Source organism: Homo sapiens, chromosome 6 (assembly GCF_000001405.40).
Source record: "Homo sapiens chromosome 6, GRCh38.p14 Primary Assembly".
NCBI lineage: Eukaryota > Metazoa > Chordata > Mammalia > Primates > Hominidae > Homo > Homo sapiens.
This window is the reverse complement of record NC_000006.12, coordinates 79,989,701-80,469,487: the sequence shown is the minus strand read 5'-3', so window position 1 is coordinate 80,469,487 and position 479,787 is coordinate 79,989,701. Positions and strand designations below refer to the sequence as shown.

The 479,787-nt window shown below is 37.2% G+C and overlaps 2 protein-coding genes and 3 pseudogenes across 33 annotated transcripts, besides 10 other annotated features; 3 read left to right on the top strand and 2 right to left on the bottom strand.

Annotated features, from left to right (window-relative positions):
• Window positions 2,812-362,878, bottom strand: BCKDHB (branched chain keto acid dehydrogenase E1 subunit beta). Of its 28 annotated transcripts, NR_187562.1 has the most exons (12): window positions 362,599-362,817; window positions 341,864-341,941; window positions 340,259-340,327; window positions 301,677-301,810; window positions 300,458-300,613; window positions 299,584-299,677; window positions 298,098-298,206; window positions 268,457-268,554; window positions 266,276-266,386; window positions 196,267-196,353; window positions 125,676-125,824; window positions 123,218-123,513 (listed from the first exon to the last, which is right to left on the bottom strand). NR_187562.1 is itself a non-coding variant. In XM_047419212.1 (11 exons), the coding sequence occupies exons 1-10, from the start codon at window positions 362,792-362,794 to the stop codon at window positions 51,154-51,156; spliced, it is 1,077 nt and encodes a 358-aa protein (XP_047275168.1). In that variant the 5' UTR covers window positions 362,795-362,817; the 3' UTR covers window positions 27,738-28,803; window positions 51,139-51,153. The 28 variants fall into 28 exon arrangements, 21 of the variants coding, with proteins under 21 accessions (NP_001410966.1, XP_047275168.1, XP_047275167.1 ...); XR_001743546.3 differs by lacking the exons at window positions 123,218-123,513; window positions 125,676-125,824; window positions 299,584-299,677 and adding exons at window positions 2,812-3,741; window positions 6,416-6,616; XM_047419212.1 differs by lacking the exons at window positions 123,218-123,513; window positions 125,676-125,824; window positions 299,584-299,677 and adding exons at window positions 27,738-28,803; window positions 51,139-51,192.
• Window positions 29,950-31,149: an enhancer, noted in NCBI's record as "P300/CBP strongly-dependent group 1 enhancer chr6:81148056-81149255 (GRCh37/hg19 assembly coordinates)". NCBI's record gives its function as "activates an origin of replication core promoter dependent on BRD2, BRD4, P300/CBP, MED14 and CDK7 cofactors, with strong dependence on P300/CBP, by STARR-seq in HCT116 cells {active_cell/tissue: HCT116}" and the evidence as "EXISTENCE:reporter gene assay evidence [ECO:0000049][PMID:35650434]".
• RPL17P25 (ribosomal protein L17 pseudogene 25) lies at window positions 94,898-95,508 on the top strand (annotated as a pseudogene).
• Window positions 257,202-257,396: a silencer, noted in NCBI's record as "fragment chr6:80921809-80922003 (GRCh37/hg19 assembly coordinates)". NCBI's record gives its function as "represses an EF-1alpha promoter that drives an FKBP-Casp9 reporter gene in an ReSE screen in phorbol 12-myristate 13-acetate-treated (for megakaryocytic differentiation) K562 erythroleukemia cells {active_cell/tissue: K562(+PMA)}" and the evidence as "EXISTENCE:reporter gene assay evidence [ECO:0000049][PMID:32094911]".
• Window positions 362,475-362,554: an enhancer, noted in NCBI's record as "active region_24773". NCBI's record gives its function as "activates an Ori minimal core promoter by ATAC-STARR-seq in GM12878 lymphoblastoid cells {active_cell/tissue: GM12878}" and the evidence as "EXISTENCE:reporter gene assay evidence [ECO:0000049][PMID:35858748]".
• Window positions 362,475-363,021: a biological region, named in NCBI's record as "H3K27ac hESC enhancer GRCh37_chr6:80816184-80816684".
• Window positions 362,521-363,021: an enhancer, noted in NCBI's record as "H3K27ac hESC enhancer chr6:80816184-80816684 (GRCh37/hg19 assembly coordinates)". NCBI's record gives its function as "activates a minimal SCP1, AML or CMV promoter by ChIP-STARR-seq in primed H9 embryonic stem cells {active_cell/tissue: H9 hESC(primed)}" and the evidence as "EXISTENCE:reporter gene assay evidence [ECO:0000049][PMID:30033119]".
• Window positions 362,605-362,704: a silencer, noted in NCBI's record as "silent region_17351". NCBI's record gives its function as "represses an Ori minimal core promoter by ATAC-STARR-seq in GM12878 lymphoblastoid cells {active_cell/tissue: GM12878}" and the evidence as "EXISTENCE:reporter gene assay evidence [ECO:0000049][PMID:35858748]".
• Window positions 362,735-362,934: a silencer, noted in NCBI's record as "silent region_17350". NCBI's record gives its function as "represses an Ori minimal core promoter by ATAC-STARR-seq in GM12878 lymphoblastoid cells {active_cell/tissue: GM12878}" and the evidence as "EXISTENCE:reporter gene assay evidence [ECO:0000049][PMID:35858748]".
• AK4P5 (adenylate kinase 4 pseudogene 5) lies at window positions 391,126-391,759 on the top strand (annotated as a pseudogene).
• LOC643562 (Rho GTPase activating protein 21 pseudogene) lies at window positions 398,905-405,992 on the top strand (annotated as a pseudogene).
• TTK (TTK protein kinase) lies at window positions 426,961-464,839 on the bottom strand. Of its 5 annotated transcripts, none has more exons than NM_001438341.1 (22): window positions 464,775-464,839; window positions 463,506-463,658; window positions 461,457-461,679; window positions 460,996-461,102; window positions 458,531-458,674; window positions 457,940-458,054; window positions 457,687-457,759; window positions 457,508-457,602; window positions 456,122-456,209; window positions 454,902-455,025; window positions 447,016-447,164; window positions 442,974-443,110; window positions 441,477-441,603; window positions 437,929-438,021; window positions 434,346-434,503; window positions 434,071-434,222; window positions 432,889-433,013; window positions 431,441-431,521; window positions 429,616-429,792; window positions 429,208-429,292; window positions 428,785-428,882; window positions 426,961-427,369 (listed from the first exon to the last, which is right to left on the bottom strand). In NM_001438341.1, the coding sequence occupies exons 2-22, from the start codon at window positions 463,642-463,644 to the stop codon at window positions 427,286-427,288; spliced, it is 2,574 nt and encodes an 857-aa protein (NP_001425270.1). In that variant the 5' UTR covers window positions 463,645-463,658; window positions 464,775-464,839; the 3' UTR covers window positions 426,961-427,285. The 5 variants fall into 5 exon arrangements, with proteins under 5 accessions (NP_001425270.1, NP_001160163.1, NP_003309.2 ...); NM_001166691.2 differs by having other exon boundaries at window positions 442,974-443,107; NM_003318.5 differs by having other exon boundaries at window positions 463,506-463,646.
• Window positions 464,928-465,802: an enhancer, noted in NCBI's record as "H3K27ac hESC enhancer chr6:80713403-80714277 (GRCh37/hg19 assembly coordinates)". NCBI's record gives its function as "activates a minimal SCP1, AML or CMV promoter by ChIP-STARR-seq in naive H9 embryonic stem cells {active_cell/tissue: H9 hESC(naive)}" and the evidence as "EXISTENCE:reporter gene assay evidence [ECO:0000049][PMID:30033119]".
• Window positions 465,238-465,357: an enhancer, noted in NCBI's record as "active region_24772". NCBI's record gives its function as "activates an Ori minimal core promoter by ATAC-STARR-seq in GM12878 lymphoblastoid cells {active_cell/tissue: GM12878}" and the evidence as "EXISTENCE:reporter gene assay evidence [ECO:0000049][PMID:35858748]".
• Window positions 475,636-476,278: an enhancer, noted in NCBI's record as "OCT4-NANOG-H3K27ac hESC enhancer chr6:80702927-80703569 (GRCh37/hg19 assembly coordinates)". NCBI's record gives its function as "activates a minimal SCP1, AML or CMV promoter by ChIP-STARR-seq in naive H9 embryonic stem cells {active_cell/tissue: H9 hESC(naive)}" and the evidence as "EXISTENCE:reporter gene assay evidence [ECO:0000049][PMID:30033119]".

Sequence of the window (479,787 nt, the reverse complement as noted above, 5' to 3'; positions counted from 1 at the left end):
CTGAAGCAGGTGGATCATGAGGTCAGGAGTTGAAGACCCACTTGACCAACATGGTGAAATCCTGTCTCTACTAAAGATAAAAATAATTAGTCAGGCATGGTGGCGCATGCCTGTAATCCCAGCTACTCAGGAGGCTGAGGCAGGAATATCACTTGAACCCAGGAGGCGGAGGTTGCAGTGAGCCAAGATCATGCCACTGCACTCCAGTCTGGGTGACAGAGCAAGACTCTGTCTCCAAAATAATAATAATAATAATAATAATAATAATAATAATAATAATAGTAATAATAATAAATAAACTTTGTTAATGCATACAGATATAAATATACATAAAATGCCAAACCAGTGAACTTCAAGACATTAATGATGACTAACCGGAGAGTACAATGAGATTTAGAATAATGTGTAAATGAGCCATATATATTTATTTTCATAATTGTAAGCATTGTTTACAACAATAATGTATTCAGAGTAAAAATGTATAATACAAGCACATAATGGAATCTTCATAGATATTAAAATTATGCTGTAGAAGATTAATTATATGAAAGAATATTCAAGATGTATTTTAAAATATGATAAAACAGGTTATAAAACTATTACAATGTGATGACATTTATTTTTTTATAGGAAAAAATAAAGCATAATAAACTTCCAAAATTCAACAATATGGTGGTAGTTTTGTGGTGAGGCCAGCGTTAAAAAGGGGAAAGTTATCCATACATTGCTGAATTTGTATATCCTTGACTCCTGTTAATCTCAAGTAAACAAACTCATGCTGATCCTCAAATGAGACATTGGACAAAGCTGAGCAGGGTTTTTCAATTGCATCTGGCAGATTTCCAAAAGTCTAACTGGAAAATAAGAAAGAAATAACATACAAACCACCCCTCTTGCCTGAGCCTGGGAAAACATTTACTCTCTGAATCTACTCTCTGAAGTTTGAGCTCTTAGAGAGAAGGATGCAGGTCTGATACTCTGTTAAATATTAACCAACATTTGTGCTTCCCCTATCTACGAAGGACTGTATGGTTCTATTGCACAGATAGATCTATTAGAGACATAGATGTTATCTAAAAAATTAGATAACATCACATTGACCTCAAGGAGGTGACAGTCTTGTTAGGCAGGCAATGTAGATGCAAATTTAATATTGCAGAAGAGATACCTTTAAATTAGGAAAATTGCGGGTCACTGTATTCTCATTGTTTAAATTACCTAGATAGTAAATTAGACAAGCGAAATAAACAGAATTGAAGGCAAGTTGAAAATGTAGCAAAAATACTGTCAGCTGCTGAGCAAAGTATCACATTTTAGATTCCCCCTTGGAACTTTCTGATAACGGAGACTAATTTGCTTCCTAAACGATGTGTCCAGTAAAAGGTAGATTTTTACCTTATTCAGTTCTCTGCAATAGGCTTCCAGAGTTTTTCATCAAACCTCTGAACCAAAAATATAAGTCCATGAGTATTTGGTAGTGAGTCTGTGGAAATTTTGTTCTGAAACATGGCCCAAAATGATTCACCCACAATGGGACCTTAGATTCTCCTGGGTGTTGATCTTCTCTCAGATTCCTTTCAACCTACACCACTGGCTTCAGTTTGCCACAACTCTGAGGAGCCTCTTTGGATCACCTGAGCTTAGAATCACATAGTTAGATAAGAATAGCATATGAGGGGCCTTCAGCTATGGCATTTTCTCTATTGAGGACAACCTTCCTTAGCATCTCTACATTTCCAATCCTGTCTTTCCTTCAAGTCCCAGAACAAATGCTGTCTCCTTCACGAGGCCCTTACTAATCCCTTCTACATGCACAGAGCTACTGTATCCCAGGAACACCCACTACACATTTTGTGCTCTTCACTCACAGCCTATTAATATCAGGTATTATATTTAGCACTTGCAAAGATTTGTGCCATGTACCATTGTATCTCCAGAGCTGACCTCAGGAGACAAAACATGCCCAGAAAGTGTTTGCTGAATGAGTAGACAAACCATATACGTGTCTTACCACTCTAGAGAGCAAAATCCATGGCACAGTTATCTTTGTAGAGTTCATGGACTTGACCCAAGTGTTGAATAAATGAATTGAGTCTAATTACCCTCATTTTTATTCTGAAGAGACTACTTCGCTTACCCTGAAATGTCTGCATCAGATGCTGCAATGATTGTGCTCAGTTCTAACACTCATAATTTCCATACATTTTTTATTCCCCTTACTCCCCCTAATTTCAATAACAATGCTTGCATAAGTAACCAGTTAGGCATCTTGCTACAAAAGGAAAAAATGAAGGCATCAAGTCCACTCGATGACAGGTTCACTGGGAACATACATTTGGATGAGGTAATGCTCATGTCAACCACAGTTCCCCTGAGGGATCAGAAGCCTAACACCTTATTGGTAGGGAAAATTACATTTTAATGGGAAGTGAATATGTTACATAGAAAAATTATGAAACAAATCTGACTCTAAAATGCCCCAACCTTTAAAATTTGAGCAAGACCCTTTTAAAACACAGCCAAAAGAAAAATTGTTTCTTGGTTCATTAGTTGATAAGTCAATTCGAAGCACATAAATAAACACATTTCTGAAGCTGACCCCAGATAGGGAATTCAAATTTCCATAGCTACATTGAGTTCATCAGGGAGATAAAAAGGCTTTTAGAGATGTTTCTGGCAAAATATCATTTCTGGAGTCTAATTTTTTCACCGAAGATAGGTTTTCTATGAAGAAGCAATTTAATAATAAAATGAAGGAATGGCGACTCCCTTGGAGTAGGTCCCTGAGAAGTAGATTTGACAGGAATGAAGTCTTGTTTTTTCCAGCTTTATTGGGGAATGGTTGACAAATAAAAATGGTATGTATTCAAAGCATACAATGTGATGTTTTGATATATGTCTATGTTGTGAAATGATTACCATAATCAAGCTAATTAACGTTAATCACCTAACATAGTTATATATATATTGTGTGTGTGTATAGTGAGAAAATTTTAAATCTACTCTCTTAGAAAACTTCAAATGTATAATATATTTTTATTAACTATAGGCAAGGTGTCAGCATTTACTTACCTCTTATGGCAATGTCTAAAAATCCCTAACTCCCAAATCTGACATGCTCTTTCTCACAAAATTTCAAATGCCTACATGTCTTATTTCTACAATCTTCCAAAAATTTTTTGTTAATAATGTACGTAAATAAGAGAAATAGAAAGTGTAACATAAATATATGTGTAAGTATAATATAGGGAAATATGGGGTATACATATAATATACCTAAAGATGAGAAAAATACATGACTTCCTCCTGGAACTTCTCTCCTGCTTTGTGACAGAAAGCAGAAATTACCTGGTAGGAACTTAAGACATTTTACAAGATGTCAGCACTGGACTGAAGGTCCAAGACATCAACTTAAGTACCTCTGAGATTCTTCTATCAAAAGTAGATAATTACGACAAATTAATACATTTCATATCCTTTTAAAACTCTCCTTTGATGTTCTTCCTGGTTCTTTCCATTTTGCCAGCAGTTCCAACCACAGTGGCTTGTAATGTGAGGTCACATCACAGGAGGCAATGGAGACACAAAGCATCTACCCTTCATAATCTCCCAGTGAAAGCTTCTGTGTCCATCCAATGTGTCTGGGTATTTGCAAAACTGTACTTGGTTTATTGTTTTCCTTATTTCCTCTCCTACTTCCCTATCGGCAAGCAGCACTTCCCACACAAATGTAGCAGCAAACTGAAAAGCAAACAGATTTATTTATTTTATTCAAACTCTTGCTAAATGTGCAATTTGTGCCAGAGAGTATCCTCACCACTACTGAGAGATTGCTAATATGTTTACATGATGTGCTTTGCCTACGGGTGGAAGGAGGGATGGAATCAGAGATAACTCTGAAGTTCTGATGTTTCAACCTAAGTTAATACAAGCATTCATGTCTCCATGAAGAGAAATGACAAAAATCAGAGAAGGAAAATGTTTTGACAGAACAGTATTAGAAAATTTGATTTTAGACTTGTGCTGTGGTTGAGTTGCCAGCATATTTTCCTGGTATACAACATTCAGACATTTTGACCAGTTGTACTATAGTTTGGAAAGCTGTGAGATTTGTGACAGAAAATGGTGTAAAAAGAGAAATAAATCAGATGTACGAGGTGGAAGTATGTCTGTATGGATTCATATGCCCCTTCTGAGTTTCTCAGGTTTACCTGTTTCAATTTTCAGCAGCTTACTTCACTTCCACTACCAATGCAGGGCTATGCAGTCAGCCTTTTAAAACTAACCACTTTAAGCCCACAGTCTCTGACTCCTCTCATCTCTTCTACATTTGGGGAAATGCCACCACAGGGAGTGCATCTGGCTTCCCAGGAGGCTGCTAAAGGAGCTGAATGACCCAAACTGGAATGCAAGGTAGTTAACACTCTCTGGTGCTATCTTGGCCAAAGAGAGGCAGGGAAAAAAACCTGGGCAGCTCAATTTCCTCTGTCTTACTTTCTCCAATCAGCCTGCATAAAGAAGTCCTGTATGACTGAGTGTAGGCACCTACCAAATAACAGTAGGTGCTCTTTGCCCTGCTTTGTGAAGAAGCCAATGGAGGGGTAATGCTTCACCTTTCTTGGCTGCACCACTTACCTTTTCTCTTGTTCTCACTCTCCTGGGATTTAACTCCCAATAAAGCACTAGCACTTAATTCTTACCTGAGGCTCTATCTTCACTATCCTAGAATACAGAAACTAAGATGTACTGCAAATGTGGAAGAGCAGTATAATGAATATTGTGGCCTTTCTTCTGAGGTGAAATTTAATGGTTATGTTGGAAGAATAGTATGAAAGAAGTGTGAGGAATAAAGGGCAAGCAGTCTCCTTTCAACTGTTCAGTGAATGGCCTCCATTGGGCAAGACTGAGGAGAGGAATTTTTATTAGATATTAAGGTTTTCTTTTCAGATAAGGCAATTGAGCAATTATTCATAGAAATTCTAAGGAAGTTACTAATTTAAAATTTTATTTCACAAATAATAATTAGTAGAGCTAAGTGAATCACTAAAGATTTAAAGATGAGGCTGGGTGCAGTGGCTCACACCTGCAATCCCAGCACTTTGGGAGGCCGAGGTGGGTGGATCATGAGCTAAGGAGTTCAACACCAGCCTGACAAATATGGTGAAACCCCATCTCTACTAAAAATACAAAAAAATTAGCCGGGCGTGGTGACACATGCCTGTGGTCCCAGTACTCAGGAGGCCGAGGCAGGAGAATCACTTGAACCCAGGAGACAGAGGTTGCAGTGAGCCAAGATCGCGCCACTGCACTCCAGCCTGGGTGACAGAGTGAGACTCCACTTCAAAAGAATAATAATAATAATAAAGATTTAAAGATGAGAGAGACTCAATGCACTTGTAATCTGTGTTTGATGCAGGCAGACTCGGTCGGGTAGAAAGTGGGAGGGCACCTAACTAAGACTGGAGTGGTGGTGGAAAACCAGAGACTGTGCTTTGAAGGATATAGGAGTTATTCAAAGAAAGTAGGGAAGGTAGGAGGAATGAGCCCAAGGGAATGCTGGACACAATATTTCAGACATAGGGAACAGCAGATGGACAAGGCCCAAAACTTACTAACTGCATGCCTTTGTGTACATCACTTTACCTGTCTGAGTTTCATTATTCCCATATGTAAAGTGAGGAAGATAATACTGTAGTGTGACGAGGCCAGGAAAATTAAATGAGACAATATGTGTTCAATGTTATGGCATATAATAGATGCTTATGGGTGGTAGCTGTTTTTCTTTTAAGCCTTGAACATAGCCAAACCACTTTCTTTCTATTAGTTATGGATAGGAACTTTAAACAAACAACAAGGGCTAAGAAATCCCAGAACCTTTCAAATTTTGGAAAAAAAAAAGTATATTGAAAATCAAAATATTAGAAGCTCAAAACCTCAGAGAATCTAATCAAAGGCATTTCTCTATCTTTTAAACTCCTCACTTCTTTGCTTTGAGATAAATTTCACTCTCATATGTTGGTTTCCTCCACATCTACCTTATAAGGACAACAGTTTGTGTGTGAGCCTGTTTGAAGTCTACCAAGTCATAAGAATCAAACATACTTTTCATTGCCAAAGAAAAATATGTAGCCAAACCCTAACACAGCTTGAACTCACATGGAGTATCCTTTAAATTCTGAGAAATTTTTCAATTTGGCTAGAAAAACTAGTACCCCTTCAAAATTCAATACTTACCAAAAAGAAAAATCCAGCAAAACAAGTCTCTTTTCACTTTGCACATAAGAATTAAACAAAATGTCTATTTAATAACAAAACCACAATTCATAACAGATAATTCGAAATATGTTTGCACTTACTTAAAGCTTACAAATAAATCTAATTTAGGGAAACATGCAATTTTTAGCTCCTCACTTACTCATCCTTCTTTTTTGTTTAAATTGCAGGTGGGTGTCATTCCAAGCACTCTGAACTGTCCTGTGGAATTCAGAAAGTTCAGCTCTGCTCTGTGTTTGACAAGCTCCATTTTTCATGCGATGGCAGAAGACTGGAGACCTGAGGATATGTTCATGGTGGCTTGCTCCCAGTGCATCACAATCTGGAGAGGCCTCCGGCAGAACTATAGACAAATAATTTCAAGCTTCATTTGGAAGAAGAAAATCTATGGAAATATCAAGTCCTCTTGGCACTCTGTAACCACTGACAACCTTGATTTGATTCCCACAAATTCATGGAGCATCAGGTCCAACATTCTGGATTCTACTTGAATTCCCAAAAGCCATGAATGTGGAATTAAGTATTTCCCTGGCTTCAGAGATTATGGGGGCCATAATGCCTTCAAGAACCATAAAAGTTCTCTCTCATACTCACTTAGAAGGGCACGGAGAAGACTCCTGAAACACTGGCTATGTGCTTTCAGGGCCCAGTTTGTGGCTACTGTAACCTAAAATTAATTGTCTATTATCTCTCTATCATTCCCATGTCTGGATGTGAGCTGAAGGCACATCAGCTAAGAAAAGTTGCCCAGAAATCCTCATCTGATGCTTAGTGACTCTGAAATAATGCACGATATTTGAAGCATCTTCTTCTTCTTGGGTTATAATTCCACAATTAATTAGTTAATTCTAAAACATATCTGTTGAGTGCCTACCATGTACCAACTATTGAGAAAGACATTAGGGATATGATGTTGAAAAGATATAGCTCATGCCCTCAAATAACTCTTGAAGGAGAAAGATAAGTAAATAGGCATTGAAAATATTTTTTCATAAGTATCATGAAATATAAATGCATCAGATCTCATAGAAGTAACAAGAAAGAACTCCTAACTTAGGCCTAGAATTGAAAAGAGACAATATGTGTTTAATGCTACAGTATATGCTTAAAGGTAATAGTTGTTTTTCTTTTATGCCTTGAAAATAGTCAAACCACTTTTTATTTTTTATGGATAGGAACATGAAATAAACAGAAAGGGCTAGGAAAATCCAGTACCTTTATACATTTGAAAAAAAAAGTACATTGGTAATCAAAATATAAGAAGTTCAAAATCTCCAAGCATTTGATTAAAGGCAGTTCTTCTCTGTCTTTTAAACTCCTCATTTCTTTGCTTCATTTTCAGGTAAATTTTGCTGTCATCTGTTGGTTTTCTCCACATTTACATCATAAGGACAACTGTTTGTGTATTAGAAGCCAGACAAACAATGAGACCAACAAAGAGATTATTCCAGGAAGAAGGAAGGGCATAGGCAAAGACCCAGAGGAAAAACAGAAAATGGCTCATTGAACAATTTCAAGTATTTTAATATGGCCATAGGGTAGAGTACAAGAGGAAAGATGGAAAACACTAAAGCTAGAGAGATTAAAAAATAAAAAGAAATCAGAGCATCCAGGACTTCTTTACTTGCTTACAAGTTTGACTTTATGATTAGGATGATAGCAAATTTGGGGAGAGTTTTCATCAGGTGAAAGAAATGATCAGATGTCTATTTTGTAACACTTTGTAAAACTCTGAAGCATAGAGAAAAGAGTCAGGGAAAACCAGTTAGGAGTCTAAGGCAGTGATCAAGAAACAGACAATGGGAGCCTGAACTGAGACACTGACAATGAATATGACCAGATATGGATAAGATGAGAGAGGATTAGAATATAGACACAGTCTTGGATATTGATTATTTGTGGGAAAAAATGAAGGTGGACTCAAGAATGGTTTTTGAATGAGGCAACTAGGTGGTAGCATTTATGGAAACAGGAAGAATAGGAGAAGCAGGGCAGAACATAATGGGTTCAGTTTGGACACATTAAATGTGGGATACCAGAAGAACATCCAAGTAAAAAAATCTAGTGAGGTGTTGGAAATAGAGATTTTGATCTCAGAATATAATTGATTTTTAAATTCTTTATCCCATATGTAGTAGTTGATCTCATAAATAGATTACGTCACCAAGAGACTATGCGTTTAGTGTTTAATTCTAACAAGATCACGACAAAATCTCAGCAAGACCAACTATTAAGAGATTGGTCAAGAGCCATCATAAGGTAGAGTGGAGAATCTCTTTGAGAGTGAGGAATCTCAGATGCCAAGGAAGAGTTCAGCTCTGCTGAAGAGTTTCACAGAGAAGGAAGACTTTCACAGAGAAGAGTTCAGTCAACAATGTCAAAGTTTGCAGAGCAGTCAAGAAAGATAAGGTCTAAAAAGTGTCCACTTAACTCAGTGTAATTTCAAGCCAAGATCAGTCTTGTTCCAAAAGTATTAACTCAGCAGAGTTTTGAGTCACTGTGGGATAGAGCTCATCAGGTTTTTACAATAGTAACAAATGCTTCATGTCTCTTATTATTCATAACTGAAATATACCACTAAGTCAGGGAGCTCCAAGTCTCTTCAACTTCAATGTTTTGAGGATAAACCTAAAAACTGAACTTTTCCTGAACAAAAAGGGCTTGGGCTATTTTTGTTTTGCTTCCTTTATCAAGTTGTGAGCCAATGCTTGGGCATTCTTTACTCAGAGATGTAATAAATTTATTCACTGTTTAGGGTGGGGTATTCCAGACAGCTTTCCTGCTGTGTGCCCTTAAAGTGAAGGTCAAATAGAGTTCACTGGGAAATGTAAAGCAAGTGCCTCTGCATTAGTATTTGTTTTGTTCAGCAATATCCATTTATAATTAAGAAAAGTTTTCTCCACGTTTATTCCTAAAGGATATCATGGACAATTTTATTATTGTCTTAAATACATTATCTTTGATTTGGAGTTGTGCAAGACATGCTCAGTATTACTTGTGATATCTCAATTGGAAAAATAAAATTTGTTTTTTCCAGAAAGTTCAAAGGTTCTTGCTGTTAAATATTGCTTCATCATTTAGATATATCTTGAAGACTTAAAAATGTATATTTAGTAAGGATATTTCTTACATCTTTTCTAATATGGAAGCCATTGGGGTAAAATCAATACTCTCATAGCTCAATAAGGAACAATCCTCAAAAACTATGGAAGTACATGAAGAAAGTATCTTCTGCCAACCTTTTTTACTGAAATTCCAGTTCTATTGACAGTAGATGATCTTTATCTATTTGGGATGGCTTTGGAAATGGCTTATGGATCCAAGATGTCATAATGAATTGGAATAACTCAGATCATCGAGTAATTCCATGCAGTTACATAAGCTTGACATTCAACCTTTGGAAGAGTCAGTAAGAACCTCAGTTACATATTTGGAAATAAAAGTGATGGAACAATTCTATTTCCATAAAATTCTCAGGTTGCCAACTTTCCACAAGGTGAAGCATTAACAATAGGCCAATGAGAGTGTACCAAATACTTCTATTTAATTTTAATTTAAGGTTTTAAAAAATTATTAATGTGGTAAAAACATTTAATATAATATCTACCCTCAACACAATTTTAAGCATACAGTACATTGTTGATGATAAGTACAACGTTGTACAGCAGATCTCTAGATTCATCTTGCTTGCCTGAAGCTTTATGCCTGATAATTAGTAATTCCCTATTTACCTCCACCACCAGTCCTTGGTAACCACCATTGCTTTCTTTGATTCTATGGATTTGACTATTTTAGATACTTCATATGAGTGGAATCATGCAGTCTTTGTATTTCGGTGGCTGGTTTATTTATTTTGCTAAATGTTCTCAAGGTTCATGCATATTATTGCATCTTAAAGAATTTCCTTCTTGTTAAAGGCTGAATGGTATTATATTATGTGTATATACCACATTTTCTTTATCTACTCATTTGTCAATGGACTTTTGGATAGTTTCCACATCTTGGCTACTGTGAATGGTGCTGCAGTGAACACAGGAGTGCTAATATCTCTTTGAAATACTAATTTCAATTCTTTTGGATAAATACCCAGAAGTGAGATCACTGGATCCTATGGTAGTTCTATTTTTTATTTTTTGAGAATCCTCCATACTGTTTTCTATAGTGGCTGCACCACTTTGCATTCCCATCAACATTGCACAACGGTTCCAATTTCTCCACATCCTCAACAGCACTTATTATATTTTGTGGGTTTTTTAAAATAATAGTCATCCTGACAAGTGTGACTAATATCTCATTATAATTATAATTTGCATTTTCCTGATGATTAGTGACACTGATATTTAGCTTAGTTTTGTTCATGACAGTTAGGTGATTTTTTTACTTTTTTTCTCACAGTGAACTACATAGAAATTCAGGTCAACATTAGAAACAAATTAATATATGAATATAAGTCTCAGTCACCCCATCCCTCAATGTCCACATGTAATCAAACACTATTAGTAATAATAACTATCATTTATTGATTACTATAGTTACCTGGCTAAGCACTTGACATTAATTATCTCATTTAACTCTAACCACAACTCCATGAGGGATTTCTATTACACATGCTTGATACATGAAGCACCTGAGGCTTAAAGAGGTTAAGTGGTGTCACACGTATTCACTGAGTTTGTATGTGGCCTAGACAGGAATCCGTTTCGAATCTCTGACTTCAGAGTCCAAGATCTAAACCACCATACACACTGTCTGCCTTCACAGAGCTCCTGCTGCTTCTTCCATCCACTAAACAATAACTGGAAAAATTAAGACATTCATACACGTGGACAAATTCACATAAAATGCCCAGCCTCTGTCATGTGCCCAGATTCCCACAAACACTTTTTCTTTAAAACTTGATTCTGGCTATTTGTTTGACCCAGGAGGTGAAATTAGGTTACTGCAGACTGATTTATTATGCATTTCTTCTCTCCAAGAATAAGTGAAGCCTTCCTTTGATCTGCAGAAATTGTGCAGAAAAAATTAAGATGACTGGCAAAATAGTCCTTCCTTCAACACTCCTGGCTTTTCTACAAGAGTTTGCCCCATTCAGTTTTTCAACAAGCCTTTCTAAGGCTTCATTGAACTCAACCTATAACTGGGTTCTGTGATAGACACAAAAGAGAATAGTTCCCTGCTTTTAATGAAGGTAGTAGCTTATATAGGAAGACAGTTAACTTACGTGAAATCTATGTCTATATACAAGCTTCAGCTAATGCACTCCAAAATACACAAGTGCTGAGAATAGCAGAAAAAGGAGAAAAATTGCCCATATTTCCAGATATACAAACCCTTTGTTTCTCATCTTAAGACGCAGACGAAAGGGGAAACATTTGTCTTTGATTTCCTGGCCACTGGCACTTTTGAGTCTTTGCAATTTGTGAGGTTTCTATACACTAGGAAGCCATAAGAGGGCCACAAATAGGATGAGTATGTTAGCAACAAGTAAACCAAGGTAAGCATCTTTGTCTGACTTCCCGGTAGATGAGACAGGTCTCAGCCTTCAGCAGTTTTATGCTTTCCTGCAGGACTCTACACAATTGTACATCAGTTCAAGCAATTGCATTAGCACAAGAGTGCTGAGCTGTTCCAAAGAGAATGAGTGAGCCAATAGCTATAGCTGGCAGCCAATGAAGGGAAAATGTGCTCTGAACACTCAGTGACTCACCCAAACAGACAGGAGGGAGTGTGTGCCAATTTAGCCTGGACACACTGCCAGAGCTCACACACTCAGCAGGGTCAGGATTTGCAGAGGAGGTGAGTTCTGCTGCAATCCAAGAAAGTCAAGCAATAGCTGCAGGGGACTAGAAGGGTGGCATTTTTCTGCTGGTGTCAGCATTAAATTCCCATACTTCAAGGGTCCAGGGACTTGCCTCTAAAGAAAGCATAAGTCTGAAAGGCAGCAGAGGTGGCTGACCATTGAAAGTCCTACTCACGTGTGCCAAGCTCACACCAGGTATGCCATGTTCAGTAGTTCTAGTTGCAAGTCACATTCCAGCTGAGGTTACTTCCTATTTCATTTTCTTATGTAATTTAAAATGCCACCAAATTTATCTGTATGCTTCTTGTTTACTCTCTAGCTACTTATCGGAAAAAGGAGTGTGTCACATAAGTTCACAATATAAGTGGTTGTGTTCAGAAATCTGTTTATGATGAAGAAGTCTAATTGATTTATTATTTAAAAAAACAGTTTATTGTGGCCAACATGAAAACAAAACAGAAATGTGTTTGGCTGTCAATACAGCATAATGAACTCATATTTTCCTCCATGAGAAGGCAGAAGGATCAAGACGGAAGATGTACTAGTCCTAAGAAGGGAAGAATCCTTTTTTTCTCTGAAACACATGTATGAGAATGCATTTACACTATAGCTTTCAGGCTTTTGAGCATAAGAATCCCTCAAGGAGCTTATTAAGAATGCAGTAAGAATCCTCATAGATTGTGATCCAGTAAGATTCTGCACTTTCAACAAGTACCCAAAGTGATGCTGTCTTACAGTACATTGAGCCACTTAGCAAGTGGCATTTAAGGGACAACTGGCAGGACCTTCAGGCTAAATATTATCTTCATACTTAAATGCTTAGCTGCTTTACTTTGAATCTTGAAGGCTTTTTTGTTTTCTGGTAAGTGATGGAGAAGCGGAAAGGAGTGCTACACATGCTTTACACCTTTGTAAGATAAACTTTTACCGGGGATTAAGTGGCAACCAGCTAACAACAATAGACAGAAATCTGGGAGCTAGGAAAGGAAGTGTGAATGATGGGGCAGGTGAGAGACACCCCCAAAGCTTTGTCAGAGCCACAGCCTCTTACCTGAGCAGGGAAGTACCTTGGATTTTGTTGTTGCAATTGTTCTTTTATTCAACGTATGGACATCCGATATCTACTTTGTGAAAAGCACTATGTGTTGTTGTTTTAGGGTTTTTGTTGGCGGTAGTTTTTTTTCTTTCTTTCTTTTTTTGAGATGGAGTTTCGCTCTTGTTCCTCTGGCTGGAGTGCAGTGGTGCAATCTCGGCTCACTGCAACCTCCGCCTCCAGGGTTCAAGAGATTCTTCCACCTCAGCCTCCCGAGTAGCTGGGACTACAGGCGCCCATCACCACCCCAGACTAATTTTTGTATTTTTAGTAGAGATGGGGTTTCACCATATTGGCTAGGCTGGTCTCAAACTCCTGATCCACCCACCTCAGCCTCCCAAAGTGCTGGGATTACAGGCATGAGCCACCGCGCCCAGCGAAGGTTTGTTATTTAAAAGAACGGTTACTGAGTCCCAGCTGCCCCTGAGGTAGTACTCAGCATGCCTGCTCTCCAACGTCAATGGTCTTCTTTTTAGCTTGCCTTCTTGACCTGCTACTTTGTTTGGGGTGTGAAAGACAAGACACCTAAAATGTGGTTGGAAATGTGATAAGAGATAGCTAAATGTTTGTTAAAACATTAAGGATTTTAAGAATTGCAGAAGGGGAGATTTATGTGGGATTGAAAACATGCAGAGAGGGAAGGGATCCGGTCCTGTAGGGGATATCCCATTGCATAGGTGCATGTCTTGTGGAGTTAGCTAGTGAGAAATTTCTCCGTTGACGGGTACTGAAATAACAGTGAAGAAAAGAAATATCTAGTATGCTATTTTTACTGCATGGTATAAAGGAGTCTAAGCCCTACAAGACTTCAGCATAGTCTGCTACTATGAATGCCTTACATGAGCCATATTATCAGGAAAATCCAAGAACAGTAGTAGTTTTCAAGTCAGGTAGGTTCAAAGCTGAGATAAGGTAAAGTCTTGAGGAGATGCGACATGTGTGAGATTCAGGACCAACAGGAAATGGTAATGAGGGTAACTATGAAAAGGAGACTGTAAACCTTCCAGAATTTGTAGAAATCTTGGAGGGAGGCCCTGAATTTCCCAGAAGATGTGAGATTTTATTTATGTTTCAGTAGGTGTGGTAACCTAGGCTGACAACTTAAATACACAAAAGAATGTAAAATATCTTTACATCTCTACACTTCCTCTCTCACTTCCCACACATATGTCTTGGTCTTTAAGGATATTACTCATGGGAGCATGAGATACATTCACAATGTTAAACGCAGGATGCTTCTATATGCAGGAAATAAATGGGAGAGGAGGCCGGAATGGTCTCTGTGTAAAATAGGAAATATGAGGCAAGACATTTTCCAGCAGAAGTGATTAGACAGGATTCATAGACAACATGAGGTCAAAGCTCAATTCTAAAGAATAATTAGAATCAGAATAGTGTGTTGAAATTGATAGGCAAATGTATGGGCGGGAAAGTTCAAACCACAATGGAGAGTCATTAAGAAGGACAAGTTGGGCATAAACAAGAAAGGACAAGCCAGGGCTAGACTGCAGAACGTAAAAGTCAACTTTGGAGGACCTAGTCTGACAGTGTAGGGAGGGGCTCCTGATTCTGTGTGGTCTTGCCTACAAATTCATACACATATTTTTCAGATCTTCTGGGCCTTCATCTCCTTGGGACCCATCTGGAAAGATAGTTATAGCATCCAATGCCTTGCAAACAATACTCAGCTCTATCCAGGTCTCTATGGAAGATCAGAGGCCATGAGGTCTGCAGCTCTGACTATTTAAGAGATGTATCAAGACTCAGCTCATTACCTCCACAATATTTCATGCCTGAGAATCCCACAGCTTCATTACTCAGAAAGTGTAGATCCTCAAGAGTGTAGTGGGTCATGCATATGAGCAGCAGCACTTTCCAGCTCAGCAAGTTCACATACCTCAGTAGTGTGTGGCCAATCTGTCAAGCCACCAAGTAAAAAACAAGTGTGACTAATTGTGGTTGGAAAGAACAATGACCCAGAAACACCCTTTGTGGAAGAACCAGTGCTGATTGTGAAGTTTTGCTCTCAAGAGACAGTGTGTATTTCTAGTCGACTCATTGTGCCTATTTTTCTAGGGACCATGTGCTAATTACCTGTAGCTCTGCTTCTCAAAATTACATCTGTGCTTGCAGAACTGGTCTTTCCCTTCTTATGTTCACAGTGTTGGCCTCTGGGACTCCCTCTGCATCCAATTCTGATTTCAAAGCCACCCTTCAAAAAGTTAAAGTGAAATTGGGTCAGGTAGAGTGTATGAGCATATTCCTTTAAGAATCCATACCATAGCATGTGAGCCCAAATGCTCATGTCACAGGGCTCAACATTAAAAGAAGAAGAAATATAAGCAGAGCCTTTCTCAGGGTTCTGCTTGTGGAAAAACAAGGCAGCAGTGTGAAGCAGAGTGAAGAACCACTTATTCTAGGCAGTATTAGAAGAAGAGAATGAAAATGGAGGGGAGAAGGAAATACAAGAAACTTGCCGAATACCTAACTCTCTAAATAAAGCAGGAAGAACAGGAAGAGATCAGGAAAATAATGCACTATAATCCTCAGCACTTTGGGAACTTGCAACCTCCCCAGAGCTGAGGGTGTTCACAGGATTCCCCCATCGCACACCCGACACTACTCCTTTTTATCTATCATGCCCCATCAAACCTCACCAACACAGTGTCTCATTTCCTCAGGGCTTTATGCAAATATAATATCATAAACAGTCAAAATAGATACAGGGGACATAATATCTCCTTGCTCAGAGTTAGGCAGGCTATCCAACAAAATTGTTCTATATTTTCAGGAGGCCCAGACACATAGGACCACACTGTGGTATGTGTATGAACTGTTTTTCACATTGTGGTCCTATATGTCTGGTCATTAATGCCATGCCCTAAATATCTCTAATTTTTCCCCTTGGGCAGAAGGGAAATTGCATTTCCCTCTCCTTGAAAGGTCCTGTGTTTTTCCCTGCCCCTTGAAGTGGCTTTGTGATTTGCTTTGACTATGAAATGTGAGAAGTGACATGTAGCACTTCTAGGCAGGGGCTTTAAGTGCCTGTGGATAACTTACCATCTTCTCTTTGCTGCTTCAGTCACAGTAGAGCATTTCATTGGCCGGAAATTTCATTGACTGGAGGCCGTGGGCAACTATAATGAGCAGAGCCCCCAGTTCCCGCTTAACCACGTTGGAAATGAAGCATGAAAAAGAAATAAACCTTTATTATTTTCATCCACCAAAATTTTGGGAGTTATTTGTTCCTACAGGATAACTTGGCCTGTCCATACTGATATATATTCATATGCATTATAATAGTGATTTTCTGAAAACAGCAACTAAATGCACGTGATTTTTATCTATGCATGTTTCTCTTGTGGGAAGGAATGTAATTCGTGGCAGACAAGAAGACGGCACTAACTGTAGAAGAAAAGATAGTTTGTTGCATGCTAAGAAGTATTAGGTTGTACAAAGTCATTTGCTCCTAAATCCTCCCAGATAGCTCTGTTTCCTGAGATTTTATTTATCCTTGATTTAGTTATTCTTAAGACTTCTTTTGCTGTTGACTCTTCCTCCTTCATTTTGTTACTGTTTGCCTCCAGTGTGCTCCATGCCCACCACAACCTACAACATTCTGCTTCTAATCTGCCTCTTAGAATTGTGAGTAAATTAAGAGCAATTAAATTTTGAATGAAGAACTAAAGAATGCTTCTGTGAGTACAAAAGTTAAACTGTCACACACACAGACTCTTTAAAATAATAATAAAATAAACATTTCATAATCCTTTCTGGTATATTATGCATTTTTACATTAGTGATTTTTTTTCTCCTTTAAGCTCTGTGGGACTTGATAGTGATCATTTTTTATTCTTATATCCCCTGCATCTACATTGACTGTTTAGATATTATGTTTGCATAATGCTATACTCATGTCTCCATTTCTGTTATGAAGGTTACCAGATAATGGCAATCGTGATAGCTTGCATAATTTTTCTCAAGTATTTGTTCTTCCCTTCCCTGTAAGAAAACATTGATTCCCTGCCTTTGCCATGTGATTTGCAGGGCCTCCTATTGGAATATACATCTCTACCCCACTGAAATCGGGCTTGGTCCTACGACACACTATAGCCAATGGAACATGGGCAGATGTGATGTAAACCATGTATACAAGATCTAAGTGACATCATCATATTCCACCTCTCTCTTGCTCTCTCCCCTCTGCCACCAGACTGTACCATATTGTGACCACTCCAGCAACCTGGGGTTCAGAAGAAGACACATGGAGCAGAACTGAAAAGGAGCCAGCAGTCATAGCCAATTCATAGCTAAAGACTGTAATATAAGAAAGGAATAGATGTTTGTTTCAATTCACTGAGATTTGGGGATTATTTGACATCACAGATATTGGTTATTTTACCAAGGCTTTGACTGGAATGGCATATTTTCAGATATGACCAGATTGAGGGGTTGAGATTGACTGTATAGAGCCAATAAAAAAGCCCCTTGAAAAGACTGGCCCAGGACCTTGTCTAAATGGTTTCCTTACAAGGTTTCTGACCTGTGATACTGTGATAAATAATGTCACTTTCTTTTTTTTTTTTTTCTTTTGAGACAGAGTCTCACTCTGTCACCCAGGCTGGAGTATAGTGGTGTGATCTCCGCTCATTGCAACCTCCGCTTCCCAGGTTGAAGTGATTCTCATGCCTCAGTAGCTGGGATTACAGGCACCTGCCACCATGCCCGACTAATTTTTGTATTTTTTAGTAGAAATGGGTTTTGCCATGTTGGCCAGGCTGGTTTCGAACTCTCGGCCTCAAGTGGTCCACCCGCCTAGGCCTCCCAAAGTACTGGGGTTACAGCCTCTTTGCCTAGCCAAGAATGCCACTTTCTAGTGGGCCCAGAAACCTCAAGATATTTTGGGACCTCAAGAAGAGCAAAATTTGTATAGATATTACAAGCACAGTCTAATGGTGAATGCTTGGCTTGGCTTCTGGCCTCAAAGCTTTTAAAAAGTTGAATTAGAAATTCCTTATAAAAGTTCCAGTAAAACCAATTTAAAAAGAGCCTATACGCTGATCACCACTTTTTATATGCTTTATGCAAATAACCAGGCCAAATATAATGAGACCAAAATTTATTTTGCAAATAAATTGGTCCTACTATGATTTATTCTTGGTAGAAATGAGGAAACCGGGGAAAGAAAACTTTAGTTTCTAGCCCTGAGCATTGTTTTGAATTTTGTTATTTGCCTACAATTTGGGCTAATCCTGAATTATTTCCTGGCTACAAGAAGTCTCTAAAAAATAACCAGGTTTTATTTTTCCTCATGACGTCTTTAGTTGACTTCTTATGGAATAGATTATTTTTATTATTGTTGTGGCATACAAATTCTCTTTTGACTGTAATATTTGTGTGCATTATATTTCTACTATTTAAATTATTAATGTTATGTATCTCATTGTTTTACTTTTTCTGAGAAAATGGAAGTCATTGTATTCTGAAGACTAGAGATGATTACCCTGTGAATCTACCCCGTTTGGAATCCCACTGGGCCTGTTGTTTTTCATTGCCAGTGTGTTGCTGCTAAAGCTACAACATATTAAACACCGTTCCTAAAAGCTCAGGGACCATCATGGAAGAGGAAGGTGCATGAGATTGTAACAGCTGGATTAGAAGGGTGAAGTGTGAAGGCCAAAAAAATTTCACCTTGGGTGCTAATCTGCCATATTGGCTTCCGATTAACCCAAATTACGGGAGTGCCTCTGAGATTTCTAGTTTATCTATTGTCCTTTGTGTAAGAGCACCTATATACCAAAACTCTTGCCCTTAAATGCAAATTCCTATCCCCTTCCTCTGAAGCACAAGCGCCCCTCCCCTAAAGTATATAATCTGGGGTCTGGTGGGTAATGGTGCTAGGATCCACGATCTTGTCTCACTACTGGCCAAGACACAGACATAGCTTCTGTTCATAAACCCCCATTAAATGTTTCTTTCTAAGAAAAAAAGTAAAGAAAAGAAAAGCTGATTAATACACTCAAAGCAGGATATCACTAAAAAGCAATATTCTTATTTTTGAAAGTACTTTTACTTTTACACTTCATTTTAGGAAGGGCTGGGAGTAATGGAAGCATGAGCTTTGGCATCAAGTAGACCTGTCTCTTTATGAGCTGCTTCATCTTGACAAACATAAAACACCCTCCCAATAGCACTTTTTCCTCTGCAGCTCTTTCAGAGGCCATTTTTTCTTCATACTCCACTCAGAACCCTGTTAACCAACTTGGGACCAAGAAGACTATTGACTGCAATTATTTGAATATAATATCATATGAAAGTCCATGAGTTCATTATAATATTCCACAAAAAGGAAATCCAAAAATAAACTCATTAGTCACCATTGAGATTGCTCTGGCAGCAACTTCCTATTGGAAACTAACGTTAAAAAAAGAAGAAGAAAAAAAAGCTAAATGCTTAAATATTTCAATATGAACTCTATGAACTGTTTTTTAGTAAAAAACAAATAGAACTTGTTGATGACAGAACATTATTGTCATATGATCATATGGATTAATGGCTAGTTATAAAAGGGGAAATACATCTTGACACTGGAAGATCAGGCTGTCCACATCACCATCTCTAAGAGTGGGACAACCAGACATGATGACCCTCGATATGATGTAATTTGAAGTTCACACAACATCTATAAAGGGTTTTTGTCAGAAAAGATTAACTTGAGTCTAATCAAGTCTTTAGATCTAACTTTAAATTTATAGGAAATATGGAGAATAGAGAACAAGTTAACGTCTCCTCGACATAACCTTGCCTCATTTTTATGTATTAATTACTATTCTTATTTATTTTTACTTACTTGAGAATTTATTTTTATTATCCATGTTCTCTGTGGAATATAAGCTCCAACAGCACAAGGCCTTGTACTGACGAGCCAACACTCCTTTCTCACAGTCTATTATCACGTTTGGAACATACTAGGTTTTCAACACAAATGTATTAAATGAACAAATGAATAACAAGTTATTTTAACCTCACCAAACTTGTTTACAAGTTAGGAAGTAATCATCTGTCTTCAAAGTTTAGGGCATTCTACAGTAAAATCAATTTCGTTTCTTCAACCAGCACATAGCATGGGAAAAAGAAAGAGAGGAGGAATCTGTTCTAGATTAAAAGAATCTGAAGCAACTTAACAGTCAAATGCAAAGTATTGATTATGGGATCCTGATTCAAGCAAACATTAGAAAGGCATTTTTTCTGTGATAACTGGGGAAATTTGAGGATTAGGTACTAATTGATACAAGAAATTACTACTGATTTTGTTAGGAATAATAATCAGGTTGCAAGTATGAAAGAAAATGTTCTCACATTTTGTTTCCTAGTTTCCACTTTTATTTTAAATTCAGGGGGTACATGTGCAGGTTTGTTACATGGGTATTTTGCGTGACATTGAGGTTTGGGGTACAAATGATCCCATCATGCAGGTAATGAGCATAGTACCCAATAGGTAGTTTTTCAGCCCTGTGTATTTTGGTGTGAAATTTCATGGCATCAAGGATATCTCTTTAAAATACTTCAGCACAGACAGATGTGATAGGTGAAGCAAATACAGAAACATGTTGATAATTATTCAATATGATGAAAGATATTTGGGATTCATTTTATTTCTTCCACTTTTGTGTGTGTTGAAATTTTTACAGGATATAAATTTATTAATACAATAAAAAATTATCTGTGAATTATCCTTTTTTCCCCCTTGTCCCACAAGTGATTCTGTTGACCCTCACCTCCTACATGAGTCCTGGATCCTTCCAATTTGCTCTATCTCTGTCATTGCCATCCTGGCCCCAACCACCGTTAGCTCTCTCCTGATGTACTGAGCAACCTCCTGATTGGTCCCCTTGCTTTCTCTCCTCTTCCCTAAAATATATTCTTCACATAGCATCCAAAAACTTAATCAGACAATGTCACTTCCTTCTTAAAAATCTTTCAAAGGCTTCACTCAGTATAAAAATCCTAAAACCTATCTCTGGTTTATAAGATCTGGTCCCTGCCTTACTTCATCTTCCACCACTTTTCCTGTGTCCACATCATTCCAGCTACACTACCCTAAATTGCATTCCTCCAACATACAAAAGTCTTCCAGTCTCAGGGACTTTGCTATCATCCTTCCTTCCTGGCTTGATGCTGGTGTGTCTGTACCACTCAGTCATCTACTTAAAGGTATCTCTTCAGATATACCACCCAGTCACATAATCCCAGCACCTCCGTTTAACTCTCTGCATAGTACCTACCATGATATGATCTATTTTTGTCTTATTTTTATTAATTTTACTTCTATGTTTATTTATTTTTACTATCCATCTATTACCATGTTTGGCACATAGTAAGGGTTCAAAACAAATGTGTTAAATGAATAAATAAATGAACAAGTTATTTTAACTCACCAAACTTGTTTCCATGTCTGTAAAATGGCATGACAATACTTGTCTGAGAGGGTTAAATGAGGTATTGAACAGAGAGTGCCTAGTCCAGTTCTTGTTGCACTGAAGATGTTTAATAAATGGCATCTATTTATGGCTGAGCAAAAGAAGTCAGACTTCCCCCACTCCCAAAAAAGAATACATAGTGTATAATTCTATTTACACAAATTCTAGAAAATGTAAGATAATCCAATGTGACAGAAAGTAATCCATGGATTCCTTGGGACAAAAGGGTTAGGCAGGAGAGCTAGGCATAAGAAATTTAGGGACATGATGAATATGCTCATTATCTTAATTGTGGTGATGCTTTGTTAACTATAATGTGTATATATCTACATTGTGGTTATATATATATAAATAGTATATATAAACTGTATATATGTATATATATATATATAACTGTATATATTTGTCAAGAATTTCAAATTGTACACCTCTAACGTGCAGTTTATTGCATGCTTATCATGCATTATTGCATTTATTGCATGCTTGTATACTCAAAGCTGTTTTTAAAAAGGCAAAATACAAAAAAAGGTAGCAAAAAATAAATAGTATCCACTTCTTTCACATACATCATGCATCTGATCCTCACAGTAACAGTATATAATAAGGCAGGAATTATTGCCCTCATTTGGCAGATAAGAAAATGGTGGCACAAAAGGGCCAGGAAGATGATTCTGGATTGGACTTTCAACTGTACTACACAGTTCATCATATCCAGAAAAAAACTAGTTTTTATTATTTAGCACTTAAAAATATCCTCGCCCAAGGTCCCAAGCTTCATCACTCTTGCTGATAGAGCAGGAGCATTGCCATCTTGGACAAGCACTGCCATTTTAAAGTTCACCTTGATTAAAAACTGCCTAAAAACTGCCTAAATCCAGAGGGCATTAGCCTAATGTCTAAGGTCAGCTTGACCATAAAGCACAAATGACATCTCCAACCAGAAACATTCCAACCATAAGATAAACCCCTCCTCGACCACAGACATTCCAACCATGCAATAAACTTCACTTCCACACAGAAACATTACAAGCCTGTGATAAATTTTCCCACCCAGATCCGCTAAATACTCTTAGTCTGTAAGAGAGAATGCTCCTGACCAAAAAAAAAAAAAAAAAAAAAAATTGTCCAGAAGCCCCTCTCAGGTTTATTCTCCAAAATAAACCTGTCTTTGACTGTTGAACCACTTTTCGTGTTTCTTTCCTCTTTCTTTAACTCTTACACTTGCCCCTTCCTCCCACTCTGTACCTGCTTATTACTGGAGTAGGAGGTAATGGGCCTTCTGAGACTGGGCAGGCTGCCCCTCATTACCGAGTTCGTGCTCCATGCTCCAAGGGCCCAGCTGAGTCCTGACTATTGGACTGAGCAGTTCTCCTAAGTGGAGCAGGTCTGCTGTCTTTGTGCCAACATGCAGCTTTATAAACACGTGAAACCATGTAAAATGTGTTCTGTACCTTCTCAAGAAGGGATGTGCTGGAGCAGTCCAATTATCCCACTACATCAGACAATGCCCACGTGCCTGGCTGTAGAACTAACCACTCTCATGCGTACACAGTTTTAAATATGAGCAGTTAAGTCAACTTCTCTGGCAGTTGTATAACTAATGATCCATCTAAACTGCTTTAATCTCTATGGATAGTGATCCTTTAACTTACACTGGATTTGACAATCACTTATCATGCCACTAATTCCGGAAATTATTTTCACTCCTAGAGCACCTTAGCTTTTTGTTGTAATTACAGCCAATAAGGCCTATAGCCAATGAAATTTTACATAATCCATTTTTCCAAACAAATCTCATTCCTTGGCTCTCTGTATACCTTACACATCAGCTGTATTGTACTGCTCCCTGTTTCCTGAACATTCTCCTGAGCATTTGATTTTCCAGACCTTTGCTCCCTTGAGTAATCCAGCACAGAGATGGCCTATGGTATTTATTTATTCACTTATGTGCACCTACTAGGTCCTAACAGTTAAACCTAACAGTTTAACATGGCAGGTTTGCTGGGGGAATAATAAAATGAATGTGTATAAAATTTTAAAGAGTATATTTTGTCAAAGGAAAATGAAATATTAATATGTTTCATTTTGTGGACCTCCTCTCGACATCTCTAAATGTTGCCAGGAGCAGATAAGGGTAGGTTCAAGGCTCATTCTATAGTCTCTGCTATTAAGATGTATCTGCTACAAGTCTCTGCATCTTATGATACTTTAGGTATATTCTCCTTAAAATCAGCCACACCAGGTTACGCATTCTATGGAGTGTTGAAATATCCTTAAAATAATAATAGATACAGATATATTTACAGTTGTGATTAGTTCTCCTGACCTCTGCCTTGTAAGTCATTCTTCCTGGCTTCTTTCAATTGAGTCTCACTCAGCTGTGGGAACCAGCACTCACCAACAGTCTTACCCTGGCTTGTAAGTGAATCCTTGTGGGTCTTTTCCTTTAGAAAAGAAAACTGATAGCAAAAACAAACCCAGATCTATCTGAAGCAATGGTTTGATATATTTTTTGATGATGTACAGGTAGTTAAATATTTAACCTTGGCACATAGAGGATAAAAAAATGAGTACAAAATTTCTTCAGTCCTGTATACTGAAAGCACAAGAGTTCCTTGTCCTACTAACTGCAAAGTCAATGGGATGTGCCAGGCAAAGGGGTGAACACTGTAGCCCAGTCAGAAAGATAGAGCCAAACAGGATAAGAATCATTTTTAGTGCCAAGGTAGATATAAACAAGAGGCAAGGAAGTGTTTGCCTCATACTAAGGGTGGATAATACTTTCAAATGTACCTTACAGTTTAGAAGACTCAAAAGATTGTTTTAGGCAATTCATTTCTATAGACAGCCACAACCTTGAGAATTTGAGGCCATCTCATTCTCTTAAAAAATTCTGTATCAGGAAGGAAAGAAAAATGTAGGTAGTGTTAATAATTGTTCATATTTGTTAGGTTATATTGCAACATAAGAATATGCACTAACATTTCTGAAACAAAAATTGAGACATGATTTGACAAGTATAACTGTGTTTATGTAAATAATAAAACACAAAATTTGACGATATTATTTACTCTCAGAAAAACTAGGTGTTATGGTGGCCATATCTATATGCAAGACATTTTAAAAATTGTTTGTAAATGCACATATGCAGTAGGCATTTAGTAATAAGTTGTTGAATTCAATTCAGCTCATCAGTCAGTAAGCAGTTATTGTGCACCTGCTGGGATGAAGACACTATATGCAATTTCACACGAATTTAACAGTTGCGTGCTTTTGACTAATATAAGAGATGAGTTATTAGAAAATACTTTGACTATATTAAAATCATTTTAAATAGACTTAAATCTTTATTTTTTGTCATCTGTGTCTGCTATTATTATGTTGATAATGTTAGGCAAACCAGAACTACAGGTTAAATTATTTTAATAAGTATCAAGAATTATATTCCTGGCATGGCGTAACATGTTTACATTAGCCTCTTAAAAGTTTCATTTTTATCTTTCTATTTCTCTTCCATTCTTCCTTCCCCATAGATTCCAAAGCAATTTTCTTAAATATTAATTTTATATTAATCTCCTATTTTAAACTCTTCCGTGACTTCCAAACATCTACAAGTCAAAGTCCGTTTTTAAATCTTGGCATACAAGTTTCTTCACAATCTGGCTGCCACTTAACCTTCCTGAAATCATTTTCCTCCATTTCAACTCCTCTCCCCACAAAAACACTATTTTCTAGCTAACTAAAAATTGTAGCTTTTAAAGATTTTGTAATTAGGTCACCAATTTACCCATATCATAATCTAGAGAGTAGTGAAATATGTAATTTCTTTACTTTGACTTCTAATACTAGATAGAGGGGAAAAATAAGTTTTAAATTTTAAACTTGGTTCAATCAGTGTTATGTAACTAAGTCTTGGCTTAGATGACTCCAGTAGACACGTTCATCTTTCAGATATCTGAACATATGGGATCTTATACAACTATCTGTTAGATGGACCCTCAGTAAACTCACATTAACTATCACATGGACACTCAATGCAATTTGTGGTGAATAGCCTGTAATCCCAGCATTTTGGGAGTATGCAGCAGGAGGATTCCTTAAGCCGGGAGTTTGAAACTAGCCTGGGCAACATGATGAGACCCCATTCCTACAGTTAAAAAATATATAAATAAATAAATGAAATTTGTGGTGAAAAAGTAAAAGGCTAAAGTATAGAAAACTTGCTTAGTGACCTAAACAAATAAGAGTTTGTTTTGCCTTACCAAAAAAATCCAAATATAAGCAGCTGTTACTGTTAACTTACCTGCTCAGTGATAACATGAATAAGAAGCTCTTCCCGCTTTTCACTTCATGTCCTTAACATATTGGCTTTTCATCCTCATGTTTCTTGCCCCATGGACAATGGATGTATGCTTCACTCATGTGTTCACATTCAAGGAAAAAAGAGAGTCAGGGATGGTCCCAGCCATATTCCTACTTTATCAAGACACAAAATTATTACACAAAGGACCCCCGCCCACCACCCAGCAAATTCCACTTTATCTTATTGATCAATACTTAGCCAAATATCCATCCTACTCTATAAGGAAGATATATTAATAGAAAGAGAGTATCTGTTTTTTTTCAGCCTCCCTACTGGCAAGGAGAAGGAAATTGGCAATGGATGTTGGTGTCTTTCTTGGTGCTCTTGAGGAGGTGGGAAAAGGGATGCTTAGAGCCATATGATGGCCTTGACAGTGCCCTTTGTCTGGCTGACTTTTGCTGATTTCATCAGCCTTTCTGGATGACTTAGGCTCATCTTGACCCTGAACAGGCTTCAGACCCCAGCCACACACTGATATCTCTGTCATCCACTGCCCAGATGGCACAGCCTAATGCCTTTACTGTGGAGTTGCTCATTCCCACTACAATAGCTGCTCATTTCCACATTACACAGAAGGAGGTGCTGAGATGCACCTTCTTCTGCCTAATCACACTCTGCTATCATGTTTATTTGTAATATGGATCTACCACTCAATTGATCTGGAGACAGCCTGCAAGTTATATCCTTTTAGAATAAGACAAAAGCTTCCTGGTTCTTGGAATTCCATATTTTGTCCAGTATCCCAAAGATACTCTCCCCTCACTAGCTTAGCCTTGAGTGTGTTAATGGGGAGGGCAGTGAGGGGACTCTGATATCTTCTTTCCTCAACCTCTTTCTCTCTTCTCTATCCTCTCACTCTCAAATGCCCCTCTGTAATCATTTTCTTCTTTCCTCCAGGTCACATTCTTCATCTTCCAAATTCCATTCTCATGGCTAAGCTTAAATACTAGTCAGATGGTCTCTTCTATACATGTGGTGTTTTAACTATACAGTTGATATATATACATATCACATACACATATACAGGTATGTTCACAACTATACACATATATTAGCAACTATTAAAGAAACAAAAAACTGATATGATAATTTAGTATACTGTTGTATAATTTGATTGTGAAATAGGATGGTCTACTATAATATAAGTATTATATGGTCTACATGTGAATAAAAGTGTTTCAGAAGTTTTGAACATGAAATTGTACTAAATATTCAAACTATATTAGCCAAGTATAATTTAACTGTGATGATCTAAAAGACCCTGTAGGCTCTTTTCTCATCCAAGATTATCATTACGAACACTAACTGTCATTGTGTGGTATATCTGTGAATACATTATTTAGTTGATGTTTTAGATTGACTGAATTGAAGATAAGTTAACTATACAGTTTCGCACACTTATTTTTGAGTAAATAAGTTTTAATATTAAGGTTAGCTGTCTTTTTCTCAGGGACATTTCCCTGACATATCCAACTAAATTATATTTTTCATTTATATGCTCTTATTGCACGCTATATTTGTTCTTTGTATCATTAATCATATTGTAATTGAATAATTGTTTATGTAACTGTTTAATATTAAGCTCTCCTATTCCACTGTAAATGCCACAACTGTAGGGACTTTATATGTCTACTTCAGCATTTATTCCTATCATCTAAATGCAGTGCCTGGCACTTAGTAGCTATTTGGTATATATTTTTTGGCTGGATAAATAAGAGGTCAAATAGGTTAAGAACTGAGAAATGTCACTTGAATTTAATAACAAACATGATGACAGCAATTTCAATGAATTAATGGGAAAGACATGAGACCACAGATAGGTAAACACTGCAAAAAAGCACTGAGGAACCAGAAGGAAAACCAAAGCCAAAGTTACTAACTTTATCTAAAATGACAAAATCTTTGTCTGTTTATTATATGTTATTTTAATTAAAAAATTAAATCTAAAGTGTCAGGCAAAAAATTACTAAATTATTTTTATTAAATTGACCATTAACATGTCTCTGAGAATCAACACAGAGAAGACCTTTATAAGTGGCAGGTTCTCTTGTGATATTAACCTCTTTCAGTTTTGCTTGCACACTTGTTTTGAGCTCTCCAGAGTTTGGCAGCCAAGAGGACATACATACACATAACAGAATAAGGCAATATGTTCAATTTGGTTACTATGAACAAATTGAAGATGTGCCATAGAAACTGTCATTTGGATATTTGAATAAAACTCCCACTTAAAATTGGGTTAAGATTTTTCTTTCAGGATGCTATATGCACATTTTATTTTCTTTCTGTCCTGACAGAAAGGACACTTCTTTGTATGTTTCTTCTCTGCCTTTAAAGGTGATTTTATTATTTTAAGTGTCTGTTTTAACCATCATGTGAAGTTAAAGACAAGAATGGAATGACCTTTAGTTTCAGAGCCATAAATATTTCAAAAGAAATAGACCTTTTGAGCTCAGGAAAGGTGTGTCAGATGAACAGGTGTCACTGTAGGTTAATGAGTTGGCTTTCACCACCAGCCACCTGGACTGTAATTTGGGTTGGGTCACACATGTGCATGAAGTTGGCCAATTTAATCCTGGCTCTCTTGGAACTGTCTCCATATTAGAAAGCCATCAAACAAAGAGTCCACTCCGAACCTTATCATCAGTCTCCTAAAGAAAGATTGGGATTGAAATGGCAAGAAAATTAAAGCCCAGGTCCTTCGGCAGGCAGTTGGCAGGCGCACAGTTTTCTCTCCATACAGTGCTTCTCATTAACCAGCTAATGAGTCCTTAGCGATGACTGAGTGACTCAACTGAAAGCAGAACAATGATAAGTGAAAGGGAGTTGTAGAGACACACGTTCAGAAAAAAAAAAAAAAATGTACCAAGCTAAAAACAGAAGTAAATTACATCTTTAGTTAACAAACATGGGCATGTGGGGTGTTTATGAGCAGAGAAGAGACTGATCAGTGTAATCTAAGAACGGCACAGGATTGAGGTATGAACAACTTCTCTAAAAAACCAACAGAATTTAAATCCATCAGGGATCTTGCAAAAGGCATATGGTAAAGAAGCTGTCCATCCATTCTCTTCCTGTGATTCTTTTTATGTGACATTCACTTATTATTTATGACTGTGCTTAAGGAAGCCATCTGGTAAAGTTAGTCATAAACTACCTGCTCCTCTCTGTTTTTTTGTTGAGTACTTAGTCATTGTATTACCTTTTACACAGTCCTTGGCTCATGCATACATTTCACAGACTACCTTCTTTATGAGGTCAGAATGAAGCAGGCCACAGGCTGAAGTCCTGAAGTTACCTTTATTGGTATTTAATTGTGGGCTCCCATCTCATCTAACATCCTGCTGCCAGGTGTGGCAGAGAGTGACAGCACCTCAGAAGCACATCTCTACCAGTAAATCTTGATCACATTTATGCATCTTATATTTCTGTCATTACTGTATTTCCAAAGTGTCCTTTTCACATGGCCATTTTATTGCTCCTTTTGAGTTCCAAAGTTCTCTGACTTCATCTCTCAGTGCCAAAAAAGGCATTATACTATTCTGTTGGTCTTATCATCTTCCAGAAAACAATAATGGCTTTGTTGTATGCCTTTAGTTAAATGTGTTCATTGTGCCAGCAAGACAGGAGTTAGGCATGTCTTCTAGTACAGACTTAAGTCTAACTAGAGAGGGTTTTGGCCTCCTCTATTCTCTATCCCAGGCCCAGCTTTAGAATTGATTTCCCCTGCTGTAGAGCATACATTTGGTGCATTTTATTTCTAGACATTAAATTCTTCTTAGGCTTACTTGTGTATACTTTCAAAATGTTAAGTAGTTACAAATTTGTTTTTGTTTAGCCCTTTAAAAAGTGGCCCAGGATTAAAGTAATGAGATGAAACTAATACAAACTGAAGGAAATATGACAATTTGAGGTATCTTGGGAACTTCGTTTTAAGTCATTGCAATATTTATAGAATATTTCCACAGATAAGAAGAAATGCTTACTTACTTCAGATGACCTAGGATGGACCAAATAGTTGTAAACACTTTAAAAAATATTATTGGAAGAAAATTTCTATGTAATTTAAAGCTCATATATATAAACATTGCCTTTTGAATATGTCAATTTCTATCTTCTCCTGGATTTGCCTTTATGAAATGCCATCTTTTTTATTTAGTTCAGTTATTTGAATATTACTATGACATTGGGGGCAGTAGTAAATGCGACTGAGTTCCACCAAAATCTGTTCTTCCCTTTTGCCATGAAAATAAAATTGTGATTGAGTCGAAACCTCTGAACTAGGTTGTATTTCTCAGCCTCTCTAGCAGTTAGATGGACAAGTTCTGGTTAATAGAATGTGAGCAGAAGTGATGTGTCTGGGTCTGGAAATTAAAACATTCAGCAAAACTCATTAAGATGTTTTCTGTATGTGGCAGGGGTCCAGCTTCATTTGTATCCCAGAGGATGAGGGAGCAATTAGGTTGCAGGAATCTATCTCTGAATGACTGCATATAGCTGATCTGTCCCACCCGTCTGAGTTATTCAGATGGAATCTGTCTCTGAATGACTGCATATAGCTGATCTGTCCCACCCATCTGAGCTATTTACTTCCGCTCTGTTACACAAGAAAGACACTCATTTCTGCATTTGTTAAGCCACTGTATTTTGGATCCTTTTTGTTATAGGAGCTCATCCTCAAATACAACAAACACAGATGTAACCCCATTTAATCAGAAAATGATATGTGTTTGTTATGCTAAAGTTCATGTGTGCTTTTAAATTTTCAGTAGCAAATAGGCTTTGAAAATGTTACTTCTCTAATTGGAGCTAGAAACACAAGTGTATATTTTAATTTTTTTCATTTATATGTAATATAAATATTTCTCATTTACTATCAAGTGCTGATGAGGGTATGAGGAATCTTGGAATTTCATAGTGTGAAATGTAATTGTTATGGTCTTTTTGGAGTTATTTAGTGGTATCTTTTGAAAACAAAAAATTGTATCACTTTTTGGTTCTACTTAGTGAAATCTGTCTTACAGAAATATTTGTACACATGTAAAAACATGCATGTAAAAAGACATGAATTTCAAATACATTTTTGTAATAGAAAAAATAGAAACAATGTAAACACCTATCAATACAGTGATGGCTACATAAATTATGAAAAGTCTATGCTATGAGATCCTTGTTAAGAAAGATGAGGAATGTTCTGATATGAGAAAATAACTAGGATGTAGTAAGAACAAAAATACGTTGCAGAACAGTGTGCAAATTATGACATCATTTAAGTACAACTGCCTGTGTGTATGCACTGTGTTTCCTAGTGTGTATGTGATCTGAGGAAGAAACCGAGGCTGAGATAATAGTGCAATTTGCCTTTGTATTCCTTCATTTTCTTCAGTATCCAACATATAATGGAAGCCAGATGTTGACCCAGATATAAAGAGTTTCATCCTTTCTATTATCCAGTGCGTAATAAGCGACATCCACATGAATAAATACATCTGCGAGATACACAGGACAGGCATAGGAAGACAGTGCACCAAGGTTATCTCTGGCAAGGAAAAGGGGATTTGCAGCATAGATTGGAACGTACAGCAGAACTATCACTTTTCAATTCAATATACTTCTCTGTCATTTGGATTTTTAAATATATCCCATGACTCCTTGACTCAAATATAGCATAACATTAAGAACCACAAAATATTTAGAGTGTTTGATGAAAATTTATGCACCATAGGAGCTTTTTCAGAGTGTCAGATGCTAATGTTACTGTGGGATTTATCATCTGAAAACCATGAGCATCAAAGAAATTAGTCTTAATCTAAAAGGAAGGCTCTGGATCAGAAAGAAATTTAAATAAAAATGGAAAATATTACTTATACTCTTTAAGCAACTTTTGGACTTTTTTTGTGAGAACACTGCAGCTTCCCTGTTGCTAAACTTGGGAATAATGAAGAAAGCCTCATGGGATGAGTGAGAGCTTCTAGGATGAAAGTAGTAACTATGGCTGGGAGATCATTGTTCCAAAGAGAATTGAAGCCAACACAAGGTTAAAATGCTGGCAAGCCCTCTAATTGTGACTTTTGAAAAATGAGGCTCTTTGCAAAAAAAAGGCAGCGGATACATGTTAAGATGTTAGATTTTCAAAGAATGCATACATGAGTAATCTTAAGATGAATGATAATGCTCTGAAGATTGTTTTCCAGAAATAAAAGTTAAAGTGTAATGATATCTTAAACTATTGTTTTAACCATGTAAGAATTTTTTTTTCTTTACTGAACTTTGTGGTGGTTTTAAAGATTTTATTCTGGGAAGTCTATAAGATGAACACTTCTGAGACAGCAGAATTCAAAAGTTTGGAAATTCATAATCAGTTATATTAAATTAAATACTATTTTAAATAGTCTTAAACACTAAGTTAATTAAAATAATGCCTAAATCTTCTTTTTCTCATCTAATAATATTATGGGTGAGTATATTAAAACAATTCTAAAAAACTAAAATAAAGCTTATACCTAGTGGTTATTCCACAGACTAATTTGGAAAATATCAGTGCTTGGCATGAATGATTCTGTTCTCCCAAAGCATTCAGTTGAGTAGTGACAATCAACCTGTAGTTTGGAATGTACCAGTACTTAAAAGGAAAACATATTCTTAGAAAAAGCAATCATGCTGTCAGGCATATATTCAACATATAATCATGGATCTCTACATGGATTTACGGAAAGAAGTGAAATAAACTGTAGATCTTCTTCAAAAGGGAAAGAGTATTAATCAAATATTTATAATATGAAAAGCACTATAAGTAATACTATCAAAATGCCTTGGAATCACAAAGAAAAGGCTTAAAAATTCCTCTAAATTCGCAGTGGTTTCACAGAGGAGGTGACACTTAAACCATTTTTAGGAATGTCTAGGATGATTTCTAAACATGGAAAGGGACAGGTGAAGTAAAAACAACAGTACATGCATCTAACATGCTTAAATACATGGGTAAATGCCATAGGGTAAAAACATGAGATTATAACAGGATAATATTTTGAAAATAAGAATTTTGGCCGGGCCCAGTAGGAGGCCAAGGCGGGTGGATCACGAGGTCAGGAGATGGAGACCATCCTGGCTAACACGGTGAAACCCCATCTCTACTAAAAATACAAAAGCAAAATTAGCCAGGTGTGGTGGCGGTCACCTGTAGTCCCAGCTACTCCGGAGGCTGAGACGGGAGAATGGCGTGAACCCGGGGGGCAGAGCTTGCAGTGAGCCAAGATCGCGCCACTGCACTCCACTCCAGCCTGGGCAGCAGAGCGAGACTCCGCCAAAAAAAAAAAAAAAAAAAAAAAAAAGAAAAGAATTTTTCAGAAAGAATACAAACAAAGTTAATATTAGGTTTTGGGCATATAAAATAGGATCTTGCCAACAGACAATAGATTTGAGAGAATAAAAACTATAACTTCTTTTAATTTTCATTTAACATCAAGCGCTGGGCCTGAGAGATGTTGTAGTTTTTTCTCACAATGTCAACCTCCGCCTCCTGGCTTCAAGCGATTCTCCCACCTCAGCCTCCTGAGCAGCTGGGATTACAGGCATGCGCCACTACAGCCAGCTAATCTTTTGTATTTTTAGTAGAGACGGGTTTTTACCACGTTGGTCAGGCTGGTCTCGAACTCTGGACCTCGTGATCCACCCACCTCGGCCTTCCAAAGTGCTGGGATTACAGGCATGAGCCACTGTGCCTGGCTGAAAAGTCTCTTATGACCTAGGTTCAGAACTCACACACGTTTCACTTCAGCTTCAGTATATATACCAAAATGAGTCACAGTGTCAGCCCAGGTTTAATGAGTGAAGAAATGAACTTTATGTCTTAATGGAAGAGGCTGCAAGTTTGCATTGCAAGATCTTGAAAAAAAGTGGAATAATTTGTGGTAATTTTCACAATCTACCACAATGAAGTAGTGTTATTTCTCCCTATTTTATACATGACAAACTAAGACTAGAATGTTGCACAGTGACTAGAACAAAGTAGACATTCAATAAACATTATAAAATAAAATAATAAAGTTATGAATGAGTTGAATGATTTAATTAGTACATATATAGATAGAGCTATGATTTGGTCCTGGATTGTCTGTCTCCATGTCCTGATTCTTTCCCATTACTTTACATTGGCTCCTAAATATAAATTTAAACAACAAATAAGAGTTAACAAATAACATGACAAATTTCAGTAAAATCAAATTGTGCCCAGCTGTAGACTCCTGTTGCTGGCCATGATAGAGGTTCATGTGACGTAATTGTTTTAAGACATTGGCTAACAGACAGCACAGGACCATGATCCCTAGGATAGGGATAGATAAATAAATGAGATAAACTCTACAATTGCTCCAGTTTGCTGCCTAGAAATAGTTTTCAGTCTACAAAGCTAATTGGAGAAATCCAAACAGAGCCTGGCAGTCTTTCTAAGTTCGAGATTAGAATTAAAGAAAGCCAAGATAGCAAGAATTTGCAGAAAAGAGTGCTGAAGAAGAGAAGCTGCACAAAGAAAAAAACTCCAAAGATCTATGGAAAAACACCATTGAGTTTCTGGCTGATCACAGATCTATGACTGCATAAAAGGAAACTGCCCAAAGCCAGGGAAATAATCCCTGAAAAGCAGTAGGCTGAACAAGTCGTGGAGCTCAAATAGAGCTGGGCATGAACATATTTCCACCAGCCAGAGTAGAGAGATTTCATAATATATAGGAAATTGGGTAGAGTTCCCGAAGGTACTGCCTTAGGAGCAGAATGAAATTAGCTCAAGACAAGCAGCTTCTGTTGAAAACAAAGCCCTAAGAAAGCTGAAAAAGAATTCTACAAAGGGATTAAACTGGTTTCAAGTAAATTAATTAGACATCAAAACAAAATTTAACAACCTTTAATGAAATAAAAAACAGTATTTAATAAAAAAATTCACAATATCTAACATCCTATGAAAAATTACCATCATGCAAAACCCAGGAAAATATTTAATTAATAAACAGAAAAATCAATAAAAAGAAATAGACCTACATAGGACAGAGGTGATAAAATTAGCAGACAGGTACATTAAAACAGTATTATGAGTATTATTAAAATAATACTCTACTTTGTAGAGTATTATTTCAGTCTACTTTGTAGACTGAAAACTATTATTAAAATAATACTCATAATCTGTTGTATGTTTTTAAGAAGCAGAAAAATATTAAATGATATAGAGAGAAATGGAAGATATAAAAAATCAAAATGGCTCAAACGAGATGAAGAAAAGCAATATTTGAAATTTAATAAAATATATCAAGTGTGATTATGTATGAATACAATGGCAGAATATAATGGCAGAAAAAAAAATTGTTAACCCAAAACAGTTGACACATATACATATATAAACTATCCAAAGTGAGCTCAAAAGAGTAAAACAATTAACTAACTAAAAAGATGCCTCCCAAATAAAGAGCAGAGTATCAGTGACCTGTGAAACAATATTAAGTGGTCAAGCATTTGTCCAACTGGAGTCACAGAAGTGAAAAGTTAAGAGAAAGACACAAAATATTTAAAGAAATAATGGCCAAAAAAATTTCCAAATATGATAAAGCCTACAAACCCAAAGATTCAAAAAACATAATGATTCCAAATCAAAACAAACAGAAAGAAAATTGCACAACCGTGCATCACACACAAAGTACTGAAAATCAGTGTTTTTTAAAAAATCTTAAAATCAGCCAGAGGACAGACATCGAACTAGCTTCAGGAGTTCTTTTTTTTTTCCATACACCAGTGACTCCTGGAATGCCAATGAGACAGAACCCTTCACTCTCCTGGAAAGGGGGCTGAAGCCAGGGAGCCGAGTAGTCTGGTTCAATGGGTCCCACCCCCACAGAGCACAGCAAACTAAGATCCACTGGCTTGAAATTCTCACTGCCAGCACAGCAGCAGTCTGAGATCAACCTGGGACACTTAAGCTTGGCGCGGGGAGGGGTGTCTGCCATTGATGAGGCTCGAGTAGGCGGTTTTCCCCTTACAGTATAAACAAAGCCCCTTGGGAAGTTTGAACTGGGTGGAGCCAACGGCAGCTCAGCAAGGCCTCTGAGGCCAGACTGCCAGATTTCTCCTCTCTGGGCAGGGCATCTCTGAAAAAAAGGCAGCAGCCCCAGTTGGGGACTTAAAAATAAAACCCCCATCTCCCTGGGACAGAGCACCTGGGGGAAGGGGTGGCTGCGGACACAGATTCAGCAGACTTATACGTCCCCGCCTGACAGCTCTGAAAAGAGCAGAGGACCTCCTAGCACAGTGTTCAACCTCTGCTAAGGGTCAGACTGCCTCCTCAAGTAGGTCCCTGACCTCCTTGTATCCTGACTGGGAGGAATCTCCCAGTATGGGCCAACAGACACCTCATACAGGAGAGCTCTGGCTGGCATCTGGCAGGTGCCCCTCTGAGACGAAGCTTCCAGAGGAAAGAACAGGAAGCAATCTTTGCTGTTCTGCAGCCTCCACTGGTGATACCCAGGCAAACAGGGTCTGGAGTGGACCTCCAGCAAACTCCAGCAGACCTACAGCAGAGGGGCTAACTGTTAGAAAGAAAACTAACAAACAGAAAGGAAGAGCACATCCACTCAGAGACCCCATCCATAGGTCACTAACATTGAAGATGAAAGGTAGATAAATCCACAAAGATGGGAAGAAACCAGAGCAAAATGGCTAAAAATTCCAAAAACCAGAATGCCTCTTCTCCTCCAAAGGATCACAACTCCTCACCAGCAAGGAAACAAAACTGGACTGAGAATGAGTTGGATGAATTGACAGAAGTAGGCTTCAGAAGGTGGGTAATAACAAACTCCTCCAAGCTAAAGGAGCATGTCTAACCCAATGCAAAGAAACGAAGAACCTTGAAAAAAGGTTAGACCAATTGCTAACTAGAATAACCAGTTTAGAGAACATAAATGACCAGATGGAGCCGAAAAACACAGCACGAGAACTTCGTGAAGCATACACAAGTATCAGTAGCCAAATCGAACAAGCGGAAGAAAGGATATCAGTGATTGAAGACCAACTTAATGAAATAAAGCAAGAAGACAAGATTAGAGAAAAAAGAATAAAAAGGAATGAGCAAAGCCTCCAAGAAATATGGGACTATGTGAAAAGACCAAATCTACATTTGGTTGGTGTACCTGAAATTGATGGGCAGAATGTAACCAAGTTGGAAAACATTCTTCAGGATATTATCCAGGAGAACTTCCCCAACCTAGCAAGGCAGGCCAACATTCAAATTCAGGAAATACAGAGAACACCTCAAGAAGAGCAACCCCAAGACACATAATCATCAGATTCACCAGGATTAAAATGAAGGAAAAAATATTAAGGGCAGCCAGAGAGAAAGGTCAGGTTACCCACAAAGGGAAGCCCATCAGACTAACAGTGGATCTCTCTGCAGAAACCCTGCAAGCCAGAAGAGCATGGGGGCCAATATTCAACATTCTTAAAGAATATAATTTTCAACCCAGAATTTCATATCAAGCCAAACTAAGCTTCATAAGTGAAGGAGAAATAAAATCCTTTACAGACAAGCAAATGCTGAGAGATTTTGTCACCATCAGTCCTGCCTTACAAGAGCTCCTGAAGGAAGCACTAAACATGGATAGGACAATAGATTAATCTTAAATGTAAATGGACAAAATGTCCCAATTAAAAGACACAGACTGGCAAATTGGATAGAGTCAAGACCCATCAGTGTGCTGTATTCAAGAGACACATCTCACCTGCAAAGATGCACATAGGCTCAAAATAAAGGGATGGAGTAATATTTACCAGGCAAATGGAAAGCAGAAAAAAAGCAGGAATTGCAATCCTAATCTCTGATGAAACAGACTTTAAACCAACAAACATCAAGAGAGACAAAGAAGGGCATTACATAATGGTAAAGGGAGCAATTTAACAAGAAGAGGTAACTTTCCTAAATTTACATGCACCCAATACAGGAGCACCCAGATTCATAAAGCAAGTTCTTAGAGACCTACAAAGAGACTTAGACTCCCACACAATAATAGTTGGAGACTTTAACACCCCTCTGGCAATATTAGACAGATCAATGAGACAGAAAATTAACAAGGATATTCAGGACTTGGACTCAGCTCTGGACCAAGCAGGCCTAATAGACATCCACAGAACTCTCCACCCCAAATCAACAGAATATACATTCTTCTCAGCAACTCATTGCACTTATTCTAAAATTGACCACATAATTGGAAGTAAAACACTCCTCAGCAAATGCAAAAGAACTGAAATAATAATAAACAGTCTCTCAGTCCACAGTGCAATCAAATTAGAACTCAGGATTAAGAAACTCCCTCAAAACCACACAACTATATGGAAACTGAACAACCTGCTCCTGAATGACTACTGGGTAAATAATGAAATGAAGGCAGAAATAAAGATGTTATTTGAAACTAATGAGAACAAAGACACAACGGACCAGAATCTCTGGGCCACATTTAAAGCAGAGTGTATAGGGAAATTTATAGCACTAGAAACCCACAAGAGAAGACAGGAAAGATATAAAATCTACACCCTAACACCAAAATTGAAAGAACTAGCAGAGCAAGAGCAAACAAATTCAAAAGCTAGCAGAAGACAAGAAATAACTAAGATCAGAGCAGAATTGAAGGAGATAGAGACACAAAAAACCCTTCAAATAATAAATGAATCTAGGAGATGGTTTTTGGAAAAGATCAACAAAATAGATAGACTGCTAGCGAGACTCATAAAGAAGAAAAGGGAGAAGAATCAAATAGATGCAATAAAAAATGATAAAGGGGATATCACTGCTGATCCCACAGCAATACAAACTACCATCACAGAATACAATAAACACCTCTACACAAATAAACTAGAAAATCTAGAAGAAATGGAAAATTGAATCCCTGAATAGACCAATAACAAGTCCTGAAATTGAGGCAGTAATTAATAGCCTACCAACCAAAAAAAGTCCAGGACCAGAAGGATTCACAGCTGAATTCTACCAGAGGTACAAAGAGGAGTTGGTACCATTCCTTCTGAAACTATTCCAAACAACATAAAAAAAGCAAATCCTCCATAACTCATTTTCTGAAGCCAGCATCATCCTGATACCAAGCCTGGCAGACACACAACAAAAAAGAAAATTTTAGGCCAATATCCCTAATGAACATCAACGCAGAAATCCTCAATAAAATACTGGGAAACTGAATCCTGCAGCAGATCAAAAAGCTTATCCACCATGATCAAGTCAGCTTCATACCTGGGACGCAAGGCTGGTTCAACATATGCAAATCAATAACCGTAATCTATCGTGTAAACAAAACAAATGACAAAAACCACATGATTATCTCAAAAGATGCAGAAAAGGCCTTTGACAAAATTCAACAGCCCTTCATGCTAAAAACTCTCAATAAACTAGGTATCGATGGAACGTATCTCAAAATAGTAAGAGCTATTTATGACAAACCCACAGCCAATAGCATACCGAATGGGTAAAAACTGGAAGCATTCCCTTTGAAAACCGGCACGAGACAAGGATGCCCTCTCTCAACAATCCTATTCAACATAGTACTGGAAGTTCTGGCCAGGGCAATCAGGTAAGAGAAAGAAATAAAGGGTATTCAAATAGGAAAAGAGGAAGTCAAATTGTCTCTGTTTGTAGATGACATGATCATATATTTCCCCACCACTCAGCCCAAAATCTCCTTAAGCTGATAAGCAACTTCAGCAAAGTTTCAGGATACAAAATCAATGTGCAAAAATCACAAGCATTCCTATACACCAATAACAGACAAACAGAGCCAAATCATGAGTGAGCTCCCATTCACAATTGCTGCTAAGAGAATAAAATACCTAGGAATCCAACTTACAAGGGATGTGAAGGACCTCTTCAAGGAGAACTACAAACCACTGCTTAAGGAAATAAGAGAGGGCACAAACAAATGGAAAAGCATTCCATGCTCATGGATAGGAAGAATCAATATTGTGAAAATGGCCATACTGCCCAAAGTAGTTTATAGATTCAATGCTATTCCAATCAAGCTACCATTGACTTTCTTCACAGAATTGGAAAAAACTATTATAAATTTCATATGGAACCAAAAAAACAGCTCGCATAGCCAAGACAATCTTAAGCAAAAAGAACAAAGCTGGAGGCATCATGCTACCTGAACTCAAACTATACTACAAGTCTACAGTAACAAAAACAGCATGGTATTGGTACCAAAACAGATACATAGACCAACAGAACTGAACAGAAGCCTCAGAAATAACACCACACATCTACAACCATCTGATCTTTGACAAACCTGACACAAACAAGCAACGGGGAAAGGATTCCCTATTTAATAAGTGGTGTTGGGTAAACTGGCTAGCCATATACAGAAAACTGAAACTGGACCCCTCCCTTACACCTTATACAAAAATTATCTCAAGATGGATTAACTACTTAAATGTAAGATGTAAAACCATAAAAATCTTAGCAGAAAACCTAGGCAATACCATTCAGGACATAGGCATGGGCAAAGACTTCATGTCTAAAACACCAAAACCAATGGCAACAAAAGCCAAAATTGACAAATGGGATCTAATTGAACTAATGAGCTTCTGCACAGCAAAAGAAACTATCATCAGAGTGAACAGGCAACCCACAGCATGGGAGAAAATTTGTGCAATCTGTCCATCTGACAAAGGGCTAATATCCAGAATCTACAAAGAACTTAAACAAATTTACAAGAAAAAAAACAAACAACCCCATCAAAAAGTGGGCAGAAGATATGAATAGACACTTCTCAAAAGAAGACATTTATGCAGCCAACAAACATGAAAAAATGCTCATCATCACTGGTCATTAGAGAAATGCTAATCAAAATCACAATGAGATACCATTTCACACCACTTAGAATGGTGTTCATTAAAAAGTCAGGAAACAACAGATGCTGGAGAGGATGTGGAGAAATAGGAACACTTTCACACTGTTGGTGGGAGTGTAAATTAGTTCAACCATTGTGGAAGACAGCATGGCAACTCCTCAAGGATCAAGAACTAGAAATACCATTTGACCCAGTGATCCCATTACTAGATATATACCCCAAGGATTATAAATCATGCTACTATAAGGACACATGCACACGTATGTTTACTGCAACACTATTCAGAATAGCAAGACTTGGAACCAACCCAAATGTCCATCAGTGATAGACTGGATTAAGAAAATGTGGTACATATACACCATGGAATACTATGCAGCCATAGAAAAGGATGAATTCATGTCCTTTGCAGGGACATGGTTAAAGCTGGTAACCATCATTCTCAGCAAACTAATACAAGAACAGAAAACCAAACACCGCATGTTCTCACTCATAAGTGGGAGTTGAACAATGAGAACACATGGACACAGGGAGGGGAACATCACACACCGAGGCCTGTGAGGGGGTGGGGGGTTAGGGGAGGGATAGCGTTAGGAGAAATACCTAATGTAGGTGACGGTGCAGCAAACCACCCTGGCACGTGTATACCTATCTGACAAAAACTGCACATTCTGCACTTGTGTCCCAGAACTTAAAGTATAATAAAAAATAAAAATTGAATCAGCCAGAGGAAGGGGAAAACACATTATGTACAAAGGGAAAAAAATATGAACAACTGCAGACTTTTTGTCAAGAAGTAGGCAAGCAGAACACAGTGGTATAACATCTTCAAAGATTTGAAGAAAATTGTAAGCCTAGAATTCTATAGTATGTAAAATTATCTTAGCAAATGAAGATTTAATAAAGATATTTTCAGACCAAAAGAACAAAAATTAAAAGCTGAAAAGAATTTATTGTCATCAGTCAGGCACAAAAAGAAATATTAAAGGAAATATTCAGGCAGAATGAAAATTAGAAACTAAAATCTATAGGAAAGAATGAAAAATGCTGCAAATAGTAAACATGTGGATAAATGTAAAGTCTTTTAAAATTATTTTTCTCATTTGCCAATTTCTTTAAAATATAATTGTTCAAGCAAAAATAATAGCAATGTATCTTGGGGTTTATAACACGTACAAGTAAAATGTATGACTATAATAGCAAAAAGGTTGGAATGGGGAAAATGAAAATACACTACTATAATATTCTTACACTATATATAAAGTGTTATAGTATTATTGTTGGAAGATAGACTAGAGTAAGTTGAATATGGGTACTCCAAACCTTAAAACAGCCATTAAAAAACAAAAAACAAATCCAAGAATTAGCGCTAATAAACCTTAAAAGTGAAAGAACAAAGTAAAATATACCATTTAGGCCTAAGCAGAAGAAAGCTAAAACAGCTATATTAATTTCAGATGAAGGTCATTTTTAGAATGAATGAAAAATGTTACCAGGAATAAAGATGGACATTTTATAATCATAAAGGTATTTATTCATCTAGAGAATGTAATCCTAAATGTTTGCATATCTAATAAATATACAAATACATTAGAATTCTAAAGTATATGAAGCAAATATTAATGGAACTGAGAAAAGAAATATAAAAATCCAAAATTATAGTTTAAAGATTTTAGAAGTTTTCTCTCAGCAACTGATGGTAGAACGATCATACAGAAAATCAATAGGTTATACAAGATGTGGACAACACTATCAACCAACTTAATCTAACAGATATTTATAGTATACTCTCTCACACAACAGTAGAATACACAATTTTTCAGGTAAACACTTAGCATTTACAAAATAAACTATATTCTGGGCCATAAACATGTCTCAGTACATTTTTTAAAGATTAAATTTGTATAAAGTGTGTTCTCTGACCACAAGATAATTAAACTAGAAATTAATAACAGAAAGATATTTTTTAATCCCCACATCTTTAGAAATTTAAAAAGCTGCTTCCAAATAACCCATGGGTCAAAGAAGACATCACATGGAAAATTTACAAGCATTTTTAACTTAATGGAAATGAAAATACATAATATTAACATTTATGGGAGGCAGCTAAAGCAGTGCTTACAGGAAAATTTATAGCATTGTATGATTATATTAGAAAAGAAGTTCTGAATCAATGATCTAAGCTTCCATCTTAATATGCTAGAAGGAGAATGCAAGTTAAACCCAAATAAAAGAGAAGAAGACAATAATAAAGGTAAGAGCAAAGGAAAACAGAAAAACAATAAAATAAATGAAGCTAAGTCCCAGTTTTTAGAAACAACTATTCCCAGCCCAAGATAGCCAAATGAATTCAACATCCTATAGAGTGCAGTATCAAATCATCTTCATACGAGCATTATTATTAAATACAAAAACATCCTCGGTCATAGGGAGACAACATTCTTACTAGAAAACATTTTTCTTCCTGTTCACAGAAAACCTGGCAGATATAAGAAGACTCTCTCTACCTAGCCTGACAGCAAAGTGTGGTGATTAGGCAAATGAAGCTGTATTTAGAACACTACTCTGCTAAGTATGAGTTGAGAGGAAAAGCTCAGTCTGCACCAGACCCATGTCAGCAATAAGTCTTTGCCAGTAAAATTTGAAATGAAACATAAAAGTCAGTTTTGGTTTTTTATCTTAGACACAAAGTTGAAAAAAATATTACCCTCAGCCTCTGTGCAAAGAAAGCTTCTTGCTTTGAAAACAACTTAGAGAGATGTTACATTTGTCTCATTTATTTTTTAAAACTGAGAGAAAGTTTTCATTTCACAACATTATCCCCCTTTCCAAATACAAAACACAGCATGATAAACATTAAGAAAAGTATACTATCATGAGAACAACTGATGTTGTAGTTGTAAGAACCTTGCAGACGATCATGGTAAAGTGATCAGATGTCTTAGGTTTCATTGTCATCAGCTGCTGTGGTGACTAAGTGTTCAAAACTGTTGGTCCTCCTCTAGAACAAAATAACCTTTTTTCACACATGCTATTTTAGATCTTTCCGTTAAATACTGCTTGTGAAATGACTTATTATCAGATACTCCAGATGTAATTCCTTTCCTGACCACACATAGTTTACTCTGAAAAATGCTGTAAAGAGCAAATTCATTGAATCTATATTTCTTCAGTTGAAAAAACCAAGCTGTTACAATTTCTCAGTGATGTGTGGTGGTTGCATCTGTAACAGTTCATAACCAAAGGAAAATTTGGCAGCTCAGTGGTTGCACAATTCATACTTAACCATTGGATAAATTAAGTATTTTAGTCTTGAATTCCAGTGTGGCCTAAGGAATGTTAGTTGTCTTTTTTTCCAAAACTGTGGTATACATACAACCTAGTTAAGTCCCTTACACAGGGCTTAGTCATTATCCCCTGTATATTTGGAGAATGTTTTGTGTGTGGCAAATTAGTGTAAAGTCATCTTTGTTTGGTTTCTTCCAAGCTGTAATTCATTAAATTCTCTATCAGTGAGCTGTTCCACTTCTTCAGTCTGGGAAAAGTCTTTTTCAGACAGTCATCTATAATTTTGGCCATTCCTCTTCTTTGCATTAGTACAATTTAATAAGTCATGAAACACCACAGAGGGGTACATCCACACCAAGCAGCTTCAAAGCCAGAAAGACTATGACAAGCTTTCCTTGGACTCTTTTCCGCTCTCTATTCCAGATCCCATGGCTTTCCATGCTAGGAACCTAGCAATGGCACCATTAACTCCTGAAAGGAAAAGTCCTCCTGTCAACCTGAGAAATTACCCAAAAATACCCTTTGCTAAAAAATTCTAATTGCTTTCTGTAGTCCAATACACAATTTGACATGCCAGGAGACCATGTTGCAATATCTTTTGAGGCTGAAAGAAGGAAACTCAATGAAAGAATTCTACATGAGGTGTCAATGTATCACTAATGTGAATAAATCAAATTAAATATTTCAAGAATGGGGGTCTTATGGTTAAAAATAGTATTAAAAATAAACATTAACGCATGAAACATAAACTTAGATTTTTAAAGTTTTGAATATTTATAAAATTGGATGCAAATAGCCAAATTAATTATGTAATGAAATTATATAATATCAAATGATGTAGTTGCATTAATCTGGGTTATATTACCAAAAACTAGGAAGCAATTATAAGAATGAGAAATGGGTTAGGGAAAGAATAAAAATATGCAGTATTCTTTAAAACACTCCTTTCAGTCTTGACATCAGAAAGAACTTTAGAGACCTTTAACTTAAAAGCGTGCTTTGAAGTTTAAAGGCATCACAAGAACAGTTTCAAATGCAATAAGAATTCTGGCTCAAGAGGACTCTGGGTAGTAATTCCAAAATCATCCTCTCAACTTCTCACTAAATAGCTTCTGAAAACAAAAATAAATAAAAATTCTTGATAACACTGAAAACAAAGGCTGAAAGACAGTCAGAATCTGGGAGGATTTAGTATTAGCTAAAAGACAGTTGGCAGAACTATAGTTTCTGACACACTCTCACTTTATGCAACAAAATTTCTAAAAATTAATAGATAGATGTTTCATGCCTCTATCACCATACATTCACATCTCAGCATTCCAGAACTGATAGCAACTGGGACACTGCAAGTATCTCTCCCTACCATTTAAAGATGCTTTCTAAACCAGAGTATACTTTGCCCAACTCCAGATACTGAAAACTCCTGGAAAACAATCAGGCATGAAATCAAAGAAAATTTCTGAATGCAGCACATCTTCTGAGGCAAGCAGTACCCATACATAAAGAGCTTGGGTAAGAAAGAATGGAGGTGCAATGCATCACTATAATATAATTTGTCAGACACTGTTATAAGTTCAGATGAACAAGAAACTAATTAGTAGGTGAAAGGATAAAGAAAAAGACTCAGCAAGAATAGAGCAGAGATATATTCTACAAAATCAACCTATATAGTAATTGGTGACTAATTCAAGAGATGTGGAGATTAAATATGGCTTAAAGCTATAGATTTGAACAGTGGTGAGAATACAGTGGGATAACTATGTAACCCAAATGGTTCCACCAAGTTACACAATGGGTGGGGAAGGGGGAAGACTAAGAAGAAAGCAATATAGGATGTTAGCAAGATGGTGGAATAAGAGGTTCCAACCCATATCGCCTTCAAGAGAAACACCAAATTTCTCAACCAATCACAGACTAGAATATCTTTGTTAGAGCCTGTATTAGTCTGTTTTCACACTGCTATAAAAATACTACCTGAGACTGGGTAATTTATGAACAAAACAGGTTTAATTGACTCACAGTTTCACATGGCTGAGGAGGCCTCAGGAAACTTACAATCATGGTGTAAGGTTAAGGGAAAGCAAGGCACTTTCTTCGCAAGGTGGCAGGATAGAGAGAGAGAGCATAGGGAACACTACCACTTTTAAACCAGTAGATCTTGTGAGAACTCCTTGCTATCATAAGAATAGCATGGCAGAAACCACGCCCATGATACAATCATCACCCACCAGGTCTCTCCCTCGACATGTGGGGATTACAATTGGATTATAATTTTGGGTGGGGACACAGAGCCAAACCATATTATTCCACGCCTAACCCCTCAAAAATTTCATGTCCCTTTCACATTTCAAAGTCAATCATGCCTTCCCAACAGTCCCCCAAAGTCTTAACTCATTTCAGCAGTAACTCAAATGTTGAAGTCCAAAGTCTCATCTGAGACAAGCAAAGTCCCTTCCACCTATAAGCCTGTAAAATCAAAGACAAGTTTTTTACTTCCTAGATACAACTGGGGTAGAGGCATTGGGTAAATGTTCCCATTCCAAATTGGAGAAATTGGCCAAAACAAAGAGGCCACCATCCCTATGCAAGTTCAAAACCTGGCAGGGCACTCATTAAATCTTAACATTTTAAAATAACCTCCTTTGACTCCATGTCTCACATCCATGGCACACTGATGCAAGAAGTGCACTCCTAAGGCCTTGGGCAGCTGCACTACTGTGTCTCTGCAGACCCCACAGATGCTTTCATGGGCTGACATTGAGTGTCTGTGTTTTTTCCAGGTGTACAGTGCAAGCTTTCAATGTATCTACCTTTTTGGGGTCTGGAGGATGGTGGCCTTCTCACAGCTCCACTAGGCAGTGCCCCATTGGGGACTCTGTGTGGGTGCACCAACCCCACCTTTTCCCTCTGCATTGCCCTAGAGGTTCTCCATGAGGGCCCCACTCCTGCAACAGACTTCTGCCTGGACATCTAAGTGTTTCCATACATCCTCTAAAATCTAGGCAGAGATTCCCAAAGCTCAACTCTTGTCTTCTGCACACTGCAGACCCAACACCACATAGAAGCCAACAAGGCTTTGGGTTTGTACCCTCTGAAGCCATGGCTCCTGTGATACTTTGGTCCCTTTTAGCCAGGACTGGGGATGGAGCAGCTGGGATGCAGGGTACCAGGTCCACAGGCTGAACAGAGCAGTGGGGTCCTGGGCCCAGCCCCAAAACCATTTTTACCTCCTAGACTTCTAGACCTGTGATGGGAGAGGCTGCCACAAAGAACTCTGGCATGCTCTGGAGACATTTTTCTCATGATCTTGGCTACTAACTTATTGCTCCTTATTACTTAGGCAAATTTCTGCAGCAGCCTTCAATTTCTCCCAAGAAAATGGGTTTTTCTTTTCTACCTCATGGTCACGCTGCAGATTTTCTAAACATTTATGTTCTGTTTTCCTTTAAAATAAATTTCCAGTTTCAGGTATTCTCTTTGTGAATGCATATGACCAAACACTTTTGGAATCAGCCAGGTCACTTCTTGAATGCTTTGCTCTTTAGAAATTTCTTCCACCAGATACCCTAATCATCTCTCTCAAGTTCAAATTTCCCCAGATCTCTAGGGCAGGAGCAAAATGCCACCAGTCTCTTTGCTAAAGCATGGTAAGAGTAACATTTGCTCCATTTCCCAATAAGTTCCATCTGAGACCATCTCAAGCTTGACTTCATTGGCCATCCATGTCATTATCAGGGTTTTGATCAAAACCATTCAACAAGTCTTTAGGAAGTTCCAATCTTTCCCTCATCTTTCTGTCTTTTTCTGAGCCGTCAAGATTGTTCCAACCTCTGCCTATTACCCAGTTTCAAAGTTGCTTCCACCTTTTCAGGTTATCTTTATAGCAGTGCCCCACTCCCAGTGCTAATTCTCTGTATTAGTCTGTTTCCACAATCCTATAAAAATACTACCAGAGACTGGGTAATTTATAAACAAAAGAGGTTTAATTAATTCACAGTTCTGCACGGCTGGGGAGGCCTCAGGAAACATACAATCATAATGGAAGGCAAAGGGGAAGTAGGCCCCTTTTTCACAAGGCAGAAGGGGAGAGAGAGAGCACACAAGGGAAACTGCCACCTTTAAACCATCAGATCCATGAGAACTCTCTATCATGAGAACAGAATGGGGGAAACCAACCCCATGATTCAATCACCTCCCACCAGGTCCCTCCCTCAACTTGTGGGAATTACAATTCAAGATGAAATTTGGGTGGAGACACAGAGCCAAACCATATCAGAGCCCCAGAGTTTAGCTGAGAGGTTCCAGTATTCCAGTAAAACAAAAAATATGAGAGCAGACTTGTTGAAAGAGGTGAGAAGAACAGTTTCACTCTACATGTCACTCATCCCCCAAGGAAGCCTAGCTTTATTCTAAGAGAGATCACTTTGGTTCATAATTGCTTCCACAGGGGAAAATGAAAATTAACTGAGCATTTGGCTCCTTAACCTTATGGGACACTGCCCAAAAGGCCCACTTAGGCCTCATCCCACCCAGAACACTGAGGGCATCGGCAGCACAGCTGAATAGTCTGGGACCACTGAAAGCAAGGAGAAGGGACAGGAGTACATAGCAACCTGCACAATGCTCAACAGCTGGCCATGAATCTTGCTAAGCAGCTCACAGACTTCACCATGTGGCATTCCTCTGTAGACAGCACCTCATGTGTTTCCACACACAACACACATGAGTTCCAGCAAAGAGCCCTTGGATCTCAACAGCATGTACAGATCTTAGTAGCTGGCATGATTCTGCTGGTTTGAAAGAAGGTACAAACTTTAACATTTCAGGGCACTGCTCTAGGGAAGCTAAACAGGATGCTCTTAGCACCAGGCCTGGCTTTATAAAACTGGAGAAAGCACACAATCCTAAAACTTTCCTTCTGAGAAGGAACAAAAGGAGTGAAGCAGGAAAATCCATAGAAAAAGTCTGCGTGTCTACCAGAATATGTAGAAGGCCTTTTTCTCCCAAAGCCAGTCAATAAAGACTGGAGGAGGTGAATACTTTTTCAAATGCAAACATGGCAATGCAGAGCTTCAAGGAACAAGAAGAATCAAGGAAATGTGACAGGACCAAAGGAACAAAATAAAGTTCCAGTGGGTAGTGGCTGACCTTAAAAAATTGGAGATCAAAAATTGTCTGCCAAAGAATACAAAGTAGTCACCTTAAAGAAGCTCAGTGAGCTACAAGAGAACACAAATAGACAATTAAACAACATCAGGAAAATAATACATGAATAAAATGAGAAATTCAACAAGCTTATAGAAGCTATAAAAAAGAACCAAATAGAAATCCTGGAGCAGAAGAATACAATGTCTGAAATAAAAATTTTATTAGAGAGCTTTGATAGAAGACTTAATCAAGTAGAGGAAAGAATTAGCATATTCAAAGATAGATCATTTGAAATTATCCATTCAAAGGAACAAAAAGAAAAAAAATAATTAAAAGAGTGAAAAAGGAAAGCTGGGAACCGTTCATGGGACTACAGTGCACCAGAACTCATTCCTGGCCATCAGTGGCTCTGGGGGAAGAGGTGAGTTGAACTGGTAAGGAGCAATCCTATCTCACCATGGACCTCTGGAAATCAGCAGGAAGAGACCCCTCAAACACCACAGACACATCAGTTGATGGGGTGGTTGAGGCTGCTTAAACAAATGGCAGGGGTAGCAAGCCAATTGATATGGATCCCAGAGGGTTTGGTATAGGAGTGCCTGTAATAAAGCATGGCCAGGGAAAACCATCCCCCTAAGCTCAACTTGCTCCCATAGAAGACTTTAGCCATAGGAAAACTTCCAGACCTGAACTCTGCAGGGTGGCCTTGCCCATGAGAGAGGGTCAGTCTGACACAAGCAGCTCTTGGTCTGCCGGTCTCTCCTGGGGCCCCAGCCTGGCCATCCCTGCTTGCAGATCAGTCTCAGGTGCTCTGGGATCCCACACCATAGCTTCTGTGCTGGTGAATTATGCTTGACCAGCAGAGAACTACAGCATGGTGGCCCCTAAAGCCACGCAACAGCCCACACATTCTTTCTTCATATTGCAGCTTCCCCCAGACCCATGGCAACTCCCCACATCACTTTGCTGGTGTGTATCTGCCTGTGGGTTTTGCTTTCCTTGCCCTGTCAGCACGTGAGAGTGCAGGCTGTCCCACCTCCCCCAAATGATCTCCATTGCAGATGAGGTCTTGGCAGGCAAAGAGCCAGCCAGCCCTGCTGCCATGAGCACTGTGCTCTGATGCTAATTCTGCACAGAGAACAGCAGATTCTGCCCTGACCTGAGTGACCACTCTTTCTTGTGAGGCACAGAGAAGGCACTCGGACCTGCACCTGCCAGTGCCACACCCAACTGGAGCCAACATCGCCTCCAGGAAAACTACGCACACAATCACCAGAAGTGGCCCCCAAGCTGTATTACCTCTGCTACCGTGATGAACACCCACAGAGAGGCAGGAACCCCGGCACCCACTAGCACTCTGCTGCAGCTGCCCTACCACTGCGGCTGACCCATGCAAACAAGGATGGATTCCGCTGTCACCACACTATGAAGCACTTTGGTTAACACCACCTATCACAGTGTAGTGATTAGTGATCCAGAAGCACTTTGGGCCTTTCCCCAGCATAGTGGATTCCTAACCTCAAGGAGCCAGAAAAGAAAGGCAGGGCCCAATACAAGAACACAGAGTTAGAGCACACAGTTCAGCAGTTGGAAGCTGAGTGTTGGCTCCCTAAATTCTTCCAAAAACAAAGCCAGTTGGCCGAATCCACCTTTTACCATAATCAAACCCTCAAGGTCAAAAATAGGATAAAAGAAAAAAAATCCATCCTAAGGTAAGCAACCTAAAAGATTGAAGGTAGATAAACCCACAAAGGTGAGAAAGAATCAGCACAAGAACCCTGACAACTCAAAAAGCCAGAGTGCCTTCTTACCTCCAAACAACTGCATCACCTCTCTAGCAGGGGTTCTGAACCAGGCAGAAATAGCTGAAATGACAGAAATAGAATTTAGAATATGGATAGGAACAAAGATCATTGAGCTACCGAAGTATGTTGAAACCAGATCCAAGGAAGCTAAAAATCATGGTAAAACAAACGACCTGATAGAGGTGAAAAACACAATACAAGAATTTCATAATGCAATCACAAATATTAATAGCAGAATACATCAAGTGGAGAAAAGAATCTAAGAGCTTGAAGATGAGCTCTCTGAAACAAGATAGTGAGACAAAAAAAGAAAAATGAATGAAAAGGAAAAAACAAAACCTCCAAGATATATGGGATTATGTAAAGAGATGGAATATAAGACTCATTGGTGTCCCTGAAAGAGATGGGGAGAATGGAACCAACATGGAAAACATACTTCAGAATATTATCAAGGAGAATTTTCCCAACCTAGCTAGAGTGGCCAACATTCAAATTCAGAAAATACAGGGAACCTCAGTAAGATACTCCAAAAGAAGATTATCCTCAAGACATAATTATCAGATTCCCCATAGTTGAAATAAAGAAAAAAATGTTAAAGGCAACTAGAGAGAAATGTCAGGTCACCTACAAAAGGAAGATCATCAGACTAACAGCAGACCTCTCAGCAGAAACCCTACAAACCAGAAGAGGTTGGGAGACAATATTCAACATTCTTAAAGAAACTCCAACCCAGAATTTTATATCTGGCCGAACTAAACATCATAAGTGAAGGAGAAATAAGATCTTTTGCAGACAAGCAAATGCTGAGGAAATTCGTTACCCCCAGACTTGCCTTACAAGAAGTCCTGAAGGAAGCAATAAATATGGAAAGGAAGGACCATTACAAGCCACTACAAAAACACTGAGGTACACACTGACACTATAAAACAACCGCATAAACAAGTGTGCAAAATAACCAGCTAACATCATGGTGACAGAATCAAATCCACACATATCATACTAATCTTGAGGTAAATGGGCTAAATTTCCCAATTAAAAGACACAGAGTGGCAAGCTAGATAAAGAACCAAGACCCACTGATATAATGTCTCTGAGAGACCCATCTCATATGCAGTGACACACATAGGCTGAAAATAAACAGATAGAGAAAAATCTACCCAGCAAATGGAAAACAGAAAAAAAGGAGTTGCAATCCTAATTTCAGACAAAACAGTCTTTACACCAACAACAATCAAAAAAGACAAGAGCATTACATAATGGTCAAGAGTTCAATTCAACAAAATCATCTAAGTATCTTAAATATATATGCACCCAACACAGGAGCACCCAGATTCATAAAGCAAGTTCTTAGAAAGCTTTAAAGAGACTTAGACTCCTACACAATGACAGCGGGAGATTTTAACACCCCACTCACCATACTGGACAGATAATTGAGACAGAATATTTAGGGCCAGAGCATAGTACAGCATCAAATAGACCTGATAGGCATTTATAGAACTCTCCACCAGACAAACAAAAAAAGCAAATAAAAACCCAGAATACCTAAAACTTAAAGTATAATAATAATAAAATTAAAAAAAATAAAAATAAAAATAAAAAACCCAGAATATACATTATTCTCACCACCACATGGGACAACTGTAAATTGATCACATAATCAGAAGTAAAATACTCCTCAGCAAATGCAAAAGAATGGAAATCATAAGAAACAATTTCTAGGACAATAGCACGATCAAATTAGAAATCAAGACTAAGAAATTTACTCAAAACCATACAATGACATGGAAGTTGAATAACCTGCTCCGGAATGACTTTTGGATAATTAATGAAATTAAAGCAGAAATCAAGAAGCTCTTTGAAGCTAATGAGAACAAAGTTACAAAGTACCAGAATCTCTGGGATGCAGCTAAAGCAGTGTTGAGAGGGAAATTTATAATACTATATGACCACATCAAAATGTTAAAAAGACCTCAAGTTATCAAGCTAACATCACAATAAAAAGAACTAAAAAACCAAGAGCAAATAAGTCCCAAAGCTAGCAGGAGACAAGAAATAACCAAAATCAGAGCTGAACTGAAGAAGATTGACATACAAAGAAAAAAAAAAAAAACCTATTCAAAAGATCAATAAATCCAGGGACTGGTTTTCTGGAAGAACTAATAAAATAGGTAGACCACTAGCTAGACTAAGAAGAAAAGAGAGAAGACAAATACACACCATCAGAAATGACAAGAGGGATATTCCCACTGACCCCACAGAAATACAAATCATCTCAGAGAATATCATGAACACCTCTACGCAGATAAACTGTAAAATCTAGAAGAAATAAAAAAAAATCCTGAAGAAATACACCCTCCCAAAACAGAACCAGGAAGAAATTGAATTTCTGAACAGATCAATAACAAGCTCTGAAATTGAGTCAATAACAATTATACTACCCACCAAGAAAAGCCCAGGACCACATAGATTCACAGGTGAATTCTACAACATTTACAAAGAAGAGCTGGTATCATTCCTATGGAAACTAGACCAAAAAATTGAGAAAGAAGGACTCCTACCCAACTCATTCTATGAGGTCAGAATTATCTGGATACCAAAACCTGGCAGAGACGCAACAAAAAAAGAAACGTTCAGGCCAATACCCTTAATGAACATTGATGCAAAAATCCTCAATCAAATACTGGCCTGGCGAATCCAGCAACACACCAAAAAGCTTATCAAGCCTTATCAAGTAGGCTTTATCCCTGGGATGCAAGTTTGGTTCAACATACTCAAATTGATAAATGTGATTCATCACATGAATAGAACTAAAAACAAAAACCACATGATTATTTCAATAGATTCAGAAAAGGCTTTTGATAAAATTCAACACCCCTTCATGTTAAAAGCTCTGAATTTATTAGGTATTTAACAAACATCTCAAAATAATAAGGACCATCTATGACAAAACCACAGCCAACATCATACTCAATGGGCAAAATCTGGAAGCATTTCCCTTGAAAACTGGGAGGACTTTCAAGGTAAGATGAGGACGCCCTCTCACTACTCCTATTCAACATAGTATTGGAAGTTCTGACTAGGACAATCAGGCAAAAGAAAGAAATGAAGGTCATCCAAATAGTAAAAGAGGAAGTCAAACCATCCCTGTTTGCAAACAACATGACCTGATATCTAGAAAACCCCATAGTCTTGGCCCAAAAGCGCCTTCAGCTGATAAACTTTGCTGAAGTTTCAGGATAAAAAAGCAATGTGCAAAAGTCACTAACATTTCTAAACAAACACAAGAATCAAACTGAGAGCCAAATGAGAAATGCAATTCTATTCACAATTGCCACACACACACACACACACACAGAAATACCTAAGAACACAACTACTGATGGTGGTGAAAGATATCCACAAGGAGAACTACAAAACATTGTTCAAAGAAATCAGGAATGACACAAACCAATGAAAAAACATTCCATGCTCCCGAATAGGAAGATTCAATATCCTTGTAATGTCCAAACAGCCCAAAGCAATTTAAAGGTTCAATGCTACTCCTATTAAACTACAATTGGCATTTTTTACAGAACTAGGAAAAAGCTATTTTAAAATTTCTATGGAACCATAAAGAGCCCCAATAGCCAAGTCAATCCTAATCAAAAAGAACACGGCTGGAAATCAAGTTACCTGACTTAAAATTGTACAAGGCTACAGTAAATAAAACAACGTGGTGCTGGTATAAAAGCAGTCATGTAGGCCAATAGAACAGAATAGAGAACCCAGAAGTATGGCTGCACCCTTACAACTATCTGATCTTTGACAAATACAAGCAATAGGCAAAAGATTCTGGGATAACAGCCTACCCATATGCAAAAGATTAAAACTGGATCTCTTCCTTATACCACATACAAAAATTAAGATAGATTAAGGACTTCAATGTAAAACTGAACACTATGAAAACCTTGGAAGGCAACCTAGAAAATACCATCCTGGAAATAGGAACTGAAAAATATTTCCTGAAGATTTCAAAGCAATGGCAAAAAAAGCCAAAATTGACAAATGGGATCTAATTAAACTAAAGAGCTTCTGCACAGCAAAGGAAGCTATCAATAGAGTGAAGGGACAACCTACAGAATGGGAGAAAAAATTTGCAAAGCATCTGACAATCGTCTAATAACTAACATCAATGAGAAACTTAAACAAATTTACAAGAAAAAACAAATAACCCCATTAAAAAGTGGGCAAATATTATACACAGACACTTTTAAAAAAAAAGACATACATGTGGCCAATGATCATATGAAGAAAAACTCAACATCACTGATTATTAAAGAAATGCAAATCAAACTACAACGAGATACCATCTCACATCAGTCAGAATGGCTGTTATTAAAAAATCAAAAAGTAACAGATGCTGACAAGGTTGCAGAGAAAAATGAATGCCTAGGCAACATTCGTAGGAGTGTAAATTAGTTCAACCATTGTGGAAGACAGTGTTGCAATTTCTCAAAGACATAAAAACAGAAATTCTATATGACCCAGCAACCCCATTACTGGGTATATACTCTCAAGGAATATAAACTGTTCTACCATAGAGAAACATGCATGAATATGTTTATTGCAGCACCATTCACAATAGCAAAGATATGGAATCAATCTAAGTGCCCATCAATGGTAGACTGGATAAAGAAAATGTAGTATATATGCATCATGGAATACTATGCAGGCATAACGAGAATGATATCATGTTCTTTGCAGAAACATGAATGTAGTTGGATGCCATTATCCTTAGCAAACTAATGCAGGTACACAAATCCAAATACCATATATTCTCACTTACAATTAAGAGCTAAATGATAAAAACATATGGACACATAGAGGAGAACAACACACACTGGAGCCTATCAAAGAGTGGAGGGTGGGAAAAGGAAGAGGACTAAGAAAAATAACTAATGGGTTCTGGACTTAATATGTGAATGATGAAATAATATGTAAAACAAACCTCCATGACATAAGTTTACCTATATAACAAACCTGCACATGTATGCCTGAACTTAATAGTTTAAAAAAAGATGTTGAGAGTGGAATACATACTTACGGTGAGCTTAAATTTATTAACTTTTTTTTGCTAATATGTTTGTGAGAGATTGATAAGTCTTTGATATACTATCTTTTTAAAAAGGAGTAAAGAAAGCCCTCGGGATTTATAGGGCACCATCAAGTAATTATATATCATTATAAGAGTTGCAGAGGAGCAGAGAAGGAAGATGGGTTAGAAAACTAATTTAAAGAAATAATGACAGAAAATATCCAAAATCTGGGTAGGGAAATGAACATCCAGATGCATGAAGTCCAAAGAACTCCAAATAGGTTGAGAATAAAGAGGTCTTCACTGAGTCACATTATAATCAAACTGTCAAAAATCAAAAACAGAAAATTTTGAAAGCAGTGAGTAAAAAGCTATTTGCCACATTCAAGGGAACCTTCATAAGACTGTCAGCAGATTACCCTGCAGGTCAGGAGAAAGTTAGATTACATACTCAAAAAATTGAAAGTAAAAACCTGCCAACCCAAATAACTATATCTAGCAAAACTGTTGATCAGAAATTAAGAAGAAATAAAGACTTTGCCAGACAAAAGCTGAAGGAGTTGGTCACACCAGGCCTGCCATACAAAACAATATTAAAGGGAATTATTCAAGTTAAAGCTAAAGAACATTAATTAGCAACATAAAAATATTTGAAGGTATACAACTCATGGATGAAGGTAAGTATATAGTCAAATTCAAAAAACTCTAATACTGTAATGATAGTATGTAAATCACTTTTAACTCTATAATAAAAGTTAAAAGACAAAAGTGTTGAAACTAATTATAACTACAATAATTTGTTAATAGATGAATAGTGTAAAAAATATAAACTATAGCCTGGGTGTGATGGCTTACATCTGTAATCCTAGCACTCTGGGAGGCCGAGACAGGTGGATCATTTGAGGTCAGGAGTTCAAGACCAGACTGGCCAACATGGTGAAACCCCATCTCTACTAAAAAAAATACAAAAATTAGCCAGGTGTGGTGGTGCATGCCTGTAGTCCCAGCTACTCAAGAGGCTGAGGCAGCAGAATCACTTGAACCCAAGAGGCAGAGGTTGCAGTGAGCTGAGATTGTGCCATTGCACTCCAGCCTGGGTGACAGTGAGATTCTGTCTAAAAAAAAAAAAAAAAAATGTAAACTGTGACCAATAGTATAAAATGTGGTGGACATGGATTCTTGATTGTTGCTTCCAAGATGGCCAAATAGGAAGAGCTCCGGTCTGCAGCTCCCAGTGAGATTGATGCAGAAGACAGGCAATTTCTGCATTTCCAACTGAGGTACCTTGTTCATCTCACTGGGACTGGCTGGACAGTGGGTGCAGCCCACAGAGGCTGAGCCAAAGCAGGGCAGGGCCTCACCTCACCCGGGAAGTTGAAGGGGTCGGGGGATTTCCCTTTCCTAACCAAGGAAGCTGTGACAGACTGGAAAACTGATACACTTCTGCCTAAACACTGCGCTTTTCAATGGTCTTAGCAACCGGCAAACCAGGAGATTCCCTCCCGTGCCTGGCTTAGTGGGTCACACGCCCACAGAGCCTTGCTCACTGCTAGCGCAGCAGTCTGAGATCAACCTGCGAGGCTGCAGCCTGATGGGGGGAGGGGCGTCCACCATTTCTGAGACTTGAGTAGGTAAACAAGGTGGCCAGGAAGATGGAACTGGGCAGAGCCCAACACATCTCAGCAAGGCCTACTGCCTCTATAGACTCCACCTCTGTGGGCAGGGTATAGCTGAGCAAAAGCCAGCAGACTACTTCTGCAGACTTTAACGTCCCTGTCTGACAGCTCTGAAGAGAGTAGTGGTTCTCCCAGCACAGCGTTTGAGCTCTGAGAACAGACAGAATGCCTCCTCAAGTGGGTCCCTGACCCCATGTAGCCTGACTGGGAGACACCTCCCAGTAGGGGCTGATAGACACCTCATACAGGCAGGTCCCCCTCTGGGATGAAGCTTCCAGAGGAAGGATCAGGCAGCAATATTTTCTCTTCTGCAATACTTGCTGTTCTGCAGCCTCTGCTGGTGATACCTAGGCAAACAGGATCTGGAGTGGACCTCCAGCAAACTCCAACAGACCTGCAGCTGAGGGGCCTGTTAGAAGGAAAACTAACAAACAGAAAGGACCAGCATCAACATCAACAAAAGGGACATCCACACAAAAAACCCATCTGTAGGTCACCAACATCAAAGACCAAAGGTAGATAAAACCACAAAGATGGGAAGAAACCATAGGAGAAAAGCAGAAAATTCCAAAAACCAGAGCACCTCTTCTCCTGCAAAGGATCACAACTCCTCACCAGCAATGGAACAAAACTGGATGGAGAATGACTGTGACAAGTTGACAGAAGTAGGCTTCAGAAGGTCAGTAATAACAAACTTCTCCAAGCTAAAGGAGCATGTTCTAAACCCATTGCAAGGAAGCTAAAAACCTTGAAAAAAGGTTAGACGAATGGCTAACTAGAATAAACAGTGTAGAGAAGAACTTAAATGACCTGATGGAGCTGAAAATCACAGCAAGAGAACTTCATGATGCATGCACAAGCTTCGATAGCTGATTCGATCAAGTGGAAGAAAGAATATCAGTGATTGAAGATCAAATTAATGAAATAAAGTGAGAAGACAAGATTAGAGAAAAGAGTAGAAAGAAATGAACAAAGCCTCCAAGAAATATGGGACTATGTGAAAAGACCAAATCTACATTTGATTGGTGTACCTGAAAGTGACAGGGAGAATGGAACCAAGTTAGAAAACATTTTTCAGTATATTGTACAGCAGAACTCCAAACTAGCAGGGCAGGCCAACATTCAAATTCAGGAAATATAGAGAACACCACAAAGATACTCCTTGAGAAGAGCAACTCGAACACACATAATCGTCAGATTCACCAAGGTTGAAATGAAGGAAACAATGTTAAGGGCAGCCAGAGAGAAAGGTCGGGTTACCCACAAAGGGAAGCCCATCAGACTAACAGTGGATCTCTCAGCAGAAACCCGATAAGCAAGAAGAATGTGGGGGCCAGTATTCAAGATTCTTAAAGAAAATAATTTTCAACCCAGAATCTCATATCCAGCCAAACAAAGCTTCATAAGTGAAAGAGAAATAAAATCCTTTAGAGACACGCAATTGCTGAGAGATTTTGTCACCACCAGGCCTGCCTTACAAGAGCTCCTGAAGGAAGCACTAAACATGGAAAAGAAAAACCAGTACCAGCAACTGCAAAAACATGCCAAATTGTAAAGGCCATTGATGCTAGGAAGAAACTGCATCAATTAATGGGCAAAATAACCAGCTAACATCATAGTGAGAGGATCAAATTCACACATAACATCATAATGAGAGGATCAAATTCACACATAGGATTAAATGTAAATGGGCTAAATGTCCCAATTAAAAGATACAGACTGGCAAATTGGATAAAGAATCAAGAACCATCAGAGTGCTGTATTCAGGAGACCCATTTCATGTGCAGAGACACACATAGGCTCAAAATAAAGGGATAGAGGAAAATCTATGAAGTAAATGGAAAGCAAAAAGCAGCAGGGGTTGCAATCCTAGTCTCTGATAAAACAGACTTTAAACCAACAAAAGTCAAAAGAGACAAAGAAGGCCATTACATAATGGTAAAGGAAGCAATTCAACAAGAAGAACTAACTATCATATATATATATATATATATATATATATATATATATATATATATATATATATATATGCAACCAATACAAGAGCACCCAGATTTATAAAGCAAGTCCTTAGAGACCTACAAAGAGACTCAGACTCCCACAAAATAATGACGGGAGACTTCAACACCCCACTGTCAATATTAGACAGATCAATGAGACAGAAGATTAACAAAGATATCCAAGATTTGAACTCAGCTCTGCACCAAGTGGACCTAATAGACATCTACAGAACTCTCCATCCCAAATCAACAGAATATACATTCTTCTCAGCACCTCATCGAACTTATTCTAAAATTGACCACATAATTGAAAGTAAAACACTCCTCAGCAAATGTAACAGAACAGAAATCACAACAAACTGTCTCTCAGACCACAGTGCAATCAAACTAGAACTCAGGATTAAGAATCCCACTCAAAACCACACAACTACAACTACATGGAAACTGAACAACCTGCTCCTGAATGACTAATGGGTAAATAATGAAATGAAAGCAGAAATAAAGATGTTCTTTGAAACCAATAAGAAGAAAGGCACAACATACCAGGACCTCTGGGACACATTTAAAGCACTGTATAGAGGGAAATTTATAGCACTAAATGCCCGCAAAAGAAAGCAAGAAAGATCTAAAATTGACACCTTAACATCACAATAAATAGAACTGGAGAAGCAAGAGCAAACAAACTCAAAAGCTAGCAGGAGGCAAGAAATAACTAAGATCAGAGCAGCACTGAAGGAGATAGAGACACAAAAAACCCTTCAAAAAAATCAATGAATCCAGGAGCTGTTTGGTTTTTTTTTTTGAAAAAAAAAAGATCAACAAAATAGATAGACCGCTAGCAACACTAATAAAGAAGAAAAGAGAGAAGACTCAAATAGATGCAATAAAAAATGATAAGAGGAATATCACCACCAATCCCACAGAAACACAAACTACCATCAGAGAATACCATAAACACCTCTATGCAAATAACCTAGAAAATCTAGAAAAAATGAATAAATTCTGGGACACATACAACCTCCCAAGACTAAACCAGGAAGAAGTTGAATCTCTGTATAGACCAATAACAGTTTCTGAAATTGAGGCAATAATTAATAGCCTAACAACCAAAAAAAGTCCAGGACCAGATAGATTCACAGCCGAATTCTACCAGAGGTTAAAAAAAAGGAGCTGGTAACATTTCTTCTGAAGCTATTCCAATCAAAAGAAAAAGAAGGAATCCTCCCTTACTCATTTTATGAGGCCAGCATCATCCTTCTACCAAAGCCTGGCAGACACACAACAAAAAAAGAGAATTTTAGACCAATATCCCTGATGAACATTGATGCAAAAATCCTCAAGAAAATACTGGCAAACCAAATCCAGCAACAGATCAAAAAGCTTATCCACCACAATCAACTCAGCTTCATACCTGGGATGCAAGCCTGGTTCAACATATGCAAATCAATAAAAGTAATCCATCACACAAACAGAACAAACCACAAAAACCACATGATTATCTCAACAGATGCAGAAAAGGCCTTCAACAAAATTCAACACCCCTTCATGCTAAAAACTCTCAATAAATTAGGTGTCGATGGAATGTAGCTCAAAATAATAAGAGCTACTTACGAGAAACCCACAGCCAATATCATACTGAATGGGAAAAACTGGAAGCATTACCTTTCAAAACTGGCACAAGACAAGGATGCCCTCTCTCAACACTCCTATTCAACACAGTGTTGGAAGTTCCAGCCAGGGCAATCAGGCAAAAGAAAGAAATAAAGGGTATTCAATTAGAAAAAGAGGAAGTCAAATTGTCCCTGTTTGCAGATGACATGACTGTATATTTAGAAAACCCCATCATCTCAGCCCAAAATCTCCTTAAGCTGATAAGCAACTTCAGCAAAGTCTCAGGATACAAAATCAATGTGCAAAAATCACAAGCATTCCTATACACCACTAACAGACAAACAGACAGCCAAAGCATGAGTGAGCTCCCATTCACAATTGCTACAAAGGGAATAAAATACCCAGGAATCCAACTTACAAGAATTGTGAAGGACATCTTCAAGAACTACAAACCACTGCTCAATGAAATAAAAGAAGACACAAACAAATGGAAGAACATTTCATGCTCATGGATAGGAAGAATCAATATCGTGAAAATGGCCATACTGCCCAAGGTAACTTATAGATTCAATGCCATCCCCATCAAGCTACCAATGACTTTCTTCACAGAATTGGAAAAAAACTACTCTAAAGTTCATATGGAACCAAAAAAGAGCCTGCATAGCAAGGACAATCATAAGCTAAAAGAACAAACCTGGAGGTATCATGCTACCTGACTTCAAACTATGCTACAAGGCTACAGTAACCAAAACAGCATGGTATTGTTATCGAAGCAGATATATAGACAAATGAAACAGAACAGAGGCCTCAGAAATAACACCACACATCTATATCCATCTAATCTTTGACAAACCTGACAAAAACAAAAAATGGGAAAAGGATTCCCTATTTAATAAATGGTACTGGGAAAACTGGCTAGCCATATGTAGAAAGCTAAAACTAGATCCGTTCCTTACACCTTACACAAAAATTAACTCAAGATGGATTAAAGACTTAAATGTAAGACCTAAAACCATAAAAACCCTAGAAGGAAACGTAGGCAGTACTATTCAGGACATAGGCATGGGCAAGGACTTCATGACTAAAACACAAAAGCAATAGCAACAAAAGCCAAAATAGACAAATGGGATCTAATTAAACTAAAGAGCTTCTGCACAGTAAAAGAAACCATCATCAGAGTGAACAGGCAACCTACAGAATGGGAGAAAATTTTTGCAATCTACCTATTTGACAAATAGCTAATATCCAGAATCTACAAAGAACTTAAACAAATTTACAAGAAAAAATCAAACAACCCCATCAAAAAGTAGGCAAAGGATATGAACAGACATTTCTCAAAAGAAGACATTTATGCAGCCAACAGACACATGAAAAAATGCTCATCATCACTGGTCATCAGAGAAATGCAAATCAAAACCACAGTGAGATACCATCTCACACCAGTTAGAATGGTGATCACTAAAAAGTTAGAAAACAACAGATGCTGGAGAGGATGTGGAGAAATAGGAATGCTTTTACACTGTTGGTGGGAGTGTAAATTAGCTCAACCATTGTGGAAGACAGTGTGGTGATTCCTCAAGGATCTAGAACTAGAAATACCATTTGAGACAGCAATCCCATTACTGGGTATATACCCAAGGGCAATCCCATTACTGGGTATATACCCAAAGGATTATAAATCATGCTACTATAAAGACACATGCACACATATGTTTATTGCGGCACTATTCACAACAGCAAAGACTTGGAACAAACCCAAATGTCCATCAATGATAGACTGGATTAAGAAAATGTGGCATATATACACCATGGAATACTACGCAGCCATGAAAAAGCATGAATTCATTTCCTTTGCAGGGACATGGATGAAGCTGGAAACCATCATTCTCAGCAAACTAACAAGAGGATAGAAAACAAAACACTGCACGTTCTCATTCATAGGTGGGAATTGAACAATGAGAACACATGGACACTAGGCAGGGAACATCACACCCTGGGGCCTGGTGGGGGCGGGGGCCTGGAGGAGGGATAGCATTAGGAGAAATACCTAATGTAAATGACAAGTTGATGGGCGCAGCAAGCCAACATGGCACATGTATACCTGTGTAACAAACCTGCTCGTTTTCCACATGTACCCTAGAACTTAAAGTATCATGTGGTGGACATGGAGAGCAAGGAAGTGTAGAGTTTCATGTTTTATATGCTATCAGTATTAAATTGTTATCAACCTAAAATAAGCTGCTGTAACTATAGATGTTTTATGTAAACTTCCTAATAATCACAAAGAAAAAAGTTTTAGTAGACACACAAAAAATAAAAAGAAAGTAATCAAAGCATACCACTGCACTGCAAAAAATTATTAAATCATCAAGACAGCAAGAAAAGAAGAAATAAAACAAAGGAACTACAAAATAGCCAGAAAAGAACAAAATGGCAATAGTAAGGCCTTACCTATGAATAATTAATTTAAATGTAAGTGTATTAAATTCTCCAATCAAAAGGCATAGCGACCGAATGAATAAAAACAAGATCCAACATATATAACCCATAACAGACTCACTTTATATTTAAGAACATGCATAGACTGAAAGTGAAAAGATGAATAAAGATAGTAAATCAAATAGAAACCAAAAGAGAGCAGGGGTGACTATACTTATATAAGACAAAATAGACTTTAAGTGAAAACTGTCATGAGGAACAAAGAAAGTCATTAAATAATGATAAAGCAATTTATCAAGAAGGCATAACAATTGTAAATAAATAGGCAGCCAATATTGGAGTACCTAGATATGTAAAGTAAATATTAACCAAACTGAAGGGAAAGATAGACAGCAATACAATAATAGTAGGGGACTTAAATACCCCACTTTCAACAATAGGTAGATCATCCAGACAGAAAATCAATAAGAAAGCAGTAAACATGAGCAGCACTATAGAGGAAATGGACCCAAAGAACATACACAGAACAGTCCATCCAACAGAAGAGTACACATTCTTCTCAAGAACACATGGAATATTCTCTGGAATAGATCATACGGCAGGCCACAAAATCAGTCCTAACAAATTTAAGGTCAAAATTATACCAAGTATCTTTTCTGACCACAGTGTTATGAAACTAGAAATCAATAACAGGAGACAAACTGGAAAATTTCACAAATATGTAGAAATTAAGCAACACTCTACTAAACAAACAGTGAAAGAAAAAATCAAAAAATATCTTGAGACAAATAAAAATGGCAACACATATACCAAAACTTATGGGATACAGCAAAAGCAGTTCTAAGAAGTTTATAGCAATAACAACATACATTAAGAAAAAAGAATGATCACAAATAAACAACCTGTTATACCTTATGGAAGAAGATAAAGAAGAACAAACTAAGCTCACAATTAGCAAAAAGAAGAAAATAATAAAGTTAAAAGCAGAAAGAAACGAGATAGAGGCTAGAAAAACAGAAATGATCAATGAAACTAATACTTTGTTTTTTGAAAAGGTGAGCAAAATAGACAAATTCTTAGCTAAACTAAGGGAAAAAAAACAGAAGACTCAAATAAATAAAATTATAAATAAGAGAGGAGGTATTACAACCAATGCCATAGAAACACAAAGGAATAGAAGAGATTATAATTATACATCAAAAAGGTACATAATCTAGAAGAGATGGATCATTCTTAGAAACATCCAAGTTCCTAAGACTGAACTATGAAGAAATAGAAAACCTGAATGGACCAATAACAAGTAAGAAGACTAAATCAGTCATTTTAAAAAAAATTCCCTTTGAAAAGAAAGACTAGGATCTGTTGGCTTCACAGTTGAGTTCTAACAACATTTAAAGACTTAGTGTCAATGCTGCTCAAACTCTTTAAAAAAATTAGAAGTGAGAAGACTTTGAAACTGATAACACAAGGCCAGCATTGCCCTGATACCAAACCCAGATAAGCACATTACAAGAAAAGAAAACTACAAGCCAATACCCCTGATGAGCATAGATGCAAAAATTCTCAACTAACCACTGACAAACCAAATTCAGTAGCACATTAAAAGGATCATACACCATGATCAGGTGGCATTTATCCCCCAGATGCAAAGATTATTCAACATACACAAATTAATAAATGTCATAGACTGCAACAACAGAATGAAGGATAAGAAACATATGATTATCTTAATATATGCAGAAAAGGCATGCAACAAAATTCAACAACTTTCATGACAAAAACTCTCAACCAATTAGATATAGAAAGAATGTGCCTCAATATAATAAAGTTTATGTATGGGAAATCCACAGCTAACATTATACCCAAAGGTGAAAATTTGAAAGCTTTCCTCTAAGTTCAAGAATAAGATAATGATGCCCAATCTCACCACTTCTATTCAACATGGTACTGGAAGTTTTAGTCAGAGCAAGTATCCCAAAAAAGGAAACAAAAGCCGCCAACATTAGAATAGAAGAAGTGAAACTCCCTCTGTTTGTAGATGACATGATCTTATATAAAGAAAACCCTAAAGAATCCACCAAAAAACTATTTTAAATGAGTGAATTTAGTAAACTTGCAGAATACAAAATCAACATACAAAAATCAGTTATGATTCTATATGCTAATGAACTATCTGAAAAAGAAATTAAGAAAACAATTTTTTACAATGGTATAAAAATACTTAGGTATAAATTTAACCAAAGAAGTGTAAGATCTGTATGCTGAAAAACTATAAAGCACTGATGAAAGAAATTAAACAAAAATACATGGAAAGATATCCCACGTTCATAGATTGGAAGAATTGATATTGTTAAAATGGCCACACAAAGTGATCTAGAGAGTCAATGCAATTCCTATCAAAATTACAATGGCCTTTTTCACAGAAATAGTAAAAATAATGTTAACCTTCATATGGAATCACAAAAGATACAGAATAGCAAAAGCAGTATTATCGAGAAAAAACGAAGCTATAGGCACCTCACTTTCTGATTCCAAATTATGTTACAAAGCTATGATAATGAAAACAGTGTGATACTGTTATAAAAACATGGACATAGATGAATGAAACAGAATAGAGAGCCCAGACATAAACCTTCACATATCTGATCAACTAATCTTTGACAAGGGCACTAAGAATATGCAATGGAGCAAGGATAATCTCTTCAGTAAATGGTGCTGAGAAACCTGGTTATGTGCATGCAAAAAAATAAAATTGAATTCATATCTTACACCATACACAAAAGTCAACTCAAAATGGATTAAAGACTTAATTGTAAGACATAAAATCATAAACTTCTAGAAGAATACATAGAAAAAACACTCCTTGACATTCCTAGCAATGATTTTCTGGATTCAACACCAAAAGTACAGGCAATAAAAGCAAAAAATAAACAAATGTGATTACATCCATCTAAAAAGCTTCTTCACAGCAAAGGAATCAACAGAGTGAAGAGACAACCTACAGAATGGGATAAAGTGTTCACAAACCACACATCTGATGATGAGTTAATATTAAAAATATGTATGGAAGTCATACAACCCAAAAGCAAACATACCAAATAACCTGATTTTAAAATGAACAAAGAATCTGAATAGAAACTTATCTAAAGAAGACATGCAAAAGATCAACATCACTAGTTGCTCGACATCACTAATCATCAGAAAGATGCAATCAAAACCACAATAAGATATCATCTCACGCCTATTAGATTGGTTATTATAAAAAGACAAAAGATAAAAAGTATTGATGAGGATGTGGAAAAAGGGAACCCTTGTACACTGTTGGCAGGAATGTAAATTGTTATAAGCATCATGCAAAAAAGTATGGAGTTCCTTAAAAAATTAAAAGTAGAACTACTATATGATTCAGTAATCTTACTTTCAGGTACTTACCCAAAAATAAAAATAAAATTACTATCTTGAAGAGAAATCTGCTCCCCCATGCTTATTGCAGCATTATTCACAATAATCAAGATATGGAAACAGCTTAAATATCAATCAGTGGATAAATAGATAAAGACACTGTAGAACACACAATATACAATATGTAGACACAATATGCAATAGAATATTATTTAGCTTTTAAAAAGAAAAAGGAAATCCTGACTTTTGTGACATTTGTAAAAATATGAATAGATCTAGAGAACATTATGTTAAGTGAAATAAGCCAGACATAGAAAAACAATTACTGTATAATATAATTTATATGTGAAATCTAAAATATTCAAACTCACAGAAGTACAGCGTAAAATGGTGGTTGCCAAAGATTTGGGGAAGGGGGCAATTGGGAGATGACAGTTAAAGGGTACAAAATTTTAGTTATATAAGATAAATTCTGTAGCTCTAATATAAAGCTTAGTGCCTATAGCTAAGAATACCATGTTGTATACTTAATGCATTAGTCCATTTTCACATTGCTATAAAGAACTACCTGAGACTGAGTACTTTATATACATAAAAAAGGAGGTTTAATTAGATCACACCCCACCAGGACCCTTCTCCAACATTGAGGATTACAATTTGACATGAGATTTCAGTGAGGACACAGAGCCAAACCATATAACTTAACATTTGCTAAGAGGGTATATCTTATGTTAAATGTTCTAAACACAAAGAAAAAAATAATTTAAAAAGGGGTCGGGGGGATCTACAGAAGGTGATTAATATGTACCTGGCTTTGATGGTGGTGAAAATTTCACAGATGTGGACTCATTGAGAGGCATATATTAAGTATGAACTGCTATTTATATGTTAATCATACCCCAATAAAGTTATTTATTTTTAATTTTAAAAAATCTTTTATATTAGTTTCAGGTGTACATTTGCAGGTTTGCTATATAGGTAAACTCATGTCACAGGGGTTTGTTGTACAGGGTATTTTGTCATCCAGGTACTAATTCTAGTATCCATTGACTATTTTTTCTTATCTTCTCCCTCTTCCCACCCTTCACCCTTCAATAGGCCCCACTGTCTGTTGTTCCCTTTTTGTGTCTATATGTTCTCCTAATTTAACTCCACTTATAAATGAGAACATATGGTATGTGGATTTGTGTTCCTGCATTAGTTTGCTAAGGATAATGACCTCCAGCTCCATCCATGTTGCTGCCAGGAACATGATCTCATTCTTTCTTATGGCTTCATAGTATTCTGTGGTGTATATGTACTACATTTTCTTTATCCAGCCTACCATTGATGGGCACTTAGGTTGATTCCATATGTTTGCCATTGTGAATAGCGCTGCAATCAACATATGCATGCATGTGTCTTTACGGTAGAAAAATTTATATTCCTTGGGGATATGTACCCAGTTATAGGATTGCTGGGTTGAAGTACTGTTTTTAGCTCTTTGAGGAATTGCCAAACTGCTTTCCACAATGGTTGAACTAGTTTAAACTCCCACCAACAGTATATGTGTTCCCTTTTCTGCACAACCTCACCAGCATCTATTATTTTTTGACTTTTTACTAATAGCCATTCTGACTAGAGTGATATGGATTCTCATTGTGGTTTTGATTTGCATTTTTCTAATGATCAGTGATGTTGAGCATTTTTATATGATTTTTTGGTGGTATGTATGTCTTATCTTAAAAAGTGTCTGTTCATATCTGTTGCCCACTTTGTAATGGGGTGGTTTTTTCGGTGTTTTTTGTAAATTTAAGTTTTTCATAGATGCTGGCTATTAGACCTTTGTCAGATGCATAGTACGCAAAAATTTTCTCCCATTCTATAGGTTGTCTGTTTACGCTTCTTTTGCTGAGTAGAAGCTCTTCAGTTTGATAAGATCCCATTTGTGAATTTTGGGTTTTGTCGCAATTGCTTTTCACATCTTCATAATGAAATTTTTGCCCATTCCTGTGTTCAGAATCTTATTGCTTATGTTGTCTTCCAGGGTTTTTATTGTTTTAGGTTTTATTTTTAAGTCTTTAATCTATCTTGAGTTTATTTTTATTTATGGTATAAGGAAGGAGTACAGTTTCAATCTTCTGCATGTGGCTAGCCAATTATCCCAGCACCATTTATTGAATAAGGAATCTTTCCCATTGCTTGTTTTTGTCAGGCTTGCCAAGGATCAAATAGTTGTAGGTATATGGCTTTATTTATAGGCTCTCTATTCTATTCCATTAGTCAATATGTCTGGTTTTGTACCAATACCATGTTGTTTTGGTTACTGTAGCCCTGTAGAATAGTTGCATGATGCCTCCAGCTTTGTTCTTTTTGCTAGGATTGCCTTCGCTATTGAGGCTAATTTTTGGTTCCCTAAGAATTTTAAAATAGTTTTTTCTGGTTCTGTGAAGACTGTCATTGGTAATTTTATAGGAATAGTGTTAAATATGTAAATTGTTTTGGACAGTATTGCCATTATAATGATAATGATTCTTCCTGTTCATGAGCATGGAATGTTTTATACTTTGTTGTGTCTTCTGTGATTTCTTTGAGCAATGTTTTGTAGTTCTCCTTGTAGAGATCTTTCACCACCATCAGTAGTTGTGCTCTTAGGTAGTTTATTTTTTGTGGCAATTGTGAATAGGATTGCATTTCTGATTTGGCTTCCAGCTTGATTCTTGTGTTTGTTTAGAAATGTTAGTTATTTTTGCACATTGCTTTTGTATCCTGAAACTGCTGAAGTTTTTTATCAGCTAAAGGTGCTTTTGGGCCAAGACTATGGGGTTTTCTAGATAAGAATTATGTTGTTTGCAAACGGACAGTTTGACTTCCTCTCTTTCCATCTGGATGCTCTTTCTTTCTTTCTCTTGCCTGATTGCTCTGGTCAGGACTTCTAATACTATGTTAATAATAGTAGTGAAAGAAAGCATCATTTTCTTTTGCCAGTTTTCAAGGGAATGCTTCTAGCTTTTGTCCATTGAGTATGATGTTGGCTGTGGGTTTTCATAGATGGCCCTTATTATTTTCAGGTATGTTCCTTCAATATCTAGTTTATTTAGAGTTTTTAACAGGATGAGGTGTTGAATTTTATCAAAAGCCTTTTCTGCCCTATTGAAATAATCATATGGTTTTGCCTCTAGTTCTGTTTATGTGATGAATTACATTTATTGATTTATTGATTTGTGGATGTTGAACCAACCATGCATCCATCCCAGGGATAAAGCCTACTTGATCGTGGTGGATAAGCTTTTGGATGTGCTACTGGATTCATTTTGGAAGTATTTTGCTCAAGATTTTTGCATCAATGTTTATCAAGAATATTTGCCTGAAGTTTTTTTGCTGTTGTTTTTGTATCTCTGCCAGGTTTTGGTATCAAGATAATTCTGGCCTCATAGAATGAGTTGGGTAGGAGTCATCCCTCCCTATTTTTTTTTTTCAAAAGTTTTAGTAGGAATAGTACCAGCTCTTTGTTGTACATCTGGTAGAATTTGACTGTGAATCTGTCTTTTCCTGAGCTGTCTTTTGTTTGTAGGCTATTTATTGCTGATTTTATTGCTGATTCATTTTTGGAGCTCACTGTTGGTCTGTTCATGGAATTAGTATCTTCCTGGTTCCATCTTGGGAGGTTGTATATGTCCAGCAATTTATCCATATCTTCTTGTTTTCTGGTTTGTCTGCACACAGGTGCTCACAGTATTCTCTGATGGTTATTTGTATTTCTATGTGGTCAGTGGTAACATTCACTTTGTAGTTTCTAATTGTATTTACTTGAATCTTCTTTCTTTTCTTCTTTAGTAGTCTAGCTAGCAGTCTATCTCTCTTATTTTTTTTTAATAAACCAATCTAGGATTCATTGTACTTTTGTGTGATTTTTGTTTCTCAATCTCCTTCAGTTTAGCTCTGGTTTTGATATTTCCTGTCTTCTGTTATATTTGGGATTTGTTTGCTCTGGCTTCCCTAATTTTTTTTTAGTTGTGATGTTAGATTGTTAATTTAAGATGTTTCTAACTTTCTGATGCAGGCATTTAGTGCTATAAAGTTTTCTCTTAACACTCTCTTAACTGTGTCCCAGAGCTACTGATATGATGATTCTTTGTTCTCAGTAGTATAAAATAACTTCTTGATTTCTGCATTAATTCTAATATTTACCCACAAGTAACCCAGAAGCAACTTGTTTAACTTCCATGTACTTGCATGGTTTTCAGTAAGGTTTATTTTGTTTGTTTGTTGTTTGTTGGTTTGTTGGTTTGTTTTTGAGACAGAGTCTTGCTCTGTCTCCAGGTTGGAGTGCAGTGGTGTGATCTCAGCTCACTGCAAACTCTGCCTCCCAGGTTCAAGGATTCTCCTGCCTCAGCCTCCTGAGTAACTGGGACTAGGCACACGCCACCATGCCTGGCTAATTTTTGTATTTTTAGTAGAGATGGGGTTACACCATGTTGGACAAGCTGGTCTCAAACTCCTGACCTAAGTGATCTGCCTGTCTTGGCCTCCCAAAGTGCTGGTATTACAGGTGTGAACCTCCACACTCAGCCTTGAGTAAGCTTTTTATTCTTGAAGTTAATTTTTTTAAAAAGCAGAAAGTAACATCAAATAGCTTATGAAAAATTGTGACAGAAATGAATAGACACATTTATGACTTTATGGTGGATTGAAAAGATATTACCTCTGCTTTCTCTTGATATCTCTGTTAAATAATTTGAAGGATTTGAAAAACACACACACATACACACACACAATTGCCTTTAACTTAAATTCAAGGGTTCAAAGGAAACAAGAGTAGCAATATGAGTAGACAAAAGATATCAACAAAATTTCCAAAACTAAAAAACAGAGCTGGTGGGTATATAAGTGATTGTCACAAGAGAAACTATAAAAGCCTCCAAATACCCTTAAAAAGTTAAAATGAAGAGCAGAAATTCTGCTAAGTGTTTATAAAGGAAGCAGATAGACCAGTATATTTCCCACTGAATTCTGAAGGCTGGCAAATACCCACCCCTATCTGACAAAAAACTCAGGTAAATTATAATATTTAAATTAGCTAAATCAAAAAATTCTAGAATCAGGACTTGCCTGGGCACAGGTAAGCGGGGGGTGCAGTTCTGAAGTGTAAGAATTGGGAAGATTAAACTAGAGGATACAACATACACAACTGTGAGACTTGGGCCCCCTTTTCCTCTAACTTGGCTCTGAAATATGAGCAATCATAGGCAGTGTATTAATCTTTTCTCACAATGTTATGAAGACATACCCAAGACGGGGTGATTTAAAATGAAAAGAGGTTTAATTGATTTACAGTTCCACATGGCTTGGAAGGCCTCAGGAAACTTACAATCATGACAAAAGGGGAAGTAAACACATCCTTCTTCACAAGGCAGCAGGAGAAAGAAATGCCAAGCAAAGAGGGAAAAACCCCTTATAAAACAATCAGATCTCTTGAGAATTCACTGACTATCACAAGAACAGCTGCATGGGCATAACTGCCCCCGTGATTCAATTATCTCCCATGAGGTCCCTCAGAAATGTGGGAATTATGGAAACTAAAATTCAAGATGAGATTTGGATGGGGACACAGCCAAACCATATTATTCAACCCCAATCCCTCCCAAATCTCATTTTCTCACATTTCAAAACACAATCATGCCTTCCCAACAGTCTTGCAAAGTCTTAACTCATTCCCACATTAACCCAAAAGTCCAAGTCCAAAGTGTCATCTGGGACAAGGCAAGAAGTCTCTTCTGTCTATGAGCCTGTAAAATCAAAAGCAAGTTAGTTACTTTCCAGATATAATGAGGATAGAGGTATTGGGTAAATACATCCATTTTAAATGGGAGAAAGTGGCCAGCCCTGTGGCTTTGCAGGGAACAGCACCCCTCCTGGCTGCTTTCTTGGGCTGGCATTGAGTGTCTGTGGCTTTTCCAGGCACAAAGTGCAAGCTGTCAGTGGATCTACCATTCTAGGGATGATGGCCCTCTTCTCACAGCTCCACTAGTCAATACCCCAGTGGGGACTCTGTGTGGGAGCTCCAACCACACATTTCCCATCTGCACTGCCCTGGTAGTGGTTCTCCATGAGGGCTCTGCCTCTACAGCAAACTTCTGCCTGGACATCCAGGCATTTCCATACATCCTCTGAAATCTAGGAGGAGGTTCTCAAACCTCAGTTTTTGACTTCTTTGCACCCACGTGTAAACCACCAAGGCTTGAGGTTTGTACTCTCTGAAGCAATGGCCTGAGCTGTATGCTGGCCCCTTTTATCCAGAGCTGGAGCTGAAGCAGCTGGAATGCAGGGCACCACGTTCTAAGGCTGCACACAGCAGGAGGGTCCTGAGCCTGGCCCATGAAACCATTTTTCCCTCCTCGGCCTCTAGGCATGTGATGAGAGGGGCTGCATTGAGGTTCTCTGATATGCCCAGGAGATATTTTCCCCATGGCCTTGGTAATTAACATTCAGCTCCTTGTTACTTATGCAAATTTCTGCAGAAGACCTTGAATTTCTCCCCAGAAATGGGGTTTTCTTTCCTATCAAATCTTCAGGCTACAAATTTTCCAAACTTTTATGCTCTGCTTCCTCTTGAATGCTTTGCCGCTTAGAAATTTATTCCACCAGACACCCTAAATCATCTTTCTCAAATTCAAAGTTCCACACATCTCTCTGGTAGGGGCAAAATGCCAGTCTTTTTGCATAGCAAGACTCATCTTTACTCCAGTTCCCAACAAGTTCCCTTCTCCATCTGACATCACCTCAGCCTGGACTTCATTGTCCATCTTACTATCAGCATTTCAGTCAAAGCCATTCAAGAAGTCTCTAGCAAGTTCCAAACTTTCCCACATCTTCCTGTCTTCTGAGCCCTGCAAGTCTTTAGGAAGCTCCAAACTTTCCTACATTTTCTTGTCTTCTTCTGAGCCCTCCAAGCTGTTCCAAGCTCTGTTATCCAGTTCCAAACTTGCTTCCACATTTTTGGGTATCTTTACAGCAGCACCCCACACCTGGTGCCAATTTACTGTATTAGGCCATTCTCACCCTGCTATGAAGAAATATTTAAGACTGGGTAATTTATGATGAAAAGTGGTTTAATTGATTCACAGTTCCACATGGCTGGGAGGGCCTCAGAAAACTTACAATCATGGCAAAAGTGGAAACAAACACGTCCTCCTTCACAAGGCAGCAGGAGAGATATGCCAAACAAACAGGGAAAAGCTCCTTATAAAACCATCAGATCACCTGAGAACTCACTATCACAAGAACAGCAGCATAGGGTAACCAACGCCATAATTCAATTACCTCCCACTGGGTCCCTCTCATGACACATGGGGATTATGGGAACTACAATACAAGATGAGATTTTGGTGGGAATACACCCAAACCATATCAGGCAGGGATTAGACTACTCCCTTACTGAGGAAATACACTGGCCCAAAAGCAGACCTGTAGCTACTGACAGCTGGAAATCCTCCTAGTAAAAATGGCTTGGTTTCTGTCCAATTAAACTTTAGTTAATGCTGTTACTTGACAAACCTCTCCCACACCACACACAGAGTTCCCAATCAGTCTTAAGTGGCCTAGGATCATGAGAGGTTGATGAGAATCCTAAACATAAAAGAGACCAAAGCATACAAACAGAAACAATGGAGCACAGGAGATGCAGAGACAGCACAGGGAGCAGAAGTAAACTTGAAACAAACAAAAAAAAAACAATAACTCAGATTGTCAAAAATGGTGAGATAAATATTGCATCCAAAAGAACAAGAATAGAACTCTATTTTAATAGATATATTCAGAATATAAAGAAGCTTTTGGATATTAAAGATTTGATAAAATAAATTTAAAACTCAGTCAAAATGATGAAAGAGAAACTTGAGAAAATCTGCCAGAAAGTAGAACAAATAAAGAGATTGAAACAGTAGAGAAAACATAAGAAAATTAGAAATACAAATAAGGATGATAATGAACAGACACTTTCCAAGTTACTTGTTAGTGACATGCAAGAATCTTAGAGATAAATATTCTAAAAAGTTTCCCAACTTGGAGGAACAGAATCAATTTACAGACAAAGTAAATGAATAGAGGATTTCTCAAAAATAACACTGGATTCTATAAGTAAATGGAGTAAGGATGTCAAATTATAAAAGAAAAATATTGTAAGCTATAATTCTATGTCCTTCAAAGAACAAACATGTGTGAAGGTGGAATTTTAAAAAATATGTTTTAGAAACTCAAGTTTTCAAAATTTTACTTCACTTACACCTTTTCTCAGGAAGCACCTGGAAAATAAGCTCTACTAAAACAAATAAACCAAGAAAGAGGAATACATGAGGTCCAGGAAAGAAGTGGTTCAACGTAGGAAATAAATGAAATCTCAGGATATTGACAAAAGGAAGTCAAGCATATTAGTGAATCAAAATCCAAGACGATAGCTGTGCTGCAGGTCCAATAAGGAATCAGTCCTGATCAGAGTATGTGGTTGAAGGCTTGCTGATGGGGTGTTGTCATAGCCCATTTGGGCTGCTATAACAAAATAAGTTAGACTGGATAACTTATAAACAACTGTAAGATTTGTTGCTCATGGTTCTGGAGGCTGAGCAGTCCAAGATCAAGGCTCCAGCAGATTGAGTGTCTGGTGAAACATCTCTCTCTGCTTCATAAATGGTATCTTCTTGCTGTATGCTCACATGTGGAAAGGGCACACATGCTCTCTCAGACCTCTTTTACAAGGGTGCTAATCATTCCCAGGCCTCTACCCTCCTGAACTAGTCATCTCCTAAAGGCCCCACTTCCTAACACTGTAATAACACAGTGAGGATTATATTTAAAGATATGAATTTTGGAGGGACACATTCATATCATAGTAGAGGTCACCAAAGAAAAGTGAAACTAATATATTGAGGAGAATTAATCTTCCGTGGGAGAATTTGGGTATGAATTAGTGATAGCTATATCAAAATAAATCAAATAATAAATAGGCAATTCATGGCTACAGAGAAAGCAAAAGAGTTCTGTTTCTGAAAGACTACATAGCTCATGAGGGAACTCTAGCTAGTTATAATAATGTAAATATTAAATACCGATTGATGAAAAAATTATGAAAAAACTCTTTCAGGGTATTGGGGGAGACATGTATTAGAGAGTCAATATTAGAGAGAAAATCTTCATATTCCAAAGCATAATAATAAATCAAAATTATAAAATCAAGAAATTGCATGTTATTTAAGCCGGCATAAGTATGTTATTTAGACTAAGTAGGTAATTAGCCAAAAAAAAAAAAAAAAAAAAGTTAAAAAGGTTTGCCTTTGGAGAGTGGGAATTAGAATGACCCAGGTTAAGCTATGATGAAGCAGAGGACTCCTATTCTTTGTTATAGGCTGTCACTTTAACTAGACTATTAAATATAATTTAATTTAAAAATGTAATTATATAAGAAAATACAGTTTTGGTGACAGAAAAAGTATATCTCTGAAAATGATTTGCTATAGCATCAAAAAAATTACAAGAAAATCAATTTATAAAAGGCAACATGAAATTAAAATGGACTGAAACAGCTAACAACATAATAGAAAAATAAAAATAAACATTAAGAACAATAAGGAGCATACAAACTCTTGCAGAAAATAGAAACAATATTATTGAGGACAAATTTAAACCATAATAAACTAGGAAAGGTACAATGGGATGAAAATAATAAGAGAAAAAATAATAAAAATTGATGTCAGAGAAGAGGACCATATCTACATGCGGTGTTAATAAAGGAAAGTTCAAAATAAATAAAAAAAAAATACAGCCCTAATAGAACAAAATATTCTGAGCTGAAGAAAACAATCTCTGTATGTTATTTAAAAATGCTTGCCCAGGCGCAGTGACTCACTCCTATACTCCCAGCACTTTGGGAGGCCGAGGTGGGTGGATCACTTGAAGTCAGGAGTTAGAGACCAGCCTGGACAACATAGTGGAGCCCTGCCTCTACCAAAAATTACAAAAATTAGCTGGATGTGGTGGCATACACCTGTGGTCCCAGCTACCCAGGAGGCTGAGGCAGGATAATTGCTTGAACCTGGGAGGTGGAGGTTGCAGTGAGCTGAGATCATGCCACTGCACTCCAGCCTGGGCAACAGAGTGGGACTCCATCTCAATAATAACAATAATAATAAAAATAAAAGGCTAACTGTATTCCAGAAAGTGATCAATAAAGAGGGGTAAATCTTTGAAATGGTTTTTTAAAAAGGACAAAGAAAAAAAAGGATCCTGCTATCAGGAAGAAAATGTATGTTCCCTTAAAAAGGGAACAGTTGCAAGTAATAATCAATACAGCAATGTGCAGAGAATATTTAAGGAATAAAATGGTAAACCCAAAATTTTATGCCTTGCCAATTTGTAGTTTGTATATTAAGGCAGAGAAAAGCATTCTTATTCTTTCCTGCCAGGTTCATTAAGCACCACCTGTACTAGGTATCTAGGAATGCTGTAACAAATTACCATAACTTTGGAGGCTTACAACAACAGAAATTTGTTCTCTTATAGTTAAAGGGACCATAAGTCCAAAATTAAGGTGTCAGCTTGGCTGCATTTCCTCTAGAGGCTCTAGGGAATAACCTACTCGTTGCCTCTTCCTAGTTTCTGGTGACTATTGGCAATCCTCGGTGCTCCTTGGTTTATAGTTGCATCACTCCAATCTCTGATGCTCTCTTCCCATCACCAGCTTCTCTTCATGGCTGTGCCCAAATTCCCTCTGCCTCTCTCTTGCATGACTGCATTTAGGGTTTGTCTCGAAAATCCAGTATTTGCTTCACCTCTCAAGATCCTCAACTGAATCACATCTTTTGCCATATAAGGTGAGAGTGACAGGTTCTGGGGATTATGATGTGGGCATATCTTTGGAGACACCATTCAACCCACTACACCATCTGTATTAGGGTTCTCTAGAGGAACAGAACTAATAGGAGACACACACACACACACACACATATATATATGCATTTATTAAGTATTAACTTACACAATCACAAGGTTCCAGAGGGAGGAATGCTGCCTGTAAGCTTGAGGCTGCTTGGCTGTTGGCAAACTTGAGCAAGAAGTCAGTCTGAGTCTCAGAATTGAAGAACTTGGAGTCCAATGTTCAAGGGCAGGAAGCATCCAGCATGGGAGAAATCTGTGGGCTGGGAGGCTAGGCCACTCTCTCCTTTTCACGTTTTTCTGCCTGCTTTATATTTGCTGCCAGCTGATTGGATGGCGCCCACTCGATTAAGGGTGGGTCTACCTTTCCCAGTCCACTGACTCAAATGTTAATCTCCTTTGGCAACACCCTCATAGACACACCCAGGATTAATACTTTGTATCCTTTAATCCAATCACATTGACACTTAGTATTAACCATCATAAGTCCACCCCTTTTCAACTTGAACCTATACACATCTCCTGAGATCATAACATAATCTTCAAATAAAGAAAGACAATAGTAAGGTCATAATTGTGCCTAACATAATACCACTATCCTCCGTACAACCGGAAACGCACCAATCCCCAACCCAAATGCTATTACATAAAGTTAATACTCAAATGCTGAAATGAAGTAAATAAATCTTATGTCACATGATAAAGGAAAAAGGAAGTAAAATGAAGATATTTTCTTAGCACAAGTGTATACATGCACAAACATGTTTTTAACAAAAGAAGGAGGAAATACTCATGACAACTACAGTTCCTGTTTCTGCAACTGGTCACATGGTCATAGCTGGTATTGATGACTACCTTTTTCTACTACCCATTCTGTATTCCCTTTGCCTTCAGCAAGCACCTCAGTAGGTCGAGTTTTTTTCCTGGCGGAGTGACCCAAACCTTCATTCCTAAAGGATCTGGGCCATTTGTAGTCCTGCCTGGATCGGGCTGTTGTAGCTTCCCATTGACCTTAATCACAGGGCATGGTAATAGTAAGAGATGCCCTAATGGATCTCCTGTATTCCACGCATACTCTTCCTTACCTCTGTTGTGGAGTAATAGACTGATTTCATCTTGTTAGTCTGGGTCAATCACCCCAGCCAACACTGTAACTCCTTTGTTAGTCTGTTGACTTAAAAGTAAGAGGACCCCAAAGTGTCCAGGTTGCAATCTTAACTTCCATTTTAATGGGATTGTTGTGTCTCCTGGTGGTAGCATTCCTCCCTCTGGAACTAAGACCTCTAGGCCAGCAGAACACAATGTCACGGGAACAGGAAGCAAAAATTTTGCTACTGGATCACTAGGGGTGATGGTGAGTGGTGCTACTTCCACCTCTTGATTCCTGGACCCATAAATCCTGGTTATAGGAGAAACAGTACTATATATTGGTTGCTGATTCAGAGCATACACGACCTTCTGGAGAACTCTGCTCCAGCCCTGCATCGTATTGTCACCTAGTTGGCATTGTAACTGTGACTTCAAAAGGCCATTCCACCATTCTATAAATCCAGCTACTTTAGGATAATGGGGACATGGTAAAACCAGTGAATTTCATAAGCATAAGCCCACTGCTGCACTTCTTTAGCCATAAAGTGAGTGCCTTGGTCAAAGGCAATGCTGTATGGAACACCATGATGGTGGATAAAGCATTTCATGAGTCCATAGATGGTAGTCTTGGCAGAAGCACTGTATGCAGCATAGGCAAACCCATATCTGAGGTAAGTGTCTATTCCAGGGAGGACAAACCTCTGCCCTTTCCATTACGGACAAGGTCCAAAACAATCAACTTGCCACCAGGTAGCTGACTGATCACCCTGAGGAATGGTGCCATATCAAGGGCTCAGTGTTGGTCTCTGCTGCTGGCAAATTGGGCACTCAGCAGTGGCCATAGCCAGGTCAGCCTTGGTGAGTGGAAGTAAATGTTGCTGAGCCCATGTGTAACCTCCATCCCTGCCACCATGGGCATTTTGTTCGTGGGCCCATTAGGTGATAACAGGGGTGGCTGGGGAAAGAGCTGGAGTGGTGTCCACAGAAGGGGTCATCCTATCTACTTGATTATTAAAATCTTCCTCTGCTGAGGTCACTCATTGGTGAGCACTCACATGGGATACAAATATCTTCACAGTTTTTGGCCACTCACAGAGGTTTCCATCCACATATCTCTTCCCCAAATTTCTTTGTCACCAATTTTCCAATCATGCTTCTTCCAAGTCCCTGACCAGCCAGTGAAACCATTGGCTACAGCCCATGAATCAGTATATAATCACACATCTGGCCATTTCTCCTTCCATGCAAAGTCTACCACTGGGTTCACTGCTCGAAGTTCTGCCCACTGGGAAGATTTCTCTTCACTGCTGTCCTTCAGGGATGTCCTAAAAAGGGGCTGTAGTGCTGCAGCTGTCCACTTTCAGCTGGTGCCTGCATATCGTGCAGAATCATCTGTGAACCAGGACCTAGTATTCTATTCCTCTGTCAACTTTTAGGGAACTCCCCATGAGGTCACTGGTGCAGGCTGAGAGAGAGAAGGCAGGGTGGCAGGAGAAGAGATCATGGGCATTTGAGCCACTTCCTCATGTAACTTACTTGTGCCTTCAGGAGCTGCTTGACCCCAGCCACGTATATACTACTTGCATTTGATAATGAAATCCTGCTGTGCATACCCCACTTTATGGCTAGAAGGGTCAGAAAGCACCCAGTTCATGATAGGCAGTTCAGGTCACATGGAGACTTGATGACCCATAGTCAAATGTTCAGTTTCTAGTTTCTACCAAAGCTCAGTAACAGGCCAGGAGCTGTCTCTCAAAAGGAGAGTAGTTATCTGCAGATAATGGCAGGGTCTAGGTCCACAATCCTAGAGGTCTCCTCTGTGACCTATGGAGGCCTGCCAAAGGCCCCAAACAGCATCCCTATCTGCCACTGACACCTCAAACATCATTCGATCCACTGGATCATATGGCCCAAGTGGCAGAGAAGCTTTCACAGCAGCCTGGACCTGTTTCAGAGCCTCCTCCAGTTCTGGACCCCACTCAAAACTGGCAGCCTTTCAGGTCACTCAATAAATGGGCCAGAGTAACACACTCAAATGAGAAATGTGTTGCCTCCCAAATCCAAATAGGCCCACTAGGCATTGTGCCTCTCTCTTGGTTGTAAGAGGGGCCTAATGCAGTAACTTATGCTTCACCTTAGAAGGAATATCTTGACAAACCCCACACCACTGGACCCCCTAGAAATTTTACTGAGGTAGAAGGTCCCTGAATTTTAGTTGGATTTATTTCCCATCCTCTGGCATGCAAATGTCTCACCAATAAGTCCAGTGTGTTTGCTACTTCTTGCTCACTGGATCCAATCAGCACAATGTCATCAATGTAATGGACCAGTGTGATATCTTGCAGAAGTGAAAAGCGACCAAGGTCTCTCCAAATAAGATTATGACACAAAGTCAGAGAGTTGATATACCCTTGAGGTAGGACAGTAACAGTATATTGCTGGCCTTGCCAGCTAAAGGCAAATTGCTTCTGGTGGGCCTAATGGACAGGAGTGGAGAAAAAGGCATTTGCCAAGTCAATGGCTGCATACCAGGTAACAGGGGATATGTTAATTTGCTCAAGCAATGAAACCACATCTGGTACAGCAGCTGCAATTGGAGTCACCACTTAGTTAAGCTTATGATAATCCACTGTCATTCTCCAAAATCCATCTGTCTTCTGCACAGGCCAAATGGGAGAGTAGAACAGGGATGTGGTGGGAATCACCACCCCTGCATCTTTCAAGTCCTTGATGGTGGCACTAATCTCTGCAATCCCTCCAGGGATGTGATATTGTTTTTGATTACTATTTTTTCTAGGTAGAGGCAACTCTAATGGCTTCTATTTAGCCTTTCCCACCATAATAACCCTCACTCTGCCAGTCAGGGAGCCAATGTGGAGGTTCTGCCAGCTGTTAAGTATGTCTATGCCATTTATGCATTCTGACACTGGGGAAACGACCACAGGATGAGTCCAGGAACCCACTGGACCCACTGTAAGTCAGAGCTGAGCTAAAACCCCATTAATTACCTGACCTCCATAAGCCTCTACTTTAACTGGAGGACCACAATGAGGTTTTGGGTCCCCTGGAATCAATGTCAGCTCAGAGCATGTCCAGTGGTCCCTGAAATGTCTAATCATTTCCCTTTACCCAATGCACAGTTACCCTTGTAAAAGGCTGGAGGTCTCCTTGGGGGGGGATGGGAGAAAGATTCACTGCATAAATTGTCGGTAATGTAGTGGGGTCCTTTAGTGGACCCCTCCTCCCATTCATTCAAGGGGTTCTGGGTCTGTAAACTGTCTCAAGTCTGGAAATTGATTGAGGGGCTGTGATTCTCTGTTTTTATAATTCAAATTAGTCTTTTGTCCATTCAACCTAGAAGTTTTCTGCTTCTATAAATTAAGTACGAATGCAATAGGCTTCCTATCAATTTCACTTCTAGGAACACCATGATTAATTAGCCTGCCAGAGCTCTACACAAGTCCTACTATTCTGATTGCCACTTTACCTCTGCTGTCAATCACAGTAGCTATGCCCACATTGCCTTTGATGGTTGAGTGCCACCACTTGGCCCCTGCCACATCAGGATTCAATTATTCCCATTGCATTTAAATTTTGTAGTTGAGTGACTACAGTTCCCACCATTAGATCTGACATCCAGAGAAGAGCAATTACAGGGCTCTTCAAAGGTGCAGGTGCTGCCCTCACAAATCTATTTTGCAAGGCATCGGTTGGCTAAGGATAAAGGCATCCAGCCCCATCTATATTCCTGCAAAGAACATGATCTCATTCTTTTTATACCTGTAGAGTATTCCAAGATATATATGTACTACATTTTCTTTATCCAGTCTACCATTGATGGGCACTTAGGTTGATTTCATACCTTGCTATTGTAAATAGTGCTGCAACAAATATAGGCATGGATTTAAATTTTGTATTTAAGTGACTGCAGTTCCCACCATTAGATCTGACATCTAGAGAAAAGCAATTACAGGGCTTTTCAAAGGTGCAGGTGCTGCTCTCACAAATCTATTGCACAAGGCATTGGTCCCTTCCAGCTGGGATGAGTCTGTCTAAAGTGACTAATCCACTCCACCATCCCAATCCCCTTAAACCTTTGGATCCCTTCCTCTACATTAAACCAAGGGAGATCAGGCATTTCTAGCTCACTCACAGTGGGCCATCTTTTAATCCGCATTTCAGCTAACCAAGCAAATAAACTATTAGAACTTTTTTAACTCCCCAAGCTGCAACATTAAATGCAGATTCCCTACTTAGTGGGCCCCAATCAATAAATTCAGCCTGATCCAACTCTATGTTGCTTCCACCATTATCCCATACCCTTAATATCCATTCCCATGCCTGTTGTCCAGATTCCTGTTTATATAAATTCGAAAACTCGGTTCTTTTCCAGTGTTGTGCGCCTCCTCATGGGTCACACTATCAACCTCACTTCTAGAGTCCCACCAGGACTTTAGTCTAATTATAGGTCTAGAAGCAAATAGAGGTGTAGAGGGTGGCTCCTGAGGAGAATCAACATTATTTTGCCTGGCAACGGCCTCAGGAGAGGCCATCACTGTTGCCTCAGGCAGTGCAGGGTTTATCTCCTCAGACAAAGGTGGAAAGGCTGATGGAATCATGGGCTGGGGAGGGGATGTTGCCACTACTGGGAATGGGGAAGCTGTTTCTTCTGGCAAAAAAGGTTCATTAGAGTTTACAAACTCAGTGTCCCCAGCTTCAACAGGGTCCTCCCACACATCCGCATTCCAAGTTGCAGGGTCCCATTATTTTCCAATCAGTGCTCTCACTTTAACAGTAGACACCTGGTGAGGCTGTGCAAGCACCTTTAGTTGCAGGTCAGCCACTCACATGATAAGAGCTTGTGTCTGTTTTTTCACAATTTCAGCTCTTTCTCCATGGGAGATAAGACTCTCACTCAGGGCAATCTTAGCAGATTTGATGTTCAGTATCTGCTTCTGAAGCTGGGAGACAGAATCCCTGAGTTCATCACTTTCTTTCATCACTTCGTCCATTGAACTTAGGAGCAACCAACCAGCTTCATTATGTCCTTGGTTCTCCTCATATGGTCAAAGATATTATGTATAAAATCACTAAACTTCTTGCCCCTCATGAGCAATGAACCAGCAGTGTCAAATGCATTTATTTTACGTAACTCTCTAAACAAGGCCTATCAGTTCCTTGTTCACAGCAAGGACTATCAGTGTTCTCCATACTATTAGACGTATAGTCCTAAGAATTTGGAGTCTAATCATATTAAGTAGCCAACTCCAGAAATCCCAAAACCAACAAAAGAAGTCCATCCTTAATATTTTGTTCCTCTAGAACCACTCCTGGTAGCAAAATCTGTATTAGTCAGGGTTCTCCAGAGGGACAGAACTAATAAGATATATATAAAGAGGAATTTATTGAGTATTGACTTACATGATCACAAGGTCCCACAATAGGCTGTCTGCAAGCTTGAGGAGCAAGGAGAGCCAGTCCAAGTCTCAAAACTGAAGAACTGGGCCAGGCACGGCGGCTCATACCTGTAATCCCAGCACTTTGGGAGGCCAAGGCAGGCGGATCACAAGATCAGGAGTTCAAGACCAGCGTGGCCAACATGGTGAAACTCCATCTCTATTAAAAATACAAAAGTTAGCCAGGCATTGTGGCAGGGGCCTGTAGTCCCACCTACTCATGAGGCTGAGTCAGGAGAATTGCTTGAACCTGGGAGGTAGAGGTTGGAGTGTGCCAAGATCGCGCCATTGCACTCCAGCCTGGGTGACAGAGCGAGACTCCATCTCAGAAAACAACAACAAAAAAAAAAAAAAAGAAGAAGAAGAAGAAGAAGATCGGGAGTCCGATGTTCAAGGGCAGAAAGCGTCCAGCATGGGAGAAACCTGTGGGCTGGGAGGCTAGGCCAGTCTCTCCTTTTCATGTTTTTTCCTGCTTTATATTTGCTGGCAGCTGATTAGATGGTACCCACCCAATTAAGGATGAGTCTGCCTTTCCCAGCCCACTGACTCAAATGTTAATCTCCTTTGACAACACCCTCACAGATACACCCAGGATCAATAGTTTGTATCCTTCAATCCGATCAAGTTGACACTCAGTATTAACCATCACTCCTATGTTAACTTCCTGGGGGAAAAAAACTATGTGAAAATTTATTCTAACTAATTTGAGAGTAAAATTAAGAGCTCATGAGTAATGGTGGTTTAAAAGTATTGGCAGATAAAATATCATTTTCTCAATAATTGTTTAATATCTATTTTCTTATTCATCTAAATATAGAAAAATAATTATAAGATAGAATGTATATAAAAAACACAATTAACTGTATGTTAAACCCATATTGTATTTAGAAAAACTGGGAATGGGGAAGAGAATATGCTACAAGACTAGCTCCTTTTATTGCTATGTGACGTGGGACACAGTAGGAAAGATACTGCAATTTTATGCTTTTTGTATTTTGAACCATATGAATGTACTACTGATTAAAAAAACATTATTTTTCTAAAGAGACAAGAGATTGGATATTTTGAAAAAAAAGAACTTGGATTTTTATCTCACACTATAAAGACACATTTTAAATAAATTGAATATTTAAATGTAAAATTTGAAGCTAGGAAATATTAGAAAATTATTGGTAAGCTAACTGATTTGGTTATGCACAGGATCATTTAAACTATATAGTTATAGTCATTTGAAAAAGTCTTAAAATTTTATATATGTAATTGTCTACATTAAAAATTGTTTTCTATGCATTTAAAAAATTATAAATTGAATGGCAAAAAAGACTAGAAAAATGTTTTTAAAAATTATAGAACAGTGCTATTATTCTTATATGTCAGGAACTCATAAATCAGTAAAATAAATATTTAACATTCTTTAGATAATATGGTAAAGAACAAGAAAAAAACAATTTACTACAGAAAAAAGAAAACAGAACATATGGGAAATAGTTGACCACATATTAAATCGAAGATATGCAACCCTAAGTAAAAAAGATGACATTTTTAGTATGTCAAGTTGGCTAAAACTTGCCTTTACATTGCTCTTTTCCCCCTGCCACAAGACCAAAATAGGAGCTTTTCCTTCAGCCTGACCCCAAAATGCAGAACATGTGGAACAGAGCCAAAGCTGGTCTTCAGCCAACATGTACATGAGAGAGAAATAAAGGCTGGTTATTACCGGCCACTGTGATTTCAGTGGTTATATATATTCACAGTATGACTTAGCAAAAGCTTACTAATGCAGTAACCATAAATGCAAAGATAACAAATGACTGAAATGAGTTATAATATTGAAGAAAAGAATTTGCTAACTGCTACAAATAAAAACAGGCAATATAAACTCATGAACAAAGAAAATGTAATAATGCAATTTTATTAGTAAGAATTATTTGATTATATTTCATTTATTGGCACATTGGTTCTTTGGATTTCAAGTGAAGGACTATTTCAAATGGAAATGAATATATATATATATATCAAGACAGGGAAGACGTCCAGGGAAGTGTGGGAGAAAAGAGAGAACTGGGAAGAATATAATCAATCCCCTGCAGAGTGCAATAAACATTAGGGTAGTTATAGGAGGTGCAGGTTAGGGCACAAAGGTTGAATGCTGAACTGAAGCATCTGTGGAGGTCCAATGCAAACCCAAGGAATGAACATCTAACTGATGTCACATAACATGTTTTACACAGGGGTTTTCAGTAAAATTTATGCATAAATTAGATGTTAATAATGACAAGAAAGTATATCTAGAATCTAGTGAAGATAACCTTTGGCTCCATACAATTAGAATCATAGGCTCTCTGAATGAGAAGGGGCTTCAAATGTCATTTGTTATTTCAATGCTCTTTTAGTAACTTTCTTACACAACTCTATCAGGACCAAAATTTATAAACCAAAATTTTTGTCTCGCAATTTCCAAAACCATGAGTATTACAAACTCATACTAGGTCTTCCACATCTTATTAAACTGATTTGATGGTTGAGAGGAATGAAAAAGAGATATTGTTCAATCTGGAGTCCATAATTGTCAAAGATGGATGCATCAAGAATGATGGTAAACATTTTCAACATCTGCTTCCTCTTCCCAGAATATGTCATCATTATCATCAACATCAATGTATTGGCTATTAAACAGGCTCTTTACTACCTCGGTTCCAATTTACCAGAAATTACATTGTATTTAATAAAAATATAACAAATGACATGTAGAAAACTTTCATATAACAAGTTTACCGTTTTAGGTTTTAGGTTTTAATCAGGTTTTAGGAATTTCTTCATGCCTCAGAGGATTACACTGAATATTCAGAACATCAAACACCCTTTTTAAGAACAGAGCTATTATATCTTAGGATTGTTAATAAAATAGATGCTATAGGAATTAACAGCTCACCAGTTTGCATCCCTGTGAAATAAAGAAGAAACATTGTGGCTGGTAGTTAGAAATGTCCTTCACAGAAAAGTAATGCAGAATTTATTTTAAAATATTTTGTTATAAAACATAACCACAAGAAGCATAATTTAATAAAATATCTCTCAAAAGTAACAAATATGCTACTGAAAAATGACACACGACATCTCAATGCAGATAAAGGAAAACATTTTTGTTAGAAAACCTGCTGACCTCATCACCTGACTTTAATATTAAAATGTGATAGACTTGAAGAATAATGAAAAACAAAAACTGTGTCACTGTTAAATAACAGAAAGTGAGAAATAATGCAAGGTGTAAAATTTTCTTCTGTTTATGGCTTTATCGATTGTGTACAAAAGGCAAAATATATTTAATCTCCACACAAGGAGGAACTAAATATATTGAGACCTGGCATGATCCACATTCTGGGTCAGAAGTTTCAAAACATGTTAGCATATAGAACTTTTGGCAGTTCTATTCTCAGAGGTGTCATTGAGCTTGATGGAATGAGGCCTATCTGGTATAGGACGGTATACCTTTGTTCAGAAAAAAAAATGTGAGAATAACAGTGAATATCACAAATGCAGGCATCTCTAAACAGGCCATACAAATAAGGTAAAAGGAGATTAGAAAGCATCTAAGAAAGGCAGCAAAATAATACCAGATCATTTTATATGTCTGAATTATATACCTACCTTCCAGACATAAGATATGAATACTGTTTCCCTGATACAGATATGAAAGAAATAATTAAAATCCCCTCTCTTCACAGATGACATGATCTTCTATAGAGAATCCTAAGGAATCCACTAAAAAATTATTAGAACTAATAAATGTCTTCAGCAAGTTTGCAGGATACAAGATTAATATTTAAAAATTGTGTTTCTATATTCTTGCAACAAAAAATCTGAACACGAAATTAAGAAAACAGTTCTTGGCTGTTTGTACTTCTTTTTTTGAGAAACATCTGTTCATCTCCTTTGCCCAGTTTTTAGTGGGGTTGTTTGTTTTTTCTTGTTTACTTGTTTGAGCTACTTGTAGATTCTGGATATAAGTCCTTTGTCAGAGGAATAATTTGCAAATATCTTCTCCCATTCTGTGGGTTGTCTGATTATTCTGTTGATTATGTCTCTTGCTGTGCAGGAGCATTTTAGTTTAATTGAGTCTGTTTGTCTGTTTTTGCTTTTGTTGCTTGTGCTTTTGGGTTTCATCATAAATTCTTTCCTTAGAACAATATCCAGAAGAGTTTTTTCTAGATTTTCTTCTAGAATTTTTATAGTTTCTAGTCTTATGTTTAGGTCTTCAATCCATCTTGAGTTAATTTTTTTATATAGTAAGAGAGAGGGATCCAGCTTTATCCTTCCACAGATAGCTAGCCAGTTTTCCCAGCATCATTTATTGAAAAAGATGTCCTTTCCCCATTGTTTATTTTTGTAAACTTTATCAAAGATCCATTGGTTATAGGTATATGACTTTATTTTTCGGTTCTCTGTTTTACTTCACTGATCCATGTACCATTTTTGTGCCAGTACCACGCAGTTTTTATTAGTATGGCCTTGTAATATAATTTGAAGTCAGGCAATGTGATGCCTCCAGATTTGTTCTTTCTGCTTAGGAGTGCTTTGGCTATTTGGGCTTTTTGTTGTTGTTCCATATGAATTTTAGGATTGTTTTTCTAATTCTGTGAAAAAACACATTGGTAATTTGATAGGAACTGCATTGAATCTGTAGATTGCTTTGGGCAATATTGCCATTTTAATAATATTGATTCTTCTAATCCATGAGCATGGGGTATTTTTCTATTTTATTGGGCCAGCTACAATTTATTTCACCAGTGTTTTGTAGTTTCTATTGTAGAGATCTTTGTTAAATGTATTCCTAAGCGTTTAACTTTTTTGTGTGACTACTGTAAATAGATTGAGTTCTTAATTTGGTTCTCACTTTGAACATTATTGGTGTATATAAATGCTACTAATTATGTAAATTGATTTCGTATCCGGAGACTTTACAGAAGTTGCTTATTAACTCTAGGAGTCTTCTGGAGGAGCCTTTAGGGTTTTCTAAGTATATGGTTGTGTCATCAGCAAACAGAGATAATTGGACACCCTCTTTTCTAATTTGAATGTCTTTTATTTCTTTTCTTGCCTCATTGTTCTGGCTTGGGCTACCAGTACTATGTTGAATAAGAGTGATGAGAGTGGACAACCTTATCTTGTTCTAGACCTGAAGTGAAATGCTTTCAACTTTTCCTCATTCAGTATGATGTTGACTATGGGGTTGTCATATATGGCTCTTATTATTTTGAGATATGTTCCATTTATGCCTAGTTTGTTGAGGGTTTGTTAAAATCATGAAGTGATGTTATGTTGCATTTAATCAAATACTTATTTTACATCTACTGAGATGATCAGAAAGTTTTTGTTCTTTGTTCTGTTTATATGGTGAATCGTGTTTATTAATTTGCATATGTTGAATCATCCTTGCCTCCCTGGAATAAAGCCCATGTGATTTTGATGGATTTTTTTTTATGTTCTGTTGGATTCAGTTTGATAATATTTTGTTGAGGATATTTGCTTTTGCATTTGTCAGGAGTATTGGCTTGTAGTTTCTTTTCTTGTGTCCTTATCTGATTTTTCACATCAGGCTGACACCGGATTTATAGAATGAGTTAGGGAGACATCCCTACTCCTTAATTTTTTGGAATAGTTTCAGCAAGATTGGTAGTAGCTCTTTGCATGTCTGGTAAAATTTGGCTGTGTATCTGTCTGGTCCTGGTCTTTTTTGTTGTTGTTGGGAGATTTTTTATTACTGATTTGATTTCATTACTAAGTATTCCAATAAACATATAAAATAAATCCTGAACATCACTAACCATCAGAGAAATGCAAATTAAAACCACAATGAGATATTATATCAGTCAGGGTGGCTATTATTGCAAAGTTAAAAAACAACATATGTTACTGTGGATACAGAGTAAAGAGCAGGCTTATACACTGTTGGAGGGAATGTAAATTAGTTCAACCTCTATGGAAAACAGTATGGCGATATCCCAAAGAAGTAAAAATAGAACTACCATTTGATTCAGCAATCCCACTACTGGGTATCTACCTAAAGAAAAATAATCCATTATATACAAAATAACCTGCACTCATATGTTCATCGCAGCACTATTCACAATAGCAAAGTCATGGAACCAACCTAAGTGATTACCAAGGGTTGGTGGACACTTATCACATTTTCTCTATACACATACCTACCACGTTTTCTTTATATTATATATATACACACACACACATACACACACACAGTGGAATACTGTTCAGCCATAAAAAGGAATAAAATCATGTCTTTGCAGCAACCTAGATGGAGCTGGAGGCCATTATCCTAAGTAAACTAACTCAAAAGTGGAAAATCAAATATCACGTGTTCTCATTTAGAAGAGGGAGCTAAACAATGAGTGCACATGGACATAAAGGTGGAGATAATAGACACTGGGGACTACAAAAGAAGGGAGCATGGGAGAAGGGTGAGGGTTGAAAAATGTTCAATATTTTGATGATGAGTACACTAGAAGCCCAATCTCAACCATTATGCACATAGTACCCATGTAACAAACAAGCACATGTATCCTCTGAATCTAAAATAAAAATGTAAAAAACAGTTTTATTTACAACAGTATCAAAAAGAAAAAATTTTGCAGTAAATTTATCAAAGGAGAAGACTTATACTCTGAAAACTATAAAACATTGTTGAAATAAATTAAAGAAAATCTAAACAAATGGAAAAATATCTCGTGTTCACAGATCTAAAGACTTAACATTGTAATGATGGGAGTACTTTCCAAATTGATCTATAATCCCTCTCAGAATTGCAGCTGACTTCTTTGCAGAAATTCACAAGATGATTCTAAAAGTCACACTTATTACAAAGGACTTTTATGTTGTTTTAGTTGCAATCCTGATACAGAAAAATATAGTAGGAGAAATTACACTGCTGTATTTCAAAATTTACTGCAAAACAACAACATCAAAACATTATATTACTGGCATAAGAATAGAAATATAGACTAACGGAATAACTTTGAAAATTCAGAATTAAATCCATACATCTATGGTCAACTCATTTCCAACAAGGGTGTCAGGCCATTCATTGAGGGAAAGAAATGGTGGTGAAATAACTGGATATTTGCATGCAAAAGAATGAAATGAGACCCTTACTTCATACTATATAAAGAAATTAACTTAAAATGGGTCAAAGACCTAAATTTAAGAGCTAAAACTGTAAAACTCTTAGAAGAAAACATAGGGATAACATTTGCATGAACTCGGCTTTGGCAAAAAAAACTTACCTATGACACTAAAAGGATGACCAACCAAAAAAATTAGATAAATTGGACTTCATAAAAATCAGGCCAGGTGTGGTGGCTCATGCCTGTAATCCCAGCACTTTGGGAGGCCGAGGAGGACAGATCACTTGAATTTGGGAGTTCGAGACCAGCCTGGCCAATATGGTGAAACCTCGTCTCTACTAAAAATACAAAAAATTAGCTAGGCGTGGTGGTGGGCACCTGTAAATCCAGCTACTTGAAAGACTGAGGTGGGAGAATCACTTGAACCTGGGAGACAGAGGTTGCAGTGAGCCAAGATTGTACCACTAAACTCTAGCCTGGGCATGACAGAGTGAGACTTCATCAAAAAAAAAAAAAAAAAATTAAAAGCCTTTATAATTCAAAGGACACTATTAAAAAAGTGAAAAGACAATCCACAGAATAAGAAAATACTTTCAGATCATATATCTGATAAGGGACTTGTATCTAGAATATACAAAGAACTACAACTCAATATTGAAAAGACAAATAACGCAATTAAAAATAGACAAAAGATCTGAATATATATTTCTCATATTCCTCTGCCACTTCACTCCCTTTAAGAAATCATTTCTTCCTCTATCAAGACAAGTTGCTCTTTCAAGTTCTTAAGTTTTCTTATAATCTGCCCACACTCCAACTCTTCATTATTGAACACAGCCTAGTCTTTGTAAATGCTATGTTCTTTACAGATAAACAAGTGAAAAATAGAAAATGGAGTTTGGGAAAAATGCCAGACAGGAGACAGGACTAACTTGCAACTCCCACTCAGACAGAGCAGTATGCAGAAATTCACATTGTGAACTTTTGCTCTAAGAACTACCACAAGAACATACCAGAAAAGCCAAGAGAATTCACAGACCCTTTGAAGGAGGTGGATTGCCATTGCAGGTTCCATGGGACAGCTGAGGAACTGTGAGTCTGCTTGCTTTCTCTGCTGGGAGGCTTGTATGTAGCCTGGGCCAAGTTCTCAGCCCTGCTTACTAGTTGCCTGGAAATAAACTTGGTGCTGCTGGGGGTGCACAGCGGGAGTGAGACCAGCCTTTTGGGGTATGGGCTGTGTGGGAGCTGGGTGAGGCCTGTGTCTGCCAGCTTTCCCCCACTTCCCTGGCAACCTGTGCGATGAAGTAGAGGCAACCATGATCCTGCCAGGAACTTAACTCCATTGGCCTGGGAACCACACCCCCATCCCCCATAACAGCCGCAGCAAGCCCCACCCAGAGAGTCTGAGCTCAGACACACCTAGCCTTGCCCCATCCTGATGGTCTTTCTCTTCCCACCTTGGTAGCTGAAGACAAAGGACATAATCTCTTTGGAGCTCTATGGCCCTGCCTACCACCTGAGAAATCTGAATACTTATCCAAAGGTAATCCTAGGGCAAGGTTGTATTCTCCCTACATTACCACAGCTGTTGCATTCTTGGAAGTGCCACCTCTTGGCTAGAGGCCAACCAACACAAAACCAACACACGTAATAAAAATACAACCAATTCTCAGGAAGCCCCATCTTTAGGGGAAGAAGGAGAGCACCACATCAAGCAAGCTCCCCATGGGAAAAAAGAATCTGAACAGTAGCCCATGAGTCCCAGATCTTCCCTCTGTCATAGTCTATCCAAATGAGAAGGAACCAGAAAAATAATTCAGGCAATATGATAAAACAAGTTCTTTAACACACCCAAGAGATCATACTAGCTCACCAGCAATAGATCCAAACCAAGAATAAATCCCTGAATTGCCAGAAAGAGAATTCAGAAGGTTGACTGTTAAGCTAATCAAGGAGGCACCAGAGAAAAGGTAAGTCCAACTTAATGAAAAAAAAAAATGATACAGGATATAAATGAAAAAATCTTCAGTGAAATACATAGCATAAATAAAAGGCAATCATAACTTCTGGAAATGAAGGACACATTTAGAGAAGTGCAAAATGAACTGGAAAGTATCAGCAATAGCATCGAACAAGTAGAAGAAAGATTTTAAGAGCTCAAAGACAAGGCTTTCAAATTAACCCGATCTGACAAAGACAAAGAAAAAATAATTTTAAAAATGAACAAAGCCTCCAAGAAGTTTGGGATCATGTTAAACAACCAAACCTAAGAATAATTGGTGTTCCCAAGGAAGAAGAGAAATCTAAAAGTTTGGAAAACATATTGAAGGGAATAATCAAGAAAACTTCCCTGGCCTTGCTGGAGATCTAAACATTCAAATCCAAGAAGCTCAAAGAACACCTGGGAAATTCATCATAAAAAGATCATCACCTAGACACATAGTCATCAGGTTACCTAAAGTAAAGATGAAGGAAAGGACTTTAAGAACTGTAAGGCAAAAGCATCAGGTAACTTATAAAGGGAAACCTATCAGATTAACAGCAGATTTCTCAGCAGAAACCCTACAAGCTAGAAGGGATTCGGGTTCTATCTTTAGCCTCCTTAAACAAAACAATTATCAGCCAAGAATTTTGAATCCAGTGAAACTAAGCTTCATAAATGAAGGAAAGATACAGTCTTTTCCAGACAAACAAATGCTGGGAGAATTCACCATAACCAAGCTAGTACTACAAGTACTGCTAAAAAAAAGTTCTAAATCTCAAAACAAATCTTTGAAATACACAAAATAAAATCTCCTTAAAGCGTACATCTCACAGGATCTATGAAACAATAACACAATGAAAAAACCTAGATATTCGGGTGACAAATAGCATGGTGAATAGAATAGTACCTCAAATCTCAATAATAACATTGAATGTAAATGGCCTAAATGCTCCACTTAAAAGATATAGAATGGCTCTTTTCCTAAGTAGCCGGAGGTAATCTGTGAAAATGGTGCCCTATACACTTGACCGGGAGAACCCCACAAAATCATGCAAATCAAGAGGTTCCAATCTTTGTATTCACCTTAAGAACACTCGTGAAACTGCCCAGGCCATCAAGGGTATGCATATATGAAAAGCCACAAAATATCTGAAAGATGTCACTTTACAGAAACGGTGCGTACCATTCCGACGTTACAATGGTGGAGTTGGCAGGTGTGCCCAGGCCAAGCAGTGGGGCTAGACACAAGGTTGGTGGCCCAAAAAGAGTGCTGAATTTTTGCTGCACATGCTTAAAAATGCAGACAGTAATGGTGAACTTAAGGGTTTAGATGTAGACTCTCTGGCCATTGAGCATATCCAAATGAATAAAGCATCTAAGATGTGCTGCCAGACCTACAGAGCTCATAGTCGGATTAACCCATACATGAGCTCTCCCTGCCACATTGAGATGAGCCTTACTGAAAAGGAACAGATTGCTCCTAAACCAGAAGAAGAAGTTGCCCAGAAGAAAAAGATATCCCAGAAGAAACTGATGAAACAAAAACTTATGGCATGGGAGTAAATTCAGCATTAAAATAAATGCAATTAAAAGGAAAAAGAAAAGACACAGAATGGCAGAATGGTTGAGAATTCAGCAAACAAATATCTGCTGTTTCCAAGAGACTCACCTGACACATAAGGATTCACATAAACTTAAGGTAAAGGGGTAGAAAAATATATTCCATGCAAATGGACACCAAAAGCAAGCAGGAGTAGCTATTCTTGTATCAGACAAAACAAACTTAAAAGCAACAGCAGTTAAAAAAGACAAAGAGGCACATTACATAATGATAAAAGGCCTAGTCCAACAGGAAAGTATCACAATCCCAAATATATATGCACCCAATACTGAAGCTCCCAAATTTATAAAAACAATTATTATTAGACCTAAGAGATGAGATAGACAGCAATGCAATACTATTGGGGGACTTTTATCCACTGACATAGCGTTAAATGCCTACATCAAAAAGTCTGAAAGAGCACAAAAAGACAATCTAAGCTCATACCTCAAGGAACTAGAGAAACAAGAACAAACCAAACCCAGCAAAAGTAAAGAAATAACAAAGAGCCTAGAAGAACTAAATGAAATTTAAACAACAACAACAAAAAAGATAATACAGAAGGTAAATAAAACAAAAACTGGTTCTTTGAAAAGATAAATAAAACTGATAGACCATTAGCAAGATTAACCAAGAAAAGAAGAGAGAAGATCCAAATAGCTCAATTAGAAATGAAACAGGAGATATGTCAACCGAAACCACAGAAGTACAAAAGATAATTAAAGGTTACTATGAACACCTTTATGTGCACAAACTAGAACACCTAGAGGAGATGGATAAATTCCTGGAAACATATAACCCTCCTAGATTAGACCAGAAATAAAGAGAGACTCTTAACAGACAAATAACAAGCAGTAAGATTGAAATGGTAATTTGAGTTACCAAACAAAAAAAATTCCAGGACCAGATGGATTCACAGATGAATTTTATCAGACATTCAAAGAAGAATTGGTACCAATCCTATTGACACTATTCCACAGATAGAGAAAGAAGGAATCCTCCCTAAATCATTCTATGAAGCCAGTATCACCTTAATACCAAAACCAGGAAAGAACATAACAGAAAAAGAAAAATACAGACCAAGATCCCTGATGAACATAGATACAAAAATCCTCAACAAAATACTAGCTAACTGAATCCAACATCAAATCAAAAAGAGAATCCACTATGATCAAGTTTGTTTCATTCCAGAGATGCAGGGATTGTTTAACATACTCAAGTCAATAAATGTGATACACCACATAAACAGAATCAAAAACAAAAATCACATGATCATCTCAATAGAGGTAGAAAAAGCATTTGACAAAATCCAGCATCCCTTTATGATTAAAACCCTCAGCAAAATCGGCATAGAAGGGACACACATTGAGGAAATAAAAGCCATCTATGACAAACCCACAGCCAACATTATACAGAAAAGAGAAAAGTTGAAAGCATTCCCCCTGAGAACTAGAACAAGATAAGGATGCCCACTTTCACCACTTCTATTCAACATAGTACTGAAAGTCCTAGCCAGAGCAATCAGATAAGAACAAGAAATAAAGGGCATCCAAATTGGTAAAGACAAGGTCAAACTGTTGCTGTTTGCTGCTGATATGATCATATAAAGACTCATCCGAAAAGCTCCTAGAACTGGCAAATAAATTCAGCAGTTTCAGGATACAAAATTAATGTACACAAATCAATAGCTCTGCTATACACCAACAGTGACCAAGCTGAGAATCAAATCAAGAACTCAACACCTTTTACAATAGCTAAAAAATACTTAGGAATATACCTAAACAAGGACCTCTACAAAAAAAAACTACAAAACACTGCTTAAAAAAATCATAGACAACACAAACAAATGGAAACACATCCCATACTTACGGGTGGGTAGAATCATTATGGTGAAAATGACCATACTGCCAAAAGAAATATACAAATTCAATGCAATTCCCATCAAAATACCATCATCAGTCTTCACACATCTAGGAAAAACAATCCAAAATTCATATGGAACCAAAAAAAGAGCCCACATAGCCAAAGCAAGATGAAGCAAAAAGAACAAATTTGGAGGCATCACATTACCTGACTTCAAACTATACTATAAGGTCATAGTCACCAAAACAGCATGGTACTGGTATAAAAATAGGTATATAGACCAATGGAACAGAATAAAGAATTAGAAATCCACCCAAATACTTACAGTTAACTTATCTTCAACAAAGCAAACAAAAACATAAAGGGGGAAAAGATACCCTGTTTAACAATTGGTGCTGGGATAATTGACAAGCCACATGTAGAAGAATGAAACTGGATCCATATCTCTCATCTTATACAAAAATCAACTTAAGATGGATTAAATACTTAAATCTAAGACCTGAAACCATAAAAATTCTAGAAGATAACATTGGAAAAACCCTTCTAGACTTTGAGACAAAGACTTCCTGATCAAGAACCCAAAAGCACATGTAACAAAAACAAAGATACATAGATGGGACTTGATTAAACTAAAATGCTTCTGCACAGCAAAAGGAACAATCAACAGAGTAAACAGACCACCCACAGAGTGAGAGAAAATCTTCACAATCTATATGTCTGACAAAAGATTAATATCCTGACTCTACAAGGAACTCAAACAAATCAGCAAGAAAAAAACAATTCCATCAAAAAATGGGCTAAGGACATGAATAGACAGTTCTCAAAAAAAGATATACACATGACCAACAAACATATGAAAAAATGCTCAACCTCACTAATGATCAGGTAAATGCATATCAAAATGACAATGTGATACCACCTTACTCCTGCAAGAATGGCCATAATCAAAAAATCAAAAAATAATAGAAGTTGGCATGGATGTGGTAAAAAGGGAACACTTTTACATTGTTGGTGGGAATGTAAACTAGTACAACCACTATGGAAAATAGTGTGGGGATTCCTTAAAGAACTAAAAGCAGATATACCATTTGATCCAGCAATCCCACTCCTGGGTATCTACCCAGAGGAAAAGAAGTCATTATATGAAAAAGATATTTGAGCATGCATGTTTATAGCAGCACAATTTGCAATTGCAAAAATATGGAACCAGCCCAAATCCCCATCAATCAATGAGTGGATAAAGAAAATATGATCTATATATATACACACACACAAACACACACACACACACACACATATATATATACACACACACACACGCTATATATACACACACACGCTATATATACACACCCCATGGAACACTACTCAGCCATAAAAAGGAATGAAATAATGACTTCACAGCAACCCAGAATGAATTGGAGACCATTATTCTAAGTGAAGTAACTCAGGAATGGAAAGCCAAACATTGTATGTTTTCACTCATAAATGGGAGCTAAGCTATGAGGTTGCAAAGGAATAAGAATGATATAATGGACTTTGAGGACTCAGGGGAAAGGATGGCAGAGGTGAGGGATAAAAGACTACACATTGGGTACAGTGTATGGTGCTCTGGTGATGGGTGCACCAAAATCTCATAAATCACCACTAGAGAACTTACTCATGTAACAAAAGACCACCTGTTCCCCAAAACCCTATTGAAACAAACATAAAATAAAATAAGCGAAAAACAGCATGCAGCATCTACCAATATGTAAAGGCCCTTAGATAGTTTATTTTCACAAGTCTTCTGAATAGATGGATGCCCTCTCTTGTCCTCCTTATTTTTCCGAAGAGAAAGACAGTTTAAGCATCATTTTCTCCTCCACATAGAGATCTGGTCTTTTTCCTCTTCTAACCTCTTTTTTTAACTGGACTATGTACTATGTTATATTGTCCTCTAATTATTCATAGGCCTATATTATTATTGCCTCAAAAAGATTCATTTTCTGAAGGTAGGAATTACTCATTTACTTCTATTTTATGACCCACAGTGATGTGTGCATCAAAAATTCAATGTCTTCCTTGACTAATATACTACTTTATTGGCTTTGATATTGCATAAGAAATGTCACAGAAGTGTAAATGATGTTTAAAACAATAGTAAGAGAGAAACTCAAAATTAGAGGATTACTATAACATATCATAAATAAAATATATCTTACAACAGCTTAGAAGCAAATCTCATTTAAAATATTATTTTTAAATTTCACAAATAACTAGAACTTTAATGTCCACCAGAATGCAGGTTTGAATGGAAAGGTTGATACTGGGTTCTAAGTTGGCTTTCCATTCCTTGGTCATAAAAGCTAACTGTACCACTCCTGAAAGCCACAGGTTATTTTGGCATTTCTTTGGATTTATAATACAAGCAGCACATTATTTCCAGTGTCTGGGCTGCCTGAAATAAGAAGTTCTACCTTGGCGTTGCAGGCAGTTAGTGACTAGATGAACCATAGTCAGGCAAGAAGGCAGTTTTAGTCTTTCCACATGCCAAACCTAAAGCAAAGGTGGCTAGAAATGGACCTAGAGAGTCTCATAAAAACAGGAACTAACTTGAACCTCACTTAAATATAAACCAAACATCATCATGAGGTTTGAAATAATCTAAACCCCCATCTTTCTTTATTAGTTCTGTTTTTCTTTTTTGTTATTGATGTTGTTTTTAATACCCTTCAAACTCTTCTGGGTTCCAGTCTAAACTGGAAATGCGAGAATAACAACACAAATACTGCCATTATTTTCATGGCCTACCCAGAGTGGGAAACACTGGAAATATCAAGACACTATAATTAAAGTTCATCAAATTACAATTTCTGTAACAAAGAATACAAATAACGAATAACAACACAAATGTTACCATTATTTTCATGGCCTACCCAGAGTGGGAAGCACTGGAAATATCAAGACACCATAATTAAAGTTCATCAAATTACAATTTCAACATCAAATTACAACAAAGAATACAAATAATAAGACAGTAGCCAGTGTGACTTTGACAGGGACTAAGTCTAATGCCCACCGATGGAATTTTTTTTCTTTTCTTTTGTTTTTTTTTTTTTTGAGATGGAGTCTCACTCTGTCACCCAAGCTGGAGTGCAGTGGCACAATCTTGGCTCACTGCAACCTCTGCCTTTCGGGTTCAAATGATTCTCCTGCCTCAGCCTCCCAAGTAGCTGGGACTACAGGCACGAGCCACCACGCCTGGCTAATTTTTGTAATTTTAGTAAAGACAAAGGTTTTGCCATATTGGCCCAGGCTAGTCTCAAACTCCTCAATTCCAGTGATCCGCCCGCCTCGGCCTCCCAAAATGCTGGGATTACAGGTGTGAGCCACCATGCCCAGGGCTGGATTTTTTTTTTTAAGTTCATGTATATAGAAATCTGGAAATGGAAAAGAAATGAAACCGCTTATTTGGGAATAACTGAAAAGCAAAGTTGTGAGCATATGTAGATGAAATCTACTCTAAATCTTGGTATCCAATTTAACTATTAATATCATCACGGTTCCTGTTACAAGTTTTTAATTAATGTTAGGTAGAAGTGGATGGCTAAACTTTATTTCCTGCCTCTGTCCAATGTCTTGAAGCTGTATTATAAGAATAATTTTGAAAAGAAATAAGGATATGGGAAATCTACAACCAGAACAACTATCTCTGAATGATCTAGGCTGACTCTTACAAATTGTAACTGCAGGCAGATATTCAATTTGGTCAATAAACCAGCAGTGTATATTGAGCAACTACCATGTGATCAGCTTTGTACAGACTGCGGACCAAATGACTGAGATTTTTGGCTAACTGAACCAGGAAGAACAGCTTTAGGGGAAAAATGGTGGATTTTATTTTAGATGTGGTATGTGTTGAGATGTATTCAGCAGGCAGTTGGATATTCAGAGGCTGGGAAAAACTGGGAGCAAGACAGGGAGGTGTTAATTGAATTTATAAAGGTGAATGAAATGTACAAAGAGAAGATGATGACAGAACTACACATGACACTTATTAGATGGACTGGATGACACAGAAACCAGTGAGAGTCCAGGGCCAGTGACATGGGTGTGTGGCCTATGCAATCTCACACAGCGTCACTCTCAGAAGGGCTCCAAGTTCAGTGTAATGCTATTGCCACAGTCTTATAATTTTTTAAAAAAATGTATCTTTGAACTGTGTTTTGTAAGCAAAGTTGGATGGGGCAATGGACCACATGCATGAGGAGAAGCACTATGTGCAATGTGCATGCCCCACCATTCCTGGCCTTCCCACTCACATATGATGTCTCATGATCACAGAATTCCAGTGGACTCACAATGCATGGGAGTTCAGCAAGACTCAATATGAGTACCAGGTACATGTTTCACCTTAGAGTAAGCATGTGCAGGGGAAGGCTGATAAGCCTTGAGAGGCTATGCTTTCTGTTCAAACCAGAACTTGTTGGTGTGAAAGAAATCAATGATGTTCAAATAAACTCCATCACATATTTTCTTACTTGTGTTAATTTCTTACTTGTGTTAGTCAAGCACTTATACTGAAAATGATGACATACAAGTAAACTGACCATAGAGAGTGTTGATAGAATGTGTGCATATCAGTAAGTGAAATAAAAAAACAGTAGAGTTTGTTTTGTGCAGTGATTCCACTGTTCAGGTAAGAATGAAATACATATATATGTATGAGCTATAAAAATAATAGCTGTATAATTTTGGTGAGTACACATATAAGTTAAATGCTTTTAAATTTGCATTTAAAATTGGCATTGTACAATATGAAGAAAAGTGGTAAAATTTATTCTAATAATTAAAAATTTTATTTTTTCTTTACTTAGAATTATGTTAAATAGCAAATAAAAAAATTCCATGACAAATCGAGAGAAAGTGCAAAAGAAACAGAATTATATTGAGTAACTTTAACAGTAATTTTTCTTGCTTTTCAAACAAGGGAACTCAAATTTTCATTTTGCTTTGGGCCCCACAAATTATGGAGCCAAGCCTGAGAGGATCAATAAATGGAAGGGGAACCAGGATAATATGAGTCATGAAAGTCACAGGATAAGTGTTTAAGAGAGAGTATTTTTGGTTATTTGTTTAAATGCAGTCCTGTTGCTGGGCTGGGGGTTAGCAGCAAGACTTTGCATGGCTGCCTTCCCAGCTGGCATAGAGCCAGGGCTCCAGGAACATGGCTCACCTCCTAATTCTGCCAGATGTCTGTTGAGAATAGACACTAAGCATGAAGGTTAAGTGGTTTCTGATAACCTTTGAGAGAGTAGTGTGGGGAAAGTAGCTAGACTGTAGGCTAGATTCCAAAGGAGTAAGGAGTGAAAAAAGAATATTAATGCAGCAAGGATAAATTACACTCTCAGAAAGTGTGTTGGAAGTCTAGATGGATGAATGGATGGATAGAGGAACTGGCTTGTGTACCTTGTTTTCTACTCTCTGTACGTTGGGCACTACACTATGAAATGAGAAAATGGGAGATTTTTATGGCATAATAAAAGTGAGAACAACACTGAAAATATTATGTAAATCACTTTATGCATAACACATTATCACTTGTAGGGTCAACAGCACACTTGGGTTATAAGTTTAAATTGGATTCTTTAATCCTTCTTTTCCTTTTGGATTTTTTTCTCTCACCGTTAAAGAGAAATGTTGCTGACTATGTCTATGAGCATGTGCTAGGGTTGCACTAGACAGCCATATTTGGTGTGTTTTTTCTTTCCAGTTATAGTTGTGGCATACAGTATACTAAACATTCAAACTCTTTCCCCAAGATCAAATTGTGTCCCATGATACGCATCTGGCTGATGTTGCTGAGAGATGGAAATTCAATCTGCGTCTTTGAAAGATATTCCTCTCAACATGAAGCCAACTGGCCCACATGGAACTCGACTCTACAACTTCTGCTTCATTAGCAGCTAATGAGTAGAGCTCAGTGCCAAACAACAGGAAAATTCCTGCTTTTATTATTCCAGGTTCAAGGCTATGGCATTGGTCTAAAGAGTAAAATTGGCCTGCAGAAAATTGCAACACACGCCACACTAATAAAAGCACAAACTGCATATACTGTAAGACATCTTTGAGTGATTATACCTGAAAGACTAATATCAGTTGTACTGAGATCATTTGCTTTCCAACTATTTCCAAATGTGTTATATTATAGCCTCCTATTCAGGACTAATTCCTGGGCCCAACTGTTGCAGGAAGTCAGGGACCCCAAATGGAGGGACCGGCTGGAGCCACAGCAGAGGAACATAAATTGTGAAGATTCATGGACATTTATCAGTTCCCAAATAATACTTTTATAATTTCTTACGTCTCTCTTTACTTTAATCTCTTAATCCTGTTATCTTCATAAGCTGAGGATGTACGTCACCTCAGGACCACTGTGATAATTGTGTTAACTGTACAAATTGATTGTAAAACGTGTATTTGAACAATATGAAATCAGTGCACTTTGAAAAAGAATAGAATAACAGCAATTTTTAGGGAACAAGGGAAGACAACCATTAGGTCTGACTGCCTGAGGGGTCAGGCAAAAAGAGCCATATTTTTCTTCTTGCAGAGAGCCTATAAACGGACACGCAAGTAGGAGAGATATCACTAAATTCTTTCCTAGCAAGGAATATTAATATTAATACCCTGGGAAAGGAATGCATTCCTGGGGGGAGACCCTCTGGGAATGTCTGTCTTATGCAGTTGAGATAAGGACTGAGCTACACCCTGGTCTCCTGCAGTACCCTCAGGCTTACTAGGGTGGGGAAAAACTCTGCCCTGGTAAATTTGTGGTCAGACTGGTTCTCTGCTCTCAAACCCTGTTTTCTGTTGTTTAAGATGTTTATCAAGACAATACATGCACCACTGAACATAGACCCTTATCAGTAGTTCTGCTCTTGCCCTTTGCCTTGTGATCTTTGTTGGACCCTTATCAGTAGTTCTGCTTTTGCCTTTTGTCCTGTTCCCTCAGAAGCATGTGATCTTTGTTAGACCCTTATTAGTAGTTCTGCTTTTTGCCCTTTGAAGCATGTGATCTTCATACCTACTCCCTGTTCTTATACCCCCTCCCCTTTTGAAACCCTTAATAAAAACTTACTGGTTTTGAGGCTCAGGCGGGCATCACGGGTGTACTGATATGTGATGTCACCCCCAGTAGCCCAGCTGTAAAATTCTTCTCTTTATACTGTCTCTCTTTATTTCTCAGCTGGCCAACACTTACGGAAAATATAAAGAACCTCCGTTGAAATATTGGGGGTGGGTTCCCCCAGTACCCAACTTTGCTTTCAACAGGTTCACTGATTGTATGGGGAAAGCCAAAGTAGGAGCAAATCTGTGTTTCTATGAATTGCCAACATTTGTTCCTGTTATCATGAGTCTGTTTTTACAGTCTGAACAAGTTTTTATTTTAATCTCAACTGAAAGCCACTGAGTTTAAGGCTCCTGATAAATGAGTAGTTTTACTCTTTGGTGTCAGTGTCTACAACAAAGAGTCTCGAAGAAAAAAGTGAGAGTCTACTTATCTCTGAAATAGACTAATGAATACGTTTTACTTATGGAGTAATACTTGTCTCAAAATTACTTCGAAACATCAGAAAGTAGGGCTGTCCTCTCACCAGTACTTTATGGCTCATGACCTCCCTGCCTGCATCAAGACACAAATAGACCTGGATCTCCTCCCTCTCCCTCCCGGCCAAATGCCCTCTTCAGAGTCAATAGCAATGCCTGATTGAATGATTTGTGCCTCCCTGCAGGCCTCTTGGCTGCCAGTAACTCACTTCAGAGTCTTGGTCATTTGTGGTGTGTCTTGAGGATGCTCACTAGCTGTTCTCTTCCTCAGTTGGTTCTATTCATTTCTGGTTTGGGGTAATTGCATGTTTGAGTTCACAGTAAAAATAAAAATATGTAAGTGATACACACTGTAAATCTTATTGCACATGATTCATACACACATGAATTTAAAAAGAAGAAAAACAGGCAGGATATCACTGTAGGAGTATTGTTAGTTATTTCAAACTTTATAAAGAAGAAAGTGTTGTGTGTTTGTTGGAAGTATTTGTGAATTGTTAGCAACTTTTACCCCACTGCCTTGCATATATGCAAATCAATGGAGTAAATAACCGTGATTTGGTTCTCCTTAGAAGTAGCCCGGGGTTCACTGCAATGCCATTAAGACTATAAGTAAGCATGGTGTTATACAAATGTCAGTCATCTACAAGCCACCTACGTAATTTTTGCCATATTAACATATTCTTTGTACTCATAATCTCAATATTTTTATGTAGACCTCCTCAGACTTTTAGTGAGTTAAGTCTATTTTAAAAGAAAACTGTAAAACACTGCTGTACTCCTTGTGCTTCACTGGATTGCATATTCTGGGTAGCATGGACATTTCTTTTGTAATCTCCTTGGCCCACAGCCCTGTGCTATGCTCATATATTATGACAATAAAGTATGTATGACAGTGTTCATAGATTGAGATCATCTTTTCTAACTTCAATGAGCTTAGTACATGAATAATTTTCTATACAAAATCATAGAAAATTCAAAATGTTAATTTTCTTGTGTGATAGAAAAGGAATGAGAAAAAAGTTGCACCCAAAGACTCATAGGATTTCAGACTTTGACATTCTGATGATCTTTTATTTGAAAAGACAAGAAAATAATATTTTCTAAAGATAAGCTCTTGAAAAAACAGTTTCTTGTAACCAAAAACATATTAACCCTTGGAACTGTATGGTAATCTCAGTCGTTTCAGAAATGCCAGTGCCAATATGCTCAATCAAATTCTCATCAATGAAAAGAATAGGGACGTTGAAAAGGTAGAATAGCAGCAGAAATAAAAGTGACCTTTTGGAAATTACTTTTGCTTTCATTGTTTGTGTTCAGATTTGAAGAGTATTCACTATTTGTTTTGCTAAAAATCTTCCAAGTGTCATTAAACTGAGAACTTGGGGCATCTTGTCTGACTTTAGGTAGAGAATAATTACCATTTGCACCCTACAAATGTGGGTAAGCTTGCACTGAAATAAACCATCCAAATCCATGATGAACATCAAAATTGTAGACATAAGGAGAAGAGTGGAAAATTGTAGTATGACAAAATAGCTACATTTAATTATGTAAAATTACATAGAATTTTAGTCTTCTTTAGAGGTGCTTTATTTAAACTTACATCTAAAGGCACGTCTTTGGTTAATGCAACTTTCATTTCAAGTCCAGGAGTTGACAGAACATTTATTAAATTTAAAATTCAAGCAGATTGTAATGCTTGCAATTTTGAAAGTTATAGGGCCACTTTTCTGAGAAAAAATATTATTTAAAACTGTGAGGTCCACTTGATCCCCTTTGTTCACATCAAATCTCTCATGTGCCCCTACCTATGAATTTTTTTCTGCTCTTTTGCAGAGAATAAATCTCATTTTAGGTAACAGAGTGAGTCTACTCAAGACTTTCTCTTCCAGCCAGGCAGCATTTTAAGAAATGGTGTCCCTCTATACATGGCCTTTGCGGATCCTATGACCATTCTTGGTTGCCCTTATCTATGAGTCCCCCAGAGAAGCCACAAGAGTGACCCAGCACTATTCCCACAAGAAAAGACACTCTGGGTGGCTTGCTGTCTGGTTAGCCGGAGGACTGAAAAATCAGTGCTATCAACTTCTGACTACACTGAGCAGCTCATTAAGCATCATTATGCCCATTATTTCCCCTGGCTCCTACAGTCCCTTTCTGAGGAAAGCATTGGTGTACACTCTGTAAAACAAGTTCTACTATCCTGGCTATAGGATATTCATTGAACCAGGAACTTGGGGCTCAACAGTGTCGCTTTGAGTCAAAATGTGATCAGAGAAGAGAAAACCAAAGATACCATGAAAATAAGATCAAGTTGACCATCACAGAGAAGAAATAAGCAGCCGCTTTCCCAGGGCTGCCTCAGAGCCCAGACAGGCTTTCAGTTCTAGTCCATGTTTGTCCTTACAAGTAATCATTACTTCTTCCTTTCTCTAAAGCTCAGGTCAGAATCTCATTTTGAAGCAACTCAGAGAAAGCCTCTGAGTTGGTATACACAGATGGTATATCTAAATAATAATACAATAAATAAATATAATGCTTTAATTATACAACTCCCAGGACCACTCTTTCTACATAAAATGTGGACTTTACTCTCTGGAGCAACTCTCTAGCTCTCTCCCATGCGTGTTCTTTCTCTCAGAATCTGCCTCCTCTCCTATTCTCATTTCAAGCCACAAAATGTGTCCTCTGTGTGCAAAACAGCACTTAGAGATCACAAAGATGGAAACGTGACAATCCCTCTTTCATGTGCGGCTTCCAAGCCTTGGTGTAACAGAGGCTCCATTTTTCCAAACTCTGCTTGCAACTGCTTTGTTAGCTACCAGTGTCAACATGACCACTTGAAGAATTTTGCTGAAGCAGAGGAAAAGCACTAGTTCTAGAGGGGGTGATGCTCCTATTTGATCATAGTAAGAGCAGCGTCAGACAGGACAGTCTAAAAAGGACTCACCATTCCCAACCCCAGGGGGCTTTCCTGCTACACTAAAGGAGAACACATCCATCCACATTTCACCTTAACCTTCCTCTACTAAGTTCTGGATAAAATACCTTACTTATGAATAAATAATAACAACAATCATAACTCCTTTAGAGAGAGGGACCTGTCAAATGTACTCTACTAGAGATGCCATCTTTTCCCAGCCCTCCACATGCAGTGCACCTGCACACTCTGTCCCAATGGAAGAGCAGGAGTAGACACCTGACCCAAGCTGGGCCAATTATTCTCCCTCCTGGGAACTTCGAATTAGAATGAACAAATATTGAGTTTGTTAATTATGTGACGCCAAGCTGGAAAGCCAGCAGGAAGAGGCTACCATTTTAAAGCAGCCCAGCACAAGGTGATGAGTAAATTAAGCAGCAGTCAGCAGAGAGAAAAGAATGAAGCTGGCATGCAGGATAGAGAGATACCGGGAGGCCCCTGGAAGACATGAAGGGAGAAATAAAGGTGGGGAAATAAAATGAAAAGCTATATAACTTTCTAATTTTTTTTCATTTTTTTCTTTTTTTTTTTTTTTGAGATGGAGTCTTGCTCTGTCACCCAGGCTGGAGTGCAGTGGTGGATCTCAGCTCACTGCAACCTCCGCCTCCCTGGTTAAAGCGATTCTCCTGCCTCAGCCTCCTGAGTAGCTGGGATTACAGGCATGTACCACCACACCTGGCAAATTTTTGTATTTTTAGTAGAGACGGGTTTCACCATATTGGCCAGGCTGGTCTCGAACTCCTGACCCCAAGTGAGTCGCCCACCGCAGCCTCCCAAAGTGCTGGGATTACAGGCATGAGCCACTGTACCTGGCCAATAATTCTTATAAGTCCTAGAGTTCTTGCTGAAATTAGATTCCTTAAATAAATTTCAACTTGCTTAAGCCAACAAGTAGATTTGGGGTCCTCACAATGAAATATACATGTACCAGTCGATTTCTTCTAATAAAAAAATGGCATCACTAAGTAGCAATCTGTGAACATAAGGCTCTTAGTTTTAGTCATAGCTGACATTAAAGAGATTACATTCGGAGATCACTTTATACTTATCACTTATTTTCTTCCATCTAAATTATTATACTTATAACAGGAGTACCACAAATTCCATTATTCATTGAGCTACTCTTGTGCACGGTGATGAATAAGTCAGGATTCCTTCCTGTTGGGGGCTGGGAATCAATGATGTCAACGAATAATGACAATGATGTGTGAAAAGTCTGTCATAGAGGCATAGGCTGATGTTCTAGGGCTTTGGAGACAATACCTTATTTGATTTTTCACCTACTTCAAAGACAGTTACAAGAATCTACACTTGGCAAAAACAGTCACACAAGACAGGTAACCATTAGTTTAGTTTCAGTAATTTGTACTTGAAGCCTGAGGAAATAAAGTATTGTTCACTTGGCACATAATTGGCATTTAATAGATGTGAGCCTCCTCCCCAATGTCTTGTCATCCCTAACCACCTCCAATCACCATTTTAACAGTTAAAAATCAGGCATAAGAAAAGATTAGGCAATTTGTCAACTTGCCTGAGAACACAACTTAATTTAGAGCTGACAACTGAACAACATTCTTTTCACTCTGAGGTAAAATTTCCCAGCAAGATGTCAGAAGAAATATACAGTCTTCTATTTAAACACGTGTGTTGGCCAGGCGCAGTGGCTCACACCTGTAATCCCAGCACTTCGGAGGCCAAGGTGGGCAGATCACAAGGTCAGGAGTTTGAGACCAGCCTGACCAACATGGTGAAACCCTCTCTACTAAAAATACAAAAATTAGCCAGGCGTGGTGGCACGCACCTGTAATCCCAGCTACTCAGGAGGCTGAGGCAGGAGAATCACTTGAACCAGGGAGGCAGAGGTTGCAGTGAGCCCAGATAGCGCCACTGCACTCCAGCCTTGGCGACAGAGGGAGACTCCATCTCAAAAAACAAACAAACAACAACAATAAGAAACAAGCGTATTAAGCCAAAAACTGGCTTATCTCTTCTCCCTCCTGAGGTGGCATTAAAATGATAATAAAAGCTTTTTTAAAAGGATAAACCCTAGTGACAAAGAAAACAGGAGGACACAAACACAACATCAGAAGAATGATAGAAATGAGTTTCCAAGGAAGAAAGTCCCAGTTCACCACGGGAAGGGTGGTGCAGGGGAGGGCCAGCCAATGGGGAGAGTTGACTGGCTGTGCCAAGGCCTTTAGAGGTTTTTGGCGTGGCACACAGTAGGTGGAGGCAAGGGAAGAGAGCCCAAAGATTCCCTTCCTGCCCTCCTACGAGGAGAACAAGGTCTCTACCTGCTCAGTGAGGGACCAGTGCTCTGCCTCCGGAGAGGCTGAGAGGGAGAGGCTTTGGGAGCAGGAAACCAGGTTCAGAGCAAGAGCAGAATGATGCGCAAGGAACAAAAGATGGGAACTAATGTCACGTGCAGGCCTCAGACCCACGAAGAACTTGGTGAACTGGGCTGCTGCCCATTAGGGGAGAGATTCGAACTATTTTTGTGTGAAAAAGCCCCAGAGTAAATCCTCTCATGTACACACTAACAATGTTGGGGCCCTCTCAGAGTGATTGATTTGCTGCCTCATTATTCAGAAATGAAGGCCACTGCTTGTCATGCCACACATCCACGGGTCTCCTAGGCAGCTCTTTTAAAAAATCAATTTATTTTATGATAGTCACATAAAATTTACTATTTTAAAGTGAAGGATTCAGTGACATTTAGTAAACTTGTAATGTTTTGCAGCCACCACCTCTATTTAGTCCCCATCGCTACAAAGTAAAACTCTGTTCTTATTAAGCACTTTCTCTCCATTCTCCCCTTCCCATGATCCCTGGAAATCACCAATCTCCATTCTGTCTTCATGAATGTATCTATTCTAGATATTTCATATGAAAGGAATCATACAATATGTGACCTTTTGCGTTGACTTCTCTCACTTGGCGTAATGTTTTGGAGGTTTATCCATGTTACCACATGTATCAGTACTTCATTCATTTTTATGATAGAATAATATTCCATTGTGTGAATACACTACAATCCAGATCGGCTTTTGATGCCTCAGTCGAATAAAAACAATCGACAATCACCATACATAAGGCAAAAGAGAGAAACCAAAATAAACAGAAAAATGAAAACTGGAGAAAACAATATAAATCAGAGGACACAGTAAAACTTTTAAAAAAGTAACAACTCATAGCCTGAAAGATTAAAAAATGCACACCCATATGTGTATCTATTTGTGTATATATGTGTATATTTACTGTATACACATATCTACAGATATATGGCATCCTTAAAATAATAAGAGGATGCTGTGAGAAAAACAAAGGTTAAAAAGAAATAGTTGGCCAACATAAAAATAATACATAGAAGGTTAGGAAGATAAGGAAATATCCCAAAAAGTCTGATCAAGAGAAATTTTGAGAGAAAAAAAAATGACATATACAATTGTGAGAAGAAAATTAAGCAATGGCCTATTTTGAAAAACAAATGTTTCTTAGTCTAAAATTCTACACTCAGCCAAACTATTAGTCAAGGGTTAGAGTAAGGACATTTTCTGACATGAATGGTCTCAGAAAATTAGCTTCTCATGAATACTTTCTAAGGAATCTATTTGTGTGCTCCAACAAAGTGCAAGAAGAAAAAAGCATGGATACAGGACACAGGAGATGTAAGTTGGCAAACAGGATGAAAGAGCTCCAGCTCAACAACAGCTGGGTCACAGGCTGAGACATGACCAGTCCAGGATTGCGCAGAAAACTGAAGACTTTCAGAGCATCGTTGCAAATAAAGTACAGTGTATGGACACAGCCATAAATTTCCATCAGCAGAGTACACAGCCATCCAAACTCCAGGCCTGCCCAGGAAAACGTAGCACAATTAAAAATTATCTGCACTTTTCAGCAGCTTCAAGGTCGAAGTTTTGTATGTAGTTAAACAGATATTTACCTGTCTCCTATGATATGGAGAAGCTGGGTGCTGTGTACTGGTTATTCTCCATTTGCCCCTCCAAATTCATTCTCCACCCTTCTTTGCCTTCTCTATGTCAAGAGAGGCTGACTCCTAGGGACTGCATCAGCAGGCTCCCTTGGCCTCCATCTTGCAATTGGGTTTAGCCAGTGGGAAGCACTGGCAGGCAATCAGAAGGCCGGAGGAGAGACTAGGATATACTCCCCTCTCCATTCTGTTTCAACAGCTGTGCTTTTTCCTTTATGGCTGCATCTCTTATCTGGCAGCTCCTCTCCCATGGCTGTAGCTCTCACTAGGTTCCAGGACAATTCCCTCCTCCTTGCTCCTTCAGGCAAGGGAATGGTAATGACTTCCCACAGTTGCTAGTTCCTGGGTGCCTCACCCTTCCTTCCCAGTTCCCTTAATCCGCCCATACCTTTGCAAAGAGTCCCATTATTAAACTGTATTCAATGACAAACCTTTGAATATGACATCTTTTTTTCTGCTATGACCCTAAATAATAAACTTTTTAAAGCTTAATTTAAAAAGTCAAACTTTAAAAGGGCACTAGTATATTATTGTAGGTGAATTATTTGTTTTTAATCTTCCCTTCTAACAAATCGTGTGTGTGGGGGGGGGGCGGGGGCGGGGGCGGGGGAGAGAGAGAGAGAGGGAAAAGGACAGGAAGAGGCAGAGGCAGAAGGAGTCGGGGGTGACAGAGAGACAGAGAAAGTTTGAGATGAAGAAAAAATACCATATTTTATTGATTCCAGGTTCTTGCAGTAATCAGACAGATAAAAGATCCTTTAATACTGGTGCTTGGACAGTGTTTTACAAAACAGAAAGATTATGCAATACTTAATATTTGGTAACAATTTTTAGCACATAGTAAATATTTTATTACTTTGTGTAATAAACATTCTGAAAAATAAATTCTTTCATTATGATATAACTTATGATCCTCACCCTAACATGGCTATGTTCTCTAATTACTCCTTTGTAAGTAAAATCATAAGTAATAATAGTTGTAATCACAAGTAATACTAGTTTTAATCATAATACACACATAATTTTGAATCCTGATTTTTCTACTTAAAAGTATGTAATGACCATGTTACTATCTTGCTACATAATTTTCATAATCATCATTTGAAAATTGTACATTGTACCTGATCATATGGATATACCATAAATCACAAACCACAGCTATACCATATTATCCTAGGCAATGTTCCTATAATCTATTTGAACACTTTTATTGTTCAGAAAATAACATCAAATAAATCTGATGGACATGAGTTCTTCCCTTAGAAGAGTAAGCCAAGCTGGGACTTAAAGTGTGTTTGCTCTAGAATCTAGAGTGGCCTGTAGGATTGACAGGCAAGTTGGCCAATGGTGTATGTGTACTGAGAAACAAAGCAGCCCCTTCAAGAAGCCCATTCTCTGGGAAAAGTGAGCTTGGGACTCAGATAATGCTTGAGTCCTGGAGAGGGACAAAGGTTCTAAGTACAACAATCGGTCAGTTAATTCACTTGTCTGATGAACAGCTGTGAGGCCTGTTTCACCAAATATTGATGAGATGTTGTGATCACCAGTCACACTAATTTGGGATCCCTGTATCTCAACAAGAGGAGAAGGATTTTTCTACCTCCAGAGAGAATAAGAGCACTGTCACCACTCCAACAACCCAAAGAAGTATAGCTTCAATAGTGAGCGTCAGCTGCAGGCGGCACCTGTGGCAGTAGCAGCCCTTAGGTGCCTTCCATAGCTACCGGCAGCAGATATTTCTGCTGGGAGACAGAGCCAGAGCCAGAGAGAACCATGTACTCCATGTGGTTGTGCAAATTCCTTGTGTTTGAAAGCAACCCTCACGCAATTCCCCAAAATAATTAGGGAAACCCTTGTGGGTTGTCTAGCCTTTGGGACAGATTTTTTTTAAAAAAATACTATTTGTTACTGTTAACATAGGGTCTAAATTGCCCTCTGGGTTAGGGAAGACTAGGAAAAAATGAATTGAACTTTATAATTTTTATGCTAGGAGGGAGGGTACATAGACTTTTACTATACTGTTCTCCGAAATATTTCACTTAAAAGATAAAATCACGGTGCAAGTAAACATGCTTTAATAGAAGGAGTGTAAATATGGCAAATTTACACAAAGTATTTTCTTCCTTTTTTTTTTTTTTTTTTTTTGAGACAGAGTCTCAATCTGTTGCCCAGGCTGGAGTGCAGTGGCACGATCTCGGCTCATTGCAACCTCTGCCTCCCGGGTTCAAGAGATTCTCCCACCTCAGCTTCACAAGTAGCTGGGATTACAGGCGTGTACCACCATGCCCAGTTAATTTTTGTGTTTTTAGTACAGATGGGGTTTCACCATGTTGGCCAGGCTAGTCTCGAACTCCCGACCTCAGGTGATCTGCCTACCTAATTGTAGATGACACAAACAAATGGAAAAACATCCCATGAATTGGAATAACTAATATCATTAACATAATCATACTGCTCAAAACAATCTACAGATTCAATGAAATCCCTATCAAGATACCAACATCATTTTTCACGGAATTAGAAAAAACAATTCTAAAACTCATATGGAACAAAAAAGAGTCCAAATAACCAAAGCAGTCCTAAGCAAAAGAACAAAGCTGGAGGCATCACATTGCTTGATTTCAAATTATACTATAAGGCTATAGTAATCAAAAGAGCACAGTACTGGTATAAAACCAGACACATAGATTAATGGAACAGAATAGATAACACAGACATAAGATCACATATTTACAGCTAACTGATCTTTGACAAAGCCAATAAAAACATACACAAAGGACACCCTTTTCCATAAATGGTGCTGAGAAAATAGATTCACTATATGCAAAAGAATGGAACTGAACTCCTATCACTGTATACAAAAATCAACTCAAGATGAATTAAAAACGTAATAGTAAAACCTGAAACTATAAAAACACTAGAAGAAAACCCAGGGAAAACTCTTCTGCACATTGGTCTAGGCAAATTATTTATGACTAAGACCTCAAAAGTGTAAGCAATAACAACAAAAAAATAGGGCCAGGCATGGAGGCTCACACCTGTAATCCTAGCACTTTGGGAGGCCAAGGCAGGTGGACTGCCTGAGCTCAGGAGTTCAAGACCAGCCTGGGCAACACAGTGAAACCCCGTCTCTACTAAAATACAAAAAAATTAGCTGGGCATGATGGCATGTGCCTGTAATCCCACTTACTTGGGAGGCTGAGGCAGGAGAATTGTTTGAACCCGTGAGGCAGAGGTTGTAGTGAGCCGAGATCACCCCATTGCACTCCAGCCTGGGTGACAGAGTGAGACTCTGTATAAAAAAATAAATAAATAAATAAATAAATAAAGACAAATGGGTTATAATTAAACTAAATTAAACTAAAAAACTTCTGCACAGTATAACAGATGATCAATAGGGTGAATAGAAAACCTGCATAGTGAGAGAACATTTTTGCAAACTATTCATCCAACAGGAGGAGACTAATATCCAGAATCTACAAGAAACTCAATTCAACAAATACAAAAAATAATCTCATTAAAAATGGGCAAAAAATATGAATATACATTTCTCAAAAGAAGACATACAAATTTCCTACAGGTGTATGAAAATTCTCAACATCACTAATCATCATAGAAATGCAAATTAAAATGAGACATCATCATACCTTAGTCAGAATGGCTACTATTATTTTACTTTTTATTTTTTTTTTGAGACGGAGTCTCACTTTGTCGCCCAGGCTGGAGCACAGTGGCATGATCTCAGCTCACTGCAACCTCTGCCTCCCGGGTTCAAGTGATTCTCCTGCCTCAGCCTCCCAAGTTGCTGGGACTACAGGCACGTGTCACCACACCCAGCTAATTTTTGTATTTTTAGTAGAGATGGGGTTTCACCATGTTGGCCAGGATGGTCTTGATCTCTTGACCTTGTGATCCACCCACCTCAGCCTCCCAAAGTGCTGGGATTACAGGCGTGAGCCACTGTGCCTGGCCACAGAAGAGCTATTATTAAAAGACAAAAAAAAACACATTTTAGTGAGAATGAAGAGAAAAAAGAATCCTATACACATTGATGGGAATATAAATTAGTACAGTCTCTAAGGAAAACATGGAAATTTCTCAAAGAATTAAAAATACAACTATCATTCAATCCAGTGATCACACTACTGGATATCTATGCAAATGAAAAGAAATCAGTGTATCAAAAAGATACCTGCACTCATGTGTTTATCATAGCACTATATAGAGTCAACCAACGAATGATTGGATAAAGAAAAGATGGTGATTATATACACAATGAAATACTATTTAGTGATTAAAAAGAGTAAAATCAGATTTTTTTCAGGAACATAGATGGAACTGGAGGTCATTATCTTAAGTAAAACAAGCCAGACACAGAAAGTCAAATATCACATGCTCTCACTCATAAGTAGGTGCTAAAAAATGTGTACACATGGACATAGAGAGTGGAATAATAGAGAATGGAGACTCAGAGAGGAGAGGGAGTTGGAAGGCAGTGAATGATGAGAAATCACTTAATGGGTACAATGTATGTTATCTGGGTGATGGAGACCCTAAAGTCTTGACTTGAAGACTATGCAAGCTATGCATGTAACAAAATTATACTTGTACCCCATAAATTTATAAAAATTAAAAACAAAATAAACTTCCATGGAGTATGGTTTCTAAAGGACAGCTGCTGTGGAACTGCTCATTTTTCTGGCCTAAGGGAAGGCTGCCAGCATTCAACTTTCAGGCTGAGAGTCTGCATTCACTTATTTTGTGGTTAGAACACTTGACATTAACATAGGGTCTGTGGCTAATGTCATATATATGAAATATATGTCACATATTTTAAAAAATTGAGCACAATATATAAACTAATCCCAAGGTGGAGGGTTTTCCCAAAGTATACTTTATTAAAACATGTAGATTTTCCTCTTTCAAATATAATATACTGCAAACTATTAGAATGGTTGAATTAGAATGCTTTTGGTTGCAAGCAATAGAAACCTAACTTGATTACAGAAAATGGTGGTTCATTGGAAGGACCTTGGGCTGATTCCTTACAGAATGAGAGAAAGAATGGAACACTTCAGGCTGCATGTGGCAGAAATGGAGCTAGCCTGGGGGTTGATTGACTGACTCTCTAGAGGCAGGGACCTGGCAAGATTGACTCCATATTGCATTGCAGCATTCCTCAATATAGAGGTTTCACCCTTTTTCAGTTAAAGATGACCTCCTCTGTAGAGAAGGTGGCCATAAATCCCTCCAAAATAATAACTTTCAGCTGAGTGTGGTGGCTCACACCTGTAGTCCCAGCATTTTGGACGCAGAGACAGGCAGATGGCTTGAGCCCAGGAGTTTAAGACCAGCCTGGGCAACATGGCCAAACCCTATCTCCAAAAAAAAAACAACAACAACAAAAAGAAGAAAACAAAAAGCCGGGCGCAGTGGCTAACGCCTGTAATCCCAACACCACTTTGGGAGGCCGAGGCGGGCAGATCACCTGAGGTCGGGAGTTCGAGACCAGCCTGATTAACATGGAGAAACCCCGTCTCTACTAAAAATACAAAATTAGTCGGGCGTGGTGGCACATGCCTGTAATCCCAGCTACTTGGGAGGCGGAGGCAGGAGAATCGCTTGAACCCGGAAGGCAGAGGTTGTGGTGAGCTGAGATCGCGCCATTGCACTCCAGCCTGGGCAACAAGAGCGAAACTCCGTCTCAAAAAAAAAAAAAAGAAAGAAAGAAAAAATTAGCTGGGTGTGGTAGCACACGTTTGTAGTCCCAGTTACTCAGGAGGCTGAGGTGGGAGAATTGCTTGAGCCCATGAGGTCGAGGCTGAAGTGAGCCGAGATCATACCACTGCACTCCAGCCTGGGTGACAGAGTGACACCCTGTCTCAAAAAAAAAAAAAAAGAAAAAAAAAAATTCCAGATCTATTGATATGAAAAATCTTTAAGAAGGGCTCTGATTGGCCCAATTTTGGTCACCTATTCCTTCACCAGTCACAGTGGCCAAGGAGATGGTGTCCTACGACTGCCCAGTCTGAAGTCTGCAGACTTTAACCACTGAAAAAAGGGGACAATACAGACAGGGCCATGGGAAGAATTAACTTGGACCCAGGCCAACTCTCCATTTGTAACTACAAGAACAGAAAAGATGAAAGAAATGAAGAAAAGTTGCCCTCATCACCCTTAAACTGAGTTTTGAATGAGTATTCTACTTTGTCTATATATATACACACACACATAGACACCTTAAAGCACAATATTGTCCTAGAGCTACTTAACAAAGAGATGGTTTTGAAATCTATCTGAAGACTATAGGCCTAAAAATTCAGAAACAAAGCTTATCTATTGGAGATCCTTGGAATTTAGCCCTATATGAAGGACTCTTTCTGTTTCTGGAATTCTTTAAGAAATGAAGTACAACCCCATGAGTCTGATGTAATAAATAAGAACTAGTATACAAGGTTAAATGTACATAATATCATTTTAAATGTGCACATTAACCAAACAGGCCTCTAACAAAGTGTTTCTCAGGTACAAAGTATAACTTAGGGATAAGCCTTTGCTTCCTTTCTTCTGTCCATTCAGCAACATATTGAGAGCCTTCTGTAGACCAAGCGTTACTCTAGGTTCTGTGGAATTTGTTGTAAACAAAATGGACTAATGGTCCTTGTCCTGGAACCAATAAAACATTGAGGATGGAAGGCAAAAATAAATAAGTAAACAACAACAACAAAAACCCATGATAAATAAGTAGATAAATGTTCCAAATGATCAAGAAAACATTCTTGAAATAATTATTCTAATTCTTTATAGCCACTGAATCTTATGAGGGTTCATAGTAAATAAAATACTTACAACAGCCAAATAGGGCTCAGCAAGAAACAAAAGGACTTTTAGCAAATCAAGACCCTGATAATTATTTTATATAAATGGTGGAATAAAATATCCTAATAATGAAGACTTTTGTTTATCAACACTGTGGGCCAACTATTAGGTTTTGCAAAATCACTTCTTCTCCCTCAAAGAAAGGAGCTTTGCAGTATTAACCAATGCAAACACAACCATACATGGTCTGTATTTGCAGATACCATGATTACATAAAAACATAGCTTAACCTTCACAGGATACAGACATATACAGTAAAATGGAAAAAAAAAACCCACTATTTTTATTTTAAAAAACTTCAATTTTAGTTTTTTCTCATTTGGAACTTACTACTTTTATTTTTCGTTTTTCTTGCACTTTTTCCTTCTTTGTTCTCGCATTCTTATATCTTCGGTTTTCTTCTTTAAAATATTTAATGTCTGTGAATTTACCTCTGAGTAGAATCTTAGCTGAAGCACATCAGTGATCTCATATTCTAAATATTTTGTCATTGCTTTTACATTTCCTTCTTGGCTCCACAGTTTCTAAGTGGGGTACTTTTTTATTTCCATGTAGTTCGAATATTTACTATTGATCTAGGATGTGGTCAGAAAACATGGTGCTTTTACAATATTCTTTTCCTTGGGAAATTTACTGTTATTTTTCTTTATTCATGATCAGTAGTTTTAACTACTTATGTATACTTTAAAAGGTGATATAGTTTCTGTTTGTGGAAATAAAAAAGTTTAAAACATATTTCTATTGATTCTATTCTACTATGTATATAACCAAAATATCCTATATTCTTTTACTCTAGTCTACTTCATCTATCAAATTGCAAGTAAAGTGATAAAGTCATCTTCTACAACTGTTCTCTCCATATCTTTTGTAACTGTAAAGTTTTCACTTGTATTTTAATACTACACATTTGTAACATAAAGGATTTAACTGTCATACTTTCCTTCACTATGATGTATTCCTTTTGTCAATTTCGAATGCATATTTTCTTCTATTTTGTCTGATATGAATTATGCCATATTTGTTTTCATTTTCATTTTTGCCTAACATATTTTTCCATTTTCAAATTTTCACCTTTCTAGGTCAATTTATTTCAAGACTTCCTGGTGAACAGCTTTTAATTGGATTTTGTTTTTTAACCCAATCTAAGTTCTTTCTTATTAATTAGGGAATTCACCTGATTACATTTATGTCTTATGTTTGACTTTGCTTTATCCTATTTTTCTTTCCTTGCTGTCCCCCCACTACCCACCCCTCATTTGTGTTGCAGGGGCTATTTCTTAGTTAACTTTGTACCTAAGAATCTAGCCCGGTGCCCGGCCCGTAACAGGCACTCACTAAATGTTTGTGTAATTAGTATAGACCATTTGTGCAATGATGTGGAAGACACATATGCTGCTTTTAGTTCTATTAGTGGTTAAGTTTTTGAAGCATTTAAAAGCCATTATTAAACTTTCAAGGTTAACAGCAGAATAATGCAGTTACACTCTTCTTTCCTAAAGATGAAGAGTTTAGAAGTTTTGAACTCCTTTTGGCAAATCTACTACTCCAGTCTTTGTCAACTTAAGTCATATTTATGATCATCACTATTTTCTTATTTTTGCAATATGGAGCCATCACTTCACATAAAAGTGTATTTAAGACAATTATTTAGATATACACCTTTTTACTTGTTTCTATTTTCAGTTCCAGTCCTTCCAGTTATGATGTCCTCATTCTTGTTACTGTTTTATTTCCAACTTTTCTGGTAAATATCTCTAATTAGTATATTCAGAGAGGTGCCAGGGTTTCTAAATCTTTAACCATATATGAATATTTTCTATTGCTTTCCAAACCTGATGGCCCAAGTTTAAAGTATATCAGGATCTCTAAATCTCATGTTGCCCTGGAGGTTCCAATGTGACTTTTTTGGGGTCATGTTCCTCATCCATCAGGCCAAAGATTTCTGCTAAAAGTAACATAGTCTGTGTGCCTAGCTGGTTAGCAGCTATCAGTTGTAGATTCAGGTGTACTTGGAGCAGGTGAAAATTTGAGACACAGTCTTTTAGACTGCAGTGTCATCGACAAGGCTGAGTCTAATACTTTTTGTTTCTGCATGGGTATCCTCACTTTCTATTCTGAGGTACCTGGCTGGGTCTGGATCAGGGCCATCTCTGTGGCTAACACTGCACAGTGTTGGGATTGGCAGCCTCTCCAGAACCACATGTGGTGGGGAGAGGGAGTTCTCTAAACAAACAGCAGTGCTGTTTCTAGAAGTTGGAGGCCGGGATGCTAGGCAGCCAGAAACCACATGTATCCACTCTAGGCAAGCTGATGAGAAAGGGATTACATGAAACCAAATGTGGACCTTCTAAGTGGGTCTTCTAAACATTTTGACCAAGAATTTTTAGATGATGAGATTTAAACCTAAGGAATTGAGATAATTTTCTGAATCTTGTTCCTCATTTTTTTTTAAATATACACAGAACTTTTAGTTAGCTATATAACACCTTGTTCAGGCAAGAGGGAAGAATGAGGGAAAACATTCTAGAAGTTCTGAATCTTATTCATTTTTTTTTAAAATGTACACAGGTCTTTTAGTTAGCTATTCCATTAGTTGCATAGAATGCAGTTATTATATTTTTTCCTGAAAGAATCAGACACATTAAACCACAGAAATTAAATTAGTTTATAGATCCATGTTGTCACAAGAAGCAGACATTATTATGTGAGGCTGGGAGCAGTGGAGGATTTTGGACCTGGCATTCATTTAAAATCTCTCAAGTGCCTTCTTGCCACTATTTTCTTATTTTCATAATATGGACTCTTTCTTTCATGCAAAAATGTATTTTGGCAATAAATTAAATGTGTATGTATGTCTTATGCCATAGATTGAGTTTAGTGTTAACTGTAAAGGTTTATTGGAAGAAAAGGGAGTGTTTACTTGTGGGGACTGCAGGGCTAACTAGAGGTGAAAAGAGGCTTTCAAATACAGGCATTTAGTACATAGATCATCCTCAGAGTTATTCTCACACTTGCTATTTCAAAAATAGAGTTAAAGACAGTAAAATTAAAATAGCTAAGAGAAAATCCTTAAAATACCAAATGAATAGAAAATATAGCATTAGAAAGATACAACAGCCATAACAAATTAATTCCACTAAAATCAGTATGTTTAACTACAACCCACTGTAGGCCAAGGTGGCAGACCACCGCACATGTCCTGTTCTGCTGGACTGACCATGTCAGTGCAGAGTTCCCTGTAGGATGCTTTGAGCCATTAGTGGAGAACAAAGACCAAAGCCAAAGTCCATACTGAGTTTTGGCATCTTAAACTCAGAATGTTCTGTATGGTAAGCCAACTGAACTCCCTAAATCTTTTCCAAACTTGTTGCTGACAAACTACATCTTTTCCCTTCCTATGCTGTACAAGTTTTTCTATTTTTAATCCAAGGACAGGGTTTTATTTTTACAAATGATTGGGTTCATTATTTCAGATCATAGCTATTCAGACTCTGTGATCAAGTGCCTTTACTTTGCCTCCAAGTTTCTGGTAATCTACAGAAGTGACCTTCTGTATCCTCCTTCAAATTGCTGGTAAAAATAGATAGGACACAACTTGTGAAATTACAGTTTTAAAGGGACACATACAATTGTAGTTATAGAAAAGTGTTCTTTTTTTTTTTCTTTTTGCTTTTTTCCAGTGTTTCTAGAGAAAGGAAAACATGACAACCCTCATTCTTTGCTTTATGGGGGTAGAGACCTTTTTCCTAGAACCCATGAGAGGAAATCTTCTGGAACTATGGGAGGGGAGGTGTGTCAGGGATGAGGGGTTCTGCTGGAGGATTCGTTATTTAGAAAGGCTAAGGCTTGTCTAAAATGTGGTGAAGGGCAGAAGAGGCAGAGTAAGAAACAAGAGGACTGGACAATGTCCCCAATAAGGAGGTTTCCTCCTGTCAGAGTCATCTGTTGTTGCTACTGTTGTTTTTTCTTTTTATCCAAGTAATAATATAAAGAACATGGGCAAAAATTGCTTTGCAACATCACGACAAACACTACAGCTACAGCTAAAACTTGGCAGTTTTGTAATGGACAGGCTTAGGCTGTCCATCTCACGGAAGAGAGGCAGTAGGAAAAATTCTGCCTCACCACCCACCACACACTGGGGAGGTGAGTACATTCATTACGACACCTTGTTCAGGCAAGAGGGAAGAATGAGGGGAAACATTCTAGAAGTTCTGTCAACATATAACCATCCTGGTCATAAAGAACTGAACCAAATACAATAAAGTTGAGAAGTCACCATTTCTATAGTGAATACTGTACTTTAATTCAGATTTAATTAACCAATTCACAAGCTATTACTCTGAAACAAAAACTTTTTACTAAAGGAAAAAAAAAGAACACATACAACCCAAAGACAATTTGATTTTACTTTATTGAATACTATCACACACATAATATTTACAGATGTAATTAAACAGAATTTATAAGATTACCATGTGGAATATTTTTCAAAGTTAATCTGAAACTCTTAATGAAAATCATCAATACATGTGTGTTACAATACAATAATAGAATGTAGAACTTTTCAGCCAATATCGTGATGGTTCACTTAATAAAAACTCTCTTTTCAAAAAGAGGTAAGTCGGAGGAAATATAAAAAAAAATTCAGAAAAAATATTTCCATATCTAGTCATAATCTTCCAGCTTTTCTGTAAAATAAATTATAGACTTTCTCAATTGCATACATGACTATTTTCTTAAATACCATATTTAACTTTTAGCATATTGGAGTTGTTTTTCTTTTATCGTATTTTCAGCATAGGTTTAAATGTTTTTCTTATGTTTCAAAAGGAATACATAATCTAAATTTAAAACCACATCTGAATATTACTTTAAAAATAGCAACGAGGCACGTGGCCACCATCACTACCTTGGCTCTTTATTACGGCTGGTCCACGGAAGGGAACCACATGGACAACAAAAGTGAAGGAGTCCTCTAACCAGCTCTAAGTGTGATTTATTGTAGATGCCAGTTGCTTTCACAGACATTAAGAAGACATCAGAAATATAGCATCTACACCGGTATGTCTGAGAGAATACATGCATCTGTGGGCTAATGGTCCTAACTTCCATCTATAACAATATTCTTAGACTAGAACAGACAGAAAATGTAGGGATTATGGTAGCACAGTGACATATGAGGGAGAGTTAACTTCTCTATCCGCACAAATGTAAAGGCGTTTCACTCTGATTTTCAGTGAGCTAGATTTACTACCCATACACAAAAGTCAAGAATTCTAGCATTTCTGATCTTTAAAAAGTAGAGAATGTGCTATTATACAGAGTTGATTTTGCTTTTGAAAAAGCATAGTTCTTCAAAAGATATTACTATCATTTTTGGAAAAACTAGATATTAAAAGGTAAAGGATCTAATCATATCTACTCATTTTGAAACATTTCAAAATCAGTGTGTCAGTGCTAGTAACTTCTATATTAAAACTCTGAAAAGCTAACTTAATAATTTGTAATGTATTCATTTTGTTAGAATAACACCACTGAAGGGGCTGATAAGCATTACTTAGAAAATCATGATGAATAAATACCATTTATTATCCATTATGTAAAAAATATTCACTTGTTAAAAAAGCTTCTGGAAATGGTAGTGGTGCTGAGTTTTAGGGTTTGTTTGTTTGTTTTCAGGTAAAATTTTTCCTTACATACAATAAACAGATCTTTTGCTCAAGAAATCCATTTTTCAGATAATATACAGGCAAGTTTCAGAATGTCATGAATTATCATGTAAATAACTGGAATGTAAATTAACGGTGCTTGAGGGGCCATTTTTAAATACAGAAAGTACGCCTATTCATGAACAGTTTAAGTAGCTGAAAAAATATATACAAAAATAAAGGTTGAAGTTGAAACAATGGTATAAAGTACACTTGCAATCTAAACCATGGTAGAGAGCATCTTCATCTAGTGATTGACTATTCAATGTTAACATATGCATGCATCTATTTTTTAGAAATCACATATACAGGCCAGGCGCGGTGGCTCATGCCTGTAATTCCAGCACTTTGGGAGGCCAAGGCGGGTGGAACACAAGGTCAAGAGATCGAGACCATCCTGGCCAACATGGTGAAACCCCGTCTCTACTAAAAATATAAAAAATTAGCTGGGCATGTTGGTGCACACCTGTAGTCCCAGCTACTCAGGAGACTGAGGCAGGACAATCGCTTGAACCTGGGAGGCAGAGGTTGCCATGAGCCAAGATCGCACCACTGCACTCCAGCCTGGTGACAGAGTGAGACTCGGTCTCAAAAAAAAAAAAAAAATCACATATACATATGCTAGATATGTTTCTATTAAATGTAAATATAGCCAGGTGCAGTGGCTCATGCCTGTAATCCCAGCACTTTGGGAGGCTAAGGCAGGTGGATCACTTGAGGTCAGGAATTTGAAATCAGCTGAGCCAACATAGTGACACCCCACCTCCAATAAAAACACAAAAATTAGCTGGGCATGGTGGTGGGCGCCTGTAATCCCAACTACTCAGCAGGCTGAGGCAGGAGAATCGCTTGAACTCAGGGGTAGGGGGGAGGTTGCAGTGAGCTGAGATTGCACCACTGCAGTCTAGCCTGGGCGACAGAGTGAGACTCCATCTCAGAACAACAACAACAACAAAAATGTAAATATACTACTATAAATTTGAATTTTTTTTCTAAAGCACATTATTTTCTTCTGAAAGTTGCCTTTTACCAACTTTACCATCAAAGTTTGTTACCATCAAAACACTGATGATTGCTGTGTCTTGGTTAACAGTACGTTAATGTCAGGGGCACATAGTAGCTTTCTCAAGATGCATACCTACCTATATGGTCAATAGTTGATCATTTTTCGAAGGGCATCATAACACTTCCATTTGTCTGGGATGTAGAATGGTTCAAAAATGTGAGGAAATGGTGTGTCATAACCACATACTCTTGATATAGGAGCCTCTAGGTTCAAGAAACATTCCTCCTGCAGACAGAGTCAGGATGCTTAACTTCAAGAATTTTTTTTACTCACAGAAATGAAATAGTGCAACTTAAAATATTTCACTTACTAAAAATACAATTGCATCTAAGGACATTAAAAATATTTAAGTATACTGTAATATGAAAAAAGCAGGTAACAGCATGTTCGCATGATCCCAGTTTTATTATGTGTTTTCATGTATGCATATGCATTTTATACCTGTATATATATCTATTGTCTAAGCCAAACTGGGATAATATCAAATACGCTGTTCTACGAATATAAATGGAAAGAATTATAAAAATGCAACAAATGTTCACAGTAGTTAACTCTGCAGCATGAAACTGGCAATAATATATACCTTCTCATTTTCTGTTTTTCTCACATTTTATACAATGCACATGTATTACTTTCATAATAAATGTTTGTAATTCCTCCATGCCCCAGCCAGACTGAACTTCTATCAGTTACTTAACTGTGTTCTCATCTCTCTCATAGTCTAGCTTTTGCAGATAATGCTGGGTCTCTGGCCACTCACACCCCAAGTCCACAGCTCTTTGCCTGACTGATGTGTGTACAAATCTCAGGTTATTACCTGAGGAATCACTCCCGCTGGGAAGCCTTCCTTGACAGCACCTCCCCAGCCCTACAGGGCAGATGAGGAAGGGGCTTGTGCTCTGAGCTCCCAAAGCACCGAACTCGGCATAATCCATTGTAGTTGCCCAATTATCTGTCTTCCATGAGAGACTATGAGTCCCATGAGGCTAGAGATCTGATTTAAACATGAAAACCTCAACCACAGTAGAACACTGTAGAAAATTATTTTCAGGAGAAAAAAAATGTTACTCAAGTAAAATATTCAAATTTGAATTTATTTTGAAATAGGGTCTCACTCTCTCGCCCAGGCTGAAGTGCAGTGGTGCAAACACGGCTCACTGCAACCTCGATCTTCCAGACTCAAGCAATCCCACCTCAGACTACCAAGTAGCTGTGACCACTTGTGCACATCACCGACGCCTTCCTTTGTTCCTTTTCTTTTCGTTTTTTTCTTCCCTTTCCTTCCCTTCCTTCCCCTTTCTTCCCTTTCTTTTTTTTTTTTTTTTTTTTTTTCAGAAATGAGGTCTTCTTATGTTGCCCAGGCTGGTCTCAAACTCCTGGGCTCAAGTGATCCCCTAGCCTCAGCCTCCCAAACTGCTAGGATTACAGGTGTGAGTCCCCAAGCCCAGACTGAAAATAAAACGTTTAAAGGCTTAAAAAATTTAAAAGGGATATGTGATTAAACTATTCTAAGGAAAATAATATTACTTTTAACATTCACAGCTATTACTTAAAATAAAACCTTCATATTTATTCATGTGTTTACACATTGCCTTGCTTTATAAAGGATTTAAGGAGGTCCAGTTTTTTTTACATATTATACTATGTTCACATTTTAATTTGAGCAAAATTTTTACATGAAGGAATCATGATACCTCATGCTTTATCCCTACCCCCTGTGTGATTTCTTCCAGTGACAAGTGTATTGGGGCAGAAAGAAAATGCAAACAGCACAAATTAGCTCCAAAGAGAACCTACTGGACATTTACAGACCTCCCTTTGGCCCCAATAACTATCATGATTTACAATATCAAACACCAAATAAGTGTTGGTATTCCCTAGCAACTGGAAATCTCCACGAACAACTTTAGGACTTTTAATACACACGGTTTAAAGAGCCACCTAAGAGATTCCACTACTAATAAGCTGAAAAGAGATGACAGACTGGGTGGATTATTTCTTGTTTGCAACAAGTAATTTTAAAGGGCTTTAAATTGTCAATTTGGGATTAAGTCGGTTTTATTACTTTAGCTGACACTGGGCTGTTTTTCCATCTTCCCTGAATACTGAACTCTTCATAAACAAGCTATCCATGGAGAATTAAGGGCAAAATATTTTACTAAACGTCTTTGATTTTATACCTGTTATAAAATGACTGTTCTCTTGAACCAGTAACTTGGAAAGCTGGCCTACCACAAGAAGTTCTGTTGGTATTTGTTAAAATCACTCCTTTCAGCATAATGACTAACATCATCAAACTGGATTTTTATTTTTTCAAATAGCAATGCTCCTAACTCCTCAAGAATGCAAGCATCACTCTTTCCAGGAATACATCTATATGTCTGCACGAGCATAGAAAAACATCTGCTGTGAAGACACACTTGAACTGTAAACAGTGGTTACCCTTTGAGGCTGGGAATGACAAGGAGGTGAGAGAAGACTCCACGTTGTGCTTTATAATATATTGTTTTGGTTTTTCGAAAACAGTATTAATTTTGTAATAAATGATGCTGAAATAAAGGAAAACAGTAAAGTGAATAATGATTTTCTTATATGAATAAAAGTTCCTGTGTTATGTTACATAAATTTGTGATTTTACACATAGGGCTTCCTTAATTTGGAAACGATTACTGTAAATTATGTAGCATTAAGTTGTTATAATACGCTATTATAAGTATATAAAATATAAAAATCATGGAAGATAATTCAAGGATATATAAGAGAAGACTACGAATAGGATATCAGTCTTTTTAAGAATATATGCTAACTGACTGAAACAGCTTGAAATTCTCTTCACCAACAAAAGTATATTAAAGAGCCTTAAGTTATTTCTTCCATGAACTTCACTTTACACTTATTTTTAAGCAGTTGGAAATAAGACCCTTAGGTCAATTAAGCAGCTGTACTTACTTCTCACTGAATTGGTTCACATATAAATAATTTATGTGTGAGTATGTTTCTCTGCACTACCACCAAAACAGAACACCTTGTTCAGCCTCAGTGTTTTCATGCAGAAGCTGTATACATGTACGTACGTACGTATGTACACACACACACAAACACACACACACACACAGAAAAAAAATACCGAATCCCACTGGCAAGTTTGTAGATTAATGAAGACAAAGTATCTCTCCATTATAAATACATGACGCCATAACCATAGCAACCATGTGCCCTGAATTTTCATGACAATTCAGATTAATCATATTCTTCTGTTCCATAACTTAAAAACCATATTTGATGACTTTTCATTCAGAAAAAGTAAGCCACATAAATTGGGAATTAAGTAATGGCATAGCCTACAGGGCTGTTGAGAGACTTACATGTATTATGCAGAATATGGGCTAGAAACGGGGAGTGTTCGTTTATGGTCTTTCTCCCCACAGAGCTGTGTATGTAAGCTGGCTCAGTTCACGTGGAACAATAACATATGTGGCTGTGAGGCTCCAAAGCAGATTATAGTGTAACATGTAACCAGAGACGACAGGCACCTAGAGAAACTTTTCTCTAGCTACTTGGGGTCTAAAGTTGCACCCAGGATCCAGTAAGAAGGACTGAAAATGAACCCCAAAACAACAATTTAGTACCGCCTACATATATTCTGTTGGCAATGTGAAAGCACATATGACAGGTGCTTAAAGAAAAGTAGCTATTTCTTCCAAAAGACGCTGTGAAATTTTAGAATATAGTATTTGAATTTACTTCTGAATATGCCTTTTTGCAACAGGAGAATTTTCATTCTAAATTATGTTAATAATAAACCAGGCATGGGCTAAATGAGTTATATTTTATCTAATTTAACCATCTTAACAAATCCATGAAGTCAGTATTATACTCCATTTCACAGGTGAGGAAACCAAGATAAAGGAGGTTGCCCAAGATCAAATCGCTACATACACAGCCAAGTAAGATTCGAACCTGACTACAAAGCCCATTTTCTTAGTCACTCTTCTGCAAATTTTAAGACCCTACTATTGAGAATAGCAATGATAAGGGAAAAAATTGAATTAGGAATAAAGAAGAATGGTAATGTGGAAGGCAGGCTTGGATTATCAAGGTTTGACAATATAGCCTTGAGGGCCATATGAGTTAAGTTCAGTCTTAGAAGCCTCTTTCACATATAAAGAAAGGTGTAGGCTAAGATATGTGAAGGAGCTGAAAACACAAACTTGATCATGAAGGTAATACACAGAGCAATGAACAGATGGTCCTGGGTAGTGGGAACCTCCTAAGCCACACTAAATGATTCCAATAAGCATAACTCCAATTGTTTATATATTAGCCATCTGGATTGCTATGCACATTATAGCCAGAAAAGAAAGCAAACAATGTGAAATAACAATTCCAAATCATTAAAGTCACAGACACAGGCAAAATATCTTCATTTGACTATTTTCTGTAACAAAACAAAACAAATTTACCTTTTTGTCTTGTTTCATTTTTGGAAAATGAAGTATCTTGTTAAAATTAGGAAGGACAGACAACCTTTAAATTTTCTAGCAGGTAAGAGAGGACAAGCACAAATTAAAAGAATAAGATCCATTACGGTTTTAAGTAAAATATATTTATGGGGCTTTTAAAAATTAAGAGTACGTCAATTTATTCCCATGTTTTGATGAATGTAATATGTTACATATTATGTGTCCATAAAAACACATATATTAAGGTTTTCACAGGTTTCCTTGGGATCTCTCAATATCTAACCCTATTTCTCCATTCAAGTTTTAAGTATGTCAATCCCTAATTCTCCTTGTCACAGTGTCACTGGAGTTACATCACTGAAACCTCTGTCTCAGGCATTACACATCGTGGCTTCGCTCATCCTCAACAATTTTTTTTTTTATGGCAAGGTTTCATAATATAATTGATACAGCACGGAATTTGGAATTCTATCTGAAGGGATCTTTGTTCCATTGTGACTTAACCTCCCCGAGGTTTATACTGTTTATTCAACATCAAAATAGAAGTATTACAATTCCCCATTATTGCAGTTTCATATTGTTTTATGACTCTATTGTTATCTTGCCTCTATGTCTACTTAGATTCTGCAGTAGCATATAAAAAGTACCTGGTTTCATGCCTGACATGTCATAGTGCTCAATAATTGCTAGATTTTACAAGTTAAAGGAATCCCATATTTATAATAAGCACAAGGTATTTTAAATAATAGAACAAATTATCATTAAAGACAAAATTCAGGTACACAGAACGGTCAAACCTGAAAAGTAGCATCCGTATAGCACAATGCCTAAACAGCTAACATTTATTAAACACTTACTAAGCCTAAAATGTGTAAGAAAATACCAAAAATACGTAAGGCCTGTATGAGGAAGAGGGGTGGAGAGCACTGCCAGAAAGCCTTAAATGCACTCAGGCCTCTAGGAAAGGCAGTGTCCGGTGCTGCCCCCTGGTGGGGTGCAGGACGCCTAAACGCTAATTGCTGGTTCCGGGGTCGGGGGCTGGAAATCCCTCCGCGCACACAAGGTGCCTATTTCCCACTATAGAAAAGTGGCCTGTCAGTCAACTTCCGAAAAGTTAGAGTAAAAAAGCCCAATAGACAACTGGATGTAATGAACGTATACACACTTTAAAAAACAGAGTCAAGAATAAAGACCATCCAATATCATTTGGTGTGCTTTTAAAGCAATCATTTGCTTTTTGTTTTTTAATGCAAGACAATTCCAGGCTCAGATTTATTTCTAAGAACAATTTTGGAATAATTTTTACTCAGTTCTTCTGACGGAAAGTTGGCTACAGCCCATTGTGCAAGACTATATACCATCTTGAGTTGGAAAACTGTGAAGAAAAGTTCAAAGTGAGATCGGAAAATTATAGGTCTTTTATATATGTTCCTACTTCTTATATAGCTGGTATAGACTGATAAATTTCCTTTCTTTTCCTGCAAAACTATTAACTAATTTTTCTAAACATTTAATGGAAAGCCAGAAAAGCAGGACATTGTACTAAGAAACATATCATAAGTCAAAACAGGCATACGTTTCCTGTAGGATTATCTGATAAATCAGGATTTTATGTTGCTCCTTGGACCAATGAGAAACATCACTCCACAACTTAATTTCCAAGTAGCAACTCAGAAAATAAACATTTAAATTACTTTGCAAACAGCAAGGTCCAGGTTATTTCATGTAATCATTATACTACCACAACACACTTAACTATGAGAATATATTTTATTTGGACAGGACTAAATTATAAATATAATGGATAAATATATATGTAATATAAATTATAAATATAATGAGTATTGAACAGAACATATAGCGATCATGGAGCTATCATTTCTTCTCTAGGAAAAAAACATTAAGAAATAGTTTTAAATGCTGTGTGAATGTGCTTACTTTTAAACCTAAATTGGAACACCATTTAGTCCTTAATTATTAAATTAATAAAACAGCAGATATTCTGCTTCTAAATGCAATTACCTTCTAGAGGTCATAATTAGTAGTATAAGAGTTAAACTCTAAGAATATGAGAAAAACAAAACCAGTATTCTAAAATGATGTATAGTTGATACTTTTGAAGTCCGTGAACTCACAGATTTATATTTGTCCTAGTTATGTAAGGCTAGACATCACTCAGCTTCCAAATATTATCACAGAATATTTACTTTAAATTTGTTTTAAATCTGCCATGAACATTTGCCCATAGTCAAAACATGAGTTTTAGCAAATGAGAAAAAAATGATTCTGGTCTCTTGAATCACACTTTCTCAGCAAATGAGTCACAGAAACCTGTGAAGGCAGTATGCCAACAACTCCAAATTAATTTCATTACTGAATTAAATAAACAGAACTTTACGAATGTAAAATATTATTTTTCATTTAAGCTAATGCTTTAAACAATACATATCATGTTTGAAAAATAAAGTTTAAAAATAGTATGTACCCAATTTTTCAAGAGCATGGATCTATCAAATTAATTATTTGGAAAGCAGAGTCCCTAACCTACCCCCAAACTAATAGGATGCTCCCCCAAATGTTAGAAGTATGCTTATTTTATTTTGTTAACACCATGCACATGAGATGCACAGAACAAACACTCATTGATATAAGGTCTCTCACTTTTAAAACACAGTTGAACCAATGAGTAAGACAGTAAATAATATAATTTCATCCAGATTTGTATAACACTTAAAATATTATTATCAAGCCTATTTCAACAGTGCTTCTATGTAAAATCATAATCTTGACTAAATTAAAATCTGAGATCTCTATTACTTAACTTCACTGAACTATCTTCAATGCCTGCTGACTTAAAAAAAAATCCATCTCTTCCTCCTTAATGCAAATTACTGGCAATCTGGTAAATTTGGTTTTTTTTTGTTTTTTTGGTTTTTTTTGCTAAGATTTCTTTCCGCTAGTTAAAGAATGGAACTGAATCCTAAATTAGGATTTTTATTTAAATTCAGATTCCATTTTTAAAGTGGATGCTTATTTTTTGAAGTTAGAACGAAATGTTATTTCTGATCTAAATGGGTTTCCCTGGATACAATCTAGCTGCCTAAAACAAAGTTGGAGAATGGTATTAACAAATTCTTAGAAATAATTAGTAGTTCAAATTCAACAGCTGTGTCAGAATAAAATCATACATTAATATAAAATTGTCAGAACCTCAATATATTACCTATAGAAACTGAAATAAATTTTAAAATCAAAATTTAACATTAAATCAATAATTTATGTATTAATTTAGAGATTATAACAATTTTAAGAATATGAATTACTATTTTCTCAAAACTATAGCTTTATAAATTTTGCTATTTTAAAATCAGAAATAAGTAACAACAGGGAAGTGACAACTCATTTCTGTAATTTATAATCTTACATAAAGTCACTTTTTAAAAAAGTACACTGTGCTTATTGTTGTCCAGAGACCATACTTAAATATTTTAAAATATTAACTCATTTCAATTTTTATAAAATCTAAATTAGCAATCATAAAGGTAAGAACTAGCACCTCATATAAACCACTTTGTTTTTCCAGGTAAAATCTGTAAAAGCTTGTTTCTGCTTTCAAATTCTCCCCTGCATAGTCTTGAACTATCAAAGTTTCCTCACCATTTTCACCTGCAGAGCACTGTGAGAAACAACGGCAAAAAAAAATTTTCTTCACTAAATCTCTCTGCAAAACATTCTGTTTATTTGCTGTAGTCAGCCTCTAAAGATGTTTGAGGCTTTAAAAGTTCAAAGTCTAAAATTTAAATTCTTTATGAGATACACTATGTGCAAGTTTTGACATTTAAAATGTACTGGGCTACCATGCTTTTGTTAAAACACTTTACATTCAATAAAGAGGAAAAAAGGCAATGCTCTCAAATTTCCACAGACGCTGAAGCTTCTCAAATTTTATAGTTCAAATTCTTCCTATAGAAGAAAGCACTGACGGCAACGTTTGAAAGTGGAATTTCCTTAGAATGTGGAAGCATAATGATAAACATAAGCGACTTGCAGCACTGGGTCATCTCATGAACAAATCGCTCTCTGTAAGGTAGGATTTCTGATTTGCTTGGCACCAAGAAATGTAAAATACTCCTGAAAAGTGGCTTTTGATGATCATACAAAGCATTCAATTTTTCTTCTTTTTTTTTTTTTTTTCCCACAAAATTCTTCATCTAGCAGTCTTAACACCACCAAATGGTGTTCTGAAGACAGAAATCAATCCTGGCTAAAGCAACCAGACAATTCTTTTGTCTCACGAAACAGAAAACATATTCTTTTAGAATTTGAAAGATTAGAGCTACATTAAGATTTCTCCTAAAACTTGTTACTGTCCCAATTTTGCAACCTGTTTTTAAGTTTGAAGACTAATTACAAAACGAAACTACCAGAATAGAGTGATTTCTCCCTCTCTGGCACCATCTTTCTAAAAAGTATGAGAAGCCAGACAGTTTTTGAAAGGATTAAATTAGACAAAATAAAAAGTATATATATATACATATAAAAAATGATGACTGAAATATTTGCTATTTTACAAATTGTAATCTTTTGATAAAACAGTTTTATTTTACTGCTTTTTCCCTTCTCTTTAAATATGCTAAATTTCTTTTAGTGTATGTTTAAAAGAATGCAAAGGACTTGCTAAACATAAAAAAGACAAGAAAAGGGGGAGGGGGGAATCTATTTTTATCTACACAATGCCAAAAGAGATGTACCAATGTTTTTACTAAAATTAAACTTTTTTTTTTTTTTAACAGTTAATCTTGGGTGCCATAGCAACACAGCCTTTAAAGCTTGGTTTTGCTCAGTGAATAAATCAGACCAAGTCATTTTTCAGCAGTTTAATTCCAGTCACCAGATCACTGCAATTTTACTAATAAAGCACAGCAGAAATAAATGTTCTATACTATCATCATTAGGGAAATGTAATCAGAAATTTGTTAATTGAACCCCATTAGTAAATTTATCTTTGTACTCTCAAAGTTTAATAATTGAACAAATTAACAAAGCAAACAAGTTTCTGGCAGGAATATCTGACCTAAGTAAGAAAAAATTGCTTGAAATTGCCCTATTATTTATATGCAGATGATTTTTGCTAGCATGATGAGTTCAAACTATTCATTAAAACACATCTAGCAATTGTAATTATTGTTTGTATCCAATGGAAATAAAATTCAGAATTCAAAATATACTTTTCTACTATATTTACCCTATGGTTCAACTTTAAATTTGGTTAGTATTTTATACAAAGAAGTCTTTCAGATTGAATGTCTTAATTTGCATGCACACATTTTCACATTCAAATTTCAAGAACTGGGAGACATTTCAGAATTAGGGGAAAAATACACATGCCTCCTTTTTTACTCCCATAATTGGGTAAATGGTATGCTGATAAGATGAGCCCAGTTTTATACCTATTTTCACAAAGTACATATTACATGCTCAGTATAGACAAATTTCTAATAAATCTGATAAAACCATTGATCCATTAATGAAGAGGTAGTTAGTGACTGGAATCTGGTTCTGGATACTTTCATAGTTAAGTATAAAATATAAAATTAAAAATGCCCAGAGATACTATTTATTAATAAACTTAGGTAAACTAAATGTATATAGTTCATATAAAAAGCTATTAGTCACATATTTTGTTTAGATGAACCAGGGCATTTACTTAATAATTTTTATCTACTTACTTGGGGCTAAACTACATAAATTCAATCATGTCCCTCAATTAGGAATTACAGGCTACTAGAGATACAGGAGTTTGTGTATTTGTCATACACCAAAGATAATGACTTATATAAGCACCCATGGACACGCAAACAATTCCGTGCATAATTGGCACATCCCATCCTGGCGGAAATCCAGAGAAACAACATGGAGGCATATAGAAAAAAAATGTATTTGCCCATATGCCTGTTTTAAAAAAGGAATATGTGCATGTGTACAAAGAACAAAAAAACCCAGCTATTTAGTTACCCAGACTAAATAGTAACCACACAGATATTATTTAATCATAAATAAAAATAGCTGTTTATATAGTCTCCTTTAATCCTTTCAACAACTTTATGTAGTAGTAAAGACAAGAAACTGAAGCTGGGAGAGGTTAAGTGAGGTGACCACTATCACACAGGTGTACAACATTTGCTGGTATATGCACCAAGGCTCCTGGTTAATTTTAGGTGCACTGCATAAGACTTCAGGTTTAAGTTTTCGTAAAAGTCTTGCTTGGATACAAGGGGAATTCTGTACTTAGTGCTATTATTGTACCTATGAAAAAGAGACTAGTAGAATTATCTGCATGTTTATGTCAAGTCCAATAAGGATTTTAAAAACATTTATAAAAAGCTTAGCCGTTTAATTCCTTTTTGGGGGAGCTAGGGGGTCGGTCATTGGGGAATACAGGATCTCTTTAATCAGAGTTACAGTAGGTTCCGTACGAATTTGTACTTTTTTTTTTTTTCTTTTTAGTGCTTGCTGGGAAGATGAGCAAGTAAGAGGAAGGATGGACATGGGTGGAACTTTCTGATTAATTCCTAGCCGTTTGCCTGCATGCAGGGCATGAGCTGCCACTTGAGTTCTAAAACTGGTTTTGAATTCTGATTTGAACCTGATTCTGACTTGAGATTTGATGGTGAACATATGGTAGGATGTAAGTTTGAAGGTGTTTTTTTTTTTTTTTTACTATAAGGGTAAAAAAAATCATCAGAGTGCTTCATCAATAAATTAAACTTGTTCCCTCTCATTTATTTCCTTATTTATGGCTAGACAAATTTAGGTAACTAAGTAATTTGATTAAAATGTGACAACTTTTTGACAGATTAGAAAATATTTTACATAAACATAGTTTACAAGTTTTATCCTAGCCTTAACTTAAACTGGAATATAAAATTTAACCTCTCCTCTCAGTATTTTACAGCTATTCTCCACAGTTAATTCACTTTGTAGAACTCTAATACTAAAGAACAAACTTCAGGAGTATTTAAAGAAATGTCTCGAGTATAAAATTAAATTCATTTTTTTTCTTTGCAATTAAAGCAACACATACCAGAACAAGCCATTGCAATTAAATTAACCTTAAAATGTAAATACAAGTGCAGTATAGGATCTCACTGTCTCAGACTGCACTCTCCAGCTTCAAGTGGTGGTTATTGGCACAGCCCTCACGGCTGGCACTGGGGTGTTTATTAAAGAGCTGTGGGCTCTCATGAGAGGTGTAAAGCTAGTTGTACACACATAAGCGCCATCAAGCAGACATGGGCACATGCTGATGGATCAATCCCCTTGCACAGGTCTCAGTTGTCTGAGACAAGCATTTCAGTCATCCCTGCGAAGCACAGCTTTTAAAAACTCTTCAAAAAATTATATATGCATATAATACATCTGGGTTTATGGTGCATTAAATTTCATCATTTTCAATTCCTAGTCCCCCCCAAATGAGCATGCTTACAATTGACATAACAAATAACCAACCCCCAAGGATTTTCTTTAGGTTTCTTCAAATGCTAATTATGTAGCAAATCTAATTAAGCTCAAGTGAATCACTTCAGCAGTAGGTACTTTGGTTACTTCATAAATGCCAAAAGGGATGAGAAGTGTCTATTCTCCCTCCAAAGCAGTCATGCTGTGTGCCAAACTGATAACTGTTAAACACAGCTGCAGAGCAAATGTGCAGTTTTGGTCCTGTAAATACAGTGTTCACACATCAACCTGCGCTGTGAGTGATGTAGAATTCAGAACAACCGACTGCAGATTGGCTCATGTTACATGAGTATTATAGATGAGTGCTGTTTCACCCAGCACAGCTTGAGCAGATTTTGATGGGCCATGAAAGTTCCCTCTACCTAAGAATATATACTGAAACTCTAAAAACCCCAAATATTGATAAATTTATTGGATCAACATCTGGTTGAAGTGGTTTGCTTTTAAGCTCCATAGCTCACAAGAATAAAAGTATAAAGGTCATTTTGTGTGTCTGAGAGCACATTTATGGAATGGTTAACACAAAAATCTATTATTTAATGTCATCCCTGAAGAAATATATGCTGTCTTTATTATAAATGTTTTTCCTTTAATTCCAGTAGGTAAAAGTGCAAAACAAACCTATAAGCAAATCTAAGCTAAAATAAACTCTTTTTATTTTAGAAACTCAATTTCCATGGAAGGAAATCCTTTTCAGAGGGGCTCTCTCAACTGGGTGGGTTGCCGGATGCTTAAGGCCATGACTGCATTCCCTCCAGAGGCTGTTAGATCACTATGGCAACTAACTTTTCCCTATCAATAAGCAAGAGCTACAAACGCTAATATTCTGAAAAAGCCATTTCCTTTTCTGTGGCATTAACAATATAACCTAGTTTCAAGATAGAAATATACCTCTTTTTGTGCAAAACGATTATCTTTGCTGGTAATTACTAGAATTCAGCTTTGCAAATAAATGCAAAAATAGCAAAATCAGCCACTGTACTTCAGTTTCAAAACAAGGTAAAATTTGTGACATAGTAATCTAAGGATGGTACAGCTAAAGTGGGTTGGGTGTGTAGGTCTGGGCAGAAAAAAAATTGGGTATTTTAGGAGCAAATGTCATATGAGAAGGAAAACTGACAAGAAAACAACACATGCTTCCACGTAGCTCTTGGAGTTTCTTAAAAGAAGCACACATTTCAACAGTTATATTTCATACCTGTAGTTGTTTCTAGATATCTAATTCTTACTGTGTAGGGTAACAAATAAATTGACATTTTCCAAATTAAATACATATCCTTCCTATTTAGGGAGGTATTTGCCAGCTTTGTCTTCACTGGTTCGAGTATCAACAGCTAAATCTCTTAAGTGGTGTCTCATTTTAGGTATGCAAAAACATCTCCAAGTATCACATACACAGATTTACAAGCCCAAATGGATCAGAGGTACAATGACTGACATGGAGCAGGGATCAGTAAATATTTGTGAATGCATAAATATAGATTAAACAAACAATTCCAGTTTGTATTTCTATTCTGTATCATCCTGGAGTATTAATGAGCTTTGCTACTGATGAGGCCAAATATATATATATGTCAGCAAGACAGGAAGTAGGGTGTGGATGCTTTTACTTCTTAGCAATTCCTGAACCTTCAACTCATCCACTAGATGCCACACTGGTGCCATTTTGATCATGTCCCTTTCCTAGATAAAAGGTTTTCCTGGTTCCCCAAAGTTTATTCTTTATCTCTATTTTCTCCACAAAGCCCAGTAAAGACATGCACATGCCTGCCTTCATACCAAAGCTTTTTTTTTTTTATAAGATCACCTTGACACAAGCCTCTCTCTTCTAAAACTCTTGTTTTCCTACACCCTGCTATCTTCACATTCTACTTTTCAAAGTCAGCTCAAATGCCCTTCTCCACGAGCCTTTAGGATGTTGGTACTGATCTTTTTAAAAATGCATTCATGTTTCAATCACTTATTAATATGTGAGTGTCCACAATGTCCCTATCCTCATAGAGTTTTATGTTTTAGTTGGGGGAAGGTGTTTGAGGAGTGCTAAAAAGGAAGTAAGTAAGGGGTCTGTGATAGAGACTAACAGGGAGCTCTGAGTTGCACAGTATGCTCAGGAAAGGGCTTTCTAAGGTGGTGTCATTTGAGAAGGAGAAACCAGATCTGCAAAGAACCCAGGAGAAGCACTCCTGCCAGGTCACACAGCAAGTACAAAGCTAGGAATGCAGAAAGGAGCCTGGTGAGATCCAGTTATTGAGAGAAGGCCTATGAAAGGGCAGCACCAGCACAGGGAGGAGGGGGAGACACCCAAAGTGGGACAATGGAGCAGTAGGAAGCAGGGGACAACCAGATGCAACCACAGTGTCTGATGGCCAGTTGACCAGCCCTGCCAGGAAGACAGTAACAGATTGTCTTCATACTTTACATGGCTATATTTTATAGAATATATACAGGGGTAGCTAGGAAGCATTACAAGACTCTCCAGGAAACCTCTCAGGGTTCATTTATAGGATACCCAGAAATATCATTAGATGTGAGTAATATTTTTGCTGGTAATCTAAGTGAGACACAATACAGTGAGTGGTAAGTCAAACACACTATCAATATGAGCAGATCCTATGTTTTTGTAATTTCATGAAAATTATTTTATTCAGTAAAAAAGTTTTTAAGGAGTAATACTAAAATGCCCATTTCTCAGAAACTTAGAAAAATTAAAATAGGGGATTTTAGAATTGAAAGAAGTTAGTCACTGTAGTTTGTAAGTAATTGGAATCCTTTCTTGGCTACTATTCAAGTATTTTTTCTCTTCTAGTAATCTAATATATTTATTACCATATCTAGTGCCTTAAAGATATCAATTTCCCATTTACTCACACTACTGGTTTCCACTCCCTATTTCTTACCTCTTTCAGTATTTTTTAAATGATTATGTATTGTAAAGAAAAAGGCTCAAAATTGAGCAACCTAGCAACATGCACAAAGATTGTATTTTTATAAATGTTGTCTATTGTATCTTTGGCAAGGAGTAGGAATCTACCGTGGAGAGAAACAGATTTTCATCTGCTTTATCTAGGGGCAGTAAAGGAAAACCTTTCTCCCTCATTGACATTCTCTCTGTGTTTTCAGTCACTAAGGCTGATTAAAATACAGCAAATTCTGAGCTAGTACCATAATAATTTTGCTACCTAGCAACTTGGGGTAATTGCAAGTTAGTCTAAAAATGAAGGCAAAATAAAATTAGAAAGTTTTCTGTATACCCAATTATACAACGTTCAGGAGGGTATATTTGTTTTCCCTTAGATTCCGATTTATGAGATTTCTGATTGTTTGAAAATTCTACTATGTCGCCTCTAGATATGCACTGATCTCTTATAAAGTATAAGTTAATTCCAATCAGCTAACTTTTTATGTTGTGAAAAATGTTCCCTTTGGGAAAAACTAAAGAATGACAAAACATCTCAACTTCTTTGGGTTTAGGGCTAATATTGTATTAGAAAGGAGACGAGAGTCCTTGTCCTGAATCTGTTATCAACTAGGTGAGTGACAAGACAGTGTAGCTCTCCCTTTTCCACTCAATCAGCCACACTGCCAGTGTACACTGATCAGCATGATAATAAAGAAAATCAAACTCCAGTAGCTAAAAGAGTAAATGCCCTTCCTGAATCCTTTTAATAGAATATATCGTAGCATGCAATGTCTGGCACAAAGCAGGCATTCAACAAATCAAAGTTTACCTGCAAAATCTAGTTTTCCCTTATCTTAATATCTCTCAGGCTGGGAGAATGAGAAGGGCTTGAAAGTCCTTAGTCCCTCAATACTGGTAACAGAAACATAGTCTGAACAAAAAGAACTTCAGCCCTTGGTTCTTGACAAAGCTCAACTCAGATGGTCGTCAGGTGACCATTTTAATACTAAAAGGCAGACAAAAAGAAAAGAACATACAGATGGTCACAGAGAAAAAATGAAAGGAAGGAAGGAAGGGAGGGAGGGGAGGGGAGAAGGGAGGGGAGAAAAGGGGAGGGGAAAAGGGGAGGGAAAAAAGAGAAAGGAAGACATTAAGAAACACCAAGGACCTTATGAAATCATTAAACACTTTTTTAAGAGGCATTATTCTGAATAAATGCTGAAGGGGGCTAACTTCATAGTAGCGAGATCACAAAGTACATAAAAGCTGGCCATATTGGTATAATATTACCACCATAAACAAAATGGGTGGGGAAAGACATCTTGAAAGAGAAGTATGAGAATTCCTCAAATACGAGGTACAGAGAGGGCAGAGAAAACACTATTTATTTTGTAATAAAAACCTAAAAAGTTGGACGAACTCTTTCATGGTGAAATGCAAAAGACTGCAAGTTTCCTGAGACCTTCCCAGCCTTGTGGGATTGTGAGTCAATTAAACCTCTTTCCTTTATAAATTACCCAGTCTCAGGTATGTTGTTATAACATTGTGAGAATGAACTAATACAGTCCCCAAATTAAGAAATGTTCAACTTAAAAATTTTTTGATTTTACAATGGTGCAAAAGCAAAATGTATTCAGTAGAAACCGTACTTTACTCATACAACCATTCTGTTTTTCACTTCCAGTATTCAATAAATTACATGAAATATTCAACACTTCATTATAAAATAGGCTTTGTGTTAGATGATTTTGCCCAACTGTAGGCTAATGACCACACTTAAAGCATACAAGGCTAAGTTACAGGTTAGGTGTATTAAATGTATTTTTGACCTACGATACTTTCAATAATGAGTCTACTGGAAGGTAACCCCATCATAAGTTGGGGAGCATCTGTACTGTTTTTGCAACTTCCTGCTGGCTTATACTTATGTCAAACTTAAACAATTTTTTTTTAAAACATAGGCACAGGTTAAAAAGAGTACCTTGCTAATCTGAATCTTACGATAACAAAGAAGGCATATATATGAGAAGGTAGAAAGGCTGGAAATTGGAGTCAAGTAATAAACAAGGCTCTCATGTAGTCTGTCAGTAAACATCTGTGTGACTCTGGGCAAGTTACTTACTCTTTTTTTTTCTTTTCTTTTGAGACTGAGTCTCGCTCTGTTGCCCAAGCTGGAGTCCAGTGGTGCGATCTCAGCTCACAGCAACTTCTGCCTCCTGGGTTCAAGCAATTCTCTGGGATTACAGACACAAGCCACAATGCCCTGCTAACTTTTGTATTTTTAGTAGAGATGGAGTTTCACCATATTGCCCAGGCTGGTCTCGAACTACTGACCTCAAGTGATCTACCTACCTCGGCCTCCCAAAGTGCTGGGATTACAGGTGTGAGCCACTGTGCCTGGCCAAGTAACTTACTCTTCTTAGTCTGTTTTCCTCTTTTGTAGAAAGGGTAGTCCTCTATCCTACAAAGTTTCTAAAAATTGGATGTGTTAATTTTAGTGAAATCCAGTACATGATTGGCATACAGTGGATCTTGAAAGAAAAATCAGTTTTCTTGCTCCTATAACCTATACTATACTATGGTGAAACAAAGTGAGAGACAGACATAAAACAGAATTTCATAGGTCAACAATAAAGGTCTCAAATGCCAAATCTAAGTGATGCCTCAGCCTGGAGGATTACAGAGAAGATCTCCAAGAATACCGGACTTCTTTCATTCATCAAACAGTAGCATTCAGGCTCTGCTATAGTAAGCTTATGGCGGAGACTCTTTCCTGAAAAATGTATCCCCACATCTTTAAAAATAACGTTTTATTTTGAGGTATTTTAAAATTTAGATAAAAACTATGAAAACAGTACACAGTTTTCCCATATATCCCACAACCGGTTTCCACCATTGTTAATATTATTAACATCCTACACTAATATAGTGTATTTGTCACAATTAATGAACCAGTATTGACACATTAACTAAAGCCCAACCTGTATTGAGATTTCCTCGGTTTTGCTCTAATGTCCTTTTTCCACTCTGGGATCCCATCCAGAATCCAAATTACATTCAGTCCTCTTGTTTCCTTAGTATCCCTTGGCTGCGACAGTTTCTCAGACTTTTGTTGTTTTTTGATGACTTGGACAGTTTTGAGGAGTACTGGACATATATTCTGTAGAATATCCCTCAACTGAAATTTGTCTGGTGTTTCTCTCATGACTGAACTGGGGTTATGAGATTTTTGCTCATGTGTTTTTAATCCCAAACTTTAATCCCAAATTAAACAGAAGTAATTGAAGTTTGACAATTTAAACTTCCAAAACTAGCAACAGGTTTTCTGCTCATTGTCTAGTTAAGAAACTGCTTTGAGATACCAAATCATTTCTTAAGAATGTGATCACCACCATCAAATGGATTAACTCAAACATGTGTCATTTACATTGTATACAAAACAGTCCTAAAATTAATAGTTATGGGCTTTATCTTAAACAGTTTTTAGACTGTTAACTATTTTATTTCAACTGCTAATGTCATTTTGCAGGAGGCTTTGAGAGTCATTTAAAATTCTTACTAGCATTTGTTCCATTTTTCAGACAAATAGATTGCAGGGTCTTAAATGACATACCTAGCAATTACATTTTTCTATAAAATAGTAACCAGAAAAGGTAAAAGCCACACATTTGCCTGATAATCTCCAGAAATGTAATTATAGAAGTCCTAGATTCTGCCACAACATCAACAATGTGAAGTAATGATTTTTTCAAAAAAGGATCAGTCAGTAAGATGTGCTACAGACTGCTATATGCTACAGTGTTTAAGTTAATAAACCATGTTTGATCTAGTAAATTATTTGATGTTTATTATATTATATTCTAAAACACCACAGATTTTTTTCTCTAAATATTTGATGCTCAGAAAAATATCAGTACTATATAGTACTTTCTATATGTTATTCAAAACCGTCCCCATACAAGACCACTCATAATTTGCACATGTAAAATAACTGATTGCATTGAATCACTGTGACTTTTACATATATAGTGGGTAGTACTGGCTGTCTACCAGCATCCTTTCCCATCTTCCTATGTACTTTCTTGATTGACTTCACAAATGAGCATATTCCATTCCCCCAGCCTCAGTTACTAGTTGAAATACGACCTTAATGGTCTAATCAGGGTGAATTCAGAACTCTTGCTGAGAACTGCTGGAGCCATATGGCCACCATGAGGGAAGTCAACTTTGAGATGCTCTGTCACCCAGTTTAAGAAAGAAAAGGACGAGGAGCAGAGGGAGCAGGATAGCAGTATTGTAGACAGGGGCTGGGGAGAGAAGAGAGAAGGGAGGGTAGTGAGAAAGGGAAAGGTGTATCAAAATTAGGAAGTTTTGCCAAATGCATGTTCATCCCTGGTTCCTAAATTGCTGATACACTGCCCTAGGGGAGTAGCTGAGACTCACTACTATATATGCTAATATATATATATATGCTAGAATGTTCTTTCTCAGGTATGTTGTGTTTCCTGCTAATTCCTTAAGTTACAGTCCCATCTCTTTTCTGCCTTTCACTACCAAAACTTATCAAAATAAGTCTACATCTCCTGTCCTGATTTCTTCCTCTCCCTCTCATTCCTACCTAATCAGGCCATACAACACTGTCCTATAGTAGCTCTCATACTTAGCTGCCCATTAAGATCACCTGAAGGGCTTTAAAAACAGATGCCTAGGTCCCACCTACAGAAAGTCTTATTTAATTATTCTTGGGTATGGTCACGGTATCAGAATTTTAAATGCTGGGAAATTGTAATGGATAACCAGGACTGAGAACCAGCTCACTGCTGAATAGCTATTATAAACGACCTCTGAATGACTTAATTCAGTGATTTTTTTCTGAGCTGCCTCTACTGTAAGATGAAAGGGTGGGGGAAAGTCACCATATATAAAAAATAATTTTGGGCCGGGCACGGTGGCTCACGCCTGTAATCCCAGCACTTTGGGAGGCCGAGGCAGGTGGATCACGAGGTCAGGAGATCGAGACCACCCTGGCTAACACGGTGAAACCCCGTCTCTACTAAAAATACAAAAAATTAGCCGGCCGTAGTGGCGGGCGCCTGTAGTCCCAGCTACTCCGGAGGCTGAGACAGGAGAATGGCGTGAACCCGGGGGGCGGAGCTTGCAGTGAGCCAAGATGGCGCCACTGCACGCCAGCCTGGGCAACAGAGCGAGATTCCGTCTCAAATAATAATAATTTTGCTTTTTCTCACTAATAATTCCATAAGGTTGGAAAAATTGAAAAGGAGCAGCACAATCAGTGTGAAGAAAAGAGCTCTAGGAATATGAAAGTGAGTTATGAGGGCAAAAGTGTGAGAATTCTAAAAGAAATACTGGATGAGAAAGTGTATGTTAGGGAAATACTGAAGGGGAAAGAGTTAGAAATCACTGTATGAAAAACTGGCCAACATACAAATTCCTCTCTACTGTAGAACAGTTTGAATTGGTCTATACGCTAGAATGTAAGCCCATTTACTAAACACTGATTAAGAAAAGATCTTTAAGGGGTTTTTAGTGTCTTAAAATTCATGTATGTTGGGAGGCGATATCTATGTATTAAAAGAAAATATAAGCTCACAATTTATCACTTTTCTGTGCAGTTACAGAAACAAAATTGATAATTAAAAAAACAAAAGTCAATTTGTACTATGTGTTCACAAACAACACAATACTTCAAAAGGCATTAATAGCAGAAAACAAATGAAGAAAGTGGGTTTGTGTAACCAAACACAAAAATATTATTACAAACAGACAGCTAACACCTATGGAGCATACAAGATGCTGGTATTAAGCATGTGACATTATCTCATTAATTGTCATGAGCCCTATGAGAGGGCTGAACCTTCATCATCCCCTTCAGAGATGAGGAAACTGAGGTTCAGAAAGGTAAGTGACTAGTCCAGTTATGCACTTTGCATGTGGCAGAACAGTATCTGAAATCAGCTCTGTCCAATTCCATAGCATGAGCTCTTAACTGTTATGCTCCACTTTTATAAATTATAATTGATTCATCAAGATTAGTTAAAAAATTTTTAAACCCACAGGCATTCTCTGCTGTATGCAAAAAAAAAAAAAAAAAGAAAAAAGAAAAAAAAAGAAGAATCATTAGGAGAAGTAACAGAGAACATTTGGGGTAATTATAAAACAGCAAGAACAGAATGCAAGAGTTAGTTTAACATAAGATGTAAAATCCAGAGTCAGTCACTCTGGGGATTCTCCATAAATGTTTATTGGTGACGATGGAGGAATTAAAATTTTATACTATTCTTGATGCATGCTATTTTTGCAACTTTAAAGTCCTTCTTTTGTGAGTATACTTCCCATTAATTTTGCTTTTCATTTACACACAACTGTAGGTCACTAAGCCAAAGTCTCCTCTAAGTAAAGATGGTTAAGGGGATCCCAATTTCTAATAAATCCACTTTAGAAAACACACGTCTGCCAGGTGTGGGGGCTCATGCCTGTAATCCCAGCACTTTGGGAGGCCGAGGCGGGTGGATCACGAGGTCAGGAGTTCGAGACCAGCCTGACCAACATGGTGAAACCCTGTCTCTACTAAAAATACAAAAATTAGCCAGGCGTAGTGGTGCGCGCCTGTAATCCCAGCTACTCGGGAGGCTGAGGCAGGAGAATCACTTGAACCTGGGAGGTAGAGGTTGCAGTGAGCCGAGATTGTGCCATTGCACTCCAGCCTGGGCAACAAAGTGCGACTCCGTCACCAAAAAAAAAAAAAAAAAGAAAAGAAAGAAAGAAAACGCCTATGTCTAAGAGAGAATGTGTGAGAAGCTGGCTTCCATGGACCTGATGAATGGTACCATTACAGTAAAGAAAAGAGCAATGATGGCAGTATTCTGCATAAGTACATACCTTTTAGTTGTTAAGTAATATACATATAAATGCTTTATACAGTGAAGACCCAAATAGGAGCATCCCTCCTCTTAAATGAATGCTCCTTGGAGCAAGTACCACATTCTATTAATCATTGCTTCTCTTGTGCTCAGAAAAGGCAGTAGATTCCATGTAAGTATCTTCTGAGCTTACTTAATATTAAATACTACAATACATATATGAAGTCAGAAAACACATTTGATTTCATGATGGTATTTTTCCATCAATTGCAGGTGCAATTGTTTACATTTTACAAAATGTAATTGGAAGTAGAGAATAACGGAAAGACAGAAGAGAATCATTTTATGTTTTGATTACTATTGAATATTTTATAGTTCCCAAGGATATTAGACATTAGTTTCCTGTTTCATATTAGTTGGGATACACTTAAAACTATTTTTCATTTAAGGGATTTAAAAAATTCCTGTTTTAAACTTTAGGCAAAGTTCAAGTCTCTGGAAGTTTCAGTGGATTCACGAAAAATAAGTTATGGGCATGTTGATAAAAAATATAAACAGGTGTAGGTTTAAAAGGACCACTAAGAATTGAACATAGGGCCCTTATCAGCCTCACACATAAGGAATCCAACACCATCCTCATGACCACATGATGGCAACTTGTCAATGTCCACATGAATTACATTACCACAACCATTCCACAGGAGTCCTGTTCAGATAATCCACCTGGACGAGGGATAGGACTATAGAAACATGGTTTTCCACTACAGGTTATTCAGTAGAATTGAGGAAAGATCCCAAGTTATGAGTCAGGAGACATATGATATTCTGTTCTCTAGATCTCTTCCCATCCAGATACTTAAGGATGGAAAATGTGTACTGCTCCTAACCACTACTGATATTCTGTACCCAAGGCAGACATCACTAATTATAGCATCCTTCTCAGCACACATTCTAGGAAGCACCTCCCAAGAGTGACAACAGCTGCATGGGGAGAAGTTATCGGCCCTAGATGAACTATATTGTCTAATTTATGATCTGTTAAAAAATAACACCACTTTCATAATATAAGCTTGTTTAGGTTAGGATAGAATCTATCCTGGGTGTTCTTGGTATTTTTTACTGGCTCTGTACTAATTTCATATTTTTTCAGGGGACAGGGGATATCAGAGGTATAGCAAGAAAATATCTCATTTTTATGAGATTATTGAAGGTTTAATTTACTCAGTGGTCAAAATAAAAATCGAAGAAGGCATTATACTTTCATTTACATTTCAGAAATATGGCCATTGTTGTACATGTATAAGTGACATAAGAAAATATTTGCTTTCACTGTGTTTCTTCACCATCGCTACCATAACCAAATGTTGATAATTTTTATTAGAATGTCATTTGCAAAAATCATAATTGCCTATCAATTTAAAATTGTAAAACCAATATAACTTTTGCAATTTTATGACTATGCAAATATTAGGAGCACAAATTTCTCTGTTTTTGTAAAAATAGGACTGATTCTTCTACAGGCCTCCACCCTGGAAACGGTCGCTGAATTGTGAACTCTGGATACTTAAGTAGAGCCTGAAGTTGAGAGACTTAGATTTGGGTCCTATTAGTGAAGAACTAGAAATGAAGTTTTAATAATGTTTTGCAAACTCGGAAAGATAGAAAATAGAAGCAAACATGAAAAACACTACAATTATCAAGATGTATGAAAAAAGAGAAAGGACATAAAAGGCTGTTTAGATGATACAAATTCTTAACTTTTATGTCAGAAATGGTCAATCATAAGGTAGAAGAAAGAACATATTATTGTGACTGTAACCAACAGGTGAAATAAGAAATTATCAAAACCTGTTGCGTCTGTGGAACACAAAAATTTTTTTAAAAAGATATTTGTCTATGTACATTATAAAGCAAGAACCCAGAACTATATAAGGACATATTTGCTACTATTCACAATATGATACTGTAACTAATAAAACTAAAATTTAAAACATGTAAACATATCCTATTTAACTTGGTAGGAAAAATAACTTATTTATAATGGTTTTATAAAAGCTGAATACATGCTTTCATTTTCATATAACTCAGATTTCCTTTTGCTTATTTGAGACTAAAGGGAAAATACTCAAATTTTAGTATATCTTAAATTTAGCAGTATTTACATTAGGTAACATTTATACAATGTTTCCTATTTCACTGAAGATTTCTAAGCAGATCTAACATGTGGCTGACAAACCAATCCCTAAAAGAACTGATCTTATGTTTTGTCTATTAATATTTTAAATGAAGCTACTTTGAACTTCACTTTTATTTAAGATTATAATTATACACCTTAATCAGAGAGAAAAATCAAAGTTCCTTTTAGATTTACAAATACATGCATAATTTACAGAAGAGAACAATGTGAGATCTTCCTAATATAAATTAAGCATTATAAATTATCTTATTGGAAACTGACAACGCCTACACCTGAATACACATATTCTTACTCTGGAAGTTGTATACACCTGCCTTCAAAATGCAACCACTTTTGCAGTACAACCAGAGGGCTACACGTTTCCTTAGGCATTAGAGGCAACTCCTAAACCGTAAGTAAGAGGGAGAAGCTGGCATGAATTAAAAAACTTGTTTCATATGATGATGTCAGAAAAGTGATGAGTAATTCAAGAGAGATTGTAGTAATAAATGGTGACAGTGATACATTACAATAATATTGTTAAATATTTTCTGGGTAGTAGGTCCCATTCTAAAAGCTTAACTTTAATAATTCATTCAAACCTCACAATTCAGCAAGTTGGGTACTACTAATGGAAAAACTAAGGATTAAAGAGCTAAAAAATTCATATAAGCCCACATACCTAAAGAGTCAGCCAGTATTCTGATTCCTACTGATTCCCTCTAAAAACAGTGAGAAGAGCAATGCAGATTGTTTCATGTAATTCTTTTCCACATAAAAAATTCCACAAGCATAGCTTATTCCATAAGGCCTGAGTGAAAGGAGAAGACTTATCTGGTTAGTAGTGTCATGACATCTGCTGCTCAACCCTAGCTGCCTCTGGACAACTTTCCCTGAATCCCTGAGGGAAATTTAAGGGCTTATCTTTCCTGTGCTCCCATTATAACAGATAACTAACACACATATATAAATATACACATATGTCAACCCTTGGTATCCATAAAGGATTGGCTTGAGAACCTTCCATAGATACCAAAATCTGAAGATGCTCAAGTCCCTTTTATAAAATAGTGTAATATTTGCATATAATCTATGTATATCCTCCCATATACTTTAAGTCATCTCTAGATTATTTACAATACATAATATGATGTAAATGATTGTTACACTGTGTTGCCTAGGAAACAATGACAATAAAAAAAAAGTCTGTACATGTTCAGTACAATTTTTTTTTCTAATTTCTTTTCTTTTTTTTTTTTTTTTTTAAGAGAGAGAGTCTCACTCTGTCACCCAGGCTGGAGTGCAGTGGCACAATCTTGGCTCACTGCAACCTCCACCTCCCGGGTTCAAGCAATTCTCCTGCCTCAGCCTCCTGAGTAGCTGGGACTACAGGTGCATGCTGCCATGCCCGGCTAATTTTTATATTTTTAGTAGATGGGGTTTCACCGTATTGGTCAGACTGGTCTCGAACTCCTGACCTCAGGTGATCCACTTGCCTTGGCCTCCCAAAGTGCTAGGATTACAGACATGAGCCACCACGCCTAGCCCCCAATTTTTTTGATCTGTGGTTGGTTGAACCCACAGATGAAGAACACAGGGATACATACAGAGGACCAACTGTATATACAGACATCCATCCCACATACAGCAATGCTTGTATTTCATGTCCTTCTCCCTGTTTGACTATTAATTTCTTGAGGGCAGGAGCCATATCTCTATATCCAATTCTCCCCACATCTTGCACATTTGAATGATTAATTGAATAAATAAATTTCAGATCTGGTTTTAGGAGCTCCAAACTTCTCTTTATAGAGGAAAGCTACAATGGGAAGGGTGTTGGGAATGATAAGGTTGTGGATTATTACCCAAACACCCACAATTGTTGGGGTTCCACTGCCATTTCTATAGAGTACAGTGTATATCCTGACACACAGAGATAAAGTTATAGGAAGAACACTGGCAGACTGAGGACCACAGGAGGGAAAACATCTCAAAACAAGACCAAAGACTGCTGGAGGAAAGTAGAGGGAGAGACAGCCAAAATCCAGTCTGTTACACCAATAGAAACAGTCAGCTGAGAAGCCCTGGCCTGGAGCCTGATACACTGGGTTTTATGTTTTTAAAATGACTATATCCTGGGCCCACTGTGGTGAGGTAGAAGAGAAATGGCTAGGTTCCTTCAAGTCACCAGACTAGTGTGGTCTACTAAGGAAAAGAGAAAGGGATTGTGATATGCAGAATAATTGTCCCCAAAATGTCCATGTCCTAATCCTTCGAACTACGAATATGTTACCTTACATGGCAAAAGGGACTTTGCAGGTGTAATTAAAAACCTTGAGATGGGAATAGTAGCCTGGATTACCCAGATGGGCCCAACCTAATCACATGCCTTTAAAATTGGTGAACTTCCCCTAGCTGTGGTCATTGAGCAGATGCTGTGACTATAGAAGAAGGGTCAGCGAGATGCGCGAGATGCAATTTCTGTGGCTTTGAAGACAGAAGAAGAGCCATGAACCAAAAAATGTGAGAGGCCGCAAGAAGTTAGATGGGGCTAGGAAACAGATAGTCCCCTAGAGAATTCTCCAGAAAGGAATGCGGCTCTGTTGACACCTTGATTTTAGACCATTGATATGTGTGTTGGACTCTAAACCTACAGAACTGTAAGACATTAAATCTGTGTTGCTTTAAGTTGGGGGTGTACCCTTTAAGTTTTGGGTATTTTGGAACGGTATTTGGGTATTTTGGCAGCAATAGAAAACACAGATATCTTTGAATTTTAGTCAAGTCTGCCCCTTAAGGGTAAAGGAGAGAAACTGCACAGGCCCTAAGTGTGTATCAGAAGCAAAATCAGAGAGAACGGCCACATCTGATCCAGACAGCTCAACCAAAGATGAAAGCAATTGGAATACAAATGTTTTAAAGAATTAGAGCAAGCCCAGTGAGAGTCCTAATTTATAAAAGGTTGACAGCGTAAATCTTTCTGGAGAAATGCTGCTCTAATTCTAAACCCCACCCTAAGATTCTGTTCTGGGAAGCCTGATTTGAGCCAACTAAGCACATTTGAAAACAATCAGAATAAAAGCCACACTGTTGGGTGCTTCTAAATAGCTTCTGCCCTCCACTGCGATCCAAGGTTGGCATAGTCTATGCATGAAACAAGAAGGCAGTCCACAAAGCTCTGTAACAAAACCAATGTTCAGGCTGCAGGGAAATAATAACTAGCCACTGAGAGAGTAAAACAAATGAGATCAGTTTCCTCTCATTTCTTCCATTCCTTCTAGGCAAAGAAAACAGAAGTCACAAGACAAAAGTTATTGGTATAAAGCCCTTTAAGAATTCCTTGTGGGAAGTACCTTGATTTCATAATTTTCTCCATTTATTAAGAGTAAGGTTAAATAAAGAATGGATATCATAAACATATTTGCTAATATTGTTACCCACCAAATAGTCATATGATATGAACTTAGTGGCTGTGGAAGAAAAGTTCTGATGAAAAGGAGTATATTTTATATTCTTATGAAGAACTGAAATAAAGTCGATGCAAAAGGAAAAAAAGGCTTTGAAAAATAAAAAAAAAGCAGTTTGAGTTTCACTGAATATTTTGTCTCATAATGATACAGAATTGGAATTACTTTTCATACGCAAACAAAATCATTATGATTCAAGGAAATCTAAAACAAGCATGGCTTAAAATCTTAAGATAATTGGACTGTGAATTAAAAAATAATTCATTGAGGTTTATAAATGTTTTAACATCTGTTTTATGATCTGTCAAAGTAAATTATCCTAAACTTGACACTGTACTGCCTAATGAAGCATACCAGTTATTTTCACTGTTTCGGAATCCTAAAATCACAGCATAGGAATGAAACCTTAGAAGTGACCCTAGTCCAACAACTTGCCTGATGGGAGGAAGATCCCCGAAAGATATTTTCACTTTTTAAAAGGCTCTAACTGATACAGCATTTTTCTTTACAGAATCTTTTACAGGCCAGTTAATACTCTAAATTGCGGTGTAAACAGGAAGAAAAGAGAAGGAATTGGTTACTTATTCTGTGCTTACTATATGCCACATATTGTGGTAGGTGCTTTACATATTTTCCATAATTCACTCCTTACACCATGCCAGTGAACTACTAAGAGCCTCATTTTCTAGACGAAGGAAACAGGCCAGTTGCGGTGGCTCATGCATGTAGTCCCAGCACTTTGGCAGGCCGACGTGGAAGGATTCCTTGAGCCCAGGAGTTCGAAGATACAGTGAACTATGATTGTGCCACTGCATTCAAACCTGGGAGATATGGCAAGATCCTGTCTCTAAAAATAAATAAAAATAAATAACTTAAAAAAAAAAAACAAGGGATCGGGGGCCAAGACGGTGGAACAGAAGCAACTGTAGTGCGTGGCACTCACAGAGAGCAACAAAAGGGGGGTGAGTAAATACAGCACCTTCTACTGAAATATCCAGGTACTTGCACTGGGACTGATCAGGAAAACAACTCAACCCAGGGAGAATGAAGAAAAGTATGGTGAGGTGATGGCCCAACTGGGAGTGACATGTAGTCAAGGGAACCCCCACCCCCAGTTAAGGGAAGCAGTGAACGAATGTACAACCCTAAGAAACCACGGATCTTTGCAACCCTCAGATCTGGAGATCCCCTCATGAGCCCATGCCACCAGGGCCTTGGGTCCAACACACAGAACTCTGTGGAGTCTCAACAGAGCGGTTGCTCAGGCAGCACAGAGACCCAGAGCTTTACATACTCTGGCCCCGGGATCCCCAGCAAGGCAGGAGGTTCATACATACCCCTAGGAAGGCGGCTAAATCTAGGGAGCTGAGCAGTGTCAGTTCTACAGGCCCCATTTCCTCACAAGATAAGACCCAGTGGCTTGGAATTCCAGGCAGCTGGAAACAGTGTGGAGGCTGCCTGAGAGGGGATGGAACCCCAGTGGGGAGAGGTGGGCTGCCATCTCTGCAGTTTAAACAACTCAGCCATTCCAGCCCGTGGGCTTTGCAGAGTACAAACGGTCTGGATGAGCAGCGAGTCCCGCCGCACAGCACAGCTGCTTTGCCAGAATGTGGCCAGACTGCTTCCTCAAGCAGGACCCCGATCTATTCCTTCTCGCTAAGTGGGACCTCCCACCAGAGGCCTGAGCTCCCCCTACCAGCCCATATTCTATGGACAGAGGTCTGGTCTCTCCCTCGGACAGAGTGCCTTGCGGGAGGGGCAGGCCACCACCTTGGTTGTTTTGACGACTCAGCGGTTCCAGCCTGCGGGCTTTGAAGAGTCCAAGCTGACCAGGGCAAAAGTGGTTCCACAGCATGGCACAGCTGTTTTGTTGAGGCATTGCCAGACTGCTTCTTTAAATGAGACCCCGAGTTACAAATCCCCCTCGAGGGTGGGTCCTCCCACTTGGGGTCTCCAGCCACCTCCCTCTGTGTACTACAGCTGACAAGAGTTCTAATTTCTCTCTAAGACAGCGGGCATGGTGGGTGGAGCAGGCCACCACCTTTGCTGTTTGGGTTTCTCAGCTGGTCCAGCCTGTGGACCTTGGGCAGCCCAAATGGATCAGGGACAAAAGGGGTCCTCAGTAAAGTACAGCTGCTCCACCAAAACGCAGCCAGATTACTCCTTTAAGTGGGACCCTGATCCCAGTTCTCCTGACTGAGTGACAGCTCAAGCAGACCTGATAGGTATCTACAGAACTCTCTACCCAAATAGAAGAGCATATACATTCTTCTCATTGTCACACAGCATATACTCTAAAATGGATCACATAATCTGAAGTAAAACACTCCTCAGTAAATGCAAAAGTACTGAAATCATAATAAACAGTGCAATCAAATTAGAACTCAAGATTAAGAAAATCACTCAAAACCATACAACTAAATGGAAATTGAACAACCTGCTCTGAATGACTTTTGGGTAAATAATGAAATTAAGGCAGAAATCAAGAAGTTCTTTGAAACTAATGAGAACAAAGATACAAAGCACCACAATCTCTGGGATGCAGCTAAAGCAGTGTTGAGGAGGAAATTTATAGCACTAAATGCCCACGTAAAAAAGCTAGGAAAGATCTCAGGTTAACAAGCTAACATCACAAGAACTAGAACATCAAAAGAACCAGAAAACCAAGAGAAAACAAACCCCAAAGCTAGGAGAAGACAAAAAATAACCAAGATCAAAGATGAACTGAAAAACGCAGCAACACAAAAAACCCTTCAAAACATCAACAAATCTAGGATCTGGTTTTTTGAAAAAATTAATAAAATAGGTCAGGCGCGGTGGCTCAGGCCAGGTGTGGTGGCTCACACCTGTAATTCCAGCACTTTGGGAGGCTGAGGTGGGCAGATCACCTGAGGTCAGGAGTTTGAGACCAGCCTGGCCAACAAGGTGAAACCACGTCTCTACTAAAAATACAAAAATTAGCCAGGCATGGTGGCGGATGCCTGTAATCCCAGCTACTCGGGAGGCTGAGGCAGGAGAATCGCTTGAACCCAGGAGGCAGAGGTTGCAGTGAGCTGAGATCGCGCCACTGCACTCCAGCCTGGGTGACAAAGCGAGACTCCATCTCAAAGAAAAACAAAACAAAACAAAACCACTAGCTACACTAATAAAGAAAAAAAGAGAGAAGATTCAAATAAACACAATCAGAAATACTGGGATATTAAATAATCAGGATATTACCACTGATGCCAGAAATACAAACAACCATTAGAGAATACTATGAACACTTCTATGCACGTTAACTAGAAAATACAGAAGAAATGGATAAATTTCTGGACACATACACCCTCCCAAGACTGAACCAGGAAGAAACTGAATCCCTGAATAGACTAATAACGAGTTCTGAAATTGAGGCAGTAATAAATAGCCTAACCACAAAAAAAGCCCAGGACCAGATGGATTCACAGCTGATTTCTACCAGTGCTACAAAGAAGAGCTTGGTACCATTCCTACTGAAACTATTCCAAAAAATCAAAAAGGATGGACTCCTCTCTAACTCATTCTATGAGGCCAGCATCATCCTGATACCAAAACCTGGAAGAGATACAACAACAAAAAACTTTAGGCCAATATCCTTAATGAACATCAATGCAAACATCCTCAATAAAATGCTGGCAAACCAAGTCCAGCAGCACATCACAAAGCTTATCGATCATAATCAAGCTGGCTTCACCCGTGGGATGCAAGGTTGGTTCAACATATGCAAATCAATATATGTGATTCAGGGCAAAAACAGAACTAACAACAAAAACCACATGATTATCTCAATAGATTCAGAAAAAGCCTTCAATAAAATTCAACATCCCTTCATGTTAAAAATGCTCAATAAACAAGGTACTGAAGGAACATACCTCTAGCTACTAAGAGCCATATATGTATGACAGACCCACAGCCAATATCATACTGAATGGGCAAAAGCTGGAAGCCTTCCCCTTGAAAACCAGCACAAGACAAGGTTGCCCTCTCTCATCACTCTGATTCAACATAGTCCTGGAAGTTCTGGCTAGGGCAATCAGGCAAGACAAAGAAATAAAGCATATTCAAATAAAGAGAGAGGAAGTCAAACTATCTTTGTTTGCAGATGACATAATCTTATATTTAGAAAATCCATCATCTTGGCCCCAAAGATTCTTAAGCTGATAAGCAGCTTCATCAAAGTCTCAGGATACAGAATCAATGCCCAAAAATTACTAGCATTCCTATACACTAACAACAGGCAAGCCAAGAGCCAAATTATGAATGTGAACTCCCATTCACAATTGCCATAAAAAGAATAAAACACTTAGGAATACAGCTAATAAGGGAAGTGAAGGACCTCTTCAATGAGAACTACAAACCACTGCTCAAAGAAATCCAGAGATGACACAAAGACATGGAAAACATTCCAGACTCATTAATAAGAACTGATATCATTAAAATGGCCATTCTGCCCAAAGCAGTTTATAGATTCAATGCTATTCCCATTAACTTACTATTGACAATCTTCACAGAATTAGAAAATACTATTTTGAAATTCATATGAAACCTGAAAAGAGCCCAAATAGCCAAGACAATCCTAAACAAAAAGAACAAGGCTGGAGGCATCAATGTTACTCGACTTCAAACTATACTACAAGGCTACAGTAAACAACACAGCATGCTACTGGTAGAAAAACAGACACACAGAACAATGAAACACAATAGAGAACCCAGAAATAGAACCACACACCTATAACAATTTGATCTTTGATGAACCTGACAAAAACAAGCAATGGAGAAAAAATTCCCTGTTTTATATGGTGCTGGGAGAACTGGCTAATCGTATGCAGAAAACTGAAGCTGGACCCCTTCTTTACACAATATACAAAAATCAACTCAAGATGGATTAAAGAGTTACATGTAAAACCCAAAACTATAAAAACCCTAGAAGAAAACCTAGGCAATAGGACATAAGCACAGGCAAAGATTTCTTGACGAAGATGCCAAAAGCAATTGCAACAAAAGCAAAAATTGACAAATGAATCTAATTAAGAGCTTCTTCACAGCAAAAGGAACCATCAACAGAGTAAACAGGCAACCTACAGAATGGGAGAAAATTTTTGCAATCTATCCATCTGTATTAGTCCGTTTTCCCATTGCTCATAAAGGCATACCCGAGACTGGGCAATTTACAAAACAAAGAGGTTTAATGGACTTGCAGTTCCATGTGGTTGGAGAGGGCTCACAATCATGGGGGAAGGCAAGGAGGAACAAGTCATCTTACATAGATGATGGCAGACAAAAAGAGAGAGCTTGTGTAGGGAAACTCCCCTTTTTAAAACCATCAGATCTCATGAGACTTATTCACTATCATGAGAACAGCACGGGAAAGATCTGCCCCCATGATTCAATTACCTCTCACTGGGTCCCACCCACAATGTGAGATTGGGTGGGGTCACAGCCAAACCATATCACCATCTGAAAAAAGTCTAATATCCAGCATTTATAAGGAACTTAAACAAATTTACAAGAAAAAAAGAACCTCATTAAAAAGTGGGCAAAGGACATGAACAGAAGGACACATCTCAAAAGAAGACATACATGTGGCCATCAAACATGAAAAAAGTGCAACATTACTGTTATCATTAGAGAAATGCAAATCAAAACCCCAATGAAATACCATCTGACACCAGTCAGAATGGCTACTACTAAAACATCAAAAAACAACAGATGCTGGTGAGGTTGTGGAGAAAAGGGAACACTTTTACATTGTTGGTGGGAGTGTAAATTCAACCACTGTGGAAGATGATGTGGCAATTCCTTAAAGACCTAGACACAGAAATACCATTTGACCCAGCGATCCCATTACTGATTACATACCCAAAGGAATATAAATGGTTCTGTTATAAAGATACATGCACACATATATTCAATGCAGTACTATTCACAATAGCAAACACATGGAATCAACCTAAATGCCTGTCAATGATAGACTGGACAAATAAAATGTGGTACATATAAACCATGGAATACTATGCAGTCATAAAACAGAACAAGATCATGTCCTTTGCAGGGACATGGATGGAGCTGGAAGCGATTATCCTTAGCAAACTAATGCAGGAACAGAAAACTAAATACCACATGTTCTCACTTATAAGTGGGAGCTAAATGATGAGAACACATGGACACACTGGGGACAATGACACACACCAGCCTGATGCAGGGCTTTGGGTTGGAGGAGGAAGAGCATCAAGAAGAATAGCTAATAGATGCTGGGCTTAATACTTGGGTGATGGGATGATCTGTGTAGCAAACCACCAGGACAGATGTTTACCTATGTAACAAACCTGCACATTCTGCACATGTACCCTGAACTTAAAAGTTGGAAATTAAAAAAAAAAAAAGAAAATGTTGTATATATACACCATGCAATATCATGTAGTCATAAAAAGGAATGAGATCATGTCCTTGCATCAACATGGATGGAGCTGGAGGCCATTAGCCTAAGCTAATTATTTCAGGAACAGAAAACTGAATACATGTTCTCACTTATAAATGGGAGTTAAACATTGAGTACACATGAACATAAAGAAGGCAGCAAACCACTGAGGCCTACTTGAGGGCTGAGGTTGGCAGGAGGGTGAAGATGGAAAAGCTACCTATCAGTTACTATGCTTATTACCTGTGTGGCCAATAATCTGTACACCAAATCCCCGTGACACACAACCTATATAACAAACCTACACATGTACCCCGATACTAAAATAAAAGTTTTAACAAGTAAAATGGTAAAGAATAAAGCCATTTTAGTATGGAAGAGAAACATTTCACCAGATGGTTAAATAAAGATGGCAAGCCACAAGCTATTCAGTAAAACAAACAAACAAACAAACAAACAAACAAAAAAAACCACAGGCCAAAATACATGAATACTTACTCTTTTGTTAAAATAACAAAGTCATTATTACACAAGTAAATATTTCAAAGATAAATATTTTTATAAAATTAATGATGAGACTATAGAAAGGATGAGACTGTAGAAAGTATGAGACAGAAAAAGTACACAGAATGCACTTTGAATAGCTCCCAATATTAAAATTTATTGTTGATAATCTATACTTTTGGCTGGGCATGGTGGCTCACTCCTGTAATCCCAATACTTTGGGAGGCCAAGGTGGGCAGATCACCTGAGGTCAGGAGTCCAAGACCAGCCTGGCCAACATGGTGAAACCCCTGTCTCTACTAAAAATACAAAAATTAGCCAGGTGTGGTGGCAAGTGCCTGTAATCCCAGCTATTCGGGAGGCTGAGGCAGGAGAATCACTTGAACCTGGGAGGCGGAGGTTGCAGTGAGCCGAGATCATGCTACTGCACTCCAGCGTGGTTGGCAAAAGCGAGACTCCGTCTAAAAAAAAAAACAAAAAACAAAAAAACTATACTTTTAATAGTAGACCACCCCAAAACACAATAGGTTTATTATAAAGAAATATTTTATAGCAAATAATAGCAAGTACACAATAAACTATAGCATTTGGGTACAATTATGAAAATCTATGTGTGGTAGGTATATACATGTGAATGGCAAGGCAAGTTAAGAAGAAAATCTACGGCCGGGTGCGGTGGCTGACACCTGTAACCCAGCTCTTTGGGAGGCCAAGGCGGGCAGATGACGAGATCAGGAGATCGAGACACGGTGAAACTCCGTCTCTACTAAAAATACAAAAAAATTAGCCGGGCGTGGTGGCGGGCGCCTGTAGTCCCAGCTACTCGGGAGGCTGAGGCAGGAGAATGGCGTGAACCTGGGAGGCGGAGCTTGCAGTGAGCCGGGATCACGCCACTGCACTCCAGCCTGGGCGACAGAGCGAGACTCCGTCTCAAAAAAAAAAAAAAAGAAGAAGAAGAAGAAGAAAATCTACCTGTGTTGGGTTTTTTTTCCCCATTTAATCTGAGTAGTACTGTTTAATTATATCTACAAAATTATATACAATAATATAAGATCTGATAGTAACTTTGCTTAATGTATGTAGTAGAAAACATGTTTGAACACACTTTACATTAATAATAAATGTTTAGGGGTATTTTTGCTCTTTTATTTCTTCTGAGGCTTGTAGCAGTGAGTAAACAATCTAAATGGTCAAAAATAGAGGAATATTTAAATTACTATCATATGATGGAATACCTTATGGCCATTAAACACGACTTTTGAACAAGTTAAGAATATGAAACAATGTCCATGATACAATGAAAAATGAAAATAAGCTGGAATCAAAACACACAGCACAATCCCCAAATTGTAAAAATAATACAAATAAACACTTGTATACATAGGGGGGAAATGAAAAAAAATAGCCACTGCTTAGTGGACCTTATAGCTTAGTCTTCCAATTTTGTTCATCTTATTTTATTTTATATTATAATTAATTCATATATTTGTTTTATTTCTCACTAGACTATCAGCTCTTCCAAGGTCAGTGACCATCCCCTTAGTTGTGATTGTAGAATTCTTTGCAGTATCTGGCATTCAAAATTTTTTGCTAGATTAAATTGAATAAAATGTAAAGTAGCCCATGATATTACTTTTGGGAATAATTTTTATGTTTTTAATTTAATTATTTGAAGTTGCATTTGCAGTGTTAAGTAGTCCAAAACACATATAGACACATTCCATTTGAATGGATTATCTACAACTTTGGTAAATTTTATACTCCATTATGAAGTGTGTGCTTCATCTTCTACTAAAATAAATCTGACAATATGGTCTAACAAAAGTCAATCTGGACATTTACACAGTGTTGTGTGTTAAAATAGGCCTAATGTGAATACAAATAATTTTTTTTACATTTTCTATAATGGCTAGATATACTTTATGTTTGTCACTTTTTCTGTTGACGATCTTGTTATTTTTCACTAGAAGATTTTTTTTAGTCATTCATGGACCCATCTGGAGACGTTTAAGTTTTAATTTACTGAAAATTTAACAGAGGTTCTTTCATGGGGGTATATCTGAAAAAAATGTAATAGAAAATCATTAGCACTGTGAAGCACAGAATATTGACAGAGGGGGCAGGTGGATTTAATATTGGATACAGTTCAATTTTAGAATATGGAAAAAAGAATATAAACAATTTATTACATTCCTATTAAATATCTGTCAATGCACAAGCCACTTTGTATATGTTAGCTCATGGAACCCTATATGTTAGCTATAATCATCCTCAGTTTACAAATAAGGAATTGAGATTTATATTTATACATGAAAATAAGTTTCTTAAGAAAACACAGCTATTAATAAGTAGTAGGTTCTAACTGCAGTCTGTATGATTAAATAAAGCTGTTTCTTCAAGGCCATTATGCCTCTTGGGAAAGAAAAGTTGGTGGTGAAGACAAGTTGAAGGACTAGGGAGCGAGTCTCAGACTTAGCTACTAGTTATGTAACTTAAATGATGAGAGAGGCTTGAGGACCCCGGCTCAATATGAGGAACATATCTGGGATATGCTGGAGGTTGGTCCAATGAATACTTCTGGAAACTGACTCTGACCTCACTGTAACCACCATCTAGGACTGTATTGTTCTTTACATGTACCAGTCACTTGCTTTCAGTTACCAGGTAGCCTCATATCAAGTCTCCAGAAGAAGAGCCTCCAGGAGGCATCAAGCCAACTTCCACAAGGAAGCTGGGGTCAGGATAAAGGAAATGAGAGTACTCAAGCCTGCTATGAATCCACAGCTGTAAGACTCCATGAAAAAATGAAAAGATATATCTCCATGTGACAGTATGCTGTGTCATCATCTGATTTATCTGTTTCCATAATTTTCTGTATCATTTGCCATTAAGGAAATGAAATTATTGATCTGATTTGTTGGTGTCTATCAACACACACTGTTGCCACACCTTGCAAAGGTTTTTAATTAACTGATTTCTGTGAATGGCTGGCTTATATGTTTATGTGTCCAGGACACTTACTCATTCATCAATCTCAGAGAAAATCCTATATTCTTTATGAAGTCTTCTGGACTGATTTGCTTAGGTTCACTCAGGCACCCTTTTTTTATGTTTAGACTGTACTATTTACATATCCCCATTGTAGTGGATCTCAGTAATCATGCTGTTCATTGAAAAATATCTCCCTAATAAACTGATAGTTATTTGACCTCCTAGACACTTTAAACCTCAGCCTATACCAGGTGTTCACTATTCACATGTTAAATAAATATGTTATTGTGTTTATCACTTAAGGTATGTACTATTTGAATACAATTTAACATTAAATTAAACTTAATGCAAAGTATTGTCAAAGAGTAACACAAGGATGAAAGCATTTTGATGAAAAGAATAAAGGTGTAAACAAAATGAAAAGAAGAGCTAATACTTGCTGAGCACTATGTGCCAGGTGATGTTCCAGTTTTACATGTATTAATTCACTTAATCTTCACGATAGCCATATGGAAGAAGTACTGCTATTTTTTCCATTTTCCAGATGAGAAAACTGAAGCAGAGAAAGATTAACCACCCAGCAAATAAGAAGTAGTGCTGAGATTTGAATTCAGGCAGGCTGGCTCTAGATTCACTGCTGAATCACTGTCAAAGTCCTCCCTGTATTAGGCATTATTATATTCCTTGTCATTTAATCCCCAAGAGCAGTTCAGTAAGATAGGAGGAACATCCTAGGAGGACAAGTCAAGTTAAATCAACCTCATCTGGTCCCATGGTAGGTGAGAGGCAGAACAGGTGTCATCAGTGCTGTGTGTTTTGGGGTCTCTTAAGGGACAGAGACAAGTGATGTCCACAACATCTACATGTGGGGGGCTCCTTTGCTTCAACATGTAGCAGAAATCAGCCCTCACTCAGTTCTTCTTTGGAGTATCTTGGTTATTTTGGGCTCTTACTCATCTACAACATTTTAGAATCAATTTGTCACATTTCAAGAAAAAAAGAGAGCTTGATTTTGTTATAACTTGGACAGACCCTAGAGAGCCATTAAATAACAACTTAAATTGCAATAAATGTCTCTAGCTATGAATACAGTCTTTTAAAAAACATTTTTAAATTTTTTTTAATTAAGTCATAATTTTTCAAAAAAAAACCCACTTGGTTTTCTTAGAAATTGGACTGACTCTAGAGATCCATTAAGCAACAACTTATATTGCAATGAATCTATCTGTGAACATAGTCTTTTTTAAAAAATGTTAATTATTTTAAGTCATAATTTTTCCATAAAGGTCTCAAATGATTTTTTAAAGATTATCCCCAGATACCTATAGTCACTACCATAGATACTGATGTTTTTTAAAGTTTTTATTTTCAATTTGTATTGATGTTTATCTATAGCAACATTGTTAAACTCCAATTAATTCTAATAAGCAGTATATATGGCCTAAATTAGATTTTCTATGTAGAAAATCATATTCTGTCAATGAACGGCATTTTTATTTCTTTTACCTCCTGTCCTAGGACATCGAGTACAACAATAAATATAATTAGTTTCAGTAGGTTTCATGGTTTCTGATATTAAAGCTAATGCTTCCAATATTTTACCATTAAATATAGTGGTTGTTACAGGTTTTTGGTAGATAACCTTTATCAGGTAAAGGAAGTTTCTAATTTCTTCTTTTAATGATAAGCTGGTACTTAATGTTACTAAATGCTCTTTCTGCATGCACTGAAATGGTATAGTTTTCTTTTTAGTCAATCAATGTAATAAATTATATTAATACAATGTCTAATGTTAGGTCAATCTGCCATTCCTGGAATAAACCCAACTTGGTCTGGAAAACTTCTGGATTCAGTTTGCTATAAAAACTTTGCACCTATGTTTCTGAGTGAGATTGATTTACAGTTTTGTGTTCTTTAATTATCCTTGTCTGGTTTTGAAGTTACACAAAATTTATAAAATGAGATGGGCTAGGTTTTCTCATCAATCTTCTAGAACACTGTGTATAAAACATTGAGCTCCAGTAAAACTTACCAATAAAATCAATTGAGCCTAGTGCTATCATTAAGGAAAAATAAGCTAATGGTTCAGTTTCTCTCATGCTATAGGAAGATTTGAGTTTTCTTTTTCTTCTTGAGTCACCTTTAACAGTTTTCACTTTGCTAGGAAAGTCAGAATTTTTAGGAAACATTAGAGAATAAAAATGTATTGCAAACTTAGCCAGATTCAGAAATTCAAAATCCAAAATGTAGCAATGGCAAAAGGTATTAACCAATCTCTACCCCACCCCAACTCTGCCTAGGATAACAATGACCCAGATCTGCCAAAAGCCTACTACAAGTGAAGAATCTTCCAACTGAAGAATGTACAAAAATACCACAGTATTGCTCACATGTCTACTTTCTTATACTGTGTTCGAATTTTCACAAGCATAAAGTATTTGATTTTATCAGGATGTAACTACTTCTGAATTAATCACTTACTACCATAGACTTATCTTCAGCAAATTATAGACTATTTCCTAAACCCTATTTCTTTCTAATATTCCTCTGTTCACAAAAATTCACATAAAATAATCTTTCATTTCATTCCATGTCTTACTTTTTCCCTATTAAATTACTAATAACTTAAAGGAATATGGTGATCAAATTTCCTAAAGCTATGACATTAAGTAAATTCATGCCTCACTCAGAATTGAAATGACTCATTTAAGGTAACAGACCACTTCTCTAGTGGTCTCCATTCTTTCAAAGGAGAGGGAGTTAATTAGAGGTGTCATAAAGTGATGCTTTGTAAATTTTTAACTCAAGTTCCTTAGGTCTATTTGCTGTGCCCTACCTCTCTTTACAGAAGTTTAAAGGAAGAAATGATGAGTTGCTGAAGCAGATCACACACACACACACACGCATGGATTTTATGTACTTATCTATTTTTAATTTCACACGGATTTATAATCTATTTCTGCTTGACATAGATGAACGCCAAATGCTCAATTTCAATTGTGTCAGTATCCTTTCTGGCTCTTATGCAGAAGCTTGTGTCCATCCATGTTTAGGTTGGTGTGGGCATGTTCCCAGGCATTTGAAGAAGTTGAAAGGAGATCAGGAGAGATCAAAGCAGATGAGATGGGAAACTGTGTTGGATGTTCTCTAAGGTTCTTTTGTCTGTCATCTATTTTTGCCAGACTTATTCAGTTACAATATGTAAGTGAACTTAACTCGTTAAATAAATTAAAAAACTTTCTTTCTCCATCTAGCCTGCAGGATTTATTAGAGTGGCTCCACCTCGATGCCAGTGGATACTGACATAAGATTATGCAAATCCGCTTCCTAGAACTTAAGGCATAATAAATATATATATATAAAGCATTTAATGCTAAATTAAAAAATAAAAGATTACGTAAATCCAACTAACTGAAGCCATACAATACAAAAGAATTACCCTTTGAGTTCAGGTAATAGGTGAGGACTTTTCTGTATATGACTTGACTTTACTTCCTACTTTTAATAAATCAAGTCTTATCAGTATTTTTCTCTGTGCACACTGGAAATTCTGCTCTTTTTTTAAGCATCATTATCCCACTTAAGCTAACACTAACATTTGTGAATCTCAAACATGAGTGCTGCCACCTCCACAGATCTGAGTTTTCCAATAAAGCTGCTTCATTCCATATGTTCATATTGCAATGTTTGTTTTACAGCATAGCTCATATTTCATTTTATTCCAAAATTTTGTCTCAGCAAAACTTCATGGAATATTTTCTCTTTTTCCTTTAACAGTGTAATGGGACAAAACAACAAATCCAGAATATGGTTTAAAGCTAAACAAATGGATAAGTGCAATCGATAGAAATAACTGGTTGTTGTGTTTAAAATTCGACCAGCTAGAAAACTCAAGCTCATTTGGTTTGCACTGACATATAACAAATAAGCACTGTGCTTGTTTTATTAGAAAACACTTTTATCACCTACTTGACAACATAGGTTTTGCCAGGAAAGTCAGCATTTTGAACATCCAATCCTCTAACATGTCTCATGTTGATTATGTCATGATTACAGAACTAAACATTTTGCAAAAGGAAAAGGTATGTAATAAGCCTTTTGCAAAAGGAAAGCATCCTCACAACATCATTGCAAAAATTTGTAAGAAAAAATCTAAAAGTTGTTTTAAAAATAATTTAGTATATATTTCAATTAGACATTACTGTATATAGAAATGCTACTGATTTTTGTACATTGATTTTGTATCCTGAAACCTTGCTAAAATTGTTTATCAGTTCTAGTAGCCTTTTGGCAGAGTCTGTAGGGTTTTCTAAGTATAAAATCATATTTTTAATGAAGAGAGCCAGTTTGATTTCTTCATTTCTTATTTGAATGCCTTTTATTTCTTTCTCTTGCCTGATTGCTCTGGCCAGGACTTCCAGTACTATCTTGAATAGGATTGGTGAGAGTGGGTATCCTTGTCTTGTTCCGGTTCTCAAGTGGAATGGTTCCAGCTTTTGCTCATTCAGTATGATGTTAGCTGTGGGTTTGTCATAGATGGCTTTTATTGTTTTGAGGTATGTTCCTTCAATGCCTAGCCTATTGAGGGTTATCATAAAGAGATATGAATTTTATCAAAAGTTTTTTTTGCATCTACTGAGGTAATCAGTAGATTATCCCAGTAATTCTTTTAGTTCTGTTTGTGTGGTGAATGACATTTATTGATTTGCTTACATTGAACCAGCCTTGTATCCCAGGAATAAAGCCTATTTGATCATAGTGTATTAACTTTTTGATGTGCTACTGAATTCGGTTTGCTAGTATTCTGTTGAGGATTTTTGCATCTATGTTCATTGGCTTGAAGTGTTCTTTTGTTGTTGTGTCTCTGCGAGATTTTGGTATCAGGCTGATGCTGTCTTTGTAGAATTAGTTAGGGAGAAGCCCCTTCTCCTTGATTTTTAAGCAGAGTTTCAGTAGGATTGGTACCAGTTCTTTGTATGTCTGGTAGAATTTGACTGTGAATCTATCTGGTTCATGGCGCTTAATGATTCAATTTCCTAACTTGTTATTGGTCTGTTCCAAGTGTTCACTCTCTTCTTGGTTCAATCTTTGGAGGTTGTATGTTTCCAGGGATTTGACAATTTCCTGTAGATTTTCTAGTTTGTGTGCACAGAATTGTCCACAGTATTCTATGAGGATCTCTGTGGGATCAGCTGTTATGTCATCTTTATAAACTCGAATTGTACTTATTTGGATCTTCTCTGATTTTATTCTTTGTTAATCTAGCTAGTGTTCTGTCAATCTTATTGTTTTTTTGAAGAACGACCTCTTGGTTTCATTGATCTTTTGTATGGATTTTTGCATCTCAATCTCATTAAGTTCTCTAATTTTTGTTATTTATTTTCCTCTGCTAGCTTTAGGGTTGTTCTTTTTTTTTCCTTCCTAGTTCCTTTAGGTGAAAAGTTAGATTGTTAATTCGAAACCTTTCTAACTTCTTAATGAAAGCCTTTTAGGGCTATAAACTTTTCTCTTAACACTGCTTTGGCTGCATCCTAGAGATTTTGGTAAATTGTGTCCCTATTTTCATTAATTTCTAATTTTTTTTATTTCTGACAATTTCTATGTTCACCCAGGAGTTATTCAGGAGCAAATTGTTTAATTTATTTTGTGTAGTTATTCAGGAGCAAATTGTTTAATTGTATTTGTGTAGCTTTGAGAGCTCTTCTTGATATTGATTTATATTTTTATTGCACTGTGGTCTGAGAATATGCTTGGTATGATTTCATTTGTTTTTAAATTTATTAAGATTTGCCTTATGACTGAGCATGTGGTTGCTCTTAGAATCTATGTCCCACATGCACATGAAAATAATATATATTCTGCAGTAGTTGGATGGAGTGTTCTGTAGATGTCCATTTGGTCCAGTTGGTCACATGTTGAGTTAACATCCAGAGTTTATTAGTTTTCTGCCTCAGTGATATTTCTAACACTGTCAGTGGCTTGTTGAAGTCTCCTACTATTACTGTGTGGTTGTCGAAGTCTTTTCATAGGCCAAGAAGAAACTGTTTTATGAAACTGGCTGCTTCAATGTTGGGTATGTATACATTTAGGACAGTTATGGCTTTTTATTGGATTGTACCCTTTATCATTATGTAATGCCCTTCATTGTCCTTCCTTTTATTGACTTAAAGTCTGTTTTACTGATATAAGAATAGTGGCTCCTGCCCAGGTATGGTGGTTCACATCTGTAATCCCAGCACTTTGAGAGGCTGAGATGTGTGGATCGCTTGAGCCCAGGATTTTGAGACAAGCCTGGGCAACATGGTGAAGCCCTGACTCTACTAAAAACAACTAAAATTAGCTGGGCATGGTGGCACGGCCTGTGGTCCCAGCTATTTGGGAGGCTGAGGTGGGAGGATCACCTGGGCTCTGGAAGTCAAGGATGCAGTGGGCTGAGATCATAGCGCTACGCTCCAGTCTGGGCAGTGGGAATATGGTCCTGTCTTTAAAAAAAAAAAAAAGACTAGTGGCTCTTGTTCCTCTTTTGTTTTCCGTTTGCATGATAGGTCTTTCTCCATCCTTTTCTTTGAGTCTGTCTATGTCATTACATGTGATATGGGTCTACTGAAGACAACAGATGCTTTCGTCTTGTCTTTATATCAAGCCTGCCACTGTGTCTCTTTTAAGTGTGGAATTTAGCCCATTTACATTCAAGGTTGGTATGTATTATTTTAACCTTTTCCCCATGTTGTTAGCTATCTGTTATGTAAAATTGATTGTGTAGTTGATTTATAGTGGCTGTGGGTTATATACTTATATGTTTTCGTTGTAGCAGGTTTTGTTCTTTTGATTCCGTGTTTAGCACTCTTTAAGGATGTCTTTAAGACTGGTCTAGATGAAATGTATTCCCTCAACAATTGCTTGTCTGAGGAAGATTTTGTTTCTCCTTCACTTATAAAGCTTAGTTTGGCAGGATATGAAATTCTTGGTTGGAATTTCTTTTCTATAAAGTTTACTTTCTTAATAAACTTGCTTTCACTTTATGGACTCACCTCAAATTCTTTCTTGCACGAGATCCAAGAACCCCTCTCTTGGGGTCTGGATTGGGACCCCCTTCCAGTAACATCTTTCTGGTGACCCAGATGGAAAAATACTGAGGAAACCCCCGAACCAAAGGCTAACTTGAGGTAAGTGGTGGCGTCTGGTAACATCTTTCTGGCCAAACACAGAAGGGACCATATTGAGGAGACCCTCCGACCCAAAGGAAAATCATCTGCACACACACACCAACTGGCTGACTTTTGGGTAAGTGGGGTGCATTTGCCTGGGTAAAGAATGGGATTGGGTTAAAGACTCAATTTAGGGGAATTAAGAGTCTCTCCTAAGACAGAGTGGGTTAAAGGCCCCTCTTAATAAAAGGCAAGGATGCTTGAGCAAACTTGGTTTGAGGCTCAACTTAGGAAGGTTAGAGTCCTTCCTAAAATTTAGGGAGTTAGAAAGACCCTTTCAGTAAAGTACCTCTCAGTTAAGAATGGGTTTGGCACTATGGGATGTTAACTGGTATTCTCTTTGGATTAATCTGCCTTGCAATCTTTGTTGACGGCTATGGGTGACAGAATTAGGCATATACGGGACCATAGGACATGGGGCGCTTTTTCTCTCCCTAAAGGGGGAAACTTAAGAGCTGATGGGACTGCCAGAAAAGATCCTTTCATGACCAACAAACAGCAGACTGAACTTCTGATTCAGCGTTGGCTGCAATGAGTGGGTCTTTCTTTGGCCTCACTGAACTCTTCATCTTCCCCACCCTGCCACAGGCAACGCTTTCCTCTCTCTCCTTTCCTTTTCCAATCTTCTCTGTTACTTAGGGTGACCATCTTGCCCAGAGACCACACATTGAGAAATGTCCTTGGGAACATGAACCTGTAACCATGTGGCAGTACTTTCTTTTGGTCTCCATCATCACAATGGTGGCCTGGCTTAGGGAATGAGTCCTTTCTGATTTGATATCTGTTCTACCTTTACCATTTGTTAATTCTCCTCTCCTCCACAAAACTTGAATTTTTCCATTCTCTGAGCACTTGGAGGTTACATTTGGTAAAGCCCAAAAGCCAGACATATTGGCCACTTGGTATGGCTAAAATCAGGTAATAAGAAATTTAAAAGGGGCAGGCATGGTGGCTAATGCCTGTAATCCCAGCATTTTGGGAGGCCGAGGCAAGTGGATCACTTGAGGCCAGGTGTGACCAGCCTGGCCAACATGGCAAAACCCTGTCTCTACCACAAATACTAAAGTTAGCCAGGCATGGTGGTACATGCATGTAATCCCAGCTACTTGAGAGGCTAAGGTATGAGAATCACTTGAACACAGGAGGCAGAGGTTGCAGTGAGCAGAGATTGTGTCACTGCACTCCAGCCAGGGTGACAGAGTGAGACTCTGTCTAGGAAAAAAAAAGAAAGAAATTTAAAAGGGCATTTTTTAAAGAGTGCTATAGTTAAACATCAGCTTAATTAAAAGCATATATTCAAGCTCTAACAGCCTGGGACTCCTTGAAAAAAACAGAGGAGGCAGCACAGACCCTATTTTGGGGGAAAAAAAAAATCCTCTGTTTTTCTCATAAAAGCCCAGGAATTGGAAGTGGATAAATCCCTCTCAAAATTTAAGGCTCTGTTCTGTTTTGCACTGCATTGTGTGACATTTTTGACACTGGGGGCATCAGAAATTGCTTCACATTATGAGAGAGCTTTGGTATGTAATAACTAGGTAGGAAATATACTTTTGGGGCTAGCTAATGGCAGTTATGGGAGATACTCATCTCTGCAAGTATGGATCAGAGAAACATGGTCTTGGCCACCTACAAGTTATGGAAATGTCCTCACTCTCCACTGAGAGGTAAGATTCCCATGGGAGGCTGGTTAATTCCATCTTTTTGAGATCCAGGATCTGGTAATAAAAATGGGACCCTTAATTTTTGGAAATCAGTTTTGCTTTCCAGCTGTGTCTGCTTATTAGACCCTGGAAAAGGCATGCTTTAAAGAGAAACTTAAAAACTGGAAATGAAAAATCTTACAACTACTGGACCTTCTGTCTCTCTATGTATTTGTACATGGTGTGTGTGTGTGCGATGTTTATATATGAAAAAACTTTGATTAGTTTAAAAATAGTAAGTGCTTAAATCAAATAGTTTGTCAGAAAAGTAAAATGTGTAATGTCATTTACTTCATATGACTTTAGTAATCTTTTGGAAATGAAGGCAGTTTCAAAAATTATTGACAAAATAAAGATATCTTCAAAATTTAAACATTTGGTCCAAATTAGGCAGGTCAGATATTAGGTTTTCTAAGTAGTTTAGGGTCATAAACTGCTTCTTTGACTTTGGAAAACTGTTCAATTTACCTACATTGGATCATTGTGTATTACATAAGACCTGGGACATGTGGAAAGCCATGCCCCCTTGCTATGCTGGAAACAGTCGCCCTTATCTGCACTTCTGTCCATTGTCCTAGACTCCACACCTAGTACCTAATTAAAATCTCTTACCAAGGTTTTCATCAAAAGTAAAAGTCACTAAGAGTTAACGCTATAACACATAATTGAGACTACTAAAAACAGTTTTACATGCAAGCTGTGTAAAGAAAGTGAAATGTGTTTTTTGGTAAAAGATTATAAGAAGGCAGGGGAATGAGGATTTTTTTCCCTAAGATTAAAAGGTTAAATAATTGTTTTAAGTTAGATAAAATAAAGCTGAAGGTTTAAGCCAGTTGTGGAAGGTTTGTGAAAAATTAATTGTAAAAGAGATTCTGTGTGTGAACATATTGGCTAAAGTTAAAAGGGCATCATTCAGTTTTTCCATAAATTAAACATTGGAATAAAAGCACAACAGGTTTTTCATAGCACTGATCTGCTCATTAAAAAAAAATGTAAAGGGTTATAAAAGGTTTATGAGACTATTACCTTATGGTCAAATTAATTAAGGTTAAACAGATTTGTTTATAAGGTTTTATTAAAAATTTGGTTTATCAATAATAGCACACTAATGTAAAGGTAAAATTTGGCTTATTTGATATATTAAAATCATACAGGAGTGATGTTGTCTTTGGACTGTATTTGTATAAATATGTTTCATATGTGTTCCAAACTTATGGGAAACTCCTACAATTCCAATATGAATAACTGTATGTTATTAATAATTATAATGGCTACATAAAATCACTGTATGCCACAGAGGTAACCAAATTTCCTTGTCAATTGTGTTTTTGACTGTGGTTTTTTCCTAAGACATTTTATCATTCACAGACAATTGTTGTCTTGTTTTAATCCTCTTCAAAAGGTGGTTTATAATCAGCTATAAGACTTTGACAGGTGCACTTAAATGCAGGTTTCTGATAACTATGGTGATTGTAACATTAGAATAGAGGTAAAAAACTTTCAGGACTCTCATAGACAGGTGAAATGTTCATAAATATCAAGCAGAACAGGAGTTAACTGCATGAACTGAACTAATAGAACACTAAAGTAATCTTGTTGACTTTGCTTCAAACATTGCTGATCCTTTGTTTTGTTTTGCAGCATCAAGGAAACTTTTGAGGTATTAATAGCTTTTAACAATTGAGTAAAGTATACTCCTGTATTTTACATTACTGGTTTGGCTGTGCCCCCACTCAAATCTCATCTTGAACTGTAGGTTCCATAATTCCCACGTGTCATAGGAGGGATCCGGTGGGAGGTAACTGAATCATGGGGGTGGGTCTTCCCTGGACCATTCACATGATAGTGAATAAGTCTCACAAGATCTGATGGTTTTATAAAGAGGAGTTCCCCTGAACAAAATTTGGAGCGTATTTGTTTCTACCTACTTTCTCCAAATTTGCAAACTAGTTGTGAGTATTCTTAACTTATGACAATATACTTATTAGTGTAAGTGCAATAAGAATCTTTTTTTTTTTTTTTTCTGGTAACAGGACACAATTGGAGAAACTGGTTATTTTACCAAGTAATACGATTTGGCTGTGTCACCACTCAAATCTCATCTTGAACTGTAGCTCCCATAATTCCCATATGTCATGGGAGAGATCCGGTGGGAGGTAAGTGAATCATGGGGGCATGTCTTTTCCATGCTGTTCTGTGATAGTGAGTAAGTATCATGAGATCTGACGGTTTTATAAAGGGGAGATCCCCTGTACACACTCTCTCTTGTCTGCCACCACACGAGATGTGACTTTGCTCCTCCTTTGTCTTCTGCCATGATTATGAGGCCTCCCCAGCCATGTGGAAGTGTAAGTCCATTATATCCTTTATCCTTATAAATTACCCAGTTTCAGGTATGTCTTTATCGGAAGTATGAGAACACACTAATACAGTAAATTGATACCAGTATATCGAGGGAACCCACCCCCAATATATCAATGTAGTTCTTTCTATTTTCCATAAGTTCTGGCCAGCTGAGAAATAAAGAGAGACAGTATAAAGAGAGGAATTTTACAGCTGGGCTGCTGGGGGTGACATCACATATCGGTAGGACTGTGATGCCCACCTGAGCCTCAAACCAGCAAGTGTTTTATTAAGGGTTTCAAAAGGGGAGGGGGTGTAAAACTGGGAGTAGGTACAAAGATCACAGGCTTTAAAAGGCAAAAAGCAGAACAAAGATCACATGCTTCTGAGGGAACAGGACAAAAGGAAAAAGCAGAACCACTGATAAGGGTCCAATAAAGGTCACAAGCCAAAGGGCAAAAGGAGAACTACTGATAAGGGTCTATGTTCAGTGATGCATGTGTTGTCTTGATAAACATCTTAAACAACAGAAAACAGGGTTTGAGAGCAGAGAACCGGTCTGACCACAAATTTACCAGAGCGGAGTTCTTCCCCACCCTAATAAGTCTGAGGGTACTGCAGGAGACCAGGGTGTATCTCAGTCCTTATCTCAAGCACATAAGACAGACACTCCCAGAGTGGTCGTTTATAGACCTCCCCCAGGAATGCATTCCTTTCCCAGGGCATTGATATAAATATTCCTTGCTAGGAAAATAATTTAGCGATATGTCTCCTACTTGCACATCGGTTTATAGGCTCTCTGCAAGAAGAAAAATATGGCTCTTTTTGTCCAACCCCACAGGCGGTCAGACCTAACGGTTGTCTTCCCTTGTTCCCTAAAAGTCACTGTTATTCTGTTCTTTTTCAAGGTGCACTGATTTCATATTGTTCAAACACATGTTTTACAATCAATTTGTACAGTTAACACAATTATCACCATGGTCCTGAGGTGAAGTATATCCTCAGCTTATGAAGATAACAGGATTAAGAGATTAAAGTAAAGATAGGCATAAGAAATTATAAAAGTATTATTTGAGAACCGATAAATGTCCATGAAATCTTCACAATTTATGTTCCTCTGCCGCAGCTCCAGCCGGTCCCTCCATTCGGGGTCCCTGACTTCCTGTAACACCAGTAAAGTGAGATGCTATGTGAAAATGTGGAACTGACTTTGGAATTGGGTAATAGGCAGAGGTTGGAACAGTTTGGAGGGCTCAGAAGAAGACAGGAAAATGTGGGAAAGTTTGAAACTTCCTAGAGACTTGTTGAATGGCTTTGACCAAAATGCGGATAGTGATATGGACAATAAGGTCCAGGCTGAGGTGGTCTCAGATAGAGATGAAGAACTTGTTGGGAAATGGTGTAAACGTTACTCTTGTTATACAAGGAGACTGGTGGTATTTTGCTCCTGCCCTAGAGATTTGTGGAATTTTGAACATGAGGGAGATGATTTAGGGTATCTGGTGGAAGAAATTTCTAAGCAGCAAAGCATTCAAGAGGTGACTTGGGTGCTGTTAAAAGCATTCAGTTTTAAAAGGGAAACAGAGCATAAAAGTTTGGAAAATTTGCAGACTGACAATGCAATAGAAAAGAAAAACCCATTTCCTGGGGAGAAATTCAAGCCAGCTGCAGAAATTTGAATAATAAGGAGCCCAATGTTAACCACCAAGACAATGGGAAAATGTCTCCAGGGCATGTCAGAGACCTTCACGGTGGCCCCTTCCATCACAGGCCTAGAGGCCTAGGAGCAAAAAATGGTTTCCTGGGCCAGGCCAGCCCCTGCTGTGTGCAGTCTAGGGACTTGATGCCCTGCATTCTAGCCACTCCAGCTGTGGCTAAAAGGGGCCAAGGCACAGCTTGGGCTGTGGCTTTAGAGGGTGCAAGCCTCAAGCCATGGCAGCTTCCACGTAGTGTTAAGCCTGCAGGTGCAGAAACATCAAGAATTGCAGTTTGGGAACCTAGGCTTAGATTTCAGAGGATGTGTGGAAATATCTGGATGTCCAGGCAGAGGTGTGCTGCAGAGGTAGAACCCTCCGGGAGAAACTGTGCTAGGTCAGTGTGGAAGGAAAATGTAACATGGGAGTCCCCATACAGAGTCCCCACTGGGGTGCTCCCTAGTGGAGCGTGCGAAGAGGGCCACCGTCCTCTCGACCCCAAAATGGTAGATATACTGACAGCTTCCACTGTGCACCTGGAAAAGCCACAGACACTCAATGCCAGCCTGAGAAAGTGGCCAGGAGAGGGGCTGTACCCTGCAAAGCCACAGGGGCAGCTCTGCCCAAGACCATGGGAACCCACCTCTTGCATTAGCCTGACCTGGATGTGAGACATGGAGTCAAAGAAGATCATTTTGGAGCTTTAAGATTTGACTGCCTCGCTAGATTTCAGTCTTGTATGGGCATTGTAGCCCTTCTGTTTTGGCCAACTTCTGTTTGGAACGAGTGTATTTACTCAATGCCTGTAGCTCCACTGTATCTAGGAAGTAACTAACTTGCTTTTGATTTTACAGGCTCACAGGTGTAAGGGACTTGCCTTGTCTTGGATGAGACTTTGGACTGTGGACTTTTTAGTTAATGCTGAAATGAGTTAAGACTTTGGGGGGCTGCTGGGAAGGGATGATTGGTTTTGAAATGTGAGGACATGGTATTTGGGAGGGGCTGGGGTGGAATGATATGGTTTGGCTGTGCCCCCACTCAAATCTCATCTTGAATTGTAGGTTCCATAATTCCCACGTCATGGGAGGGACCCGGTGGGAGGTAACTGAATCATGGGGATGGGTCTTCCCCAGGCTGTTCACGTGACAGTGAATAAGTCTCACGCGATCTGATGGTTTTATAAAGAGGAGTTTCCCTACACATGTTCTCTTTTGCTTGCTGCCTTGTAAGACCTCCCCTGCTCTTCCATCATGATTGTGAGGTCTCTCCAGCCATGTGGAACTGTGAGTCAACTAAACCCCTTTCCTTTATAAATTACCCAATATCAGGTATGTCTTTATCAGCAGTGTGAGAATAGACTAATACACCAAGGCTTTAACTGAAATGGTGTGCTTTCCTTTGAGGAATCAAACTTAACTTATAGAGCCAATAAAAGACCCTTGGGAAAACTGGCCTCATACCTTGTCTACACAGTTCCTGTACAGGGTTCCTGACCTGTGGTAAGTAACAAAATGTCACTGTATGACAGGCCCAGGAGCCCCAAGTTATCTTCAGACCATAAAAGGAGGGGAATTTACCCAACTCCTAGGTCCTTGAGGGTACAAACCCATGGCAGGGCTCAGCTTTTAAGAAGTCTTATCTAAGATTCCTTTCATGGAACAGAGTTCCATCAAAGCCAATTTAAAAACAGCTTATGTGAAAAATAATTATTCTTGCTGCACTTTATACAAATAGGCCAAGTATAATAAAACAACTTGGTCTTACCACTATGTCTTTAGTAAAAATATAAAACTGAAGAGACGAAAAAAATTATGTTTCAAGAACTGTGGTACACTTGTTATTAAATTCTAGTCTCATCAGTTATTTTTGAGGTTTTTCCTACAATTTAGACTAACCCTGCTTACTCCTGTGAACCAACCAGTGATCTCTGGCTGCTACTCAGAAAAAAAAACAAAAGGGATGGATAATGTAGAAATTAGATCAATATTCTAATTCTGGACACATAGTGGAATCAGCTAGTAACCCCATATCAGCTTGGTTCCAGCAGTTGCCGAGTTCATGGAAAACCTTCTTATTTAGTTTACTTGGGATAATTTTGCTGATCTTGCTTTACCATTGTGAAATATATTGCTGTTGTACTCTTTGTGCAGGAATGCAGAATAGTCTTACTGAATGTTTTCTTAAATACTTATTAATATTCCAGATATCACATTCTGTCAGAACTCAAGAATTATAAATGGCCCTTGACATACCGATGATTTCTGACTGAGCTCCTCTCTACCCTGAATGCAAGACACCCTGACAATTAGAGAGGAATGTCATCGCTTCTTTTCAGCATCAAGAAGTTACAGAAGATTGATCTTCATCCCTCTGTAACCCTTAAGATTAAGGGTTCTTTTAAGGGAGGGGAGAAATGTCAAAGGCGTTTGAACCAGAGCAACTCCATCTTGAATAAAGGCTGGGTAAAATAAGGCTGAGACCTACTGGACTGCATTCCCAGACAGTTAGGCATTCCAATTCACAGGATGAGATAGGAGGTTGGCACAAGGTACAGATTATAAAGACCTTGCTGATTATACAGGCTGCAGTAAAGAAGCTGGCTAAGACCCACCAAAACCAAGATGGCAATGAGAGTGACCTCAGGTCATCCTGACTGCTACACTCTCACCAGCACCATGACAGTTTACAAGTGCCATACAATGTCAACAAGTTACCCCTATGTGTTCTAAAAAGGGGAGGCATAAATAATCCATCCCTTGTTTAGCATATAATCAAGAAATAACTATAAAAATGGGCAACCACCAGCCCTTGGGGCTGCTCTGTCTATGGAGTAGCCATTCTTTTATTCTTTTATTCCTTTACTTTCTTAATAAACTTGCTTTTTCAATTTATGGACTCATCTTGAATTCTTTCTTGCAAGAGATCCAAAAACCCTCTCTTGGGGTCTGAATTGGGACCACTTTCTGGTAACAAATTCTTGTGCTGGATTTCAAAGGAGCATATAGTAGTGGGATAAATTTTTGGTGCTGTAGTCTCAATGCAATCCATTAGATGGTGCTTAGGAGTAATGGCCATTAATTAGGTAAGTTAATACCCCACCATGAGGCTCTTTCGTTCTTCCTCATGTTCCCAGGCATGCTCCGCAGTGGGCGGGGGAGAGACATGGCCCCCTCACCAGGTCTGCTCCTGGGCCTTGGGGGAGCCTCCTTCCAGTCACTGATGCTGTGCCCATGTTTCTTTTGTTAGGTGTTTCAGGCTCTGGGGCCTTCTTGATCAGGGGCTGCAGGAGGAAGATATGCCTCACTATCTCTGGATCAACTCTGTGGAGGTAGGCATACCCTGCTCCCCTCCCACCCCAGCCCAGTAACCTGAAGATCTTGCCCCCTTCTACCTGACTTGAGTGCTGGCCACAGATCTTGGCTACTTACTCCCAAAATGCTGCATGAAGCAGCCCTGGGGGCACTGGGACAGCCTGTGGATTAGGTTGGCATTCCAGCTGTACTGGGAGGATCCAATGTGCTTCCAAGTCACTAGGAAAGTACTCAGGTAGAGCAACATACTCAGGCTGTGCTGCAGGGGCTGTGCTGTGCACTCACTCCTACAGGGTGGCTAAGCGTGACCCTGGGTGGGGCCAGCAGGCAGGAAGCCTTGCAGAATAGATGTGCTCTAGTCCCACAGGGAAGCTGGTTTCACTCTCTCCTAGCTTGAAGGTCAGCTGGGGTCCACACCTCCCAGAAAGGGATGAAGAGCCCTCCCCACAGAGCAGCTCTATGGCTGCTCTCTGCTGGAGCTCCCCAGTGCACGAAAACTTTTGGGCTCCATGCTGTCCAACGGCCTGTCTCTGCCTGCTCCCCAGGGAGATGCCCCTGTCAGCTCACACATCCAGGGGAGACACGGAGTTCTGTAACTAGGATCTAGGATCCCAGAGGCTGGCGGTGAGAGTGAGCTTTCCCTCAGTTCCTCATTCACCCCTTTCCCAAGAGCCATTCGGGGCTGGGAACTAGCCCTGGTATTCAGGTACCCAGCACAGGGCTGCCAGCTTCCTTACTCTTCACCCTTCATTTTAACATTGCCTCTCAACCCAATCTGAGCATTTTCTCTCCGAAGATCTGCCCAGATTACAGTGGTTTACTCTAAAATTTGGTCTCTCTCAGTGGGAGCTGCACTTCCTGGCTGCATCTAGTCAGCCATCTTAACCTTATGTCTCCTTTGATCTTTTTGCTATTAATCAGTGCAGTTTGATAATCACTTCATCTCCTGATATACTTGGCAGTCTCACTATTTCAAAGAAGGGAGAAGTTCAACAATGTACTATGTATAACCCGTAAAGTACTCATGGAATCAATTTTAAAATGGCTATTTTTAGCTCGCATTTTAGATTCTGCAATGAAATTTTATATGCAACCATACTGTCTAAAATGCCTTACCAGAACCATAAAAAGAACAATTAGAAGAACTACTCTTTCCTCACAAAAAGCAAGGAAATATATGAGTAAGTTCTAGATATACATGAATTGGCCATTCAATAATCCCTCAATGAGGGCTTAGCAAATCTATGTTTTGAGAAAACAGCTCTGTGTTTACTAGAATTTTAAAATGTGACATCTATTTATATACACACAGATATGCTCTGTCCCCTTAAACAAAATGCTCACTTAACCATTAATGCTCCCTACCCCTCCATCCCTGCCCCTAAGCTTCCCAATACTATGTGTTACTTACTCAGCCATTCCACACATGAACAAAGACCAGGCAATGAAAATCAACCCTTAACTCTCAGAGTAATATCTGAAAAGGCTGGGCATTTTCACAGTATTTAAGAAAAAAAAATACACATATATATGGTATATATTTATATATACATATATGACTAACTTTAATTATAATACAAGTTAGTTTAAAAACCTTAAGACAAAGTACAGTCGGCTTAGGCAATCACATATTGCAGCATTATTTTATGAACAGAAGATCACTCAGGGGAGGGGTATCTACACAGTTGGCAAATACTCATTATTCCAGTTTCTTTAGGAAGTCATGTCCTTATTTTAAATATACATTTCAAGTATATTTAATGTCATATTTATTTGCTTCTAAATCCCTGTTTTCTATGAGATCCTGATCTTGCCAAATGGGCTTTTCTCATCATATTTTTCAAAAACGTAGACCCTAAGGTTGATGAATAACAACATGTCAGTATGCCATTAAACAAATTTTTATAGAATTTCAGGCCTTTAACAATATGATTTAATGAAAGTGAAGTTTACTGAAATAATAAATGCTTAACAATTCTCCCTAGATCCTTAATTCACTATTAAATAACAGTGTAATTTGCCCCTTTAGCAATTATTTGAAAACACCATGCTTGTAAAACTTTAAAAGTTGTTATTAATAGAAAGGATCATTTTTTCACTTACTCGAGCAGCTAAAAAGTAAAAGGCATACTAAATCATATAATTATATTTTATCTTCATTTTGTGCGTAATACTAACTACTAACACCCAATTTGGAAAAAAAAAGCTTTTAAGTTATTTAGGAATCATTGATATTATCGAACTACTGAGGATTATTTAATTTCCAACACAACAAATTGTAAGTCATTCAATGATTCTCGAGTAGTTTGTCACTAACTAAGAATAAATTATAGAAGTGAACAAGAAGCAGTAGCTACTGGCAAAGAAACCTCAAATTTTTCTTTGACATTGAAAGGAGTTAACCAGCTTGCTTTAGGCAGAAAGTAAGGGAAGGGTCCCAGGCAAACCTCTGACCCATGTTTTGTGCAGATAAGGGAACGTGCACAGGGGGCTTGTCTAAACATGCCCTCAGCAGACTAAGTGCCCACATGCGTCCAGGGGGAATGGGGTGGAGCCACCAGGAATTCCCACCTTATACAAACAGGGAATCCAGCTCCATCAAGCTTTTATATAAAAGCCCTTGTATTCAAAACTGGAAGGGAACAACCAGGAACCTGCTTTACAGGACCCATCTCTTTGCTGAGAACTTTCCTTTTGCTTAATAAATTCTGTTCCACTCACTCTCTGGTGTCTGCACGCCTAATTTTTCCTGGTTGGGAGACAAGAACCTGGACCTAGCTGAGCTAAAAGAGCAAAAATCCTGTATCAACATTACATTAAAAAAAAAAATCACTGAACCAAGGAATAGCATTTATATTCTTGATCTTTTTTAAAGTTCTCAGACATTAAGAGGCCTAAATTTGATTTAGAAAAATTGCTATATAGTCCTAACTCCATTATCACTAATCTCTTAAATTTTAATTGCATACTATGGTGGCTGACATATTCCCATTAAGTAGCATGAAAACTATGTAAGTGAACATCCTGGTTTACATCAAACAACCTCACTTTATGTCTGTTGTCCCACTACAGAAGACAAAGTATATGGTCATCATTATTCCATTACCAGCTTGGGATCTCTCTGACTCTATGCAAGCTTCCTGTTTAGGCAAGTAAATAAGAATTTAGGAACTTGGTGGGAAAGAGAACAATGTTTTTAACAGTTGGATCAACAACAAGTGGGTCTAATCTACTCACTCCCCACCAGTTCACCTCCCTTTGGCCTGACATAGAAGCTGAAACTATGGTCACTTACTGTATATTTCTGAACATTTCTTTTTGAAAGAAAATTATTGTAATATAGATGCCAGCTCTACTTGATAGACAGATGACCAAAGACTGATGAACAACAATGCAAATGTAATAAAATCACCCTTAAATGCTTGCCTTGTATATGTCATAAAAAGATAAATATAAGTAATCATACTCTACTTCTGTGACACAAAAAAATAAACTTTTACTAATGAAAACCTTCATTAATAACACAGGGCTTCAGACTCTGTCTATGAAACACTTATCAATTTAAAAATGCTGTACTGCTGGTTTCATAGTTGAAAGGCAAAAAACTTTCAATGAACCAGTACCTGAGAAGCCCATCTATCCTCCCCGTTAACTCAAAGCAATTATCCATATGTGTATAATAAGGAATTCTACCCTCTCAGAAGACATTAACTTAAGGCTAAGAGTTTGTCCCTAAGGAAAATAATTCAATAGCTGGTAGTCAGTGAGCCAAGCCTCTGGTTCTAAAGAAATCTTTTAACATATAATGTGAAGTTGATGTTAAAGATAATGCTGCTTTATATTATTAACTAAATGTGTCTTCATCAATAAACAAAATATTTTGTCCCAATTTTGAGTAACAAGGCAAGTAGTAAGAAAAGTCATACAAATGAATGTTTAAGTACTTAGCAAATCTCTTCAAATAGCCTAACCAGCATTTCAAAATAAGACATTTGTTCTAAAAAGAAAAATTAAAATTGGGTTTACTCTAAGGAGAAATTGTTTTTAAATGTTTTTCCTAATTCCCACTTGTTTTTTTCCTTAGTTTATATTTGAAGAATCTCTTTCTTAATTATGTATTGTGCTGATCGCCCAAATATCTTCTAGTAGCAACAGTAAAGCTACAGTTAGCTATGATATCCTTGGAGAAAATTAACAGCATAAGCAGAAAATTCATATATCACACCTCATTTAATTACACTGTTTAAAAAAGTATCAATTTAAAAAGTTAATTCATATATTCTTCAGGTTGAAAAGTTAATGTAGGGAGAATCAACATCTCTTACTACACACACACATATACACACACACACAGAGACACACTTATCCCTTATACTGACAGAAGATCCACTTTACAAATGCTTTTCGAATGGTATTAAGCAATTTCATAGTATTTTTAATGAGTATCATCTTTGATCAACCCCAAGGGAGGAAAAAAAGATTTGCCTACATCAAACCTCATTCCCTTACTTTCATCTAATATTACAGGATACTTCTATTTTAGTCTACTAGGATGGAGAAAGCCTTCATAAGCACAAACTACCCAAAATAATGCTTAGTTTACCCATGGTGACAAAAAATATTATAGTTTTGCTGCAAAGGTCCACATGTTCACAAGACTGGCATGGAGGACACTGCCCGGAAAGTTGTTTGTTTGTTTGTTTTTTAAAGGCAGAAAGAGCAGCAAGAGGGCAGGCAGAAAGGAGAAAAGATACTGTGGTTCTCTGAACAGATATAAGAGTATCCATGCTTACTACCAGAAGGATTTACCCATGCTACTGTTGCTCCCATGACTCAGTATAGATATAGGTTAGTAAAGGTCCTATTTTTATAAAGTACACGGGTTTTATTAAAATTGAAACTGCATTTAATTTATTAGGTAAATTGATAACAGAATACATAATTAGGCATTCCATCATATTAGAAGACTATTTTATCAACATTTATGCAGTACTTCATTATTTTAATGTACTTGAACTGTGTATTGGGACTGCCACAGAAAAGCTGGTTTTAATAAAATTTAGAATTGTGCGATGTTGGAATATTACTCACAAAATACACTCAAGTTGTTCAGCTATGTACACTTAGGTAGAACTCTATGCCCAGAAAAGTTCATGGTTAAAAAATAAAGTATAAATTTTGTGTCAGAGTGCAGAGGCAGGAGATTCTTCAGTAATGAGCTGAAAAGGCAAGATTAAGTTTCAGTTTTTTTAACTGCTAATATAAATTAGAGTTAACCATTGCTATTAGAAAAAAGACTAGCAGAACAAGAAGAAAAATGCAACACTTAAAAATACAAGCCATCTCAGAGAAAACATTGTCTGAGTGGTTCTGAAAGCAGCTAATAATACAGGCATGGTGACTATTTTATGCTACTGCTTTTTGAAGCCCAGAATTTAAATCAATCCAGAAAAGAAATGAAAATGTGTTACAATTAAGAGAGCAAACTAATCCTGTCAAAAGACAGGACACAATGAGGACTTGTTTTAAGCAATGGCACAATTACAAATGTGGATGATACAAATATAGGTTTAGAAATGTTAGTCACCTTAAGGCATTTTTAAAAACATAAATATTTAGATCCCCTTTAAAGAACAGTCATGAATTATATCCTTTTCAGCTAATAATTTTGATAAAGACAAATAGACTCTTTGTGCCATCTGAAATATAAACTGTCTTAAACAGCAAATGTCATTATCTGATCCTCTAAAGGATTAAAACAAAAAAGTTATGTCTCTTCAAATGAATCAAGAAGCAAAAATAAAGTCACTTTTTAAGTTAACTTGAAAGAAAATGATCAAACATCCAACATTTTCCAATCAAATGGAAATTTTCAGATATCTTAAAGACTCACATTAATATTGATAGATTTGAAAAATCAAAACAATTATCAACTAGATGATTTCTGCTTTTAACCTTCATTTTCAAATTCTTGTTTTTGCAGTAAGTGCTGATTTTAACTTGTCTTAATTTTCACAAGTGTTTAACTTCAAATTGAGGAGAAAATGCATCAGCAGTAGTGAATCTCTATTTTAATGTCTATTTTAAACTCGACTATATTTTAGTGAGCTGTGAACTCATTCATGAAAATAGATAATGGCCCTCATAACAAAACACAAACTGAGTTGATCTGTAAGTTTAATTACCCTAAATTACCAAACCAAAATGAGCTATCAACATCACCAACATTATTGCCTACAAAGGGCATGACAAAATGAGAAATTTAGTTCTGTCTCCAGGAGGCAGACCCATCCTGTTACTGATTGTGAATACAATGCTGACAAAACATGGCTAACATTTCTTGGCAAATTGAATATGTGTCTTCATTTTTGCCTAAAATGTTGTACAAGGTGGCCAAGAGAATCAGCCAGGTTATGGATACATTATCTGCTGTCTTTCATGTATAAAATTTTAAATAACCTTATTGTAGTTAGAAAATTTTGAAGATAAGGCTGTACATTTTAAAATATACATACTGAAATACAATCATTTCATACCAAATAAGAAAATATTTTAAATCCACTATAATTTTCTTTGAAGATACAGCCATATTTTCAAGGATCAATGCAATGAATGGAAACTACAACTTTTAAGGTATTAAAAAACAACAAAAAGGGACCAAGTCATAGAAATCACCATTAACTTTTTAAATAAAGTAATGCTTTCCTTCAGAGAATCTATTTTACTAATTAATAGTCCATTCAGTCTACGAAACTTCATTGGTAAATATGTAAATATAAATGTCTTCCTTAGCTTACTGGGGTGACAACAGAGAAAGAGTAGAGGAGCTTGGTATGAATGCACCTTTGAATTCAAGGGGGACTACTTATGACTACAGAAATACCAAGAATTGCATGAGAGAAACTGGGGCACTTATTACTCAGGGAGATGAAATATGATCTTTTTTCTGACTGGCTTAAATCCAGAAAGACTTCAAAAAGAATGATGACAATTCATGATAAATTCAATACCAAAAAGAGGGATGGAAAATAAGCAGTGAACCCAATGTTAGTATCAATTACATGCTAGTAATGTCAGTTTCAGTATCATTACTGATTAATACAGAAAAATTAAATAATCTGAATACCCCAATACAATGCTGCTTTCACTTCTGTAATAAGAGCAATGAATCAAAATATGCCATACATGTAGAAGACAGACACTAACCTGCAGAAAAACCAAATCTTATGCGGTGAGGTGGCATTGGTTTTAAAATCATCCCACATGACAATTCTGAGTAAGTAACCACCATCACTATGAATGGTAAATCCCAAAACTCAAATGTACATGATAAAGGAATTATGTCAAAATAAGTAATATGAAATCTTTGCAAAACAACTTTATAAGCAAAATGGGTTTTTTAATTTAAAACAACTAGGAAGATTTAAAAGAATAACCATGTCATGTGAGAGAAACATCTACATATAATAAAGCTTTTAATTATTAAAAAAGTGACATGTATGTACATAAAAATGAAGAAACAATTAGAAAATACAAATCAATAAAAGACTTATAGTGCAAGTTTCTTTTCCTATGCCTAGATGTATGTATATATAAAGTTTTTTTCTTTTTTCTTTTCACAACATTGAGCAAGTAAAGTACCTGTAGGTTTGCATACAGGTGAGTTTTCATTTACTATTTTATTCATGCAAATATTACAATGTTATCAACTACTCTTTTAATGATTTTGATAAATCCATAACATTCATCAAGTGGACAAATCATAACTTATTAAAATATATTCCTGTTGTTGTCATTAATAATGTGTCCGATATTTTCCTATCGAACGAACAACACTGAGATGAATACATATTTTTGTGTTTAACTCCTAAGTGAGGATTCCTAGAATTCTTGAATCAAAGGAAATCTACACTTTGAAGAGTCTCGATACACATTCTCAATATGATATCCTGGAAACGTGAATCAATTTCTATTAATACATTCACATTCTACATCATCTCAGCAGAAAATAAAATTCATTTTTAAGCAGTCCCACTCTTATAAGTAACAAACGATATTACATTTTTAAAATTAGCATTTTATCAATAGTAAGTGGCATATTTTTTCATGTTTGCTGGCTATAGTTATAAAACTAATCTGTTTCTGACCCTTTAAATAAAGGCCCTATTAATTTCCGTATTGACATTTAAGAATGCTTAACAGAGTACACGTTAGTTCTCTGTCATGTGTTACAACATATTCTCATTTGTCATTGTTTTTAAAATCATGCTTGTTTTTGCCATACAAAAATTTCCATTTTATGCAAATATATTTCTCTGTAACAGTATGATTGAGTCTGCTGCCTTTTAATTTTCTGATTAAAAATGTCTTGCCCATCCCAATATAAGCTATTTTCTACCTTTTCCTTTTAGATTTAGTGGTTTTCTTTTTTTTTTCTAAGTTCATTTAGAGTTTATTAGGAAAATGGAAAAAAGAGGTCAGGTTTGATAGATGTTTAAAAACCGACTGCTAGATGGTTTGGAGGGGAAGGGAGAGAATGAGGACAGGGAGAGGGGCAGGGAGGAGAGGGAGAAGACAGGCAGGCTGCCAGGGAGGACTGCAAATTGAGGAAATAAATGGCATTCTATGCCAAGTGAATAGCATTAAGAGATCAAACCTAGCTCTAACTACTTCATTCCTCTCCTTTCCTTGAAAGTCAAGTTTCTTGAAATGGTAGTCTATATTCATCGGTTCAAGTCTTCACTACTTACTCACTCACCAGTCTAAATGTTGTCTGGCTTCCTGGCCACCCTTCTGTTTTCATCAGTCACCAGTGTCTTCCAGTTGCTACATGCAAGGTAGGACCATTAGTCTTTAGCTGTCTTAAATTCTGGAAGCATTTAATATTCTTGGCCATATATGCTATTGTCAAACTCTTCTGCACTTGTCTCATGTAATGGCTCTCTCCTACTCCCTTCCTTTTCTGAAGCCACTCCCTCTCACTCTGCTTCATAACTTCCTTTCTTTCTCTTAAATGTTGGTGTGGCTTCTTCTTCAACCCAGGCAGCTTCTTCTTCAGAAACTTTCCCTTCTTAAGATTATCTCTTCCTATGTGACCCTATCTATACCCATGAACTCAGCCACCAGTATATCAGTATAAGAGAATGAATCCTTACCCATTTCCTACACCTTAGATTCTCTCCTGAGCTCCAGAAACACATTTTCATCCCCATTTCAGATACAAATCTAAAATGTACTCATTACCTTATACACACACACACACACACACACGCATACACCTGTTCTTCAATGATATTCCCCATCTCAGTGAAACTGCACCTCTATTCAAAAATCATCCAACCTAGAAACCAAGCTATGCTTTATTCTTGACTTCTGTCTGCCTCTCCCTCATCCACTTCAATCCCCACCCCACTCCTGTGAGTCAGCAAGTCTTTCATTCAGATTCTCTCTCCTACTATCTGAAAAATTCACCTTTCTCTAACCTACTCCCATGTCCTTGGTTTAGAAGACCGTCAAATCTCACCTAGTTTAATCACATACAGTAATGAGTCACAAGGACAGGAATACATTTTGAGAAACGCATTAAGCAATTTTGTGGTTGTGCAAACATCACAGACTATACTTTCACAAACCTAGATGATATATATTTTTATTTATATACATATTTTTTCACATGGAAAACCAAATATCCCAGAAGCAGCATTAAATATCAATCATTTCCCATACTTGATCTGCAATGCCCACATCAAGCACCATATTATTAGGTTTCTATTTATGCTCCACTATGATCTCATGGGACCAACATCTTCTATGTGGTCCATTGTTGACCAAAATGTTGTTTTGCAGTCTGTGACTAGCTTTTTAGCAATTCTCCATCACTTCCTCTCTCACTCCTCCCCAGTGTATCCTCTACACAACTACCTAGGAGTTTTTCTAACTTTTAAATCTATATTAATCTCCTGCTTAAAATTCTTCACTTATATTCTTTTGCCTTAAATAATTATAGTAATATTTTCAGCTCCTACTACTTTCTATTTGCCAAGAACTCCATAAAGTATATTTTATATATATTACATGAGAAAACTGGAAGTTACATCTATGTGAGCTGGCTTTACTCTGTCATATCTATTTCCTCCACATAAAAACAAATTCCTTAATATTTAAGATTCTTCAGGATCTAATTCTTACCTACTTGTCAACGCTTACCTTACGCTACAGCCTCACATGCTAGTCTTTAAACACACAAAACCACTTTAATTCCTTCAATAGCAAATCCTTTGCCTAATTCCTTATTCATATAGTTCATTCTGCCTGAAATACCCACCTACCTTCACTACCAAGTTCATACTTATCCTTCATGAGTTAACTTAGCTGCCACATATGGGTTAAATGAGCACGTATTTTATAATCCTATAGTTCTCTGAATATTCCATTCTAACATGTACTATAACTACCTGTTTATCATCGACTTCTAATAAACTCTAAGTGTCTCTAAAACAAGGACACCAATTCTTGGATGAAATGCCCATATTAAGGCTATCCCCAGAATACTTAATAAAGGATGGTTATAAGAAATACTTATCATTCAGGAAATAGCCAGTAGGCCAGTGTGATCTGCATACTGGAGTCAAAAAGGGATGTGAGAAATAACACTGGAAGACTGGTTTGAGTAGATCAGGATCTTGAATGCCGACATAAAGATTTTTTTGCTAGACCCAATGAGGATCCATTGGATGCTTTCAAACAGACAATGGACGAAATTTGATGTGTGTTTTAAGAAAATAATACATAGTAATTAGACGAGAGGTGAACAGCTGGAGACAAAGATAAGGAGACAGTTTAGGATGGGTCTGGCGGCTCACGCCTGTAATCCCAGCACTTTGGAAGGAAGAGGCAGGAGGATCACTTGAGGTCAGGAGTTCGAGACCAGCCTGACCAACATGGTGAAACCCCTGTCTCTACTAGAAATACAAAAAATTAGATGGGCGTGGCAGCAGGTACCTGTAATTACAGCTACTTGGGAGGCTGAGGCAGGAGAATCACTTGAACCCGGGAGGCAGAGGTTGCAGTGAGCCGAGATCGCACCACTGCACTCCAGCCTGGGTGATGGAGCCAGAGCAAGACTCTGTCTCAAAAAAACAAAACAAAACAAAAAACAAACAAACAAACAAAAAGGAGACAGTTTAAAAGGTCCAGAAAAAGTTGAAGAGAAATAGAGTTCATTTTTATATAAGCTGATTTCCATAAACTAGCAAATAACCATGTGCATATGCCTACCTTTTCTCATTGTTTCACATTCAAATTTTTCCAGATAATCATTTTATTACACAAATGTTTTATCTCTACCAAAATAAGCATAATGTTGGAATTTTGGGTCTAAAGCTCAACAGGTCAAACCTTGAAAGTTTCAAATTTGAAGGTTTCAAGAGTAACCATGCAAATGGTTGAGACGTCCCAGGAAAGAATGGGGAAAGGCACTTTGGGAGGCCGAGGTCGGTGGATCACAAGGTCAGGAGTTCAAGACCAGCCTGGCCAAGATGGTGAAACCTCGTGCCTACTAAAAATACAAACATTAGCTGGGCAGGGTGGCAGGTGCCTGTAATCCCAGCTACTCAGGAGGCTGAGGCAGGGAATTGCTTGAACCCGGCAGGCGGAGGTTGCAGTGAGCTGAGATTGCGCCACTGCACTCCAGCCTGGGCGACAGAGCGAGACTCCCTCTCAAAAAAAAGAATGGGGAAAGGGTTGGAGGTGGAAACTAAACAAGCAAAGGAGAAGATGACATGGAAGCAGACCAGGTGTGGTTAGGGCAAGGAGAAGAACCAACAGAGTATAACATGGATTTAACTACAAACAGTAATGAAGCAGCCCAATCCACAATATATCCCCAGAGTGATTTAGACTTTGGTTCCTATCTGTGGTCACAGAAGCTGTTTACAGAATACTAAACAGGCTTCAGGAAGAAACTACAGTTTTAAAATGCCATCCTATATCCAAACACTCCACATTAAACTGTTTTTCTGATGCTCTGGCTCCATCTTTTAGTACAGAAGTATACTTCTCCTGATTGTTTTATCTGTTGCTATTAGGAAAGGTTTTGTATCACTGGTAAATTTTTTGTTAACTGAGATTATAAAATTGCAGTAAACTACTCATCAAATTACTAATCTGATAGTTTTCTCTGATGACAATTTACCAGCACGGCAATTTTAATGAAACATGTTTTCCAGAATGGTAAAAATTCAAGACCCTATAGGATCTTTTCCCCTCTTTTCAGATTGATATCTTTAAACAAAGTGCTTGGAAATTTAGTAGTAATAAGTTTATAAGAAAAAATCCTTCTCCATAAACTATTCTAACATGAAACACTGAAAAAAGCAAAAATTCCTTTAACTTGAAAGTTATTAAAAGTTTTCTTTTACATAATGACTTGTATAGGCCCTATAAAAATCCTTTGAACTATTAGAATCTGATAATCTTAAAAAATATATGTTGGTATCCACAGTTTCTGAGTTCTTATGCTAAGAAAAGAGACCGCACAGAAAGGATGTAACAATGGTATGGAAACTTACCATCCTCTCCAATTGGACTCTTTATTGCAGACTTATTGCTTCCATGTGATTTAAAAAAAAAAAAAAAAAACTCAAATCTTAAGCCAACCACATCCCTAAAATTTCTGGCACTCTTTTTAAGCACTGAATCCAAAGCAGGAGAAATAAACAATAACTTTAAAAAAAATTATCACACAACTCTTATCAGACTCAGGATTTGTTTTTTCATTATGCAGGTGTGTTGGAAATTAATAATAAAGGCTGATTTACAATCCTTAAAAAAATTTACTCTATTTAAACCAGCCAAAATACCATAAACTATTTGGTCTTAATATTTAAATAAATAATAGCTATGTTGAACATTACATTCTAGAATATATAAATTAATTTGGGTGATATTAAAATAGATGAGGTTAACACTTTTACACACTAAAGGCTTTCTTAAAAAAACCTGGGGTTACATAAAGCTGAAGCATACAAGCATCAAATAAAATTCATTCATATAATTTTCTGAAACAATAAAATCTTTGCTTAAAATACACAATAAAAAGAACAATGAATTATCTAAACTCTATAGTCATTGCACTTTTCCACAAATTACGGTGCACAATTCATGACTCCCTAAAAGAAGCATTTTAAGTTATAGTATGTGTCAAGTAAAAGAAAAGAATGAAAAAGTTCCCATACCCTAAAGTGAGAACAGATGGGAATGTAAGATAAGAAGAGAGAGTGAAGCTTTAAATAACTGACCAAGAAATCTTCCCCAGAGTGGGGCCAAATATACCAGACCTCAGCTTGCTCTGCCTTCCAGTTAATTTCCAAATTAAATCCAATAGAAATATAAAGCACTTCGTAAATTAGATGCACTGTTTTTTATTTTTGTAATCATTTATTTCTCTCTATATATATGTTTTATGAAGAAACTTTAAATAAATAAGTTTAAAAATTATGTCTAATCAATATAAAATAGTCTTCTAATCACTTCTGTGAGTTTACCATTATTTCAAACTAAGACTGTTAACAATAAATTTCTGTAAAATGGTAAAATAAATAGGCTTATAAAAAAAAAAGTAGCAGGAATGAAACAAACCTAAGATGTGGGCACTGAATTCCTTGCACGATGAAAGAGCCATCTGCTATAAACTAGAGTTTTGTAAATAAATTATGACTCCATCTTATATTCATTTCTTTCATATTTGATCTGTATACTAAAATAAGCTTTAAATAGTAATGCCAATACCACTTCTTATAAAAATGTTCCTTTATTTGATATTTAATTTTATATAGCATAATTTTTCTATCTAAAAATACCAATTATAAACTTAAAAGAATACTCTCCATAGTGCTGTATTCTCTTCAATATTTTTTATTTTAATATAGGTAGTAACTTAAACTTTTGAATAAAACAGCATAGTTCATATTTTCAGGTGTTTTCAGATTTTAATGTATTTAAAAACAATAACTTTACTATTAATACTCATTCTCTTAAAATATTTTAAAAGCAATTTTGTAGGATTAACCATGAGCTTTTAAAAAGCTACCAGATATCTTCTATCAAAAATCGCCTGTGGAGCAAACATTGTTTTCATTTCCTTTGACATAAAACTTGCATTTGTTGAACCAACAATAACTTCATATTTTAATCAAAAGTACTCAAATTTATACATCATTCTCATCCACGATTTAAAACATCTTTTCCCAGATAACAATGAAAGAGTTGTCCGTGTACATTTTCTCTGCTGTCCCAGAAAGTTGGCTTTCAATATCTTAACCCTGTTTTATCTTTTTTAACCTTAAAAAATATACCCCAAAAAAGAAATAGAGAAATATGAATCATGCTAAGTGGTGAAAGCAGTTGTACCTCAAACTTAGGTGATCTCAGTTTAAACAACCCAAGGCACTGGTAATTTGATACAGGTTTCACTTATAATATGGAACAAGGCTTTCCATAGAGAGGAAGCTCAATACAGGATATTGCATAGTTGAATATCTGCATGAAAGAGTTACTGAAAGGTATATTTTATTACTCAGATTACTCAAAATTATATGGGAAAATTATCAATGAAAAAAAATTTTTCAAGTGTCTAGTTTTTTTTCTAATCTTCTTTATCAGTAGATAAAAGCCATAACAGGCAAACATTTATGGATATCATGCTCACTAAATTTTACTAAAATTCATTTTCTATACTTTCTATTTGTGCAAATAAAATCTGAATTAAGCAAAAACACTGTGTACCTTTCAAATTTCTCATATTAATAAATCCAAACTCAAATTATCCAAAATATTAAATATAATTCCTCCATCAAATATTACACTATTGTCTCAAGTCATTCTGTGGTTAGCTGGTGAATAATTTTGCCATGAACAACAGAACATTGTATAACGGGTCCAAAACTTCTATTATCTTCCTCGTGGAAGGCAGGGGATTTTGAATTAAGAGTGCATGTGCACACACTTTACATTTATTCAAGACTCCTGTCTAATCCCAGATATTCCACTGTCTTTATAAAATGGGTAAGTCACAAACACTCTGGATGACACTCATCTGTAAAAAGAATGCAGTTGGTTTAGATCAATATTTCTCAAAATATAGACTAGGGACACCTGAGGATCTATGAACACATTCCTGGGAGTCTGAGAGTGCTACAAGATGCTTTGTTTTGGTGTCTTCATATTATTATATAAATACGATTATATTCTGATACTCTCATTGACAATTTTTGCAACTGACAATTATCACATAATTTCAGGATCTTATTTTGATATTATGTTTATGATATTTTATGTTAGTTATAGTGACTATGTTTAATTCTTAATATACTACTTCTCAAACTAGGATTCACTAATGTATTCTTGGGGCCTGAGAGACATTTTTCCATTAACATAAGACCACATATTATTTAAGACCAAGAGACACTGGATTAGATTATCTTTCTAATTCTATTCCAATCTAAAAAAATGTTGTATTAAATTGCAGTCTACCAATAACTTACAGAGATCAAACTTTAAAAGCACACTTACAGAAAGCAAACTTCACAAGAGGAGTTATAGTATCTAATTCCAACTATGTTCTACTTGTTTTCCTTTTTTAATTATATGCAATTGAAACTTTTGAGATATCAATAAGCAGTGAACAAAACACAACAAGGCTGTCAAAGTTTCAATTAGCAACAGTCACTATCCTTTCAAATGGTTTAGTAGACTATATATTAACTATAAGTCAGAAAATCCAGTTTCTTTTTCCAGTTTTGCCTCTGGCTTGAAATGATTGCCCTAATCTTTGTATTATGCTACTCAATGTATAAAATACACAATAAATACTAGGTACTCATGTTATATAATAATAATCAGTACATTTTAAATTTTAATTGATATAGTAACTAGGAAAACAATAAATCTACAAAACTCAAATATTTGCTTTTCTTACTATCAGTGACTACATATAAATTGTAAAAATAATTTCGTTTTTGACTATAATTATGGATTACTTTGATCTAGTTTTTAAAACATTTATGTTTAAATTGGGTTCATCTAATTTACAAATATTTTAATTTTGCAATTAGCACTTAAGATATTTCATTGGTAAAAATCATTGTTTACTAATTAAACATCTAAAAATAAAAACTTACCATTATCCATATATCATAATTCTATAACAATGTAGTAAGCCATATACTCTTAAAGGAATTCCCTATTCATATATTTTAACAATTAAAGCATCTTCACACCAGTAAAGAGAAGTAAAGTGTTTGCAAACTGCGAAGATATTCTGAATTTAAAAGACATGCACCTTCCATTTAAAATATGGCTACTTAATTTTCAATTTAAAAATTAGGAAGAATGAAACTACCTTAAATTATCTTATATATGTCTATGATATAAATTTGAATACAGGTTTTAGGTAAAACTTGCCAGAAAGAGGTGTATAAAATTTTTTCCTGATATGTGGCATCTTAATGAGCATTTTTTTTAAAAAAACATAGGTTTTTAAACAATTCTAAAGCATTTCCAATACCATAGCATAATTTGAATAACTAAAATAAATAATTTTCAAAATTACTTATTAAATTTAAATTATTGACTTTTGAGAGATTCATTTTTAGAACGTGAATGCTGTGAAAATCTAAGATCAATTCCACAATCAACCAATTCCATAACCTCAAGTCATATAAACAGGGAATGGGAACAGATTCAAATTAAAAAGATTTTTCTTTCTGTTAACGTAGCAAATACAAGCAAAGTTAATTTAGTAGACTCATTCCAAACTTTCTTCCCATAAAAAATTTTTCAGCTTTCAATATTTTAAGATATCTGTTCTAGAAAATTAATTAGATCATTAACTAACAAACAGAAAGTGTGGTCAGAATAAAAAATGAAAAAAAATTTACTTATCACAGTATATGAAAGCATGCACTACATTTCCATAAAGTGTATGCTTTCACATATTGTGATAAGTAATTTATTTTCTTCTGGAATTGGCATGTGGAATTGCACAAGCATTGAAATCAGTTCCAAAAATTACTCTACCTGAACTGTAGAGCTGATTTCCGATGCAAAGCCGCCTGTCAAGGGAGCCTCGTGACTGATTAGCAGTCGCCCTGTTTTGATCACAGACTGAAAGAGAAAAGAAAAACCTGATGTTAAAAAGAATATCTATTTTATATATATGATGGTAGTTTTAAATCAGTAATAAAAGTAAATTATATACATTCAATAAATAGTGTAAAAATCAGTAATTCAATTGTATGCCAATAAGTTACAACTCGCTTTCGACAGGTCAGTCATCTGATTTTTGAACTGTAAAATTTTTTTCAATATGGTTTGTAATCCCAGTAGAAAAGAAAAATGAGATTTGTAATTCCATATATGCAATTAAAAATGCATACCCATTATTGTAAGATACGTTTGTGTTATAAACTGAATTGCTGTATTTCATATTTCAATGTTAATATTTTTCTTCATGTTAAAGAGCGAAAGTTTTTTTTATTCATTTGTTTGCACATAAATAACAATGGCCTTAAGAAATACTGTTTTATGGAAAAGGAAAACACAAAAACAGTATGTGAAAGCTATAGCAAAGGAAAAATTTGGCAGTAAGAAATCCCTGCAAAAGTAAACCTCCTTCGTTAATGTGCTCTAAAATCTGGTTGATGACCACACTCTATTTTAAGGGTAAAATGTCACAAACAATGAGTACGTATTCTCAATAGTTGTTCAATGTGGTTGTCCACACTGTGCATGATACACTCTGTAAAATATTAAATAAAAAAGTATAGCAATGATATCATAGCAGGATGCCAGCTGTGTTGGCAGGTAAAACTATTAAAATCAACAGCAGGTTATTGCTTAAAATATGTTGAAAAATTATCATAGTACCAAAGAGAAATGGCAGTTTTGTCTTTAGATTTCTAACAATTTAACATCACCTTTAATAAAATCTGTTACTATTTCATAAATATAAAATGAAATCTTTCAAGCAAAAATATCTATTGAAATAAAAGATTTCATTCATTCTAGGCAATTATAGTTCAGAATTTAAAAAGTATGCAGCAGTTTCAGCTAGCATATGTTAAACTCTCAGATATAGCCAGTAGCCATGACAAAAATAAGTTACCATATCTACTAGGTAAATAGTGACTTTAGAACATAAAATTTTATGAACACCTTAATGAATACCACTCAAACCCCAGTGAAACGCTAACCTTAGGATATTTGTATTTGGCTTTCTATGACTGTGATTAATTATGCCATTTGTAAGAGTCACAAATTAAATTTCAATGTACCTGTACAAAAATATAAAAAGACAAAAATATTCCACAATCACAAAACAACATATGTATTTTCAAAGTGTTTTCTAAAAGATGTCCTGACTTTAAGAATAAACAATGAAAAAAAAAAGATTTGACAATCAGATCATTCTTTTTTTGTTTTTTTTTGAGATGGAGTCTCACTCTGTTGCTCAGGCTGGAGTGCAGTGGCACCATGTCGGCTCACTGCAACCTCCGAATCAGACCACTCTTATAGCTCTGAAACTCAGAACTTGGCCAACATAAAAGTATCTAAGGATGACAGCCAAAATCCATCCAAGCTATCTGGTGCATCTTAAATTTTGAGCAGGTAGAAATAAGAAACTTCTATAAAAATGCTGGTACCCTAAAACCCTACACAACCAAATTGTTCCTTTTTGTCTGAGCTCAGGCCTATCCAAAATCAAATGACAACCTTTAGAATAATCCCTGAAAGCAAACAAGCAACCAGGGCAGGTGGCCTATGTATCCTATAGCCTATGCAGATGGCCACAGAGTGGATGGTGAAATCAAGCACAGATGACCAAGGACAAAAGCTTCCAACATTTGAGGTTGATTCAACATGATTTGTAAGCAGATAAAATTTGGAGCCCTTCTGAGCACTCCTCAGCAGAGGAATGACTAAATAGACCAATATGCATCAACATAGTAGAGTATTATGCAGCCATGAAAAAGACTAAGGACATGTAAAGACAGCCATGACAAATTAACTGGTAAAATGAGTAAGTTGCAGGACGATATAATCTTATATTTTGTAAAAAACAACCACCACAGCAGTGAGCACACCAAGCAACTTATCTTTTCAACATGTACATCGAGCCAACATGTATAAACAGTCCAGAAACTTTCACTCCAAAATATCAAAAATAGTTTCTCCCGAGCAATGCAGTGAAGGAAGTGTAGGAAAGAGACTTTTACTTTTTGCTTTATGTATGTTTAGATCACTGAAAGTATTCTAGTAAGTCTAAAATAAATAAAAATAAAGGGAAAGCCCTTGAATTAGTGCCAAACATTTAAAAATACATGTTATTTTGTAGTTATAATCTTCTCAAAAAACATAATAATGTTTTTGTGATATCTTAGGACTAGCTTCAGAAACAAAGGAATCCTGAGATCCAAACTCCAGCAGCAAACAGGCACACTAACAACGCAGGGAGCCAGTCTTCCCATCCCACTCTGTGTGATCTGCTCCAGGTCAGGACCATATCCAGCTCATCACTTGGCCCTCAAAGCCGTTAGATACTTGACAAAATGAGCAATAAACTACTGGCATCAGACAAGTTCAAGTTCTTCAACACCTCTGTATGTGCATTACAAAAATTGTGTGCTCTCAGATGAGGAGTTAGGCTGACAGATATGGAAATAATTCCAGAAATTTCTAAAACACCAAGAACTAGAGGAAAAATACAATAAAAGTAATCACACTTTGAGTTTGTGGAAATTGCCACTTGTCTACAAACAAATGGAACAAAAATAGTGCAGCAAGAAGAGAGGAGTCAGAAGTAACAATCACAATCATAAACAATGATTGTCACAAAAATTGCTATGTGCTAGGCTCTGAGCTGAGTATTTTACAATTACTTCACTTAATTTGGAAAGCACTTATGATTCATTTTTGCTTCTTAAAAATCATTGCCAATGTCTAAAAGTATTAAAATGTATTATGTCAAAATTCTGAAAATGCAAAAATTTAGAAGACTGATACTTTCAGTCACACTCAATTAGCATATACTGAACTGTCTGAAAACAGTTCAATCATTTTGTGAGGTATAGTAGAAATTTGTTATATGCTTTTTATCATTCACAATTTTAACTTGATAAAATTCCTGAAGACTGCTTTTCTATACTACTTTGGAAATTATTAACAATGTTAGTATAGTGAAAATGAGATCATTATAAATCTACAAAACAAGAGAATGTTATTTCTTTCTATTCTGTCTATTTTAATTAGATATTCTGATTAAAGTACATATTTTTGTCCCCTTTAATAGGCTTTTAATGTTCACATATCTAGGCAAAATAATATGTAACTGTCAAGAAATTCCCCTAACCATATTTAGCATTTTGATGTCCTTAGTAAAAATTAATGCAGTATGTTTCAATGGAGATGGCCATTTACCTTTTTAAGATAAATAATTGTAGATACAATGCTAATAATCATTTAAAAAATATTTTCTTCCAAATAAAATAAATTTTAAAGTTTTTAAATTTTCTTCTGAGATAAATTCATTTCATCACTTGAAACAAATTAAAAGTGTTTAAACAACTTTTCAGGATGAAAGCTGAACCTATCAAAGCCAGGAAAGATCACGTAAGGCTGGATTTGCAAGTATCTACTTCTCCAACTTTTTACCACCGAGTACTGTTCCTGGATTCCGGGCTATGGCAGATGGAGCACCAATGAGTTACGGGTGACAAATGGCATCAGGGAAAGCTAAGCCAATTGAAGATCAGGACCCTGAATAACTCCTCTACCATAAAACAAAAGGACTTTGTTCCCTGCAAAGGAACAAAAGATTTGTTCTAAAAGATTTGTCAAAAAAGCATTAAAAACAGTCCTGAAAGGCTCGCAGTTTTCTCACCACTTCAGTTAGTCATTCCGTCCAACAGAGCATTAGTGGCATACTATCACAATAGGAGCAATCAGAATCCCAGCTCCGTACACACGGCATTGCCAAAGGCAGATATATCAAGGCATCCCTGTTCTGCTGGAACCCTAAACTTGTTTCTTGTTTGGCCACTCTATGACTTTTCCCCATTACCCATTTTCTTTCTACCCAAACGTCTTTATGAATGACCATAAATTAACCAATGCAGAATGTCTAGCACAGTGCTCTGAACATTGTAGACACTCAAGAAAAGTTAACTAGATAAAAACTCCATTAAAACAAATCGTTTAACTTTATTATGCATGTTCTCTTTAAATTTATTTATGCTATTGCATTCTTAGCACAATCCATTTTTAAGGTAGTTCAGAAGTATATACTTGATCACATCCCAGAATGATTTAATTATGAAGTAGCATGTTCCAAATTGATGGTATTTTAATGTAGTTTTAACAATAAGATATTTGTGGTAATAAGAGAGCTGCTAAGTTATACTCTGTTAAAATGATTGCACAGACTTTGGCTGCCCAAACATTAGACATATGTTTTAGTGAATATAGCCTTTAAAGATTTTAACACAATCCAACCAGGAAAACTGTTAAGTTGTTATTCTAGGAGAACTGATACAGATAGGCAAACCATAAAGCTTCCATATTCCTGAAAGTACAACATCGACATTTGAAAAGCAAAACATTTATCATCTATCTGTATTTTTTATTTTATTTCTTCCTCAAAATCTATAGCAAGATTGTTTTCTTACAGACAACTGAACCTTACCTACACCAAGTACAGCAACTATTCTGCCTGCTGATAAGGTTAAAAAAAAGCAATATTTTGGATAGGCAATTTATAGCCCTTTTAATATTTTCTATCCGAATATAAAGCTAATAAAAAGCAAAAGAAACACCAAAGCTGGTCTGTATCAGTTCCTTCTGAAATCAAGAGAACCTCATATATGTAATGCATACATATAAGTACAACTAATGGTAAAATCATAGCACGTATACTTCATTAATCAAGAACATATTATTTATACAATTTAGAATCATTAAGGATAGAATTTTGATGAACTTCAAATATCAACGCAACTGAATTAGATACATTTTTTGAGACGTTTTCTTGTTTTGTAGCCAAGTGCATGTAACAAGTTAGCCAGAAAAACCTCACAATTAATCACAGGTTAGCAAACATATTAATATATGCCTAGTAATTTGTTAATCAGCATGACCTCCTCCACACATGACTGGACCACTGGCTAGTATTCCGCTGGAGAAATGCCAATGCTAAACAACAACAAAAAAACAGTCCTGAGCTTCAGAGAATGTCTTGAAAACTCCATTTTGGCAAAGATGTTAGTGAGGGGGTTACACATATTTTAGTATTGTAGGAAAGTGTAAACCAAGAAAAACTAAATTGTCAGGGCTTTATCACCCGTGTGGAAAAAGTACAAAAGGGAACAAGCAGAGCACAAAGACAATTACATGAAGAGCTGAAAAATAAGCAAATAATGTTGACAAAGAAATAAAACATTTGGGAAATTTTTGTACATCCTCACTGGTTCATTTTTTCCTCAATGATTTGTATAATCAGAACTGAAATACTGAAGAACCTAAGAAAACTGCTTTTGCAAAATTAAAAGTGGACATCTTTCTGAAAGCTACTTCAAAATATTTCAGATAAACATGTTCCTGTCAGTTAATCGACCTTACCTTTCCAACTTGCTTTCTAATAGTCCCTCTATGCTCCAGGCATGTCAGTCCCCTCACAACTCTGAATGTGATTGATGGTTTTCCACCTCAGACTTCCTTCCCCACACTGGCAGACATTCTATCCCTCCCTCAAGACCCATCTCATACAACTCTTTCTCCCTGGTCCCCGCAACCAGCTGGGCTTTCCCTTATATTAAACCCCATGGTACCTTTCCTCCTTTTTCTTGTCAGATTGTCTATGTACTCGTAACCATTTCCCAGTAGAATTTCAGGGAGCTGACAATGCAAAATATTATATGAAACCTAAAACCAGGTTACAAGGGCAAGAATCAAGTACAGTAATAAGGTGAAGGCAGCACACTCTGCTTCAACTCTCTCTCTTAGGAAGACACACAATTTACCTCATAGCACAGCACTGTATAGATATGTCTAATCCTCCAACCTCACTCTAAATTACAAGTTTGAAGACAGAAACTCTTACTTACAATGCCTACTGAAGAACACAGCACATGGCAAATAGATATTACATTGAGCAAATTATGCCCTTTGTATATTAGTAAAAGATAAACAGCTTAGAAAAGGACCTAAGTATCTTTGTTTCTTTGTTTTGAGGAATTTTTTTTCATGGGCGGGGGGTGGTGGTGGTCTCTATACTATCTCCTTCAGCACTCCAAATCATTCAAGAGCATGGAATTCAGAACTAACAAATATTCTGTACCTAACTAGAATACCTAATACATTGTATATGTGGCCGCTCAATAAATGTTGCTTATATTGATCCCCCCAAAAAGCACACAGACACAGTAATTTACATGAATAACTCTTCAAGACTGGAAGTCTCTGATGTCTTTCATATCTTAGAGGGGACCAGTAATGTTATTAGGATGCTGAAAGAGAAGTCCTATAACCTAAGCTCTAATCGTTCTAATTGTAATAGAGGACTGCCCTGGGCCAACTCTCTCCACCTATTTTTTCCTATTCCAGACTTGTTTTAGAATAACGAGTTCGCAGTACAATACATGCTTCTGTGTACCTTTTTAAACATGCATGATGGTAACAAATACACAAACACTGAGTTAGTACTGAACACAAGCTTCCCGTTCCTACTGAAAAAAGGTCACAATGGCGGCAAAGGTATTGTACTGGACTAGAGGACATTTATTAGAGATGTAGTTAAACATGGGTAAATAGTAAATAAATGCTTTCAAAAGTTTTTTGCCCCATTTCCCTGTCAGCTTAAACATCAAACAAAGCATAACCACCTGTAGGTAGCAACATAATTATTTCTGCCAAAACAATATTTCAAAGATTGAAGTAGCTGCTTGTCAGGTTGTTTTTGTATCTTCACTCTTTTCCATCAGTTTTTAAAAACATTTTCATAAACTTATTCCTAATCTCCATCTCAACTCAATCTGTTTCTATGAAGAAAAGAAATTGTAACATGTGATTTGGCTATTAATACTGTTGACTTCCATGTCATAGAATTTTAGAAAACTGTTGAAAAGGTCTACTACAAAGCCAAGTTGTACTTTTGAGACACAATCAGGGTGCTGCATCTTCCACACCTTCTGTCCTTAGAAGACCCTTCCTGGCTCTTCCAGGATTTTTCTTTGGAGTTGGCAATGGCAGGAGGCATTTGGAAGTACCACATAACTAAAGCCTTACTGTAAATATGCTTATGCTCTTCTAATAAATAAAAAAGTGAGAGTTCAAGAGTTACTGCACAGTATTTGGCAAATTTAGAACCTGAACCAACCATAAAGACCACTGTCATTATCATTCCACTATATTTATCATTTATTAATTCCAGCAGTTTACCTTCATTCAAGTGTTGTTACCATGGTGTTAATACCTATTATATTGTTCCAAGTTTAGCATTCAGGTTATAATTACAAGCTGACTGAAAAATTCCATAAAGATAGTTTTGTTTTCCCCTTTTAATCATTTTTAATTGTACAGTTCTGTGGCATTAAGTACATTCACATTATTACACAACCATCACGACCATCCGTCTCTAGTCCTTATCTATCTTCCCTAGCAAAACTCTGTAGCCATTAAACAATAACTCCTCATTCCCTCTTCTTCCAAGCCCTTGGTGTCATTCTACTTTCTGTCTCTATGAATCTGACTGGTTTAGGAACCTTATATAAATGGGTTCATACAATATTTGTCATCTTGTGACTGCCTTATTTCACGTTGCATAATGTTTTCAAGGTTCATCTATGCTGTATCATGTGTCAAAATTTCCCTCCTTTGAAACAGTAATATCCCACTGTATGTATATATCACATTTTGTTTATACATTCATCTATCAATGGATGCTTAAGTTCCTTTTACCTTCTGGCTACTGTGAGTACTGCTGCAATGAGCATAGGTGTACAAATATCTGTTTGAGTCCCTGCTTTCACTTCTTTTGTATATATACCCAGAAGTGGAATTGCTGGGTCATGCCATAATTGTTTAATATTTTCAGAAATAGTCATAGTAATTTCCACAGAGGCTATACCATTTTACATTCCCACCAACAGTGCACAAGAGATGCAATTTCTCCACATCTGTACCAACACTTATTTTCTGTAGTTTTGACAGTAGCCATCCCAATGGGAACGAGGTGGTATCTCATTGTGATTGTGATTTGTATTTCCCTAATAATTAGTGGTGTTAAGCAATTTCCAGGTGCTTAATGGCCACTGGCATATCTTTCTTGGACAAATGTCTATTTGAGTCCTTTCTCCATTTTTTAATCCCCCTGTTTTATGTTTTGTTGTTGATATAGTGTTTCAAAGGTGCTTAATACATCTAATTTCTTAAACTGGTCCCTTTGAGGATTGGAAAGAAAATCTTTTCAGAATATGATATTCCATATGGAAAAATATATAATCAAATCTCAATTGTTTACCATGTCCTCTTTTCTTAAAAAGCATCACGTTCTGGTTTCCTCACCATCCTCCATTCTGAAAGAGACACAGGGAAAAATTTTCCTGACATCATCAATGTCACACATCCTCTGCCAGACTGCTTATCCATGACAGCACTCCTCTCCTGAAAAATCTTCAACGGTAAATCAGCTAACCAGAATCTTAGAGAAAACTTATACATGGTAACAGCACCTATAATTCACTGCTACAGAAACAAAAGAGACAAGTTACACACTAGAAAACCTCTGAGCCTCATAGCTTTGCTCCATATTGTGCCAGTAATTAGGAGATAAATAATGCCAAATAAGAAAATTTGAACATTATATTAGTACAAACCAGGAAATCACTTTCATCATCTTATTTATTACATACAATCTCTCAATTAACTTTTAATGTTGTATAAATTCCAAAGGTCATCAGTTCATATTAAAACAATTTCTTGAACCACATGTGCTAATACTGGGGAAGCAAAGACGAGTTAACTCAGGTCCCTAAAGGGTTGTACTATATATGTTGCCACAATGCCCTAGGGCAAAGCATACCCAAGAAAGAAAGAAATTAATTTAAAGATTATTTTAAGTGATAAGTAACAAGGAAAGGCATGATACTGGTATTAAAAATCAATTTATTTTTGTTAGAAACAAGTTTTTCTAGAATTTTAAATTTCAACTCCTTTGTTCTTTTCTAAAAAAAATTGAAAAATGAATTTTTCTCTTCTTAAAACAACAATTACTAATATCCTCTGCTTTTCAATTCGTAAGTCCCCACTTGGCAAATTTTTCTCAAGTGTTGACAACAGAGGGAAATACTATGTCTGGCCATCATAACAGTTCTAAAGGGTAGAAACTGACATCATCCCTTGTACTCCCAGCATACCGTGAATAAGAAGAAAGTGACCCTAACCAAAACCAAGATTGTCAGCCAGTTACATTTTACACTGCTGTTTTAAGCACGTATCAAGGGTACAATTTTCCCTGAAGCCAGCTGGTTGTCTACCAAGGTCATGCTTCCCTAAGGAATGATCAAAAGTATAAACACTGCTACACTTCTGTATCACCATGGATAAATGGTCCTATTTTCTAAAACTTGGTCCAATTCTGCTGGAATAAATGAATTTTTGGCCCATTGTGAAGCAAAAATTATGTGTAGTTCATAATACATGGGCAAGGCTTAAAATCTTTTGGGTTTTTGGGTATGACTCAAAAAAGTGCTGGAGTAAAACTCAAAGGATATTTCAGCAAAAATTACACATATCTTTTGTAGTGTATATAACTAAGATGGCACAGAGAAAAACAAAATATATAACTTACGTGCTTTCATTAAAACCAAGATAAGAGGGTTTTAATTATGTATCTAAGTTATTAATGTGACAAATGGATTCAGGAAAAGAATTCTTTAGCAGAAATAGTACTATTTTTCCGTAACATATTCATTGATTACTTAATAGAGAAGGTAGGAATACAGAGGAGAAATTTATTGTGTTTTATTCATTTGTTTGTTTTGAGACAAGGTCTCGCTCTGTCACGCCCAATGGAGAGCAGTGGCACAACAGAGGCACAAAAATCTTAAGGTCAAAAATTACATTATTGCTAATAGGATATTAGTGAGAAGATACAATAATAATAGTTCTCCAGAAATACAATTTAATATTTAAAAATCAATTTTTATCTAGGTTTAAATCCTTTTGTTCAGGGAAAGAGCTGAGTAATTTTCTTTCCTCATAATGCACAAAAATATCAACAATCCATTCCTATTTGATTTACAATTCTTTATTCTGCAATGCTTTCATTGACAAGGACTATAACAGTAACATGTTTCTGTCTATTATACCAGAAGAAGTGAGATATACTTACAATAGCTTAGGTTGTGAATGACAGTATTTTATTTTTTTAAGGAGTGATCCAAGAAGATTTTGTGCTTGGCTCACCTCATCATAAAAAGTTGATCACTTTGCTATATTGTCTATGAATAAAATAGTTATTATAAAAGAGAAAATACCACTGCTAAACAAAGAAAATGTTCTATTGCTCCATTAATTTTTAAAAATAAGTTTAAAAGTAAGGACAAAGTGGCATTTCACCCATTAATGTCACAAAGTAATTTAAATTTAAATTCTGACAAAGGAATATAGTTAAAATCTTCCTTACATTGCCAAAGGCCATGTAAACTGCCATTAAGTCTTTTGAGAAATATTTTGGGAATATATTTGCCAAAAGCTACTAAATGTTCAAATCCCTGAAATAAGGAATCTCAGTTCTGAGAGTTGATTCTCAGAGGACTCCAAAAGATGTAAAATACTGGACTTCTGGTTTAAAATAGTCATATGTGTGTGCGTGTGTGTTTGTGTGTTACCACGGTCAAAAAAATTCAGAAAAATTTAAGAAACACTGTTTTAGAGCCAGGGCATCATACTAAATACCCAAATACCATATTTGGTCATGGGCAAATTCCACTTAAAAGGACAAAGCACTTTAGAAATACTGCCTTTAAATCCCTTCCACAGCTACCATAGGTTGCATACTGCTTCACTAATTTTGTTTCATCTGTCTAATCTCTGCAGGCCCTTCAGTGTGTGACCCTAGCTCAGTGGCAGAAAAACAAGTGGAAAGCTGGCAGCACAGGAGAAGACCTTACCTGTACAGCAGAGCTTCTACACCAGAGATCAAGATGGGAACTGCACGCTCTACCCTTTGGGTGGAAACCTGAGGAGATTCCCACAGCAAACAAATTGAGAGCAGAATCAAAGCGAACCCCACCTTCTGGTTATGGGCAAATGAGCCTGTACAAACTGATACTGCCCTATTCAAAGATTAGTAAAGGAAGCAAAACATAGACTAAAGCTAATAGAGCCTACTGAAAAAAAATGCTGAAAATTATCCTGATCACTCAAAAGAAAAGCAGGTCTCTAAGAATAATCTACTTAACATCCAGAAGAAAGTGTTAAGCAACCACTGTGTACTCTCAACCGAAGAGCTAACCTTTAAGAAATAAGAATAATAATTCTAGGGAGATAATAAGGCTGGGTAAGAAAGGATACAGATGAAACGTGAAAGTCTCATAAGTAAGCTAAAACCACACTCGTGAAATGAAGACCCATGATAGTGGTGGATTCGTGTATTCTCGTGGTATCTTCCCCTACTGCCTACCACTCTCAGGGTATGATGCTCCACATTCAGCAGACCTCAAAACTATTTGCTGAGTGAATGAGTAGGGATAAATTGGCCTCAGCTGCAAATGTCTGAAAAATACAGGGACAAGAAGCAAGCAGACAGGAAGGCAAGTTGAGTAACAAGTTTTCTTTCCCCCTCCTCCCCTGGCCACAGACTGGCAGTGAGGATGCTTTCCCCTGGTTGTCTCCATCCCTTCTGACAGCCAAGGACCACTGCTGGAGAGCATGGACGTGCTTTCCTCCTATCCTTCCATTTGTCCTTTCCCAAAGTCCACTTGAGGCCTGCTATTGCCCGAATTGGAAAAGAAGCCAAGAATAAAAAGAAAAAGGAAGAAAAGGAGGTTCATCTTCCCAGTGTGACAACAACTTAAAGGATGAGGTACACAAATCACAGACTGCAAAGAGCTTTCATTTAGCAAGAGTCACGAAACAAATATCTCATGACCTCAAGAAGTAATGGGAATAACTAAGGTAATAAGCAGTGGAAGGTGGTGTGGACAACCAGAGAACACAGTCTCTGACTTAGGGGGCCAAACTCATTTCCTTTTTATTCTTTTTGAATACTATGAAAGCCAAGCAAAACATGTCTCCCCAGGCCAGATTCTGTCCAAGAGTTTGCAACCTATACTTTAAGGAAACATCTTTGGCAAAATGATCTTTTTTTTCCAAATATCAAGATGCACTTTCTGTTATGTTATCTTTGCCCACAAAATTATACACCGAATCAGGCAGACTTCCATTCCGGCCTTCCCAAATATCTTGTGGATATTTACCAGTATAAACATCCATTTTGTTGTAAAGTTACATTTAGCAAAGCAGACCCAGTGGTTCAAAAGAAATTTGAGCCATATCTTCACCACGTGTTTCTAAAACCCAGAAAAACAATGAACTAGTCAAGATAATGTGTAAATTTAAGCATTCAGTAGTCTTGCTATATGTTCCAAAATGACATCATAAATGGGTAATTATGGCATTTGGAATTTTAAATATGCAGGAAAAAGGATTCTATGGCTCTGAAGCTCTTCCCCATATTGTACTTGGTGATGTACCGTACTTCTGAAGCACTCCTAGGGCCCTTACCAGGAGCCCTCCAGTGTGTTTATATACTACTGGAAGAGTGAGAGTCTGTTTCCAGTTTCAAGAGACCCAATAATTTGTAGTCCCTCATAGGAGAAATCTTGTACCAAGAACATCCGCAATGGATGAGATGCAGTTTTACTGACTAAAAGAAGTTTTAGTAAGTTACCCAAAATACAGTTTTCTCAAAACATTACATAAAAGATAAATGGTAAGATTGTATTTTATTACCCCACACACACACACACACCCACCATTACCACCAGTTTTTACTAAATTGCTTATTTTGGCCATCAGTATTGGCAGCTGGGCCAGGCAACTAGCGGTGAGAGTGGTGTCTAGAACCAGTATATCAACAGGTATGAAGAGGAAGTAAAAAAGCCACAACCAATGTTTTAAAGCAAAGGAAGAAAATAAAGGTGATACCATGAAAGTAACCAGGTTTAATTCAGGACCAATACAAAATAGGGGCTGGAAAATCCAAAGACCTAAATGATGAGGATAAGATAGGAAGTTCTTTTCATAGAGTCATGGTGTGGGGTTGGAGTTGTGGATATTTATCTCCTCATCATCACTACTGTCATGGTCCCAGAGGTTACCTACATCTCCACCTTCACTTGGTGCATCTTAACTACATTCAAAAATAAAATTCAGAATTGGGTTTTTGGCTTTACTCATCATAAATTAATTTTTATTAAGCATATAAATTGGTGTTTTTGAATCTACTTTACAGTATTCCTTTAGTTCTGATGATGATTAATGTCATCGTTATTTCCAATAAATTAAAAGAAACATGTTAGGGTATCATTATTCTTTTGGCTACCTGGAGACCCAAATAACTTAAGAAATCATTTATAAATCTGTCTCAAAGAAAAATGACCATTTCTCACATCTACTATAAAATTGTATGACCTATAAATATGTGTGGTTGTATTTATAAATGCACCCTTTTCACACATTTTACCTATACTATGTGAAGTTCATGTATTTTAAACCATAGCCTCAAATGTAACCAGGAAACCTCCATGAGGGTGGAATCTTGACATAGCTTTCAATGTTATTGCTCCCCGGTCCTACTACTTTATGATGCCAAAGCGTATCACTTTACCCTGGGACTGCCAACCGTAATTCTGAAATCGGAACACAACTGACTGCATCAGTGACACTGAAACCATAATATTGCAGCTGGCCTGGAGCAGCAGCAAGCTGCTGATCAGTGAGCAAGACAGTGGGGAGGGAGGAATGGCTGAAGAAAGGCATTCAAGACAAATCTCCAAATTCTCAATAAGCTGCAACCATCAAAGAGTCCAATATCTAATCTAGAAAATGTCAAAGGTCAGGTTTTTTAACAAAATCAAGTAGGGAGATTAATATTAAGTATATCTACACTGCCTTCAATACTGAACTGTTTCAGGACCACTTTTAGAAACAACAATATGATACCACTCCCCATGCCAGGACATCTTACAGCAATGGCCTCATATTGAGGAAAAAACATTTGCAAATAAAGTAGCAAACAGTAACTTGAAGCATAAGACCTACATTCTAACTACAGCTTGAAAGAAAGAACTGGGGGGGAGTCTGGAAGAAAATTATAACCCCAAGAGTTATAGTGTAAAGGTGAAAACTATAATTTATGTCTTCATGTTGTTAACTTGAGCATCAGTGATAGAATGCATGAGTGCTGCTAAAATGGATGCTTTTTTTTTTTTTACTAACTCTCATCAAATAATACATCAAGGAATACATGTACACACCTTGCATTGTCTACTCCCCTCATCAGGATCACTGCTTAGATACTAGCCCCCACATCAGCAACCTGGGGCTGGGAAAAGGCAGGTACTCACTCTCCCGGTGCCTGGGGGAGCCTCAGAGCCATCTGGGCATCCTGCCCCCTTGGGCTGCTCCCCTGATCCTTACCTTTAATCCCAATGCATCAGACCCAGTGTTTGCTGCTTTAGAACATTTTATTCAACAGAACTACAGGCCAGTGATGAAAAGATGTTTATAAGGTTGATGCTTTTTAAGGAAGAATAACAAAATTTTGTTGAATATTTCCTCTGGTACCTTCTAAACAGAAAGGGGAGTGTCTCAACCCATTGCCCCTTCAAACCCCTGAAAATGTGAATCTCTGACTCAGCTTGATGACCGTTTCTCCTCAGGCACCTGAACCATGAAAAGCTGATGAGGAACAGGTGAAAACAGAACCTGTCAGTGATCTTTGAATGCTTCTGAACTTTTCAGCAGAAACAGTGCCTTGTCAATCACTGTGTTTTGTTTTGTTTTAAACAACACAGAAGCAAAATTCTATGATAAAAATTAATATGGCAGACATAATACAGAACCAGAACATTAAGTGGGAAACTGAGGATACATAGTACAGCGTATTTAAAGGCAGAATTAAAATTCTTAAACTATGTATTATTCTTATATATAAACAATTCATGTCCTGATTTATAGATTTTTATAATAAATATATATATATATGTTGTGATGGTTAATTTGAGGTGTCAAATAGTTAAGTTGAGGTGTTAACTTGAAGATCTGTCCTTATTGCAGTCAGGCACCATCCAATCTGCTGGGAGTCCGAAGGAAAAAAGGAGAAAAGGTAAATGTGCCCGTCTATTTGCTGGGCTGGGATATATCCTTCCTCTCCAATCCTTGGGCAACAACTCTAGGCTCCAGCCCTTTGGACTCCGGGACTTACACCAGAACCGCCTCCCTACTCCCTCGCCCTGGGTTCTCAGAGTAACGCTATTGTCTTCTCCGGTTCTGAGGCCTTTAGACTTAGTCTGAGCCTCTCTACCAGCATCCCAGAATCTCTAGCTTACAGACAGCCTGTCGCAGGACTTCTCAGCCTCGATAAGCACATAAAACGAACCCCTTAATAAATCCCCTCTCATCTATCTATCTCCTTTTGATTCTGTCTCTCTGAAGAAGCCTAACACATAATATGTATTATCCCAAACAAGATACTTATACTGTTACATTATTTATTAGAATATATATTCATATATATATATATATATGTATCTTTAAGGAATATATATGAATTATATATCTTTAATTAAAAATATATGTATATATACACATACACAATATAAGTGTGTGTGTGTGTGTGTATAGATACATATACACACATAGCATGTGTGTATTCACAGAAAAAGAAAGATGAAGAGAGACAGACAGATATTAAAGACAAGAGAAACTAGGATTTTAAACCAAAAGTGGTGAATCAGCCCAATATCAGACTAGAAGCCCTATGACAGGACAGACTGTTTTTTCACTGCTGTGCTTCAGGGCATCAGTGCATAGCAGCTACTCAATAGACTAACTTGTTGAAAGGCTAAACATTATTATTTCTTCCCTTTTTAAAGAAGTCTCACATAAATAATATTAAAGAAGCTGTAACTCCAGTGAGCAAATTTATTCTTAATAATGTGGATATGGTATGTGTAACTAATGATAGAAAACTATAAAACTGCATCAGGAAACTACTAGATTTTAGAGTACAACCATAAGTATACAAATTTGAAAACATCCTTTCCTGTTGCTCAATAATTGTCTAATTAGGAGTCTCTGTTTTGAACCATATGTTGCCATTTTTTAAAATACATACTGTGAGACAACTTCATTTATTATGGCTAAATATTATTAACAATTATACCTCCTGACTAAACAGCTAAGCCAACATAAGATGTCAACCAGAGTATATTTAGCTTAGCCTAATAAGGAGTTACTAGATTTCACCAGCACAGAGAGAAGTGCTATGCAACTGAACCAAAGAAGAACTACCTGAGACTGTTAACTTTCCAAATAAAAAATGAAAGTATAAAAAAAGCTTTATAAAAATGGATGATTTTATGAATTTGGATATTTTCCTTAGTCAAACAACTTTATATATGTGTGTGTATATACAGTCATGCCCATAACTAAATTTTGGTCAACAGTGGACCACATGTACCATAGTAGCCTCATAAGATTATAAACCGTATTTTGACTGTACCTTTTCTATGTTTAGATATGTTTTGATACACAAATACTTACCATTGTGTTACAACTGCCTACAATATTCAGTACAGCAACATGCCGCACAGGTTTATAGTCTAGGAGCAGTAGGCTATACCATATAGCCTAGGTGTATAGTAGGCTATCTAGGTTCTAGATTCATGTAAGTACACTCTGTAATATTTGCACAACAAAATTGCCTAACAACATGTTTCTCAGAATGTACTCCTGTCGTTAAGTGATGCATTACTGTGTATATACAAAGAAACATGCCAATACATATAAATGTGACATTAAGAGAGGAAGTTAAATAACATGGATCATTTTCTTTCTAACTCTGCATTTTATTGACTTAAGTTTATTATTTGCAACTACTTTGACGATCCAAAGAGAAATGAACAGTTTCTCAATTCAGAGACAAGCATATTGTAGAACTTTCAGCCTTTGGGGGGAAATAACCAAAGGTAAATAGCCTCAGGGCACAAATCACTTCGCTAATGGTACAGTCAGGCCACCAGGAACCAGTAGTCAAATTTCTACTGCTGGCTTTTTGACTTATCAGTTGTTCAAAAAGAACTTTAGTGACTAGGATAGTACATCTGACATCTTTATGTCCTTCATATTTTCTCTAGTAACAAAATAAGAAACATTAAACACATTTTATATTAGGTATATTCTTTATGCTCAGGAGGCTAAGATATAGTCCAGAGGAAATTCCAATTTGGGAAACTAAATTTCCATTGTTCTCTAAACACATGGACCCAAATCCATGGCTTGCATCCCTGTATGTTGTAAGACAGTGGTAAAATCCTTCTGGTTGTATGATCCCTATAACAAGGAAAACTGATTATTTTCTCCACATTAGTTTCTCCCACTGCATGCTGTTCGGTAAGAGCAGGTTCCTTAGTAATCAGCTGTTAGCGGTGATCCGAATTTTTTTCTTTTTTTTCCCTTCTTTTCACAGGTGTTGATGAATTTTTGTCCTTTTATTTTTTGTAAATGGAAGTATTTGAGAATTTAATATCAAAATGGTCTTAAACGGAGAAAAATAGAAGCCACTATCAATAGAAACAAAGGAATGAATTATGAAAAGTCTTTCATTGATGACTCATTTTTGAAAAACAGTAGAAACATTCCTACATCTAATAGGTTTTGAAAATATTAACAGCAATCTGTATATTACAGTCCTCATAAATAATTATGGTACTTATCTCTTTTCCATATTACAGTTTATGGAGGTGCAATGCACTGTTAGCAAAAGTACAATAAGGTATAAAACCAATACAACTAAGACTTCAGCTCTGTCTTCAAGGAGTATACAATCCAGAAGATATTTTCTAAAGTATATAGAAAAAGCAGATATAACATGTGGTGACAATGTAATCAGACTCATTTTAAACAATGAACACTCCTCTTCAAAACACCCAAAGAAAGCATTGTTCTAACAATGAAGCTGTTGTTTCACACACTTTGGGGAATTTGAGGGGGAATGATCTTTTTGTTACAAACAGAGAGATAATTTTATCTGTCTGTCTGTCTGTCTGTCTATCTGGCTGAAGATAACAGAAATGTGTTCTCTCACAGTTCAGGAGGCCAAAAGTCCAAAATCAAGCTGTCAACAGAGTTGTTTCCTTATCAGAGACTCTGAGAGGGAAATCATCTATGATTCTCTCAGTTTCTGGGGATTTCTGGCATTCCTTAGCCTTCTTTGTCTTGTAGTTTTTGGTTTTGTTTTATTGTGTTGTGTTTTTTTAAGAGACAGGATTTTACTCTGTCAGTCTGCCTGGAGTGCAGTGGTGTGAACACAGCTCATTGTAACCTCGAACTCCTGGGCTCAAGTAATTTTCCAGCCTCAACCTACAGAGTAGATGGGACCAAAGGTGGACTTCATCAACCTGGTTAATTTTTTTATTTTTATTTTTGTAGAGATGGGGTCTCACTATGTTGCCTGGGCTGGTCTTGAACCCCAGGGCTCAAGCAATCCTCCTGCTTCGGCCTCTCAAAGTGCTAGGATTACAGGCATGAGCCATCGCACCCAGGCTGCTGGAATTATCTTTAAAAATTAGTGTACAGACAACTTTAAAAATCACTCACATTACAATCACACTTCATAATATAGAATTTAGAGGGAAAACATTTAAATTCTCAAAAACAATCTTATTAAAAAACTATGACATGTGAAAAAAGAAGAATATGTACCTTAAGAGATACAATCAGGATAAAATAGAAATAAAGTAAATAATAATAAAATAATAAAGTAAATAAATTAATAATATATTAGGATACTAGGAAGCCAGAGGGGAAATTTTCACCTTTTGGGAGTTGATTATGAAAAGGGAAACAGTGATTCGATGCCCATCCTTGATGACACCTGAGGCACATTGCACATGCCTCGATAAAACATAAACACTAATACTGATACAACATTCTAGATAGTTATTTTGTAATAAAGTAATGATCATAATTATTTCAGCACAGAATTTATTATGAAATGTTGCTTAATTAATTAACTTAATTCAAGTTCTGTAGATTTTTTTAATTTCTATTTTAATAATAACTTATTTAAAATACAAAAGCCATGAAAAAAATTAGTGGCCTATAAAAGCTAAAACTTATTATCCTCTCCTATAGGATTAAAAACAAGTTATGGTTAAAAAATCTTCTTTTACCAAGATTCATTAAAAAACTATATAATATTCAGAAAAACACTATAAATATAGCTATGACTTTGGGGGGCAAAAGATCTCCTGTGACTACTATATCAAAGGAAAAATATTTTTATTTATGATTTCTATGCATGGTAAAGTGATATGACATGATATGTTGCTTTTTTCCCTATCATCCATGTCTTCTCCTTTACGTAATTTTTCCTTTGGAAGTTTATGCTTTCCTAGTAAGATAAAATGTTATCTTATCAATCAAAGAGTCAATCAAAGAGTACCACATTCCCTTGACCAAGGAATGGATACATAGCCCAAGAATTATAAATAAAACTCTCTCCAGAAAGCCCGACGCATGATTAAACAGCATGTGTGCACAAGGTCCAAAAACTCATTTGCCTAAATGGTGAAACCTGAAAAGACCATCTACTGCTTCCTGCAACCTTCCTCTCTAGATCTGCTGTTTCCTCCTCTTCTAAGGTACTTCCCAGATGTTTGTAGGTCTTTGCACACACAAAAATTTACCTCTGCATGGCACGCTGGTGTTACAGGACTAGACTGGTCTCTCTGCCCCAAAGCTCAACCAACTGACCTTAGCCCTAAGTGATGAATATCTGCTGACATCTGTTCCCCATCTTAAGCCTAGCAGCCTGTCTTGGCACAGCTCTACAAGGCCTCATTCTTCAGGTTGTCCTCAAACTAAAAACTACAAGATATCTTTCTAAATAAACTGCTCCTTAATTTCTGTTGCTTACAATTAAATTACTGATGCAGATGTTGTGAGGAAAACAATGTAAAAGATAGCCATGATGATTATGATAACAGTGGTGATGGGGATGATGATAATCATTATGATGCTGAGAGGAGGAGGGGGTGAAGAAAGAGAAGGAAGAAGAAAGAAATCTAGACTATACAGAACTTTACAAACAACCTATTTAACTGACTTTTGTTTAAACTGTGTGAGAGTAGGTTGTAACAGTCCAATTAAATCTTTTATGCTTAATATTTATGTTACTCATTTAGTATCTCTTGTAGTAAGATAGTATCAGATTTATACATAACTATACTTTGTAAAAATTTCAATGTTAAGAAATTAGGTTTAGATTATTTTAAATATTATTTTAAACATTATCCTTTCAAGGATAAGTAACCATCTTAGATGGTGGCCATATGTATGCAAAGTAAATAGCTTTACTTAGGTTTTAGTTCACTCAATGCTTTTAAACATAATCTAAGTTTTTCTCAGCATTTTATTAACTTCAGAAAATTAAGTTTGGAAAAGCTATTAAAATAACTTATGACCAATAACCTTGACAAAATGTGGTTTTACAACTAAGACACCAGTGAATGGAGAATTAAGTTACCTTCCTCTAATTCTTTTATAAATATGTTTGGTTCAAGACACAGTCTTATTCATTAAATGCTAATGTTGAAAATGATCTGAATGATCTGAGCGATAACATTGTTTGGGCCTGAATTTCTCCAGAAATCTCTCAATTTGCCACATCATTTGATAGAAAAAAATAAGTCCAGTGTTGTATGAAGGAAATTTCTGTTACTTTAAAATGCAACTTCAGCATAGACTTTGCAATCAGGTGGCTTGGATTCAACCCCTAGCACTTCTGCTCACTAGTTGTGTGAACATGGGCAACTTACTTAACCTGTCTGAGACAGCTTCTTCGCCTATAAAAATGATGAAGTAATAACACCCAACCAAGTAGTAAAGTTGGGATGCTTAAATGAAATAATGCACACAAAGCTCTCAACGTAATGCCTACAGTAAGCATGCTATAGTGCTAGCTATTACTTTGGCATAAAATTGAGCCTTTCTTCTGTGTCAACTCATATTCTCCATTTGTTTATATTAGTTTTTAAATGTATGTGATAAAGTCCCCACAGCAGCAGCAATGTCCAATAGGTTAATAACTCAATAAAAAATTTGTACACAGCTCATGTTCAAAGTATTTTTGTGTGTTAGATTTGATTCTTAATAACTTAAATCCCTACCATTACCTTGAAAAATGAGAGAACAAACCAGCTGTTGATGTTGGTTGCTGCAAATACCATACACAAACAGAAATACCTAAAAGAAAATGATGGTCTTTCAGACCCTAAGAATAATTTTTTATGAGAACAGAGTATGAATAATATTTGAAAGTTTAGGCCGGGAGTAGAAGTTGTCTCTTGATAATACATGATCTTCTTGGTTTATACAATAAACATATGGCAGAAGGGATGAATTCTAAGCACAGAACAGACACATGATTTACACCCCCTTCAGGGACAGACTGCTTGGAAATGAAGAGCACTTGCTTACAAATAATATCTTAATACAATTTTGCCTTTTTCCCATATCCCTGTGACAGACTGTGTTCACTAGACATTTTAAATAAGTTTATACTGTCCTCCAACCTTGAACAGGATGCTTTAATACCTAATTGTAAAATGTCAATTAAGTAATTTGCTCCATTTGCATGGAGAGCAAAAACTTATCTGAAAAATCATAGCATTATTTGTGAAAAGCTTCACATTCCCACGGCTATTTAGATCTAGCAGATGAGTCAGAACTCAAATTAGTTAATAGAGGTATTGTTAACAACAAGAGGCCTAGGTTTTTAAACAGCAAAACAAAATAGAATTCCCAAGCTTACCAAATGAAAGATCCTCAACTTCAACAGTTGTGAATAAAAGGAAACCAGGGTCTACAAAGTTAAATGACTTAACTATTAATACTATCTAGTCAGTAGTGAAGCCAAACAAGAATCCTAATCTCCCGGGACAACCAGAAGTACAATTCTTAAATAGTTATCACATAATTCCTGAGCCAATAAACAATCTGTTTATTCACCATTTAAACCATAGCAATTGCTTCTATAACTACTAAGCACTTTATATCATAATTACATTAAATCTTCATAACCCTAAGTGGACTTCACAGATGTGGGGTTAGGACTAGAGAGGTTAAGTGACTTGCCGAAGTACATACATGGAACCAGTAATTAAGCTTAGATAAGCATGCTGTATATCCACTGTGCCATGGACTCTTATAAGATGGATTCATTCTTACCACAGGATAGTCACTCCATCTTCCCCCTATGTTGTATAAGCCTGGATGATCCTAAACCCAATTCTGCATTCAGTGATAAAATGCAGTTTCTGGTTTCAAAATGTCCTTAGTCATTCCAATCAAGTGACAACAGAAGTACACAGAGGAGGCCTCCCACCTTCCTCAGCTCTCCAGATATGACTCTTCCTGTCTTCAAGATGAAAAACCTCTTCTCTTCTCTCCCTCTCCCTTTTCCCTCCCATTTCTGTCAATCAAGGGCTGTGATCACGGTTTGGGAAGGTAGGAATTGGCCTCTGAGCGTGGACTGAATACATGTTGCAAAAGCTAGAATTCATCTTTTTCTTCTTCCTTCATTTGACAGAAGATTGAGACAGAGGCTGGGACTTTACAGCCACAATTCTAGGAGTCATATAAAATATTTAATACCACAATTTTTTGAGAGTTAGGAGTAAATGCCAGAAGTAAAGATTCATCTGTGAGAAGTGATACCACCCTGATCTAAACTCCTAGGCTTCAGTTATCTCCTCAACCAGAATATCAAGAATATTGGCTGTGAGGTGGTGGCAGTGGCTGTTGGGGAGGCCGGCAGAGGTCAGAGAAGAAGGAGAGCCAACTAAAACAGGATACTAACTACTCTCTGAGGCTGCAACCCAGCCCACACTCTACACCACTGTGTACTGTAACATGAAGGAAGTGTGGGAGGTGGAGAAAGAAAAGTGAAGAAAATGGGCAAAACCCTTCCCCTCACAGAATCTACATTCTATAATAGAATAAATAATAGCATTATTTCAGAGCAACACACATACAGGCAGGTGCTTACAACAATGCCACAACTTACCTTACAAATGACTCTTTAAAATCTGAGTTATTTTAAGAGGAGGTTTTCAAGGTGTAAGTTAATTTAGCTTCCATGGCAGGTAATTAAGTTACTTTTATATTCTTTTGCTTTAAGGAATTTATAAATGAAGTTTAAAAATATTAAGCACTAGCTCTTTTAAAACTTTTTACATTCAAATCACTATTACAAAATTCATGTTCACCGCACTTGGACTCCACCCTCTTACCTCCACCCCAAGAGTACTCTTTGGGATGGTCTGCCTTAAAATGTATTTGACACATAAAGAAGTGACAGCAATTCCTTTGAAATGACTGAGTCATAACTACAGGCTATTTCACTATTTGGAGTACAACATGTCCTGGTCACCCCTTTTCATTTATATATCATACACATATAAAGTAAAACAAAATTTAATTTGCATCTAGCAGCTATCTGTACTTTTATGTGCAGCAAATGATTTTTTTTTTAATGGTAAAATTACTCAATTGATCCTCCAGGATGGAGGAGTAAACTGCTTCCTAAATATCAGTCAGGATAACTGCAGACATGAATGTGTTTTTCAAGCATTCTGGAACATAAAAGTTAATGTGGCTCCTCCCAAAATGCTGTAAATAAATTCAGAGAAGAACTTATTCAGGTGGCATTATCTAGCCCAAGGAACATTTAGCAATGCTTAAAGACATTTTTGGTCACCACAACTGGGGATGAGGATTGGGTGGGAGGAACTTATTAGCATCTAGTAGGTAGAAATCAGGAATGCTGCTAAACATCCTACAATGCACAGAACAGCCCCACAATAAACAAACTATAAATTCATGTTAACATGGTTAAGAAGTTCCAGCCTATGGTTGTCAATCATTTTTAAAACTGTAGTTTCCAGGAAGCCTACCAAATACACTGAAGACATACACACCTCCACACCACTATGGCTATTCTGGGATGCACACACACAATACACATACACACACACACACACACACACACACATACACACACACACACAAACTTCCAACCAGGGTATCTATCTATAGAAAAACATGGCAAGTCTGGTGATCATTCAACAGAGAATTCATCTCCATTCTCTTTCATTCACTCCCTTGGCTTCAATTACTGTATTTATACTAATGATACCTAGATCTGCCACTTGGAGTGAGAGCCTCTCTAAGGTACCACACCAGCCACTGGATACCTTAAACTTTCCCACATGCAAAGCTAACAGCAATTGTCCATCATCCACTCATTCTGCCCCAACTCTCCCTTCCACTTCAGCTCTACCTCCAGCAGTCCCAGCCCTGGTGAATGACAGCACCACTGATCCTGTAGTCAAGCCAGAAGCCTGGGCATTCTGGGCTCATACCATATCCCAGCAATACCACTGTATTTTGCACATAATTGTCACTTGATTCAAATGTTGAACACTGAGTGAATTAATCTTTTTTCAAACCAATTTATAAATGATAAAAATAAACCCTAAGCTCAAAAAATACTAGAGAAAAGCAAAGTAAAACAAAACCAAGCAACGCAGAATGTAGTTCAGTATAAAAAAGCAGTGTATCTGGAACTATATCCCATGTTCAGAAAACAGAAACAATCACAGATCCAAAAAGAACCAAAGAAGCCTTAAGACACAGATTAAACAGTGGAAAAGATGCTAAGACAACAGATGACCTTGGACACTGTGGTGCTGACTCTGAGAAAAATTTGCTTCAATTAAAAATCAAGCTTTATGAAGATGAATTTCCCAAAGCATTGAAAAGAGAGCAGGAAAACTAGATAAGGGAGAAAAAGAGTACAGTAAGAGAGTTAGTAAAAATTAATAACAACCACCTAACATTCAAATAGAGTTGAAGTTTGAAACAATCACATGTATTATTTTGTTCTTTCAAAAACTCTGAGGCAAGCAGGTCTTTTAATTACCAGGCAATAATAATTGGAATTCCCACTGGCAAAACACTGTAGATTTTTAATAGTAACTAAGCTTCAGCTATGGATCATTCTGAATGTTAAGTAGCAGAAAGAATCAAAACCACCCCAATGTTAAAGTGGTCCTCATCACAACATAGACTTCCACTAACGTGGCCATTAGCAGCAATTCACAATGGTAATTACCTAAATAAAGAGCTGCTATTTCTGGACTGAACAGGGGTCACCTCAAGAACCATTTCCCTTCACTGTAAGTCTCTAATAATGAATTTAGTTGGCTGCTGACAACCTTCCAGAAAGCATCCAAAAGTACAGACAATATGCTGCATTGTCATAGTGAATTGTTATGCCTGTTTTAGAAATAAGATTTTGGAAAGTTTAAATGAATCGTAAAGACATCCAAGTGAACAAGAGGAATCAGAATTTAAACTTTGATCAAAAGTTTCCCTTCTACATCTAATGTTAGCTCACCTGTAACATATCTTTGAAAAACTAATAATTCCGGTTATAAATATGTGTGGAAATCAGCCTGATTTGTTATGACAACCTTAAGGATGTAGCTGATTGAGTATTCTTCTTGTGTGAAATAACTCAGGTCTAGGTAATAAGATTTAACAGGATAATATTTTTGAAATATTATGTGATTTATTTTTATTCTTACTAATCTTGTTGCTTTACCCAGCAAAGCTGAAAGCTTTGGCTTTGAGAGACAGACAGATACAGCCAAGGACAAAGGCATTATTGTTCAGTTATAATTTTCCAAATAGCAATTTAAAAATTAGCTTTGCAGAAGCAATTGTTTTGCAACCCACATTCTCTAAGAGCTTGAGAGAGAAACGGTTTTGTTTTGATGGTCCAAAAGGACTTTGCTTGGACCATGCAGAACTGTAGAATTGAGAGCTTATATGAAAGTTACTCATAGATATGGCAAAAGGAGAATATTAAAGCAGTTTCCCTGGCTCAAAGAAAAGAAATATAAGTTTGATTGCCTTCTAGGATGAAATAAGGACCAAAGTGTCTAACTAGAGATTAAACATTGTCTGGGCCCTTGAAGGTGTGTCTGTATGTTGGGGGAGAGGGGTGGGGGAATGTGTGAGTTTGTCTATGTATGTGTGTATGTGTGTGTGCAAGTGTGTACAAGTGTGTGTCAGCATGGGGCTGGACAGAAGATGGGGTGGTAAGATGGTAAAACATTCAGAAAGACTAAGGGGGTGTCTCCACAAACATTAGGAGCTTCTGCCCAGCTTCTGAAGCCCTCTGGGAGAGCCATTTTGGATTCTGTAAGCCAGTGTTGGGTAGACAGCATACAGCTGCAATGGTGAAGAAGTCTGCCAGGTTAGAATGAGCTGAAAGCTTTACACTGCCCTGTCTTTCCCTGATTTCAGTAGGATGTCAGTGAGATAAAAAAACATTCTCATGTCTCCTCCCACCAAAGGAGGTCTGGAGGGCTTTTGTAGTAGCAATGGCAGGAAGGGGGCTAGTAAGCATGAAGAACTGCAGGGCCAGCCAATGAAACAGCAAGGAGTAACCATGGTTTCATTTTACCTTAAAACTTCAACCACAAGATGCCCCAATTGTTGTATAGCAATGCAGGATAACATGAAGACAAAGGTCAAAACCTAAGCAAGACAAGATACATAGGGGAGGCGAGGGACGACCAGGGGACCACAGACTGGATGGACACCTTCCTTCTCTCAATGCTTCCCATGCACTGAGAAACTCACATTTCTGCATATCCACAAGTGTATTTTCTCTTTATTGCTTAACAATTTACAATTTTCACAGGTTAGAGAATCATAAATTATTACAATATCAAGGTTATCCTAAAGTGTGATTCTTAACATATTGGTTTAAAATGTCTTTCTCTCATTCATCCATTTATTTATTTAGTGAGATAGGGTCTCACTCTGTCACACACATTGGAGTGCAGGGGAGTCATCTCAGATTACTGCAACCTCCCCCTTCCAGGCTCAAGTGATCCTCCCACAGCAGCCTCCCGAGTAGCTGGACCACAGGCACATACCACCATGTTTGGCTAATTTTTGTATTTTTTTGTAGTGATGGTGTTTCATCATATTGCCCAGGCTGGTCTCGCATTCCTAAGCTTAAGTGATCCACCTGCCTCGGCCTCCCAACGTGCTGGGATTGCAGACATGAACCACCGTGCCCGGCCCTCTCTTTTATTTCTAACTGGATAATACTTGCCTCTCTTCTGCTTCATTCAAATTGACAGAGAGTAGAAAAGAAGGGCCATGACATAAAAGTGCTGCTCCTTCGTGGTGTTCTAACTCAACCCAGAAGTCAATATTTTGTCTAACAGCACAGAGCACTACACTTTGGAATAGTAGTTTGCTATTCTGGTTATTCTAATTCCATTAGTCTCAACTAGATGCTGTGACTGAGAGTACACATGAAAATAGTATCAGAACTTAAAATGATCTCTATCGTGTTTTTACCAAGTATCTAAAAGGTGACCAGATGTAGTGTTAGGTCCAGCAAGGAAGGAAGCTCAAAAAGCTACAAATGAATGTGTTCCAGCCTCTCACTTTGTCTACTTTTTGTTTCCTGAGCTTTTGGGGGATTTTTTTTTTCCTATTGAAAGCCTTTTTTGAATTTTATTCCAGAAAACTATCCCCCTAAGGTCGTTTTTTCTTCAATTCCTGGGTTCCCATAGCAACCTTTTGATAAACATGTTATTGGTATTATCAGAAAATACTACTGAAATTGTTGGGTTTCTTATCTGTCTCTCCCACTAAGACAGTATAAGCACCTTTCAGTTTCCGGTCTCTAATTCAGTTGACTTTCTGTGTGTGCAAAAGTGGCAAACAGTGTTCTAAGTACTTTACATACATTAAAATTCTGTTTATCCTAAAAAAAAAATCACAGAAGATAAAGACTACTATTATATCTCTGTTTTATAGATGAGGAAACTGATAGAGAGGTAGAATAGTAGAACCAAGAACCACACTCAGGCCACCTGGCTCCAGAGTAGATGCTCAACAAAAGTTTGTTGAATTGAATTCAATCCAAGCTAGGAGAACTATGATTCAGAAATCCTAAGTTCCTGTCTTCCAGATACTGCCTTTGGTCAGCATATTTTAAACCAATATTCCATGAGAATCCAATTAAAGAAACAGTTATCTTTTGTTCAAATAATTTGTTTTGTTACAGTCATCTTTCTTCTGCTGCCGTACTCCTTTACTTTTTCCAAGCTATCATTACTTTATTGAGCCAAAAATCATTATAATATGACTTTTGTCAGCTTCCACAAGGCTACCATTTTGCTCGAAAAGAAACTAATTTCTTCCATGAGCTATTAGAAGACATTATCTGTTACTATTACAATAGATGCACACATACATAAAGTATAAGCCACATGAGCAAACTGCCTGTTATCCATTTTTCCCTCAGGGCAACAACAGTTCTGTTCTTTATTTAAATAACAACAAAACAAAAAAATTATGCTAATTACTTTAAGGGTAATTTTAACTGTGTTATTTTTTTCTTATAATTAAGTTGGAGCTCCTCACAATTTGATTTATGAGCAACCTCTTTTAGAATCTCTATGGAATATTACCTCAAAAGGAAACTTAAATTTCTAACATGTTTTTGAAACCATTCATTGCCTAGTTATTACTTCTACAACAACATACACTTCTAGTCAGGTTGTGCTGTGGTTTAAGACATCCACCTACATGCGCACGTGTGTACACACATACATGCACACACACACACACAGTCCCCAGACTGTGCCCTTCCATCTCCTGCTTCACCAGCCTTTCTTCACTTTCATCTGTCATCAAACACCTCAGTCTTTCCTACACATCAATACTTAACATGTTTCCCAATCAGTTTCCTAACATTAAAAACCCAGTGGCTTCTTCTATGATTTTATAGACTCAGGATTATAGATCAGCCCTCAAGAAATAGTGTATTTTGTCTTAGGTACTTTGAGAGCTTGTGGCTTCTTATTTTCAGTTTACTGAAATAAAAAGGTAAGTGAGCTGTTGATTCATCTTTAGATAAATTATTTATTGAAATAGACAAACATAAATATAGCCTTCACAATTCTAAGCTCTACACTTACACAGAAACACTTTTAAAGTGAGATTTCTTTAAATGTAAATACTTGGCCAGGCACAGTGGCTCATATCTATAATCCCAGCACTTTGGGAGGCTGAAGAAGGAAAATCACTTGAGCTCAGGAGTTCAAGACCAGTTTGGGCAACACCATGAGACACTATCCCTACAAAAAGGTAAACAAAAATTAGCTGGGCACAGAAGTGCACACCTGTGGTCCCAGTTACTCGGGAGGCTGAGGTGGGAAGACTGCTTGAGCTCTGGAGGTCAAGGCTTCAGTGCACTGAGATCACACCACTGCACTCCAGTCTGGATGACAGAGTGATACCCTCACTCAAAAAATATAGAGAGAGAGATATTTAAGGACTTTTCTCATTAATTCTTAGCTGTTGTCAAACAATACTTAATTTAATATAGTTTTATCCAGACATTAGTTTAAGATATTCTTTCTATCTACATTGAATCTTCTTATATCAGCTATATACTGCTTCAGCTTTCTATTACCTCATCAGGGAGCAAAGCATGTCAGGAACCATAGGGCTCCCCACTCCTTCCCTCTTCCCCCTGATTGGGACTCTCCTACCTTTGGGTTTATCTCCACTGATATTCCAGCCTTTGTGCTGGTGCTGAAGAATGAAACATAATAAGCCTTTGCCTGGGAATGAGCTGGCTCAGTAGCATTCTCTTGATATCCCTGTACTTCTAGTCTCAGTACCAGGTGGTACTCCCTTTTACTTTGTCTCTCTGTACCTTGTTTTATCCTATTGTCCAGTCTTTCAGTGACTAGATTCTGGCCATACTGTCCAGTTAGTCTGTGGCTGAGATATGACTATAGAGTCCTGATGCTCTATGCCTGAGTCGTTTCCCGATTAACCCCAATTGAGAGATAGAATCCTTTGCCCGATCGAGAGATGTCAACCTTCTCTGCCTGCCAAACCAGCCTACTGATGGCAATCTGAACACTCAAACTACAGATTTGCCTTTAACCCAAACAGATTTGGGTCTCTGGAAACCTACCCAATTTTTATACTTTATCTGTTCTCATCTATTTAGCCTGATGCCCCAGTACCAGTGGACTATTATACCCCAGATGTAGCAAAGATGTTAGTCAATAGTCCCCACCCTGGTTAACAGCCAGCACCACACTCCTCCCCATGATGCAAAGATTAATTAAGAATACAGGAAGGCTTGAATAAATAAAGACAATCCAATATTCATGGAAAGGAATAATCAATATTGCCATGATGTCACATTCCTCAAATTATCTATAAATTAAATGCAATTCCCATAAAAATGTGAACTGTGTGTGTGTGTGTGTACATGTGTATGTGTATGTGTGTGTGTCACTTAACAATTAATCTTCAAATTCCTAAAGAAAATAAAAGGACTAAAAATATCACCTCTCCTCCCTGCTCCCACCCCACCAAAAATAACTGAAGAAGAGCAAGTTCGGGAGATTTGCCCTATCAGATATTCAAATTTATTATAAAGCTATATTGTTAAGATAGAGAGGTATTGTAAGGCTCTAAAAAGACACAAAGAAACATAAAATGGACAGCCCATGAACAAATCCACGTGTACATGAACAGTGGATACTGTTAAAAGATGCAGAGTGTAGGGTCAAAAATAAAACAGAGCTCTTACCTTAAATCACCCTAAATATATCAAGTATGATTAAAGGTGACTAGAGACCTAAGTTTGAAAGGTAAAACTTTAAAACTATTCAAAATATTTTAAAATATCTTCATGATCTTGTGATAAGGAAGGATTTAAGTGAGACGGAGAAAGTAGAATCCATAAATGAAAAGATGAATAAATTTGACCACAGAAAAATTTAAAACTTCCGTGCATCAAAAGACAACATTAAAAGAGTGAAAACACAAGCCACAGACTGAGAAAGGATACTTGCAATGTATATATAACTCATAAAGGTTTCTTAGCCAAATAATAAAAAGAAATCCACAAATCAGTAAGAAAAATTTTCCCCCAATAGAAAAGTGGAAGCAAATTTACAGACAAGATGTTCAACCTCATTAGCAATTACAGAAAGGCAAATTTAAACCCAGTAGGATACCATTTCACACAATCAGATTGATCACAACAGGACATCTCACATACTGCTGGTGAGCGTGTAAATGGTACAACTACTGTAAAATCATTTGACAATACCTACTAAAGTTCAAAATGCTGATAATGTAGGAATGAGAAGTTTCATTCCCAGGAATTTACCAGAAATATTGCCTATATACATAAAGAAATATGTATAAAAAATTGCTGTTCTGCAATATTTGCTGCTCTGCACCCTCCGCTGGTGATGCCCAGGCAAACAGGGTCTGGAGTGGACCTCCAGCAAACTCCAACAGACCTGCAGCTGAGGGTCCTGACTGTTAGAAGGAAAACCAACAAGCACAAAGGAACAGCAGCAACATCAACAAAAAGGACAACTCATACCAAAACTCCATCTGTAGGTCACCATCATCAAAGACGAAAGGTAGATAAAACCACAAAGATGGGGAGAAACCAGAGCAGAAGAGCTGAAAATTCTAAAAATCAGAGTGCCTCTTCTCCTTCAAAGGATCGCAGCTCCTCACCAGCAACGGAACAAAGCTGGATGGAGAATGACTTTGACGAGTTGACAGAAGTAGGCTTCAGAAGATCAGTAATAACAAACTTCTCTGAGCTAAAGGAGGATGTTCGAATCCATCGCAAGGAAGCTAAAACCTTGAAAAAAGATTAGACAAATGGCTAACTAAAATAAACAGCATAGAGAAGACCTTAAATGACCTGATGGAGATGAAAACCATGACATGAGAACAACGTGACACATGCACAAGCTTCAGTGGCCGATTCGATCAAGTGGAAGAAGGGTATCAGTGATTGAAGATCAGATGAATGAAGTGAAGTGAGAAGAGAAGTTTAGAGAAAAAAGAGTAAAAAGAAACGAAAAAAGCCTCTAAGAAATATGGGACTATGTGAAAAGACCAAATCTATGTCTGATTGGTGTACCTGAAAGTGACGGGGAGAAAGGAACCAAGCTGGAAAACACTCTTCAGGATATTATCCAGGAGAACTTCCCCAACCTAGCAAGACAGGCCAATATCATACTAAATGGGCAAAAACTGGAAGCATTCCCTTTAAAAACTGGCACAAGACAGGGATGCCCTCTCTCACCACTCCTATTCAACACAGGGTTGGAAGTTCTGGCCAGGGCAATCAGGCAAGAGAAAGAAATAAAGGGTATTCAATTAGGAAATGAGGAAGTCAAATTGTCCCTGTTTGCAGATGACATGATTGTATATTTAGAAAACCCCATCGTCTCAGCCCAAAATCTCCTTAAGCTGATAAGCAACTTCAGTAAAGTCCGATACAAAAATCAATGTGCAAAAATCACAAGCATTCCTATACACCAATAACAGACAAACAGAGAGCCAAATCATGAGTGAACTCCCATTCACAATTGCTTCAAAGAGAATAAAATACCTAGGAATCCAACTTACAAGGCATGTGAGTTGTATTCTCCTTGAAGAGGAGAACTCTTCAAGGAGAACTACAAACCACTGCTCAACAAAATAAAAGAATACACAAACAAATGGAAGAACATTCCATGCTCATGGATAGGAGGAATCAATATCGTGAAAATGGCCATACTGCCCAAGGTAATTTATAGATTCAATGCCATCCCCATCAAGCTGACAATGACTTTCTTCATGATTCAATGCCATCCCCATCAAGCTGACAATGACTTTCTTCACAGCATTGGAAAAAATCTACTTTAAACTTCATATGGAACCAAAAAAGAGCCCACATTCCCAAGACAATTCTAAGCAAAAAGAACAAAGCTGGAGGCATCATGCTACCTGACTTCAAACTATACTACAAGGCTACAGCAACCAAAACAGCATGGTACTGGTACCAAAACAGAGATATAGACCAATGGAACAGAACAGAGCCCTCAGAAGTAACACCACACATCTACAACCATCTGATCTTTGACAAACCTGACATAAACAAGAAATGGGGAAAGGATTCCCTATTTAATAAATGGTGCTGGGAAAACTGGCTAGCCATACGTAGAAAGCTGAAACTGGATCCCTTCCTTACATCTTACACAAAAATTAATTCAAGAGGAATTAAAGACTTAAATGTTAGACCTAAAACCATAAAAACCCTAGAAGAAAACCTAGGCAATACTATTCAGGACGTAGGCATGGGCAAGGACTTCATGACTAAAACACCAAAAGCAATGGTAACAAAAGCCAAAATTGTCAAATGGGATCTAATTAAACTAAAGAGCTTCTGCACAGCAAAGGAGACTACCATCAGAGTGAATAGGCAACCTACAGAATGGGAGAAAAATTTTGCAATCTACTCATCTGACAAAGGGCTAATATCCAGAATCTACAAAGAACTTAAAAAAATTTACAAGAAAAAATCAAACAACCCCATCAAAAAGTGGGCGAAGGATATGAACAGACACTTCTCAAAAGAAGACATTTATGCAGTCAACAGACACATGAAAAAAATGCTCATCATCACTGGCCATCAGAGAAATGCAAATCAAAACCACATTGAGATATCATCTCACACCAGTTAGAATGGTGATCATTAAAAAGTCAGGAAACAACAGGTGCTTGAGAGGATGTGGAGAAATAGGAACACTTTTACACTGTTGGTGGGAGTGTAAACTAGTTCAACCATTGTAGAAGACAGTGTGGTGATTTCTCAAAGATCTAGAACTAGAAATACCATCTGACCTAGCGATCTCATTACTGGGTATATATCCAAAGGATTATAAATCATTCTACTATAAAGACACATGCACACGTATGTTCATTGCAGCATTATTCACAATAGCAAAGACTTGGAACCAACCCAAATGTCTATCAATGATAGAATGGACTAAGAAAATGTGGCACATATACACTATGGAATACTATGCAGCCATAAAAAAGGATGAGTTCATGTCCTTTGCAGGGCCATGGATGAAGCTGGAAACCATCATTCTGAGCAAACTATCACAAGGACAGCAAACTAAACACCACATGTTCTCACTCATAGGTGGGAATTGAACAATGAGAATACTTGGACACAGGGTGGGGAACATCACACACTGGGGCCTGTCATGGGATGGGAGGAGGGGGGAGGGATAGCATTAGGAGATACACCTAATGTAAATGACGAGTTAATGGGTGCAGCACACCAGCATGGTACATGTATACATATGTAACAAACTTGCATGTTGTGCACATGTACCGTAGAACTTAAAGTATAATAAAAAATAAAAAATATATAAATAAATAAAAATAAAATAAAAAGAGTGAAAAAACAAAATCTTCCACCACTTGGCTGCGCTGGAGAGTCTCTGAGCCTACTCTGGTTTCCGAGGCTGCCAGATTCACGAGTTGTTATTTGCTCAACTGAACTCTATTAACTTAATGTGGCTAAGATTTTTCTTTTGACTGTTGTTTACTGAATAATTTAAAGATAAGGCTGGGCAGGATGGCTCACGCCTGTAATCCCAGCACTTTGGGAGGCCAAGGCCAGCAGATGACCTGAGGTCAGGAGTTCAAGACAAGCCTAGCCAACATGGCAAAACCCAGTCTATACTAAAAAATACAAAAACTAGCCGGGTGTGGTGGCATGCGCCTGTAGCCCCAGCTACTCAGGAGGCTGAGGCAGGAGAACTGCTTGAACCCAGGAGGCGGAGGTTGCTATAAGCCAAGATCACGCCACTGAACTCCAGCCTGGGTGACAGAGCGAGACTCTCAAAAAATAAAATAAAAATTTAAAAAAGATTAAAATCTCCTCAATACTCTTTGGAAGGAAGGAAGCGAAGGAGGGAGGAAGGAATTTTGCTTTATAAATTTATGCCACCCAAAACAGAACTTTAAAAAACCTATTTAAGTTTTATAACACATTTCAACTAGACATGAAATAGTTCCTACACAACATCCTTGCTCTCTTTCCTTTCCCTAATTCTTCTATTTCATTCTTCCTTTTTTTTATAGCAGTCTGCTCCAGCTGATAGGGATGGCCTGAACCTTTTCTACTTATGTAAATAACAAAAGTATCATATTCTGAGAACCTTGTCATGTTAATTACCTTGATTTTCAATTTCTGATCTGAACTAGAAAGTTGAAAGGTTGTGCAGTAGTTAGGCATATAGGTTTTGGAGTCAGAAAGCCTCGGGTTCAAGCTCTGGCCATGCCAACTTACTGGTTAATGTGAACATGGGCACTTCTGAACCTCTCATCTAGAAGACAATAATAGTTCTCACTCCAGAAGTTTACTGTGAAGAGTAAAAAGGTAATAAATGATAAAGTGCTTAACAAGGTATCTGACACATAATAAACACTAAGTATGATGAGTGAATTTCCATGAGCTTATTATGAATAATTCTGTAACAGGCATTATTTTTTCGCAACCACTGGTATTAATGATCATAAGTTTCACTAGAAATCACCTACATAGTAAATTAATAAAACAGAATCCCTTCTAAGTTATTAGAATCTTTAAGTTGCAGGTTTAGAAGGTAACTTAAATGTGATCACCTAGTTCAGTTACTCAATCAGCCGAATGCTTGATTATCCTCAGTGACATCCCTGTTTTCAGCCTCTATCTAAGCATCCTGATAGAAAAATGCTCATTATTTCCTAAGGCCACCTTCCATGCAAAAATTTCCTCCTTAAATGGTGTAAAATCCTATTGCTCTAAAGCATCTACCAAAGACTTTAATTTTGTCCACCAAAACTATAAAGAACAAAGCCAAACTCTCTCAATTTCTACCTTCAAATATCTGAAAAACACTTGCAGTTCCCTTATAAAATTCTCTCAGAATGAAATGTTTACAATGTCTTCTACAATAGCATGATTTATATTTCCTTATTCTTTTGTTGGTCCTTTTCCAAACCCATTCCACTGCATCTAAATGTCTCTCAAAGTATATCTACATGAAAATTTTTTTAAATTATTTTACTTGACGTTGAAAGTTGACCTTAGAAAACTATACATTCCTCTGCAAAATTCTGTATTTTTCCAAGAAGTGATAATAACATTCACTATAAAATATAAGATAAAGTCTCTTTCAATCTCTCTGTACATATTGACTTACATACATACACATAACAGATAAATGAGGCTGCATAGAATATTGGTTAAGAGCACAGACTCTGGAATTGGACTGCCTGGGTTCAAATCCCAGCTCAACCCTTGTTAGTATGTGTCTTGGGGCCAGTTACTCAACCTCTCAATGACTCAGTATTTTCAATGTAACTACCTCTGCTAATGTAAGGAATAAATGAGTAAATATATGTTAAACATTTGAAATAGCTGTACAGTGAGGGCTTTAGCTTTTTACCCATGTAAACAATAGACAGCCTCAGAAACCTAAACTTACATTTATTTTCTTAGATAAAATTTTCACTTTTCCAGCTAAACTATAGGTTCAGTTAAATTTAAGTAAATGAATATTTACATTATGAACAACAGAGCCAAACAGTGGACTTTCATTTTACAGTACAAATTAGTTCAACATTGACTGATCACCTAAAAGTCTATTACCTGTTAAATACAAAATTGTATAAAACAGCCCTGCCTTCAAACAGTCCTTGGTTAAGCTGGGAATATGCATGTAATCAAATAACCATAATATATGTAATGCATTCATTATATGGATAAAGTACTTTGGGAACACAGCAACACAAAGTTAAAGAGAAGAGGCAATAATTCACAGTCTGATATTTTATTAAAGAATAACAGCATACCAAAATGGCTAAAGAACAATTGTTTTTAATAGAATTCTGAATAAACTTGAGATTGAAAAATTAATTTTACATTTTACAACCAAACTTAAAAGGCTGCAAAAGCAGCCTTTCCACATGGAGCACAGGTTAAGTTGCCTGGTTGACCAGCATTGCCTGATCTTACTGGCAATTAGTCATTAATATCTGAGTTTCAAAGCTAATGAGAGCCATTCCCATCTGAATGATATGACTGACCAGTTGTTCCCAGTGCCGGTGCTCACTGAACAAAGTTTCACTGCTCAGTCAAGCTGACTGACCATTGTCCTGTTGCCATCTGCTGTTCATAAAACTCAAAGATGACAAAATAAGATTGTTCAAGAACCAGGCCATGATTTTAAATTATCCTATCCACTACACAAGCAACTGCAAGGAGAATTGGTAGAACACAATTTTTATTCCACACAAATATTTCTATAGAACCTAAGTGCCACTGGCCTTTGGACATAATTAATGTGGCAATCAAGTGAGAAGAAATGTACCTCAAAGATCAAGAACATGGGTTTAATATCAGATTAACCTAGATTTTTAGTCCCAGCTCAGACACTAATTCAAAAATAATCTCTTCTACTTTGTAGAAGATATTATTCTGGGAGCTGGCTTCTATGTTTTCAGTGATTATCCAAAGGTTAGTTACTTAACTTGTCTAAATACATGTTTCCTCAAAAGTAAAATGGAAATGATTAACAGCAACTATCCCTTTAGGTTATGAGGTTATAAAAAGAAGCAAGTATATTTGTTTGACCAATGCCTGATATTAGAAGAAATAGCTATTTTTGTTTGTTTTTTATTGACACATAACAGTTGTACATATTTATGGGGCACATATGCTATTTGGATACATGCATACAGTGCATACTGATCAAATCAGGGTAACTGGGACATCTATCATCTCAAACACTGATCATTTCCTTGTGTTAGGAACATTGTAGATCTTCTAGCTATTTTGAAATATACAATAAATTCTTGTTAACTAGAGTCACCCTACTGTGTTACTGGACACTAGAACTTATTTCTTCTAACTGTATTTTGATACCCATTAACCAACCTCTCTTCATTCTCCACTCCCCCTACTATTTGCTGACTCTGGTTACCACTATTCTGCTCACTAGCTCCATAAGATCATTTTTCCAGCTCTCACATATGAATGAGAACATGTATTTGTCTTCCTCGGCCTGACTTTCCGGCCATGTTACTGCAAATGACAGGATTTCATTCTTTTCTATGGCTGAATAATAGTCTAATATATATATATATAAAACATTGTCTTCATTCATTCATTCATCCACTGATGAGCCCTTAGGTTGATTCCATATCTTGGCTATTATGAATTGTGCTGCAACACACATGGGAGCAGAGATATCTCTTCCATAAGTTGATTTCTTTTTTTTAGTATACACAGCCAGCAGTGGGATTGCTGGGTCGCATGGCAGTTCTATTTTTAGTTTTCTGGGAGTCTCCATACTGCTTCCCATAATAGCTGTACTAATTTATGTTCCCATCAACAATGTATGAGCATTCCTCTTTCTCCGCATTCTTCTCAGCATAGCTATTGTTACTGCTGTTAGTATAATCTGCTCTGAAAACTAAAACATGTAAGCTTAAGACACCATTTATTATTAAGTTCAAAACCTTTATCCCAATCTATATTTATATACAAATATAAACTGCCACCCCTCCAGCTGAGCACATAAACATTCCTATTCTATCTGTGATAATAGCCAAGAAAAAGTTAAGTCTCTACCTAGCACATTGTTCTAAACTAAATAGTCGCAATCTTCTTTTAAAACTATTTTCTTGGTTTCTTCATGGAATAATAAGGCAGGAGACTGTGGTGACTGATACTACATCCATTATACCAGGGGTCCCCAACCCCCAGGCCATGGACCAGTATGGTCCCTGCCCTGTTAGGAACCTGGCCACTCAGCAGGAGGTGAGCAGCAGGCAAGGGAGCATTACTGCCTGAGCTCTGCCTCCTGTCAGAGCAGCAGCAGTGGCATTCGATTCTCATAGAAGTGCAAACACTATTGTGAACTGTGCATGCGAGGGATCTAGGGTGCACGCTCCTTATGAGAATCTAATGCCTGGTGATCTGAGGTAGAACAGTTTCATCTCGAAACCATTTCCCACCCCTCCAGTCTGTGGAAAAATTGTCTTCCAGTCTGTGGAAAAACTGTCTTCTATGAAACCAGTCCCTGGTGCCAAAAAGGTTGGGAAGTGCTGCTCTATACGACTATTTTTATTTATGTTCTGTTTGGCTTATTGGGGTTTGGAATTTCAGAAACTAAAAATCATAGCTCCTTTTAGAAGTCTCTGAATAAAACCTGATGTATGTAGATGATCGTGAAAGAGTACTCAGTCTAACAAATTGAGTCCCTACAGTAGAGCTCCATTTCATTGAACATTTGACACGCAAAGTAGATAAAATGCAAAGATTAAGAACTACAAATAGGTGTGACCTTTACCTGAAGAAATTCTAAATAATCCCCAGAGCCAGGGAGGCCTAATTAAGATTAATAAGGTTCAGAAAAATAAGAAGCACTTGATTCTGAAAACCAGCAGGAAACTATCGATCCAGAGAGAAAGAATTTAGAGGCAGATAAGAGCAATGATGTGAACTTTCCCAACATATAAAAGAATGTGAATGTTTAGATAAGTCACTAATTTTGATTCTTAGTTGGGAATGATCTCAAGAAGGTTTCATAGTATATTTACAGCATTCATTTTGTAAAGTTATACTAAAATGATTTGAGAAAGGCTACTGCCCTAGAGACAACTAGGGTAATAAAAATCATTAGCCACTTTAAGAAATGGATTAAGGTAGAAATCCAAACCTTTGAATATAAAATGGAATGGAATTTTTATCCGTTCCTGGAATTAGGACATTTTAGGCTTACTATGTTAATGAGATAAGGACAAAAATGGTGCCAAAATGGAAACAATGATTAAGTCCAAAAAAGTCTTTCATACCTGAAAATATAAAAACAAGCATATTAAGCATGAGTATTGGACATGTCAATTGTGCACAGGGAGTACTGAGAGAAAGGAAGAAACAACTTTAAAAACAAAAGACAGCAGAAAAGCATTAAATGAAAATATAAAGTATTAAAATCTACTCATGATATTCCTACATATTACTATGCAAATTATGCATTCACATAGTGACATGAATGAAAATGAAGATAATGGCTTGATTAAAAGACTCAAGCAATTTTTGTCTTGGATTTCTGTTATTTTTTTAATATGCTTGCCATAAAGAAAGAGAACGCACAAACACACATACACACACTCTCATACATATATAACACAGATATAGATGTTATATCTATAACATATATCATATCTCTATATAGAACATACATATCTCTTTAATATAATATTAAATATATTAAATATTTACATTTATATTTATATTTATAAAATAATTTTATTTACAGGTGATTTACATAGTAACCATACCATAAGGAGAATTTAATACATGTAGTATATATACAGTATATATATACACATACATATACAAATGTATATGTGCTATAGAGAGAATATAAACATGTATGTATATAACTGAAAAGGGGGATTCTACTATTCAAAGGAGCCCCACAGTAAATTTCTCTGAAAAAAGATGAGATGTTTGGAAAAATACTGATACATATTTAGATTTATAAAATAGATCTACTACAAAATCATAATTAGTTTATTAATTGTAAAGAATGCCTACTTTCCTCTCTCTGTTAACAGTTCTATGGTTGATCTTGATCGATTTTAGCTCTCTGGTTTCCCAATCAGAAGTAGAGATTAAAAAAAAAAAGGGTTAAAGAAAGTGCTATAGTGCATTAGACTAAACAGCCAGCACAGGGAAGTGACAGGTGACAGTCTACCAGTAAAGGAGAAAAGAGCCACTATAATAAGCAGGTAGGATATATCCAAAATCCAGGGATGCTGTAGGAAATATCCCTATACTTTAATTCTCTGAAAGCATTTTGGTATTATAACCTACACCAAAAGATTATGCTGTAATGACGCTAAGTTGAAAAAACAGAATAAATTTTAAAAGGTTTATTGGAAAAGGCAGTGAACTACATGTACTCTGTTTTTAGAAAGTTTGCAGCAGTACAGTGATTTCCAGACAGACTCTCGCCCTGTGACCCTGGCTGGAGTGCAGTGGCGCAATCTCGGCTCATTGCAACCTCTGCCCGCTGGGTTCAAGCAATTCTCCTGCCTCAGCCTCCCAAGTAGCTGGGACTACAGGTGCGTGCCACCAGGCCCGGCTAATTTTTGTATCTTTAGTAGAGACGGGGTTTCACCATGTTGGTCAGGCTGGTCTCAAACTCCTGACCTCATAATCCGCCTGCTTCGGCCTCCCAAAGTGTTGGGATTACAGGCATAAGCCACTGCGCCTGGCCCCAACCACTTTCTTATACTTTATTTGTATGATTTGATTTAATCCTTCCAACAGCACTAAGAGGTGGGTACTATTACTATCCCATTTTACAAAAGGTTACAGCTTCTATGATACTGAGCATCTTTTCCTACAGTCATTGCCCACTTGGCTTTTCTTTTCAGAAACTGTTCTTTGCCCTGTTTTTACTAGGTCATTTCTAGAGGCACACTGGATGTAAAGAAAATAGCCCTTTTTCTGTTATATGTGTTGCAAATATTTTTCACAGAATACCATTTTTATTTTTGTTTATTTTTGTTTATAAATGTTTATAATACATAATAACATTCCTTTTTTATGTAGCCAAATATCTATACTTTCTTTATAGCTTCTATATTTTCTGCCTTGTTTAAAAACTTTGCTTCAACACTAGGTTATAACAATATTCTCTTAAATTTTTTTCTATTGTTTTACTATTTGGTTTTTATATTTAAAGCATCATACATTAAGTATGTATAATTAAGTAGAATTTACATAAACTGTCAGCACCATTTATTCAGTAAACTATCCTTCCCAAGTGACTTGAAATAGCACTCTTGCCATATATTATCTATTTCTGAGCACTATTTTGTTTTAAGATCTACATCATGAATTGGCCAACCACTGGCAATGAAGAGATCCAGTCACATCCACTGATTTATTTATTACTTACAACTGCTTCTGCGCTTGCATTGGTTTGAATGTGTCCTCTGGAGTTCATGTGTTGGAAACTTAATTCTCAGTGCAATAGTGTTTGGTGGGACTGTTAAGAGGTTATTAGACAAAGCCCTCATGAATGAAGCTCTCATGACAGAGCCCTCATGTCACTACAGAATGACTTTATCACGAGTGGGTTCTTGAAAAAGGAGGAATTTGGCCCCCTTCCTTCTCTCTCTTGCACGTGCTCTCTTTTCCTTCATCATGGCACAGCAAGAAGGTCCTTGCCAGATGCAGGCACCTCAACCTTAGACATCCTAGCCTCCAGAACCGTAAGAAATAAATCTCATGCTTTGTAAACTACCCAGTCAGTGGCATTCTGCTACAGCAACACAAAATGGACTAAAACACTGCTTTAAGGGCAGAGTTGAATAATTAAGACAGACCATATAGCCCACAAAGTTGAAAATATTTACTATCTGGCTCTTTATAGAAAAAAAATTGCTAACCCCCTGTTCCATATGTCAAATCCCAGCCATAGCTTGTTTACATGGCACTGCAGTAAATTTTAATTTCAGGCAATAGAAAATCTTCTTCACTGTTTTTTTCTTGGCTATTTGGGGCATGTATTTTTTATATATAGTTTTAAATATTTTTAGGTAGTTTAAAAAAACCTGGCCAGGCGCGGTGGCTCACGCCTGTAATCCCAGCACTTTGGGAGGCCGAGGCGGGCGGATCACGAGGTCAGGAGATCGAGACCATCCTGGCTAACACGGTGAAACCCCGTCTCTACTAAAAATACAAAAAATTAGCCGGGCGTGGTGGTGGGCGCCTGTAATCCCAGCTACTCGGGAGGCTGAGGCAGGAGAATGGCATGAACCCAAGAGGCGGAGCTTGCAGTGAGCCGGGATAGCGCCACTGCAGTCCAGCTTGGGCGAAAGAGTGAGACTCCGTCTCAAAAAAAAAAAAAAAAAAAAAAAAAAAAAACAACCTAAAAACCCCTTTGGAATTCAAATTGGGGTTGTATTAAATGGTGTTATGTGCTACTGTTTAAGAATACCTAAGAACACAGTATATTTTAGTCTGATTTTAACAGCCTTCCTAAGATTTTATTCTTTTCTTTATGTATCCACTGTCTTTCTTTCTTGTAAAATTTATTCTAAAGTATTTTATAGTTTCAATTATAAATAGGATATCTTTGTCATTTTCCATTTCTGGCTATTTCTTACTAATAATATGAGGAAAACCTATAGATTTTATAAACAGTCATTGTATTTCAAGCTTCTTCTCTCAATTATTTCATTGATTCTAAATTATTTAGTGAAAGTCTTCTAGATTTCAAAAGCATAAACTCATGTTCACTAAAATACAAATAATTTTACTTTTTCTTTTTTTTTAATAACAACTCTTCAATTTTCTAGTCTAATTATTTAGACTCTCCAGCATAATGTTGATTACTAATGATAAGAATGGACATCCCTATTTTGTTCCACTGGTTACTTCCATGACTTCATCTCTTACAATCTTTGCTTACCCGACTACAACCACACCAAGCTTATTGCTGTTCCTCCAATAGGACAAACATATTCCTGCCTCAGGCCTTTTGCACATGCTATCATGCTGCCAACTCTTCTTCTCAGATACCAAGTGTCTGCTCAAAAGGCACCACCTGAGAGCAGTGGTCAGTGACAACTATCATCTAACCATCTATCATAGCCCTTCCCTTCACTCTGCTATTTCTGTAAGCTGCTTCATTTTTCTTCATAAAATTTATTGGGATCTGACTTAAATATGTATTAGTATATCTGTTTACTGATTGCCTCCTGCAATAGTGTCTAAGCTCCAAGAGGGCAAAATATTTTCTACTCTGTTTACTTTGTTCTCCATTTCTAGAACACATGGTCCCAGAAGGTGCTCACTGAGTATCTGTTAAATGAAAAAAACAATGGAAGGAATACACAGTTTTAACGAGAATGCCTTCAGGAGATGCTAGTTTGGCAGGATGTCTTCTGTTGTGTTTCAGTGGCCAGTCCTTGCTATAGACTACTGGGCATGTTCAGGCATACCTGAGGAGTTCTTAGTCTCCCAAGCCCAGCTCTCCCTGGAAGGTTGGAAGTCCAGGCCCTCACACTGGATCTCTCCACTGCTATACTTTTTAACTCCCATCGAGCAGAGAGAAGAACAAACTTCTGAAACCTTCTGAGAGCCCAGGCTGGTGACAAGTTGGGTCAGTACACCTCAAGTCTCTACACACATGCCTGCACATGTGGCTCGGGTATGGTTTGAGAGTAGTACAAGCACCAAAGGCTGGCTATCACAAAACCCCCCACCCCAAGCCCACCTAAATAAACATAAAACCCATCTCAAAGCACTGTCTGTGAAAAACAAAATGCCATTTCAAGACAAGTTCTCTAGCTATCTCCCACTTCAACACCCATATTCATCCTCACAGAAATTCTGAAGCTGCTGTTTTAGGCACCTGAGAGGAAGCTCAGAAAATAAAGGTGATTTAGATTGCCACCTTTCAAGAATCCCCAGGAACTGGTGCTGTCTCTATTAGATGTAAAGTACAATTCAATTTACAAAAATTAGATCTGTTACTACACACTCAGGGAGATGTCCCCACACTTATCTGAGTACCATCTGCTTAAATGTTTTTGAATATTGGAAGCAAAAATGCAAAGCAAGGTTCAAACAGTTCAAATAGACTTTTAGTTCACTGGAGTTTTTTGGTTTTATCCATGCATTTTCTAAGAAATCCCAGAAATCACAAAAACAAAATTTAAATGAACCATCATATATTCTCACCTGAAAGGAGGAAAGGAGTTTGCTTATTTCTAACAGCATGACTGCCTTCTTGGTCCATCCAGGCATTTCCCAAATTTTCCTGTGGGAAGTCACTTTAAATTTATTCCTCTACTATTGAAGATTACATCTGGCTGGGGGAAACGTCTTACATACTTTATTTATTATAAGTTATTTGGAAGACTGTTGCTGTATGCTCAGTGTGTACCCCAATGTCATTCTGAAAAGCCTAATCACCACATATGGTGGTTGGAAAAAGCAACCACTCTTTCATCCCACAATCATAAGAAAAAATATTTCTAACCCCCTACAGTGGGTTCTTTCTATGGCTCACAGGAATAAAAAGCAAGGGAACTAAAATGAGTCACAGAATTACTCTTATTAGAAAACATCTCTACCATTAGTAGATTATTATAATTTTTAAACCCTCACATAAGATGTTAGCCCCACTGTTACCTCAAGCTCAACACTTTCAGATTCATAAACACAGGACTCCCTTTAAGGAATTTTACGGTCACATACCTAAGAACAGATTGTATTATTAACTTCAGATTGCAGCTCAGGTTACTCAAGTATACAGATTTATAGGGCACTCAAATATGAGAACTGGAGTGTTAATGAGCTAACTGAATTTTAAAGACATAGCATACTTCTGGGACACAAAACTGGAATTAAATTTATGTAAACTGGAACCCAAATACTTTTCAGAGTGAGCATAATTCATCCACTAGTTTTTTTAAAACATAGCAAAATTAAATTGAAAAGTAAAAAAGCCCTAAAGAGATGAAATAATCCCAATGCAATTTTAAAATTTGGGAAACGAGATAATTTGGAGGGTCCACATGAATCAACTGGACTCCCTAAAGGGAGTTTAAGGGTTTAAGTGACTAAACAATTCTTCAGTGTCCCCAGAAGTTCTCTAATGCTGTAATACAACTTACAGGGACAACATAAATAACTACATTGCTTTCCTCCAAAAGAAACTGAAATAACTTCTACAAATTAGACACGACTTACATCTTTTATTTAATATAGACAATCTGTAATACATGTTAAATGCATGTAGAGTATTTTGTTTAATTTACTGTAGTAATCCAAGAAGTAATCCTATCTATATTAACTAAAGTATCCAGAGAGGTGTTAACTTACTCAAGAAACTCTTGTTTACCCTTTATATTTAATGGTTGCAAACTTTTTTTTAAGACTAGAGAAAAAAAGAAAGTCTCAGTTTTACAAAGTGGAAAGAAGATAAAGAAGAGGTTGACTCACTTGCCCAAGGTCATCCAGCAACCAGTAGAAAAGCCAGGGCCAGAGATCCCTCTCCATGCCTCAGAGCTCATAACCAGACTACGGAGTCCGACTTATAGCCTGGTGGCCTGCCTACAAAAGGCAGCATAATATGCTTAATGGTAGCAAAAGAAGAAAGAGTGTATCGTGTTATCCTCAAAAACGCTGAAGGCAGGCGCCTGCTGCAGAAAAAAACCTGACAGCTACAGCTGGAAACCTTTCTCACCCATTCACTAAAACAAGTTAAGTAATCCAAGAAAATTCAGCTTCTTATTGTATATTTCTGGTGAGTGAATTTAGAGACACAATTGGTAAAATCAAGAAATGGGAAATATTCATGACTGTCACTCAACACTTACTTGTCAAAGAACCTAATCTATTGTCCATCCACTCCTACCATTTTCATTTTCACCAGTGGGCCAAAAAGGGATGCAAAGTTATCCTACTTTTGTAGCTCTGGCTTGATAAGATGGCTAGAGGCTTCAGTCCAACAAGACAATGCATGCTCTCTCTCAAGATTAATAGTCATGGAAGTTTCAATGCGCCGCCCTTCCCCAGGGATGGAATTGTTACAGACCACAATTTACTGAGAGATTCTGGTTTTTTAACATCCTTTCCTTGTAACACAAGAATCTTCTCGTTGAATGCCCCTATATGGAATGTATTACTGGACTAAATATCTCTCAATAGCCCTGTAGTTTTAAAAATTACCTCATGGAAAAACAAAATAAGACTCTACACAATGCAGTGAAATGTTAACATAGTCACTGAAGAATTACTTGACATAAAATAGATACCATCAAAACTCTCACTGCCATAATTTGCTGAAATCTATCAGTTATACAGCCTTAAATTTACAGTAAGGTCAACAGACATTCCAAAGGATTAAGGATTAAGAGTAAACTTTAGGATTAAGAGTAAACAATATTCCATTTACAAAAATGTCATTGGTAAATATCTGAGAGCATCTAATAAAGCACAGTTAACATTATCCTAGGAAAGGAAACAGGTGAATGGTTGGTAATGGACAAAACAATGCTAATAACAATACTGAGTAGGGTTTTTAAAAGTTTCTAACAATCTAGTTGTATTGCACCAAATGTTAACTCTATAAAGAACAAGTAAACACTGCCTCAAAGGAAGGAGCAGAATGAAGAAAAGTGGGGAAAAAAATAAGTTAACAATGTGGCCAAACATTGAGAAAATTAAAGCACTATCATGTTGCTGTGAAGGGAAAATGTTGATGGAATTTTTGTGAAATTGAAAGTTTTTGACAAGGGATGCAATCTTTCACAGATACAAAGTACTCTAACAAGTTTATTCAGGAATTGTTCAAAAAACAAAAGCACCTAAGTGACCTTCTAAGAAAAGAATATTCACTCAGACATTATTACCAACATTATATACTGTAATATGCCCTATATTTTATAGTTGATATTTCATAATAGTGCTGTTAAAAATTAACAGCCATTTAAATTTATTCTTGTAAGGACACCACCCTCCCAACATACTTTTTATTCACTTTTTGTCTACAACATCCCTAACATATGTGCATCTGCTTAACATATCCAATGCCAAGAAACTATCTTTTCAGGTATTCCAAAACAGAAGTATAGAAAGTATATATCTCCTTCTAGGAAAACAGCTCTACTAGGCATTCAGCTACTCAAGCCATATCTAAAGGACCATTTTAATGCCATTTTAAGTTAAAGGCCATCAGAGATAAAGACTATGTCCAAAAAATGGTAGTCAGAATAGTGGTGCATCTGCAAACCAGGAGATTTAAATAACACCTGAAAGGAACGGATGGAATGCTTAACCTAGATATAAGAGGACTATGAGGAGGCTGTCTTCGAATATTCAAAGGCAAGTTACATACAAGAGGGAAGAATAAGAATCAATAGGTGGAAGTTAGAGAAAGGCAAATTTCAGTTCAACAATGGAAAACTGTAACAACTAGAACCGCACAACAAAAGAACTGGTTGCCTCACTTTATGGGAAAAATCCAGTGGGTGCTCAGCAACCATCTGTCAGGGTGTCACCTTGAAGTGCACAGGGAGATGAACTGCGTGGCTTCCAAAGTCTGTGCACTTTTGGCTACTTCAAAACTTTGGCTAGATCAAAGGATCTTGGGCAAAACTGACTCAGTTGTAAAACTGTGGCAATACAGTAGCATTATAATTTTATGGTAGTATAAAAGAGGAAGAAAATATCTTTTTGGGGGTCTGGCACAGTGGCTCACTCCTGTAATCCCAGCACTTAACTTGGGAGGCTGAGGTGGGCAGATTGCTTGAGCTCAGGAGTTCAAGACCAGCCTAGGCAACATGGCGAAAGCCCGTCTCTACAAAAGAAAAATACAAAATTAGCTGGGTGTGGTGGTGTGCACCTATAGTACCAGCTACTCAGAAGGCTGAAGTCGGGGGATCACTTGAGCCTGGGAGGCAGAGGTTGCAGTGAGCTGAGATTGTGCCATTGTACTGCGGCCTGTGCAACACAGTGAGACCTTGTTTTAAAAAAAAAAGGAAAGAAAAAAATCTCTCTTTTATAGATAATGAAATGCTTGTAGACATATGTCTGTGGTAAACATCAACCAACCTGATTAAAATGCATAAATATGAGATGAAATATGGTTATTTCATCAGTTTATTATACATGATAGAAGAATAAACCTCATGGGAGCCTTCTGGGCCATTGGGAAGGAAGGAGCATTAGAGTCCCATGAACAGCACCCTAAACGGAGCCACTGAGACCTGAAAGTGGAAATATGAGTTACCCTGTATCTAACTCCCAAAGAACAGCTTAGCCAGTGGAAAATCTGGCTCTAACTCATAATTGTGAAACATTTTTCAGCTGCCAAACATTTTCAATCACATGGAAACTGAGGTTGTCAGGCTTCCTTAAAATTCCATTCTTCCAAATAAGCCTCTCATCCCTAGAGGGACTAATTAAAAACAAAAGTCCACATTTCCAACCATCTATTCTTCTGGTCAGAAATACTAATGAGAAACTAGACTCACAGATAAAAGGCTATTTAACAGATTAGTCAATCCCCCTCCACCCTTTGGCACCACCAGCCCAAGCTCCCCTGGAAGAGTTTAACCACACGGAGAGACATACGAAACATGTCTCATATGATTCACAACAAGATTAATAGTTTCAAGCCCCAGCACAGGGATTTGCAGTACTGTTACTACATATCGTATCTGTCACACCTCAAAATCTCAATCTACAGAAATGGAGGATTAATCGCCTCCTTTTTTCCTGCCCACCAATCCAGCTAAAGCAATGTCTAGAAAATATCACAAAGAGTTAATGCAAAATAGTATCAGAATTAATGGTATACTAAGGCTTCTACCAGAAAAATTCATAAGTAGTTCCATGATTAAAATAATTAAAGAAAAAATAGTAAGAGCCAAGAGAAAGGGGTCATTTTATTATTTTCCAAAACTGACATAAGAAATTAGAAATTTATAGAAAAATGCCCTAACAGAAGATGACTTAATGACATTATTATTAATGTGAATGTAACCAAAGGAAAATTAATGATTAGAAGCAAAGCACCAGTACCCTGCAGCTTTTAGAAAGAAACCAACAAGAACTCATTTATCTAGCACTGTAGGGGGCTGAGTTATTCAACACATTTGAGAGTTCACCCCACTCATACCTTAAGCAATAATATTGTATTTCAAACACAGCATATAGAACAGAAATTAATCTCTTCACAATGATAGATATAATTTGGAACATCAATTATAATACTATGCTATCAAGGTAGATGTTTACCTTGTTTCTATATTAAATGAATATGAATGGCTGTGATTTTTAAAACTATATTCTTTTGTACTTTTAACAGATTTTTCTTTTCCCATCAGTTATCTTATTTTCAGGCTATCAATATATCATCTTTAGATCTTGCCAACATCCCTACCTTCATCAACATAACTTTTCCCCATCTTCTAATGTGTTGCTTCCAATCTAATGTGGGCTAAGAAACTAAGTAAAAAGTTTGTTAGAATTCTATGTAAAGTAACAGTTGATGGGATATGATTAAGGGCCTAGTAGCCACTCTTATAGACTAAATGTATGTGCTTTTATACATGGGTTTATGGTAGCACCTCAAGCTGCTTAGAAGTCTTCTACCTACTTCACGATTCTTAGCCACATCCTAAAAAACTGAGATTCCAAGAAACCCAATCTCTTAGAGAGAAATAGATAAGGATATTAAAAATTACAACACTAAGGGATATCTACTCTGAAACAGATGGATGGAAAATGCCACGGGAACACTAAGAAGACAACTCCAAGGCAGACTTAAAAGACAATGGGAAAAAAAGATCAGGAACAGCTCCATGAAGAAAAAAACCTGTAAACTCAGTGTTGAAAGACTTATCAGATCTTAGATCCATCCAGGGAAAGAAGGGACAGAGGAAAAAGCAATGAGTCTGTTTTTGCAATGAGTCTTTCTTTAGCTGTCAATCAGGAGGGGCATATTTTTCAAATGCAGGTATCTTTCTAGTAATCGTTGTTTCACTGGATCTTTATTGGCTTTAGAGTTGAAGATTCATAGCTGCCAATTAAATGACTTGTTTTTAACTGACTTATTGCAATAACATTAATCATGTTGCCCAACAGTGATTTGCCAGCTTTGTCATATAAAATTAGGTAAACTTTTAAGTGAACTAACTCAGTAACAGAAAATCAAATACTGGATGTTCTGACTTATAAGTAGGAGCTAAACAATAGGTACACACAGACACAAAGATGGAAATAATAGACACTGGGGACTCCGAAAGGAGGGAGCCTGAGAGTGGGGAAAGGGTTGAAAAATTACCCACTGGGTACAATGTTCAGTATTTGGGTAATGGGTACATACACTAGAAGCCCAATCCCTAACAGTACACAATGTACCCAGGTAACAAACACGCATGTGTACCCCCTGAATCTAAAATAAAATAAAACGTTTTAAAAAATAATAATAAAATTAGGAAACGCCATTGGAAGGATACACTGTTTTAGGAAGCCCAATTCTGAATTGTGGCTATTGGAAAAAGAAACATATAAGATACTCGGTATTTGGCTGTAAGTGCCAAATTCTTTTACTCAAAAACACTAATTATGCAGAAAATTGCTGATACATTTCTCAGTAAGCCAGAAATCTATACAATGAAGTTGATACTTTCAATTTTCTACTTAATAATTCAATAAGTTCAAATTGGGCCTTATAAATATCACATTTAATGTCTGCTATCATTTTTTTCATTCATCATCATTCAGTCGTTCTAGACAAATGAGAAAAAATAAGAATATAGATTAGAAAAGAAGAGATGAAAATAGGTTTTACTTACAGAATATGATTACCCACCTAGAAAATCTCAGAAAACCAATAAAGAAACTATTAGAATAAATAAGATTTTGGTGAAATGACAGTACACAGACTAAGATACACAAATTATGCTGCCTATTAAAAAATAAGAAAATGCAATAGAGAAAACTTTCCAGTTCAAGATGACAGACTGAGTATACGCTTTCATGTCCCTTTTCTCTCAAGACAGGACATGAATACAAAAGGAAAAACCTGTAACAGCAAAAACAACAAAGTCGGGAAGGGGTAGTGATTATTAGACAAGAGAGACTGAACAAGTCTTTTGTGGGTGTGTGATGAAAATATAAACAAAGAGTAGAGGAAGCCAATGCGGAGATAAATGGAGGTACAGTGGAAGAAACAGCTAATCTCCCAGAGAGAAGATGAGCTCATGAGCAGGTAGAGAGGTGAGTATAAGAATTGAGAATAAAAACAACAGAATTAAATAACACAGTTGTATCAATTGCTCCACTTCCCCCAAATAAAACCCAAATAAAAAGCATGATGCCAGAGATAATCAGGCAAATAGCCAGGTGCGGTGGCTCACACCTGTAATCCCAGCACTTTGGGAGGCCAAGGCAGGTAGATCACAAGGTGAGGAGTTAGAGACCATCCTGACCAACATGGTGAAACCCTGTCTCTACTAAAAATACAAAAAGTAGCCAGGCATGGTCGTGGGCACCTGTAATCCCAGCTACTTGGGAGGCTGAGGCAGGAGAATTGCTTGAACCCAAGAGGTGGAGATTGCAGTGAGTAGAGATTTTGCCACTGCACTCCAGCCTGAGTGACAAGAGCAAAACTCCATCTCAAAAAAAAAAAAAAAAAGAAAAAGAAAAGAAAAAGAGCTAGTCTCTGATAAAAAGCATTCAAATTGCCTACAAAGACAGGCTTATCCTATGAGCACTGATGTCCAAGAATCAAGAGTATCCCATTTGCTAACCTAGTGGCAACCCCTTCTGCCTAAGGATGAACTTCTCATTCATTTACCCTAAAGCAATGTCTCATCCATGTGCACAGATCTATGCAACTTTTTCCATAGTGGAAAAGCCTAGAGAAGAAAGAGACATAAAGGAAAGCTGCACCAGTCAGGTATCCAGAATAATCAACAATCACAAATGAAGAAAAGAACTATGACCAAAAAAAAAAAAAAAAAACACTACTAAAGAAACAGAGATAATCTATAGAACATAACTTGAAAAAAATGTATATACCCGTAACAACTGAAGGAAAATACATGACAAAAAAAAAAAAAAAACAAATAGCATGATACAAAAATAACTGAGTACAAGGGGGAAATTTTGATTGATGAGATTGAAATATTCAAAAAAAATTAAATGATACAATAAAGGAAATATGCAAAACACTGTAAAAACACAACAGGACAAAAACTAGGAGAGAAGAAATGAGAAACAGAATCAACCTAGCAGGTCTATCATACAACTGCTAAGAGTTTTTTGAAAAGAAAATATACAAAAAAAAGAAAGAATATAATTATCCTTAAATATGTAGGCCATTCCCAGAGGAAAGTCATGAGAGGCAAAACAAGATGAGTCAAACAGACTCATATTTAGATTCACACCTGTAATATTTCAGTATAAAATGTATCAAAAAATCACAAAAGCTTCCAGAAAAACAAACACACAGAGAGATCATGTATAAAAGAATAAGAATCAGGGTGGCATCAAAATTTTCTACCCCAATGTGACACTAGTATATAATGAAGCATTATCTTCAAAGTCCTAAGTAAAAGTTACTGTGAACCTAGAATACTATACGCAGCCAAATATCAAGCAAATGTTGAGTCCAAATAAAAACATTTTACCTAACACAAGTGTCAGAAAACCTCCTGCACCCAATATGCCCTTTGCTTTAAAAAGTTAATTATGAATGTACTCCAACAAAATGAGAAAGATAACCATGGAAGAGCAAATCGCAGGACCCAGGAAATGGTGCCTTTAAGAGTGAAGTGGAGAAACATCCCTGGTGATTGTTGTGCAGCAGGTATAGAGAAGGGTAGTCAAGACTGGAAAAGGAAATTAGAGAACTAAGAGTACCCTGGGTGCGGTGGCTTATGCCTGTAATTCCAGCACTTTGGGAGGCCGAGGTGTGTGGATCACCCGAAGTCAGGAGTTTGAGACCAGACTGACCAACATGGTGAAATCCCGTCTCTACTAAAAAATACAAAATTAGTGGTGCATCGTGGTGCATGCCTGCAATCCCAGCTACTTGGGAGTCTGAGGCAGGAGAATAGCTTGAACCCAGGAGGCAGAGGTTGCAGTGAGCTGAGATCACACCATGCACTCCAGCCTGCGTGACAAGAGCAAGACCCTGTCTCCAAAAAAAGAAAAAAAAAAAAAGAGTAAATTCCAAAAAAGAATATGAGTGATCTTCAAGATATTTTAAAGGCTTGTCTTGATTTTTCAAAGAGAAAATGAAAGGTAATTAAAACTAAAAAATCCAAAAGGATCTAAAAGAATGCCACAGCCCAAATATGAAACATTCAGAATGTGGCAAGACATTGAACAGTTAATGCACTAATTTAAAAGGCAAACCATTTGATCTAGATGCCAAGAGAATCTCCTTTTAGGGTCCCAAAGACCAAGCACTGGACCTCAAGTGAAAAATAAAATCTTACCCCCAACAGTGGTGAAAAATATTTGTTATCATAATAATATTAACAGTGTGTACTGCTTTTCAACTTTTAAAATCAAGGGTTTAATTATTTCATTTCGGTTATAAAACAATGTAATGTTCTCAGTCTTGGCAATGTAAAAATAATCAGCTGACAGAAAATGGGAATTGGAAGGGAGGAAAGAACAGTGGATATAGGAGTAGAGGGCATTAACATCATCTTCTTACATAGTGAGAGGTCAAAAGATTCTAAGCAAAGTTAATGGAGTAAGATATAGAAATTAAAATAAATTACAATAAAGAGGTAATCAGTAGAAAAAATAAAATACAGGTAATATCATAACTCAAAACTGAGGAAATATGAGATGAAGACAGCAGGGAATGCAAGCCCACTAAACTGTTATGTGTCATAGTGGTGAATAAATTATGTTAAAATTTATAAATCAAAAGTTACAGACATTGAAACACACACATACGTGTGCGTGTATACACCTATATGCATGTGTGTGCATGAGTGCATGTGCGTGTGGTAGGCTTCTGATTCCTGAAAAATCTAAAACTTTTTAACATATTCTCCACATTTTGATAGTTCTCCTAATTATGAATTCCACTTTCCCAAGGTAGAATATAAAAAAACTATGTTTTCCAGCCTCCATTATAGCCAAGATAAAGATGTGACCCAGGCTCCACCGACAAAACCTAACTCAGCAGTGAAACACATGAGGGAATGGACTGAGCAAGGAAAAGTCCATTTTCCTGGCACAAGTATGAAATGTGTTTCCAGTGAGAAGTGGCGGCAACCAACCTAGTCGTGTTGGCATATGTACAATCTGCCCCAGCACATTGTTTTATGCCACTTAGGAACAAAGCAAAACGCAAAGCAGAGCCACAGCGCTGACTCAAGCCTCAGAGAAATATAGTACCATGCACTATGTCTCTTGGCTCAGGCTGGCCCATCTGCTCTGATTTAGAAGTGTTTATTACATCTTTCTCCCCAACTTTGATGCATTTGCCCTGAACTCCATAAATCAACAGGCTCAATCCTTCCTGACTCTGGTTAAAAACCCTTCTTCGCTCTAGTTACCAAGCTGTTTTAAGTGGTTTGCTACACGCACTTTTTCTTTCCATAAACCCTGTTATTTTTAGTGAGCATGCATGGAGAATCCAATTTACTCTGCAGAAATGTATATACTCCATTATAGCAGAAATATCTGTGCAATGTATTGCTAGAGATATGGAAGTGGCCTTCAGAAGAATAAAATACAGAAATGGTTAAAAGTGGCTGTGTTTAGGGAGTAGGGGCAGGGAAGGAAGATGATACTTTGCATTATAAGCTCCATTGTACTGTGTGTTTTAGTGCTATGTTAATGGATTGCTTGAATTTTTAAATCTCTTCTGCCACATTCAAAAAAGAAAAAGGAAAGGGAAATACAGAAAAAACTGTAATGATATGATCACAATGCCAAATATAGAATATTAAAAGATAAACTTGAGATGTGAAATAGTTATGTAAGAAACTATATAACTTAATTAAACACATAAAAGAAAATATAAACACGTAAAGAAACAAACCAAGTTCCTAGAAGAAAAAAATGAAAGCACAGAAAGTACGTGTTTGGAAAGATTGACTATTCATGGCTGGTAAGAGTAGCCCCAGTTTTGTTTTGTTTTTTTCTTTTTTCTTTTTGAGATGGAATTTCACTCTTGCTGCCCAGGCTGGAGTACAATGGCACAGTCTCGGCTCACTGCAACCTCTGCCTCCCGGGTTCAAGAGTTTCTCTGCCCCAGCCTCCCGAGTAGCTGGGATTATAGGTGCCAGCCACCATGCCCAGCAATTTTTGTATTTTTAGTAGAGGTGGGGTTTCACCATGTTGGTCAGGCTGGTCTCAAACTCCTGACCTCAAGTGATCCACCCGCCTCAGGCTCAGTGCTAGGATTACAGGAGTGAGCCACCATAGCTGGCCCCAGTTTTGGAATAAACTAGAAAAGTAATATCCTTTTGTTAAACCTTTGTACATCACAGTTTCAATAAATTTTTAAGTTAAATTATCACTGCTCAGCACTGCAAAGCCAGGGTGTTATAATAGAAAAGATAAGAAATTCTTAACGATTACAGAATAAATACAATTTCGTAAAAAAAGCACCAGTTTAATGGGAGAGAGTTAAACGCCATCAAAGAAAGAACAGAAAGTCAACACATTTAGATTTCTTGTATTACACCTAAAATGTTAAACTAAGAACATAATGTACCTATAATCTTTTTTCATTATGAAATGAGGTAACGGATTTCTTTCTTTTCACTGCTATTCGTAACAGTGAAAGCAAACAGTTTAAACAAAATGAAAACTTGAGTCAAACTCAAATAATTTAAGTGTATAAGAGGACACCAAAAACACATCAGGTGGGATGTGAAATGGAACAATATAATTATATAATTTAATCTTGCTTTCTCCAGTTCCATGTGGAAGGAAAAAAAATGCTAAATGAAAGAAAATATGGTAGTGTGATTTACAAGGTGTATACAGGTCACATTTGCCCACCTGTAAAACACATATCTTTATATTATAAAGGTGGGCAAATGTGAAAGAAAATTCCTGACATATGATAAAATATGTTCTAAGCTGACATTTAGAAGCATTTGATCAGCAAAACTCTCAAGTGACAATTTTTATTATCCAGCAACCTGGGTTGAAGCCAGTGCTGTCCCCCACTGGCTGTAAGCTGCTCCACCTTCCCCAAACCTCAGTTTTCTTCCCTATAAAATAATGACACTGATGTCTAATTAGAAGAACTGTTTGAATACAAAAGGAAACATGCATAACATATGTAGTTTTAACTTTTTTAATTTACCATTTACCAGGAACTAAGTCCTATTATGTAAGATACATTGGCCGGGCACGGTGGCTCACGTCTGTAATCCCAGCACTTTGGGAGGCCGAGGTAGGCGGATCACGAGGTCAGGAGATCAAGACCATCCTGGCCAACATGGTGAAACCCTGTCTGTACTAAAATACAAAAAATTAGACGGGCATGGTGGTGCACGCCTGTAGTTCCAGCTACTCAGGAGGCTGAGGCAGGAGAATGGCTTGAACCCCAGAGGCGGAGATTGCAGTGTGGAGATCGTGCCACTGCACTCCAGACTGGTGGCACGGCGAGACTCCGTCTCAAAAAAACAAAAAGTATATATATATAACATTAGGTCAGAACCCATAGTTATTATTTTAATCTTCTTTAAAATGTACCTAAAATGTAAATCATAATAAAAATAGACCCCATGGCATGACTGATAATCTCAGTGTATTTTCTTCCTAGAGGATTTACCAGTTCTTTAATTTCTTTCACTGAAAAACCAAATGCCACGTTATTTTTCAGATGGTTCAACAAATATTTACTGAGCATCTACTATATTCTAAACTCTTCAGGACTCTTGCAGATATAGCAATGAACATAATACACAAAATTCCCTGCCCTCATGGGACTTAAAGGAAGTGGCCAAGGGCTGTCAGGCAGGACAATCAATGTAGTAGCCACATCCCAATATAGCATCCAACAGCCTAGAACTTGTTCCAATTAGTACAACAACTAACTAGTTGTGATCATGACAAAGAAAATCCTACAGGAAGAATGACTTGGCAGGAGGGACCAACTTTCAAATTGTCAGCCATCCTGTTTTGGAACAGAGAAACAAACTATTCTCATCTGAGAGGAGGGCACCGCCCTACCTGTTTTCTCTGCAAGGTCAAACCATATCCAAAATAATTCCAAACTCACACAAAATGAGACCATTTTTCCCTATGCCTAAGGAAAAGCATTTAAGTCTAACAGATCTTTGAATCATTTCTTAGTTTTTTTTTATATTAGAGGCTTATTATAAGCATGAAAGAAATACACATAATTTTTAACATATGACTTAAAATGACTTTATTATAGTCTACCCTCAGAAATATAAACTACTCTCAACAATTAAACACAACATGTAACAAGAATAATTTTAAACCCATATATCCTTGTACGGTCAAGAAGACATATAATTTTACCTAGCAATAGTCTTTGATTACATTTTTAACTAAAGGTTTAGAGAAAAAGAAGAGAGAAAATAATTCTAATTTGTTGTTTTCAATTCACGAGATCATCAGTTATTCTGATATATAAGCTAAACCATTTAGGTTACATTATAATAATGCCCTAGAATAAAACTACTGTCATACTATTTATTCAGAATTATAACATATGTTTAATTTACAATGGCAGAGCCAGGCCCCGCTGTGGAAACCTAGTGGTATTAACCATGAAACTTGGCCTAAGAGAGGCCTCTAGTGGTTATAGGTAGTTACTAGCTCCCTTTCCATCCCAACCCCTCAACTGTTTGAGAATGTTCTTGATTTCATTAACTCACTTTCTGTCCCCCTCTGCTCCCCTCAAACAGACACAGCCTCAAACAAAATAGCTAGTATTCAGTCACGGAATTATTCACTTAAGTTCAAGTAACCAATTTTTAAAATGTATATTTTAACTGGCAATACTTAAATATTAGAGATTCTCTATAGACAAATTCTTCAACTTCTCCATAAAACCAGTTTAAAGCTATTCAGTCTAACAAATCAGAATTAAATTTCCAATTTAATCTATGGGTCTTCAGAACATCTTCTGCACCATTCACAAATACTTGGTGATTAACACCCAGGTGCAAATGCAAAGAGTAAACAAACTTGGTCCTTCATCCAATTACTAAGGTTTGACTCCTTCCCCATTCCAGCTCTACAATTTCCCTTTCCTTTTTTGCTGAAGACCTCTGCTCCCTGATCGTCTCCATTCCCACTAACTCTGCCAGCCTTAGTGCCTGTCCTGCTATTATCCAGTTCCCCCAGTGAAGTCTTCTATAGCAAGAATGGAAATAATTGGGGTGAAAGGATGGGAGGAAAGAATGCTAAATCTAAGAACACTGAGCCCTCCCTCCCAGCTACTGTCACTCCCTCATGCCACAGCTGAATTACTTCTAGCTCCTTTCCCCTAAGGCCTTATCCTGCTCCTATGATAGACTACCCCTAAAATATCTTGAGACTAGAGATGCCCAATATGTACCCAAAGAACAACTATTCATTTCTATGAGTATGTCTTCATCTTCTACTACATAACCTATGTTTAAAAGAGAAAAGAAAGGGAAAGCAGGAAAAAGAGCTGGAGAGAAAAATGGAGGGAACAGAAATGAAGATATTTTCTCTATCATTTTCTAATTTTGTTAAAATTAAAAAAAAAAAAACAAAAAAAAACACTTCCCAAGAACTTCAAAAAGGTAGGAGATTGCTTTGGGCAGAGAGTGAGGGGGAGGGAAGACTGGGAGACAGTATCTTGTAACAGGGTGTATTTGAACAGAGAAGAACCCTCATCTAAAGCAGTGCACAGTGGCTGTGATGGCTACGAAATTCAGGACAGACCCAGTTTTAAAAGCTGCTATACAAATAGTAACTCCCATCTATTCAGAAAATGTAATTATCCATAAAACTCATGTCTTAGAAATTAAGAATAACTGAAGTTTACTGTACAGTCAATTTCACTTTGCCTTTCAAAGTAGATAAATTGTTCCTATTCTAATAAGAATTCAAATAAATAATTTCTATATGCCATTATGAAACATAGACAACCATTAAGAAAAGTCAAATGCAAGGTCAAAGCAAAACTTAAAACTTTTAAATAAATATTTCAATTTAGAATAAACTAATGTATTTATTCATAGAATACTGTTCTAAAGTTACTTTTTAAACTTTTTTATGAGCACCAAGAAGAAGCACCAAATTGAAAACATTTTAATATTACAACAGTTTTCATAGCATTGTTAAACTTTCTCTTGCTAATATTTATTACTTTTCAGCAAGTATTTATTGAGCACCAATCCTATCACAGTCATTGTTGCAGGTACTGGGAATTTTTGAACCAAAAGACAAAAATTTCTGCTGTCACAGAACTTGGAAGAAAGATCAACAATGTAAATAACAAGAGTACGTAACATTTTAGCTCATGCTAATCACTACAGAGAAGAGGAAAGAAGGAAAAGGTGAAAGGAAGTCTTGATAGGATTCAGTATCACATAAGCTGGTCAAGGAAGGCCTTAATGGTATTTGAGTAGTGCCTAACAGAATGATGTTGCAGGAAGTCAGGGAACCCGAATGGAGGGGCCAGCTGGAGCTGTGGCACAGGAACATAAATTGTGAAGATTTCATGGACATTTATCAGTTCCCAAATAATACTTTTATAATTTCTTACACCTGTCTTTACTTTAATCTCTTAATCCTGTTATCTTCGTAAACTGAGGATATATGTCACCTCAGGACCACTCTGATAATTATGTTAACTGTATAAATTGATTGTAAAACATGTGTGTTTGAACAATATGAAATCAGGGCACCTGAAAAGGAACAGAATAACAGTGATTTTTAGGGAACAAGGGAAGACAACCATAAGGTCTGACCACCTGCGGGGTCGGGCAAAAAGAGCCACATTTTTCTTCTTGCAGAGAGCCTATAAATGGACATGCAAGTAGGAGAGATATCGCTAAATTCTTTTAAGGAATATTAATATTAATACCCTGGGAAAGGAATGCATTCCTGGGGGAAGGTCTAAAACAGCCACTCTGGGAATGTCTGTCTTATGCAGTTGAGATAAGGACTGAGATACGCCCTGGTCTCCTGCAGTACCCTCAGGCTTATCAGGGTGGGGAAAAACTCCGCCCTGGTAAATTTGTGGTCAGACCGGTTCTCTGCTCTTGAACCCCGTTTTCTGTTGTTTAAGATGCTTATCAAGACAACAGGTGCACTGCTGAACATAGACCCTTATCAGTAGTTCTGCTTTTGCCCTTTGCCTTGTGATCTTTGTTGGACCCTTGTCAGTGGTTCTGCTTTTTCCCTTTGTCCTGTTCCCTCAGAAGCATGTGCTCTTTGTTAGACCCTTATTAGTAGTTCTGCTTTTTGCCTTTTGAAGCATGTGATCTTTGTATCTACTCCCTGTTTTACACCCCCTCCCCTTTTGAAGCCCTTAATAAATAAAAAACTTGCTGATTTGAGGCTCAGGTGGGCATCACAGTCCTACTGATATGTGATGTCACCCCCGGTGGCCCAGCTGTAAAAGTCCTCTCTTTGTACTCTTTCTCTTTATTTCTCAGCCAGCCAACACTTATGGAAAATAGAAAGAATCTATGTTGAAATGTTGGGGGCAGGTTCCCCTGATAGAATAACAGAGTGAATGAAGGGGCTTGCTGGAGAAAGAACATTTTCTAAAGGGTGGATGGGTGGTAGGAGGTGGAAAGCGATGAAATCAGGTAAATTCTTGTAGGCCATGGTAAGGAATTTGACTTCTCTCTCAATGGGAAATCACTGAGGCTTTTTGAAACTAGAAGGAACATGATATGACTCAGATTAAAAGTATCAACTCTGCCTATGGCAAGGAAAGGTCAGAAGCGCAAGACAGTTGTTAGGTGGCTATGGCCAAAACCCAGGAGAGAAATGCTAGTAGTCTGCAGCAGGATCAAGCAGTGGTCAGATTTTGGACATATTATGTAGGCAAAGCCAGCAGGATATGCTTTGGAATTTAATCTGGGAGGCAGGACACACCAGAAAAAGATAAATTAAAAAGACTGTACGGTATAAAGGCAAATTCTTATACATTTTAATAATTAGCATAATTTAATCTTCAGGTAAAGTTTAAACATGTCAGAATTATAAGTGTCAGTTTTTTCTTCTCTATAGATATGTGAAAATCACCTAGACCTTGTAAATGATTGTGCTTCAGTTCTTTTTTTGCAGTGTTGTTATGTAGTTGATTCTAGATTAAATGACAACGATGCTTGAGAATCTGAGTTTCTTTCAAAGCCTTTTGTTTATTCTCCTGCCAAAATCAAGTTCTTATTTTTGAAGGCACCTTCTCTGAATTTCTCCTTATTTAAGAAAAATCTTCCTTTCAAGCTTGACAGCACCTCAACAGCTATTCGGCCTGGCCACTGTTTTGTTAACACGGCAGCTCACTTTTTAACTCATTTTGAATGTGGTCTGCATGTCAGCAGGAAAGTCCATTAAAGCCCATAACCCTAACCACTGTTCTTACTCCTGGGAAGGCTTGAGAGAGAACAGCCCTACTTATGAGCTCCTGTTTCACATCAGCATGACAGCTGAGCTGAGTTGCAGGGAGAAACTGAACGAAGGGTGTGGACAGAGCTGCATGATAAAAGGAAAATCTTCCTGGCTAAGGACACCAAGGCTCTCTCTCCCTGAGTCCATAAAAGGGCTCACTACAATGTGAAGTAAAGGAAATGAATTAAACAGAAGATAGTGCTTCTTTTTATTTCTTTTTTAAAAATTTTGTTCAAGTTTAACATATATACAAAAAAGGTGCACCAAATGAGTGTTCGGCTCAGTTTTCAAAAATTTAACCTGAATAATCAGCACTCAGAACAAGAAACTGTTACCAGCAACTCATAGCCCTTACACACTCTTCCAATTATTAACCACTCTCATGATAATCACTAGCCTGACTTCTAACATCATCAATTAGTTTTGTCTATTTTTTACCTCTATATAAAATAAATCATTCAGTATGTACTTACTTGAGTCTGGCTTCTTTGTGTTTATGAGATGAATATACATTATTCCATTACATTTTTAGTTCATTTATTCTCATCGCTGAACAATATTATACTTATTATTGATCCATTCTCTAGTTGATGAGTACTTCGGCAGTTTACAGTGTGGGGCTACTAGAAGTAATGTTCCTATGAACGCTTCTGGTTTTTTTTTTTTTTTTTTTGTATATTTCTTCACATATACACATACAGGATTGGAATTGCTAGGTTATAGGGTTCAGGTAGATACTGCCAAACAATTTTCCAAAATGGTTGTACAAATTTATGTTACCAACAATAGTCTATGAGAGTTGAATTGCTCCACATTATTGCCAACACTTAGTGTACCTTTTCAAGACTGTTACCCATATTTCTATTGGATATTGGTCTTTTCTTTTTGATTGTGTAAGTACTTTATATTTCCAGATATAAGTTTCCTTGAGTTTCTCCAAATCTGTAATTACCTGTTTACTCTCTTATTGGCACCCTTTTGATGAATAAATTTTCTTAAATGTAATGAAGCACAATGTTATCAGCCCTTTTTTAACGTTAGTGTTTTATTAGTGCACAAGATCACATGAACATATTCACCTATGCTTTCTCCCAAGAGCATTATTTTTTCCTTTCACAATTAGATCTGCAACTCAGCTGTAACTGATGCTTGTGTGGTAAGAGTTAATATAATTATTTTTCATAGTACCCAAATGAATCAACATCCTCTATTGAGAAAACTACCTCTTCCTCTCAAAATTGCAAAGTCACCTTTGTCCTGAATCAGATAACCAGCAGGTCTGTTTCTAGACTCTTATTTTATTCCATTGGTCTATTTGTGTATTTTTATACCTATATAATGTTATAATTACTACAGCACTAATAACACATCTCAACATTTGATAATTAAGTCCTCCAGTTTTGTTCTTCTTCAAGATTGCTCTGGCTCTTCTTGGCCTTACAATCCACTAACATGCTATATGCTTCAGTTTATGGGCCTTTAATTTTCCTAAATAATATTCTGTGATTTTCTGTGTAAAGTTCTGACATACGTATCACGAAATTTTTCCCTAGACAGTCCTAATATCAAGAGGAAAGCTGTCAAAATTTCACTAGGAATTATAATTTTTGCTGCAGGCATTTTGCAACTAATCTTCACCAGAGTAAGATAATTATCTTCCATTTCTAGGTTGCTATGAAATTTTAATCATGAATAAATATTGAATTTTAATAAATACTTCTCTTGCACTACCAAGGTAGTCAGGTTTTTCTTCCTGTTTTCTGTTAACATGAGGAATTGTATCAACTGCTTTGTGAATATTTATGAACATTATGTGCTCTACATTTATTTTAAAAGCTGTCTATAATTTTCCTTTCTTATACTGTCCTAAATACGTTTGATATTAAGATTATGCTGGCCTTATAAAAAGAATTTGAAAGTTTTCTCTTTGATTCCACTCTCCGTAAGGGTTTGCATAAGGACTACATTTTAGAGAATTCACCAATAAAGCCATTTAGGCCTGGGGTTTTCTCTGTATGAGAGTTAATAACATTAAATTTAATTTTTTAATAGATCATGACTATTCAGATTTTCTAATTCCTCTTGTATCAATGTTGAATGACTTATATTTTTCCAGAAAATTGTCAACTTTACTCAAAACTTATTTGTAAAATTATTCATAACATCCTCTTTGTCTTACCATTGTCTGTGGGCTCTTCATCATACAAACAAATATTTGTCCTTTGTTTCTACCCTATTTTTTCCATTAGTTAAAAGTTTATCAATTACATTAATCTCTTCAAAGATCTAAATTTTACTTTATTAAATTTCTCTACAGATTCAATTTCAGTAATTTCTGCTCTTAATTACTTCATTTCTTCTACTTTCTCTAGGTTTGATTTTCTTTCTGGAGATGGAAATTCAGATCATTAATTTTTTTAATTCTTATTCCTATTTCCTAAATTTATATATTTACAGCTATAAAGTTTCCTCTGAGCATGGCTTAAGCTGGTTCTTGAAACTTTTGATATATTCTATCTTCATTAACATTCAGTCCAGTTTCTTTTCTAATTTTTGAGTTTCTTCTGTAATCCACGGTTATTTAGAGTAAGGTACTTAATTTGTAGGAAGTCGAGGCTTTTCTAGTTGTCCTTTTCTTTCACTTGATTTCTAACTGAATTCCACTATTGTTAGAGAACATAATCTCAATGACTCCAAGCTTTTGGAATTTTTTAAGGTTATATTTATGCCCCAGCATTTGGCCAATTTTGACAAATGCTACATATTCTATTGATAGTTTGGTGCACAATTAGGACAACTTTACAAATTGCTTTGTTCAGATCTTCTATACACTTCACGAGATTTTGTCTGCTTGATTAAGCAAGATTTAAGAGGGATGTCTTAAAGTCTCCTGCTGTAACTGTGAATATGTTCATACCTCTTCTGAGTTCTGTGTTTTCTTTGTTTAGTTTATGGCTTTATTTATTTTCAAACTATGTTATTAAGGATGAAATAGACTTAGGATTATGATATATTTAAGGTGGACTGGTCCCTTTGGCATAATGAAATGCTCCTTTTCACTTCTAGTAGTCCTTTTTGCCTTAATGCTTTATTTGAAATTAGTGTATCTACACCAGCTTTCTTTTTCCATCCTTTCATTTTCAACATTTTGATGTCCTTATATTTAAAGTATGCCTTTTTTAAGCTACACATGGTGGTGGTAGTTGTTTTTCATGAAGTCTGAGGATCTTAGACTTTTACTAGGTTTATTTAATCTTTTTGTATTTAATTTAATTACTTCTATATTTGGGTTTATATCATCTTATCATCTGTTATCTATTGACCCATCCATTTTTCATACTTATTTATTTTGGATTAACCAAATATTTTTATTAATTTATAGTTCTCTTATTAACTTGCTAGATATGCATTCATTCCCTGTTATTTCAGTTGTTACACTGGAGATTATAACTTGTATCCTTGATTATAACCTAACCAGAACATTACACTTCATAATAATCCTAGAACAACAGAATATTTTAACTCCATGTAAGACCCCCTAGCTTTTGTGTTTTTATTGTCTTACATTTCAATTCCATATATTTAACTTAAACTTCACTAAACTTAAACTTTCACAGAAAATTATGACTACTGTTTCGGATAATCAATACTAAGCTATAGTGTATGCTCTCCTCCATATTTTCTTTTAGAATCATTTTCCTTCTGCCAAAGGGAGCTCCCTTGCAGTACCTTCTTTTAGTGAGAGCCTGCTAGTGATAAATTCTCTCAATATCTGTTTGCCTAAACTATTTTTATTTCATCTTAATTTTTAAAAGATATTTTCACTGAATATAGAATTGTAGGCTAGCACAGTCAGCAATTTAAGATGTTATGCCATTGTGCATACAGGTGTGGTTTTCTTTGAATATAATCTTAAAAGTTAACAAAGCTTGTGTAATGATGTTCTGAAATCTTCATGAGAATTTTTTTTTAGATACTGTTAGAGATTTTCTCTCTCTTCTTTTTCTGGAATTCAAATTGTATATAAGACAGATCTTTTGACCAGATCCCAAATGTGTTTTATCCTCTTTTCTGACTTGTGCTTCAATTTGGACATTTTCTATTAACTAGCCTTCCAGTTCATTATTGCTATCATCTACTGAGTCCGATATGTTATAAGCCTATTCATTGAGTTCTTATTGTCAGATATATATTTCTCTGATGGCTCCACAAAGTTTACTTGATCCATATACATACATGTACACACACACACACACACACACACACAAACTTTCTAGGGTAATTCTCCACCCTCTTACCTCTTTTGTTCCTTATTTTCTCTATGTTCCTAAGCATAACAATCAAGATGTTCTTGTCTGCTAACTCCAATATCTGGATCAGCTGTGCTTCTGCTTTTTATTGTTTCTTTCCCCTTTGTTATTGATCAAATACTCCTGTCTCTTCATCTACTTAGTTTTTTATTGAATGCTGGTTTATAGAAGTTCCAGATAATGAGAGGATTGACTCCTTGGCTCTGCTGCGCAGATAGAGTAAAAGTACATAATTCAATAAAAAATTCAAAGGGGTAGAGGCTGTATTGTGGGTTTGAGATGACCTGGTCTACATCTGGTTTGCCTCTAATTGTAAGACCTAACTCTCCATGGCTTTCAATTGAGAGTATGATGGGTCTTTGTCACTTCATTACCAAGTGATAGCTTCACTTTCCAGATATTTTCTACTTACCTTTCACCATTCACACCTTTAGAATTTGGCAAATAAAAGGTCAAGTATGTGTTTAAATCCCCTCAAAATTTCAATTTTGTCACTACAGCCCCACAAAATATGAGTTCTATATACCTGGATTCTACACACCTGGTTGAGACCAAATAGCAAGTGTAGCCAACTAAAAAGCAGCTATAGGTCATCGGTGTCAACATGCCACTCATTTCAGGGCTTTGAACTCACACAGCTGATTCTCTTAAGCCAATCCACCTACACACACACACACACACACACACACACACACACACACACACACCCATGGCACAGGGTAGGTCTCTGTCTCTTAAGCACTTCAAAACTCAAGAATTTTCTACTGTGCTTTTCAGAAGTCTCCAGCTTAGCTTTTTAATATCAAGTTCAGAATTGAGTGGAAAAACTAGCTGTGGTTTCTAGGACCATTTAAGTCTCTAATTTTTTAACTCCCTTGAGCAACAGTCAAAGACTCTGCTCCTTTCTCTATCCCCGAGCAAATATTTATTTTGGTTTATAACTTCCAAACCATGTATCAAGGATTAAGCAAGAAGTATGAATTCCTCAAGTGTCCCAGAGGCATTTTAGTGTATAGAGTATGATAATGTGTGTTCAACGAATCGTTTTTGCCTTTAATATGCTTTCTTTTCTTGATCAGGCGTTCCAAAAGATATATATTGGGGTTTAGTTGACACACAACGAATAAAACTCAGCGATCTAATGAGTCATAAGACAAAAACAACTGATAAAACACAGCTAATTAAAAGAGATTATAATATAAATTTTGGTTACTATAGAATTCATCAAGATGAATTAAAAAAGCTTCACTCTGGGGGAAAAAAAACCCTCATTTTCCATATAAATATTTGGTTATAGGGCCCTCTTCTTTAAAATCATCTCTAAATCCTAGCAGGAAAAAGCTAAGTATCAAAATTTTACCTCTTTTGATACATCAAAAGAAAACAGGAGAGGTACCATCATCAGCAACGAAGAGAGTCTCAAATAGACCCAAAGCAATCAAGAAGCTGGCTTTCACTGTCACAACCGGATGAAAGCATCCCAAAACAAAACAAAATAATGACGCTAATAAGTCAGAGGTCTGATGCATCACTTTCTCATTCAGTAGAGATCGCTTGTCTCCTCTTTCATCTTTCCCAGTAGGATAGAGCCCTAAGGAAAATGGATCTGCATTCTAGGATCAGACAAAGATGCGACCAACAGATTTAACACAGTGATGCAAAAGCAAACTGCTATCGATGTAAATATAAACAACTTCACCCTTCTTTCTGCCCCTAACTCTACTCTCTTTGCTTCCACGGTTGCCAAAATGAAGTATTAGTATACTTGTGCTTTACAATAAGCTGCTACAAATGCTTTTTGAATGTTTAAGGTATTATTTATATATATATAGATAGATACGTAAATAAAGTTCTAAAAGTGCTTGCCCTGACCATATGTGAATGCCCTCCGCACTGCGCCATCATAAAACATCATATCCCCATACAAAAGCACCATCTACACTAAAAATACAAACCCCAGGATAAGTGGTGGATATATGTTGCAAACAAGAAGACAACTCTAGTTTAACTATAATTTGGAACGTCTGGCTATTTGAAAGAAAACCCGGTGTCTGACTTGATTTGAAAATGCCTGCAAAAAGCGTTATTTTCATGAAGCTATGAATAACTCAATCTGAAATATTGCTCTTAATTACAGCAACTACAAATAGAATGGCTCGGGATCATTTGTAAGCATGTCAAGTGTTTAGATGGTGTCAAGTGAGTCTTCACAAACATTTACTATAACAAATCTTACATCTTCTACTAAATTATAAAACACTCTTCACCTAAAAACATCCTAGGCTATACTTTTACAGTAGTATCTGCAGGTTATTTTCATGTAACTAACCCAAGAAAGAGCCTGTAAAAGCTATGAAAATGCCAAAGCTCTTAAAAGTGGTAAATATAAAATGCCCTATACTATAGCAGTATATCAAGAAAAAATAATACATGTCATTGTTTCCTACAATTTTACATGTAATTGTACATCTATCTATTAATCGTACATATATCTATTGTACTTATCTATTAAGACTAGGTACATATAATTTACATGTAGCTAGACTTAATTGATAAGACTATTACAAACAGAGTGCTTAACCTTCTTTGTATCAATATGAAAATAGATGCTTCTTAAATTATCTTGGCATTGGTGTGAAAGATACTGGATATAAAGAGGTAAATGAGAGCTAAACTATATTCTTAAGAGGGAACTGGCTATGTAAATCTTAATAGTAAAAACAAGACCAATGTAATCAGGCCAAAGGTCATGAGGCTACTTAGATAGAAACTGTAAATTAGAGGAGCCAGAATCTCCACATAACCCTTAGACTGTAATCCACAGTATTAAGACTATATACAGAGTTATGTTTTTAAAAAATCCATCCCCATTACTTTTGGAGAGAAGATAAATGAAAATTCAGCCAAATCACTTAATTTACCTGACTAAATTAAACCTAGCTTACTGAACCATAACTAATAAGAAGTCAAAAACACAGGTGCCTTCGGCATCCTTGATATGCTCTATGACTCACACAATTCAACCCAAGGTGACTGCATAAAGGACCCCATTTTGTAATATTTTAAACAAAGGAAACTACAGGAGGAAAAATAAATTCTATAGTGATTTGTTTCCTTGAGCATGAAGCTGTTTATACAACTTTCTTTCATGCTGCAAATTTAAAAGTTTTAAATCAATTGAAAATGCTCACATAGCTCACAATTTCAAAAGAATTATTTGCAAATATACAACATATTTGGCCAAAGGTTTCAGGGAAATGACATTCTATCACCATTATATTCATACCTTACAAATTGTGTCCACATCCCAAGGTATTATAGTCCTCAGATCAATGACTTCACAAGACACTCCAAGCTTTTCTTTTGCCATGGAAGCTACCTCTCGGATCACATGAACCTGAAATAAAGAGAAAAATATGCAGAGAATGACTACAAAGGTTCTAGCCTCAAAAACTAGTTGAATGCTGATGTCACTATTAGAGACAGTATTTAAAGTCTCAGGAACTGATCTGCATGGAGAATTTATAAATTTGTTTTAAATATGTTGAAGCCCATATTCTGCGAAAATAACAAGTATAGATGTCTAGAAAACAGATGGAAAGAGGTGCTTAGAGAGAGAAGTCAGTACCACAGATACTGATTACAAAGATGGCATGTAGAAGGTAAATGAAGTCATACAAATACGTAGAAAGCATGTAGAGGGAGAAGTAAAGGGTAAAAATCACCAACATTTAAGGAAAAAATGGACCAAGAGGAGAGGAAGGAAGAAAGAGAGGGAGGGAGGGAGGGAAAAATGGAGGGAAGGAAAGAAAAAAAGGAGATAAAAAGAACGGTTAAAGAGCTAGAAAGAAAACCAGGAGACAGTGTATTGCAGAAACTTAAGAGGAAAAGATTTCATAGGGATAGCAGCCAGTATCACATACCATAGCAGGAATAAGAGCTGAATTTAAACAACTAGAAGATCAGTAATGTTGACAAAAACAGTAAATTAGTGGGAATAGAACTCACAGCTACAAAAATATAATGAATTTAAGAAATTAAATACAGACACTAGAAAACAGTTGTTCAAGTTCAGTGTTAAAAGGAGGGAGACATAATCGTATTTAAGGAGAAAGGAATCTTTAAATAGTGAAGAGAAACATACTTTTTAAATAAGAGCAACAAGAAATGGAAAACTGAAGATGCAGGAGAGAGATGGACTAGCTAATAGACTACAGTCCTGGAGAAGGTAAAATGGAACGCAGTCTGAAACTGATTTGCAGAGGTTGCTAAGTAAACCAGACACCTCTTCTTCAAGACAAAGGGAAGAAGGAAAGAATTAGAAGCAAGAGGAAGAGCAAGTTATCTGAATTAATACCTAATACACTCTAACCTCCCTATTAAAAAGAGAAGTAAGGTCATGAGCTGACCACAGAGATGTGGATCAAAAAGTGGACAGAAGGATAGCAAAAAGGTTTGCCACACCCACCAAGGACAATATCAATGGGATACAACTCGCCAAGCAGCAGAGTTACCCCACTGAAGGTGAGAAACCATAAGGACTCTAGCTCTCCATGCCAAAAATCAAAAGGAAAGGAGAGTAGGAGCTTGTGATATTGAAAACTATTTTTGTTATCTTCTTTATATTGCATTGCCCTAAATTTCCTAAAATAAGGATTTCCTTTATACAGAAAAATTAAAACTGACCATATCTGTAAAAGAAGGAGAGAGAAAAGTAGAAGAGATAGGAGTTCGTGGCCAGAGAAAAAGTTGGGAGGTAGAGCAAAGTGACAGCAAGTCGGGGGGAAAATGAAGTGGATCAGCAGAGAGGGTCACTGGAAAAAAAGGAAGATATGGAATTTTGAGGCTTGACCAGTGGATGGGTCCACGTGAGCAGCAAAGTAATGATGAGAGATGGCAGGAAATGTGATGAAAAAGATTATAGCCATTTGCAGCGAAAGTAACATGGGTATACATGTATTCCAAAAGATATGTGTTTCTAATTAATACATTGTTGTAATATATTTATGGCCACCACATGCATATACATTTTAATATATATAGACACCTCACCTTCACTCAGAAATCCGTACCACAGACTTTCAGTTATAAGATGAGGAAGTTCTCAGGATCTAATATACAGCAGTGACTAGGGAAAATAATAGATCTGAAGTGTCCTCGCCCCCACCCCCACACACAAAATAGTAACTATGTGTGGTGATGGATCCATTAATTAATTTGATTATGGCAATCATTTCACAATGTATGCATATATCAAATCATCACATATATACCTTGAAGATATATAATTTCATTTGTCAATTACACACCAATAAAGTTGAGGGAAAAAAGAAATTAGCATCAGTAGCACCAGACTTAATCTGAGATATAAAGAAAACATCGTTTTCAATTTTTCATGTATCAGGATTTAAAATGAGAGCTTCCAAGCACAACGTAGGTTTTAACAGTTGGGATCAATGCTACTCACCTGAGTGCCCCAGGCAACTAGAGTAACATCACTCCCTTCCTGTATGACTTCGGCCTGGGACAGTGGGATGTTGTATGGTTCTATAGGGACTTCTTCCGCTAAATACAGAACAGGAAAAAAAAAAAAGGACATTTTTTCTGAGGTGACACTTGTGCATAAAATAATTTAAGAAGCTCACTGTAGCAAAGCTTTATTTTATTTTTTGTTTCTCTAAATTCTGTATTACTTAAAACAGAAATAGCATTTATGATATGGCTCCATGACATTACTGCACAGATGAATAAATGCAATATAAATGTATAAAACATATCAGCTATCTTGGAACAAAAAAATAAACTTTAGAAACTAAAGAAATCGTAATAAAGAAGGAACATTAGTCAATAAGAATGTATCAATATTGGTTTATTAACTATAATAATTGTATCCTACATGTATGTAAGATGTTAATAAGGCAAACCCTGTGTGTGGTATCTAAGAACTTTGTACTATGTTCATACTTTTTCTGTAAATCTAAAATTGTTCTTAAAAATTGTTATTACATGTGATAAAACTTTATTAAACTGAATTAAGTTCTCAGATCAATTTTCTAGAAAGTAGCAAATTTATGGGGGTTTGGAAAAAATAGTAGGGCCAAAAATTTTAAAGTAGATTGTATTTTTTCACCTTAGATCTATGAACACTTCATCAATCAGAGTCACTGACAACACCTTACTTTTCAAAGCTGAATACTGTAGACCTCAAAAAGATAAACTAAATCAGCTCTACCAAGCCAAAAGGAAGCCACTGGTATCTGAGAGAAAACCATTTTATGAACTTCTCTGCCCAACCAAGTTATATAGAGATGACTGAATCTGGGAGAAAATTATAAACTGAATTTCAAAATAAAATTGAGTACGAAGTTGATAAAACTGCCCAGTTATGCTGAGAAGCCTTCTTTAGTTCTTTTTTTTTTTTTTTTTTTTTTTTTTGAGACAGGGTCTCACTCTGTCACCCAGGCTGGAGTGCAGTGGTGTGATCTGCAACCTCTGCCTCCCAGGCTCAAGTGATTCTCCTGCCTCAGCCTCCCAAGTAGCTGGGATTACAGGTGCACACCACTACTGCCAGGCTAAATTTTGTATTTTTAGTAGAGATGGGGTTTCACCATGTTGGCCAGGCTGGTCTTGAACTCCTGACCTCAAATGATCCACCCACCTTGGCCTCCCAAAATGCTGGGATTACAGGCATGTGCCCGGCCTTTTTTTTTTTTTTTTTTTTTTTTTTGAGACAGAGTCTCACTCTGTCGCCCAGGCTGGAGTGGAGTGGCACAATCTTATAGCTCACTGCAACCTCTGCCTCCTGGGTTCAAGTGATTTTCAGACTCTCAAGTAGCTGGGATTACAGGCACGCACCACCACGCTCTGCTAATTTTTGTAATTTTAATAGAAACAGGGTTTCAACATGTTGTCCAGGCTGATCTTGAACTCCTAACCTCAGGTGATCTGCCCCCCGAGGCTCCCAAAGTGCTGGGATTACAGGCGTGAGCCATCGCGCCTAGCCATTCTTGAGTTCTTATGCGAAAATACTATCAGTGGAAATGCTGGAAAAAACTGTTGTTCCCTTTTGTTCATTTTCCCCATGGACTTTTTTATTATATATGTATATTCAAAAAGGACAGAAGAATAAAATTAAAGTAAAAGCCTCCCTCTGGAAGGCTCCCAGTTAGCCCTTCCAACTCCACCGTCCAGAAGTAACCAATGTTAACAATTTCCCAGGAGTCTGCTGTGGACGGCTCTCACTCTTTCTGGCATCCAAGATTCTGAATCCTCTTCCTACATTTGGTAAATCCCCTACCTTAGGAGGCAGGGCCCTTTGTCCACTACAGAAGTGAGTTCCACATTCTTCCCCGCTAAGGTTCCTCTGCAGCCAGGGCACAAAACTTGGGCTCTGGCAATCCAATGCACCCACAGCAGACTCTGAATTGGAAGCTGATGACACAGAAGAGCAGTAACTGTCTAGAATTCATTCTGGAATACTGCTAACAGTGGAGGCAAATCCGGCATCTAGGCTTAGTAGTATCAAGGATTCAGACTGACAGTTGCCAGGGCCTCTTTGCAGAACCAGTTATTTGGGGTATTGCTTCTAGATATATGGCCTCTAAACCTGATTCTCAAGGACTCCAGAAATCTGTGAGTAATTTATTATCCTTCAATAAATTTCTTCCGCTTATATTGGAGAGTTGATTTCATTTGCTTGAAAACTAAGAACTGATTCCATATCTATTCAGATATTTACCGTATGTTAGTGTACGCATATATAATATTTTTTCTTTTCACAAATAGAATCACATTGTACACACTGTTCAGAACTCTTCTACAATCTGCATTTTTTTCACTCATCAATATACTTGACCATATTTCCATGTCAAAGTAGTTTTTAAAATCATGTTTATAAGTAAAAACTATTAAATGTAATGGGTGCTTTATGGGTGATAGAGTGGTGAATTTTATTCCTTGTTTTTTTGTAGATTTCCAATCCAATGACATTTATATAATCAGTGTCAGTGAGAGCTTAATATCATTTAAATGATTAATATGTTTAAATAAAAAACAGTAAAATCTATAAAACTACTTTTTTAGATAAATCCCAAAATAGACAATAATTAAGCTAACAAACCTGGAACATAAAGCAGTGTTAGAAAACTTATAAGCATTCATACACTTCTTTAAAAGTTTTTGTGTAGCTCCCAAACTATGTTGAGTCGGATACTTCCACTGTCTAAATGAGGGGTGGGCTAACTATAGCTGCAAGTTGATTTTTTTGTAAACAGCATTTCGTTGGCTCACAACCATGCCATTGATTTACACAGTGTCTACGGCTGTTTCTACCCTACAACAGCAGAACTGACTAGTTCCAACAAAGACAGTATGGTCTGCAAACCTAAAATATTTACCATCTGTTCGTTTACAGAAAAAGATTGCCAGCCCCAATTGTAAACAATGCTTTCAGAGGTTAATTCTAGCCCATTCATTGATGGCTTAACCCCAGTATTCATTGCATGGATAGATGCATAGACGGATGGATGGATGGATGGATGGATGGATGGATGGATGGATGGATGAACAGATGGATAGATCAATGGACGGGCGGGTGGACAAATAGACAGAGAGGCACACACATATCACTGAAGTAGTATATTCTACTTAGCAGGTCTTAATTGTTAAACCAAAGTGAGGGTCAAGAACAATGCTGATGACATCGGAAAAATGCACCAAAGATAGCACACAGGCTCTTTGCCATCATCAAGTCTTTCCCCTGGCAGCAACATCTGAATGCCAGTAGACAAGGCTTAAAGCCAGTACACATTCCATCTTACTTGTAAGTGGCCATGATTCAAGAGTCCTCCTGTCTTTCCAGCCTTGTAAATCAGTTACCAGCTGGTGATTAGCAAATCCCTGGAACACACAATTCTAAGGGCTGGCAGACCACAAGAAATGGGTTGGCATCTTGGCCCATTTCCTTTGTCAGGTTGCCAATGAGCAATTAATTGCTCTATTGTCTTAAATAAATTACCCCAAATAATAAGGCCTCATTATTTTAACAATTAACTAAGGAATAACAAAGCAAACAAAGTTTTATTCTCTATTTTAAAAACACCATACTTACAATAAGAAAAAAAAACCTCCTCTTAGATTTGCTTAAACATTATCCTGAGAACAGGAGAATAAGAATTAATTTTAATATGTCCATTTATTTAAATTTGGCAAACAAGTCACCTGAGAGAAGCTAGAATTCATAGATACTTCTTAGTTAAATTTAATTTAAAACATATTTATTCCAGGAAAAGGTTATTATTCCAAGTTAGCTTTGTTGCATTCCTACCCCACGGCTATGTGCTTTCTAGAAGAGAGCAGGTGACAGGAGTTAGAGCACGAATCTTCAGAAGCTAAAGAGCACCACACAGAGTCATATTACAGATTCCTATTTTCACAGAAGTGGGACTAACTGACACCGCTCTATTTCACCACACGCTGATTACATTAGAATCTTAGGACTAATAAGCATTCCTCAGAGAAACACTTCAGCATCAGATAAATAGTGACAAAATGAACAACTCAGAAAAATAAGAAATCTTTTCAAGGCCAAAATTGTAAAAATGCAAATATCAAACAGGATAGATTTTTTTAATGTATATTGTAAGTTTCCACATATACACTTCCGTGTACATGCAAAAGCACTCATTCATACTACACATTCACTTAGAGATTCATGCTGTGAATTTGCTCATCCTTGGCCCCATTCTATTTCCCATCCTCCTCCTTTTTTCTCCCAGTTTTCTTCTAATTTGCTATATAGCTTATAATCCATCTTAAACACATTTTTGGAAGAGGTGAGGTGTGTAAATAATATATATATATACCAAGTTTAATATACATTTTTCATTGAATAGTTGCTGCATACTCAATATATGCAGGCATCATGCAAGATGCTGGAATATGAATTGAAAAACTGAATTGCCATTGAGAAGCACACGCTCAACTGTGAGTTACAAAGATGGAAATAGATTTATAAGCCAACAAATAAAATCATAATATAGCAATGGGAACAAATTGCTCTGGGAATCTAAAGGGAAGCAACAACTCGGTTACAGGGATAGGTTTCATCACGGAGGATACAACTGCTGTGGGTCTTAGAGACAGAGGTACTTGACACAAGAAAAATAGAGAGTATATTCCATAAAGAAAGAAAAGGTATACACAAGCGTGAAACCATGTTTATGCTTGTGTATACATCTACAAAATCAGATTTACATATTTCAAGTAAAGGTGAATACTGAAACTTATAAATTATATTCCTAAGTCCCTAGATAGCACTTTCCAATCCTTCTGATTCAATATATTAATAACTTGTGCAGAAAGCATCTGCAACAAAATAACAACTCACTCTTAACAACACAAGTTTCCCTGTGAAGCACACTATTACCATTACAGAGATAATAAGGTCATTTCTCTGCCCTGTCACTAATCTGCAGTAATGCTAGTTTCCCCACAAACATGAAACTCGGATAGGGCTTTATTCATATTGCATTACACATGAAATAGTGAGAAAACATAAATGTTCTCTATTTAAAATGAAGTCAAGTATATTCCTAAAATATGTTAGCTCATGCTGTCTGATTACAGCAGCATATTTGAAGTCTCCATACCTGAGAAAGCCTGTCTGGTTTGTTAAAATTCAGTCTAATGGGGAAAGGTAGGAGGGGCGTAAATCTACCCAACCAGAAACCCAATTCTGGCTTTGTCTCTGTATCTAATGAGTTTGGTCATCTCTGACAAAATATTGTGTTATTTTTGTGTCCCAGTATTCCACCTGTAATCTTAGGACCATTATTGGAACAAAGTGTGAACACATTAAATTAATCAGCTCTTAGGAAGAAAATATCATCACAATTTGAAGTAATTCAATGACAGAGTCATTAAGGCTAAAAAAAGAGTTATTCTTTTCACTATTATTTTCTGTATAAAACTGATAATCAACTATAAACTAATATTGGATTTCTATATTACAACTGTCATTTTCTGAATTAGTAATCTCCTTTCAGCTTTGAGGTTATTAATCAGTCTTTTTTTGACAATTTTCACTTCTATACCAACTGTTACTTTTAGCACTGATGCTAGAGATAAGAAAGAATATATGAACAAGAAAACTAAGTGCACTTTCTTCTAGTAATCACTTTTAAATTATTCCCTAAACACAGTTGTACCCAATCTTTTCCTCCCCCTTCACCTTAAATTATCGAAAAATCTAAAGATTAACAGTCTATATTAGAAAGACTAAATCAAGATACTATTAAAAATATTTGTTTCTGTCTCCAAGTAATCAAAAAAAAAATCTGTAGAATTGTCCACGCTGGCAAGAAGATACCATCTAATTAGAAGATAAAATTAACTTTCAATAAATAAAATAATAATTAAGTGCCAACCTTTGGTAGTACTTAACCCACAGTGATTATTGAGAGCATGTTTGGACAAAATAAATTGGTATAATAAGTCTCAGTGTCCCAAGGGAATAAACCAGAGAGGACTCCTGGGAGCAACAGTGGGTGAGGCTCCCACAACACAATATAGACTTTCAAGCCATAAGCATGACAAGGTTTTACTGAGTATTATGGCAAAAGGAAGGCAAAGAAGTGAGAGATCAAATGAAGTGCAGCAAATAAAGAAAACCATTTTAAAAAGGCAAATCTTGAAAAATAAATATAATTAGCTGCACAAAGGCTAAAAGCTGGCATTCTTAGCAGTGGGGTACATATTCATAACAGAAGAGTAAAAACAAGTAAACATCATCTCATATGATGCACTGAAATGGACACTCTGTCACTTGTATCACTTCTATAATATTCTTGCCAAAAAGACATAACTTGAGTTTAATCATGAGGAAACATCAGACAAATCCAATTTGAGGAGCAGTCTACAAAAGAGCTGACCAAATGTGGCGACCATGACAGACAAAAAAGACAAAGGAACTGTCTTCCCCAGAATAAAGGAAACTAAGGAGAAAGAACGATAAATAGACTCTGGATAGAATCTCAGTCCAAAGAAAGGACATTAGTGGGGCAATTAACGAAATTGGAATTAAGTGAACAGAGCAGTTAATAGTATTGTATCCATGCTAATGTCCTGGTATTGATCAATATTACCGTGGTTATGTATGAGGTTAACATGGGGGAATGCTGAGTGAAAGGTACATATGAATTCTTCATACTATTTTTGCAATCTTTTTGTTTGAACTATTTCGAAATAAAAATTTTAACAAAATTTTTAATATTAAAATCAAAAACAAAAATGAGGTTGACCCACCTTAACAAGTCTCCCTTAGATGGCTGGGAAAATAAGTTGTGATATAACAGAAAGTATACCAAATTAGAAATGTCATTGAAAACCGACTATGAGAAACTGGGCTTAATGCAAGGCCTGACAGAGACACTATACATTGATACTTCCTTGTGAAACAAATTCTGTTTGGAAATGCTAGTACAAATGAAGAAAATGAGGATATTAACAAAGCTCTCTAACTGTAAAAGAAGCAAAACCACATTTGGTATTCTATTTATGACCTCCTTATCTTCCTGGATAAATTTAACTGAGTTCTGAATATTGAGAGACATGAATATGTGAAGATGTAAATTCAGTGTCTGCATATGCCAGTCAGCATTTTGCTAGACACTCTTGACCACTAAATGAAAACCAATGACCAATCAACAGTCTAAATATATCAAGTCATAATCAGCTAATATCTTTCATGTAACCAGGAGACTTTTTTTTTTTTTTTTTTTGAGACAGAGTCTCGCTCTGTTGCCCAGGCTAGAGTGCAGTGGCACAGTCCCGGCTCACTGCAATCTCCACCTCCTGGGTTCATGCAATTCTCCTGTCTCAGCCTCCTGAGTAGCTGGGATTACAGGTGCCCGCCACCACACCCAGCTAGTTTTTTTATTTTTTAGTAGATACAGGGTTTTGCCATGTTGGCCAGGCTGGCCTTGAACTCCTGACCTCAGGTGATTCGTCAGCCTCGGCCTCCCAAAGTGCTGGGATTACAGGCGTGAGCCATCACGCCTGGCCAGGAGACTTCTTAAACTGAGATACTTGTACATATAAAACATGATTTTAAGGTCGTAAATGTTTTATACTGTTATTGTTTCAGAGGATAATGTTTTCTTATTATCACTGAGTAACACTGAAAATTAAAAAAAAATCACCTGTTATTTTTAAATGAACAGCAATATTAACTTGAAACAGAAAGTCTTGGACCCACTTAAACTCAAATGCAGTCTAATTTTTTTCTTCAATAATTAATTAACTGGTAAGTCTCACATTTCCAGTTCTTTTGCATAATGAGATAAATTAGGAATCTTTTCAAAATAGTTGCCAAATATTTGCTGGGTGCAGTGGGTCATGTCTGTAATCCCAGCACTTTTGGAGACCGAGATGGGCAGATCACCTTGGGGTCAGGAGTTCGAGACCAGCCTGGGCAATATGGTGAAATCCAATATCTACTAAAAATAGAAAAAAATTAGCCAGGCATGGTGGCACGTGCCTGTAATCCCAGCTACTCGGGAGACTGAGGCATAAGAATCACTTGAACCTGGGAGATGGAGGTTGCAGTGAGCTGAGATCACACCACTGCACTCCAGCCTGGGCAACAGAGCAAGACTCCATTTCAAAAAAAAAAAAAAGTTGGCAAATATAAATCACAAAAGTAATGATATGATAAGGCACCTTCATATTTCTTATAAAATTTCCAAATTAACTTCATTACATTTCCCTGTCTCATTTAATGTAAACAAAAAAAGAAGCTTTGATGAGACTGATATTCCATAATATGCATCAGTATATTTAACACACAACACATTAAAATTTGGCCACATTTATAACACAACTTGTTCAATCTTTGCAATTACCCTTAGGGTTTTTTGTTTGTTTGTATACTGTACTCTCTGGTATGCAGCATTTAATAGTGTAGCAAAAGTTCTCCTATCACCAGTTTTACTGGCAATTGTTTGTCTTTCATGTTTAATATATTTGAATTCCTTTGGTAAATATTTTCCAATGCATTTTCTATAGCAAGGAGCTACACATATAGAATAAACTTTGTTCATAGGGTGTCAATTTTACAAGGTAAATTGGAAAACTGGCGCAAAAAAAAAATTGAACACTGAATAAAAGGGCGATATTTTAAAGCCATTCTACATCAGCACATAGAGTTTAAAAGGGAAAAAATATTACCTAACAAAAAGAATTATACAGAGATAGAAAAAAATATTTCAATAAAGGGCATCATTATTGTATGAACCATTAGAAAAAAAACTGCTAATTAAACTGATACACTTTTTAGAACTTTTATTTTATTCTTATTGAAAGAAAAAAGACTTAATTAGATATGGGTTTTTATTATCTATCACACTGACACAGACATAAAAACAAAACATAAGCAAAATAAGTTGGTTTAATCAATTCCTAAAATTCATGAAGAAATCCAAATGTAATTCTTCTCCCTCACTCTTTGACATATATCAGTGTCCACATTTCTCCAGAGAATCTCATTTTCTGTGTCACCAAGCACATCAGTGATGCAGCACTTTTTTAAATGAATTCATTAAAAAATTGAAAGATTGATGCTAAGCTCTCAAGCTAGCTCAGTAATTAGGCACAGCCTACTTTAGACTCCTGCTTCCAAGGGTTGTTAAACTACTGTGATTTCCCACTTCCCCACCCTTCTACCTCACCACAACCATTTAGCATCTCCTTGTCAAAAGAGTCTTCAACTTGTCAAAAGAGACACCTTCTCTGGTGTCTCTGGAATTTTATTCTAAGCTGTATTATGATTTTTATATTGGCACATAAGCAGATAACAGCAACTACTGGCCACTGGATGAGATGACTGCAACATGCTACTGTTTTTAAGTCACAATCCAATACCAGAGATATTAAAACATGAGGGGGGGAAGGGGTAGCTTAGAATCAATGAAATATAGTGGCTTCTATTGGGTAGATGACTTTAAATCATTGAAATATTAGTATATATTTAATATATTTTTCACATCATGCTTTTGGTAATGTAAGTCCCTCAGTTTTCATAAATCCAATATTACCCATGAGGAGCAACAATTCCCCCTAGACACCAAGCACTAGCTGTGTCCACTGACTTCCTAAATGCAGAGGAGACAGAAAAAGTCACTGGGACACACTGACAAAACACAATTATTTTCAGGTAAGAAAGATATACGGGGAATACATGCTATATTTATTAGACTGCAAAATTCCTTATTGCATATCTAACATTAAATGACAACTGTTGATTTTATTGATGAGCACCCTCTTCTCGAGGGCAACCTCTCCAGAAAAATTTAATTTAATTCAGGGAATCTGTTACAAAGACTTTGGAAGGGCTAGAGTAACAAATGGTTAAACAATGCAAACCAGGGATCAGGAAGCTGCTACCATCTCTGAGCTGGACCCAACAGCCCACAGGAGCCACTATCAGTGCTGGAACCACCATTGGCTGCTGCTGAGCAGACCCATCCCTATTAAATGCCCTGCCACCAACATCGCTGCCATCTACACTGTGGAACAACGGTCACTGCAACACAGCGAAGTCTCCTCAACTGCCACTACCAAAGGTGCCTCAAAAACCTCAGTGGCGTCCTTTCTACCTTCCTCCCACCCTCTAATGAAACTCAGCTAGCAAAGGGGTGAGGAAAATACAGTTTACTTGCTTCCAACCCATGAATTACAGAAGAAAACACAGAAGGGCAAGTGTGAGGATGACAGACAACTAACAAAGACCTAACAGAGATTTAAATTATAAATAGCACTTAGATGAAAAGGTCACCTTTTATGAAATAAAACTCCAATATATTAACAATAATGAGAAAAGCTAATATTTAGTGAGCCCTTTCAACATATTAGGCACGTTTAAGCACCTTTAAAGTATCACCTTTTATCCTTACAACTCAATGTGACTGCTACTAGATTTATCCCAATGCTACAGATGAGAAAACAGGCAAAGACATATTAAAGAACTCGGTTATAGATAGTGTGGCCACTCAGCGGTCCAAGCTCATAACCACTGTTATAGTAGATAGAAATCTGCCCAAAATGGGTTTCAGAAGTATTAAATATAAACATATATCAAGCTTGATCCTTTCCCTAAGTCTTGAAAAATTGCAAAAACTGTGTATTTTAAAAAGGGAGGTGTTATGCTTGCCATATTTGTTTAAAAATAGAAAATATAACCTAAGATTATATAATGGCTGTTTTTCCTGAGACTAATCAAAGTGTTAAATCTAGAATTCTCTCACAGACTCCCAGCCATTCCCTACCATTTTCTCAAATTAATTTTTTACACACGAATCAAGCTTTACATTCCATAAAGCAGGTGTGATCTATACATACTTATCATCCACCATCTGCCTCAGTGCATTACTATATATCACTCCTCCATTAGAAATCTGTATTTTTCTTGAACATAAATTCCTTCATATTAAATCATGCATTAATACTACAAAAAATGAAGAACTCCAAGTTTATTTACATAGCCAGAAACTATTATTTGTAGTCCAATATTAATCACTTCATACCCTAGCTATATTCAGTGCTAAAGATATATAAATTAGCTAGAATTCATAAATTCAAGTTCAACACTGAGAGATGCTGAAAGGGTATTAATAAAATTAATAAATGTTCTAAAATATATATTACTGAGAAAATTTTCTCAACTGTAATTTTTATAAGCCTACAACTTTATTTCTAGCTTTAAAAAGTAACTGTACATAAAAATTACTAAATACCTAATGGCCTTAAGAGTTTAGTGTTTTCTACCTATCTGCCTCTAAGTATGGGCAGACCTAAATTTTCATATTTTCAACTTATGCTCAACACACAGTTATATATATAGTGTAGATGAAAACTCCTAAAGGGCTTATTATATGCCTTTTATTCTAAATTTGAAATTCTGAAGATAAGCTAGCTGTAAGAATGGAAGCTCAACACCCTTTCTGCTAGTCAAGTGTTCAGTTTGGGCATTGTTAATGTCACTGCCTGTATAGCAATGTTTCTATATTATTAGAATTCTTATTTGCCCTTAATACTTTATAAGTAAAAAACAGAAAAGTGAAAACACTCTTATCACCAAAGAGAATAAGTAAGGGTCAAGTGAGAAATTATTTGCTATGTTGCACACAGTAAATTTTTAACCTCAGCTGGATGCTCAGTGCATTTAAGTCACTTGAACTGATCAATTCAAAAAGAAAAAAATTAAAGGTATATATAAAATGTTGGAAACTATATTACTGACAACCGTGTATAAAAGGTGAAGTTTAAATAGAATTTTATTTTAGCTCTCTTGGTAAAGAAATCTATTTATTAAATGTAAGTAAATATTTGACTTCCAGATATTTGACTTTGCACACATTCTGAGAAACACATTAGGAATGGCCTGTAGTCAAAAAGTGGAAGATTATGGCTTGATTTAAAATGATAAAATACACTCCCAAATATGTTAGAATATGTTGTAAATAATTCTAAATAATCTGTAAGAGTCTCAGAAAGACTAAAAATGTACCACAGTGGCCCTCATATGACCACAGACCCAGCAACTGTTTCTATCCACCTCTCTTGCTAAATCTGAACCACCCCATCAATGGCTACTAAACTGCAAAAACAATTCCTCTCTTTTCAGAAAACCTTTTTTTATTTTTATTTTTATTTTATGTTCAAGGGTACATGTGCAGGTTTGCCATATAGGTAAATTGCATGTCAGGGGGGCTTGGTATACAAATTATTTCATCACCCAGGTAATAAGCATAGTAAGCGATTGGTAGTTTGTTTTTTGGGTTTTGGGGTTTTGGAGGGTTTTTTAAGACAGGGTGTCACCCTATCGCCCAGGCTGGAGTGCAGTGGTGCAATCTCGGCTCACTTGCAACCTCCACCTCCCAGGCTCGAGTGATCTTCCCATCTCAACCTCGCAAGAATCTGGCACTATGGGAGTACACCACCACACCTGGCTAAATTTTGTATTTTTTTTGTAGAGACGGGGGTCTCACCATGTTGCCCAGGCTGGTCTCAAACCCTTGGCTCAAGCGATCCACCAACCTCAGTGATAGGTATTATTCTGATCCTCACCCTCCTTCCACCCTCCACCCTCAGGTAGATCCCCAGTGTCTGTTGTTCTCTTTTCTGTGTGTACTCAATGTTTACCTTCCACTTATAAGTGAGAACATGTGGTATTTGGTTTTGTGTTCATGTGTTAGTTTGCTAAGGATAATGGCCTCCAGCTATAGTGGATAATGTTTTGCTATGGATAATGGCCTCCAGATATGTCCTGCAAAGGACATATCTCATTCTTTTTTATGCCTGTAGAGTTTTCCATGGTGTATATATACTACATTTTCTTTACCCAGTCTATCATTGATGGGCATTTAGGTTGATTTTACGTCTTTGCTATTGTGAATAGTGCTGCAGTGAACATAAACGTGCATGTGTCTTTATGGTAGAATGACTCATATTCCTTTGGGCATATATTCAATAATGGGATTGCTGGGTTGAATGGTAATTCTTTTTTAAGTTCTTTGAGAAAACACAAAACTGCTTTCCACAATGGCTAAACCAGTTGACATTTCCACCAGCAGTGTATAAATGTTCCCTTTTCTCCACAACTTCACCAGCATCTCTTAATTTCTGACTTTTTAATAATAGCTATTCTGACTGGTGTGAGATGGTATCTCACTGTGGTTTTGATTTGCATTTCTCTAATGATGGGTGATGTTGAGCATTTTCTCGTATGCTTGTTGGCTACATGATTGTCTTTCTTCTGAAAAGTGTCTGTTCATGTCCTTTGCCCACTTTTTTGCTTGGGGTTGTTTTTGGGTTGTAAGTTTGTTCAAGTTCCTCAGATTCTGTATATTAGACCTTTGTTAGATGCATAGTTTGCAAATATTTTCTCCCCTTCTATAGGTTGCCTGTTTACTCTGTTGGTAGTTTTAGACTAACTCTGAAACTGGCTAAATATCAGCTGACCCCACTTGCTAATGTTTTACAGACCCTTACCCCTACCCTCTCTACTGAGTTAGAATACTTCTTCTAATTAGTTCTCATGCCCCCAACATTCTAAATAAAAGCTTAGGTTTAAGTGTTAATATTAAAATAAATCATAGGAGATTTTTATATGATAATAATAGCAACAACTTTTAATAACACCATTAAAATGTATTAAGCATTTACTATGTGTCAGGCATGATTCCAAATACATGTATTAACACATTTAATCAAATGATACTGCAAAGAAAATTTTATACTACTAAAATTTTAAAAGCTAGAGGAAATACAAAGATCTAAATTACCAACATGGAGAAAATGGTAGATACAAGACAGGACTAACATGTAGCTCCCATTTGGACAGACAGAACAGTGTGTGGAGACTCACACTGTAAACTTTTCCTCCAAGAACCACCACAGGAACCTACCAGGAAAACCAAAAGAATTCACAGGCTACTTACTTTGAAAGAAGTAGCTTGACACTGCAAACTCCATGAGACAGCTGAAAAACTGTAAGTTCCCAAAGTGTGAGTGGGGGAAAAGTCTGCCTCTGAACAGACATCCCCACTGGGGAACCTAAAAATCCAGATCACAGGAGAAGAATTTAATCTCATCTGAAGTTAAAATGGATTTAGGCAGCCAAGTGAAATATCAAAGTAGAAGAAGGAGCGGGAAGCGCCCTGTAGGCACTCCCAGTTCCCGGCTCAAACCAGAGAAAGCCATCCCTGACTTATCTCACAGGGGTCCTTGGGGAAGGCAGCCAGTGGAATTAGGGAGGGGCCATAGGATGAAAGAAGCTTCTAGCTGAACTTCATAATACGTTCAACTGAGTACAAATTTTCCTGAGCAGAGTCCAGGGGGCAAATGGGAAGTGCACATATAACTTGCAGATACAAGCACAGAAGCCACAGCTGATGGTGCAGGCAGACGGAAAAGGGCAAGGCCTGAGAGCCCTGCTTGTTTTCTCAGCAGGAAGGCTTGTAGTCTGGGGCAAGATCTATCCGCTCTCCCCAGCTGCCTGAATATAAACGTGTGCTGTTGGTGGGGCATGGCAGGAGTGAGATTGGCCTTGCTGGCTGCGTGGAAGCTAGGTGAGGCCTGTCACTGCCGGCTTTCCCCCCTTCCCTGGCGACCAGTATGACACAGCAGAGGCAGCTGTAATGCCCCGGAACATCACCCACAGTGGCCTCGGCAAGCCCTGCTCAAGGAGAGTCTGAGCTCAGACCTGCCTAGGCCTGCCCCCACCTCATGGTTTTTCACTACCCACCCTGGTAGCCTGAGCCAAAATACATAAACCCTTGAGAACTCTAAAGCCCCATCCATTGCCTGAAGAACCCAAGTACTCATCCTGGCCAACAAAGAACAAACTTGTATCCCCCTTCTACTACCACAGCTGGCACTCTTTTAAAAGCACCACCTCCTGGGTAGAGGCCAACCAACTCAAGACATAACAGAATAACCCTGCTCCAAAAAAGGAGAAAACAGCTAATTCTACCATCTACAACATCCTGACTAACCAGAGGTTCTAAGTCTGTCCACATAACAACTTCACTGCTGGCATAACCAGCATTCGAAAAAACCAGCACACTAAACAAAACGACAACCAAGGACTATCATAGAGTACACTTAACTCCCTTGCCACCTATACTGGAGCAGGTGCTGGCATCCACAGCTAGGAGATATGAAGACATATCACCTCACAGGACTCTTTGCAGACATTCCCCAGCATCAGCCCAGAGCCCAGCAGCCCCGCTGAGTGGCTAAAGCAAGAAAGACAATAACAAGAACTGCAGTCCAGCTCTCTCAGGAAGTCCCATCTCCAGGTGAAGGGGAGAACATCACATCAAGGGATCAGCCCACAGGACAAAAGAATCTGAACAGCAGCCCTTGAGTTCCAGTTCTTTCCACTGAAACACTACCAAAATGAGAAGGAACCAGAAAAGCAATTATGGTAATATGGCAAAACAAGGTTCTGTAACACCCCCAAAAGATCACACTCGCTCTCCAACAATAGATTCAAACGAAGAAAAAAATCCCTGATTGCCAGATAAGGAATTCAGAAGGTTGATTATTAAGGTACTCAAGGAGGTACCAGAAAAGGTAGAAAAACAACTTAAAGAAAATTTAAAAAAAAACAGTGCAGGATATGGATGAAAAGGTATACAGAGAAATAAATATCATAAAGAAAAAACAGTCACAAGTTCTGGAAATGAAAGACACACTAAGAGAAATAAAAAATACACTGCAAAGTTTCAACAATAGACTATAACAAGTAGAAGAAAGAACTTCAGAGCTCAAAGACAAGGCTTACAAATTAACCGAAAGACAAAGAAAAATGAACAAAGCCTCCAAGAAATTTGGGATTATGTTAAACGACCAAACCTAAGAATAATTGGTGTTCCTGAGGAAGAAGAAAAATCTGAAAGTTCAGAAAACTTATTAGAGGGGATAATAGAGAAAAACTTCCCTGTCCTTGCTAGAGATCTAGACATTCAAATACAAAAAGCTCAAAGAACACCTGGGAAATTTATTGCAAAAAGATCATCTCCTAGGCACGTGGTCATCAAGTTATCTAAAGTCAAGACAAAGGAAAGAATCTTCAGAGTTGTGAGGCAAAAGCATCAGGTAACCTATAAAGGAAAACCTCTCAGATTAACAGCAGATTTCTCAGCAGAAACCCTACAAGCCAAGAGGGATTAGGGTCCTATCTTTAGCCTCCTTAAATAAAATAATTATCAGCCAAGAATTTTGTATGCCGCAAAACTAACCTTCATAAATAGAGGAGAGATAAAGTCTTTTTCAGATAAACAAATGCTGAAAGAATTCTCCACTACCAAGCTAGCACTACAAGAACTTCTAAAAGGAGTTCTAAATCTTGAAACAAAACCTTGAAATATACCAAAATAGAACCTCCCTATAAAGTATAAATCTCACAAGGCCTATTAAAAAAAGACAACTTTAAAAAAAAGGTATTCAGGCAACAACATGATGAATAAAACAGTACCTCACATCTCAATGCTAATGTTAAATGTATATGGCTTAAACGCTCCACTTAAGAGATACAGAATAAATAAAAATCTACCAACCAAGTATCTACTGTCTGTCTTCAAGAGACTCACTTAACACCTAAGGACTCACATAAACTTAAGGTAAAGGGATGGAGAAAGATATTTCATGCAAATGGAAACCAAAGCTAGCAGGAGTAGGTATTCTCAGACAAAACAGACTTTAAAGCAACAACAATTTAAAAAGTCAAAGGGGGATATTACATAATGATAAAAGGACTACTCCAACAGGAAAATATCACAATCCTAAATAATATGCATCTAACACTGGAGCTCCCAAATTTATAAAACAATTACTACCAGATGAATAAGTTGAAACTTATTTGCACACCAAAACCTGCACATGGATGTTTACAGCAACTTTATTCATAACTGTCAAAACTTAGAAGCAACCAAGATACCTTTCTGCAGGTGAATGAATAAATAAACTGTGTTACTTCCAAACAATGGAGTATTATTCAGCATTAAATAGAAATGAGTTATCAAGCCATGAAAAGACATGGAGGAATCTTAAATACATAGTACTAAGTGAAGGAAGCCAATCTGAAAAGGTTTCATACTGCATAATTCCAATTATATGACATTCTGGAAAAGATAAAACTATGGATACAATAAAGCTATCAGTGTTTGCCAGGGGTTGAAGTGAGGGGAGACAAACAGATGAAGCACAGAAAATTTCTAGGACAGTGGAAATACTCTGCAAGATATTATAGTGGTAGATACATGTCATCATACAACCCACAGAAGGTACAACACTAAGAGTGAACACTGATGTAAACCATGGACTTTGAGTGATGACAATGTGTTAACATAGGTCATCAATTGTAAAAAATGTACAACTCTGATGGGGATGTTGGCAATGGGGAAGGCTATGCTTGTTTGAGGTCAGTGGGTATGTGGAAAATCTCCATGTCTATCTCTCAATTTTGCTGTGAATCTAAAATTGCTCTTAAAAAATAACTCTTAATTAAAAAACGGCAAATTCTGATACACAAGTGAATAAAAACACAAGGTTTTCACTCTTACAATTGCCAAGTTAAATGTCTGACAAATATTTCCTGTTTTCATTTTTAGATTTTAGTAACAGTTACTTTATTGAGTCTTGCCGCCCCACAGTACCTGTGGTAATGATTCCCTATCCTTCCATAGTTTTTCATTAACTGCTGTTTAGACACACAGCATCTGGCTTCGTCAATCATGCATTACTCAGGGCTAAATTGAATATATGGGGCTTAGAGAAAGCAAGAAAGGGATTAAGAGATACAGGTTGTAGAATATTTACAATAAAGAACACAAGCGTAATTTTCTTCTTCTACATACACATATATATACAAGCAGAGATGTTTTCTTCAACATTTTTTAAAATAACCAGAATTTAGAAACAATTCGTTGTTCCATAATAGGGAAAGGATACATGTGAAGGTACATGTGAAGAAATTTTATGACTATAAAATGAATACGGTTTTATGAATATAAAAACCAGCTAAGCCTATGTGAATAGATACAGAAATATATCAAAAATATATTGGTAAAAAAAGCAAGTTATACAATATTTGTAACATGCTCTTATTTGTATTATTTGTGTGTGTACATTTTATACACTCACATACTTGACTAAATGGATAGAAAATAATTTGCAAAGCAAGTTACAAAACAATGTTTATAATACAATATTTTTATGTTACACATACAAAATCTGTTTACATGGAAGTAAATGTATTCTATATATTCACATATGTATGTAAATATAAAAGCACAGAAAAAGGCTTAAGGAAAGGAGTTCAAAGTGAGCCAGTAGGAAAAGGGAACTTTCACTATATTATGCTATATAGTTCTGTGATGCTGGAACTTTTTACAAAGAAAACACATGACTCATGGTATTAAAATTTTATTCAGGAACAAAAATAAATCACTCTACCACATAGCTTAAGCTTAGTCATTGAGAATGTAAATACCTTAAAGCTAATGATCAAAAATAGATATCTGCTTACGGTCAAACTTAGCCTGAAAAGTGAATAATATTAAAAATATACCATAGCATAAGAAAATCCCACTGGGTCCTATTCCATGAATAGTTCAGTTTATTAACTCAGTCACAGAAGATATACAAACAAATTCAAAGGCAATTGCACTGTCAGTTGACTGAACACCTTTTGATTCTTCCTGCTACTCAATACTAAGTCAGGGCCTTCTCATCACAAAATAGAATAATTGCCTATTAGCTGAAGTCCTGCCGGCTTTAGATATCTGGAACTGTAGATTTACAAGAAATGCTACCATGCGATTTTAAGAACAAAATAGAAATCTACTTGACCACTTCATAGAAGAAATATGAAATAAACAAACATGACTTGTAATCAAATGGAAACTGAAATAAATTAATAATATACGTTTAAAAGTATAGATAAAACAGTCTTACAGTATATAAAACAAAAAGTCAACAGTAGTTAGAGGATGGACTTATGAGTTCCTTTTATCTTTGTTTGTACTTTTCAGTACAAACATATATAAAAGATTAAGCAATAGACAGAATCCAAATCTCCCTGTATTCACACCCTTCTGCAATATGAGTAGGCATCTTTTCCCATGAAGAGATGGTGTCTATTTGTCCTCCTCTTCAACTTGGGCTGACTTTGTGACTTATTTTGGCCAACATACTATGGCAGAAGTGACAGTATGTCAACTCCAAGCCTATGCTTCAAGGGCCTTACAACCTCTGCTTCCACCAGGTGAACAAGCTTGAGCCAGCCCGCAGGGTGATAAAGGGACAGATAGACCAAAGCCTATCAGCCACAACTGGTGAAATAGCCCAACTAAAATCAGCAAATCCAACCCACACCTGACCTACAACTGACTATAGACCTATGAGGAAGCCTAGACAAGACCAGAATTGCTGAGCTGTGACCGGCCTAAATGCTGACCTGCAGATGAGCTATATAAAGAACATTGTTGACTTAGCCACTGAGTTTCAGGAGTGGCCTGTTAAGCATCGATGGCTGACAGTCAGAGTATGTGTTACCTTTATAATGAGAAAAATAAATATTTTTAAGAAAATAAGGTAAGCCATTGTAAACCAATGCCTTAATTATAATATTGTGTACAACAAAATAAAATTATCTGATTTTCAGCAGTTGTATACATTTTTAATTTAAAAAGAAGAAATTAAATAAACTCAAGAGGGTATCAGAACTACCTCACTGTAGTTAAGGATCCAGCTGACATTTAGCAAACCTAATTGTCTTAGTCCACTTCGTTTTGCTAGGACAGAATACCTAAGACTGGATGATTTATAAATAAAATGCATTTCTTAAAGTCTGGAGTTCAACTCTTTCAACTAAAAGAGTTGAAAGTTGTTGCCTGTGGGGAAAGATGCTTGGATTTGGTGAAGGGTAAGGTAAGGAACTGCTATTTTTTATTAGAAGCTATCATTTGACTTTTTAAATTATGTGTATTATTTCAATTTAGAAACTAATTTAAAAATCTAACAAATGAATTCAATTTCTCCCACTAATGGATCCAACTTACTCTTGTGAGTGTACCTAGCATTAAATATACTAACCCGCACAAATTAATCTGCTTAATGTAAAATACAAAATATTAATTTCTCTCTTTACGTACACTGATACTTGGCAAAAAATATTTTAAGTCTTCTACCATTAAAAAGCTACTTTAAATAATGTTCGTCTCTTCAAAATATATGAATTCATACACAATTAGTACATCTGCTAAAAAAGTTCCTCAATATCATTATGTCCTATTTTTACGTATTTTTGGATTATCCAGAAATCCTAGAAACAAGACAAACAATACAAGGATTTTAGTCTTTTAGTCTGTCTTGATTTCCCACTAGAAGAATCACAGATGAAAATCATATTTAATTCAATATCACTGATGTCATGTGTCATTCAATTAAGTAAAACCAAAAGACATTAAAGAATATCTTCTTCACAAGATGCCTATATGTGATAATGTCACACTGACTCACTCTTTTTGAATCATCACTATTTTGTACATTTTTTACACCAGCTGGATTTTTCTGCCTTATCTACCTTTTCTAAACATCCTTCTCCATTTCTAAAAAGATTCATTGCACTCAAATGTCATAATTACAATAAATAATCAGGAAATCGAAAATATTATTAGGTTACTTTCTCCTTCTATGTTCAGGAAACCTAAAGTTTTATATATATTGATTGCATATTCAAAATAAGGAGAAATAAAATTCAAGAAAATTGCTGCATAAAGAATATATGACTTATTTTCATCTGTACGATTTATAAAGTTAATGGTTGAATTGAAAGAAATCATTTCTAAAGGCTGGACATGTGGGAGAGTCACCACAGCCCAGAGGTTTGCACAGAGAGCAGTTTATGAGCACAGGCCCAGAAATGATGGAGTCAGAGAGATCAGGCCCAGAAATGATGGAGTCAGAGAGATCAACAGGAACTGTGACTGGCACAATGCTGCACAGGGGCCAAACGACCTCATCTCTTCTTGCCCAAATGCAGGAAGACTACATTTCCCAGCTGCCTTTGCCTCTATCTGGGGACATATGACTAGGTCCCTTAATGACTAATGATTACAAGGTGCAAAGGTTCCCAAACCCCCTACCTGTAACCAGACCAGACTGTGACATGTAGTTTTTATAACTTTCAAAGAAGCAAATTAATCCTATGCCAATGGAGAAATTAATGCAATATATATATATTCAAACCTTGGACTATATACTACATAGGGATGTACTACCTTAAGTCATGGCTATGAATAGTGCAGTCATCCCTTGGTATGCATGGGGGTTTGGTTCAGGACTTCTTGAAGATACAAAAATCCATAGCTGCTCAGAACCCTGATCTAAATGGCACAGGATTTGCATAGAACCTATGCACAACCTCCCTTATCCTTAAAATCATATCTAGATTACTTATAATGCCTAATACAATGTAAATTCTATGTAAATGGCTGCTATACTGTATTGTTTAGAGAATAATGACAAGAAAAAAGGCCTGTACATGTTCAGTGTAATTATTTTTTCAAATATTTTCAATCTATGGTTGGTTAAACTTATGGCTCTGGAACCCACAGATAAAAAGCGCCAACTGTATATATTTCCATTCAGTTAAAAAGTAGATCATTTTATCAGCCTGGGCAACATGGAGAAACTCAAAAATTGAGTTTCTCAAAAACTCAAAAAAATTGAGAAATACGAAAATTAGCAAGGCATGGTGGCACATGCCTGTGGTCCCAGCTGCTTCAAAGGCTGAGATGGGAGAATCACCTGAGCCCAGGAGCTTGAGGATGCCATGAGCTGTGATCACACAACTGCACTCCATCCTGGGTAACAGAGGGAGACCCTGTCTCGAAAAAATAAAAAATAAGATCATTTTAATTATGTGGGAAACTTTTAAAAACTAGACAGCTATTTCCTGACATGAAACTAGGACACTGGAGGAAGTTATATTTCATTTATGTCCTCCATTCAATAATAATTAGGTGGGATGCAAAATAGGGTAGTATTAGAAAGACGGCAGCCTCTGGTGTCAAAATGTCTTGGTTTAAAACTTAAATCCATCGCTCATTATTTCTGTGAGCTTGAGCAAGTTTCTTAAAAGTCACCATCTGTGCCAAACATGCCCAATCCTGGTTGTGTGACTTTGGGCAAGTTGTCTAATTTCCCTAATCCTTAGGTTCCTCATCTATAAAATGGCAATAATGACAGAATTTACCTGATATGCTGGTTGTGAGAATTAAATGACATAGTCCCCATGTCTACACAAGATAGCCCAGCGTCTAGCACATAAGTGTTCTAATGGTACTTAAAGACTAGGCAGGTACACACATGGATAATCTCACTTAAATCCTCTCAGCAACCTTATGAAATATGATTATGAGTAAATAGAGGGGGTTCCTACTTCACCTATTAAGACAAAAGAAGTATCTGTGTTAAATCATGACAGCTGCAGTTTATTGTGCTATTAACGAAGGATATTTTCATCTTAAAAGAGGCATCTCTTCTCTAGCCAAGATTATGTATTCGTCAAAATTACCTATTAGTAACATCTACAGGAGACTGAAACTCAAAGTATGTTAAACTTAAAATGAGATTAAATGGAGAGATGTGAAAGAAGCTTACTAATCAAAGGAAGATTAAAGGAGTAAGAGTAATTTGGAGCCCCAGTCTCCCATCATCCCAGGCAAACCACCCATAGAAAGTTAAACTCTGACTCCACGTAGAAAATACCAGAAAAGAAATCAGAATGGCTGAGATAGAGGCACATGGCCATGTCCTGAGATCATGCAGGTCAGATGAGATGACTGTCAGCCCCTTCAGAACCACATTGGGTAAGATAAGGGCAGTAAGCATGGAAAGAGTATGTTCTACAAGGAAAAGAAGAAACCCAGAGGTGCCCAGGTTAACCAGTGAGTGAGAGCTCTGCCCAGCAACCATAAGCAAAAGCCTTGCATTTACCTCTGTAAGTGAATCATTCTTAAACAGGATTTAGTAATATAAATGATATGGATACAGATTAAAATTATACACTACAGGTAAATTGTTTTTAAAGTTGACAAGTTAACTTGTTGATGCCTACCTTTAGCTTCCTAAGGAACCCTTTACCTAGTATCCTTTACCTACTTTATTTTAGAGATTATATATGGACTACTACTCCAGACTTGAGAAAATAACATCTCTACCTTGATAGTACTACAGGAGGGAAAAGCAGGCAGTAGTTGATGCTTCCCTGAAATATTTCCTACTGCACTGGTTTAGTTCTGATGAGGCAAAATGGCAAAAATATGCCAGGGAATCACTTTTTTATCAGCAAAATTTTGCTGATAAATATTATTAGGAAAAACACTCATGTTTGTTTCCTTAGATGTATTTAGACCTTCTCAGTATCCCTCTACATTCAACCTCTCTTTCCTTTCTCTTTATCTCTCTAGATTATATTCTGGTTATTGCTTTGGTTTTATCTTCCAGTTTATCAATTCCCCCGTTATCTGTTTATAAATTTCTGGGCTTAAACCATTGGAGATTTTTATTATATTTTTCTTTTTAAACCTTCTGTTGTTTTTCTTCAACTTTGCTTGTCACCTTCTTGTATTCTCAAGTGTCTCCTTTTTTTTAATATGAAACCCATGTTTTGCTTTTTTTTTTTTTTTTTTTTTTTTTTTTTTGAGACAAGGTCTCACTGTCATCCAGGCTAGAATGCAGTGGTGCCACCATGGCTCACTGCAGCCTCAGCCTCCCCAGGCGCAGGTGATCCTCCCACCTCAGCTTTCCAAGTAGCTAGGACCACAGGCGCATGCCATGACACCTGGCTACATTTTGCATTTTTTGTGTAGAGACAGGGTTTTACCATATTGCCCAGGCTGGTCTCAAACTCCTGGGCTCAAGCGATCCTCCCACCTCAGCCTCCCAAAGTGCTAGGATCACAGGCATGAGCTACCACACGTGGCCTTCATTTTGCATTTCTTATAAAATAGTTTTAATATTTAAAGTCTACATGGGTTTATAGCTTCCTTTTCTTGTTTCCGCTCAAAGGGATTCTATCTTTTACTCGGAGCTTTATCTGTGGGAGTATCTGGGTTGTTGCTAACCTAAGTTGAAGTGACTCCAGAGAGGATTTTGTTTCCTTCCAACAGTTTTCATGGACACCATCCACACAGAATCACTTTTAATTATCTGCTTAAGTGCTTTCAGACCGCACTACTAGCACATACTCAAATTGTAATCCTGTGTAAGGTTCATCTTGTGATAAAAACTCTCAGAAGAGATTTTTTTTTTCTTCTCCAAGAGGATAGAGCAAGACAGGTAAGTTTCCATCCTGCCACCTTTGCACCTCACACTGTGAATGGGTCCCACAGGCTTTAATCAAGGGCTCCTAGCAAAGTCTCTACCTAAAGTGAGCTCTGTACTTTATCTCCTGTCCTCAGTGCCCCCATGGAATCATCAAAGAAAAGTTAAATGTGTCCAGGACCTGGAAGATGACTATAAGGAAAAAGCCAGCTTTGGCATTCACTTACCTCCCAGAATTCTGAGCTCCACTTTGCTTTTGAACTCTGCAGCGTTCTAATTTTCATGCCAGCTCAGTATATATTTAAAATCAGCACACACACAATCACACACCATTTATTTCAGGTTATCTAATCTACTATTCCTCCATTAATACCAGAAAAGAAAATCTTATTCTACACTTACTCTTAACACCTCCTTCTCCTTTCCCCTCCTTAAATTCATTTAGACACCAAATATTTCATATAATCTAAAAAAATTTCTAACCCATTTCCTTCTGCTAATCCAGGCCTTCTCCATGATATCATATAAACAGGCTATTCAAACAGCCGCCTACCCGGTCTCCTAGCAGCCAACGTTTTTCCTACACTAAGCCTTGGAGGTGGTGAGAGATGGACCTAAGTTCCAATCCACTGTAGCAAGTTCTATTTTGTTCTTGTTCCCCCCTACTTTATTTCCATCTTCCTTTCCTCACAGTCTTCCCCGTGGACTTCAGGTTATAGCATCAAACACAGAAGCAACAATCTTTCTTAAACTGTTTAACTAGTTTTTACAGCTGCAAATGGTCAGATGCTTAGAATATATTTCTTATATCTTTCAGTTTTGCTTCTTCTAGTTTTGGTCTCCAATCAAACCCTGACTATTACCACAATATAAAGAGATCTGTCTCCTTCCTTTAAACAATGCAGTGTAACCCATCAGATGGATGGAGCTTAGCTTATTCAACTAACCTAAAATCCTCTAGTGATGGGCAAATGTGTTGTTTCCAGTTCTTGTTCGTTTAAAGGGCACTGCAATGACCAGTAACATTTTCTTCAAATTTTTGCCAATGTATCTCCAAAATGGATTCCTAGAAGTGGACTATGAGTCAAAGGGTAAACAGCTGAATTATTTCAAACAGATCTCTTCCCTCCTTAAAATTTATAGCTTCTTTTGGAAACCATGCAAGTAATTGTGGTAGAGACTGGTAGTTGTCCCTCAATATCCATTTCCTGTCATTGTGTAATAATAACATTTTTAGTTAGGCACTTAAGCCAAAGACTAGCTTTCTCAGCCTCTTCTGTGGTTAGGTGTGGTCATGGCCATATGATTAGATGTGACCCGTGGGAAGCGAAATTTAATGTGTGCAATCTTCAAGTTATTCTTTAAAGAGAAGGAGAATACCTTCCTTTCCTCCTCCTCCCTTCCTGGTAGCTGAAATACATATGTGGCATTGGGAGCTGGTGCAGCTACCTAGGACCAGGAACTGAAAACTACATGTTGAAGACAGCACAGTAACCAGAGAGAAGAGGCCCGGTACCTTGATGACTGAGGAACTATCACACTAGCCCTGGACTGCCAACTTAGACATTTATATTAGAGATAAATAAATTTCCATATTACTTGAGGCCTTATATTAGCATAACTTAACATATCTAACTTTATGGAATTACATAATTCATAAATGTATTTATGTGTTTAAGATACCATTCCATAAATAAAATACAAGGTCTTAAATGCATAGATTTTGTAAATATTACCTTAGACTATTCCAAAGTTTGCACCTCACACTGCAGATGTGGTCCCACAGGCTTTAATCAAGGGCTCCTAGCAAAGTCTCTACCTAAAGTGAGCTCTGTACTTTATCTCCCATCCTCAGTGCCCTATAGAATCATCAAAGCAGAAGATCAATGTGTCCAGGACCTGGAAGATAACTTTAGGGAAAAAGCCCAGCTTTGGCATTCACTTACCTCTTTTTGTATCCTTACTTATACTTGACTATGTTCCATTTGGTTAAGATTACAGTTAACCTTTGAACAACACAGTTTGAACTGGAGGGGTCCACTTATACGCAAATTTTTTTCAACTAAATGTGGGTGGAAAATATACCATTCATGGCCTATGAAAGGCACATATATGGAGGGCCAACTTTTTGTACATGCACGTTCCACAGGCCAGCCATGGGACTTGAGTATGCTCTGGATTTTGGTATTGGGGTAGAGGGGCTGGAACAAATCCCCTGAGTATACTGAGGAACGATAGTACTGCATAATTAACCTAATGGACCATTATGTAAAAATGTAGCTCCCAATTAACTCCCAATTATTTTTATATAAATGTCAGCCAGTATTTATAATAATTCTACATCCATATTTATTAGTCCATCCATGAACCATTATGAGTCCCAATATGAACTCTTCTAAAAAACTTTAAATGTACAATTTTGTGTTTTCATCCATTCAATTTTAACTATTCCCAAATGTACACAAGAAATTTAAAAAGAAGGGATGTAGGGGAAAAAGTCAATCTATTAAATTTTTACTTATGGATACTGCAAGTATACTACCACTTAGAAATTGTCAGGCTGCTCTGGTCTTTGAAATGAATGTAAAGCACCTTCTTTTAACTGTCTCTTTGATTCCTTCAATACAGAATGTCTTCCAGAGGCCTCCTCAATCAAATGCTGAATCACAATGCACCATTCCTTTTATATCATTCCAAACAACTGTATGTTTGGAGTTTACACCACCAGTGTAAAGTACATCTGAGACACAGGGCTAGAAAATTACAGAATCAGGGTCAGAAGATCCAAAAAAAAAAAAAAAGGAAAAGTAGAAACCAAAATATAGTCATAGTGATACTGAACCAGAGGTCAAATCTAAGAAAACCATAGGTCAAAAGCATCCTCTCTATATAAGAACTAAGAATAAAATAAGATAAATGGACACAGGCAACATCAGCTATTGTTTCAGAACTGACCTCAGGCAGTGTTTCGCAAACTTGAGCATGGATCAGAATAATCTATAGGGCTACTAACACAAAGAGAGCTGGGCTCTGCTCCCAGAGGTTCTAATGCTGCAAGTCTTGGATAAAAACTGACAATTTTCATTTCTAATAAGCTAGCAGTGATGATTATTCTGCTGGCCCAGAGAACAACTTAGACAACCATCTAGAGAAGACTAATATGAAGACTTTGGTGGTTAGCCCTTTTTTCCTATCCTAATTTCTTCTGCAGAGAAGCTTTCTAGCTATGAAAGAGCCAATATCACTGTGACCTCTATTGAGCCCCTGGGAGTCAAGAAGGGATTCAGAGTTAGAATCCTTGAAATGATACATGATCAAGCATGGGGAAATTTCTGGAAACCTTTTGAATACTGAACCTCATCAGGGTCTTTCATAATCTCTCCCAGGGCCAAGCCTAGGACAAATTTTTCAAGTGCATTCTCTTAGCTAGAATCCTGTAAATGTATTTGCCTGACCAATTCTGGTTTCAAAATTTGCAGCAAAGTAAATATTACTTTTTCAAATCTTTCTTACTCAGTTGCCATTTATTAAATACTGCAAAATTTCTTTACTGATTGGCTATAACAGCTGGCTGGCATTATAACTATAATAGCCACAGGATATCCAAAGTATTAGAAATCCTTTTCATCAAAAAGCTATTCACAATATATCATTGATATTTTCCTATTCACTTCAAAATTTTAAATTCTTACATTCATTTTTATTACATAATGGGATACAGACTATAATAGAGTCCATATAAATCTAGAGTCAATTTAAAATCTGTTTTTAAACTTAAGAGCAACAGGAACTCTGAAAAATCTCCAATGAAAGTGTAAAATGACACATCCACTTTGAAAAACTCATCACAGAGGAATGGATACATTGAAACAGAAGCCCAGTTGCATGGGCCATGAATTAATTGTGATCTATTCATACAATGAAATGCTACTTATTAAACAATACTGTACACGCCTCAGATTTTTGGGTGTTCTTTTCCCCACAGCCAAGAAGCATTTATTGGCAGGCTGGCTCCAGAAACATAGTTGCAATATGCTAATACTATTCACAAAAAATTACCTTGATGAAGAGGGCCAAGCTACTTTCCTTAGTAACTAGAATACTTAGAAAAATAAGAATAACAAGAAAAATTATTATTACTTAGTAGTAATAATACTATCAATGAACAATGAATATTCGTATGATGTAATGACAATGTTCATTATTTAGTAGTAATGTTCTAATATTGTACAGTTGTAAGATATTATTGTAATAGAAATGAACAGTGAATATTCATCCAATATAATGACCATGTTCCTTACTAAGTAGAAATGTTCTAATATTGTACAAAATTGTAATATTATTGTAATAGAAATGAACAACAGATATTCATACAATGGACTACTACTCAGCAAAGAAAAGTGAATAAACTACTGATACAAGCAAAAACATGAATGAATCTCAAAAGCATTAGGTTGAGTAAAAGAAAGCAAACACAAAAGAACATATGCAGTGTGCATGGATTTATATGAAGCCCAAACACATGTACACCTAATCTGATGGCAATCAGAAAGTGGCTGTTTTTGGCATAGGGAGAATGGATCCATTGTGAAGAGTGAGGAAGAAGCTTCCAGGAGTGATTAAAATGCTTTAGACAGAAAAAAATCATTTGCTATTTAAAATTTCCATTACAGTGAAGAAATTAGCAGTCACAGATGTATGTTTATAAAATCAGGATTTTGAGCTAAAAAGAGGATGACCAAACACCTTAGTTTGCTTTACACAGTCATCCCAGCATAGACCTGACAGCACAGCATAATTGTTAACAGCACCTCCTTCACAGTCAAAGGTATCCTGATTTAAATGAAGGAAGACCTTTATGGTCACTTTAGTTAAAAGGAAACATATACTATTTAGTAAAATGAGCTCATTTACTTTTCTGTTCAATCCATATTTACTAAGCACCTACTATGTGGTTAAACATAGTCCCTTTATTGTTGCTACCACTTCAGATTTCCTCTTTGTTTCCACAATCAAAATATAAAATGGCTAGATGAATTTTTCCCAAACATAAAATTTACACCTGAGGACAAACTAAATACCAAAAAAATCAAGATTCTTTCTACAAGGAAAATATAAATCAACCATATAGAAAAAAAAGATATAACTTTTAGAGCTATAAAAAACAAAGTATATAAAGATATTCACAAATATAAAATAAAGAAAATCTTTACCTGCTGCCCTGTAAAGTATTTTAGGTTCAAAAAATATACAAGGATTTTTATCCTCTATGCATGACAAAAGAAGTCCTTTGGCCTGGAAAGGGCTTCTGGGTATAACCACCTGCAAAAACAGATTTTTTTAAGACAATTTTAGTAAAAATATATCCCAGTAAACTCGCTGCTAAGAAGGGCTGATATTTAAATAATCAATTGTTACTAATTAAAAATAGATATTGGCTATTTATTTTAAGCCTAATTATCACTTATTAAGTTTACATATTATATAAAAATAAAAATGCCTCTTATTCAACAGATATTTATCAGATGTCTACCATGTTCTGTTAACTAAGATACTACTCTTAAGAAGCTAAACTTGCCTATATAAAAAAAATAAAAAGAATATGCAAAGATCATTCATCAAAGCAAAAAACTGTAATATTGTTAATATCTACCTGTGTTTATCTATGAAGAAATCTCTTCTACTAATAATCTGTTTCTACTTTCAAAGTACATGCAACTCTCTTCTCCAGTTTTAACATGTCAAAATCTTCTTTTCCCATGAAAAAAAATATGGTCTTCATTTCATAAGTGAAAAATTAGTCCACTGAGTTTTACAGTCCAGGCACCATAGTGTCCAGTTATATAGCAAAGCAAAAACAAAAGTGTGGATAGTCCACACTTCCACTCACAGGAAAGGGCTCCAGGACCTTCTCGAGAATGAGGGTGATGACAAGGAAGATGATAATGACAGTAGGAAGTACACGTGTAAACTTGGCCAAGCACTCTGTGAATTAATTCATCTGTTCATAGCAACCCCACTAGGTAGCTATTATAATGTTCCTCATTTTAGAAATAGACACTGAGGTTTAGAGAGAACAAGTAGCTTGCCTAAGGTCACACGACTTGCTTGATCAAAGAGTCTCACCCAATTCCCACTGATACCAAAGCTCAAGCTCTTAACTTCTATCTAATGTTGACTTAAATCACAAACTTTGTCTAATTTTAAATGATTATAATTGTTTAAAGACAAATATTATATAGGAAGAGTTATTAAAATAAACCTGAACTTACCACAAAGACTTAAGATTCCCTGAGGCAAACTATATTTGGCTTTCAAAGCCATTTTTATGCCATTTTTATTGAAGGGTTTTATTTTAAAAATAAAAGAGCAGCAAAAATGTCACTATTTTCTGTATAAAAAATTTTATTTTCTGTTCTGGACCTCTGAACACATTAATAACCATATCACACAATGTCTTTATCTTATGTTCCTACTTTTTAAGTTCCCTTCATCTGCTTTCTTCATATTAGCCTTTTGTACTTTAAGTATATTTTCATTTCAGCTGAAAAAAAAAGGAAAAAGGAAGAGGAAGAAAGAAAATGAAGGAGGAAAAGAGAAGGCAGGGGACAGACAGAAAAGATCTGTTCTTAAAAACAATATAATGTTATAAATATTAAATGTGAATTAATGTTTAGCTCAAGCACAAAAATAACTTGCCTCGCACATGGCTTCTTTCCCAGTCTACAACTTCTAGCTCACATTCAAAAATCAGGCAACATCTACTCAACTAAGATAAGCTTATAACTTTGATCTGGTAGAAAAAACAAATAAGAAAAAAAGAATAAAACATAGACACATGCTCACAATCAATTCATGTGGTCAAAAAACAAATATACATCTCTGGATTCACACATCTATGGGTTTCTACAATGATCCCCTGAAAAGCTTATTCAGTAAACAGAAACAGAAAAGATAATACAAAAAATTAAGACATAAAAAACTCAAAATATTTTTACCATCAAAAGACCTAAGCTTTTGTGAAAGACAGGTTATAAAAAGGAGATGCTTCAAAATTAATTGGTTGAGCAAGTATTACCTAACTTTAAACAGAAAAAAAAAATCTAGGTAACAGTCTTCTCTTAGTCTTTTTAACAAGTAAGAAATACATTAAAAGCAAAAGTGTTATCCCTGTGACTTTGAGGTAAATACAGACTAAACAAAAGATTTATTAAAATCACCCCATCATCAGTTAAGTGAGAAAGACTTAAGTTAGAAAGAAATATAAAGCTTTGAAAGAGAGGGGAGGTAAACCAACTATGTTCTTGGTCTTATTCTTTGAAGTCTATAAAATTAATCAATGCCAGAGTTTATAAAACCAGTCCTCCTTCAAAAAGAACTTGCTGTAAAACTGGGCATTGGATAGCATACTTAAAAGAACTGCTAACCTCCCCTTCTTAAATACAGTTAAGTTCACATAAATTCCAAGAATCCTGTTTGTTTTCTTTCCTCTAGATAAGCATAGATATTAAATAGAATGAATCAAAATGGAAACATCAAATAGAAATCAAATAAAGTACATAAATGAACATACCTTGATTCCTGGGCAATGGGCAAAAAATGCTTCAGGACTCTGAGAATGATAGAGAGCCCCATGACCAACACAGCCCCAAGGGGACCGGATAGTGAGGCTTCCACAGTTAAAAAGATCCCCAGAGCGATAGCGATACTTGGCAGCTTCATTAACAATCTGAGGGTCAGAAAGAAAGACGGGGCATGGCACAATGAGTCCTTCCCTTCCAATCTCCTTCCGTTCTTCCTCCCTCCCTCCCTTCCTTCCTTCCCTTCCCAAGGCACAATGAGTCTTTCCCTCCCTCCCTGCCTCCCTCCCCCTCTTCCTTCCTTCCTTCCTGCCTGCCTGCCTTTCTTTCCCATAGCACAATAAGTCTTTCCCTCCCTTCCTTTCTTTCTTAAGACAGGGTCTCGTCCCTCCCTCCCTCCCTCCCTCCTTCCTTCCTTTCTTCCTTCCTTTCCCATGGCACAATGAGTCTTTCCCTTCCTTCCTTCCTCCCTCCCTCCCTTCCTTCCTTCCTTTCCCATAGCACAATGAGCTTTTCCCTCCCTCCTTTCCTTTCTTTCTTGAGACAGGATCCCATCACTCCCTCCCTCCCTCCCTCCCTCCCTCTCTTCCTTTTCTTCCTTCCCTCCCTCCCTCCCTTCCCTTCTTTCTTTTTGAGACAGGGTCTTGTCTTTCCCTTCCTCTCTCCTCTCCTCTCTCCCCTCTCCCTTCTTCCCTCTCCCCTCTCTCTCGCTCTTTCTTTCTTTCTCTCTTCTTTTCTTTTTGAGAAAGGGTCTCATTCTGTCACCCAGGGAGTGCAGTGCTGCGATCACAGTTCATTGTAGCCTTGGACTCCTGGTTTAAGTTATCCTCCTGCCTCAGCCACCAGAGTAACTGGGATGACAGGTATGTGCCACCACACTGGGCTAATTTTTGTAGTTTTTGTAGATATGGGTTCTCATTATCATTATGTTGCCCAGGATGGTGTTGAACTCTTGGCCTCAAGTGATCCTCCCACCCTGGCCTCCCAAAGTGCTGGGATTGCAGATGTGAGCCACTTCACCCAATCCCAATCTATCTGCTTAAACTATTCTATTAGATCTTTAAATATATGCTCATAACAAAATTATAATTGTAATACATTAGTAAAAGGATAATAAAATGTTTAGAATGCAGGTAAGGGTGGGTGGAAGGGTAGCGGCAATACTTGAATATTTCAATGAATGAACAACCTTAGAAATGTTCATTCACTTACCTGATCAAATGCAGGGAAAATATAATCTGCAAACTGAATTTCCGCAATGGCAGTAGCTCCAGTGACCGCAATTCCGATTCCAAATCCAACAATTCCTTGTTCACACAATGGGGTATTAAAAACTCTATCTTTTCCTTAAAATAGAAAAGAAAAAAAGGTTAATGTGGCAAATGAGAGTAATGTCATGCATAATACATTTAAAAATTCAGTAAACTAATAATGGGATGGAGAAGTATAGAACAGGTAGAGGAAACAGAAAATAAAGAGTATGGCTAGCCACGGTGGCTCACACCTGTAATCCTAGCAGTTTGGGAGGCCAAGGCAAGAGGATTACTTGAGACCAGGAGTTCAACACCAACCTGGCCAACATAGTGAAAACCTGTCTCTATTAAAAAAAAATAGTAAGGTGAATTATTTAAATCCAATTAATAATTGTATTAATTGTAAGTAATCTAATGTTTCAATGAAAATAAAAACTGTCACACTAATTTAAAAGAAAGGAAAACCCAACTATTTGAAAGGAAACACAAACTCTAAAGACAGAGAAAGGTTGTTAAAAAAAAGAAAAAAGAAGGAAAAAATAGACAATAAAAAACCTAACCAAAAGAAAGTTGATGTCACTATATTAATAGCAGGCAAAGTAGACTTTCAGGAAAAAAACATACCAGAGATAAAGAGGGAAAACGCATACTGTTAAAGGGTTCAATTCACAAGAAATAAATAATTCTAAATCTATACTTATCTAACAATGGGCTCCAAATAAATGGAAAAAAGCAACACAACTAAAAGGACAAATGGACAAAATCACCACATAGTGGGAGATGATTTTTTAATGTACTAGTCTTAATAACTGACAAAAAAGGCATACCAAAAAAAAGGAGGGAGTGTGAAAAATAGAGATGATTTAAACATGTTCAACAAACATGGCCTAACTGACATACAAAGGACACTGCACCCAGAAGCAAAGAATACAAATCCTTTTCAATTAAACAGAAAACACTGACATCAATTGACCATATACTGGACTACAAATCCAATCTCAACAAATTTTAAAAGATGAAAATTACATATATTCTCTGACCATAGTGTAATTAAGTTAGAAATCAATAAAAAGATCATTCAAAAAATTCTTATGTTAGAATTTTTTTTTTTTTTGAGATGGAGTTTTGCTCTTGTCACCCAGGCTAGAGTGCAATGGCGCAATCTCAGCTCACTGCAACCTCTGACTCCTGAGTTCAAGCCATTCTCCTGCCTCAGCCACCCGAGTAGCTGGGATTATAGGCGCCCACCACTACACCCAGCTAATTTTTGTATTTTTAGGAAAGACGGGGTTTCACCATGTTGGCCAGGCTGGTCTCGAACTCCTGACCTCAGGTGATCCACCCGCCTCGACCTCCCACGGTGCTGGGATTACAGGCATGAGCTACCGGGCCTGGCTAGAAATTTTTTTTAATAAATAGCTAAGTAACTCACAGCTCAAAGAAGAAACTATAATGAAAATTAGAAAGTGGTATTTTAAATTGAATAATAATGAAAAAACTATACAAAATATCTTATTGAGGTTCTGAACGTAATGTCAGAGTTGCGTTTTTCAGACTATCCTTTCCACATTTAATGATTATAAACTCTGGGCAAAATAAAACAAACAACTATTTAAAGGCATTGAAGGGCCAAAAGTAGGCATAAACTGGAGTCTTGACTCTTGAAAGAAATTAAGCCCAGTGGATGACCATGACGTTCATAAGCCTTGTCCTGCAAAAGGACTCCCCAGTCTATGAGTCAGGACAGCTAAAATTCAAACAAATAGACTCAGTCTGGTTGATCTGAGGTGTCAGAAAATAGTCTGTGGCTACCAGTGGTTGAAAATTGAGAGACTAAATCCCTAAAAGAAGGGCACAGCATGGAGGAGCCCCAAAATCTGTGCAAAAACTGATCAAATCCTTGCCAACACTTGTGCCCACAGGACACTCCAAAAGCCCAGCAGCAAATAATCTCTCCCAGTTAAAAGAGCTGTGCCCACCAACAAGGAGGCAGATTTTGGAGTTTGAGACCCTTCAAATTAGAGAAGTTTGATAAACCCTTTAGACGATCCATTCGAACCACTAGGTACAATTTTATTAGCGTATAATTCAATTCTCACTTGACGTTTCACCACCTCTCAGCTCATGCCAGAATTTCATTAGAAATTATAATTTCAGGATTCTGGGTGGACAAAGACAATAGCCACAGTCTGGCCATGTAACCAAATGTTTTGGGAGAAACCTGGTATTCATATTTCACTTCCATAATCCAAGGATACCAGTTCTTTTTCATATATAGAATTCACTTTTAGCTTAATCATTTCCTTTGAATATGAACGAAACATGGGGCAGGTGTTGGGAAATGCCGACCAGACACATCCTGTAGTTTGCCAGGCTATAAGCAGCTGCAAAAACTGAAAGCATGATTCATACTCATCATGATCTGTGACTATCTTCTGAAATTGTGACCTCTATTCCTCATCAATTCCCTATTTGACTGTGAGTAGCTTGATAATCTTTGAAAATCTATGATTCCAGTGAACCAAAAACTCAGTGGTAGAAAATGAACGTAAATTCCAGCTGTCTCCCATGGAATTCACAGCCCTGGAATACCTGAACCACCTTAACCAAACTAGCAGCATTCTTATTGATTCCTTGCTAGTTCATGGGATTTAGATATTTTTCATCTCGGTAAGAAATATAGCCTTGTTGCCAATAGAAAGCAGAAAAAAGTGAGTTTCTCAGAACTCTCTTACCCCAAAACATGTTTGATTTGAGGAAATAGTTTAACAAGTCTCTCTGACAAGTTTCTATGATGTAGCAAAAAGTGCTTCAACATGAACTGTTAAAAATCGGTTTCTATTTTCTCCCAGATACTGATTGAGGAGAAGAGCACAAATAAGACACACAATATTGATGACTTCCTCTATCTTATAATGCAATTCATCCAATGTAAAGTTCCTGTAGTACCCTGTAAGTGTCCTGATAGATGAAAAAATACATGAGTGACTGCACTATGAGCCAAGAAAGACCTGGGTTTAAGTGTTACCTCCACGGATTACTAAACACTCTAAGGCTCCATTTCTTATGTGTAATAGAAAAATTATAACACTGAAAAGACTATAATAATTCATACATTTATTCAACAAATGTTTTTAAACTACTTAATATTATACAGACACTTTCCTAACAGCAGCAAACAAAACGAAAACATTCCTCATGAATGTTTACATTCTAGTCACAAGAAATGCAATAAAAACAAAATAAATGAAGGAAATATTTAGTTTGTTAGATGATGAACCAGGGGAGTAGGTGATGGAGGGAGGGAAACTACTATGATTTTTAAGGACATTGGGAAGACCCCACTGAGAGGTGACAGTTAAGCAAAGGGTTTAAATAAATGAGGATGTGTACCATGCATATATCTGAGAGAATAAATATTCTGGGCAGAGCGACCATCAAGTACAAAAACCATGGGGTAAGAAAATGTTTAATATATCAGAGGAAGGGCAAGGAGTCCAGATTGCCTGGTCTAGAGTAAAAGAAAGAGTAGTAGGAGATAAAGTCAAGGAGTTACAGGATGGAATGGGTAGATGATCAAGCAGGGCCCTGGAGGACATTGTAAACCCTCTTTTACTGTGAGAGCGAGTCAGAGAGCAGGTGAGTGAGAAAAACAGGAAGTTCTTGAGTACGGTCATGCCATTCTCTGAGCTGCATTTCAACAGGATCCTTCTGACTCGTATTTGGTGAATAGCCTGTCAATAGCAAGGGTGGACACAGCAAGATTGATTATCTGCTACTGCAATAATCCCAGTAAGAGATAACAATGCATAATAGCAGAGAAGGTGGAGAAATGGTGTGAGACTCTGGATATACTCTAAAGATAGAGCTAAAAGGATTTGCTGATGAAATGGATGTGCAGTATGAGTCACAGCAATACTAAGGATGATTCAAAGTCTTTTGGCCTGGGTAACCTGAAGGACAGAGTTCCCAGTAACTGAGAAAGGGAAAACTGTGAAGAAGCATGTTGGGTGAGAGATCAGCAGCTCAGGTTTGGAGATGTTTACTTTGAGATGCCCTCAGATATTCAGGTAGAGCTATCAATTAGACTGTTGGATATAAGTTGGAAGTCTTCAGCATAAAGACAGCATTTAATAACAAGGGATGGGATAAGATTACCTAGTAAATTTAAATAGAGAGAAAAGAAGAGATCTAAGATTGTAGCCTGGATACTCCAATGTTAACAAGACAAGCAGGTGAGACATAAATCAGCCAAGTTGAGAAGGAAAACAAGCCAGAGTTTGGAGGAAAACCAGGAGGAGAATGTGTTGTCCCAAAAGGAAGTGTTTCCAAGAAAAGAGTGATTAACTTGTGTCTATACTGCTATTAAAAAGTGAGATGAGGACTGAGGATTTTATCATTGGTGACCTTAACATGACCGTTTCTGCAAAGTAGGAGAGAAGAGAAAAAAAAAAAAAAAGCTTAATTGCAGTGACTTCAAGTGAGAATAGAGAATAGAAGCAGAGAAATTGAAGACAATGAGTAGTGACAATTATATGGAGAAACGGTGCTATAAAAGAGAGAAGAAGCCAGGCGCTATGGCTCACACCTGTAATCCCACCACTTTCGGAGAATCACTTGAGCCCAGGAGTTCAAGACCCTACAGCAAAACCCCATCTCTACAAAAAATACAATAAAAACATTAGCCGGGTGTGGTGGCACGTGCCTGTAGTCCCAGCTACTCAGGAGGCTAAGGTGGGAGGATCATTTGAACCCAGGAGGTCAAGGCTGCAGTGAGCTGAGATGGCACCACTGCACTCCACCCTGGGCAACAGAGTGAAATTCTGTCTTAAAAAAAAAAGAGAGAGAGAGAAGAGAAGAGAAAGGGAGCAGTCACTAGAGGGGAATATGGGGTCAAGAGAGTTTTGGGTTTTTTTGTTTTGAGATGTAGTCTCGCTCTGTCACCCGGCTGGAATGCAGTGGCACAATCTCCACTCACTGCAACCTCTACCTCCTGGGTTCAAGTGATTCTCCTTCCTCAGCCTCCCGAGTAGCTGGGATTACAGGCGCCCACGACCACGCCCAGCTAATTTTTGTATTTTTCGTAGAGATGGGGTTTCACCATGTTGGCCAGGCTTGTCTCAAACTCCTGACCTCAGGTGATCCACCCGCCCCAGCCTCCCAAAGTGCTGGGATTACAGGCGTGAGCCACTGCACCCAGCAAGACAGGTTTTTAAGATGGAAAAAATAACAGCATATTTGCAGGCTGATGGGAATGATCAGTAGAGAAGAGAACACTGATTATTTTGAGAAAATTAATAAAATGGAGAGAAGGAATAATAACTGGAACCGTGTCTTTGAAAAGGTGACAAGAGAAGAAGGGATCTACTGTGGAGGGGTTGATAGGAACCCTTACATTCTTTCAGAGTGCAGGAGGAAAGAAGGCATATGGGCATTGATGGTGGTACATGGATATATGCAGTGATAAGAGCTTATCCAAGTTCTTATTAGTGGCATCTATCCTTTCAGTAAAATGCAAAACTAAATTATTACCTAACAATAAGGATGGGAGAAGCTGTTTTGAGGAGGGGGAAAAAAGTATGAAATAGTCATCTGGGAGAATGGAAGACCGAATGGACCCGGAACATGCAGCATGATGGCAGGCAACATGAGTGCCCCGGAACTTCCCAGCCTTGAACTTAAAGACCAGTTGCATCATGGCATGTTTTGCTCCAGTGACATTCAGCTCAGGATTTACACAGAGAGATGGATTTAACTAGAATTAGATTTTGCCAAGCAAATATTGACATGAAATTTAAACTGGATGTAAAAGAAAGAAAGGTAATCAGGGAAATGAAAGACAGCAACAAGGTGGTAAAATCCGTGGCTTTTAAGAATCAATAAGGTCAAAAGATTGTTGGAATGGAGGTACTAGAAGCAGTGAGCTACAGTGAGATTCAAAATGCTAATCAGAGTTGAGGATGCTTCAAACTGAGATTATGCAGAGACCACTGTTATTGCTAATGACAAGAGTATGGCTGTAAGAATGAAAAGCTGATGTAGGATGGAGGATAAGATCACCAGAGAAGAAAAGGATAAGAAGCTGAGAAGCCAGAATATTGAAAAGACCATCCATGTGGACACTGACAGGAATGCTGGAGAGAGTGACAGTGAGCCAGGCTGGGAACAAAGAGGATCAGCCTGAGGTCCATAAGGACAAGGAGGGGGAGTGTCAGTGCTTAGCACTTACTTACCCGGCACACTGACAGCATTTAACATATTTTTAGTTTGAAAGGATAAATTAGATAAGGGGAGCTAGTTTCTTTGGATTTAGAAATCACATTTTTTTTTTCTGCCCCATTCTCAGCAACTGGATTGTCTTTTTCTACTTTCTACTCAGCTATTTGATATTTGGAACCAACTTTCTGAAATTCAATATATTAAATAGTGTGTATGTCATAAGATAATAATTTCACACAGCTTAGCTCAGGTAGTATAAAAAATTAATATTCCTAAAATATATAATAATTTAAGTCATTCATCCAAATGATGACTAAATTGTAGGATGTTGAAATTCCTATCTTTTAAAGGCAGTTGGGGTCTATAATGACACAGTAAGTTTCGGAGGCTCAAAGAAGTTGCAAGAAGGAATCTATATCAATCAAAGTGCTGCAAACCAAGCTCAGCAAATGTTTAATTCAGTGGTTAGTGGCTTTGACCTCATGTGAAGGAAAAAACTATGCCCACTCTGAAACAGTTCCTCAATGCCTAGCAGCTTTGATTGGGCAAAAAAAAGTAAATACCATCTGAATTACTTCTTTCTAAACTCAGATAGCTGAATAAAATGAAAATTTCTGATAAACTTGTTGCTGATCAATAGTATAGATAACTAAAATAAAAGAAATAAATATTTCTATAACATGCCATTTTCTTATATTGTGCTACTCCTGCTTTGTATAACTCCATGATCTCCCAAGTCAATGAAAACATGTGTGGAATGCCAGATGGCTGACTGTATATTTGACTTATCAATTTCTCACTTGTTGAAGATCAAGTATAAAATCATACCATCGCTTTCTAATAGTGTTCTTCTTTTGTAAAGGGAGCATGATTAAGAAGTTCTACATCACTGGCAGTACACCATCTGTTAAAGATATTGTCCATTACACAATACTAAACTTCATATTAAAATCAGCAGGTGACTCCTCTTGCTAAGCAATTAGAAATGGGTAAAATTGAGTCCACCAGTGAACCCTATTCCCTATCTAACATTCAGCCACAACTATAGACCAGAAAAATAGGGAAAAGAGGGCAGAGAAACAATTAAGAAAAAGAAGCCGGTGTGATGGTTCAGGCCTGTAATCCCAGCACTTCGAGAGGCTGAGGTGGGCGGATCACTTGAGGCCAGGAGTTCGAAACCAGCCTGGCCAACATGGCAAAACCCCATCTCTACTAAAAATACAAAAAATCTGCCAGGTGTGGTGGTGCATGCCTGTAAACCCAGCTACTTGGGAGGCTGAGGCAGGAGAATCGCTTGAACCCAGGAGGCAGAGGCTGCAGTGAGCCAAGATCACACCACTGCATTGCAGCCTGGGAGACAGAATGAGAAAAAAAAAAGAAAACGAAAAAGCATGACTTAAGGTGACAGCCTATTACCTCCTGATAGGTTAAAGGAATCACTAAGAATCTGTTTCTTCTGTCCCTAGACATTTTTCAGAAGCTTTAATTAGTTTTAGAGTTTATCTATGAACAAAGTAGATCTGCAAGTTATTAAATCTATCTGGGATAAAATTAAATTTCTTCTTTCCATTATGGATTTCTGTAAAAGATTTCTGTAAAAGCAGATTTAAAACTGTCTATTTCTAAGCAAGTTGTGTTTCCTCAGGACCTAGATTTGAATAGGTCGGAATATCCTTCTGGAAAATGATTGACTCCATCAGGGAAACAGCTCAGGTCCCAGTCTCTGAGCAGAAAGATAAATAAGAACATAAATATTTGTGACTAAGCTACAAAATAAACCAGGGAAATAAAAGTCATTATAGACACAATTGTAACAGTGGGAGACAGAAATAAATAATACATCCAGTAATTTCAGTCATAGTATACTTGATAGAATATGTTGTGATTTCACAATATATTAAAGCTTGATGATGAAAAATTTGATAAAGATAAAACGCATTTGTTTTAGGGTCAACTAAAGCAAAAATACAAAGCTAATCCAGAAGACCATTTCTGCCTCTTAAAAAATGGAAAACAGAACATTCTATTCATTAGACAGGCCAGAAAAATGCTTAAATAATGAATATGCACGCAAATTTAAAAAATTACTAAGTAGAATGACAATACAGTTTATCTTGTATTGGGATACAAACTGGGATACTTCTGAGACTGTGAGGAGTTACTAAAAATAATTAACAGATGTTAGATGCTAACTGATTTTTTTTTAATCTAGTCTCTGTACTAGTTGAGAAGATAGTTTTTTTGTTGTTTTTTTGGGTTTTTTTATACTTTAAGTTCTAGGGTACATGTGCACAATGTGCAGGTTTGTTACATATGTATACATGTGCCATGCTGGTGTGCTGCACCCATTAACTCATCATTTACATTAGGTATTTCTCCTAAGCTAACTGATTTTCAACAGGCTTAAACTGGGTATTTCTAGGCAAACAGGACTAACCTGGGTAAACCAAGGGTTATAGTCACCTTATTATTAGAGTTACCAAATATTAACACCTAAGTTGAAAGTAGTAAAGGGAAAATGGTGTTCCCCTTACTCACACCTAATCCACCACATATTAGCATCGTAAATTAGGCTACTCATGATCCAGAGGTAGAAAATGAAAAAGAACACTGAATAAGCAATCCTGTCATCAAGGTAATCGTCACAGTTTACTGCCTAGGGTGAACACTATGATGCATGAAGCCCAGATCACCCATTTGTGAAGATCACCCACCATGTTGCCTTGGTTACTAAGAAATCTGTTGGCTGACAGATATCAGCACTTCAGCTATCACACCCTTTAGGGTCTGTTTTATCTGCAGTGAACTTCCTAGACTGAGGTCATGCTTGGCATCTCCCATCCACTGATTGATCAGTGTGAGAGTACAAAGGCCTGGTCATTTCAGCCCAACTAGGGACAACTAGTTGGCAAAAGAGTCATTCTGATTGCACAGATCCCACAGGGTTGGCCAAGGCTGTCATTGGTCTTGCATCTCTTCTGGACATCTCCCTCTATCTAATTCTGCTTTTGCTTTAAAGCAGCACTATTTTTATGGTTCTAGAATATGACAGGTTCCAAGGTTTCCAGATTTAGGAAGTTTACCTATAATTATAATTATCCTACAACAATATTCTTCAAATTGTTACCTCCAAGAAGCATTGTTTAGAAATAGCTGTTTGTGAACCTTGTCCTACAGATTCTACCCTATTATTCTGAACACTCCAAGGCAAGATATCTGGGTCATCGTAATGGCTAAGAGACAAATTAAAGAAGATAAAAATCAACCAGAAACAAATGTATGTGCTTAGTAAATGCTTACTGAATGAATGTTTATTAAATGCAAAAGCCCCTCTGTAATCAATGAGTCTGCAATTCTGGGTATAGATACAACAATGTCAACACACAGCAAAGCCCAAATTAGTTTCAAGGGTTCAGTGACTGGATTAAAATTTCTAAGCTCCTCTGCTAAGAACACAGACTGTCTCATTCATTTCATCAGTAGTCCAATAGTGCCTACTACAACCTCTTGAATTTACCAGTCTTTCAGTAATATCGTTTGAATGAACAAGCTTAAAAGACCCATCATTTTGGACTAAAGAGACATTTATGTCTATGGCAATCATGACGTGGTAACACCAAGTACTAAGATATCTAGATATGTCAGCAAGACAGATTTAGTTTAGTTGAAATAGATATGTACTATGTAATATAAACATGAAATTTTTCATTTAAACAATTAGAAAATCTGACAGTGAAGAGAGACTATAGGCCCACCCAAATATAAAGATTCTTGGCCGGGCGCAGTGGCTCACACCTGTAATCCCAGCACTTTGGGAGGCCGAGGTGGGCGGATCACCTGAGGTCAGGAGTTCAAGACCAGCCTGACCAACATGGAGAAACCCTGTCTCTATTTAAAAAAAAAAAAATACAAAAAAAAATTAGCCAGGTGTGGTGGCACATGCCTGTAATCCCAGCTACTTCGGAGGCTGAGGCAGGAGAACTGCTTGAACCTGGGAGGCGGAGGTTGCGGTGAGCCAAGATCGTGCCATTGCATTCCAGCCTTGGCAACAAGAGCAAAACTCCATCTCAAAAAAAAAAAAAAAAAAAAAAATTCTCACCCAATAATCTCCAGTGCCTAGAACAATCCCTTGTACATAGTGGAATTTTAAAAACATTTGTTCAATGTATGAATGAATGAAAAATGAACCCAAAATAGTAATATTAAAATAGAAATGACAGTCAAAAATCACAGAAACTAAAAATCAGGCCAGATAACAATATTTTGAATATGCAACTACCCACACACAGATCAGTGGATTATGTCATGATTTTAGGTAGCCATGTATTAGAGAAATTAATTTTTTTAATGACAGAAAAGGAGAAAAGTCACAATTTTAAGCAACCCATAGAAAATGAAATAGAAAACATCTAGTTGAAGGTTAGCTATCATGATTATGATACAATAATGTTCAGTATCATAGACTGAGGTTTCTCAAACCAAGTACTAGATATACAACTTTTAAGGGAAAAATGTGTTCTTACACTCCTAATGCCAACTTAAACCACTTTTAATATGTTATTTTAATACATACAAAACAAAACTTAGCATTTATTACCCTGATAAAAAGACAAAGCCAAAACAAATTTATAAATTAAATACAAAAGTAACTACCTAACCAATTAAATTCAAATTAACAGTAAAAAATATGGCATAATGAACAACGGTTTTCTGCTGAAATGTCAACACCAACAAAGCTTTGAGTTTGATAATATATTTAATCTCTTTCTGTTTTTGTTTTTACTTTAATCATTCTAATGAAAAGAATACCTATTCACCTAAATGCACTGTACACAACAGTACTGATAACCTCATGGCTTCCTTAACCAGTTAAGGATAATCAGACCTCGTTCCAAACAAAACCACTAACAAGCAGTCCTTGAACACTAATTTAAGGAAGTCACTTAAAGATATGGTTGGTATCACAGCCATATTGAATTCTGCATTATATGTGTGCCTTATTCAATTATCACTAGAAGCAAGTATAGAAAATTCTTTTTGTACTTACTGATACACTTACTTCTAATGATTGTTACAAGTTGCTCTATTAAAAAATGTAATCTTTCTTCTGCCTACAACTTGAATGTTATCTCTATAATGCAGGTTCTTTTGGGTGTGGCAAGCAGGGATGCTCCTAGCACTGTTTGTTATTTGAATCTCAGTGAAAGCCTCATACACTTCAGATAATATGAAGTAGTTGGCCTTCACATTACCATGAACACAATAATAAACACCAACACTAATTTTACCATGTGGTAGTATCTAGTTGCATGGCAAATGATTCAGATGACCCAGAAAAAGCTTATATTACCTTCTCAAGATTATCGTTGACAGTAAAACCCCAAATTTTAAATCTCATAGAAAATGTGAGAACTCTCAGAATACATTCATGGACACAGAGGGTTGGTTAACACCAGTTAAAGAAACAGTACCCCAGGCAGGGAGAAGGTGGACAAATAAAATAATTGACTCCACTGTTCAATTTTAGAAGAAAAATTCTACTTAAGACTAAGTTGGGGGGGAAAGTATTTTTTAAAACAAACTATCCATGGAGCTGTGGCAAATGTTTAAAAGCACTATTTTAGAAATCTCTCACGCATCCCACCAAAAAAACAACTAAGCTCCAAACAACCAAGCACTCAAAAAAAGAAAACCTAAAAAAAAAAAAAAAAACAACTTTGCATTATTATGAGGTAAATTAATCTTTTATTTTAAAATGAATTTCTAAATTAAGGAGAATATAAGTACATTCCTATATTGCATCTATTGGGGAAAAAAAGAAATTCAATGTTATATTTACCAGTAATCCCACAAGGGGTAAAAACGTGTTCTTTAAGTAAATTAAGAACAAAAGAATTAATGTGATAGAATCAATGTGATAATTCAATGATCTGTAAAAACTATGGTTGGGTATGAAAAGAGCACATAGAAAAACTAATTACAAAATGACAAAATCCTAGTGCTATTGAAAACCTTCCCACTAACCCCATAGTCTTCAAATAAGGAAATCGAATTGTTACTTAAGTGGTTAGCCCAAAGTCAATAGCCAGTAACTGGCAGCTTGATACCCGAATCAACAATTGCTTCCCTTTCTTTCTACTAGAGAAATTTATTTCCTACATTGTCTCTTGCAAACTACTCAAGTCACAAATGCTAAAATATATTAAATTAGACCTTGTTATCTGGCACCACAGCCACAAATACAAAACAGTTTTAAATAGCTAATCTGAATGTAATAAGTCTTTGAGGACAATGTCCTAAAATTCCATCATATGTTCTCCAAAAACCTATGCAAATAAGATAGCTACTATAAAACTGTCACAGTGCATGACCTAGCTACCAACAATGAAATAAAATAAAAAGCATGTTAAGAAAACAGGAATAAAAATGATCAGGAAAACTTCCTTAATCAGGAATATGTTTTTAAAGTCCTTTTAAAAAGGGCTACTTCAAACTTTGATTTAATAATAAATTGCATATCAAGATAGCACTGTTAACACTGTTCCACTATTACTCTGTGGAAATTTATACATGTTTCTATCTCAAAAAGGGAGTGTAAAATCTCCAAACTTGTGGGTAAAACTAAGATGTTACTGGTAACAAGGTGCCAAGCTGTTTTTACATAATCCACTTATTAAAGAAATGGGTATGGGGAAAGGAAACAATTAAATAGATAGAAGCCCTCGAATCAGTTCAGATTCAAGTGAAATTTCAAACTTACTATATCAATCTTATAGTTCAACAAATTATCTGAATTATCATAGTTATCAAAAAAATTAAAATGCTCTTGAAGTTGGGCACAAATTTTTAAAAGTACTTTTACTTTTTAATACATTATAAAAGAAATCTTAAAGTATAAAATAAAAATAATTTTGATACCTAAAATTTAGGTCTTCTTTTGTTTGCCAAGAAATTCAATTACTATTATCAATTACTAGATTAGAGACTACTAAAAATATGGAACATTGGAATGAAATTATCTTAAGATGAACAAAGTGCTGTTTGTCACAACTTAGATAAGATCTTTAATGAATTAGTTGTGTCCTAGGAGGGGGAGCAAACTGAAGATAATAGTCTCTCAAATATACCTTCCTAATCTTATTAGATAGATGTTGTAAGAGATAGTATCAAGCTCTCTCAAATCACCTCTTGCCACCACCAGAGGCTCTGATTCTGACCCAGTAAAAAATATCACTTGATATAATTTGTTTCATATGTACTTGACCATGTACAAAGCACTGTAGTTAGTTGCTACAAATGATAAAGGGATAAATAAAACACCATCTGTCCTCACGCAACTTACAATGCGATAAGTCAAATATAATTATGATGTAAGAAAATGACATACAAATAAAATGCTATTAGAGGAGAGGGGAATTCTTTTGGGCTTGGAGGACTCATACAAAGTTTTATGAAAAAGAAGACACTGAATTAGGCACTGAAGAATGGGCAGAATTTCGACAGGCACAGGTAGAAGGTAAAGTGTGACCAAAGGCAGGAAATAAGGGCAAACTCTGAGTTGGGAAGCAAACCAAGAAGGCTGAAGTATAAGAGGATTAAAAACAGTAGTGGGAGATAAAGATAGAAAGTTTGGTGTATATAAGCAAGTTACTACAGTGCTTAAAAGCATGGGCTCTGGCATCACGATACATGGGTTTAAATCTGGTTCCACCATTTACCAGTTGTGTGGTGTTGGATTGTGCTTCAGTTTCCTCATCCACAAAATCAGGATAAAAATAACTAACCTGGCTATCAATCAGAGCTGATCTGAGGATCAAATAAGATAAAGCACATTCAAGTGCTCTGCAAACCATAAAGCATTTTATAAGATGTATAATGCTATTATCAGGATAGTGTTGAGGAAAATAAGAAGAAGAAAGAATTTGAGAAACACTATAGAACCAACAGGACTTAATAGTTGTTAGTTGAGAGGCACGTGGCAGCCAAAAATCCCCTGACAATTGGCACTGAGAAGTACTGAGGACGTTGCATGGTCTTTAAGGATCCCAGACCATCAGCTGGAAGATCTCACTAGGCATGTACTGTGCTCATCCTCAAACTCTATCCACTATCCTCAAACTCTATCCACTCCAGCTGGAAGATGTCTACAGTACCTTGAATCACTCAACAATAAGCATTATCTCTCTATCTGGGATGAAGGGTGGGGTGGGGAAGGAAGTTCAGCCATGACAGCGGGGCTGTGACAGGCAATTCAAAACTATGAACCCAAATCCTGTTCCATTAGCAAGACCATGAATGGGCACCAAGGAGGCACACATCCAAAGATCTTCATCCAAAAATCCTGAGGTTTACCACTGAACAGAGGGAGGCTATAAACAGGAAGCCTGGCCACGGCTCACCTTCTGCAAAAAAGAGACCCCAAGAGTGAGAATGAAGGGCTGAAGATCAAAGGCAACTCCTGGATTAAAGAACAATGTTACTGCTGCAGCTGTGTATCTACAGCAACTTACAGACTACACAGGTCAAGGATTGAACCCAACCAAGGGGGCCCAAAGCCCTCCAAGCACTGCTTGGAAATGAGGGGCAACTGATCCTAAGAGATCACAGTTCTTTTCAAGCAAGCCTCCACTTAAAAGCCCTCACTCTACACTAGCCCCCTCAAGGGTCCCTGAGCTATATGCTGTGTGCTGTTTGCCATAACATTTGACTAAGGTCCATATGACAGACATGATGATCCACAAAGGTACCAGCATGAACCTGGAAGTACAGGACCAACTCACCATGCCAAGAGCCCCAGATATCTTCAGGAATTGTCAGTGCTAGTTTTGATAAGGCTATGGGCCCATAGAAGATATATTACAACTAATAATAAATCAACTACTAGTGTTTCTTAACTTTATGTAAGCTAAAATTTGCTTCCGTGCATGCTCAATGTGATTCTGAGATAAAATGTCTGTACTTTGGAAATCACCCTGTCATGAATGAAACAAATGATTATGACCTAAATGTTTGGGTGTCAGGGAATATGACTACATAACCAGTTAAGCTTAAATTAAACTCTCATTTAAGTGACTATTTAAGCTTGTTAGCCTCTCCTTTAAGTGACACTTGAAGAGAAAAACACAAAAACTCATTTCAGGCAAACTGATATTTACTATGTCCTTAAAAAAGAAAGAATAACAGTCTTGTCATGTAAGAAAGAAAAACTATTTCAGTCTTCTATCTTTTATTAAAATCAAGTTTATTTATGTACCTGTACAAATTTCTTAAATGGAGCAATCTAAAACCTAAGAGATTAAAGTTGGAGTTTGGAGGAATACACAATAAAAATGTAGTTTTTCAAATTAATGTACACATAGCTGATGCTGAATAAACAGATTAAAAAAAAAAAGAATACAAAAATATTTCTGAATAAACCTGTAACGACTCCACAGTGCTTGAATACAACCAAAGCTGTTTTTCCAGAAAATCAAAAGAAGTATTATCATCATCCTTGTGATACCAGCTTCAATTTAAGGGCAAGCCATTGAAATTTTTCTTTTTAATCTTCCTTCATTTATATGGAAATGAGATGTTTCCTAAAACATATCTGTACCCAGTACCTACGTCAACACCAGAGCTCAAAGCACACAAATTCCTCCAGCTGATTCCTGACTATAAGTGAAAACAGCATGCCAACATCATCTAAAACCCTTGTGCGTCATTCACCAAGGAGGACATTACCAAGCTGTCAATTTCAATTAACCTGCCTAGCTTTATAAATAGCCTAAACTGCTCTATCTAAATAGGCTGGTGCCCTTTTCTCAGAAACAAAGGGAACAATATGACAAAGCATGAAAAATAAATGAGCTTTCCCCTTTGTAAACAAGAGAAGGTTGACATTAAATGAATTCTAAGTCCAAACTGAGGACCTATTAATAAAAGAAAGCTCAAGAGAATGAAGAATCAGTTTTAACCTGAAAATAAGCAATATTCACTAACTATATCTGATATTGTTCTTTCAAAATATCTGAGTCTCACTGCTACTGGAACTAACTAAAGGCCCACATACAGGCGGTCCCAAATGCAATACAGTTTAAAAGCCCCAAATGATTAATGTTTGGCCAAAAACAAAAAAACAAAAAAAAAAAAAGTTAGTTTTAAAAATTAAATAATATCATTATATTCTAAATCTGAAATGTTTTCTAATTTTCATAACTTACATCAACTTTTCTTATGCTAGCTCTAAATGTTTCTGCATCTAAAATCAATTATAACAAACAAATCTTACACATCACTTCTACAATCTAATTACTTGTGTATAGTATTTTTCTAGTTCACACTCCAATGAGTAAATAAAAATAGAATCAGAAAACACATCAATAAGATGTATCAAAACGCAGAAATTAACTGGTACAGATCATTAATCAGGCTAGTGAATCCATTAGTCCATCTAATAATATTCCATTGTATAGAAAACACAGTTGGCCCATATTAATCTTAGGTAAAATACATGTGAATTCATGTGTGAATAAGTACACATATATGCACATGTATCATCCAAGTGATGCTTAACAAGCTTATTAAAAATGGCATAATATAACAGTGACATTTCACATATATTAAGGACAGTATTCAGCTCACTGAAATATCTAGGACTCAATTAAAAGCTAAGAAGTTAAATAAAAAAGATTTCTGAACAATCAAAAAAGATGAGGCTGGGTGTGGTGGCTCACGCCTGTAATCCTAGCACTTTGGGAGGCTAAGGCAGGCTGGTCACCTGAGGTCAGGAGAAAAAGACCAGTGTGGCCAACATGGTGAAACTCCATCTCTACTAAAAATACAACAATTAGCTGTGTGTGGTGGTGCACGCCTGTAATCCCAGCTACTTGGGAGGCTGAGGCAGGAGAATCACTTGAACCCAGAAAGCAGAGGTTGTAGTGAGCCAAGATCGCACCACTGCACTCCAGCCTGGATGACAGAGCAAGGCTCCATCTCACAAAAAAAAAAAAAAAAAAAAAAGATGACAAACTTGATTGACTATACTTAAAAGAGGTTCCTACTGTCACTCATATTAGCTTTAGAAAATTCCATTAGACATCATTCACTGATATGCAATATATTTACTGTATCAGTTAAATGAATCATCATTTTATTTCCTTTATTTGCACTATATCCTAGCTGGTTTCCCATTCTTCATTCATTCAACCAATCTTTGTGTTTGGCACTATTATGGGCATCGTGGGAGACAAGAAGGTGAATATTATATATAAGTAAATACATGGTTGAAAATAAGTATACTGAGTTACAGGTACAGTACTAGATGGAAATAGACAATAGTTAAAAGGAATTCTAGATAGCAAGGGCTATAAGAAGATGAGCAGGGTCCAGAATAGAGGTTGGATTTGAAGTGGAAAGAGAGGGCCTTCTGAGGGACAGAGCAGCATAAGGAAGGCAGACAGGCAGAGAAGACTGGGGACAACTGGTGGGTAGTGTGGGTGCAGCCAAGAATATGGGGGAAAAAACTTGAAGCTAGAAACAAAAGTCTTATACTAAGCTATGAAAACTGGACTTTACTATTTTTTTTTATTATTATTATGCTTTAAGTTTTAGGGTACATGTGCACAATGTGCAGGTTAGTTACATATGTATATATGTGCCATGCTGGTATGCTGCACCCATTAACTCGTCATTTAGCATTAGGTATATCTCCTAATGCTATCCCTCCCCCCTCCCCCCATCCCATAACAGTCCCCAGAGTGTAATGTTCCCCTTCCTGTGTCCATGTGTTCTCATTGTTCAATTCCCACCTATGAGTGAGAATATGTGGTGTTTGGTTTTTTGTTCTTGTGATAGTTTACTGAGAATGATGATTTCCAATTTCATCCATGTCCCTACAAAGGACATGAACTCATCATTTTTTATGGCTGCATAGTATTCCATGGTGTATATGTGCCACATTTTCTTAATCCAGTCTATCATTGTTGGACATTTGGGTTGGTTCCAAGTCTTTGCTATTGTGAATAGTGCTGCATGTGTGTGAATAAACATATGTGTGCATGTGTCTTTATAGCAGCATGATTTATAGTCCTTTGGGTATATACCCAGTAATGGGATGGCTGGGTCAAATGGTATTTCTAGTTCTAGGTCCCTGAGGAATCGCCACACTGTCTTCCACAATGGTTGAACCAGTTTACGGTCCCAGCAACAGTATAAAAGTGTTCTATTTCTCCACATCCTCTCCAGCACCTGTTGTTTCCTGACTTTTTAATGATTGCCATTCTAACTGGTGTGAGATGGTATCTCACTGTGGTTTTGATTTGCATTCCTCTGATGGCCAGTGATGGTGAGCATTCTTTCATGTGTTTTTGGCTGCATAAATGTCTTCTTTTGAGAAGTGTCTGTTCATGTCCTTCGCCCACTTTTTGATGGGGTTGTTTGTCTTTTTCTTGTAAATTTGTTTGAGTTCTTTGTAGATTCTGGATATTAGCCCTTTGTCAGATGAGTAGGTTGCAAAAATTTTCTCCCATTTTGTAGGTTGCCTGTTCACTCTGATGGTAGTTTCTTTTGCTGTGCAGAAGCTCTTTAGTTTAATTAGATCCCATTTGTCAATTTTGGTTTTTTGTTGCCATTGATTTTGGTGTTTTAGACATGAAGTCCTTGTCCATGCCTATGTCCTGAATGGTAATGCCTAGGCTTTCTTCTAGGGTTTTTATGGTTTTAGGTCTAACATTTAAGTCTTTAATCCATCTTGAATTAATTTTTGTATAAGGTGTAAGGAAGGGATCCAGTTTCAGCTTTCTACATATGGCTAGCCAGTTTTCCCAGCACCATTTATTAAATAGGGAATTGTTTCCCCATTGCTTATTTGGACTTTACTATTAAACACTGAGAAGATTTTAAGCAAAGAAGTGTTATGATCAGAGCTTTATTTTGGAAAATCAATCTCACAGATATTTTTAAATTAAATAAGACTAGGAAGGAGAGTGAGAACAAAGACTCATGATAATTGCTATAATCATTCAGATCAAAAGTACTGGGAGCATGAACTATGATAGTGGCAATGGGAACAATAGTGAAAGAAACCCCAAAGTAAAACCAGCAGAGCTTGACAGCTCTGACGTCTTAAATCTGAGCTGTTTTGAGGACCCAAAAGCAGGATCTAAGAGAAAGAGCTCAAAAGTCACCATACAGAAGAAAATGCAAGCAGAAAGGTTTCTACACTGATCTGAAACTAATAAGCATATATGCAGAAGGATGACTTTCACTTGAAATAAAGTAGATATGGACACTTCTTAAAAATGTCAGGACCACTTTTAAGCAAAAGGTGAGTGGAAAGCCAGAAAGTATCATGAAGACAATGGAAGCATTAGTTTGGTCAGTATCAGATGGCCTGCTAAAATAAGCTGGGATACAGAGTATAATCAAGCATTTCAGAACTAAAGAAATCTAAATGTATTCTACAATATATTACAGGATTTAACCTATCTCCTCAAAATCTCAGTTTTCTAATCTATGTCTGACCCTACTTTTCCATGAAAATTGCTTTTATTGAGGTCAGCAAGTACCAATGGCCTCCTAATTGTAACAACCAACAGGAATTTCATTCAATGTGTAACCCCTCACCACTGCTCTGGATCCTTGCCTCTCCATTCACCTCAACTTCAAAGAATCACAATCCTGTCAATTCTCCCTGACTGATGCCTCATCACCTATCCCTTCCCTCCACTACCACAATTTAGACTCTCATTACCTCTCAGATAGGTGCTGTGGTTCTCAGACCTGCAGCAGCTGCTGCTTCTGGAAACTTCTTAGCAGTAAAGATTGTTGGGCCCCATCTCAAACCTACTAAATCAGAAATCTTGAGGGTGAAATCCAGCATTCTATGATCTAAGAAGCATTCCAGGGGCCTCTGACGCACACCGAAGGTCACAACGCCTGGACTCAGGCATCATCTCACCCCCGTCTCCCTGCTTTTAGTCTCAGCTTCTCTACACTGTGACCACAGTTATGTTTTAAATTACAATTTAATCACTCAACTTACCACCTTCTCTGATTGTCTTCAAAATGTATGAACCTTTTTTAAACATAAAAAGTTAATAGACATCAAAGGTTAAATTATTTGTAATCTAATGCAACTTGAATTTGTACAAACATATAATTTTATAAAAATAGCAATAACTCCTTATATTTATTGAGCACATATATCACTACTATTTTCTTCAAAGAGAACACAAAACCAATACAATGAACAACATTAATTAGCAATCAGTTTCTTCAAACTTAATCACAATGTCAGGTTTAATCACAGAAAGATGAGGTCTCAGGCCTGGTTTCAGTTGTGAAACCTGGGGAAGTTATTTTACCTCTTTGTACATTAGTTTCTGTATCTGCAAAGTGGGATAAGAATAGAACTAACTTTACAGGATTGTTGAGAATTAAGTGAGTTAATATATGTAAAGTTCTAAGAACAGTGCTGGGCATGTAAAAAGCACTCTAAGACTTTGCTGCTACTATTATCACCATCAATATCATTATCAATATTATTATATTAATGTAGCAAGTATGTGTGTATGTAAGCATAGTGCCAACTGCTAATTGTCCCCCAGTATTTATTCTCCCCTTCTCCCGCAGTAACAGAACCCCAGAGCTTTAGCTGAGCACATGTCCACACAGAACAAAGACTACATTTCCCAGCCTTCCTTCTCTCTAGATGTATTTTATTAATACATTCTCCTTGGAGAATTAACCTCCAGATTCTTCCAGGTGGTAGAGGGAAGCTAGAGATCTGAGGGGCTCTTAAAAAGATTTTCAACCAATTCTCCCTATTCTAAAGCCCCACTCCATTCATCCCTATTCCCAGAAGTACTTGATGTTGCCAATTCCTAAGCCTTTGGGCAATTCTTTAATGTAAACCAGGCTGGTTCTTGGCTGCCCCACTGCTCACTCCAGATTCTGTTTTTCCAAGCCTCCTAAGTCCTTTACCTTCCAGCTTCCAACATTTTCTTCAGGTTGTCTCCAGTCCCATTCTCCCCATCCCTGCGGATTTAGGCCTTGACAAAAGAAGATCCCTTGATATTTTAGTGGGGTTTTGGGAGGAACAAAAGTAGATGCCTATGTTCAATTGCTTCTTTTTCCAGAAGTCTCAGTTGCCATTTTCTATCAAAACTCTCAATGCACAATTTAATTCTGTCATTTAAATTCTAGCCTAAATAAAAGAAACGAAGTTACCAGGCGTTATTTTTATCATTTTATATTGTTATTTCATTCTTACACTGTTATTTTACTTCCATGTAATTTTGCTTTGGCCTATGTATACTATGATTTCCTTAAAGGCAGGGACCACATCTTTAAAATTTTAGTACCTTCCAGAGCAGTAGTTCTCAAACTTGGCCGCACATTTGAATCACTTGGGGACCTTTTAAACCTCCAACACCCTGGCCACATTCCATACCAGTAACTCCTAATCTCTGGGGTGAGACTGGCATGTCAGTATTGCAGCATATGGGCAAGGTAGGGAAGCAGTGCTGTGAAGCAAACAGTGTTGTAGCTGTCTGAAACCCATTTCAAATATTTATTCCACATATATACACACATACACACAACTGGAAGGCATCTACCTTCCTAGGATGGCATCTCCAACAAGCTCTTAGAGCTAATAAATTGGTCTCTGTAACCAGGAAAATAACCCAAGAGATCCCAGGGCATACTAAAGAAGTGCCTTAGCCTAGACAAAGCCTGGTGGTGTTTATTATACTTCAACAGTAACTACCTACTTCCTGTACCCACTGGTCAATGTGGTAATGGTATCAGTCAACACCAGCCTTTCTCTACTGAGCATATTTCAGCCCACTACTGTCTTGTAATCTCTTCACAACTTGTGAACAGTTGGTCCAGCAATCACATCACATGTGTCAGTGGAACCAAGGCTATTTTAAATGGCCAGCTTCCAGTTCTGCAGAAACTATAAAACTGACCCAACTAAATGAAACTGACAGAGTTGAGTTGCCAGGCAGCAGAAGCTCCAAAATATCTATAAGAGCAGCTTAAAGAACCATTCTAGTTGGAAACAAAAGCCAGTGGGCTTGTGTTAAACTTACATGTTCATAGCAAGCCCATTGTTTTTACTTAGATTTGATGTATGGATGAGGTGGTTTGGGGGAAAGTCCCCTCAAGCACTCCTGATACCACAATGTTAGCAAAGGCAAGGACCACTGATCCATATGTTGTTACTGCACCATCAACACAGGCTTTTGTGTGTATGCTCCAGAGGATGGACAACAGTCCACTCATGGCTGTGCACAATAAAGAAGAGGACAGGCAAGGCAAGACCCTGCCCAACTAACTGCTAAAGCCTCCACAAGAGAGATTCACAACAGAAAGATAGAGTCCATGTGATCTGGAAGGGAAAAAACACATCAAATGCTAACAGTTGGATCAAATCCCTTAGCAGTTTGGCAGAAATTAGAAACCAAAACAGACACAAACAATAGCAGAAGGGGATCTACAAAGATAAAACTGAACAAGAAAATCCTGATACGTTATGTAACTACGTACAACTCTCAGAAAGAACGCTGCCTATTCTCTGATCCTGTACTTCCCTGGAACATGGAGATATTCTAGGGAAAATGAAACGTGGGATGGAAAAAACAACAGCAGTGGCACTATACTGCTACAAGACAATTTAAACAGTGGAAGACTGTGCAGTAACTTGGCTGTTGCTCCCTTAGTAAAATGAATACTGTGCAGCTTAGGATCACTCAGACTGGTAAAATTGGGAACAAATTTTACTGAAATTTTACTTTACTGAAATCTTTCAATGTAATGGGAGTTTAAGCTGAGCCATGAACTACCTTCTACTTCATGCTTTAAGAAAGAAAGAGGGTGAGCTAGAAATGAGCGTGAATTAAGTTAATCTGGCCAGAAATGAATGAAGGGAATGCTTCATTGAGACTATTTGGCTCAAATTCTGCTTACAAGTGTCTAAGAGATATCAGAAGAGGCTGGGTAGGTTGGAAGTTCCCAAGATCCAGGTTCCCCTCCCGATTCACCTTCATCAAACTGCAGGATGAATTCAGTCATTACAGAGAACACAACTAGTGCATTAAATGTATGTCAAGATATCAAACTTTCTCTTTTCATATAAACAGTTATGCATTGTAATCAGAGTTGTAACTTTCTCTGACATATTGTATACTATAAAAGCTAAAAAGTTCTTGGACAGAAACTTTGCAGAATCTTTATTTGACAAAAGAAAAAGTGCCTTCTTCATGCAAATACCTAAGTTGCCTTACTGGACTTATGAATTTGTTAAGAACACGATAAGTTTTCCTTTTCAGGTCCATCCTATCAATGCTTAATTTAGATCTGAATAAATCCAGTGGGCTTATGCCATTTAATATGCTGTATTTCTGCCGTTGAATACAGAATTAAGATGTTCCTGAAGTGATTTTGAGTTTCCTTTTGAGTTTTGAGGAACATCCACTTTTTTAAAGAAAGAAATGCTCAAATTCATTGTCTATAGGATATTGATTAAGGATATACTACTAGGTTTGTGTGTTTCCTTTTGGCTTAGAAACAAGTTTCTTTGTTTCTGCTAGACTCCAAGCTGGCAAAGACCAGAAAACAGAAAAGATGGGTTAAATGAACAGCATGCCCAGAAACGGAGAAGAAATTCCTTATTACTAAAGATACTAGAGTTTCCAAGAGCCAGTATTACAGAATAAGAATCCTCTGACTAATTTATGATTGGCTAGATGCCACCACTTCTGGCTGGTGGCCAGAGGATCTAGAGGGGAAGGATGGCAGGATGCCACAAGAGAAGGTCAAGCATTTCACTGCTAAAGCCGCCTTTGGGTGTAGCTGCTCACCAGGAAACTGAAAACTTTTTGTCCAACAAGCTTCACAAGTGATTTCTTAGCACATGACATTTGCCAACCTTTACCTAACTGATCCTTCATCAACTCTGCCAATCAAAGCAACTGAGAAATCTCATCTATGTTAAATGGGAACAGAAAACAAAGCACTGTGCTCTAATTCTCTATGACTTTTGCATAGGCAGTCTCACTCAACAAATATCTGGCAAATGACATTAATACTGTCCTCCACGTAGAGCTGTTTTTATTGGCTCCTCCTAGTCTGACTGGAAAATAACTTTTCCTAGTGAACTTTATGATTATGTGACTTTATAACTGCATTAAAGGTGATAACAGTGGATTTCCAAGACAGAATTAGAGGCACAGAATGTATTGCTGTGTAATAACCTACACATTTAGATTCAAACTTCCTGAGACAGTTAAGTGACTTCAGGTAAGTGACAATATCAACTCAATGTCTGAGCACAGTGTCAACGTGAAGTTGCCATACAGCTGCTATGGCTATCACACATGCAACTCCTAGAAAGAGGAGCAGTTGAAATTTAACGGACTTTGTGATCTGTTTTAAGATGAACAAAACAGGATGGGAGAATCCAAGCATCCCCAGATATTGACCAATCTGAACTGCTCCATAAAATTGTTATACTGATCCTTTTTCAGCCCTGATAATTTTAGGAATCTAAATTGTCTGTATTTATTGATACTCTTCACTGGATTTCTTTTTAATTTTGAGAAATTTGGTAGAAATGTTACACTGATAATCTCCCAGACTTCTGAGAAATTGAAATCAAGGAATATGCGGCACTGTTTGAAAGAGAAAAAAATTTTTTCATAACTGGACTGATCTAAGCTAATCTAAGAATCTCCAAAATAGCAGTGGCAGCAGGCCCATTTTTAATTCCTTCACTGCATGTGGTTTTTCTTTAGAAAAGAAAAATGACTCTGACAAAAGATAAATAAACTTAATAGTCTTAAAGTTAGGTCAAAGAAACACAAAAGCAAAATGTTTTTCAATACTCCTCCTCCCCCAACACAGCCAATATTGCAGCATGGTAATCAAAAGCATGAATAGAGAGAGTCAGAGTAAGCACTACTGTATTTTTCAAATGTGTAAAAATCCCCAACTTTGTATTATTTTTATATGTTTTTATTCCCATTCCTGTGTCCCAAAGGGACTCCTATGGCCTTCTAAAAGGTATTATTAGATCTGAAAGAAAAGTGCTAAATATATAGCTATAGTACTTAATAGTTCTATGTTCTACTCTACCTTTACGTATGGGTCAGCTATACCTAGGAATGGCAGCAAGTCACACATTACCTGACATTCAACCTGAGCAATAATAGATAGACAGTATTTATAACTCATATTAGGATTAACATAATTCATCTTTTTAGTGGATAACATTATATGTTAAACTCTCTTAAAATTTCAATATATATTTGTATTTTATTTGATTTTATAATCTAACACTTATTACTCAATAAAATAAATTTCAACTACGTACATAGATTTCCTCAAGATCTATGGTTGAAATGGGAAGTTTAAAGCAAAAGAACAGGCTTGTAATCCAAAAATTATATCTGAATCAAAAAACAAGCAACTCCAAATACATAAGAAATGAAAATTCACTGGTCTTGATGTGCAAAAATTAGAAACTGAGCTGTCAAAAATAAAACAATTAAAATATCTAGGGTGTACTCATTCAAGAAATTCTAAATACTGAAGGGAAAAAAATGTCTGGGTTCCTCCCCCTGTTAAAGGCACCAGTCTAGAAGAGAATTTTCAGAAGACTAAGAATCAGGTTTGGGAAACTAATTTAGCAACATCTTTCATATTACGTGGATGTGTGGCTTGAGGATGTGGATGTCATATTTGATAATGAAAATATAAAACAAAGATCTTTTACTTTTCTAATACATATTGTTCTTAATAAAATACACATGGTCTCATTTTCTAATTCTTGTGATGCTTAAAAGATACATGAATCAATTTTATACTTTCTGACAATAATTATCTATAATCCCATTTTTCCTTGTTCACTTTAATCCAAGCCTATCTTCCAAGCCCCTATTGGTGCTCACATTTGAACATTTTTAAAAGCATGCCATTGTCAAATAAGATTGAGAAAAACTGGCTTAAGGTCATTACATTCTGACTGATACTTAAAATGTCAAAGAGAACACCTGTTGGTAGCTCTAACATTTATTGTGTAATCAATTAAATTGAAAACAATGGTTACAGAAGTAGCTCCAACCCCAGAACAACCTAATGCACTCAGAAAATCTCGTTCACAAGAGAATCACAAAAATAGATTTTTTTCAAACTTTTTAATATAGGTTTCTGATCGCTAGCCTCTTATTTCATGACTAATCAAAACCCATGACCTTTGTTTCATTAGAATTCCTTATTTTTGAAGGGTTTTTAATTAATGAATCCAGGAGCTGGTTTTTTGAAAGGATCAACAAAATTGATAGACCGCTAGCAAGACTAATAAAGAAGAAAAGAGAGAAGAATCGAATAGACGCATTAAAAATGATAAAGGGGATATCACCACCGATCCCACAGAAATACAAACTACCGTCAGAGATTACTACAAACACCTCTACGCAAATAAACTAGAAAATCTAGAAGAAATGGATAAATTCCTGGACACGTACACTCTCCCAAGACTAAACCAGGAAGAAGTTGAATCTCTGAATAGACCAATAACAGGAGCTGAAATTGTGGCAATAATCAACAGCTTATCAACCAAAAAGAGTCCAGGACCAGATGGATTCACAGCCGAATTCTACCAGAGGTACAAGGAGGAACTGGTACCATTCCTTCTGAAACTATTCCAATCAATAGAAAAAGAGGGAATCCTCTCTAACTCATTTTATGAGGCCAGCAACATCCTGATACCAAAGCCAGGCAGAGACACAACCAAAAAAGAGAATTTTAGACCAATATCCTTGATGAACATTGATGCAAAAATCCTCAAAAAAATACTGACAAACCGAATCCAGCAGCACATCAAAAAGCTTATCCACCATGATCAAGTGGGCTTCATCCCTGGGATGCAAGGCTGGTTCAATATACGCAAATCAATAAATGTAATCCAGCATATAAACAGAACCAAAGACAAAAACCACATGATTATCTCAATAGATGCAGAAAAGGCCTTTGACAAAATTCAACAACCCTTCATGCTAAAAACTCACAATAAATTCGGTATTCATGGGACGTATCTCAAAATAATAAGAGCTATCGATGACAAACCCACAGCCAATATCATACTGAATGGACAAAAACTGGAAGCATTCCCTTTGAAAACTGGCACAAGACAGGGATGTCCTCTCTCACCACTCCTGTTCAACATAGTGTTGGAAGTTCTGGCCAGGGCAATTAGGCAGGAGAAGGAAATAAAAGGTATTCAATTAGGAAAAGAGGAAGTCAAATTGTCCCTGTTTGCAGATTACATGATTGTATATCTAGAAACCCCATTGTCTCAGCCCAAAATCTCCTTAAGCTGATAAGCAACTTCAGCAAAGTCTCAGGATACAAAATCAATGTACAAAAATCACAAGCATTCTTATACACCAATAAAAGACAAACAGAGAGCCAAATCATGAGTGAACTCCCATTCACAATTGCTTCAAAGAGAATAAAATACTTAGGAATCCACCTTACAAGGGAAGTGAAGGACCTCTTCAAGGAGAACTACAAACCACTGCTCAATGAAATAAAAGAGAATACAAACAAATGGAAGAACATTTCATGCTCATGGATAGGAAGAATCAATATCGTGAAAATGGCCATACTGCCCAAGGTAATTTATAGATTCAATGCCATCCCCATCAAGCTACCAATGACTTTCTTCACAGAATTGGAAAAAATGACTTTAAAGTTCATATGGAACCAAAAAAGAGCCCACATCGCCAAGTCAATCCTAAGCCAAAAGAACAAAGCTGGAGGCATCACACTACCTGACTTCAAACTATACTACAAGGCTACAGTAACCAAAACAGCATGGTACTGGTCCCAAAACAGAGACATAGATCAATGGAACAGAACAGAGCCCTCAGAAATAATGCCACATATCTACAACTATCTGATCTTTGACAAACCTGAGAAAAACAAGCAATGGGGAAAGGATTCCCTATTTAATAAATGGTGCTGGGAAAACTGGCTAGCCATATGTAGAAAGCTGAAACTGGATCCCTTCCTTACACCTTATACAAAAATCAATTCAAGATGGATTAAAGACTTAAATGTTAGACCTAAAACCATAAAAACCCTAGAAGAAAACCTAGGAAGTACCATTCAAGACATAGGCATGGGCAAGGACTTCATGTCTAAAACACCAAAAGCAATGGCAACAAAAGACAAAATTGACAAATGGGATCTAATTAAACTAAAGAGCTTCTGCACAGCAAAAGAAACTACCATCAGAGTGAACAGGCAACCTACAAAATGGGAGAAAATTTTCACAACTTACTCATCTGACAAAGGGCTAATATCCAGAATCTACAATGAACTCAAACAAATTTACAAGAAAAAGACAAACAACCCCATCAAAAAGTGGGCGAAGGACATGAACAGACACTTCTCAGAAGAAGACATTTATGCAGCCAAAAACCACATGAAAAAATGCTCACCATCACCGGCCATCAGAGAAATGCAAATCAAAACCACAATGAGATATCATCTCACAGCAGTTAGAATGGCAATCATTAAAAAGTCAGGAAACAACAGGTGCTGGAGAGGATGTGGAGAAATAGGAACACTTTTACACTGTTGCTGGGACTATAAACTAGTTCAACCATTGTGGAAGTCAGTGTGGCGATTCCTCAGGGATCTAGAACTAGAAATACCATTTGACCCAGCCATCCCATTACTGGGTATATACCCAAAGGATTATAAATCATGCTGCTATAAAGACACATGCACACGTATGTTTATTCACACACATGCAGCACTATTCACAATAGCAAAGACTTGGAACCAACCCAAATGTCCAACAATGATAGACTGGATTAAGAAAATGGGGCACATATACACCAAGGAATACTATGCAGCCATAAAAAATGATGAGTTCATGTCCTTTGTAGGGACATGGATGAAACTGGAAATCATCATTCTCAGTAAACTATCGCAAGAACAAAAAACCAAACACCACATATTCTCACTCATAGGTGGGAATTGAACAATGAGAACACATGGACACAGGACGGGGAACATCACACTCTGGGGACTGTTGTGGGGTTGGGGGACGGGGGAGGAATAGCATTGGGAGATATACCTAATGCTAGATGACGAGTTAGTGGGTGCAGTGTACCAGCATTGCACATGTATACATATGTAACTAACCTGCACATTGTGCATATGTACCCTAAAACTTAAAGTATAATAATAATAAAAAAAAAGAATTCCTTATTTTTATGTTTTTACATAAATTAGCTGTTCATTTATAAATGAGGGAAAAATATATAGTACAAAAATCCTAGAACTGGGTTTTAGGAAGCGTGAGCCCTAGACCACTTGCCACTGAGCAACTCCACCTCTCAGAATTTCAGTGTCCACATTACATGGAAATAGATCAGAGTCTCTCAGCCTTGCTGCACTATTTTTTTTAGAGTCTGGGTCTCCTTCTATCACCCAGGCTAGACTGCAGTGGTATGATCACAGCTCACTGCAGCCTCAAACTCCTGGGCTCTCCTGCTTCAGCCTCCAAAGCAGGTGGACTACAGCTGTGTGCCACCCTGCTCAGCTATTTTTTTTTTTTAATTTTTTGTAGGGGTGGGGTCATCTTGCTATGTTGCCCAGGCTGGTCTCAAACTCTTGGCCTCAAGCAATCCTCCCACCTTGGCCTCCCAAAGCACTAGGATTACAACTGTAAGCCATCATGCCCAGCCAGCTTCAACAGTATTGACATTTTGGTACGGACAGTTATTTGGTGGGGCTGCCCTGTGCATGTTTAGCAGCATTCTAGGTCTCCATCCACCAGATTCTAGTGGTACCCCCCAAGGTATGACAACCAAAAATATCTCTAGACATTGCCAAAATCACCAGCAGTTGAAAACCACTAGACTAGATATACCCTCCATTTCTCCCCAGCTCTGATATCCTACAAAATATATTAAATATCTTATTTTCTTAAATGGTATTTGTTAAGCCACTGGTCAACAAGCCAACAGTGAGAATACTGTGAGAGGCGGAAGGACTGCTTGAGCCCAAGAGTTCAAGGCTGCAGTGAAGTATGATTGTACCACCACACTCCAGTATAGGAAATAGAGCAAGACCCTGACTCTTAAACAAATAAATAGAGAAATAAATAAATAGTGCTGACAGGCTGAGAAATTCTTATCTAGTCTATATCCACGTCATATAGAACTAAAGTTCTGAGAGGTCAGTGTTATAAATTAGAGAAAGTAAAATACAGTGACCGTTTGTACCCATTCTAATTTTAGTAGTGTCTAAAATCCTTATTTGGAAAAATCACAAAAGGTCATCAAAGTAATAAATAAGAAAAACTAAAGTAAATGAAGCATGCATCAATATTTCCATTCCATTTTCTATGCTAACTCATTCAGCTGGATTTTTTAAATGAGATAAAAAGAAAGGCATATTGCTGCATCATATGGAAATTCTAATTTTTTGAGGAACTACCGTACTGTTTTCCACTGTGGCTGTGTCGCTTTACATTCCCACCAACAATGCACAATGATTCCAATTTCATCCTCAGCAACACTTGTTATTTCCTGTTTTCTTGATAACAGCCATCCTAATGAGTACGAAGTGGTATTCCACTGGGATACTGACTTGCATTTCCTAATAATTGATGATGTTGAGCATCTTTTCACTGGTAATTTATATACTGGTAATTTATATATAAATTATCAATTTGGGAGAAATGTCTATGCAAGTCCTTTGCTTATTTTTTTAATTGATTGGGGTTTTTTTTGTAGAGTTTTAGAAGTTCTCCATATATTCTGGATATTAATCTCTTATCTGATACATGATTTGCAAGTATTTTCTCCCATTCTGTGAACTGCCTTTTTTCCCTGTTAATAGTGTCCTTCAAAGTACATATTTTTAATTTCGATGCAGTCCAATTTATCTATTTTTATTGTTGCCTATACCTTTAGAGCCATATTTAAAAAGTCATTATCAAATCCAATTTCACGAAGCTTTTCCCCTACATTTTCTTCTAAGAGTTTTATAGTTTTACATTTAAGTCTGTGATCTATTTTGAGTTCATTTTTGTATATGGTGTTAAATAAAGGTCCAAATTCATTCTTTTGCATGTGAATATCCAGTTTTCCCAGCATCATTTGTTGAAAAGACTGTCCTTTCCCCTGTTGAATGGTATTGGCATCATTGTCAAAAATTAATGACTAGATATTCAAGGGTTTATTTCTGGGTTCTCTATTCTATTCCATTCATCAATGTTTGTCTTTTTGCCACTGTCACACCGTTTTGATAACTACAGCTTTGCAGTAAGTTTTGAAAAAAAGAACTGTGAGTCCTCCAACTTTGTTCTTCTGAATTAAAAAAGCAGTGACACTACCAAATATTTGCACATCAGTATTTATAGCAGTCTTAGGACACAATAGGCAAAAGGCAGAAGCAACCCAAACATCCATCAACAAATGAATGGATAAACAAAATGTAGTATATGCATACAACACAATATTATGCAGCCTTAAAAAGGGAGGAAACTTTGACACATGCTGAAACATCAATAAACCTTGAGGACATTATTATAAATGAATAAGGCAGTCACAAAAGGACAAATACTAAATGATTCCACTCACATAAGGAACAGTCAAATTCATAGAGATAGAAAGTAGAATGGGTTCTTGCCAGGGACTGTTGGAGAGAAAATGGGGAGTTATTGTTAGATGGTTATAGTGTTTCAGTTTTGTAAGATGAAAAAAGTTCTGGTGATGGATGGTGGTAATAATTGCACCACAACGTGAATGTACTTAATAACACTGAACTGTAAAAATGGTTAAAACAGTAAATGTTATATATATTTGACCATAATTTTTAGAAATAAATTAATGTTTGTGAAAAAAGCACTGTGGGGAAAAAAAGGCATATTAAACATGTTCATCTAGTTCTGCCAACATGTGCACCTTTGGAAAACAAAAGAACTTTGTAATATCAAGAGCAATTTAAAGCTACTAACAATCCTTTAAAAATATTTTTAATAAATATATTAGGAAACCAGATTTACACCAACTTATTAATACCTGTTTTCACTCCAAATTCCTGTTAGACATCTCACAATCTATATCTGGTATTCAATCTGCTTGTATGTCATAAATATGTATACTTCAATAGGGGAAATAAATCCTCTACATATTCAATTTCCCTAAGGAATTTTCCTGAATTTTATCCTGTTTTTTTCTTCCATAAAATTAGTTTCAACAACCCAGAAACCAAACCCCCATCTCACAGATTGCCATTCTACAATGGAACCCTGACACTAAATCCAAGAGTATGAGTATCACCCAAATAACCCGTTCTTTGCAACAAGAACATATAATGGAAGATCACTTTCTCTGTTAAAGACATTAATTTCATAATTCACAAAAAATATATAAGAGAGCAAAGATTTTGCTAACACCCCTAAATTTAAAACTTATGCTGGAAAAGCAGCCAAGTGTGGTGGCTCACACCTATAATCCCAGCACTTTGGGAGGCCAAGGCTGGCGGATCACTTGAGGTCAGGAGGTCGAGACCAGCCTGGCCAACATGATGAAACCCCATCTCTACTAAAAATACAAAAATCAGCCAGGCATAGTGGTGTATGCCTATTATCCCAGCTACTCAGAGGCTGAGGCACAAGAATCACTTGAACCTGGGGAATGGAAGTTGCAGTGAGCTGAGATCTCGCCACTGCACTCCAGCCTGGGTGACAGAGTGAGACTCCAACTCAAATAAATAAATAAATAAATAAATAAAATAAAACAAAACGCTGGAAAAGGGACATCTTAAGAAAAAATTAAATTAAATGCCTAAGGTACCCCATGGTTCCAAAATGCTATAACAACTATATTCAAAAAAACCTCTAAATGTAAAGGGAATCAAAGCATGAAAAAACTGTGTTCCTCTTTTTAAAAACAAATAAAACCATAAAGCTTACCTAAATGTATGCTCTGGAAGAATCCCAGAGGACCACCTAGTCCTTTCCCTTCAATTTACTGATGAGGATACTGAGGCCCAAAGTCAACTCCCAAATATTGATATATTATAGACAAAAACTTGCCTTCACCGCATGCCTGTCCTAGTTTTCCAACCTGACTTCAGTGTATTAAAGTATCTGGTTATACAATTTCAGTGATGTTTACATAAGAAAACAAGTAAGTGGTTATATTAGTTTTCCCAAGCTGCTATGACAGGCCACACCTGTGGTGTAAAGGAATGGATACAGTAATGGAAAAACATCAAGTCCCATGAAAAGGCACATGTTTAGGCCTGTAGACTAATTCAGGAGGTCCTCAGCTATTCCTTTCCTCACCTAAATTTCCTCCAATAAGTGGGCCAAATATACACTAAGAACCACAACCAGGCAAGTTATATCAGTATAGAATAATGTTACAAACATACCTTAAACCTGACACACCAAAATCTTATTTTAATAACACACACACACACATACACTCTTTCTCTTTCTCTCTCTCTCAGAGAATGACAATACGAATGGATTTTTTATATGCCATGAGGAATCTGTCTCATTACTTATATGAATGAAAGCATGTGTGACACCAGGCACAGTGGCTCACGCCTGTAATCCCAGCACTTTGGGAGGCCAAGGGAGGCAGATCACCTGAGGTCAGGAGTTCGAGACCAGCCTAGCCAACATGATGAAACCCCGTCTCTACTAAAAATACAAAAATTAGCCAGGTGTGGTGGTGGGCACCTGTAGTCCCAGCTACTTGGGAGGCTGAGGCAGGAGAATTGCTTGAACCTGGGAGAGAGAGGTTACAGTGAGCCGTGATCGCATTACTGCACTCCAGCCTGGGTGACAGAGCAAGACTCTGTCTTAAAAAAAAAAGAAAGAAAGAAAGCATGTGTGGCATTCAACATAAAATCACACATACCCTACAAATCAACTACCTTTAACTGCCCTCTCCCACTCCCTGCTTCCCCAGAGGTCCAGCTGTTGCTCCTAATCAATACATCTCATTACGTACAGTGGTTAAAGCTGCCATTTGGAATGCAATGTTGATGAGGACATACTATTTTCTTTCTTCTAATTTTCAAAGCACTCATACTATTTTGTTCTATCAAAGGACAAGGAAGAGAAGCAGTTTAGTGGTACTAAATCCACACTCATCTGGATCGTCTGGAATACAAAATGCTCTATGCCTCTCTTCCTTTTCTTATAGCATTGCCTCTAATTATGCAATTCCTTCTTTGTCATATCAAGTAGTATTCAGCTTTACAACGTATGTCAGTAACCCACAATCCTTCAAATTCCGCCTTCTGATGGAATATAAAATGCTTTGCAGCAGTTCAAGTGCTGGCACAATGCCAACAGGGATGTTCTCATTTCAAAGGGTAGGCTGCCACCTGCTGACTTGATCCTTTCCCACTCAACATTCAGCACTCCCCAGAAAGCGAACTGATCTGGCACAAGGGTTTTCTTTGCTATGTCATTTAATGCAGTGTGACTTGATTGTTATATTGAACTATATCAACATAATCTTTTAGTTATTTTAAATACAAATTATCCTTTAAAAATCCTAAGCAGACAGTTATGCTTCTGTATAGCTAAAAATTCCTGCCCTATATTCAAAAGGGCAGATAATTTTTTAAGTATATGTTACTTTTTAAATATGCAAGAAAAATGTATTTTAATATATTTCTCTTCACCCTTTCCTTTATTCTTCACTTCTGAAAACAGAAGCTCACTTACTCTCATTAGAAAGTATCAGCGATTTAATTTTTCATCTTGATCAACATCCTCAACCTGAAATTAATAAAGTGTAACTTCACTGCCCTAAAACTATTGTAAAAATTCACAGCAGCTGCTGACAATAAAGCTAAAAGAGTTACTTAGCCATTAGTTAGCTCAGCCTCCTGCCATGACAGGAAACATAAATTTGCAGGTACCCTCTAAGAGCACTGGACTTTTTCAAGTTAAGAGTTAGTTTCTCCCCATTTTAACCTATTTTTTAAGGAAAATAAAATCAGACCAACCTAAATAATTAATGTGAGAGAGGGAAATCCCCTTCCTGAGACAGTAGGACACTGTCTAAGTGAGAGCAAAGGGTAAATTCACTCAACAGCACGCACTTCATAAATACTGCCTGATACAATATTAGGTCCTAGGGATCCATTCTGTGGAACAGCTTAAAGATCTGCTGCCTTTGACAACTTTCTGGTGGGAGTTATGGATTACAGTACAACTTTCAAGATTTAAAAGGTGCAGCGTGAATAGTGATAAAGAACTGCCTGAGTCTGCTTGGAGGGTCCGGAAGAGTTTCACAGGGGAATCTTCTGAAGAAGAAATAGGAGTCTACCAGGTAATCAGACAGGGTAGAGAGACCCAGATAGCAAGTGCAAAGGAAGAGAGAAGAAAAAACAACAGGGGGCTTAAGAGAAACAACCAGTAACTCAACATTAGTTTTAATAAAAATTTTAAAAAGCTCAAGTTCCTAGGTCTGTAGAGTAAAAACTAAAAAATAGATAAAATAAATAAAATAAAAATAAAAGCAGATGAGGTCAGGTAGCTACCTAAGTAGTTCTCAAAGTCTTTGGTAGCCAGGCGCAGTGGCTCATGCCTGTAATCCCAGCACTTAGGGAGGCCGAGGCAGGTGGATCACAAGGTCAGGAGTTTGAGACCAGCCTGACCAACACAGTGAAATTCCATCTCTACTAAAAATACAAAAATTAGCAGGGCATGGTGGTATGCGGCTGTAGTCCCAGCTACTCAGGAGGCTGAGGCAGGAGAATCACTTGAACCCAGGAAGCAGAGGCTGCAGTGAGCCAAGATCGCACCACTGCACTCCAGCCTGGGCGATAGAGCGAGACTCCATCTCAAAAAAAAAAAAAAGTATTTTGTATGTCCTGCTAAGAAATATGCATGTTAAAATCATCACACTGGCAACAAGATAGGGAATGGATTGGAGGGAGGGTAAGACTAAAGGAGTGGTGACTGCTAAGAAAAGAAATAAAACTCTGCAGGCAGAGAAAAATGAAAGATCTTAAGTATCAGGGCAGTAAGAATGGAAAGGAGGGGCCAGATTAGATATAATTATACAACTTCACTGGATGTGGGGAACTAGAAAGAAGGAAGACACTTAGAATTTCCCCAGTGTCTGGCTTAGGTAACTAAATGGATGGTGATATATTCACCAAAATAGGAAATGCACTAGGAGGCATATATTTGCTGGGTGCATGTAGCAGCCTTAGGTGTGGAAATGCTGAGTTTGAAGTGACTGTGGAACACTGAGGTGAAGATGTGCAGTAGAAACTGAATACACAGATCTGAAGCTCAGAACGGAAGTCTGAACTAGAGACAGAAATTCAGGAGTCACCAGTGTATGAGCAGCAGATGGCATCGATAAAATGCCCCAGACAGAAGGGGTAAGCAGAGTGTTATGGATGAGAACCTGGGCAGACAGGCAGCAGAGGACTCAACAGCCTACACAAACCCCTAGATTTTTTGGGAGGAATAAATGAAGCAGTACATGTAATACACTCAGAACAGTACCTGACGCAGTGAGTTGAATAAATATTAGCTATTCAGAAAGCACATGGCATGCTACTACACTGAGTCAGGCAAGATGGAATTGTGAGGTCTAGACACTGCTCCACAGCATAGTTATACTGGATACAGAGAAGACTCAGTTACAGAAGTATAATTCTGTGTTTGAAATATTAGTTAATATATACAAACATATTCAAATACAGTCTAGAAGTATATATACCAAGACGTGTACAGTGGTTATCTCCAAGTTATCTCTGAAAACATGAGCAATTTTTATTTTCTTTATGCTTTTCTATATTTTCCAAATTTTCTACAATGTATATGCATTACTTTTGAAATCAAATGTGTAAAGATTTTTAACTGTTTATTAAAGATCTAAAAGTTTGTAGCAGGAGTCTAAATGATCAGGAAAAATAATCTTTTGCCCAACTACCTCAAGCTCTAAGCAGGTATTAGAAGTAGGAGAAAGCAGACGGACTGGATCCAGAAACTCAACCTGCTATAAATGGAAAAGAAAAGACTAAGCTGGAAGTTCCCAATAAGTGAGATGGAACATGTATGGGTTCTTGGATTTAAGTATAACATAACCTCAGAAAGAGTGGAACAGAAAAAGAGACAACAATTTAAAAAAAAATTTTAAAGACCCTCACTCCTCTTGCCCCGTATGAATACACAAGCAATATAGAGCAATGCCAAAGGAAAGAAGAGAGGGAGATATCAGCTCCTGCCAGCCCTCACGTGAACTGCTTTGCTGAATTCTAAATCAGGTAAGACTAAGACAAAAAATAAAATGTCAAAAGCATTTCAAAGGTATCCCTAACAATAGGAGGTCAAAACACATTCCTTACACTGCAAGTCAGAAGAGTGGGAATTCAAAGATGGACCAAAATGCATTCTGATTATTTTAACTGAGTCAAATGAAATTAATAAAAGCAATGGGCAGAAATCAATCACATGCCAATTAAAGACATCAGCTGGGATAAAACATGTAAGAAGGATAATGTGATGGTTCATTATATGTCAACTTGACCAGGCTATGGCACCCAATTATTAATATTTGGTCAAACACAGGTGTAGAAGTTGTTGTGAAGGTATTTTTTAGATGTGATTAGCGTTTAAATCAGTAGATTTTGAATAAAGCAGATTACCTTTTATAATGTGGGTAGGCTTCATACAATCAATTTAAGGCCTTAAGAGAAAAGACTGCAGGTTCCCGAGCAAAAAGAAATTCAGCCTCAAGGCTAAAACAGAAACCCTGCCTGAGTTTCAAGTCAACCAGTTTGCCCTATGGACTTGCCAGCCAGTTCCTTAAAACTAAACTCACATGAGCCAGTTCCTTAAAAACTAAATCCCTCTCCCTCTCTCTCTCTCTCTCTTCCCGAAAAGATAAAGTTTGCTAATAAAGACCCAACAGGCAGAATCTCCAACTGGAGGCAATGGAATTGAAATTGGCTCAGGCAGCTAGCAATAAAACACCAAAGGTTCTTGGACAGAAGAATGACACAATAAATAATATACATTTAATGACAATTATTTTGGAATCATTTACACTGTATGTGTAATATGAACTAGATCAGAGGGATACTAGAAGACATTTGAGAAAATATAGGCCAAAGGATTCTGCGGGTGGCGTTGGAAATGAAAAGGAATTCATCCATACAATGGGGATATGACAAAAAATTTAGTAGGCATATTTTGTATTTTTAAGATCTTTTAGTAAAAGTTCTATCAGAATACTATTCATATAGGTATTTACTTACCATATTTGTCTCGCAAGCCAACAGTGCATCTAAAGACTCCACCAAAGGCAACATCTTCACCAAATATTACTGAAAAACAGTATTTAAATAATACATTTTATTTAATAATCTCTAAATAATACTAACAATGAGAAATAAGTAATTTAAATGTTTACATTTTAAATCACAAAAGATAAATGGACCATAGATCTCGATCAAGGTTTCTCAACTTCTACATTATTGACATTTTAGACTAGATGATTCTTTTGTTGTGAGGGTCTGTCCTGTGCACTGTAGATACATAGCAGCAACCCTGGTCTCTACCCACTGGATGACAGTTACCACACACACACACACACACACACACACACACACACAGTTGAGACAACAAAAAGTGTCTTCACTTACATTGTTAAATGTAAACAGAGTTGTGGGAGTGGAGACTAAGATCATCCCCAGTTGAGAAAGAACCACTGATCTAGAATCTCATTTGTTTTATCCATGAAGAAAACGAGACCAGAGAAGTGGTAAATTGACTGGCCAAGTCAGAAAGCTAGAGGCAGAACTATGACTCATGCTCCAGACTTCCAGGCCTGTGGTTTTTCCTGAGACACAGCATACAGTAAGTAAGCCATCAGAAGAGCATTCCAAGCTAAGGGAACAGTCACAAATAGGAAAGGGATTTAGACTGTGTGAAGCAGAAAGGAGGCAAGCACGAAGGACACAGTAAGCAAGGCAAAGAATGGTGTAGGTGGAAATTGGCAGGAGCTTTAAAATAAGGGGTATTCATAGAGCTGAATGCTAGTCTCATAAACGTACCTAACCAGTTTTTATCGACCCCAAGAAAAAACTCACCCTTCTCTATGTTTGAATTTACTTCTCTAGTTCAATCATCCGCAAGTAGCATTCAAAACAAATCAAGATCTAATCATCCTTTAGTCCAGCTCCCACTTCTCCCTAAAAAATAACCTGTTTTTCATTTAACCTTAAAACTACAGATTATCAGGTGGAAGGTGGAAGCCCAATGTATAGTCAACATATATGCACACACACACATATATAAACTGTATATATAGATATATGTTAAATATATATGTATATACATATATGAAGTAAAGCCAATCAAATTTGAAAACATACAGTGGAAGAACAATTGGTTTTGTATCAATGATTTAATAAGATGAAGATTAAGATACTTATAAAATTATATATAAATATTACAATTATTTCCAAAACATATTACAAGTTGAATGACAATGTATTCCAAAGGGAAGCATAAAATCAAGTCTTCATTTTATAAATAAATAGCTGAATGAAAAGGTATTTTGTTTTCTTCTATGTGCCAAAGAAACAGGAGTACACAGCAGGTTTTAATCCAGAAGTTATTAATACAATATCAGGACCACACACACTGTAAGAGAAAGCTGACTTGATGTTAAATATACATGAGAACTAACTGGTAATAAGTGGACTAATATTGCAATTTGATTATTTAGCCCCAATCATACCTTTGAAAATGTCAGGTAGATACAATGTTAACCATTGAGCTCCACATAAATATTTTAAGCAAATCTTCAATTCTGGAATTAACACAGCTACCACAATTCAGGCACATATCAGGGTTACCTGCAGTAGGATCTTTGGCCAATGAGTTATCCAAGGCACTTGTTACAGACTGGAAAAGATTCATTTTCTGAGTTTGCCCTGTGAAAATCAAAAAAAAAATCATTTCGTGTGTTGTAAAATACATAAAAACAACCAGTTTCTTAACAGTTAATTACAACTTGACTAAAATCAAGGTACAAAGAAAGATATTATGCAAATTGCTGAATTATTTACAATAATACTATAAGATACAAAAGCAATACAGACCTGGAGAAGCTTGTTAATGGGGCAAAATTTACCCATATTAAACAATTTTTTGTAAAAGTATAAAACAGGAAGAAGGAATATAACCAAGTGACTAAATGCGTGTAGACAATAAGACCTATGGAAAGTCAGAAAGGGAGACCCGTCAAAGTGAGTGGTCTGGGAAGAAGCACAGACAGGTGTTAGGAACCTAAGCCATAAGGAATGTGCATGACCAGTGGCATGTGCTAAATACGTCAACAGCAAATGGTCATGGACCATAAAACAATAAGGAAGGGTAAAGATAAACTTTGGTACCCGGAACTGCTGGAGTTTGGAACATACCATAATCTTATGCCTAACCACATCATATTTAGTCCTTCTTATTGTCTTATTACTTAAATAGAATATCTGTGAGCCAGTGTCCATTCCCTAAATGGATTTTTTAGGAGGAATAAATGAAGCAGTACATGTAATACACTCAGAACAGTACCTGACACAGTGAGTGCTGAATAAATATTAGCTATTCATTGTTAGGTTCTGGACTCTGTCCATGTCCTTCTATCTTCACCTTAGTACTCTTCTGAATGGTATAGGAAAGCTTCATTTGATAAAGTTCTAAATGTTAGAATTCAGAAACATCATGACATTAGAGCTTCGATTCAAGCTCAGGTGCTGCCCAATGCCCACAGTCATCCCAAAACTTTAAGTCAACTCCTCTGCAAAATTACAATTCAGAGCACAGAACGGCTTCAGCCTAAATCTCCCGATCGAAAGGCCCACTCTTTATCCTAGTGCCTGATCTACACGCTGGTAGTCGCCTTAACCCACAGCATGCTGATAACAAATCATTTCGATACCTGTTGCTTACCCTGATCACTGCCCACCTAACCTCCATGCTATTCATTAGCCTAGTGTGTCCCAACAGTCAAGATCTAATTCCCAGTGTGGGTCACAACAGCTACTGCTGTTGCCTTCAACTGTCTGACCATGGGACATTGGTCACTTGTCCTTTTCCTGGAGACCCATTTTCTTCCCTAGCCTGGCATTGCTCCACAGCAGGTTCTGACATATGACATCTTTCCTCCTTCCATTATCCACCGATACTCCAGACTTCTGACGTTCTGCCTACTCTGGCATCTAATGTCTCTCTGATCCTTTCAACAGTACTGAATGCCCAGGGTTCAGGTCTTGGCAATCCCCAGTCAGATACGTCCTCTGCCCTCTGTGCCCACAATCATAGCCTGTTTCTACTCTTATATTTGGTGGAGATAATACGAATTTACTCAAATATTATTTTATATCACTTATGGCAAAAGATATACAATCATACCACATGTCCATGATTACTTAAAAATTTATTTTTCTTCAGGCTAGGGCTATAACACTTAATAGATACAGGCATACTTTGTCTTACTGTGCTTCACTTTATTTTGCCCTACAGATATTGCAATTTTTACAAATGGAAACTTTGTAGCAACCCTGTATCTAGCAAGTCTATCAGCATCAGAATCACATTTTCATAATTCTCACAATATTTCAAACTTTTTCATTACTATTACATCTGTTATCATGATCTCTGATCAATGATCTTTGAGGTTATAGTGTCTTGGGGTGCCACAGCCTTCTGACATTCTGCCATGGCACCCCAAGACAATTACATTAGTAACCTCAATAAATGTTGTATGTGTTCTCACTGATCCACTGACCAGTCATTCTCCTTTATCTCTCCCTTTCTTCAGGCTTCCCTATTCCCTGAGACATAATAATATGAAAATTAGACCTACAGTGATCTCTAAGTTTTCAAGTGAAAGGAGGAGCTGCATATCTCTCACTTTAAATCGTAAGTTAGAAATGACTAAGCTAAGTACGGAAGGCATGCTGAAAGTCCAGAGAGTCTGAAAGCTAGGCTTCTTGCACCAAATAGCCTAGTTGTGAATGCAAAGGAAAAGTTCTTGAAGAAAATGTAAACTGTTATTCCAGTAAGCACACAAATGATAAGAAAGCAAAATAGCCTTATTGCTGATATGAAGAAAATTTTAGTGGTCTGAATAGAAAACCAAATCACACACGACATTCCCTTAAGTCAAAGCCTAATCCAGGGCAAGTTCCTAACTCTTTTCAATTCTATGAAAGCTGACAGAGGTGAGGAAGCTGCCGAAGAAAAATCTGAAGATAGCAGAGCTTGGTTCATGAGGTTTAAGAAGAGAAGCCATCTCAGTACATAAAACGGCAAAGTGAAGCATAAAGTGCTGATGGAGAAGCTGCAGTAAATTATCCAGAAGATCTCACTAAGATCATTGATGAAGGTGGCTATACTAAACAAAAGATTTTCAATGGAGACAAAACAGCTTCTATTGGAAGATGCTATCTTGGATTTTCATAGCTAAAGAGAAGTCAATGCCTGGCTTCAAAGGACAGGTGGACTCTTTTGTAAGGGGCTAATGTAGCTGGTGATTTGAAGTTGAAGCCAATGTTCATTCACCATTCTGAAAGTCCTAGCACCCTTGAGAATTATGCTAAATCCACTCTGCCTGTTCTCTTTCAATGAAACAACAAACCCTGAATGATAGCACATCTATTTATATCAGGGTTTCCTGAATATTTTAAGCCCACTGTTGAAACCTACTGCTCAGGAAAAAAAAAGATTCCTTTCAAAATATTACTGCTCATTGACAATGCGCCTTGGTCACCCAAGCGCTCTGACGGAGATGTATAAGATTAACGTTGTTTTCCACAGATCAAAAGAGACAAAGAAGGCCATTACATAATGGTAAAGGGATCAATTCAAAAAGAAGAGCTAACTATCCTAAATATATGCACCCAATACAGGAGCACCCAGATTCATAAAGCAAGTCCTTAGAGACCTACAAAGAGACTCCCATACAATAATATTGGGAGACTTTAACACTCCAATGTCAATATTAGACAGAACAACGAGAAACAAGGTTAACAAGGATATCCAGGACCTGAACTCAGCTCTGCACCAAGTGGACCTAATAGACATCTACAGAACTCTCCACCCCAAATCAACAGAATACACATTCTTCTCAGCACTACATCACACTTATTCTAAAATTGACCACATAACTGGAAGTAAAGCACTTTTCAGCAAATGTAAAAGAACAGAAATAACAACAAACTGTCTCTCAAACCGCAGTGCAATCAAATTAGAACTCAGGATTAAGAAACTCACTCAAAACCGCACAACTACATGGAAACTGAACAACCTGCTCCTGAATGACTACTGGGTAAATAAGGAAAAGAAGGCAGAAATAAAGAAGTTCTTTGAAATCAATGAGAGCAAAGACACAACGTACCAGAATCTCTGGGACACATTTAAAGCAGTGTGGAGAGGGAAATTTATAGCTCTAAATGCCCACAAGAGAAAACAGGAAAGATCTAAAATTGACACCCTAACATCACAATTAAAAGAACTAGAGAAGCAAGAGCAAATAAATTCAAAAGCTAGCAGAAGGCAAGAAATAACTAAGATCAGAGCAGAACTGAAAGAGATAGAGACAAAAAAACCGTTCAAAAAAATCAATGAATCCAGGAGCTGGTTTTTTGAAAAGATCAACAAAATTGATAGACCACTAGAAAGATTAATAAAGAAGAAAACAGAGAAGAATCAAATAGATGCAATAAAAAATGATAAAGGAGATATCACCACCAATCCCACAGAAATACAAACTACCATCAGAGAATACTATAAACACCTCTATGCAAATAAACTAGAAAATCTAGAAGAAATGGATAAATTCCTGGACACATACACCCTCCCAAGACTAAACCAGGAAGAAGTTGAATCTCTGAATAGAACAATAACAGGCTCTGAAATTGAGGCAATAATTAATAGCCTACCAACCAAAAAAAGTCCAGGACCAGATGGATTCACAGCTGAATTCTACCAGAGATACAAAGAGTTGCTGGTACCATTCCTTCTTCTTGCAGGAAGTCAGGGATCCCAAATGGAGGGACTGGCTGGAGCCATGACAGAGGAACATAAATCGTGAAAATTTCATGGACATTTAACAGTTCCCAAATAATACTTTTATAATTTCTTACACCTGTTTTACTTTAATCTCTTAATTCTGTTATCTTCGTAAGCTGAGGATGTACATCACCTCAGGACCACTGTGATAATTGTGTTAACTGTACAAATTGATTGTAAAACATGTGTGTTTGAACAATATGAAATCAGTGCACCTTGAAAAACAACAGAATAACAGCAATTTTTAGGGAACAAGGGAAGACAACCATAAGGTCTGACTGCCTGTGGGGTCAGGCAAAAAGAGCCATATTTTTCTTCTTGCAGAGAGCCTATAAACGGACATGCAAGTAGGAGAGATATTGCTAAATTCTTTTCCTAGCAAGGAATATTAATATTAATACCCAGGGAAAGGAATGCATTCCTGGGGGGGCCGGGGGGGAGGGGGGGAAGGCCTATAAACATCCGCTCTGGGAGCGTCTGTCTTATGTGGTTGAGATAAGGACTGAGATACGCCCTGGTCTCCTGCAGTACCCTCAGGCTTATTAGGGTGGGGAAAAACTCCAAGCTGGTAAATTTGTGGTCAGACTGGTTCTCTGCTCTCAAACCCTGTTTTCTGTTGTTTAAGATGTTTATCAAGACAATATGTGCAAAGCTGAAGATAGACCCTTATCAGTAGTTCTGTTTTGCCTTTTGTCCTGTTAGGTCAGAAGCATGTGATCTTTGCTCTGCTTTTTGCCCTTTGAAGCATGTGATCTTTGTACCTACTCCCTGTTTTAAACCCCCTCCAATTTTGAAACCCTTAATAAAAAACTTGTTGGTTTGAGCCTCAGGTGGGCATCATGGTCCTACCAATATGGGATGTCACCCCCGGCGGCCCAGCTGTAAAATTCCTCACTTTGTACTCTTTCTCTTTATTTCTCAGCCAGATGACACTTATGGAAAACAGAAAGAACCTACGTTAAAATATTGGGGGTGGGTTCCCCCGACACCTTCTGGAACTATTCCAATCAATAGAAAAAGAAGGAATCCTCCCTAACTCATTTTATGAGGCTAACATCATCCTGATACCAAAGCCTGACAGACACAACAAAAGAAGAGAATTTTAGACTAATATCCCTGATGAACATCAATGCAAAAATTCTCAGTAAAATACTGGCAAACCAAATCCAGCAGCACATAAAAAATCTTATCCACCACGATCAAGTCAACTTCATCCCTGGGATGCAAGGCTGGTTCAACATATGCAAATCAATAAACGTAATCCATCACATAAACAGAACCAATGACAAAAACCACATGATTATCTCAATAGATGCAGAAAAGGCCTTCGACAAAATTCAACAGCCCTTCATGCTAAAAACTCTCAATAAACTAGGTATTGATGGAACATATCTCAAAATAATAAGAGCTATTTATGACAAACCCACAGCCGATATCATACTAAATTGGCAAAAACTGGAAGCATTCCCTTTGAAAACTGGCACGAGACAAGGATGCCCTCTCTCACCACTCCTATTCAACATAGTGTTGGAAGTTCTAGCCGCAATCAGGCAAGAGAAACAAATAAAGGGTTTTCAATTAGGAAAAGAGGAAGTAAAATTGTCCCTGTTTGCAGATGAGATTATTGTATATTTAGAAAACCCCATCGTCTCAGCCCAAAATCTCCTTAAGCTGATAAGCAAATTCTGCAAAGTTTCAAGATACAAAATCAATGTGCAAAAATCACAAGCATTCCTATACACCATTAACAGAGAGCCAAATCATGAGTGAACTCCCATTCACAATTGCTACAAACAAAATAAAATACCTAGGAATCCAATTTACAAGGAATGTGAAGGACCTCTTCAAGGAGAACTACAAACCACTGCTCAACAAAATAAAAGAGGACACAAACAAATGGAAGAATATTCCATGCTCATGGATAAGAAGAATCTGTTTGTGAAAATGGCCATACTGTCCAAAGTAACTTATAGATTCAGTGCCATCCCCATCAAGCTACCAATGACTTTCTTCACAGAATTGGAAAAAACTACTTTAAAGTTCATATGGAACCAAAAAAGAGCACACATAGCCAAGATAATCCTAAACAAAAAGAACAAAGCTAAAGGTATCACACTACCTGACTTCAAACTATACTACAAGGCTACAGTAACCAAAACAGCATGGTACTGGTACCAAAACAGAGATATAGATCAATGGAACAGAACAGAGGCCTCAAAAATAATGCCACAAATCTACAACCATCTGATCTTTAATAAACCTGACAAAAATAAGAAATGGGGAAAGGATTCCCTATTTAATAAATGGTGCTGGGAAAACTGGCTAGCCATATGTAGAAAGCTGAAACTGGATCCCTTCCTTACACCTTATACAAAAATTAACTCAAGATGGATTAAAGACTTAAATGTTAGACCTAAAACCATAAAATCCCTAGAAGAAAACCTAGGCAATACCATTCAGGACATAGGTATAGGCAAGGACTTCATGACTAAAACATCAAAAGCAATGGCAACAAAAGACAAAATAGACAAAGGGGATCTAATTAAACTAAAGAGCTTCTGCACGGCAAAATAAACTATCATCAGAGTGAACGGGCAACCTACAGAATGGGAGAAAATTTTCGCAATCTACCCATCTGACAAAGGGCTAATATCCAGAATCTACAAAGAACTCAAACAAATTTACAAGAAAAAGACAAACAAACCCATCAAAAAGTGGGCAAAGAATATGAACAGATACTGCTCAAAACAAGACATCTATGCAGCCAACAGACACATGAGAAAATGCTTATCATCACCGGTCATCAGAGAAATGCAAATCAAAATCACAATGAGATACCATCTCACACCATTTAGAATGGCAATCATTAAAAAGTCAAGAAACAACAGATGCTGGAGAGGATGTGGAGAAATAGGAACACTTTTACACTCTTGGTGGGAGTGTAAATTGGTTCAACCATTGTGGAAAACAGTGTGGAGATTCCTCAAGGATCTAGAACTAGAATTACCATTTGACCCAACAATCCCATTACTGGGTATATATCCAAAGGATTATAAATCATGCTACTATAAAGACACATGCACATGTATGTTTATTGTGGCACTATTCACAATAGCAAAGACTTGGAACCAACCCAAATGTCTATCAATGATAGACTAGATTAAGAAAATGTGGCACATATACACCATGGAATACTATGCAGCCATACAAAATGATGAGTTCATGTCCTTTGCAGGGACATGGATGAAGCTGGAAACCATCATTCTCAGCAAACTATCACAAGGACAGAAAACCAAACACCACATGTTCTCACTCATAAGTGGGAAATGAACAATGAGATCACTTGGACACAGGGCGGGGAACATCACACACCAGGGCCTGTCGGGGATTGGGAAGCTGGGGGAGGGATAGCATTAGAAGAAATACCTAATGTAAATGATGAGTCGATGGGTGCAGCAAAACAACATGGCACATACCTATGTATCAAACCTGCACGTTGTGTACATGTACCCTAGAACTTAAAGTATAATGAAAAAAAAAATAGGAAAAAAAAGATTAACATTGTTTTCATGCCTGCTAATACATCAATTCTGTGCCTCACAGATCAAGGAATAATTTCTACTTTCAAGTCTTATTATTTAAGAAATACATTTTGTAAAGCTATATCTGCCATAAATGATTACTCTGATGGATCTGGGCAAAGTAAATTGAAAATCTTCTGGGAAGGACTATTCTAGATGCCATTTAGAATGTTCATGGTTCATGAAATTTCAAAATGTCAACATTGGCCAGGCGTGATGGCTCACACTTGAAATCCCAGCACTTTGTGAGGCCAAGGGGGGTGCGGATCACTTGAGGCCAGGAGTTCGAGACCAGCCTGGCTAACATGGCGAAACCCCATCCTCTACCAAAAATACAAAAAATTAGCCCAGTATGGTGGTGCACACCTGTAATCCCAGCTACTCAGGAGGCTAAGGCACAAGAATCACTTGAACCCAGGAGGTAGAGGTTGCAGCCAGCCAAGATTATGCCACTGCACTCCAGCCTGCGTGACAGAGTGAGACTCTGTCTCAAAAAACAGTAAAAAAGAAGTCAACATTTATAGGAGTTTGAAATAAATTGATTTCAACCCTCATGGATGACTTCATTTATTCATTCATTCATTCGTTCATTTTATTTTTTTTGCAACCTCCACCTCCCAGGATCAACCAATTCTCACACCACAGCCACCCCAGGGATTACAGGCATGCGCTAGCATGCCTGCTAATTTTTTTGTATTTTTAGTAGAGCCCAGGTCTCACATGCTGCCCAGGCTGGTCTCAAACTCCTTAGCTCAGATGATCCGCCAGCCTTGGCCTCCCAAAGTGGTAGGACTACACGCGTGAGCCACCATGCCCAGCCTCATGGATGACTTTGAGGGATTCAAAACTTCAGAGAAGAACATAACTGCAGACGTGGTAGAAATAGCAAGAGAACTAGAAGTGCAGCCTGAAGATGTGACTGAATTGCTACAATCTCATGATAAAACTTCAATGGATGAGGAGTTGCTCTTTACGTATGCAACCTGAAGAACTCAAAGAAAGTGGAGCCTTGAGATGGAATCTATTACTTTCTATGAATTCAAAAAAAAAAGTGGATCCTTGAGATGAAATCCATTGCTAATGAAGATGCCATGAACACTGTGAAATGACAACAAAGGACTTACAATATTACACAAACTTAGCTGATAAAGAAGTGGCAGGGTTTGGGAGAATTGATTTCAATTCTGAAAAAAGTTCTACTGTGGTAAAATGCTATCAAACGGCATCTCATGCTACAGAGAAATCTGTCATGAAAGGAAGATTCTATCAATGCAGCAAACTTCATTGTTGTCTTTTTTTTTTTTAATGAAGTTGCCACAGCCACCACAACCTTCAGCAACCACTACCCTGATCAGTCAGTAGCTATCAACATCAAGGCAAGACCCTCCACCAGCAAAAAGATTATGACTTGCCAAAGTTTCAGATGATTGTTGGCAATTTTTATCGATAAAGTATTTCTTAATTAAAGTATGTACATTGATCTTTTAGATATAATGCTATTGCACACTTACTAGACTACAGTACAATGTAAACATGTTAATATGCACTGGGAAACCAATACATTTGTGTGACTCACTTTATTGTAATATTCACTATATTGCAACATTCATTTTATTGTAGTGGTCTGGAGCCAAACCCACAATATGTCCGAGGTAGGCCTGTACTTTCCTTAAATCCTTCTCGATTTTATAAATATTCTTCAAGTATATATTGGTGCCCAGCTTCAGAAGATAATAGTCTTGGGTAAACATTTTTCCCAATCACAGTGACATCCCACTGACTCTCCTATTGCATACATTTCATAAAGTAAGATCTTGACTTGTCTATGAGGATTTCCATAGCTAAGAACCTAGCCAGAATAAAAATGTACTGACACCAGCTTGGTTGGGGAGACACTAACCCAGCGGTGTTAGAGGAATTAAAGACACACACACACAGAAATATAGAGTTGTGGAGTGGGAAATCAGGGGTCTCACAGCCTTCAGAGCTGAGAGCCTCGAACAGAGATTTACCCACATATTTATTGACAGCAAGCCAGTGATAAGCATTGTTTCTATAGATTATAGATTAACTAAAAGTATTCCTTACAGGAAACAAAGGGATGGGCTGGGCTAGCTATCTGCAGCAGGAGCATGTCCTTAAGGCACAGATCGCTCATGCTATTGTTTGTGGTTTAAGAATGCCTTTAAGCGGTTTTCCGCCCTGGGTGGGCCAGGTGTTCCTTGCCCTCATCCCCGTAAACCCACAACTTTGCAGCGTGGGTGTCATGGTCATCAAGAACATGTCACAGTGCTGCAGAGATTCTCTTTATGGCCAGTTTTGGGGCCAGTTTATGGCCAGATTTGGGGGCCTATTCCCAACAAAATGTCTAAATATCTAAGTTGCTATTTATTTCAAGTCTGCTGAACATTCAGATTAATACTGAATGACATGATATCTTATTGCACTGATGCTCAGCAAGTTATTAGTAGGGAGGAAGCAAAGACTTTAATAATAAAAATCATACAAAGTAAACATTTCAATTATTGTCTGATAACCACAAAGAATCTATTCGTCTTGTATAAAATAATTTACCAGTAAGGGTATTTAAAGGTAATTATTTCCATGTGAATACCTAAACTTTCACTCCTGAATAGTTTTTCAAACAGATTCAAAATTTTAGGGTTTTGGATTAATTGCTATTCTACCAGATACTTTTCTAAGTTTTAAATTACAAATTTTAATGGAGCAGCATTTACTTTTCATTTCTTTTTTAAAGTTACAGCATGATTTGTGGACAAGGCAAGAAGAAATCACAAGTTATTCACAGGTAATTTTTTTTAATATATATTTTCCTTAGAGTTATTTATTCTCCTAGAGGTTACATCAAAGACTATTCATAGACTATGCTTATGTCTGCCATAGTAAGATAAACCTACTTATAGCATGTGCTAACCAAAGCTGTACTGCTGGTAAGACTGTTAAAAAATAATCTATATACATCACTAAAAATTTATTAAGCACAGTTACCTAATTATGCAATCACACAGTACTAATAAATGACTGCTACATTTTAAAACCAGACTGGTAATTCTTTTTCAAGATAAAAAGGTATAGCAAAACAAACAACAACAAAATACAGCAGCACACTTTCTTCTATATCAAGGATGCAAGTTAATGGTTGCCTATTGTTAAAACAGGGCTCTGTGGCTGGCATTGAGTTGTTTAATTGAAATTGTACTAAGTAAAGAATCATGAATATGCAGGTCATCAGCACTGCTGAAAAAATGAGGTGACATATAGGCAGAATGTAAAGACCATAATGGAACATAAGCTCCAAGAGGACTGGTATCCTTAAATGCTTTTGATCAGAGCTGTGTCTTCAGTGCTCACAACAGGGCCTGACATGTAATAGGTGCTAAATAAATATTTGTTGAATGAATGAATGAACACATGCAAACACTATTTCAATAAACGTTTAAGGAAACTAAAAGAAAAATATTAACCAACAACTTAAAGAGAAAGAAATGTCTAAGAAAAAAGACCTACCAATGTCACATTCAAAGACAAACTGCAGGAGGGGGGCAAATGAGAGGTGTTATTGCATCAACAGTCTGATGGGGTAGGTCTTTAATAACTATGCAGTATGCAGCAGTGTTAAAGGGAAAGAGAAGCCTCCCACAGGGATAGAGCATCTGAGGAAAAGGGCAAATGTCAGCAATCTCCAGAAATAAATAAGGCCAAGAGCAGAGCACACGGTCAGTGAGTGGATTTATAGCTTAGACCCAAACACATAAAAATATACAGCTATGATACAGAAAATTAGGGACTACTTGCAGAAAGTGAAGGTTGTGCCAATACGTTCGGCACTGGCTTTCCTCTGTACTGCCTAGTTATTGATATAGACCTGTGTGTTACAGCACATCCTCATATTCCTTAGAAACTCCAGCATTGGGAGGCCGAGGGGGGTGGATCATGAGGTCAGGAGATTGAGACCATCCTTGCTAACACGGTAAAACTCCGTCTCTACTAAAAATACAAAAAATTAGCCAGGCGTGGTGGCAGGCGCCTGTAGTTCCAGCTACTTGGGAGGCTGAGGCAGGAGAATGGTGAGAATCTGGGAGGCAGAGCCTGCAGTGGGCCAAGATCGCGCCACTGCACTCCAGCCTGGGTGACAGAGCGAGACTCTGTCTCAAAAAAAAAAAAAGAAACCCCAGCATTTATCGCAGTGCGTAACACACAAGTGACAATCAGTATATGCCTGGTGAAGTATGATGAATGATGTCAATGAAACAATCTGGCACTAATTCACATCATGAAATAACAGGATACTAAGAAACTACCTGTTTTCCCCAACAAAACCTCTACCCTCCATCCAGATACCCTATTCTCCAGGAATCCCTTTCTATTGACCAGGTATGTACCTCTATCTTATTCTAAACTCTACTAAGAGTTAGCCAGCATCTACTTCATAAAATAAGACTGAGGGAGAACCCAAATGTCAGGGACAGAACATTTTGTATTAAAATGTAAATGGGCCAGGCACAGTAGTACGTGACGATAGTCCCAACTACTCAAGAGGCTGAGGCAGGAGGATCACTTGAGCCCAGGAGAGTTCAGGGTTGTACTACATGATGATTGTGGCTGTGAATAGCCACTGCACTTCAGCCTGGGCAACATAGCAAGACCCCTTCTCTTAAAAAAAATGAAATGAAAGATCCATAAAGGCAATTGCCTTTGTAAGGTACCAGTGTGTATCACATATCCATGATAAGAAAGGAAGTAAATGGTATTGGCAGAGGATGAGGAAGGGTCAACTAAAGACAACAAAAGTGACAGGAACAAAACTGTAAAGTTGAAGAGACTGGGTCTAGAGTCCCTGGGTTGCCCCATCTCAGGGCACCTGGTAACTTCTGTCAAGAAACAATGGTGCTTCCCTTCCTTTAAGCTAGTTCCTCTACTCAATCTCTAAGTGGTTTTAAAACCCCCTTTATATGTTGGTGACTCCCAAATGGTTATCTCCAACCCAGCCAGGCCTCTCCTCTGAACTCCTGACTTTTATATCCAACAGTCATCAGTTCTCCACTTGAGTTTCTTGAGCTTTTCAACAAGCACAAACTGAATTCTTGTGTCGGCTCCCAAAACTAATCTTTTCCATCTTAGCAAACGGCACTACCCTCCACCCAGGTTCCCGTGCCACAAACCAGTGAGGTATCTTCACAATGTCTTCCTTTTTTTCATCCTTCACATCCAACCTATCAAATCCTACTTCCAAAATATAGCTTAAATCTAGCATCACTAGCCAGGCGTGGTGGCTCATGCCTTTTATCCCAGCACTTCGGGAGGCCAAAGCAAGAGGACTGCTTGAGCCCAGGAGTTCAAAACCAGCCTGGGCAACATGGTGAAACCCTGTCTCTACAAAAACTACAAAAAATTAGCCAGGCATGGTGGTGCATGCCTGTAGTCCCAGCTACCCTGGAGGCTGAGTATGAGGATCACCTGAGCCTGGGAAGTAGAGACTGCAGTGAGCCATGATTGAGCCACTGCACTCCAGCCTAGACAAGAGAGTGAGACCCTGTATTTAATTAAAAAAAAAAAAAAAATCTAGCACTACTATATTCTATTCCAGAGCTTGCCATTTCTTTCCTTTGAGGCAGAATAGGGTCTGGAGGCAGGGAACCTAAGGCCAACTCATGCTGACTTCCTAGAACTAAATCAAAAGGAAAACCCCAACCCCAACTTCCCATGCCCAAGTAACAAAAGGACCAGAAGCCACTCCCTTTGCAACCCTCCTGCCCCTTTTCTGCGTGGCAGATGAAAAAATTCGAAGTACCTTTGATTGATCCCCTCCCACAACCAATCAGGCTAGTCATGGGCCAAGTCTTCATTTGCATAGGAGTATAACTTTGTAACTTCACTTCAGCCTCTGAATGGTTGCTTTCTATGACCAATTAGACATTTGCATAGGGTGTAAATTTGTAACTTCAGCTTCTGATTGGTTGCGGAAAGTGACCAACCCCAGACAATTCTGTAACCTGCAATCTTCAGCCACTTGCTCCAGCCGGCTCCCACCCTGTGGAGTGCATTTTTCATTTTCAATAAATCTCGGCTTTTGTTGCTTCATTTTTTCCTTGTTTTCTTTGTGCCTTTTGTCCAATTCTTTGTTCAAAATGCCAAGAACCTGGACATCCTCCACCAGTAACGTATTTTGGAAAGCCAGCCAGGAGGTAAGCCCAAAATTGGAGATTTATTTTTCTTCTCGTTTTCCTCTCTGCTCCATACAGGGGAATGCTTTTTTCTCTTTTCCCTTTCCAACTTGGGCCCTTCAGCGCACAATGCCTAAGCACAGAGGCAACTGCAGGTTTCTGGCCGGGGCCACACTCCAGTGAAACCAAGAGTTTTCTATGTGGAAGCACCTGACCACCACCGCCCAGTTTGGGTGAGAGGCCTGAGTCCTTTCCTTTTTTTCTTTTTCAGTCTTTCAGTGGCCATTTCCTAGTAGCTCCCTGATAATTGTGGGCAACTGGCCAGGGCCACTTTCCAGTGTTACCTGAAGGCCAAGGGGGATAGCTGCCCATACCAGGAGGGGGAAGGAGAGGACTCTTTTCTATCTTTTCCAGCTATAGTCCATGATCCTTACGTGTGTTGCAGTTGGCCATGGCAGCTCATCCAGGGTGAATTCACACGTTTCAGGTGACTTAAACTTTGTTTTCTTATGTTAAATTCTCCTACAGGGTTCTTATGCCAAATTATCCTATAGGTTAACCAGTAATGGCAAACAATGATGTCTCTTAGGAGTTTTGACCTTTCTCCTATTCTATCTGACTTGCTAAGGACAAAAGAAATGCACCCACCTCCGGTTCCTATCATTAAAGTTCATGGCTAACACTCTAGTGGAACGGGAAGCAAGGGAAAGCATGGTCTTATCAAATCATAAGTATGCTAGAAGTTGAGGCTTTCATCCAGGGACAAAACAAATTTCATAGTACGCCATCACCTCTGGAGGGAAAACATACAAAGCAGCACCCATGCCTAACTAAGGTCAGAGACGTCTGACACTCTAAGATTGGATCCCAAAGGGGAACACCCCGGGGAATCCAACTCCAGACCTGAACCTCTCCAAAGGGGACGCCCTCGGCAGAGGTTCTGAGGTCTAGCACAAAGGCCTCCTTGGAATTTTCTCTCACAGGTGACAATGGGACAGTCTGGACACTCTTGGGGCTTGTTTGTTGCTGCAGCAGTTGGACTGTGCTGCAGTCATTGTTTGTGTGTGTTTGATATAGTAATGGGAAATAAGGATTCAGTAAACTTGATATTCTTTTGCAATACTGTTTGGCCCAGTATTGCTTGGAATTCTGGAGTTTGCTGTTGAATGGGAAGGTGGGATGGAGGTGCATGTATCCAGGCTTTTGTGCTGCTGTTCTAAGTAGGGTTGGCCTGGTTAGCATGTGGTGTTCTCCTTTGGTGCTGTTTGGCCCCAGTGTTTGGAGTCTGGGGAGGTTTGGCCTTTAAAAATCAAACTACCATGGAAACTGCTTGACCTGAAATTTTGGTTCACAGCCTTCACTGGATTACCCATTGGGTCAAACAGTAAAACCAGTGGACTTATATTGCTATCTCATGGCTAGAGTTCCAAGGTAAAAAGCTATTGGATCTTCATTTGTGTTTGTGTATACATGTCTAGATGTGTTTATTTGTATGTACACTTACTGTTATATGTTGTGTCTATCAGATTGGCTTATAATTAAAGGAGCGCTCATAAATTAAGTAAATAAGTCTAAGCAATTTTCAAGTTCACATGACTTAAGTATAACTTTACTAAACAAGCTGGCACTGGAGTACTTACTGGTCATGTGCCTAGAGTGAATTTCTTCATTGCACAGTATGTATGGTGATACTGGTGGAATTAAGGATATTGAGTTGTGTATCAGGAATAAAATATTCATTATGTGGTTTTCTGGGGGGCTCTGGGTAACACTGTAGCCCCCCGGGTAGACTAAGTAGGAAAAATTTAGAGATGGTTTCCTGTCTATTTGTTTTTGCTTCTAATTTTCATTTGTTTGCTATTTGTTCTCCTTTGGGTTTTACTTGTGTATGCATATATATAAAACCATAGACATTTTTTAGTTTCTAGTGGAAGGCTTTTATTTGGTTCTGAGAATAGTTATTTTGTTTCCTGCGAATTTCCAACAAGTCATCATGTGTTCTATTTATTTGGAATTCCTAGGCTACCTATTTCAGGCCTGCAGGAATTGATGGAGCACACCAGCCACTTGGAATTTGGTTGATTTGGCTTGCCTCTGATAATCTGCACAACAAAGACTCTTGCTTCAAATGCAAGAAAAACGAGAATTGGATAAAGGACTATATTAAGCCCCTGCCAGTCCCCTGCCAAAAATGCGAGAGCATCAGTTACAACCCCTGGCACTGGAAGATTGACTGGCCCTGCTCCCACCAAGGGGTTCAATAAGGCAAAACTCTAGCAGTGCAAAAGAGAAATTAGATGAAGACTGAAGCGACCCAGGGTCTTCCTCACTGCCCCTGTTCAGGAACATCGTAATTACTACTGAGGAGCCCCCAGGTAACTCTGGACGTCATGGGCACCCAAATTCAGTTTCTTTTCAATACAAATTCAGTTTCTTTCCTTACTACTTATGTAGGAAAACTTTCCTCCCAGTCCACGACCATTATGGGAATGGAAGGAAAGCCACAAGTAAGATCCTTTATTCCTCCTTTGATTTGTCAAATTGAGAAACAAATCTTCCAACAGTAATTTCTAGTAGTATCAAGCTGCCCAGGCCCCCTGTTAAAAAGAGATATTATGGTTAAAATAGGGGCACTACTACAATTTAAGCATCATCTGGTGAAATTGCTAATAGTCAAAAATACAGACACTGTCCCAGACCACATTAATAAACAGGTTAACACACTGGCATGGTATACTGGAAAACCAAGGAAGGCTAAAACAGCAGTGCCAGCCAAAATACAGCTTAAAGACCCCTAGCTATTTATTTTCCCAATCAAAAACAATACCCAATTAAGCTGGAAGCAAGGAAAGGCCAAGCATCCACAGCTAAGGTATTACTTACCCCTGGGCTCTTAAGACCCACTGGTAGGTCCACCCATTGGTGGCAGATCCATATACCCTCCTGGCTCAGGTGCCAAGGGATGCTAAATGGTTCTCAGTCCTAGACCTAGAAGATGCTTCATTTTCCATTCCTCTGGCCCCAGAATCCCAATACCTTTTTGCCTTTGAATGGGAAAATCCTAATGCCAGAGAAAAACAATAATACACTTGGACAGTTCTCCCTCAGGGTTTTCAGGATAGCCCCCATTGCTTTGCCTGGGCCTTAGAGAGGAATCTGAGGGGTCTGCAATTAATTAAGAAATGGGAGTATACTCCAGTATATGGATGACCTCCTTGTGTATAGCCAAATCCTGGATGAAAAAACTACAAAAAGTTTGAATTTCCTGGCAGATAGGGGATACCAAGTGTCCAAAACGAAGGTTCAGATTACCCTCCGACAGGTCCATGATCACATCCTTAGCAGCTAGCAGAGAGTATGGCATCCAGGAGAAAATAAAAATGCAGAGAATGACTGAATAAACAAACTCACATCCATACAATGCCCAAGAATCAGGGGCATGGAGAAGCCAGGATGAACTGTTCTCAGAGAACAACACAGTGTAATAAAGGGAGCAAACATGCCAGCATAAAGCAGCATAAGTGTCACCAACTCAGAGTCTAATCTGACTACCTCCTTTTAAGCAGTACCTTTTATATGTCAAAACAACCAAAATAAAAGAGTGAAAAGTATTTGCAGGACATGTGAAAAGCAGAAAGTTAGTATGTTCTTCAATATTTTTTAACAGACAAAATCTTAGTATATAAGTAGTGTGGGAGGCTTTGGAGTAAGACACATCAGGATTCAAACTCTGGCTCTGCTACTTACCAGACTTGGGTAAGTACTAACATTTCTGAGCCTCAATTTTCTCATCTTTAAAATGAGCATAATATTGTCTAGTTCACAAGGTTACTGTGAGGATTATAAACTGATGTCTAACACAACACCTGGAAAAGAGCAGCTATGCAATAATCGTAGATAGTATTGATAGGAAAAATACTGAGTATACTTTTAAAAATATGTAAATACATCTAATATTCAATTCTTAAGTAAAAATAAATCAATTTAACAAAAACATGGGAAAATATTCCTCAACAGAAATGAAACAAAAATTAAAACAAAGTACAGTTAGCACAAAATATCCAAGAGTGTACATGAACACACCTAATTTTAGCATTAATATCCAATACTCACACTATTATACATATTATGGGGTATAAATGGGTATAAATTTGAACTATGCACTTAAAATCCATTAAAGTATTCAGGACTCTATCCTAAAGAAATAATCTCAGATACATAAAACCCATATGCATGAAATGCTTGTATCTGCATTATTTACAAAATTGCAAAATTTTAACAACAAAAACATAATGGTAATTATTTAAAGGTTCCACTTATTGACTGAATGCTTGATTCTCAGTTGTCAAACAGTGTTAAGTATATTATAGACATTGTTTTATGTAGCCCTCACAACAACCTTCTGAAGTAGGTATTATTATTAACCCCTTACATATAAAGAAACTGAGGCTTACAGAGGATAAGTAGTAACTCCAAAGTTATAGACAGCCAAGGCAAGATCAAACTTAGGACAATCTGATTCCGGGGTCAAGAATTTAACTTGTAAAAGACTTGTAGCATCTCTACTCCATGGAACAGTTCTTCTAAATTCTCAAGAAGGTTATAAAAACTCCAGTGAATTGTAGGATAATTCTTCCGACTAAATAAGTTGTATTTGTATTAAAACTAAAAGTATGGAAAATACGAAACTAAAAGGAAATACCTGTAAGGATACACCCAAAATGTTAGCAATATTTACTGCAGTGGGTGGTGATTTTTGTTTTTTGGTTTTTTGGGGTTTTTTTGAGACAGAGTCTTGCTCTGTCACCAGGCTGGAGTGCAGTGGCACGATATCAGCTCACTGCAACCTCTGCCTCCCAGGTTCAAGCGATTCTCCTCCCTCAGCCTCCCGAGTAGCTGGGACTACAGGCATGCGCTGCCACGCCCAGCTAATTTTTGTATTTTTGGTAGAGACCGGGTTTCACCATGTTGGCCAGGATGGTCTCGATCTCTTGACCTGGTGATCCGCCTGCCTCCGCCTCCCAAAGTGCTGGGATTACAGACGTGAGCCACTGCGCCCGGCAGATTTTTTTTTTTTTTTTTTACTTTTTATCCATTATCCAAATTATCTGTTAATATGTTTGTATTATTTTTAAAATAAGAACAAGTTTATATATATCATGATATATATCATGATAACATGATATCATTTTACTTAGATTTTAGTAAGTTTACAACTATGGAAAGTTGGACTATTTCTCAAGTATTAGACCAAAATTTCTTTGCTTTGAAGACAGAATTTGCTTTGAAGACAGAATTGAGGGCTCATCTTGGTGGTGGAAAAAAAAAAAAAAACACCTACTATTAACCTTTATGGTACCTACTGTTTCACAATACTGGGACGCCCTCCAAGTAAATTATATCTACACGCATCTTAGTACATTGTTTAGAATGGAAGCTCTGGAATCTGATCAATTAGATTCCAAAGCTGGAGCTTTGGAGCTACCACTAACTTACCTGTGTAATCTTGGTCAAACTGTCTCAAGACTCCATTAACCTAACTGCAAAATGGGAATAAAAACTTTACTAACCTTTTAAGGTTGTCCTAACCCTTAAATGAGATGATGAAACATACACACAGCACCTGACCCTGGTAAGCACTCAATAACTGTTCATTCTTATCCACAAGACACACTTCCAAAAATGTCAGCTCTAGCATGCACATGAGAAGTTATTAGACAAGGAAGCAATACATGTTTCCCTACAGTTTCCTGATATTCTGAAGAGAGACACTGGATCTGATATTCTGATGAGAGACATTACATGAAACTTGCAGAAATGGTAAAAATCATGCAACAGTCATACTATGAGGAGTTTGCTACATGCCCTTCCTATGGCTTCCTCCTCTCATCCCCTTCACCTCCTTGGCTAAGTGGCAGCATAGCCCAGGACAAGCTCAGTACTAAGCTCAAGTAGAAAGTCTGAATTCTTTCACATCTCTAGGAAGGACCTGTTCTGTGACCTTGGGAAAATCAGTTCAATTACTCAGAATTCTGTAGGTAAGAAGAAACCAAGGGACATATATACATATATGCATATATATATGCATATATATGTGTGCATATATATATATGCATATATATATATATGCGCACATATATATGCATATATATGCGCGTATATATATCCACACATATATATATGTGTGTGGATATATACACACACACACACACACACACATACACACAATTTCTGTATGTAAGAAGAAACCAAGGGACTGAGTAACTGAATTGATTTTATATACATATATATATTTTATATATAATATATATAATATACATTTAAAATATATATATATAAACATATATATATATCTTTTAAATGCCTCTACCTAAGCTAGTGGCCCAGTCCTGGCCAGGCTGGAACAACACCTAAGGCCTGGGTTGAGAAAGCAAGGACGGAGGACAGAGAAAAGGGAGGCGTTCCCTGGGCACCACCCCTCCACCCTCAGGCTCTTCCAGGTGGCAGTATGCCCTCTCACCCATCTCAAAGTTGCGGGGGAGGGGGGACTGCGTCTCGAGGGCTGAACAGTCACAAAAATAGAGCAAGAAGTGAACCACAGTTAGACCCTGAGGCAAGGAGGTTCCAGAGAGTCAGGAAGTTAATAAGCTGGGATGCAAGGATTGCAGCCTGCCGGCCCCTGCCCCTCGCGGGCGCCTGCGAGCCTGGGAGTCCGGGCTGCAGCGGGACCGAGTGGGCAGTCCCAGGGCTCACCGTACTCCCGGGGCTCCGGATCTGGCTGGAAAGTAAAATGAGCCACCTGCCGCCTCTGGGCCGCATCCTCGACAGTCGCGGCGGGGTGCAAAAAGCCCCGCGCCAGCCCCGCGCCAGGAAGCCGACGCCAGTGCCCCTCAGCCCCTGCCGCCCTGAGCCTGAGTAGCCAGCCGGCAGCCGCCGCTACAACCGCCATCCCCGCTCACCACCGGGATTCTCAGGCTATGCAGCCGCACGCCGCCTGCGGGGAGGGCGGAGCACCCGAGGAGGCTTCCACATTGGTCGGGCCAGAGGGGCGGTCCCATGAAACAGACCAATCGGAACTGGAAATTTAGGGGCGGGGAAGGCGACGTGACGAGCTGGTCGGCTTCTGCTCCTTGTGCGCATGCGGAAGAGGGGAAGTGTGGGCTAGAGGTGGCGCCAATGAAATAGTTTCTGGGGTGGAGCCTCCCCGAGGTCGGCCGTGCGGTCCTCGGGTGAGGACCCGAGTTTGCAAAGTTCCACACAGTGCCTGGAGGCGATCTTTTCCGGTGTCATTTACAGTGCCATTTCCAATGGTTTAACATCCATACTTTTTTTTAAATGTAACCCTTTTTTATCCTGTCCTGTCTCTATTATTGTGTGAGAGGTGAAGAGAGCTACTGATTGGCATTGGTTATTGTTTTGACTTTCGAAAAACTGCTGTAGTCACTGCTCAAAGCTTTCACTCCTTATTCACACCCTCCTTAAAATGCTTAATAAGCATATATAGATTTTTATTGATTTCGTTTTTCCACATTTAAATGAGAGATGAAAGAGGTAAACTTAGATTTCATCCTGCAAATCCACTGAATAGGAATTCAGATACATTTTGCCCAGAAGTAGCAAAAATTACCTGATTGGCTTAGTCTAAGTAGCTTAGAAACCTGGAGAATTTGAGTCACTAATTTTCATTTATAGTAATCAACTATGTAAATTTGTTTTAATCTAAGTGTTTACCAGGATACATTCTCTGTCCATGAATTTACTAAAAAAAAAAAAAAGCACATAAAACATGAAATATCATAAAATCAAATATGACAAGAGACAACAGAGACAGTGTGTCCATCAGATGAAAATGGGAGGGTGGGGAAGGATGGTCCCAAAACAGAATTTGAAGAAGAAAGTGGGAGTGGAGGAAAAGAACATTCCTCTTCCATTATGCCTTGCCTCTTAACCCATCTTTGGTTTTGCACAGGGGCAAGGGAGGAGAGGGTAGAAATGGGGCAAAAGGAGAGGCAGAGAAATGTGTTTTCTGACTGAGATTAAGAAACAGCAATTGAAAACTGCCAAAGGGAGAACCAGAATTATGTCTCCATTTTTCCTACCCCCACACTAAGTCCAAAAATTCAACATTGGGGAAATTTTTTATCTTGGCTTTTGTTAGTGTTCATTTCTGCTGTTTTAATAGTGTGGGGTAGAGTGTTTTGCATGTGCATGAAGGGTATTTTTGTTTTAATGAAGGAAGGGGTAACAAAATGAAATTACATTTACATAGTCAAATTTGGGTTTAAACTAAGGAGAGTAAAGAACAAGGATAAAAATGAATAGAGCTTTTTTTCTATTTGTTGATAGTTTAGGGAGCTGGGGGTACTGAGATTATTTAGGTCGGGGAGAAAAAGAGAAAAATAATAACTGATGAGAATTTTATTGAACCTCTGCTACGTACAACCCAATGACAAGCCACCATTGAGACAAATAAGATCAAGGCATAGTTTTACTTCTAAAATGTCCAAGGTGGTAGAGAAAAGAGACAGATTAGGCAACTACAATCCAATGTGATAGGAGTCCTAGAATAGTGCAAACAAAGTGAAACACAAAAAGAGCAATAAACTCTTATTTGAAAGTCAAGTGTTTCCAGATATAACTCTGAGCTAGACCTAAAAGATGACTAGAAGTTACCAGGCAGACTAGGGAGAAAATGGCATTCCAAACTAAGAAGAAACCTGTATAAAGGCTGATAGGCATGAAGAGCACAGTGCATTCCAGGAAGAGAAAATAGCTTGGTGCTTCTAGATTCAGGGTGTAGGGAATGATACAGGGTTAACAGAAAAAGTAGGAAAAACAGATTAAAGGGAGATTTTGAAGGTCTAAGAGGTTTGAACTTTCAACTACATGCAGCCAGGAAAAACAAACAGAGCACCTGCCAGATTCACCTGTTTTGCAAACTGATTTTTTAAATTTTCCCCATCTCTACCACACCATTTGCCTGGTAACCATGAAAATGTCTATGTTATTACAGTGGGACTTTCCTCCATTCCCCTTGCCCTGGCCACATTTACTCAATTTGGGAAACTGTCCTTTTCTGGGAATTTTGGAAGTGTAGTTTAGAAAGAAAGATCAGATTATCTTTAAATGCCACTAGGAACTGCAAAAAATGGGAGTTTTCAGTAATTTCGTGAACCAGAAAAGGTGAAGAGTGTGATTATATTTGAGTTCCTGATTCCATTTATTCCCAAGGCCTAACTGCTTTCTGGTCCTGGGGTTCTATGAGACATCACCGTATCCTTAAAATGTATTCCCCTCTTTGTTTAAGCTATTTCCAATTGCAGAACCCATGACTATGGAGTTGGAATACAAAGCAAAGTTGCTCTTCACCCTTCAGAATGACTCTTGCATCACTTGCTCTCACTGAGCTTCACTACCTGTGCAACTTGTACCTGTTTAGTCTCAGCTTGCTTTTAGACGACCATTTTATATAGCAAGATGATAGTTTTGCAGTATTACATCCTGGCATCTGCCTCCTTTCAAACTCAAACAGAGGTATCATGGAGGCAGAAAAAAAAGAAATCAAATTATTGCTTTTGAATTTTAAAATAGATTTTAAACTTGATAGCAGAGACAATAATTTGAGAGAAAAGTTTGAATTCTACAGACTGGTTTCTGAGTATTAAACCTCAAAAACCTGAATGAGTTAGGAAACAAAGCTTAGGGCTAAAAGAAAAGATTGTAAATCACATACCAGTATAAGAGATGGTTTGTCTCACCTTCCATGGAGGTACAGCTATAGATTAGAAAGACCTGTAGGTATCCTCCTTTGTAGATGAACCTAGAAAAGTATCACTAAATCCTCAGGCTACCCAGCATGTCATGGCATTTGAAACAGCAGGATGCTTCTCCCATGTGGCCAAGAGAGATGCAGCTATGGCAACAAGATCCAGGGAACTTGAGGAGACCCAGCAATCAGAATGATAAGGACTTGTGTCTAGAATATACTGATTGAAAGTCTTAAACGCAACAATAGAAAAGAAAAATTACCCAATTAGAAAATGGGCAAAGAATTCTCATTCATTGATTGTGGCAATGCAAAATGGTATAGCCACTTTGCAACACAGTTTAGTTTTTTATAAAACTAACATATTCTCACCATGAAATCCAGCAGTAGTGCTGCTTGGTATTTGCCCAAATAAGCTAAAAATGTATGTCCACATTAAAACCTGTGCAGAATATTTACAGCAGCTTTATTCATAATTGCCCAAACTTGGAAGCAACCAAATAAACTTAATGGAATATTATTCAGCACTAAAAAGAAATATTAAGCTGGGTGTGGTGGCTCATGCCTGTAATCCCAGCACTTTGGGAGGCCGAGGCGGGCGGATCACCTGAGGTCAGGAATTTGAGACTAGCCTGGTCAACATGGTGAAACCCCGTCTCTACTAAAAATACAAAAATTAGCTGGGCGTGGTGGTGTGCACCTGTAGTCCCAGCTATTCAGGAGGCTGAGGCAGGAGAATCGCTTGAACCCAGAAGGCAGAGGTTGCAGTGGGCCCAGATCACGCAACTGTGCTCCAGCCTGGGCAACAGAGTGAGACTCTCAAAAAAAAGAAAAAAAAGAAAAAAAAATATTTAACCATCAGAAGACATGGAAGAAGTTTAAATTTATATGACTAAGTGAAAGAAGCCAATCTAAAAAGGCTACATACTATATGAATCCATCTATATGACATTCTGGAAAAGGCAAAATTATGGAGAGAATAAAAGAGATGAGGGGTTGCAAGGGTTGGGAGCAGGAAGGGATAAATGGAAAATCACAGAGGATTCTTAGGGTAGGAAAAATATTCTGTATGATATTATAATGGTGGACATATAAATATGTCATTATACATTCGTCCAAATGCATAGAACGTACACCACCAAGAGTGAACCCTAATGTAAACTATGGGCTTTGGTTGACAACTGTGTGTTAATGTAGGTTCCTTGATGGTGACAAATGTGCCACTGCAGTGCAAATGTTGATGATTAAGGAAGCTCTGTATTTGGGGAAAGCATATGGACATTCTCTGTACCCTCCTCTCAAATTTTTTGTGAACCTAACACTGCTCTAAAAAACATAGCCTATTTAAAGAAATGGACAAAGGATTTGAATGACATTTCTCCAAAGAAGATATGCAAGTGGCCAATGAACATAAGAAAAGATTCTCAACATCAATAGTCATTAAAGAAATACAAATCAAAACCACAATGAGATACCACTTCATATCCACTAGGATGATTAAAATAAAAAGAAATCTATAACATGTGTTGGTGAGGCTGTATAGCAACTGGAACCATTGTGCATCACTGGTGGGACTGTAAAATGATGCAGCTGCTATGGAAAACAGTTCCGCAAAATGTTAAACACAGTTATCTTTTTAATTTTGTTCTTCTATTTCTCTTCCTTTTTTGTTTTTTTAAACATAATTATCTTATGACCCAGCAATTCCACTCCTAAGTATATAACAAAGAAAAATGAAAAGGTGTATTCACCAAAGCTAGTACACAAATATTCGTAGCTGCACTATTCATAATAGCAAAAAAGTGGAAACAATCCAAATACCCATGAAATGATGAATGGTTAAACAAAACTGATATATCTGTAAATAGAATATTATCTGTCAATAAAGAGTAATTAAGTAGTGTTACATGGATGAACTTTGAAAACATTACGCTAAGTGAAAGAAGCCAGTTTAAAATACTATATATTATACAATTACATTTATAAAAAGTCCAGAATAGACAAATCAACAGAGACAGGAGGTAGGGAATGACTGCTAATGGATATAAAGTTTGTTTATTTATTTATTTATTTATTTATTTATTTATTTATTTTGAGACGGAGTCTCGCTCTGTCGCCCAGGCTGGAGTGCAGTGGCGGGATCTCGGCTCACTGCAAGCTCCGCCTCCCGGGTTCACGCCATTCTCCTGCCTCAGCCTCCCAAGTAGCTGGGACTACAGGCGCCCGCCACTACGCCCGGCTAATTTTTTGTATTTTTAGTAGAGACGGGGTTTCACCGTTTTAGCCGGGATGGTCTCGATCTCCTGACCTCGTGATCCGCCCGCCTCCGCCTCCCAAAGTGCTGGGATTACAGGCGTGAGCCACCGCGCCCGGCCTAAAGTTTATTTTTTGAGTGATGAAAATGTTCTAAAATTAAGTAATGTTGATGGTTGCACAACTTTGCTCTATGCTAAAAACCAGTGAATTGTACATTAAAAGGATGAATTTCATGATATGTAAATTATATATCAGTAGCACTATTATTTAAAAATTAAATTACAGAAAAATAAAGTTATATTTGCCCATCTAAATATGTTGATGAAGAGATTCATTCCCCCTACAGCATGTTTAACATCCAGTGTATTAGTTCACAGACTCTGTTCATATGAAATCGGTTTCAACTAAGGACTCGGGATAATGGAAAAGCTCCCTGATTTTCCTTACTTCACTGAATTACTAAGTGGAATGATCCTGTTGGAATCAAAAGAAAGTCCAGAATATACTCAAAGCCAATGTATTTGTTTCCTAGGGATGCTGTCACAAAGCAGCACAAACTGGTTGCAGGAACGTATTGTCTGCGATTCTGATCAAGTCCAAGATCAAGGTGTCAGTGGGACCATGCGCCCTCTGAAACCTGTAGGAAAATTCTTCTTTTCCCTTTTGTTGGTTCTCTGGAATTCTTTGTCATCCCTTGGCTTGCAGTTGCATAAATCCAGTATGTGCGTTTGTTACCACATGCCGTCTCCATATCTTTGCACAGCTATCGTTTTATAAGGACACCAGTCATATTGGATTAGAAGCCCACACTGCTCCAATCTAACCTCATCTTAACTTAATCAATTACATCTGCCATGACCCTATTTCCAAATAAGCTTAAATTCTGAGGGCCAGGGGTTAGGTACTGGGTTTGGGGGTAGGGGAGTGTCAAGCTCAACATATCTTTCAGGGGACAGGGGCATAACAGTCAGAGACTTGGTTGCAGGAACAGAAGCTAACTGGATGAATGCTTTTGATAAACTATGGATGCTTTTGATAAACTATTAGGAGGATGTTTACATGGTTAAAGAGTTTTTATAAAGTGTTTTGTGGATTTCTTCAAATATGACCTAAAGTCATTTGGAGAAGGGTTAAAAATCTAGAGATATTTGGTCTAGATAAGATTTTAAAAGTGATGTATTAACTCTCCCTCAAAGTTTGATGGGCTCCCTTGTAGAGGGGTTAAATTTACTATTTAGCTCCGGAGGGAAGAATAAGAAACAGGAAGAAGCAAATTCTAGTGTAATATAAAGAGCTTCTTATTAAGTAGACTGTCATGGGAAGTAATGAATTCTCTATTACTGAAATAGTCAAGCACGAAATGGATGAACACTATTGAGGGAGCCTCTTGGGAGGATTTATGCTTCATTTACAGGTGGTTTAGCGTACTTCTAATTTTAAGAATTCTGATTCTACTATTCACTAGTGTGTACTGAGAGCCTTGCATGTGCCAGAGACAGTGTTTCAATCAACATTATTTTAAGCCAACCCCTGGTCTAAGCCAGCTGTCCCATCCAGCATGTGAGTTATTCCTTCTTCCCCTTCCTCGGCATCTTGGCAACTTCTCTCTGGCTTCTTATCTCCTGCAGGGGCTTGAGATGCACTGTGATCAGTCTTCCAAGCACTTTGAACCATGCTATGTAGACAGAAGCCGTGTAAGCCAGTCACTGAAGAAAGGGCATCAAAAAGTGACATTATTGGAAGTTTGGGCTCAGCCCAGGGGAAGGATTTAGATACAATCAATGGCTCAGAAAACGGCTACAAATGTTAATATCTGCCTGTATGTATAACAGTGTTTTAGAGAGAGCTACTCATCTGTAAAAATACATACCAGCCCGGCAGTAGTGATTTTTTAAAACTTCCCCAGGTAATTTATGAGTACTGCTAGGTTTCTCAAAGCTTAATTAAAACTATGGCTTACATAATTGTGAATATTGGGACAAAAGAAATTTGAGACCCATATCTTACCTTACCTCCATCACAAACTTTATTGGGAACACCAGGTGGTGACCAGTGTGGAAAAAGAGAGAAGAGCAAAGGGGCAGACAGGCAGTGGTCACCACCAAAGACCCTTGACAATTTGATTTCCTCACCATGTAAAGCCACTCCTAAACACAGGTAAAATAGAAGTCAGCCTATGTCACATGATGCACACATTTAACCTACCCAAATTCACATGAGACTTTAAGTAGAGCAATTGATTCTTTCCTTTTTTTTTTCAAACAGTGTAAGCCCTGGACCAGTGGTGCTCCGCCTTGACTTCACGTTAGGATCACCTAGGGAGCTTTCAAACATGCTAATATCCAGACCCCATGTGGAAAACAGTGTTGATACAAATGTTTCTATTCCCTCTGCTTTTAGGAACTCAGGTAGATTGAACTTCCCTAGCCACCTGAAATCAGGCATAGCAATGTGTCTTGATTTGCCAGTCAATGAATTTGACCACAAGTACAGACGGGCATTCTTGGGTGGAAGAATTTAGCACCTGGTAGCCATTTCTCTAGTTCTCTTCCTGTGCCTCATCAGGTAGTAACATTTCAGAAACTAGAGCATCCATAAGCTGTTACTGGAATGACACTACATGGAGAATCACCTGTCCTTCTTCCATACTTGTTTCACCTGGAGCATGACTGAGAAACAATTTAACAGTGTATATTTTTATCTTTTAAAAATAGAACATGGCTTCTAATCACAAACCTACTTTACATGGTGTTCAGCTATTCTAACATATCCTAACTCTTCAGGAAACATTCTCAGTAATATAGTTACTAAAAGTGCATTTTTCTACAACATGATGCATAAATGTAGCTACACATTATTATTGTGGATTTAAACTGTTGTCAACTGTAATTTTAGCTAGTCACAAGTTTTATCTTGCACTTAGGTTTTGGAATCTAAACACTTAAAACTGATGCAACTCTCCTCTACTGAAGAAACACCAAAATCTTTTCTATGCACATTTTAATCTCTTAAAACAACTTGATGACAAGGTCTTGCTACAGTCACTTTACAGATGAGAAAACAGGATCAAAGAGATTAAACTGACTAAGCTGAGTTTAAGCAGTTTAAAGTTTTCCAGTCTGTATTTTTCATATTTCAAAATGTGTGGTCTTATGCTGTGTTTCTCAAATTTATTTCTCAGAGTAATCCCTGAGAAACTTGTTCAAATTTTAGATTCTCTAGGCCCCACGCTGAGAAATTCTTATTCAGTAGGCCTAGGGTAGACTATCTGCATTTCTAATAAGCTTTCCCCCATCCAGTGTCTTTGATACAAATAGTCCACATATCACACAAACCCTATAAACAACAAACAGCCTTTATATACACTGTGTTCTCTGTCCAGAAAAGAACAGCTACCACCTTTCCCCACTCACTCTTTTATTAAGTAGGGTTATTAGGTCACAACTACTGAAATCACTTCTTGCTAACTTACACAGAATTATGATTACTTTTCAAAATACAGGATGGCCCACAAAAATTGAAGAAAAAAAGCAGCCTCAGAAAGAACAGAAACCAGGATGGCCCCAGAGATTCAGGTAACAGGAGTTAATTTAGAAATGTGTGAGAATATTAAAACTCATAGGATGAATTGGCTCCAATGTCTTTATGTGATTCTGCTCAAGATTCAGTTTTTAGGAGAGAGAATCTGACTAGCTTAGATTAGTTCATTACTATCCCTTGACTAAGGAACAGTAGGGTATCCTACTGACCAAGACTATATACAAAGTAAAAAAGATTTCCCAGACATAACTCAAGGGACTGCTACCAACCAAAGGGAGAATTGATGCTTGGAAGCCAAAAAAAGACCTAATGACTATATAGTTATCCTGCCCAGGAAGTACCCATGTGGTCCCTCTAGTCATTAAAAAAAAGAAAAGAAAAAAACCCACTATGAAAGTACTTCCTCTGAATTCTTCAACATAGACTGGAAAATTGCCACTAGAAGACTACTTAAATATACTTAGGAATTTCTGTAGAAAATGGTGGTAAAGTTGAATATTCTTATATCCTCTCTTTTAAAAAGAAAGAGTAAAGGGGAGCAAATTAAACACACACATTTTACATATACAGCATAGTTAGGACAGAGACATCTACAAACTAAAAATTTATGGGAAAATGAAAAATAAACAGACAACATTTGGCTCACACAGGTAGAGGGAGTCTAGAGAAAGCTTTATTTGGAGCAGAAAGATCATCTGAATAGTCCTAAATCTACAAAAGAAGCTAAATTTATACCTTAAAATGTCCCAACAAACAAAACTTCAAGCCCAGATTGCTTCGTTGGTGAATTCTACCAAACATTTAAGTAAGAAATAATGCCAATTATATAAAAAAATCTTCCAATATATAGAAGAGAGGGTAATATTTTCCAACTCATTTTATGATAATATTAACCTAATATTAAAATCAGATAAAGACACTATAAGAAAAGAAAACTACAAATATTCCTCATGAGGATAGATGCAAAAATCTTTAAAAAAGCAAATATAATAAAGCAATATATAAAAATAACAGTATAACAAGGCCAAATGGACATAAGAATTCATAGGAATGTAAGGTTGATTTAACATTTGAAAATCAAGCAATGCAATTCACCATATCAACAGACTGAAAAAGGAAAAAGTAATCATTTTAACAGAGGTAAATGGAAAAAGTAATCATTTTAACAGAGGTAAAAAAAGAACATAGACAATAAAAAGCAGAGATTGTTAAACTGGATGAAAAATCAAGATCCAAATAAATGCTGTCTACAGAAGACACACTTTAGATTCAAATACTTAAACGTAAAAGAATAGAAAGATATATCTTGCAAGCACCAGCCATGAGAAAGGTAGAGAGGCTATACTAATATTAGAAAAAAATAGACTTTAAAACAAAAATACGGTTTCTACAGATAAAGAAGGATACTTTTATGAAGACAAAAGGGTCAATTCATAAGGAAAATATAAGCAATTTTAAACATATATGCACCTAACAACAGAGTACCAACATACACGGAGCAAAAACTGACAGAAATGATGGGAGAAATGGACAATTCTACAACAATGGTTGGAACTACAATAACTCACTTTAATAGTGGGTAGAACAACGAGGCAGAAAATCAGCAAGGAAATGGAAGACTTAAACACACTGTAAACCAACTAGACCTAACAGGTATTTATAGAACACTCCACCTAAAAACACCAGACTATATGTTTTTCTCAGGTGTATATAGAACCTTCTCCAAGATACAGTATGTGTTAGGCCATAAAGTAAACCTCAATACATTTAAAATAATAGAAAGAGTTATGCATGGTGGTGTCCACCTATAGCCTTAGCTACTCAAGAGGCTGAGACAAGAGAATCACTTGAGCCCAGGATTTCAGGCTGTAGTACACTATGATTACACCTGTAAATAGCCACTGCACTCCAGCCTGTGCAATATTGTGAGACCCCATCTCTAAAACAAAAAGGAAAAAGAGAATAGAAATAATGCAAAGTATGTCCTCTGACCACAATGGAATAAAGAATTAAATTACAAATCAAATGGGTCAAAAAATAAATCAAAGGGAAATGATATGGTTTGGGTCTGTGTCCCAGCCCAAGTCTCTTGTCAAATTGTAATCCCAAATATTGGAGGTGGGGCCTGGTGGGAGGTGATTGGATTGTGGGGGCAGATTTCCCCCCATGGTGCTGTTCTTTCACGACAGTGAGTTATCACAAGATCTGGTTGTTTAAAAAGTGTGTAGCACCTCCCCCCATCTCTCTTCCTCCTGCTCTAGCCACATAAGATGTGCTGGCTTCCCTTCACCTTCTGCCATGATTGCAAGTTTCTTGAGGCCTCCCCGGCCATGCTTCCTGTACAGCCCGCAGAACTGTGAGCCAATTAAACCTCTTTTCTTTATGAATTACCCAGTCTCAGGTATTTCTTCATAAGAGTGTGACAACAGACTGATACAAGAAATTAGAAAATACTTACAGATGGATAAAAATGAAGATACAACATATTAAAACATATGTAACTAAAGTAGTGCTTAGAGGAAAATTTACAACTGTAAATGCCTGATTTAAAAAGAAGTAAGATCTCAAACCAATAACCCAAATTCCTGGCCTAAGACACCGGGGGGAAAAAAGAATAAACTAAGTCTAAAGCAATCAGAAGGAAGGAAACAAGAGCTAGGTTTTTTGAAAACATCAAAAAAAATCGACAAACTTTAAGCTAGATTGACCAAGAGAAAAAGAGAAGAATCAAATTACCAGACCAGAAATGAAAGAAAGGAAATGATTTTTAGATGAAAGGAGTGAAAAGGATCAAAAGCCATAAGTAGGTGAGGAAATATAAAAGGTATCATCTTTTTTCATGTCTTAATTCCATTAAAAGACAAATGAGTATTTAAAGTAAAAACTATAGGTGGATGTGGTGGTTCACTCTTATGATCCTAGTGCTTTGGGAGACTGAGGTGGAAGGTTTGCTTAAGCCCAGGAGTTCAAGACCAGCCTGGGCAACATAGCAAGACCCCATCTTTAAACAAAAATAAAAAAATAAAATAAATGAAGTAAAAATTATAACACTGTGTTGTGGGGTTTGTAATGTATTTACATGTAAAATATAAGACAATAATAGGATAAAGGGTGGAGTATAAATGGAATTATACTCTCCAAGGTTCTTACAGTTTGCATGAAGTAATATGATATTAAATCTAAGTAGAAGTGATACGTTAAGAATGAGACCCCTAGAGCAATAATTCCTTACAATTCCTACAGCAACCACTAAAAAGTCTTTCAAAGAGATATAACTAAAAGATATAACAAAAAGATAAAACTTAAAAGAGAAATTAAAATGGAATAAACATTCAGCCCCAAAGAAAGCAACTCTATTAAAGATTCTTCATAGGGTTGCTATATTCAAAGGATCATCTTGTAAAAGAAAACTGGCTGTACAAATAAGTTAGTGTAAATTAACTGTTATATGCTATAATAGACACAGTGAGATAAGTAATTGGTTTAGATACCAGCTCTGTTTCTAGCTGAATGACCTTGAGTGTATCATTTAACCCGTCAAGTCTCATGGAGAGAACATTAAAACTACCTAGAAGGATGTCATGATGACAAAATCACATGATACATACAAGTTACTTGTACATACCAATCGCTCAATAAGTATTTGTTGAATTAATTTACATGTGTAAACACATGTAAAAGATGTATATGTGCCAGTTCCAGAAGAAAAGTCTAGTAATATTAACTAGGATTGTTTTTATTAAGAATTCATAATTATGGAAGATGCCTTATCTCTCTGGAAAACAGAAGAAAACAAACCCCACCACCCGCCCAAAAAAGTCACAATTACGGATTGTAGTAACTTGGTCAAGACACCAGGTGGCATGAGATAATAAAAATTATTACCACTTGCTACTATTCTTCAGAATACAATTGTACAATGATTTGCATACTACATATTTAAGAAAAGTTGCAATTTAAATTTTCTAAATCAATGTACAGATTTCAAGGTGCCTTTTGATTAGTTCACTTTCCAATAGCAATTCCATTTCAGCCTTTCAGTGTATCTGCCTTTGCATCTGCCAAATAATAACAGGCCAAGCCCCACACATTGCATACATTATTTTATTTTATCTTCACTCTCCTAAGAGGCAGGTATTAACTCCAGTTTACGGATAAGAAAGCTGAAGCTCAGGGCAGAAAATGGGGTTCGAAACAAGACTTGACAGAAATTTCTTTGAAAATTATGTTACCTGGTCTCCCATGGTCCTTAATTTCTCTAAAGAAGTATGATTAAGGAAATAGCTAGAATAACCCTTTTCAAGCAAAATGCAAGAAGCAATCATCAAATTTATTATTCTTTATAAACTTGGATGTGGATTTACAGTATTGAATTTAGCAGACATAACTGAATTGTAAGTAAAAGCTTATTAATAATGCAAAATGTTTATGAAATACACATAGCCAAGAGGCTTAACATACCTTATGGTTTTTTTAAAAAAGTAAAATATATAGTAGACAGGCATCACAAGTTTCCATTTACAAAAAAAGAACAGAGCACATGTGGGGATAAGTCATTTAATCAAAGTCACTCCCTCCCAACCCATCTTGGAATTGGCTTCAGAGTACTAATGTGCTTGTTTTCCCAGATCAAAGTAGCATATATTTACTCTCTTTTTCATTCAACAGAAATGTGTTGAATACTATGTGAAGACTAATACAAACCAGACACAAATCCTTCCCTCAAAAGTCTTCATCTCCAAGGTAAAAAAGTTATGTAGAATAGTTTCTGGACTGGCTCACCCAAACTCAATTCCACTGACACAATTACACTTACACAATTCCACTGACACTATAGCAGGATTTTCCTTCCTGTTCAGATGATTATGTGACCATCTTTGTGACTCAAGTCATCACCAATGTCTGTCATGCTGAGCAAGAGGCATTCTTGCACCTGTTAAGGTCCTACCCTGGAGCCATAGCTGGGAGGAGAGGAAGATGGATAATTAATGCTGCTTCCCTCTTTGGATGTGGTTCACCAACCAACATAGAGCCCCTTTCCAACTTTAAAACCCTTGGTGCACAGAAATTCAATTCATCGGAAACATGTGTAAGCTAGGACAGATACAGGCAAGTTGTTCCAGAGACCATTCTGCAAAACATGTAGTGTGTAATACAAAGTAGAAAGAAATAACTCCCTTAAAGAATACAAAAATGGGTCAGGCATGGTTACTCAGGGTTGTAATCCCAGCACTTTGGGAGGCCAAGGCAAGAAGATAACTTGAAGACCAGGAGTTCAAAACCAGTCTGTGCAATATAGCAAACTCCATCTCTACAAAATAAAAATAAAATAACTTAGATGGGTGTAGTGGCATGTGTGTGTAGTCTTACCTACTCAGAAGCCTGCAGCAGGAGAAATATCTTGAGCCCGGGAGTTCAAGGCTGCAGTGAACTATGATCACGCCAGTGCACTCCAGCCAGCTTGGGTAAGAGAGTGAGACCCATTTCTAAAAAAAAAAAAAAAAAAAAAAAAAAATTAAATACAAAAATGTTTCTCAGTGCGGTCCCTTACTACTGCATCATTATCAGCTAGAATGCAGGTCAAAATACAAAGTCCTAGACTCTACTCTAGACCACTGGAGGGATAGGGCCTGAGAATTCCCATTACATTTTTTTTTCTTTTTTTTGAGACGGAGTCTTGCTCTGTTGCCCAGGCTAGAGTGCAGTAGCCAGATCTCGGCTCACTGCAACCTCTGACTCCCAGGTTCCATGCCTCAGCCTCCTGAGTAGCTGGGACTACAGGCATGCGCCATGATTCCTGGATAATTTTTTTGTGTGTGTATTTTTTTTTTTTTTTTTTGTATTTTTAGTAGAGATGGGGTTTCACCACATTGGCCAGGCTGGTCTCGAAAGACTGAAAATGAAACATTGAATATTTCTTTTAGCCAAGAAAAGGAGGGCCATGTGAAAACAGTGGCATTGGACCAGGGCCTTGAATATAGGGAGCTAACATTCCACATAGGTAAACAGTAGCTTGAGAAAAGGCAGAGCAGTGTGTAAGAACAGGTTCCTTTGGAATGGGGCAAAAGATACATAACAAACAGTGACAGGGAATGAAGTTGAGATAGTCCTTAGGCTCAGATCATGAGGGTTATAAATGTCGTCTTAGGAAACCTGGGCTTTGCTTTATTGGGTTGGGGGATGAGTTGTAGCAGTGGTCCTGAAGACTCTCAGGTTGGTGATGGCTGATGTTGAATTGACTTTGGTTTCTCACAAACAGTCATAACATACAGATACACATAAGGTCAGTTAAAATAAACAGGCCAATAAGAACAAGAAAATGGAGTTAACCATGATGACACTTTCCTGGCTTCAGCCCAGGCATAACCCTGAAAATGTCATCTTAAAGGAAGTAAAAGGTGACACTCTAAACACTAGCCTCTTCTCAGCATTCATCTCTCTGGACTGATGCAAGACATTTGACACTATTGACTAATCTTTTTTTTCCCCCTTCTTTAGCCTGACACTTCTTTTTCCCCTCTTCTAACATTCCATTATTTCTTTCAGATTCCTCTGCCTCCCTCTTCTCTTCTAAATAAAGTATCCTTCAAAGCACTGTTCTTGGGCTTCCTCTTCTCTCTGTCCCTCATAAACCTCATCTCTTTCCCCATCATTCAGAAGCCAATGATAATGGTAGCTCTTCTCTTTGTGCAGGAAAGAGTAGCAAGCACTTTATATGTATTTTCTCTGGTCTTCAGAGCAATTCTGTCAGTTAGGAGTAATTCTTATTACTCTTCAGATGAATAAACTGAGGCTCAAAGAGGGTCCATTCACTTAGTTATGGACATACCTCTATAAGTGATATAGCCAGGATTCAAACCCACATATGTTGGAATCCAACGCCTGACCTTTTCCCATGCTGACTATGATGATTTTCATGTGAAGTCCAATACTGCCTACAATAGAGTGGAACTGTCAAAGATGCAGCCAGACAAATTGATGGACAAAAAGGGCAGTTCAGAAATAGTCCCAGGCATATATGAGGTGGTATATGATACAGCTGGCACTTTAAATCATAAGAAAAGGATGGATTTTCCAGTAAATAATATTTTGATATGAATATTTAAACACCTAATTCAAACCATATACCAAAATTCCAGTTAGATTAAAATCTTTATTAAAAAATTAAGCCATAAGTATTTATCTATATTTTCTATGCATGCCATGTAAGTTTACTTGCATTCTCTATATTTACTTGTATTTTCTCAGTACATGTTTATGTGACATGGAGGAGGGGAAGGACTTTCAATACATACCATTAAAGGTGGAAAGCATAAATGAATTAGCAAGACATTTGGTTACCAAAACAGAAAAATTTCCTGAAGAAAACTAAATCTCTTAAACAATTTAATAGCTCCGGGCTGACATTTCCATTTTCCTGCTGCTCATGCTGCTAGTTTCTTATTTCTATTTGTAGTTTGTTCTTTTCCCACTACCATCTAATCCATAATCTAGTAGGAGAAAGATCTCTGAGGTCGATTCAACAGTTAAATGCAGGTATGTCAAACTTTCTGGAACTCAGTTCCTCTTTGTTTAAATAGAAGGTGTTGACCTGGATGATTTCTGAGGTTTTGTTTTGTTTCGTTTTTTTCATTTTAAAATTCTATAATTCTCTTTTTACAGCCTCTACTCCTTTCAGTACTATTTGAAGGGGATAATAAATAACCAGTCTTTCTTCTCCTGAGTTCAGAGCCAATTGAGAAATAAGACTCATGAAAGACACACATGGTAACTAGGTAATAGCTTTCTTACTGATAATAGTGAGTTTAAAAATGTGGCTTGTTTTATGGCCACATGAGCATGCTAACTAACACTCTCCTCCCTGACACAGAATCAAACTCATCCACGCAGTCAAAGCTAAGTTTGACCACCACAGTCCCTCCTCACTGCACAGCAGAGGAGGAAAATAAGGAGAGATAATGTGATGTGAAGCTACACATGTTCATTTTTTCCTCCCAATCTCATCAGAGGTAGGAGTATAATTTAGCTGAATTTCTTGTATATGGAATTATGAAGGAATGAGAAAGGACCCTCTAACACCAATCACATAATTATCTGTTTCTTCTAATAACTGATCTAATTCAGAGTCTTTCCTCCTTCATTTAGAAAAAAGGATATCCTCTAAATTGGGCCCCCCATTTCTGGCCTCCCCACCATGGTATCCATGCTGTGCACCACTTCCACATTAATCTTCCCAAATCATAGGGTAGCTGGACAAATCTGAATTTAGAATCAGAGAATGGATGTTAAACTTGGTTCTTTTACTAATTAGCTATATGGCTGTGGGCAAGTGTCCTTACTTTCCTAGGATTGGGGAACCCTTATCCATAGCATGGCATGGTTAGACTATCCCTTCCTATTCCATAGTATCAGTTCAAGTTTCAAACACTTTCAGTAAGTTTGTCCATAGTATAAATCCCTTAGCATGGTATGTGTGACTCTCTACAAACTAACAAAGATTTTCAGTCTTTATTCACAGAACTTCCTAAAGAGCCTGTCCTTTTTAGCAAAATAAATCTCTAAAACATTTAGTCCTTTATTATTTCTGTGCTCTTCCTTTATCTGCAGTGTGACTCGTCACTCCCAGCACTGCTTCTCTAGAGACTGTTCAATCTAGATCCCACAGAAACAATTCTTCTTTCCCAGTCTGGGCGAGGTGGCTCACGCCTGTAATCCCAGCACTTTGGGAGGCCAAGGAGGGCAGATCACTTGAGGTCAGGAGTTCGAGACCAGCCTGACCAACATGGTGAAACCCCGTCTCTATTAAAAATACAAAAATTAGTCAGGTGTGGTGGCGGGCGCCTGTAATCCCAACTACTCGGAAGGCTGAGATAAGAGAATCACTTGAACCCGGGAGGTGGAGGTTGCACAGAGCCAAGATCATTCTGCTGTACTCCAGCCTGGGTGACAGATCAAGACTCCGTTTCAAAAAAAAAAAAAAAAAAAACAATACTTCTTTCCCAAGCCTTTTTGGATTTTCCCAGCCAGAAGTGATAGCAGATTCAGATCTAGGGTGGGGCTACATTTGTCATATACCCACCTGTGGCAGAGACATTTACTGCTCACTGAATAGCCGTGGGCAAATACGTAAAAGGAATACATCCTACTTCGGGACAAATGACCCTCCAGTTCTCTCCTCCTCTGCAGTGGCAACCTGAAACATACTTGCTTTGATGTCTATTTCACAAGCTCTTGTAACATGAAAGACACAGATCTTGGGTAAGCAAGCGAGATTTGTTACCACAGCATAACCCAGCTTAATCTGACTTAATACATCACCTGAAAGAAGGCTGGGGATCACAAGGCTTACTGCGGCTTCCTTAATTGTCCACAGAGCTATCAACATGACGGTGGGATATCAATATTTATTATATGTTTTATATTGAAAATTATAATAACCTACAGGATTATCATCAATATTTATAATATTCTGTTAAAATAATTTTTGTTAATGTTGTATACTCTTATGTATCATGTCATTATTTATTATTATATCACTTATAATAAACACCAAAGTGTTTCTTATACCTGTTTTTAGTTGTTCTTTTTTACGTAAACATCTGCTTTTTATTTAATGCTTAAACAACTACTTTAACTTCTGCTCTAAGCAACAGGACAGAGACCCAAATAAAGGGTTTCAATCTTTTAGAAATTACACTCCTTCTCATTGTTTGTTGGATTTCACGACCCATTTACCACTTTCTAAAAATATAGGTGACTGTAAAACAAGTGATGAATAAAACTGAGACTCAGAGAGTAAGTTCACATTTCTATTATAAAGAATAAAATAAACATACTCAAAAAAGTAGAAGTTGGAAATGACACTGTTGCCTTCTCTACACATCTTCTTACAGGCTCACACTTTCACATTTTCTTTTAAATTATTAGTATGAAAAATGTCAAAAATATAGACAAAAGTAGAACCAACAGTAAAATTAACCCCAATTTATCCAACAACCAGAGTCAGTGATTATCAAGATTTTTTCCTACTTGCTTTGTCTGGTTTTTTCATTGCTATTGTTGCTAGAGTATGCTAAAGCTAATACAACATTTCATCCATACACATTTCAGTATACATCTCTTTAAAAACTTATATTTTCTTAAATAACCACATTGCCATTATCACACCACAACATCCTCAATCCCTACATTTACTTTTAAAAATTAAAATTAATAGACAAAAAAATAAGTTTGTTGAGAAAATTATTTTGAAATGCAATATAGTACTCCCTTGTGAAATGTGGATATACCCTTGATCCAACAAAGAAGTTGCAACTGTTTGGCACCCTTGACAGCTTCCAAGGCTTGCAAGTTCCATATCAGGTCAAAGTGGACATGGAGCAGTCAGCCAGCCAACTCTCCCACCAAACAAAAGCACCCACTCTTGGGATAAAAGGTTATCTCTGCTCCTCTCTACCAAAACACAGCCCCTGCCCTTAGCCACATGGCAGGATGCTTTTTCTTCTAAAGAAAAGCTTAGATGAGTGAGACTGTCATGGGAGAAAGTGTGAATTTGGAAGAAGGGGCTGCTGAGGCTCAAAGTTAGACTTTCCCTAAATCTTTGGGGTGTGGAGGAGCTGGTATTGGCATCATTTATTGCATAAGATGTGTGTGTGTGTGTGTGTGTGTGTGTGTGTATTGTTATAAGTTTTGATCTGTGTGGAAAAGGGAATTTGAAAACAGAGTTGGATGATTAGAAAGGCTTTCCTTATAGACCTTGTTCAGTAAGCATAAGAGTGCTCCTGTTATATTACCTGCAATCTCTGATAAATAAATGAAGCAAAAATAAGCTAGATATGAACAAGCTGAGAATTACAAGCTATATATTCCAAGGCAAATTATTTATCCCTAAGCTTTCATTTCCTTACCTAGAAAATGAGGATACTGATGCCTACCTGACATTAGTATTAATATTGTAAGGACTAAAGAAAATGTGCAAAAGGGGAATTAGTAGGAATCTATCTAAGAGAAATAAGGTTGTAGCGGGTGGAATATGCGTCTAGAGACTTCACCAGCTTTCCCCAACTTATTTCTGTGAGCTAATTTTAGAATAGATGTGAATTCTACCCACTTCTTTTCTATCACTGGTCATAAAATTTCAAGAGGGCAGAAACTCAGCACCAGGTCACCCACCAAGCCTCATCAGGAGGAAAGAGAACTCTGAGTTTCCTGAGGAGGGAGCATGTGCAGGAGCAGTGGGAGCTCCATTATTCCTCAAAAGAGCTTTTCCTTGAGCTCAGTGCCTATGGCAGGCCTAAGTACAAGGCCTGAGACCTCAGTGAAGAAATTGCTAGTGCAAACTAAAAGCAAAAAGTCATGTAAAAGGGGAAAAATTGCACATTGCCCTGCTTCTTTTAAAAGAAATTTGTTATTTTTAAATTATGTGAGATTAGAAATTGTTGAAGCTATTTACTTAATCCAGACAAATCACAGATCTGTTTGTTTCCCAGAAAGAATCTGCACCAAGTTTAAAAGGTCTGGGCTAGAGGAAAAAAGAAAATTAGAATGAATTCCTCTTTGCCATCTGTCTGCTAGAGGAAGTGGGAAAAGAACACAAGAATGGATTACAGAGAAGTCTGTGGGTAACAAGGTGTACTTGAAGCTGAAATTTTTCCCCACTCCAGAATCTCCATGTTGCTCAGTTGCCTGAAGTAGGCACACCTTGATATGTGTCCCAAACAGTACCTCTTTGGTCCTTACAAAGACACTAGCTGACAATCTGGGAGTTTCATTACAACAAAATCAAGCACAATGATAGTATCAATGAGAGCAATTGATAATAGAAAATGTTTACTATGAGCCAGTCAGGTACAGTTCTGCTCCTGCATATTTCTGTGAGCTAATTTTAGAATAGATGTGAATTCTACCCACTTCTTTTCTATCCTCCTGCATATATATATGTCTGTGTGTGTATACATATATATGTGATATACACACATACCACATATATATACATATACACATATATGTATGTGTGTGTGTATATATATAGTGCATATATATATGTGTGTGTGTGTGTATGTGTGTGTGTGTGTGTGTGTATATATATATATATATATATATATATATATATATATATATATATTGCTCCTGACAAGCAATATCTCCTGACCAAGAGCTGTGGTTGAGAGGTCAATTGGGTGTCAACTGCTTCTTTTTTCTGAAATGCAGAGAGAATGTCTCCTACATCTGGGTAAAAGTCAAAATCAATTACTTAGCCATAGATTGAAGCTTGTTCTGTAACTGGGGGATTAGTGTAATTTTCCTCACTATTCAGGGAGCAATTCAGATTGAGGTAACTAATCATTCATAGCTCAAATACACTTTGTTAACACAGTTTCAGCCCAATTACCTATGTAATATAATCTTATAAGGGACAAAAATTGTTTTTTTTTTCTGTTTTAGGTTTTTTTTCTAAACGTTCATTTCAGAATAAGTTTATACTTACACAAAATTATAAAAATTGTACAAACAATTCCCATATACTCTTCATCCAGGTTCTAAAAATGTTAATTTCTTTTTTTTCTTTTTTCTTTTTTTGTTTTTGAGACGGAGTCTCGCTGTCGCCCAGGCTGTAGTGCAGCGGCACGATCTCGGCTCACTGCAAGCTCCGCCTCCCGGGTTCAGGCCATTCTCCTGCCTCAGCCTCCCGAGTAGTAGCTGGGACTACAGGCGCCCGCGACCACGCCCGGCTAATTTTTTGTATTTTTAGTAGAGATGGGGTTTCACCGTGTTAGCCAGGATGGTCTCGATCTCCTGACCTCGTGATCCGCCCGCCTCGGCCTTCCAAAGTGCTGGGATTACCGGCGTGAGCCACCGCGCGCCCGGCCGAAATGTTAATTTCTTATATAATCATAGTATGATGACCAAAACCAGAAAAGTAATATTGATAAAATTTATTATTTAGTCTACAGACCTTATTCAAATTTTGACAATTGTCTCATTAAATATCCTTTTTTCTTATATAGGTTCTAATTCAAGACAGGATCACACATACATTGTCATGTTGCTTAGTTAATCTAGATTATAGAACACACAGTTCAGCACACTTGTTCTATAAAGGGCCAGATAGTAAATATTTTTGTGTGTTCTTTAGGGCAGACAGTCTCTACGAGAACTACTCAACTTGGCTAAAAGTAGCCATAGAGTATACATAAACGGGTGTGGCTATGTTCCAGTACAATTCTATTTAGAAAAACAATTGACAGGTTGAACGTAGCTGATGGGCCATAGCTTGCACATTCTAGAACACTGGTTCTCAAAGAGGGGGATCCCCAGCTCACCAGCATGTGTTGTCACCTAGGAACTTGTTAGACATGCAGATTTTCAGACCTACTAATTAGAAACTCTGAGTGGGGTTTGGGGGGTTCGCAATCTGTGTTTTGTTTGTTTTGTCTTTTGAGACAGGGTTTGGCACTGTTGTCCAGTCTGGAATGCAGTAGTGGGATCTTAGCTCACTGCAGTCTCAAACTGCTGGGCTCAAGGATCCTCCACCTTCAGCTTCCTGAGTAGCTAGGACTATAGGCTCACATCCCCACACCCTGCTAACTAAAAAAAAAAAATTTTTTAGAGATGGGGTCTCACTATGCTGTGTTACCCAGGCTGGTCTAGAACTCCTGGACTCAAGCAGTCCTCCCACCTCAGCCTCTCAAAGTGCCAGGATTATAGGTGTGAGCCATCACGCCCAGCCAGCAATCTGTGTTTTTAACAAGCTGTCCCAGGTGTTTATGATATATACTAAAGTTCTAAAGCACTGATCCAGATAATTTCTGTGTCTACCTTTGCTTTTCAAGACCTTGACATTTATGAGGAGTACAGGCCTGTTGTTTTGTAGGATATCCCTCACTTGGGCTTGTTGATGTTTGCTTACGATTAAATTCAGGTTATGCATTTTTTAGCAAGAATACAACAGAAATGATTTTGTGTCCTCTTCCTTGGGGCTTATTAGAAGACACATGGTATCAATGTGTTTCTTCAGCTTTGAGACTAACTGATCATTTGGTTAAAGTGGTATCTGCCTGGTTTCTCTACTGTAAAGTTACTATTTTTCTCCTTGTAACTAATTGTCTTGCAGGAAGATTCTTCGACACTATGTAAATACTTTCAGGAACTAATTTTATCACGCATTGATGAATCTTGATCTTAAAACAATTATTACTGTGGTGTTTGCCAAATAATGATTTTTCTATTTCCATCAATCTGTGCATGTTACTAAGAATTCTACTTTAAAACATGGCTTTTCATAATCCTTCATTTATATATTTGTTCAACGATTTATTTATATCAGCATGGATTCTTATTTTATTCATGGATTATAACTATCATCATTATTTTTTTTTGTTCCAATTGTCCCAGATTTAGTCAATGGGAACCCCTTCAAGTTGGCTCTTTTGTCTTTTTGGCATGTCCCATCATATTTGGAGTCTTAAGAATTTACATCTTGGTTATCTGCTTTCGGCATTCCACTCTCCTAGCGACGGCTTCAGTGAGTATGAACCACTTTTAGCTATATAATTTTTTTTTTCTGAGACAGTCTCACTTTGCTGCCCAGGCTGGAGTGCTGTGGAACAATCTTGGCCCACTGCAATCTCCGCCTTCTGGGTTCAAGCAATTCTCATGTCTCAGCCTGCCCAGTAGCTGGGATTACAGGCATGCACCACTGCGCCTGGCTAATTTTTGTATTTGTGGTAGAGACCGGGTTTCGCCATGTCACCCAGGCTGTTCTCGAACTCCTGACCTCAAGCAATCCTCTGGCCTCGGCCTGCAAAAGTGCTGAGATTACAAGCCTAAATTTTGTTTAATAAAAGAAAGATAAACATATTTTTGAAAAGATATAGGGCTGGGTGTGGTGGCTCATACCTGTAATCCAAGCACTTTAGAGGCTGAAAGGATCACTTGAGGCCTGGAGTTCAAGATTAGCCTGGGCAACATAGCAAAATATTGTCTCTCTCTCTCTACACACACACACACACACACACACACACACACAGACACACACACAACATTAAAAAAAAAAGATTTTTTAAAATCAGCACAAGAGAACAAGGTGAACTTGGCTTTCTAAGAATGACTATGGAAGCCCATCTTCCCAATGTTTTGAATTCATGATTCATCTGTAACTGAATATAAACATTTCTATTTGACCTAGTCTCCCAAATGTGTGAGAAAAGATGGCCCAAGGACTACCAAGAAGTTATCATCGCTAATGCCAGATTCTATAATTCCATACCATCTAAGCAACAGACTAGAGTCTTCTTTCAAAATTTTCATTATAGAATAGTCTTCACACAGTATACTGGCTGTAGATAAAATGCATCTACATTTTTCTATGTTTGGAATTACACATCACATATTCTTTCCTAAACGAGTAACAGTATTATTCAGAGAGGTTGGTAAAAGAGAGATTGTATTCAGAAAAGAGGCATTGTCTTCTGTACATCTTTGTGACTTAGTCTTGACATTCCTGGGGACAGAATTACCAGCCAAAGCCTGCAGGTGTTAAGTAGGGTATGTGCTTTAAGTCCACAATGATGCAAGACACGGTCCTAGCTGCTTTTCATTGCTACAGAAGGCTCAGGCTGGCCCTGTTGGACACCTACCTGTAGGATTTGTAACATAGGTGAAAGTTTAGGAAGTGTGAGTGACAAAATGCAGATCAAGTAGGAAGGATCACACAGTCTGAACCTCTTTCACTCAGGCAATCAGAATTGATGGCAATAACTGATTGATTTAGTTACGTATTTATTTACTGTATATTTACTGAACACCTGCTAGGTTCAAGGCCCTGAGATAGGTCCTCATGGAAACCAGGTTATGTGAGACATCTCAAAAGAGTCATTCCTACAGATTTAAATAAATTGTTTCTCTTAAAGAAAAAGAAAATATGTTTAAAAGTCTAAATAATTAAACACATACACATTTGAGTGTACATATATGCACACTCAAATAAGAAATTGCTGGGCAATTAAGAGGTGCTTTTCCATTGGTTGCTGCTCTTTTGCAATTCAGTGAGCAAAAAATTTCATTAGAAAAATTTCAGGGAAAAGCTCAAACTATTAAGAATAGAATTAAATTACATAATTTTATTTTTAATAAAACATAGTATGATTCTATTTATATGACATTCAAAAGTAGGCAAATTTAATCATAAGGAAAAAATCAGAGCAGAGATAGCAGGGATTTAGTAGTATCTGTTGTTACATAACAAACACGCCAAATTTAACAGCTTGAAATAACAAGAATTTATTATCAAATAATTTCTGTGGGTTAGAAATTTTGGACTGGTATAGCCCAATGGTTCTGGTTCAGGATCTCTCAGACTAAGGTCAGTATATTGGCCAGGGCTGCACTCATCTCAAGGTTTGACTTGATTTGGGCTGGTTTATTCACTTCCAAGATGGCTGTTGGCAAAAGGTCTTGGTTCCCTGCTAACTGTTGACAGCAGGCCTCAGTTTCTTGCCACATGGGTCTTTCCATAAAGCTACTTGAGTGCCCTCACAATTTGGCAGCTGGCTTCCCCTAGAGAAATTTGCAATGGTGGCCAGGCACAGTGGCTTGTGCCTGTAATCCCAGCACTTTGGGAGGCTGAGGCAGGTGGATCACCTGAGGTAAGGAGTTCGAGACCAGCCCGGTCAACATGGCGAAACCCTGTCTCTACCACAAATACAAAAATTAGCCGGGTGTGGTTGCACATGCCTGTAATCCCAGCTACTCCATAGGCTGAGGCAGGAGAATAGCTTGAACCTGGGAGTTGGAGGTTGCAGTGAGCCAAGATCATGCCACTGCACCCCAGCCTGGGCAACGGAGAAAAAAAAAAAAAAAAAAAAACCAGAAATCTGCAATGTCTTTATAAACCAATCACAAAAGAGAAAGTCCATCATTTCCACAGTATCTTATTGTTACCCTGGTCAACATTATTTAATGTGGAAAGACATTACACAGGGCCATAATATTAACAGGTGGTAATCATTGCAGGCCATCTTAGAGGCTGACTACCACAAGAGATGGAGGAAATAACACAAAGGAACTTTCTGGTGAAATCTTCTATATTATAATAAGTATGTGGGGCTGGGCATGGTGGCTCAGGCCTGTAATCCCAGCACTTTGGGAGGCCTAGGCAGGCGGAACACTTGAGGTCAGGAGTTCAAAACCAGCCTGGGCAACATGGTGAAACCCTGTCTCTACTAAAAAAACAAAACTTAGCCGGGTGTGGTGGTGCATGCCTGTAGTCTCAGCTACTTAGAAGGCTGAGGCACGAGAATCCCTTGAACCCAGGAGGCAGAGGCTGCAGTGAGCCGAGACCACGCCACTGCACTCTAGCCTGGACGACAGAGTGAGACCCTGTTTCAAAAAAAAAAAAAAGTATGTGGGTTTCGTGTGTATATGCATTAGTCAAAACTGTGCTGCTAAGATTTGCACATTTCTATCAGTGTGTGTGTGTGTGTGTATGTGTATATATTTCATTCAATGTATATATACAATGTATATAAGAAAAACTATAAATAATAATAATCAAGGAGGGGTAGAGTGGGGATAGAGGTACAGATGATGAAAGAATAGTAGACAATAGTTTTTGAAGTTGAATAGATTGGTGCAGGTGAATTTATTAGACTAAAATATTTTATATTATGCTTTATAAACATTCAGTTCAGAGGGTCACATAGAAGGAATCAGGAATTTCACATTCATTATGTTTACCCAAAGATGCATCAAAACATCAATTTCTTTGACTTGATATTAACGGAAATAGTTTAAAGTGGATCACATACTTCTTTCATGTCTTAACTTGTATAAATGTGTACATATTCGTGTGTGTGTTTGTTTATATGTGTGTGGGGGAAGGTTCTTGTTGACTCAGGGTCACTAGTATGCATGGTTATTACTGTTTTATTTTGTGATAAAGTGTTTTTGGACTAAAGACAGCTAAAGAATAACTTGGATTGACTTACCTAATGGGATTTCAAGCCTTTTCTCTTAGAAACAGCTTTGTAACTATTAAATAACACCCAAAATTTCCCAGTAGTAATTAACTCTTTCTACAGAAGAGAAATGTACAAAAATTGATTCTAGAATACTTTGATTGTTTTGAAATCTGTTGGCTTTTATTACATTACTTTTGTCTCCTTTCTTTCTGTTGAGCCACCCTGATGTTCAGCTGATGTTCAGTTCTAGAGCAACCCATTTCCTACCTCCAATTGCTGATTCTACCTCATTGAGGACAAAGGAACCAGATACTTCGTTCAATCCAGAGACACTTCAACCTTACAGCAGTGCAAAGATACCAAAGACAAGCTGCCTGGGTTCAAATACTCTTTTCACCACCATTAACTCATTGTTTTGCTTTGTCTATGTAATTTAACCTCTTTATGCCTCATTTTCTTAGGTATAAAATGGGATTAATAGTACAACAGAAGATTGTTGTTGTAAGGACTAAATCAGCTAATACTTATATAATGTTCAGAACAATGCCCAGCATTACAGATATATTACTTCTGTGTTTAAATAAGTTCTGAGGAATTTCTGCTATGCTTCTTCATTTGGTGAGTAAAGAGCCATGTTACATGAATAATAAATTACATAGAGCATGCACAAATAGGATTTCCTCTTGAAATCACACACAAAAAACACAGGTTAACTTGATACATGCAAGCATTATTATGCCGCATAGCCATATACCATTATTTCTAAAACTGTAAGCAGCTTACATAAATAATTTTGTAAGCAGCTCACATAAATGATTTTCTGATTTTGTAAGCAGCTCGCAAAAACAGTTAGGGTTAAGGTTAGGGTAAATAGACTAACCCTAAAGGTAATTAGAATTCCTTTATATGCTCAACCTTATTTACAATCTTGCTCATTTAATTTTACTAATTTTCAATATCTCAAATAAACATTAATAATGTTTTTCTAATACCCCATATTTATCATTATCCATCACAAACACCTATTTTAAATGCCAAACAGCCTGTACTCCAGTAGCTAGGATTCACAAGCTTTTGACACTTTCCCCACCTTCTTCTTAGTTTAGGCTCCCCTGAATTTATTTCTGCATTTCTATCTTGTCAGTCTCTTTGGTCATACTCTTTTTGGGATTTTGGGACATTTGTCCTCAGTTCTTGCCTTCTCCTGCGTACTACTAGTTCTGAGAATCGGAGGGTTGGCGATAACTAAGGTTTTAAAGGCACTCAGCAATAGAAACATATATGTGTGTGTGTGTGTGTGTGTGTGTGTGTGTGTGTGTATACATATGCCTGGGTCAGGCAAGAGACTCTTTTATTCTTCTCCTTCAAGAGTAAATTAATCTCTGCCTATTTAATTTTGCCTTGTTGCTTACATTATTGTGAGGAGAAAGAGGATTTGGTTTGAATCCTTGGAGTATCAGGTGCTCCTACAGTGTGATTTTATGCCTAAGAAAAAGGCATCTCTACTCTTACAAAATTACCTACCATACCTGCCCTAATTTTCTGAAATCTCTTTAAGAATTGAAAATAAAAGGTCACCCTGCAGGGTCTGTTGGTGGCCTCCTGGAGTTCTGCCTCCTGCCAAAGGGCGGAAGGCTGGCAAGTCCCAGTGTGAGCAGAAGGTGCCAGAGGTAGAAGCCAAGAAACAAAACTCTCTGGGGCTCCCTCTGGGACTGCTATCTGGGCTGTGCATTTGGCCACCCCCTCCTAGCAAAGGCAATGGCTTCCAGACTCCTGTGCAGTCATCCTCTTGCTGCTTGCCTAGGGCAAGGGCACCTTGTGCGAGAGGATTGCCCAGAACTTAGGCCTCCAACATTTCTCTAGTAGCCACTGCTTGCGGGAGAACATCAAGGCCAACACCAGAGTTGGTGACATGGCCAAGCAGTACATAGAGAAAGGTCTTTTGGTTCCAGACCTGTGATCACATGCCTAATGATGTTGGAGTTGGAGAATAGATGTGGCAGCACTGCCTCCTAGATGGCTTTCCTAGGACATCAGGGCAAGCTGATGTCCTGGACAAAATCTGTGAAGTGAATCTAGTGATCACGTTAAACATTCCATTTGAAACACTTAAAGATCCTCTCCTAGCGGAAGGGTATATAACCTGGAATTTAATCCACCTCGTATATGTGGAATTGATGACATCGCTGGTGAACCATTAGCCCAGCATGAGGATGATAAACCCAAAGCAGTTGCTGCAAGGCTAAGACAGTACAAAGATGTGGCAAAGCCAGTCACTGAATTATACAAAAGCCAAGGAGTGATCGACGAATTTTCTGGGATAGAGGCTAACAAAATCAAGCCCTGTGTTTACATGCTTTTTTTGAACAAGATCACAGCTATTTAGTCGAAGACACATATTGACCCTGTGCAATGGAAGAATCAGGAAGATTTGGTCATTCATTCAGTTGTGTCTATAGTATTGGTATTGTGTCCAAATAAGAAGCTAGCTGAGATAGCTTGCAGCTTCTTTTCTAGTTTTAATGGTGAAGTGATAGGAAAACTAATGAGTAGAAAGAGTTCATGAAGAGTTCCTCTTCTGCCTTTCAAAAGAGTCACCTTCACATGTTTAAGGTGTCTCTGCACTTCTCAAGCCCTTCACAAGAAAGCAAGTGGATTCAAATGAGTACAGGGTGGATTTCAAATGGTGTACAACCTAAACTGTAGCTGATTTTTGCAGCCTTGTTGTTGCAATAGTATCCTTTTTACACATAATGGTGGTGGTCTCTGGTTCTCTCCATTCCGTCAAAGACTGTTGAACCACAGCACCAGTAAGCCTAAGAATGCTAAAGGCTCTGTCCCAGGCTTTGTCCCAGGTTCTCAGGTATGTGCCCTCCTGGTGACAATGAAACTGATGCTAATTGCTCTTAGTGGTTGTTTCTCTGGCCTTGAGTGATTGTGCCCAGAGTTTATTTTTTCTCATAGGCATAACTCCTTCTTTTCTGCACCCATGCTCCATAGAATCTCTCCTTTTCAGACATCCTAGGATGAAAGGAATTGGCTTCTGTTTTTTTAACATCTATCTTTTTGACATCTATTTTCTCTGTTCTTAGGCTATGAAATGATACAGGTAGTTATTGCTCTTATTCCTCTCAAATTCTTCTAAGAACTGAGAGCAAGAAGGCTAATTTAGTCTCTTCATGCACCAGAAACTGCGCTATGAAGAGGGTCTTTCTTAAGCTGCTGGTCTGACTCTCACGGATTGACATTGCTCCTTTCTTTTATTGTGAAAAAATTAAACACTTGAAATTATTTTGGGAACTTCCTGAAGTCTTTTGGGAATCCTCAAAAAACATGGGAAATATTCACCTACATGAATGTTGAGAACTCATATCTTATGCACAGAAGTAAATAAGACTGTATGAGATTACTGAAATAACAGCATAACTTTTAAGACAACAAAATGCATTTTGAAAATGTTGCTAACTACTGATGTTGACAGTGTCTTTCTCCTGTGAGTGACCCAAGTGTATTACAAGTAGTAAAGGGAATGGAGCCCGTGAGATTGAAGAAAATGTTGCACTAGCTGTGCCTAGACTAAGACGACAGTTTTACAATTATGAGAAAACAAAATCGTTATTTTTCTTCTATTCCAACGATTCATTCTAGAATCTAACTCTCAATGTCTAGAATTAGATACAAATATTTTGTCACTCATTGTAACGTAACATTAATAAATCGTTTGTTGAAATATAAAAAGGGATTAAATCTAGGAGAATTAATATGCTAATATAAATGAGTTTTAAAATGTAAATGATGATCTCAGATCTTTGATTGAATTGAGAGAGAGCCTTAGAAAATGAGGAAGAGTTAAGGAAGCTGAGGGAAAAGGGAGAGTTTGACAGTGAAGAGGACTAAACGTAACACAAAAGTTACAGACAAATACTTCATAGTATTTCACCAGGACTTGACTCATCTTCATCAGTTAGAGATGAAGATGATCCCAGGAACACCCATCAACACCTTGGACACCTACAGACCTTGGTCCCCTACAGTCCTCACCGGCACTAAGTCCAGCTGAGGGAGCTTCCTGGGGTCTATATACTTACGCTGTCTCCAGAGAAGGAGCTAACCCTGTCCCTGCCCACTGTGGCCAGTGGCTCCTGTGCTGTGCCATCTTGGAACTGGAACTACTACAGAAGTGTGTCTTTCTCCAAAGACAAATAGCCATGGCTTCTTCTCACCCCTGAGACTAAGCTACCACCGAACCACCCTAGGCCGGTGGCCTGACATCCCCATGTCAAGCTGTGAGCAGCTGTTACACTTTTTCCTGTGAGACCAAGCAGATGTGGAGCTGCTCCACCTGCTCCTTCCTCCTCCTTGAGCTGTAGCCAAAGCGGAACTCCTTCTCCTGGGAAAGCAGTACCTTGGCCACTCAAAGGAGCCCCACCTCCCCAGTGCCTAAGTTGTTGCAGCTCCTTGCATCCCAAGAAACAGTGTCTTGGCCACCCACAGCAGTCACACACTCCAGTATCTAAGCTAAAGCAGTGCCATGCATCTCAGGGAAGTGGTGCTTGGGCTGCCCAAAACAGTCACACCACCTGGGCCTGATCTGAAACAGCACGTTGCCCCCTGGGGAAGTGGTGCCTTGCCAAGCTGTTTGTTAGCAGCTGCACATCTCAGGGCTGAGGTGACATAGCACACACCACATGCCAGGGAAACAGAGCAATGAGTGAACTCAGAAACCTTGCCCAAACTCTAGGACCCTGCTTCCCTGGAGCATAATTAGTTCTCTAGTGTCTGAGCTGCTGAAACACTGTTCTCCTTGGAAAGAAGAATCATTGCTGTGCTATTTCTTCCCTATACCCCAGGGCCCAAATGATAGCTGTGCTCCCCCATTTTAGGGTACCTGCTGCCACTGCATGTAGCCTCATAGAGTCAGGATACTGCTGAGCCCCACCATTCCAGAGTCTAGAGTCACTATATGGTGCCTCATCCCCTGGGACCCAAGTTGACACACTGAGCCTTATTGGGTCAGACACCCAAATTGCAGCCATACCCTGCTCCAAAGGCCCAAACATCCACAGCACCCCTTCTTCCCTGGAGGTGGGCCAGTGCTGTGCCCTGCCCCCAAAAGATAGGAATTGTAGCTACAATCCAGTTCCGTGAGCAGTGCTAGGTTGTGCCTCAGAGTCATAGATTCTGGTCCTGTAGGCTACCTGGTCTTCCAACCCTGCTACAGAGAATGAATCTGCACCCCAAGACCCAGGTATCACTATAGGTTTGTGAGACTCTGAACCTAGGATCCTGGCCCCACAGCTGCCTCAAGCACCTGCACCTGGAATCCAATGCCACTGCAGCTGCTATTAATAGTAAGCCATGTCACACTTGATATCAAGAAGGATTCCCTCCTCTAAGTCTCTTCATTGTAGAGAAAACAAGGAGGACTTCAAAAGCCCTTGACACTGAGGAGCTATTAACAACCTACACTGCCACTGCCATCCCACAAACTTCTACAGCTTATGCTACTGAGGTGCTCACAGTTATTGTTGACTTTGAACAGCTGCAGAAGCTATTGAAGGGCAGCTTTGCTGGGTATAGTGTTCTTGACTGCACTGTACCTGTCTGAAAATAGAATCACTACATCCTTCCAAACTGGCACACCAAAACCCAACTGCAGATGAAAGTTTTTCTCTACAAGATCCACTCTAGAAGTTTTGGAAGAGGTGATTTTTCCACCAGATGCACAGACATCAACATAGGAGCACACACACACAACATTAAAAAGCAAGAAAAATCTGATACCACCAAAGAAATATAATAACTATCTGGTTACAGACCCAATGAAAGTGAAATCAACAAACTGCTGGAAAAGAAATTCAAAATAGTGATCTTAAGAAAACTCAATGAGATACAAGAAAATATAGACAGGCAATTCAACAAAATCAGAAAAAAATTTATGATACAAATGATAAATTCAACAAAGAGATAAAAATCATTGAAAAAGCCAAGAGAAATACTGCAGCTAATGATTTCTATGAATTGAAGAAATAATAGAGAGCTTCAACAGCAGCCTTGATCAAGCCAATAAAAGAATCTCTGAACTTAGGCCTGGAGCAGTGGCTTATGCCTGTAACCCCAGCACTTTGGGAGGCTGAGGTGGATGGATCACGAGGTCAGGAGTTCAAGACCATCCTGGCCAATATAGTGAAACCCTGTCTCTACTAAAAATACAAAAATTAGGTGGGCATGTGGCATGTGCCTGTAGTCCCAACTGCTCGGGGGGCTGAGGCAGGAGAATCGCTTGAACTCAGGAGGCAGAGGTTGCAGTGAGCCGAGATCGTGCTACTGCACTCCAGCCTGGGCAACAGAGCAAGATTCTGTCTCAAAAAAAAAAAAAAAAAAAAAGATCTCTGAACTTGAAGATAGGTTATCTGAAATTACCCAGCCAGAAAAAATAAAGGAAATAAGAATGAAAGAGAATAAAGAAAGGCTACAAGACTTATAGGACCCCCCATTAAGTGAACAAATGTTCTCATTTATGGGAGTTCCAGATGGAAAAGAGAAGGAAAATGGTGTAGAAAAACCTATTTAATAAAATAATAGCTAAAATTGTTCCAAGCTGGGGAGAGATATGGATATCCAGATCTAGGAGATCTAGGAGTTCAAAGGTCTCCAAAAAGATTCAGTCTAAAAATCTACTCCCTGTGGCACTTTATAGTCAAACTATCAAAAGTCAAAGACAAAGAGAATTCTAAAAACATCAAGATAAAAGCATTAAGTCACACATAAAGGAATCCCCATTAGACTAACGCATATTTCTTTGCAGTACCCTTACAGACTAGAAGAAAATGAATTATTTGATGAATTATTTGAAGTGCTGAAAGGAGAAAAACCTGCCAGTCAAGAACACTATACTCAGCAAAGCTACCTTTCAGACACGAGAGAAATAAAGCCTTTTCCAGACAAGCAAAAACTGAGGGAATTTATCACCACTATCCTAGTCTTGCAAAAATCCTTAAGCGAGTCCTACATCTTAAAGTGAAAAGATGGCTATCATGAAACCACGCAAAAGTATAAAACTCAGTGGTAGAGCAGATATACAAAGAGAAAATAATGAAACCCTATCACTACAGAAAACCACTAAACCACAATGATAAACAAGGAAGAAAGGAACAAAGGATATGCAAGACAACTGGAAAACAATTAATATAGTGACATGAATCTTCACCTATCAATAACAACCTTGAATGTAAATTAATTACATTCCCCACCTTAAAGATATAAAATGACTCAACTGTGTGCTGCCTACAAGAAATTCACTTCATCTGCAAAGACACATATAAACCGAATGTGAAAGAGATGGAAAAGGATAGTCTATGCAAACAGAAACCAAAAACAAGCAGGAGTAGCTATGCTTATTTCAGATAAAATAATTTTAAGTCAAAAACTCTAAAAAGAGACAATGAAGTTTAAAAGATGATAAAGGGATAAATTCAGCAAGAGAATATAACAATTGTAAATATATATGCACCCAACATCAGAGCACCTAGATACATAAAGCAAATATTATCAGATCTAAAGAGAGAGATAGACCCCAAAACAATAACAGCTGGGGACTTCAACCCCTTTTTACTCTTTATTAGGAGGTCATTATTCACTACATTTTAGTATAACGGTTAAGAGTTCAGGATCTGGTATTATATTATACTAGCTTGAACCTACTTGCAGATGGCCTTGGGTAAGCTTGTGATTCAGTTTCCCCATCTTCAAAATGAGGAGTATAGTAGTCACTAACTCCATGACTTGTGAAGGTTAATTGAGAATATTTAGAATAGCACCTGGCATATAGTAGGGGCTCAATACATTTTAGCCATTACTATCTTTTTTTGTATTGGCCATTCATACACTTATTCAACTTGGATTTTTTGTATAACCTACATTTGCAAAATGGTTGACTGGCAAAGCTTTAAATCATTAAGTTTGTGTGTGGGTGGGTGGAGCGGGGGGCAGTGAGGAATTCTATTACTTCTAACTAACCAGTTGCACTTTCAGTAGTTTGGTGCATTACCAGACCCAGTGGTCACCATATTGATAGTAACCAGCATAGACAGCAGCATAGCACGCTGAAATTCAGAAGAGTTAGACTCAAGCCATTTTTCAGCCTCAACTTCTGACTTCAACAATATATTTGTGTCCAAGAATAGAAAGGCAAAACACATAGCCTGACTAAAGAAACATTATACACTCTCTTACAGTCAAATTAAGTGTAGTTTAAAGTGTTATTTTCAGGACCTTGACTTTTAAATAATGATGATAAGTGACAGTATTTCTACTTTCACACATAACTACTTATGTGAGGTAGTTACTTTTACATATGAATTCTTATTTCATTTTGGTCTTCTGTGTTCCCTTTTCCCATAAATGTCACTCCCACAATGCCCAGCTAGAAACCAGTAACTGCCCTAGGCATTTCCCTTTTCCATCTTCTTCACTTACAGTGACCATTCTGTTTATTTTACTTATTTACTTAATCTATCCTTTCCTCTCCATCCCTTATCCACTGCCATAGTTTAAGCTCTCACTACCTCCCTCCTGGCCTTTAGCAATAATCTACTGGTTTATATCTCCACTATTCCATTTTTCTCAAAGAATTAGAACATTTTAAAGTACAAATAGAGACAAGATCTTGTGTCTATCCTGCTTCAAAGGCTTTAAAAATTCCCCATTGGTGACAGGAAAAGAACCATCTCCTTAGCATGATATACACAGTCCTTCATGTCTGGACTCTACACCCAACTCTACCATCAGCTCCTGCTGTGCTCCCATTATCTTTCTGGACACAGATATTGTCTGTCTTATTTTTGTATCGCAGCATTTATTCTACTTCTGGAGTCAATAAATGTTTGCATAATGAAGGGATGCACACATGCATAATAACAAGCATGACTTTTTAAAAACTGGTATTTATCTCTAGGTTTTCTGTAAAGGATTCAAATTTATTTCATATTAAGAGAGTGAAACTTAAAGGTTCAGCTAAAGCTCAATTTTGACACTTAAGAGCTTATCATAGAAATCATATTGTATAATAAAAATACACATACATACATATACATCTATATCAGTATACTGTGTGAACATATATACATATATGTATTATATATTATATATGTATACATATATGTACATATACATATAATATACATGTGTATATGTACATATATGTATTATATATAATATATAATACACATATATGTATATATACACACACATATATAATACATATATATGTATAATCATTCCTTGGTATCCATGGGAGATTGGTTCCAGGACTTCTACAGATAAAATCTGCAGATGCTAAAGTCCCTTATATAAAATGGCATCGTATTTGCATATAACCTATGCATATCCTCCCAAATACTTTAAATCATGTCTAGATTACTTTTAATACCTAATACACTGCGGCCTAGAGCGTCCCGGCCGGGCCCGGCGCCCGGCCAGCGTCCCTGCTTCAGCTCGCCACTGCACTTTGGCTGCCAGGCCCGAGCGGGCGGGAAGGGATCTCTCTAGGAGCTGACACTCGAACCTTCACGACCCATTCGGATTTTTCCAGGACTCAGGAGTGGCACTGGGAAGAAGGGGACCGCTTTCTGCAATTGGCCTCGACACTGGCTGCCAAGAAGACCTGTCGCCTTTGTTTTGAAGTCTCCAGAAATGGAAGAAGAAGGCGAAGTCAGTTGAAGTCACGAGAAATCAGCGAGGCATTTGAAGGCGCTTCCTGAAAACATTTATTCCCTGGTACGTTGTCTGTTTCACCAGCCCTGCCCCTCCTCGGAGCCTGCTTGTGGAATTCTTCCCCTTTGGGTGTGTGGTGGCATTCCCCCCGACCTCCAATGTGGACTCCAAAGGATTTGTCCCTTCTTTGTCATTTGAAATAAAATGATGGCCACGCGTTGGACTGGTCTGCCTGAGGGAGATGGTGACAAGTTCAAGGCCTGCGAAGTCTAAAAAAATAAAGATGGAAAAGAACAAAGTGAAACTGTATCACTGTCCAAAGATGAAACATTCTCCTGGCCAGGTCCCAAAACAGTTACGTTGAAAAGAACATCTCAAGACTTTGGTTTTACATTAAGACATTTTATTGTTTATCCCCCAGAGTCTGCAATTCAATTTTCATATAAGGATGAAGAAAATGGAAACAGAGGAGACTTTTGAGATTGATGGAAGCTCTGTGCAGCTGGTCAGTCTCTCAGCCATTACTTTGGAAACAGGAAACACCTCAAGGAAAACAAAGAAACCGCTTGGACCCAATGGATACCATTTTGTTAAGCAAGTTAAAGAAGGAGGACCTGCTTTTGAAGCTGGATTATGTACAGGTGACCAAATTATAAAAGTCAATGGAGAAAGTGTTATTGGCAAAACCTATTCCCAAGTAATTTCTTTAATTCAAAACAGTGATACAACATTGGAACTTAGTGTTATGCCACAATATGAAGACATTCTCCAAGTGGCATATTCTCAAGATGCCTACCTGAAAGGCAACGAAGCTTATAGCGGCAATGCCCGCAATATACCTGAACCTCCACCAATCTGCTATCCCTGGCTGCCATCTGCCCCATCAGCCATGGCACAGCCAGTTGAAATAGCTCCTCCTGACTCATCACTGAGCAAACAGCAAACCAGTACACCAGTACTGACACAACCTGGTAGGGCCTATAGAATGGAAATACAAGTGCCTCCATCACCAACAGATGTTGCAAAATCAAACACAGCAGTGTGTGTTTGCAATGAAAGTGTAAGGACTGTCATTGTGCCTTCTGAGAAGGTTGTAGATTTGTTATCCAACAGAAACAACCATACAGGTCCTTCACATAGAATTGAAGAAGTGAGGTATGGCGTGAATGAGCAGACCTCTTTAAAAACAGTGTCAAGAACCACATCACCACCATTATCAATTCCCACCACTCATCTAATTCATCAGCCCGCAGGCTCCAGATCATTGGAACCTTCTGGAATTTTACTTAAATCTGGAAATTACAGTGGACATTCTGATGGAATCTCAAGCAGCAGATCTCAAGCTGTGGAGGCTCCCTCTGTATCTGTTAATCACTATTTGCCAAATTCCCATCAGCACATAGACTGGAAAAACTATAAAACTTACAAAGAGTATATTGATAACAGACGATTGCACATAGGTTGTCGGACAATACAAGAAAGATTAGATAGTTTAAGAGCAGCATCTCAAAGCACGATGGATTATAACCAGGTCGTCCCTAACCGCACTACTTTGCAGGGACGACGTCGAAGCACCTCTCATGATCGAGTGCCCCAGTCTGTCCAGATACGGCAACGCAGTGTGTCCCAAGAAAGACTGGAAGATTCTGTGCTAATGAAGTATTGTCCAAGAAGTGCATCTCAAGGAGCACTGACGTCTCCATCTGTTAGTTTTAGTAATCATAGAACTCGTTCATGGGATTATATTGAGGGACAGGATGAAACCTTAGAAAATGTCAATTCTGGAACTCCAATACCTGATTCCAACGGAGAGAAAAAACAGACTTACAAGTGGAGTGGGTTTACTGAACAGGATGATAGACGAGGTATTTATGAAAGACCTAGGCAGCAAGAAATTCATAAATCTTTTCGAGGTTCCAATTTTACTGTGGCTCCAAGTGTTGTTAATTCTGATAACAGGCGAATGAGTGGTAGAGGAGTGGGATCTGTGTCGCAGTTTAAAAAAATTCCACCAGATCTAAAAACACTGCAGTCAAACAGAAATTTTCAGACTGCTTGTGGAATGTCACTGCCTCGGGGTATTTCACAAGACAGGTCACCTCTTGTGAAAGTCCGAAGTAATTCTCTGAAAGCTCCTTCCACGCATGTCACAAAACCATCATTTAACCAGAAATCATTTGTTTCTATCAAAGACCAAAGACCAGTAAATCACTTGCATCAGAACAGTCTGTTGAATCAGCAGACATGGGTAAGGACTGACAGTGCCTCCGATCAGCAAGTGGAGACTGGGAAATCCCCCTCTATCTGGAGCCTCTGCCAAGCCTGCCCCTCAGTCGAGTGAAAACGCTGGTACTTCAGATTTAGAACTACCTGTCAGTCAAAGGAATCAAGATTTAAGTTTACAAGAGGCTGAAATTGAGCAATCAGATACTTTAGATAATAAAGAAGCTGTCATCCTAAGGGAAAAACCTCCATCTGGACACCAGACACCGCAGCCTTTAAGGCATCAGTCTTACATCTTGGCAGTAAATGACCAGGAGACCAGGTCAGACACTACCTGCTGGCTGCCCATGATGCACGTCGAGAGGTCCACATAAAAAGAATGGAGGAAAGAAAAGCCTTGAGTACCAGTCCGCCTGGCGATTCTTTGGCTTCCGTCCCATTTATAGATGAACCAACTAGCCCTAGCATTGATCATGATATTGCACATATCCCTGCTTCTGCTGTTATATCAGCCTCTACCTCTCAGGTCCCCTGCATAGCAACAGTTCCTCCTAGCCTCACAACTTCAGTTCCATTAATTTGCCGTCAGCTCTCACATGACCACGAATCTGTTGGCCCTCATAGCCTGAATGCTCAGCCCAACTCAAAGACAGAAAGATCAAAATCATATGATGAGGGTCTGGATGATTACAGAGAAGATGTAAAATTGTCCTTTAAGCATGTATCTAGTCTGAAGGGAATCAAGGTCGCAGACAGCCAAAAGTCATCAGAAGACTCTGGGTCCAGAAAAGATTCTTCCTCAGAGGCCTTCAGTGATGCTGCCAAGGAAGGGTGGCTCCATTTCCGATCCCTTGTCACCGATAACGGCAAGTGAGTTGGTGGAAGTATTTGGCCATGGAAACAGATGTACGTTGTCCTTCGGGGTCATTCACTTTACCTGTACAAAGATAAAAGAGAGCAGACGACTCCGTCTGAGGAAGAGCAGCCCATCAGTGTTAATGCTTGCTTGATAGACATCTCTTACAGTGAGACCAAGAGGAAAAATGTGTTTCGACTCACCACGTCCGACTGTGAATGCCTGTTTCAGGCTGAAGACAGAGATGATATGTTAGCTTGGATCAAGACGATCCAGGAGAGCAGCAACCTAAACGAAGAGGACACTGGAGTCACTAACAGGGATCTAATTAGTCGAACAATAAAAGAATACAACAATCTGATGAGCAAAGCAGAACAGTTGCCAAAAACACCTCGTCAGAGTCTCAGCATCAGGCAAACTTTGCCTGGTGCTAAATCAGAGCCAAAGACTCAAAGCCCACACTCTCCGAAGGAAGAGTCAGAAAGGAAACTTCTCAGTAAAGATGATACCAGTCCCCCAAAAGACGAAAGCACATGGAGAAAAGGCATTCCAAGTATCATGAGAAAGACATTTGAGAGAAAGCCAACTGCTACAGGAACTTTCGGCGTCCGACTAGATGACTGCCCACCAGCTCATACTAATCGGTATATTCCATTAATAGTTGACATATGTTGCAAATTAGTTGAAGAAAGAGGTCTTGAATATACACGTATTTATAGAGTTCCTGGAAATAATGCAGCCATCTCAAGTATGCAAGAAGAACTCAACAAGGGAATGGCTGATATTGATATACAAGATGATAAATGGTGAGATTTGAATGTGATAAGCAGTTTACTAAAATGCTTCTCCAGAAAACTCCCTGAGTCTCTCTTCACAAATGATAAATATGCTGATTTTATTGAAGCCAATCGTAAAGAGGAGCCTCTAGATCGTCTGAAAACATTAAAAAGACTAATTCACGATTTGCCTGAACATCATTATGAAACACTTAAGTTCCTTTCAGCTCATCTGAAGACAGTGGCAGAAAATTCAGAAAAAAATAAGATGGAACCAGGAAACCTAGCAATAGTGTTTGGTCCCACCCTTGTTCGAACATCAGAAGACAACATGACCCATATGGTCACCCACATGCCTGACCAGTACAAGATCGTAGAAACGCTCATCCAGCACCATGACTGGTTTTTCACAGAAGAAGGTGCTGAAGAGCCTCTTACAACAGTGCAGGAGGAAAGCACAGTAGACTCCCAGCCAGTGCCAAACATAGATCATTTACTCACCAACATTGGAAGGACAGGAGTCTCCCCAGGAGATGTATCAGATTCAGCTACTAGTGACTCAACAAAATCTAAGGGTTCTTGGGGATCTGGAAAGGATCAGTATAGCAGGGAACTGCTCGTGTCCTCCATCTTTGCAGCTGCTAGTCGCAAGAGGAAGAAGCCAAAAGAAAAAGCACAGCCTAGCAGCTCAGAAGATGAACTGGACAATGTATTTTTTAAGAAAGAAAATGTGGAACAGTGTCACAATGATACTAAAGAGGAGTCCAAAAAAGAAAGTGAGACACTGGGCAGAAAACAGAAGATCATCATTGCCAAAGAAAATAGCACTAGGAAAGACCCCAGCACGACAAAAGATGAAAAGATATCACTAGGAAAAGAGAGCACGCCTTCCGAAGAACCCTCATCACCACACAACTCAGAACACAACAAGTCACCAACTCTCAGCTGTCGCTTTGCCATCCTGAAAGACAGCCCCAGGTCACTTCTGGCACAGAAGTCCTCCCACCTTGAAGAGACAGGCTCTGACTCTGGCACTTTGCTCAGCACGTCTTCCCAGGCCTCCCTGGCAAGGTTTTCCATGAAGAAATCAACCAGTCCAGAAACGAAACAGCGAGTTTTTGGCCAACGTCAGCACCATCACCTCAGATTATTCCACCACATCGTCTGCTGCATACTTGACTAGCCTGGACTCCAGTCGACTGAGCCCTGAGGTGCAATCCGCGGCAGAGAGCAAGGGGGACGAGGCAGATGACGAGAGAAGCGAACTCATCAGCAAAGGGCGGCCTGTGGAAACCGACAGCGAGAGTGAGTTTCCCGTGTTCCCCACAGCCTTGACTTCAGAGAGGCTTTTCCGAGGAAAACTGCAAGAAGTGACTAAGAGCAGCCGGAGAAATTCTGAAGGAAGTGAATTAAGTTGCACCGAGGGAAGTTTAACATCAAGTTTAGATAGCCGGAGACAGCTCTTCAGTTCCCATAAACTCATCGAATGTGATACTCTTTCCAGGAAAAAATCAGCTAGATTCAAGTCAGATAGTGGAAGTCTAGGAGATGCCAAGAATGAGAAAGAAGCACCTTCATTAACTAAAGTGTTTGATGTTATGAAAAAAGGAAAGTCAACTGGGAGTTTACTGACACCCACCAGAGGCGAATCCGAAAAACAGGAACCCACATGGAAAACGAAAACAGCAGATCGGTTAAAACTGAGACCCAGAGCCCCTGCGGATGACATGTTTGGAGTAGGGAATCACAAAGTGAATGCCGAGACTGCTAAAAGGAAAAGCATCCGGCGCAGACATACACTAGGAGGGCACAGAGATGCTACTGAAATCAGCGTTTTGAATTTTTGGAAAGTGCATGAGCAGAGCGGGGAGAGAGAATCTGAACTTTCAGCTGTAAATCGATTAAAACCAAAATGCTCAGCCCAGGACCTTTCCATCTCAGACTGGCTGGCCAGGGAACGCCTACGCACCAGTACCTCTGACCTTAGCAGAGGAGAAATCGGAGATCCCCAGACAGAGAAGCCAAGCACACGGGAAATAGCCACGACCGACACACCTTTGTCTCTTCATTGCCCCACAGGCAGTTCTTCCAGCATCTTGGCTTCAACAAACAGGCCCCTTCTTTCCATACCACCACAGTCACCTGACCAAATAAATGGAGAAAGCTTCCAGAACGTGAGCAAAAATGCTAGTTCTGCAGCGAATGCCCAACCTCATAAACTATCTGAAACCCCAGGCAATAAAGCAGAGTTTCATCCCTGTCTTTAAACTGGGGGTATGTCCACTCTAGCAAGTAAAAAAACTACTGTTACACGTTCCAGTAACTCTGTCAATATTTTCTTGTATCAGAATTGTTATTATGCAGCCTTCATTTGGGCTGGTTTCATCATTTTGCACTGTGAAATAGCTTTACAGTGCATTACTACAGCCAGAAGTACATATATATATATATTTTAAAATATATCGGATAGTTGTATACAAATGAGCAAGGTATTTGTTGCAACTTACTACATAGCATATACCCAAAATCACTGAAGAAAATCGCTGGCATCAGTGTGCAGCAAATTTGTTCTTTTGGTTTCATCACTAACAAAAGTGCCTCATCATAAAAACACAGTTGGTTTTTAGGGTGCCATATTGTTAAAATTAGATAACTTACATTGAATAAACGAATGCGTTTTATTGGTAACAAATTTCATTACATTTACCAGTTTTAACACAGGTGGATACAGAACTTCCATTCTTTAGTCATTCCAGGTGGATCTGAATTTTATATTCAAACTTTTAATACAGTTTTTGAGTTTTGTGTGACTTGAATTTTTAATCTTTCTGTAAAATACGTAACTTAAATGAACATATTAAATGTGTATCTTTTCTTCAGATACCAGATTTGATATAAATGTTGTAACATAGGTGTGTAGATAGTGGATCCTGGATGGAACTGGCTTCTTTATCGAGAAGAATACAATTCTACATGAGGACTTAATGAATCCAAACCTGTGTCATGCCTGTGTGCATATTCAATTAAACACTGGAAATAAAAATTGTTTTGGTGAAAAAAAAAATACCTAATACAATGTAAGGACTATGTAAGTCATTACTATATCGTATTTAAAATTTCGTATTTTTATTGTATTGTGATTTTTTATAAGTTAATTTTTTCAAGTTTTTTCAATATGTGGTTGGTTGAATCCATGATGTGGAACCCATAAATATAGAAGGCCAACCATATGTACTTTCAGACATATTTCATATAATATAGATGTTTATATATCCTAAAAACCTATATATCCTTTAACATGATTATCAGGTTGACCTCTGCATCTTTTGCCAGATAAAATATGAGATGCTTTTATTAAATAGTGGCAATCAAAAAATAACTCTTAAAGCAAGCAGCTAGGCTTTGAAATTAAAAATAACCTTAATCATTAGGAAAATAAAAAATAAAGGTGGGAGGCTGAGGTGGGAGCATCACTTGAGGTTACAAGTTTGAGACCATCCTGGCCAACATGGTGAAACCCTGTCTCTATGAAAAATACAAAAATTAGCATAGCAATGAAGAGCACCTGTAGTCTCAGCTACTCAGGAGGCTGAGGCAGAAGAATCGCTTGAACCCAGGAAGTGGAGGTTGCAGTGAGCCAAGATCATACCACTGCACCCTAACCTAGGTGACAGAGCCAGACTCTGTCTCAAAAAATAAAAATTAAAAAATGGGACCAAAGTGAGGCCAAAAACAACAGGCAGTAAGTTGTTACAATTGGGAGCCCAGGGAGTAGAGATCAAACCAAAAGAAAGCATTCCTGAACAGCATGTGACTGTGACCTGGTGAAATGTCTTGTTGACCTGTGCATGTGGCAACTCATTGGACATCTTTTCAACCAGCTGTGTTCGCTCATTGTGAAAGATAAACTGGGTATCTCATATGAGCCAAGCACTATAATAGGCCACATCAGGGCCTAGATGACCAAGTAATAGCCAAAAACTTAAGGAGTTCACAATCTATCAGGGGAGACAAATAAGCCAATAATAATCGTGGCATTTTCAAAATCTTATGAAGCATAGAGAAGACGGCTTCTGATTGAGTAATCTGATCAATAAGGAGCCGAAATCAAAGAAAGTTTCTTAAGAGAGATGACATGAACTGGGCATGTAAGGGGAAGTAGTGAAAGGGAATCTATCAGAGGACTCAGTGTGGGTATTAGCTAGGAAGTTTGTGAATCGGTGGAATGTCAGATGCCAGATGGGAAGTGGCAGGAGAGGGATGAAGCTGGACAGGTGGGTCGAGGACACATGATCCAATATGAAGGACAATCCATATAACAAATGGAGGACAGAAGTCACACTCAGTGTCTTAATTTCATGCTCAAAAACCAGGCCGCTCCAGAGTAGTTGATTTCACTGGATGGCTGTTCTTTACCTGTAACACAATGAGGCATACTGAACTAGGGTCATTTTGATTTGCTAAGTTTTAAAATCTAAAATCATCCTTTTTACTCAATAGTGTTCTAGAGATTTGTCCTCTCATTAATCATAGTTGTCCAAATACTAATTAAATCATATATAATCCAAACACAGAGATTTTCTAAATGTAGCCAGGCTCATTACAGCTAATTATCTGATCTTCTTCCCAAGAAGCAATGCTTTATTTTAGTGTTGTGAGGATTTTTTTTCCTTTTCTTTACATTCATGCATTTATCTATACTCCCGTCTCTTCTACAAATTGTCCAGTGTAGTCTATAGTGGCTCTAGAATAATATAAGAGTAGAAATATAAGTAGAAATAAATAATTATGACCAGGAAAAATAGAAAAAAGTAAAAGTTTAAGACCAATGCAAAAAGGACATAAATATGCAGATGATAAGAAGTTGTAATTCTTTCACAAGAGCTTCAAATCTGGCTCTGAACTTTCTGGAAATAGAGCAAAAAGAGACATGACCCAGTTAGCTGTATATTCTCATGAGGAGAGAGAAAAGAAACATAACAGTTCCTCCAGAGACATGGGTTTTAGACCAGATCTACTAACTTGTGTGACATTGGGACAATCACTGAGCTATGCTGTGTTTCACAGTCTTTATCTGTGAAGTGTATAATAATATCTGACTCAGCCAACTTTAGGAGAATCAAAGGGGATTGTAAATAAAGTGCTTTGAATAATATAAAGTGTACAAATGTAAGGTGTTACTCCCCATAGAATGCTGAAAAAATTACTTTGGACAAGCATTTGATATCTATGTACAACGATGCAAACTGCATGGCCCTCAGCAATACCTGCCAGGATGACAATCATGTTGATATTTACATCTATTTGCCAGATAAGAAGGTTGTTACTGGCTGTAGGAGATGTTACTTATCTGACTTTAGATAAGTCAATTCTTGGGATGCATCAAGTCTGCCCCTTTATGGAAACAGCATTTCTGATTCAAACCAGCCTAGTCAGAAACATCTCTCAACTACCCCATTTAGAGAATTCCCCTTAATAAAGGTATTCTTATTTTTATTTGAAACCTCAAGTACAGAGAGTTGAGTTCATCCATACTCATCACATTATTATCACATTAAATGGAGCATTATTGCTGACACAAGCAAATGCCTTCTCTTTATTTTGACATCAATTTATTCCTGTCTCCACTACCATTGTCTTCCCCTTAAATATACATGCATTTTAATTTTTGACATATATCATTTTATTTGCATTTCTCTGAAAAACACATATTTTCTTGTGTGCATTTATTTTAATTTACTTAAGTCTTATTGTGCTATAGAGTTATCTCTGTTTCTTACTTCCTTAGCACTATCTTTAAGATCTATGCATGGCCGCACATGAACATCTAGACCATTGTTGATAGCATTTCCCACATTACTTTCCCATTTCCACCATGACAGATACAAAGATTACCTCCAAGTCCTAGCCTATAAATGTGTTGTCATAAATATTCTTGAATGTGTCCCTTCATGAAACTGGATGATCATTTCTCTGTGAATATTTGTTTAGTCTCACATAAGACAACCTTAACAATTCTACTTACCATTATTGAAAAACAATTTAAACAAAAATATTTCACTGTAATAAAATAGTTGAAATATGACCTCTATAATCTAACGTAAGACAGGAAGAAGGAAGCAAAGAAAAAATTTAAGTAAAAGAATTTAAATGGTTGAGTTTAAAAAGAAAAAATATGTATTTCAAATAAGGAAGATAATAGAAGAACGTTCAGTATATACGTGAGTCTGGAGAGTACAAGACAGGAAAGAGTATGGAGACAAGAGGCTGAATTACAGGAATGCCCAGTTCCCTTGATTTTTAGTCTTTCTGGGATGTGCATAGTGGGAAGGAAGGAAGATGAAGATTGGCAAGATTCCTGGCTGACTCCTGGAGGTGATTTTGTAACTTAAGCATGAATATTGTCTCCTGCCCTCATGTATTTGGCTCACCTACATAATCATGTACTGTGATTTACTCTCGCAACAGCCACCCCGTGACTAGGTATGTCAGCTGCCAAGACTCCTGTACTTCTCTTCTGGGGACCCAAGACCTACTTGGGCTTCTTTCCCTTCTCTACCTTAGCAGTGATTGGTCTCAGGACATAATGTTTATGTCATGCCTTCTGAGTTTAGGAATATATTCTGTCTCCTAACACAGGCACACTTGCTGTACTGAATACACAGGCAAATGAACACAAAGTCGAATCACTGTTTTATCTACAAATCCTGCTAATCCTGGATCACATACACAAAAAAAGACTGAGTATTCTTTTGAGTAAATTTCAATAGTGTCATGAGTTGGAGCAAGTCAAGGTCCTGTGGGGTGTTTGACTTAAATTTAATGGTGAACAAAGCTTTGAACATTCTTCTTTTCCTTGTTTCTACTCTTCTTCTTTCATTTATTGTGACTTTTCAAATAACGGAGAAAATATCACTTAGATAACAAAGCCATGTATGGATGAAGAACACAACACTAAATGAATTTCTGAGATTATAACATCTATGATAATATATCAAAATTAGAATGGAGATTATCCCCATCACTCCTTATTCTTTGCATTGGTTAATAGTTCACATTCCCAAGTTTCACGTTGTATCTCTTGGGAAGAATGATGTGATTTTTTTCAAATCTCCCTGACAAGTACTCTCTTAACCTAATTCTACTTGGCCTGGTCTTGAAAGTGTTTCTATTGACACTTCTCTCTTTGCCAACTGACCCAAGTTCTAATGTTGGTAGAAGAAACAAAGCTTCGAAGTAGATATATCTTAATCATCAGAATCACATGTTCTGGGAAAAGAAGCTAATCTGTATACATAAAAATACAGCAAGGAGAAGTAGGACTTTGGACAAATCTTAGAAAACTTCTGAGACTCTGTTTCCTCATCCGTACAATGAGAATATTAAGGAAATGGTGTCTAAATGTCTTCCAGATCTGATCAGACCCTCTACTTCTTCCACTGCCCACTGCTCACTGTCCTCTTTGCATATATTTTCTTCTTCAGCAATCATAAATAAAGAAAAATTTGTGTATATAGATACACATGGATAGTTATTACATATGATGTTACTGAGTGTCCATTATATCCTAGGCATTTTACTTGTGTTGCCCCATTTAATCCTTATTTAATGCTGCAATGTATTATTAACCATATTTTATATATGAGAAATCATCTATAAAGGTTAAGCAATTTACATGAAACCTACAGTTAGTAAATGAGAAGCCTGGAGTCAAACTCTGGTTTATAAACTCCAAAATCTACACTCTTTACATTAAAATATATTGCCAATCACACAAATAAGTACAAACCGATGTGCAGACTAGAAAGACCAAAATTGTTCTCCTTCCAACTTTAGTACTATAGAAGATATGTTCAAGTGTTTCTGCTTTTTGGGTGGTATGCTTGTAAATTGCAAATACCAAAAAGATCTAATCTAGGGTCTTAACATTTACAGGATGAAAAAGAGAGGTGGTGACAGTGGAGAGAGAGAAAGAGAGGGAGGGAAGGAAACGCCAAACTGAGTCAATAAAGGAGTTCAGCGGAGAGGAAAATTATTCTGAACTGGGACTTTTCTGGGTTGCTTCACAAACATGGTAGAACTTGCAGTTCTAGAGACCTAGAGAAGAAATGCCTTCGTCAGTGCAGAACAAGGCTTTGTATGTATTTAGGGTACTTGTAACTACAAATAACAGATAACATACAATTCAACTTGGCATAAATAATAAGGAAAATTTATTATCCTATCTAACAAGAACTCTCAAGGTAAGATGGCTTCAGGATTGGATCACTTCATGCTTTACATCACCAGGGATCCATATATATATATATATATATATATTTTCATCCTTTTGCTTTGCCCTCCTACTCTTAGTTCTCCTCATAGTTGCAGGAAAGCTACCGCAGTTCATGATATCAAATGCAGGCATAACTACATCGAGTAGGGACTACTTCCCATGAATTTATTTTTAAGAATAAAAATCTATTTCCTATAGTCCCCTGGCATACTATTCTTCATCTTTCATTGGCTAGAATTAAGAAATATGCCCGTGCCTAAACCAATCACTGGCAGGACAATGAGGCCACCACGATGCATTTAAGCCAATCAGGACTGACCGCTTGAACTGGGAATAGAGCCAGCCTTGTCTGAATCCCACAGGGAAGTGATGGATACTCCTGCAGAAGCAGATCTCTGCCCCTGGACAGATGGGGAAAGGCTACTGGGAAGGCAGTTAGTGTCTGCTGCAGTGCACACAAAAATGGGAAGCAGTACGTGCAATGCTCTGGAAAGATGATTGCGGCAAGAGCTTCACCTAAAGGACTAGTGAGGACAGGATTGTATCAATAGGTAAGTAGACCAGAATGAGAATTTCTAGAGCTAACTATGGAAAATCCAGAAGGAAGAAAGGAAGGATAAAAGAATTTATCTCTGGGCTAGTAGAAAGATGCTACATTACTTTCTTCTCATGTTAGGAAAAGGGGACTAGTTTCAAGGGATTTTAGCATAGTTTCTAGTCTTCTAGATCATTATTAACTCTTTTTTTGGTAGTTTCTACTATTTTCTCTAGTTTTTTTTTTTAATTTTCAAAATTGCTCTAAACTAATATATTGCCAGTGTTCTTCCTGTTCCCTTCCTGTTGGCCATTTCTCTTATGCCTAATTGTTTATTTTCTGACCATTGAGCAAAGGGTCCTCCAACCTTAAGAGGCAGAAATGCAGAGATGAATGACAAACTTAAAAGTGTCCTAGAAATAGACAGACAAAAAGAAAAGAGTGTTCTCAGTTCAGTCTTGCCAACAGAAAGAGATAATCTCTTCAGAGTTAGAAAATATGAAGGCCAGTAAGTGCATAGAAAGAGATAATTAACGATAACAAATATTATTGAATATTTATGTTGTGTCAGGCACTGAGCTAAGCACTTTTTATATACTAACTTATTCACTTTCCACAATGACCCCATGAGTTAGGTACAAGGTCTTCATCTGTAAAATAGAGGTAATAACTGAGGCATGGAGCAGTTAAATAACATTTCCAGGATCCCACAAGTATTAAGTGGTGGTTCTAGGATTCAGTCAGGTAGTTGGCTCAGGTATCACTCTTTCCATTATTTCCTCTTTATAAGAAGGTACTCTTCAGACTAAAGTGTTGCTGAAAATCAATAATACAGTAATTCATTAATTGAGTACGTACTAAATGTCTGACATTGCGCTTAGCATTTTCCAAGCATCACTAAACTACGTTTAATCTTCAGGGCAATCATGCAAGGCATTATTATTACCACTTTGAGGTAAGGAAACCTAGGCTTAAAGAGATAAATACATAACTATGAACATATTTATTAAGTATTAATATTAGATATTAAATAATTATGAACAAAATTACACAGTGTGTAACAGGACCAGGATTCAAACTCTAATCTGAATAATTCTAAAGCCAATGAATGTGCTTAATTATTAAAACAATGAAAATGAATGAACTTTCAGGTTAGGGTCTGAATTCATAATTCAAAGACCAGGAGAATAGACAGATATTAATGCCAAGTATACTCCAGTCACTGTGATAGTTGCTTTTACATCATTATTTCCATTTATCTCAGTTATTAACACTTTTTTAAAAAAATTAGATATCACTTCTTAAAGTTTGGGATCAAGTTATGTATTATTCTTGTCTTTACATAAAATATTCATAAGACATGACTTTTTAAAAATATATTTGTTTTTAAAAGCTATATATTTTATATATATATATATAATTTATATACACATACACATATATACATTTTTTTTTTATTTGGGACGGAGTCTCGCTCTGTTGCCCAGCCTGGAGTGCGATGGTGCGATCTCGGCTCACTGCAACCTCGACCTCCCGGGTTCAGGCGATTCTCCTGCCTCAGCTTCCTGAGTAGCTGGGACTAAAGGCGTGTGCCACCATGCCCAGCTACTTTTTTGTATTTTTAGTAGAGACAGGGTTTCACCATGTTAGCCAGGATGATCTCAATCTCCTGACCTCATGATCTGCCGGCCTTGGCCTCCCAAAGTGCTGGGATTATAGGCGTGAGCCAACGCTCCCAGCCATATATAATATTTATAATATATATAATAAAATATATATATATTTTAAGAGGCATAGAATGTTGAGTCAGATTTATACTCATCTCTGACAATAAACAGCAATCTACTCTTGGTCAAATTGTTAAACTTTCTGGGCTCAGTTTCTTTATCTACAAAATGACACCGGTTGGTCTGAATGACACCATTTTAAAAACAAGATTGCCCTCTTAGGGAATTCTGCAATGTAGGATTCAGGGAGAAAATTCCCTGGCTCTTAGTGATTCATGAATGTCAAAACCTCTCAGCTCACAGAGTCAGACAGGATAAAAAAGATTTTCATTCTAGATTCCCCATAAAGATTATATGCTTCTTGATGTTTTATAACATTAAATCTCTTTGTATTACACTCACAATACCCGATTACTTCCTTATACCCTATATCAGTGTTTCCAAAACTGGCCCGATAATAAGAATACCTGGTGCATTTGTGGAAAATATAGATTCCCAAAGCCCTACCATAGGCCTTCTAAATTTGGAATCGTCAGTGGAGGGCTCTGAGAATCCATGGTTTGGTCAAGTACCCAAGTATTCCTATCACCAGGCATGTTTGGGAAACATCTTTGTAAACAGTAAATGCTCAAACATGTTGATTTTTTAAAAATGGTGACATTTTGATTAAAAGAAACAAACAAAAGGGAAAGAATATCTGTTAGACACCCTATTCCTATGGGGAATCTAGATCCACAGACATAAAATAATGATTTTCATTGCAAGGTAAAGTGAATAGGTGCTAAATGATGCATTAGACCATATAAATGCATAAGACAATAATAAGTTCAGAAGAAGAAGAAAACTCTGGGCTGGGCTTGGAAGTAAGCCTTGGCTTATGCTGCTGCAGATGTATAGTATATGAGTAAGTATGAAGAGCATGGAAGGAGGTGTCCTGGGAGGGCAGGAACATTAGAGAACAAGGAATCCGACTGGTGCAAAGGAAATGCAGAAGAACAAAAGCTAATACAGTTCTGGGGGGCCTTGAAAATTCCAGCCAGGTCCAGGATTATGTTTGAACTTAATCCTGTAGAGAATGGGGAGCCCTTCAAGATTTCCGAGCCAGGTGTAGTGGCTCATGCCTGTAATTCCAGCACTTTGGGAAGCGAGGCAGGAAGATTGCTTGAACCCAGCAGTTCAATACCAGCCTGGGCAACAAAGCGAACCCTTATATCTACAAAAAAATTTAAAAATTAGTCAGGCATGGTGGCGTGCACTTGTAGTCCCAGCTATTCAGGAGGGAGGCGGGAAGATCACTTGAGCCCAAGAGTCTCAGGCTACAGTGAGCAATGATCACGCCACTCTAGCCTGAGTGACAGAGGGAGACCCTGTCTCAAAAAAAAAAAAATATATATATATATATATATATATATATTTAGCAGATGAATCCGCTTATAATATTCCTCAGTGGTTAAGAGGCTTCTCCTCAGAAGGCTTGTTAAAATACAAATTGCTAGGTGGAGCCAAGATGGACGAATAGGAACAGCTCCAGTCTACAGCTCCCAGCGTGAGCGACACAGAAGATGGGTGATTTCTGCATTTCCAACTGAGGTACTGGGTTCATCTCACTGGGGAGTGCCAGACAGTGGGTGCAGGACAGTGGGTGCAGCGCACCGTACGTGAGCGGAAGCAGGACGAGGCATTGCCTCACCCAGGAAGCGCAAGGGGTCAGGGAATTCCCTTTCCTAGTCAAAGAAAGGGGTGACAGACAGCACCTGGAAAATTGGGTCACTGCCACCCTAATACTGCGCTTTTCCAATGAGCTTAATAAATGACACACCAGGAGATTATATCCCGCACCTGGCTTGGAGGGTCCTACGCCCACGGAGCCTTGCTCATTGCTAGCACAGCAGTCTGAGATCAAACTGCAAAGTGGCAGCAAGGCTCGGGGAGGGGCGCCCACCATTGCTCAGGCTTGAGTAGGTAAACAAAGTGGCCGGGAAGCTCAAACTGGGTGGAGCCCACCACAGTTCAAGGAGGCCTGCCTGCCTCTGTAGGCTCCACCTCTGGGGACAGGGCACAGACAAACAAAAGACAGCAATAACCGCTGCAGACTTACATGTCCCTGTCTGACAGCTTTGAAGAGAGTAGTGGTTCTCCCAGCATACAGCTGGAGATCTGAGAACGGGCAGACTGCCCCCTCAAGTGGGTCCCTGAGCCCCAAGTAGCCCAACTGGGAGGTGCCCCCCAGTAGGGGTGGACTGACACCTCACATGGCCGGGTACTCCTCTGAGACAAAACATCCAGAGGAACGATAAGGCAGCAGCATTTGCAGTTCACCAATATCCGCTGTTCTGCAGCCACCGCTGGTGATACCCAGGCAAACAGGGTCTGGAGTGGACCTCCAGTAAACTCCAACAGACCTGCAGCTGAGGGTCCTGACTGTTAGAAGGAAAACTAACAAACAGAAAGGACATCCACACCAAAAATCCATCTGTACATCACCATCATCAAAGACCAAAGGTAGATAAAACCACAAAGATGGGGAAAAAACAGAGCAGAAAAACTGGAAACTCTAAAAATCAGAGTGCCTCTCCTCCTCCAAAGGAACGCAGCTCCTCACCAGCAACAGAACAAAGCTGGATGGAGAATAATTTTGACTCGTTGAGAGAGGAAGGCTTCAGAAGATCAAACTACTCCAAGCTAAAGGAGGAAGTTCGAACCAACGGCAAAGAAGTTAAAAACTTTGAAAAAAAATTAGACGAATAGATAAGTAGAATAACCAATGCAGAGAAGTCCTTAAAGGACCTGATGGAGCTGAAAACCACGGCACAAGAACTATGTGACGAATGCACAAGCCTCAGTAACTGAGGAGATCAACTGGAAGAAAGGGGTATTAGTGATGGAAGACAAAATGAATGAAATGAAGCATGAAGAGAAGTTTAGAGAAAAAAGAATAAAAAGAAATGAACAAAGCCTCCAAGAAATATGGGACTATGTGAAAAGACCAAATCTACATCTGATTGGTGTACCTGAAAGTGATGGGGAGAATGGAACCAAGTTGGAAAACACTCTGCAGGGTATTATCCAGGAGAACTTCCCCAATCTATCAAGGCAGGCCAACATTCAAATTCAGAAAATACAGAGAACGCCACAAAGATACTCCTCGAGAAGAGCAACTCCAAGACACATAATTGTCAGATTCACCAAAGTTGAAATGAAGGAAAAAATGTTAAGGGCAGCCAGAGAGAAAGGTCGGGTTACCCACAAAGGGAAGCCCATCAGACTAACAGCTGATCTCTCAGCAGAAACTCTACAAGCCAGAAGAGAGTGGGGGCCAATATTCAACATTCTTCAAGAAAAGAATTTTCAACCCAGAATTTCATATCCAGCCAAACTAAGCTTCATAAGTGAAGGAGAAATAAAATCCTTTACAGACAAGCAAATGCTGAGAGATTTTGTCACCACCAGGCCTGCCCTAAAAGAGTTCTTGAAGGAAGCACTAAACATGGAAAGAAACAACTGGTACCAGCCACTGCAAAAACAAGCCAAATTGTAAAGACCATCAATGCTAGGAAGAAACTGCATCAACTGACGAGCAAAATAACCAGCTAACGTCATAGTGACAGGATCAAATTCACATATAACAATACTAACCTTAAATGTAAATGGGCTAAATGCTCCAATTAAAACGCACAGGCTGGCAAACTGGATAAAGAGTCAAGACCCATCAGTGTGCTGTGTTCAGGAAACCCATGTCACGTGCAGAGACACACATAGGCTCAAAATAAAGAGATGGAGGAAGATCTACCAAGCAAATGGAAAACAAAAAAAGGCAGGGGTTGCAATCCTAGTCTTGGATAAAACAGACTTTAAACCAACAAAGATCAAAAGAGACAAAGAAGGCCATTACATAATGGTAAAGGGATCAATTCAACAAGAACTAGCTATCCTAAATATATATGCACCCAAAACAGGAGCACCCAGATGCATAAAGCAAGTCCTTAGTGACCCACAAAGAGACTTAAGACTCCCACACAATAATAATGGGAGACTTTAACACCCCACTGTCAACATTAGACAGATCAACAAGACAGAAAGTTAACAAGGATATCCAGGAATTGAACTCAGCTCTGCACCAAGCAGACCTAGTAGACATCGACAGAACTCTCCACCCCAAATCAACAGAATATACATTCTTCTCAGCACCACATCACACTTACTCCAAAACTGACCACATAATTGGAAGTAAAGCACTCCTCAGCAAATGTAAAAGAACAGAAATCATAACAAACTGTCTCTCACACCACAGTGCAATCAAACTAGAACTCAGGATTAAGAAACTCACTCAAAGCCACTCAACTACATGGAAACTGAACAACCTGCTCCTGAATGACTACTAGATACGTAACGAAATGAAGGTAGAAATAAACCAATGAGAACAAAGATACAATGTACCAGAATCTCTGGAACACATTGAAAGCAGTGTGTATAGTGAAATTTATAGCAATAAATGCCCACAAGAGAAAGCATGAAAGAACTAAAATCAACACCCTAACATCATAATTAAAAGAACTAGAGAAGCAAGAGCAAACAAATTCAAAAGTTAGCAGAAGGCAAGAAATAACTAAGATCAGAGCAGAACTGAAGATAGAGACACAAAAAACCCTTCAAAGGCCAGGCTCAGTGGCTCATGCCTGTAATCCCAGAACTTTGGGAGGCTGAGGTGGGCTGATCACGGGGTCAGGAGATCGAGACCATCCTGGCTAATACGTGAAACCCTGCCTCTAATAAAATACAAAAATAAGCCGGGCGTGGTGGCGGGCGCCTGTAGTCCCAGCTACTCGGGAGGCTGAGGCAGGAGAATGGCGTAAACCTGGGAGGCAGAGCTTGCAGTAAGCCGAGATTGCACCACTGCACTCCAGTCTGGGCAACCGAGCGAGACTCCGACTCTAAAAAAAATTACAAAAAAAACCCCTTCAAAAAATCAATGAATCCAGGAGCTGGTTTTTTGAAGAGATCAACAAAGTTGATAGACCACTAGCAAGACTAATAAAGAAGAAAGAGAGAAGGATCAAATACACACAATAAAAAATGATAAAGGGGATATCACCACTGATCCCACAGAAATACAAACTACCATCAGAGAATACTATAAACACCTCTACGCAAATAAACTGGAAAATCTAGAAGAAATGGATAAATTCCTGGACACATACACCCTCCCAAGACTAAACCAGGAAGAAGTTGAATCTCTGAATAGACCAATAATAGGCTCTGAAATTGAGGCAATAATTAATAGCCTACCCACCAAAAAAAGTCTAGAATCAGACGGATTCACAGCCGAATTCTGCCAGAGGTACAAAGAGGAGCTGGTACCATTCCTTCTGAAACTATTCCAATCAATAGAAAAACAAGGAATCCTCCCTAACTAATTTTATGAGGCTAACATCATCCTGATACCAAAGCCTGGCAGAGATACAACAAAAAAAGAGAATTTTAGACCAATATCCCTGATGAACGCTGATGCGAAAATCCTCAATAAAATACTGGCAATCTAAATCCAGCAGCACCTCAAAAAGCTTATCCACCATGATCAAGTCAGCTTCATCCCTGGGATGCAAGGCTGGTTCAACATATGCAAATCAATAAACATAATCCATCACATAAACAGAACCAATGACAAAAACCACATGATTATCTCAATAGATGCAGAAAAGACCTTTGACAAAATTCAACAGCCCTGCATGCTAAAAACTCTCAATAAACTAGGTATTGATGGAATGTATCTCAAAATAATAAGAGCTATTCATTCATGTCAAACCCACAGCCAATATCATACTGAATGGGTTAAAACTGGAAGCATTCCCTTTGAAAACCGGCATAAGTCATGGATGCCCTCTTTCATTCAACATAGTGTTGGAAGTTCTGGCCAGGGCAATCAGGCAGGAGAAAGAAATAAAGGGTATTCAATTAGGAAATGAGGAAGTCAACTTGTCCCTGTTTGCAGATGACATGATTGTATATTTAGAAAACCCCATCGTCTCAGCCCAAAATCTCCTTAAGCTGATAAGCAACTTCAGCAAAGTCTCAGGATACAAAATCAATGTGGAAAAACCACAAGGATTCCTATACACCATTAACAGACAAACAGAACACCAAATCATGAGTGAACTCCCATTCACAATTGCTTCAAAGAGAATAAAATACCTAGGAATCCAACTTACAAGGGATGTGAAGGACCTCTTCAAGGAGAACTACAAACCACTGCTCAATGAAATAAAAGAGGATACAAACAAATGGAAGAACATTCCATGCTCACGGATAGGAACAATCAATATCATGAAAACGGCTATATTGCCCAAGGTAATTTATAGATTCAATGCCATCCCCATCAAGCTACCAATGACTTTCTTCACAGAATTGGAAAAAACTACTTTAAAGTTCATATGGAACCAAAAAAGAGCCCACACTCCCAAGACAATCCTAAGCAAAAAGAACAAAACTGGAGGCATCACGCTACCTGACTTCAAACTATACTACAAGGCTACAGTAACCAAAACTGCATGGTACTGGTACCAAAACAGACATACAGACTAATGGAACAGAACAGAGGCCTCAGAAATAACACCACACATCTACATCCATCTGATCTTTAACAAACCTGACAAAAACAAGAAAGGGGGAAAGGATTCCCTATCTAATAAATGGTGCTGGTGATACTGGCTAGCCATATGTAGAAAGCTGAAACTGGATCCCTTCCTTACACCTTATACAAAGATTAATTCAAGATGGTTTTAAGCCTTAAATGTTAGACTTAAAACCATAAAAACCCTAGAAGAAAACCTAGGCAATACCATTCAGGACATAGGCATGGGCAAGGACTTCGTGACTAAAACCCCAAAAGCAATGGCAACAAAAGCCAAAATAGAAAAATGGGATCTAATTAAACTAAAGAGCTTCTGCACGGCAAAAGAAACTACCATCAGAGTAAATGGGCAATCTACCGAATGGGAGAAAATTTTTGCAATCTACCCATCTGACAAAGGGCTAATATCCAGAATCTACAAAGAACTTAAACAAATTTACGAGAAAAAAACAAACAACCCCATCAAAAAGTGGGCAAAGGATATGAACAGACACTTCTCAAAAGAAGACATTTATGCAGCCAACGGACACATGAAAAAATGATCATCATCACTGGTCATCAAAGAAATGCAAATCAAAACCACAATGAGATACCATCTCACACCAGTTAGAATGGCAATCATTAAAAAGTCAGAAAACAACAGATACTGGAGAGGATGTGGAGAAATAGGAACACTTTTACACTGTTGGTGGGAGTGTAAATTAGTTCAAGCACTGTGGAAGACCGTCTGGCGATTCCTCAAGGATCTAGAACTAGAAATACCATTTGACCCAGCAATCCCATTACTGGGTATATACCCAAAAGATTATAAATCATGCTACTATAAAGACGCATATACATGTATGTTTACTGTGGCACTATTCACAATAGCAAAGACTTGGAACCAACCCAAATGTCCATCAATGATAGACTGCATTAAGAAAATGTGGCACATATACACCATGGAGTATTACGCAGCCATAAAAAGGGTGAGTTCATGTCCTTTGCAGGGACATGGATGAAGCTGGAAACCATCATTCTGAGCAAACTATCACAAGGACAGAAAACCAAACACCACATTTTCTCACTCATAGGTGAGAACTGAACAATGAGATCACTTGGACACAGGGTGGGGATCATCACACACTGGGGCGTGTCAGGGATTGGGGGGCTGGGGGAGGGACAGCATTAGGAGAAATACCTGATGTAAATGACGAGCTGATGGATGTGCAAACCAACATGGCACATGTGTACCTATGTATCAAACCTGCATGTTGTACACATGTACCATAGAACTTAAAGTATAATATTAAAAAATAGTAATAAAAATGAAAAAAAACAAAACAAAACCAAAACCCTGACCTGCCAGCCATCGGGGAGGTCAGGACTTAAGTGTGCACCGTCGGGGCCCCCCTGCTTGGTGCCTGCAAATAAATACCCTCCTTCTCCCACTAGAAAAAAAAAAAAAAAGTTAATTTGAGAACATGTGCATAACTTTTGCCCCACATAACTTAAAAATTTTGACAAAATGGAGAAATTTCTATCAAACAGCAAAAATATCTCAAAATGAAATCAAAAGCTTGGTTTTTATATAGCTATTAAAGAAATTGAATCCATAATATCAGTAAAAATATTTCCAAAAGAAAAAAATTAAGCCTAAATAGTTCTACAGGTAAATCTTACCAACCTTGCAAAGAAGAGATGATTCTAATTTTACAAAACTCTCCTAGAGGATACTTTTTGTAGAAATATTACTCAAATCATTCTATAAAACTAGTCCGAAAATCAATATGTAAAAGAAAAATTACAGGCCAGTGTCATTCACAGAGATGCAAAAATTCCGAACAATATATTAGAAAAATGAATCCAGGAGTTTAGCAATTACAAAAATATACTTACAAATTCTTCCTGTCCATGTAGGCACACTCCTTTACAATATGACTGTCACTTCTCCCATTAAGAGGTGAAGTCTGTCTGTCCAAGCTTTGAATCTGATATTGACTATCTGACTGCTTTGGCCAATGAGACATTAGCAAATAAAAGGTTAGTAGATGTTTGGAATGTACTTGCACATTATGCTTGCCCTATCTTTATGCTACAAACCCTTCTGCCACCATAGGAACAACGAGTCAGGGTTAACCTCCTGGAGAGAAGGCTGTGGTAGACATGGAGATTTGTTGCCCAATTTCCCTTCAAAGAAGGTCTGGTTGTCCAGCTGTAGGAAAGGTGGTCAGCAGTCTTCAGCTGTCAGTTCCTCAGGGTCCACCTCAGCAGCAGAGGTCACACCCTTGTGAATGAGGTGTGTGTATAAAGACTGGCCATTTCAGCCTGACAATGGACACCACACATGGGCAATGTTCACTCCAGAGCTCCCTACAAAGTGTGCCAAGTCTTCGTGAAGCCTGCATCACAGTTCAACTTCTCCCTCTGCAACAATCCTTTTTCTCCTTTTCTTTCACAGGTATTGGTTCCTAATAAACATCTTGCACCTCAAATTCCATCCCAGAATCTGCTTCCAGAGAACCCCATCTATACCAAGACCCTGATGATCCCAGTCATCTCAGTTATTCCTGCTGAAGTTCCACTCGTGAGTGAGGCCATCCTGGATCAGCAGACCAGCTGCGCCAGCTCCAACATAAAAAACAACCAACTCAGATAATCCTGAAAAATAACAAATACCTGTTGTTTTAAAATACTAAGTTTTGAAGTGGTTCTTTACATAGTAAGAGCAAGCTGGTACATTAGCATATTAAAAAGATAATACGAAAGTTGGACTTACTCCAGAATTCACAAGAGAGTTGACATTAGAACAATCTATGCCATTCACTACCTTAACAATTTAAAAGAGGGAAGAATATATTATCCCAATAGATGAATTAAACTAAGTGATAAAAATAATAACCTTCTTTTACTTAGAAAAAACCTTTCAGTAAAATAGAAAGACACTTTCTTAACATGAATAAGGGTGTATTCCAAAAACCTCAAGCAAGAACCAATTGAATAGTGAAACACTAAAATCATCTCCTTTAAAATCAACAACTAGCACTATCACTATTTTCATTCAATATTAAAATATATTAGTGCACTCAAAAAAAGAAAGAAGAAAAAGGAACATAATTTAGTAATAAACAAATGGAGCACCCCTATGTCTGATGTGATGATCCTACATGTGATGACTATTTATATAGAAAACCCTGGAACCTTTAGGTTAATTAGGAAAATAAAAATCTTAGCAAGGTGGCTAGCTGTTAAGTTCAATACGCAAAAATCAATTACACTCCCTGATGAATTGCAAAAATAAAATTAAATTAAAAAACCAATTATGGTGCTATAAAAGAACAGAAAATTAAGAAAGGTAATTTTTAAAAGATACTATTTACAACAGCAACAGAGCTTTTGTAATAAAGCCGACAAAAGATGTGAAAGACCTGTATAAAAAAAGTATAAAGTTTATTGAATTGTAAGAGAAGACCTAAATAAATTGAGAACTATATCATGTTCATTGATAGGAAGACTCATATCATAAAATGGCAATTATCTCTAAATGACCTAAATGTTCTATGAAACTATAAATACAATCTCGATATGATTTTTAAAATTATTTTATTTATTGTATTTTTTGTATTTACCTCCTGGAGGCAGGAGCTCACTCTGTCACCCAGGCTGGAGTGCTGTGGCATAATCATAGCTCATTGCAGCCTCAAACTCCTGGACTCAACTGATCCTCCTGCCTCAGACTCCCAAAAAGGTAGGACTATAGATATGCTGCACCACCACACCCAGCTAATTGTTTTTTATTTTCATTTTTTGCAACTAATGGATCTGATTATGTAGCCCATGTTGGTCTCAAACTCCTGGCCTCAAGGACTCTCCCTGCCTCAACCTCTCAAATTGTTGGGATTCCTAGCATGAGCCACCACCATGCCTGGCCTCAACATGATTATTTTGTGTATGGAATTTACTGAACTGATAAAATTGATATGAATGCTCAAGGGGCCAAAAATAGCCGATACTCTCCTAAAAGTATATTCAACACATTAACTGATTCTGACTATAGGTAATTGTAATACAAAGAACACTTATAAAGAAATAAAAAAAGGTAATACAAAAATAAATATGACATGAAACATATGAATACCAGAGAGTAAGAACCTGGCTTTTCAGTGATAGAAAGAAAAAAAAAAAACAAAAAAGAATGGTCAATAAACATATGGCAAAATGCCCACCCTCATTGCTAAACAAAAAATTAAAGACACTGCAAAAATACTATTTTATACCTATGAGACAGCAAAAACCTTTAAATTCTGACAATATTAAGTATAAAAGATGTTGTATGTAGACCAATGAGTTCTTAATACTGATAGTGGGAATATAAATTGGCATGAATTTTAGTTTTTCAAATTAGTGGGAAATTATGGAATCCAAACATTAATGAAGATGAGAACCCAGAGAGGTAAGCACAACAGAGCATTTGTCTTTAGAAGAAACATCTGTGAAACTGAGGTATAGGTTTGGCAACCTGGTAGAGTATGATAAACGACTCAAAATCCAGGAACTTCCTAAGGAGGAAAGACACACCTGACATTTGCTTTAAGCTGGAACCAGAAGGGCTGACCTCCCTGGACAAGTGTCCTCTAGAAATAAACCAAGTGGATTTTAACCTGATTTTGCATCACCTGGTTCTGAGAACCTCAAGCTTTGAACTTGGAATATTCTAGCCCTAGGTAAGCCTCTGGGATCTGGTATAAGCAAGCAAAAATCTTCTCTGCATTTGGAAATCCATCTTTGGAAGACGCCATTATAGGAAACCTCATATGCTTGCTTTTTTTCCCTCAAGTACCATGACTAGTACAAAGACAAAGATAATATTCCACACACAAAATAATCACAACATGATTATTTTGTGTGTGGAATTTAATGAACTGATAAAATTGATATGAAAACTCCAAGGGCAAAAAGTAGCCAATGCTTTCCTAAAAATGTATTTTCAAAACATTAACTGATTCTGACTATAGGTTAGTAATTGTAAAACAAACAAGACACTTTCATCAAGAACCCATTGAAGCAATAGACAAAACGATGCTTTTCCCCATAAGAGAATTTCTAACTCTAAACAAGTATTAAAAAAAATTGTTTATATGCACATTAAATTTCAAGATAATTTTAAAAAGAAAAAAATCAACAGTATTCTCAATGAACACATGTAGACAAATGCCTGACTTCCAAGTTGAATTTTTACCATGTTTTCTCTATAAGTGTGGTTTGCAGAATTCCTGTTTAAGCTTACTACTTACCTATTACACTACATTAACTTAAAACCAATAATTCTGAAAACTAATAACCATAGTTACAAATTTGGGAATGAAGAGAATGAGAAGAAATGCCACAAGTGGGAGAATATATGTGCAAAAGACATCTGATAAAGGACTGTTATTCAAAATACACAAAACTCTTAAACCTCAATAAGAAAATGAACCAATTTAAAAATGGGCAAAAGAAGATACACAGATGCAAATGAGCATATAGAAATGAGATGCTCAAAATCATGTCATTAGGGAAATGCAAATTAAAATGAGATACCCCTACCAACCCATTAGAATGCCCCATATCCAAAACACAGACATCAAATGCTGGAAAGGATATGGAGCCACAGGAACTCTGAAACATTGCTGGTGAAAACGCAAAACAGTACAACCACTTTGGAAGACAGTTTGGTGCTTTCTTACACAACTAAACACTCTTACATAGATTTTAGCAGTTAAACTCCTTGGTCCCAAAGGAGTATTTAGCCAAAAGAGCTAAAAAAAATTAGGTCCAGACAAAAGCATGCACATAGCAAGTTTATTCACAATTCCCCAAATTTGGAAGCAACCACGGTATCTTTCAGCAGATAAAGAGATAAACTGTGGAACATCCAGACAATAGAATATTAACTAGTGCTAAAAAGAAATAAGCTAGCAAGCCATAAAAAGACATGTTGCTAAGTGAAAGAAGCCAATCTGAAGAGGCTATAGACTGTATGATTCCACTTACGTGACGGTCACATTCTGGAAAAGTAAAACTACAGAGATAGTAAAAAGATCAGTGGTTCCCAGGCATTAGGGTAGAGGGAAGGATGAAGGGACAAAGAACAGAGGACTTTCAAGACAGTGAAACTATTCTGTATCATGTTACAATGGTAGATAAATGTCATTAAATATTTATCAAAACCTAAAGAATATACAATACCAAGAGTGAACCCCAATATAAACTATGGACTTTGGGTGATAATATGTTAAGGTAGGTTTACGGACTGTGATAAATGTACCATTGTGGTGTGGAATGTTGATATGGTGGATGCTGATAGCAAGGGAAGTTATACATGTGTGGGGGTGGGGTGGGGAAAGGATACATGGGAACTCTGTACGTTCTGGTCAATTTTGCTGTGAACTTAAAACTGCTATAAAAAATAAAATCTCTTAAAATCTTTTTTTAAAAATTGAGAAAAGGATGCTATGTGAGGATACTTTAAGCTATCAGATTCAGTCAAGAGACTCTGGGGCCACATTTACAATTATCCATTACCTAGCAAGTCATACAGTGAGGGCATGCCCTATACAGCTTACAACACAGAATCCAGCATGATATTCTAAATACCAAAAACAACAGACGTTATGAATATCTGAAAGAGCCAAGTTCAGTCCTAAAATTATAGACTGTTATCGGTGCCGGAAATAATTAGGAAGTCTATTTTGGAATTCAAACCCTTCAGGATTTGTTTTTCAAAGTTCATTTACTAAGGTCTAGTCTCACATCTTCCCTAATCTACTTTTTACTAATTAAGAATTTTGCTGCCATGCCAACAATACATTTGCTTAAAGAAAACAACCTTACAACTTTGAAATGTTAGTGTCATTTTAGCCACAAAACTTTATTTACAAAGTTTTTTAGAATATACTTGCTATCCACCCACTATTCCAAGAGTAAAATGATGTCAAGTAGATTACACAAGAGCATAAAACAGAGAAAACAAGTCTACAATATATACAGTGCCATAAGTGGTTGCTATTTTTACAGTTTTCTTTTAAAGATAATCTACTGAATTTTTTTTGCTGATAACACTTCAGAGTGATGTTGTCTTCAAATGTAGATTTCCACAGGGATTCAAGAGTATAACAGTCCAATATATTTTATAGGTGGTATCTGACATTACGAATAACTGCAAATCATTTTTTTCCCCTTTTTTTTTCAAAAGTCTTGGAGGATGAAGAATTATGACTTTCACCACCACTATAGTGTTCATATAAAGTCTGAAATTAAAAAACACAAATCTGTTTTGCAATTTTTTAGTTAAATGTACTGTCACATCAGTAGATGTATTTTGATGTATTCTAAATATAATACATTTATTTCTCTCTTGTTCTTACAGTTGGGAAATTATTTTATAAACTATTAGAGATAATAAAGAATTTTAAACACGAAGCTTGGCCTTAAGCATTACCTATCATGAGATATAACTCAATCTTTCTATGAGAGAAATATAACAGAGCTACTAATAAACATACATATGAGCCTTCAAGGCCTTCTTTATCTCTTTACTTTTTCTTAAATAAAGCCAGTCTTAGGTAAATTCCTATACAAAATATATTTATTAGGAAACTTTATATTCTCAGATGATAATAAGCTAATAAATAGAAGACATTACAAATTATATAAATATAATAATTAGATATATATTAAAATCCATGTATTTAAAAATGATTTAAGACTCAGCTAACATCTAACTTATGAAGATGGCAGACATCTTTGCCCTCAAGGAACATACAACTTCAGTTATAAAAATAATCCACCTCAACTATAGCTATAAGAGGCTTTGAATAATATATTAGTATAAACTTAAAACATGGAGATACAAAATACAGAGCAATTACAAAACAAATTTGGTCCACTTTTAATTACTAAATCCATTGATTTAGCCATTAGCATTTGAGAAAATTTAAGAAAACAGGTACCTCATATCATATAAATGCAAATATAGTGAATATATAGTAAATTCCTTCAAAAAATGTATTCAAGTTCTTGGCAACTTAGATGGATTTTATATGTATCCAGAGAGCTACGAGTATTGATAGTTTAGGTTCCCATAATTTTATGATAATGTTGTAACTGAAATACATAATTAGTAACTGCTTGTTGGCTAAATCAGTTGGTCAATAAGCATTCACAGGGTTCTAGAAATAACTAGGTGTTTGAAAAATCATGGTATAGATATAAATGGACATTGGGAAGCTAAAAAGCTTGAGACTTGTGCTTTGAGAATTGTGTTGATTGCTGTGTACAGCTTCAAAAAAGCCATTACATGTAATGTCTCTAAGGAAAAAACTGGCTAAAAGGAATGAATTCAAAAGCTGTATTAATAATGGTGCTGAATTAAAAGACACACTATATTCCTATATTAAATGTATTCCAGTTGAGACGTGACAGCAATCTTTTGAATGCACCTTATGTGATGATCTACTTTGAACTGTACTGTATGCAGAAGAAGAATATAAATCAAGTAAATCGATATTTGTCAAAATGCACATGTTAAGTATCTAAATGTAGAAACATGTTTCATAACTGATCTGATGATTGGACCAACTTTTCTTCAGACTACCTGTTTCCTTAAGTGTCGAATTCACTATATAAAACAGTAAAAATTAATGTAAAGAATAGACATACTTACTTTAGCAGCTTTCAAAATGGAGTTAGGAGAATTCAGACCAACAAGTTGGCCCAGAACATATTTCATTTCTTCAGTGGTTCCCTTGGCCATTTGGTTAACTATAAAATAAATCAATAATACACTAGTACCAGTAAGAAAAATATAAGTCCATTGTAAATACACATTTTGTTTAATAGCACAAAGTGATATTCTTATAATTTATCACTGATTATAACCCGTTATCTGGAATAAGTAAAAATAAATACCAGAAGTAAAGAAAAAAAAGTTTATTTACTTTACTATTTATAATAATGGAACTTCCTTAAGGAAAAAGGCAGGCTGACAAAGGGTAGCCAATTTAGATTCTGTCTTTGTTATATTAATAGGTAACAGACTGTTTATACTACCAATCTAGTAATAAACAAATTTTTAAAGAAGTAGTACCTGGATGAGTTTGAATTTGAACATATGGATGAGCCAGGAGCTCAGGAATGGATATCCTCTGTTTTGGGTCCCTTTTTAAACAACACTATTAAAACAAAGATATTTTAAAAGAAAAACAAAGCAGGTTTTCATATATGATATTGATAAAGTATTTTTCCAGATTACATTATATTATAAAAGTTACTTTTTAGATATCCCACTAAAGTATTATGACAAGATTATTTCTCCCAAGGCACTTTTGCAAAATCCCCAAGTATTTACAAGCTTTAAAACATCTTCAAAGTAAAAAAACTAATTCAGTTAGCAATTCTTTTGAATAGAACAGTTATATCTAAGCCAGTTACATAATTCCAATTATTTCAACTATTTCTTTTAAGTAAATAATTAGTTACATGAAATTAATATTACCTTTAACACATCTTGAAGATCTTTCTCTGGAATATCGGGAAATTCAATTTCATGATTAGGATCAATTATGGCATGTAATTTAGAAATCTGATTAATTATCTGCTGAAATGGTGTTTTCCCGTAAGTCATATAGTACAAAATACATCCTAAGGACCAAACATCACTTTTGGGGCTTATCTAAGAAAAAAACAAACAAACACAAAAAAGTTGCTGTTATTTTCATATAAAATGAAAAAACATATATATTAAATATACATATTTAAAATCATAATTAAATCTCAATGAATGTGTACTACATTATGTTAACATGACAAAACATCTTTTTCTAGTTTTCATTTCAGTTGGTTATTCCATCAGAAGATATGAGCTTTACTTTAAATCTTTCTATAACCTCATAATTAAAATATTGCAATTAAGACAAAATATTAAATTCTTCCCAACTTGTGAAAATATAAAATTAAAAAATGTAAGTTTTAAGTTTGTTTTCCCCAGAATTACTGGATTATAATAAATTTTTATATAAGTACAAAGTATGTATACAGTTTCAAAGGTTGCTTAAATTATGCAACCCTTCAGACAAGACCATTGGAAATAATAAATAAGCAATACAACTTTAAACCCAAGCACATATACTATAGAACTATGCGGAGCTTGTGTCCAAAATCCTCAAGTATTTACAAGCTTTAAAACATCTTCAAAGTAAAAAACTAATTCAGTTAGCAATTCTTTTAAATAGAATAGTTATATCTAAGCCAATTACACAATTCCAATCATTTCAGCTATTTCAAGTAAATAATTAGTTATATGAAATTAATATTACCTTTAACATATCTTGAAGATGTGTTACTAACTGGTAATGCTATGTGTCTGTTTTCTCAACTCTGATATAGAAATTATAAAAGTACATTGTCATGGGCATTAAATGATAAACCATAAATATGGTTAATCATAGAGAAAAGTTTCTGGTTATCACAAGTACTCAAGTTGTAAAGCAAATGAAAATAGAGTTGATAAATGAAGTCAGGAACTGCTTATTTAAGAAGAACAAAACCACAGAAAGTCTAATAAAAACACAAGAAATTTAAGTTTTAGAAGAGTGGAGGCTAAACAAATATAAAAAGAATTTTATGAAAACATTTGGCAAAATTGTATGCCAGTTATTTGAAAAACACTTACAAGCCAGATTTTCTAAGGAGGAAAATAAAATTTAGTAAATAAAAACACATTTATCAAGCAATGATTCTGAGCTGGATAAATGTACTAAGTACTTTATATATTCTTTCCCATTTAATCCTCAATTTATTTTACAATAGGCACTGTCTATAGGCACAATTTAGAGACAGGGAAACTAGGCAAGTCACTTGGCCAAAGACAGTTGTTAATGAAGAGGCAGATCTATGACTTGAATGAATACAGGTCCCTGGGACAATGTGTGCTTGCACCCACTTGGTTACACTGATGTAGAGAAAGAAGGGTTAGCCTGGGAGCCCAAGGCATCAAGGTAGGCAAAAGGAGCCCCGGACAAAGGGCACCCATGAGGCTAACGCAAACTCATCGAGGTAGCGAGATAAAGTCAGTGGAAAAGTAGCCAGTGGCAGGCCAGAAAACAATTACATTCTCCAGCTGTACTTGGAAATGTAGAATTCACAAACGAATAAGTGGTGAAAAATAGTAAGAATTGGAAACGAAAAAAACCAGCAATGTCTCTGTAATGGCCTAAAAAGTTTTAGAACTTAAAGAAATTGTTATCTGGTAAGTTTATTCAGAAAATAGTGCATTCCCTACTGTTGCCAGATAATTGTGATGTAAATAATCTTTTCAGTACCTTTGACTTAGATTTCCCATTCTCTCTGGAGGAAGACATATCTTTGATTGCTTCTGGTGGCATATAATTAACTGTGCCAACCTATATGCCAAGTCAGAGAAAACACAAATCAATGAAAATATTTAATTCTGCTTTAGATTTTTTTTTGAGATTATTATTATTATTATTATTATTATTATTATACTTTAAGTTTTAGATTCTTAAAAATACAAATGCCAGATCCTTGGAAACTTGGGTAATTATAAATTTCAATGATATCCTTGCAAATTTCAAATAACTGCTGACAACGTTAAGATATATATATCAAATTTCTTCACAACTGCAGCAAAACGAGTTGGGTTCATAATCAGCAAAGTGACTCCTTTCAGAATGCTGTGCTTTTTCTATGATTATACTGGGCAACTAGTAAAGCCTGCCCTAAAAACTCTCCAGGCTAAAATCCTATTAATGGCCATAAACTTTGAGGCCATTGAGGGACTTACCATTCGTTTCTTGTTGTAACATACTCAACTTTAAAAAAATATATTTTTTAAATAAGCCCACCAATATACAAACAAAAATACCATCTAGCTTTGTCTCACAGTAGTCCTCTGAGTTTCTACAGTAGGATATGCCAACCTTACAATGAGCTCATTTTCTTCTAAAATACATGGTTTGCTTTAAACACAGAATATATCTACTTTAGGGCCTTGACATGGAAGATATTGTCAAGCTGATTTACAACTCATTGATCTGCCATACTTTTGATACAAAGAGACATGACTGTCAAATAGGGCATGTCGTCCATCATTCCTCCTAACAAAGTCTATTTTACTCCTGGGATTAAGGTGGACTCACATCAAAAATCTGTAAACATGGAACATATCATCTTGGTTCCAAGCAAGAATATCTTTTAGATATACTTTGGTGCCATTGCTTTAGTTTTTATAGAACAACGTCTTTTAGTTTGCTGTTGCAATATCTATTATAAAAATGTTGCTTATAATACTTATGGCATTTACAATATGAAGGCCCACTTAAGAATTTTTTTTCCAATTTCAGTGATAGGAAAAGGTCGGCTTCTCTAGAAGAATAAAAATGATCTTACCTCATAGACAGTGAAAAACATATAACTGCAACTCCCTCTTTGCTACAAGGAAACTCTGAGCCAAATTTTCAGGTCAATTTTTGATCACGACCAAGTGATTTCCAAGGAAGGTATTACTGTTTCTCTACTTCAGCTATAGGAAAACCATTCACAATTGCTGGAGATATTACTATTTGATCTTGACTTTCTATTCTACATTACAATGATCATGGTTTATATTTTTAAATCTATTCTTATTAAAAGACTTCAAATCCTTTGAAGAATGAGGTGATTAAAAATATAACACTCATTTGCAATATAATACTTCACAGGTAAAAAAAGAATTGAACTCTACTGTGAGAGAACCAACATTAAGTCTTACCTGAGAATCTTTAACAACACTTGTTGTATCTGGTTGCATTTGGTTTGCAATCCCAAAATCAATTAGCTTTAGCATTCCATCAACTATCAGAAAGTTAGCTGGTTTAAGATCACTGTGAACAATGCCTTTAAAATAAAAATCCACTGTAATATTAAACAATGCAAAACATTCTAAGGACCAAAAAATTCACAGTCTACAGGTCAAGCTGTATTTATTCCTTCAATTAGTGAACCCAATTCAATAATTTTTTTATATATTCTGCAAATATTTACATAGCACTTGTTATGTGCCAGGCACTGTTCTAAGTTCATTGTTTATACAGTACTGCATCATTTAATCTTCACATCAATGCTGAAGTATTATCATCATCCCCACTATAAGGCAAGGAAGCTAAGGCAATGAGAGTTTAAGTAACTTGTACAAGGTCACACAGCCTAAGTGACAGTTAGAATTGAAGCCAGACAGTCTGGCTTCAGAATCTATCCTCTTAACCACTGTGATTCACTGCCCACTAGAGAGCATCACAAATTATACTGCCAGACAGTAAGACCCTAATGCTCCTGACATCTCCACCCCTATAGCCCTGATCTTGATCACTGGTGAATTATCTTTTAAGATAATTTAAGAGAGAGAGATGAGGAGGAGATAAATTACAATTAACTAGGATAACAGTTATTAAGAACAAAAAAATATATAGGATAAGGTAAAGGCAGAGAAAAACCCTAAAAAGAACCAAGGACAAGTAAAAACCAACCCAGAAGGTAGGCCTAACAGTAAAAAACAAACAAAAAAACCAACTTCTCACACAGGGCATACAATACAAAATGATTAGGAGAATGAATAAAGTAAACATCTCATATTTTCAGGATGCCTGAACCCCAAAGTCTTAGACCTGCTATAATCCAAGTATTTGGAGATAAGGATGACAGACTACGTTAATACTGAGAAAAATACATTTTGTATTACAGATGTCGGAACTTGAGTTGATGTCCTATATCCTTTGGGTTAACGGTGTTTTAAGAAATGGTTTTGTTCCTTTATCTTTAAATAAACTTCTAATTATTTAGTTGATCTCGTTAAAGACACCAATAACCAATGCCCTAAAATTATAGGTATATTTCTCTAAGATGACACTATTAACAAAGATTTTAACCTTACAAATATAAAAAAACTGTTAAATACCATGTTGATGGATTGTGTGAACTGCCTCTAACATATTTTTCCAGTAACTCTTGCGTTCCCATGGATCAATGGATTTTTTCTTTTTAAGCCAACTATTAAGATCAATATTTCCACACTCCATTACCATGTAGATGTACTGGTCCGTGATTTCACTGCAATTAAACAAATAAAAGCAACAAAACAATAAATGGCTAGGTTATATTAAAGTTTACTAAATATTTACCTGAAGAATTATGGCAAAAAGTTTTCTTTTTAAATTTAAAAAGAATTCTTACTAATCATAAAGTCGGATGATCTTATCACTGTGTTGTTGTAGTTTATTCAAATAAGCTATTTCGTTCCGGTAACTATCAAGAGTTTGGTTATCTGCTTCTTCTAAGTTCACATATTTTATAGCATATATCTGTTTCTTTTCATTTAACACCTGAAATACCTACAGAGTAGAACAAAGAGAAGTTTAGAATATACTATTTATACACTATCACACAATGATTCTAAATTTATTAGGATTTTAGGTTGAGAAAATTCTAAAGGAAATACTGACATGAACATTAAAAGTTTCTGGGCCTATTTTGAGTGTAGAAGGAAGAAAAATAATTCTGATAGCAGAGTAACAGTCCATTCCCAATGACCTATGATGATGGGCATTCAATAATTTAAAGGTATAAATCTAAAGTTTCTATATCAACATGTAAGAAAAGTTTAAACTTCAGATATATATAACAATCTGTTGGATGCCCTAAACAGGGAAACAGCATAAAGAAAAAGACTTTCCAAAATGTTAAGGACAAGCCTGGTGCAGTAGTTTGCTCCTTTAATCCCAACTACTCAGAAGGCTGAGGTGGGACAATTGCTTGAGCCCAGCAGTTTGAGTCCAGCCTCGGCAAAATAGTGAGACACGGTCTCAAGGAAAAATAAAAAAGTTAAGGATGACTAAAGGCTATGATACAGAGTCAATTCAATTCACAGATGTTGTTTTCTCTATTGTGCCTAGATTTAGCAATTTTTGCATGAATGAGTTTATTATTGCCCCCACTGTCTCTGTTCTGGCAAAACTCTTGCAATCCGGTTTAGGTAAGCCTTATTTCAGTTTCATAGAGATAGTGTCAGAGTTGTGATTTGTTAGTTTTATGGGAAGTTACCAGTGTCTTGACCATTCTCATTACCCCATGACTGTTCTAGATACTCTCAATAGCCTCCTTAAAAGTTGGTCACTGCCTAAACTCTGAAACAGGCAAAGCATAAATGGTATTAGTTTCATAAAGCATGTTACTTTCTTTGAGGCATTTGATTTTTTTCAACTCTATCATAATTAACTTAAATGATAATTTAATTGAATTCAGAAAATATGGGCCAGCCATTGCTTTATCACTTGGCCCTTGACTTAAGTAAGCTTACACCTTCATTATACTCCAAGGAAAAAAATGTTAAAATGCCATTAAGACTACTCTACATTCTCTGAAAACATACAAGTAAATAAATACCTCTATTAAGTCTCAATACCTTGATACTACTAAAATATAGCCAAAAAACAAATAAATAATAAATATTAACCAAGTAATTTCTACGAAAGCAATTAAATTAGGTAATTCAAATAGATTGATAAAAGGAAATGTATAATGAAACCAATATTTATTGAAGAGTTGATACACATGGTAATGCACATACCTTATTTTTGGTAAGTTAATAAGACAGCCTTATGCAATTCTAATTATTGTTAGTGGGATTAGGAAATTACAGTAAAACTTAAAATGAGTCCAACAATGTCTGTTTAATGTGTCATCCTTAACAACTTACAATAGCAAAAGAGCTGAGGACAGACAGTTTACTCAATTCAACTAATAAATTCAATCCCTATCTGTTCTAGGTACTGTTCTGGATGCAGGGGCTAATATCACTGAGCAAATCAGAAAAACATCCCTATCTTCATGGAGCTCACATTCAAGTGCAGAGGGACACAAACAACAAACCAAATAAGTAAATTACAGAACATGTTAGAAGGTAAGATACAGAGAAAAACAAACCGGTGGGGAATGGAGAACACTGGTGATTGAAAGGTGGGAGTTGAAGTTTTACAGTGTGGGCAAGGAAGGCCTAACTGAGAAGACACATGAGGATATCTAGAGGAAAATAGGATGTCATGTTAAAATAAGCCAGGAGGAACTGAAATAGGCTAAATACAGAAAGACAAATACCTCATGTTCTCACTTATATGCGAAATCTAAAAATTAAACTCATAGAGCAGAGCTCATACTACCTTTGACAATGGTGGTTACCAAAGGCTGGAGGTTGAGAGAAATGGGGAGATGTTGGTGAAGGGATACAAAGCCTCAAATAGGAGAAACAAGTTTGATTTTTTTTAGATGATTAGCATAGCATGCTGAAAATAATAATTGGATATTATACATTTCAATATTGCAGAGAGTCAATTGCTAATGTTCTCATTACACACAAATAATTGAGGTAATAGATGTTAATTAGCTTAATCATTTCATATTGTATTTAAAAAGCTAATACCACTTTGTACCCCATAAAAATATACAACTCTAATTTGTCAATATACAATTTAAAAAAATAGACCAGGAGGGCAAGGACTGAGTAAATGAATTCCTTTAGGAGGCTATTAAAGTAATTTAGGTGAAAATACAAAAGTTGCCTTGACCAAAATAATAATGCTGGAGATGTGAGAAATAGATTCTAGAGATACTTTGAAGTAGAACTAACAAGATCTGCTGATTGGCTAGATATGTGTATGAGAGTAAGAGGCACCAATTTTTTGTTCAATCAACTGGAAGAATGAAGCTGCCATTTACTCAAATGGGAAAAGCTATGGAGCAAGAGTTGTGTTTGGACATATTGTTTTAAATGCCTGGTAGACACTAAGAAGCGATGTTGAATATACAAGTCTGGAATTCAAAGGAGAGGTATGAGCTGGAAATACAAGTTTGGGAATTGTCAGCATACACATGTTATTTGAAACCACAAGATTGAAAGAGAACACCAATGAATGAGTTTAAGAAAAAGATGAAAGAATGCTGAGGACTAAGCCCGGAGCAGTGCTTCACTGAGATCAGTAACACGAAGAAGACAATAGGTATGGACAGTTTGAGAAGAGAAAAACACAAACCAAGTGCGGAAAAAAGCTTCACTGCGAAAAAAAAAATCAGTTGTCCCAAATGCTAAGTAATCCAAAATCTAAGCTAAGAATTAGATTTGGCAAAAAAATGGAGGTCATTAGTGTTCTTGATTACAGTTATTCTGGTGAGTGATGAAGGCAAAAATCTAATGGAAGTAGATTTAATTGAATGACAATTAATGATGGTAAATTTAGATAATGCTTAAGATGCCTTCTATCCAGAGATGTAAAACGATATAAATTTAGAACTCAGGTAAATTTAGAAAATAATCTAATTCCAGAAATTCATTTGTTACTGAATTCTGTTTCTGAAATGAATAACTCAAAAGAAAACAAAATCCATTAGTAAAAATCCTTGCTGAATGATTCTAAACATATTAGCAATTTACATCACATTCTGACTCAGAAATTTCTGATTCTTTTGTGATAATACATAGTGGTCATTCGCTACCCCATGTCAATGTTTTTGTTATTAAAGAAGAAGTTTAGAAGCACAGGACATTGAAAGGAAAGGCAGAAGACTGGGAATAAGAGATCTAAAGAGGATATGTCACATGTGAGGGGCAGCGGGAAGAGAAAGGCAGGTGTTAAGATGGCTTTTTGGCTCAAGGGCAGCATCGCCCCTAGAAGTAAAGGAAAAGCAGCCCTCACAGGTAAAAAGACAAAAAAACAGAAAGTTTAAAATATTTTTATTTATTTCGTAAATATTTTAAGATACTTACCTTGCTTGAACCTCCACTTCCTATCTGCTTTAATATGGAATAAATTCTTCCTTTAACCGAAATGCATTCATTTGCTGAAGAAGATGCTAAAACCTAAATAAGTAAAATATATAAATAAAAGTTAATCAATATACCTAAGAAACTAGCTTACATTTGGTACAGTCAACTGCTCCCCATTTTGAAATTATCTTAAATCTTAATTAGAAATGTTACAATATTTTTAAAAGGACTTGCTCTACTTAATCAAAGAAAAAAAACCTTAAAAAATAATGTAGACAAACTTCCAAGGTCTCCCCCTTTAACTAGTTTTGACTTAAAAAGAAAATTTAAGGAGGAAAAAACCACTTAATATGCAATCTGCAAACTTATAAGCTTAAAAATATATATAAAAATAAAATATAAAATTATATTTTTCATTTTTCTTTTCTATTCTTTTTCCTTATACCTCTTTACTTACATATGTACATATACACACACATAATTATAGCTGCATTCTTTTCTTTTTTTTTTTTTTTGAGACAGCATCTCACTCTGCCTCCCAGACTGGACTGCAGTGGCATGATCTCGGCTCACTGCACCCTCTGCCTCCCAGGATCAAGCGATTCTTCTCCTCAGCCTCCCGAGTAGCTGGGATTACAGGCATGCCACTACCATCCGGCTATATCTGTATTCTTCTTTCTCATTTAGCGTTATATTATAAAGGAAGCAATGTGCTAAGGTGCTAAGAGCTCCAAAGTCAATGAGACAAATGCAAATTTCAGCAATGTCCCTGATATGGTTTGGATCTGTCAAATTTCATGTCAAATTGTAATTCCCAATGTTGGAGGCGGGGCCTGGTGAGAGGTGACTGAATCATGGGGGTAGATTTCCTCCTCAGTGCTTCTCTGAGAGTTCTCAAGAGATCTGGTCATTTAAAAGTATGTGGCATCTGCCCCCAACTCTCTCTCTCCCTCCCACTCCAGCCATGTGACATTTGCTCCCTTTCACCTTCTGCCATGATTGAAAGTTTCCTGAGGCCTCCCCAGAAGCCAACCAGATTGCCAGCATCATGCCTACTGTACAGCCTGTGGAACCATTAGCCAATTAAACCTCTTTTCTTTATAGCAGTGTAAGAACTCATTAATACAGCCCCCAACTTTGTCCTGAGTGATGTTCAACAAGTTACTTAATTTTTCAGAACCTCAGCGTCTTCCCCAGCAAACTTTCAGTTGATGTACTATACAACCAGCCCCATCATTCCTTCCCTTATATTGGAGGATCTCTCTGTGTACCTATAAATGCTTTGAACAGATGGAGTGCTGAGAGGACTTATTCTGAGCTGATAAAGAAGGTGAAACAAAAAGACCTCCTGATTAGCTGATTAACCAAGTTAAACAAGGTCTGAATAAACCTCAATTTAACTAAGGCCTGCTTTAGGTTCCAAATGGTAGAATCTCTCATGTAATCTCCTATTTAAATAAAAAGATAAGTATTCTAATTTTTTCACCTCTAGGATTGAGATACATTGTCTATATATATTTCCTGTAACAAAGTATTGGGCTTCTAAACATGTATGTGTTGTAATTTCATCAAGGTTTCCCCACTCCTCCTTTTGTGCCTTCTCTGTCTTCTTCCTTTCATATTTAAAACTGTGAACATTGCCAAGGGAAGAAAGCAGTTCAATGTCCTTTCTCCACGGCTGCTGACAGTTTTTAGAATAAAGTAATTCTTATTTCTGACTCAACACTAATGTGAACTCTGGTTTCCTCCACAGGACTTCCCGCATCCCCCTTAGTATGCCCTACTCACTGTGGTTAGAGTTTCCAAAATGCAAATTGGATCATTTCACTTCCCTGCTTCAACCTCTTCCAAAGCTTCCCACCCTCTTAGGGTAAAACTTAAGGGCCCAGCAAACCTTGGGCCTCACTCCTTCCCCTTCCTGACCTCTAGCCACACTGTGGCCTCGTTTCAGTTCTCTTCTGACACTGGCCTCTTCTAGAAGGCTCCACCAAGCCCCTTCACTTGTCATCTGTGACTCGTCTTCTGGATTGCAACTCAAACAGGGCCTGACACTAGTAATAGCTAAATAAATGTGTTTTGAATCAATGCATGAACAAACTGGATCATTTTTGTTTTTCCTTTGTAATTTATTATATTGTTTCAATCCTTAAAACACTATCACCTCTTTCCAGTTAGTATCTACTGTCAGCTCATTATTTTGTCCATTATTCTTTCAAACTGTGCAAATTATACATAATGCAAAATTTACCACTTTAACCATTTTTAGGTACAATTCAGTGGCATTAAGTACATTCAGTATGTGATGATGAAAAAGTTCTGGTGATGGATGGTGGTGCAAATACCACTGAAACTCTATACCCATTAAACAGTAACTCCCCATTCTTCCTCCCTTCCCTGACAACCACTGTTCTTATTCTGTCAGCTAATTTTTTTATCAGTTGATTTTTATAGTTAATTACTCATGGGTTTTTTATTGTTTTATTTAAATAACAATTGCTACTAACATTTCTGATTTACTAAGTGTCATGCTCTGTATTAGGAGTTACGTCTATATTAACTAATTTAATCTTCACAACCATCCTAGGAGGTAGTTAGCTTTACTAATTTTATAGATAATGAAATGGGCACCGAAAATTTAGGTAACTTGCAAAAGATCACACAGACTGTAAGTAGTGAGGCTAAGATTCATGCCCAGTGTCTCCAAGGCCCATGTTTTCTACCAGTATTAAGCTGCCTCTAGGACAGTTACTAGAAACCAACTTTTGCCTCATCAGCAAAAAATCTTTCCTCTTAGTTTAGTTATTAGTATAATACATTCTAGCAGTACCTCATATTGCTATTCTGATATTTTTGAAAATTTACATTTCCAAATGAATTGTATACTAACAAACAAAATGAAGCTGCTCACTAGCAGCTGACAAAACACAACAAAAAGTAACGCTGGCCAGGCGCAGTGGCTCATGCCTGTAACCCCAGAACTTTGGGGGGCTGAGGCGGGCGGATGGTTTGAGGCCAGGAGTTTGAGACCAGCCTGAGCAACATGGTGAAACCCTGTCTCTAGTAAAAATACAAAAATTAGCCAGGTGTGGTGGTGCGTGCCTGTAATCTCAGCTACTCGGGAGGCTAAGGCACGAGAATCGCTTGAACCTGGGAAGCAGAGGTTGTAGTCACCCGAGATCGCGCCACTGCACTCCAGCTTGGGCAATAGAGCGAGACTCTGTCTCAAAAAATAAATAAATAAATAAATAAATAAATAAATAAAAATAAAAAATAAAAGGTAACCTTGATTCATAAGAGAAATTTTATCCAGCTATTCAAACTGGATCCTTTGGCCTAGTTATTAAGAGTAGCTTCGTAAGCTTCTTCAATAACCAACCTCTCAAAGCCACAAGGCACACTCTTATTAGAATATCAGAAAAGTTTTGTCTAGTGGAAATAAGAATGGCCAAGTTCTTAAGACCTTTCTTGATAACTAGATGCTATAAAAATAAAAGCTGTAAAACGGACTGTATCTTAACATATACCATCATATATAAAGCTTATCGAACCTGTAAATTTTGAAGTGGAGTGGCAAGTATTTGATGCTGTTGCTGCTGGAAACAGGCAGGTTGGCCATAAGGTGTTGACAACTGACAAGCAGGTGGAAAGTCATTCTTTACAACTGGAGTTCTAAAACTAGGAAATATATATATATTTTTATTTAAAACATTACAATTTAACAAATAAGTCTGATTCAGTTTCATGTATTTTAGACTGATATAAACTTAAAAGTGTTACATCAAACAGAACCCAAGTTAGTTTTCATGATATAGCTGACACTTATTCCAGATATGCCACCACCGGATATTTAATTTTGGGGAATTCTTTCTGAAAGTAAATATTTGTATGCAGACAAGAAATCTTTGTTTGAAAAGATGGCATTTAAAATACAAAGTGGTTAGGGTTATTTTATATGAATTTAGCAAACATCAGCTTGTGGCCGGCCATAGATTTTGAGTTTTTTTTTAAACAATAATGTTCTATAATGGCTTGCTAGAAATATCAGAAAGCCAATTACATCACAGGAGTTTGGCCTTTGAGCTTAAATCTGTCCAGTATACATTTGTGCTTTGTTTGCCTTTTTGCTATTAATATATCCTCAACACCTAGAACAATGCTTGGCACAAAAGAGCTCCACAAATATTTGTTAACAATAATTAACCTAGTATCACAAGAAATATCTATTATCGCTATTTTAGTTAGCAATCATTCTTTAGAATATTCTACATATAATAAAATGAGGCAATATATAGTAAAACTATATTAAGTAGGTAAGAGGCTGGGTTATAAAATCTTTAAGACCAGTTCTAATTAAGATCAAGGATTACATTATGAAAATGAAACGCAAAAGACAACACGGATTTAAGCTATCCCCTAAGACATTAAAGATATAGCCACCGGTTGATGGTTATAATGTATCGCATCCCTTTATTTCCTTTCTCTGAAATGTCATTCATTTTCTTTTGTAGTATCCCTTGTGTTCCCTATCAGCACACTCATCATCGAACTTCTTCACTTATCCATCATTCCTATTCACTCAAATACTACACCTTTGAATACCTCCAGAACTACATGAACTGTAAAAACCAATCTCTTCCAGAAGCTATCACTTTCCAATTAACACCACTTATGTGAAAAAATTCATCTACTCTTTATCTGCTCTAAGAATGCTAACCTTTAAAATCTCTCTCTTAATAGAGAGATATCTGTATGGCAATACATGATTATCAAGACGTTTTACATCCTTAGAATATTTATAGGTTGTAGGTACAGATTACGATATGACAGAAACTACATGCACAACAATCCTTAAAAATATGCATTATTGCAACCACTTCCCCCTTTCCATTTTATAGATGAAAACACTGATGCTGAAAAAATAATATGAAGATGGAAAGTCTTTAAAGTAAAAGAGCAGGATTTAATCCCAGATTTATTTGGCCCAGAAGCCCATGTTAATTCTATCATACCACCCTGCCAATCAAGCAAGGGGCCAAAGTAATTACCAGCTCATGTAATCATCCAAGGTATTGCTGCTTGGTGTCTTACAAATAGATTTTGGGTCAAACCATTTAGATGTTGATATTGGTGGTGACTGTTTTGAAACTGAAAAGACAGGTTGCTCAAAAGTGGTATGTTTCTGCTAAAACAAAATAAAGAACACCATGATTTAGTTTTTAAATTAGTTGCCTGTTCACTAGTTTTTACAAATATTATAACTTTTAAAATAAAATAATAACATATGATATACAAAGGCATACTAAAAGAGATAGGCATATATATACATTTTAGACTTTCAATAATTTTTTTAGTGTAGTTATTTTACTCCAAATTCTTAAGCCTAGTGCATTCTGCTCAAACTGATGGCAAGTACAGGGAAGGCACACAAAATTACTTAAAACAGAATTTAACATTCTCTTCCATCAGAGCTATTGTAACAAGTATTAAATTCTTATCATCTAAAATAGTATCCTGTGTTTCTGAAAATCAGCCTTTCTTTAATCAATAAAACTCTATTCCCTTCTCCTCAAATGTAGACAAATACTAATTACTTAGCAAAATGTGGAATGACAAATGCCTATCTTGTGTCCTCCATAAGAAGAGACAGAACCTGTAGAAATTCTTTTTCCAAAAGCATTGTTGGGAAAAAAAAAAAAAAAAGAACCTATAGGATTCATCCTATACAAACCCCAAACAATGATGAAGGAACATCCGCTGCAGCAGAAATCAGCAAATTACAGCCTACAGGCTCAGGCTGAATGTGGCCTGCTGCCTGCCTATTTTTGTAAACAAAGTTTTATTAGAATATGGCTATGCCAATTTGTTTACATATTGTCTATGGCTTTTATTTTCATGCTCTAATGGCAGAGGTGAAAAGCTACAACAGAGCCCATCTAGCCTGGAAAGCCTGCTAACCCTTTACATAAAGTTTGCTAACCCCTGCTGTAGCACATCTCAATTAAATAGAGAACCAAGTTTTGCTTGAATACTTTTAGTAACTAAGCACTCACTAGTCTACAGAGGTTCACTTCAATTTCAGGACAGCTTTAGTTATTAGAAAATATTTGCAGATAATTTGGATTATATTGGTTTATCTATTATAATTTCAACACACTGGTCCTCATTACGCACTTGAGAATTACAATGACTAAATCTATCCTACTTTCTACATTTCAGTCTTGGCCAAGAAATTTTTTTTCCAGGATAAATTTTCCCTCTCATTTAAGACTTCGTGTGTCTGTGCTCACGTACAAGCACGCACATATTTTAAGATTAGTGGTAAAGATGTTACTGAGGAACTGCTGTAATAAGATTAATGAACAAGGAAAATGAAAAAGATCACGATCATAGAGTGGAATGTTAGCATCTGCGATTTTGGAGGTCAGAATTGAGGATATAAGGAGTAGGTGGCTAAAGTAAAATTAAGGAAATGGTCATGAGACACGAAGAAGTTAGAAAAATGAAGGCCAGCTGTAGGACTGGTAATACACAGGGGTGTAGAAGCCAACAAAAACAATGACAGTTGTTGGGATCTGGTTGATCCAGAGCCTTGTATCTTCAAGGAATGATGGGGAGTTACCAGGACATTCAGAGATGAGAGTAAGTCAGAAGTATCAAAAGAGCAGGCCTTTTGCAAGAAAGAGGAAGAAATGGTCTGGACACAGAACAGAGAGCACACAGCCATATGGTAAGTGAGATGTGAGACAAAAACAATCCTCCCTTGAAGGGACTGCTGGACAAGCAGTATCCACAAGAAACTGCCTAGATTCTATACTTTTTCTTTCTACGTGTACTATTCAATGGTTTTTAGTTGCTCAGTGGTTCACAGCTGTGCAACCATCACCACAATCCAATTTTAGAATATTTTCGTCTTCTAAAAAGAAAACTCACACCCATTAGCAATCACTCCCCACTCCCCACTGCTCCCAGCCCCTGGCAACCACTAATCTACTTTCCACCTCTATGGATTTGCCTATTCTGACCATTTTATCTAAATGGGATCATAAAATATATGGGCTTTTGTGGTGAGCTTCTTTCACTTAGCACGTTGTAAATGTTCACTTATGTTGTAACATGTACTAGTACTTCATTACTGTTTATTGTTGATTAACATTCCATTGTATGGATGTACCACATTTTCTTTATCCATTCATCGGTTGGATATTTTGTTATTTCCACTTTTTGGCAATTATGAAAATGCTGCTATGAATATTTATGTACAAATATTTGTGTGGATGTATGTTTTCAATTCTCTTAACTACAAACCTAGGAGTGGAATTATTGGATCATATAAAGCTACGTTTAACCTTTTGAAGAACTCCCAGACTCTTATCCAAAATGACTGCACCATTTTACATTCCCACTAGCAGCATATGAAGGTTCTAAAATTCTCCACATCCTTGCCAACACTTGTTATTGTCTCTTGAATTACAGCCGTCCTAGTGGGTGTGAAGTAGTATCTAATTATGGTTTTGCTTTGCATTTCTTTAATGATCCATATGGTTTTCAGTTCCCTTACAATCCTATTAGTGTACAATTTTCAAATAGAAAAAAAAGAGGAGATGCTGGTTTGATACAATCTATGACTCAACCTATCAGGATCCTTATCATCTAGCATTTGTTATCTACATCTACTACTTAAGAGATCTTACTATGACAATATTTACCTTTCTCACTTTTATTTTCTCATGAGTATATAAGGAGTTTTCCAGAGACTGTATGACATGTAATAATGAAATACATTGAATGCAAAAGCAGACATAAGAATCTAGTCTTCTGTTAAGCCAATCATTAGATTTGTAAAAACTCTAACACAGTGCTACTCTTCCCACTGTAGTTATTTTGTTTCAGAAAATACATATTTTTCATAAAAGTACATTTATATTCACATGAGTTTATCAGTTATTTTATTTCATTTTATTTTTTTTGAGACAGAGTCTCGCTCTGTCACCCAGGCCGGAGTGCAGTGGCATGATATCTGCTCACTGCAAGCTCCGCCTCCTGGGTTCACACCATTCTCCTGCCTCAGCCTCCCAAGTAGCTGGGACTACAGGCGCCCACCACCACACCCGGCTAATTTTTTGTATTTTTAGTAGAGACAGGGTTTCACCATGTTAGCCAAGATGGTCTCGATCTCCTGACCTCGTGATCTGCCCGCCTTGGCCTCCCAAAGTGCTGGGATTACAGGCGTGAGCCATCGTGCCCAGCCCTCAGTTATTTTTAATAAATTAATAAACATTTTTAAAGTTTCTTGGCTTTACTTCCTAATATAGTAAATAGAGATAGATATAATCAACATAAACAAAAGCTCTTTAGGGGCACTGATAATTAAGAGTATAAAAGGCCAAATGTTTGAGAACCACTGAATTAATAAAGCCTTTACTATATTTACTACAAGTCACTGAAAAGAAATGGTAAGGAAACTATGGCCATGAACTGCAGCTATAGCTCTTTAGTATCCTACTTGATCATTCCTTCCGAAAAGCCACCAGGAATGATGACTCAGTATGTTACAAATTCATGTACGTTGTCTAGGCTATATTTTTCTATTTTTATCAATGAGTATGACCACAGGAAACTGTTAAGTGCTTGGGACAGCACTGCGCTAGTTCAGAGATCAGCATACAGTTTTCGGTAAAGGACCAGATAGTAAACATTTTAAACTTTGCAGGCCAAGTGGTCTCTAATACAACTAATCAACTCTGCTCTTATAATGCAAAAGCAGCCATAGACATTAAATGAATGAGTGTGTCAGTGTTCCAGTAAGTCTTTATTTACACAATCAGGCTAAGAACTAGATTTGGCCCATAGCACCAGTCTATCGGCAATCTAGAAACACTATCGAAGATAGAAAATAATTTAGCCTGACTTACTGAACGTATGACTGCTACTGATCACCACTTTATAAATGATTTTAAAAACCTTTAAATAAACTATTCTACTAAATATCATACACATTTAATAAAAGAAAACATTTAATATGATCATCAACCTTCGGAAATGCATTATGAACAAAAAAGCAATATTGTACTTTAGTGGAAAAGTTACCTCTGTATTAACTTTTCGGGCTAACTCCGGAATCTGCCAGTGATTTGAAGATGCAGCAGGATTCTGGTTAATACACTCTGACTTTCTCTTAGATTGCCACTGTTTCTGGTTACTCTCTGGAACCTCTGGTTCTTGATACTCTTTAGTTTCTGAAATTGTATTTGTTGTCATTAAAAAGCAAGAATATTTGATCATAATAAACTAAGCCTAAACAACAGAACATATTACAAACTATATGAGTATTTAGTTCTTAAAAACAATCAAGGAGGGAGAGAAACTAAAAGCTTTAAGCCAGCTGCTTAACAATTTGCTTTTAGCAAGTCAATTTCACAAAGTTGCACTATAGTCATCTTCCTACATTGTTACTAAGAACTTTGTCAGAGACCTTGCCACATTTAAATGCTTCTTTACCAATAAATAAGTAAAAATTTAAAAACATATAGATGTTATAAAGTCTTACTAATAGAGAAGCTAATTCATCACTTTTCATAGACCGAGTATCCAACCCTCAAAATGCAATTTAGAACATTTTTTTTTCCTTTTTGCTTTCAGCCTGGAAGCATACTTTGAAACCCTTAGTTTCTCCCTTTCCCACCAGGCATGTCCATGAACAGTGTTCACTTATCTAATTACGTACTTGCTTAGAAATTTCAGGGGCCAGTTTTGAAACAAACCAAGCAGAGATGGAGTTGCAGACTCCTCTTGCATGGGGGGAGTTTCGAACAGTTAGCCTAGCATTACCCAGCTGAAGTCAAGATGACACAAACCATACCTCCAGATGGGCAATTACTCAATATAACTATCACAACAAGACATTCAGACCTGCACCACTCCTGCATCTCTTCCACACCTTTTCCTTTTTAAACCCCTTCACTCAGCCCAAAAAGTTGAAATGGTCTTTTGAGGGCATGAGCCTGGCCAGTCCCCAGCTGCTAGCATTTGATTAATAAAACTGTTTTCCTTCCACCACACCTCACTTCTCATGTTTTTGGCCTCTGTGTTGTGAAGAGCCGGACTTGAGTCAGTTACAAATGTGGTGCCCTGTGTGAGGAACTGTGTGTTTTGAGGGGCTCAGCCTGTACGCCTGGTTTCCAACAAGTGGAGCAATTGGCTGTGGGAGCAGGCCAAGGCTCACCCACTCAGGCTACCAGGCCAACGCAGGAGCCACTTGCAAATGCCAGCTGCTCATGGCTAGCTGACCCTGCAGCTGGGACCTTAAGGAACTCCCAGCAGCTAGGGAGACCACCCTTGTCTGAAGGATTTTTCCTTCCCTTCCCTTTGTGGCATCAGCTGCTGTAACACTCAGTTAGTGAAAGGGAAGTGGCATCTTGGAGGTCAACAGAATTCAAGGGTTGGATAAATTAACCAGAGTGTACTGGGAAATCCTCCATCTTAGCCATCTGCACTTTCTAGTTATCTGGACCTAGTATAGGTCATCTGTGGTGCCATTTGGGTCTCTTTGCCATCTGGACCCAATGCAGGTCACTCTGCAGTGCTGTCTGGATTTGAGACAAGATCTCAGGACTTTTCTCCAGTCTCCCCTTCTTGGGGATGGGTTTGGAATGCTCCATCTGCATTGGATCCGCCTGTATTTGTGTCTCTGTTTAGCGTTATCCCTCTTTCCAAGGGTGCTTTGAAACTGTCTCCGTCCCGCCCAGCAAGACTAGAAAGCAGCAAGATAGGCTGCTCCTCTCCCCGCTAGGGAAGAAATGGTTTCCAACAACCTGGCCTCTGATTTTTGTCATCCTCTTTTGGACTCCAGAATATTTCTTGTATCTGCGTCAAGCTTTGTTAGGGGAGAAAGCATGTGAGCTCTTTCCTGGACTATCTGGGACTCCAGCTGGTTACACATTATGGCCCGTTTTTCTGCACATTTTAAAACTATGGGCAAATTCCAGTAAGAAAAATTCAGAGCTCAAATGGTTAATCTTTAACTACAAAATTAAACAGTCTTCTAAAGCTAGCTCTCTATTTTCTCTTTTCTTTTCTGCCTGCTTTGAATGTGCTGTTATTAAGCTAGTTGAGTTGAGATAAAACTCACTGTTTTATCTCACTTGGAGATTTTGTTTTTTTATTTTTCTTATACAGGTCAGCCAGTTATGATTATAACAGAATCATTAGTAACTCATTTGAAACTGAAGAAAAAAGGGGAAAAAAAGGATAAAAGAGGTTTTTAAAACGAAATTGCCATAGAGACTTTTTTACCCAAATTTTGGTTGACAGCTTTCCTTAGATTACCTATCAGGGCAAACAAGGTTTAGCCATGTGAACAGGTTCCAATTTCATCAGAAAAATAATTAGGATCAGCTGTCTTTTATAAAGTGGTGAGTTTGTATTGTCATCTTATGGCTAGATTCTGAGGTAAAAGCTATTGGATCTTTGTGCCTGTATGTATACATGTTTAGACATGTTTATATGTACATACATGTATATGTTGAATCTAGCATGCTACCAAATTGGCTTATAAGTAAATGAGTACTCATAAATTAAGTAAGTCCTAATGCTTTTCAAGTTCATATGAATCTTTGGTAAATAAAAGTGATTTTAAAATTATTAATAAAAATAAAATGTCTTTAGAATTATCAGCATACATTTTTGTCTGAGTTTATTGACCAAATGGTTTTATATTTGTCTATGTCTATATATTAAGATGTCAGGGTTTGACATCAAGGTTATAAGACTATAAACACAGTCAAAAACAGACTAATCTTTGTGTGATTTTTTTTGACAAGTAAGACTAATTTAATTTAGATTGGTGGTTCAATGAAAACAGCTCAATCTTCTGAGTTATCGGCAAAATATATTTAACTCTAAGATTCTTACTTAGGTTGTTTACCTGTTACTCAGACTGTAAAAATGGTTAACAGGGAAACAACTTCAAATAATGACTAGCTTTGTATAACATTTCAGTTTTCAGAAGTAATCTAGAAAAACTTAAAAATGGAAAAAGCTCAGGGCATGTAAATGAGATAAATGCCTGTAGTGGACTTTCAAATTATTTTGAATTAAATAATTGATGCTTATGAGATGTCTGGGTCATTTCCAATTAAGAAAAAATTATCTTATGGGAAAGCATGTTTCAGAAATTACAGAATAGTCTTTTGAAAGTAAGAGCCTGGGCATTCTCCAACTGCTAGCATTTGGTTAATAAAATTGCTTTCCTTTCATCACACCTCATTTCTTGTCTTTTTTGCCTCTGAGTAGCAAGCAGCCGGACTTAAGTCAGTTACAAGACCTCTAGTTTAACATAAAAATTTCACCTTATGCTAGTTTGTAATTTATTCTCTCAAAGGGTCTATAAACAAAACGCCTCAACAATATATTTAACATTCTACAAATACACAGTTCCACTCCTTTCATTATAATGGATACAAAAGTCCTAAACGAAATATTAGCAATTGATAGACAAAGGAGATAAAAAATTATATCCAAATTGGGCTTATTCCTAAATGCAAAGTTTGATTAACATTTGAAAGTCAATGTAATTTGCCATAATAACAGAATAGAGACGGAAAATATATAATTAACTAAATAGATGCAGAAAAAACATCTGATAAAATTCAACACCCAGTCACACAAAAAAAACTATTATTAGTAGCCTCAGTATAAAACAGAACTTACTCAATCTGACAAAAAGTAGGGACAAAACTCTACAGTAATGATCATACTAAGGATAAAATATTGACAGCTTTCCCTTAAAATAAGGAATGAGACAAGAATGGCACCTATCATCCCTTTCTATTCACTGTTATACTGGAGGTCATAGCAATTATAACAAGGCATAGAAAAGAAAGTTAAAAGGATTCAAAAGGAAAAAAGCTATATTTTTTTTTTTTTTTTTTTTTTGAGACGGAGTCTCGCTCTATTGCCCAGGCTGCTGGAGTGTAATGGCAGGATCTCAGCTCACTGCAACTTCCGCCTCCCAGGTTCAAGCGATTCTCCTGCCTCAGCTTCCCGATTAGCTGGGATTACAGGCACCTGCCACCACACCCGGCTAATTTTTTTTTTTTTGTATTTTTAGCAGAGATGGGGTTTCACCACACTGGCCAGGCTAGTTTCGAACTCCTGACCTCAGGCAATCTGCCTGCCTCGGCCTCCCAAAGTGCTGGGATTACAGGTGTGAGCCACCGTGCCCGGCCAGCTATACTATTTTCAAACATAACTGTGTACCTGTAAAAATCCAAAAAATGCATGGAAAACTATTAGAATTACTCAGTAAATTTAGCAATGCATAAATAAGTAAAAATCAATTATATTTTTTATAAACTAACAACAAAGTTTTTTTTTTTTGAGACAAGGTCTTCTTCTGTCACCCAGGCTGGAGTGCAGTGGCATGATCATGTGATCATGGCTCATTGCAGTCTCGACCTCCTGGGCTCAAGTGATCCTTTCACCTCAGCCTCCTGCATAGCTGGGACCACAGGTACATACCACCACACCCAGCTAACTTTTCTGTAGACAAGGTTTCCCTTTGTTGCTCAGGCTAGAAAAGGTTTTTAAAAAGATACCATTCACTATCACAGCATCAAAAAATATCAAGAATATCTGATCAGCATTAAAAAAATATTCAAGAATAAACCTAGCAAAAGATACACTAGGTCTCTACACAGAAAATAATTATCTCATTACTTTAAATGAATGAAAAGATATGCTAGGTTATTGAGCTGTAAAACTTAATTGTAAAGATGTCAGTTTCTCCCAAATTTCTTTATAGGTTCAGTTAAATATCAATCACAATCCCATGTTTTAAAAGTGGTAACCAAAAGATAGATTCTAGTGTTTATATGGAAATCCAAAGGCCAGGAATAGCCAAAATAGTCGTGAATTTTCAACAAAGTTGAAAAATTTACACTGACAGATATCAAGACTTAGTGCAGCTACTAAGAGAGCATTAGGCCTGGTGTGATAGCTCACACTTGTAATCCCAGCACTTTGGGAAGCTGAGGTGGGCAGATTGCTTGAACTCAGGAGTTTGAGACCAGCCTGGGCAACATAGCAAGACTCCATCTCTACAAAAAAACTAAAAATTAGCCGGGCATGGTGGCACATGCCTAGAAGTCCCAGCTACTTAGGAGGCTGAGGTAGAAGGATCACTTGTGCCCAGGAGGCGGAGGTTGCAATGAGCTGTGATTGCACCACTGCACTGCAATCTGGGTGACAGAGCAAGACCCTGTCTCAAAAAAAGAAAAAGACAAAAATGAATATAGAACAGAAAAGAATCCAAAGCCAGACACCATACATAGAATCACCTAATTTACAACAGGTCAGTGAGGTAAAGGAGGATCTTTTCAATAAATGGTGCCAGGTCACCTGGATATCCATTATGGGGAAAAATAATGAACCCTGACACTTGATCTTACACATATGTAAACATTAAACTCAGGAAAGATATAAATCAGAAGGTGAAAAGTAAAATGATAAATCTAAAAAATATGGAAATATCTTGCCTGATGGCAGGATATAAATCTTTCCTTACTGGAGACAACACTTGCTTTTTGGCCCAGAAAGCACTAGCAGGCACCAGAGGAATCTGGAAATAGATTTTACTAGTTTTCCACATTTTCCTGCTTTTAAAGATTGGAACTGTTCTCTCCTTTGTCTTGCCAATATTTAAGATTTATGGCTCTTTGTTAAAATACCATTTAAGCAAATCCACTGCTTGGAGAGAAAGAAATACTTCTGAACTGAACCCGCCCAGGTGATGGGTAGAGCACATGTTAACAAACTTCTGCTTGTTTTTCTATTGTTAATCGTTCTTGCATTTTCAGGAGAGTGTCTCAGCTAAGAAACTAAAAAGGGAAAGAAAAATAATTATGCGTTTTCCCTTACAAACACATATTCCAACAAATGATTTATATCTAGATCATATAAATACCTCTTAAAAATCAATGAGAAAAAGAAAGAAAAACCAACAGAAATATTAGCAAGACTGCAACCTGGGTGACAGAGTTGCAGTATGTTACAAGAGAGTATCCACATGGCCAATAAATATATGAAATGATGTTCAAAAGTAGACATTAAGGAAATGCAAAATGCAAATTAAAACCACAACGAGGTAGATACCACTAGATAGCATCAGAATGCCTAAAATTAAAAGCCAATACAATGATTGCAAAGAACAGGAGCAGGAGCAACATAATTGCTGGTCTAAGGTTAGCACAACCACTTTTCAGACTGTTTGGCACCATCTTCCAAAGCTGAACACATGCATATCCTGTAACCCAACAATCCCACTCTTGGAATACACTCAATAGAAATTTGTACATATGTGAATCAAAAGACACCAAAATATTCATAGCAGCATTATTCATTAGACAAAAAACTGTTATCCATGTACATGTGAATAAACAAATTATACTATATTTACACTAGTTAAATAGTATACGGCAATAAAAATCAACAGACTATATATCATAAAAACATGGATGAGTTCCATAAACAACAGTGAGTAAGCAAATACAAGAATACACACTGTATTATTTCATTCTGTGGTGTTAGAAATCAGAATAATGATTACATCTGGAAGGAGAGAGGTATTTAGGAGGAGGATCAAGGAGGTTATTGAGGTGTTAGTAATGTTGTATTTTTTGATCTGGCTATTGGTTACAAGTATGCAGTCACTTGTGTTATTTCATTGTGCAGCACTCTTGTGATTTGGGCAGTGTTCTGACTATATGCTTTATTATATTAATAAAGTATTACTGGTATAGTGTAGACAACAAGCATTCATTTAAAACATTAAATTAGGTATTGAGAGTACTATTAACAAGCATATTTGATAAAGATGATTTTCTCAATCATACCAGTTACAATAGATGCCAAGAAAATATGAAATGTAAACACTTTCCACCAAACGCTAGGAATAAGAATCTGTTCCCAACCAAAATAATGTTTTTTTGTGTGTGTCCCCGTTTGCCTGGGACTGAGGCATTCTTGGGATATTGGACTTTCAGCAAAGTCCCTGGCAAAGGCAAGCCTCACTTTGTCCCAAAGTCCCTCCTCAGTCCTATTAAAACAAATTAAAAATTAATACATCCAATCTGGCAACCTCTATCTGGACAATGATCATCCTATTAATGATCTGTTTAAATATCTTTAATGGTACCCTGCATTCTAAAAATAAATAAAAAATCTAATAGCATTCAAAGTCCGCCTAGTCTTATTTCCTATTTGCACACTACCCATGTTACAGTCTGCAGCATAACTAGACAGTCTCTTGTTCCTGAAACATTTTACTCGTTGTCTGTGTTATCCTCTTCATCTGAAATACTCTATTATTTCCCATTTAAATCCTAATTTGTTTCTTCAAACTTCACCATCATCACAAAATATTTCCTTATTTCTCCTAAACCAAATTAGTTCCTTAATTTCTCCCTCTTCTGAATTCTCATAGCATTTCATTTATGTGGCTCTCATGACAATCTCCACATTCTATTCAGCATTGCATTTATATATCTCTGTGTATCTTCCACACTGAACTGCAACCTCCTTGGGACACTGTTTTATCCACTTATATATCCCTAGAACATGTATCACAGTACCCATGCAGTAGAAAACCAAACGCTTGATAAAAGATGAGAGCTGTCATATAAAAACAGCTTTTGTATCCCTTCCAGAAAGTATTTGTCAAGCCAACTGAGAAAAAAAACTCAGTTCCATTGCATTTTCCCTCCACTCTTTCTTTTATGCACCTTTTAGGTAAATAAATTTCCTTTGCTGCGGATTCAGTACTTTTCATATACCCTATATAACTGAACGGAAATTCAAGATAAAAGAACATAGACACAGTTTCACATCATAATTCTTAGGTGGCTAGTCTGCTTTCTTAAGCTATCAAGTGGTTTTCTTAACTAAACATACAAGTCTACTGATTTTGTTACTCTTACCTTCTAATTTAGCTAGAAGACTTGATTCCGTTTTATTCTTCAGGGTTATTGAATCAGTAATAATAAGTTCAGAACTCTTTTCATCTGACACCAGAGGTTCCTTGAAATGACTATTTTGAACAGACTACATGAAAAAGAAAATCAAATAAAGTCCCATAAATAGTAGTACTACTAATCTGTCTTACTGTTCAATATACTAAAGTCTTATCTATACATGGATTGCTCATAAAATTTTCTATTATAATTATATGTAGACTCACAAACCCCCAGCAAAGGTTAACTGCCTGAATTATTAATTAGAGAAATGGGAAGGGTCATAACCATAAATCTGGCCAATTTGCTTTCAGTGGATGTATTAATCAATTGCTAAAATATATTTCACTTAAAGATGGAAAGGGTTAGAAAGTTTGAATTCAACATAGAGTATGCCTCATGACAAGAAAAAAGATTTAAGTATTTTGTTACTGTGATGGCTATTTTATCACCAAAAATAAGTCAAAACTAGTAACTGCATAACTTAAGAGAGTAGTTACTCTAAATCCAGAGAACAATCTTTTTGACACAATTATGCACTGTTCTCTAGGACAGCCAGGATTAGGAAAAATTAATACTTAAAGCATAGGTCATGAAAGAGGGAGGCATTACAAAGAACATAAAATTGAAAAGACCCACATCATGATGCCAGGGGTTTAACTCAATTATAATAATAGTATAACCACTAAAAATCACAGTGTACCAGGAACTAAAATTATTTCCTTTAAGTCCACACAAAGTTGCTCTGCCATGTCAGGAGGTCAGGATTATTTATGTCCTCACCTCTGCCCTAACTCAATTTACTCTCTCATTTTTTTTTAAGATGTCTTACCAAAATCATATGATTAAACATAACAAAAAACAAAACTTGGGGGCAACAGTTCCCCCAGTCACGTATTCCCAAACCCAGGCCAACTATCTGCTTAAACACGTGCATAATAAATATTACTTCATGATTCTCTTAAAAGATTGTTGATCCTTGCTCTACCACCTTAATCTTGGAGAAACATAGTCTAGGACTTCTGCACCAACTTCCCACTCGTAGTCCCACAGCTCTTGGGGTATGTGGAACACTGTTGGAGATACATGAACTATTTATAAACCCTTTCCCCAGAAAAAGCTCCATGAATACTGATCCTCCCAGATCAGGAACCCTTGCTTTATATAATGATATAGAATTAAAATACCTTTAAATTTCTTAATTCACAGGAATCATTTCCACTTGGTTTAGATCCAGGCACAACCAAATCTCGGCATTCTGATCTAGAGGTTTGTCTTTTACCCGTGAAACAAAATAATTTTAACATTAAATTTGAAAAAAAAAATTTTCAATGTATTTTTTCATCTCAAGTTGGATTTTTAATAATATACATACTTTTTATTGAAAAAAATCTCTTAAAAAGACATTTTTTAGAGTGACATAATTCCAATACAAAAGTGACTTAGCTAACAAAATTACGTGCTGGGCAATGACAAAAGTGACACAGGTGATCGCCTACTTCTTCATTATCTAATCAGTAACAATTGGAGTTAGGGTTAGACTGTGGGAAAGGCAAAGTATACAGATGAAACTACATTTCCAATTACAAATAGCTAAAGGATAAGAACCAGGGTATAGCACTTCTGTGGACCTCCACAGTACCTAGCATTGTCTATCGATAACAGGAACCAAGAAAATGGCTGCAGTTTTTCTGTTTTTGTTTTTAATTTTTTGGAGCGGAAGAAAATCTCCTTTATTCTTGAGCTAGGTATTTGAAATAGAGATGAACAAGATGAAATCATAGTGATAAGACTTTAAAGCTTAACCTTGACAAACAAAATGTTCTTTTAATGTCAATATTTAGTCAAGTCTAAATATAATAGAAATGTAATTATAAAAGATAGTAATGAAAAACAATCGTATTTCTAAAGTTTATTTGCAAAATGATTCTCTGGACTGTAAGGAGCCTTTTCCAATATAAATATTACAAATGTTGGTCAGAATTAAGAATAGGCCAAAATAACTCTCCTTTAGCTGAGCTACAGGCTACATTCCCATTTCTTAACAGGGAATAAACAAGCAAATTGAGGGAAGGAGAACACACTGGATGTGATGAACAGTAATTCATCTGTACCTAACCTGTCCCACTTCTTGAAGCACTAGACTCAAGCAAAAGAATAATCATCTATCCCACTGACAGCGATTCTCCCCTTGAACTATCTGGAGCAAATATTTGTTCCCAGACCTCCTTCTACCCGTTATGGAGACTCTCAAACAAAACAGGAAGAGATTCTTAGCAGACAGCCTACCCGTAAGTGACAAATCCTCAAATATCAGTCTTTTAAGCTTAATGTTGACTTAATATTTTTTCCTTTTAAAGCTCCTTTAATGAATATTTTTAATGAGTGAAAAAGCAAAACAAAGTTATTTTCTCCACTCATTCCTTTGTTCCTGACAACATTTAGAGATTATCTTCTAAAACTGAATAAAAATTTAATCATAATTACTATTACTCAGTAAAAGACTTTAAGACCATTCTGCCATTAATCTTCCCATACGGACAACAAATTTTAAAAATTAAAACTCAACATACCTTTTCATAAAACAAGGTACAACTGAATCATCTGTCTTCACATCACAATCTGGGCTATTTAGAAGGTTAACTGGGACTCTTCCAAATGGGCATGACTAAAAATATTTTGAAAGATTAAATAACCAACTAGGAAATAAAGACTATCACCACCTTAATCAAGCAGATTGAAAGTAACTTACCTGTTTAGTTTTGTTAGTTTGTCTCAATGAATTCCGGTAACCTATTTCTGCATCTTGTGGTGGCATGTTCTCTCTAAACAGAAAGAAAATACCCCCAATTTTTCAAAGAACAATATTAATATGTATTTCTACTCTACTGCTAAACATTATCACACACATGAAAACATATATGCAGATACATGTAATTACATTAAAAAACACAGATGTACTTACATAGAAGATGAACATTTAAAAACTGTTTCCGTTTCCTTACCCATATAAAAACCTGGCTTTAGTAGTCTGTCCTCTGGAATCACAACTGTTGTTCCTATTCTGTAAATGCCCAAGTGAACCGGAAAATGATTCTTGGGCAGTTAATACCGTAGATGCTGTAAAAATTTTGAAACTATGATTAAATTTATAAGAAATAAGACAAGTACAAAAAAGTGATCTTACAAATAAGAATATTTTAAAAGTCAATTCATAGGAAATACTTGTCCCCAAGTAAGATATGCAGACATGAAGATGATACCAAGATAATTATCTAACTACTTCTTCAAATTCTCTTAAATTATATAACTATTTCCCCAGGGTAAAAGCACATTCTCTATTTCCAAAAGCAAAAAAAAAAAAATTCTCTTGCTTAGAGTTGTTTTTCATGTGTTAACGAAAGTTTAGTTAGCAAAAAAGACAAATTTGCATGGGGTTGTAGAGACTTTTTTACTTCTCAGTCTTACCTCCTTTACAATTTAATCTTAGATTTTAACCATTCTACATAAATAATATTTTTCTATAAATTATTATCCCGAATCTTTATTTGAAGTACTACCTACCACAGAAAGTATTAGTATACCTTAATAGTTACCTGATAAATTCTTCTTTTCCTCCTCTGAAAGCAGCTGCTTTTTTTGGAGGTTTAAATTCCGCAGGGCAATTTCCAGCATTTCTAGTGGTACTGCTCCACGTTCTACAGCTTTTTGAAGAAGTTGTTTACTTTTTTTGACATTACCTAACAAAGCAAAAGATAATTGTCATTTTTAGGCAGTAAAATGCCCACCACCCAGACCACCCAGATACGTATTCATCAGGACCTAGAAAAAAAAATCAAAAAGACTTAAGCAAAAATATTTATTCCAAGGCTCATGTATTTTATTTCATAGGCAAGTAAGCAATCTCTCACTTTTTATGCAGATAACCAACTCTCTTCTGATAACAATGCATACCAAATAGTTTCCTTGCAATATGTAGCTGACGTAATTTTGCATTAGTTTATCACCACTGTCCACTTTCAGAAGTAACAGAAGTGTAACAAAGCAGTTACCAACAGGGGACAGCAAAGGCCAATCACAACAGTTAGAAACAGGAGGGCATTCTAGATGTTACAAAAGTGCCAAGAGCATCAGTCTCTTACAACATGCTATAATAAGTATCATTCATAATGACATTTAGTTAAGGGAAGGATGACATCTTTTGTTAAAGAGCATCTTCCATCAAAAGGATTTTCGGGGAAAAACATAATAAATACAGATTAATCTTTAGCTGTCACACTCAGCTATACCAGCCTGAAAAAGAATGCAGAATAACTGAGGAACTATCATAATTACCTTTCTGAGTATGGACAGATTACCAAAAAAATTGGTAAACTTACCCCTAGCATTTGACATATAAATATTAAATGTATACATCACATATCTTACAGAATATTATCAACATTTATGGGAGCCATTGAGCTATGCTATGCACTTGGTACTTAGCGTATAAAAATGCTTAAGAGATGATCTCTAGCTTCTGGTAGTTTATAAATTTTTAAAAATATCTTTGATAGTGCTTACATCTACATTTACTAAGTAGTGGTAGAATTTCATGTATTGTGTATTTTAGCACAAGAAAAGAGAGAAAGGCTTAAGAAGCTTAATTAATCAGATAGCTTAGTATTGAGATCAGAGATTTCTTTAAGAATCTGGTAAAAACTGAAATGTCCTCCATCCCTATAAAAATACTCACACACCAGACTCTGCATAGGACTTCAGGGATGCTGCATTATTTCCTGACAGCCAAGCCATCAACTGTGCTCAAAATAATCATAATTTGACCACACTGCATTACTGTGCAATGCATTTGACCACATTGCATCACTGTGCATTACTACCACATTGCAGATAAAGTGGTATAGATAAAGTTCGTCTTTTTTACAGATAACTCAATTTAAGAGTTTCAATATTTACATGTTCTAAACATGTAAAATTTATGGTTGTTATTGAGAGGCCACAATACCTCAAGAAATTTTCAAGCAGAATGGAGAGAAAGAAGCCTTGCCAAATTTTCTCTAACAAGCAAGGAGGAATCCATTTTTCTAGAGAAGAAAGGGATAATAGTTCTAAAAAGTAACCTGATAGAGCAAAGGACATATTGGAGAAGACAATTACTAGGACTCAGAAATCATCTGAATGGGTAACAATTCAGGGTTCTCAAATTATTTCTGAGTCATATAATTATTTTCTCCAGGCTCAATCCTGGGGAATACTCTCCAGTGACCAATCCCTGCTATGGAAACCATCATGGGGATTCTTCCAATAGTGTTAATATGTTTATCACTGGCAGTAAATTGGATCACAGTTGTAGCAGAAACAAGGCAGTGGGAGAATGGAAACACCTGGCCAGAGGGCAGACTGAGGGTGTATCCAAAGGCCCTGGAAAATGAGAAAAGACTAAGGAATGGCCAGGTTAAAAATGTCTTAGGAAGAGATTGTCTTGGTCCTACCCAAAAAAATCCAGACTATGAAGAACCAAGTGAGCAAGAAATAGTTTCTACAGCAGTTTACTTTTTTATTTTAAAGAACTACCAATTAACGCTACACACACACACACACACACACACACACACACACACACAGATATATAGTTTACTTGACCACCAAGTTACATAGCTACACTTTAATGTACATTTTGGTGCTATGAAACCATAGCATAAGAAAAGTTTATGTAAGCTCTAGATATTTAAAGCTCTAGCTTAAATATCTGATATCCTTCTTCCTACAAATACTCAGTGAAGCAGCTACTTTCCTTTAGATGTTTCCTGAATCTAACTAGTAGCACATACACAATGTTCATGCTCATTTCCCTGGATTACTCTTTATACATGGAAAAGCTAGTATAACAGATATTCTCTGCATTTACATTTAGGTGGCATTTTCTCCCCATATTCTCATCTGATCAACTTTAATGTCTTTTGCCTCAAATTTCCACTTCATATATATGATTTAATATTAGGAAGTAAGTTGTAATAAGTTATCCTTTACTTAAAATTTGAATTTGACATTTTCAGATTACCTTGTGACAGTTCAAATTGTGCAAAAGATATATGAACAAAAGCAAATTTCTTGCAGTTTGCTCTGGCCATTTGAAAGTAGTCACGTGCATCATCTGGCTCTTGAATACTGTAATAAAAGATTTGAGTCAAAATTTAAGAAAAAGAACATAGCTACTTAAATTTGATAATGCTTCATTCAATTTTCCAAAAAACATGGGATATTGCTTTTTTCTGTGGGTAAAATTAAATACTAATAAGTTATTTTAAAAAAATCTTTTTAGGCAGTTTAAAATAAGTAAACTGTTGTGGAAACGTGCATAGAAAAGAGTTTACATTAGTCTCTTGTTAACTATAAGCAAAAGTATTTGGTAAAAAAATTAATATTTTCTCACAATACTGCCATGTTTTTTATTTTCTCTCTTTGCAGTGTAGTTACATATTATGTAACATAGTTGAACATAGTTAAAATGCTAATACTTACGCTTTTAATTCAGCAAATCTCACTTGAATTCTAGCAAAACTCTCATTTTGGCCATATTTATCTGGGGGAAGCGCTTCAATTGCTTGACTGTAACGACCAATCAATTTATTTAAAAGAGCATCACTTAGCGGAACACTGTTTTTCTCTAGTTTGAGCAACAAACTCAACCAGTCCTCTGGGTTGTTTGCCATCATCATAATTTGGTTAACAGTTCCCGAGTTATCTAAATAAGGGGAACAAAATATATCACAAGAAAAGACATAAAACAAATGCCAAATTGCATTTTTCCTTCAAAATATAGTCAAACATTTGTACTGTCAGTATCAATGTACATAAAGTCCTTATAATACTTTTTAAAATTGTAAAAGTTCATATAAATACAAGTAACTTATTTATCGTGTATTTATCTTTTATGAAGGTATACTTTATCCAAAAGCTATATATTTTGAAGGAAAGAAAACATTTGGAAATAAGTGAGTTTTTTTGTAAGTAGCCTTTAAAAATTGTATGTAGTTTAAGAAAATTTTATGCTGTTGCAGGATAACTATAATTTTAGCATCCTACCTATCCATAGAAAACTAAATCTCTCCCACTGCCACTTGTACTAATTAACTTAGAAAATTCTCCCATCAATGATTTATTCATTAAACCTACTGCTCCAGTCCTAACATAACCTTCTTTACAACCTTAACCATTCAACATTATCTCTGTATACCTCATACTTACTTGTAAAACCAAACCAGCTTTACAAAAAATAAACAAATGAGACAATCATTTTCTTCTCTCCAAGTAACCTAAATTTCTGCTAGAGGCCCTGATAATTTCTTGGTCCAACAAACTCATAGTTACCGTGGTCTAGACCTTTGGAATTTATAGGACCTCTTGTGACTGTCAGGTTTCTCTCTGTGGAACCCCAACCAACAGAAACAGCAAGAATAACCTTCAGACAAAATGTTCACACTGAAATGTACTTTTTACTTTCTTCAGTGTTAGTTTTTTAAAAAGATAACTTGAATGTCAGTCTTCTGTTCAGGATATTTTGGTTATTACTAAGCAATATTAAATTCAGATTTCCAGAGAAGCTATTATTCCTTCTATTAACTTCAGTCACTTTCAACAAAGCCTACATCTTTACTTTTATAAATAAAATTTGTTTCTACTTTCTACTAAAATATAGTGCATGCATAACTTTGCTTTGTCGTTTTAAATTTAATTTGGTCTGACCTTAATTTTCTATTTTTACCTCCTATTGCTTTCCTAAGAAATTAGTCTGTGAAATGTCTAAAAAACACACATTGCCATCTGTGGCTTTGCAGATGCATTCCTCATGCCTGAGTACCCTATTCTTCCTCTAATCAACAAATAAAACATTTGTGTTTTATCATGCTAGTATTCCTATGATGCCCAGCATGCATTACAATGTAGCATAGTGAATATATAAATTCTCATCTAGAAAGAAACTATGGTTTTAAGCATCTTTGAATCTTCCTCAGTACTTAAAATACTCAATTGCCTTGATGTACAACCTTTGTTAGTGACATAATTAAGCACAATTATACTCCATTAAGATTTTGCTTAACACTAAAACTATCATTTTCTAGGTTTTTTCAAAGTGAACAGTCAGCCACCATGATTAGATCACAGGTTCTTCCATTTATTTTCAATTCCTCATCTATTTAAAGGTTAGTATAGATGTAAGAAAATTATCCAAAGGTCACCATTCAAATGACCAACCATTTGAAATACAGTAAAGAATCAGGCTTCTGAGCTAATACTTTTAGAAGAGCTAGAGTATTAAACTCTGGGCATTTTCACCCATTAATCATTGTTCAATAAATGTTTAAGTGCCTACCTACCATGTGCCAGACACCATTCAAAGTTCTGTGGATATAACAGACAAAAACCCTGCCATCATGTAGCCTGCATTCTAATGGAGGAGAAAGACAATAAACACATGAGTAAATTATAAATAAAGTGATTAGTACTATATCTTTACCTTAGAGGATACCCAACAAACAGTTACTAACTTAAAAGAAAAGAAAAACTCACCTGTAGTATCAGCAGAAATTTTATTCAAGCTTAGTTCATCAGTAAGGTCTTCATTTTTAAACTTATTTTTAATGTCTCTCACTTTGTTCATTATGGAATCAATTGTCAATTCTCTGCCACTTAAATCCTCGGATTCCATTTCTAAGAAAAAAACTGAACAGTCATAACTCCTACTTTAACTAGCATCAAAGAAAAAAATGCACTAGCTTTTTAGAACCCAGACGACTAAAGCATTCGTTTTGTGAACACATCTAAATGCAGCTATTATTAGGCTAGTATTAATGGAGGTAAGTGCACAACAACAAGGTACACATCTTTGTAATTTATTCACCAAGGTTTCATAGGCCAAGTATACTTTTTCCCCCAATATAACATCAATGACGTCACACTGTAGAAATCTGCAAATTTAGTGTCACTTAAAAAAAATATGATAGAGTGTTTGCTTGGATTTTGGTAGCGACATACACATAAAGATTGCTTGGATTCTGGTAGTGACATAGACATAAAGAATTCGTTTGGCAATGGGAATAACAATTCCTTTATTCGCCTGCTTTACTTGAGTAAATCTTCCAGTGCAAGTGCTTTCAAAGCAGAATATAAACATGATGGGGCTTTACTGATAATTAGGAAATCCGCAGATTTATTCTTGTGCATATCTAGCAGAATCACGATTTGCTACCTTAATCTAACACTAAGAAACTATTGTACTGGTACTGAGCACTTGCTTATCTGCATGGTGGTGGTGTTTGTTCAATAAAGTGTCTGCAGTCTTATTGTTAATCGTATCTTTGTGACTCTCAAACACCAACTCAGTGTCACTGATAACAATGCTGCCCCGTCTTCAGGTTTAACAATGAAAAAAAGTCATAAAGTTGCAGCAAGGTATCACTCCACCTCTTAAGTCAGGTTTGAAAGATAACTGTCAGATCACGGCCACCCGCTTCTTTCCCAGTTCTAACCCCCAAAACAAGAGAGACTGTCCTTTGGAAAACGATCTTGTGCGCAGGTACCCCACCACCCCTTCTTTCCAGCGTGGGCCACACCCACTTCTTACTTCCTCAACAAAACCTCCTGCATCACCCCACCGGCCAGACCCGCTGAGGCAGTGAGACATCCCCTCCCCCTCCAGCTCGTTTAGCCGCGTCGCATACCTGGCTCCGAGCTGCCCCCACCTCGCCCCACCCCTCACCGACCAGCGCTAACAATGAGCCCCTACACCGGCTGCGGCTGTTCCTCAGTGCGCCGGTGCACCGGTAAGACAGAACTTACCTACAGAAAGCTGCGCTGGGGAAATGAAAAGATGGAACCCAAACTCCTTTCCGCAAACACGTTTGAATTTCCCCGTCGCTATCACTACGGTCTCCTATTGGTCAATGCTAGCCACGTAGAAGCGACAGTCGTGATTGGTTCTTGTGCGACGGGGGCCGCCCCTCCTCCTGCGTCAGGCTAGGCCCGCCCCGGAAGAGCCTGCGGCCGCGACCCCACCCGTGCGGCGCCTGGGTTGGTAGGGTGCTGGCACTTTGCAGGCGTTCCCCGGACGCCCGTGGGCGGGCTTTCCTGGTCTTTCCAGTTTAACCAGGCCGAATTTTTGCCTGGGAGGTAGCCACTCCCGAGCAAACCTACCCAGTGAGAGGAATATAGGGGCAGGGACGGCTGCTCCTAGCATCAGGACCTAAAAGATGCACCTTGGGCCGGCCCTTTACTGACCCCACCGCCACCCTTCTCCTTCGTTTCCCGCGGTTCTCACAGCCTGGCTTAGAGAGGATGTGGCAAGAAAGGATCTTTCACTGAGCTACGTTCAGCCCTGCCGCCAGCTCAAGAATTTCAGTGCTTTTTATCCTTGAGCTTCTGCTTATGCCCTTCCATTATCCTTAAATGACTCCACGCTCTGTCTTCAAGCCAAGACCCTCCCCCTTGTCAAAATTCTGCGCAGAACTCAAGCGCCCATCGTGATTGCCCTGTCTGAAGTCGCCTTATCGGCCCCCCTCCCTCGAAGCCTGCCCCACTTAAGGGCTCAGGTGTCCTCAGGGGTAAAAACATCTCCCTAGTAATAATCTTCGCGGGTGCGAGGCTCTGCCGCTAAGTGGCTTTGTGGTCCAGGGCAACGGTTACTCCTCGTCTGCAAAACTAAAAGGGATGTGTCTGTTGTGCCAGCATTATGACATATATTCTGTGGTAGGACGGGTTGGTTTTGTGTATGTATAGGAAACTAACTGCAGCTGTCACTTGTTAACTCCAAAGCTATCCTTAGAACCCTCACATTCCCAGCTCTGGATAGCCACCCAGCTAGCGTGAGAGCCCTTCTCAATCACTTAATGCATCTTTCTGTGTCAGCTAGCTAGTATTTCTGCTTCAGCAGAGCAAAATGACTTGCTATACCATGGTTGGCTAATCACTTACCTTTGCACCATTGCATCTAATGCTTCTGCCTGGAAAGAGTTTATTATTCCTCCAATTCTCGTTGATCTGTTTGCGGCCTGATCACAAAGCTTGCATTTTCCTTAAAATACTGTTGCTGGATGACCTCACCCTAACACTTCTTTCTGTACTCTCGTTTGGTGGTCTCCTTCAGTCTTCTATTTTTAAATACCATCTATATGTTGATGGCTCCCAAATGTGTATCATTAGCTGAGCTCTCCTCAACTCCATACTCAGATATCCACTGCCTACTTATTAACATCTTCACTTACATGTCTCATACGCATCTTGAACTCAAAATGTCCAAAACCAAGCCCCTGATCTTCCTACCCAAACCTGTTTTTTTTACAAAATCTATAAAAGACAAATTCATTGTCTTAAATTTTTTAGCCCCAAAACCTTTGTGTCATCCCTGATCCCTTATCTAACTCATAAGCAGATTGAGTCAGGGCTGGCACAAGAGATTCCTGGACTCCTACCAGTTCTCCCCACCTCCACTGCCACCACTTCAGTCCAAGGCATCTGCATCACTTAACTGATGTTACCTGCAGTAGCCTCCTGGCTGGTCTCCCTGCTTCTGCCCTTGCCTCACCTCAATTTATTCTCTGACATAGCAAAGTCATCTTAAATCAGATTATGTCACTACTTTGCTCAAAACCCTTCAGTGCTCCCTTTCTAGCTCGGAATAAAATCAAAAGTCCTTGTGATGGTCTGTGACTATTGAGCACTTGAGTATGTCTAGTGCAACTGGGAACTGAATTTTTAAATCAATTAACCTTAATTGATTAATTAAATTTATATTTAAATTTGAAAACTGATATCTAATGGGATTATTTTTAAACTATTTAAAGTAATTTTTTTTGCTTTCTTTTTTCTAAACTTGCATTAGTCATGAATTTATTGGAAGACTTTTAAGTATACTTGGAACAATGTAAGTATATGAACCTACTTTTTCAACTGTAAATTTTGTGAGAACCAAATGCAGATGAAGTATTTCCAGTGAAAGTGTCTGAGTATGAAATGTGATGTACTGTTAAGTATAAAATACACTCTGGATTTTGAAGACTGAATAAGAAAAAGTAATAAACATTGATAATTTTAAAAATATCAATTACAGGTTAAAATGATATTTTTGCTATATTGAGTTAAATAAAATATATTATTAAAATTAATACCACCCCATCACAGAGGAGACTAAGAAGACATGACAACTAAATGCACTGTGATATCATAAACTGGATCCTGAAACAGGAGGATGACATTAATTGAAAAATTAGTAAAATTCAAATAAAGTCTGAGGTTTAGTTAATGAAAATGCACTAATGTTGGTTTCTTGGTTTTGAAAAATGCATCACAGTAATGCGAGATCTTAACAGAAAAACAATGAACAGTATACAGCAATTCACTGTACTATTTAATACACTTGGAATTTTTTTGTAAATTAAAAATTATTCAAAAATAAAAAGTTTATGAAAATTTAATTTCACCTGTTTCTTTTTATACTTTAATATGGCTAGTAGGAAATTGAAAATTACATATATAGCTTACATTGTGTTTCCACTGGACAGCGGTGATCTGTAAAATCCTACAGTTTTACCTATTTGACCTATTTATTTATCTTGTTTATTTTCTGACTCTCCAAACTTTACCCCCACTAGAATGTAAACTCCATAATACAGGAATTTTTGTCTACTTTGTTCATTACAGCATCCTTAGTGCTTAGAACAGTGCCTGGTACATTTGTAGGCACTTAATAAATGTTAGCTAAATACTAATATTTACAACCATTAGAGTATTTAAGAATCCTATTTTATTTAACACATTTGTATACTTCTTGCATCACAGTTTCTCATTTGGCTTTAAATCAGCTGCATCTGACAGTGAATAAACTTGTTCATTTTCAGAGTCAAGCCTTTCACAAAGCAATAAAATTAGCCATAAGATTATGACTTATTGTAAGATGGTAAGTTTCACATTTTTGTCACATAAACAAAAGTTTCGAATGTTTAACTTTGTCATTATCATCATGAAACTTTTTTGCTGATCTTTGACTTCTCTGTCAGCACAGCTGCCTTTTTTATTCCATTATTTATTTACTTATTTATTTAAATCCCCTCCAAGGAATTTTTTTTTCAATTATTGAGGTCATTGTTACACAAGCTCAGTAAGGCCCAAACTTTGATTTTAGAAACTAATTATTATACATGAATTTATTTTGTGCATATACAAAAGTTAAATTTCTGATCAATAATAAATCCAGTTCTTACAGCATGCAATCAGTTGTGTGCTGCTTTATGGTGGTTTATTCTGGATAAAACATTACTAGTGTATGCTGATTTTAGTGCATTTAGGAGTGACGTGAGCCCATAAGAATGTTGAGACCTGTATGAATACTGTCAGGAAAGCTAACTATCACAGAATGGACCAAGCCATACCCAAAAGAAAAGAAAATAATGCCAAGGAGAGGTACCAACGTACCTCATAGATCACAAAGAAAAACAGCAATGACAGCTTAGATTATGTTCTACAAAGGAAAACAGCAGTGACGAGTTAGGACCACTACTTGGACATCAGGTATTATTTAATCATGCAGGCAATAAACTATGCTAACAAACAGCAGAAGAAAAGTAGGATTCTCAGTTCCTATTTTTCTTTTTTCTCCAATATGAAGAATAGCAGTCAGACTGACAATCTTAAAAATAAATACAGGACAGGCTATATAAGAAAGACATTTAAATTCCATCCAAACTCTCTGACACAAATGAAGTGTGTGTGTATGTATGTGTGTGTGTGTGTGTGTGTGAGAGAGAGAGATAGGCTCTGGCTTTGTCACCCAGGCTGGAGTGCAGTGGTGTGATCTTGGTTCACTGCAACTTCTACCTCCTGAGCTCAAGCCATCCTTCCACCTGAGACTCCCAAGTAACTAGTACTACAGGTTCATGCCACAACACCCGACTAATTGTTGTATTTTTTGTAGAGACAGGGTTTTGCCATGTTGCCCAGGCTGGTCTCAAACTCCTGAGCTCAAGCAATGCACCTGCCTCGGCCTCCCAAAGTGCAGGGAAGCATTGTGATGGTCTGTGATTACCATCACACCTGGCCATAATTTTTTTTTAAATGTATCCAGGTTGGGTGCAGTGGCTCATGCCTGTAATCCTAGCACTTTGGGAGGCTGAGGCGGGGCAGATCACCTGAGGTCAGGAGTTCGAGACCAGCCTGACCAACATGGAGAAACCCCGTCTCTACTAAAAATACAAAATTAGCCAGGCGTGCTGGTGCATGCCTGTAATCCCAGCTACACGGAAGGCTGAGGCAGGAGAATCACTTGAAACTGGGAGGCAGAGGTTGTGGTGAGCCAAGATCTCGCCATTGCACTCCAGCCTGGGCAATAAGGGCGAAACTCTGTCTCAAAAAAAAAAAAAAAAAAAATATATATATATATATATATATATATCTCCATACATTTTCAGTCTCTGCTATATAGAGAGAGCCTCACGTAGTTGGTTAATATACCACAATATCCTGAAGAAAATAAGCAGGATATTGAAAAAAAACGTGCAAATATAATCCCAGAAACATTGCTGGCAATCTCTGAAAAGTCATAATAAGTAGAAGCAATGATAGAAAGCCAGAAATGGATGGACAAGTGTTACCTTTTTGGAAAAGGTAGAATTTGGAAGCTATTAATCTCTATAATCTCAATGTAGATTTTAGAATTTTAGACCCCTTCTGGGATCAATTACCGAACTGTTTGGAAGCAAAGATCTCTAGAAGCCAATGTAAATGCATTAAGAGCAGGCTATATAGAATATACTAAGTTCTGATTTTGATTGTTTGTATATTTAGAAAAGGGAAGGCCATAAATACAGACTATCTTAACTTTGGCAAATAAAATGATAAAGGCTCTCTTACTGCTTTTGTGGAAGAAAGGAGCAAGTAATTCCCATATGGTTAATGTGAAGTATTTCTGCAACTCTGGATCATTTTTCTCCAAGATCACTTGTTAATAGTTTGAGAACTTCAGGTTGATCCCTAGTAGAAGGTCTCAGAACTCTGTCTGTGGTTTTATTCTAAACTACATATCTTATCTGTGTCACAAACATATAAAAATAATGCTTAACTTTTCATATGAATTAAAAAAAGACAAAATTAGAAGATACTTTAAAAGGACAAAGTTGATAATATGCAATTTATAGAGATAAATGTAAGTCTGTACATTTAGATTTCTAAAAATAATAAAATTATCAAATACACAGTTAGAGTCTAGCCAAGATGAAGAAACATGGTTCAGATTTATTCTCTGAAACAACAGTAACAACAAAAACTATACAAAATAAATGAAATAATGGTTTTCAAGCATCAGACATCAGGCAATACAGTACAGTGATCCTTAAGAATAGTGAAACAAACAAGTGAGTCATAATGTTGCCTCCAGATTACTTACTGGTGAGAGTTTCCAAGCTTCAGTGTACAAAGGGAGAACCCAGGCATTGCCTGGTATTCTAAAGTTAGGAAGATGGAGTTCATAGTCTGGAATGGCCAAGGCAGGTGAAGTTCACAGGACAGCGTACCAGAGAAAAAGAGCAGAACAGAGAGAGAATTCTGGAAATCTGCAGAGAATGTCCTTGAGTCTCCAGCTCTGTATTGGTAAGTGCAAGTGTATGTGGAAACTATCACAAGACCAGAGGAAGATAACAACCAGGGGAAAGAATAAAAGGGAATAATGTCAAGAGCTCATAAAGGACAAGAAATAGTTTTTGTTCACAAAGCAACAAGTAGAAGACTCATGATATTGCCTTAGAACTGGAGCAAAATTAGCCCTACAGCATGCAATGGCCCAGTCTATAAAAGCTTAAGAGCAAACCTTAAAAGGATCAGTATTTATAGAAATATGAGAAAATCCAACTGGGTCAAATTTACAATGTCTGGCATCTAATTAAAAAATTACTAGGCACTTAAAGCAGGAAAATGTAAATCTAAATGAGGAAGTGGGGGTGGAAATCAGTCAATTAAAACAGATGCAGAAGTGGCACAGATTACCCACTAATAGACAAACAGTAATTATAACTGTATTCCATATGTTCCAGAAAGTAGAGGAAAGTGTAAACATGTTAAAAAGAAATATGGAATATATGAGAAGACCAAAAACAAATGTATAGAGATGAAAAATGCAATACCTGCAATAAAAATTATATTGGATAGGATTAATAGCAGATTACAGTCTGGAAAACAAAATATCCTAAACTTGAAAACATATCAATAATAAACTATGCAAAATAAGGCACAGAGAAGCAAAGAAACAAAAATACAAAGAACTTCAGTGAGTTGTGGAAAAACAATGTGGCATAATGTACATGTGATTGGAGTTTTCACAAGAAAGAAGGGAGAATTGAAGAATATATTTGAAGAAAAAATGGCCAAAATTTGTTTAAATATGTTGAAAACCATAAACAAACAAATTGAAGAAGTTCAACAGATTCTAAACACAAAAAACTTCATGAAAACAACACCTGTGCACATTATTACATTGGACAAAACTAATGATAAAGAGAAAATATTAAAAGCAACCAGAGGAAAAGTACAAATTAGATATAGATGAACAATCATAAGAACAGTAGACTTCTTGCCAGAAACAATGTAAGCTGGGCAACAATGGAGTGACATCTTTAACCCTTTTCCCATTTAGGAAAAAAAACTACAGTTGCCTGCCATCACTCATTTAATTTTACATAAACATGCTTTTTGAGGCTGAAGCAAATCTGACTGATTTTCAATGTGAAAATAAAATCTAAAAACTGCTCTTGGAGTTATTTCTAAACGTAACTAACATCAGAATTGTCTGAATCATCAGTATTGTCAGTTTTGAAAAAATTGGATTCATCAAATCAATCTTCAGCCAACAACTGTTTGAGAATGATGTTAACATCACACGTAGAAATGCTGTGTTTTATAGGATTTGACATTTTCAGCAATTGAGAATTACTATGTTTTGTAAATGGAAATACAAAACACCAGTACTAAAAACAGAATATTGTAATACTGTTATTATTTTATTTATTTTTTATTTTTTTGAGACAGGGTCTTTCTCTGTTGCCCAAGCTGGAGTGCAGTGGTGCGATCTCGGCTCACTGCAATATCTGCCTCCCAGGTTCAAACAATTCTCCTGCCTCAGCCTCTCAAGTAGTTGGGATTACAGGTGTGTGCCACCATGCCTGGCTAATTTTGTATTTTTAGGCTGTTCTCGAACTCCTGACCTCAAGTGATCTGCCTGCCTTAGCCTCCCAAAGTATTGGGATTACAGGTGTGAGCCACCTCACCTGGCCCAGAATGTTGTAAGTAGAATGATGTCTTTGTTTCCAAAGTCAATGTACTAGAATGATGCAAAAATAATAAAAGTGAGATATTTTGTGGCAAATTTATCTCAGGGTAAACACAGCAGCTACAGGCATGTATTCTTGGGGCAAACAGGAAAAGGGTTAAAATGCTGAAAGAAAAAGAAAAAATAATTCTATAAACCTAGAATTGTTATTTCCAGCAAAAATATTGTTCATTATGAAGGGAAAATAAAGATTTTTTTTCAGACATACAAAAGCTGAAATAATTCATCACCAGTAGAATGGCACCACAAAAATTATTAAAGGAAGCCTTCAGGCAGAAAAATTCTGAATCTACATAAAAGAATAAAGAATACTGGAAATGGTAAATATGTGGATATGTAAAAAGATATTTTTCTTATTTTTGAAATCTCTTTAAGAGATAACTAAAGCAAAAGATGATAACAATGTACTGTCAGGTTTATAACATATAGAGAAGTAAAACATGACAACACTCACACCAGTGCTGGGAGGAGGAAAATGAAAGAATATTATTTAAGGTTTCTTTCTACTCTACATAAATTGGTATATTACTTGTGATAAGTTAAAGGTGAACTCTATAAACCTCCATTCTCTATCATGGTAACTAGCCACATGTAGCTCTTGAGCCCTTGAAATGTAATTGGTCCAAAATGAATGTGCTGTAAGTATAGAATACACACCAGATTTCAAAGACATAGTGTAAAAAGAATAAAATTTACCATTAATATTTATATACTGTTGCAAATTATTAATATTATTATTATTAATTGAAATTACAATAATTTGGGAATATTACTTTTAATTTCACCTGCTTCTTTTAACTTTTAAAAAGTGTGGCTATTAGAAAACATATAAATTACATATGTGGCTCACATTATGTATCTATTGGACAGTGTTACTAGAAACCCTAAAGTAGCCACTAAAATCAAACAAACACAAGTAAAAGCCAACAAACAAACAAAAAAAAACACAGCTACTAAGTGAACAAAAGACAGAAAACAAAAAATATTCATTTAATACTAATGAAGCAGAGAAAGAGGAAAAAAGTAAACAAGAACAGATAGGAAAATGGAAAAAAGATAGCAAAACGGTAGATTTAAATCCAACTATATTAATAATCACATTAATGTACATGATCAAAACTCCCAGAAAATGGTAGAGATTTTCAGATGTATAAAAAAGCAAGCTTCAACTATCCACTGCCTTCACCAAACCCTTTTTAAATATGAAGGCACAAATAGGATAGAAATAAAATAAGGAAAAAGATATATCGTGCTATCATTACTAAAACACTAAAATCAGAAACACCTAACATGGCACAGGTCTCTGAAAACAGACTTCAGAGTGTTTGGTTATGTGAGTAAATGGCCTTTGATCTCTGATCTCGGGTACATTTTGAAAGTATTCTCAGACATGGATCTAGAGTGGAAACTCATCAGAAGTGAGTATGTCTGCTGGAAGTCTAGATAAAATGCTTTAAAGTTTAATCCTAGATTTTATATCACAATTCTTTAGATAGATGTGAAAATAGACATTATTTCTCTATGATTAACCATCAGAGAGAAATAGTTTTTGACACATTTCAAGGAACGAGCTATCAAGACAGGTCCCCAGATAGTTCAGAGTAGCTAATAAACAAAACATCTCTGCCAAAAACTACAGAGTGAAGAAATGAGATCTCATTGAAATAATTTGCCTAATCATTAGAATAAGTCCTCTAACTGCACACCACTGTCACCATTTCTACATTCTTCATGCCCCCAGGTCACAGATCTGGATAAGAGGACCAAAAGTAAAACAAGACAGAGAAATAGAAAATAAAAATGTAAATTAAAATGCTCTCCCACGATGTACTCTCTTAAGAGGTAAGTTGATATCCCTTATTATTAGCCCAGTTTTGCATTGCTATAAAGGAATACCTGAGGCTGGGTAATTTATAAAGAAAAGAAGTTTAATTGGCTCACGGTTCTACAGGCTGTATGAGAAGCATGGTGCCAACATCTGTTCAGCTTCTAGTGAAGGCCTCAGGAAGCTTACAGTCATGGTGGAAAATAATGAGAAGCCAGAATGGCACATGGAAGGAGCAGAAGAAAGACAGAGAGCAGACAGGTCCCAGACTCTGTTACACAACTAGATCTCATGTGAACTGAGTAGGAACTCACTCATCACCAAGGATACGGCACTAAGCCATTTATGAGATATCTGCCCCCATGATCTAATACCTCCCACTAGGTCCCCCTTCCAACATTAGGTATCACATTTCAACATTAGATCTGGAGGAGACAAACATCCAAACTATATCATTCTGCCTCTGGTCCCCCAAGTCTCTTGTCCTTCTTATGTCAGAAAATACAATTATCCTCTTCTCAGTAGTCCCCAAAAGTCTTAACTCATTCCAGCAATTCCAGCATTAACTCAATCAAAAGTGCAGCATCCAAATTCTCACCTGAGATTCAAGGACAATCTCCTTCCACCTACGAGCCTGTAAAATCAAAACAAGTTATTTACTTTCAAGACAAAATAGAGGTACAGACATTGTATAAACATTCTCATTCCAAATGAGAGAAATCAGCCAAAAGAAAGAAGCAACTGGCCCCACACAAGTCTAAAATGCCACAGGGAATACACTGCATCTTAAAGCTCCATAATAATCTCCTTTGACTCCATGTCTCACATCCAGGCACATTGGTGCAAGGAATGGGCTCCCAAGGCTTTGGGCAGCTCTGACCTTGTGACTTTGCAGAGTGCAGCCACCTACAACTACTCTGATGGAGCTGAGTACCTGCAGCTTTTCCAGGCTTTGGATACAAGCTGCCAGTGGCTCTACCATTCTGAGGTCTGGTGTACGGCAGCCCCCTTCCCACAGTTCCACTAGGCAGTTCCCTGGTGGGGACTCTGTGTGGGGGTTCCACCCCCACATTTCCCCTTAACATTACCCTAGCAGAGTTTCTCTGTGGGGACTCTGCCCCTGTGGCAGGCTTCTGTCTGGGCACCCAGGCTTTCTGATACATCCCCTGGAGTCTAGGTGGTAGCTGTCAAGCCTTCCTCACTCTTGCATTCTGCATACCTGTAGAGTTAAGACCATGTGGAAACTGCAAAGGCTTACAGCTTGTGCCCTACAGAGTAGTGGGCTGAGCTATACCTGGGTTCCTTTGAGCTGAGGCTGAAGCCAGCATGGCTGGGATGTGGGGAGCAGTATCCTGAAGCTGAGCAGGGCAATGGTGCCCTGGCCCTGGCCCCTGAAACATTTTTTCCTTCTAGGCCTCTGTGTTAGTCCATTCTTGCATTGCTATAAAGAAATACCTGAGACTGGGTAATTTATAGGAACAGAGGTTTAATTGGCTCACAGTTCAGCAGGCTGTACAGGAAACACAGTGCCAGCATCTGCTACTGGGGAGGCCTCAGGAAGTTTTTACTCATGATGGAAGGTGAAGCAGGGGCAGACACCTCACAGGGAAAAAGCAGGAGCAAGAGAGAGAGTGTCGGGAGGGAGGTGCATATACTTTTAAATGACAGGACCTTGCAGGAACTATCGCAAAGATAGCAACAAGCATGAGGGATCCCCCACAATGACCCAAACACCTCCCACCAGGCTCCACCTCTAGCACTGGGGATTACAATTCAACATGAGATTTGGGCAGGGATAAAATATCCAAACTATATCAGCCTCTGAACCTGTGATGAAAGGGACTGTTCTGAAGATTTCTGAAATGACTTTGAAGCCTTTTTCCTTTTGTATTGGATAGTAGCACTTGGCTCCTTTTTAGTCATGCTAATCTCTCTAGCAAGTGGTTGCTCCACAGCTTGCTTGGATTCCTTTACCTGAAAATGCTTTTTCTTTCTCTGCCACATGACCAGGCTGCAAATTTTCCAAATTTTTATGCTCTGCTTCCCTTTTATTTATTTATTTATTTTTTTTTATTTTATTTTATTTTTGAGACAGGGTCTTGCTCCATCATCTAGGCTGGAGGGTAGTGGTGCAATGTCAGCTCTCTGCAGCCACTTCCTCATGGGCTCAAGCAATCCTGCTGCCTCAGCCTCCTAAATAGATGGGACCACAGGTGCACCACCATGCCCAGCTATTTTTTTGTATTTTTGTAGAGGTGGGGTTTCACTGTGTTGCCCAGGCTGCTCTCAAACCCTTGAGCTCAAGCAATCTGCCCTCCTCAGCTTCCCAAAGTTCTGGGATTACAGGTGTGAGCCACCATGCCTGGCCTCTGCTTCCCTTTTAACTGTAATTTCCAGCTTTAAGTCACTTGTTTTTTGCTCCTGTGGTTGCTTGTATTTGCTCCTGATCATAAATTGCTAGAAGCAGCCCGGTGACCTCTTTAATATTTTGCTGCTTTGAAATTTCTTATGCCAAATAGTCTATTAAGTTCAAACTTCCACAGATCCCTAGGACATGAACACAATGCAGCCAAGTTCATTGCTAGGGCATAACATGGGTGACCTTTACTCCAGTTTCCAAAAACTTCCTCATTTCCATCTGAGACCTCCTCAGCCTGGTTTTCACTATCCCTATCTCTACCAGCATTTTGGTCACAATCATTTAACCAGTCTCTAAGAATTCAAAATTTTCCATCATCTTTGTGTCTTCTTCTGAGCCCTGCAAACTCTTCCAACCTCTCTGCTCGTTGTCCAGTCCCAAAGCCACTTCCACATTTTCAGGTATTTTTATAGCAACACTCCACTCCTGGTACCAATTTTCTGTGTTAGGCTGTTTTTGCATTGCTATAAAGGAATATTTGAGGTTGTGTAATTTGTAAAGAAAAGAGGGCCGGGCACGGTGGCTCACACCTGTAATCCTAGCACTTTGTGAGGCCAAGGCAGATGGATTTCTTGAGCTCAGGAGTTTGAGACCAGCCTGGCTAACATGGTGAAACCCCGTCTCTACTAAAAATAAAAAAATAGCAGGGTGTGGTGGCACACGCCTGTAGTCCTGGCTGCTTGGGAGGCTGAGGCAAGAGAATCACTTGAATCCAAGAGGTGGAGGTTGCAGTTAGCCGAGATCATGCCAAGTGGCATTCTGAGCGACAGAGAAAGACTTCGTCTCAACAACAACAACAACAACATAAAAGAAAGAAGAAAGAGGTTTAATTGGCTCATGGTTCTGCAGGCTGCATGAAAAGCATGGTGCCAGCATCTGCTCGGTTTCTGCTGAGGGCCTCAGGAAATTTCCAATCATGGCAGAAGGTGATGGGGAGCCAGCATGTCACATGGCAAGAGCATAAGCAAGAGAAGGGGGAGGTTCCAGACTCTTTTTAAACAGCTGATCTCACATGAACTAACTGAGCGAGAACTCACTCATCACCAGGGGTATGACACTAAGCCATTTATGTAGGATCACCCCCATGATCCAATACTTCCCACTATGCCTCACCTCCAATATTGGGAATTACATTTCAGCATGAGATTTGGAGAGGACAGACATTCAACCTATATCACCCTTCTTAGTTTACCTAGACTAATCAAAATTTCAGATGAACCAAATAGACATGGGAAGAAATGTCTTTGGGGTAAAGATATGTATTAGTCAGCTCAAGCTACCGTAACAAAATATTACAGACTGGGTGGCTTAAAAAACAGAAATTTATTTTCACACAGTTCTGGAGGCTGGAAACCCAAGGTCAAGGTGCCAGCAGGGCCAGTTTTTGGTAAGGCCTTTCTCCTTGGCCTGCAGATGGCAACTAACTTTCTTTCTTTCTTTTTTCTTTCTTTCTTTCTTTCTCTTTCTTTCTTTCTTTTTCTTTCTTTCTTTTCTTTCTTTCTTTTTCTTTCTCTTTCTTTCTTTTCTTTTCTATCTTTTTTTTTTTTTTTTTTTTTTAGGAGGAGTTTCACTCTTGTTGCCCAAGCTAGAGTGCAGTGGCGCAATCTTGGCTTACTGCAACCTCCGCCTCCCGGGTTCAAGCCATTCTCCTGCCTCAGCCTCCCAAGGAGCTGGGATTACGGACACGTGCCACCACACCCTGCTAATTTTTGTATTTTTAGTAGAGACGGGGTTTCACCATGTTAGTCAGGCTGGTCTCGAACTCCTGACCTCAAGTGATCTGCCTGCCTCAGCCTCCCAGTCTTTCCATGTCCTCATGAGTCCTTCTCTTTCTGTGTCACAGTGGAAAGTGAGAGATGTCTCTGGTGCCTCTTCTTCTTCTTGTAAGATCACTAGTCCTTTTGTCCAGCACCCCATCCTTATGACCTCATTTAGTCTTAATTTCCTCCTTATAGGTCTTAACTCCAAACACAGGCACATTGGGATTAGGGCTTCAACATATGAATTTTGGGGAGACACATTCAGTCTATAACAAGGGATGTCTAGGGAGAGTAATAGAATAAGTCTAGTGTCTGAGAGCTGACTGTTCCTAAATAATATTTATTAGCTACTATGCAGATGTATAGATAAGCACTATGCAGATGTTGTGCATGGGCCAAGAATGTACCAGAAATCTAACAAACCTGAAAAGGAAACAATTCAAAAGTACTCCTCTGGTCCTGATTTTAATGCTATCCGCAAAACTCCTCCCTTTTTGAGAGGTCCTAAATTAATACTGAGTTATTTTAATTTATTTTCCTATGTTCCTTGACTCCACATACATTTCTCCTTTTCTCTGTAATTACTCTGATGAAGCCATCATAATCTCTTCCTAACAAGAATGATAGCAATGCTTCTCCAATTTGTCTTTTCACATTTACTCTTATTTGCTTTCAAATTATCTTTTAAAAGGGATAAATCAGACAAAGTCTTTGGTGGTTTCCTATTCTTTAAGCATGATATTCTTAATTCAGGCTATGAGGCTATATGATCTGGTCCTTACCTCCCTCTTGAGCTACATTTTACAGCAGTCTTCCAAGGCTATTCACTGTGTTTTAGCACATATGCTGTAGCTACACTGGACTTCTGGTTCCTCCAACAGGCATCTTTTCTATACACAGTTCCTTCCACCTGGGATAATCTTCCTCATTCTCCAGTGCCCTCTAGTTCCCTTTGTTCTTCAACAAGTCTCTGTTTCAGATCTTTTCCTCAGAGAAGATGTACTAGGTTAGGTTCCCTCATTACACTGTCTCTGCACACTTGACTCTGGATCTTAGAAAAAGATCCAAGGCCTAGAGGTCAGATACTTAGTTTCTCACTGTAGTTCTTGGCCAAGTCACTACTTTTCTGGAGTTCCTTGTGCCATGAACTGTATGAAGGACTGAATACTATCACAAAGATATTTTGTAAACACCTTCAGACTGTCAGGACTGACACACCAAAACCTATAGCTGGGGATGCAATGGGGGAGAGTCACCAATGGAAACCATCGCTCAGAGTTTTATAGTCTTTTTTCTAGCATGTTGGGTTGAAACAAAGAAGTACAGAATTTTGCATTATGTGCACATGTGGTAGGGTAAGGAGAACAGAAGGGCAGTGTGTAAAGGACTGACTAGGCTGGTTATTGTGGTTGAAGTTATAAGCCATATGTTTTAGGTTATATGATGTTTGTTCCTTAATAATGTATGTCAATTTAATAGTA

Coding starts and splice junctions, on each gene's coding strand:
- BCKDHB (NM_001424035.1), bottom strand. CDS start 362,794: ATGGCGGTTGTAGCGGCGGCTGCCGGCTGGCTACTCAGGCTCAGGGCG. Junction 300,614..301,676: donor TTTTCCCTGCATTTGATCAG/GTAAGTGAATGA, acceptor TCTGACCCTCAG/ATTGTTAATGAAGCTGCCAA. Junction 115,236..196,266: donor AAATCAGCTCTACAGTTCAG/GTAGAGTAATTT, acceptor TTTTTTATACAG/AGTCTCACTCTGTCACCCAG.
- TTK (NM_001438341.1), bottom strand. CDS start 463,644: ATGGAATCCGAGGATTTAAGTGGCAGAGAATTGACAATTGATTCCATA. Junction 461,680..463,505: donor AATTTCTGCTGATACTACAG/GTGAGTTTTTCT, acceptor CCCCTTATTTAG/ATAACTCGGGAACTGTTAAC. Junction 428,883..429,207: donor TCAAATTCAAACTCATCCAG/GTACTACTTCTT, acceptor TTTATTTTATAG/TTAACCAAATGGCCAAGGGA.